The 446,767-nt window shown below is 41.2% G+C and overlaps 5 protein-coding genes across 16 annotated transcripts; 2 read left to right on the top strand and 3 right to left on the bottom strand.

The window, feature by feature from the left end:
* Nucleotides 1-26,079: 26,079 nt before the first annotated feature.
* ZIC5 (Zic family member 5) lies at nt 26,080-31,165 on the bottom strand. The gene is made up of 2 exons (XM_035557085.1): nt 29,938-31,165; nt 26,080-26,522 (listed from the first exon to the last, which is right to left on the bottom strand). Exons 1-2 carry the CDS (start codon nt 31,163-31,165, stop codon nt 26,080-26,082), a joined length of 1,671 nt encoding a protein of 556 aa, XP_035412978.1.
* Nucleotides 31,166-39,018: 7,853 nt separating this feature from the next.
* On the top strand, nt 39,019-42,086 carry ZIC2 (Zic family member 2). 2 transcript variants are annotated; one of them, XM_035557076.1, is made up of 4 exons: nt 39,019-40,027; nt 41,446-41,609; nt 41,802-41,938; nt 42,026-42,086. In XM_035557076.1, the coding sequence occupies exons 1-4, from the start codon at nt 39,019-39,021 to the stop codon at nt 42,084-42,086; spliced, it is 1,371 nt and encodes a 456-aa protein (XP_035412969.1). The 2 variants fall into 2 exon arrangements, with proteins under 2 accessions (XP_035412969.1, XP_035412968.1); XM_035557075.1 differs by having other exon boundaries at nt 41,802-42,086.
* A 33,373-nt stretch (nt 42,087-75,459) lies between these two features.
* On the top strand, nt 75,460-360,055 carry PCCA (propionyl-CoA carboxylase subunit alpha). 2 transcript variants are annotated; one of them, XM_035557044.2, is made up of 24 exons: nt 75,460-75,564; nt 83,889-83,966; nt 87,038-87,085; nt 87,181-87,249; nt 119,574-119,687; nt 121,193-121,246; nt 154,204-154,335; nt 161,148-161,184; nt 166,613-166,691; nt 175,677-175,779; nt 181,694-181,788; nt 189,155-189,305; nt 199,948-200,091; nt 201,586-201,660; nt 206,866-206,934; nt 207,747-207,822; nt 217,332-217,442; nt 226,406-226,508; nt 249,650-249,752; nt 288,164-288,262; nt 301,534-301,587; nt 343,986-344,126; nt 356,182-356,259; nt 359,712-360,055. In XM_035557044.2, exons 1-24 carry the CDS (start codon nt 75,502-75,504, stop codon nt 359,778-359,780), a joined length of 2,145 nt encoding a protein of 714 aa, XP_035412937.1. In that variant the 5' UTR covers nt 75,460-75,501; the 3' UTR covers nt 359,781-360,055. The 2 variants fall into 2 exon arrangements, with proteins under 2 accessions (XP_035412937.1, XP_035412938.1); XM_035557045.2 differs by lacking the exon at nt 75,460-75,564 and adding an exon at nt 79,656-79,674.
* Nucleotides 360,056-362,550: 2,495 nt separating this feature from the next.
* Nucleotides 362,551-391,179, bottom strand: GGACT (gamma-glutamylamine cyclotransferase). Of its 8 annotated transcripts, none has more exons than XM_035557049.2 (3): nt 391,118-391,179; nt 364,161-364,216; nt 362,551-363,742 (listed from the first exon to the last, which is right to left on the bottom strand). In XM_035557049.2, exons 2-3 carry the CDS (start codon nt 364,180-364,182, stop codon nt 363,279-363,281), a joined length of 486 nt encoding a protein of 161 aa, XP_035412942.1. In that variant the 5' UTR covers nt 364,183-364,216; nt 391,118-391,179; the 3' UTR covers nt 362,551-363,278. The 8 variants fall into 8 exon arrangements, with proteins under 8 accessions (XP_035412942.1, XP_035412945.1, XP_035412941.1 ...); XM_035557052.2 differs by lacking the exon at nt 391,118-391,179 and adding an exon at nt 390,918-391,034; XM_035557048.1 differs by lacking the exon at nt 391,118-391,179 and adding an exon at nt 390,787-390,924.
* Nucleotides 391,180-392,845: 1,666 nt separating this feature from the next.
* On the bottom strand, nt 392,846-445,531 carry TMTC4 (transmembrane O-mannosyltransferase targeting cadherins 4). Of its 3 annotated transcripts, XM_035557078.2 has the most exons (19): nt 445,431-445,531; nt 443,317-443,532; nt 438,219-438,332; nt 438,013-438,128; nt 435,810-436,026; nt 431,946-432,033; nt 420,407-420,504; nt 418,215-418,307; nt 414,809-414,970; nt 413,826-414,028; nt 412,022-412,193; nt 411,806-411,937; nt 404,664-404,743; nt 404,383-404,490; nt 404,122-404,263; nt 403,340-403,454; nt 402,740-402,852; nt 396,882-396,951; nt 392,846-396,362 (listed from the first exon to the last, which is right to left on the bottom strand). In XM_035557078.2, exons 2-19 carry the CDS (start codon nt 443,476-443,478, stop codon nt 396,211-396,213), a joined length of 2,337 nt encoding a protein of 778 aa, XP_035412971.1. In that variant the 5' UTR covers nt 443,479-443,532; nt 445,431-445,531; the 3' UTR covers nt 392,846-396,210. The 3 variants fall into 3 exon arrangements, with proteins under 3 accessions (XP_035412971.1, XP_035412975.1, XP_035412974.1); XM_035557082.2 differs by lacking the exon at nt 414,809-414,970; XM_035557081.2 differs by lacking the exon at nt 438,219-438,332.
* Between the last annotated feature and the right edge of the window lie 1,236 nt (nt 445,532-446,767).

The following is a 446,767-nucleotide window of genomic DNA, read 5'->3' as shown; positions in this document are numbered from 1 at the left end:
TTTTTCCTTTTTTGCATAATTTTTTCATTAATCTCAATAGGACCCGTGCGGCGGAGATTGTTTTATTCCCTTAATACCCCGCAGGGGTGGGGTGGGGGGGCTGCAGGGGGGAGCGGATTTCCAAAAATCCTGCGTCTCCATTGTTTCACGGGAGCTTTTTCAGGACACGGGGCAGCGCCGGGGAGGGGGGGGTCCCGAATAACCCCCGGCTGCAGCAACTTCATTCGGGAGGAGCAGGAGTCGCAAACCTTTGCGTTGGCTCCTGGCGCTGGGTTTACGGTTAGGTTTCTCCCTGATTTTCTCGGATCCCCCTGCAGCGGAAAACCCCGCTCTCATTTAACAGTCCTAACGACCTGCGCTTTATAAGAAATAAAATCCGATTTATTTGTTTTTCAGTTTACTTTAGGAAGCTTTACGTGTTTTCCGGCTTTATTCTTTCCCTCTTTCTTCCTTTCTCTTTCCCTCTCTTTCTTTCCTGCCCGGTGCTAGGCAAGCAATTGATGAAACAAAACAGATTATAAGATTAGCAGCAGGATTTTGTGCATATTAATGATAGGGAAGGGCACCGAATGGGTTTGTAATTGCAGATCTTGCGCTTGGGATTGGGAACTGTAGCCCTGCTGCAGCAAAGACCCCCCTGTGAGGTTTTCACATTGGAACTTAGGGGAAAAGTGAAAAAGTAATTACCGGAGCACAACATTGAAATGTTAAAGCACTTATTCTTTCTTTCAGCGTTCTGTTTTAAAGGGGGAAAACGGGCAAAATGGAAAATAAATTACTTTCAAATAAGTAGGTTAGCACCTGAATGGTGGTGCGCATTTTCCCTTCTTCTTCTTCTTCTTCTTCTTCTTCTCTTTTTTTTTTCTTTTTTTTTTTTCCAAATTCTAGCAATTATTTAGCAGGGCATTTGTTTCTGAGCCTACCGGGGGAAGGGAGGGCAGGGGGACCCCGGGAGCACAAGGGCAGTCTGCCTGCGAGCTTTGAAGAAAACATCGCTAGGAAAGCTGTTCAAAGCTGCAGTTGGAAATTTAGAGGCTTTTTCTCTCTCTCTCTCTCTCTCTCTCTCTCTCTCTCTCTCTCTCTCTCTTTTGGTTTTGTTTTGAAACCGGGGCTTGAAAGGAAAAGATTGTTTTGGTTTCCTCTTCAACACAAGCATCAAACGGTATTTTAGCAAGGGATGCATTTCCCAGCCACAGCCCCCTTCCAGGAACAGCATGTTCTCTGCACTATCAAGAAGCAACCCGACACTGAGCTTTAACTCTTCCTAAGGGTCCCTGCTTGTTCCTGGGGCCACTCCAGTCCTCTCCCTGAGACGGCTCTTCCCAAAATTTGGGGTTTGTGCCTGAAGCCCACTGCTCCGCTGCTCTCCCCGCGACGCGCGGCGCAGAGCGGCGCAGCTCTGGCAGCACGCACTCATGCGTGTCGGCTTAATTCTGCCTTCAACGGAAAATAAAGGTTTCTGGTGGAAACCAGCCTTCGAAAACTTTTTTTTTACGAGCCAGTAAGACGGAGTATCTGCTCCTCGGGCAGTAATTTCTCGTTTTGAGTTGGAGGGGTGGGGAGAAAAAAAAAAGAAAGCAAGCCCGGCTTTGGCTGCATTTCATCCATCCCCTCGCTGCAGCCCTCCCACCGCCACCTCCCTCGGTCCCTTCAGCGAGCGGCCAGGCTCCCGGGCAGTGCGGGGTGCTAGATCCCATTATAAATATCAGCAAGGGGGGAAAAAAAGCTTGCAGGGACGGTGTGTTGCCCTATTCGCTATTTCTCCCTGCACCCTGGGTTTGGGGATTTTAGCACCAAGCCGGGTGGGGGGGCACAAGGGCTGGGGGTGCTGGTGGCAGTTTTGGGGTGCTCCTTTCTGCTTTTCTTCCCTGCTGCTAAGAGAAAGGGATGGGGAAGGGAGAAGGGGATGAGGAAGATGAAGAGAAAGGAGAACGGGGGTCCTCACCCTTTCTTCCCCTTCCCTTCCCTCCCTCCCAGCTGTGAGCATCCCTCACTGGAAGAGGGGTTCTCCTCCTGCGCTTGGGGACACGGGAAATGGGGTGCCCCATGGGGGAAAACTCAGACATCCTCACTTTGTTTTGGGGCTGTCACTTCCCAAACTAACCCTGAAACTGCCACGTCTGTGTGGCAAAGCCAACACTGTAAGGTGCTACACGTAGATCCTTGTAGTTTTGGGTCTTACGCTTGTGATTTTATTCCTACTTCTGCTAGCACTCCTAACATTATTAAGGTTGTGGTAGCAAGCACACACATCAGGGATTTTCCAAAGCGAAGCTTGCTGAGGGTAAAAACCTTGTCCCTGCGTGGCACATGACCACAGTATCCTCAGATATACAGCAGACAAGTTCGTGCTGCTGGCAAGACCTGGTCTAGGCTTCGTGATACCTGACCTCCTTCTTGGCTTGCTTTTGCAGCAGTCCCTAAAATACAGCGATGCTTGTGCAGGTCTGGTGCGCTGTGGGGTGCCACCAGAAGCTCTTCCTGTTAACTCTGCATGCCCGGTCCTACCTAGAGATGCAGCTCGGATAGAGTCAGCGGTGCATGTGTCGCTGCAGAGCTGAGTCCTGCCTCCTGCTTTATCAGCAAGAAGCCCGTGGCTGGAATTAAATACTTGCAAGGGAGAGGGAAACTAGTGGCAGAGGGTGAGCAAGGACTATACGGTTACTTTGCTGTCACGGCAGCTATGTTAGGAGGTTTCTTTCCTTAAAGTTTAGACCATGTTTGTTGAACTAGTTATGTGAGAGAGAGGTGTACAGTGCAAGTGTGCAATATCGTGCCTCTGTGCCTATAATTTCATGAAATGTGCATGTTCCTGAGCTCAGGCAGGCAGGGTGAATTGGAAGGCTGTCCCATTTCACATGTTGATGATGCAGAGATCTGTGCTTGGTTCCTGGCCTTGTTCCCCTCCTTACTGACATCAGTTTGTGCTGAGTTTACCAAAAAAACCCACTCCATTGGAGGGGCGGGAGGGAAGGATAATAAACTTTTTTTTTAATTGCCTCCCTGGCTATAAATTAGCATGCATTGGGCTAAATTTTTTCTTTGAACAAAAGCACAATTGACAGCAAGGCTTAGGGAAAATAGGGAGGGAGCTCAGAGCCCCAAGGCTCCCCTGTGTATTGAACCTGAGCAGGGGGGGGCCCTGTCTGTGCCCAGAAGTTGAAGGGCACTGAGAGCTACAACAAAACAATAGGGATTTTTATGTTTCACCGACTGTTTTTGCAGCTGCATCTTCTCCCCCTCCTCCTTCTCCTCTCCCCCCATTTCTTCATGTGAGAACCCAGTATGAAAATAGGAGCCGTGCTTTCCCTCCGTCCAAAGTAAATGTGCATAAATCCAGAAATCACCAGAGAGACGGGGCTGGTTTGTTATCAGCGAGTGCTACGGGCAAAAGCAGGAAATCATTTTGTGTCTCCACACCGTATTTTGCTTCTCTGGTTGTGGATGGGCAGAAAGAGCTGAAGCACACTGCCTGCACGCCCGGCTTATGGTAGTGGTCCTCCAAGCCCCCAGCTGGGCATGCGGAGAGGAGCGAGCAGAGCAAGCCAAGCTCTGGCTCTCCACCTCTCCCAGCTCTCCCTCCGTGCACACTTCCAGTCATCCCCAGTACACCGACAAACCCTCTCTGCCCATGGCAAAAGCTCACACAACGTGCTCTCTCCAGCAAGATGCCAGTGCAAGCCTTGTGCTTCTTGCCATCTGGTGCATTTGGTTACCAACCTGAGCAGAAGACTGCCACCTCAAAAAACCTCAGAGGGCTGTAGCGAGTCCCTCTTGGCATTACAAAACCCATGGTTCTGGGGTGTGGGGCTGAGGGGTGGCCGAGGGATGGGGGCGGAGGGGGCAGCTGCATGCCTGTCCTCCCCGGTGGAGTTGTCCTTGGGCACAAGAGTAGGCAGAAAACAGTTTACTTCACAGCAAATGGAAATGCAAACGTCTCAACTATTTTTAAAATAACATCATCAACAACAAAACCCATCTAATTGAAGACCAGTTGCATGGTAAATCACTAAAGGAAATCAGTGAGGGTTTTTTGGAGCAGGCCAGGTAAGGTAAACCCCTAAGTTCTTTCTAGTCTTATGGTTTCATGATGCTATAAAATCTACAGGGGTGCAGCAAGAAATGAGGAAAAGAGGAACCTAAAATCTTAGGAAGAATAGGAAACTTCTATGCTTTCCTCAGCTGTGCTCATGACCATGGTCTTCTGCCTAAACATCCACAGCAATGGACTGTTTTTCCTCTTGAAAAATACATTTTATGTTCCTTCTTTCTGTGAGGAAGGCCTACAACACTGCTACTGAGTGGCAAAAACCCTCTAGTTTTTCACGTGGAGTCTTACCAACACCTACCATGTTCTAATCTCAGTGCACTTTGCCTCTGGGAGCAGATTGGGCTGGGCTGGAAAAAAAACAGGGAATGGTCTCCTAAACAGGCAGGTGCCTGCCTCATCCCCCTGTCTGTCACTTGTGGAGGTGCTCTGTCTCCCCAGCTGCCTTCCCCTGCCATCCACAGGGAGCTTTAGTAACAGGGCCTCTCCCATGGACCTCGCTCCCAGGAGGTCGCTCAGTGCCAGGAGACCTCCCTCGGGGGGTCTTTCCCGACAGGCACAGAATTCCCCTATTGCACTGTACTGGCAATGAAGCCTCTTCCAGCTGCAGGCATGCTCCTCTTACTGTGGTTAAGATACTGACAGTATTCAAATCCCTTTTTTTTTTTTTAATTAGTTTGCATCTTATTTTAAAATAGATTACCCCACAGCATCATTTACAGGAAGCAAATCATTCTTTTCGCTTTGTAGTATAAAACATCCTGTGCAAAAATCATTAAAACTCTAGCATTTGACTCAATCTCAGGCTAACATCTTTCTATCCAAGGCTATCGGATATTTTTTTATATTATTTTGGGTGATTTTTAATTTGGTGCATTCTCTGCTGCCGCTATTAAAATTGTATACAACGTCTTGTTGGCAGAGCTGTGAAACGCTTCAAAGGCATCACTTGGAAGGAAAAGGCATTGTCCGAATTGAAATTTATTTCGTCCCAAAATGGTGTCCTGAGCATCCAGGTGGTAGGAAACATTTTTCAGCCATGCACAAACTGTGAATTGTATTTGAAATTAAATCTCCGTATTAAAATCTGCATCGCTGAGCCTCCCGCTGGCAGCCACCACTCCACTGAAAAGTGACATCTTGCCTGGCACTGACAGGGTGGGAGCTCTCACGCAGATATCGCCAAACAACCTCCCATCGCTCTTCAAATGTCAGGACTTTATAGCAACGTATACCTAAAAAGTACGGGGAACGCAAGGTGGGTGAGGAATAGAGAAGGGGGCCTTCCTGGTGTAGTGAGGATCGGTGTTTTTGTCCTGCACACGCGGGTGGAAACTGTTTTACAAACCTCTGTTAAAACAGCATATTGCTGATGTCACAAATTATGTCATTTTTCAGCAAGCTGTTAGGGAGCAGCGGGATACTTAGAGGTCCCAATCTGAGCTCACAGCTTGAGGCCTCATCATCCATTGAAGTCAAGGAAATACTCCAGTCCCCTGGCCCTCTGTTTACAAATAATATATCAAGAATCAGGATTCCCAGAAATGAACTTTCAGGCACTGAGCTAAAGGAAATGGGTGCGTATATATGCATATACATACATACTTGCCCACATACATACATGTAGAGGTACACTGTCATGTGTGCACATCTGCGCAGTATAACTGAAGTCTGCAGCGTGCCACCAGATTTTCTTTAAACAAGCATTTTCCGTTCTTCCTTGGTATTCAGAACAGATTCTTCATCACCAATTCTACGGCCATTTCGCACACAGAGCCCCCATTGAAGTTAGAGAGATCTGCATAAGAAAGGAGTACAATGTACTCCCATTCACTTCTTCCTTTAAAAATAGTTGTTGTATATAGTATATATATACACCGCTTCTTTAATATAGAAGATTTCTGATTTAAAAACCTATACATAAGATTTATCAATACTGGAGTTGAGTAGGTTGTTAAAAAAAAAAAAAAAGTCTAAGCGGATAGTAATTAGTAGAGCAGAACAGCTTTTTGGAGGCTCTTCCCATCTCCTTGATGAACCATATTTACATATATATATATTCCCCCCCACACTAAAGTGGAATATGCCTTCATGTCCTTCTGACAACCCACATATACCTGGCAGATAATGGTCTACATTAGAAGCCATAAAATGCATATTACGTGGCCTGAGGTTGTGAAACAGCCCGAGAGAAGGAATTAAATCCAAAGCCAAAGGTGCCAAGCTCATCGTTGTGCTCTCTTACCCCCTGCGTGTTAGTGTGAGCCAAGGATGGAGTGTCAAGCCACTGCTTTGAATTGCCTGGCTTTTGCCAGCGCATTAACATCACCGCGCTACCAGCACGAGTGCACTGGCAGGGGGATGGATTAGATGGCCAAGCAAGTCATTTCTATCCCCGCGCTTTCTCACTAAAATGGTTCCAATATTTTGCTACTTATCTACTGACGTAGTTGGCTGTAACTTCCTCTACTGGAAATGATATTCCAGGGTTGGATTGGCTTCTCCTCCATAGCATACCCCTGATTTAATTACTGCTGCAGCTATCCCCCTCTATCTGCACAATAAATGCTCTTGCTTACAGAAACATGATTACAGGATTAGAGTTATTGGGCCCTCGCCCAGACTAACACACTGACAGAGCATAGCACTGGCACCTCTGAAAACTGCACTGACCTCAGGCATCTGTACTTCAAAGGCCACAGCCACAATCTGAGCTTCATTAGCTTTCAAGGCTGAAGTTACGGGAGCACTACTTCCTCAGCCACTAATGGGAAACACTCTCCTCCATTTGCTGTTGAGGTGTTAAAAGTTCCCCTTAACGTCAGTTACTGAGCTGCAGCACAGTACCCCAGCAAAATGAAAATGACTTGTGGAGTGGGAGCCGCGTTCACATCGAACGGCAGCGCCGGACACCCCGTACCCAAGCGAAGGGCACTCGCACGTGGGGATGCTCCAGCACCGCCGGGGCAGGCTCGCTTCCCCCAAGCACACTCTGTGTACCTCGGTTCCCCCTTGTACAACCGGACCATTATTATTTCCTCTGCCTTGTTTATTCAGCTGATGCACTCTGGGGCATAGGTCACTTCTTACTGTGCTTGCACAGCCCTAACATAGTCATTTGGGGCTTGTGGTCATCACCCTAATTGAACAGCAATATATGAAGGGTGAGACTACTTGCTCAGAGAAGCCAGCTGGTGACTAGGTGGTATGGAAGAAGCCCCAGAGTTTCACGAATGTCCAGAAGGGGGAAGAAACACTTGTCGCATGACAGTATTTGGAAATGGTAAGAGACCAGAGAACCAGCAGCTAGCTTTATATGAGAATGAAATGTCTGAAATAACACGGCATTACAAGGCCTCAATAAGACTAGAAAGAGACAGAAAAGCAGAACGGAGCTGGAGGGTTTGCACCAAAAGCCTTGCTTTTATTTTTTCTTCAGCCCGACCAGCCTTCTCCAGTGCTTTGCCTATGGGATCGATGCTTCTATGTTTTAAGCTGGCGCTGAATAAAGCTTATGAGCCTCCACCTGGGTCAGCCAGACCAGGGGGACAGACCAGGCTCTGCCAGGGGTAAGCGCAGGGAATTACAGTCCCCCAAAATGGACCTCCCCAGGGCTGGGGGTCCTGGAGGCAGGAGACTCTGGGTGCTCAGGTATTAGCAGGATCAGGTCGGCTCCTAGGGCTGTTGCAGCTTGTGTGATCAATACAGCCCGGAGGCTGGCTTCAGCTCGCGAGCTTAACTTAATCTCCTGGGTTTGTTCAGCCCTCAGCAGTGTCAGAGCTCACTGCAGTTCCCAAAGCTTTGGTCTGGGTTAGGAACTAAGGCCAGATTAGAAAGCAGAGTAAGAAGAATTCAGCTGATTTTCAGCTAAGCAGCCTTTCACCACAGAGATTTACAAAAAGCCATTTATTTCCCAGGAAGTTGTCGCTGGATTTCCTTTTAAATTAAATTACAGCCTTTCAAAGAAAAAGGAAATTCCTCTTTGCGTGTGCGTTTTCTATGAACTACCGATTCTTTCCAGGCTTCCCCTGTGCCACAAGCACGGGGCAGCGACCCCAGCAGCGGCTTGCTGGCCATTGATAGTCTGAGCAGGCCGACAGCCACAAAAATCCAGAAACCCAGGCCCTGCAAGCTCAGCGAGTGTTCACGGGATCAGGGCAGGATTGAGGGCACAGGGTGGGACAGGAGGGTAATGATTTCCATCTTCCTTTTCCCCTCTGCCCACCACTTCAGGCCAGGGCAGCGTGTGGGGCAAGGCAGGATAAGTAGGCCCGGGAAGGGAGGGCCGTGCTGCTGGGGTCCATGTGAGAGGGCTGCTTTTCGGAGCCAGCATACCCCAGCCCTTGCTGTAGCTAATGCTTGTGGTTGTGCCTCCTTCAAGGTGCTCAGGGCTCGGCAGGAGGCTCTAATCCAAAGCCCAGGAAGGCCAACAAGAATGTGATGCTGAGGAGAGACCAGAACGTACGGAGGTTAAAAGACCCAGAAATGCAAATCTCTGAGATCGCCTCCAAACAAGCAAACGGAGTGGGGGGAAAAAGCAGCTTTGCTCTTCCTCCGCCGTGCCAGCACGCTTTGATGGAAAACGGGGCGGTGATCTCCAGAGCACTCGTCCCAGCCTCCTGTTCACAAGTAGCAGGAAGGCCTGTCACACCTGTCAAACTCCCCGAGCTCCTGGGGTTTACAGACTTCTCTCAGCTACCCCAAGCAAAACCACAATCCCATAAAGAAGCCTTTTCAGTAAGACCTTCTGCCATTTGCCTGAAGCCAACAAATCGCTCATTTAAAAGGAAAAAGAAAAAAAAAAAAAAGTCCATTTCTCGTTTGGAAGTGTCCCTTCCCCCATGCTCTCTCCTGGCACAGCCCCGAGCGGCGGCCTTGCAGGAGCAGCAGCAGTCTGCAGGAATCTGCCACCGCAGTGCACGTCAGAGGCCAAGATCTGCAGTCCTCACACAGGCCAAAGTCTCGCTGGTACAAGGAGAGCCTGGCTTGAGTAAGGACTGCAGAAATGGCCACCTGGCTTCAATCAGGTCTCAAGATTGGTGTGGGATGGTTTGCATTCATCCCTGACCCCTGCCTCTCTGTGGATGTTTCTGAGCAGCCCAGTCTCACACCGTTTGCTGGTCATGGCAGGGTGCAGCGTAACCCCTCTTAGCACAGGACCAGCTCACACCACCCCAAAACAAGTTGCTGTAGGTTTTGCTTAGAACAGAGGCAGAGAGGATGATGTTGTTGAAATCACAAGCCTGGGATACTTGTTGGATTTGTTTGAAAGGAGTTGAAGGGGTGCATGATGCCCCGAGTTATATGCCTGGCCATGGGTTTCTCAGCTGTTTTTCAGCACGTTGGGCTTGTCCCAACTGGCATATGTCTTTGGCAATTACCTGACTAGCTATATGTCAAATCACATCACTACATTTATAGGTGGCATATCAGAGGACAAGTCACCATAATTTTTTCATCTAATTGCTGAGAGGAGCAGAAATCCAACTCAAAGTCCGTCATGGCAGAGCCATAGTAACACTAAAATAAATACAACAGCAATAACTCTATGTGAGCAAAAAGTGGCAACTTCAAGCTGCAATTTATTCACAATATGGGAGACGAGCTCTGGCAAGAGTTAAACAGTCATCAATACATGCATCGTAAGGGCAGGAGTATAGCAGAAGCAAAAGTCTGCTGACAGCAGAGTAAACAACAATCTGAAGACTGAAACTAAACTTAAAACATACACTGAAATACAGATTTTGGAAGCTGGCACTTAGCCTATGCTATGAGATGAAATCTTGTTTCGTTTTACATTTATTTTAACTTAGTATGCAAAAATACACCTTCAGACTGAAAAACCCAAACCGCATTTAAGGTCTAGCTTTCCAAGATGCATTCATGTGAGGCAAAGAGGGTGTTTTTTCTACATCCTTTGCGATAGCTGAAGACCGTTCAGCAGAGGCTGTGACGTTCAAGCTATGTGGAAAAGGAACAGTACACAGACAATATTAGACTTGTTCTTCTCCAGAGCGCAGGATATGAAAACAAAGCTAAAGGGAGAGGAAAACAATCTGCCACACTTCCTCGGGACTTAGAGCTACTGACTCCACAAGCAGGCCCCTTAATAGAGGCAAAGAGAAAGATGTCAGAAAACCTCAATTACTTTCCAGTTCATTACTGAAGTACCCATGGATTGGGACTTTTCTGTAGGTGCAGCATTTACAGAGCAGCTAAACATGGGTCCGGCAGTCTGACTTCCCACCATTCAGGTCACAACCCTCGGCTATGTATGTTGGTGAACAAGCCCAAAAGACTTGTCTGATGGCAAGTTTTTCTTCAGATCCCAGGTTAAGTGCACCAAACTAGCAGTTAGAACAAATTACCCTTCATCTATGATCTGAGCAAAGAAGATGAGTAGTCACTGAGATGCAATAATTTTGAAGTATGTGCTTCAGTTTTTAAGTCACACTTTTTAGTATATCCCAGCTTAAAAGTCAGAAAATATTTCATAGATAAGATAAAATAGGCAAACATCCTCAAAAACTTATTTATGAGGGAACACGGCCAGTCAGAACTTTGCCTCCTGATCCTGTATGATGTACTACAGCTTGGGGTGCCACATCAGTGGGCTAGGGCAGAACAGAACAGATCTCAGGACTGTTCACTTTGTCCACAGAAGAGTTGACAGGATACACAAAGCTGATGCACGCTCAAGGCAGCCATGCTGGCTCCTGCTCCACTGGGAAGGGGAACGTTTGCCACATGGGAGCAGAAAACATTGGCAGGGAAATAACTTTAATTTCCAAACTTGAAAAGGAGTATCGCAAGCAGGGGAAATAAAAAGTGGGTTGGGGAAATTACATTCACCTGGGCACTCTGACTTCACCTTAAGGCTCTGACCCTATGTTTTTGGGTATATTTGAAAGTGATTATATTTTACAGTGGGCAGAAAGAGAGCTTACAGATGACTTCTGAGCTTCAGATAGGTAAAAAACATGCCCATCACCTGTGGGCTGGGATGAGGATGAGTGAGGACTGCTTGGAGGGAGACAAGGTCCAGAGGCCTAACTAACGTCATATATATATGTCATGCATATGTCATTATGTACATACATACTGGGAAAAGATGGTAAAAGAAGCCCCAGCTGTAGTAAGCACTCTCTCAATACCCAGCCTTCTACATTTCTCCTGCTTTGAGCCCTACATCAGCTTTGGATGCAGGAGAAAGAGAGAAACGAGTATTTCTGTCTAAACAGTACCATGTGAGAGTGTCAAAACCTTGTGAGACGTTTTGTCTCTTCTGCAGCCTTCCACGCCTGTTGTCATTTGCCTTCCAAGCCTAATGGAAAACTGCACTGGATGGTGTGTTCGTTGTTATTGTTTCAATTTCCTTTTCTTTTATTTATTTCTCTTGCCTCTCAAGAGTCATTCCGAGGTCCCATTGCTTCCTGCTGACCAGAGAAGGCCATGAGACCAAATAGTTTTAGTGGATGAAAACACACACGCTATCACAAGAAAAACACAGGGAAGGGGGCAGGGGACTTGCTTAGCAAAGGGTGGTGGCACTCATGGGACTGCGAGTTGCCAGAAGTACGGCAGTGGGTATTTGTTTCAAAAGTTGTTTTAGGCTTGATCTCTGTGAAGACCAGGGCTTCTGAATTCCTCCTGTGGCTGTACTGCAACTTGAACCTGCACGTGTTGTACCAGCCCGGTGTTTCCTTTGGATTTTAAATAGAAGTTTGTCTGAAAAAATGCGAATGATCGTTCTCGGCAGCGTGGCTTTCTCCTGCCTGTAAGTGATGGAGGAGCCCGTCAGTGTTACAGCCGAAAGAGGAGACCTTGCATACAGCATGCTTCCACTCTGCTGCAGAGGTGGTGCCTCGACCATCATCGTCAAGGAAGACAACATTTTCGCTAAGACAATGGGTATTGTTAGTCCCCCATCTCTAGGGCAAATGAACCTAGTGGTCCATGCTTGACCCAGGCTACAGCAGATTGTATCTGCCGTATTTGGAAACTTTCCTTTCTAGCATCTGTTAAAAAATTATTAGCAGGTGCTGAAAAATGTGTCCTCCAACCCAGAGATCTAGAGCCAAAATACCAGAGGGGAAAAAGTCATTTCTTGACAACCGCCTGACTTCAGGGCTGGATGAGCCAGAGACACAATCTGCTGCCATGGGAGATGCCAGATCAGAGGAGGGAAGTGGTAGCACCTCATGCAATTAGTCTAATTTTTTCAAAGCTACAAGTGGCAAGGGCCAATTCCTTGCCTCTGTGAAGTTACAAGCCTGGCGATCCCCGCTGGTGCTATAAAAGAGTTGGACCAGCTTGTACACGGCCAAAAAAAAGGCTAGGCTACCTGTGCACCACCCAGAATAACAAACTGAAGGCATTTAGCATTTATTGTGTGAATGACACACTACTATGTATATATATATATTCCAGTGAACACAGGAGAATAAATCCTGACGTGCCATGTCATTATACACACACATAAAAATGAGCTGATATAGAATAAATATGCAGATGTCTGTGCCTATGCCTATTCCAGCCTCCACGACAGGGTTATTGCATTGCCAATGTGTTGACATAAAAATGCAGTTTTATAGATTACATCTAAATAGAAATGTGTGAAAAGGGATTTTGTTTTGGCTACAGCCCAGTCTCTTGATATAATTATAATTACTATTTTTACTGCTGCTGCTCCTACCACCACCACCACTATTTGGGAGCCCCCTTGGCTCTACCTATGGCACAAACAGCGAGAATGATCCTGACCTAAAAAACGAGGGGGGTGAAAGAGAGGGAGAGGTATCGTGGCTTCTCCAAGGTGGTGTAACAGGACAGTGGGTGGCTCTAGGACCATCACTGCCTCTCTGCCGCAGTTTCATAGACGGCTCTCTTGGGGACGACAGAGAAGAAAATTGCACCTTACTGATGAAACGTTACGATTAGCACGGCTCTGCTCAGCGTTTTGTAGCAGAGACAGTGCGGGTCACAGGTTCTGGGTTTCCCAGATTTATGGTCATTTAATGCTGGGGTCTGCTGAGTGCTTTATAAAAAAATAAATTTTAAAAAAGCCTCTAAAAGCGTCTCTTTCTCCCCTTCATGTGCAGATGCTGACCTTCAATGGGAGAGGTACTCAGCCCATGGGCCAGGGGCAGCCCCCAGCACCACCAGTGCTCCACGCAGGCAGTGCCAGCTCTGGGCTTCCAGAGGTAGCGATTTTCCACTTGAAAACATGAAATAAAAATAAAAACAGAGCCTCCCCCACCTTGGAAAGAAACATCTATAGGTGAACAGGCAGAGCACAAGGCAAGCCGACCGGGAACAAGGAGAGTTTTTGCCAGGAGGCCGCATGATTTGCTGGCAGCTCGGAGAAAAGAGATGTTATTTTGGTGCTTGAAATCATTTAAAGCAAACAAAGGATGGCTGCTACTCGCCTGCCCATGGTGGCCCAGAAAATTGGACTGCTGTGGCACGTATGGCAGCCAAAGGGCGGCAGCAGCATCCGGGAGACATCGTGATGCTCAGGCGCGCCTGCGGGACGGCTGCCTTCCAGCAGCCTCACGCATGTGAGCAAACCTGCTGAGCCCTGAGGACGGCAGGGTGTCTTCCTCATTGCTTCCACTTGGCACTGAGCTGGGAGTGAGGCTGAGAGATCTGCCCCAAAGGGGGTCTGTCGGGATTGGTGCTTATGTGTCCAGCTCCCTGCCCTGTGCACAGACTGTGCCTCATGCAGCAGACTGGAGGCAAACTTTATATTTCTCTGACACAGGAGAAAATATCCCTTCCAGCTTCCACTGAGGGAATTATTACTTCCTGCCAGTGCCATGTTGGTTGGTCCTGAGGGCACCGTTAGGACAGGCTGAGTTAGAAATCCATACTGTCAATTAAAACCTAATGTTGTCCCAAAGAGACCCAAAATACCATCGGCTTTCACAAGCAAGAATAACCAGGACTGCAAAATGATGCTCAGCAGCAAGAAGCATCGTTCAGGAAGAAGTCAGTTACGTGGTCCTGCTCTGCTTTTGCCTTTTGGCAGGTGTATGCCTCCAGTGATTTATACACATGTAACCGAACAGACCCACTTCAGCCTACACCGCCCCAAAACACTGCCCTGTGTGCACATTTATAGCACAGCAATACAGATCTGCCTCTCCAGCGTAGCAGATCCCCCTATAGTCTCTGCACTCGAAGACAGACTTGAGGTTGAAACAATCCCTGACTGAAAGACAACATCCCGATAGCTGAGCGCCTGTCAGCTTCACCGGAGTTTGGTCCACGGCCTGTTTCTGGCCCTGCTCAGCTACGTGAGATACTCCCCCGTCACCCCGCTTGCTGCTTTAGCACTACCTCAGTTAGTAACACCTGCCGGAGAGAGAGCGTCCGTCGGCAAAGTGAGCCTGCAGATCCTCAGGAGTCAAAATCTGAATATGCATGGAGCGCGTAAGGAGTCCTTAATGCACCGCACGTCCCCGCGGGTCATTTAAATGAATTATTGACAACGCCATTGCCAGGACATGAACCGGGTGCCACCCTAACCATCAAACCCCCATAGGTAGGTGTGAATCATCGGGGCTTCAAACTGTCTTAAACCTTCCTCAAACAAAGGAATAACCATGCAGCATGCTGTAAAGACACGTGCACACACCTACGTGTCTGTGTGTGCGCCCCTCAAGGTTTGAGGTGATTTGCTTAAAATGGCGGCTGGAGGAGCCCTGTGGCATTTATGCCTTTGCATCCAGGTTTCTCCCTTGCCACGCCGGTTCTTATTGCCACGCTGGCTGCAAATTGCTTCTGGAAAAGTGTAATCCTGGTTTTGCCTCTATATTTTAAAAAACATTTCCCTGTGTATTATCTCTTCACAGCTTTGCACATTTATGCTTTTACTCTCCAAATGCCTCAATGAGAATGCTATATCCCCGCACAGAAATATACTCCCCCCTGCTATTTTCCTGCAGGAGCCCGGTTCATTCAGAAACAAGGGAGAAAATAAGAATGATTGTTTTTAAATTCCCCAACGCGCAGGGCTCGGGCAGCCCGCCGATGCAAACGCGGGCGGCAGATCCAGTGCTGGCGTCAGGAAATGGCTGGGTTCGTTGTGCTCGGAAGCAATCACCTCGCTTAGATGTGGTTGCAAGCTGCCGTTTCGAGGTTACCCCCCATTTTTCCAGCCCTGTTTTGCCAGAGCTGGTGTCACGCACCTGCGAGGCCGGCCACTGGTCGGCCCCCCGCTGCCCATGCCGGTAAGGTGGGCTCGGCCCAGGCAACATGGCGTGGTTTGGCCCTGTCTTTGCTGGAGCTCAGGGTCAAATTTTAAATCAAATGCCCCACCACACCCCCCTCCTTTTAATCCGACTGGGACCCAACACACGGGCACGGTGTGACACTTCATTCCTCAGCAGATGGGCAACTGCGAAAGGGAGGGAGCAAAGCCTTGACTCCTAGCAGATTTGGGACACAGACCCTCAAGTGGTGCCATAATAAAAATAAAGCAAGTACTACAAAACAGGACACAGGCAAAGATGCATCTGCTGCTAAAGGGACCTTGCTGTCACCCTGCGCCATGGCCTCTGTGTCCTTGGAGAGCTCAGGGGAGAAGGCAGCCGCATGCCGCCACCACCGCCTTCCTCCCAAGGTTGTTGTTTCTTTCCCTTCCGTCCTGGAAAAATGCCTGTGGGTTTCATTCTTCTAACGAGCACGATCCGAGAGTATTTGTACAGGATCGGTGCCTGTGTGGAGGGGAGTGCTGGGAGCCGGGCACGCATCGCCCGCGCGGTCGGCTTTTAGCTGCAATTGCAGAAATGGCCTTGCTTTGGGGAGGACACAAAGCACAACTGCAGCAGCCAAGGAGAGGATAAACTCCCGCTTTATGGTGGCTTACAAAACAGCGAATGCAGCCCCATTTAAATGGCTATAAAATGCTGCTAAATCCTCAGCTCGCCGGCTGATGGATGTCTTGAGGAGCCGGGGCTGTTCGCCTCCCTGCTCTGCTACCCACTGGAAGCGCTCTGCGCCCGTGGTCCCTCTTTGTGTTTGGCCTTAAGATCTTCCCATTCCTCCTGCTTGCTGTTTCTGCCTGGTTAGAAGCAGATTCACGTGGGGGGTGTGTGTGTCTGGCCCTAAAACCCCACCTCTGAACACCCCTGGGTGCTGCCTCTGAGCATCCTGCTGTGAGCACCACGCACATGCACATGGGGTGGGCTATGAACACGAAAAGGACCATAAGCCTTGGCAAAGTAAATGGGTGGGGGGAGGAAGATCATGGTAAAATCCCCCACAGATTGCTCTGAGCTTTCGGTCGGGTGATGGCCTGGCAGGAAATACCCCAAGGTTCCCAGTGATGAATGCAGGATGGGCACCTTCAGTAGGAGACTCTTTCTTTTGGGGGGTAAAAAAGGTCCCAGGGCTGTCCCTGGGAGTCAGGCAAGGCTGTGTAACTCAGAGGCTGGTGCTGTGATCTGAAAAGCTGCTCTGGACCAAAAACCACAACCTAGGAGGCCAAAGGAAGACCCCTGTGAAAGGATCTGGTTTGGGGTGGCATCAGGGCAGCGAGCCCACACCCGTGCCAGGCCGGGACTGGGACCCGGGCTGGGCCTGGGCTGGATCGGGTTGGTTTGCGTTCGGCTGCGGCTTTGAACGAGAAGTTTTATGTCACCATGGAGAGTCTGCATTTTTGTGGGATTCAAATATTCCTTAATTAGGTGTTGTCTCTTAGCAAAATGAAAAGAGGGCTTTTATTTCATTTTACTCTGCCGTTTTAATTTACTCCCTTTTGCGTTTAATAACTGGGTAGGGAAATGTTAAACAGCTGCTGTACAAGATTTCGGAGCGTGTTTACTGGTGGGAGCAGCCGGGGCCCCAACTTTCAAACCCTTTTTGCTGCTCGGGGTGGCAGTGGTGGGTGTCCTGGCAGCCCCTGGGGGTCTGGTCTTTCCTTGCCCGTTTCTCCAGGGGTCAGCTTTTCTCCTGCTTATTGCGGGTGAAAGGGTCGATGCCAGAGGGTGCAGCCCCCGGTAAAGGCGAATTAACGCCCTGCGAGCCGTCAACAGCTTCAGGGGGTGCTGGCCGGGGGGGGGGGAACACGCCGGGGGGGCTGGCAGGGACGGGCAGGGATGCACAGGGACAGGCAGGACGGGGCGGGCGAGCACCCCGGCACAGAGGGTCCGGGAGGTCAGCCCTTTTTCTTTGCAACGCTTTGGGCTCTGCCCCATTTCCCCTGCCCGCCTGGGAGGGCTCCGCCGCGCGAACCCCGCGCGAACCCCGCGCGAACCCCGCGCAGCCTCTCCACGACCATCGCCGCGGTGCCACGAAGGGAAAAGGCTGCTCGTCCCCTCTGACTCCGGGCTCCCAGCAGATGTTTTGAGAGAAAGGATTTGATCCGTTTCGTGTGCCCGGTGAGGCGCTTTAATACTGAAAATACGGAGCAACGCGCCCCGCTCTTGCAAGGGTCGGCGCTGCCGGCGAGCAGCAGGCGCAAGCGCTGCGCCTCGCCGAGTCCCAGCTGCTTTCTTTTTTGTTGTTTTTTCCCTTTTTTGAGTTAATTTGGGGACGCACTGGCACCACCGGCACCCGCACGATTCCCGAGCCATCCCCCCGTGTCTGAACGCCCCGCACTCGGCCCCTTCCCAAAGCCCACGCGTGACCCGGGCTCGTCCCGGCCCCGCCGCCCTCGCACCCGAGGGGGGCTCCGTGGGGACCCCCAGCCCGGGGCGCGTTCACCCCACGCACCTCGGCGGTTTTCCGTGGGGAAACATGAGGTTTAGCGCCCGACATGTGGGCAGCACCTGAGGGTCGAGCATCGGGGCGTTTCTTCCCACGCACCCCACGCAGGACGCGTGGACGCGGCGGCCGTGGGAGAAAGGAAAGGGCCGTGGGGGAAAGGGGCCGTGGGAGAAAGGGGTCGTGGGGGAAAAGGGTCATGGGGAAAAGGGGTCGTGGGAGACAGGGGTCGCCCCCCGCCCCTGGGCCATCTTCTGGGGGCAGCCGTGGGGCGCTCCACGCGTGGATCTCCACGCGTGGGGCGCTTCCTGCGGGGCAAGCGGGGAGGCCTGGCTGCTTGCTGCTGTCCCACCTCCCCCAAAGAAAAGCGGCGGTCCCCCCCCCCCCCACGCCCCCACGGCCACGCAGAGCCGCCCTGCCCGGCCGCGGGCAGCCGTCGCGCAGCCGCAGCGCTCATTTCGCGCCCTCGCAGCCCCCGGGCCGCGACCCTCATCCCTCCTCGCCCCCTTCCCCGCTCCCCGGCCCCCTCTCCCCGGCCCCCGACCCCAAACCCGCCCCTCTGAGCCCCCCTCCCGGCCGCAGGCCCCGGGAGCCGCTGCCCCACGCCGGGCAGAGCTTGAAGGGGGGGGGGGGGGGGGGGCGGATTTTGGGGAGGGCGGCCGGCGCCTCGTCCTCGCCGTGTTTGTTTTCCTTTCCCCCCGAACGCTAGATTAAGACGTGAAGATTACACTTTTATTGTCGCGGCCGAATAATAATACCACGAGTCAACACACACGGCAAACAAAAGTGCTTGTAGTACATGGCCAACCCCGCTGGGAACCGGGCTGCGGGCTGCTGCAAAAATCAAGCTCTTCAGTGCTAATTACAAATAAATGATGATGTGCTCACTAAGTAATTGATTTAATGAAGTTCCTATGAAACTATTAAAACCGGGTAGAGGTCAGGCTGGAGACGCCCCAGAGCGCCCATTGTGGGATGTTTAACTCCGCCAATCTCCTCGGAAAGACATCGGGGCTAATAGGTGAAGTCACAGCTGTTCCAGGCTGACTTTTGCAGCACCGCCACCGGCCTCCCCAAACTTGCCCGGAGGGCACTGAAGGGGAGGGGACCCCTCCTACGCCCCCCCCCCCCCCACCCTGCCCCAAACCCCTCGCCCCACATCCCCCTGCCGGGGGGCGGCTGCTCGCCCCCTCCCCAGCCCCTGGTGCCCGTCCCGTCGGGGCTGAGCCCCCTACTCACTCGCTCGGCCCGGCCGCACCTCAGCCAGGCGCCTCCGCGGCTCTCCCCAGCCTAATTAAAGAGGGGGGAAGCGGAGCTCTGAACTTGTGCCTGCTGCTGCGGGGCGGCTGTAATTCCGCCCCCCCCCACACCCCACACCCCACACACCCCCCCCCCAACACGTCCCCTCCCGGCCCCCCCGCTCACTCGCCCGCACTTCTGCGAGAAACTTAAGCTGGGATGCCAGGTAGGGTGCTTGGGAGCTTTTGGCAAGGTGCCTGGAAGGGGATGCGTGCCCGTTTTCACTCGGAGGCTTTTTCTTCTCTGAAAGGCCATTGGGAGCGCTTTGGCCGGGGCTCGCCGTGTGAAAGGAGGAGGAGGAGGAGAGGGGGGACGCAGATATTAAAAAAAAAAAAAAAAAAGAGGAAAAATCCGCCTATTGGATTTCCCAGCTCCGTGCTCGGCTCTTCCCCCCTCGCCCCTCCGGCGGGGCAGAGCATGGGCCCCCCCCCCCGCCCGCCCTTCTCGGTGCTCGGTGCCCCCAGCCCGGCCCCTGCGCTTTGGGGACGGGGGGGTCCCGGCCGGGGGAGAAGGTGCGGGGGGGCTCCGGCCCCCCTCCACCTGCACAATCGGCCCCTCCGCCCCCTTCCCCGGTTGCCCTTGGGGACGGGGAAGCGAATGGGGAGGGTCCCACCCACGCCCGTCCCGTTGCCCCCCCCCCCCCAGAATCCGCGCGGGGGTCGCAGTGCCACCGCCCGCCCCGACGCGCAGCCGTGCGGTGCCCCGGGCGCGCACCCAGCGGGCCGGGAAGGTGCGGCACGGGCACGCGCAACGACACGCGCGGGCACGCGCCCCACGCCTCCCCACGCGTGGGCACAACGCGGGGCGTCGGGGGCGCGCAGCTCCCCCCCCGGGCTCCTCCCGTCGGGTTTTGGGGAGGGCCGCTCTGCCTCCTCTTCTTCTTCTTCTTCTTTTTTTTTTTTTTTCTCCTTTTTTTCTGGAAAACGATTAATTTGAAACAAATTAAGCTCGCCCGCCTCTTGTTTGCCAAACAGGCTCCGGGCGATGTGCAAACAGGCTTTCACTCCGGCGCCGTGCCCCGGCTCCCAGTGCCGCCGCCTGGCCCCGGCCCCCCCCCCCCCCAAATATTGCCCCGGCTGGGACCGGGGCTGCCTCCAGCCCCCAGCCCCGGGGCCGTGCCACAGCCTCCGCCGAGCCAAGGCGTGAGGAAAGAGCCGGGTTCAGAGGGGCTATTGACGGAGACAAAGCTGCGGGCCGGGGGAATCAGCTGCAGCCCTTAATTAACACCGTCTTAAACAGTCCAACAGGCGCTGAAGACAAAGTTGAAGAAAGACTTTAAGGCTGAGTGCCCCTCGACAAGCTCTTTTTTTTTTTTTTTTTTTCCCTGGTGTCATTCAATATTTAATGCACTGTGCTTGTAATGCTACTACTGGTGCTCCTTTCTCAGCAAGTACATTATTTTTTCACGGTGCCCACGGCCAGGGAAAACCCTTTAGGCAAAGAAAATCAAAATGTTTGTTGTTTTGGATGACTTATAACTCTTGTTTAACACAAGCACTTTCAAGAAAGTATAACAGGCGCAGCCTCTAAAGCAAACAACGAAATCCTTGTGACAGAGTCCGACACAAAAAGCACATTGTGCTGCGGACTATCCCTTTTCTCTCCTGCTAGATGGGTGCCTGTCTGCGGCTGAACACCACGATGCCATTTTACTTTTGAACTATTGTTTTTGAGTTATGCCATGTGGTCAAAAGGAGAAGGAGGGAGGCTGTTTCCAAGCCCCCGAGACAAACGAGTCGCCTTTCACCGAGCTACCCCCGAGCCCCTCTTACACCGGGGTGCAAATGTCACCTCCACGTTTTTCACGGGCGCGGGGGCTTGGGGGGCGACCCTTCAAAGCGCCTCCGTAATAAACGACCCTTATTAAACCCGGCTCTGCCTGGGAAAACCCCCGGAGAGGGGGTCGGGGAATGGGGGGGGGGGGGGGGGGGGGGGGTCGGGGCGGCGCCCCCAGCCCGCGGCGGGGGCACGGGGCGAGGGGCCCCCAAAAGAGGGGGCTCGGGCGAGAGGCTGGGGTGCGCTGCGGGTTTTTTGTCCCGAGGGGAGCGGCGTCTGCGAGTCTGCGCCGGGGAAGTTCCCGCTTTGCAGGCTGCATGTTAAGGCAGCCCATGGAAGTAATTTCTGCGGGCATCCCGGCAAAGGAGAACAAATCGGTGACAAAGGAGAGCCCTTTCAATTCAGCGGCGTCGTTAGGGAAACCAAAAAGTATTCTTCCTATAATAAGTTCCACTTCAAAGGGCTTCTCATTCAACGGTGACTGCCTCGCACTTTTATTAAGTCCGGGCTTTTTCACTTGGCGGAATCATCTGTTTGGTTATTTTTCATCGTGTTTATTTTTCACCATTCACACAGCACTTGTATTAAATAAACAAAGAACAATCGCTCTGCAAATAAAAGTGCTTAGGTGGGAAAAGGAGAGGGGGGCCGAGGAGGAGGAGAGCCGGAGCGGGAGCTTCTTCCCCGCGTATCTGCTTGTTTGTTTACCTGCTGCGCTTGGAGGGGGCGATGCCGCCACGGGTCCTAAAAAAGAAACGGGGGGGGGGGGGGGGGGGGGGGGGCTTTGAATGGGGGGGCTGGGAGAGAGGCCAAAAATATGAGGCGTTCTGATGAAGTGAAAATTGACTGCGCTAACGCGGCATGAAACTAAAGGTCACCGCAACTGTATCTTAATAGAGTGTCTCGAATCGAGGTGGACTATTTTAAATGCAGCTTGCTTTTGCTGCGCTCATTGCCATAGCAATCCTAACGCTCCATGTTGATGTACCATAAAAGCAGTAGTTTGAATTTCAAAGAACCTGCCTTTGAACTTCTCCCTGCCTGATTAGGCACTTGCGTGCTGTGGGGGTGAATGCGGGAGCGTGGGTGCGGGTGTGCCGGCGGCTGCGGGGCCGCCTTTGGGTGTCCCGGACCGGGGAGGGGGGGGCTATACGGGTGTGCGAGGGGGGTGCATACGTGGATGTGTGCGCGTACGTGCTTGTACACGCGTGTACATGTGTGTATGTGCGCGTGCACGCGTGTATATGCGCGCACACGCGTGTCCCCCCGCGCATACGTGCGTGCTGGGGGGCACGGCCCGCCGCCCCCCCCCGGCCCCGGCCCCCCCCCCCCCCCCCCCCGGTCATTTCCCACACTCCCGAAATTTCGGAGCCCCTTCAAACTTCGCGGCTCTGCCCTTTGGAGGGCCGGGCGCCGGCAGCAGTGTGTGGCGAGATGTCTCCCAGCCCTGAATACAAAGGTAGATGATTTAAACAGTGTTTGTTAGGAACACGTTTTGCCTAGAAAAGATGAAGTCTTTGATGATGGCCAACTCAGTGTCAATAAGTGGCTTTCTTTGAGCCATATTCAGATGGGAACGTCTTGCTTGCCAATTGCCATAGAAATCTTAACACACCATGAAGATTGTCCAAGCGCCAAGCCTTCCGTTCTGGGCTAAATTACTTTGAAGTGGCGCAGGACGTGCACTGGTCAATTTTAACTCTATAGGCCGGACAGAGAACACTAGGAGCGGGAGATTGTGCGGTTTAAAGCAGAAAATAAGAAGGGGAAACTTGTTTTATACACTCTATACAAGGTTCTGCTCATTGTCAGATATCTTTTATCTTTTATATTTCCCATGAATGATTCATGTCTCGGTGGCTTTGTGTCGCCCTCCTTTTCACAAGAAACTTCATTAGAGAGCTATAAGTTTTCCCATTGATTGGAGCCCTCATTTATGAGTGTTTTTCTGCTTCGTATGTTGGTTATTGTCATTCTGCTTGAAACAACTCTTTGCAACCTGTTTCACCTTTACCACATTTAACAAAACTGACTTAAAAAACACTATAACCTTTTGGTGAAACTGTTCTTGACATTTTGACCAGTCATCTTCGAGCATCTGTAAATTACGTGGAAAAAAAAATCTTGGGCTAGTTTTATTTATTTTATTTTATGAAGGAAGAAAAGAAAGAAAAAGTGGGGAAGGAAGAAAGAGAGTGAGAAAGAGGGAAGGGATAGAGAAAGAAAGAAAGAAAGAAAGAAAGAAAGAAAGAAAGAAAGAAAGAAAGAAAGAAAGAAAGAAAGAAAGAAAATGAAAAAGAAAAGAGGAAAATGAGGGGAAAGAAAGGAAAAAAATCCTCGAGGACGTTGCCCACTCTTTTTCCAGCAGCAGGTTTCTCTCAGCTTTTCCCTCCCGAAGTCACTGCCAGGGAAATGCGTGTTCTCTCGCAGCTCCTGAAAACTTTTTTCATTCACGCGATCTCCTGACATGATTTCTAGCCTGGCGTGAAACGTGTTTCGGAACCATCTTCTGGCATACGGTTTCTCCACCGTCTCTTCTCCCGGAAACCAGAGATACTTAACTCGCTAGTGTCAGTCAGAGGAGACTGGATGCCAGGAAGATTTTATTTCATATTTGTTCCGGCAGAAATATTAACACCGTAATTGACTGGATTTGTCGGTGCTGATGCTTCGGTTAGCTGTCCTTGAGAGAGACGAAAAATACAAACGCCTGACTTTCCCCTGCGTGTTACCCACCTCCCCACGCACCCCCCCACCTCCCCCCGTCGGGGCCGACCTCCTTGGGGACGTCGGTCCATGAGCCCCCGCGGGAAAACCCCCACGCGTGGGCACGGCCGCAAGCCCAGAAGAGGAAACCCGGGCGGGTCTCGGGCGCCGTGCCGGGAAAAGCTCCGCGGGTCCCGGCTCCGGCCCCGGGCCGCCCCCGCGGCCGCCTCCGCGCTGCTGCGCCCCCGCCTCGGCCCCGCCGTGCGAGCCCTCGCCGCTGCCCGGCCCTCGCCTGTCAGTAAGGCACGTGCGAGACAGAGAAATAAGGTTTTTATTCATTTGTACCATCGCCTTCCTTTTTTTTTTTTCTCTTTTTTTTTTTTTTTTTAATATTTTGCTTTTTGTCGGGTTTACAGAGGGGAGGGGGATTTTTTTTTTTTAATTGCTACGGTTTTATTCAGGAGGTATCATGTGTCAGAAAACGGATGGGCAAGTGTGTGACCCTACGTGTAGCGAGTACATAAAAATAGTGCTATATCCCCCAGAGCCGTATTTTATAAACCCTGCCATGTAGTAATGTATAGTGCAATCTGTTGTTGAAAAAAATGCATAAATTAAAAAGTTCGTTTACAAATCAGCACGAAAATATCTCTAATAAGATTACATTACATAAATTATTCTTTAAAAAGTCCGTACCTTACTTTATTATTTCCTATTTATTCAAATGGGCTTCGGAAAAAAAAAAACGAATAAGAAGCAAATCAAACGAACTTTAAAAAATTATTGTCTATTCAAGTTTTCTCGGTTTTGTTTTTAAAGTAATGTCTGCTTCTTTATATCCAACACAACAATACGAAGACAACGTTTAAAGGCTTCCAGAGTGACAGCACCATGCACTGTACTAATAATATAATAGCTCTATGAACTATATATATATATATCATCACCAACACACCGCACAGAGGACATGCAGGAAGAGTCTGTTTCACATTACATGGTTCATTCAAGTAAGCTAAAAAATATAATGATTTTTTTTTTTTTGTACAAACCACAGCATCATAAACAACAATCCATCACCAAAATTAATAATAGAATTTTCTTTGGTGTGCTCTGTACTCTTCCGGGAGGAGGGGAAAAAAAAAAAAAAAAAAGAGAGAAGGATGATGTCAGAAAATAAATTAATTCAACTGTACAAAATAATCGCGTTCGCGTACACGTTATTAACAATGACAAGACCACATCAACCATTCACGGCACACAAAACAAATTTCCACAGCCCCTGGGGGAGGGGAGAGGCTGCCACTTCCCGGCCCGCAGCCCCGGGGGCAGAGCCAGCGCCCTTTGGGTTATTTGCGCCCCCCCAAGCCCCTTGGGGGTCCTGGGGGGGGGGGCTGGAGCCCCGACCCCATCCCACCCTCCCCCCCCGCTCTCTCGGGTGCCCCCTCCCAGGTGACCCGGCCGCCAGCCCCGGGGGAAGGCAGGGGTGCAAGCAGGCAGGGGCTGGGCCGGGGGTGGGGGGGAACAAAACTCCGAAACACGGGAAATAAAAATGACAAAAACGCCCCCGGACCCGCACTCCCCCCCCCCCCAGCCGGTGCCCCCCGTCCTTCTCTGCGAGGGGAGCTGGCACCTTGCGTTTTGCAGCAGGGGAAATAAGCACCGGGACCGAGACAACGGGAAATCGCCGTCAGCTTTCGCATTGTTATTATTATTATTATTATTATTATTATTAATTATTAATTATTATTTTCATTTAAAAAATAATAATAATGCATCACAGTATCACAGTTGTCAAGCAGCAGCGGGTTGCTTTTATTCTCCGGCCGTGGCTGGGGAGCCGTGAGCGTACAGACCGCGGAGGAGCGGGGAGGGAGCGCTGCCCCCTTTTGTCTCCCCGTCCCCAAATCTCTCGCACATGGTCGCAGCCGAGGCGGAAAGGAACGGGGCCGCACCGACAGCGCCTCGGCAACGAGCGTACCGGGGCTGAGCTGCGGGGACGGGGACGGGGGGGGGGGGTAAAACCCCCTTTAGTTCATTTACGGGGAGCGCACCCTGCCCTCGGCCGGCGGCGGCCCCAGCAGGTGCCGGCTTCAGGAGGTTGCGAGGGGCTCCGGGGGGCTGCCCAGGAGGGGCTGGGGGCGCTCCCAGCCTGTGCGACCCCCGCCCGGCCCCGGTCCCGGCCGCCCCCCCCCCCCCTTATGGCACGGCCGGGGGCAGCTCCGCGGGGGCCGGGGATGTGGCTCGGCGTGGCGGCGTTCCTGTGCGCAGCAGAACGGGAGAGAGAGATCGACAAAAATAGTAAAAACCATATAAAAATAAAAATTAAAAAAAAAAAAAAAAGGGAAGAAGAAGGTCCGAGTGTCTTTAATTAAATTAGTTACCGTACAAACACCATAGGGTTTCGTACACGGAATAAATAGCGCGGGTCAAACCTGACGGCGCTTCCACGCCAGCCCGCGGTGCCAAGGCGGCTGGGCCGGGGCCGGGGCGTCGACGGCACGGCTCGGCACGGCTCGGCTCGGCCCCGGCCCGGCCCGGCCCTAGGGGGCGGCTCTGCCCCCCGAGGTCCTGTGGGGCTCGTCCCCCTCGGAGGCCGGCGAGGCGGCGCGGCTGGAGGGGGTGCGCGGCCGTCGGGGGGCCCCGCCGGCCTGGCAGACGTACCACTCGCTGAGGTTGGTGACCGGCGGGGACAAGGGGACACGGGGCGGCTCTGCCGCGGGGTCGGCCTCGGGGGGCAGCGGCCCGTCGGGGGGCCCGGCGGCCGCGTAGCAGCCCGGGGGCGGCGGGGAGGGCGGCGGGGACTTGCAGTGGATCTTCATGTGCTTGCGCAGGGAGCTGGGGTGGGTGTAGGACTTGTCGCAGCCCCGGATCTTGCAGTAGTAGGGCTTGTCGCTGGTGTGGACGTGGGAGTGCTTCTTTCGGTCGCTGCTGTTGGCGAACTTCCTGTCGCAGCCGTCGAACTCGCACTTGAAGGGCTTCTCCCCTGCCGGCAAACAGCGACCGGGTGGTTACGGCCCCCGGCACCGGGACGAGACCCCCCCGCCCCTCACCCCCCCCCCCTTTTTTTTTTTTCCCCTTCGCCCCCCCTCCCAGGGCACCCGGGACACGTCGGGGGGCTTGGGATTTCCCCGAGGAGCCTCACCGCCTGGTGTTGCAAGCCGTCAAACCGGCCAAAAATGACCCCCCCCCCCCCAGCTCCCCACCCCCGGCAGGACCCGGCCGCCTTCGGCGCACACGAGGAGCGTTCATTACGGCCCTAATGAGCAACCCCAAACAAAACGGCCCGCCGCCTCTGCCTTCCAGGGCTGGTGTTTGCCCACAGGCTGGCACAGCTCTCGCCTAATCCCCTCGCTGCGCCGGGGGACAGGTCGGGCTTGGGGAGCCCATGCAACACCTGTTTGAGCACCCAGACGTGAGCGGGGACACCCCCGGGGGACAGCCAGCCCGCCCCGGGGCGACGGGGGGGCTGCGGCTCCCCTCCCTCCATAACCCCCCCCTGGGGTTTAACCCAAAGCTGCGATGGGAAAAGGAAATGATTTTTTTTATTATTATTATTAAAAAAAAAATAAAAAAAACGCTATTTCCCTGCTGTTTCTATAGAAACACGTGCCTCTGCAGCCTATTTACACGTCAACTTTTTCAATTAAAACCCGCTCACCCACCAGCGATGAGGTAGCACTGGGAAGAGCGAGTTCGTTTTTATTTTTCTTTTATTTAATAATAAAAAAAAACAGGATGCGATGCTAAGAAAAAGGCAGCTGGGGGGCTCCCGACGGGGACTCCCGAGTGGGAGCCCCCAAGCCTCCCACGGAGGGACACGGCGGCGCCTCCCGTGGGTGCTGCCCCCCCCCCAAAAATCTGCAGCAAGGAGGGTCCCGGCAGGCTGACGGGGGGGTCCGGTCCGAGCGGCCCCATTTTGGGGTGGTTCCGTCCCAAGGACGGGGCCGCGCTGCCCGGGGCAGAAAGCGGCGGGGGCACGGAGGGATTTGGGGGGGGGGAGGGTTTGGGGGGGCCGAGCGCCGGCTCCTTGTACGGACGGCGACCTGCAGGCCCAGGAAAGCCGCCGGGAAGCTTCTGGGGGTTTGTCCCCCGAAAAGGGGCTGAGTGGCACGGCGCAGCTGCCAAGGGAGAGGGGAAAAGGGGCGAGCGGCGGGCACCCGAATTAGGGCCAGGGGGATTAGCGGAGGCGCGCACAGTCCCCTGATGACTTACACGCAATTACGGTGTCATTATTTCGCCCCTCCCGGAAAAAAACGCCCGTAATAAAGGAAGGGCCTGCCAGCCAACCTCCCGTGCTCCCAGCCGCCGGAGCTGCGAAATTAGAGCAATTCATCTGGTAGGGACGGGCGGGAGGTGCTGCAGCGCCTCGTCCACGCGAGGGCCGGCCGTGGGGAGGGCGTGGGGGCGAGGGTCGCGATCCCTTTCCCCCTTTCCCCTCCCGTGGGCCGAGCCGTCACTCGGGGGGGCTGCCGCAGACTCCTGCACGCCCCCCGCCCCCCCCCCCCCCCGGTTCCTGGGGGGCTGCTCGGTTGTTCCTGCGTGGGGGCCGCTTCCCCCCGTGGGCTCACGCGTGGGAGCCCTCCCGGGGGCTGTGGGCTCCTCGAGGGGCCGGGGGAGAGCGGAAAGCCCTCGGGGAGCTCACAGCCCGGGGGAGCTGCGTGGAGGGTGCGAAATCCCCCTGCGAGGGGTCTGGGGGGGGGGGGGGGGGGGGGGGGGAAGGCGCCCCCCGGCCCCACGCCCGCGGCCCCTCGCCCCGGGGAGGGGAAGCATGGCCTGGGGCCTCCCTTTGTTGCTGCTCGGGCCTCCCTTTTGAGCCGGCAGCTTTTTTTTTTTTTTTTTTTTTCCTTTTCTTTTTGCCCCTCCGCCTCCTGGCGACGCTCGGCCGCAGCTCGGAGCAGCGAATCCCACCCCCCACCCCCCCCCCGGTATGCATTTAGGTACTGCGGTTATTTTTTGGGGGTCGCTTTTCCCGTCGAATCCCTCACCCCAACCCCACCCCCCCAACCCCACCCCCCCCACCCCCAAATCCCCCCGCACCCTCTCCCTTCCCCTCGGAGCCGCGGCGGGGCAGGGGCAGGGGGGAGCCGGGGAGCTCCGCGGCCGGGTGCGGCTCCCCGAAGGCAGGCAGATGGGCACGGCTGGGTGCCAGGAGCACGGCCGGCGGAGCAGGCGGCTCGGAAATGCCTCCGGCTCTCAGCTCGTCCCGCAGCGCCGCCGCCAGCGCCGCCAGGAGCCGGGAGGAAGCCCCCCCCCGGCCCCGCAGGGCTCCCCGCAAAGCCGCATGCGGGGGCTCCGGGACGGTATATTCGGGAGATAAACCCCTCTAATCCTTTCGGCCACGGGCCATTTGCTTTGACATCGGGACGACACGTCGCAGCGCTCGCCGCTTTTCCCTCGCCGAGCAACGCGCAATAAATCAAGAAAGCAATTATGTGAACTCCACTTCCTTAAGCGTCCTCGGAGGAATAATATTTGTCTACCGCGATAAATCCCGGCTTCGTTCGTTTTCGGCGGAGGCGGTTTTGTTTTTTGTTTTTTTGTTTGTTTTTTTTTTTTTACACCCGGAGCGAAATGCGTAGTTCGGGAGAGGCGAGGAGGGAGGAGGAAGAAAGGGAAAAAATGAAAAAAAAAAAAAAAGAAAGAAAGAAAGAAAGGGGAAAAATAATAATAAAAAAGAGGCGAACGCCGCTCAAGCGCCCCCCGAAACCCGGCGCAGGGCTGCGCCCGGGAGCCCCGCTGCCCTCCTCCCGCAGCTCCCAGCCGCCAGCCGGGGCTGCTTTCCCCTTTTCCTTTGGGGTCCTCGGGGAGAGGGCAGCAGCATCCTCCGGCGGCCGCGCACCCACCCCGGGACCGGGGCGGGAGCGTCTCCGGTAGGGGGGCACCCCCGACGGCGGGGTCCCGGCGCCCCCCCGGTCGCAGAAGGGGGTCGAAGCGGGGCCGCCGTCCTCTCGCTGCTCTCCCGAGGCGTGGCACCGGCCCCAAGGGGATGCCCCGGGGCCGGGCGGATGGGGGGCGGCGAGACCCGCGGCCCCCCCGACGTGCGCCCGTCTCGTCCCCGCTTCTTCTGGCTCTGCCCCCGGGGCCCCGGCGGGTCGGGGCCGGGCTGCGGGGCCGAGGGGGTGGGGAGAGAGAGCTGCCGGCGGCGGGGGGGGGGGGGGGGGGGGGGGGCCGCGTGTCCGTCGGCGTGTCCGCCTGTCCGTCCGCGTGGCCGTGCGTGGCCGCGTGCGCGCGTCCCGCGGGCCGCCGGCGGTACTTATTGATGGGAGAGTCACATGGGCGGCGGTACGTAGGAGAGGAGGAAAAGAGGGGGGAAAGGGGGAAAAAAAAAAAGGAAAAAAAAAAAAAAACAAACCAGAGAGGGGGAGAGGGAAGGCCGGGAGGGGCGGGGGAATACCCACCTGTGTGAGTCCGCTTGTGGATCTTGAGGTTTTCGGAGCGGGCGAAGACCTTCCCGCAGCCGGGGAAGGGGCAGGGGAAGGGCTTCTCTCCCGTGTGCACTCGGATGTGGTTGATGAGTTTGTATTTCGCTTTGAAGGGCTTGCCTTCGCGGGGACACTCCTCCCAGTAGCACACGTGGCTGCTCTGCTCGGGCCCGCCGACGTGCTCCACGGTGACATGGCTCACCAGCTCCTGCATGGTGCCGAAAGTTTTGGAGCAGGGCTTCCTGCCCCCCGCCGGCACCTCCCGCTCGATCCACTTGCAGATCAGCTCCTGCTTGATGGGCTGCCGCATGTAGCGCAGGAAGGCTCCGGCCGCCGCCCCGACGTGCGGCTGCCCGTGGGGGCCGTGGGGAGGGGGCGGCTGCCCGTGGCCCGCCGCCGCCAGCCCCAGCCCGACGGGGCCGTAGCCCTGCAGCGCCGAGGCGGCGGCGGCGGCCCCGTAGTGCGCCTCGGCGCGGCCGTACAGCTCGCCGGCCGCCAGCCCCAGGCGCAGCTGCCCGTTCAGCGGCGGCTGCCGCTCGCCGGCCGGCGGCGGCGGCGGCGGCGGCGGCGGGGGGAAGGCGGCGGCGGCGTGCGCGCCGTCGGGGGAGCCGTAGGCGCCGGCGGCCGGCGGCACGAACACGCCGTGGGGCGGTGGGAGGTGAGGGGAGCCGGCGGGCGGGTGCTGCTCGCCCGCGGCCCCCTGCGCGGAGGCCTGGGGGTCCCGGCGCAGGAGGAAGTCCCGGGCCGAGGCGCCCCCCGACGGGTAGCCCGGCAGGGCGGCGGCGGGCGGCGCGTAGACGGCGGCGGAGGCGGCGGCGGCGGCGGCGGCGGCGGCGGCGGCGGCGGAGGGCGCGGAGAAGGCGGCGGCGGCGGCGGCGGCGGCGGCGGTGAGCGCCTCGGGGGCGAGCTTGAGGGCGGCGGCGGGCTGCGCCATGTGCTCGGGGCCCAGCGGAGGGAGGGCGCCGCCGGGGTCGCCGCCCGCGTCCCCCGGGTGGAGGTGGGCCGCGTGGTGGGGGTGGCCGTGGTGGGTCCCCAGCCCCGGGAAGCCTGTCATGTGCTGGTGCGGGTGGGGCTGAGCCGCTGCCAAATCCGCCAGCCTCAGGGCCGGGCTCCTCTTGCTCAAGGGGGGCTCCATACCGACACCGCCGGGCCCATCTACGCTGCCCGCCGCTATTTTTTTCCCTCTGCCCGCCTTCGGAAACATGTATGCACGTTAAAAAGCGGCCCTTTAACTTCTTTTGTCTGCGCTCCCAACTCCGCGCGGCCCCGCGCCCGCTCTGCCCGCCCGCGATTGGCAGAGCGCTCACCAACATTTGAGCGGCGCCGCGGGGGGGGGCACCGCTCGGCCGCGGCGCCGGAGGGATTGGACGGGTCCCGATGATTGGCAGCGCGCGGGGGCCGCTCCATTGGCTCCCTTTCAGGCCGGCGGCGCCGCGGGGATCCGCCCCCGCCGCCCCCCGCGCCCCCCCCGGGGCCGCACTTGGCCAAAACTTCGCGCCGGGCCCCGACGGGGCGCGCGCGGAGCCCCCCCGACGGCGGCACCCGAGGGGCCGGAGCTGCAGCTGCGGCTCCCCCGGGGCTGCGGGGCTCCTCCTGCGGGGGGGGGGGGGGGGGGGCTGCTGCGGGGGCTCCCCTCTTTCCCCCCCCCCTCCCCTTGAATTTCTTTTTTTCGCTGCGTCCGCGGGAACGCACGCCCTGGTGCGACGCGCGCACACACAGCCGAGCGTGCTCACGGCCGGGGCTCGCTGTTAAAGAGCACTGCCGGGGGAAGGCAGCCAAAATGTTCCTAAAAAGAAGGCGGCCGGCGGAGGGGCGGGGGGGTGAGGGGCGGGGGGGGGGGGGGGGGGATTCCTTCCCTTCGGAAAATAAACGAGTGAGCGGCGGCGGGGGAGGTGAGGCCGGCGGCGCATGTGCCGGAGGAGTTTGGGGAGCCCTTGGGGTGCTGGGGGGGATCTGGGGGGAAGGGGGGTCAGGCAGGAAGCCGAGAGGTCTGCCCCCCCCCGGTCCTCATGGAGGGGAGCTGAAAATGCCCCCCCCCCCCCCCTCCCCCCCGCAAAAATAAGGCGCTGCCGTACGGGGGTGCCCCAAAGACGAGGGGCAGCCCAAATCATGGGAGAAGAGCATCGCGGGCCGGGGAGGAGAGGTGTCCCCGTGGGAACTGGGGGACAGGGACATCCACCCCCCCGGCCACCATCCATCCCCCCCGGCCACCTGATGCCCCCAGAGGGGCTCAAATAAATAACCCCCGGCTTTTTAAAAGGGGCCGCTCGATGGTTTTACTGCACAGTAGTAAAAAAAAAAAAAACAAACTTCTCTCCGTCTAGCCCCTCCGCAGGTAGGGCCATCTCCAAAGGCGTGTTTTCGGCACACACGGTGTGTCCCCCCCCCCCGTCCTGCCACATCCCGGGCCCTTGGGGGGGCTGCGGTCCCGGGCTGTGATGCTTTTTTTGGGGGGTTGCGAGCCCGAGCCGCCGTGGTGCCGCAGCCCCGCCGCACCGCCTGCCCGCCTCCTTGTCCGGCCCTTGTTAAACGCAGCGTGGTGTGGATCTGTCATCGATTTAATACGTCTTAATTCAAATCTATCCCCCCGATCAATTCCTTTTTACGAGGGGCCGTAAAACAAAGAAAATATTTTATAGCTGAAGAACCAGGCGGCTTGACCTGCCGCTGCCGGCTGGGAGGGTTTGGGGGTTTTTTGGTTTTTTTTTTTTTTTTTTTTTTTTTTTTTTTGGCCGAGCCCCGCGTGTAAACGCGCCCGGTTCCCACGTTCGGTGCAAGAGGGGGGCGCCCCCCCTGTGCCCCCCCCCTTTGCTCCCCCCGGCCCCACCGACCCTTGCCCCGACCCCCTCGCAGGCCTGCCCGGGGGCCGCAGCAAGGGTCAGCCCCCCAAAGAGGTGCTCATGCCGGGATCCCCAAAATATTGGCGCCTCCGGCCCGGCTTTGGGGGGGGGGGGGGGGGGTCCCGGCGTCGGAGGTTTTCCGCCGCGAAGTGCCGTGCGGCGGGCTGCCGTATGTAAATGTATGCTAACGACCTCGCACACCATTTGCAAACAACCGTCTTTAATGCGCGCCTCATTGATGGTTAGGGAGCGGGGAGCGGTGCTTTGCCACGCGGAGAGCTTTCTGCTGGGGAGCTGTTGCCCAGAGAGCTCTCCTCGCCAAGACCTGCGCTCGGCCCGGCTCTTTGGGGGGGGGGGGGGGGGGGGGGGCTTTCCTCGCCCGTGGGGCTGCCCCGTGCCGTGGGGGCACACCAGCGCAGCCCGTGGGTCGCCCCCCGCCGCGGACACGCGCGGCCAGCGCTGGCAAAAGGGGGGCAGCGCCCCCAGTCCCGGCCCCGCGACGGGACCCCCCCCCCCCCGCATCCCGTCCCGTCGGGGGCATCACCCGGGGCCGGGGGGGGCTTTGGTGGTGCCCACCCGGGCAGGGGTCTGGCAGGGGCACGCTGACCCCGAATGGAGAAAGGGAGGAGGTTTGGGGCTTGGCTGCGCGCCCCTTCTCTCTGGAAGGGGGCTGGGGGGGATGTTTTATACGCTGATGCTAAACGGGGAGGCCGAGGGCTCGCAGGTGGCCATGCGGGGTTGCTTATACGTGTGGGGCCGTCGAGGTTGTGGGGCCGTCGGGGCTGTGGGGTCGAGAGCCTCCGGCGCCCGTGGGCTGGGGATTTGTGGGCATAACTTCCACGCTTGCCATTTTCAGCCTGCGTGGTGCCAGGGAAAGCGTGGTCCATCCCCGCACGTCCCCTTCGGGGATTTGGTCAAATAGGGACAACGTAAGAAGAAAAAAATCCGTCCTTCCGTCCATATATATATAGATATAGGTGTACAGAGAGAATGAGAGGGAGAGGCGGCCTCAGGAAAGCCAGGCCAAATTTTGCTCTGCGCTCTCCCCCCCCCCCCCCCTTCCCCTCTCCCCGTAGCTGAACGTCACCACTGGAAGAAGCTGTTGAGATAAATCAAATAGTGACACTTTGACGGCTTTACTTGTATAAGCAATATGGTTACCATATGGCATTGTTATTTATGAATGACAGCATAAATTGTATTACAAAGTCCAGCGCGCTCTGTTGGGAAGTTTCTCCTCCGCCACGACCATGCGTCCGGCAGAGGTGCCCCCCCCGAGCCCCGCCGTGCTGGGGGGCAGACCACTGATATATATATATACATATATATATATATATAAAAGAGACTGAGAGAATAATAAATATTAATGGCACGAAAGAGAGGTGCTCCTTCCCGGTTCCTCCCGTAAGCGTTTTTTTTTTGGCAAAAAAAAAAAAAAAAAGGCATTTAAAAGTTACAGCTTTGGCTGAGATTTTCATTATTTCCCCTTTTTCTTTTACATTACGCTGCTGCTGGAGCCTGACAAAGAACTTTTGTCCCGAAGTGTGTTTTACAGAGGGAGGCTGCAGCACAACACATGTGGTCTTCACGGGTCATAGGTCGAACGGCCTAGAAGTGGCTCGGATCGGCACAATCAAAGGTAACCTGCAACTTAATATCCTGTTGATGATCTTGTTGAATTTATGAGTGTCTGTGGGACAGACAACGCTGCGAGAGACTCCGCTCAGCCGGCCTGCACATCCCAGCCTGGATGCCGGGACGCCCCCTGCTCTCCCCACACCTCGTCCTGGGGCTGTGGGGAGAAGAAAACCCTGGCCCCTACTTTTGGGGTGTGATCCCCCCGGTTCCTCCCTCCGTCTCCATCCCCGGCCCCTCTCTGCCGTGCTGGGGAGCCCGTGGGGGCTCGGAGCAGCCCGGGAGGCCCCCGACACCCCCGGCCCGGGGGTGGTGGTGGCCGGGGAAGGAGGCGAAGAAGGTGAGGGCGGTGTGTGCAGCCCGGGGAAAAGGAGAAAGTGCACTCAGTCCACCGCCACCACCACCACCCCACCGCCAGCTCCTTCCGTGTTAGCAGCCGGCAGCGATAAGAGCGGCGCAGTTTTGAAGAAAAAATCGGAAAAAAAATCAAGAAAAGCTGGGGGGATGCTTTCCCGGGAAGGCTGACGTTTGCTCTCTGCAAGGCCGGCACCTCCAGAAACCTGTTGAAAAAAATAATAATAAAGGCGAGAAAAGCCCCCAGACTTACTCGCATGGAGCAGTTCAGCCCGACCTGGGGTGAGCGCGGTCCTCCCGGGGACGATGCGGAGAGCGCAGGGCCCCGTGCCTTGGGCAGAGGGGTCCTGCGGCTCGCAGGGGGATAAAGCACGGCTCAGGAGGGCCGGCGACGTGACTTTGAACTTGGATCAGCTCCTCTGCTGCCTGCAGAGCCGGGCTGCAGCCCTGGGAGGACAGCGGAGCGTGGCTGGAGGTGGCCCGGTCCCCACGAGTGTCCCCGGGAGGGGACGGCAGGGACGGGAGCGAGGGGAAGGGAGGAAGGGAATAAAGGGAAAGGAGAGGGGATTAGGGAAGGGGGGAAACGGAGAGAGAAAGGGAAGGAAACGGAGAGGAAGGAAGGAAGGAAGGAAGGAAGGAAGGAAGGAAGGAAGGAAGGAAGGAAGGAAGGAAGGAAAAAGAGAAGGAGAAAAGGAGAGAAAGGAGGAGAGAAAGAACAGAAAGAAAGAAGGAAAGGAAGAAAAGACAAAAGAAAAAAAATAAAGATAGACAAAGAAAAATAGAGAAAGAAAGAGAAAGAGAGAGAGAAAGAAAGAAAGAGAAGGAGAGAAAGAGAAAGAAAGAAAGAAAAAGAAAGAAAGAGAAGGAGAGAAAGAGAGAGAAAGAAAGAAAGAAAAAGAAAAAGAGAAAGAAAGAAAGAGAGAAAGAAAGAGAAAGAGAAAGAGAGAAAGAGAGAAAGAAAGAAAGAAAGAGACAGAAAGAGAGAAAGAAAGAGAAGGAGAAAAAGAAAGAAAGAAAGAAAGAAAGAAAGAAAGAAAGAAAGAAAGAAGAAGAAAGAAAGAAAAGAAAGGAAGGAAGAAAGGAAGGAAGGAAGAAAGGAAGGAAGGAAGGAAGGAAGGAAGGAAGGAAGAAGGAAGAAGAAAAATAACGAGGGGAGGTCTAGAAGGTAGGTATTTGTATGAACGTTCATCTTTTTTTTCCAAAACAATATTTTTCATTAGGAATTTTCCCTGGGCATCTCGGGTTCCTTTCTAATCTGAGATGTACTAACTTCTTTTATTTTTTTCTCGCGTGGAAAAAAAAAAAAAAAAGGTGTCCGCAAAGGGCTGCTTGTCCGCCTGATTTTTCCCCTGATCTGGAGGCAGACGGACAGCCGACCGAGCTTCCCCCTCTCACCGTGGGCTCTCGCCATGCCCAGCAGCGGAGGAGGCACCTCTCCGCCTCTGGAACCTTTCGGGGAAGGCAAACCGAATTTGCCCGCGGTCTGTCCCCGGGAGCCGGGACAAGGACAGCAAATGCTCCGGGTGCTCCGGAGCTGCAGCCCGGGAAGGGGCGATACGGGGAGCACACCGCCTGCACGGTGCTGCGGAGCGGAGGGCTGTTGGCACGGAGGTGCAGCTCTGCGCTGACATCCAGCTCGTCTTCTGGTGCTCCTGGCGGGTCAGAAGGACGGGCACTGCTCCCACATGAAAGCCTGCCCGCTTCGGGGAGTGCACGGGCGCTACTGGCGCATTTCAGCCACTTTCGGACAGGCTTGGAAGCGGGTTAACTGTTTAGAGGCAGCGGTGGGGAAACCCTATTTAAAGCACCCTAGACTGTGGGCAGCTTTACATTTTCCTTCGTTATTTCCATCCTTTTTAACTATCTATCTATCTATCTATCTATCCATCTATCCATCCATCCATCCATCCATCTATCTATCCATCAATCCATCTATCCATCCGTCTATCTATCCATCTGTCCGTCCGTCTGTCCGTCCGTCCATCCATCCATCCATCCATCTATCCACCCATCCATCTATCTATCCATCCATCATCTATCCACCTCTCGCTGCAAAAATCTTGCCCGGACACGGTTCCACTTGTGAGCGAGCCCGTGCCTGAAGCAGGATTTAACGCCGCCAGGAGAACATCGCAGGGAGGATTCAGCCCGCTTCCTAAACCAGCCCCACCAAAGCCCACAAAACCCCGCAGTTTTGGGGTCTTCTCCGCGAAGCGCGGAGAGGATCAGAAGGGAAAGGCGAGGTTAAGTGCGGGCAGGCTTTAAAAATGAAAACTCTGCCGCGTTTTATTTTTTAAAAACCCTAATCTCTTGATTGCCGGCCCCACGATGGTTATTTTTCAGGCACCACAACCCAAAGCAAAGCAGGGGCCAGACATGTATTTACTGGGGGGAGGGGAGGTGGACTTGTTTGCTCTGTGTGTGTGTGTGTGAGCGCTCGCCCTACGCTTTTTTATCCCTGCCATGGAAGAATCCGGTTTCCAAATAACAATGGCAGGGTGGCGGTTTTTTTAATGTTTTCGGTGCTTTGTTTTGCTTTGGGTTTTGTTGCTTTTTAAAGAAAGGGAAGAGACGAGGGAAAAGTCCTAAAGCATCTGCTTTCAGACGCACAACACCCGCAGACCGGCTCCTGCACAAGTGGTTTAAAGGAGCAGACGAGCCGGGCGCCCGTTCCCTCTTCTGTTTTGATTTTTATTCTCTTTTTTTTTTTTTTTTCAATTTTATTTTATTTGCAGCGCCAGCGGGACTTTTATCCCATTCCCCCCTCGGTCCCTTTATCGATCGTGTGCTTGATCCGAAAAGGGGAAAGGGGATGGAGGATGGGCAAGTTCCTCCATCACCACCTAAAAAAAAAAAAAAAAAAAAAAAAAGGAATAAAATAAAGAACCACGATACCCTGTTTATGTTTTAAGCCCCTCGCTTTGTTTGTTTGCCTCCCGAGGCAGGATCGCATGGCCAAACGCACATCGATATTTGCCGGGCGTGTGGCTCGCCAACCCCCCCGCGACTCCCCCCACCCCTCGCCACCCACCCCACCGCTATGGGGCGGGGGGGGGGGGGCGACCCCAAAAGCCTCGGGCAGCCTCTGCGGGGCCCGGGGCCGAGCTGCCGAGCTCCGTGCGGGGCCGGGCCGAGCCGGGCCGGGCCGGGCGGGGGTCGGGCGGCCCCGGGGGGCGAGCGGAGGGGCTCGGGGCGGGCGTCGGGGCGGGCAGGGCTCGGGGCCGGCGCTCGGCGATTAGCCGGTGGCCGGGGACGCCCGGATGGACGGGGCGGCCCGGGCCAATGAGCTGGAGCTGGGAGAGAGCCCGGGCTGCTGTTATAGGGGGCGTTGGAAGAGGAGCTGCCAGGCCGGGAGGAGGGAGAGAGGCTGGGCAGGGAGAAAGGGAGGGGGTGGGAGGGGGGGGAGGAAAAAAAGAGAAGGGGGGCGAGGGGAGGGGGAGAAAAATAAAAAGCGGCAGGCTCAGCAGCGCCCGGCGGAATAAACAGAGGAGGAGAGGAGCGAGAGAGGCGAGCGGAGAGGGGCTGCAACTCCGCGGCCCCGCTCCGCGCATCTCCGCGGCCCCTGCCCGCCCCTGCCCGCCGTCCCCACCCCCACCGCCCGCCGCCCCCATTGTTTTTAATCCTCCCCGGGCCCCCCTTTCCCCCTTTTCCCCCCCCTTCCCCTTCCCCACGCCCCTTTCGCGGCGCCCCCCCCCGCTCCCCCCCCCCCAGCCTCGGGTCCCTTTCCCGTCCGTGGGAACCCGCGGCTGCAAGTTTGCTGCGTGCGGGGGGCCGGCGGGGGATAAAGCGGGAGGAGGAGGGAGGAGGAGGAGGAGGAAGGAGAGGAGAGGAGGGGAAGGGGAAGGGGGGGGAGGCGGCGTGTGCGCGCGTGTGCGCGCGCGCGCGTGCTGCAGGGAGCGGCGGGGCTCGGCCGGCCCCCCCTCGTCCCCGCCGCCGTCCCTCCCCTCCCCTGCCCGCCCCCCGCCTCAGCTCCTTTAATACACTTTGGGCTCCGCTCGCCTTTGGACTCTGCGCTGCCCGGCTCCGGCTCCGGCTCCGGCGGCGGCGGCGGCGGCGGCGGCGGCGGCGGCAGCGGCGGGGCCGGTGCGGGCGGAGGCGGGGGGGACGCGGCGGCTGCCGGGGGGAAGCGGCCCCGCACCGGGAGGGCGGCCCCGGCCCCGGCGCCCTGGTCCCCGGAGCCCCGCCGGAGCCCGTGCCCGGCTCCCCGTGGCCGTGCCCGGCGCGGACCATGCTGCTGGACGCCGGCCCGCAGTTCCCGGCCCTCGGCGTGGGCACGTTCGCCCGGCACCACCACCACCACCACTCGGCCGCCGAGATGCAGGACCGGGAGCTGAGCCTGGCGGCGCAGAACGGCTTCGTGGACTCGGCGGCGGCGCACATGGGAGCCTTCAAGCTCAACGCCGGCGCCCACGACCTCTCCCCCGGGCAGAGCTCGGCGTTCACGTCGCAGGCTCCCGGGTACCCCGCCGCAGCCCTGGGGCCCCACGCCGCCCACGTCGGCTCGTACTCCGGGGCGCCCTTCAACTCCCCCCGGGACTTCTTGTTTCGCAGCCGGGGCTTCGGGGAGTCGGCGGCGGCCGGAGGGCAGCACGGCATCTTCGGGCCGGCGGCCGGCGGCCTGCACCACCCGCACACGGACGCTCAGAGCCACCTCCTGTTCCCCGGCATCCACGAGCAGCACGGCCCCCACGCCTCGCAGAACGTCCTCAACGGGCAGATGCGGCTCGGCTTGCCCGGGGAGGTGTTCGCCCGCTCGGATCAGTACCGGCAGGTCTCCAGCCCCAGGACTGACCCCTACTCGGCGGCTCAGCTGCACAACCAGTACGGCCCCATGAATATGAACATGGGCATGAACATGGCAGCCCACCACCACCACCACCCCGGTGCCTTTTTCCGCTACATGCGGCAGCAGTGCATCAAGCAAGAGCTGATCTGCAAGTGGATCGACCCCGAGCAGCTGAACAACCCCAAAAAAAGTTGCAATAAAACTTTCAGCACCATGCACGAGTTGGTCACCCACGTCTCGGTGGAGCACGTTGGGGGCCCCGAGCAGAGCAACCACGTCTGCTACTGGGAGGAGTGTCCCCGCGAAGGCAAGCCCTTCAAAGCGAAATACAAACTGGTCAATCACATCCGAGTGCACACGGGAGAGAAGCCCTTCCCCTGCCCCTTCCCCGGCTGCGGGAAAGTTTTCGCCAGGTCGGAAAACCTCAAAATTCACAAAAGGACGCACACAGGTAACGCGCGTTTCCCGGCCGGGCACGCCGAGATAGCGAGGGACGGAGCGCGAGAGGGGGACGGGGACGGGGACGGGCTCCAGTGGCGCTTTTGGCCCCGGCCGGAGCCTCCGGGGACGTCTCGGGGCCGCGGTCGCCGGGGTTTCTTTCCTCCCCCGAGCTCTGGGAAGGGCGCCCGCAGGCCGGCCGGTGGAGGAGCGGGCTCGGCGGAGCCTTTCCCAGCAGCGCGAACGCAGCGGGCGCTAAATTGTGCGGTGCCGCTCGGCTGCGAGCCCCTAAAACCCCAAACCCCTCTGCCTTGGCGTTGCCCGGAGCCTTTGCCGGTAACTCAGCTCGGCTGTCCTGAGCCTGTGCGGCCGGGGAGAGGGGGAGAGAAGCGGCACGGGGCCGCAGGAAAAGCCCGAAAGCTCGTAGGAAGCGGCCAAAGGTCCGTGCCCGGGCGTGCTTTGCATTACATTTAAATGGTGCGAGCAAGGCAATAAAATTGCCTCCCCGGGAAAAAAAAATAAAATAAAATAAAAATAAAATTTAAAAAAGCGCTTTTCGAGTCTCACTCGAAGTGAAAGGGGCTGCGAGAGGCGGTGAAATTAAGGGACAGAGAAATTATGGAACAGTGAAATTATGGAGCAGAAGCTTTGAGGCTCGGAAACTTGGGCAGGAACCGGGGGCAACGCGGGGAGAGGCGCCGAGGCTTTCCTGGGGGAAAATCGCGGGAGCTGGAGGGAAAACAAAATCACGGCGTGTCCCCCCCGTCCCCCCCCCCCCGCCCGCCTCATCTATTATTCATTTACTACTCCTCCCGGCTCGGCTTGTGCCAGACTTATTTCCTCCGAGAGAGCCAAATATTTTCGCCACTTGGCCTCTAAATATTTACCCGGAGCGGGCGCAAAGCTGCGGGCCCATTGTCTCCGCGGGTGCTAAGCGCGGCGCTAGGTGCGAGACGAGGCTTTAACGAGGTTTAAAAATCGAGAAACGGCTCTGCTCGGGATGCCCGCGCCGGAGCCCATTGTGTCTGGGCGGATGTCTTTGGGAAGCGCTTTGGGTGCTAATGGAATCGGATGGCGAACCGGGTGTCCCCCCTTCGGAAAGCGGGGGGGGGACGCGCGGTTCGCACCTCCAAATTGCCCCGGCAGCCGGCTGGGGGCCCCGCAGGAAAATCCCCCGCGGTATTTCACCGGGGGTTTGCTTTTCCCAGCGGACGCGAGTTTGGCTCCGAGCGCTCTGCCCGGCCTCAAAGCCGGCCTTAAGGGCTTGCCCTCTAAGAGGGGTCTCGCCGCATTTTGGGGGATGCCGGCGGGGGTCTCCCCCGTGGGCGCTCCCGGGGCTCGACGGGGCGCGGAGAGGGGGACGCGGGGCCCGGCCCGGCTCGGCCCGGCCCGGCTCGGCCCGGCTCGGCCCGACAGGCTGCTGTCTTGCAGGGGAGAAGCCCTTCCAGTGCGAGTTCGAGGGCTGCGACCGGCGCTTCGCCAACAGCAGCGACAGGAAGAAGCACATGCACGTCCACACGTCGGACAAGCCCTACCTGTGCAAGATGTGCGACAAGTCCTACACGCACCCCAGCTCCCTGCGCAAGCACATGAAGGTACCCGGCCCCGCAGCCGGCGGCGGGAGGCGGGGGGGCGGCTTTCGCCCCGCTCCGGGCGCCCCGTCGGGGCGGCGGGAGGCGGGGGGCGGCGCGGGGCCGGGCCGGCGTCGGGGGGCGCGCCCGGGGGGAGGCGGCGGCGGCGGCCTCCCCGTGCCCCCTCCACCCGGCCGTGTTGCCTTTGCCCCCCAGGTGCACGAGTCGTCCCCGCAAGGCTCCGAGTCCTCGCCGGCCGCCAGCTCCGGCTACGAGTCCTCCACGCCCCCGGGGCTGGTGTCCCCCAGCGCCGAGCCGCAGAGCTCCACCAACCTCTCCCCGGCGGCGGCGGCGGCGGCGGCGGCGGCGGCGGCGGCGGCTGCGGCCGTGTCCGCCGTGCACCGGGGCGGCGGCGGCGGCGGAGGAGGCAGCGGCGGCGGAGGCAGCGGCGGCGGAGGCCACAGCGGCCTCTCGTCCAACTTCAACGAGTGGTACGTCTGAGGTGCCCCCCCCGACCCCCCCCCGACCCCGCCGGACTGCTCCGCACGGCCCCGTCGCGGCCCCCTCTTCCCCAGCCCCGGGGGCGAGGAGGAGGAGGCGGTTTTCTTCGTGGGGGTCTTCTCTTTGAGAACGCTTTAAACCAGCAAAAAAAAAAAAAAGAAAAAAGAAAAAAAGAAAAAAAAGGAAAAAATAAGAAAAAAAAACCGTAAAAGTACGTGCCGAAGATAAGCAAAGACGGAGAGGAATGGAAAGGAGAAAAAGAGAGAGGAAAAAAAAACCACAACACCACAAACAGAAAACGCACCCACCCAGCAAAAACCTTCTCGAGGCGGCGGAAAAGAAACTCTCCCTGCAGAGCCTCCAGACAAAAGACGAGAGACTGCAGCCCCTCCGGCCCCGCGCCTCCCCGCCCGGAGCAGCCCCGGACTGTACAGAGCGGCCGGCCCCGGCCAGCGGGGAGCGGAGATTTCCCGGATTCTCGGTGTATAGAAGCCCATCCCGTTTGTAACCCGCGGATTGGTCCCCTTCTTATTTTTTATTTTGGATTTTTCCTTTTTCTCTCTCTTTTTTTTCTTCCTCCCCCCTCTCTCCCTCCGCGCCCGAAAAAGTGATGGACTTTTTATTTTTCTTTTCTTCCTCCCCGCCTTCCCCTCTCCTCCTTTTTTTTAATTCACCCGTTTAAAAAAAAAAAAGTAACGTGGAAGAGAGAAAAAATATGGTTTCTTTTGTAATTGTGATATCTTGAATATTGTGTTCCTTTTTAAGAGGCAACTTGATTGTAAACTGCGTTTCGACTATAGACTGGGGAAGAAATACCGTGCCAAAGTCTCCATTCTGTTACCCACACACACACACACACACACACACACACGACCAACAACGCTTGTGAATGTATTTTTCTGTTAGCTGGGTTTACATGTGATGTTTTAGTGCTTTTGCAAGTTCGATTTGTTAGTTCCTGTTCGGAAGATTGTGAGGAGAAATAAACGTCGTGCCGTTAGCTTTTCCGTAATAACACCCTTCCTCCTGTAAATACCTGTTACCATATTTATCCATTTGTAATTAAATTATGGTATTAACTTGCTACAGAGGAAACAGTATTTATAAAGAATGTTTCTTAACTATAAATATGTACAATTGTGAGCATAAACTGTTTCAGATTTTTTTATTTGAAGGTTTAAGTGGTTTCATCATTTCTTGTGATATGTTTTGAGAGTAATGCATACAGAAATATAATAAAAACGTGTTGAAACTGCACGGGCTGCTTTCTTTTTACGCCAAGGGCTCTGTGACACCCGCTGTAACGCGTGTGAGGGTCGCAGTGAAGGATGCAACGCAAAATGTTTTTTTAAAGCCCCGCCGGTGGCTGGGACACGAGGTTTTCCCGCAGCCAGGAGCACGACAGCGTTTGGGGAAGCGGCGCGCCGAGCGAAAACGGGGACCCTGCGCATCCTCCCAAACCGCTCGCGAGGAAGGACCTCCGGGGAAGAGCTCTACGTGGAAAGGGACCCGTTTCCTCCGTCTTCGGCCTGGCGAAGCCTTATGAGGATTTTCCCCCTGCGTGCCCGGCCGGGGCACCCGTTCCCGAGGAGGGGACGGAGAGGGAGCTGCGCCCGAAGGCGCTGCCGAGCCCCTCGGCGCCTCCCCACCTTTTCCGAAGAGGAGAAAGCGACAGCGTCCGAGAGCTCGGATTTCCCTCCGAGCCTTTCTCTTTTCTTTATTCCTTTTTTTTTTTCTCTATTTTTTTTTTTTAACCAGGGAGCAGCTCAGATGCATCCACCGAGGGGCCGAGGGCCGGCAGCGAGGCTCTTCCAGGGGTGCGGGGTCCCCACGTACCCCCTGCGGGAGCCGTCGGGGCCACCTCCCCCCCCCCAAAAAAAAACACGTCCCCCCGACCCCCGCTTTGGCCGAGCCTGGCAGCAGCCGGGCCCCCGTGGAAAAGGCCCCGGCCTCCGCAATACGTCCCGGGGAAGAGGCAGCGCCGTGAGCCGGAGCCCGAGCGCCCTGCGGTGGCTGCACGGCTCGCAGCGAAGGGGTGTGCGGAGAGAGGAGACCCTCGGCTCTCAGGGGCAGCCGACCGCATCGCCCCCCCCTGCCCACAGACCCCCCCCGGCCCGGCTGTGGTCGTGGTTTTGGGCCCCTGTCCCCCGTGTTCAAGTGGCAGGAGGGGTGTCCAGAGCCTCTCGGGGGGGAAGGCAGGTGGGCAGCCGGGGCTGCAAGGGGCTCTGCTCGCTTCTGGGGTGGGGGGCAGCTCCTAAAATCAAGGCAAGGGGAGGGAAGCCCCCCCCCCATCCCGGTGCTGCCAGCCAAGTTCAGGCCGGGGCCGGAGCATCCTCTGCAGCCGCGCCCCTCGCAGCGCGGCCATCCCCGCGCATCATGCGGGCTCCGCGAGTAATCAAACGGCTGTTAAAATCTAATTTACGGCCCGTAATAATATTAAGCAACAAAAAGAATAATAATAATAATTAAAAAAAAAGTAAAATAAAAATCACCGGCGTATGCTGCCTGCCCCTTGGAGAGATCAGTGGGAAAGGCAGCTGCGAGCATCCCTCTTTGTCCTGCCGCCGGCCCCGCGGCGTAACCTCGGCCGAAAAATCAGGCGGGGGTCCCTCGGCAGGGCCGGGGGCTGCCCAAATTCCCTCCCGAGCCCGGCGCGGGGGGCACCTGCCCGGCCCCCGCCCCGTCGGGCTCTGCCCCTCTCCCCGCGGCCTTCCCGGAGCGAAACTCCGCGGGGCCCTGCGCCCAGCCGGGCTGCCCCTGCCGCCTCCCCGAGCCGGGGCCGGGCGTTTTGGGGAGCCTCGGGGGTCACGCCCGGATGCTACCGGGGGGGGGGGGCACCGAGCAGGCGGCCCCTCACTCCCCTGCCAAACCACAGGGGCCGCGGCTTGCCGTGGCCGTGAGCAGCCCCCTCTTCCTCTCCGGCCCCCCCCTCCTCGTCCTCTCCGGGCTGGCCCTGAACTTGAACTTGGCCTCGGCGCCTCCAGCCCGCCTCCCCCGGGCGCTGACCCCGGGCCCGGCCCTGCCACGCTTACGGGAGAGCAGTAATTCATCGGGTGCCGGGGCTGGGGGCTGGGGGGGGCGGCCCCGACCCGCCTCGCAGCCCTGTGCGCGGGTGGCCCGGCCTCAGGGACCTCAGGGCGGCCCCGCAGTCCCGCTCCTGCTCCCCTCCTGCCCCCCTTTTTTTTCCCCATTCCCCCCCACCCCACCTCGCTTTCCTCCCCCGCTCCCCGTTTCCCTTTGTCTCTCGCACTGAGCCCGAGGTTTCCAAACCTCTCCGCCCCGGCCCCGAAGGCAAACCTGGAGGGAGGCCGGGGGGGTTCCCTCTGCGGCCCCCCACACCCCAAAAAATCCCCCGCAGAGCCGCAGCGGGTGGCGGAGCGCTCGCCCCGACGGCGCTGCCCCGACGGCCGGCAGCGGGGGGCCCGTCCCCACCCTGCCAGCGGGGACCCCCCCACCCTAAAAAAACGGAGCCCGGTTCTCTTCGTTTCTCCGCGCCCATCGGGATGGATCCGAGCTTTCCGTCCCGATCTTTATTAGTGGCGTTATTACGAATCGTAAAATTCGCTCCTCGCTCTGCCCGGAGACCCCCCCGAAGAGCCTCAGCGATTTTTCCAGGGAGTCGCTGTCCCAAAGCTCCCCCCACCCAAAAAAAAAAAAAAAAAAAAAAAAAAAAAAAAGCCAGGCTCGGTTTGCCAGGCTCTGCCCCACGCCCCCGGGGCTGGCTGCCTGTACCTGCCCCGCCGCCCCTTCCCCGCCGAGCCTCCCCCTTCACCTGCTCCCGCTGCCCTGCTGCCTTTGTCTGGGCGGCATAAAGAGCGAAACCCAGCGCCGGACCAGCCCGCAGCAGCACGGCCCAACCCGAAATGCAATAAAATAAAAGTGAATTCAAAGAAATCCCGGCTGCTCCCGCCCGGAGCCCAGCGCCGAGCCGCAGCCGAGCCCTGCGGCTGCCCCTATCCCTGTCCCTATCCCTATCCCTGTCCTTATCCCGGTCCTTTTCCCTGTCCCTGTCCCTGTCCCTGTCCTGCCCCTGTCCCTGTCCCTTTCCCTGTCTCTGCTTCTGCTCCTGTCCCTGTCCCTGCCCCTGTCCCTGTCCCTGTCCCTGTCCCCGTCCCTGTCCCTGCCCCGCTCCGCACCGCACCGACCTCCCCAAACCCCTGACAGCCTTTTAAATTTCCCCTTTGTTTTCAGAAAGTCGTACACGTTTCCTGCCCTATATGAAGACATAACAAGCTAACCCAAACCTCTCCCCGGCCACACGTGCACGCAGGCACTGCGAGGTACGTAGATTTCTCATCTCCGGGCACGGTTGGTTTGGGGTTTCTTTGGTTGGGTTTTAATCTCGTGGGTCGCTTTTTTCTTTTCTTTCCTTATTTATTTTTCCCCCCCTTTTTTTTTTTTTTTTTTTTCTCCACGAGCCAGACGGCCGGGGAAGGAGCCTCACTTTACTAGAAGAGCAGGCAAAAGCCTTTGTCCCACCCTGCGGGGCGCGGTGCCCCCTCCCTCCGGAGCTGCAATTCCTCCCTAGGGCTCGGGGCTTCCCCCCTTCTCCTTGGCCCCGCTCGGGCTGCGGGGTTTAACACCGGGAGGGGGCCAGGAGGGGAAAAAAGAAAGAAGGGGAACGGGAGGGGTGTGGGGGGGAGAGGACCTTGGCCAGGGGTTTCACGTCTTTATTTAATAATACTTCAAAGCCGCTGCTGCGCCGTTGTCCCGAGGAGAGGAAGCGCGACACAAAACGTCCCGGCGATCCGACTTCCTCGCGGGGCAGTAAACAAGAGCAGGTTCCCCGCGTCCCTCTCCCCTTCCCTGGGCCACGGCCCCACTCGATTTTTAGGAACGCCCTCGGGGGGAAACCTCGGGGGGCTCCCACGAGTGGGAGCCAGCCGCGGCGCCCCGGAGGGGCGGGATGAGTTTTGGGGGTTAAAAGGCAACTAATCGGCTGCGGGACCGATTTGGGGAGGGGGGAAAGAGGGTCCCGGGAGGCGATGGGGGCACCCCGAAGGTCCCGGATGGGACGGAGCCGCCCCGACGGCGCCCCCGGGGGGGTCCCCGCAGGGACGGGGCACGGCGCCGGTGGAGCCCCCGCGGGAGATGGGGTCTGGGCGTGCGTGGGTTTGGGGTGGGTGTCGCTGTGAGGCGGGGAAAAAGGGAAAAAAGGAAAAGGAAAAGAAAGAAGAAGGAAAAGAAAAAGAAAGGGAGAAAGGGAAAGGGAAAGGGAAAGGGAAAGGGAAAGGGAAAGGGAAAGGGAAAGGGAAAGGGAAAGGAAAAAGAGAAAGAGAAGAAGAAGAAGAAGAAGAAGAAGAAGAAGAAGAAGAAGAAGAAGAAGAAGAAGAAAGAAAAAGGAAAAGGAAAAGGAAAAGGAAAAGGAAAAGAAAGGAAAAGGAAAAGGAAAGGAAAAGGAAAAGGAAAAGGAAAAGGAAAAGGAAAAGGAAAAGGAAAAGGAAAGGAAAGGAAATGGAAAAGGAAAAGGAAAAGGAAAAGGAAAAGGAAAAGGAAAAGAAAAGGAAAAGGAACAGAGAAAGAAACAGAAACAGAAACAGAGAAACAAAAGCAAAAGAAAAAGAAAAGGAAAAGAAAAGGAAAAAGAAAAAGAAAAAGAAATAAAAAGAGCAATTTTAATTCCAACTTTTTTTTTCCTTTTTTTTTTTCCTTTTTTTTTCTTTTTTTTTTTTCTTTGCTAGAGCACTAATTCCTCCGTGTGGGCAAACAGCCCCTTCTCCTTTGATTCCCGGTGCCAGCCCCTAGATTAAACAGCGGTTTTAATGAGCGCCGTGGCTGCGGCGGCCCCGGGTGCTGCTCGGCGTGGGGACGAGCTGCCCCGTTTTGATGGAGACGAGCTGACCTGTAGGGAGAGAGGGAAAGGTCAGCCACAGGCGGCGGCCAGATTTCTGCTCGTTGCCGGCACATGCTGCTACAATATTGATCCGCGGAGAAAGATAAACATAAAAGCTCGGTCCCGGCTCCTGAATGCTAATGAACGCAGGTTCCGGGTTTTAATTGTTGGCGACTCCCGATTCCCACCCTGAACGCTCGCCGACCTCCGTGGGGCAAATTTCGCCCCTTTGATTTTCTTTTGTTTTATTCGCTTTAGCTCCCTTCCCTTCCGCGTCTCTCGGTGCCGTTTCTCTCCTCTTTTTTTTTTTTTTTTTTTTTTTTTTTTCCCCCGATGGCCGTCGGAAACCTCCGCAGCATCTCCCTTCCCCTCGCAGCCGCCCGCTCCCGCAGCCCGGGGGGCAGCCGCCGGACCCCGCGTAGGAAAACCGCGTGGGAAATTTTTTGGGGGGGGGGGGGCGGAGGGGGCTCCGCCGGGGCTCCACCTTTCGGGTTTCTGCCTCGCTGCTCGCTTCATTCCTCCGCAGGGCAGCCCCGCACCCGCCGCCCGGCTGCCCCGCTCCCCCGCCGGGCGCGGGGGGGGCTCCCCGCTTTCCCAGCTCCGCACGGGGCCCCCCCGTTTTCCCCAGCCGTCCCCAGCCCAGGTGCCCCCCCGGTGGGGATGGAGGGACGGGAAAACGCCGTTGTCTCGCCGAGAGAGGCACTGCCAAGGCGCTCCAGCCGCCCGGGAGGAGCAGCACGGGGAGCGGGGCGAAAGGGGCTGTTTTGGGGAGCTTTTCGGTACGGTGCACTCGTGCATCGCTGTCCGGGCTGCCCCCCGAAATTGCTGCCCTCCTCCCCCCCCCACGAAGGGCTCAGCCAGCCCTAAATGCGGGCGAGAGGGCAGGGAAACAGCCGTCCCCAAATACAAGTGCGAGTTTTCGCTGCCGAGCGGCCAGAGCCGGGCTGAGCACCGTCGGCTGCGCGGGGGCAATTAGCAGGAAAATGAGGGAGATGCTCAAGTCCCTAATTCCCGTCATTACCAATAATTTTCGTGAAAAGATTTTTTTTTTCTCTCTCTCTCTCTCCCCGACGCTTTCCAGTCTATTTTTTAACCCCTGAGTGATTTACTACGTAAGTAATTTTAGAGGATACAGTTTACAGCTTGAGTTATTAGACTGAACACCTCTGGCTGACACCACAACACCTTTTTTTTTTTTTTTTTTTTTTTTTTTTTCCCTGCCTGCAGCTGTGAGTCACAACCCCATTTTCATACCAAACTGCTGCACATTCCTTTACAATATAGACTTCCTTCTCGCGGAGATCAAACACGCCCCAGCCAACGTGTTTATTTTAAAATACAGGAAAATTAAAACTAAACACGGACTTAAAAGAAAAAAAAACAAGCGTATCGTTTCTTTCCCCACCGCCCCTCCTACTAAAATAAAATAAAATAAAATTAGGACGGAACAGCGTAGATTGCCTCAATAAAATGATCCGGTGACAGAGCCAAAACAGTTGATTTCGACTGGAACGGGAACGGATCCTTCTGTTTGCTGTTATTTATTTATGCATTATTGCGGCTATGTTTTTAATTATATGTGGGAATGTCAGGCCAAGATGCTGTAACCGTAGCCTCCCTTTTACACACTTTTCCTATTTGTTTAATGCCAGCGCTACAAGGCTAGAACAGGCACCAGAAGGAAAATGTTTTCAATACTCTGTTTAATAGCTTGCAAAAGGGAATCCCGGAATTACAGGAAAACGCGCAGGCCTGCCCTGTGGAGGTGCCCGGCAGGATCAGGGAGGTTTCTTCCCCGTCTCCAAATTTTGGGTAGCAGTTTGGGGGGGAAAGTTACCGGGGGGAGAGGTTCCCAAAGTCATTTCTCCCCAGCAAGCCGGACTTTTAAAGGCTCCCTTGCTCGTCGGCGGCGCTGCCACCGCTTCGTTATTCTCCCCCCTTTATTTTGGGCAGGGCGAAGATAGATTTCAGCTCTCTGCTTGCCCGGAACCTCCTGCCTGCTGCTCCGGTGACCCCACCTGGGCTTCCCCGCAGCCCTTCTGGCCCCCCGTTTTGTTTTTTTTTTGGGGGGGGGAGGGCAGGCAGCCGAGCCCCCACTGCCCATTTCATCCCTCGTCTCCTCCGCTCAGCCCCGTGTCCCCGCGTCCCCGCAGGGCTGCGCCGGGCGGCGGGACGGGGCGCACGGCCCCGCGATCCTCTGCCTTTGTTATGCACGCTTTGGGAAAAAAGATTGCCTTAAGGATGTGAAATAAAATCAAGAGGGGAGAGAAAAGGCAAAGCGAGGGATGATTCTCTTTTTTTAGCTCCCCCCTCACCTCCCCAGTAATAAAAAAATAAATGATCCCCGATCCGAGCGGCCCCCCCGGGCTCCCCGACCGCCTCCCACCGTACCCCGACGTGCGGCTAAAAGCCGAGGGGGGGCTGGCAGCGGGCACGGCAGCCGGCTGAAATCGGGGCTCCGCCGCCCGTTTCTGGGGCTCCCGGCCCGAAACGCGCCCTCCCTGCGCGCCCCGGGGCTGCTCTCTGCGCGGGATTTGCGCGGCCCGGCCGGCAGCAGGGAGGCCGTCGGGGCGCGGGTGTTCCCCAGATTTTGGCAAACGGCTGGGGGAACCTCCCCGTCTCCAACGCTTCCCCCCGCTCCGGTCAGCAGAAGGGGTTTGGGGGGCTCGTTTTCAGCTCGTCCCCTAAAGCCCGGCCCCGACAGCAGCCGTGGAAAGGTCGGGCAGCCCCCCCGGGGGCCTGCGGGTGGGCTGCGGGGTTATTCGGGGCTCGGCCCCGTCGGAAGAAGCAGCGGGGATGGGGGGGAAGGAGCAGTGAGCCCCGGGATGCGGATTTGCGCGGGGGGCAGAGCCCCCAGGGCGCGGGTGGCACACGGTGGCAAACACCGTGTAGAGCAGACTGTCCGGGCTGGGGGTGCCGGTGGGCTTAACAGCGAAAACCAAACAATTTCGGTCCTTAAACATCTGTACATACATGTATATATGGAGCACATACGTGAAGCAGCAGCACAGGTGCACAGAAGGACCCGTTTGCTGTTTGCACAATGGGGACGTTTTCCTTCCGCTGAAGGGAGCAATGACTGGAAGGGCAGAAGACGAGGTGGAGGTGCAAAGCAAGAACTTCAGGAACTTCCCAAGTGAAACCAAGCCCCACTACCAGCCAAAAGAAACCTCCGATGTTTTATTAGCCTTCCGTGGAGCTGTATATTTAGCACATCTTTTATTGTCCCACTACGCTTTCCAGAAAGTTGCCGTGTCTTAGCCTGAAATCATAGGCTGCAGTGTGAGATTTTGGCAACCTCCTTTCTGCTACAGCTGTTAGAGGAAATTTATCATCCGGCAGAATTCATTCATCCCACAAGCCATGCCAGACATTAAGTGACTAATTCAGCCATCGGGGCAGCTCCTTGTGCAGCCAAAATGATCAGCCCCCATATGGAGCCCACCGGAGATACGGCCAGCCTGACACTGACCTACCAAAAGACTGGCCAATTACATTAAGCAATGATTGCACCACATGTAGCTTATATCAATTTCCAAAGAACGGTGGAAGCTATGTGGGAGAATGAAGCAGCAAAAAATTCTGGGTTTACCCCAAGTTAGGGGCTTGAGCATTGAAATTTTTGGTTATTGTAATTCTCGATCCTAATTTCTGCATGAATGAGATGTAGCAGTGGAAATCATGCAGGGATTTTTGTCTTTAAAATACGCTTTTTTAATACCATCAAATAATAATCCTTAAATACATTCCTTCTTTCCTTCAAGGGTTTAAGTGGATTTTAAATAATTCCTAGACCTTGTGCAGTCCCAGTATGGATAAATACCTTTTATCCTCTGTACCTGCATGCATTTTGCTAAGCCAGTCTCGTGGTGGGGTGCGTTGGAAGTATCCAGATGGACAACACAAACATCTGTGGTACTATCAGGAGCTGCTGAAGAGATAATTGCAATGTCAAGAGGCTGTGGTGGGAAACGAGTTGCAAGAACAGATGAACTTAAGAGCAAACAGACTGGCTTAATTCAATATTCCAGAATGGGAAAGACAAATAGAGACACCTCAGCAGAACTGTTTTCAAAGAATGGTTTCTATGAAATCTCAGTAGTGTTATGGGCATATCCCATTTGCTCGGGAATATTTGCTTTTCTGTTTGTTATTTGAGAGTCTTTGATGTTTGCTCAGCTGACCCATCCTGATTTCTTGCCCTTTGCTGCCCGTAGGCACCTCTCTTGCTGCATGCCTACATTCTTTATATCCAGCCTCCTTATGGATTAGAGGGTTGTCTCCTGGGCAAGCCAGACAAAATGAAACCTCCAGGTTTATTTCAACTGATTTGAACTGCTGCCAAGGCAAGGGCCACACTCCATATCACAGGGACTGAGTTTTAAAAATCTCATGGGCTTAGGTCTAGTAAAGAACAGAACGCTCAATTGCCATTTATTTCCAGAAGGTATTTCTGCATCTTCTGAAGGCTGAATTTTACAAAGACTCACCCCATCAAATTCTAGCCCCAGGTTGCGGTTTGGTTTTACATATGTCTGCGAGGCAGCTTGCCTTCTACAAAAATCCCCATGGTTTTAAATCTGGTATGACTGAATGCTTGATTATGATCACTGTGAAAGGGACCTGGAGTTTAGCAGAGAAATAGACAATCAACTTTTTTCTTTCCTTCTTTCCTTCTTCCCTTCTTCCCTTCTTCCCTTCTTCCCTTCCTCCCTTCTTTCCTTCTTTCCTTCTTTCCTTCTTTCCTCCTTTCCTTCTTTCCTCCTTTCCTTCTTTCCTTCTTCTTTCCTTCTTTCCTTCTTCTTTCCTTCTTTCTTTCCTTCTTTCCTTCTTTAGTTTCCTTCTTCCTTTCTTCCTTTCTTTCTCTCTTTCTTTTTCTCTTTCTCTCTCTCTTTCATGTCTTGGTAAAATGGAAAAGTTTCTGTAAAACAAGGAAATCTGAACTCTTTCAGAATTCCTGTAAAATACTGACTGTTATAAGACTAATTCAGCTCCATGCAAGATTGTCTTTTGAGACGTCTTCATTCTTAGCATGCCAAAAGAAAACAAAATAATAACAAAAAAAAAACCCTGAATATTATGCTTTTGTATCTACAGAATTTACGGATTGGTAAACAAATGTAGAACTTCAACAAGTTCCTCCAAGCAAGTGTCCCAATCACCCTAAGAAGCGTGAGAAGAGGCACTGCTCGCAGTGTTTGTGGGCAGCCTCCAGCGAGGAAACCAGGTGCCAGCTGGGCACCAAGAGGGACCTGCTCTCTCTCCCCAGGAGGTGGTTTCTTCAGGTCAGGATGAAGGTGAGTAGCAGGGCAGGCTGGAGTATTTTACAGAGCTGCCAATCCAGCTTTTCCCAAGATTATCAGATTCACACCCACAAAACTATAAATACGGAAAAATGTGTGCTAACTGCAGCATATGAGCAGAAAACTTATGTGGCTCGAGGAAAAACATCGTATGTCTATTTGGGAAAAATAAAAAGCATATGCTTGAAGCTGTTATCATATAAACACGTGCCTAGAACATGAACTTTTCCAGCACGCAAATAAATTGACTTGTCACTCAACATAGTTGCTATATACTGAAATTTAAAGTAATTAGAGGACAGCTGCTGGGCTCCATTCAGAAATATTTGTTTTATTTTTATAACACCCAGAATTATTTTATTTTATTTTTTTAAAGAGGTATTAGATTTCTGTTTGCTGCAGTTAATGTAATATAAAATTCTGCAGTCATTATTGACTGCAACTGCCAGCATACAATTTGGGAATTAAAGTCCAACGTAGAAAACTGGAGATGGATACTGAAAACAGTTTGCGCTCATACTTTACCTTATAACAGATGGTTAGGATGGAGCTGGTTTTTGAGGGGCTACAAGGGGACACGTAAAGCAGTTTCAAAGAAAAGCAAACACCCGCAGACGTTAACACTGTGTTCTGAAATAAGTCTCATCCATATTTTGTCCTCGTCTTTTCCTTTCTGGGGAGATATGGAGGCTCAGGCCCATGACTGAGGGAGCAGGGGGGCTCCAACAGAATGGTGGTGCATGAGAAGCCTGCCTGTTTCCACCAGCGGTGGCATCAGCTGGTGTTGGGGTTTAAAGGGACTGAGTGTCTGTTTGGGATGACATTTGACTCACAGTGTTTTCCACAACACTGAGGAGACCAACCAGATTCTGCCTAGATTTTACCTGCAACTTTATCTGGGGAAACATTTAGCTTCTTGCTGAGGAGGTGGGGGCAATATGTGGCTGACCTCTGCCAGCAGCAGAGCTCAGCACCACCCTGTTCACTCCCCAGGGACCTCTCAGGTACCCTGGTCCCTTAACTAGTCACCCTTTGAGTGTCCCTTAACGAGAAGGACATAACGAGCAGTACCCTCCTGGCAGCACCTCACCTGCAGAGATCCTACAGAAATCGCCTTGCTGTGACTGCTGATGGTAAGATCATGTAGCTTTGGAGACACAGTCAGGGTCTCCACACCTGAGCCTGTTTTGCTGTGTGGGGTTTCCCCTTGCAAATCCAGAAATATCTCCAGAATGGAGATATGCTCGGTCATCCCTCAGGAGCACAGGTGATCAGTCACTTCAAAGCTGAAGAGCACCTGTGGTGAAATAATACAGCCCTTCTTCGCTGACCTGAGCAGATAATCCCCAAGAAGCCACTGGACCCATGGTGTTGGGTTAAATCTCCCACTCTAAATGTGCAGTTAACCTCAAAGGTATCAATTTTTTGGGGATCTGTTAGAACTTTTTTGTCACAGCAGCACTGTGAGGCACATAGAGTAAAATTTCCCTCTGCACTTCAAGGGGCAAGCATCACAGGTACTCCAGATGCCCCATTCATACAGAACAACCAGAAATGATCAACCTTGAACTGAATTGCCAGAAAATACCAGTCCCTGGATTTATTGCAGTAAGATCCTTTGGCTCTACCCCCTTAAGGCTGAATAAGAGACCTCAAGATGAAGCCCAGGATTTCCTGGATATCAGATGGCACTATGACACTTCCCATAGGGTATGGGATGCATGAACGGTAGAGCAGATTTCTCTGCTTTACTGATGCAGTATTTCAGTTTTCAGGTCCGTAGCCTCAATCCCATAGCCTCCTTATTTCACAGACTTTTGGGAACATCGAGGAGAAATCACGCATATTTATGAATCATAAAGCAACGCACGCGTAATCTGAAATCTGACATGTGCTGCATGTGCCTATCTTGTCCATGTACAGTTTACACAGTAGACACAGCAGCAGATGATTACTGGTGTCTCATACTTACAGTTGCCAAATATTTTCAATTTAATCTTCTTTCCTGTTTTTATGTGATCAATTTTCTAAAATAAATATTCTGTGGTTTCAAATTTCCTCTGTGGCTTTTGCCCCTAAACGACTTTCCTAAGTCCTTTTTACAGTGTTCCTTCATTCACTTTTGAAGTGGTGGATAAAAAAAAAGGGAAAGAAAAAAGAAAAAAAATATTTTCCATATAGAATAAACCTCCCAAACCATGGAAGAATCAGAGCAAAGTTAACACGGACAAAATCTGTATCGAAGTTCAGTGTCCTCCGGTCAGATTTCTTCTCAGCTACATTAATTTAGGCTGTTCTTCAGCATGAACTTTTCATTTGGGGAACAAAATTTAAGAGATTTGACTGGAAAGGCAGATTCTTTGCATAGGTTGTCCACGGTCTGAAGCCTCCAGATATATTATGCTCATTAAGTGTCTCATTCCTCTGTCTGCATTTTTGTTTCTAAGAAGCAGAGTTTGTATCCTCTTTAGGATGAATAACTTGGAAAGAAGGAATTTACAAGCTCCACGAGATTATTGGTTCCAGATTTCTTTCCTTTCTTTTTCTCCTCCATACATAATTCGAGATGTCTTTTCCTTAAAAGTTTAGGTAAATATGCTGGAAACATTAATGCATCACAAAGGTCAAAAGATTAAGCATTCGAAAGTCAGCCAACCTCAAGAATTGTTACAGCAAGATCTGCGAGATCTAGATCCATCTCAATGACATAGCGTCAAGGACAACTGCAGACTTGCTCCAGCAGTTCAGTTTGGTTTCTGACCTGTCTGAAGACTTTGCATCACACTTAACTTGTTATTCAGACGTAAACAAGAGATAAAAGACTTTGCTAGGTTATGAAAATTTAACATGGAACTCCCCTGGTCTTGGTGGGTGATGCATGCATAAAAATGTCTGAATTAACCATTACTGAGTTACTGTAGCTTCACTGTTTTCAGGTACGTTATCAGCCATCTAGAGACTCCAGGCTTAGAAAATTATCTATTACTAGTTACAGTAACATAAACACTTTCAGAAAAATAAGTAGAATGCTTCATACATAGAAAACTGGATAAATTATGCATCAGGGATGAAAAAATCCTATGTTACCTTATAACAGTGGCTACTAAATATATGTTTTGAGTTAAGTTTGTCTCTATAGGTCAGCTCTGTTAATCTGAAACTACACACCAGTGATACCCGTCCCAGTAGAAGTATGGTTACTTTTCCCTCTTCTCCATTTTGGGATTTCTAGGACAAAAAAGCTGGGCCAGCTGTGAGGAATCAATTAATTCTCCCCCTTGCACTGCAACTGAGGAGTTGCTGTTTTAATGGGTGATTAAACTCAGTTGTTTCTCTAACCCTTATTTTCTGAGAAAGTGAAGGCTGGGACAGATAAAAGCTCACTATGAATGTGAATAAAAGCAAAACAAAACAAAGCTAAACTCGACTCAATTAAACCAAATTTTATTTTGGTGCAAATCTGGGAATTAAAATTGCTCCATGTTTCCTCACCCTTAAAACAGGACTAAATCCTGTTTTAATGTGTTATGTGCCTGAGAAAGCTCTGATGGAGAGTAGCAATGGCAGCAAGAAGTTGGGAAGGGGAAGGCTCTTTCTCTCTGTTACAGACATCACATCAATGGCAGCCATCATTAGTAGTAACACAAGAAATGCAGAATTCCTCCTTTCTCTAAATACATATCTTAAACTACTAATCTAAAACTAGGGAAATAGTTAATAGTTCTTGTTAAGACTTTTTTTTTTTCCCCCCAAACACACATTAAACTTCCTATTACCAGACAAACTTGCCTCAGATCATCTACAGGCACATCTGCCTAAGATGCTTGCTTTAACTAGCTCTCAGTTTAAATATTTTCTTTCTCTAGTTCCTTGGTGTCTTGAAAAAAAAAAAAAAGAGAAATCAGTACAGTGTTTCAATATGGGTTTTTATATTTGCCCACTCTACTGCTGCAGTAGTATGATACTCACTAACCGTTTTCCATCATTTATAGTGTCATCATCCAGATCTTCCAAGAACTGCCTAATGCTTTTTCCATAACTATTAGAAAAGCAACTGCAGTCTGGGGAACATTGCAATATTTGGATGTATTTCCCCAGATATTGTTTGCATTACTTGTGGGTAAGAACAGAGAAAGAGTTTTTCTCTTCCTCAATACTGTTTATATCCAAATAAAATTAAATTTCCCATTTGACTACATGTTTTATTTTCTAATCACTTTTCTCCTTTCTCAACAATTAGCAAAGCATAAAGGAAAAGTCAAAATTAATTACATGAAGCAAAAGCAGCATATACTATGTGGGAAAAAGACACATCTATACACGTCTCAGGTTTTAAGTACAAGTTAATTTAATCAAATCAATTACAAAATAGCAAACAAAACACAATGCAGCCTGGAATATACTACTGATAGAGAGATCATCTATTCACAAATTTTATTAATGTCTTCTGATTTATGCTACCTTAAAAATGATGAACCCCTATATTGCATCTACAAAGCACACTGCAAAGTGTAGTGAGGAAAAAGAAAAGAAAAAGGAGGCTCTTTAAAAAAATCCACTCCTAGGGGAATTTGCTAAAGAGGCAGGATTTCCTCTCCTTCCAAAAACCGGTGTCCTCAGGGGTGGTGCGATACTTGATGCTGAGTGTTTGACATTCACCACACTCCGTCTTGCAATGGGTTTTGGACAGCAGTGCTGGCAACAGCAGCAGGGCGAGTACAGCACAGTTATGACAGCCCTGGTGTGATCCAGAAAGGTGCCTTAGTGCTTCCTCAGCAGGTTTCGCAATGGATTAGGTGCCTGGCCACAGAGGAGTGTTCCAAAGAAATGGAGCAAAATGCTTAAAATTAAATGCTTAAGTTCCAAAGACGATTACCACACTCCCAGAGCTGACCAGGGAGCTCATCACAGCTGGGTAGGAACTGCTGTGCTTCAGCCCTCACCCATCACTAGGGTTTTGGCAGCCTCATTTGCCCTGAACTGGAAGACTGAGTTTGATTTCAGAGACAGTTTTCTGAGTGATAAGGAAGAAATATTAAGCATAGGGGGTGAGAACTGGTGTAGGGCCAAGGGGTACAGTGTGACTGTCCCAGGGAGCCTTGTAAGCTCTGAGTGCCTGAGCAGGGGCCACATCCGCTGACCCTGGGTTGCAGCAGAGACCGGAATGCAGGAGTTAATAGGCAGGCAAGAAGAAATACCAAATAAAAGCCTAGGGGGTAAGGCATGTGGCCAGAAGAGTGAAGACACCTAGCCAAACACATAAATAATCCTGGGAAGCCAGAGCAGAACTCAGTAACTCCCCACTGCCTGCAAACTTACAGCCAAAAGATTCCAGAAAGTGTATTCTGGGGAAAAGGACAACCTAGAGTGTGGTGTTCCACCATTTCAGCTGTGATTTTGTGCAGGACTGCATGTTCTCGCTGTGCAGTAAGTGTGTCCAAGGGTTACCTAGCATGCTCATGTCATCAGGAGAGGCATATAAATGTTTTGCAGTCACCATGTAGGGTTTTTCTACAAGACTTTTTAGATTTAGGAACATTAATCACATCTAAATCCTACGCTGAAGTGCTTTTCTTGAGCCTCACTTGAGTAATTGTATATTTGTAGTGTATTCATATGTGCGTGTATACATATATAGATAGGGACCAAATAAATCAGGACCCTCTCCTGGGCAACAGGCTGCAAGGCCTGGTGGTGAAGTCTATTTCCCATTCTCCTCCAGTGAAGATGATGTTGCAGCTTGTGTGCTATGTAATAGGGCATGGTCCCCTCTGCCAGGAACCAGGAGTCAGCTTATGGTAACTTCTCCAACTGATTGGGGACTGTAGCCAAGCTATGGGCTGAAGTCATCACCTCAGATGAGTTAGATGCTCTGGACATCCCCTGCAGAAGATGGGGATGTGTAAAATCACACAGATAATATCCCAGAAGAGACGTGGAGGCAAAAATATAAAAACAACAATAAAATACTTTGTCAACTGCAGTATACTACTTTGTCATACACCAAGAGAAAGTTTGCAAAAGATGTTAAGAGATAAAATGTGAAAAATCCTGAAAAAAGGCAGCTTTATTACATTTTATGTAATAAAGGTCTTACTGCCATAGTGTCCTCAGAAATGTAATAAAATGAGAAATGTTTTAAATACATTAATTTAGATGCATGACAACTTCTTATTAAATTAAGAGTTATGCAGGCTACCAAAAATCTGTAAACAATAGCAGTAAGTAAGTAGTAGTAAAAATATTAGGGAAAAGGAAGAAAAAAGAAAAAAAGATAATTTGTCATTATATAACATTGGCCTGTGCCATGTCCTGACACTGTTTCATGTGTGGCACAGTCACTGAAGATAATGGGAATTATGGTGGATTAATGGAAGGATAGGGCCCAAATCAAGTGTATATGGAGATTACAGAGAAGAAGATGTCATTGTAAAGGAATCAGAACTGAGACACATTTCTCTACGGAAGCAACATGAAGTTAGCTGGTGGTGAACATCTTCAAGTTCAAAAGGAGCAGAAATAGTGGGCAGGTTTGCTGATAAGAGTAGGATCTTAGCAGAGACTGACACAGACAAGTGTGGAAGACACTGTGCAATAGGTTTTAAATTGATGTCTACAGTGGCGTGCCAGAGCACAGAAGTCATGATCTAGTCCTGCAAGGTGTTGCAAATAGGTGCAACTCTCGCTGTCCACGTGTCCTCCCTCCCTCCCTCTTGTCTGAGGGGAGGAAATGGCCACCCCTGCCTCTAGCTGTGCCAGCGCTCAGTGCTCAGCCTTTGGGAGAGGCGCTCAGCACCCAGCTGGCTCCATCCTGAGCGCACACACTGCTGTGCAGAAGGTAACACTGCACTGCCCACACCTTGGTCCTCAGGTGACACTGCCATTCCCCACGCCAAACACATAAGTGGCTGCTTATCGTTCACAATGCAGATGAAGAGCAGCAATTTGCTTCTGCATGGACAATGGTTTTCAAGGCTTGGTAGGTCAGCCAAACCTCAAACAGACTCCCCTGAAACACTCACAGTTACTTTTCAATAAAGAACTATCCTGCCAAATGTTATCCTCTCAACTCCCAGCCCTTTTGTCCATCAGATAGGATTAACATCAGATTGCATCTTTTTAAAAGATTTTTTTTTAGAAGAAAAGTATTTTTCACTGTCCTGATGCTCAGAGATTGTTGCATTTTCTTGAACAACAATGCAAATAAAAATTGCCTTTGAGTGGTGTGGGAGAAGGCTAGCACACTTTTGAGCAGTGTAAATTGGGAAGTTGTACGGACAAAAAGACAAGGATAACATGAGCTATAGTTCTGCTACATCAGCTGTAATAACTCATTATTGATGTTTGTTCTTCGAAAACTTGTTTTCTTGTTCACTGGCAAGCTGTAAGTGTGGACCAGAAACCATGTCCAATGAAGACTAGAGACGCAACATTATCCTTCAAGAATTTAAATAATGCAAATAACAGCTGAGAAAAGTCTGTTTCCAGGTTTAGAGAAGAGTATACTGAACTTAATTTTAAAAGAAGTCAAATTGATTTCATTCGACTTCGGAGATAGAATCTTTCAAGCCATCAGAATCCATGCAAAATTTAGGACTCAGGAACTGAAACTATGAGGGATGTGACCTTTAGCCCTTTTAAGGATTTGGTTTTGAGGTTATAAGCACTGCTATTTCAGAGATAACAAAGCATGTACATCACACCAGTAGATGAAGTTCTAAGAACAGGGTGAAAAAGAAAAGTGAAAAAGAAAATAAGACATCAAAAGAAATTGCAGTTCCATATGGTAAAAGTATAATTGGACATGTGAAAAAATATCTGCTTAGTCACTTCTCAGGAAAAAATTCTTTACCACGAGGGTGGTCAGATACTGGAAAAGGCTTCCTAGAGAGGTGATGATGCCCCATGCCTGTCAGTGTTCAAGAGGTGTTTGGTTAATGCCCTCATTAATGTGCTTTGACTTTTGGTTAGTCCTGAAGTGGTCAGGCAGTTGGACTTGATGATCTTCGCAGGTCCCTTCCAACTGAACTATTCTAATTCTAATTCTAATTCTAATTCTAAAATTCTAATTCTTATTTGTGAACAAAATCACAATGGTAAAAAGGATAAATTTAACTTAAAAAAACACCATCACCACCAACAACAAATGGATCAGAAGGTACAGTTCCCAGTCTGCATGTGAAACTACAGCTGTTTTGAGTTGGTTATGTTTAGATGGAACTGATGGCTGCTATCTCTGCTCTTTAATTAGGGTTTGTGGAGGCATAACAGGATTGGGGCTGCCCCATGAGGGGGACAGGGAGTGGGGACTGCGGGAACCCCCAGGCTATCCATGCCCCTAATGGGTGCCCTCCCACAGGCAGAGCAGGGGCTGGTAACGGGGCCCCCAACAGCCCCTGACATTTCTGGGGAGCAGAGAGCTGGGGACAGGGATGAGCCCAGGTGATAGGTTCCCTATGGTGCCAGGCCGAGGCCCAGATAGAGGCAGCACAAAGACAGGACCCAAAATGGGCTAGGATGGCTGAGCCAAAAAGGGCCCTGGTGCCCTGGGCAGGGGTGATGTGTATGGAGGTCCTGTGGAGGCCTACTGTAAACAGTAGGGCTTGAAGACACCCTCAGAAACCTGATGCAGAAGTCATATGTCACAGAACACCAGACTGGTTGGGGTTGGAAGGGACCTCTGGAGATCCAGCCCCCTGCTCAAGCAGGGACGCCTACAGCAGGTTGTCCAGGCCCATGTCCAGGTGGCTTTTGAATATCTCCAAGGAGGGAGACTCCTCAAGGCCTCTCAGGGCAACCTGTACCTGTGCTTGGTGACCCAAGTCAAAACCAGAAATATTAGACCGCTTTGGAATTTGAAGCACTTTGTGTGAAGTCACTTCTGGGGGCAGTTACTTGACTGGAAGTATGCCGTACTCTCATCTTGTCAACTCAAGCCTGGAAGAGGTCTAGAAAGAGAGGTTATAGGTTGCTGAGAGCAAGGAAACTGCCAATAGACCTTTGGTTTCCCCCATGTTTAGGAAGACAGGAACACTTACATTGTCTCTAAATAATGAATACACCATGGCATCACTGAAATAACAGCATTTCCTCACAAGCACAGCAATGCAAGCAAGCTCCAGTTTTTGGCTGGTTGCCCCAGTTCACAATTAGGGAACAGTCAACCACAGCTGTGCAGTCAAACACCCAATTTTGTGTGCAGATCTCTACTTTCCATTTTTGAAAACTCAGTCCAGACTTCCTTTTATTCTGGGATTTCATGTGCTGGGGCAGTGTTTTCAAATACCAAACATGCTGACTGAATTTTGGAAGGCTCTCACTGTAAACATTCAATGATTTTTTTTCTTGCAAACTTCATTGTTACAAAATTACAAATGACGTGGAAACAAAAACAGGTCAAAAACATTGCAAACATGCAATTTCTGTTAAGAATCCATTTCTCATCATATGAACTCATTTTTTGGAAGTACGCCAAAGTATTGTTTTGAAACTATGTCTGTCTCTACCAATGTGGGTTTACAAATATGAAAAAGACACCAGGGTTTACTGAAGGAAAAAAAAAAGAAAAAAAAATTGGAAATAAGGATAAATTTTGCTTAAGGCTCCCATACTGTATTTGGTACCTGTGTCTGTTACTGGTTGTATGGGACATCCTGGACATTTTTGCTTCAAATGTTCTTAGGGGTGTGATAAAATGTCTGTATTAAGAAATGTCAACAAGTTACACATATCCAACAGGTAACAAATATACCATTTAACGGTATAACCATTAGCAAGAGCTATCATTAGAAGCTGGTACTGCCCTGCTCCCTGCAGCTGTAAATTCATCATCTGATCTGGTGTTGCACCATATGAATGTGGAAACTATGGCTTGGCTGCTTTACTTTCATTCCTAGATTAAAATCTACCACTGTTAAATCTTCCAAACAGATCACTGAATAGTTCTCAATGAAGTAAAAGTCCCTGTGGACTCTGGATTACTTATGAGTTCTCCTCCCCATTTATTATATACATATAATCATCTATTCTGAAGCATCCCTGACTCCTAAAAGTGTTATATATAAGTATTATACATTGCTAGTAAAAAGACAAAAATAATAAAATATCTCGGTTTTCATAAATGGAAAGCTACAAAAATATCTGCTGAAGTTTCATTTTCCTTGAGAACTTCTTCTATAAGAGTGATGCTACAACAATATCAGTTTTACTAGTGTGTTTCTCAGATAAAAATGCCTGTCCCCATTGGTCAGGAAACTACTACAATTCTGACAACAGCAAATGTTTTTCGGCAAAGTCATTGGAGAAACAGAAGGGTTGCAAATCGCAAATCTGTCTCTTCCCAGAGTTACAAAAGGGCTCCATACCAAGCAGCAGTCTCTCACTGGGGCAATGGATGTGAGCTGGGGTCTCCTGCATGAAGGGGAGTAGTGGCAGTGGCTGCTGTGGCTGGGCCGCCACACAGCCAGATGCATCCCAAGGAGCTGTGATGTCTCCTGCTGCCAAGCTGTGCCTGGAGTTTGCCCTTTTCTTGGGTCTCTGAGGGTGTGGGATCCATCCTGGGGCCCTCAGTCCCATGGAAACATGGGTGTGTGGTTTGTAGGGTCACAGGAGTTTGTCCGCTGGGATGGGGCATTTTAAGGAGCAAAGCATTCTCCTGCGTTTATCAGTGTATTAGTCTAAACACCCTATTACACAACTGCATGAGCTATATCAAGCAAAATGAAATAGCAACCATTTTATGTAATACATCTTAAGTACCAATTTGGTATTTGGTACAGGCTTTCTTGTTGAAAACATTACCAGATTTCTACTTTAGTCTCTCCATCCACAAAATAAAGCTATGACCTTTTCTTTTTCTTTTTCTTTTTCTTTTTCTTTTTCTTTTTCTTTTTCTTTTTCTTTTTCTTTTTCTTTTTCTTTTTCTTTTTCTTTTTCTTTTTCTTTTTCTTTTTCTTTTTCTTTTTCTTTTTCTTTTTCTTTTTCTTTTTCTTTTTCTTTTTCTTTTCTTTTTTTTCCCCATGAGGATTAAACTGCTAGAACTTATACAATGTTTTAAAATGCTACATGCTGTTTCGGTTAGTAAGCCATGATCTGTATTAGTGAGTGCATGGGAAAAGGCAGTCAACCTCTACCTTACGTTTATATATGCACCTGTGCAACAAGCATTATACCTGTGTAACATGCTTTATAAACCTCACAACATGGCAGTGTCTTGCTTTTAAAAACTTAATTTGCTTCAGCCACAGTAAGTTTTGCTTTGTTATCCTGATGGTATTTTGAAATTCATAAGCAAGTCTCAAAACAGGCTTAAAACCTTCTTTAAAGGAGCAGTTCGGTGGCAGAAAACAACTGAGCCTCTGTCTCCGTGTATCTTCTGCAGCACTCAGCCTCTTCCCTGAGGTGTTGGACTTCAGACACGTTTTATTAACATTCTGGAGTTGTACCCTCCTGACTAACCAGCCATTAGCTGGCTCACTGATCCTTAACTGCAGCTCACTCTCTCTCTTATATAGGCTGCATTTCCCTTAGGTTCCAAAATAATTAGTCTCACGGCTATGGATGTGATTTCCGTTTAAAGGCATGCAGAAGCAGCACCTCAGCCACTGCTGGCGAGTGTCCTTATGCATGCTCCGTTCCTCCTCTGGTTGATATTCATAGAGCACCATATTCTAATTCTACTTAATAATTAGCCTAATACCAGACGTACTTACATTTGCCTTCCAGTGCAATTTTCAGCACAGTAAGCAAGGAGTTACACACACAGAGCTCCCATAGCAACATGTTATTGTTAACTGAAGTTGTGTGCATAGCTCCATGTGCTAAAAATTCACCAAGGACCAATTCAGCTGTCAGATACACAGGGGCAACTCCCACGGGATGTCAGTGGAAGGTTCGGAGGGCAGAATAATCCTATAAAAATATAACTCTGTGTCTTCTGATAAACTACAACCATCACTTTGGAGAACTGAAGAGGAGAAAACTTGCTCTTCATTTCAGAATACAGAAAAAAATACTGGACCTCAGGACCCTGTGATCACCTTGTAGACTTCAACTCGTTTCATATCCTAATGTCAAAAAGAGACAACTTAAGCGTAATGCAAATACTGAACAAATAGTATAATAAAAATATTCTATTTATAGCATATACTACCAGCCCTGTAATTTCAGGAATAAAAACAAATATAATAAAAATGTGGTGCCTGAAAAGTTATATAGAGTCATAAAGACCCAGTGGACTTTTCCTGACCACTTAATGGTCTAAAACTTCTCTGTTCTGGCTCCTGTTAAATGATATTATGCCTTTTGTTCAGTGGCCTTCAATTTAGTGGATGCATCAAGAGCAATCATAGTAGTAGCAGATGAGAGAAATTTTCTTACAGAAAGGATAGATACCCAGTCAGTGACTTTTGCTTCTCATATTTATTTTACTCTATAGTTTTAGAGACTCCAGAAATACATTTTAACTCATGTTACTCAATGTCACGAACAAATGAGAACGAAACACGAACAAGCAGTGACAGGTCCCCGCAGAAAGTGCTGAGTGTTTTCAGTTCCCCCTGTGCCCACCGTGGAGGCACGAGAGCCGTGGTCAGAGATCACCTGGGCTGACCGTTCCCCTCCTCATGCCTCTGTGGGCATGTTCACAACTTGCTGAGGGTGGGCAGGACCAGGCACACTGCCCCCTGCCCAGATTCGTATGAGTCAGTGTGGCTCTGCACTGCTGCAAGTCCAATTACACATGCCATTTTTAGATGCCTGCTTGAATCACAGTCACTCATAGAGGCGAACGCTATAATTCAGCCACCTTAACTTAATTGCAAATACAGCAATGTAACTTAAATGTTTGAACACAGCCTTGCTTTTGCAAAAGAATGTTGCAAAGTGACATCTAGAAAATATCTTTTTTTTTTTTTTTGATATGGTAGAAGCAATTCTCTTGTTTTTTCTACACATGTGCATACACCATGTCTGACACACCTATTTCTTACAACTATGACTGGTTTTCCTTTCCTTACAGTGGCTCAAGCATACGAAGCCAGAGAGGGAGTCTTCTTAGCTCCCTGGGAGGGGAGTACTTGGGCAATCTGCACATTTACTTTCTTTCTTCCTTTATTTTATTAAACACCATCTTCCTTGATAAGTCATTTCAAATGTCCATTTCAAGCGTTTCCTTTGATCTGTCTTCTTGGTACTTAAATTGCCTGCCTTTAAATTGCCATCATTTAAAATAATCCTAATTAAGACAATTTCCCCAAACTTCAAATACTGGTTTTGAATTCTAGTGTGAAGAGAATGAATAATGATTCCCTGTATATTCACTTACTTTTCCCATACAAGGAAATCAATTTTCCCACCTTTCATGTTAACTAAGGGCACAATCCAGCAAATTCTTACTTCTACTGGTAGGTCTTATTCACCCATCAATTCACTGGAACTAGTTACAAGAAGATTTGCTTATGTGGGTAAGGATGTCCTGGATCTGATCATTTGGATTAGAGTGCAAGTGTGTAGTACATTGGGAGGTCACAAACCCATGCAATAAGCATTTCAACCCTGATGCTTTAGAAGATGTCCTGTGTGAAACAGTAACTGTGGTTCACATAGAAAGTAGAAATGAAGATTTGTATAGGACGAAGTAAAAAAAATTATTATGGATACATGTATATCTGTAATGAATTGCTTTTGATCCGTATCTGAGTAATTGATAATCTGATGATCTGGCTGTACGTGTTTCAACTCTTGAAGAACCACATAGTGTTAATAAATACAAAGGAGTTAGATGTGCTTGTGTCTCATACGACAAAAAACCCTATATTTTTCTTTAACCTACTACAAACATTGCACTTTGCATTTTTATGATATGCGGAGTATCAAGTCAGGAGAAAGCTTATGCGAAATTGTGACCGTCAGAAGATGGGAAAAAATATAAAATTTGAATGCCCAGTTTCTAATAGTCTACTGAGGCTGTGAAACAAATATAGATTATTATGTCTACCCCGTACTTTTATATTTACATATTGGAATGTATGTTGAAGGGTTTAACTGTGAGGTTGTTGAAAGTAAAAGTACTTTTACCAAGCCATGCAATATTAAAGGGGGGAAAAGATTAAAAAGTCTTTTGTTCAAATGGAAATACAGAAAACAACATGTTGTTTAAGCAGGATTTTATTTTCTTCTACTCAAGTGATGAAGAGGCTTTTGTAAAGAAAGGCTTTCATCTTAAACATGCAGTACTCCATCACAACATAATTACCCTAATTTGTATTCCACTGTAGAAATAGGCTTTTTCAGCTTAAACAAATTAAGCAACAATCACTAAGCATACATGACCAGCATTTTTTCAAGTAACCTGTTATCAGCTCTGGCTATAGCTTTATCTTGATAGAGTGGAAATCCTGTTTTATTTTCCTACTTTTCCTCTCAGGATTATGTCAGTCAGATTGCCTGAAGAGGCTCTGTGATTCATGGGCTGGAGCAAGGGACAGAGCATCCAGGGATTATTTCCTACAGCCTTACTAAATCATTATGTGATCTGGATCAAATCTTTCCTGCCTTTGGGCCCCTATTTAGGAGGGGGCCTAAGTACATACTTAACTCTGAACACGTGAATGCCCCGGCCATGCTCAGGAGGGCTTTTAAACAGATGCGTGTGCTCCCTGGTGAATAGAGGCTGTTCTGCTGCTCTTTTCCTCTGGCTTTCATTGGTACTTATGTCCTCTATCTGTATTTATGTTATTTGTCCTTTATCTGTGTAACTATGTGTATCCCTGCTGTTTGTATACATTCTTCTAATTATTAATTATACTCTGATTTAGTGGATTGCTACCAATGAGGCTTTGCCTTCATCACATTCTCCTCCCCAGTCCCTTCTGGTACAACCCTATGGGGATTCCAAAATGCTGGACAGGAGTCTGAGCCAGGTCATCAGCCTACTCTGTCCTAGCAGTGAGGGGATGACTCCTGACTCCACTGTAGCACTATTACTGAGGAGCAAATGGGCAGAAGCAGTGAGTGACTGACTTGGATTTGAGGGACCAGCAGTGTCACACCAAAATCAGGGTCTCTTTTTGCCCACTGCTGGGTCTGGATGAGATGAAGTCTCACTTGTGCCCACTCTCCAATGCGCAGCTGCAGGAGAAGTGTCTTGCTCCACATGGGCTTGCTGAGAACCTGACAGAAAAAGGAAAAAAAAACCACACAACCAACCAAAAACAAACAAACAAAAAAAAAACAAACAGAAGGAGAAATTGGGAGAGTCAATGATGCCATCCCAAACCTGTGGTAGAAGGAGGAAAGGAGGTGTCCTGTCTGTTCATAAGGCAGTAGAGTTGAATTTGGAATTACAAAAGATGCTGTTTTCAAATGTTCCTTCCACCCTCATATAGGCTGATCCTGCAGGCATAAATCCTTCTGAAGTAGATAGCTCCCAGCAGGAACTAGGTGAATGGGAAGAGAACATAGCCACCTCCAAAAAGAGTGGGGTCCATCACTGCTCCTTCTGAAGTGCCTGAGAAATTAAATTCACCATGTAGGCATGTTGTTTGGATAGTGTTTTATCAGCACATTTATTGTGATCTCCTCTGGCACAGCTGAGATCAGCTGTCAAAACCACAGGAATTAGTGGTAGTTGAAGGGTAATGCCACCTTCCTCAGCCCTCTCCCATCCCCCTTTCTTTTCCTGCCACCCCTTGCAGGACTTTCCTTTCTCCTGCAACCCCCACAGCCTGCTGGAGAGCAGCAAGCATGAGGATGGTGAGCTGAGGATGACCCCAGCACAGACAGAGCAGTGCCCTCACTGACAGGGCACAGTCCCTTCACAACTGAGCAGGGTGAACAGACCAGGGGTTGTGATAGCCACAGGTCCCATTAACAGGTTTGGGGTCAGTCAGAGAAATCCAAACAATTCAGTAGGGAATAAGACAGGACACAGGCATGCCTATGATGTAGCTCAGACCAGCAAATGGGTTGAAACGGGGCTGCTGAGCATGACAAGAGGTATGAATTCAGGTCCAAGGTAAGCCTGGTCGTGGCAACTAGGGCTTGTGTTTGGACTCAGGGCCCAGCACAGCCCTTCCTCCCATCACAGAGTGTCCTCACACCTCACAACACCCTGGGTTTTGTTTGCACACCCTGGTGTCCGGGACACCATTGATGGTCCAGGAATCATTAGGCAGAGAGGCAAGGTAATGCGTCAGCTCTGAATTCAATCCAGGAAAACTGAATGGTAACTCAGGAACAGGCACACCTACAGTGCAATTCAGACCAGGCCTGATGACCCATGGCTGAGCTGAAATGGGGCCCATGGGCTGACGGTGTGGGCCTGGTGAGGCTGCTCAGAGCAAATAGGGTGTATGGGTGCACTCAGAGCCCAGCACAGCCTTCCTCAGTCTCCTCTCTGGGCTCTGGACTGAGAGGATGACCTCTCTGTTTCCCTCAGAGACAGCAGAGAGTGAGCAAGCAGTGGTGGTGGTGTTTGTCCCCTAGTGCTTAATATCTGACTTGTGCTCAGGCTGGTGCTCCTGAAATCAATGCCTCAAGAGCTTGTCTTTGTTAATTCCACCATCCTTTGAACTACCAAAATCCAGTGCTTTCTAGCATCATATGGTGAATCCATAGCCCTCCCTTGTCATCACTGGATGCAAGGAGCAATATGACGCCACGGTCTCCAGCAACTGATGCCACAACAAAGCTGTGAAGACTTAAGAGGGCTTAAATGCCCTTCACAAGCAAGTGAGGACGAGTCAGGAGTATCCTCATGGCTGATATGAGGATTATCACCCATGTATTGTATGCCATGCCACATACAGAAGACATTTATCATTCTGAGGGAAAATGGGAAGGAATTATCCACACAACAGAGACCCCTTTGTGTTAGAGAGCTGTGACTAAGTGAATGTGCTGCTTGACCTTGAAATTCAGCCTTCTTGAACTCCTTTCCACAAATCTAAAATTCTCAGTGCTTCCAGCAGATATCAGAAAGAGACAGGTAAGAACATAAATCTTTGCTGCTACAGCGAGACAAGACATGACCCAACAGAGACTATTTCCATTGCCAGTTCTGGGTGCCATCATCAGGAACAGACTTGAGCAAATATTTCCTCTCAGGCCTGCTCCCTTTTCTTCTGTTGGTGTTTCATTTCCACCCCTGTACTCAGGAGAGTGGTTGCTCCATGTATCCAAGAGGAAGGTCTCCTTTCCTCTTGAGCAAACCAGTTTGCTTTCCTCTGCCCCAAGCTTTCATGCCCTGGCTGGGATCCAAACAAATGATTTAGCCCTGCTGAACTTATTGCCTCTTTTAAGGAAATCCACCTCCTCCTTTAGCTTGTCCACGCTCAGGAATAACAAATACTACAAGCAACCTTGCATTTAAATGTTTATTGAGCAATGAACCTTCAGGGAATAAATACTACAGCAGGAATTCACCAAGACTCTCTTAGGGCTTGACAGCCCAGACAGCCATTGCACAAATCTTTGTTAGCCCTGCCAACACTTTTTTTTTTTTTTAATCAAAGGAATTACAAATTTCTTAATCCTTAGGGTTACTTTTAATGACTTAGAAAGGATCAAGAGCTGTTTAAAACTGTATTCACATTACAAGCAGGCAGTAAATTTCAAGCTACTAGTCAAGCTTGCTGTCACTCCACGTGAACAACGCCACAGAGAAGAGGCTCAGCAAAATTTGTGCCCATTTGCTGGTGTTCTTCAACGAATTTCAGAATACAGAAGGTGGTCTGAACCTCCCTGATTTTAGAGCTCTCTTCCCCATTTCCTAGACAGATGACTCTCTGGTCATGCAGAACCTCTGGAGGCATGATACATGTGCTTAACAGCAATCCTGGCTAGGACTCCTTTATCCTTAGCTTACAAAATTGTTTCTTTCTTTGCTTTTTCAGCACACAGAGCAAGAATTCACCCTCCAAAGTTAGGACTGCCTGTTAAAATGGTACCACAGTCATTAACACAGCTTCCAAATTCCCCCGACTCCTCTCCCCAGCTCTAGGGAGTCAACACAATTACTGCAAAGCATATGCTGTGTAAAACTACTAAGGCAGTATGAAACCTTATAAAGTAATTCACTAATGATTCAGGCTAGACTACGATAGACTGAAATCTCCGTGTCATGAAAACCCTTTTCTTTGACTCTGTGGCATAAAGTGAACATGGCAAAAAGGCCAGACCTCCAGAACAAAATTCTAGCAGAGTTGGCAGAGTGAAAGTGCCTGCAAGATAAAGAGACTGCAAGTAAAAATGAAAACATTTTGTTTTAAATTTCTGAAACCATAGAAACCGAAGAATGAAATAAAGACTGCCTGTTACATTATTTTTCTCTTATGTGATTCATACCTACAACTTTCAGACCTATGAATACACTGAAGATAAGCACAGAAATGTATCTGGTCAGCTTGAGAGACCAAATAAAAGAAATGTCTTTTATATCAAGAAGTGGGAGAGCTTTGGATGAATAGAGGGAGTTCTTCAGGAAGGGGAAGAAGCTGTCTGGATCTCTGCCACCTTGATACAGCCCTGCAGAACCCTCCAGTCCATGAAATCACGGGAAACACAATTCCCACAGAGACATCACCCCACAGTGTCAAAGTGCTTGTGGTACCTGCGCTAATTTCATAAGAAATGTCATTAAGTAGTATCACTTCATCACAGCCATGTATGAGGCCTTTCCAAAAAGTGCGTTTGTCCTCCTTGACAACTGCTGTCATTTACGATTGTGTCTCATGAGCTGCTTGAAAAGTTCTGCAAGTCACTCTGCTTCCCAGCCTTCACCCTCTGTCCCACAAACTCTGTGCAGGATCCAGCTAACTCTGAGGCAGAAAATGTTCAGTTTCTTCTAGTTTCTCCATTGTGCTTCTGTCAATAGGTTTTAAACATCTTGAGGATATGAGAAAGTTATAAGTTGTTTCTGATCCAAATCCCCAGGCCGGGGAAACCAGACGTGGTCCCCAAGACAAAGGGATTCTCACGCTGACAATGTGAGAGCTCCTTCATGTCTCTCCAAGCAAACCTATGCTGCAGCAAGCAAGTTTGCTGGAGTGTTGTGGCACCCAGTGCATCGATAGGCCTCAATGGCCCCGACCAGCCTCACATGGGGCCTCCCTTGGCCGATGGCTCTGAAGGGCCATCCCAGTCTTGCTGTGTGTCATCAGCTTGCCTTGTCTGGGACTGTTTGTGGACTTTGCTACCAGTGCCAGGCTCTGCTCAGCTTGTTCAGACTCTGGGGAGCTGTGCCCTGGTGGTAAGGACACTGTCCATCCTATGGCTCCCCTGTGTGAGGCTAAATGGCTGGTGACAGGGAGATTTGGGCTGACCAACAGCAGGAAGCTGGGATGAAGCTCAAGCTGATGAGGCTGGGTAAATGTGGCATAATCAAGCCTGAGAGTAGTCCCTTGGCTGGGAAGAGGGCTTGGGGATGAAAACGTGGGTTCCTTGAGCAACCTGGTAAGATAGGAAAGAGGTCAAACTGCCCCTGATGAGGGCTCAGAGCTCCCCCAAGGAAACTCAAAAGGCTGGAAGGGTGTTAAGCCATCCTGGAGACCAGCTGGGGAGGAGAATCTGGCCTCCTCATTAGAGCCCATGTTAGTGGAAGGCCACATTCAAGGTCCCTCAGAGCAGGTCTCCCCAGAATAGAAATCAAGGCACTCAGGGATCCAGGCTGTCCTTGAGCAGCCTAGGAAGCTGGGGAGAAGAATCAGGCCACCCTGAGGAGTACCAGAGGCTTGTGGTTGGAGGGGCTGAGGTGGTATCTGTGAGAAACCATGCAGGCCTGGAGGTTTCAAACCCTCCCTGGGCAGTCCCAGCAGCTGGGGTGATTCAGGCTGCCCCAAAGTAGCCTTGAAAGCTGTGTAGGGTCAGGCCCTGGGTAGTCAAGGGGATCACAGTGTGTTGGCCCAAAGAAGGCCAACCTAGCTTGGGGGTCAAGCCACCCCTGAAGTGGGGGTATGGTCACCTCTGATGAGCCCTGGAGGTTGTCTCTGCCACCCCTAAGGAGCCCCATAGCCTGGACATCTGGGTGTGGGGATGAAACAAGGTGCCCCAGAAGAGTAGGGAGCTGGTAGCTTGAACCCCATCCTGGCTCCCCTATACCCATGGCTGCTCCCAGCTGCAGGGCTTCCCTGGGGTGCTTGACAATCTCTGGCTGAAAACTCCTGACTCTTACAGGTGAATCTTGCATGAGGGATCTTCACAGTCAAGATTTTTCTGTGGGTACTTAGTGGAGAGATGTATGATGATATTGACTTGGCTGACTCCACGGATGAATTTCTGTCTCTGTGGGTTGAGCAGAATGCTGATAGAAGCACAGACTGTTTACAGAATATATAACAGGTACTTCAAAGACTTCTCCTAGCTTTGAGCTCTTCAGTCACAGTCTTTTGTGCATAATGCATTTCATGTTCTATAAACCTGATACAATATAGTCCTTATCAGATAAAGGCAGAAGAATTACAATTACTCCACTTTTCTCCCTGGGTTATGGGTTAAAAGTCAGATGATGACACAACAGCTTATGATTCCTAAATTTGGAATTACTTTACAAGACTAGAGTATCTTTCCCCTGAAAGGAAGGGATCGAGGAGGAAATTCTCAGCATCAAAAACTGCAGTTCCCTGGGATCCCTTCAAAATAATTAGAACATATTGCCTAGTATTCCAGTGTCTTCTAAACCTGCTTAACTTTGTGCATATTAATAGCTTTAGTAACTGAGACAGCAGTGCATATTAAGAGCTATAGCATTACAAATGTGCTTGCAGACTTGCAGAACTAAGTTTTTTTTTTTTTTCCAAATCTATATACCCTTTAATTTTTCTGGATACTTAATTTTTGCAATTTATTTTTGTAAATCTGCCATTTCTTTAGCACTGGTGATGTTACCCTCTCCGTGTTTTTGAAATGTTCAATAGTAACCATGTATAATCCTGATCCATTCAGTATCTTCCTTTTCTTGTTAGAAACGAAAACTTACAGTTCACGTGCAGTACCCATTTAAAGTAGACTAGATAAAAAGACCATTCGTAGAACCTGTCAGTCAAATTGAGCCATAGCAAAAGCAAGAAACGTCATGTGCAAAGGGATGATGGTTAGCATTCTTGAGTTGTATTTTTCTTTTTTCCAGTCCCCTCCTTAAGCAAGAAGTTTTGCCTTAGCTTCATGTGGAAACTGGCTTGCATCAGGCTGTTTCTCACTGCATCGAGCTCTCCATGCGCCCAGCTAGCTGTGAAGTTTCTCTTTGCTGCGGTGCCTCTGTGTAATCCCAGCCAGTTTCCCTTTGCAGCTGTGGGGGGGCTGCTTTGAAGTGCCGCTGTAGGTGGCTGCCCGTGCCGCAGCCGGGGCCTGCAAACACGGTCTCTGCTGTGTAGCAAAAAGAAAATGCCGTGGCACTGCCATGGGACTGTGTGCTTGGTGGATGCCGGAGGAACTGACGTCAGGTGCCTCAGGATATCGTCCTGCTGTAACAGCACGCTGTCCTGGTGGATGTCTCCGTACATCTGATCCACCACGTGCAGGGCCCACGGTGAAGGGCTGCGTGTTGCATACCTCCCTTCTGCTCTTGGTCCCGTCTGCTGGCTTTCAAGACTTCCCAGGCGTGCTGGGAATCTGCTGCGTCTCCTTGGCTGCCGGTTGTGAATGCGGTGACCTTCTTCAGGCACAACAAGAGCAGTTTCCTTGCATTATTTCCACCTGTGCAGCTCTGATATGCACTGCTCATACAGCACAGAAAATGATTGTATAAACACAGGCCATTCAGTGCAGATCTTATTCTTCTCCTGGGGAGAGAAGAGAGAAGCCCTCCAGCTTACCTTCGGCGTGCAGCGGGGGTGCGCGACCATTTTACCTTCTGCCCCCACGCAGCCTTCCCCGCTCGCTCTGAACCCCAGCACTGCTACAGCAGGCTAAGACAGCCAAACAACAACGAGGCCACGTTTTTCACCACCCTGACGCCCCACCGAGGGGAAGATAACAGCCTAAGCCCTGGGACCCCTTCCTCAAAGCCCCTTTTCGGGCGAATCCGGCCGCTCGGGGCCGCCAATTCAGCCGACAGCGAGCCCGGAGCCGGAAGGGCACGAAGCCGGGGTGCGGGGGAGTAGGGGGGGGACCCTCGGGATGCTCCCGGCGGTGCAGGGAGCTCAGGCCCGAGGCCAGGGCTCCGCCATCCTCCGCCCCCCTCCGCTCCCTCCGGGCCCCGCCACCGCCCTTGGCCGCGGGGATTGGCTGCGAGCGGCCCGGCCCCGGCCGGGTGAAAGGGTGGTCGGGCGGGGCGGCGGCCGACATGGCGGCGGCGCTGCGCGGCGCGGCGCGGGGCGGCCGGCGGCGGCTGCGGGCGCTGCTGGAGGTGAGAAGCCGGGAGCCGGGCTCCGTCCCGCTCCCCCGGGCTGGGGGCAGTGGGAAGGGGGGTGTGAGGGGCAGAGGGTGCCCCCGCGGTCATCGAGGGCGTGTGTGTGTGTGTGTGTGGGGGGGGGGGGTGGCACGGTGATACGCCCCGTGGGTTTGGGGGGTGCCGTGGGTTTTGGGGTGGTCCTCCAGGGCTGCTCGGACCTTGCAAGGCTGTGGGAGCCCCGTTTTGGGTCGGGCTGTGGGTGACCCGCTAAGACCCGGCTCCGTGGTGGAGCCTGTCCGTTGTGCGTCGCGGCGGTTGGTGTAGGTATCCCTGTGCTTTTTTTCTTCGTAATTTAATTTTCTGCTGCTGGAGGGGGTTACGTGCTGTGCCTCTTTGCTTCTTTCCTCTCCCTCAGTTAAAGAGGAGCTTATCAAAACTGAGGAGTACAGCATAATGGGAATAACACGTTAATTGCTGTAAAGAGCATGGTTCTCTGTTATTTTTACTAGTACAATCTTAATTCCTAGCAAAGGGTTATTCCTCTCTGCAAACGTGCTGTCTCTTGCCCACTCATTACTCCACAAAGCTATGGGTCTTTCAGCTGTCACTTCAAGCTTTCCAGGGGCATTCTGCTCTTACTGTTCCTGCAAATGCAAGAAGCTCGTTGCAGATCTATACTAATGTTTTTGGTGAAGGCTTTAAGCATTTAGGAAGCCTTAAGCTATGATATCTTTGCTGAGGCAGTCACTGCTTTCTTCTCTATCACTTCTGCAGATTGCTCTGCCTTAAAAGAGAGAGGAGATTATTTTGGATAAGAGCAAGCAGCATTATCATGCTGTATTGTGTAACAGTTATATGAAACTGGTTTACATAAAGGAAAAGTGGTGCAAAATAGCTTTGCTTGCAGTACGAAGAATCTGTCTTTTTCATGAAAAGGAAAATTTGTGTACAGATCTGCAAGCTCAAGTGGAGGAGGGAGGAATAACTTGCAGAATGATTTTTCTCTGCACACTTCTGGGGGTGTGCGATAGGTCTCTCTCCAGAAATGTAACTCCTAAACTATACTGTAAGGAAGTCATCACGTTTTTTCAGGGATCAGGTAACTTTATGGGGTTTACATAGCAAGGTTTTGGTAGCAGAGAGCTGCAGGGGTGGCCTGTGTGAGCAGAGCCCAGCAGCTGCCCCATGTCAGATCAGAGCCAGCTCCAACTGGCTCCAAAATGGATCTGCTGCTGGCCAGAGCTGAGACAGTGAGCAACACTGGTTGGGCCTCTGGGAGAGCAGATTTAAGGAGGGGGAAAAAATAAAACAAAACCACAAATAAAACCTGCTGCACAGCAGCAGTTGGGAGAGCGAGGAGTGAGAAGCAGCCCTGCAGACGCCAGGGTCGGTGCAGCAGGAGGGCAGGAGGTGCTCCAGGCACACAGCAGCAGTTCCTCTGCGGCCTGTGGAGAGGCCCCTGGTGGAGCAGGCTGTCCCCCTGCAGCCCATGGGTCCCACATGGAGCAGATCTCCACGCTGCAGCCCCTGGAGGAGCCCCCAGTGGAGCAGGTGGATGTGGCCTGGAGGAGGCTGCGGCCCATGGAGAGCCCCCGCAGGAGCAGGCCCCGGGCCGGAGCTGCAGCCCGTGGAGAGGAGCCCGCGCAGGAGCAGGGGGCCTGGGGGGAGCTGCCGCCCACCCGTGGGGGACCCGTGCTGGAGCAGTTTGCTCCTGGGGGATGGACCCCGTGGTACGGAGCCGTGTGGGAGCAGTTCTTGAAGAGCTGCTGCCTGTGGGCAGCCCCCGCAGGCTCAGTTTGGGAAGGACGGCATCCCGTGGGAGGGACCACGCGTGGAGCAGGGGCAGAGAGGGACCGTGAGGGAGCAGCCGAGACGAAGTGTCAGGGACTGACCGCAGCCTCCATTCCCTGTTCCTCTGCGCTGCTCAGGGGGAGGACATGGAAGAGGGTGAATGGGGGAAGATGTTTTTAGTTTGCTTTTAGTTTCTCATTGCACTGGTCTGATTAGTAGGCAATAAATTATATTAATCTCCCTTATGCTGAGACAGTTCTGCCTGTGGCAGTAGTAGGAGAGTGATCTCCCTGTCCTTATCTGAACTCATGAGCCTTTTTCCATCATATTTTCTCCCCCTTTCCCTTTGAGGAGGGTGAGAGAGAGAGTGGCATGATGAAGCTCAGCTGCCAACCAGTGTGAAACCACCACAGTAACAGCAGTGGTTTGTGCTGCAAGGGCAGGTCATCTTGAGAAGGGGTTAAAGACCAAAAGTATTTACTTTACGTAGGTATTTTTCCTTGGGAAACATGCAGAGTACACCTGTGGCGCTGTGAAAGTGTATGGGGGAGAAGCTTCCTAAACAGCAAGGGAAGTTTGGGAGTGATTGGAGATTCATTTGGAACTAGCAGAAGGCTGATGCTGTTTTTAGTAGCTGTATACACCTGTATATTTGTGTGGAAGACATGCTTCTTTCACTAAATAGTCCAAGGACTTTGTCACTCCTTTGGAGTGTCCCTGTGAAAGGCCAGCTGTGTCTCCTTTCTTCTAATGGATCAAGGATTTGATACCTGAATGCATCACTGTAAATGGTATGGAAATGTTTCATTAGTGACACTTTGTAAAACAAAATAATTTTAGATACCTAGTAGCACTTGTGACTTATGTAACTGATGTGATTTTTAGCCTTTAATGTCTGTGTATGAAAGTCACCTTCAAGTTGTTAGTAACTGGAAAACATTCAATCAGGTTTGCAGGGGAATTGCTTTCGTAGATTCCTGTATTCTCTGCTAACATAGGCAAATGCTACCATTTAAATCTTCAAACTTGTAAGGGTTACAAGCACATTAGTGTGTGGGTGTATTTTTTTTCTTTGTGGGGCTAGTAGCTGGCCACTTGCCCTTGGCTTCTCTACTCCCTTGTGGAAGTCAGTAAAAGACTTGAGAAAGAGCAGAGAAAGAACAGAACTGGGGATTCAACTAATTGCTGTGTTTCTAATCTAATGCTTAACACTTCTGTGTTAGATTTTATGCAGAACTAATTCTGTGTAGAGTATAACTAAAACTTCCTTTTGAGTGCTTTGTACTTCTGGAACTGGGAGAAAATCTGATCTTGAAAGGAGGTGGTAGTTACTGTATGAGGCTGAGAGATGGCTTTTGATACTTCGGTCTCAAAACTCTTCTGAGAAAGCTGTCAAAAAGACTGAAGGAGAAAGTCATAAATACTGTGCGTTATGAAATCAGCAAACTGCTGACACGTGGATTTTTATCAGTGTAGATCAGTTTGAACTGAGTGGTTCAACTAACCCTTCAGCTAAATGTATGGAAAGTTTCTGTGCTTTCTCTGATAAGTTAGTTATCTGTGCATCCACTTTTTTAAGTCCTAGAAGTTACCTGTACAGTGGGAGCTCCTTGCTCTCTTCTGTGGGATTGTTTTAAGCGTGCTGTTAGTCCAGGGTGATGTTTTCCCCTTTGTTTGTGAGTACAGAAGCATTAGGCCAGAGGGGACAGCAAGGTTGGGATCATCCTACATTTAGGAAGGGAGCCAGAATGGTCACTAATTTGGGGAGTTGAATGTTGCCCTACACTTGTGGAGTTCAGTGATTGTTACTAATATATAAACTACAGACCTTTAGTACTGACAAGTACTCTTAAAGTGGTTCACAGATCAAGATTTCTGTCTTTAGTCACTTTGCTTCCAGGAGTAGCTGTCTGGATTCTGCAGGCAAAGCATGCTGTGCCATCTGCCGTGGGTGAGACTTTTTTTTTTCTGGAGAAAAAGTTAAACTTCATTAATGTTTACACTGAGTTTTAAAAAAAAAAAAAAAAAAAGTGTTGCTCTGAGATTTTTTGTGTTTTTATTTGCCTCTTTTTTTTCTGTCCAAACTTTGCATTGGTGATTCTTGCATCATTGTTACAGTGCTGTGATCTCTTTCACAGGCTCTACCCTTGCTGGAGCTGTTTAAGCTGGTGCTGTGAGAAACTGTTCCAACTTTCTGCAGCTGTTAGGTCTTGATCGCAGGCCATTGCTTTTCAGCTCCTGTCTGCTTCCAACTTGACCCAATGCTGCTATTTGAGTATCTAAGTGGATAAACAGGACAGAAATCTGGCAGAGAACAAACTTTCCCCACTCTTTGTGAGTATCTTTTCAGCTGGACGTATTCCCTGGTTTGATTCACCATGTGACTGTACAAACTTCTGTACTGGCACAAGGGAGAAGGTACTTGGGTGTAGGAATGACTTAGTTTTTAAAAATAGCCTTGGGTGTTAGGAGTTTCCTTGCTTGTAGCTTGTCTGCTGTGTTGGCAGACATGAAAATTGGGTTTCCTCTCTGCCTCCTAGAATAGCCAATGATTCTCAGACCTGAGAGTGAACGAGCTGCATGTATAATGCAGTGGACCTTACAGAACATCGTGCGGTGTTTTTGTTTGTTTGGAGCTGGCTTCAGGAGGATCTGCTTGTAGTTACAACTGCTCAGCACTTTCTGAGAGAGTACAAAGGAGGGAAAGCGCTTGATTAGTAGGGGGGGAAAAAGCATAGTTATGGCTGCTTTCACGTTTAAAGGATATGTACAATCTTGTATTAACAATAAGCTAAAATTATCAACGTTACAGATTAAAATTCTTGCAGACATCTAGAAGTGTCTGCTTTCTATATCTTGTATACGTAATCTGTCAAGGGGTTGTCAAGCGAGTTGAAAAAGAAGTAGAGAAGTTGCTGTGTAATAAAATAGGGGAAATACAACGTCTTCTTCATGTTCAGGATTACTCAGAAATAGTTATGGCTAACGGGAAATACACTGGAAATGTGAAAGTGTTCCTCTACTGAATGCACCTTCAAGTCTTAAACTTGAATCTCTGAAACCATGGGGGCAAAAATGGTAGGATCTGTGGCAGAAAGCAAAAGGAGGAGTTAGAATATGGAAAGCAAGTGTGCTGCTCTAGCTGTTACTGTTGGGCACTGCTTACTGTATCTTCCAGTAATGCTAAAATGGACATTCCTGCTGTTGTTAGTCGTATTGAAGCAAGCGTTGGTATGTGGTGCTTTTCCTTTCTAAAATCTGGAACTTCATCTCCATTTCAATTCAGACTTCTCTGTCCAGACGGCTCAGTGACAGCAAGGTATCTACCAGATGACCTGTACAGCAGAGAAACATCTTCCCTGGATAAGGGACGTCTTTAAAAACACACACAAGTCATCTATAAATAACAAGTTAATTATTTTCTGTTTAGTTACTGTATGCCATGTCCTTAAACCACCTGAGGAGGTTTCACAGGGCTGCACTGGGGCCCTGGGAGGTTCTCTGCTGGGCCTCAAAGCTGAAGTGAATGTGCCATTGTACAAATTACTGCGTAGTTTGATTTACATGACGTTAATTTAGGACTAGTATAGCTGTTCAGGTCAAAAGTCAGTTTGGCTGTTGTGTAATTAACAGCAAAAGCAAGATGCGTTTCCAAAATACCATCCTAGCACTATGTATTAGGTTTAGGTGGCAAGGTTTTGGTAGCAGTGGGGGCTGCAGAGCTCTGGTGCCTGGAGCACCTCCTGCCCTCCTCCTGCACTGACCTTGCTGTCTGCAGGGCTGCTTCCCTCACGTTTCCTCACCCCGCTCTCCCAGCTGCTGTTGCGCGGCAGTTTTTTTTTCCCTTCCTTAAATCTGCTCTCCCAGAGGTGCAACCAGTGTCGCTTATTGCCTCAGCTCTGGCCAGCAGCAGGTCCCTTTGGAGCCAGCTGGAGCTGGCTCTGCTCTGACGTGGGGCAGCTGCCGGGCTCTGCTCCTAGGGAAGAGCAGGTCCACTAAAGGTGGGAAAATCAAAGCCAAGCTCTTAAGTCCAGAGCTGAGCTCTCGGAAATAAAAAGCGCTAGTCTGTAGTCTTGACCTTTCAAGAGTTGAAATGTTTATCAAATTGAGGTAACCAGTCACGACAGAAATAGATTATAATAGGTATGAGCTGCCCTAGTTTGGCAAGATAGGAAAAAGTCATCAGGTCAAGCTGAGCCAGGTATCAAGCGCTAATTAAAATGTTCTGTTAGACCTGATTTTTCTTTTGTCTGCCTTGTAATGTCAATTGTAAAATACACACAGACACGGTCACTCAGTGTGTCTTTAAACTGTGGTAGGACTAGTTTGGGACCTTATAAGTAGCATCAGGTATAATATAACAAATCAGGGTGTCTTCATCTTGACTTTCCCTATGAGGTGACCATAGGGATCTGGAAGAAAATAGCTTATGCGAACTTGATTAAGGTTTGAGTTCTGGGATTTCTTTTTTTCCCAGCATCTTGGCTAATGTTGAATTGTGTAGTTTCCATTACTCTCTTAGTAGAGAGAAGTGGGCACAGCTAAGCCAGTGCTGAACGAGTTAAATAACTAGGGGCTGTGCCTCAGAGATCAGTGATGGCTGTGGAAACCCATTTAGGCCACTTCACAGCTGCTTTTTTTTTTTTTTTTTCCTTTTGAGGAGGGGCTCAATCTCTGTGGTGTCAGGGAAAGATGTAGTTAGAAATCAAGGTAGGTTTGGATATAGCTGTTGTGGTAGAGCTGTTGCTCCTGCGTGCTGGTAGATGCAGTAGGTTTTTCAAAAGGCGTACCTACTGTTTGCTGATAAGCTGCTTGCGAAATGAAGTGACAGATGTCAGCGGTTAAGTTGTGCCTGACTTTTCTTCTAACGCTTGAGCGCTTGCCAGGATGTGGGAGACTGATCTAAGCTGTTTTCATCTGGAAGGGATTAGCATCCACCCGCTCCTTACTGGTGAGTGTTACAACCAGAGTATGCGCTGCTTTGGAGATGGAGTTTCAGGGAAGGTGCCGTCTGGATCCTTCCTTCTGTATTCCTGTCTTGCCTGGGGTGCGGGTGAGGTTTCTTCTTCAACAGGCAATTACTAAGAACTACAAAACAAGACAGCTGGGACAATGGGCAATAAAACCGAGAAGTCCAGTAAAAGGAATACTTTACTGAATTCCAGTAACAGGAATACTTTCTCTGGATACTGGTCAGGAGCTGTTTTGCATAATGGTTTCTAAGTATAATGGCCTACATCTAAGGCTAGACGAGCGGTTCAGCTGCGAAGGTATCGTGATGTATAAATCTCAACTGTACTCTTAAATATGATGGGTTATCCCTTGTCTGGGCTTTGTTCTGTGAGGCATCCCTGGAGCATGTGTGGATTTTGGGAGACAGCCACTTACTGTAGCTTAACGTTTCTGAATAAAAACTTTAGGTTTGTATAGGGATTTTTTCAAGGCATGGCTTAAGTTCTGAAATCTAATGCGAACTGTGCTTTTCTTGTCAGAGCTTTTCCTTTCACTCTCCATCAGTGGCACAACTTTTCTGTCTTCTCATATGCATTCAAAGCTAGCTTTGTCTGAAAGGTGTTTACAAGAAAGTTCAGAGGCTTTGTGCCTTCCCCCAGCTAACTACAAGTATTTAGGTTAGTCCCCCTAACCATTCAATGGCTTTCTTCAACGACTAATAACTTGTTGGAGATTATTTGGCGTGTCCTGTATGACAAGCATCAGGATACTTGTGGTTCACTTCTGTCTGTAGGGCCTGAGAAGAGGGGGACTCAGCCACCTAACTGCGTGTACTCTGCAGCAGGAGAATATGCTCTGCTTCTGCTGCCACAGCTGACCTTGCTTTTCCCTCTGATGGGATCTAGATAACAATAAGGTCGCTGAAGGTGCAAGTGGCCTGCCATGAACTTGGAATAATGGCCAACCGATGGCTGTGGTTGGCAGAATTATGATCTGAATTGTATTTTCCTTCTTCAGAGCCTGAAGCAGCTTGTACTGTTGCATCCTCAGGTGAAGAATAATTAACATCTGAAACAAACAAAACACAACTTTTAAACCTCTGGTTTTGATTCTAGCACCTCAAGTATAACTTGCTTTTCAGGTTGTTTTTCTGGACTTTATTTATGGAGGTTGGAGTTGAGAATTGGAGGTTATTGGTGGTGTATCGTTAGGGACTTGCAAGGTGATGGAGTGACCTGGGAATGCTCTAGGTGAGGGTGGGAAGATGCTGTTGCAAAACAGGAGCAGTGTGGCTGTTGAAAGATGAGGAGACCCGAGCCTAGAAAAACCGTCTCTCATCCTTAGATCACTGTCATGATGGGGTTGTGGTGGGGAAGACTGGGAGCCAAACCAGCATCTGAAGTTGTTTTTTGCTGTGTGAGTGCTTGTGGGGGGAGGCAGATCCTTAGAAGACTGTCTGCTTTGTGGGGGAATGCAAGGAGGGGCAGGGAAGAATAAGGAAGAGTTTCCTCAAGATGTCAGTATATGAACTGTTTCTGTCTTTCTGGCATACAGTAGCAGGAGAAGAAATGTTTAACTCCCTCTCTCTTCTGCAGTGTGAAATGCTCTGTTCGAGATGGTACCTTAAAACATCCCATAGGCTGTATTCAGCTACGTATGATCCAAACGAAAAGGTAAGTAGCATGGTGCATGTTTTCCCTCTTTAATGTTTTACTGTATCATTGACGTTTGGCTTTCAAAGCTATCCTGTCCCCTGTGCTGCCGCTGACAACAGCGGTTCTCCCAGTGAAACCCCTGTACTGTCACTGATTTAGTAGCATGTTGTTCTTCAAATTAGTTTCTTGCAGTATGTCTGCTGAGATTGGATACTATGTCAACTGCATATCTTGGTTGGAGAAGTGACTGAGCTTGGGAAGGTTACATACTAGCCTGAAAACGTTATAATTTTGACAGGATTATTCGTATGTTTTATGTGGTGTGGGAGGTACAGGCCTGCTGAAACTTTTGCAAGCTAGACTATCTAAAAGCAGTTCTTAAAAAAAAAAAAAAAAAAACCCACGACAAAATACCAAAAAACCTGAGTGCATATATATATATTTATATATGTTTATATAAATGCAGTAGTTGCAGCACGTTTGTTAGATGGTCTGATGCCCCTTGTCCAAATCGAGCTTGTTACTCACGTGCAGGGGTGAGAGCTCCAGAGCTCGGATAAAGATGGCTGTGTAAGGCCTGCAGAGCATGCTAAATCCTCATTTTGGAGGTGGCTGCAGGAACATGGGTTTGCCTGAGTTTTCTGTCAGGCTCGCTGACAGACTTGTGCGGTAGCAATCTCAATTTACAGTTACTAGCCAAGAAAAACTTTTCCTGTGGGAGGTTGTCTTGGCATGGCTTCTAAAGTAACACACTTGGAAAAATAATGTGGCTGAAGGTAGGCTTGTATCGAAGGGCAGGAATGCCAGCGCTTCAGCACACTTAGGCTTGCCCCGTATCTACCAGTGTAGGAGTGATTAACCAGAGTGAAACAGCATTAGAAAACAGACGGAGAGAAACCAGTGTGTACCTAGAACCGTGGCTGGCAGGAAAAGTCTCCTAAGAAATAACTCTTGACTTACCAAATGCTTCCTGTATTCTTAGTCTTTGCTTGGTCAAGGTCCTGTTCCTTTTCTAAAGGCATAATTATGTTTAGACAATGTAATCAGGTCTCTGGTTTATTTTAACTGCAAGCCATGTCACTCCAGCCAGTGGCTTCTCCAGGTAGCTCAAGGTCTTCGCTGTCTCCTCCACTGATTTTGTGACAATCAGACTGCGGTAGCAGGCCTTTGTAAGCTCGTTAGTGGAAATGACATAAAAAAGAGATGCTGTGTGTTACCTGAAAGCAGCATGCGAATTAAATTTCTCTTTTTACTTGCTGGACTTGAGACTTGCTTTTAACGGCAGGAATAGGAGCGCAGTTGTCCTGTTAGTATTTGTGTTGCAAAATTGGAGATGTCAAATCTGCATAACAACTTGGTACTGAAGGCCTTGTCTTAAGATGTGACCATGCGTGGTTAATAAAACAACTGTTACACCAAAAAATAAGTTGAAGTATTTGAGTTGTTAAAGTTCTTAGTGCTGTGTTTTTTTTTTTTAATTTCCCTTCAAGGCTCTCTGCCTAAAATGTTTTAGGTTCAGGACCAATTTGTGTGAGCATGCCGGAAACCTTTCCGTCTTTTCACCAGGTTTTTGGTGCAGGTCCCCAGCTAACGGAGCTCTCCAAACAAATTGCCAGTTCCTGTGGTGTTCTTGCAGTACTTGTACCTCTGATAATTGAGCTTGCTCATCTTCTGATGGGGTGTGGATGAGCGTGTGTGCAAGGTAGTGGTGCATGTTCCTCAGCAGGTCTGGCTGAGCTCGCCATGTAAGCTTGCTGCAGCTTTTCCCTTAAATTCCATAGGCTTGCTTTCTGAATTTCTGAAATGCCTTGGTTTCTGCATGCTGTTACCACGTGGTAGCATTCTTCAACTGACCGTGTGATGCCAGCTCAGCCCTGACTTTGAAGAAGTAAATGTGGTCAAGGGCACGCTGAGTACCTCTGTTTGTTACACCTGTTTGTCGATAGAAATTCCCCTGGTGGTTTTGCAGTTCCTCCCTCCTCTCTTACCTACCCCCTCTGCACTCACTGATGATTGTGGGGGTAACAAACAGTTTCACTGCTGCACTTACAATGTCCCCTCTTCCCCCAGACCAAATGAAAAGCGTCTGTTTGATGTAGGGGAGGGAGAATACTGTTTGACGCTCAACATGCTTTGTTGGAAGTGCACCTGTATGATTAGCAAGGCCAGTGACGGCAATAACGTGTGCTCCCAGCGATGAGGTTTCTATGCTGAGCAACTCTGCTCCTCCCTCACTTCATTTCTTAATGGAAAGTTTTCGTCTAGGATATAAGGCTGACTGGCTTCCACTTATCCCCTTCTTCAGTGCTCCTGTCATGCCTCTAAGGTGTATTTACAGCATGAAGTGCAATCTAATGCGAAAGGTGACTGGGGATTTCACATGCATACGAAGCGTGGCTTGCTGTCCTGTTGCAACTTAATGCTGATGATGGCAATTCAGGATTTTACCAGGTTCCTCACCTGACTTGAGAACAGTGAGGATAGCTTCCATCAGAGGGAAGGTAACATCAGCAAGGATGGTTGCTCTGGGCCTACCAGAAAATAAATGCAAGCTTTTTAAACATGGTCTTTAGAGTGCTGCTATAACTTCCTAAGGAACACGTGGGGATCTTTATGTCTGTGTATTTGGGGGAGGAAGAAAAAGCAGAGACCTGGGAATCGCGCCTCCTTTGAATATCTTCTGTGTATTCAAAAACCAGCAACTTGGGCACTTGGAGATAAGGTTGTTGCTGTTTCTTTGGCACTGCTTGTGTGTGTCTCTTCCATGGGCTGGTCTCCTGCATCTTCTGTAGAGTCCAGTTTCTGGCCTGTGTGTGGTAGGGGGAGATCCAGGGAATGCTGGTGTGAACAGTGAATGCCTTTCTGTTCTGAACCTGTGTACACGCTAGGTAGATACAGTATAGCATACGGTTTATGCCGTTATTGTTAAATCAGCAGAAACCTTTAAAACAGGTAAACTCAGCATTACAAGCCTCTGGGTAAACCAGGATTTTAGTGGAAGTGGAGGAGAAAGGAATGTGTGTTTCTGATGGGAGGAAAATTTATGGGGCGTTCATCTCTCAAGGTCCTTATTGTTCTTTTCCCTCCAGACTTTTGAAAAACTCCTTATTGCCAACAGAGGAGAGATTGCATGCCGAGTAAGTACATAACCTTAAGGTTTTTTTTTTTTTGTAGTTCATTCTTAAACTATTTGTATTTTAAATATTGATAATTGTCCCTTCTTATATGGTAGGTCATCAAAACATGCAAGAAGATGGGGATTAAAACAGTTGCCATACACAGCGATGTTGATGCCAATGCTGTAAGTACTGACTGAATGAAACAGACGGGGTTTCAACAAGACTGGCAGCTGTTATGCAGGCTTGTTGCTTACCGTGGTAGGCATGTTTGCAGTTTCCAAGTATCTTTGCATATGCCCTTTTCTTGTCCATGTGCTTAAAAAGAGGGGAGATACCATGGGGGCTGAGTGAGGGGAAAGGGAAGGGAAAGAACTGGACAAGTATTTAGCATTGTTTTTTCTGTGAACTCTCCCATGTTCTGCTCATATAAATAGTATCTTGTTCGTTTGTTCTTTTCCTGGATTAAGCCAGACAGTAACACCTGATAAGTAGCTGCTCTTGTGCAGCAAGTGTAAGAGTGGCAGTGAAACCAACATTTTCTTTTGCTAACAAACACAAAAGACAATGAGAAATGGATCTTAAGAGAGAGAGAACTTGGTATAAATTGTTCTGTGCCTTGTACGTTCATCTCATTGCTTTCCACTGGCCAGAAGAATGCTCTCACCTACCAGCTGTGCTGGACATGTGTACTGGAGCTGTTCCATTTGATGCTGATATTGAGGTGGCTGGATATTCAGTGGTGTGGCAGGAAGGTGGTAAAATGGCTCTCTGAACAGGGAAGGCACTTGTCTAGCTACTTGGTTGCTTCTTAGGCTTTGTAGTCTCTTCTCTAGTTTATTTTAGAAGTATTTTAAGTCTGTTGTAGCAAGAACAGAAAGTTAGTACCTTTTGTGCTTTCTCTGAGTGATACAACAGTGAGTATAGGCATACTTGCATATTCTCGTTGACCACAGAGAACATTTTATTATTCTTTGCATGCAGGACTTATACAGGAGAAAGGATTGGGGTGCCTCCATGTCCTAGGATTGTTTATTGAAATCTGGAAGGGAGCTGAAACCCCACGTTATGATTTAATGGAAGAGGTCCCTCAGACAAGTTGACAGGAAAAAATGTGTATTTTATGCTTGTCAGGACTTGGTTTGCTCAGTGCTTGAAAAACTGAAGCATGATTTGTGCAATTTGTGAAAGTTTAGTTAGGAGAACTTCGGTGTTTTCAGAGTTAAGTGAGAGGGGAGAACTGTTGGGAGTTGGACTTTGACACAGCTTTTGTCTGAGTCCTTTTGCAGTTCTATTCCTATATCACCTGCTCAGTTCAAATAAGTAGGCTGCAGGTAGAATAAGGGACTGAAACTAAACTTTTCTCGGATGAGTCATATGCTCTACTACTGGATTTCTATGCCAAGTAATTATTTTTTGAGGTGCATGAGGAATATACTTGGTCCGGATTTTAACTGGTATCTGCAACTGGGAGTATAGTAGCTTGTGGATGCTCAATGGGCTGTGAAATGATTCCCTAATAGATGGGTGTCAGGCATTATGATAAATCATAATTCTTCTGGAAGCCAAGGGTTAAGTGGATATGAATGCAAACTACTCGGTATGATCTATGGTCCCTCTGGTAAAACAGAAGCATGCTAATGGGTGCTTGTATTCCATCTTACATTTATGTTATCTGCTGTTAGGATAAATGGATCTGCTGTTTAGCAGCACTGCATAGCCTTGTTCACTGGCATGAATTCTGAAAATAGACTAAAAACCTGTGTAAAAAGAGAGCGTGTTCTTTCACCAATCAGTAATAGACTCGGAAAATGAATTGGTCCCTCCAGTGTGTCTGGATGGCTTTATATTTATTGTATGGACACTGCTATGAACTGGAGAATATGGAAAGTCTGAAAGTAATAAGTAAAAATTGAGATTGAAGAGTATAATGAGGGAATAAGAATGACAGGGAAAAGTACAGCTCCTGACCTTAGGGAAGGGAGTACAAATAGCGTGTTACAAAGAGAATTGGAAATATAATAGCTGTTCTGCTTCAATCTGCAGTGCCGTCTTAGCTTTAAAAAGTGTATAGGGTCTCTAATTCCTAATAGTTCATAAGAAAAAGTAAATTCAAGCTGGTATCTCAGAAATGCAATAATGTATTCAGAACAGTTCATAAAGATAACGTGTTCAACGCTGACATTTTGAGCTGACGGACAAAGACGAGGCTCTAACAAATTCCACAAGGGTGAAATAGTGCCTGCTTAGCTGCGTTGAATCCTTACTTAGACCAACAAATCTAGCTGTGTGCATTGAAGAAGCTTGCAGTATTTAAAAGAAAGTGAGGGACGTTTTCAATCACACAGTGTTTTAAACGCATGGTAGTTATACAGATGTTACTTAGACTTAATACAATCGCATCAAAAAAAATGTGCTTATGTCTACCGTACATCCTCTAATCACTTCCTTGGATGCTTGCACTGGGAAATAGTTTAACTAATGTCATCTATCTTAATGACTTGGAAATTTCCAGTTGTTCATTGTTGTGTGAATGACCTGGCCATTGCGGTGATGTGTGTGGCTGCCAGTTTGGATGATCTGGATAGATGAGTCCAGAGGCCAATTTCTTTGACTGTGTCACTTGTCATAAAGTAGTGACAAAAATGTTTTGTCCCATGTTGTTTATTTTTGTTCAGGTTGCATTGACAGCTACCTTCTTGGTTATACCAGCGGTAGCAAGATGTCAAACACTGAAATCAGAGTCGGGAGCCGATTAGATCCTGCCAAATGAACCTCTCTCCCCATGTAGCTAGGAGAAACCCACTTGCGTAATGGTGGGATTCTGTAAAAGATGTGACTCTCCTCTTGATTTTTGTGCTTGACAGGATTAAGCCATGCTTCCCTCACTCTTCCAAGACCTGTATTGCAAAGGCAATGAATGCCATAGGCAACTACCATGATGATGATAGTCACTGAACCAAAAGCAGGCGTAAATTTAAAGGAATAAATTTAAAGGTTGAACTACCTGCCCGTCCTAAAACTATTTGTCTTTAAGAGGGATAGTGGGACGTGTTTTTAAGTGATGACGGGAGTACATTGGGTCTGTTTACAAAAATATTTTTAAATAAAATGTTTAAAAACAGCATGAATTGAAGCAAACTTTCTGTTTAGAACTTAGAGCAACCTTTGAGATGAGGCAATAGTCTCTTAAAACCTTAGCTGTGTAGCTTCATACTAAAACATGGGTAGTCTGATGCTCTTGGTACCAATTCATTTGTACAAGTAACTTCAAAAGGAGGGTAAGCCAGTCAGTCTCTTACATCTCTCTGGCTTTCCCTTTTGTCCCACTTGTTGAAAACAGAACTGAAACTGAAGCAGGGCTGCTTTAGTGTGCATATCTAAGGGGGGAAAAAAAACCCAAACCATAAATTATCTAGCAATTCAGGCTCCTCAGTAACAGCTTCTAGTTCATTCCCCATCTAGTGTTGTATGCCTAAATGACCCTAGCAGGCATTTTCAATTGTGTTTGTGTAGGAGTGATATATATAGTCTTAAAAGTGTTGATCTTTACTCAAAAGATATTTTAAGGCTCACTAGTGAATAATCTTATCTTAAAGCTTTACTCTGATAGACTTATTTGAATTTTTCTGTTGAATATTCTCTTTTTTTAACGTTAAAACTGTCTGAGATTTTCATGGAGTTTAGTGTTGAATGGAAGTGGTAGGGATAGCTGAAATACATATAGACCTTCAGTGAAACTACTTGCTTTTTTGTTTTCTTCAGATTTGGTTTCTGCGGAACACAATGGCAAAAGTTTTGAGTATTCTGTTAGCAATATTCATTTTGACATGGTGATTTTTTCATATTAATGAAAGGTAACTAGACTATAACAGTACAAAAGAGGTAACTTATGAGCAGGAAGCAGTAGAAAGGACTGGTTTAAATTGGGAACGCAGTAAAAATTGAACAGTCTCCTGAGAGCCAAACAATATTTATGTGAAGAAGGGTAAAGTAAAGCATAAAATACTGTTTGGTGAACTTTATCTAAAAAAAGAAAAATGGCCAAAGATCTGAAGGATTTCTATAGGTTAAAAACATAAATTGTTACGGTGATAGGAAGGCGACATTAGCAAAGCTTTAAGCTTTAAGGAGATAGGTGACTTCAGGAGCTTTTGGGTGCTTGTGCATTAATGCAAAGTTGTAGGTAAATGGCATTAAATGGGATTGCTTTACATTTATATTGCCCAGGGGGTGTGAATGGGCAAAAAGATCATGCCCACTGTTATTTATATTGTGGAAAAGGAGTTGTGCTTTAACAACTGTTCAGAAATAAAATCAGTGTGGTGGTGGGGGAAAAGCAGTCTGGCAAAAAGGCTACTGTGAGACGCACAGAGAAGACACTTTGTCAAGAGGTACTGTGTATATTCGGAGAAGTAGGTCATAACTGATGCTTTTTAATATCTTGAAAGTATTAGTTAATACATTTTATTATATCTGTTCTTTCCTGCGCTTCCCCAAAATAAGTTGATGTAAACTGTACAAAATGCTGCTTCTCCTTCAGAGTTCAACTAGTAAAACACTAATTCTTTATACTTAGATAGGTATAGTGGGGAAGAACCAATAGGACTTGAAAAATATAATTCAGACATCCGGTGAAACTATTTTTGGGGTGAGAAAACGAGCAAAGAATTTTCAGTCAAAAAAGAATAATCATATGTATTTTTTTCCCCCTGAACTGATTGGAATAGAGGGTTAAGATGAAAGAGCTTCCTCAACCATAAATGTAACACTGATGGTGCAAACATTGTCAAGGAAAGCTAGAGGACTATTGTAGTGCCTAATGTAATCAGCTAAAAGTATGATAAATGAAGAACAGGCTTTCACTAATTGGATCTGAACAAAAGAAGGTATAGCATAAAGCAGTGAATGAGATATAATTTTATTTGGCATTTTTTAACACAGCAGGGATTCTATAGCCATACAAAGCAATGAACTATAAATGACTGAAAAAATCCCATGGGAAAGTAATGTAAACTACTCAAACTTCATGGAGTACTGAACAACTAGTTTTACCTCTAACACAGTTTTTCTATCACTCACTTAAGGCTTCAGGTGTTATTGTATTAAAAGCCCTTAAGCAAAGATATCTCCAAATTTTTGTAGCTTTTGCAAATCGTCTTGTTCTGCTGGAAAAGATAAACCCCAAAACGATGCAAGTGCTTTTAGTGATGTAAAATTAATTGCACATAATTCATCTGTTCTCTAGCAACCTTTTTCTCCGAAGGAAAACAAAACAATCAAACTATTATAGATCTTCAATTTCTAGGTCCTAACTTTTATCTTTTTTCCAAGCTTGAAATCTGAGGTAGTATTTCAGAAGAAAGTGGGGGGAGGAAACTTTTTTTTTTTAAAGGAAACTGCGAAGCTGATTAAGTTTGTAAGCTGCTATAGCAAGTCTGTATTGAGGAGAATGAATTTGGATGAACAAGTTGAGCTGTTGACTGAAACAATAAAAGCATAACTTCGAAGATTTTTTCCTACAGCTTAACGGAATGCTGTATGTTCCTTTTGTGCCCAAGAAACCCGCTTGGTAGAAATAAATATTTTGGAGGGACTTGGCAGTTTGTATTAATTTAGAAAGAAAAACAACCAAACTCCATAATTGTATTGAAAGATGGAAGTTTATCCAAAACTGTGAGTTAGTTATAAGTAAAGAAAACTCATCAGAGGGTTTTATAGGTTAGACAAACCCTCACTTACTATTTGTTTTGCTGTTTACTTTTTTAAATATGCAAAACTTTAACCTGTCATCTGCTCCAAAACTAGAGATTTAAGCATTTTGACAGCTCATTGCCTCCCAATGGCACTTGGAGTCTGTGCTCAGATAACCTGAGGAGAGATCTAGTTCAAGTACCTATAGGAAAAGGAAATGCTAATATTTTAATGCCTCGTTTAAATACATGTTTCCCAGACTAGTGTCTGAAGTTCAGAGGAAAGAGATTCTTTGCCTCCACATGCTATGCCTGGAGCAATTCACTTCTAGTAAGCGGTGGTGTTTCTAAAGAGTACAGAATATGATTTTGCGAAGGAGAAACATCAGGGTGAGGTTTGCAGTTGCTGTTCTGCTCTTCCTTCAATATTTAAGTACCTGGCTTTTGCACATGTCCCTGTATTACAGCTAGGGCCATGCCTAATAAATGCAATTGTCTTTTCTTTTAAAGACAAGCCAGTATGTTGCTTGTTTCTCCACAAGAGATGTTGGAGGTGATGTCACTTTTTCTGTCCCTTTACCTTATTGAGTGAACAACAAAGGCTTGAGTAAAGTACGAGATGTCCATGGTGATCTTCCTGTGAAGACTCCAGTACCTCTGTGGAAGGAGTGTGCTGCTGTTCAAAATTGTATCTTGCCTGCCAAGCACAGTCTGCTTTTTCTTTTGGAACCATACTGTAGCTTCTAGGCTGAGTGGTTGGGTGGAGGGTGCTGTTGGTGAGGAAATACTCATTTTTGTTGGCTGTGAGGAGCAATGCGTTGATTTTAAAAGTTGGGGGTGGCTCATCAGAGCACTACGGCCCTTAAGTTTCATCCTGTTCTCCAAATACTTGCTATGCATTTTATTCAGAGATAGGATGGCAAGAAATGCATCATATATGACCTTTGGAATAGGGACAAACACTCAAACTCCTTTTGTGTAGCTTGGCTAAGCTGGAGTGTTATTTGTGTTAGATTTTGGATGAAGGTGTTGCACTGGGCAAGAGAAGAAGGCTGCAGAGCAGAAGGCTTTAAGCATCATGCTGCCTGCCTTTTGGGGACACTTTCCATGAAGGTGGGAAGTGTGCGTTGGAAGGAAGGAGTTGAACCCAAGTCTTTTGACCTTTGTGAGGAGAGTTTTTTTTTTTTTTAAGTACCAAGCTGATTTATTTGAAAGATCAATGCACAGATTAAATTTAACTTCTTAGCATAAAGCTTATTTGGGGGAGGTGGTTGTCGGAAGGTGTACTGAATTGTCCGTGGGGTAGGGAAATGACAGAGCTTGTTCAGAAGTTTGTTATGACTTCAATATCCAGGTGGTCGCTGCTGTAGAGAGTGACTCTGTGGTTCTGTGGGTGCTGGCAGCTGCCCATGCTAGTAGGAATTGTGGAGGAACAGGACTGGGGCTGTAGGGTGCGGTGATTCACGCTGAAGACACGGTGTCCTTGCTGTCTGCCTTTTATCCCTTTTGGGTTGGTTTTAGTGTGGTACTGTGGACTCGGTGCCCGTTAGCGGTGGCTTGATGTGCTTGCTGGGCTGCGTCTTTTGGTTGAGCTTTGCCTGGGAGATAGCCAGCTCGTGTGCCTTGAGGCACCTGTGTGGTGAAGAAGAATGTGTTTTAAGTGAGGGTGGCCGAGAGATTAACTTAAATGCACTTAAATGCTAACGTGCACTTGCCTGAAGTTGCTGTAATTGCTAGCTTGCATGGTTGTGCCCTTCTGGGCACTTTCCTGACCTTGTGCTGAGCTGTTCTAGTGCTCTGAACACACCAGACACCTTATTTGTCAAGTTAGTTAATGTTTTTTCTACTGATTTGGTATGCTAAAATATTTCAGTGGAATGCCTGATGGATGCTGGAGCCGTTTATGGAGGGAAGAGGAGTTAGGTCAGCCATCAGTTAAACTGACTGGTGCTGGCTGCAGGGCTGCGACCTGTGTGGGGAGGTGCACAGGCACCTCAGTGCTCATCCTCGCAGTCCTGGCAAACAGGCTGAGCAGGGCTGAAGTTGCTAGGCTTCCTCACTTCTGAGGACTTTTGGCTTTTTTCTTGGGCGGCGAGGAGAGAGGAGGCAGCTCCTTCCTCTACGCTGAGGATTGCTCCAAGATGCTTCTTGAAATACTGGCACTGGCAGCTCCGGTTCAGTGGCTCCTGCTGCCATACCGGCTCGAACCTACTGCACTTACTACAATGAACTTCTCCCAAAAGTCAATAGGCTATTTACCTAATCCTTTTCTTTCCAGAAGTGGTGGCGGCATCTTTTGTGCATTATTTTGAGGCTCTTTGAGTGTCCTGGCTCTTTCCTGACTTCATCCTTCACCCAGGTGTTCAGTAGCAACCCTTTTTTCGTGCAGATTCACTTGTCTTGCTCCTGTGGTTTGTGTGTCCCAGCTGTGCTATTTGCTGTCTGCTGTGGCTGTGGGCATTCGGGTATGATCTCTTTTCAGGCTGTATTCACGAGCAGTGCTGTTTGGTAATCTTATCTCATTTCTTATCTGTGTGGGTGTAAGCACTGGTTAGCAGGCTTTGGGCTGAATTTCCCTATGCTATCAGGACTCGCAGGCAAAGATGGACCTGAGGCAGAATTTTTAAGTAATGTTCACAAATGCGTGGGGAATGGCTTTTGCAGCTGTTTTCAGACTGCGGTGTCTATAAAGAGTAATTCTCTCCCATTCTTACATTCCTGTCCCTTGTGTACCTTATACTTCTGTTGGCACCACTGTATGTGCAGCCTTTTGGTAATTGGATCCAGGCTGCTTATCGGTCTGAAAAGAGTGTGAGGAAAAGAAAGAAATGGGCATCAGTAAACTCGTGACTCGCTGCAGGACTTCATGAGGGCTACAGCTAATGCTGTCAGGACACAGGCTTGGGACCAGGAGAAAGGAGACTACCAGATTATCCTTTTGAGAAGAAGTATGGATTTAGTGTCTTAAGGTGTGTCCTTGATATCCATTTCCTTCCCTTCTCCCTCTTCCCTGTATACCCTGATGTTGGGATATGTGGTGGAATTATGTGAAGAACCGGATCGGGAAGCAGAGACATCTTTGAAGATCCTTGTAAGGAGGGTTGTGTTTAAAGCCAAACACATCTGATTGTTAGCTGTACGCCTCAACAAATAGCTGCAGGATGTTGTGGGATATGTGGCTGACAGGCTTTGGTTCCATGGGCGTGATCCTGGTATTTTTTTTCCTAAGGAGGAATGTCAAAATAGAAACTAAATTCCATATGAAGTATATGAAAGATGGAAAAGCTCAAGATTGGAGACCTTTAAAAAAAGTGAAGGTGTAGCAGGGAGAGTGGGGGCGGTACAGTTGGTGGGGGATCAGGTATGGGTACAGATGAATACATCACTGTTTAATGAGTGTTGTGGTTTTTGGTTGTACTTTATTCCTTGTTTTTAAAATCTTTTTTTTTTGCTTGCTTGCAATAAGATAGCACTAATTTAAAAGTAAAAGTTTGAGATGTTCTTTCTCTTAACTATTATTACTGCTAAATTGTCTGTAAGTAGCAACTAACATCCTTTGGTAATTGTTTCAAACAGATATGGCGATGATTGCTTCTTTTAAAAGAAACTTTGCTCTGTCCCTTGAAATCCTCTAGTATGGGAGGGAGGTTGGAGGAGGAGTAGAATTATTATCTAAAGGTTATATCTGCAACAAGTGGTCACTGGGAATGAGTGTGGCATAATCTGTCAAGTTCTCTTTCTTAGAATGAGTGAACTTCTCAAAATTGAACTTGGAGAGGATAGGTCTGTGCTAAGCAATTAAACATAGACCTAAATCAGCTTTAGCTCAGTGTTTGTCTTGTAGTGTCTGGCTAAAGCTTAGTCTTTTAGGTCAGTATGGTCAGCCTTGAAGCCTGTTTTCAGATCTTCATTGGAAATCAATACGGCAATTCTTCTCAACCATAGTGTCAATAATTAGTGTGTGAAATTGTTTCAGAAAACTCCTTTCTGGAAGCAGCTTATAGTTGTTTTTTTGTGTGTTAGTGTTTTAATTAAAAAACACAAACAAAGCCCCAAACCACACACTCATTCATGTGCCCTATTTAATATGGGGGAAAAGGTAGTCTGTGTGAGTAGCTGGTGTAAAATAGTAGCTGTACTTCGTGGTGGCTTGGATTTGATAGAGATGTATTTTATTTAAATGCAGTACCTTTTTCTAGTTCCTGTCTTGCTGTGCTAGTCGGACAGTGCTCTGAGTTCATAAACAGTAATTCAATGCATGGTATTGCATGAATTCTTGCAGGTTCTTAGTAGCTAGTGTTTAATACTGGCTCACCTGTTGACTTGCAAAGTACAGACCTTGTAAGGTAGGACGTTGGCAGTCGTTGAAGTGAAACCTGCTGTAATGTTGGCTCTTGACAAAGTTGTGGCACAGTTTGCTTGTGACAGCATGTCATCTCCCACGTCTGCTCTCTGTAGTAATGGCACATCACTTTCCAGGAATCGTGTCTTTAAGATTGACCTTTGATCGTTTTGTTCTCATCCATTTTATTCCATACGCTGCTTCCTGAGGCGCTAAGATCGAACCTGAGAAGCAACAACAGCTTCAGTGTGGTACTGATGGTACCCGCTGGGGGCAGTGGGTGATAGTGCTTTGGAAGGAGGGAGTGGGAAGGGAGGACAGCACGGTTCTTCACATCCTTTCTTCCACGCGAATAATCTGAGTTGCCTGACTGAAGTTGATACGCACTCTTCCTTTTTGATCTTTAAGGATTGTTTTTTCTTCCCCTGTAATATAGAAATCCCAGTCTGCAAGTAATGCTTATACTAGAAGATCTGTTATGAAATCATGGATTTATTTTGTATCCCTTTCCCATTGCATTTTCTTTGTAATATAAGATTGTAATAAGGGGGCCACGGGTCTGTAAGTGCGTGCAGCCATCAGTGCAGTGAACACACGTTGAGCTTGGGTCCGACAATAATGCAACGGTTTGGGAATGGCTCCCTGCGGGAGAGGAATGTGAATGGAAGCTGAGGCAACTGGGTTGGATTGCATGCAGATAAGATCCCAGTTAGCGTGTGGGATATCGGCACAGGGCCGGCGGTTGCAGTTGGTTTGTGATGTTGCATTAAGAACAGGTGTGACCGAGTCATCTTCCAGCCCACGTTGGTTGGCACTTCTGACAGCCTCTCATCTTGGTGTGTTACAGCCCCTTGCTTAAGGATCAGGTGACCTGCCTTACTGTGGGTTTTGCAGTGATATTCTTTACCTACCTTGGCAGTGGTTGTCTCCTGAGAATTACTTTAAAAAAAAGATACTCTGAGACGGTGTATTACTTTTCCAGATATATGAAACTGAGTGGTTGGCATTTGGTCTACTGATTTGCAGTGTTTTATGATGTTGAATAGTAGAGATTGTGAAGGATGTTGTTAAACAGCTTGTATTAAGGTCTGATTATGAGAATGTCTAAGGGCTACTGAACGAAAATCTGTATGTCTCAGTATTGACTTAAATAAAATGTTCAATTATTTAACAATGCAGGTGCATCTCAGACTGTCATTTCTTTTAGGAGTTAACTTCCTCCACTGATTTAAAATGCTAGTGGAATATCAAAGGTAACTTGAATAAAGCTTTCATTTCTAGACTTTTAGAGAGCACAGTCTCTATCCTCTTATGGGATGCTTTGTCTCATAACCGATATGGATATATAAATGTCTGTGGGTAACTGATCCTGTTTCTTTTGTATGTGTGCTTATAGGGGAGCACGTGTGCATGGTGAAGGTGCTAGTTTGGTGAATAAAAGAGAGCTTTCCTAAGCTGCAGCCAGACCTTGGTGGGGGGGCCTTGTATTAAACTGGAACTGTATACATTTAGCTAGAAGTCTGAGCAGCCTAGAACTTGTTTCCTTTCTTTTAACAGAACTTCAAATTGATGCTTGTCCATTCTTAGGTGTTATCATCACTACCTTCCTAAAGGATACCTGTTTTATTGGTTACGTATTAGGAACTGGTTATGATAGTCCCTGCAGAAGTTGTCCTATGGCTTTGTTTCTTTATTAAGCCCTATTGTAAGTGTAAAAGAAAAGCAGCTTTGAGCAAATGAACTTGTGTTCATCATTAATTTGTGACTGCTGGCAAGATTAATATTTAGAAGTATGCGGAAGGAGTAAGGATGCAGTCATCCATGCCTTGGGCTGCAGCAAATGCCTGGCACTGCTCCCTGAGGCTAGGCCTACAGGCAGGGGAGTGGGGTCCTCACAAGTGGGAGGCATGTTGTGGTTGAGGTGCTGGGTTGCAGGTGAAGGCAGCTGCAAGGAGGAGATGAGCTGACTGCAGGATCGCAGAGGACAAACACTGGCAGGTTCTTTTGCAGAGAACCTGGGGAGCTTTGTAAGAGGCTGTACTGGAGTAGCTGGGGGACAGAGACTCAACAGGGGGAAGGCTGCAACTTCTGTCAACAGGCCATGTTGTAGTTGTCTGCCAAAAACCTGATCAAGAATAGGAAGCAGATTAAAGTTGTTTAAGAAAACTGAAGGAGGCCTCACGATTTCAGACCCTAATGCTAATGCGGGGTTTTAACCATCCTGATAACTGCTGGAAATGTGGAGTGAAAACACTTCCAGGAGCCTTCTGGAATGTGTGGTGGGTGATTTCTTGACATAGATGATTGACGGGTTAACTAGAGGAAACGCTGTGCTGGACATCTTCGGAAGAAGGAAGAGCTGATCAGGGCTACGAAGCTTGATGACAACTTTCGGAAGAAGCAAAATTTAGGTTCTCAAGACAAGTGAGGCAAATAGCAGAACTATAAGCCTGGACTTAAGGAGAACCAGCTTTGGCTTGAGCAATGATTTGATTGGCAGGATCCCATGGGAGACTTCTTTTGGAGAGCAAAGCAGCCCAGGAGAACTGGTTGATATTCAAGGAAAACCTCCAAGCACAGGAGCTGTGTCTATACTGGATGGTGTGAAAGGGCAACAAGAAATTTCTGTGTATTGGTAGCAAAAGGAAGGAAGAAGAAAATGTTGGTTCATTGGGCATGGTACCTAATAATGACAGAGGATATAGGAGAGAACGGGAGAATCAGTGCCGCCTTTGCTTTGGTCTTTACTGGGAAAGTAAAGGCCTCCCAATTCCCTGAACCTCACTGTAGTACCAAGTGAAATGTAGTCTTGCTCATAGCTGGGAAAGATCAGGTAGGTATCACACAAAGTCTGTGGGCCTGGATGGGATGCGATACATGCGGTGGAGTTGAGAGAATGAGCTGATTTCTTTGGGAGACTGCTGTCTTTTATTTTGGAAATGACACGGTGTTGTGGGAGGTTCCTGATGACTGGGAAGAGATAGTTGAACCCACCTCCAAGTCCAGAGAACTACAGGAAAGTTACTGGAGGAAGAAAGAACAGAGTGGTGTGAGTTTTTGGAAGGCATGTCCTATCATGTGACGGATGAGAATATGGCTGAGAGCAGTCAGCATGGATTCATCAGGGCAAATCATGCCTGGCTCATCTGGTAGTCATAACTGATGTAATCAGATCCATGGATGAAAGAGCAGTGGATATCATTTACCTTGTCTTCACTAGCACTGGTACCCTGTAGTCTCTTGGTAGCTGAATTTGAGGTATAGTCAACCTAGCCAAACTTAAAAAGTGAGTGGAAGAATTGGACCAAATCTCTAGAGATCCCTTCCAACCTCAATTACTTGTCTGTTCAGTGTGGTTTTTTTTGATGGCACAGGGTTAGGGTGAGAACCATTATTTTGTGCAAGTAAAAGCAAAACATTCAGTAGGTAGTTGATTCATAAATTGTTTTGGTGTCACATGCACTTAGCTGATAGTCCTTAGCTACACAAAGTGAAAGAAAGCAGTCATCTTTTTTCAACATTTATGATGTCATATTTGCCAAGAAAACAAATGCCTCTTCATAGATAATCTGAATGCTTATGGAAATATGGCCTACCTGGGTGATTTCTTAAAGTTATCTGTCACCCATAGCTGAATCATCAGTCTCAGGTTTGGGGAAGTGTTTTTTCAGTTACGATTTTTCTTGGGATATACAGATCTTAAAATGCTGATTTGAGTCTAAGTATGTAGAAAGATGATAATGACAGTACACATAAGCCTCCAGTTCTTTCCCTTAATTTTAATAAGAGTATAAAACTTGTGGGGGAAGCCCAGAAACTGAGATAATAGCTATTGCTTATGACCCTTTCCTGCATAATTTTGCTGAGCTTGTGCTTAACACGTTCCAGTTTTTACATATGGTGTTTTAGCTATTTGAAAACTCTTCTGCTCAGTTATGAGTAATGGTTTTGTTCAAACGTGTGGCTGTTGCTCTTAACTTTTGCTTTTCTGAATGCTGCTACTGGTTCAGTATTGGAACTGTCAGCTTCCTAGAAATGCTCCCCAAAAGCTCATTTGCTGAACCTGATTTCTCTTGGACTTTTTTTTTGCTTAATATTTGGTAACTCAGAAGGAGTTTATCGTGGAGAAGAGCTAACAAGTATACTGTGTGAGATGGCTGCTGGGGGGTGCCTCTTCTTCTTTTTCTTTTTTCTTTTCTATCCTTTCTTTTTCTTTTTTGTTCTTAAAGGCTTTTCCAGAAGACAACAAATGCGGTTATATTGCCTGGCTAATGGTTGTGCTCTGTGGAGGTGAGAAGTTGGCACTTTGAACATGTTAGAGGCTAATCGGAATCCAGCCTTCAGCTTTGAAAAACAAAACAAGAACCCCCAAACCACCTGTGATAACAAGTTTTAAGGACTGTGACATTCCTCTAGCATTAAGGCCCTGGCATGGCAGGTCTGCGGTGTGGTGCAGTAAAGGCTTGGTGCTGGAAAACTGCCCGGTGTGTCTTCCTAGGTCACTCATTTATGCCATGGGAAAGGATCCCAAAGGGCTTCCAATTTAATACTGCTTGCTTGCACATTTTTGGTGGCTGAAAACCTCGTGTATGTAGGAGGGAAGAGGAGGTGGTTAAGGAATGGCCTTTGGCCACTGTTGGCTGATAGGGCCAGGTCCCAGTGTCCCGAATTTTCCCTTTAATAGAGTAGAATCACATGCAGAATAGCAGGGCTTGGGCAGTCTCGCTGCTTGCTACTGTGACCTGAGAGACCACTGTTGTTGCTTTCTTCTCTTACGCTTTCAGCAAAGTACTGCTTTTCTTGCTTATGTTATGACTTTAAGACTGATTGAAGCTTTGCACTTTTTAGGTATTAACTTGTGTTTTTCGTTTACATTGTTAAGTAGAGTAACATTTTATACAACCTTAGAAACCATAGGAGCATCTATTGTGCTTTTGCTTTGAAAAGCCATTTTTGTGCTGTCTAACACTTGATAAAGAATCATCAACCCCTGAATTTATTTGGTAAGTGCTGAATTCCAAGTCTTTAAATTTACATTACTATAGTATTAATAAGGATTTTGCTATTGTATTTTCTCTCATTTTAATGATCATGGTGTATCTTTATCAATGCTAGCTTTTAAATTGATGTAAAGGTATATACTGGGTCCGTAGCTTTAAACATCACTTCTCTAAAAATAAAAATTTGAGTACAATGTGGGGGAGGTTTTTGCTCTATAATTTTTTTAAGGTAATTACCTGAATTTGGATGGTAAATTCCATTTCATCTTATGATATGAATTACACTTCTATTGTAACCATATTTAATTTCTACTTGGTGAATGCTCTGGAGAGTTTTTGCAGTCAGCCTGGAACATGGGTTAAATTGAGCCTCAAGTTTTGTTGTGTGTTCTTGCTCCATATCTGTGGAGCTCAAGATTGACAGATAAACATGTAGACTGTGAGCTCTGTGATACTGATGCTTGCTGACAGCAGTTTCCTATCTATTTTTTTCTTTTTTTTCCTTCAGAGGAAATACTATAATTGTACGGCAAGCTAACTTCAATGGCTTAACAGAAAGATGTAGTTTTTTATAGATGGTCTTAATGGATTCAACTGAGCATTTTCCCCAAAAGTAGAACTTGATTCTGTGCCAATTTTTGTCCTTTCTGCAAAGAATTTTCATTATCGAGTTAGCAAAAAAAAAAAGTGCATTCTTTGCATGAATTAGTTCTGCAAGTTCATTTAAAAAAAATATTAGAGTAGCGACATTCAAAAAGCACCATGGCTATGCTAAAAGGTTCTTATAAAGTAATCAGCATAGTCCTAACATACGGAAATTTAAACAACACTTTTGATCTTCAGATATGCCTTTTTAAGGAAGTCTTGAGCTGCTAGAATGTCACATTTCCATCAGCTGAACTAAAGGATACAATCACTATTGCAATTTTCTGCCCTCGGTAGATTTCTGGGGGTAAAGTTAACACATTAACCATCATTCTAAATTCACTTCTGCAGGCAGGCGTGCATGCCTGTGTATTCTTTGTGCCAATATTCTTTCCACAAAAGAAATTTGAATTGTATGACTTCAAGCAGTTAAGTCAACAGTGGCCTTGAGGTGCAAATAGTCAGATCATATGCTCTTTAAGAAATGATAGGTGTAGTAAGTCTGGGATGAATAAGGCTGTTTCAGTTCTTAAGTTAAAGTGAAAACTAACACTTCTGTAGGAAGTTAATCATTGAGTAACTTTTCTAAAACTTTTGCTGGTCTGAGTTTCTCACTTCCTTTTTGTCTTAAGTGCTCTATTTCTGTAAACCAAAACAGGACTATTAATTTTGTTCCCTTCTAGCAACCGTCCTCTAGTCTAGGAAGACAAGCAGTGAGGTTGCATTCAGAGGGGGGAAAAAAATGCTTTGCTCATACTTGATGTGTTCGAGATGTTAGGTTCTATTTTATTTTCAGCCCTTTTTGTTCTTGATGGATGAAGTCTTTGAATTTTGTTGCCCAAGGACATCGTGTTTAAACTTGCTGGGCAAAATTGACATAGAATCACTTATTTATAACGTTAGGTATGACACAGCTAATTTTCCCAACCTTAATGTCAATTGTGCCAGAGAGGTGAGAAGATTTTGTCACGGACTTGGGATTGAGAAATCTGTGTGCATGTAGGCTGGAAGACAGCCTTGGTTAGGGTGAGTATTTTGATAGGAAGCATGTGAAGAGCTCTTTGCTTTCAAATGTAGTGATCCACAGCTGCTTTGAAAGGTAGGCTTCTAATGGTGTGCGTGTCAGGTATGTAGTGCAGCCACACTAAAATTACTTCACTCACTATTTTTCTGGATTCTTGCAGTTCTGCTGTGTTTGCATTTCCATGTATTAGAACACATCCTCCCAATTTCTCCTTGAAAAATGTTATTTTAACAGTATCCTAGCAAGTGCCTCTAAGTTGCTGTCTGTCCAGTGTAGCCCTACAGGAGTGTGGTATGAAGTGAGACGAAGGTTTCATTGCAAGTCTATGATGATCATATTTCAAACAGTCTGGGTCAGTGAAGGTCCAAGAAAGTGTATGTGAGGGCTCCTGCCAATTTTAGGTGCAGTCATGTGGGCAGGCAGTCGCTGGAGGCTGTACCAGGGCACCTGGGGTAGACCACTATCGTCAGTGCTTGGAAGGAGCACTCTGTGGCTCTGACTGGCATTGATTGCTGAAATGTCTGCACCCAGAATACAACGGAATGGTTGAACATGCATTTTTTGTACTTTATTTTCCTGATTTCTCTTTTTTTGTTTGTTTCTAGACCTTTCTCTACTCAATTTTCGGTTCTTAGTTCTGACTGTTTTCCTTCCTCCTGGCAGTAACTGGCGCATCCACACGTGGTTCTGGAGTTCCCTCTTGCTATCACTTCTGCCACCTGTGATTCAGGTGTCACAATCACACAAGTCTGTGATTCATTATGTTGTTTGGTGTACGGTGCGTCAGTCTGCAAATTTACTGATGGGGGATGATCTACTTTGGGCAAGGAAGTGGGGCATGTTACAAACCTTGGAGATGGTGTCGTATACCCTTTCCTCCCTGCCCCATGCCTTATGTCTTTGTCTATATAAAGTCTGTGTCTAATTGGACTGAGACAACTGGAGGGATGATGATACAAAGTTAAAGTAGGGAAGACCGTGATCTTTTCAGAGAAAGCAGCTCCTACCAAGTTTTTATTTTACTTCTTAATGGGTTGTCTTTTCTGATTAGGCTATTTAAGCAGGAACATATATCTACTTTCTGCTATAGAAAAAGCAAACTTTGCCTATGTCAGTGAGTTTCAAAGCTAGCATTAGTTCTTTCAGAGCTCTGAATGCTTTTATATTGTTTCAGTAGTAAAGATCCTTAAATTAAAATGAACTTTGAAACTTTACAAGTTTAATCATTTTCTAAAAGTAATGAAACTTAACAGTTCTTCTCTTCCCTCCGAAGAACCGAATGTTTTTCTCACTTGAACCCTCAAGATGAACTGTCTTAGTTTAAGCTCGTCCTTTTCTGCTGGCATGTATGCATACAGTAAAATATATGAATACTTGACGTTTACAGTGTTCAAACAAAAAGCCAACGAAATTAATGAAAATCTCAGAGCTGCATCTTACTCAGGTGGCCTGCTGTTTGAAATATGACTCCTGATGTGTATTGTACTCTTAGCCCTAGGATTCAGTAATGAGATTGAGTGGTATTTTGTGTGAGCACTTCTGGATGATTGACAGTGAGGTGATGTGAATCATCATTTATCAGGATATTATCATGCCTACCCTTGATAATTTCTCCCTGCTGTCTGGGGAGGTGGTGAAGACAGATAGGACTTTGTGATGTCAAAGTAATTAGTGTGCGTTGGTTTCCAGCTGAACAAACTGGAAACTAATGATCAGGTAAATGAAGATGAAGTGCATTAGTGTAAGGATGAAGGTGCAAGGACCTTGGGGAAGAGCTTATCAAAATTTCATGGGGGTTATTTGAATATTTGACAATTTATTTGTGCAGTTGCAAGCAATATTTAAAACTACTGAAGGATACTTCTGCAACAGTCTATTTACATGTCCTTTGTTAATACCGCTTCTAGCGAGAGGGTCAGCTCTAGGGTTGCGGACATCAGACTCTCCAGTCTAAAGACCAGATAATCTTTACAACTTCAATAAAATCTGGGTAGTAAATTTCTAGATAGTGATGGCAAATTTGAGTTAAATGGTATTTAGGAATTTCAGCGTCTATTGAAAAGGTTGGGTTTTCTAGTGATATGTCCCCCTTATTTTAAAAGGGGAAAATGACCGTAACTTAGTTCACATATCTTTGACCTGTGGCCAACTGTTTTATGTCCTTAAAGTATTTTAGCATTGTTTGGACATATGTAATTATCTTAGAACATGGACCTTGTAATATAACTGGTGATGCTGGAACAGGTTCCTGACACCACGCATGTTTCTTGGTGCAGGTTTGGAAAATACTATGCGTGGCTCATTACTGAAATGGTTTTAACCTTTAAAGAGAAAACAACAAAAGTGATGCTTAACGCACAGGACCAGCAGAGTGTAATTCTTTCCCTGTATTAAGCATAGCCAGCAGTAAGTGGTCTGAGGGTTTCTGTAGTCAACTTTATCACGTGATTAGTTATTGCTAGTTTTAATTAACTGATTGAAACTTTCACATGCTTGCTTTTCAATTATTAAAATGCTAATTTACTCGTTGCCATTTATCAGTACACTTGTAGTAGTAATATGCCAGTCTTCCAGATACCTCCAGGAATAACGTACCCGTGGCAGTGGACAAAGTTTTGTGATTAAAGCCTGATGGTAAAGTTGCTCTTTAGGCTAGCTTTATGTACACAGCTTTCTTCTCTTTATTTCATTTTCTTGAGTTCTTTTTCTCCCTCTTCTTTGGTGAAAATGAGTGGGCTAGAATCCCTGGCAGGAATTTGTCCGTATTAATATGGCTCATCAGAGACATTATATTTAATTGGAGAGCCTGCGGTATAGTCGCAGGAGGCCGAAGGGAATTATTTAGCATTAGCAATGGCTCGTCTGGGAGTTGTGCACTAATCAAGGAGCTTGTGTGTTAACTGTAGGGATGATGGGAGTTATGACGATTATGACATGTGAGCACATGTCTGTATGAGAACTGGACAGGCAATGAGTTAATCAAGAAATATATTAAATGGCTCCCATGCTGCTTCATTATTACTCCGTAGAGGGTCTGTCAGATTGTGTACTTTAACCACGGGTGTGTGTGTATTATAAAATCCAACAAATAGATGTCTTTACAGGTAAAGTAAATACCATCTTTTTAACAAAAGAAAAACATTTTCTGCATATTTTTAAGTGGATGTGGGCTTTTAAGCTCTGTGTTGAAAATAAATTAGAGAATGCTTGGTCTGAAAAATGCATTTAAACACTTCGTTTAATTGTTCCTCTCCAATCTGCTCTTTTTGTATTTTTATCAAATGCGTGCTTTCAGTGAACATGAATTATTTCCTGCTTAAGATCTTAAAAACATCTGGTTGAATCTTTCATGTAATTAAAAAAAAAAAAAAAGCTTACCAAAATGTAATGTTAACAGTTTTAAAAAAATATAAATGCTAATTGTTTTTCACCATCAGGATAATACAAACCTTGCAAATTTAAAACAAAACAAACAAACCCTAAAACCCTAAAATGTAATGCATGTTTACATGCCAGGTAGACCCATCCTTTGCACAGTGTGATTAGAGGCATCTGTTTCGTATCTATCATGGAATTATTGGTTATGCTGGGAGGGGAAAAAATCATGTTTTAAGGAAATGAAACTAATAAACTGAGTTCACTTTAAAAAAAAAAAAAAATCAAACCGTTGCATAAACCCAGAAACCAACTGGATTATGTCTGTAGGCAAACTCATCCCACAGCTGCTGGCTAGGTGAGCACGTGCACTTTTCCTGCTATTGTAAGCACAGCCAAATTTGATAAAAACTTTCTACCAAACTGTGACCTTCATGTATTAACTTAATTAAAGCAGTATCATGGCTAGTACCCAAAGCGTTAACGTGTAGGAGGTTGTTACTGAAATCCATTATCTGTGGAGTCAGTATTAGTGGTCAGCAACATCAGAAGTAAAACTGCAAGCAAGACCCTCCCTTGGGTGCTGTGAGCTCAGCAGGTTAAACTGTCAAAGCTTCTTAAAGGACTGGTAGTTAAACCCCCTGGAGTTAAAGGTAAACCAATCATTTGCTGTCAGCAGGAAATATGACTTTATTTAGCAGGTTGGAGGGGGAAGAAATGCTAACAGGGAGGAGGATTTAGACAGAAGTGTTGTGTGAGCGTGTCACTGTGCTATGTAGATTCCATGCAGCTTGGGAGGACTTGCTTAATTCCAGGTGTTGTAAAAACAGGAATTTATTTATATAGAAACTTACTCCAATGTCTAATAAAACTATACATGTGGCTGAGCTAAACTGTTAAACTTGTGAATATTTCTCTTCTAAGTGAAGAACGCAAAAGTTGATATCTTTCTTAAAAGTGGGAACAGCTGTCACCATATAGAAATGGGTTGCTTCTTTCCTTTTGGTTTTGTGGACTGTGTAACTTAATAGCCTTTTTTTAAACCATGCTAAGTATATTTAACACTGACCAAGTGTATTATATACAAGATCTAAGCATATGTTTATTAAAATATATGCGTATGGGCCATGACTACTTGTGATACTGTAATAGAATTAGTGATACTTCCTGTATTTTCTGTTTGTTTTTTTTTTTTAAAGACTATTTTCAAAGGTGAAGATCAATAACATTTTTACTTCCTGCTTCCTAAATTCTTGCCTCAAAAAAGAAAATCCTGGAAATGATAGCTTGTTACAGATGGGTGTGAAACAGGTGTAGGAGACCTGACACTTCTACTGTAGTTTTATTTATTTGGACAGGAACAATGCTTAAACCCTTGGTGGGGGTGAGCCTCATAGTGGCTTGTGAACTGTGTTCTTTTATGTATCAAGACCTATTTCCTCAATACAGTACACTGATTTTAGGCTAAATCTGTTGAATGTGCTGAAATGTTGTAAGATTAATGGGATACAGTAGAGACTAAGATTCTGCTGTATTTGAATTACCTTCAAATGGCGAAGTATGCATTTATAAGAAATCTGGGAAATGGGAATGTCGGGGAAACAAATCAATAACCTAAAAAGCAAATTAAAAATCTTCGTGGGGTCATGCAAAAAAAAAAAGAAAAATCTGTGCAGTTCGAGATGTAGCTATAGCAGAACACTGAGGGATCCAGAAAAAGGCTTTTGTCACTTGGTCATTGTCAGACCCTATGAAGTCTGGCATCAGCACCTGTGGCTTGTACAGTGCTGGCAGTACCTGTGTGAAAATCTTACTTAAACTGTGCAGGTTTTGTCCGTTCTTGCCCTTATGTGAGGTTGTGCCATAGTCCTTACAGTTTTGGTAAGCCAGCTAGCTGTCTATAGACAGGGCCCAGAACAAACCTCATTTTCAAGTGTGCTGATATTCACTTCTTTACTGACTCCTTGACGTATGGGTAATACGTTCAGCGCTGTGGAATATAAACACGTGAATTCTACTGAAGGATGGAAGGGAGGTTAGTACAGTGGTCTAATCAGCAATGGTAAATACCTGTTTGCTCTCTAATTTGAGTCTCCTTTACAGAACACATTTTCCCTGTGTAATGCTTTATGTACTTGACTTGAGGGTCTTCTGTGACCACTTTCATATTACCGTGCAAAATTTCCTTAAGCTTTCTTTGAATACAGGGTTGCAAACACTGACAGGCTCTGTTACAGGCTTTTTCATGGAGGCGAAGACTATGAGTTTGTGGTGGGTGACAGTTTTAGAACAAAAAGCTGCTCTGTGCTTTCTTGCTATGTCTGTTATAACGGGTTCAAGTGTCTGTCAAGCAGTTCATATGAATATGATTATGCTTTGGCATTGGAAACGTTGATTTCTTTCTAAAAGTCTTTTTTTTTTTTAATTAAAGAAAAAGGTAAGTCTATTCTGAAAAGCTACATAACAAGCAAATTTCATGGGATTTCTGGCCTACTGTGTTCTGTAAGTTTGTAAAGCAAGCATGCTTCGTTCTTTTTCTCCATTACACAACTTTCACGCTCTTCATCTTGATACCTGCATTTTGCAATCACAAAGCTGCCTTGTGTTCTTTGAAAATAAGACTTTTGAGGGTAGAAAATTCTGGATGGGTTTTTGTCCTTTTTAAAAAAAACAAAACAAACAAAAAAAAACAACAAAACTTTAAACTCTTCAAAGTTGCCCTAGAATGCGAAGAATAATTTTTAGTGTCAGAAAAGTAATGTTCCTGTCTCTAATTTTAACTTGAAGAACTGATGAAACTTTATTTTTTGTAAGAAATAATTTTGAATAGTCATACTGGTGGATTTTTGAATGGAAAAAGCTCTACTTCTGATCTTATTTTATATGTAGAAATAAAAATATTGCATGGAGATGAAGAAAACATTGTGTTTTAGAGAACCTTTAATGATCCCTAAGGTTGGGGGTGATTGCAGAGAACCTTTTATTTTGGGAATCTTCTTTTATCAATCACTTGACACTTGAGATCTGGTTTCATGTTATGTCTTACTTTCACAGAATCCAAAATATTTCTGAAAGAACCAGTTGTGTTCTCCTGGTCACTCTTACTCATTCGTTGTATTGGATCCAATGATCATGTGGCTGCGAGCTGGTTTAACTTGCTGATCTGACCAGAGGTTTATATCCCTTCCCCTTAGATTACTTTTCTACTGGGTCTGCTCAGGTCTTTGACCTCTCAGCAGCATTGTAACTTCTAGAGCTGAATGTGGAGGGGAATTAGGGATGGAATCATCCTTTGGGTGGCAACTTGTCTCAATATAAGCCTCACTTCACACGAGTGAGGTTTCTTAATATGGTTCATCTTGGGCCAGAACTTAGTCCATCTTGTGAAGAATTTAATTTACTGTAGGGTCTGTATCTTGCGTTTCTGATGATTTATGTTACTACTCCAAATACTGTTCCAGAACTTGTTGCCTTCAGCTGTACTGATGTCCATAGTTTTCCCCTAACACATTTCTTTTAAATACAGTTGGGTAGTTGGAATACCAGGTAGCTGTGAATTCATCTTGCTGTTTCTATTGGCTGTTATCTTGACCCTAGGACTAGTTTTGGGGATCCCTGACCTGTTTACCATTGTTAGATGCTGAAAGCAATTTCTGCAGTCTGTCCTCTGCAGGCAGGCAGATTTGGAGATTGGACAGGAACCTCATCTGAATGTCTGTGTACTGTGTTCATCCATATGAAGGACAACTTTAAACCAAAAAACTCTAAGATGAAAATCCTGGATAGAAGCATGCTACCGAAGTATACTATGTGTTGCTTACTATGGTTGAACTTAAGCTATTTTTTCTAAATCCCATATGTCTGCTGGTATATCTAGCTCAATTAAGAGCTGTATCTTTACTATGTGAAATTCTGTAAGTGTTGGCTACCCATGATCCTTTCCAGACCTACTTAACTATTAAGTTCTCCCATCTCCCACATTCCTTCCCTATTTAGAAAACAAAGAAACCAGCATCAAATGTATTCTGTAGCAAGCTTTTTTTTGGGAGAGGCAGGAGGAAGAAACATCAAGAGAAACATCTGTCTTAAGGCTTGCTACTGTGCGTAGAAAGCTGAGATTACATTAGGAAAAGACTGAGCTGTACATGTCTGAAACACAGAGAGACTACTGAATATATGATAGTGCACTCCTATTTTGATAATATCACAGAAAACTATATTCTTTGTCTAAAACACTTAAAGCTCACGTATATTGCAAAGATAAAACTCTAGCATGCACGTGAGCATAGTGCACTGCTTCAAGTCAGGTAATTTGCTCAACTCTTGTAACATGTGAGGAGACTTTTTGAATAAACCTGTTTACTAAAACATCTTTCCAAACAGTTTATCTATGCTCTGAAGTAAAATTCTTCTGTTTCTCCTGCAGACTTGCCTTTGGTAACATACTCCATAGCTGAAATAGTTCTCAGAGGTATGCGTGCAGTTGCTAGTCTGCAGACAAGTTTATTCACAGCACTGCATAAACGAGTAAGGGTGGTTCTGAGTAGCTGTGTTCCCTCTAACCCTTACTTGGCTGAAGAAAGTTGGTAATTACAACACCCTATGAAAGGGAGCTATGACTAGAAGGAGACGAGGGGAATGCCTTTCCCTCAAGACTGAGCAGTTTTTCTATCGATGCAATGAGTTGGAGTTGAAGAATGGGACATCTTTTTTTCCTTCTCCTGCTTCCTCTTCCTCTATTAATCTTTCAGTTCATCCAAAGGTAATTAGGTAAACAGATAACTATTGATTTAACTCTTTTTACTTCTACTTTTTCAGTTATTCTACCAAAGTAAAATTGGTTGTTCTCGTTGGTGTTGACTAAAACATGTGGAAGCTGTGATATGAACCAACTACTTCATTTTGCTAAAATTTTAAAAGCCAACTAATTACTGTTACAGACTACTTAAAATAAAAATGTGCTAGTCTATCACAGTTGGCTTCTAGAGCGTTAAGCATAATTTCCTCAAAAAGAAAGCTTCTTGAAAAGAAGTTAAGTAGTCTTTCATTTATGCTTGTTGGTTATATGCAGATAGACTTGATGGGCAAAAGTGTACTTGTTTTCAGAAAATTGAATTCTTCTGAATAGAAGTCTGTAAGGATGAGCTTTCCTAGAAAAGTTCCAGAACACACTATAGAGAGAAACACCATATCTTCAATTTTCAAGGTCTGAAGAAAAAACAACCACAAAACCACCTTGTTTTAATCAACCTAATTATATTGTCTTCCCACTACATTCAGCTACTGAGGTCTGGCTAAACTTCAGTTCTATGGTTTCAGTTCTATGGTCTTAAGGTTATATAAGGCACACTAAATTACTAGTTCCTAGTCTTAATTCTTTCTGGAGGGTAAAACACCAGAACCGTTTGCAGTAAAATTCTTATGGAGAAGCCTTCTTTCCCATCAAGATTTCAAGATTATTTTTGTTTTTTCTAATGTTACAAAATTCATGTTTATAAGTGAGACTATGAACAGATGAGAATCTTTTTGTGTGTTGAAAAGTGCATGCTCTCAGTCTTTAACTAGAAATGCAACATTTTTTGCCTGGTTGGCGTCCCTTCTTTTAAAGGACGGTTGAGTTCAACCTGGATCCATCCACTTTAATCTTAGTTGAGATCTGTGGATTTCTGAAGCCCCTACTTAGTGAAGCTATTGCTGCCTCCAAGTTTGGAGTGGTTGGAAAACTGAGTGCTAACTACTCTTTTGTATCTTGGCTACTGACTGCTAGCCCAGGGTCTGATCCTGTAGATGCTAATGGATAGACTGTTTTGAGAGTAGTTGTAGTCTTGGAGGGGACTCTTAAGTAAATATTCCTCATTAACCTAAATGCTTGAAGTCTGCTGAAGAATGACTTCATCTTAATGTCACATAGCTGTATCTGTGGGCCATCAATTAAAAAATAAAAAAGCAAAAAATGAAACAAAGCAGGTATTTAAATAAGCTTGCAGGAAAATCTACTTATGCTGACTATAGGTTGTCTTGTTTACTTGCATAATTTTTTGTTTAGGTTTTTGAAATGCTGAGTTAAAATAAATGTGGAAAATGTGATATTTATGCTATTTATGGCTTTCACAGTTCTGCTTTTCATGCAGTTTAGAAATGTTTCCATTATTTCATGTTAGGGTTAAATGCTATAATTGTGTGGCAGTATTTCTTTTCAGACAGCACTTCAAGGACTGTATGAATACTGCACACTTGCTATGTGCACAGATTTGTTGTATTCTTGGTGTGTATTTTAGCGTAAAGCTGTTAAGAACACTTAGGTCTGAAAGTTGTGTATTTTTGGCAAAGCAGTGAATTCGAACTTTTTTTGAGTGTTAGATTATTTTTTTTTTAAGTTGACTGTTCAGTACCACAAGCTTTTTGTTCTATTTTGTCTCTCTTGGCACTGGTGCTGGCAAGATTTGAGATTGTAAGGGTAACTAAAAAAAACAACAAAGGATTTACTCATTAGCCCTATTTTATGGATTGAGCTAATTGTGGTTCGTCTTGCTGAGTGGTATTATGCAGTTTGGGTCAATTAAGTGAATGTACTTACACCAACCGATGTTGTTACAATGTATAATATTGATTAGAGCTATAAAAGAAGAAGGACTTGTTTGATTAGATTTCTTTGTCTAAACAATGCTTGAGATCTTATCTAGTGTACCAAACAGAAGTGTTCCCTTCATTGTTTTTTTAAATGTTTCTTAGGTTTGATTAACACTACATATATGTAGATATAACAGTTTCCTTGTCTATAAATTGTGGAACTACAGAACTGGGGAGAATGCACCTTCTAACTCAATAAAACAGTCTCTGCTGTATGAATATCAACTTGTATTGAGACCTAGGGATGAATAGGGTGACCTACTCTGAAAAACTGGGACACCAGGGAATCCCAGACATCTCCCTCCTTAGAGATGGAGGAGTGGGGGGAGTGTGTGTGTGTGTATGTGTTAATTAGGCATTTACACTGAAGTAAATGGCATCTGTCACACGATAAACATCAGAAACTGCTGAAGTGTATAAAATAGTCTGTGAAAACTGTGCAGGTGATATTAAGGACTTTGTTAGGAAACACATGTAGATGTCTTTGTTCCTCCACTGGCTCACATGAGAATCAGCCTTTACCTTTTGCAATTAATAGATGAGAATAAATATAAAGCAAATTAGGGGGGAGAGCACTTTTGTCATGTCATGAATCAGATCCATAAGAAAGTAACAAACTCTGGAGTCAGTGAATAATTAAAAATGCTAGGGATCTGTGAATTATTCTGGTGTCTGTCATTACCTTAGAGATTGCATATGTATTGGAAGTATTTTTTTCAGTGCTTTGTGTTAGCATCATGGTGTTCATAGATGTGGGCTCTTTTTTTCTATTTACATACCAGAAACCCTTTTTGTTTAATGGGGGTGGCATGCATATGTGACTTCCATATAATACAAATTTCAACTGGCAATCTGCAGCACCTATATGACACAGGAGAAGGTTACCTTGATCCTGCTGCACTAAACAACATCTCTAGAAGTACTAGGTGTGTTTTAGCTACTAAGCTTGTTTTGGATTTCTCTAAATGATTATTTGAGATACAAGCTTCATTAGGAGGATAATTCACTGGATTCAGACTATGGCTGGGCAAGAGAACATGCTGCTGTCAGGTGGGTGCCACTCTCCAGGGTAAAGGAGTCCCAACATAGTTTCAGTAACCTGGGTACTTACAGCTGTGGTTCACAGAATCATAGAATCGCCTAGGTTGGAAGAGACCTCCAAGATCACCTAGTCCAACCTCTGACCTAACACTAACAAGTCCTCCACTAAACCATATCACTAAGCTTTACATCTAAACGTCTTTTAAAGACCTCCAGGGATGGTGACTCAACCACTTCCCTGGGCAGCCCATTCCAATGCCTAACAACCCTTTCAGTCAAGAAGTTCTTCCTAATATCCAACCTAAACCTCCCCTGGCGCAATTTTATCCCATTCCCCCTCGTCCTGTCACCAGGCACGTGGGAGAATAGACCAACCCCTACCTCGCTGCAGCCTCCTTTAAGGTACTTGTAGAGAGCGATAAGGTCGCCCCTGAGCCTCCTCTTCTCCAGGCTGAACAATCCCAGCTCCCTCAGCCGCTCCTCGTAAGACTTGTTCTCCAGACCCCTCACCAGCTTCGTTGTCCTTCTCTGGACTCTCTCGAGCACCTCCACGTCCTTCTTGTAGCGAGGGGCCCAAAACCGAACTTGGGGTGCAGCCTCACCAGAACCAGAGTTTAGTGCAGTCCTTCTAAATTGTCTCCTGCAAACTGGATATTGGGTATTTCTGTCATGTTTATATCCAGTATTTTGGGTTCTAGGACTATTTATTTCTTAGGATATGATACCAAAACCTGAGTGCAGGCACAATAGCTGATTTGTAAATCCAGCTGAAATACCAAAACACAATGTACAGAAATGATCTCCAAAATAGTTACTGCCACTGTTACTACCCCATGTTGTACTTACCACCCTGAGAGCTGCTGTGGCCTGGAACGGAGCTTGGAACCAACCCTGGACAAAAATGGCTGGATAATCACCCCTGATGGACTCCTCTCTTTAGGTGCCTATTTGCTGGAAACACGGTGAAGAAACACAAAGCTGTTTCTGTGTAAAAATCTAGCAGGATTAGTAGTTCAGATGCCTTGCCGTGAAGGTGGTTCCTGTACCTGAGCTAGTCTGGGAAATGAGTGGCCATTTCTGTGCAGTTTGCTTCTGAGTTACTAGAGTGTTGGACTTGAGCTAATTCTTGGGTCTGTGTGGTCGTGAAGAATTGTGTGCATTAAAGTCACTGTGGTATTTCAAATTGTCCTGTTGTCTTTGTTCAGCTGTGTGTTGATAAAACCTTTACCTAAAAATAGTTACGCTGTTTAAGAGTGTTCATCCTAATAAATACTCTTGAACTCCTTATTAAATTAAGAGTATTATTCGTAGTATATTTTTAATAGATTACAGGATGAGGAGCCTGTAATGGGATGGTTAGGTGTTCGTTACAGATTTGAGTTAAGGATCCCAGAGGTGTAAGAAACCTGTGCAGGGATTCAGATGACTAAACTTAGTCTTTAGTTTTCGAATTAAATGGAGGCTGTGTAAAATGATGAGTCAGTGGATGTAGTAAACCTCTTTTCATATTTCTGTCATTACTACAGTGTAAGTAGTCCTTATGAAATACATCTCAAATACAAAACTTCTACAGAAATTAAACCACTTTATGGAAGTAAGTCATAACTTTTTTTTGTATTCTGTAATTTAACAGGTCCTTATAGTTGCTTGAAATGTATCTTTTGAGGCACAGGTAGCCCAACATGATGAAAATTTACAGCGTAAATCATTTAGCACTTTTCAGTTTGTCTGCTTTTCCACCCTTTGCTGTTATCCGTTCATGCTTGAGATTGCAGGGTCAATTCTAGTATTTATGAAGGGATTGTGTTTCTTCTGAAACCTCCTGAGACTTGCTTCTTTGTTTTGTTGACATTGTTTTTCTAAACTAAAACAGCAAAGGGAAAAATTACTCTCCTGAAATGTTAGCTGTGGTAAGCTAGGGACAAGTTCTGAATACCTAGGGTTGTGTGATTTAAGTCAATCCTTGAATTTGAAAACAAAAATATTTGAAATTTGTAATGCTTGAAGAAGGGAAGTTACTGGATTCTTTGGGCTGTCTAGAAATACTGCATTATGATAAGTTAGCTTCTGCAGAGAAGAGAATTATGGTGTGAATTATGTGCCACCTGGCAGAAAGCTGAAAGATTCAGCTCTCATTTAGATTCAAACGATGGCTTTTGTAATGTTTACCTGCTATTATGGCTGGTTAGTGTATTTACATTTCTACATGTTATGCTGCAAGTTCTGTAGTGTATTTATGTTATGATATTTGTAGTATTCTTCATGAACCACAGTGCATTGTAAAAGGAAGTGTGTTTAAAAATGGGAATTGTGGTAAAGAGGTGACATCCACTAAGAAATGCATTTCTGTCTCTGGATTATATGTGGACTGGTTTAATTGTATTTATAATAAGTCAATATGGAAAGATCCACAGAATTACTGTCATTGGAACATGAAAAGCTGGAGGTTTTGAGCTAATGGGGAGAAATGAAGGTTTCTTTCTTGTCTTAAATTTGCTTCCTGCTCTGGCAGTGTATCAGATAAAGTGACTGCTACAATTCTGTTGTTTTGTTATATCTGTGTGTGTTGTATATTGGGGTGCATGCAAGGCTGATCTGACAGTGAGCTTGAGAAGGCACTAACAACTTGCAGTAATGGACATGAAGAGAAATGGATTTGCCAGATTAAAGGGGAATGTGGGAAAGGAAGTGTAAGCAATGCAGAGTTGAAGTAACAAAACACTTGAGAAGGGGAAGAAAATTGTGGAGGAAAAGTGCACAAGACTGTTCAGAGTAAATCTAAAAAAAAAAATGATTGTAAAATGTCTTATGACTACTTTTGGTGCTAGTAGAACTGTTGGTCTCTGTGTGAGAAGTGTGTGGATGTGGGACTTTCCTCTTCATGCTTAAAAATAACTGTCTTAATTTTAGTCCGTTACATAAGGAAGCTTTTGGTCGTATAAAACATGTATGCTTCAGTTTGAATAATTTCATCTAGACACGTAGAACATGTTGGAAATCAGAACAGCAACTTTAAACGTATGAATCAATCATGTAAATAAGGGTATCCATGGGCCATGCTGTTACTTAATGCTCCAGGAAGGATAATTTGCCAAGGTGTTCTTACTATAAAGTATGAAAATCCTGCAGCACAATTGTCTGTGCTAGTGCTTAGGGCTTTTGGTATTGCTTTGTTTATAATGTGAGGCTAATGCTGTAATGATAAAATAAAATCACTGCCATGTGAAAGAAGGAATAACTATTCAAATGTGAAATATGTGGTGATTCCAGGAGGTTGTGTGCACTCCGAGCTTCTGAATTGGCTGTGTATTTGGGCATCTGTTTAAAAGATGCTCCCAGAAGAGAACTTAATGTTCTTCCTGGTGTTTGGATTAACTTTTTGAGAAGTATACAAAAAGTTGGTGAAAATAACGATAAAAGGTGAACACTTGCAAGTGACCTGTGCTTGTTAGATGCGTTTGTTATACACTACCTGAATATTTATTTCTCATTTTACTATTCAAAATTGTTTGACTACTGATTGTCACTATTTCTAGATATGATTTTTTTTGTTGTTGTTTTGTTCTGAATGAGCTAATAGTGTGTAGGAACTACAGTATTTCCAACCTTAGTATGTTATACTAATAATCTTCATGCCACTTGCAAATTTCCGTTTATAAACTAAAACTATTTTTAAACTTCATATACGTTAAGATTCACTCTATAAATCAACATCCTTTTAAATATGTTCTGTATAGCATGCTGAAGATGATATAGTGTCTTTCATAAAAATAAGTTTTAAAATTGGTGAGCATTGAAACGTCAAGCTGTATAGTGACAAGTCTTATTAACACATACTTACTATAAATCTTACACAGTTTAAACAATGGCATGCTTCCTCTAAATACATGCTGGAAGGGAGCTTACAAAAGGAAAGCAAAATGGGAAACTTTTTTTGTTTCTTGGGTCTCTGTGTATCTTAATTTGTTTGGAAACATATAGGTAAAAGAATTCTGAACTCGGAAAACAAGTTGAAGAGCAATCTAACTGAAGTTTTGTAACTTTTATTCCCTGAGTGTGTGAATGAGTTCTCATTTCTTCAAACCTAGCTATTTTATTATTCCTGGTAAAAATATTTATTGCTCTTGTGTAGTTTAGAATTGTCTAAAAAAATGTTTGACAAATGCATATAAATGAGGATACAATAGATCAGGAATCAAACATGAGCCTGCTTAAATAATTCTCAAGATTTTCTGGTTCACGTGTAGTGATATTGAACTCTTTAGTCATAGGCTTTAATTTGTGCATGGTGCTGACCTGATGCTGTGCAGGGACACTCACTGCATCCCTTCATTCAATTCACTCTAATTATCCCCAACTTCCTGGGGAGCCTGCTTAGAACTGGTCATGAATGTTTGTTATTAAGTATTAAGATATTAGACTACCCTGGTTACATGTAACAAAGTAGTTTTTAGACTGAATTTACATATGGATGATAAGTATAGGAAGCTAGAATTGTATTTGTCATGATTTTATTTAACCAAATTCAAAATAATATACTGGAATAAAACATTTGACAGTGACTTAAGGTTGGAGTTAAATGAAATTTAATGTTATTGTGTGAGTTCTTGTATGTCAATGTTGGCAATTTTAGTGTGTATTCTAGAGTGGTTATGGTATGTAAATCATCCTTAAACAATCAGATTTGTGTGCATATTTCAGGATGATGGTAATTATTTTTGCTGGGAGCATCTGTTAATGTGGAATATTCCCTCTTCAGGTTCACGTGAAAATGGCGGACGAAGCTGTCTGTGTTGGCCCAGCTCCCACCAGCAAAAGCTACCTCAACATGGATGCCATCATGGAAGTCATTAAGAAAACCAGGGCCCAAGCTGTGAGTCTGAATGAGTCTATCTGCTGCAGCTGTTTCATATATAGAAAGCAGAAAAGCCAGAGTTTGTATTTTTTTAAAGGTGTGTGGGGGGGGAAGTGATTGAATATGCTATTCCAGTTAGTTCATGTCACATGAGTTAAATGTGTCCGAAATCGCTACTGGAAATCAAAGGCTTTGTAGCATCTGGCAGCACTGGTTGCTGATCCTGCAGGTGGCTGCTGGATTCAGCTTTCACACCAGGGAGCAGCTTCAGTTCATTTCCAAATTTGCTAGGGGAAAAAAAAATCCCAATTAGTTTTGAGCGCTAACCCTTTATATGCCATAATGGCTTTTTGAATGTTTTACAAGTGTGTCCAAAAAAAAGGCTCTTTCTTAAACTTAGTTTGAATCAGTTTTTGACTTGTATACACATTGTACTTACAAGAAGGTGCATTCTGTAATTACTTGTTTTAAGATGTTTACAAAATGTACTTCAGCCCTTATTTATATGTGTAAGCTATTCTGCCTTTCTCCCTCCAAACTGGCCAGAGATTCAAAGCTTACCAGGGATCAGTTGGAAAAACTAATGTGTAGTCATGTTCACATGTCTAATGTTCTATTTGTTCTGACAATGAAACAAATGTATTATTCGGAGCTACTGTAGACACCATTTTTAAAGTAAAATTTGATGGATGTATTTGAGCAACACTAATTACAATCCTGATCCAAACCATTTCAGGGTAATTCCTTTCAAAGGAGATGCTTGGTATGGTGCTTTTAGGGGCCCAAAACTTCCATATAAAGAAAATGACTCCTATTTCCTTCCCTCAGAGTTTCTGAAAGTAGATTGCAGTTGCTTATGCTCCTCAAAAGAGAGTAGTAAAATGGCTTGTACTTTGTCTGTTGGAGTATATCGGATGAAGAAGCTTATGAGTTGCAAAAAGAAAACTTTTCCACCACACTCATCTCAAGTAATTATACAGGGTTTATACTGGGGTGTGAATAGCAAACTGGGCATATAAGGATGTATCACTTATACTAATGAGACAGTAAATGCTATTCTCCAGCAAGGGTCGCTAGAGGTTGGAGGCTCATGATTGTGGACCTTAGGAGTGCTGTTGTGATCAGAGCTAAAAAGTATTTTGGGGTGAAGAGTGCTTCACAGTGGTTATTGAGAAGAGTGTGGATGAGTATATATGTAGAAGTCTGCACTGATGTAAATGTGGCAAAATGGAGTTAAAAAGAGCAAAAGGACAAAGTGAGCATGTCTGTCTCTGTAAACAGCACCTTTCTCTTGTAGTCAAGTAAGGAATGTTCGTTTCAGAAAACTAGGTTCAACCTGTGAATTTTTACAGCTTGACTTAGGACAGCTAAATCAGTGTGTTATGACAGCTTCTTAAGTTATTCAACTAATTTAAATGCTTGCTGGTCTGTTTCACCTTCCCTAGTATCTAAAATGTGTTAGCAAATTTGGTGTCTGGCTCCAGAAGTCAATCAACTTGAACTTCTTTGTTTTATTTTTAAAGGTACACCCAGGATACGGATTTCTTTCAGAAAACAAAGAATTTGCTAGACGTTTGGTAAGTTGTTTCTGTTTGCTTGGCTGCAAAGTATGCACTGGGTGGTATATATTCATTTCAAGCCATCTGAGGAATCAAGATACCAATTCAAGGCAGATTTCAAGGATATTTTAAGGGTGTACTTGCAGTCTGTATTTTCTTTTGGGAAAAGGGGAGGTGCCTGTTTGTAAGAGCTATACTAAGGACATAGGAACCTCTCAGCATTCTCACTTGTGCTTGTACTGTTTGTGGCTGCTCTGTAAAACTGGGTCACTGAAATGGTCTAAGTTAAAAGTATCTGTTTTTAAGTGATCATTTTGGTGACTCATAGCACAGCTGGTGAACAGCTGTATCAGCAGCCCTGAAAAGGTGCTGAACTGCGCTTTCAGGATGGAAATAGAAAGCTGTTTAAAAACTGGTTTCTATGCTGGAAGTCATGTATTGTAGAACCGCATCCTCTGAAAGGACCAAAAAGTGAGTCAAGAGGGTGGTGTTTTCACTTCACATCTGAATCTATAAAAATTCTTTTTTGTAATCTCTTTACTTCAGTGGGGTTTTTATGTATCACAGAAACTGATACATGCCTTTTGTACTGATTTCCTCCGAACCACATTCCCCATGAAATGCTGAAAAAATTTTAATTTGTTGTTATTTTTTTGCAGGCAGTAAGAGAAATTTGTTACTGTTTTTAAGAGTAATTTCTACCTTTCTTTTTGGTTCAGGGTAGAAACAGACAAGGAATGTGCTTCTATAAAATCTTTTGTTCTTAACATTAATAGAATAGCTCTTGTTTCTGTATCTTCCTTTAGTATGTTCCTTTTGGCTCAAGTTCTAATTGTAGTATAGACTGTTACAATTTAGTTAGTTCTTTGGTGATAATACCACCCACTCACCAAGGAAAATATTTGGGAATGAAATCTCTGATTTTTATGCTGCTTAGTTGTCATGCTTTTTAAAAGCCCCCAAATAAAAACAAATGCAAGTTCTGTGTGATACTGAATGTGTCCTGCTGGTTGCTTAGTGGTGGTGGTATTCTGTTAAAGTTGAAAGGAGTTCTAAACAGTTGGCACTTGCTGGGTTTTACCAAAACTACGTGAAAATAACATGCAAGAGATTACCCTAGTTTAGCGGCTTTTTCTGTTCTGCTTCGTGTACCAGAGCGTCTTTTTAGAGGGAAGATTCATGGATTAATTTATAACAAATTATGTTCCCACTGGATCGCACCAGCACGATAACTGGCTTTAGTTGGCAGTTCCTGTAAAAAAATAATTAATGAAACAGAAGTACTTGATCATGCTATTATGTGGTATATTTTGCTGCCAAACTTTGAAATTTGATAGTTATTACTCCAAACTGGGCATGCTTCCTTGTAATCTGGTTATTATTTGGTGATGTAAATTACAATATTGATGACATGACATTCTGGAACAATTTTTTTTGGCGGGATTAAGTAGAAATGAAGAAAGAACAAACATTCCTGTAGATCCCCTCCCCCTTCCTTCTCATCTTTTCACTCAAATGCTTTAATAGCGAATTCCTGAATTAACGTGGTCACTAGAAACATGTTCAATTTGGGTTGGTGCTACAGCCTCAAAATAGCTTCTAATTAAATTTCACAAACCTGGTGTGTTCTGTTCCCTAAAAATAGAGTAAAACGAGTTCTGCTTTGCTTTCTCAAATGCAGTATTTTAAGTCTCAATTAAGTCATAATATTGCTTCTGTTCATGTCAGAGGATCTAGAATATCAGACCCCTAGTGAGAACTGGTGAAATGATCTGTCTTTTTATCACTGAGGACTACGGCTTTTTTTTTTTCCAGACAACATGATTAATATATTTAGGAGGAAAGCTTGCCTGCTGTTTCTCTTCTTTATTAAAGCCCTGTAATAAATGTTACAAAACTGTTATGAAGTTGGCAAGGATGTGCTTTTGTTCTATTTTCGTGTTTCTCCCTACTCCTTTCTTTACACATATAGTATTTATTTTTTTGTGTGTGTGCTGAAAGTAGTGATATACTTGTGAAATTCGGGTTTATTTCTTGGTGCATATCTATAGTTTTTAAAACAAGACTACCTAGATTTGGAAACAGAGAAGTACACTAAATGTTTTAAACTTACCATTTTGTCTGTAGGAGTGGTAATGAGCTCAAAGCAAAGCTTTGTCTTCAGTTAACGCACGGAGGGTCAGTTCACATGTAATCCTACTGTGCGTCATTTGAACAAAGGCATGTCTTTTTGTTCATTGTTATCTAAACGATTCATGGAGTAAGTGGACAGCTTTAGACAGTCCCTGTAAAGAATTTGATACATTTAGAGTACTAAAAATTACCATTCTTTATTTTTCTTCTCTATACCCTTAATGTTGTTCTTTTTAGAATGGAGGAGAACACAAACATGTTTGGGATTTCCAGTAAATGATTTGCTGGCTCCAGAACAAATCTTCTAAAATGTGATCTGGCACGTTGTTCATAGTGACCCAATAAGAAAAGTTGGGGCATTCAATCACCTTTCCAGGTGTATCTGTTCTGGTTGCTTTTGATAGCTTAAAGAAAAGGGATCCACTGCATTTATGTCAAGGAAGGCAGTCAATGATTTTGTAAAACTGAAGGTTGTTTTCTTGCAGATAGCAATTTTAAAACAAAATTTCTTGAAAAACTTTTAAGTTAAGGCTGGTATTTGAGGTACACTAGTTATTATGTAGAAGAACAAATTGTGGTTCTGGGCAAGTGAATGTAGTTTCTTAGAATCTTAGCTTCTAATTTTAATTCAGAAATCTGAGCTATCCAACTTGGAGCTCTTGCAGTGCTCTAGAAGAATGATGTATACATTGAGGTTGTAAAGTGCAGTGCATAAGTTGTTGCTTGTAGTTTGTGTGCCAATATATCGGTATGTAAGCAGTTTTTTCCTTTGTGGAATAAGCACATAGTGTTCAATATTGACATTAATCTTAAGGTGCAGTCAATCTGTTGCCCACGCTAGCAGTTTTTATTTTTAATCTTTTTTTTGCCAAATGGTATGCAAGAACAGTTTTTCTTCACATTATTAAAAACTTGCTGGTGACCTCTGTATTTAGGTTAGCTTGCTTAGTGTGTCCCATTACACAAAATTGATGCAGACCCTCTCTGAGAAGCTCTAACAGTGCCATTGTCTGCAGCAGGCCTTTGAAATTTGGCAAGGGGAAAGCCTTGAGACTAAAGATGAGCCTTTTGGTTGGCCTGTTGTTGGAAGATACTCTTCTGAAATTGCCATTTTCTTTTCCTTGCAAATCTACAGAGCATCTGTTACAGTGGGGGGTGGGAGTGATGAGTCAAGCCTCTTCACATGCATGTCAAATGCTTTGGGATTGGCCCATGGTCTCAGTGACTCTTTTTTTTCTTCATTTTCTTCCTGGATAAAGAAGGAAATAGGGGAGAAGAGAGTGACAGAAAGTGAGTGTGAGACTGGGTCATCCCAGTCATTCTTTCAGTTTGAACGCTTCTTCCTGTGGTCTAGTTAGTAGCAAGAAGGAGTCCTTATTCTTGTAGTTGAAGTTATGCATGTTCTTGCTTTATGACAATGGCCAGAAACCCAAACCTTGATGCGTGGTCACTCTGTACTCCCGTTACTCATAATGGGATCAGTGTTCACTCTTATTTAAAAGAAAAACACAAATGAACTTCTTCCCCCTCTGCCACAGAAATGCCTTCTGAAGTTATTGAGGGGAAGAAGGGTAGGGAAAAAAAAAAAGAACAAGATTAACACTATTTACTTGCAAAGTATAGTATGAAAAAATACCAGTTTGTGGGGTTTACATCTTCAATGTGTTTTGGTCACTTGTAGACATGTATATGGTAACATTCCTACTTCCACAGGTGGTGCATTGTGATATATTTTCTCCCAAAGCCCATGGAATTTGTGCATAAAATAGATCTATAAATGGTAAGAATTAAGGTTATAAGTTTAACCTTTAATCTGGAGTATTCTTCTTTTGAATGCAGCCTTGACAATGCTGTCCTGACATTGTTTCTTCAAGCAAAAAAATTCTAGTCCCCATGCTTTGCCAAAATACCCTCCTCTGCAGTAGTAGCCATACACGTGGTGGGACAGAAGGGTACAATTTTGGAATAAGATATGGATCTTTTTGGAATACCTAGTGAAACCTCTTTCTACAAGTCTTTTGTGTCTTTTTAGCAACTACTGTTGGGAAGAACTAAGGGGAGAACAAAGCAGCCAGTGCTATTTTCCTTTACCTTTGAAGCTAGATTAACATTCTTGGTGGTATTAAAACAACAACAAAAAATATTGTCTGAAATAAATGGGCAAACAACACACACAGAAGTGGTTAATCACATGTTTGTAAATGGCTGTATGATTGAGATAGAAAAGGTAAAACAAAGAACAAAGTATATTCCTTTCTGTAAGGGGATGCATGTCTGACCTGTAAGAAACTTTGTTTAGGTGGATCCATAGCTCTACACAGAGCTAATTATGGGATTGTCACCTTTTAAAATGCAACCTGTTAGCGGCAGCAGTGTTTCCTTACAGTAGTTGTGTATGACTTCGTTATTTCTAAGTAAAATTTGAAATTCCTTTATGATTCAATGTACGTTACGTTTTTGGGTAGCATTTGGTGTGATTCATGTGCTGTTCCCACATGGGTTGCCAAATAGGAAGCCAGTACAAGTAAGTGGTTGGCATTTATTCTTTCTGACTTGAAAGGTGATGGTTGGGGGGGGAGGGGAAGTAGATTTGGAAGCTTGGTATCAGGAATTGTCTCTGCTTATGGCAGGGATTACATCAAAGCTCAGGGCAGACAGAGCTGTTGATGAGGGTTTCCTATTCTGTCCCACCATGCAAAGTATATTGTTGCTGCTCAAGCAGTCTGTGGTGGCTTCAGGTGCTCTGATGGAGACTGCAGACCATGCTTCTGCTGGGTGATAAACGTTAGGCAATGTTTTTATTTAGGTGAACAGGTGATGTAGGTGCCCCCAGAAGGGTTCTGCCTCTGAGACTGTGATGTTGATGGGAGACTTCTTACTGTTCTGAGATGGAATGCTTCTGAATATTTTTTAATATAATTGCATTTAATCCCAATTAAATGCTTTATTTTTTTTGTAGAAATAATCTAATTACCTACAGGATCAGGTTGTGTGAAATCCACGGGAGGGACAAGTAGTGCAGCTATTAAATCACCTGCAGTGTTTGTCAGACATTATTAGCCCTCTGCTAGTGCATGTGAGCTAGAAAAATCACAGAGTTACGGGATGGTTGAAGTTGGAAAGGACCTCTGGAGGTTATCTGGTCCGAACTCCTGCTCAAGCCGGGCCACCTAGAGCAGGCTGTCCAGGTGGCTTTTGAAGATTTCTAGGAGAGAATCTCCACAACCTCTCTGGACAAGCTCTGCCAGTGCTCTGTCATCCGGAAAGCAATGAAAATGCTTCGTGATGTTTAGAGGGAACCTCCTGTGTTCCAGTTTGTGCCCATTGACTGCTGTCCTGGCACTGGGACCAATGAAAAGAGCCTGTTCAGCTATCTGAACTATAAAAAAAAAAAAAAAAAAAAAAAATTAAAAAAAAATCCATTATTTCTTGATTTGTGGTATCAATTCTTGTGAGAATAGAATGTTCTTGCCCTTTTTCCACCTTTGTGGTTATTAGCAACTGTATGTCTATTTTTTCTTCATTGCAATAACATAATGCTATGTAATTTTCCTTTTATGTAGGCAATATTGTTTGTTTCCACTTTCTGCCTTTTTCTGCTATTGCTTTGCAATGATGCAGACAAGCTTGTCTGGTTGTCACAAGCTCCATCCATTTTGATGTAATGTGATTTGTTAATTTGTCTTATTATAGTATCATTGATTTAAGTTAGTATGGTAACCTTGAAAATGTCATGTGGGTCTGCTCCGTTTCTAAATTAGTGTTAAATGTCCAGTTGCTACTAGTGGAGTTGGGTTAGACTTGAACAGTTAAGAGTTGATATGTCTTTTGAAATAAGAACTCCTGTTGTCTCATGGATTTTACTTTTATTTTTGTGATAAGGTAAGCAGATACCTTACCTTTTGTGGTAAGGTAATCCTAAACAGATGAAGCATCAGCTTCAGCCAAATTGGTGCTGTCTTATTAATAACCAGTTCTGTTTTCTGCCTGCATTTTTAAGAGCTAATTTATACTTTGACAATGGATGATCTATATTCAGTAGTCTTATGTTACAGACTAAATCCTTAAGGTTTTATGTAATTATATAGTATATATACATATAGATTATTATATATATGTAATTACTAGAATATGCATATCAGGAAAATTAATTCTATTGCTGACTTTTTGGTATTGCTATGGAGTTGGAATATTATAGTGAAGCAATAATGTGTCTGATAAATAGAACCATTTTCCATCATTCCACCATTTTCCATCTCCCAGTTCTGACTGCTATTCTCTTCTATAGTTGAAAACCAATTACAGCAAGTTATAGAATAAAATCTGTCAACCGAAATTACTCTTCACGAGCCAAGAAGGGTGTTTGCCACGTGGGCACCATGCTGTATTTTCATATACGTATTGTTGTCGGTAGTGGTGTCTTACGTGAGAGGAGGCATATCAACATACAAAATGTCTTCTGTGCTAAAGCTATATTGCTTTTGAGTCACAGGGGAAAAAAAAAATCTTGTTTTGTTTGTAGAAGTGTGTTTTAGCTTTAAGACACCTGTATGTTGCAGTAAGTGATGCTGTGTATTTGCTTTTTTCCTCTGCATTAGCGACTTTTTTCTGCTGACTCTTCATCCCTAATTTATACCCTCCTTTAGTTGGGTCTTGTGGTTTTGGAGTTTTAGGGGAGTAATATCTCCTGCTGCCTGACAGTATTTTAGATTAAATTCTGATATATAACTCCTAATGAAACCAGGAGTGAGCTTCATGAGGGTTGATCATGACTGGCAACTATTTTTTTAAGGTGTTTGAGTGATTTCTATGTCAGCTGTTGAAAAAGATGTTAACTGAAAGATGTTAAATGAAAACATGCTTCTGAAGATGGCCTATTATTCTGGACTAGACAGAATTTTTGGGGTGCTTTGCTCCATAGTATGTGTTTTGACTGTGATCTTATTTTAGGAAGTATTTTCTTGAAGTTAGTACTTGAATTCGTATTGAATATTAGAACTTAATCTTAGTTTTATGAAGTTAGAGTTTATTTTATGCTGCTGTTTGCTTCCTTTTGGATTGTTGCGTCTGTCCTGGTTGTTTTCACAGGTTTTTATATAACACTTGTACAGTATTTTTTATGTTGCCATTACGTTACATTGCATTTTGTTATGTAAAGCTTTCAAATATCCTGAATTGTTTCTACCACAACAGAGCAACCTGCTTGTTTGTTCAGAATGCCACAGGATCTACTTGGGGATTCACATGTTCTTTCAAAATTACTTTCTGGGCAGGAGGTTGTTGTCCAACCTCTCTGGGACCATTTTTTTTTGTGGTGTGAGAACTGTTTCAGTTACCTCTCTATGATGAGGGTATCACTATTAATATGCCAGATGTATTTGGTCGCTGAAGGTGCGTTGAAACATGGGACAACTTCAGTTTTATTTTTTATTGTTGTGTGAGTCCACCAGTCATAGCAACAGTGGAAGCTGTAAAGTATGCAGAGCTATATATAGGCATGTCAGGGTTGAATAAGGTTTCACAGCATTAGAGCTGGTTAACATTGCACTTTAACTTAGCCATTCAGGAGGGTAGGGACAGATGACATTATAGTGGCGGCCTGCTACGGGCCACCTGATCAGGAAGACCGAGCAGATGAGGCCCTATATAGACAGATGGAAGCAGCCTCATGTTCACAAGCCCTGGCCCTCATGGGGGATTTCAACCACCCCAGTATCTGTTGGGGAGAAAGCAAAGAAAGGCATAGGTGATCCAGGAGGTTCCTTTAATGCATTAATAATCCCAGGGTATAAATAATACCCCTGACACCCAGGGTATGGAGAAGGCTAAGGTGCTCAATGACTTTCTTGCCTCAGTCTTCACCAGCAAGAGCTCTAGCCACACAGCCCAAGCCCCAGAAGGCAAAGGCAGGGACTGGAAGAATGAAGAATTTCTCAATGTAGGAGAAGATCAGCGTTGAGACCATCTAAGGAACCTGAAGATGTACAAGTCCATGGGACCTGATGAGATGCATCTGAGGGAACTGGTAGACATAGTTGCTGAGCCACTGTCCATGATATTTGAGAAGTTGTGGCAGTCCAGTGGAGTTCCCGCTGGCTGGAAGAGGGGAAACATAATCCCCATTTTAAAAAGGGGGGGAAAAAGGAAGACCTGGAGAACTACAGGCCAGTCTGACCTATTTCTGTGCTCAGCAACATCATGGAGCAGATACTCTTGGAAAACCTGCTAAGACACATGGAAAATAAGCAGGTGACTGGTGACAGCCAACATGGCTTTGCTAAGGGCAGATTGTGCCTGACAAACCTGGTGGCCTTCTACAACGGGATTGCAGTGTTGGTATGTGTAGGGGAAGAGCAACTGACATCTACCTGGATTTATGCAAAACATTTGACACTGTCCCCCATGATATCCTTGTCTCTAAATTGGAGAGACATGGATTTGACAGATGGACCACTCGATGGGTAAGGAATTGGCTGGATGGTCATGCTCAGAATTGTGATCAACAGCTCAATGTCCAAGTGGAGATCAGCAACAAGTGAAAAATTAAAAAAAAAAAAAAAAAAAAAAGCGTGAGGGCTCTTTAACCTGTTTATAGTTGAGTCACAACACTATTTAACAGAAACCTTACCAAACTATTTACAACACTATTTAACAGAAACCTTACCAAGAGTGATTTAAGTACCTCATCTGTTTTTGAAAAATCAGTTTTGTGCTCCTGTGCTGCTCCTCCTTATAAGAAATGCTTCCCAAAACCGATACGCAACAGAACCATTTCATGAACATAGTTATTTAAAGATGATTTGGTTAATTTCCTTGATCCCCCAAACAAAGCAGGGGGAAATTTCTTTATATTGACCTCTTGAACAGTTTGAAACTTAGATTAAAAATAAAGTTAGATTGTACACGTTTCTGATTAGGCATTTTTACATATTTGTCCATCTTGATTTTTACATCAGACTTGTGTAGGACACATGCACCTGCTGAATAACATCTTCCTGTTTAGAGATAAGTTCTTTAATTGTTGCTAAATTATGGCTTTCAGTACACACAGGGTTAAGCGAAAAGGTTGCAGTAATATCTAGTGAGCTTTTTCCTTTAATGTGCTCATTAGCAGTGGCAAGTCCAGGTTTTAGCACATGTCAGTAATTTACATTTCATTGCTGAGTGGCTGCCCTTGTTCAAGAGTTGTTTCTAAGCCTGATGAATATATTTGTATTGGGAATAAACTGAGTAGAAGAATTGAAAGCCAAATACCCTGCCAGGCTTTTCAATGGGTGCTGAAGTTTCCAGTGGGTCACTGATTAGTAATGCATGGAGCAGCAGGAAAATGCAAAGATAATGTCTAGAAGGTTACTACAGGTAGGTAGGCTCTACCATCAAACCCCTTTTTCTTTGTAACTACCTTTACAGTCTTACAGTTATTCTCTTCAAAATTCTTCTCTCTTGGCAGGCATTCTCTTAGTGTGAGAATGTGGTGCATTAGATAGACATCCCAACCAGGTTACTTAATCATTCAGAGGTGGCACAGGAAAGTAATTGTTACTTGGGGACACCTAGAAACAAATGATCTTACAGGCTGTATGGCTTCCTGCTATCAGATTATGATGATAGGGATCTCTGTAAATATTTGCTCTAGCCCTTTTTTCTTTCCTGTGCTTAGTCAGATACTGTCTTGTCTTGGTTTGAAGATGTGTGGTTAATAGCTATAATGGCAAATACATATGTTGGAATGCAGTAGCATTGTGTTTGGCTATTGAGATGCAAGACAAAGGTTGGTAGCTTTTTTTGGGGGGTGGTGGTGGGGGGGTGGAAGAGAGGAATGGGTGCTTTCATGTGGCAGCAGCTTAGTTTGGTAATAAAACTATATAATTATCTAAACGTATTCTTGACGGAATGATATTCTTGCTATTTTCCAAGCAGCTCTGACTGTTTACAGAGCACTACGTGGAAAGTTATACTGTGAAATTCTGCTTTCCTTTGTAGAGAGTCCTGCATATATTTTCTGTCCAAGAGGATAGATATTGCTGAATTTACATATGTACGCAGACAACTAAGCATTTTTATTCCAGATGTCTGTTAGGATCATACTGACATGTTCTTCAGAACTCCAGCAAGAGAGTGCTGGTGCTTACTCTTTCCCACTCTCTTTCTAAGGTATTGTGAACGCTGTTTATATTCAAGCTACTTATTATACAGTTTGGGGATGGGGAATGCATTAAACATTTAGAATGGGGGAAAAACAGCAAAAGATATTCCAGAACGTTCTTGTGAATAAAACCTGCCAGTTCATTGTGTGAGCACTTGGGAACCCTTTTATTAGCCTATCTGAACGTTAGGTAAATACATTTAAATGAGAATGTTTGTAGAAAACAGAATCATTTGAATATTTTTCACACGCTACAAATATTTCATAGCTGCCTTAGTCAAATTTGGAATTCCCATTCTTAATTTGCAAAACAGGCTGGGAAGAGTGATGCCTTTACCACTGTATTAATAGACAGAAGGAATCTGAAGTGGTAATTCAGAACCTCAATTGATCCAGTCATTTTGACTAGCCAAGAGCTAATAGTTTGAGCTAACAGTTGATAGCATACCTATAGATGTTGCTGAAAAGATACTTTTCCCATTTTGACTTAGTCAGAAACTGAGGAATCTTATACTTTTTCCAGGTAAACTCATCAGATATTTTTCCATGTGGTTAAGACTCTTCCCTGTTCTGTACTCAGAAAGCTGGAGATACTCACAGCTAGGCATGGGAAAGAGGCACTGAGACCAGCAGAAAAACAACCAAGAATCTGCCTGAGTAGAGCTTGCACAAGTATTTTATGCTTCAAATTTAGAACTGTTTCATTTTTCTCATATTGTCATAAAATATTGGCTATTGTCATAAAATACTGGCAGCCTCATGCCTTAGTTTTGGGCTGTGCTTCTGACTGGCTCACATAAGGAAGCGATGAAGAGTGCTTTCATTCAAAACACCGAACTAGTTAAGATTCCCTGTAGATCTGTTGATGGGAAGACTTTCCTACTCCAGAATAGGTCCTCTCCTGATCTACTTCCTGATGGCTAATTAAACAAATGGTGAGTACTGTGTGTGCTGTTGTCCTTGCCATCTAGGTACAGTTAAGTTGTACTGTGAGGCATTGCCTTCTGTATATAGTTGTCTTGAAAGCAGGTGAACTGTTTGCTTTCAGGGACTTGTAGCTTTTTGGTGCTCTGATCCTTTTATTGACTGATAAGAACTGTAGCTGGTGTCTACCTAGGTGTGATGTGGTAAGAATGGTTTATAAGTGAATGCTAGGACAAAGCTGTTATTTACTGCACCAAAGGTAGCTTTGAGTCAGTTAATGATTCTTTAATCATTGGAGCAGGATCTGACTTTGAATAAAATATGAAAGATGTTCCTACTAGTGTTTTTTTTTTGTGGGGGAGGGAGTTGTTTTGTTCTTAATGTAAACTTCTAATCCATGGGGGCTTCCTGTGAAGAGAGAGGCAGACTCCTGTCATTCAAATTGTTGCAGTCCATAACCATCCTTGTCTTTAAGGAGGATTTTTGGTGGCTGGCATCTAGTGAATTCAACACCTGTGCAGCCCATACTGCGATGTTCAAAGGATACTTCTCAAGTTGCTGAGCTTAAGTAAAAAGTGTTGTGCCATATGTGGTACTTAAGGCATTAATCAAGTTTTTGGGACAAAAAAAAACAAAAACAAAAACAAAAAAAACCCACAAAATACTAGTCCGGGAAGGCAGTGAGTATACATGAGCTTCTGCATCTTTTAAGAAACCAGAGAATCACTTCTGTAGTGGATACTGAAATAGCTTTATTTCAGTGCATATTTTTATTCCTCTTGCAGAAAGAACATGTTATTTTTAAGGTGGTTCCGAACTGGAAACAAGTGAATTTTGTAAGATGGCTACTGTTATTCACAGATTCTGTTTTAACAATCTAAATAAAGCACCCATGTTATACAACTGTGACCTCTTTTGGGCAAATGACTCTCTGTGCAAGGGGTTACTCAAATACTGTATAAGCTTTTGTACATACAAAAGCTGAAAGTGTACTTTTGTATATGAAGAGCATGCTTCTTAGCATGTCAGGGCTGCTCAGGAACCCAGCGTGTAAATTTACTTTTCAAAGGCATGCAAGAGGAGTGCTACTGAGTTGTGCTTCCACCTATCCCACCTGGAGGTGTTCAGCTGAGCTTAGAAACTTGGAAAGAGTAAGTTCTCTGCCTAGATTTTTGGGTAAGACATCTTGCTGGCAAGCTGTGCTTAACTTTATGGCATTAAATTCAAAGATTAAATTCAAAGCCATCTTACTAAAATAGCATCCTGCTGTCTTAAAGCAGATTACCCAAAAGATAGGAATGCTCAAATTAAGATCACTTTAATTTGGATTTCGTGTATGTGTAGACACTGACACATTTTTCATTATGTAATTGCTTAATTGTTTCCATGGGACTCTTGCCTCACATAAGCCTCAGTGTTTCTTTTTGTTCACCCTTCAGTGTTTGGATTAAGACAATATTCAAGCCTTGCATTGGGCACACATTTTTAATTTAGCTGGATGCCTTTGTTCATTTCTAACATATGTGACATTTTCAGAAGTGTTAATGCGTTCCTTCTCTTAACATCTTGCTGTTCTTTGTCCTTTCCTGCTCAGCTCATGTCCTGCTACTTTCTTACATGTTCACCTCTTTTTCTTGTCTTTCTACATTCAAGAATGTCTTGGCTGTTTCTTCTGGAAAGCCCAGAGGACTCAAGGAACAGATGTCCTGATTTTCAGTTGCTTCCAACAACGAGGAGTGATTTTAGATGGTCCTGTGTCCATTCGGTGGAAAATGGTTTTGTAGTACCTGCCAGCAAAACTCTCCAAAATTCCCTAGAAGGTTGTGCACACTGAGGTTTTCAGTGGCTTGTAACTATTTGTGAGAATGGTAGAGGCATTAGTTATGACATAAGTATGGTTTCCATTCTGACTTCATAGTTCTTGATTCAAGTCCTCCAGATTCTGTATGAAAGACCTTTTCACCTCATGTTGAATAACAATTACAGTATTATAGCAATTCTTTCTCCTAATGTAGTTCTTTGAAAGATCTAACTTTTCGCAGATGCTTGGAGAAATTATTGTGCAAGAGATGGTTGGAGTAGAAGACCTGAGTCCAACAAGATTTAGAATTTGACAAAAGTATATTCAGGTAACAGTGTCCTTATGTAGAGTAGATAGAAGGGCGCATTGACTTCTGATATCATACAAGCTAGCTGTGTTTCTTTACTATAATGTGTTATCATACACACTTTTTTGGTACAAGTTATCTGCAAGATTTTGTTATACTCCAGGTGTTAATATTGTTAGGTTGTCTGGTAGATTCTAGGTTTTTTTTCCACAACAAGTTTTTATTTAGCTATTTCAAACTATACAAAACACTTTTCTAGTCATTTCAGTGCTTGATAACTTCAGGGTTCATTGCCCCTGTACATTTTTCAAATTATTAGCTTCCTAATGCATACAGCTTTAATTTACCCCCTACTGATATCCTTAAATGGGTTTTCAAGAAATCTGAAAGTGGACTACTATAGTTGTATTTCAGTGTTGGTCCTGACTGACATAGAATTTCTTAAGTAGCCTCCACAATTAAAGTGATGGGAGGTTCAAACAGCTCCTACGGCAAGAAGCTAAAGATTCTCTTGAAAGGAGATTTGTGTTTGGTATCCTAGAGTGTTTTCACTCTGCTTATTTCTGGTGGCTTGCTTGTTGCTTTTGCAAGTGGTTTTCCTCTCAAATGTAACTTAAATGTGTTAAGGGCAGTATTTGTTCTTCTGGTGTCAAATATTTAATAAAACTCTTGATTTTACTTAAAAAGGAAAAAAAAAAATTGACGTCACACACATCACAGCACAAAAAAACCCCACTAAGGAACAGCTTAAGGAATTGAGTATATATATATTATACTTACGTAAGTGGTTTTATCACGTATTTGCTTATCATGTTTTGAATATAGTTAAGGCTATTGTTTTAGCTCCAGGTGCTAGAAAACTATGGAATTATTTTTCATTGAATTGACCATTTGAAATTTCCATTGCAGCATAGAATTGAAGTAGTAAGGTTAAAGCAGCTGCAGCATGTTCATGGGTCAACTGAAGTCTATACCATTTTCAGTCATTTAGCCCTCTTCTGCCACATTTCTGTGGAAAAAGTATTGTTCATAAGGACTTCAACATCAGGCATTCTTCTTGTCTTGCAGTTAAAACCAACTGTTGTGTTCCCTTTTCCATCTTTTGCCTGCTCTCTGCTTCTTGTCCAGTTTGACTCTAGGTTCTGACTACTGTATAATAAGCAGAAATATACAAATCCATTGTCATAGGTTGTATTAAACTGACACTTGAAAATTTGTGGCCAGAATTTGATACCAGGTAAAGAAGAGCAGAGGAGTAGAAAAAATATTTTTGACAGTATATTAAATTTACACATTTTAGTTCTAGAATGTCTATACTATCACTCAGTGCAGGACTGGTTTCTTACTAAATGTATGACTCCTTACATGAAATATTTGTAATGCCAGCTATTTTCAGTGTCACATAAGTGGCGTGTCAGTCTCGATACACAATATTATAAAAAAAAAAAATGCAGTTATTGCAACTACATCTAAAAAGTAACAGAAGAAAACAGAGCTTTTTCAAATGATAAAAATATTTCCTTATAAGGAGTTTCTAGTATAATGTGCTTTACATCATGTTCTGTTATTGTGCAATAAAGTAATCTGATGATTGGATTTCATTCTAGGAACGATGAACCTTCCTAAAAATCTGTTCACAAAAGTTACTACAAGGATAAGTCAGAGGAGTTGAAATGGAGATGGAATTTGGCAAAAGAAAAAGCTAGATGAGGATTAGATTTTGATATGGATAAATTAAGCTTTGTAGTCCATGATTGTGTGATCATTGAATGCTATTGCTGAAATGAGTGAAGTAAAATAATGTTGCTATTAGGAGTTAAACTTAATTGTTGAGATTTCTCTGGGTGTTTAGTCTCCTATCTGATTGTAAGACATGTTTTGATGTCTGTCTTATTTCCATAATGAGGAGATAACAGTAAGAGGCTGAAACTAGCTATGGCATGACGATTAGTTTCATGTGCACATTGGACCATATTCGGAAGATTACAGTCAAAGCCACAGGTATCATAGTTAATGTAGTAACTTTACGTTAAGTATGTAGAAACTGAGGCTGTGCAATTGCAAACTATACTAAAACCTGAACCTGAGTCTTAAAACTGTTACCAAGCACAGGGATCGTAACTGCTCATAATCCACCTGTAAAGTCATCTGTAAATAATAGAAAATAACTGAGATTTTCTTTGGTAGGCAGGGAAGGAAATGTTTTTAGGAATTAAATAGTTGGTATGTCTTGTGGGTTTCTTTTTTCTTTTCTGAATTGCATACTCTAAAGGAATTTAGCATTCAGCTACTTTATCTACATAACTATAGCCAATAATGGAGATACTTTCTTAAAACAAGAATGCAGTGTGATTTTAGAGGGAATAATGAAACTACCCAAATGCATCACGGTGACTTTAAGAAATAAAAATAAATAAAATTGAGCTGTTTGTATTCACTGATTTTTCATTACTAAGGCAGCTGTACAAACGCTGGCATTTGTTGGAGAATAGTGGTGTTTCTGTACAACAGATAAGTTTTAATTCTACACACCCTATTTAATAATTAAACTGGCTATTAAAAAATGTGTGTGGAGATCCATATAATTCTCTGTGGATTATAAGGGTGTATCATAGCATGTACAAATGGTACATATCTAGACCAAGAGAAAAATGCTTAATATATTAAGCATTGACAAATTCTTTTTCTTCAGTAATTAAAATCATAGGTTCCAGATTTGTTGTGGCACAAACAAGCCTGAATTGCAGCTCCATATAAATGGTAAAACAGAAGCTGTCACTTCACCTGTGTTCAGAGTTCGTTCATGAAAAGGTATGAGGGATAAATGAGTGAATTATCATCAGATGACAAAAGTGTGAAATACCCATAAAAATCTGTATGCTAACATAAACTGTTTAAAATATAGTACAATGTAAAAACAACTTGAGATATGTAGATTAAACAGTTCCAATTTTGTGAACAGCAAGAACTCTTACATGAACCATTCATACAACTGCAATGAAGAGACTGCTGTTTGTGTGATTATTGCTGTGCATGTTTTTAGATACAACGCTGAAGAATAAATAGCAGTGAAAATGAAGTCCTGGAGTTGAACAAAAAATTCGCTGGGAAGAGCGAAGATGGAAACACCTAGATTATAACATCAATCACATTTTTGTTATTGTTTAAATCTTAAATGTCACTCCATTTTTTAATTTCAAGTGAGTGATAGTAGATGTTGCGGAGTACAGTAAATGTAATTATATTACAGTATCACTGATGTCTGTTGACTTGCTCAGTATTAGAGCAGAATCCAAAGAACCTAATTACATTTACTAAATCCCCATTGTGCTAGATGTCATACACATGTGTAATGAAAAGCTGGTTTATGACTTTCCCCCTCCATCCAATTCTGTTTGCATCTGACATAAAATAGAATAAGCTAAAAGTAAATGGCATGTTATGTAGGAGGAAAGCCTGGGGGTCTAAGTGGGGAAATCTTAATGCCTGTATGGATGACACCTTCTCCCACCCCACAAAAAATAAAAACCAATCAACCAAAAAAACCTCTACACTCACCATTCTCTTGAAAATTGAGAAATGCAAGCAGTTCATGTGGCTGGGCAAAGCAGCATTCAAAGATCTGGGCATTTTTCTCTCCTCTCTTAAGTTAGTGTCGTGCTCCTCCAATGGGAAGAGTTTTGTGCAGTCCTTTTATAGTATTTTCAGCAGAAGTCTTGTTTAAAATGTGAGCCAGAAAAGCCAAGAATTTTCTAGCTTTAAATAGTTAAATATTTACAATGCAATATAAGCTTAATGTAGCTTTTATTTTCTTTTCTTAAAGCATAAGCTCTTGATACTTAATACAAATCCAGGGCCCTAATCTTAAAGGTTTTGATAATATCTGGACTGTCGTCCTTAAAATTAGAGGGCATAGTTTTCTGGGAAAGATTGACAATATTGGGCCCTGGTTTCTGTATTTTTGGAACTTCCCCTTCCTATACATAATATTTTTGAATTCTTTTGAAATACATTTATACTCAGAGTGGAAAAAGGTTATTTATTCCAGACATGAGTTAATGAATTCCTTATTTTTGTATTTCTTTTCTGTACTGAAAATCTTGGGAGCCAGGGTCTTTGTTTATTCTTCTAAAAAAAAAAAAAAGTCCATTTTAAGCGCCAGCTCTGATTCATAAGCTAGTCTCTGTATGTGAGGGTGTTGAGTGTTTTCTGTCAGATTAGCTCATTTGTTGCATCGCCGGTATCTACAGCTCTCTTGCCAGTACTCGTTTCACTTTGATTTTTGTTTTTGCCTTTTTAATTTGCTGGAGAGGGATGACGAGGATGAATTTTATACACAGAGTATATGCGATAAATACACTCTTCAGCTTGTGTTTTTGTTTAAAAATGTGCACAGACTCAAATTTTGGCAAGGGGAAGGAATAAATTTAACTTGCCTCTGAATAGTTAATGAGATTCTCAATTAGGATAATGAACAGAGATCATTGTGGCAGCATATTTAAAATAACCAAATATTTTGCACCAGAAGTGATTATCTGTTTTAAAGCTTTGCTAGGCTAGTTCTTTACGTTCTTTGTTTTTTACCTTATGATTACTTTGTTTCCACTTGAGGCTTTCTGTATGTCAAGTTTCAGTGAAGATTCAGGCAATGTCCTAAGGATGAGGCTTCAGGAAAGAGTTTGGCCGATGCAGAAATGTTTTGCACCAATAGCTCTGAAGATCGTCAAAATTTCTAGTTTGAAGCAGGTCCCTCCCACCTTTCATGTGATGAGAAGTGCTGTGGCTTGGGAAATGGGAAAAGATATGGGTTCATAGCTCTGTCATGGAGAGCAGGTAGGCATTGTGCTCACTTCAGATATTTTGTTTTAGTGATGGGTAGGATGGATTACTTTTAGGAAACTGACACAGAGCTTCCATGGCAAGTGTCTTTCTGTTCCTGGGACTCCAGAGTGAATGTTTCAAGTCCTGTTGTAGCTCAGGCTGTCGGTGGCACCCAGGCTGTGCCACAAGCCAGGAGGAACAGGACCCACGGTACCCTTTTCCATCTTCTAGACATCTGTGCAAAGGTGCAGTTTCACAATCTCCATAAGTTAAACACTTTTTCCAGTGTTGCAAGGAGCTGTTGGCTTTGGTCACTTGTTCCTTGTTTTGGGACTACTGTTTAGTCCTCTGGAGTGACTTGAAAAGTAATCCATGAAGACAAGTTAGTGCTTGGACCAGAAAGATGCAGTGGGCTGAGTATGAAAAATGAAGAGCCTAGAGGTCAGGATTCCACTTTTGTGGCACAATGTGCAGTAGTTTGATTCATGATGTCGTATATGATGTACAGAAAAAGAAAAAAGCAGGATAAGAAACTTCTGGTGCATATAATGTTCCATATTAAGTTACAAACTTTTTCTTTAAATGTAGCACTTTGCTGCTTTTTCACTGCTATTCTCCAAGAGTATATTCTGCATTTACTTTTAAGGATTGTTCTGTATTTTCATGAGGAACATAATCTAGACGCATACTTTTTCAACATCCAATTCGTGAATAAAACCCCGGTTTTCTAAGAATTTCCAAGTAATTCTAGACTGGTGTATTAATTAGAGGTTGGACTTCAGGAATTTCTATTGCATTTCACCATTTTCATATACTGTGTAAGCACTCCTGAGACATCAGTTTCAACTGGAAAAAAGATAAAATATAGTTGTGGATTTCTGATTGGTTTATGCCACCCCAGGCTTCTTCCCTACTCTGGGCTGTGCACTGCCCACCCCGTTCCCCATCGTTTCTGTGGGAATCTTAGAAAAGGAAGAAATAGCAGCTTGTCAGTGATTGCCATAATTTAACAGGCTGTCTTCCTTACAGGCTAAAATTTGGAAATTTAGGCCCTCATCCTGCAACTGTTTAAGCATTGCTTAATTTCAAGCACATGCTTATTTACAGGATCCAGATTTGTTTGTCTAATTACTTTATAGCATGAGTGAAGCCAGACTGTTCAACTCTCGGGACCATCTGTTGGGAGAGAGAAGGAAGAACTTGACTGTGTATTTTCCAAAAAGCTGTTCCACCCTTAGCTACCAGACCAAATTTATCTTCCAGATAAATTGTCAGAAGTTGTCTTACTCCAGTATATGTTGTAGGTATTTCTGTTGTGATGCGTTATCCTGAGTTCCAAAGGGCTGTGGTTCACAGGGAGCAGGGCCACAAGGGGATCTCATGGATTGGTTCATTATAAGTGTCTATAAATTCTCTAGTAATACATATCGATGCATATTATTGACTTGTTTTATTTATGACACTGAGATAGCGAGAGGTTGTTATCCCAAAGCTATAGCATTATGACTGTTGTAATACTGCTGTTTCATCATTTTGTTTAATAGATTAAAACATGCACAATTCCACTGTTATTTCCTCAGGCTAGTCAAGAAATAGAGTATACATGTAATTTTAAAATAAACTTTCATAATATTTAGTGATGTTTATGATCATATGCAGTTCTTTTTTTAAACTGAAAGCAAAGGGCCAAATCCGCTTGTTTGATTCATCCAAAAGTATGTGAAGTATATATATACGTCCAAGAGTATAAGAACAGGGTTTGATGGAAAAAACACTCATATACAAGTTTCATTACTTAAAGATAGTAAAATTACAAGTAATATTTTTCTGTTAAGTTTGGCTAAAAGTATCTGATCTTTTTTCTTAATTTTATTTGAACATCCACATTTAAGAGGACTACGCAATTGTACTCATCTCTGTCCATAGTATCTACCATAAACTACTTCATGCAAGTTGAGCATAAATAGAAATCAGAGGGAGAGCTCTGTAAGTACTGAAAAACTAAATTGACTGTTAGAACACACAGAAAGCCCTCAAACTTCTTAAAATACTTTCCACTCTAAAGGGAAGAAAAATATCAATTTTTTCATTTACGTAAATGCAGCAAATCGGGCTTCTCTCAGGGGGCAGCTGTAAGAGCTATTTATCTGTCGTTACAGGGTAATTAGTTGACAGTTTTCTCCAAGGATCTGTGTGTAAGATTTAAATAAGAGCGTCTTCTCTCAGTAATACTGGCACATACATCCTTTTACAAATAACTAGTGAAGGAGGTAGGGTAGTAGTGCCTAACAGAATTATGGGGTAGTATCTTTTTAGTATGGCTGTATTGTCCGACATTGTTACCGTATGCCTATACAAGTGTTTGCTCAAATGATGAGCAAACCACTTTGGAATACCACTTTAACATCCTTCCTCCCTTAGACTGCAGCTTTTTCTCCCAAGTGCTTCCACAGCAGTGGTGGCGCAGGGAATTCCCTCTGTTCCCTTCTTGCCCCCAGCTGTGTCTTCCCAGCCCTGCATTGCATCCTGTGGTGACCTCCTAATATAATTTGATGAGCTCATCTGTCAGTGATGGGAACATTTGGATGTTGTTTTTGTTTCAAATGCTGATTATTTCATTGATCTAATGGGAACCACTTTTGCCTGCAGAACTGAGGGAACATCATACTTTACTACAGAGGCAGAAATAAATGGCTAGGGACAGCACCACCACCACTTTTTGAAGAAAGATCAGTATGATCAGGCCCTGTTTTTTCTTGGAGAAGTGGGTGCTGCGAGATTTGGAAGAAACATACATCTCCCTTTCTCTCGGACAATCTAAGAGGGACTGTTTTTTAACAAACAACAAGGTTTGTGCAATGTTCTCTATATAGTTTGTTGCCATAACCCACCTCACCTGGCCAATGATGATAATCCTTGTGATATCCTACACTTAGAGTAGATGAGGTCAGAAGGAATCTCTGGACATGTAGTCTAAGCCCCTTTCTCAAAGCAAGATCAATTGCAACAGGCTGCTTTGGGACAGGTCCACTTGGGTTTGGAATATCACGAAGGGTGGAGACCAGGCCCTTGCTGCGCAGCTCATTCTGGTGTTGACTGCCTTCTTCCAGTCCCCTTGGCCATCACAAACTGCAGCTGGTGGCAGTGCAGCTGTGGCGCGAGAGCAGCCAGAAGATGGCTGGCTGGGTCACTGCTCTGTGATGGTTTAATATGACCTGTCCTTGGGGTTTTATAATGGCTTTCATCATGAGCAACTGTTGTCCCAGCCCTACCCTTCCTTTTACTCGTGTGGTGTTGATAACTGCAGGGTCAGTGCATGCTGGTTTTGGTAGCAGACAGTCTGTAGGCTCAGTGAACTAAACCTGGTCTGGGGGTGGGATCTAACCCAGAAACCAGCCCCAAAATATATGACTGTGTATGCCCACGCTAGTTGTTTGTTTGATTTTACAGCTTGTTTTAGCTCTTTTAACTAATTTTTGTTAATGTGATTGACAGGTTGATACTGATTTTTGAATAAATGTGTCTATTTACCATATGATGTTTTTTTGAACGTCATAAATGTCATCTTGTGCTCTTTAATGGCTCTCTTCTGTGTGTGTGTGAATAACACCAGTTTACTAAACTGATGTTTCTCGTTTCCTAAAGTGAAGCTCAGTGGTCAGCTATGCATTGGCACAGCTCCTGACGTCTTTATTAACTCTTGCTGAAAGTGTTCAAAATAGTCTTTAGCAAATACATTTTCAGGCGGCTACATTTACTGATGAGAAATGGGACCTTGTCTTACATCAGAGCAGACAGCTATTTGTCAGGATGGAACTTAGTATCCTTGAAGTGAGGACAGGGGGTGCTAAACTATGCTAGCCAGCTGAGAAAAGGGAGCTTTAGGTAGGTAGAACAGAGTTATCCATGCTAAAATTTGATCAGGGCAGTGGGCTAACGCTCCCCTGCCCCTGCTTTTTTTACGATGTCATTCATTCAGTATCTTCTACAATATTTGAGAAATGACAACGTTCAGTGTAGTTTGCGTGCTTTGCTCAACTCAGTAACTCAGTTTTTCAACAGATATATTAGGAAGATTACTCTAGGATCACTTATTTTCCTGACTATCAATATCAGGGTTCCAGATGTTTAACTAATCAATACATTCATGGTGTGAGCTTGAACAGTCTTAAGTTTTAATTTAGTTTCTGAATATGCAATATAAATGTTTGCCTAACTTTTAAAACATTGTAGCGTGTCTGCAGAAACACTGGCTAGTTTCTTTTAATATGATTTTTTCCCTCCGTGTTATGATTTAATACAGGATTTCTTGCAGCCATAAAATTAATGTCACTTGCATATAAGCTCAGTGTAATATCTCAATGTTGCTATTTTTTTTATTTCTTGACCTCTCAATGTATTGTCTCCTAAAAAAGCCCAAGCTAAGGCATTGCAAAATGCACTTACTAGTCAGGCTGTAGACTTGCATTCCATATTCATTTGCAAAGCTTCATGTATGTGCTGTAGAACAGGAGAGATAATATGGCTGTATGAAGAATAGGTGTCTTGTGCCCATATATCTTCTTAATCTGCTCTAACATTGTTTTTTGAACTGTTTGGGCTCTACCTCTGTGTTCTATACTGAACTTTCAAATTGATGCAGAAAATTTTGTTTATGTAGTAAGCTTGGGTCATTGATAATGTGAAGTATGGGTTTGGCTAGAAGAATGCTCCTCTGTTTCTCCCTCATCATTCTATCCTGCTTTTTTCTCCATGAGTGCCTGTTTTTCATTTAGAGTAATGTATATTTTGTGTTAAACATCTCATTGAGCATTGCCTGCCAAGCTGAAGTTTTTTCTTCCAGGCTGAAAGCCAAGTGGCCTAGAAAATAAAGTGCTGCTAACTTTCTCTGCTGAATTTAGTCCAGTAATTCCAAGTGCTTTTTTTCACTCTAAAGGAATTAAAATTACCATGTAGGTTGAATCTGATTTACAATAAAAAAAAAAGTAATTTAAGAGATAGTAGTCTTGAAGAATAAGTTACAATTGAGCTACTTTATTTCAAAATAAAATTAATGGTGTTGCTGGGCTATTTGGCTATGGTTCAAATGTATTCTTTAATTGATAAAATGGAGTACCATGTAGCACATCAAGCAGGGAATGTTTCCTACCTTACTAATGCGTTCAGGGTAGTTTCTTGCAACACTGGCACATTACATTTAAAGCTAAGAGTTTGCACTAAGCAAAATGCTGCTTGTACATGGGGCAAAATCTTGTGTGGCCATGCGATGAAGGCAGCTGACAGAACTTTTTTTGTTGTTGCATGAAAAATGAAATGGTCTTCATGAGGCCAGATGATTGCAGAGACTAAGATCACACTTGTTAGTGTTTGCCATTTCCTTTGTGCATACCTGATTTCTTCTCTTTATCTTCGTGTAATCAGCAGCTATATCCATTTCCAGGATCTAATTGAACGTAATGAAGAAAGAGGTTGGGCTGTTAAGCTTCCCCATTCTCTGCTCTTTGTGCTGGTCATGGTGCTAAAAAGAGATGAGTTAACATAAACCTGAGTAGGCTGTTTAACCTTCTTTCTCTTCTGGAAATGTAGATGCAATAACATTTGCAGCTGAAAAGGCTCATTCGCAGTTTCTAATGCTTACGGATGCAAATGAAGCATTTTGTCTCTTCTGTCGCCTGGAGGTGTTAAGCAAGGAAACAGAAAGAGGTTTCTAGGATTAGTTCCACAGATTTCTTTTATCATGTTAAAACCAAGACTGGTTTCAATGCCATGAAGTGAAGAAAAGCAATATGGAAACTATCCAGGGAAAATTCTTATGTTTCATTTGTTTCTCCCTAAATTTTTTGGGTATTCATTACTCCTGATGAAGTTGAATACTCAAACTTTTAGCAACACAGCAGAATAAGTTCCTGTGCTTGCATATCGAGTGTGTGTGTGTGTAACGTTTTGTAGGTGGCAGAGCAATTCATCATTGACAGTGATAGGCCATATAAACTATGTTAAAGTTTTTATTACAATAGTTTTTCTTTGAGAAGTGCTTCAAAAAGCTAGGATAATTTAGTATTGTATTTGGGTTGTGAACTAAGGCGTAAAATAGGTAGGTCATCTAAAGCTCTAAAACTGTCTTTAAGTGAAATTATCAAGTAAGGCTTTAGCTTGATGATCAGATCCAAAGAGAAAACTTAAAAGAATAGAGCCCCAGAGGTATTTTTTGTTCTTCTCACCAAATCTTTTAGCTCTGAGTCCTTGGAAGAAGCTTCTGTGTGGCTTTTCACTTGTGAAGATATGGCCTGGAAATTGAATAACATTATTTTCCACTCTAGAGATATAATATATGCTATGAAATGTTTGGTTTATGAGACACTTTTGATTTTCAAATGCAATATTGAATCGAAGCAAGCACATTTACCCTTTGTACGTCTGCTCTGTGATACCATGGCTTCACAGCTTGTGTCCTGTTAGGGAAATATATATACAGATTAGGTTGATTCTTAGTTTTGACTCTGGAAATGTACCACTTCAAAAAGGAAATGGCTTTTAAATTTTATATAAAAGCTATTTTCTTCGCAGCATTTGTGCGCGAGCTGATGCTGACCATCTAGATATACCCTGGCTGCTCTCTTGTTCTTGTGCAGGAGGTCACATACCTTTCCTCAGAGATGCTTACTCCTTTGGGACAGTGGAGTTTGATGGCCTTAGACTGCATTTATACTGATTCAGCAACAGTGCCTTTATTCTCTTTAAGCTGACCATTAGAGTAATATGAGACATATCTTTCATCCCACCCTGCAAATATGTGAATATATGGATACTATATTAGCAAACATACAGGTATACTTACTTTTCTATGTATCATACACACAGATGCTGTTTCCACATTCTTTGGGCATATTTCTGGCAAATTCAGCTGGACCTAAGTGCTGCTTTTGGTTGGTCCTCTAGAAATTTGCCATGTCATACTAGCAGAACTTAAACGTAGTAGAGGGTTTTCTGGTAACTGAATAATGTGTTTTCATGGCTCTGCACAGCTTAAACTATACTTTGGAGACTAGTATGAGCAGGTTCTCACTAGGATTAAATAAATCAGATACATTTCTTATAATGGCTTAAAAGGAGTTTGACCTTTTGTTGTATTAAACAACAAAATTAACATCTGTGTTGGTTTATTTCCAAGTAAATTAGTGAACTCTAGTTTTTCTTTTTTTTTTAAGAATGGCTGCCCAACATTCATCTCTTTCTTACTGAAGGTAGTGGCTGTGAAAATGCTTTAGTGTTCTGTAATTTCAGGTATAAGAACTATTGAATAGTTCAGTGTCACGGGTGGTGATATAGCTTGTATGGTGGGTCTGGCTTCTAAATTGCAGTGTGTTTCTGAGCTAAGTAACAGCAAGTTTTATTTCAAAGTAGAACTCAGAACAAGCCGTGAGGTCTGGCAGGCTGGGCAACACACGTCCTCGCTGCTGCCTCCTTCCCTTCCAAGCTTCTTGGGGCTCTGACACCTTCCCAGTCAGCAATACAGGACCAATTAACCTTTTCCTTCCTAGGCTGGTTGCTGTGACAGGCTACCTTCCTGCTGCTAGTGCAACCGTAGGTGATCGTAATACTCCTTCTCCCTCCCAAGCCCTCAAACAAAACAAAAGCCAGGCCTCCAGGAAGAAATACAGTAGCCAAAGACAGATGTAGTCAGAAAGAAGCAGGATGCTACAGTCTTCCAACTCTATAATAGCCATCCATCTGCTTATATTGCATACTATGTTCACTTAACAGACACTGCTGCTGTTTTGTGAGCCTATACAGAAAGGCCTTTTCTTCATCATGCTCCCCTCCCCCCTTTAAAATACTTGTTCTAATGAAGGATGCTTTTGTTCTCATTCATATTCCTAAGACCTTTTGTCTTCAAAGGTCCTTCTTATTCCATTCTAATAAAGACTGGAGAAACTCATGTTTGAAATGCTGAAGAGTTACTATTTTGGTGATATATGATAATACCATGCAGCTGTTCTAAGTCTTTTCCAGCTTAAAGTCTGCATAAAATGAAATATTCTGTTTGTCAATGTTAAATTTTCAGGTTGATGCCTGATCCTTGACCATTCCTGCATACGGTCTTTATTGTGAGCTTTAAGGATAGTAGCAGTAACTTCAGCGACAGGATCCAGTTGTTGGAGCTGGGAGATGGTTTCTGTGCAGCTTGCAGAAAGCTTCAGTGCTTTTTCTTCCATCTTCATATTTGGCTGGAGAACATTTTGTCAGTTGAGCATTTCCTAGCTTATTAAGTGTTGCTTACACAGTATTTCCTAGAGGGTTTCCTTCCCAGTGCTCAGTGAACAGTTCCTGTATTGTGAGGTGATCTGTTGATGTCCTCGCCTTTTTTAACAGCTGTCACTTTTTTTTCCTTCTGATAGGACTCCTGAATCTTGTCTGTGGATATTTTATCTGGCCTTTCTGCTTGGTTATTTTCTGGGTTGGTTAAACCTCTGTTGGACCTTGATTTTGCTGCCAGCCCTGCTTCTCAACCCCACGTTTCACCTGTGAGTTTTGAGCTCAGCTAGCTAGTGTAGTTATCCTTGAGCTAGTCGTCCATGTGCTGAGCTGTTTATCTGCTCTGCTTCATATATGGCTGCAGGCAGCTCCGTATACAGGTCTGTTCTGGTGAGCTGTAAGTTCCTGCTCTAGATGGAAGAAGACCTTATCTGTGGCAGATGCCAATTTTTCTGGAACTTTGATACTGTTCAGGTGCTTACCAAACTTCTGCCGCTTCCCTTCCCCACTGGATCTGCCTCGAGTAGCTGTGTGTCAAGAGGGCAGAAAAGCTAAGGTAATCTTTTCCCAGTGCAAGAGTGAAAGAATTCATCAAACACGTATTTTGTGGAAACCTTTTCCAGAATTTCATGTGAAGAAAACTTGAGGGTTGGAACAAAATTTCTTTGAAAACTAGACCTTTGATACCAGTTTCTACTGAAGTTTCTACTGAAGTTCTTATCTGTGGACCTTCCTTAATAATCTCATTCACCAGTACATTCTTGAGTGAATATGGTGAGTTGTTACCCACACCTGCTCACCTTGTTGTTAGCTTGCCACAACAGAATTGAGCTTCCAATTCTCTCTGTTCCTAAGTTGTTCCACTGCTTGACAGCACACGCCAAAGAGCTGGTTCAACTACTGGGTTTGCTTCAAACTTCAACCATTCTGTGATTCAGACAGTGTTCCTCAGAGAAGCAAATACATGTCTTAAAGTTGGTTTTAAAATAAAACAAATGCAGACTGAAGCACAAGAACAGACTGATGTGGCAGCACTGTTTCTCCCCTCCCCTGCATGCTTGAGAGTTTGAGGATGTGCCTGGGGGAACGAAGCTTCTTCCCAGCTGTGTGCTCCAGCTGATTCTTCCAATGCCCGTTAAGCCTCTCTGTGAGCTTATTTTAACCCACAAAAGCAATGAAGAGGACTCATCACCAAACAACAACCATAAACATAAAAACAACCCCAAAACCTGTGCCATCTTCAGCCATGTCAGTCAGCTACATCAACTGAGGAGTACCAGAACCTGCCCTAGAGAAAGGGGAGATAGGACTGTGGGAAGGGACATGGAGGAGTAAAGTAAAGGGAGAGAACATAGGGGAGAAGCAGCTAGGTTGATTCGGTTCCTTCCTCAGTCATTCCTGACAGACTTTCAGGCCCTGTGCCTACCCAGCTAGAGGCATGGGGTTAAGCCTTTTTCTCCTGAGTGAATTACTGTTGCTGTCTGTCTTCCAGTGAGAAGCACCCTGAGTTTGTGTTGTCTTGGAAACATGTACATGTGAATTTGAGAACATAAGATCCAGTGGTTATACGCAACAGATCGTTTGGGTTCTCCTGTGAGCTTCATAAGTGTGTTTAAAACCAGCTCTGTGTTTACATGAGAGAGTTTATTTTCAGTAAGGTAGAGCAGCTGTAATTGCTCCTGAGATCCCTCCATCCGTTTCTTCCTCAGAAATGGGAAATGCTTTCCTCCAACTAACTGCTTCAGGCACCAAGGAATGAACAAGCACAAAACCTGCGTTAATGCCATTGCTTCTGTGTGGCGAGATAATGACAGGGGCGCTTGCGACTGGAAGCAGCTTGGCAGTTGGGAGTGTGCTTTGCCACATCATTGTGGCTTGGGTGGAAGGATCCCCTTGCCAAATGATCCTGAAAGAAAACACAAAATTCTTGATACCTACGTTTTTCTTTCCTGTAGTACACGGGATACCTCCTCCTCGGTTGGAGCTGCTCAGGCTGGTGTTATGTGCAGATTCAATTACCTTGGCTTGAATGAGGACACCTAGAAGTGTGTTTAATTGTCCATAACTAATGTGGTAAAAGAGGAAAAAGTCTAAGTATCACTTGTTTTGTCTAAGGCTGGGTTGGAACTGTTCCGTCACTTCCTGCAGTGCTGAGAGGCCTAGCAGCGATTTGGCTGTTTTGCCACGTATTCATAAACCCGCAGAAGGCTGTCGTGTTGCTAAGGGAGCTAGAGATTATTGTATTAAATTATGTTTATATATTTAATTGTTTTCACGTGTATAGAAGTTTATTATGCTCTTTTTCCCTCCTTCATGCTTTCTGTCTCTGGTTCTGCTTGTGCTGGCATTAAGGCTGAATCTAGCACTTACTGTATAAAATATTAATTGTAAATCCTTGCATTAGTAATTGCCAGGAGAAGTTGTAAAGGAATCTCCTCTTTCAGGATCAGTCTTGTCAATTACCTCACGACCACAAGAGTTTGTCAGAGGGAGGGTTTCCTTCCAAATGTCGGGAGGATGGTGCCTTACACAAGTGTGGGTCCATTTGGTCCACTTCAGACAGACTTTGGTGACAGACTGGAGGAGGTAATGCACAGTTCAACCCCAGACTCCCCAGATGGATTCTCCAAATCTCAAATTTGCTTTATCTATCTTGATATTGCTTAGTTTTTGCTATATTTAGTATCCTGCATCTACATGAGGGTCGAATAAGGCTTTTGTCTGGCTGTTAAAAAAAAAAAAAAAAAAGCCAGACTTAATTGTAGTGCCATAAAAATCAACCAGTTAAACTATTCCTGCTCTCAAAAACAGAGAAGGTTGATGGGTAAGACTTTTCAATATCTACTTTTTAGTCAAAGAAAGAACTTGCTAGGCATGGGATATTTTCTGAAAATGTTCTCTCGTAAATATGCCTTATTGTTAGTATGTATCTTTGACTATGCAAAGTAGAGAGCAGCGATACAGGTATGTTTCTGAAGAAAATATGGGTATGGGTTTATGGTGCAAACCTGATATGCTTTGATATGCTTTCCTTCAGCCAAAAAGTGAGATGTCAAGGTTGGAGTCCACTGTTGAGCGTGTGGAGGAGTACCAGAACTTTTTGAAGAACTTGTTTGATGTGTACTGTGTAAGCTTTTGTGTACGCGGAGGAGCATCTTGTGCTGGTTGTTACTACGTTAGCAACGTTCTGCATGTGGATGGACTGTCAGTAGGCACTGGAATTTTTTTGCAGAGTTTCACCACTTTCATGCGCCTCATAAACAGAGGATGTGAATAGATGGATGCTGTTAAATCTTTGTGGGAGGTGACAATGTTATTGCTATGTTTTTACGTTCAATTTTTGGCATTTTCAGTATTGGACACTAGGTCATTTAGTACATTACCTATCACTGTTGTCAAGGAAGAAGTCGAGGCATTTTTCTGGACACCAGCTGACTAGCTTTGGCAGAGGGCTCAGGCAAGCATCCTTGGTGTATCATGGGTTACTGTAGCAAAACTTGTAAGAGTTTGTCCAGTAGTGCCTTCTGCTGACAAAATGTTTTTTGTGAGCCTAGCTAAAGTTAGTTGCAAGTAGCATCGAAGAAGATGCGCCTTTTCTATGCAGGGGATGAGTTGAAATACCCACTGGAAACTAGTGGATCCTCCCTTAGTTTGTTTTGGTTTACTTTTGACTTGCAGATGTTGCAGCATGCAGTTAGGTGGTTTCAGATACCTTGTGATATTATGTTAAGCATCTCTGTTTGAGTTTTTGTTGCTGTGGTGAAAGTAGGTGCCCTGAGTACCTGAAATGACTAACCAAAGAGGAGAACAGTTGGTGTTACTATGCTGCTTCTCGTCCACAATTAAAGAACAATTCTGCAAAAGATTCAGAGCAGTTGAAGCTAAGAGGTGCATATGTAGACAAGTGCAGTTTGTAAATTATGGGTGTTAAAAACATACATTTAAAAAGAAAGATATAGCTTGTAACAGGTGAGACTTGCATTAGAGTAATGTCAGTCTGCTGCCCATCTTCTGACTCTTCATTTTTAATGAGAAATATTGGCTGTATCCATGTGGGATATTACAGGTCTACAATGTTTTCCCAATGAATACATTGGATGCAGCAGATTCATTTCTTGAAATGGCCTGCCATGTTCCTTCTCAGGTGGTTCATAAATCTCTCCTGAACGGACCTGTCCCCCTATCCAACTACTTTCATGGATGGGAGCAGGGAATGAACACTTTAAAAGTCCAGGTAATAAGGCAATGAAAAGACAGGTTAAGTGGAGCAAGACGTCCCTTACATGCTTTTCCCTGGAAAGGTGCATGCTTGCTAGTGTCATGAATGTAATTCTTATCCTCTCTTGTGACCTCTACCTCGTCTTCCAGACGAAGGTCAGAGGAAGAAAAAGAGTGTAAGAGACTGTATTACATTGGAAATAGACTGTAGGCTGGAAGTCTTGGATGATCTGTAAGGGTAGCAAAAGTTTTGGATCTGCTATCTTGATGACCTCTGTAGATACCGTTTTTTTTAATGGTAGACTTTGAGAGGAGAACAGTGAGATGAAGCAATCTGTGGTAAAGTTTAAGGTGGTGGGTGCCAGGCTGCAAATGCCGATATTATGGCAGAAACTGTAGAAACAAGGCTTTTCTAGTTCGAGTGATATGGGAGAAATGGCATAATCTCTAGCTGCCAAGTGTGTTAGCAAACCTCTTCCACAAACTTTGAGATTGGATTACAGTCTAATGAGAGAACCCCGCCCTACCTCCAAATGTGTGCAGGCACCCTATTGAAAACACTGTTGTTGAGAGGGAGTGAGTTGTCAGTTTTCAGGTTGCAATCCGCTGCTATTTCTGAAATGGTTTGTTCTAGACTTTGTGTCACTGTGCTTTCAAATACCAACTCCTTTCTTGTTTCTCTTCTTTAAAAAGTTAATTTCTTTACACTCAGATCCTTTGGCACTGAGATCTGTACCCTCGTGTCTGTCCTTCTATTCCTACTGCAGCGTTCCCAACTTTGTAAGACTGCTTGCTATTCACCAAATAACTATAGCTGAGTTGCTGAGCTAATAACCCTACTGTAGTAAAAAGGTGGGCTGAGATCAGAAGAAAACCTCCTTTCCCCCCTCCCCCAAACAGCAAAACCCCAACTCAAATATTTCAGTGTGAATTCAAGCTAATGAACCTTTGCTGTGTAGCTGCATTGATGCATTTGGTTTGGGTGTCTTTTCATGGAGCTTTCTAGTGTTTCTGTAATACTTTTGTCTTTTCTATTTTCCATTATGTGTAGCACCTTCTTACGTGAAGGATAGGAAGTTGTCTATGCAGAGCTTCTGCTATTATGTTGTTCCTGCTGTGAAGCTGCTGACAGTGGACACAGCAACTCCCAAGCATATTGGGTGCTTTCTGCTCATACCAGATCGTGAATAGGAGGACATTGTTCCACACCTTGAACAGCAGTGTGTTTTTTCCACGTGTTTGTTCTATGGTCATGTATTACCACTGCATAAATACAGAAACTTTCAGCAAATCATTTTTTGTTAGTAAGTATAACTACATGACAATGCTAATATATGCAGCACGAGCATACATTGGAAGTGAAGCACTAAGACACAAGTTCTGAAATAAGGAATTGAATGTTCGTCATTTTATTAGTGCTGCTATTAAGCAAACTGCTCATCAGTTGGAAACAATTTTTAAAGCATTTTATAGGTGTCTTACAATTGGGCGATAATCAACAAAATACCTGGAAAAAATCTGCAAGGCTAGTATGCTTATTCTTTTGATGGTTTAATTATAGCACTTTTCTAGCTTTTCTTCCCTATAGTACAACAGACTTAAGTTACCTAAAACATGCACAGACTCACTGCATCAATATTTGTCACTGATGCAGATCTGGTGGAATAGTCTTTAGCTCTGTATAGTACTGAGGCTTGAAATGTTTAAAAAAAAGTCTATGTATTTCGTCACTGAAGTCTACTGCTGGCATAGAGAAAAAAGAGGGGGGGAAAGCAATTTGGTGTTCTACCTACACGTTATTTTGTGTTGACCTTTTTCCTGAGAGTTGTTGAAAAGAACTGGGCAAACAGTATTTCATTTATTACCTTATTGACCAGGTATTTAAATCTGTTTTATAAGAGCACGTTCTTGCATTTTGGAGTTTCATCAAGGTTTGGGTTTAAAGAATGCATAATAAAATTTACAACTATATTACAGTTTAGCAAGCGTGTCTTTGTAAATTACTTGGGGTTATTCAATGGTGAGTTAACTAGCCTCTGCTTTCTCAAGGGATATTTGTAACTTTGAAGTTGTAGTACTTCCACTTTCAGCTATTTCTCTTTGGGTTGGCTTTGATTCATACAAATGCTAATCATAGGGGCTTTGAATCTGTGTGTATACATAGCTTCACAAGGTCATATACGTCTTTGGATTGGCTGAAATGCTGCTTTTATATTATTAGAGTGTTGCATAAACAGATTATTCGATCTTCTAAATATTGCTTCAATAATAATATTTTTGCTCTGTGTTAAACTTGAAGGTAATGACTGCAGAAGGCTGTTGATTTTTAAGTTTAGTCTTCTAAAGATGTATCTTCTTTGTCTTTGCAGGCAGCAGCAGGTGTTACCTTCATCGGACCTGACACACATGCTATTCAAGCTATGGGAGACAAGATTGAAAGCAAATTGTTAGCCAAGAATGCAAAGGTCAACACAATCCCTGGCTTTGATGGAGTAGTCAAGGTGAGAAACCATTTAACTACTGTCTGCCCACTGTAGAATCAGTGCGTAAGTCGAAGTACACCTATTGAAGGTCTGATACAGAATGTAATTATAAATCCAAATTCATTATCAATAAGAGACATAATTAAAATAGGGGTACGGATTTTTGGAGGAGGAAAGATGAAGAATGCTTCATGGTATATTCAGGACTGCTTGCATGAAGTCTCTAAAAATATTTCGATTTAAATTTAACACGAAGGCAGGTAAATGTGTTTATTGTGAGGTGTGCCTTTGTGTCGGTCTGAAAAATGTAAAAAGACATACAGACATTTACTTCTTGCTGGCCAAGATCTTGGCATAAAATATTGCCAAAGTTAACATAAGTATGCTTAGCAAGTAAAATTTTTCAGTAGCGGTAAAGATCGTTACACTGTACGAATCTTCCATCTTATGGTCAGTGCTGATGGTAGTAAAGCTTTTCATGTGTAGAAAAACTCACTTGGGGGGGGGAAAAAAGTTGTTTCTCTGTCCAAATCTACAGGTAGTCTTCTTCCTGGGGTTTTGGAAGGAATGATTTCCAACATCTTTCTGATATATCTTGGTTGTTGCTTTATTTTGTATGGTGGAATAAAATATGTCTTGGTTTTGGTTTATTTTGTGTTGTAGTGATTATGTATGGGGCTCTTTTAATCTTCCCTGTGTGTCTTTATATACCATATATATTTTGTGTTGATATAGGAAGAATAAGCTTTTTGCCTTTATGTCTTTGTTGTGTGTGTCTAGATAATCTAAAACTTTGTTCTCCTGGGTTGGAAATTCTTATGCTGGTCACTTCAGGTGATTTTTATTAATTTTTATTTTTTCAGATAAAATTTGAGTAAAACTTGGAACACGAAAAGCTTGTTTAAACAACATTTTAATGTAGTTGAAGGAAAAGTTTTTTCAGGTTTTATTTACGACTATGTTGACCTCTGATTATCATAAATCTTACTTACATGATGAAATGGGAAATTTCAAGATAATTGGGAACAACTGAATATATTGTTGGAATGCAGACTGTACTTCAAGGAGCAACATATACCAGGATAGTGTTCAGTATTGTGTCAGTTAAGCTGGATTTAAAATTTTTAGAGTAAAAAAATACCAACTAAATGGGGAAAATAAATAGAATACAAAGGGGCTAACTCTCCACAAAATGATCTGTTCTGATGAACTGCCTGGAGAGTTTGGCTAGCAAGAGAGAATGATAAAGTTTTGAAAAGTCTGGAAAGATCAAAATGCACAAGAGAATTCTTAAGTACTTGTGATGGAAATGCCTGGTGTGTGTGTGTGTAATGTCTACCAGTGGGGTATTCTGCAACGGGTACAAGTACGAAGAATATTCTCTGTTCTGGAGGGCTCCGTATGAGTGTTAGGCTAGCATTTGTGGCAGTGTTAAGTTGAACACAGCATTCCTTCTGGCTTTTGTTGCATGTTTTAGCAGTCCTTCTGTCTGTAGTCCTTTAGCATTCGTGAGATTTTAGGAGTAGCCAAGCTCTTGTGCATAAGATCCTCTGTTCTTTCTGATATCCTACCTATTCTAGAAATCCTGAAATTATGATCTAGAAGAATATCTAGTTAGAACATGACTTTGAATTAATGATCTGAACCCCACAAAACTTCATCTAACACAGAATCACCAAATACTTTCAGAACACTTGTTTATCACTGCATTAAGTTAAAATTACATCAGGGTCTGTTACTCTGACAAAGTTAAAGAAACAAACCTGGCAAAGTAGGATGATAGTGGTTAATGAACAGATAGTAACATAATCAATGAAACTGCAGTATTGAAATATTTGCTTTTTTTTTTCCTGAGGCCTTTAATTTTATTGTTTTTTGACAATTATCTGAAGTTCTAGGTACTCAGAATGAAGGAATGTAAGTGATCTGGTTGGCAATCAGCTATAGGCAATGATAGTCTTAAAACCAAAAGAACTGGAATGTAGGATTGAATTTGACAAATCCAATCCCAGCTGTTGAAAGGAGCTACGTGGTGGTTGCTTAATCCTAAAGTCCATATTACATCGGTTTCACATACATAGATAATCAAAAGTACTGCAAGCTGAAGAGCGTAGATGAAAAAGAACACGAGATCAAAAAGCTTCAGTATGCCCAGCACATCAGAACAAGGAGAATACACAGGCCTTGCCAGTGTTGTAGTCCCCATCAGAAGGGGGAGATCTCCTAGATGAAAATTTGACTAGTGCTCTGGTTACCAGTTCTAGGAATTAAAACTTCTGGTAACTGAAACTTTCATCCTTGCTATGCATCTAATTATGTGCCTGTGTTTGTCTTCTGATCTCCCTTCTGTGATATCATGACTTTTGCTGGGGTGAATACCTGAGTAATTAGGTTGTACAGGATGCCTGATGCTTGATTAGAGCTTGATGTAGTATTTTGCCAATTCAGACCAGGAGATGAAGGGCAAAGCTGTGTGACACTAAATATAACCAGAAGAACAGCACACAAGGAATTGGAGACTGTCGTATTTCTGCCATTCTCTGGGAGTCTTGTTTTGATCACAGAGCTATGCAACTTTGAAAATCTTTGAGGGCTCTTGTTTTTGAGAAGTGGACATTTTAAAGGTCTTGGGAAGGAGTTAAGTGTTTGCTTGATACTTGAGTTGATTAGAGGTGGTTTCATCTTTGTAGTGGAGTCTAAAGCTGGAAGGAGACTGCATTCATGCTTCTGACAATGCCAGAAGTTAAGAAAGATCAGTTGCGTGTGTTCTTTGTGGATGAATAGTTAAAGCAAACATGGAGTAACAACTTCTTGTGCTTCTTTTATTCATCTCAGGACTGCACTGGAAATCTTTGTTACTTGAAGAGTTGTCTTTATTCAGCTCTTGTTAACTAGTGCTGCAGATGCACAGGTCCTTCGTGAATAAAGGGTGAAGCTTCCCCCTTGATTTCTGTTGCTTAGTATTTAGACTTGGTAGACTGTGAGTTGTTTAGCTCCTGTAATCACACCTTGGAGAAACTGTGTAAAGAAGATTTCCCAACAAGTAGAAATTAACATTTTAAGAGAAGGAAGTTGTTCAGTAGTGTACTCTAAGAAGGGACCTGGAAGGGTTGAGCAGAAGAATGCTTGGCGTAGCAGGCACAACCAAGTTTTCTCATATAGGTAATCACTGTAGTAAGTGTGAAGCTGAGAATGGAAATACGGAGTGAGAGTAGAGAGGGCAATTTGACAAAATATTTTTTTCTTGTCCTTTACTCATTTCCTTGGTTTGGCTGAGGCAAGGGTTGTCAGAGTGCACGTGTAAGAAAACTGAGTATTATGCTATCAGCTAGAGAGTCAACAAATACATTGAAAAGTAGTTTTCAGTTCAAAGTCTGTAACCTCAATTGGTTTCCTAAAACTTGACTGGGAGAGGTAATGGCCAAGAGTTTTGATCAAAAGAATTGGTGTTAATCTACATGACCAATGGCTATACTGAAGTTACAGCTGAGATGTACTGTCTGTAAATAAGTGTAAAGGAATACATGGCAAGAAGAAAGACTGAGTATGTGGAGACGTCATGGTGAAAAACTGGCAAACGAATAGAAAGGGAAGAAAGGTTTTATATATACACAGCCAGTTTGGTTTTATGGCTGGTAGAACATAGCTGGATGTAAACCCAGGAGATTAATGTCTCCAGGTGTCAACTTGGTTTCACTGATGTCAGTAGACATGTTGAAGGTTTTCATCAAGGTTATGAATTTACTGTATTTAAGTTTCAGGTACCTGGTTTGGCTGTATTCTTGCATTGGGTTATTGACATTGGTATTCAATACCCACTGTATTGCTGAAGAGGTTGTTGGAGACTAGTCATGACTTGCAGATTCTCCAGGCCCAACACCCTCAGCCATGACAAATATCATGTAGCTATTCATAACTAAAACAACGTTTTACAGCTCAAGTAGTTTCTTAAACAGCTTCATCCTGGCATTCCTCTGTCAAATAGTTTTGCTTTTTTGTCTCCACCTGCTGGTACATGGCAGGGAGGCATGTGCATGAAGAGGTTAGAAATTCTTAGGCTAAGTGAGTAAAACTTTTATGTCTGTAACTAAAATAATGAAATCAGCCATTTGTAAATACCACTATGACGTCTTTTTTATAACTCTTGATTTTTATAAACTTGTAGCATTACTTGAACATTTTTATTTGTACAATAAAAGATTGTGCCAAAATTATGTATTTCTTTACAATCTCCAGGTTGTTTTGGGAAAACGGTAGTGGACCTACTGTGTTTTTTTGAGGAAACGGTAATAAATCAGCGAGGACTTATGTTGTTAAAAGAAAGTTCAAAATGGTCTTAGTACCGCTGTTTTTTGTGTATTTTGCATATATGGTCTTGAGTGTTGTCGTGGCATTCATTTTTTTTCCAATGGCAAATGTCGTGTATCAATCATAAGTTTTTTGCACCCAAAATCTAAAACAACTGTTGTAACTTTATTGCTACTCAAAATGCTGCTGTATTTATGCAATCTGCAAGTGAAATGCATGACACTAAATTTTACTTTCTTAGGGAAAAAGATCAAAAGATCGTTACCAGAGATTTCATTGTGTCAGTTGTTTATGATTTTTTCGAACTGTTTTTCCTCTTTAAAGTGCAGCATATTTTTGTTTTCTGTTTCAGAAACACTCTTTGAAGGCTAAAGAATTTGAATATGCATTTTTTTTTGTATTTTAGAGCTTGAGTTCTAATACATCAAAGCTGTAAAAAGAAACAGATGTTTGAATAGTGTAAATTAATAACTGTGCTGGGCAGAGATGTCTTCTGTCTGTTCAGGCTAGAACTGAGACAATTAGTGCTTCTCATATGATGCTGCTTTTTTCTTCAAGTTGTTGTATGTATACATGTGTTTCAATATATTTATGAATACAGTGGCTGTGAAAAAACTCCCCTGTAATGATTTGCAGCTTGTCTTCCTGTGGACTGCAGTGTATCAGTTAGCCACTTGTTTGCAGGTAACTAAGTGGGGGGGGGGAAAAACACCAAAAACAACACAAACCCAACCCTGTTTGCTTCCCCCCTCCTCATTCTATTTTGCAAATATGTGACTGAATTTGCAAGAGAAAAGAAATGTAAAAGTTTCCTTCTCGGCTATAATCGTGGCTCTTCCATCAGTCATCACTCTTCCTGCATTTTGTTCGAGAGGCTCTAATTGTCTGCATTTGGCAGGTTTAACACTTCCTGACAGAGAGGCTATTAAGGGGAAGTATTCTCGCATAACTGTCACAGGCAGGAACAAAGAACCTTCAAACTCAATGTGTGGAAACCACTAACATTCTTAAATGACCCTTTTCATGCATTTTATCCCTTTAAGCTAAAATTTGGAGGGTGCAGGGTCATGGAAAGCAGCAAGGTGTAATAAAACAGTTAACCCTGATTTTTTTTTCTTGGGGAGGGGGAAGGTATTTTTTGCTAGATTTATCTCTTGACTTAAAAACAATTGTTATTTGGAAAAATCTCATTAACAGATGTGACTGGAGTAAAAAGACTTAAAACTGATGTTGTTTTCAGGACTGCTTTGAACTTAACAAGCACCGATTTGTGGAGCAGACTAGCTAATGAAAGGAAATTAAATTTTCTGACAACTTCCCCTGCCAGCCCCCTTATTCTTCATGGGGCTGTTACTAGGTACTGAAGACTTTTAAAGAGGATTTTTTTTATTATCGGACATAAATGAACCAGGTATGAACATTGCTTATGTATTTTTTTTTAAAGTTCTGACCTGGGTGCTTTTAAAATGGATTGCCTTGAAAGCTTTAAAAATATCAGGTTTCATTTTAATGTTCATAAGTCAGCCCCCATAGTTTCAGACGCACTTAGCAGCTGGTGGTTTCCAGACGTTACTGCCTTCCATACTAATTTTTTAATGTATGTCACAGAATAGTATAAATACTAGCAAATTTGGATGGAGTTTTCGAACTTAACCCATGCCACTGTAATTTAACCCTTTTTCTTTTCTAGTGTTGTATCATGGAAATGTTTTGTTACTGGTAGGAGAACACAAAATTGACTACTGCAAGAGAAGAGATTTGGTTATTTAAAAAGTGAGAAGTTCAAGTATTCTGTTTTTGTTCTCTGGGTTTTCTAACACATTTTTCTGTATCATATTTTCTGTACCAGGTATAGTGGTATGAGTCAGCCGAAGCCATAGGTGAAATCAAGAGTTGTTCTAGTTGTCATACACAAGTGTTTTGCAGACTTTTGAATGGAAATTGATATGTGAATGGGTTTATTCTCCTTATATTCTCCTTAGAAGTGAGGGGAAAAAAAAAAGAAAAGTGAAGTGCTTGTGTGTTTTTTCAGTAGACAAATTTTCAACTTTGAAGAAGTTCTGCAAGATTTTCTCTGAACCTGAATCACACCCAAACAATAGAGAATCAACTCCCCCTACTGACAACAGCCAGGAAAACATGACAAATACCTGAGAGGACAGAAACAAGCTGGCAGTGGACAAACTTTAACGATCTGATTTATGGTCCATTATTGATTGTAAACTTCTAAATTCTAGCATTAAATTCCTACAACTGCAGAAAATCATTTTGCAATCCCGGCTGTGTTTCCTGTCAGCTGATTCCTCATTGCTTTGAGTTTCTCAGTATACTAATGATGAGGTAGAATTTACATTCCACTTATGGTATTAATTTTACATTCCTCTGGCTGAAAAGGGTCAGAAGGTTGTAAAATCAAACATTAAATGAATCAGAGGAGACAGTAGTGCAATATATGACTGCCCTCAGGACACAGTGCAATGGCTGATGGGATTAACGTTGGGTCTCATTTCCTGCTTTTACAGGATGCAGATGAAGCTGTCAGAATTGCAAGGGAAATTGGTAAGTTCTTAAATTAGCTATGGTGGGATTTGTGTGCCTCTCAGCAGACATGGTTGACTAAATTGAATGTGTAATAAGTAATCCCTACAGAACAAATAATGTTTTAATAGTTTTTAAGTTCCCTCTTGCCTATAGGGCTGGAAGAATCTAGGCATTAACGCCCTGTCTCTTTAATCGTCACATTTTAGCTTAACCAACTGGACTTTACAGAACAAGTGCAGCCATGATTTGTGGAATGCATGTAATATGCAGCAGTCAGCTTGCTAAAGGAGTTATTTCAAAGTGTATCTGCAATCGGACGTGGTGTTCTTTTTACAGAAGTTAAGCATGGTACATTTCTCCTGATGTGCAGGCTGACACCAGTGATGTTATGATCTTCATTCTTCACTGTGTGCACAGCAATTAGCCTGAATATCATCCAGACCACCAGCCTTTCTTCTGTGCTTTCCAGAAGAGAATCACTGTTCAGCTTCTGAATATTTTACAGAATGGTGAAAAGAACAACCAGCAAACTGTCTGAGACTTGTCCTGATGAAGGTTAAGTGTAATGTGTTTAATGAGTTTTGGCTTTTATTAAATGAAGTTTAATATTAGGGAAAATGTGTAACCATATGCTTGAAATTACACATTCTTAAATGCTTTCTAGAAGGAGAAAGTAATGCAGGAAGATATTTTTTTTTTAAATTCATTTTTAAGATACAGTAGCCATGAGAAGCTATTTAAGCTCATCAGTTGTATAATTCCAAGAACCCATTTCACATACATCTCACCTGTGCCAAAACCTATGGGTGTGCCTTAATGCCAAATAGAAACTGGGACTTGCCTCGCTGCAGATGATTCTTCATCGCTGTAAGGCTTTTCCAGTTTGAGTGTAAGCTGATGTTCCTACCCTGCACTGGTTAACTACCCTGAAACCCCTCAGTGTAGGCCTGACTGAATGTTAGGCTGACATGACTGAAGTCAGCATTTCTGTGGGTCAGCCTTGGCCCCTTTTGGGAAATCAGGTGGTTACTGATCACTGCCATACAAGCAGAAACAAAAGGTAGAGGTTATCAGTCAAACAACTAGAACACTGGGAGGAGAACTGGCAAATATAGTTGGTTTCAGTGCTTAAAAAGGTATAAATAGCACTATGAATTTATATCAGTTTCATTTCAGTGGTCTTTTTTAGATTTTCTTATTTTTTTTAAATGGCTTTGATCATTTTAAGTAGGAAAGCATTCAGTGGCTTCCTAGACACCTTTTAAAATTTATTCTTTCTTAATTGTCCTCTTACTTCTTCTGGTGTTCTATTGACTGGTTCCTGTCTTTGATATCAGCAGCACTTTGGAGGTCATTATACCAAGGCAGTCTTAAATCTGCAGATATTGAAGTCAATTCCAGACAGCTGGGTGGTGTTTTTTATTTAGATGACAAATTCTGAAGCCATTTTTATATGGACAAGTGGTAGCCATGTAGTGAAAGGAAATTGTTTTTTCTAGCTTGTTTCTACCCATGTTTTGACCGACTGATCAGTTTTGTTAGGCTTCTGTCTAGTCATGACCATGGATCAGAAGCCAAGCCAATGATTTGTAATTTCAAAGGGTGTAAAGATGAAATTAAAATCTCTGTGTAAGTATCTCTATATATAATGTCCTCATGTAATGAGGTACTTGATACATAATTGAATACTTTCAGATTATTTTGCATTTCACATATCTAGAACCTAAGTATTCTGAGAGTGCTTAAATAATTATTTTTAAAAAATCATTGTGGGCCATTACTTAAAACTCTAAAACATTGTGTAATGTTCTCTTATGGCCTGTGCATTCCTCTACTGTTCCCTGCTATGTTCTGGCCAAAGGTCCAGTAGCAGTGGGCTATGACACATCAGGGCTAATGAACTGCTTTTAACTGTTTCAGTTGATATTGTTTACGGATAAAAATTTTGTAAGTATGGGAGTAAAAAACCTACCGTTCACCCCTCATTTGAGATGCGCTCTCCCAGGCTGTCAAGAGTGAGTATTAAAAAGATACTAGGCTGAATCAGGAATTGGAAGTGGTTCAGGCACAAATTGCTGTATAGGCTCCTTTGTAATGTCGCTCTTCTCATATATGTCTGTGTGGGCTGTTCTTTTCTTCTGATCTCTTCTGTAGTGTTTAATCACACTGGCTCTTTTCCCATGCTACTTTAAAGTCCATTTATAACTTATATGTTAAGAACTGCCAGCTTCTTAATTTCTGAAGCGTTGATGAAACTTCAGAAAGTTTTACTTTTCAGTTTGTTGTCTGGATGAATCGAACAACTAAGAAGTGCAGGCAGTATAAACTAAATGAGGGTCTATTCAATTTTAATCTCATGTAAATTGGTGTCTAATTTGAGGGAAGGGTTGAAAATCTAACACCTACTCAAAAATGCGCCTGCTTTTTAAGGCAATTTGATGTTTTGTGATGTTTTTATAAATGCTACTATAAATTGTTTGCATGCCTCTCCCTTCCCACAATTAGTCCAACTAATCCATGGATTTGTATTTCAGCAATTTTAACTGCTGCTAGTGTAAAAGTGGTCAGAAAAACGATGAGCAACACATCCTGCTCTTTGCATCATTTACCTAATATTTATGCAAAGCTTAAATTCTGTGAGACCTTGCTTGGCTTGGGACAGATCAGTCTTTGGTGTTGGCCAAAGAACTGACACGTTTAGTTAAGTTCAGTGACACAGCAAGTGGAGTGTAAACTCATATGTGAGCAAAAGTTCAAGTCCCGTTATTTTCAGGAGGCTGGCTAATTGTCATCCCAACCTACAGAAGTCTCTTGCAAAGATTTTTATTTCTTGGCCTAAAAAGCTGCATGTATGTTCTCAAAACCAAGCCTTACTTTGACTTTTTATTTTTTTTAATTTCTTTTTAACTATGCTGTGGCTCTCTGGAATCTTTAACTGCTTTGCATAAAACTGTGATCAACATGTAATCATTGTACATAAGGTTGGGACGGGGAGAAAAGCTGTGTTCATAAATTGGTGAGTACTACCAGTGACCCGTGTATCCTGTCTGATAATTTAACCAAGGAGGTTGTGATACATAAACTTTATGTATTCTATAATATATAGAGACTCACCGAGGCTCACTGCCAGCATACTTATTTTACTGTTGCAATGAAAAGAACAATAAATTAGAGCTACTACTTTTACAGAATTAAAATCAGTAAACTGTTCAAGAGACCGATACTGCTAAACTGAAATTGTTAGCATAATTGATGATTTTTCAAGTACCTGTAACACTGAGATGGCGTGATGAAAATTACCATAGTGAGTTTGCCATTATGACTCTTAAAACGATGCTTATTTAAGAATTTCACACCTTTTAAGCTGGAGTCTCTGGTGGTAGCGTTACCATAGCTGGTGTGAGTTCGGTAGTGCTACCTAGTTAAACCTCACTTCTTGCATGGAAATCATACAGGATATGCTTCTTGCTTTATTTCAAGGCCGCTAGTTGACTTGTCTAGGAGCATGGTGGTTGCCAGGGATCTGGAAAAACAGCTACAGCATAGATAAATTGTTCTTATATAGGTACAACATATGCTGCGTTTCATGAAATTGAGTTGGACTTCACTGTTCCTGCATGTAACCTAGAGCCGTTTTGTGCATGCCCTTTTATCTCTGGGATTATAGAAGCCTTGGAAATACTTGATACAGTTCTGGATCAGACCCACTGTTGTCTGAATAATCCCGTACCCTTTGTGGGTAGCATCAGATACTCAGAGGAAAAAATAGCATACGCTCTAGCAAGCTTCCTTGAACAGTTCAGTTTGGTCTTAAGTATGTATCTAGTAAGTAGAGATTACTTGACTCTAAAGCATGCAGCTTTATAACCTTTTAGTTACCTGCCTGTAGGAATTAGAGATTTGTGCTTTCATATGCTTATCTATTACCATTCTACAGCTTTCAGCGACATGAGCACTCTGTGGGATGGGATTTCACAGCCTAATTACAAGTTATGTAGGAAACTATTTTATTGATTTTTTGTGGGGGGGGGGGGGGGGGGGAGGGGGCATTTTTGTTAATTTAGCATTCTCTCATGCTGTTGCTGCTTTCCTGCCTTCCAGTCAACACTGCCCTATTTGTTTCTTATGTTGGTATCAGGTCCCTCTTGTTTGTGTCCACTTCAGTCTTTTTAAGCAAAAGATTTTCTCGATCTTAGTTTTAAACATCTTTTGAACCTCCTGTCGTTAAAGTGTCTTTGCGGAGGTGGTGGTGGGGAAATTTGTCGTTGTCACTTGACAGGGTTAGAGTAGATCTACATTTCAGAAAGCAACTGTAAACATTAGTTATGCATATAATAGCACACCTGACCATTTCTATTAGGGAACCTAAATGAAATGTCCCTTTCTGTCCCTAGATCAAAACCTCTTTTAGGAGTATATCTTCAGTTTGCAAGGACTGATTGGCTTTTCTTGTCAGACCGTATCAGCTAGTCTGATGTTTGACATAACATTATGATTTTTCATTAAACTTACTGGAGACCAAAGAACAATATTTCTACTATCCTAGGAATGTCAAAAACTTTCTAATCAGTACCTTAACTTCCAAATTCCCATATACTCATGTGAGAGAAAGGTGAAGTTCACTGATAAGAATAAGCAATTGTTTTAGGAAGTTGTTTTGAATTCAAAACATACTGTGCTACAAGATGAACAATCATTACTAAATGTGGTTTTAAACTACACTGGTACTACACTTAGTTTTCAGAAAACTAAGGTCCTGACTCACATACCTGTTAATGTGTCTTGTTCTGAAAGTGAAATATTTCCGGTTATGCAGTCATATTTATGATGCTCACTTTTTTTTGTTACTTGTCAGGTTGGGGAAAATACTTTTTTTGCACTTTTTTAATGATAAAAATTATTCTGATATTTATTGTGTAATATCTGAGCAGTACAGCTTTCTGGAGATGCTCTGTTATTTAAACTGGACTGCACCAAAAGTGTTGAATTAGGTACAGGCTTGTTTACTGAATCTCTTGACTGTTAGTTTATGAAGATCTGCTTAGTCTTGCTAATAAAATGTTTTTGTTTTTAAATTTAATCACAGCAATATCTTATCTCAGCAGTAGCAAGAAAACTAAATTTTGTTTCTAAAGAATGTGAGCTTAAAAAGGTCAAGTGCCTTTATTCATAAACCACTTTGTTACTTGGGAATAATTCATTCTGTAGTGTGGCTTTTTTTTTTGTATAAATGAAATAGAGAAGACAACCTTTTCTTGGCTTTAGAAATCACTGTACTGACAGCTAAGTCTTGAAAAGAAAAACCTCTCCTCTCTCTCCAAACAAGAAGCATTTTAATAAACGAAGTTATTGTCTACTGGCATTATTGGACATGTGGTCAGTTGTCATGTTTGTATGACCAACTGATCAAAGTTTGAACTTCTGTCTAATTGTTCCCCGCTGTTAGGCTACCCTGTCATGATCAAGGCCTCAGCAGGTGGTGGTGGGAAAGGCATGAGAATCGCTTGGGATGATGAAGAGACCAGGTGAGATGCTGTCCAAAAGCTTGCCTTGATGAATGCTGCAGTTACCAAAGTCCTATTAAGCCACTGTGAGCTGACAGTTGAGCAGATATGAACTGTTAAACAGAAATTGGGTAGTACTTGTTTTTCTCCCATTTGTATAATAAGTGGTAAATTTCGGTAGTTTGCATGTGTGTAATTAAAATTAATTTTTGCATAAACCTTAAAACACAGTCCATTATTTTGAGTAAAGTCAAAAATAATAATAATTTAAAAAAAAAAAACCACAACCCTTGCATCTGCCTTTTTAGCCCAATGATAGACTGTAAATTTGCACTGTAAATAGTATTTTGCTATGTGCCTTCCAGAATGCTGATGTACTAATTGTCTGTGTGTTAGGTAGAATGTTTCTTGGCCCTGTTTCTCAAACATTAATGCAAACCATTAGCTCTGTTAAAGTTGATGAGATTGATTATTCATGTGTGGAGACGGCGTTTCCAGAATGTGCTCTAATAGTATGCTTCTGTGTTTAAAATACTTGCCTGTGCAAACTGTTGTGCTTTTGCCTGTTTGAAGCCGAGTATTTGTTTAAACACGAATTTTCTTGTCTTTTAATGCTTGTCTGAATCCCGAACCCTTCAGGATACTACATTATTGACTGGAGATGTTTTTACAGTCCATTCTCCTCTGATATTCTGACAGTGAAGAGCCTGGTTTCAACCTCTTGTGTCACTATTACAAAACCAATCAACCAAAAAAAAGACCAACTGACATTGTATGAGTTTTCAAAGATCTGTAACAAAAAGCATATTTTAATCTAAAACTAAGTAACTTTCTAAATGTTTTCTACATGAAGGAGAGGGCAGTGCATATGCTGGAATTAGCTCGGAATACAGCTCATGTTGTTGTTTATTTGTTAGTTACCTGTAAGATTTCCCTGATCTATTTTGTCCTCTGTATTAAATTGTCGTGTTTTTTTAGTCTTGCCTCAAAACCTGGAAACTGAAAAGAACGAGAAAATGAGTACCTAGCAGTTAAATTCTAGATTTAAAGAAAACATTCTGTGCCTTGTTATCTTTAGCCCATTCCTATTCAAATCTAAATAGGAAAACAAGGTTTTGCATTTTAGAACGAAAGATCTAGAATAACTAGCCTTTTTTATGAAGATGCTTTGTTCCCATTGCTTTAGAATCCCAAATTACTGCCTTGATCTCATTCAGGCGGCAAGTACATCTGTTGGACTTAAAAGAAAGGCTTTCATTTCTCATTTTGCACAGAAACTGTCAAAGGAGTTTGATTAAAGTAACTGTTTAAAAATTGAAAACTTGGTCTAAAAATCGTAATTGCTCATTCTTTTCAAAGAAAAGTTGTGGCTGCTGTTTTCACCATGGTCACCTGACAAAATTGATAGATATAGAAACGAACTAAGGATGTTTCTTTGTGCATTTAACATTAATTTAGTGATATTACTTTGACCCAGTGATATTAGTGATGCTTGCCTTCTTTGTGGAAAGCCTTTGGAATACTATTCAGCTTCTTAATATTTGCCAGTGGTGTCCTTCTAACCTATTTGTTAGCTACATTAGCCTTGTCTTTACAGAGAATTTTATAGATTTAGTGATCCTAAATCAAGAAGAAATGCCTTTTTTTAGTAGTTATATGTGGGCACCAATGAAGCTAAGATGTATTTGACAAAATACTTGTTGCAGAATGGTAAGTGAGATTAAAAGAAGTGAAGATAGAAAAAGATTTACTTTGCATTGAAGTGTGAAATAGAGGATTTAGGTTTCTCTTGCAGTCTGTCTGGAAGAAATAAATACAAGGTTGTAAATGATTTGTTGTACGTGTCCGTTAATTGCATTATAGAACTAAGGTTTTTCCGTTTTGTGACTGAAGGTCTGATTTTTTTTTTTGAAGGTGATTCAACTTGTTAGTGACAAAACACTGTATCTGATAGTTGTAATATCTTATAAAAATTTGCTGACATCACGTGTTTTCTCATTGAATCCAGATCCACGTAATCTTAAAAACTGATTTTCAGCTACTGGCAGACTGAGGAACCAATATCTGAATCACCTTTTATATTTCAGGGTTCATACAGCTGAGATGATTGTGAAGAACTGTTGATAGTATTTTGATGTGAAAACTTGCTTTGGCATTGACATACAATATTAATTCTAAGCGCTATTTGAGAGGGAGGAAAAAAGCCTTACATAAAACTCATGTTGTTTGGAACATGCTTTTGGATTTTCAGGAAAGCTGAAAAGTTTAGCCATTTAAGATGAGGACACATAATACATTACTTAAACTTTCTTTTAATATTATCATAGAATATCCTGAGTCGGAAGGGACCCACAAGCGTCATCGAGTCCAACTCTGATGTGACATGGAAATGTTTGTATTGTGTGATGTGGCATGGAAATAACCACTGGAAATGGAAAAGACCCATCTGATTGACTGAACTCCTGCTGTTACAGAATTATTTGCTATAGTAACTTACTAGTGCTTCATCTTTCACATCTTTCACATCTCTTACATAGCCCAGACAATTAACAGTGTTAGATTCCTCTAGCTATTATGATATTCCAGTTCTTATATCTAAGATTTCTGCCATTTTCACCTAATAGTTCTAAATTGAAGTACTAGAATACTGTTTCACCACTGTTTTAACTTTTTTTCCTGAAATATCTCTTCATGAGCATGTGACTGTGGAAGGGCTGCCATGTTCCCCTCTCCCTCTTTGGGTATGGTTGCCTTTATATTTCTTCAGATACGAATCCCTTCTAAATCTCATTTATATTGCTTTTCTTCTAAATTTGGGTCAAGTGCTAGTGTGAAATTTTGTGTGCAGTTCAAGCCACTAATCCAGATTTGAAAAGTCCTCCCATAGAGGAGGGAGCCAACTAGCTCCCTGAGTAACTCAGTTTACTCTTAAAATCAAGGGTGGCAACTCTGCTGACCTTTTTTCTCATTAAACCAAAAACTCTGAGCTCAACTATTTCATGATTGCTGTGGCCAGGACAGCCACCTACCATTGCAGCTTCCACAAGGCCTTCCCTATTCTCAAACAGCAGATCTAGGAGGGCAGCTTTCCTTGTTGGCTTTCATAAATACTTGTCAGGAAATCATCTTCAGCATGCTTTATGAATTTTCCAGACTTGTTTGTCAGCATGATATTCACAGTTTGTCTGGGAAGTTGGTCTCCCATACAGGTGAGGGCAGCTGATCCAGAGATTTATCCTAGGTGCCTATAGAGTAGCTCATCCACGCTGTTGTCCTGCGTGGGCTGCCAGTAGTAGCCACCCCTAATGGTATGTGCTTTGTTCTGTGTCCCCTTAATCTTCACCTGGAGGCTCATCATCCAAGCAAGGGCTGTGTAGTCTAGTCTCTCCCTTACATACAGTACAACACCTCCAGCTTGCCTGCCATGCCTCTCTCTCTTGAACGGCCAGTAGGCCTCCATCTCAGCACTGTGGTCATGGGACTCATCCCACCAAGTCTCACTAATACCAGTGACATCATAGCTTAGGGAATGAACCAAAACTTCCTCCTGTTTGTTCTTCATACTGTGTGTATTGGTACACAAGCATTTCAGATGCATTCCTGAACCCTCAGCACTCCCCAGAGCGGTGTAGATGCTCCCATTAGCCTTGCCACCCTCAGGCAGTGTCATCGCTTGGCTTAACCTCAGTGTTGCTAGTGGTGTCCCCTCCCACACTGATCCTAGTCTAAAGCTCTCAATCAGTCTTGCCAGGTTATGAGCCAATGAATGTTTCTTCTATCAGGATGGGAATATCTTGTCAGGCTCCAGCAGATCTCTCTCAAAGACTCCTCCTTAAGTATAAAACCCAAAACTCTGGTGGAGGCACCAGTCTTAGAGCCAGGCATTGATGACCTAGGCTTGCTTGTTTCTTTCCATGTCTCTCCCTGCTATTGGTAGGATTGAGGAAAAGACTACCCACGCACCTAAATCTTATAGCCATCTTCCCAGGCTCCTGAATTCCCTTTTGATTTTAGGCTTGTTGTTGCAATATTGTAGGTACTTACATGATGAGCGGGAGTGGGTAATAAGCTGAAGGCTGTACTAAGCTCATAAACCTACTGTTGACATAGCTGATCCTAGCCCCATGTAGGCAACATGAAGTTCAGTACAGAGTACAACAAGGCAGGGGTAGGAGTCTGGGAGTCTAGAAATTTTCTCTATCACTTCTTCCTTGGTTGTTGGGAAACTGAAGGCTCTCTTGCTTTCAGTATGCTTGTAACACTTGCACATATAATAAGTCTGTGGGTTTCATGACTTCAAACGGTCTGCTGCAAACTTTAGAAGGGATTTCACTTGAGGGCCCTATTCTCTCTGAAGATCAGATTTTAATTTTGGGGGAAGATTGTGATGGATCTGTAAACAAAAGTACTTACTAGCTTGTAGGTTTAGGATCAGAGGTCACTATATAGGAACTACTGGTCCTCATTTTAAACTCCATAAATTTTATAAATAGAAATTAGTTTTTCTAGTTAATAGTTGCAGCTGCAAACAGCTTTCTTTGGAAATTGGCACTAAATTATCTTCTAGCAATTCTTTTCTGAGGAATTTGGAGCTTTGTGCCCTCTTCTTTGTAAAATTATCAATTTTATTACCCTTCCAAAGCAGTGCATTTAGTCTGTCAGACTGTAAAAGTGGGAATGTATGGGTTTGGCCTCCCAGAGCATATGTGGTCTGTACAGGAGAGGTATGGGCTGTGGAACTATTCAGGTAAAGGGAAGGAGTGAGACTGGATGAGTGAAGAACAATGGTTCCTAAAAACACTTTTTTAAAAACACTTTTTTAAACACAGGTTTTTATGCCAGCTGCATGTATAAACATTTATGTAAAATGCTGTGATTAGATCAATTTTATTTTAAATTTGGAGTTGAGCTGATGCAATGGATTGTTTTTTTGTGTAAGCTCAGAGAACATTTGAATATTTTTTGGTTGCTTAACTTACCAGTCATATTTTTAGAAGGATTCAATTGTACTAATGATTATAAAACATCTGTTTTTAACTATGTCCTTTCTAATTCTAGCCTCAACAAGAGAAGACTACTTTCTTTTACTATTTCCTGATATTGGAAACTGAAATATTACATAATGATGGCAGTCTTTTATTAGTGTCTGTCTACCTCCAAAAAAGTGGTTGCTTTAATTAAAGCAGTGATGCCGATCTTGGAGCTGGAGGCAAAAAGTTGGCACGGAGTATCCCACTTCAGAAAACCACAAGAAAGCATGTGGCAAGATCAATAAATGCTTTTGTATGGCTTATACTTCAGTGTGAATAAATGTACTATAGGATGAGAGGAGAACCTTTAAAGACATCCTGTTCTTCCCCTTATAGAATCATTTATGTTTGAAAGGACCTGGAGAAATTATCTCATTGAGCTTCTTGCTAAGAACTGGGTCAGCACTGAATTTGAAGTAGGTTGCTTAGAGATTTGTCTAGTTGGGTATTGCAGACCTCCAAGGCATGAGTTTTCACGACCTCTCCAAAGAGCCTGCCATGTTCAATGGTTCTTTCCAGCCATTTTTTCCATTATATCCAGTTGGAAACTCCCCATTTCAATTCGTGATCACTTTGTCTTTTCTCCTGTGTACTTCCATAAAGAGCACAGCTCCTTTGTCTTAGTAAACTACTCTTTAAGTACTGGGAGGCTGCTTTTAGCTTCCCCTGAAGCCTTGTTGTTGTCCAGGTCCAAACATGCCTCATCCAGTGAGCCTGTCCTAGTGTACTCCAGCCATTGTATCGGCTCTCCATTGACCTCAGCTCAGCATATTGAAATCATTTTAGTACTAAGGTCCAAAACTGGATGCAGTATTTCAAATGTGGTCTAACGTGTACTGAGTAAAAGGGAATAATTACAGAGTAATTACAGTAGAACAGTTGCTCTACTGGCTATGCTATGGGGATTAGTCTGTGCTAGGTACAGGACCCTGCATTTGTTTTTGTGGGACTTTTTAAGATACCTGTAAGCCCTCTTCTCCAGCCTGTCTAGACCTCTTTGAAATGCAGCCTTGCCCTTGAGTATGTTGATGCCATCAGTTTAGTGTTGCCCATGTATTGGTGGTGGTGCATCCCAGGTCAATGATAATGAGGTTAAACTGGTTCCAAAGTAAATTCCTGGGAAAATTCCTTTGTATTATATCCAAGTAGATTATGAGCCTACTAATTTTGAGCCTAAGAATCTAGCCAGTTTTTCACATATCTAGTTGTGCACATATGTAGACCATAACATTCTGCCTTGGAAACAATGGTACTATAAGAGACCACCAAGGCCCGGCTAAAACTGAAGCAGATATCCACTGTTCTCCTGTAATTAGTAGATATAGTCATAAAAGATGATCAGATGGGTAAATCTAATCAGTTATGGATCTCTTTCTCGTGTCTTTTAGGAAAGCTTGCTCAATTACTTTCCGAAGGAATTAAAGTAAGGTGGACAAGATAGTAGTTCTGATTCTTTCATGCCCTTCTCAAACCTTGGTGCAGTGTTTCTCTTTCTCCAGGCATCAGAGATCTTTCCTGATCTCCAAAGCCTTTCAGAGTTGACAGAGCAGCCTCATAATTACATATGCTACCTATCTTACATTTGGTCTTATGGTCTTGTGGGGGTCAGTTTCTCAAGAGATCCCTGATTCCATCCCCTTCCATTTCATTACCAGTAATTCCTCTTCTTGAGTCCATTTGTGTTGAGAAGTTGTCCCCAACATCCATCAGAAATGTCTGTTTGCTTGTGGTCTTCTGCGTTGCTCTTCCAACACGTCAGGGATGTTATAAATGAAATAATAACAGAAAACGTACTGGAGACTTTGTTGTGTGAAGACTTTGTCCACTTTCTTAGCATGAGCACAAACTTGCACTGCAGAATTCCTCTTACTGGCCATCTCCTTGATCTAAACCCTCTAGCTCTCATCCTCTTGCCTTCCATTTCCTAAGAGATCCCTGTATTTGGTCTGCCCTTTCGCAAAAAGGGCATCCCTGTTCTTTTGTCCCTCCTGAAGAGTGGATAGCTGTTCATTGCAACAGTACAGGTATATGACCTGTCTCACGTAGTGTGGTGGTTTTACTCGGGTGGGCGGCCGAGCTCCACCACAACCGCGCTCTCGCTCCCCCTCCTCCAAGAGGAACGGGGAGAAAATACGATGAAAAGGGCTTAAGGGTTGAGATAAGGATGAGGAGATCACACAGTAATTATCGTGATGGGCAAAACAGACTCAGCATAGGGAGACAGTAAGATTTATTACCTATTACTAACAAGCTAGAGAAGTGAGAAACAAAGGAAAGAAACCAAAAGCACCTCCCCCCCCATCCACCCTCTGCCACCTCCTCCCCTGAGTGGTGCGGGGGAATGGGGGTTATGGTCAGTCTGTAGCGCTTCTTCTCTGCCACTCGTTCTCGGTCACTCTCCCCTGTGCTGTGGGGTCCCTCCCACGGGATACAGTCCTTGCTGAACTGATTCGGCGTGGGCTGCCCACAGGCAGCAGCTCTTCAAGAAGTGCTCCAGATATGGGTCCATACCACAGGGTCCATCCCTCAGGAGCAAACTGCTCTAACCTGGATCCCCCACGGGCAGCAGCTCCTGCCAGGTCACCTGCTCCTGCATGGTCTCCTCTCCACAGGCTACAGGTCCGGCCCGGAATCTGCTCCGGCAGGGGTCTTCCACAGGCCTCAGCCTCCATCAGTGCAGGTTCACCTGCTCCACCGTGGTCTCCTCCATGGGCTGCAGGGGGACAGCCTGCTTCACCATGGTCCTCATCACAGGCCACAAGGGACTTTTGCCCCGGTGCTTGGAGCACTTCTCTCCCTCCTTCCTCACTGACCTTGGCGCCTGCAAGGCTGTTCCACACTCCTCTCACTCTCCAAGCTGCTGTGTGGCGCAGTGGTTTTTTTTTTCCCCTTGTCTTAAATATGCTCTCACAGAGGCGCAAAACAACATCACTTATTGGCTCAGCTCTGGTCAGCAGTGGGGCCCTTACCAAACATGGGGCAGCTTCTAGATCCTTCTCACAGAAGCCACCCCTATGGCCCCCTGCTACCAAAACCTTGCCACGTAAACCCACTACACATAGCCAGTTATTCTAAGCGTGTCACAAGTTCTCTCCCACTTCCATTCTGGGGCTTGTGTGGCCAGGAAAGTGAAAGTTTTGGACTTGGTCACGCACGTTAGTCTCTGTCACACATCATATGCCACTTAAAGAACTTGTAGAAAAATTCTGTGGAGCCTTTAGTTCCCCGTATTATGGTACATTTCACCCCACTGAAAACTGTACATGAAGTTGTTTGCAAGCAGTTATGTACCATAGGAATAATCTTTCTGCCAGGAAAAATAAAGTTGATGAATGTAATATTTTATAATCTTTATTTGTTTGAGTAATTATATATGTAAAAGAAAAGAAAGCAGAGGAAAGTATTTGGAATGTGTGCAGTATAAAGCAATTCTACTTTAACATGAGGAAAAAGTAGTAGCACAGCTGCATGTTCTATGAAGTGAATTATTGCATCTTCAGGTTATGTGTTCAGTCATTGAATTTGCAAAATATGCAATACTGTATCTGCAGTTTTTTCATCTAATTGAACTACAGCTAACGCCTACCATTCATTCTTGAGTGCTAAGAGGGATGTATACTTTAAAGAGTGGTGAGCTTCACTTTTACTTCTATATAACATGTCCTTCGTAAGTATTTTTGTTTACACTTGATTACTGTGTTACTTCCAAAGAAGAAAATGACAACAAATAATTTTTGTAAATGCCCAGACTTTTTAAACAATTTGAAATCCTTTGCACTTGTTTTCTATGTAATTGAAGAAAATCAAGACATTTGTTAAAAAATCAAATGCGAATGGTAAAAACTTGTTTTTTGGATGTGTGTTAATTGTTTGAAAACTGAAAGATAACTTTAATGAATAAATGTTTCTTCTCCTTGTATGATTCAGAATTTATCTTTATATTAAAAGATTGTTCTCTTTGTTTTGGTTATTTAAGGGAAGGTTTCAGGTTTTCGTCTCAAGAAGCTGCTTCAAGTTTTGGTGATGATCGCTTACTGATAGAAAAGTTCATTGATAACCCTCGCCACATAGAAATCCAGGTTTGTACTATTATTATTACTTAGTTAAAAAGATTCAAACTGCTAAACCAATCAAAGTTCACGAAGTGGACATTACAAGCAAGAAGGAAGACAATGTGGCCTATGTATTGCATCCCAGGTTCCTCCTTTAGCATTGCTCTTTAGGGTATCATCACATCTGTTGTTATAAAAACCTTGAGTATAGTGTTTCCTTGGGTTCCTTAAGCTCAGTATGTATAAACAGGTGAACAAAACATCTCAAAACATAATTCTTGCAATTCTTGCTCTTCTCTGAGGATGGGATAAGATGCGTTTCTGTTTATGACTCAGTCTTAAAAATTGTCCTACTCCAACTTTCCTTCTGTTTTAACTAAACATAAAATAGTGTTGGGATGTTCTTTGGGATAGAGGGTCCTGAACCATCATCAAAACTGAGCTGTTCATTTTTACGTTGATGTATGTAAAGGTGTAGTCTCATTGTTCACTGTGTGAAAATAGGAGAGACTTTAGGACAGCTGTGTAGCAAAATACTTATTTCAATATTTGGGCTTGTTCTGCTGCTCAAGTGGACTGACATAGAACTGTTCTGGTGAGTACAGTCAGTATCACAGGCAAGTTTTACTGAGTCCTTTTATAAGAGTCTCTACCAAACTTAAAATTTTAAAGTAAAATCTGTATCTCAGTTATAGAACACCATCAAATTAAAAATATTACAGAAGTATATCAGTTTTTCTAATGTGATTTTTCTATTTTCCAAAAGGATTTCCTTTAGGTCTTCAACTAAGACTAAGAAAATCACAACCCTTTATTTATTTCTCACAAATGATTAAAAACAGAACTTCCGTGTCCTAAAATGATAGTAAAATATTCACATTTAGAACTGCAATTTTAAAATAATAGTCTTCGTGCTAAGAGATAGATGATTGGTTTAATACTAATTATATCAAATATTTGTCATGAATTCAGGTCAAACAACTGCAATATAAGTAGACTTTTCAAAGCATACAGATTAGGAACAAATAATTCAATTTTTCTAATTAAACCGTTTTAAAAATTGCAGTGATCTTTAGATTTTTTTAAATTTAGAGGTGATTTTCTTGAGTAGCCCTTTTTTTTTTTCCTTATGAAAGACAAGTTCAGTGGTTGTGTTGCATTTTATTTTAGAGGAGAAGAGAAATGTGTTTGTAAGTAACTAACATATAGTTTAAGAGACTGTAGTGTATTTCCACCCTTAGTATAGTACTTGATGGGCTTGATTAAGTGTTAGGGAATATTGTTTCAAACACTAGGCTAAAAAAGGCCTATGTTCTTGTGTTTTCCTGTGTCTTGGACCATTGCTCAAACTGCATGGCTATCATACACAGTGCAGCCTTCCTGTTTTTATTCTCTACCCTTTCTTTAGCAGGAAGACGATGAACCATACTCAATTAATTGAAAAAAATGATTGTAGGCATCTGTCCTGAGGGCTGAAGTTTGAACTCTGGATCCTGATTCCAGTGCTTGAGCACAGCAGAGGATGTAGGAGTTCAAGCGCTATTATGCTTAACATTTTTCTTGCAAGTTGTAGGTGTTTTTGTCTGTATTTTGGTTTTGTATCTGATGTCTAATGCTGTCTGTGAACTCAGCAGGATGTGTGTCCCATTTTGGGCATGGTTGTTCAAAATCAGATATATTCTCCCTACCTTCTGGATTATGAAAGTTTTTGTCTTTTATTGGATTTAGCATTGAGCAAGATCTGCTAATGGAAAACAAGATTTGTTTTCTTTGGACAGATTCTTCAACAAAATTATGATCTTAAAATTTGGGATGTATTTGATCTTATGTAGGCAACTAAATTGTGTCTGTCAATAGGCTTAAAATAGTCTATCTTGACAAGAAATTCATAAGCAGTATGTCAGTTTCTGCAAAAGAAATTTTACTTATTCTTGTCCAAAACATAAACTTGAAGTTGTAGTGTGTTTTTTATTTTTACAGTGAGAGCTTGAATTTTTTTTGACAGTAGTCAATAACTGGATGAAACAACAAATTTGATAGTGTAGGATGATTTGTGTGAGAGAAATATTCAACATTTTTTACCCTGTCAGATACGTGCACACTCAAACTAGATAGACTTCCTTTTTTTTTCCCGTTTCAATTTAGAACTTGTCTATGTGTAGGATAACTTACAGCATATGTAAAATGAAGAAACAATGTGTAAAAATGAAATTTAAACCTTAACCTATTCTCTTCTGAAGGCCAAGAGAAGACATATAGTAAACATTTAGTTTCAGTGCTAACCTTCATTGCAAAAGAGCTCAGATCACTAGACCTTCCTGTACTCTCTTGGTAGGAACAATAATTTTTGGATACCTGCATCTTTCTTTATTTTTTTATACACAGCTTACTATACCTTAATATTCTATTTCTCTTGGTCCTTGCAGACTTGGGTTAAAATTGCTGTATGCTATATAAAAATCCAGTCAGGCTACCAGCTGTAGTGGAAGAAAAGTCTCTTCAGGGAGATTGAAAATAAATTTGGAGTTAATTTAGAGACTGAAATAAATTTGGTTTATATTTATTTTTGAGATCAGGCTTCAAGGGACTGTTCAAAATGCAGTAGAACTGAAACAAATGTGTTCAGGTGCTCAAAAGTTGTCTTGAATAGAAATGTTCTAAAATGTGTGCTTCGGCTTGGGATTCTTTTTGTCATCTTAAAGTTAACCTTTTATTCTAATCTAGTTGTCTAAGACACCTCTTAGCTCAGTGGAAAGAGGTATGTACTTCCTGAGAGTCAGTCCCACTGTCCTAGAGAATTTGGGATGCTTCATTTTCCAAAGGTGCCCTTTTTTTCTGCATTGTTCAGAGAGAACTTCAACAATTTCCTACAGACTCTCTGATGACTTAAGTTAGATAAAATTTGATTCTTCCATACTTTCGTCAGCTGGGGCCAGATTTTGCATTCTGTCTTGGTTCCTTTAGTTTTAAAAAGATAATTACCTTAAAATTAGCACTGTAATTAAGAACAACCAAATATTTTCACCTAGATTAAACAATATAGCTATGCCATTTATAATTTATGGCACATCAATTTTTATTATAACTATACAATGAGCGTTGTTTTCCTTACACAAACACTTTGATGGTACCTTGTAACAATATCATGGTGTATCATTTTAACTTCGTGTTCTAATCAGCTTTAGGACATTGACCTTGGTTCATTTTCAAGCTACTAAATATACAAACAATTTGAGACCAGATGCCAAATATTTATTACGTTAGCAGTAACTTTTAAACAGAACTTTTAACATTCTCATATAGCTCCAAAGGATTGGTGCTTAAAATTGTTAAATAAGGGGTTTCCTGCGTCTAGCTATAAAACAATCACTTTGTAAAACATGAGAAAAGACTAAAACAATTAACAGGAAAAAAGAGTCCAAATAGACTTTATGCTTGAACTGATTTGAAGTCTTGTTCTCCTGAAATATCTGACATAAAGGATTTGAGTTTAAAGTAAGAGTACTTGTAATATCTAATTATTACTTGGCTAAATAGCAGACCTGTAACTGGAAATAAAACTTAGCTGAATCATATAGAAGTGGTTGTGATAAATCATATTTAATTATTTTAGTCTATAGATGTGCATAACATCTGTTCTAATTGTCCCACAAAACAGAATATCCTTGTATAGGAATATTAAGATATTTAGCAAAATGCCTGCATTTTTAGTAAGACACATACTGGATTTTAACTTCATCTCAGAGATTGATTTGAATGTTCTGTAAATGTCTTCTGAAATATAATTGATTTATGAAATAAGTATGTTTTATTTCAGATAATATAAGCAATGAACCCAAAATGGAGTTAAAAGCCTAACTAACTAGTTGTTACATATTAGTCTGTTCATAATTACATCTTCATAGTAAATACCCACATCTGTCTCTTTTTGGGCCATATTGCCTGTGAATGCAATAATACAAATTTTTAAGGTACAGGTTGCAGAAATTAAGAAGAATGCAAGAAATGTCCTGAAAAAAAAACAACAAAACAAGATGGCCTGAAAAATATTTTATTATATTTGGGGAGGGAGAGAAGAAACACAGAAACTTATTTTTGTTGAAATATTCCAGGACTTCTCTAGTTTGCTTGTTTTGTGAGGTTGAATTCTGTGGGAAGTTGTAGGCTTTGTAATGAAGCAGAACTGCCCACAGGGAATCATCCTATTTACAGGACAGTGATTTTCCAGCCAAGTACCATGCTATGCCCTAGATGCACTGTTTTAATAATAATAATAAAAAAATTCATCTCCCAAATGAGTTTCTGTAGAACTCCATGGTGTTTAGTTCTGGATTGGGTGATTTAGGACTAGGGTGGGAAGTTGGTTTGGATGCTGTTGGGTTTTCTTTTGCTTTGCGTAGGGGAACCTGTTACAGAATCTAATAGTTGAGTTGACTCGAGTTCTCTGGTGCTGCCTGCTGCTAAACCTTCTGTGGGACAGGGAAGAGGGTTTTGGGACAAGCTGTAGTTTTGGAAATCCCTTGGTGTCATTCTTGTAGAGCTCTTTTAAAAGGATTTTTCCTCTAGAAAGTTCCATAAACTTCTGGGAGCTCAATAAAATTTGTGAGGAAAAGATAAGTCCAATCCCTCAGAGTGCAGAGCGCTCTGGGTCTGATGCTGCACAGTGCACAAGTCATCTTCATGAGATCAGCGCCTCATTTCCAGTCGCATCTACCCAGATTATTCACGCATCAGGAAACATTGGTGTCATAGATGCAGGAATTCATCTTGCTTAGTGCCCTACTCGCTCGGTGGTGCTAAAAGGAATAATAAATAATACAGATTCTTTGTCACAAATGTAAGCAGATATGGTTGAGTTCACACAGTTTGAGGAAGATTGTCTCCATTTTTTTTATCTTGTTTGTTTTCAGTGTAGAACTACACTGTTAAAGAATGAAGCATGAATATTGGCACAGGTTCCCGCAGATCAGAGCAGGAAGATAGATGGAAGAAAATGGATTAGAGGGAAAAATTTATAAGGAAGAAGGGAGCAGGTGTGGTCTGCAAGGAAAGAAATTGTTCCAAGAATAAGTACATAGAGTGTAACATCACAAGATCGGAAGAAGTCTACTTGAATCCTCAAATCTAGTTTCCTGCTATTGGAAATGACTGTACCGTACAGAAGAATTCATAAAGTTCCTTTTCTTACTTTTCCTTACAGTTTGAACTTGCAGAATCAGTTCTGCTACACTTAACTTGTGTTTTTTCTAACGTATAATTTAGGTAGTTGGATCTAGATGTTTGTATTTTTAACTCTTTCGTGGTCTGAAGCTGCAGCCAAGAACTGTAGTTGACTCCTGACTTTTGAGAAAATCCTTGAAACTACTACCTTGCAAGTGTTGGGGAAGTAGCAAGTTTTATTCTCTCTGACAAAAGATTTCAAAGTTTCTTCCTCGTTAAACACAGGATGCTCAGCCTGCTAAGAAAAAACCATTAGCTGTTGTTTCTGAAAGCTTTTGTCTGTAACTGAGGAGCTAAATTTGACATGGTTGGAGATTTTACTCTCCTTTGTTGACAAAAAATAATGCTTAACAACATGCTTCTTAGTATTTCATTATGCAGTACAATTTTAGAGGCTTGAAAATACATTTTTTTTTCTTGTTTCAGTCTTTTGATTTCTTTTTTCCCTTTTGAACTTCTTGGGGGCTTCTCATAAGAAGTGAGTGCTCTTTGCCATATACAGACTATAGAGAGGCTTTAAAATAATCCTGTTTAGAGTTTGAAGTAGCATTCAACTAATATTTCATATATAATTAATTTTCTATACTAGCGTTTTTCACCAATCTTCATTTCTAGATTGGAAAAAAAAAATAGAGTAATTGAATGCTATAGAATAGTAGTATAATGTCAAAAGGTGGTATGTATGCATCTGTTGGTTAATAGCAGCATGTTATTGTTTCAGGTGTTGGCAGATAAACATGGCAATGCCTTGTGGTTGAATGAAAGAGAGTGCTCTATTCAAAGAAGAAACCAAAAAGTTGTGGAGGAAGCACCAAGGTACGTATACTGGACTCTATACAGCTTCGTAGTTACTGAAAACATTTTCAGAAAGCTCCTGATTTTATTATACAATTACAAGCCAAGTTTATTCTTTTAAAAAAAAGCCAAGAAAATAAATGGTATGTTTTAGTATGTTACAGTCATTTGAATGTAATGCAGCTTTAATGTACTTTAGAGAGTGGTTTGACCTTGCTTCATTAAGTCATTCTGTAAGAAGAAAAATGGTGATTTATTAGACATATTTTTTTTCGTGATCTTGTATAAAATAGAAGTGGATCTTACCAATCAGATATACGGAGTATATGAGATGGCTTGCTTATTACATCTGAGATAGTTTTCTTTTACGTTGCTATTCAGCTTTTGGATTTAAGAGTCAAATAAAAAATGAAATAAATATCTTTAGGAATGGTTAACTGGATATTTGACTGTTATAGTAATTTTCAGAGGGCCAGATAACGCAGTTTATTTCTAGTTTGAATTGAATATTAAGTTCTAAATACTCTGCACCACTTCTAGTGCCACTCATGGTAGTGAGCTATGGATGTAGGTGTCCAGTAATGCTTAAATAGCTCTTGTTGTTTCCTGTAGTGCTTGTGGATTTCTCAGAAGCATTATGTCTAGGAATCTGACTGTGTTGTTGTTTGGGTAATATGAAGGCTTCATGTCACAATGTAATACCTGTGTGTATATATGTGTACCCAAGCACTTGAGAGGAGAGTCTTTTGCCTCAGCAGTACCTATTGGTTGCTGCCTGCCACTACTGCCTGCTCATACTCCATGCCTGTGGTGATTTAAAAGGAGTGATACGTCTGTCTGTCACCAGCCAACTGTGACTAGAGTGTTTCTTTCATCAGAAATATCAGCCTTTTAACTTACTTGGGCTTCTCTGTTGGAGTTGCCAGTAAGTTTTTTCATCCCTTCCTATAACTCTACAAAAGAGTGGGGGCAAGCCAATAGCTTCCAAAATTTGTCATGAAAATTCATCTTTCTCATTGCTGCTGAATGTTTTAGACTTTGCCAGACCCTTATTGGAGGCCTTATCTGACTTACAGCTGCTTGCAGTTGACTGCAGAATCCATTTATTTACAAACAATTCCAAGAGCGTTGCAGATATGCAAGGCAGTAACTTCTGTCAGACACTGTAGAGACCCTAAAGCCTTCAGTTAAACCTTCCGGGTAATGACACAACTTCTCTTGTACAACTGGGTGAAGGAAGTATGCTGTCCTCACTAGTTTCTTTTTTGTCCTCCTACGTTGTGTGGTAGCTGTTATTAAGAATGTGGAGCTAAGTTGAAGCCCTTTTTTTTTTTTTTTTTTTTCCCCTGCATGATGCTGAGGAGATGGGAATATTGTAGGCTAAGATGTTTATTTTTACTTTGTACGATTTAGGGCTTTTGACTCTGGCCTCTTCTCAGACCTCTTTTGATTCACTTCCTGCCTATAGTGTCTTTTTCTGAAGTGCCTAGCTGCTGATTTTGACAGACTGATTGTTGGGGTCCATTTAGCTTTGAAAATAATCTTTATGATTTTGCTAAACAAAGCTAAGTCTGCAGCTGTTGAACTTGTCCTAATGGGATCATCTCATGTTTGAATCTGAGGTTTTCGTAGGGAAGTTCTGTCTTGTTTTAAAAAACAAAACAACAACAAAATACTCTCCTCCTTTGAGGAGAGAAAGCTCTTTAGTTCACAACCTGATGAGCTTACTGTATTCAAGGGATTCATGGTGGGTCAATCCCTCGTTCTCAGACAGGAGACCAACAAGCCTTGCTCTTTCTCTTTTACCATATTCAGTTGTCCTACTCTGTTCCAGGAAGCATGGACAGTAAGAGCATCACCAGTTTTTTAGTTAGCGCTGGTTGTAGGCTTCTCAGCACTCTTTGGGAGCTGGGCAAAACTTCTGGTGCCTTGCAACAGTTTTGTCTTTGCCTCTAGCTTCAAACCTTTTGGGAAGATGCTGTTGACTTTTCATGTCACCACACAGGTTGAAATTGAAACAGATGAGCAACATTTGATTGTTGTTCTTTAGTTCAATTTTTGTTCTTGCTCTGCCCAAACTCTGTTCATTTTCAGAGAGAATTGCTATGAGGCAGTGTACTTTGGCAAGATAGAAAAAGACAACACCCTAGCATTTTGTCTGGTAGAGCAATTAAGAAGGGAGTCTTTGCCATGTGGAGAAACAGTGCTCATAAAGCTTATGAGAAAATCCACTGATCCCTTATGATCAATCTAAAATAAATTGATCAATGGAATGTAAATGTTCAAGAATCTTAGTTGACTTCCTGTTGTATAACTGGAGCTCAAAGGATCGTTCTTAACCTTCACTTTGATGAGAACAGGTGTCCTTTTTAACCATTTCAGGACCTGATAAAAGCTTTTTATCTTTTGCCTTACCGCTTGGGTGAAGGAATGTCCAGCTGTTCAGAAGCACTTGGCTATCTGTTTCTTTGATGTCCAAAGTTAGATTTTAACCATTTTTTCTATTTTTGAGTTCAGATTGGCTATTCACTCAGCTATCATTACTTGAATATGTTGATGACTTTCCTCCAAAGTATCTTGAATGGCGTTATGGAGAAGTGCCACGTGAAGGCCCTTCCACTCACTGTGATCATCCAGCACTGTATTTTGCTATGGTAGTAAAAGAAATCAAACATTTGATCCCCCATGGACTGCCATTTAAGTATCATATCTCAAAATGCTTAACGTGGGGACACTCAGACACTGGGTGTAACCTTCTCTCTACATTTTCAGGACTTTACTGTTCAAGTAATGGTGGAACAGCACCCTGCCGTTGTGTTCTCTGCCGTCGTGTAAGATCTGCATTATCATTCACCATGAGCAAATTCTCAAAACATCCCAGCTGCCTACTAATTCTCCATGGCTGTCTCTACTTTGGAGATTTGAGGTGATGCCATGTCCTTTGGTTTGAATCTTAGCAGACAAGACCTTCAGAATGAAGCTATTCTTATGACACGCGCTCAACTGTTTACCAAAATTTCCCTGAGTTTAATCTCAGGCAGGAAATAATTTTTAGTGTGTTTTTTTTTCTTCCTAGCCATATACGTTCAGAGTTGTGGTTGACTTAGCTATCATAGACATTAGTTTTGCACTGTCTTTTTAAATTGAAGGATGTTCTTTCAATTTCAGTTCAAAGAACAAAAATATTTTTTTTTATTATTATTATTTCTGCCTGTGACAGAAAGATCTAAGAGACAGATTTCAAAAGGGAGGTTATTTTACAAGTGACTGTGTTGGAATGCAAGTAAAACAGTTAAACTCTTCTTGTGACCTTTTTGGCATGCACCATTGTTAGCTTCTCTGAGGAATGTTTTTGTCCCTGGAAGGTGCACAGACAGCAACTTCTTTCACTTTATGCAAGCACTAAGCTTTCTGCATGAAGCCAAGTTACCTCAGGATCATATTCCAGATTAACTGCCAAGGTGCTATGTGAAGTCACCAACAATTCGAATGAGTGTATATAGACAAGAACTTAGTGAAAAGTATGTCATTGCTCTATACTGTGTATACAAGCTCTCCTTAGAGTTGTGCTCCATGCATATGTGCCAGAACCACATTTCCTGTCACTGTCCAGAAACCCTTGAAGGATTCTGGGCTAAGGGAAGCTGTGAGCCTGTTCTGTTTGTGTCTCTGTACATGATTCATAGGTTAGCACAATTTAGATGTGGGGGTAAAGCTGTTTTTCAAACATGCCTGTAGTGTGGTAGTATGCATAGATATCTTAAGGAACGATGACTGTAGATAAGTAATTAGTTGGACGTACTGCTTGTTTAAAATATTTCCTAAGAGCAGGTAAGCTGGCCTTGAAATATAGAAAATGCAGATACTGTTATCTCCCAGCATAGTCATATCTTCAGAAGAAGTGTAAAGTGAATTTTCATTGTTTGTTTTGGGTGTATTTTTTTGTCTAAGCTGAGCAGTAAATTTCCACTGACAATGCAATTGTACTTTGCAAAATATATGGCTTTATCTGAGTGAAGGTGATGAAGATATTTTGGGAAACATTATCGGATGAACTGGAGGTGGAGAGGTAACATTTTGCCCATGTGGTCACCTCTCTGGATGTAGAAACAATAGAACAAAACAACTGGATTGTCTTTGATCAACTTTACAATCACTTGAAGAAGGTCTTGTGAGTGAAATGTCAGGTCTGATCTTATTTGGTCTTTCTGGTGCTTTTATCTTGTGAATCCTTTTTATTTTGCAGCCTTCATGCTGCCATAGGAGCTATTTGGTGGGAAGAATAACAGTATATGTGTGAGGAAAAGAGTTGAAGTCAGGTTTAAAATGCTCCATTTTCAAGGGATGTCTAATTAGACTGGAGAAGGTTTATTTCATTTGTATAAGGTGAGTGGTTAAAGAATGGAGAAACAATGTATATGAAAGGTAAAGCAGCAGAGGGGAATAAGAAAACTTCAGTTAATTAACCTACCTGATTGCAGGGATATTCCAGTCATTTTAGAGCATAAAGCTTAACCACATGGCAGAGATCAAGTTTAGCAGTGTGACAGCTCTCTATTCCATTCTTTGGCTACAGCAGGAGGTGAACAGAGAGATCTCAGACATACATTTAACAAACATAGGGAGACACCACTGTAATAAAAGGGAGTAACTGTCTTTCATCCATATGAGAAGTAATAATGGTTATTCTAGAAATAGAATATGAAGACAATATTGAAAAGGTTCTGTTCTTCATAAGCCACTCATTGACCTTTCATGATCAAAACCCTGAATTGAATTATAAGTTAATGTCTTTGTGTAATGTTACCTTCTTATTGAATCAAAATAAGAAATATTATGAAATTCTTTTATGTTACCAGCACCTATTTTTGATAGGTATGACGGTTTTGCCCTTTTTTTTCCCCTCAGATCTAGTGTAGGATCTGCTGATAGCATTCCTGTGATCTGTCTTGACTTCCTTTTCCTGTTGACCCAGTTGTTACCAAAAAAGATTTTTTTTTCTGAAATTCTGAAACTGCTTGTCTTACTGGCCAACTAAATCCACCCCTACGACGCTGGCTGGCCTTGGGGTGCTAAGTAACACTTTTCCCATGAAGAAAAGGATTCCATTGTCTATCAATTTGCCTAGGTATTTCCTTGCTTTTCGTGTCACTTCAGATACTGGCTTCCAATTGGTCCTTTCCAGAATTAGGACCCACTTTTGGAGACACCTCAATCATAGAATATCTGAGTTGGAAGGGACCCACAAGGATCAACGAGTCCAACTCCTGGGTCCCCAAAGGACCACCCCTCCAAAAAAAAAATCAGATCATGTCTCTGAGAGCGTTGCCCAAACACTTGAACTGTGGCAGGCTCGGTGCTGTGACCGCTGCCCTGGGGAAGCCTGTTCCAGTGCCTAACCACCCTCTTGCTGCAAAAACCTTTTCCTGATATCTAGTCTGAACCTCCCGTGTCGTAGCTTCAAGCTGTTCCCTCAGGTCCTGTCACTGTCCCCAGAGAGCAGAGCTCAGCGCCTGCTTCTCCGCTCCCCGTGTGAGGGAGCTGCAGGCTGCCATGAGGTCTCCCCTCAGTTTCTTCTTCTCCAGGCTGAACAAACCAAGTGACTTCAGCTGCTTCTCACATGTCTTCCTCTCTAGACCCTTTACCATCTTTGTAGCCCTCCTTTGGACGCTCTGTAATTGTTTTATGTCTGTCTTTATATTGTGGCACCCAAAACTGCACACAGTGCTCAAAGTGAGGCTGCACCAGTGCAGAGCAGAGCGGGACAGTTCCTTCCCTCAGCCAGCTAGCAATGCTGTTCTTGTTGGACCCCAGGATGCAGTTGGCCCTCTGGGCCGCCAAGACACGCTTGCTGGCTCATGTTCAGCTTGCTGTCCATCAAAACCCCCAGATCTTCTCTGCAGGGCTGATCTCCAGTGTCTCATACCCCAGTCTGTATGTATAGCCAGGGTTGCCCCTTCCCAGGTGCAGAATCCAGCACTTGCTCTTGTTAAACTCCATATTGTTGGCGATTGCCCAGCTCTCTAACCTGTCTAGATCTCTCTGCAAGGCCACACCACCCTTGATGGAGTCAACAGTTCCACCCAATTTGGTATCATCTGCAAATTTTCTCAAAAAAACCTTCAAGTCCTACATCCAAACCATTTATGAAAACATTGAAGAGAGCTGGTCCTAAAATGGAGCCCTGGGGAACCCCACTAGTGACAGGTTGCCAGCTTGATGTAACATCATTTACAAGAACCCAAATACCTAACAATTTGGTATAAGCAATACATAACACTTGGTATTGTTGCCTTTTCGTTTTAAATAGTAACTTAGAGGTAAGGTAGAAGTGACCTCTCATTCCTTTACAAAAGTGTTTTTAAATTATAGCTGAGTTACATGTCTAATATAAATCACCACAGAAATATGATAAGCATGTTTATAAGTTCCTATAAAATGAACTGGTACGTGCTGTCTCTTGTTGAAGGTCAGTGCATCGGAGTGAAGGGCAGCCAATTCCAGAGCTTTGATGTAAAAATATAAATTTACAGTCTACATAGGTTAATCTAAATCCAAATTTGCAGTATAGAGGAGAGGAATGAGCAGAGTATATATCTTCCCAAGTCTTCCAGTACGTTCTAACAGTGAAAGCGGTGTATTGAGCTCCTAGATTGAGAAGGGTTGCCCTTGGGTGGTGTCCATACTTTGTAGAAAGGAATGCGTTGCAATCAGCAGACATGGATAACTAGTCTTTAGCTTACAGGTAAACTTGAGAGAGGAGATATAGAATATGAATGTTTGTCATTGTTGATTTTGTTTTAGCTAACATAATGAATACATAAGTTTTCTTCACTACAATTTTGCTATCAGTGGAAGCTCAAATAAATACTTACTGAACTTCCAGAATTTATTTATTACAAAGAATATCAATAAAACAGACATGCTGTTTTAATTTTGAGTTAGAAAACAAATTTTCCTTAGACCTCTTGTCTTGTATTTTGGCATTTGTGTTTCTATTGGATGGTATCTTTTCTTAACAGCTTCATTGTGGTTCTTTATTTTTTAGTTACTATTTTTTGAAAATAGGTATGCCTTCTAAAATGTCATGGATTTGTATGTATTTAGTTTCATTTAACTTGAATTTTTATAGATCTTAGTGTTCTAAAAAAGTTCTGTTATTTTATATTTTAGAGAATACTGTTATTTATCATGAATTTCTTGTACTTTAGTGGTAACTGTGAAGTATGCAGTGTATCTATTTAGGTGCAGTATAAAGGTAACATTTGACTGTTTTGACGTTATCATAACTTAATGATACTGTCTTCTTCTGGTGGTAGTTTAAGCAGAAAAATAAATGATACTTTTTTTTTTTTAACTGAAGAGAGGCATTGTTTCTGTATTGTAGCACTTTTCTAGACCCTGAAACTCGAAGAGCAATGGGAGAACAAGCAGTAGCTCTTGCCAAAGCAGTAAAATATTCCTCTGCTGGAACAGTAGAATTCCTTGTGGACTCCAGTAAGAATTTCTACTTCTTGGAAATGAATACTAGACTTCAGGTAAGAAAAACAGCTCTTCAGATTCAGAAAAAGTGTTATTTAAAAAAACAGAACATAACCTCCTTCCATACTTAGGGGTCTGTTCCTGCAAAGACTTGCACATAACTAACTTGACGGATGTGAGCACTTCCAACTGAACTTAAAAGATCTACTCACTTAAGTAAGCCTGTGTATACAAGACTTTGCAGCCCTGAGCCCTTGTAGAGCACTCAAGTAAGCATTCAGAGGTTTTTTTGCTCTTTGTTACACTTGACCTAAAGACCTTTCAAGAGGTCACTGTGAAGTGCCACTGTGAGCACACAGTAAGTGACTAGCCACTGTTCTCTGAAGCTTTTCCCCACTGGTCCCTCAAGTTTCTTTTCTATTTTTTATACTTTTATGATTGCTTGCTGGATATCTCTAGGGCTGTGATTAAAACTGTATGTGTATATCAGAAATAAAAACAAAAACTGTATGTGTATATCAGAAATTAAAACAAAAACTATACGTGTATATCAGAAATAAAAACACTGTCAATGTGCATGTGACTGAAATTGTGAATAGAATGTAACTTTGTAAAAAGAGTGCTGACATGGTGTAGGATTTTTGTACCAGCTCATGGAATCAGTAGTAGATGTGAATAGGAAATGGGTGGGCAAACTGTTTCATGGGCTCCTTTCTCCATTATTTGACTGTGTTAATGCATTTCTGGTCATGATCTAAGAAAGCAGGCACGCAACTCTGGATGTCACTCTCAGAAACAGCAAGAAAGTCCAACTTGCAAGCAAGTGAACACCATCTTTATCTTCCTTCTCTCACTTTGTCAAATTATGCCAGACATACTGAAATTTAGAATCAAGCAATAGAGTAATTAGCTTATTTTTCTTTCTTATCTACATTTCATTAGGGCTGTGTCCTGTCTGCTGCTTATACCTGTGGGCAATAATAGAGAGAGCACAAAGAGATGCTTGTGATTCTGACATCTCTGGATGACTTTGTATAATGGCTGGGCAAATTTATGTTTTGGGTAAATAAACAAGAGGGGATTGAGGCCCCAAGGAGTAGGGATTTTAAAAACAGCCTGCCCTAGAAAGGGAAGACTGCTGGTAAAATTTGCCTTGCCTTGCAGGGCAGCAGTGTTTTCAGAATTACTCATGACAGTTGTACTTTACTTACTGTGGTGGTTTTACTCAGCTGGGGAGCCAAGCTACGCTACAGCCATTCTCTCACTTGCCCCCTTCAAAGGGAAAGGGGGAGAAAATGTGATGAAAAAGGCTCAAGGGTTGAGGTAAGGTTGAGGAGATCACTTAACAATTATCATCACAGGCACAACAGACTCAACATAGGGAGATTAATAAAATCCAAACCCTTGCTATGTAAACTCAATACAATACTTTTGCTAGCAGTTTATTTGCCTGATTGTTAATTGCTTTGTATAGTTCATTAAAACATTATGAAGAATTTATCATAAAGAACACATCTTTTATGCTTTTCCCAAACCTGTAGCTTTTGAGAGAACAATTTTTAGAGGCTCTCCACACTCTTGTGTACATAGAAGAAAATACATGATTTTCTGTTTAACCCACCTGGAGTCCCAAACCATTTCCTTGCTATAATACATCATTGGCCATCAATTCCTAAATGGAAACAGTGATGAAGGATCCTTGAAGTTGATTTGATTTGCAATTTTTTAAAAGATGTTATCTTAGCCGTTTTGTGGTGTCTCTCCCCCGCCTGCCTTAATACATGGTGGTAAGAATGTTCAAAGTCCCAAGCCTCGAACTTGCTTAATTGTAGAGGTCTCCACATACACAGTAAGAAAGCTTTCACAATTCCATCTTTCAGGACTTTAAAGACTCCTTTCGCAATATAGCCTAAGCACTTTGACAATCCCCTATAATAGCAGACTCATTCTTTCCAACTCTTAAAGAAATTTACTAATCTTAAATTACAGTACTTGTGTAGATATTCATTAATTCCTCTATCCTGACTGTGTATTGTCTCTAATTAGCATTTCAGCTTGAGGCTGCAGAGCAGTAATTTTCTCTGATTCTTCCCCAGGCTTACCCAATTGATCTGTCACTTCTCCCAGGTCTCAAGCTTTACTTTCTGTGCAGCTAACAGTTATGCAACTAACATCTTGTTGCTCCCCTCTATTAAGAGCCAAACTTAGAAACTCTAATGAAGCTTGTTGTCCAGATTTAACTTCATAACCAGGAGTGTCTCCAGATGTCCCTGTGTTGCTTTATCTTTCTCCTTTTACATCCCCGAGATGTGAACAATGACTAACAGGCTTACTTGCCATGTTTCAGCTAAGTACTCGACAGTTGGAAGAACTTCTTAAATGATAAACATCTTATGTGTAAATGATGCTCCTAAGGTCTTTGTCAGTGTGCATTACAGACACAGCTGCATGTCAGCATCGTTAGAATGTGTCTACTGTAAATTATGCAATTTTCTACGTCTGTTTTCATGTTTGTGTAATCTCTAATCAGATCACTGCAATCTTTTTACTTCAGATACAGACTTCAGAATAAGCTTGCATAAAGCTAACTAAACCAACTCCAACACTTCGCACAGCTTACTGATTTCTCCCCTCCCTCCCTTTGGTATATGTCAGGGGTCTTCCAGTGTTTTTTGTAAGTTATTTTGCAGTAATTAAGAATTATATTACTATCTTTCTGGGGAACTTTTTGGGAATATACCTTTTCTGCCATATAGTTCTGCAAAAAAAAAGTATAAGCACCTTACAGAAAGTTTGTATTTTTTGTATTAAATGTTGCTGCACTACAGTATGAGGTTGGGAAGCAAAACAAGTTGGTGAATCAGCTCCGTTGTCTCTTGTAAGCTACATAAATCTGTTACAGATGTTTTAATCCTTCCAAGTGATTCAGCTAGAATGATTTATTCTCTGCTATTGGCATTGTACTTTTTGTTATCTGCTCTTCTGCCATGTTTCAGAGGCTAGCTGATAAAGCACAAGATTGGATAATTGGATAGCAAAACTCGTTATTTGTTTTTTACAAGAAAATGTAGAAATGTCTGCCCTACCAGCTACAAGAGAACTTCCTGTATGTTGTCATTTAGTGCACTTTTGGAGTGGTTTTCAGGCAGCTACCACTGTTAAATTGCTGAGGCAGACCAGATGTTGAATATCTGATTCTTTATAGCTGCTCATGCTGTGGTGTGCTTTGTGTTACCTAGTTGTCATCAGTCTAATAAAAGGCAGTCATAATCCAAAGTAGTCAAACAAGAGCTTTGAAATAAATAGTTACTGACCTCTTAGCCTGATAGTCTTTCTAACTACCAAATTTTGTCAAGATCTTCTCAAACTACCATCAGAAGTGCTCGCTTTCACTAGAAAAGCATAGTTTTCCAATGAAAAATGGAATAAAAATGTTCCTTTTCAACTTTATGTGGAGAGAGCATGCAGTCCGTAAATAAAGAATATCCGTTAAGATACGGGTGTGCAGTGTGGCTAAGCTTCATAGATATGAATCAATTGGTGACAGCAAAGGAAAAGCATCAACTATTCTGGAAATGATTGTTTGTAGTACCTTGAAATGAGAAGCATCTCTGGTTGGCTCGAGGAAAAACTGAGAAAAGTGTGATGACTGGTACAAAGAGAACAGTTACCCTAAATACAGCTTGTATGTCTGTTTCTCAGATCTGCTCCCAACCTTCTGCCTCCCTCATGTGTTGTGTGATTTAAATAACAAGTGAGTACTCCCTTCCTCCTCAAAACATAACCAAACTTGCTTAATCTGATTGAAAAGATCGGTTGTATAGACTGTATACAGTCTATAAAATTCACTGCAGTGGAGTGGAGAAATAAGGTAATTTGAATGGCAGTGTGTTTTCTCTTCATGTGATAGTTTGAATATTTTTTGTCATACCTTTTAAGGGAATAAAAGCTGCTTTTGTAGAATATTCTGTTAAGTGTTTGTAAGAGGTTTATTAAAAGCAAACGATATGTGTGTGTTCTTATTTTACAGTTAGTTGTAGTCAGAATATTTAACTATTTTATGTAAATGTTTCGTGGCCTTTAGGTAGGTTGGTTATGAGGCATAAGGTAAACAAACTTGGATATACCCATAAATTATTACCATGTTAAGATTTGTGTTAATCAGTTCTGGTGTTTTCATCAGACTTTAGTGACACCTTGTAAGTGTTATATTCCAGAGCTTTGCCTTTGTACAAAGCTGGCAGTGCCTGTTTTAAAAGACAGAGGAAGGATTTTTGAATGCAACAGTTCTGTCTCTCTCTGCCTTCCTCTTCTTCTGTTTATCCATTCATTAAAGTATAAAAAGCATGGTTGGAAAATATCTAGAGATATGTAGAAATCCTGCTGGTGGTTGTTTGGAGCCCCAGTGATCTTCGCTCTTGCTTCTATCAGTCTCCTCGTGGTATCTGTATTCTGTTGCACATCATTAGGCAGCACCTGCTACACGTTTGCTCGGTGAAGGAGAGAAGTGCTGGAAAATACCACAGCTGCACTGTATAAATGGAAGCAGCAAAATACAAATAGCAAAGTGATGAGCTCAGTCTTGATTGCCAGATAAAACCACGGAGAGGTGGTGGCTTTGGTATCCATAGCGGACCCATGGGATGGCAAGAGACGGTTTTGTTGTCCTCGCATGCGTAACTGTCTGGAGGATGAATTGTGATAGGTGGGAAGGAGGGATAGGAGCAGTGAAAGGGGCTGTCAGTAGTTAGAGGAGTAGATTTCTACAAAATCTGAATGGAGGGATTTCAAAGTAAAGTCTCAAGTGACTGTTTCTGCCATTTGCTCAGACTCTTCATATTTCTTAATACTGGAATCTTGTTTTACTGTGACACTTTGCTTCAGTCATTTTAAATAGGCTAACGAACAATGTCAGATGGTAAAGACTTTCAATTGCTACTAACCTGGGCTGAATTTGAACTACTGACCTAGAGGTGAAAGGTCTCTTATCCCATTACCAATCCCCTAAGCCCACCAGAATCCATTCTGCACACAGTTTATACCAGCTGTTCATGGCCATTTTTAGAACCGAAAGAAAAGGTGATTTTGCTGCCAAACAACACTTCTTCACACAAGAGGGTCAGCCGACAACAGTTAACCAGATTTTTGCCACATTCTTGCCTCCTAATGCAACTTCCATTATGTAGCTACTGGTTGTCTGCTTTTCAGGCTTTCCAAAAGAACTACAGAAAAGCATTGCTAATTGTTGTTGACAGAAGAGAACGACATTGTTTGTGTAAGTCATTGAATCTGAAAGATGCCATTAACAGTGCTGCCAGGGCACCGAGTGATATCTTAGAGACAACACTACCATGTAACTATCAGAATACTATTTAAAAAGTAGAGAAAAAGGAGGCTCTGCTCCATTTTTTTTTTAAAGTAGAAGAACAAAAGATCACTCTTCAAACGGTACATTAGTTTCTTTCCTTTGGTGAATTTGATGCAAAGAAAATGCAAGAATGGCTGCACTGTGACAGGACCCATCTTGAATTAAGTACTCTAAGAAGCCTTTAATACTACAGCTAAATATTGTCAAAGCAGACCTAGCATCTCTAAAAAAGCGTAAGGAGCTTCTGTTGGATGCAAGTTCCTCTATTTTCTTAGGTGGAGCATGCAGTGAAAGGGATATTGTGTAGAATTAGTGAGTTGCAGGATTTTTTTTGAAGTGCAGGAAGCTAATTGAGAAAGTAATGTTGAAATTGAAGGCTAAATAGTCTGTTGATATGTCTGTGTTTTTTTCAAACACAGAAAAGACAGATTCAGTATTCGTAGGCTACGTAAGTTGTCTTACCTATGTCTGTTCAGTACAGTAAAGAAAGAAATCCTTGCAAAACAAAAGTTGACAAAACTGAATCTATTATTATTATTGGAAGATAATTTCCTATGAAGAAGTGGATTGATTTTTTTCAAAGTCTAATATATACTGCCATAAAAAATTATGGTTGGTCGGTACCAAATGTCTGTGCATTAGTTTTTATTTCTGCAATAAAACTCAAACAGTAGAAGTCGTCTACCTCGGCATCTCAGTTGATGAAAATTTTTGTAGTTCTGGTTATATTCATTTCTTTGATCGTAGTAGTAAATCCAAATGTAAACAGCAACTAGTATTATATACTGTGTCTACAGAAGATGACAACATAAGAGATTTCCTGTTAGGCATTTCTATGTGCTTTTCATTCAGTCTTTACATCAGCCCAAACATTGTCTGCTCTCCAGCAACTTCTCTAAAAAAGATTTTTTTCATATACATACCCCTAAACCCTATGTACTCTTGTGGACTTCTGCAGAGGAACTATTCTGCAGAAAGATGATGTGACCCCAGAGTGCTCCTGCTCATAGCAGTCAGAAAGCTGGCACGCCTGAATAGCAGAACATGTGTGCACCTCTGTTGCTGTTCACTTCTCCAAAACAGAAAACAAGCTCACTGAACTAGCAGGAGCTGAAGAGCATCTGTAAGTTGCTGAGTTTGGGTCAATTGATACTGGGTTTGGAGTAGAAGAAAAGCCCGTGGGATTCCAGGTGAATCATGTTTCCTGGAAACTGTGGTGAATGTTGAAAGTTAGCTTTTAGATTATTTATTTGAATGTAAAGGAGCATATGACACCAACAAGAGATTTAAAACAGTAGGAACGCCGTAGACTGTAGTTTGGAGTGTACTGAAATTTAGATTTTCTTGGCCTCTGTGTTCTGTTTGAACAGTCCAGCTGACGTGCGAGTAAGTTGATGCCCGATGCATACAGGAGCAAGAGTGCAATCTGTGAAAATAACAGTAAGTGCTTGCTATTAGACCTGAGTACCTTGCTGGCCATGAGAAAAACTGTGTTCTGAAAATATGCCGCTGGATATGAGGGGGGCAGCCACTCCTAATTTACTTCTTGGCTCAAACTGTTTGTAAAAATTGCATCACTGTTTTTGTAGCTGTGGATGAGCCCCAGTATGGGAAAGCTTTGACTGTAGGCCATCACAGAATGAGACACGAATTAGCAGTTCTTCTGGGAACTGATGCTAATTAGATTGTCATGTTTACAGGTTCCCCTAGCTTTTTAGTGCATGTTTCACCATCTATAAGCTGGGATTTTGTTGCTTTTCACTCACAGACTTTGCCGCCAGTGCCTCATGATGTATGAATGGGAAGAGTGTTGGGAATCGAAAACTTGTAATGCTCACAGGGAAGTGATTGCTGTGAGGTGTCTGAAGAAGAGCAGATCCAGTATGAAGGGGTGCACTTTCCCTTTTACCCTCTGTGGATGTTGCTGGCTGTAACAGTTATGGCTGTTTGGGCTCACGAGCAGGATCAAAAAGTGGCATTCTTCAGAGAACTGGCTTTGTGTGGATCTCTGGAAGTGGGGAGTAAGACACATTTTTGAGGAGGTGTATACTGCACTTACGTAACATCTTGTTAGAAATCATTTGTGTCCAGACTTGGTATATGTAAAAGGGTTGGTAGTAAAGGTGATATTTTTGGCAGCTAACTGTGTTGAGAGTTATCACTGATCAAATTTTCTCCTTGTCCTCTTGATAATAGGGACAGCTGCCTTGATATAGCTCTGATCCGTAGATTGCTTGTGGCAGACATGCCTGGTTTTGCCCTTTGTGTTAAGGACAGAGAAAATGTGTGAATTTAGCTGCTATCGTATAGCCATACCACCATTGGCTCTGACCTTATTGACGGAGGTTGCACTGGCAAGACCTTGGCTCAGCTGACTACAAAATCTGAGTATGGCCTAAAGCTAAAGGAGTTGATCAATTGAGTGTGATTCAGCTCTGTTTGTGAGCATACTTTCATTCATCTCTTTAAAAATTCACTCCCTGATTTAGCGTCCATAAAATGGCAAGTAAAGGCTTTTGAAGAAGAGGCATAGAATAAAATTAATAGAAGAAAGTACATCAAGCAAGCAAAACAAGAATGACTTCTAAAGCAGAAGGCTGAAACGTGAAAGAGGAAAACATTAAAGGCTAACTTTTGGTAGTGATTCAAAAACAGATTCAACAGTTACCTTGGTTAATAACTGCAACAGTTATTCTAGAGCTTTCCTAAACATGGGATGATGAAGTCTGTACTTTCTTTTTTGGGAGGGGAGGGAGAAGAGTGGTCTTATTTTGCTTCTACCCCCATCCTTCCTTGCCTTTTATAAGGTTAGAGTTTTAATTTCAGATCCTGCAAGTATCTCTCTGTGGGTGGATTCTTGCACCTCTAGAACTTCGTTGCAGGGTGCTCATTGAACCTCGGATATAGCATTACTGCTTTTTTAATGTCCTTTTGTACTATAAGCTAAAGTGTATTCTGTACATTGCTAAAAATACTGATTACCTCCTGCCCTCCCTCCCCTTGCTGAAAGAAAACTACAAATGCTAAAACAAGTGCAATTTGAGCTGTGAAACTACTCTGAAAGTTTAAAGTTACAAAGTTACAAAAAGTCAACTAGCACTTCAAGGTTAAAATTCTTTCCTACCCCATTTGGGTCATCTGATGGTGTTAATGTATACTGAAATACATTTTAAATTATTATACATCCCTATAATATCCCTAAACAGCATTAGTTGAAGCATAGTCCTAAAAGAAAGCAAAACAACTTCTCCCCACCCTCAAAAAGATTTCAAAAAATTTTGCTCATCATATTTTCTGAATGCTGTTTTCTGTGCAGACACAAAGGGAGTATTTTGAAGAAACAGAAGAAAATATTGACCAAGTCAAAGATCTGTATTGAAGAATGGATTAAATAAATGTTTGTGAGTCGTAAGAACCAAACAACAAAAATATTTTTCTTTCCAGAAACATTCCGTCCTATTTTGATCATCAACAATAAAACTGAAAACAACAATGAAGCTATTGAATCTGGAATGCCAATTGTAATCCAAGAAAAATGACAGTATAGCTAAATAATGCAAGCGTCTTTGGTTAAAATAAAATAAAAAAGTATTGTATTTTAATTGCTTTTGACATTAGAATTCCAGAGGTGTTCAAAACTCAAAGGTGATTTTTTGAAACTTAAATTCTAAGATAAAAGAGTAAAATCTATTATCCAAGTAATTCACGTATGATAAGTAACTTTCTATTAAAACTCTAAGTTAAACTTAGAGGTTTTTAAATTTCTATTAAAACTTGAAGTTTCTATTAAATTGCTTCAATTTAACACTGCAAGGTAGACACTGAGATGTTTCATAGATTCCCAAAATACTGTTATTAAGCTTGACATGCTGGAGAATATCATGTGTTAGGTGGAATCAAGATTGAATCCCAAAGGTATATCCTTAAACTGTATAATCAGATTCCCATTTCAATGTCACTTTTATCCTTCAAAGAATAGGTTCTTGTTTCAGTGATGATTTGTCATTAAAATTATGTCAAAACGTCTTAAAATGTTGTTGAAACTCTACACAAACTCACAGCACACACAGGGCTAATTATGGATGCCATCTGTTTATTTTTACCAAGCTTTTTTCTTAAAGACCAAAGCATCATCATCTTCTGATAAGCCACAAGATTATTCTAATGACTAAATGTTTTCCTTATACTACTGTACTTGAAGGAAGAAAGACACATGGTTTGTTCACTGACCTTTTTCTGTGTCACAAAATGTATGCAATGTGACATCTCGTGATAGAGAAACCATTGTGAAGAGCATTTTCTTAAGGTGCTTGGCTCTTGGAACACAAATGTTTTGTAACAAAAATGTCAGGTCTGTCATAATTTTCATAGGGAAAGTCTTAAAGCTGTGTGTGTGAAGAACATGCTTTTAACATGCGAAGGTTACTTTTATCTATATGGCGTGTCTTGCAGTCTGGGGATGCTTTGTGTTTTTTTTAGCATACGTTGACTATTATTCCAAGCTAGGAAAAGTATTCATTTATACCCCTTCACATTTAAAAGGAAGAAGTGTGTGTGTGCGTGTGTGCGCACATGTGTGCATGCTTGTACGCACATGCCTGGGTTAGTGTGACCGACGGGTATTCCCATGACAGCATCATCCAAAGCCGTTAGCAGCAATTTGCTGAGAGAGCAGAGTGACTCTGCTGGTCCAGCCCAGCTATTGTGCATGCTAAGCACTAAACAGATAAGTCTGGAGGGGGGGAAAAAAAAAATTGAAGGATCCATCTGCTCATTTCTGCTACACTGCGCTGATGTAAGATTACGCTAATCTGGTTGCTTGTCAGGACAGGTTAGTGAAAGCAGGCGAATGGGTGAGATTTAGGGTAGGCTACTTCTGTGGCGAATTGCGAGCTGCTTCTGTACGTGCTGTGTTAAGTGTAGCAGAACGGGTTGATTATCAGCTACTTCGAGATTCTCGGTTGAAACATATTTGTGGCTAAAGAGCTAGTCTTTTCAAAACAAGATTGAACCGAAGCCTCTAAAAGAAAGACATCATCACCGGGTGCTTTGAGTTTGTAAAATAAATGAGAAAAAGACACCTCTTAGGTGTTTTCCTTTTGTGTACTGCTCGTAGTTATTGTAATCTGCTAATTATTTTATTTTGAGGTGTTTTCTTGCAAAGGACGATGCAGGGAGTTTGTCAAGTTTAATTTTTTGGGGAGAAAAAGACCCAAGATGGGAGTGTATTCTTTGCCTGGTCTGATTTCTTGTTTATCTGCGTTTATGGTGAGGGATTTTTTTTTTTGTCGTTTTTGTTACCTACTGACTGACAGTTCTTGACCTTGCAGGTTGAACATCCCGTCACAGAATGCATTACCGGCCTGGACTTGGTCCAAGAAATGATCCGTGTTGCTAAGGGTTACCCTCTCCGGCACAAACAAGCTGATATTCCCATCAACGGCTGGGCGGTTGAATGTCGAGTTTATGCTGAGGTAAATGAGTGGTAATGGGGGGGAGGGTAGGTGCTTGAATTGTGCAATAATAATACCCAGGTGTGGACGGACGCCAAGGTGAAGTCAAGGATTATCATACGAAAGTCGTGGTTTAAGACTGTAACATCAGTGGTTGATGAGCCTTTGTAGAGTTTTTATTAATTCAAAATACAGCACATATTTTGACATACCTTTTTTTTCCATAAATCAAAATAAAAAATGTTAAAAGAGGTAGCTAAGATTTGTTTCTAACGACACTTGTTATATATTCTGTTCGTATTTAGTAATGCAGTACTAGCGTTATTTGGTGCAGTTAACTAGTATCTCCAGATTTCTTAGCTTGTATGCTTGAAACTTTTTGGCCTACAAAGACAGTTGTAATTGAATGGCTTAAAGAATTTTTATTGTTTTAAACAATTCAGGGTTGTTGAAATAGTAAGTTATATGTCTTCTGAGACTACAGTTCTTTATAGGACAAGCTTTCAAAGTGGTGCGTGTCTGTCCATCTCATCTTAAAAAAGCCTACTAAAATATAAAACATTTTCAGGTCTATTTAGTACATTTTATGGTAGTTAGTCTTTTTGCTCTCGTTTTTGATGTGTGAAAATCAAGATTTGCTCGTTTAACAAAATGACACTCAGCTTCCTTCATTTTGTTTTAAGAAAATCTTAGGCAACTGTACTTTTCAAAAAAATGATATTTTTTTCATCACTTAACTGTTGCTGATTTGTGGCCCTGGACTTTTTATTTTTATTTTTTTTCCTTTTCATGACATACACATAATCTTCAACTCGCTCTACTGTTTTCAAGTTACGTGAACTATTTTGATAAAGAATAGATATTTGTCCTGTGATTGGCATGGAAGCTCTTCTGAGTATGAATAGGTTTTACTCTGGAGTAATTGATGCTTGGGCTTTCTTTTTGTCCAGCTTATTTATAAGTGTGTGGGAATCTAAATAATGGGTCCTACTACTTTGCCATGAGATTGGTTGTTCTTATAGGCCATACGTTTATTTGCCGTCTTATTAAACTTACATGGGCGTTGCATTATGTAAGACATCTCAAAAGGCATAAAGATCAGTTTGATAACTGAATTCCTAACAGCACTTTATCTTTGGAATTTTTTCCTTAAACTCTCTTCTCAACTCCACCCCTTCTATGAATACTTTCCCATCCTTCTTCCAAGGTACAATGTGGCAGATGAAAATGTGGTCTTTGTATATTTTGGTGGTGTACTGTAGCTATGTGCTACATACGTGCTATATGCTACTCTTTTCCTGCTTTTTGACTGCAATGTGAGAGAATTTATATATTTCCATTTTTTTATTTGGAGTCATAGGGGTAGTTTGAAGAAAAGTAGTTCAACACAAGTAATTCTGAGGTGGAAAACAAAGTTATTGCAGCAGTGGTTTCTGTTAGACTTCATGCTATTTAATCTTATTTTCTCCACATCTGTAAAAGTTTAATGCTTTTTCATGTCGAATTTTATTTCAGGACCCCTACAAATCTTTTGGCCTGCCATCCATTGGTAAACTGTCTCAGTATCAGGAACCATCGCATGTGCCAAGTGTAAGTAACTTGGTTCTGATTTTCGTAGGTACTGAGTGTTAAGGGTCTCATTTTTATAGACAAGGACTATAAGTACTCAACAGCTCTTTAAATCAGGGCCTTTCTTCCAGCTTTTTGGGGATGGGGGGTCACAGCAATACTTATTTGTGCTACCTGAAAAAGTGTTTAAAATTGTACAGTTTCTAACTGGCTTTAAAATGTATTCGAATTGAGTATATCAGGAAATTAATGCATGTTGAAATATTTTACTACATTGTATAACTTACAGTTTAAGATTTTTCAAACACAGCTCAAGTGAACATACCAGGATGATTAGAAAATGACAGTCAAATGCTGGGTCAGCTCTTTAACTACAGACAACTGTGGACACCAGTGAGAAACTGCCAGTGCTTTCTGTTTAGCTTTGTAGACTTTGAAGAGCAAATTTTCTACAGTGGTTATTACACATTTCAGGATGCAGTCTAACTATACAGAATGGCTATTTATCAAACAGTGTTTTCTGCTACATGAAAAGAACAAGGAGACTGTCATTGTGTAAAATCAAGGTAGCCTAAGTTGTAAGTGCACATATATATGATGCTGTCAGTTAGTGGAATTGCAAGGCTGTACCATCTGTGAATACGATTATTCAGTCAGATTGCTTGCATGGAAAATAATGAAAGATTACAGGAGAAATCTTAAGTGTGGAGATGTTATTGGATATATGATTTATTTCACTTCTTAAATTGTTTTTGCCCATGTACTTTCCGAAGGGACCTGACCCTTTCTGCTCTTCAAGGCTTCATGCTGTGTTCAAAGCCTGAAAGCAGAAAAAACCTGTAAAGATCTAAAAGGCGTTATGTGATCTTAAAGAGGAGATGAGGGGAAAAGGTATCATTGGATGTATCTAAACTTTTTTTTTAAATGAAACAAAGAGTGTATTTAATAAGAATTGATAATGAATACTCCAGTGGTTGTTAGAAGTTTTCACCATGTTGTAATAGCTAACAGGATGTCAAACATTTTGCCCTTGCAAGTTTTTGCAATTTGCAATTTTCCAAACGTGAGACCTGTTGAAAGTACAAGTGATAATGGACAAACTATACCCCCTACAGTCTTTGTCCCACCAAATCTTTCTTCAATTAATGCTGCAGCAGGAGTTTTATGTAATAACATTTGCGCTTGCGAGCCATCCATACAAAGAAAAAACAATTAAAATGCCTTAAATGTTCTGCTTACTGCTGTTATTTGCTTGTGTGAATGTTGCATGTCAGCTAAATGGACCACGGAACAGATAAAGCGATTGGGTGCAGGAGAGTGCACACTAAGCTTTGTCTATCATTATTGCTGGGAGCAATCAAATTGATGCCAGCAGGACAGTAGACGCGTTGACAGCTGTAATTATGTATCTCCATGGTGATCACTTTTGGCCTGTCATGGAGGCCCATGAGTCCCCTCCCTTGCAAGCATTTAATCAGATTGGGCTGTCACTTGTCAGGTAGACAGGGTGGGCTGGGAGTTGGGCTTAGGGGAAGAGGTGAATTGAAAATGAAGGGTGGGAGATGCCTGATCGCTTCACGTGGTCCGTCGTGGTACTGAAGAAAGAAATTTTAATTACGCTAGAGGCTTCGGAGCGATGGCTTGAGGAGCTCATACGGAGTGTCTGGGCTGTTCTCTTTCTATTTACTACTTTCGTATTATTAAAAATAGAACAGCTATTTTTATTTGGACACTCGTGGTTTGGTGTCTTAATTCACGTTTTCTGCCACTGTTGAACTAATTTCTCTCCTGAGAGTGTCATGCCACTAAGAACAAAATTAATATGATTAAAAAAGTTCCTTACAGGCCCATCGTGCCACAGTGTTTGTTTTCCACATTTTAGTTTTTAGCGTTGTCAACAAGTTGGATATAGAAATTAGGTCAGGCTTGTTATGTGTTACAGGAAGTTCAGCTTAAGACTAGTGCATTGCCAAATGCATTTTCAATTCATTTCTTCCGTTTTTCAAGTGAGCTGTGATGGGCTGTGTGCACGTATTTGTCAGTTTTTCAAGTTGGGAGAACTGTCGTGCATGGATGGGGGAGGGTTTTTCCTTATCCATAGATAATTCTATACTCATTCTTTTTGTGTCATATATTCTGTAACTTTCTTAGAACATGGAACTGAGGAATATTATTTTTTTTCGTCATTGATAATGAAGCTTAAGATAGGTAACCACAAACCCCCATATCGTTATGATTGTGAGCATACATATTTAATACTCTTACCCAACATCAAAAACACACTGCCATATCTGAAGAGCTCAAGCATTACCCTTTGCCAGTATGATCACAAGTCTGTTCTTTTAATCACTCTTGACAGAAAGAAAAACAAACTCTCAGGCTCTAATATAGTTAAGAATTGGGAAAAGCTAGAATTCTGTATCCATAGGTGAGTGGAATTTGATGCACTAATAGTTTACTGCAGGACTGGAATGTAGATTTGTACTTCCTGCCCCCTTTACGATTTCTTTTTTTTAAATCTTTATCTTTTGGTTTACTGTTCTCATAGCATAAAAACACATAATGGTAGTATAACATCAGTAAAAGTGTTTGGGACTGTCATACCAATGAGCTGTAGGATACCATAAGATCTTGAACCATAGCCTTTCTTTTGTATTTTAAATACTGAAAAAAAGAAAGGAAATATATTAAGAAGTAAATGATGGAGGTCTGATAGGTATTGGTATTCTCTATCTACATAAGCACATTATAATAAGTATCTGTTGAATTAGGGTTTCTTTTTCATCCAATATTCATTAAGTTCTGTCACACCATATAGTTTATAAAATCACCTACTGTTATCAGGGTCTGAAAATTTAAGCACTGCCGGGAGAATTGAAGATGGTAAATGTATTTCTTTTCTGCTATCATTTTTTTTTAGTCATCCCAAGTTTATTTTATGAAAATTAAACTTCTACATAAGACTGCAGACACTTTTTTTAGTAAATTCTGCAGCAGTTTTGGAAGAATTTTAAATTCCTACTGTGTTTTTTTTTCATTTTTCAGGATATTGAACTTAAGAAAAAGTATAAATTGTATAGTGGTGTGTATGTAGTACACAAACAGAAATATAGGGTAGGCAGAGCATGCAGTCAGTAGCATTAGAAGCCTTACATTAATTCCAAGGCCTGTCTAACCTGTTTTACTGTGAATCTGAATTATACACTTTTCATGTTTATTTCTTTGTCAAAGTATGACATACACTTATAAATCCTTACATATACATATGTGCATGTAAAGCACCCACAAACACTTATATGATCACTTTATCATATGCTGCTTTGGACACAAAAGTCACAGTATAGTTCATTTATGTGTGGAGTGCATATGTCTTACCTTTGTGGTTTATATGTGTGTTTATCATGTATTCCAAAATATACTGCAAGGAAGGGATTAATAGTAGATCACAGACCGAGTAGGTAAATTAATTCTTTATGTTTGAATGTGAGAATATATGCATTGAGTTTTTATATATAGGCAAATATTCTGGGAGAGAGGATGGTATAAGACTTACACGAAGGAGAGTTGGCAATTAAGCTGCGTATTTTTCTGTAGTCACAATATGTCTGAACTACTTTCTCATCGGTAGATAATGTTACGTACCTGGTATGGGTAGTGGGGGGCCTGGTTAAGTGTAGATAAAACACATTCAGATAAGATGTAATAAAAATGATACAGAAGTGCTATTGCCTTTACATGTAAGTATATATGCTGTATAAACAAACATAAATATACAATAAATAATATGTAAATACGAATAAAAAAGTACAAATATACAAATTTATAAATGCATGCCTTTTTTTCTTTCTTTCTTAAATGAAACCTCATAAAAACTGATCAGACGGTGTTTTTTTATGAAAAACATGAGTACACCTGCTAGGGTATCTTTTTATGTCATTTGGATAATAAAGTCATCATCATGCCCTCATGTGGATTCTGTAGACAAGAGGTTCTACATGTGGTCCCTTGATAATTGCCTAAATTAAAATATTAAAGGCCTAACAGCCGTTGCGTTGACCTTTTTCTGCCTTACTGCAGACAGATGAGCTGCTGTTTATTGCAAAGGTTCCTTTCCACAGGTGAAGGTTTAAGTGAGATTCCAGGACCCTCTTCCCCATCCCCTTTACAATGCCGTATATCAGAGCCTTGCTGTTTCAACAGTTTTGATTAGTCTTCCATCCCCAGAATGCATTTATCACAGTATTTTAAAAATATTTCAGGTTCCAGTGCTCAAAAGCAGCAATTTAGTAAATATTTCTTACCCAGGAATTGCTCATTTAAAACAAAGTTTTATATGGCTAACCTCATTGCTGCAGTGATGAAATCAAACTGAGAGATGAAAACAAGAATCAGCAATATACTAACTAACTTGTTGGCTGGTTAACAGCAATCAGCCTCTTCAAAAGAAATTTTTGAACTTGTGTCATTTTTTTTCCATGAATATTGCAGAATCAGAGCTTTAATTGGGGCTGTGTCCTTACAAAACAAAGCCATGGAAAAAGCTGTGTAAACATTAAAGCCTCAGGGGAACCAGCAGCAACAGAAAAAAAAATGGTTTACAGTTGAGAGGGTGAGGCAGAGAAGGAAAGTGTTACAGACATGAAAACCACAGGATCAGTATTCCTATAGAGCTGATAAGCAGAGCTCCAAAGTTCCTGCTGAATACTCCTTAGTTGTATTCCTCCTGACGCCTTCAGAAGGTCTATAGTGGAACGTGTGGGATGTGATTACATGTATATGCAGAAAGGGTGTGATTAGAAGGGGCATCCTTCATGCCAGGTGTCAGTCAAGAATAATTACAACTATTTTATTACAGTGATTAAATCAGAATTGGATACGTTGAGCATTGAAGTTCAGAGTGTGTAACACAACCTAAATTGTTAGATCAAATGTAACGTGTTTACTGTGCATTCTAGGAGAACAAAAGAATTTTGACCATCAGCTGAAGATTGTGTTCCTGTTTCTTTTAAAGGATGGAATAACCTGCAAGTATTTTTCCTGGTGGAGAAAAAAGCTCCCTCCCCACCTTTTCAGCTTCTATGAAAACAAATTATTATCCTAGTTCTTCAAAGGAAAAATATACTTTATAAGTTTCATGAGTGTTATGTTTTAAGTCTGCCAGATATATTTTATCACATGTTGAATTTTTTTTAATGTAAAATTATTTTTACTTCTTATTTTTTGAAGGTACGTGTTGACAGTGGCATACAACAAGGAAGTGATATTAGCATTTATTATGATCCTATGATTTCAAAAGTAAGTTGATTATTTTCTTAATAAATACTCTGAAGATATGAAACACTAATTTTGTACACAGATCAGTGAAGGAAAATATATTAAAGGATTGGTAAATCAGTATTTTAAAGATGCTGAGCATAACATACCTTGAGGGAATATGGAAGAAGTGAAGGAAGATGTGGAATAGAGGAAGTTGAGTGTTACTTGTAAACAAAAAATTATCTTTTGACACAATAATTGTTTGTTTTGCAGTTTCTGATTATTAAAAGGATTCTAATTTAAACAGAAACATGTACATTCAGACTTGGGTGCTGCCACTGTATCTTTCAATGTAACCTAGCTAGACATGATCGTAATAGTTCTGGCTTCCAACGAGAAGCAGTGGAAGACGCGGTTGAAAGCCTCTCTCACTATTCTTATTCATCAGTGACGTATTGGTAAAATTAAACTCTGACTTCATAGTCAGATTGTCAAAAAATTCACTCTTATATCTTAGAAGTTGGTTGGGACGTTCAGAAGTCAGGAGAATCAATTAATGCTCAATCTCTGTTCTAATTTTCTGTGCACCCAAGGAAGAGAGGGCCTGTTTAGATGCCTACACTGGTATGAAGTGAAGGTGATTGGACTTCTTTCATAGAGTGGGTTAAGAGATCATAGTTTTCTCTTGGTGTTTTAGAGAGCCTCTGAAGCATAGATTAAGTAATGTGTGAGAAATGTTTTTGTGACTGCAGAAGTTGTACAAACTGTGTTCATTTTAAATGCTTTTCAGATTCTAGAGGCAAATATTATGCCATTTTTTTAGGTAACTTAAATACCTTTTGTTTTTTTAGCTGATTACCTATGGCTCTAATAGAGCTGAAGCACTGAAAAGAATGGAAGAGGCTCTGGACAATTATGTAATTCGAGGTAACTACAGAAATTTAGGTTCCTAGTGTGATAGGCTGGCATCTGTTTCAAGAAAACAGCTTGAAAATATAGTAATTAGCAAATTGAGTAAAGTTCCTCCTTCTTAAGTGCAAATGAAAACAGGAAAAGCTTGTGTTAATTAAGCTGAGAAGATAAATCAATACCGAAGAGATTTCATTTTTTTTTCTCCTTGCTTGTGCTTTGAGATTAAATATTTATCTCTAAATATTTAAATTGTTTTCTTAAAGGATTTTCACAAAATGGTGTCACATAATTGATGTATTACTTTACATTAATGTTGCAAAAAAAAAAAGCCACAGCACTGTAAGAAATTTTAAGTAGTTGCTGTTTTATAGCACCGTAATACATTGACTGCAGACAAATTAATATCACAATACAGTATTTGGTAGTGTGTGTGTGTGTATATATATATATATATCTGTTTCTTACTTTCAATGTAATTGTTTATATTTGGGTAAATAGAGACATAAGCAGAATGTGTTTCAGCTCTTGCTGACTGACTGCCTAGAAGAAGTGGATGCTCTTTCAGCTTTCCCAAGCAGCAGGGGTGAATCAACCATGACCACTTTAACTCTTTTGAAGTTTTACAAAGGGAAGCTGTGTTTTTTCTGGGAGAAGTCTTTACATCTTCCTCTGTGTCTTATGGAAAATGCAGAAGGAAAACTCAGAATAGGAGGGGGAAAAATAGAATTTTTTATTCTTTCTTATCCAGGGGTTGATTAGAGAAGGGAACTGTAATGTCACAAAATCTTCATTTTACCCCTTGTCTGTGTTTTTTTGAGGAAACTGTTTTTTTCATTACTAGTATACTACTAATTTCATTCACTAGTATACTTAGTGAGCGAAAGTAGCAGGGAAGGCACCTGTTGGAAGGTTTGTTGCTTTTTAAATTTTTTTTGATTGTTGGACAGTTTGTTCAATGATTTGAGATGGGAGAAAGACATGAGACACGTTTAATTCCTTCCATAACTGGCTGAGAAGGAGGAGCAAGAGGCCCTAGCTCATACAGAAGACAAGCACATTAGTGTTTCTGTAAAACCTGATATGGCTTAATGCTGTCTGATGAATAGACGTAGTGAATAGTACAAATGCCATTTCAGACTCAAAAGATTTGTCTATCTAGGGGAAAATGAGCATCCCTCTACCACAGTGTAGTTAGATAGGTGGTAGGACCATACATTGGAAATGAGCTGCATAACTCTTAAATGGATTTATACTGGTGGAACTTGAGCGATTAGGCTATTGCAGTACAATGTGCAGATGTAAATCCCTGCTGTATATCAGCAGAGTAAATGTATGTGATAAAGAAATTTCCGCCACTATAGCTAAACTGGAGTAGGTTTTTTTCGTATTTTTAATGGTGACAGGCTCTTGATTCAAAATGAGTTGTATTAATAGCAAATGATGCTAGAAGGATTATATTTAATGAGAATATTGACATTGCGGAGCATGGTTTTTGATCGGGATAAATAATAAATGCGATATCCCATTATAATGTGGGATGGAACTTAATCATAGAATCACAGAACATCCTGAGTTGGAAGGGACCCACAAGGGTCATTGAGTCCAATGACTGGGTCTACACAGGACTACATAATAGTTTGTTCTTAGGTATTTTACATAGAATCATAGAATGGCTTGTTGGAAGGGACCCTAAAGATCATCTAGTTCCAGCCCCCAAATATAGATGTATATGGACCTATGAAGAGTTGTAATATATATATAAATATCTAGAAAGGATATGACACCATACGTGTGAAAACTAATAATTTACATTCATGATTTATTTTACATTTTTATTAATATGCGTGTATGCATTTAAATGTCCGTACCTGATCTCTATCTAACATTCCTACCAGTGAAAAAGCTCTTTGTCTATTAAAAACATTGAAAGAGGTAGTAAGTTAAGTACAGGTGAATGTGTTTTTCATGTATTGCAGAAGACAAATATTAATTTATCACAGGTTTCAAAAGTAGATGAATTTTCAGGACATGTTTTCAGTCGTGATGAGCAGTGGTTTCCATCTGAAAACCAACAGGATTTTCATGTAGTTTTACTCAGCAGATAATCTATTCTCAGGATTTACTTAAAATGGAGCACACATGGGTATTGAAGTATCTCTTCTCTTTTCTAGTGTGAATAATGCTTTTGTACTTGTCAGTGCAGTTCAGAACATTGCAGGTAGGACAGATCAGACAAGTACAGAACTTCCATTGTTCAGAGGAGTTGTCTCTAATTAAAGTGCAAGTAAGCTTAACAAGTGATGAAGAAGAAATAATGTAGTAATTTGTGTATTTTTACTTTAAAATGTTATATAAAACAATATTAAACCACATGGATCTTATGTGAATGTCCATTTATAACTAAAGATCAACATAGTCTTACTGAATAGTGTGCTTCATATTCCATATTCTGAAAAAAACTATCTGAATCAGCTCTTGTTTGCTTTGTATTTTAGAGAGAGTTTATTTTCCATTCTAAGTAGCAAGTCTTTTACGAATTGCAAAGCATTTTAGCTAAGCATTACCAGATACAGTCAGTGCAAATTGCACAGCTAATACACACTGAGAATTTAGATTTAAATTCCCAAGAATTGCAACATTTCTGTAAACAAAAATGCTTGCTTGCTCACCTACGGTCAGGATGGGATGGGGTGACTGGGTAACAGGTCAAGGACCATCTAATGGATAGCTTAGGGACTGCTAATGGAAGATGGAGTCTTTCCCATCACTTCTGTGTCACCAGTTCAAAGCAGGCAAAAGTTGGTAAGGACTTTTAGTCACTAATATTTTGATGGTTGCTTGCTGACCTGTGTGAAATCAGTGGTCTTTACTGAGTTCCTAGAAGACAAATGTCCTCTTGGAACAAACGCCAACATATAATGTCATTCATGGTAATCCCAGTAGAGAACCCAGGGACTGAGGCAGCACAGTGACCCTCCTGGAGGTGCCTCATCCAGGATGGGTTGAGGCGTGCTGAGAGTGTGAAGTGCAAGGACTTACTCTGCTGCTCCTTGTGTGCTGTCTGTATGAGTACATATTTGATTTCTGCTGCTGTGACTTTAGGATATCCAAGTGTTATCTCATTGTCTTTTAACTCCATTCCACTTGCAGGGAACAAATCTATTTGTTAGTAGATGCTAACATGTGGCTAACCCAGGGTACATTGAATGTGGTCACAGGGAAGCAATCTGCATCTTACTTCCTTTGTAATATCTATATTGTAATAGGCCAGATGAAAGTCAAACACTTGAGGAGTGGATTGGATTAAATGATTTCCCGAGGTCCTTTACCAGCTAAATTATTCTGATCAGAACCCACTCTTCCATTGAGAACTGATCTGAATTCAAAATCCCAGCTGAGATTTCTGAAAGAGGAAAGGTATGATTAATACTGCTATTCATGGGTCTTCCAGTATGGTTCAGGGGTGATTTTAATGTTCAAGGTCTAACCCATATTTATCTCACAGTTTTATTCAGTGATTACTGGAGAATTTCTAGATACGGAAATGTTAATGACATTGGTCAAGCATAAGAAGTAGTGTTGCTCATTGGGCTGAGGCATGAATAATTCACCTGTAACATTATTAGTAGTTCATCTTTCTCCTGTTTTATGTCATCTTTCATCTGAAACTTAAGGTTTGTTTTTTTTTTTTCATTCTAATTTAGACAATAGAAATAGGATATTAGAATAATACATCTTAGTGTGTTTACTGTATGTGTAAACATAATGTGTGATTTTCCATTTTCTCAGTTTCTCTAAGATTTTAGCATGTTTGTCGTGTAATCATTTATGATGCTTAATCTGTTCATTTAAAGGAGATTATAAAACCCAGTATGAATTTCTGGCAAGTTTATATATGAGAAGTGTTTTTATTTAAATAAACAAAGTGAATGTATTTATGCAGCAAGTAGAACCGAACATCAGCTCAGTGGAGGTTTGATTGGGCAGATAGCTTGTATCATTGTATGCAAAGGTTTCTGTAATCTTTCCTTAGACCTCTCTTTGCTTTTTGTCTTCCCTGCTGATTCAAGCATAAAGCAGCAACGTGAAATTAACAGTCATAGTGAATAGTCAGCCTTTCCCTGTCGAGGTCCTGCTTGCTGCATGGAGAAGGAAATGTAGTGTACTACTTGGAAAAAAGAAGAGGGAGGGAAAAAAGAGCACCTGAGGAAAGAGTAAGAAGCAGATGAAACAAGGAGCAGTAGAAATAGGGGAGCCACCAACTGTGGCTTTTTCCAGCACGGAGTAGAAGAGCAAGCACCTAAAACTGAAAAGTGGTAAATAATCGTGGTGAATGTTTTGAGGGGAATGGGAATACAGAAGGGAACTCTGTGAGATGAACTGAGACCTGAAAGAACAGTGCAGCAGAAACTGTTGTCTTGAGTTTTTTCCAGCTGTAAACACACTAACTAGGAGGAAAAAAAGAATACTGTGCTTCGTGTTGTGGAGAAGGCTTTGACTTTGAAGAAAAAAAAAGGGGGAAAAAAAAAGAAAAAGTCAGGTACAGAAAATTTCACAGTAAACTTCAATGAAATCCAAAATACTGTTCATTGTAAATTACTGAATGATGGTATTTTACATATTACTTAAAAGATACTTGTTGATGGCAGTGATGCAAATTGCATACTATTTTGTATTCTAATCCCATGCTGGTATGCTAGTGAGCTCATTGGTGTTGTGAAGAATCTTTGTACGTAAACCAGCTTTCCTGCAAAGTGCCTGTTTGTTCTTTTAAAAAAAAAAAAAAAAAAAAAAAAGAAAAAAAAAGATAGGAATGGGCCTCATTTTCCTGCTTGCACTTTACAAAAGAGCTGCAAGAGATTCCACGACTGACCTGTGGATTTCCCCTCTCCATAGCAGAGGCAGCGAGGTTTGGGCACTCCACAAGATTCAGCATGTTCTCTGACCCTTTGCAGCAGAGATCGTCTGGCTCCCAAGCGGGTCACTGTGGAAACTGAAACCAGAGAAGGGAAGGCAGCTAATGGATAGCAGCTCCCAAGCGCTAGAAGAGGCCAGTGCAGAATGCTTGGTAATGTCAGCGTTGAATACAGATGCTGGCATGGGGAAGATTCTCCTCCTATTTCTCCCATCCCTTTTCTCTTAAGCCAGTTCCAGGGGAAGGAGTGGGAATGGCAGCTTGTCAGGGGAACGTTATGGCATGTGGTTTAGGAATGTTTATTGTCTACTGCTGTACGTGGGAGGGAGAGGAAAGGACAATCAACGTACAGACTGATCAGGTGAAAGGGGAATGTGATGTTATTGATGCAGGAGAAGAGAGAGAGAATAGTTTGTGCATTTCTGGGGGTCAGAGAATCTGTGGAAGTGAAAAGTTACAAGAAAATCAGTGTGACACATTGAGACATCCAAAGACAAGTACTGTTATTTCTAGGTAGAACCCGTAGATACAGTGTTGTCCTGGAGGTCCATTCCTCTTCTTTAGATTAAAGGGCTGGCCAGGGAGATGGTGATGGCAAGATGGCCATCATCTTCCTCTTAAGATTTTCAGAAGTCCATGCAGTACAAAATTTAGTTTGTTTGAACTAATAATTTTTCAGTAGGATACTACCATATATAATCTGATTTTTTTTTCTTATTTTCCCTCTTTATTCTGGTCTATGAGTTTTGTGAGCTCAAGTCTTTAATACTGGGCAGAATTACCATTTTATTTGAAATACATGTTCAACTCCAAGAGTCAGTGGTGTACTTGTTCTGTATGAGAATTTTATGTGGATGTTTGGGTATTAGAATAATAATAATAAAATTAAAAAGCCTTTCTTTTTGCTTATGAGATTGTACTTTGTATGCACATAGACTTCTCTGAAGTGAAACAAAACAGACTTTGAAAGACAACTAAACAGTTGAATGTTGAAGGATTTAGGGAATATTATGACAACTTTTGGAATTGCAAACATGGAGGCTAGCTGAGTGGTAATTGTGAACTTCGAAAAGTTTGTGTTGAAAGTGTTTTTTCATAGTTGAGCATTACCACAGATTTGAACATTGTTTTAAATAGAAGCATAAGTTTTTCAAAACACAGCACAAGTTAATACTATTTTTTTTGGTTAAAGAAATTGATAGGGATGCCTCGAAAGTTCATAGCATTTATTCTTATTCAGTAATTAAAATGATTGGTGATAATTTATTTTTGCTATTTTTTTAAAAGAGAAACCTCTAGTACAGTACTCTGTGTGTAGTTTTGTAATCAGAAAGTATGCAGTTCTTTCTGTTCCACTCAGCACAATTGGAAATTATCAGCAAGTTAAGTCTATTCAACTGCTTATCTACAGAGAGGCATGTAGGACTCCAATTAAGTTTACATGGATAAATGCAGATTTGTGTTTGCAAATGTCAAGATGACAGAAGCTTAATGCTGTAAAAAGGCTAATCGACGCTGAATATGTTTAGTGTCAGTAAATATTTATAGTGAAAACATGGCTTGTGGTTTTGTGCCTTAGCATTCCAGGTTTGTTCAGACTTTTAGTGAGTAAAAATAATAGTCTGTTCATAAACCGGCTATAAAACTTGTCTTTTCTATAAAACTAATTTTATTGTCTTTTTCATTGTTCTGTTTTTTTGGAAACCAGGATATGGGCTAGGCAGCATTTTGTAAGTTGATTAAAAAATCAGGTAAATTTACCAAGATTTTAAGGGAGATGTAGACCAGAGAATGTACAAGATAAGAGGCAGTATGTGAAGGAATTTCTTCCAAATATTTTATTTTTTTAATGAGGACTTCTTCAAAACAGTGCTTACTAATCAGCCTTGTTGAAAGATGTGAATATTTAATATGTTCATGTATTCATTAGGCAATAACTACAGTTTTACTAGAAAGTTGATTGAACATCAGGATTACATATATGTTTATATATAAGATTTAAAAATATATACATTTCTTATTTCATTAGATCTCCAGACGTTAAGTGTTAGTCCTCTCTCTTTTACAAGTGTGTTCTGGAAAATAGTGTGTCAAAATTGAAATCCATGAAGTACATCCTAAACTGAGCTTCTGCTGATGTAATATAGTATGAAGAGCACAGCTGAGTGAAAGAAAAGAAAAGAGGCACAAGGAGCATTGATTATTATTTTTTATTATATTTTGACTTAGAGAGAAGAAGAATATTACTGCAACTGCAGTTCTGCATCAGTCTTAACGGTGTAAAAGAATGATGCTGAAGTGAAATTTTGTTTTCTGGAGGGGAAATAAATTGATATGGTTTTGGATTTTGTTTGTTGGAAATGTCATGGCTTGTCAGGTTAACAAATGTGATTTTGTTCTTGGCAGACTGCAGACCCGGACAAGAAAAAGAAAAATCCCCTGAAAACCACTGCAACATAAATATAATATACTTCAGTTTAGTGTGTAACTTTGCATGAAATAAGCACTGCCTGTTAGCCTCCGTTTGATCCTGTGAGAGTGTGGGGCTAATGTCTGGCCAGTGTTTTGGAAGCAGCAGGTAGTCAGGAGCGAGCTGCTGTAGGGGTCCATATTTCTGTAGCCTAGCAGTTACTCGCACACAGATGGAGACCTTATGAACTTTGACAGAGGTCATGCTAAATTGTAAATCTAAAACTTCTAGACTTCTGAAGGATTACACTGCTGCATTATTATTATTATTAATTTCTTTTTTGAGCATACGATTAGGAACACCACTAAAGATAGTAACTCTGTTTTGAGAAGTAGATCAACCATGCAGTCATTATTCATATACTGATCACGGGGATTGATAAAGATAGCCTTTCATGATGCTTTATATGGAAACTGCATATTATAATTGTAATTTACATGTGTAGAACACATTATATTGCTTCCCAGACACCTAGGCTTGCCTGCTCTTTTGAACTCAGTAAGGGAATTTTAGAGTTTTAAAACATTTCAGAAGTTTCTGATTTTTCTGGTGCAAATGATTTGAAAATAATTAAGATATTCAGTGTTTTTTTGATTTCAGGTCTTTTGGGGCAGTCAGTTGAGACACCAAGCTCTCTGTCATCTGTCATCAGCCATCATCTCACCAGGGATCTTTTAGCTGTTTAGGAAAGAAAAACATGAGATGATCTGGTTACACACTGTAATGCGTTTAAACCCTGCATTCAGTCAAAGTCAGGGAGCATTGAAGAACCCCTCTTTTGTCTTCTAATTACAGTCCCAAAGCTGTACTTAATAGATGAAAATGTCTGATACTTCAACTTACTATGCAAATGGAAAAATTTGGGGGGAGGGATCAATACATTCATGTATTACTAGTTCTGTTTTGTAGCAGCCAAAGAACTTTTTTTTTCCAAGTTATAGTCATTTGGCATTTAAAAATAAATATTTTTTTTTTTTAGCGGAGATACAAAGTGAATTTCATTCTGTGTTTATGAAATCAAGGTCCATGAACGACTGTCTGGGTCAGAAGCAGCAAGGAGGCTCTTTTAATCAAATGGTCAAATTTTCATCTTGTCATCATTGAACTGGTTGCGTAATGTGCTTCTTTAATGGCTCATGAACTAGTCTTTAAAGCTATGACTTCATGATTCAGTGAGGCTGAGTCTCATTCCATGTGTTGAAAGTGGTTTCAGTAATGGCCACACAGAGAGATTGAAAATTCACACCAGCAGCAGACTGTAGGGGGAAAAAGCTTTAAAACAGTTTGAACTGATCTGCACATAAAATAACAAGAATGTTATTCATACTTCTAAACTGGAAAAACACAAAGGGAAAAGAAGTAGAAGCATAAAAGAATCTCCTTCTGTTGCCCCAGCAATTCACGGTCACTGTACTGCTAGTGTCTTTGTGTTAGTGATATCTGTTTCAATAGGGGAAAAAAAAATCCAAATAGCTTAACTTGCAGTTGAGAGTAACCAACAGGTTTCTTTGTTTTATATGTTCCACGGGAATCTTTTATGACAGAGAAATTATGAAAACTCTATAAAATCTGTATAGTGATATAGTGTATGTGTACATACACATACTTACTACTACTGTATATAATGTATATATATAAAAATTGTGTGTGTGTATATATATGTATATATTTGTGAGAGAACTTCTTACCATCTCTCGTTACCATGACTGAGGAATTACTGTGACGTGTATCTTCTGCAGCAGTACCTGTATGTAAAGTGGCAGGTTAACAAGATAGGCTGGGATTTGTTGGAATTGTGCTAATATGCATGGTCATGACACATCTGTCGTTTCAGTGAGATGACCAAAAGTCTCTTGGTTGTGCATGCTGTCATTGACTTAACTAGGTGTTTGAACCAGGCTTGGCGAGGTGAAACTTCTTCCTCTTAATTACTTCATAATTAATCTGAGTGTTTAAGGAGGATATCTTGAAGCAGGAGTTGAGAAAACTGGTAATCTGCTTTGATTACATCAGTACTCTGGTTTCTAAGTTATAAACAAATATTCTGTGTAATTGAGAGCATGTATTTTTAGAAGTTGTTTTCTACTGTAATTCAATGAATAATTTCATCTGATTTTTGTATTGGTGTTTTGTTTTCAGGTGTGACTCACAATATCTCTTTACTGCGAGAAGTGATCATCCATCCACGCTTTGTTCGAGGAGACATTAGCACTAAATTTCTTCCTGAAGTCTATCCTGATGGATTTAAAGGTTTGTTCCTCTTTGGAATGTTTCTTTTTTTTCTTTTTTTTTTTTCTTGAGAGGTGTTGTTTCTGGTTATTATTCCTTTTATATTTATAGACTGTCATGTCCTCTAATCAGTCTTTACATTTTTTGGATGTATCTGTGTATACACAATTTTTTAATAACACGATTGAACCAGTTACTTTCTTCACTTTCAACAAGACAAAATATATATTTCTAGTAACAAAATAGTAAATGAAATACAACCAAAGTCAAGCAAAACAATTTGTAGGTGATATGAAATATGTAAAATAAACATCAGTTCAACTCTACCGTGCTGTTGTGCTTCATTACAGACAGTGCTCCTACTGTTAACTGGAGATGAAATTTCTCTTTACCCACCACTATTGCTTCTCCAGTTGGTCAGTGCAGCATCTTCAGAAGCACCTTTTGGCACCCCTTGTGTTCACTGCAGCATTCTGTGGAGGATGTAGGCATTTTGCTAGAGTATTCCAGTAAGCTGGTCTTAATACTCATTATGTGCAGTAATGGGCATTACCTGAAATTGTCACTTATAAGCTAGGTGAACATAAACACAAATGCAAACATTTCTTTACAACATCCCAAATGATAAGTTGCAGAAGTGTATAACAGTTAGTAGAGGAATGTAAGTAAATGAATAGATTGGTTTCCTTTCACAAGGATCAAAATTTTAAAGGTTGTCTTCTCTCTCAGCCAATCTGCTGTAGATCCTTTCTTGACCCATGTGGCCGGAGACTCAGTCTTTCTACAGGCCTTATACCTCAGTTGACCTTCGTGAAGCAGAAGCTCTACATATGTATATATATAAAAATAAAAGTTCCAGTTTTTATAGCTCATCTTTCGTGGTGTTTTTATGAATCTTGCGGAGATTCCTTTGTCCCCCATTCATTATTAACCCAATGTGGCAAAATCCTGGTCCCACTTGGAGACAACACTCCCACTTGGCAGTCACCAGAAATGACTGGCACCTCACGAAATGTAGTCTCATTAAGAGCAGAACAGATTTTTCTTACCCCAGGACTCAGTGTTTGAGTTTGGTGCAAAGAGTACTCACCCACAGAAGTACTTTATATCATTGTGTAGTTGGCAGCTTTATTTGATGCAGTCCTACAAGTGGGATTAATGCATCCAGCTTGTTCTTGGCTCCTGACTGAGGCAAAGGAATAGGAGTTAGTCACCTTGGGTGGCAGTAAGCTTGGGATGGTTGAAGCTCAAATGTTCTTTGTCTTCTTTGCTAAGGTACTTAATCTTCAGGTCACTGAGCTGGCTTTCATCCATCATAGACTTGAGGGTACTCTGATCTGCTATGAAGGCTCACTGCTGCTGATTAGCAGGTCTGTCTCCCCTTCCCTTCCCTGACACTTTTATATGGAATCCCATGTCCCATCTCTTTGATGGTTCTGGGACTTTTCAGTCCTTTTCCTGAGTGGATTCAGTTCCCTAAACCACCAGAACACTGCATTTTTATTGTTGCTGCCTTTGTTGCAGTAGTTTTTTGAGAGTTATTGGGTTGACTTAGCTCATGGAGGAGTCTGGTGTACTTAGGTAGGTGTACAGAGTGAGTGACAGGCTAGAATGGGGAGAAGGGAATGGAGGAGAAAGGAAAGGTTGCAAACTATTAGGTGGGTTTATTCCATGTTGTGAAAAGGCAGACTCACCTGACACGCAACTGGGAATGATGAAAACAGAAACCATTCTGCCCTTACGTGTGCTAATGCATCTGGGGTCCTTGGTCACTTCTTAGAAGATGGGACATGTTTTGCTGATGCAGTTGGTCTTGCTCTATATTTTTGACTCCGGAAAGGAATAGTTATCTCTTGTTTTTTATTTAAAAAAAATTATATTGCAATGTTAAGCTTTATATAATCAGTTAATTACTTGTTGGTCCACAAGTTGGAGGGTGACAAATTTGGGGTCATATGACTTGAACTGTGTATGCGTATATTTGTGTGCACATACTCATGCAAATGACTGATTAATGTTGCAGTCTTGAATTAAAAGATAATGTTGTATTAACAGATTCTTAAAGATAAGCTTTTGCTGGAGACACTGGAAAACATGAGAAGAGATGCCATGACAGTTCCCAATAGGAACTAATGAATGTTGTGAAATGATTAGACTTTGTTCATGCAGAATGAAGTCTCACTCCTCTCCTTCTGTGCCTCAAATACAGGCATACATTAGCATTTGTAATGATAATAATGATTTCTGCATTTTATTTACAAAGCATTTCTATTTCAAATCAAGAATACACATTCAAGAATACTGATTCAAACCTCAATGAAGTAATTGAGAGCCCTTTTAATAATGTAGTTCACACTGGATCAGACCCCTCTGGCTTGAAAAATTATCAGTCATTTGAATTAGAGGATAGTTTCTTAAGTACCTATTGAAAAATATTTCTGCAGATATAAAGACTCTAATGGAAATTGTTGAAGGCAAGCTAGAGTGGTGGGAAGATGATGCATAAAAGCTCAGCAAGAGAAACAAAGGAAAACTAGCTTACACAATGCAAGTGCTATATTCACTTCGCCAACCTTTTTATATAAATACCCAGGGTAAACTTTGCTATGAAAATTTGAAAATTAAGTAGCTTCATATATTATAATATGGTTTATTTAAAAAAAGGGAGGCAAAAAAACCCATAGCTTTAAAAAAAGATATGGAATAATCCGTAAAATTAAAACAAAGTGTAGCCAAAGTGAATTTGGAAATACCTAGAAATTTGTGCTGCTGATCAGAGTAGAAATCCATACCAGAAATGTTTTAAATTTGGAAAACTTAAAAATAATTAAAAAAAAATAATTCAGTGAAGACCCATGCTATATTAATGCTTGAGCACAATCCAGGGTGTTTCATTTCTAAACTGCACAGTTGCCACTGTAGGTCTATGCTGTTGTTAAGTAATGAATGTTAGCTGTTTTCTTTCTCTTGACTGCATAAGGATTGGCCCATTCCCTTAAGTGCATTTTTCTTCAACTCAAAAAATTAACTTCTGTGATTTCCACTTTAAATTACATCTAGAACTGTAACACTTAGTTATTTTCATGTTAGGGCTTAACTTTTTTTTTCCCTTCTTTAAATAAACACTCATTAACGAAAACAAATTTATTTCAAGTAATTTAAAAATGTTGCTGTGCTGAAACTAGCCTTGCTCAGGGTATGATTAGCGTGGGAAGACAGCTGCTGTCCAGAATGCTGGCTGGCTGGTAGGTCAGCTGGCGTGGGTTATTGCTCTGTGCACACATGTATGTTTTGGGAGGAGTTGCAGATCTGACGGTGGGTACAGCAACATCGATTGGGTTAGGTGTGACACAAATATGCCTGTCTTAGTGTGGTCTCCAAGCACTTTGAAATGAAAATGTTTGCCAACCATGCAGGAGTAGTCCATACTCCTAGAGTACTGTCAAACAAGCTGTCCTCTTACAGCTTCCAAGCAGCCAGGAATGCACCTGTATTTCCTAACCTTTCTGGTGGAAAAGGAATGTACTATCTCATACCCTATTTTATAGGCGCAGAAAGTGCTTCTATATTCAGAGATCAGAGAGGAGTCTTTGACAAAGATTAAATTAAACCTATGGATCCTTAGGTTATTACCCTATGCATGGGATCATTCTTTGTGGTTCACTCTGTTTCACAGTTAAAATCTCTCTTTTCTTGGATAATTTTGATAACTGAGATATTTTTTTTAATGGTCAACTCATCCTGGTTATTGAACGATGTCTCAAATACTTTGTCAATCCCTTTGGGAAAGACATCCAGCGCAAGCGGGAAATGGGGGAATTTTCCAAGAGATTATCGCAAAACCCGTACCAGAACACAGGAAACAAAAGGAAGAGCCCTTTATCTTCCCATCGTGTTACATGTTTGTCTCATTTGGTGGAGAAGAAGAGCAGAATTTCTGATGGACGTTTCTTTATCTGATTCTAATACAGTAGGGGGAAAAAAGTAAGGTTCTCTCTCTCTTTCCTGTAATTGTGTATTGGCTTTAGAGTGTGTGTGAGGTAAAGGCATTTAGATATGTTGTGTTTGTTATAATTATATGGGTTGGAGGAAACGATTATTCCACTTTACTCAGCACTTGTTAAACCACCTCTGGAATATTTTGTCCAGTTTTACCCCTCTCACATCTATAAGAAAAATGACAATAAACCTGAGTTTAGTGGAGAGCCATGAGGAGACTGATGGGGAGAGGCTAGGAGAACCAGGTTTATTTAAACTCGAAACAAGAAAGCTTAGGGTGAACCTAATGGCAGCCTTCTAGTATCTCTGAGGGGCTTCCTGAGGCAATGGAACTGGACTCTTCAGTGAGGTGCACAACAGCGGAGTGAGAGTCAGTGGTCATAAATTGAAGCGTGGGAGGTTCCACCTGGATATAAGGAAACAAAAATTCATTCTAAGGATAAGTACACATTGCGATGACTTGCCCAGAAAGGTTGTGGAATCTCCATCCTTGGAGATTTTCAAGACGTGATTGCACAAACCTCTGAGCAACCTGGTCTGAATCTGATGTTGAGAGTGCATGGTCAGAAGGCAGAAGAGAGAGGATAGTTGCTGTTAATTCTATGTATGTTCTCCACACTAGAACTGAATCTTTGTCTCCATTTTGTGAAGCTACTGGATTATAAAATTTGTGTCAACAGATAGTGTAGTTGACTTTCTTCTCTATGCCAGATGAAGTCATGAACTTTTATTGCTTTGTCAGTAATAACTTTGTACTTCAAAATAATATGCTCTAGCAATCCTTTCTATATGTTCTAGCAATCTGTCCAACAAATGGTCACCACCAGCTCTGTGAGAGGCATACTTCTCAATTCTGAATATTTTGCGATTGCATATGCTGACAATGTTGTCTGTATTTTTCCATGACCACTTTTGGGTGGAACAAAGCTCATCTTGATTTCTGAAGAAATCAAAACCTCTGACAACATCCAGCTTTGTTTTCTGCCTCAGCCTACTTGGTATACATTTATTTGTAACTTCAAAATCCACTGGGGAGAAACGGAAGCCAAAACTGAACCTAAATGTGATACCAGCACTGCCTACGTTGGCGTGGATCTGAATTCTGCATTGTACTTTCTATCTTAGCCATTTTGCTTTCAATTTTTATTCTTCTCTATCAGAAAAGTCAATTTTCAACTATTAAGTAACAGGCCTGGGTACATAACCAGGGCTTTGTGTTTTTTTTTTTTTTGCCTTTTTTTTCTGTAATTGATAGGAGAAAACACATTTCTAGGACAAAATGCAAATGAGACTGTTATGGGAAAAATGACCTTTTATGTAATTTAATTTGAAGTTGGTTATGTAAAGTAATTGCATGAACTTCTTTGACTCAGCTTGGGGGATACTGTGATAATATTGATTTAAGCAATCATAACATCAGGGAAATGAGAGAGAAATACTTTTTCCCTGTCTTCTTTCCGATCAGTGTTCTGCTGTTTAGTAATAATAGATGCATATGATCTAGTTTTCAGTAATAGGAACAACAGTGCTTCCATTCCTTTAATTGTGGCTTAGTTTTATAGCCATTAATTGTGTTTTATGTTGACATTATATAATTCAGCTCAGTGATACCGAGAGTGCAGAAGTATATCCCAGGTTGTGGAGAGAGATCTGGGAGCTGATTTACATCTTATGGTGGAGATGAAATCTCCATACAGCCCAGGAGTCCTGTATGCAGTAAGCAGGTTAGGAAAGGGCAGTGGTAGAACTTCCCATATTGGAAGATGGGGAGCCTTTGCTCCGTACTCATTTTGCTTCCAATCAAGGCAGCTCTTGGAAAAATGCCTCAGAAGTACCTTTGTAACTTTTCAGATCGGTCTTCTGCATAATGAATGTGAAAGGCTGTGTTGTTATGTCTTTATTCATGGTGAATATTAATTTCTGTTTCAAGACATCCAATTGAAGTCCTGAGGGCTAGCTTGTAAGGTAAAATAATACTTGAGGTGAAACAAAGGTATCGCTATCTGGAACACTGGTGTATTTCCAGATATAGTAATGTAATAAATAATTTAAGTTCAAAACCATTTAAAATCCTACTAAGCATAGCAAGAGCAAAAGGCAATGGAAATGAGGCTGGTGTTCAGAAAACTGCGGTAGTACTGACAACAGAATTTCTTGTGTAATAATGGCAAATTGCCATCCTTAGGAAGCAGCCTTTAATCAAATTTCTGAGGTATGTCTCCAAAGTTATGCTAAGGACATTTTCTGGTAGGATTGTATTTTCACCATCAAAGAGCCGAAGACCAAAACCGAATTTTAACAGTTTGAATTATCTCCCAGACTTGAGAAAATCAATACAGCTTGCCCACATCGGACACCACAGTGATGACTGTCTTTCCACTTGCCAAGTATGTGCCACAACTAATGCAGATTGTGACAAACAGAGAAAGCGGATAAACATTTTTTTCACATCAGTGATAATGAAGAGGTGAATGTAGTTCTTGATCGGTTGTTAACCTGTTTCAAATTATTGACATCTGTTCGCTGTTTGGAGTTTGATTTTTATTGAAGATACAAGGAGAAAATAGTTTTTGCAGCACAACAAGTGCAAAAGCAGTTATTGATTTCATCCAAGATGAAGTCATGCAATGAACCCCTCACACTGGGATTTCTCTAATTTTACCTTGTTCTTGTGTCTGAGTTAATGCTACCAGTGTTTGTTGGAGCAGATGAGAACATATGGTTTTGGTCACACAGACTTTTCATGGGCATAGGCATGATGACAGAAAAGCAAAGGTGTGTGTGTGTATATATATATATATATATATATATATATATATATAAAATAAAATACCAATTTTAGAAATACAGCCTTCTGGAAAAATAATCTCAGCTTCTTCTCTGTGTGCAAACTACTGGGAAAATTGGAAAACTGGCACACCTCAGAGCCAGATAGTGGATGCTTATTGCATTGTGTAGTTGTATAGGGCTTATGTGTATGTAAGTATATACATATACACACACAAATGGTACAGAAATTCAGTGTTTTTTGACTTTCACTTTGCAATTAATTTTTCTAGTAACGGGCAAAGGAAAGATCAAGTTTGTTTCTCAAGCCAGTTCCTCAGCCTTTCAGGATTTTTCTTTCTGCATGTGTGTGTTAGTGAAGACAGTTTCCATTTCAAGGCGGATAGAAAATAATAAACACTGAGGAAAGGGAGTTGCATTAATCTTTAGCCAGAATATGTTACTATGGACTAAATTAAAAATAAATAGATGCAGATTTGCTGACTCTCATTATTTCTAAATATACATTTTTTTGGACTGTGACAGCTCCTTTGTACTGCTAACTGGAACTGTAATGAGGGTGTTTCCATCATCTTAGCTTGATTGCGTTGCCGAGGTAAACTCTAAGCAGCATCTTTACCTATCCATAATTAATGTGACCAGTCAAATGATGACAAGTCCTGTGCAGAAGACATCCTGTTTTGAAACTGCTCTTGCACTTGTTGCTGTAAAGTCTGTTCTGATTGTTTTCAGAGGTCTCCATTCTGTATTTTATTGAGGATTGTGCTAGCCTTATGCTGCTGATAGATATTGTCACTCCCTAATAACCAGCACCAGGGAATGTGAGTTAACGTTACTTGCAGTAGAGCTGAGGTTATGGGAGTGTAGGGATGGAGAGGGGAATTGTCTCTGCTGCATAACTGGAAGCAAACGTGCTTCACTGGGCAGAGCTGCTTAGGCAGGTAGAGCCTTCTGAACCCCATCCCCACCTCCTTCCCCAGCCTTTAATGTGAAGTCTGCACTTGACATAGATGGGGGCATTTGCTGTGGTATCTATACATGAAGGTCTGCTGAGACAGCAGCTGCATGAAGCACTTTGAGAGCTCTGTTGTAAGTGAGTTCAGCTACATCTTTCAGTCTTACCGTCATCTTTTTTTTTATTTTTTTTTAACTTGAATTATTGCATTATCCTCCTCTCTGGCTTTTGAAACACCCGTGGCTTTCATCTGTGCAAAATTTATCTCCTGAGAAGAGTTTGCTGCTTTTTCTCCATGACAATTCATCTCTGCACTTCTTGCCCTCTTCTGTGCCAACTTTAACTTCCCATCACCCCCGTATGGGCTGGTTACTTTACTTGCCCTTTGACTTCCTCTCACATCAGTTCTGACTGCCTTTCTTCTCTGGTGACACCAATCTTGTCCACCTATTTGCCAGCTTCTCATACCAAATCTGTGTTTCACAGTCTCAGACCTAAACATGGGAAGGACAAAGTTCTGGCACTGTGCTCTCTCTTTTTATCTGGATGACCAAATTTCGACTTGACATTCACTGTCTGCAACAAGACCAGGATAGGAAAAAAAAAAACCCACAACCTTCCAGTCACTTTGGTTCATACCTTTTTGTCCAAACCTTCATTAGCTTGCCTGCCTTTAAATTGCAGGCTACTTTGAGCTGTTTTCTGCTTATGAAGTGCCAAGTATGCCGTTAGTCACAAAATAATGATGACACAAATGACACTAAAGGACAATTAGTTTTATCCACATTTATTTCTGGAGTTGTCATTATCCCTTTTGCTTGGAAAATCTGTATCCTCGGTAAGGTAAGGTACTGAGAAAGAATGCTGTATATTTTGAATAAGTTCTAATGTACAGATGGATTCCTTACCAGCATGAGGCACAATATGTCAACCAGTGACATTTCAGTAATGAAAACAAGATGCTGCAGCATCGTTCAATTTTTTTTCTTTCAGTTGTCAAATTGTTTTCAACAGAGATACCCGTGTTAGCAGTAGGGCTGACCTGTATGAAAACATACAATTTAAACTTTGAAACTCAGAGCGTCTGCTATGCTGAGCCTCATCTTAATTTAGGGGGAAAATGTAGGTTTAATCTGTAAGGACTAAATAGTGTCTTCTCTGCTAGTTGTTACTTTTTGTGTCTGTGGCTATGCTGGTCTGTGGTATCTAACTTGTGTTTTTTTAACTGATTTTTGAAAACTAGGGCACAAGTTGACAGATCTTGAAAGAAGGGAACTTCTGGCAACGGCAGCTTCTTTATATGTGGCTGAACAACTGAGGTCACAGCGATTTCTAGGGACTCCAAGGTAAGTTTGTTTCTAGGAACTCAGATGTGCTGATGCGTTTTGTTAATGGCATCTTCTTATGCACGAGAGAGACACTGGTGAGAAACTGCATGGTTTCTTAATATAGTTTGTTTTTTCTAAATTCAAATGAGCTGGTGCTTACATTTCCCTACTTGCACAAGTCACACACGTTTATTTTTATTCTACATATTAGCAAGCTAATAGGCACAAAAATGTGTTACAAGCCAGTACAGTAATTAATGCACATCAGGAGTTTCATTAATGCAAAATGTTGCTACATTAGTAACTAACCACAAATTGAGCATCACAAATTTCCCATGTGTCCATTTGAAGCGATCTAAGCACTTTGGGATAATATGAATATTCAGCTACAGAGCTTTAAAATATTGTGGATTCATGAGTAATATGCTACCTTGATGAAGAAGCCTAATAATTTAGGGTCTAATTCTGAAAACACTTTCTGACTTGTAAACGCTGGAGTAGTCAGCACCTTGCTGTTGTTCCCCTGCTTCTTCATTCTTTTGGTTTTTCATTCATTTGGATAGCAGCAGTTAGTAACCTGTATAGTAGTGTTATTTGGCAATCCATTGTAGTAGTGTCTGTCAAAATAGTAATTCAGTTCTTTGGCTTTTTGGAACAGTATGCTTTTCTCCTAGGATGCTTCTAGCTTTCATCGTACTCTTGCCCATCATTGTAAGCTGAAGCCTTTGTCAATGCCTTGAGACCTTCTATTACAACAATGTAATTTATTAATCTCATTTGGGTAGCTGGTGTTTCCAACAATTGCGTATAGCAAATGTGAACTTCAAAATGCTTCTTGGTTTCTTAAGTTAAATTCTTTAATATAGTTGCATGTGTATGTCTGTGAGAGATACAGACAGAGTCAGAATGCAGGACAGACATTATTCACATTCCATGCCAGTGGTTTGACAGTGTATTCTATTACTGATTTTACAGTGGTCAGGAATAAATGAAATGTGGTTTCAAGAAGTCTTTATTTTTATTTGTACCCACAAAGATAAATAGTACCATATGGTGTTAAAAAAAAAAAAAAAAAAAGACACTTAGAGCAAGCATAACAGCTTTGTAATACGTAGCATATGTAGGGCTAGGTCATTGCTTGCCTTGTGCACCTATAGGGGAAAGTTAAGCGCCTTCTTACTTCATTCCACAAGTTGTATCCTCCATAGCAAATGGCATAAGGAGAACAACAGATACGCTAAGGCCACTGTTCCTCAGCTAAAAAATGAATGAGGGAAAATGAAGAGGAGCTTTGACTGTAGTTTTTACTGGTCAGCATAGGAAGTTAAGTAGTCTGTTAGTGCTATAGATGAGTAAAGGATTCATTCCTACTTAATTTTAAGTTGACTTTAATTGATTTTAATTGTTGACTGAAATAGTGATTCTCAAACCACTGTTGTATTCCTTGCTCTGATTTGGGATTTTTTTTGCTGGTAAAATCTTCTTACTTGATAATGAGAAAAGGAGTCCAATTTTTGAAGAATCTTTTAATGTTTTATTTCTAATGCAAAATTTTTCTTTTATTACTAGGTGTCTATGTATCTTAATAGAAAAGACACACTCAACTACTTAAATCATACTGTCAAATACGTAAACAAAAGACTTAATTGAGCAATCAGACGCAGCCATTCTTCTCATTTTGCAATCTATCAGGAAAACAAATACTCTCCTGCTTTGAAGACAAAGTAGTTTCCCATTGAAGTCCTTGTAACCTAACTCACTCACATGGATTCCTCTAGCATGAACAGAGAAGGCAGTAGAGTCTGACCACATGAAGTTTTTCCTTGATAAGACTAGATTAAGATCTGCTTTTTCAGGTTTCAAATGGTGGAGCTAACAAATCTTTTCAGTACAGGGGATATCACTTTCTCCTGCCATGACAGGTACCTATGTTCAGCTTGGTTTCCTCAGGATGGTCTTTTCTGTCTGTTTTGGTACATGCAGATCTGGAAGGAATCCTTCAGAAGCTGAGTCTTAGAATTTTCTTGAAGTGGGGGCTGTGTGTGATTCTTAGTGGATAGGTCATTGTTTCAATCCACATACATTGTTAGGTCTACTTGTTCTAATGACAGTAAAGCTGCCTGTCTGAGGCCAAATAAGGACAAGGTAATGCGAAAAGGCTTACTGGTAAGTAACATCTGAAGAAAATAAAAACCAGTAATGATCCGCTTTCCTTCAAATCATGCAGCTCCTTCAGAGACAAGTCAAAGAAACAAAAGCAGAGTGAGGTCAAAGGATTGTGCAGTTTCCTGGACAGTACTCTCCACTCCTTAGAGCAGCTAGTGGACTCCCTCTAGAGGGGACTGAATACTGTGGAGCATGTAAGTTACTGCAGCCCCATCAAGGATCCCTCATGGCATGTCCTTAACGTAGCCAAGCTGCGTCTGACTTATTTTTGAAGGTGTTCCATGTCATGGGCATTTTTTAGGAGCAGGATTGTGGCCATAAAAAGCACATCTTTATTGGTGCGTCTGCAATCTGTTTGAAAAATCTTAATAAATAAAAAGTGTATAGTAGGAACCTGTCCTACTGGCAACAAATCAAAAAAGCCAGTTGTAACTTGGATGCAGTTCACTGTGGGAGAATTGGATGTTTGGAGTCTGTGTGAATTTTAAATCCATGTTGGAGAATGTAAGTGAGTTTAGACTACGTATTCCAAAATTGATCCATAACATTCTCCTGACAGTTTGGAAAACTACACAAACATGTTGATGATCATCGTCAAAGTTTCAGCGCCCTGGCATTTTTTTTCTTTTGCATACACTGAAAGCAATCATGAGGAATTTTTGTGCTAGGAATTACACTGAACATTACTATTTTGAAATCATGCATTATTTCTTCTGAACTTGGCACAGCTACCAGATAGACAGTTTTCTGCTGAATTTGAGTTATATGATTATCTTTTGGTTTTCATTTGTGGCTTTTTTTTTTTCCCTTTTGGGAGCCATATGTGTAGTATGCATTCTTTTACAACTGCAGGGGTATTTAGAGTTCCCTTTTTTCCCCATGATTTATTCAGCCCAAGCTCAGGATTGTTATTCTAGTCAGATGGATAGACAGAACCACGCTTGGCAGTCTTCACAGAAACTCCACCTTTCGCTAGCAGGTCTACTGAGACTGTACTCAGACGAAATGGAGCTGAGCCAGATTATGGATTCACTGTCCCAGCCTGCTCCTCTGCTTCGCAAGGAATTGGACAATTCCTTGGGTGCCTTGAATCATCAAGTGTAAGGTTCTTACTAGAATGCACTCAGATTGGTGAGCTTTTGTCTCATTAAGATCAAACACCCAACTTTGTTCCACTGGTTTCAATTAGGTGTGACCTCTGTAATGGCATTCTTTGTTGGAGCAGTTTGTGTGGCATTGAGGTTAATGCAGGCCTTGAGTGAGCACCAGTTTGCCTTTCCTGTGTTGGAGTGAATGGCATTATAATTTGGGTGGAGCACCCACAGGTGAGTTTCCACTGTCTGCATTCCTATGTGCCCCTGGCCTCGCCAATGGTCTTGTAGGATTAATTTGCCAACCCTTAGCTAGAACAGCTGCTGGGGACCTGCGCGTGCTCATATTTACAGAAATTCAGACACTTACTTTTGTTATGCAATATGATATTTAGAGCATTTTCTGTGTCCTCCCCACAGTTTAACTGCTCGTTATTTAACTGTTTTTCTTGGGAAATGGGTTGTTGAGCATTTGGTTTTGTTTTGTATTTGGAAGATAATTAGCTAATGAAAGTGCTTGGTATTTTGTGAGCCAGATAGTGAGCCAGATACTACAAATGTGAATATTTCACTGTGATATCCAGATAATAGGGGCACATGTTTCCTCCAGGAAACAGCTATGAATGATTGATGATTATTTCATTGTTCAGATTTCAGTTACTTTACCAAGGACTTTTCCTACTTGTTCCATAGTCCAGTTTATTGTGAAGCTGGTGCCACCCACAGCTGCTGAACAGATTTACAGCATCTAGTAAAATCCCAAGGTCTTCTAGACAGAACTTGATCTTGTTTCAAGTGGAAACATATTTTGGCTGAAGTGGATCCAGCTTATTTTGTGTCTGTTTGATGTAGTTAGCCTTTGAGACCAAAAATGATGTTGTACAGTTGAATCTTCACATTTTGGCTTCAGACTTGTTTTCATTAGTGGGTTGGGAGGGGAATAGGAGAGTGACTCTCCAGGTGTGGCTACATCATGCTATCTCATGGGTCTACTAATGTGATGTTTATACTTCTAAACCCAATTGCCTGCAGCACTTCCTATGTGTTGCTTGTGTTGGCAGCTAAGTGTATTTTCCTAATTTTTCTATGGGTTTTACCCTTTCATCATTTATGACTTGGAAAAAAACAGTGAGGCTGCATGCCCACGTTACCTGATACTACATGCAAAAAGACGGTAACACATTGGGAAATGTTTTACATTGCTAGAAAATAACTGAAGGGTTTTCTTGCTTGCCTGTTTAGCAAAGAAGACTGAGACTGGGGAGCCTTGAGTTAAACTCCTAACTGTTCTTGTGGGGCCTTAGAGAAGTCAGCTGGATTGAGCCTCAGTTTACCAAAAGACAAAATGGCCTTAATGCTTTACTACATTATTGGGGTCTTGTAAATATTTATTTATCAACATCTGTAAAGTATGTTGAGTCCTAAAACGGACGATATTTTCCAAGCATAAAGGAAGACTTTCACAGGAACGGTAAGTATATTTGTATAGTGAGAAACTGTAGTTAAAATACAAGTAAAATTTTGTTTTAATCCAAAAACGCTGGTTTGTCTTTTCATTGGCTGTTCACCAATTCTGATTGGTGAACAGCAAGAACAGAAACAGTTATGTTTAGCATTTTATTTCATGAGCTTTTGTAGGTTTGTGGCTAGGTTGTTTTGATACAGATATGTTGATGTAAATCCTCAGCTGTGCATAGTAATGATGGTTCAGATACCTGCTTTTATTTGCCATTTTATGGTTAGGGCAGCTAGTGAGCTGTTTGGAGAGCAGTGGAGCCCAGGACCCCTCTCATGCTTGCTTTCACATAGACTACACCTATTATCCTGCTGGAGCCTGGGACACAGCCAGCTCTTTGCCAGCCTAGGGTTTCCCCATATGGAAGAATGGTCAGCTGCTCGATAGGAGAGCTTTCTGGCTCTCCGGCACTGCTGGAGCAGCACAAAATAAGGTTATATTACATTGATGATGTCAGGAAAATTTACTAGAGTCATCCAAACCGGCCACTTGGAAGGAGGGTGAGTTGCAGCACAGGCACCACTGAATTGTATCAGTTACACTATGTGATTTTTTCCCCCCCCCTAGAACCGCAGTAATAACATGAACAGTTATTGCAAGTACAGCTAAATATTTATACTTTGCATTACCCTACAAATACCCTCTTGTGTGATATAAAGCTAAAATGCTTTGTTTTCATTTGGTAAGGATGACTAAGTCCAACCCAATTGTGGCTTTCCTTCATTCCCTTACTTTGGAGTTTCACAGTCATGCTTAGCTCATGAAAATAACACTGTCTTATCCTTACTCTTCTGGTCCCCTGGTTAACAAGTCAGGCATTCTTTTCATGATTTACTGCTATGCCTTTGAAAACCCTCAATATACTTATGTAACTACTACAGCTTCAGACCGTTATTCCACTGTATTTTTTTGTTCCCTGTATACTAGCAAGGTACTAAGAACCTATTCCGTGTGTGTGAGAGATCCTTGTTTGTAATGGCATCTTCAGGTTGTCACACCCCTACCTTTTCCCGTCAGGTGTTACTTAATGTTATTCTTTTGGTCTCTCAGTAATAATATAGTATTTTTTTTTCTTTGTAATCTTACTTAATCACTGCTAAACCCACTGCCCTATATAGTATTCTGTCTGTCTTTAAAATCTGGTATTATTTACCCTTCTACATTGTTCATTTGCATATTACAGAAAGAGGATTACATGTGTTAGAGACAAACAATTAGATGCAAATATATGAAGCAGGTTTTTTTAGCCAGTGGAAATGAACTTTTATGTAAAATGTAGAAGTTGGCATAGAGTGAAATTCAGCATAAATGGAGCATTTATGACCACTACAGAAGGTATGTATCTTTTTTTTTCTTTGGATTAAATTAATGACATCAGAATGGATAGTGTAAGTAATATCAGGTATTTATAAAGTAGTTTGAAAGCAGAGCTATTGCTCTGTGTGAACATATATTCCAGAAACAGAATGGTCTGTTCCGGGAGCTTTTCATAGCTTATTATCCATATTTCATTTATGGGGAAAAAAAGGTGTTCTGGGCACTCAGCAATTCATGCTTGCTCAATCTTTAGAGTTGATAATCATTATGAAATAATCATGAAGATAATAATTATGAAGTTTGGACCTCACTGAACATCTTCTGGGAAGATGTTCAGGCAGCAGGCAGCACACATCTTGCGTAGGTGATTGTTGGTGGGATGGTCGGTCACCGAAGTAAATGGACCTGGCTAAGTCCCCATGTTTATCGTGATTTATTTTCATCATGTCTACAGGGAAAACAGCAGCTGCTACAGGAGTGTTATAACTTTTGTGGCTACCTCTCAGTTAATGTTGAAACTTGAACGTACGTGACATGGCCCTTTCCTCATCCATGGTTTGCTTATGACTTCTTTCCAAGACCCTCACTTTACCACAAGATCTCTTGGTCTTACCTTTACTCTGATCCCTTTTTTAAGCCTAACAATTCTTTCCTTTCATGCAGGCTTACACCTCCTAAACTCATTCCTTAATATTTGTGTAAAAAGTGTATACACGAAGCTGTAGAACTAACAAGTTGCGTGCTGATCACCACATGCTCCCCAGTCATTTTACGTCTATTTTGAGCATAGTTTTTTCTCTCCATCTGCATGTTTTATTTGGAGTTTCTAAGGGCAGAAATGAAATTGTGTTGGAGTTTTTTATGTAAGGGCAAAGGTTTTCTTCACTTTGGGGGACTCTAAGCTCAGTGAATGTATGTGTAACTGTGTTCTCATATGAGAAGTGCTATTTGTGTTTCTTTCCTAGGATTAATAACATAAAAAAAGATAAGCACAAACATCAGGACCTTGCCTTGTTAAGTTCCTTGGAGCATTGGCTGTGTCCTGCTGTTTGTTTGTGTAGTGTATAGCATATTCTGGATGCTGTTGCCGTAGAAATTTTATCAAGAAAATAATATGGGAAGAAAAAGTCTCTCTCATTCAATATTGTCTGCATACTTGTACATGTGTGTGTCTTGATTTGTCCATTCTTTAGCATGCTTGCTTCATTCATGATTCACAAAGGCTGTAGTTAAATATGAGATATTGATTGAAGGGATAGATAATTCATTTATACCTTTGTTATTGAGTATTACAATTTTCAACCATTTCTTTTTCCTTTGATTTAACTGTGAAAGTGGGATGGGACACAGAATGGCCTCATTATTGTAGGAGTATTTCTCTGTTCCCTGCAATGATTCCAAAAGCTCTTGCACACTTCATCAGTATTATTGTAATTCTTTGGCTGCAGGATATTTGGCAGCTGTTGCACCCCACTGGCAAATCCTATTCAGACTTCACTTCCATTCACCATTGCCATTGGAGAATTGATTTCTCTCTCCTCTGCTCTAACCTTTCCCAATTCATTTTGGATTGTTCAATGTGAAACATTTTAATTTCATATCATACAGCCATTCAGCTCACAATCCTTTTTTAACCTGTCACCAGGGTAACAGCATAGCATGCTTTCTTTAGGCAATCAAGTTTTTATTTCACATGCTTAATGTTGCATTAAATGTTTGCATTTTGTTTAACCCTCTTAAATACTTTGAACTGTGGATATATTTTGCAGGGTAATGAAGTCTCTGATTTCAGTGTCAAGTCTTCATAGAAATTGCCTTATTTAAAATAAAAAAATAAAAGAGCAGAAGATGAATACAGTAATGAGAAGATTATTAGTCAAATCCCAAATGAATGAATGAGACAAGCATCTGTAGGATGGCAAAAATATTTTTCTTCTGGAAAACCATCCAGAAGCTTATAGTATGATCTTTAGACCTGTGCTTTAGGATTACTCTTACCTGTAAGTGCTTGTAGTCAAATTAATGCAAATATGGGATTAACTATGCAATAACATGACTTTAAGAAGTTAAATGTCTGGCCTATACCTGTCAGTCTGCTTGAAACTGTTTGCCAGGTATGCGTATAGAACTGCAATAGCAAGTGAACCGCTATTACTGACTGAATAGCAAGTGATTTATTGCATAAAAATTAGAATCTCATGGGATGATGCAATTGATAAAAATACAAAATGCATGTTTATGGCATTGACAACGGGCTATATCCATTTTATTGGAAATGAGAATGATAATGGATTTGGAGTACTTCACTGTAGATGGTTACAAAAATAACATTAAACAGACATTTTCATATGTGAAAAAGCATTGATGTCATCTAACTGTGACCTTACAGAGCAAGTCCTGCTTGCCTTGGTATAAGAATAGGACAAGCTAGGTTTGCCTCCACCTGTTTGGCTGGAATTCAAAACAAATTTTTCATAGATGTTCTTAAAATGCCCAGGATTTTACATCCTATGTCTTTAATTATAATTAGAGGTATAGTGTTAAAGGCTTTTTATCTGTCACGTTCTATTCTCAATCATGTACGTATAAAAGATGTGAAAAAAAATGTATTTAATTTTAACAAGTGAAACATAAGAACTCACAGTGTTGTAAATAAGGTCAAACTCTACTCATTTATAATAAAATAAGCCCGCTATAAAGAAAACACTAATAATAAGCATTTTAACACTGAAATGCTAATTTTACAGAGCTTCTTGTTTGCAGAATAAATCATATGTATCTGGCTTTTTTTTTTTAAAAGCAAAATATCATTACTGTATTAGCTGGACTGTTTGAGTTTGCATTTGATACAGCTCTCTTTTGAAGAGGCAGCTGCTTATTAGAGATCAGACCCATAAAGTTGACTTTGTTAGAATTTTTCTTTCAACAGCATACAGCTAACTATACAATGCAGTTCCTTCTATTAATTTCCAAGCTTTCTGTCCAGTTTCCTTTTTTCCTAAGTTGTGCTATAAGCTACCAAATATTATTACCTGCCAAAAGTGGTTTGGCAGTGTTTTGTTACTGAATTTTGCCAAAAGGAGCCAAACATATGGTAGCAGTTAATTTATTGGTTCTTCTAACCTCAAGGGAACTCTTACAGAGAGCATATTACCTTTTTATCTAACATATTTTAAATAAAAGAGCTGTTGGCTTGAAATTTGATATGCCAGTATAGAAGCTGACCTTCCATGCAGTTATGCTTGATTCAGTCTTGTTTAAGGGTAAGATTAAAAGTGCAAATGTGTAAGATTGAGCTAAGGCTTTTTTCTGTTCAGTTTTTAAAGAGTCAGGTCACTTTTGCATAGTTTTAGTGTGTGTGCGTGTGTAAGTGAAAATGTTGAAGAAACATTTTCAGGAGAAAAATGAGTCCCGCGTTTCCCTCAGAAGTCCTGAGAGCTCTTCCTTCACTTTTTTGATAAGGCATTTCCTGATAGTGCATTACCAAGAGGTATCTTAAAAAAATATATATATGTGTATATATATTAAAAAAAAAAAAAAAAAAAAACAAACACAACCTCCCTTCCCCCAAAAACCACCAACAACAAACAAACAAAACCCAAGTATTTTTCACTTTTTTATATGTATTTTCCTAAGTAGGATCACGGGTCCATTTGTTGCTCTGTGACTGTGAAGGTTTGTCTAATTGTAATGGGAAAAGTATTTGAGAGGTAACACTGCTAATTGTGCTGTTATGTGCTGTCATGAAGTTGAGTTTGATGTCTTGCACAACTCAAAATCATCTGCTGATACGCTGTCTATATTTGAGGTAGCCCTTTTTCTTCTGCGTTACATAGTTTGTATTCTTCTTAACCTGATGTTGTGGTGACTCTTAAAAACTACTTGAGTATGTCATAATATTTCAGATGAGATACTTAACATAGATGGATAGATGGTGCCTTAAATGAAAAAAATTCTGTCTTCTGTTGGCACATATTAAGTATTCAAAGGCCTGGATCTGCATTTAGACTGCCTGAATGACTTTTTCTTTTGTGATTATGAGCACTTCTTTAACATATTTCATGGATGGTTCTTTAGTGGTTTACTTCTTTGTGTAATTGGATGTGGTGCTTGAAGTTTGTTTTGGCTGTGGCTTCCCTTTAACATGTATCTTCAAAGCCTAGAGTGTGAGAAAGACTGGGCAGGAAAGAGCACTGCAGAACCTGGTTCTTTTAAAACCAGGGATGTTTACCCATTGATTTAGACAGAGGTGACATGTCTTTGTCCTGTCCTCCCTGTGGTGGTTCATAAAATTAAGTCTTGCTACACTTGTATTGGGAAAAAACAAAAAAACAAAAACAAAAACAAAAAAAAACAACTTTTAAAAAATCTGGAATACCTGTTAAATTTTATCCTCCCTAGGCTTCAAGCTTCTTTTACCCCAGTGTTGTGGTACATGTTTCTGAGGCTCCTCGCTCTGCCCTGGGTGGTGGTTTGATACACCTTGATCACGCAGTAGTAATTTTCTCCAGGTTCTGCTGCTGATTTTTCTACCAGGCACCGAAATTTAAAGCCAGGTCTTCATCTGGCTGTACCCAACTCTTATAGTTCTTTGATGAGGGAGATGCCATAAACCAACAGGTCTCCTATGTTCATTGCCTTGAATGAGTGGCAGCACTTCTTTTCTAAATCCTACATTTCCCCCCCACCCCAGTGCAGCAAATCCTTTTTTCTTTTACCGATATCCTCGGACAAATCACAGTCATTTTAAAATGTTTACTAACATCAGGTCCACCTTACTCCTCTGTTAGCTGTGATTTTTCCACTCTTTGATCTCGGACATCACATTGTACAGGTTTCCTTTTCCCAAGTCTTAACGCCTGTCTTAACTGAATCCTTCTGAGTGAATAGAGCGAATCTCTGTTTTAGTGATTTCCAAAATCGTGGAAGTTTTATGGCCATTTAAGCCTGCGTCTCCTCACACTAGGCACTGCAGCACCATTCCACAGCTCTCATCTCTTCAACCTCCTCAGCTTTCAGTAACTCACACGTGCCTTCACAGAAGCCAGGGGTAGTGAGAGCTGATCGCCTTTCTGCTGTTCCGCCCTTGGAAAACTTGGATTGCTGTGAGAAATTTCCATGCCTGTAAAGCTGGCAGGGTCAGCTCATCTCAAACAGGATAGCCCAGAAGGGGCTGCAGGCATTTGCATTTTAGAAAAACTATGTTGGATATGGGTGCAGAGATTTTGGGCTTAGAGGGAACGTGGCTGTCATTTTGTACAGGTTCCCTCGGCACAGCGCAAAGGAAGGGTTGGAATTGAAGAAATTGTGAGAACTGTTTCTGAACATCTTCCTACAACATCTGCTCTCAGCTGCCGGTCACTGCTTCTGAATGTGCATTTTAAAAGTATTTTGGTTCTTCCCTTGCATTCATTTGTTCCTTTACTGATTACTGGTAGCATTGCACATAAATTTCTGTGAGATAGCAGGGGGCATGGTTACACTGGATCAAAACCAGCTACGTAGTGTATGCCACGTCATGTTTGTGCAACAATCTTACCTTACATTTTCTATAAAATGTCTGTTTTCTCTGTGTCAGAAGAAGCAGAGAAGTTGTTTGCTGATGGTTGTTTGCATTTTTCTCCAAACATTCTATACAGTTTCACATACCAGTTTAGAGAGAAAAAAAAAGCTCTATCTTTTAAAACTGTGCAATCATTTTAACTAAATAATAATTGGATTTGTAAGAAAATATGTTTAACGAAAAGTGTCTTCTATACTATATAAAATATACATATACAGCACAAGGTATATATGTACCATGTTTATATGTATACACCATACATATATATATAAGATATATATATATCACTATGTAGTGTGTGAAAAACATGTTTGGTATTTTGGAAATTTATTTTTTTGATTTGCAAATTGCCAAACTACCTTGATTTAGTGCTAATTGTCATTGCAAAGGCAAGGAAGGAGAGGGGACTTCTGGGTAAGTATATTGGAGAAGTGTGACTAGATCCTTGTCCTTCTTATACCTCATTTATTTGCTGTGGATCACTGAATATTAGACTAGATGGAAATTTGGTTCTCCCAATATGGCTAGTTTTGTGTTCCCATGCTATCTTGGGTATGATTCTCCCCAGATAAACACAGAGGACTCTAAGTAGAAAACCCACTTTCTGGTAGTCATTATATGTAGTTGTGTTACTGCCACTCTTTGGGTCCATCCCATCTGCACAGTTAGCGGGCAGAAGTTTTGTTTGTTAATACTGAGCATAAAGCATTAGCTGTTACAAATACTTGAGTATTTTTTCCCGGATCTTATTTTTGTCCTTCACAAATAATAATCCTAATTTAACTAATCGTTTATTCTGAAATTATTTCATTCACATCTGTTGCACATAGCTTTAGCTAATTAGGAAACCTGCACACCATTTTTTATGTTGGCTTTCTTCTCTATAGTTGTGAACAATAGCAGGTGTCCTATTAAAAGGATGAAAATATATCGAGTGAAGTAGAGATTTATCTTTTGAATGCATATGATTTTGTTAAATAATTAGAGCTTGGGTTTCTGTGGGCCAGATCCATAGTACTAAGTGGTGTAATAAATACAGATGAGTGTCACCTAAAGGTAGTTTGGCCTGTCTGAGGTCTAACTCCTTGTGGAGAGGCACCTTTCTCTCTTCATTGGTTATAAATAAATGGTTAATATCAGGTAGCTAAAGCTCAGTGGTTTGAACTCAGGATGTAAGCTAAAGGTGCAATAGAAGATCTATTGATGGTAATGTGAGTCATCGGAGCTCTGTTATATGCTATAATTGTCTAGATGTGAAGAATTAGTACTTCCTGAAGATGATACGCATGTTTTATGTTATCTAATATAATTTAATTTTTAATGAACTCTTGCAGTTTTTCATCTTCTGTTTTTTCTTACTAACCTAACAGAATTAGTGGCATTAATCTGTTCAACAGGAATGTAGTGCACAAGAAATAGAGAACAAAGCTTTAAAATCTATGAGACATTACTTTTTTTTTTTTTTTACGTCAGGTAGAGGAAGTAGCTGTTATGTTGTCTGCCAGACATTGGCTTGAGTACCTCTAGCCAAATGCTCTGATCAGATTTGTCTTTGGTTTGGTAGTGCATCGCTGATGCTTGTGCTGTCATCCAACACCAGTTCTTATGTATGTATTAAAGATGCATATTTTTGTAAAGATTCCAGAAAAATATATTGTTGCAAATGATTATCATTTTATGATATTAATCATATTTAATATTAAATTTCTTTAAATATTTTTGAATTAAATCTTTAAACATTTTGAATTAAACTTAATCATATTTAATGATATTAAATTATGTATATTGTTGCAATTCCGTGTTAGCTTCCGTTTCTTACACTACGGCATATAGGATGGCCAGTAAGGGAAAATCTGATCATCCTTTTCTGGGATTGTGTACCATCTTGAATGTGTATCCCATGTATTTCCTGAGTTAAGCCTCATGGAGAAAAATCACAACAGAGCAAATATGATCAGTACAGCTGTATTACAAAAGTGATTTCAAGCATGAGATGATTAAGCTGTTAGATGCACTCTTTTGGCTCTGCTGCAACCAAGTTTGCAGGAGGTGGTCAGTTCTGTGATGGGTGAGCTCTAACAATACTTGGAAATCACGCTGAAGCCTGCTGTGTTATGTTTTCCAAGATGCACAAAAAAATAATAGCATTCTTTTTTATTTTTATTTTTTTTAAATAATGACCTTCAGGGTATTGCACAGGTGATGGGCTAAGTCAAATCATAGGTACTACAAAATGTGGCAGAGAGAAAACTATTCCATATTTCTGGCAATATGATCTGGTTTTAGTAGACTGACAGATTAAAAAGGGGCTGTAGTGAAAGAACTAAATGAAACCACTAAATATGGGAAAAATAGAAGTCTTTACATGGTTTTTAATAACAGCCTCAAAAGGTTATTTGGAGATAGTGTTTTATAGAAGACATTTTCAGTTTGGTTTGAAGACCGGTTTTGTTTGTTAGCTTAATATAATTTATAATTTTTCATTAGTTTGCATACTGTATTCCCTGTGGGCCTTTTAGAAGGTTGATGCTCTTACCCCCAGTGTTTTTGCCAAATTTCCTCAGAGATGGCCTTATTCTGATACCTTCCCTGTCCATTGACTGTAATAGCTCTCACTCATGATCTTCTTGATTTAGTAAATTGAACAGGTGCTGACAGGTTTCACTGTATTGGGCCACATATCATTTATTCTTCAAGGAAACTCTGCATTTCAGTCAGATGTCACTGGCTATAATGGTGGGTATGACAGTCTGTGGGTGCAGATGTGCATCTCTGAATATGAAAGATAGGTTAATGTATTTTTGAGGGATTAACCTTGTAAATTACTCATAGTTGGCAAAACAGTGATGTGTTAAAGAAGGTAACTTTTAACAGGATAAGGATAGGATAACTGGCATGTTAAAGTTTTTTTCAAATTGAAAGCTTTACATTTGATTTGAATATAAATATTTTCTCTTCCAAACTGGCAGAATGATTTTTCAAAAGTGCTGCACTGAACAAGGGGTTTTGAGCCCGAATCTAGGAAACAAGTGTTGGTTTCTTTTAAACTGTGGGCTGATAACCAAACTAAATACGGAGCTTATGGTTTTGGAGGAGTGCAGATGCATAAATTGTCATTAAGGCCAGTACAAGTGGCTTTCTGGTTCATGCTGAAGAGCAGATACTCTCACTATGTGTGTTTGACTTCAGATTAGTTCTGGTCTAGTGCTATGTGCCCATTTGTAGCTATATGGTGCTGGGTGCACTTCTGTCCTGCTTCAGTCGGGCAAGGATCTGCTTCCTATGCCCAGAGTCTGTTCTGCAGCGTGAATCAAAGCTTAGTGGAGGTGACTGGGGTAATTTGTTTCAAGAACTAAAACACTGTTTTCACACCCATAGTATGTTGTTTTCATTACTTCTGAGATTGCATACTCTACAGAGTTCTTGTGTAAAAGTAGGTGAATAACTGAAATTTGAATTCTGAGAAAAGGAATGATGGATTAAAGTAGCAAATGTGTTTTGAATTCACATTTACAGCAGTTGATAGCAATTTAGTTCAAAATTAGTAGGCTACATTAATTAACAGGCCAATTTCGCTATTGGATGATGACAGGAAGCCTAACACAGAATTTGCCTGGGTGTCTTTTAAAAATAAAAATAAAAATTAAGTATAGAAAATTGCCTTGTGCATAGATGTAAAATTGAATAACTCTTACCTTATCAAACCTATCAGTAGATAATCTTTTAATTATTTCATCTCCGTTTCATATTAGTAGTTTAGAAATTGCTTGTTTTCAGTTTTTAATATGCACAGGAAACCTGTAGTATTCTAAAAACACAAAGTGAAAAATAACACATTATTGCTGGGCACAGCTGTTGTTTGAATGGAGGTGCAGGAAGCAGGCTGCCCAGCAGCTACATCCCAGTGCCATCACACCGTACGGGAGGATATAACTGCTACTGGGTGATGCTAACAGAAGAGCTGTGGTCCTCCTTACGGCATCACAGCAAGTTGTTCTGAAGCTTTTTGAGCATTAAAAGAAAGCAAGGTAATTATTGTAAGACTGTTCCTAAATACTTGCACAATAAGAGAAATAAACTTCCTTGTTCAATATGGAAAATTTGTACAGGAAAAAAGATGTTTGTCTTCTTGTAGAGTGTATTATTATTATTATTATGCGTGCAAGGCCAAACCCATATTAAAAATGAAGAATGCAACAGTATTTGCTAGACAGAAACACAGTTGTTGAATTAAATATTTTAATGAAATATTATTTAATGAGAAATTGCCCCAAACTTTTTTTTGATGATGAGGATTTTTAGATTTTTCTTTTCTGTATAGTAGTTTTCAGTACAAGTCAATATTGCTGACTGATCTTATTAAAAACACCTGCTTCCAAGTAGTTCCTTTTTTTTCATAAATAGTTTTGCTGATTTAGGAAAGATGGTTTGAAAGAACAAATCAAAAGCGCAGACTTGTAAATTACATGGAAAATAAACAACTTTTCTCTGTGTTTGTGAACATATGATTTGAGTAATGCCTTTATGACTTAAAGCCAGATTTTCCACCCTTCTTATCAGAAGCAGTGGGGCACGTACTATAACTTCCCTTTGGAAGGCACGTCAGAGAAGACTGTATGGAAGGAGTTCATCATGCCCTTCTCTCACCCTTGTCTTGTCAATTCAACCACAGTGCTCCCTTTGCTCTCTCCCTTACACACAAGATTTGAAGCTTCCTTGCTTCTCATCTCACAAATACTTGCAATGAGACAATGAGCACCATCTCACCCAGCATTAATGCTTGTGGTGTTTACTTTTTCCAAGAGCAACCAAATACTAAAGTAGGCTCTGACATGCTGTAGGAGGAAGTTAGTTTCAGGTATCAAGTACATTTATTTATTTGTGATTTTCAAGGTACGCTGACATTTGTTGAAGGACTGGGCAGTGTGACCCTCCTCTGAAATCGAGAGGTCTCAGGTTGTACTTGCAGCTCCCTGCATTGCTTTGTGTTTCATCCAATTTATTAAATGCAAAGCGCATAAAAAGTTTCCTGGAATAGGACCAAGTACCAAAACTCTTTGTCCTGGGGGATGCATCATCAGGCTGTAAAGCTGTATTTTCTGTGTCTCAGTCTTCAAACAGAGGTTGGCCAAGCATTGGAACAGGCTGCCCAGGGATGCGGTGGACTCCCTGTTCCCGGAGGTATTGAAGAGATGTGTGGATGTGGCACTGAGGGATGTGGTTTAGTGGTGGAACTCAGTAGGTCAAACTGATGGTTGGGCACGATGATCTGGAAAGTCTTTTCCGACCTGTGACTTTCTCATTCCATCCTTCCATCAGCAGGGCAGGATGGTGAGTTCCCCCCCAGTGCTTGCCTGGACATGGGCTTCTTGCTCTTGGGAGATGAGAGGTAGATTTCAACCCTCATAGGCTGAGGTAGGTTGATAACCCAAGTCTTTCATTCTCTGGGCGTATGTACTGCAAGCATGAATTTGCTATAGCAAGATGGGCAGTAGCATAAATCCTACTTCCTTTTCCTCATAGATTGAAAACTAAGAGCCATGAAAGACTTTTCAAGATGCTTAGAATTTGTTGATGTTAGCCTGCATGCTCAGAGCACAGGTCTTCTCCTTAAGGCTATGGAGACAACGTTGGCAGAGGAGCCCTGAGTTCCCGGACGCCTGCTAGGCCGATCGGGAAGCTAGCTGTAAAGCAGGCGAGCCGGAGCGACGCGGTTTGCAGGCCCCGAGCCCTGCGTGCTTTGAGACCTTCAAAGTGAAAGAGGGTAAGCCAGGGTGAGCTCAGGTTGTCTGCAGGGTTACTTGTCAGTTAAATGAAGACAAAAAAGTGGTTGAGCCACACACTTAGATCTGGGTAGCTAAATTCACCCTGGATTTATAGGACCTAGGTTTAACCATTTCATTACTTAGCCTTAATCTGGGATTCACTGATGAAGGTGCTGGAGGTTTTCAGTGGACATTGCATTGCAGGTCTTTATGTCAATGCCCAAAAAGGCTTCTATTAAATGAAAAGGAAGCATCCAGATGTGCATTACTTTGAATCAAAGCACACTTCACTCCATAATGTTTTTTTAGAACAATGCTTTCTGGTTTACAGTTTACCTCCCATGTAATTTTTTTTTCTAGTGGTCACTATTCAGATATAGTACACAGCTATAACGATGCGTTTGTTACTGATCTAAATTTAATATGTAAGAAAATGCAGTATAAAACCATTTTGACGTAACCATTTTGACATAATCATTGAGTAATTCAGCCTTTGTCTGATAGCTGGCACACAGGCTAGTAGAGGTTATTATTTTGTATGACACATGCAGAACTATAATTTAGTCTGATGATGGTATATTTTCATACTCTTGGTGAAAGGTGTATGTGTACATAATGCATGCATAAAGTAGAAAGAAGGGAAACCCATTTTTAGGTATAGATGCATCAATCTGAATATATGCAGAAATGTGTGTGAATATATGTAGAAAATATTTCAAATTGCTGAATAAAATATTCCCATAGAATATTCCCAGATTCTTAGGTTCCTTTCACATAATTTTTAGTTCTTAAAATAATCCTGTGAAAGTGCTGCTTTTATCTTCTCTGTGCAACGATGAACTTTTATGTTGGAAAGTGTTGAAAGTGCTCAGATAGTAAAGCTTAGATTTTTGTTTTGTTTGGCAGTACACTTCTGTTTAGAATTCTTTTAATCTATCCATTCCCTGATTTTATATTCATCTGATAGTTGAAGGTTCTGTGAAGGGTATTTCTTTGTATATGAACTTATTAAACCAATAATGCTCAAAAGTATATGATTTACAACTTTTATTTTTATTTTTTTACATCGCAAGATAGACTCCTGTTTGAGTTGTTAAATTTCTATTTGCCTTTCTTGAGTTTTTTTTTTTTTTCTGGGGGGGAGTATGGAGAAAATAAGAAACAATTTATATGGTAGATCTAAAGTTTCATTAAAATTGCTTATGCCCTGTCCCAGGCATTTTAAGTGGGCCATCTGTCTAAACATCTCTCCATTTTTTTCTGATCATTTCCTCGACTTATTCATGAGCCATGGGAGGGCTCCTTTGTAGTCTCCATGTAGCTGCTTCAGTCTACCCCCACTGAATACATCTATGTGCTTGCATAACATATCTTTTCACAGTGCTGGAAATTCTCTGAACTTGGTTCAGATGAATGGCCCACTTTCTGAAGGTCTTTTTTTCCTCCCCCTGCAAAGATTTGTATGCAGAAACTGACCTTGGTGGCTACAGAATCCAGCACATTATTCTTGATCATTTTACAGGCCACCTGCTGTGAAAGTTATGATGAAGGATTTCTTAATGATTCTTTGACCATTAACATTGTTTTAAGTCAATATTTCACTTTTATTTAACTGCTGAATAGGTAATTTCACATTTGAAAAGCAGCTTTATGGAGTGTCATATAATTTGGTCTTCAAATACTTATAATCTTTCATAACTGGAGAATTTGTTGTGATAGTTGGCGATTTCTCTGCCTTTACCTAAAGTATTATGCAGCAAAAATATCAGAAGTAAAGAGAATTTGTAAGTTTTCCCCAGCATTAGAACTCACATTTTGAATTGGAAGAAAAAAAAAATCCATATGCTATTTCCTGACCCTTTAGGAGCTGGTGACATTTATCATAGCTCATTACATCATCATCAGTAATCGGGAGAGGGAAGTTTATTTGCCACAAACTGCAGAAAATTGTAGTTTTATTGAGTCCCTTCTATCCGATTGGTTGATGACAATCAAAATGGACAGACTGGAGCAGAGTTATGACTTGACTTGCTTTTGTGACTGTCTGTTTTCTTTCGTTATTTGTTTTTGACTAGAATAGATAATAGTTTAACTAGTGTCTGTTTTCCATGAGCACAGTGTGTGTCGAGTTAAAATTTTTAGCAGTTGTCTGTTTCTCTCACTGAAAATTTGCAAGGAAAGCAGGAGCTGTGATTGCTGTTATTATAAAGTGTGTCTCTTTTTCTTTCGTGGCAGTTGAGGGTAAAAGGGATGTAATACACTGTGCTGTGCATGAAATAAATGATGATACTGTGACATCATCTGCAGTTGAACAAATAGTGACAGAGATGGAAAATAAATAAACGACTAAGCAGGCAAATGGTGCTGTTTTGCTTCTCACACCACTTACAGATTTTTATAATTTACAAGGTTTAGCTTAATACCTTTATGGCTTAGAGCTACGCCATCCACCTTCCTCTTAGTATGTGCCCCATTAGCTTGTGATAACTTCCCTTTGGAAGGCCGGTCAGAGAAGACTGCGTGGAAGAGGAGTTCATTGTGCCCTCCTCTCACCCTTGTCCTGTCGGTGCAGTCCCAGTGCTCTGTTTGCTCTCTCCCTCTCCTTGTGTATAATGCTAGCAAGGGAAAACAACACACAGTTCTCTGTGGCCCCGCTTCCTGTTCACCCAGCACTCATCTTGCTGCTAAACTTGTGTTTGTTCCTGCAGCCAACAATCTCCACACATAGAGTCATTTCTTTGATTTTTCATAGGCTAGAGCTGGAAGAAGAACGAGAGGGCACATTTAAACCCTGTGATTCTGAATCTGAGATTGGGATGAAAGCAGCTTAGATACTTGGCCTTGTTAATGATAGTAAAAATGACACTATTTTGTCTTACAGCATTTTTTTCTGTAAATAGAATATCTCAGATTTCAGCTTGGTGTGTAGAATTTTTAAAGTTACACATCTTTGAAAATGGCCAGAAATTTGGGGGTTTTGTTATCAACTAGTGGAAAACATATTCAGTAGTCCTGATGTTTTCTTGATGTTTTCTCTTTGGATGGCTTAGAAGAGTTCTCTGCTAAGGAAGCAAACTTGCCCGAGAACAGAGTGGCTATTTCCCCTGCACTTGGACTTCTCATATATTCAGAAAACCAAACCACAAACAAAACACCGAAGCCCCCTTTCTTAGCCTGGTAGAAACTCTGGCATTTTTGTAGCAGTTCACAGACTGGATCAGCTTTCAACCTGTTGACATCCGAGAAGGTTGGATTGGACTTTGATCCTTACTTTTGAACTTCGTGATCCTTAAAAAAAAAAACAACCCTACACACAAAAACAAACAAAATAAAACCAAACAACCAAAACCAACAACAACAAAACAAAACACACACACACAAAAAAACCCACACCAGCAAACCTAAAACAACAAATCCCTCAATCCCATTAAAATGGAGTCTATTACTACGAAGTAGTTTATTTGAAAGGAATTTGATTTAATGAAGAAAAAGCAGAATTCTTATGAGAATAATTAATACCGTACGTATCCATCTTAGTGAATAAAACCATAGATTACAGTTAAAAAGCCAGAGGCATTTGGTTAGCAAAGCTGAAAAATGCGAGAGGATCCAGCAATTCCAGGAGGGATATAAAACTCGCAGTGGACGTTGGTATTAGATACAGCTCTGGACCTTGCCCTCCTGACCACCAGTGTTGCAGAGAGAGGAATTATATGCCTGTGGGGCAGTTTGAAACCCCGGAAAAGCAGTGATCATAGCCATGCCTTTCAAGAGGCATGCATCCTGTTTGGAGATACACTTGACAAAGCTCAGCAAGACAGGCCCGAACAAAAATAATCCCTGCTGGAGAACAAGACTGTCTTTCCTTTGATGGCCAGCGGCCAGACCCATGAGGTCACTTCCAGTCAAATGCAATATGAAGCAGGGCCATGCCAGCAGGGTTATAAGGAATCTCATGCCACCAATGAAGCAGATCTACTAAGCTGTGTTTGAGATGAGGTCTTACCACTTATACGAGAAATATTAAGTTGCTATAAACTACTAAATCTTGTTTATTTTAATAGAATACTATCTAGAGTTTAGCCAAGTTCTGTCAATAACCCCTTACATTCCTCCTTACTCCTGGTGCTCTGATGCCAGGAAATGCAATGAAAATATCTCTCCGCCTGCTACCTGTCAAGGAAATTCCTCAGTTCCTCTTCTTCAGGAACTCCAGTGTCTGTAGTGTTTCCTATCAGCCAGTGTCAATGTTTTGGTGACATAAAGGAATTTTAAGATGAAGTGCTGAGAAGTGTCATTGCATCCAATAAGCCATAGATATTTCCTCAAATTTGTTGTTTTCACGATGGTCTCTGTGTTAAATGCAGAAAGTAATGCTTGGCTTCACTAGTGTGGGAATAGGCTATTTTGAATATCTGTTACTCATGAACTTTGCAGGTAGTGTTAGAGGTGAGCTAAGATGTTTGGTGAAAGTTGGCGTAGACTCTACTTGGCTTGGACTAATGATAAATGTATCTATTATTTTAGCTAGTACATTTAACGTTTCATTTTTCCTCTTTTTGGTCATGTTACAAAGCACAATTTTTGGAAACTCTTTGCCTGATTAGGTACCTGAATGTGTATTTGCCTTGATTTTAGAAGTTTAAAAAACCCAACCTTCTTAAAGGAAATGCCTAAATCCTTAGCAAGCCAGTGTGTTGTCCTTGCCTTAGGCAGAAAGCTTCTCCTCCTGTGGCCTCTGGAGGTCTCTCAGGTGGTTCTCCCTGTTGATTCCATAGACAAGCTGAGCGCTTCCTTTGGGTGAGATGTGGTTCACTGGGCACCTGAATCCTCAGCAGACTGCATGTGACACAATCCAGAAGAACGTATTTCCATGTTTTAAGAGATTGAAGGCTGCACTGAAATAGGGTAGGGTAGTAAGCTGTAGTAAGTACGGAGTTGAAGTACAAAGTTGAAGAGACTTGGGAAGCTAGGATGAGGGAAAAAAATCAAAGTTATACATTTTAAATAAAATATCTGGCAATTACTTATTTCACCCTGAATTAGCAAGAATGATATTTCAGGTCTGATTCCCTCGATGCCAGGTGAGCTTCTTTAAGCTGAAGTTGAAAAGATTCATGGTTCTTGTATTACCTGATAATTGATGCAGCCACAGACTGCTGCAGGAATAGGTATAATGCTGCACATGGGTTGTGATACACCTTTATTTTTCTGTTTGCTTGAAGGACTCTGTGGGTGAAATGCTGTTAAAATGTACATTAATTATAAAATTATGTGTATTAATGGTTTGGCTGAATCTTTTGTGTCTAATTGGACTTTAATTAAGGTTTACTGAGGATGAGATGAAGGGAATAGTGATTATATTTTGCCCTTAGAAAGAATGCTGCAGCTATTGCTGTTGCTATTCTTCTGCCAACCCACTTTCTCATCTGCTTTTCATCCTGTTTGAATGAATTCTGTAGTGAGTGCTGGCTGTATTCAAGAGCCTCCTATAACTCTATCAGCATACCCAGTGTGTCAAGGCAAGTCTAGAAAGAAAGTAGAGTGTATTTTCTCCTCATACACCATTTGACAGAAAAATGTATCCAATATTTTTTTCAAGTATGATCTCCAACTGTGTCTATAGATTAATGATGTTTTATATCCTTCATGACCATCCTATGAGGAAAGCGCTTCTGGTTAAAATGGGAGAAGCATGAAATCTCTGTTAAAAATTCTTCTTCTGTCTGTTTCTTTTTTAGAATTCCTATTGCTAAATCAAAGAGAAGTAGCTGGGAGCTTTCTGTGCATCTAGGAGATGGAATTTACCCTGTTGCAGTTTCAAAGGATGGCTCATCATTTTCTGTAAGTTCTGCTCATTTTCCAAGAAACTTGTTGCATTGGAACAATATACGTTATCCTTGACTCCTACTGCAATTCTCTATCTGTTCAGTGACCAAACTAACTGTTTGCTTTGTCTTTAGTAGACATAACCGTGAATTACAAAACAAGACTCGTTATGTTAATTAAATAGTACTAGTGTACAAAGATTTTTCTCTTCCTGCGTCTGTGGAACATTTTTGTATCCACTTGTTTCTTAAATTACTTTTCTAATTAACAACCCTGTTTTGTGTCTTGTTTAGAAGTGAGGCCTTATGCTTCAATTGTAAATATTTAAGAGCAAGAAAAATAACTGCAATGTTGAGAAACATTACATTAGCTTAAGTTAGTGATTAAAAAAACAAATCAAAGAACTGAGCAAGTTGAATATATAATCATATTGGAATGGAATTATTCAGCCCCTCAGTGGTAAAACTGCATGCAGGCATAGTAAAATGCCAATATTTCAAGATATGCCGAGATCACTTCAGATGCATGTGTATTACCTATTGTTTTACAAATATTTTAAGATAATTACTTAAACACTTAATATTGTCGACATGAAAGGTGGAAGGAGAGAGCATGACAACAGAACAATGGTAATGCTGTGTTCAGTAGTTCAGCTGTTCAGTAGATCAAAGCCAAGATGCAAGCTGGTTGAATTATATTGAGACAGTAGATATATAGAGAGAATTACTTCTTAAGTCCATTAATGGTAATTTCATAATCAAACAGATTTTTAAAAATAGACAGCTGACTTGCATAATATCTGTTGACTCCTAGGCAGAAATTTTCAAAGGAGTCTGAAGAAGTCAGTTTTTCTTAGAGTCATTGAAATACAGGACTGTGAGGAACCTCAGGTGTCTTTGTCTGTCTCTGACAGCTGTTTACTCTTCTTGCCAGTCTTTACTGAGGAATGTTCTGCAACATCTGCTCTGTGATATTTTTATAGTCGTGACGTTCAAAATCACAAGATTTTTTTTTTTTTTTGAAAAAGGGTATTTAAATGACAGTTTAAGTCAATTACGTTTTTAGGTGGTTATTTTCACTTAAATTTCTTTTTTAACACTACCTCTATCTCTGCCACATTGTATTTCACACACACTCCTGATGACTGAGAAAAAAGTGTGAGTAGGGACCAGGAACACTTTCTGTCCACATGCATCATAGGCGCACAGAAAGAAATGATGTGGAGAAGATCAGCAGTTGTAGTCAGCACCTTTTAAAATTCTGTCTTGCAAATATACTACTTGAAGTCTGAAATATAGAGTTCATTTTAGCTGTCATGTTGATTCCTCTTAGAAAGAATTCCAGAAGATCTAGAATGCAACTTTTTACTCAGTGCATAGCACATAGCATTGCTCCATGGCTGTGACACTCACCCCACATGTGGAGTTGTGGTTTGGGAGCTAAGGCCATATCTGCACACAGCTTTTTACTGAATTAATTAAATTTATATAATGTCCTAGGTATCCTGTGAACTTGAATACAACCCATTGTTTAGACAACAAAACATCCCTGCCAGATTTCAGCCCACCTCAGACTGGCACTGGTTTGTGTGGCAGATAGCCCTTCCTAGGAACAGTCATTGCCCCCAGCCTTTCCACCTTTTTGTCACCATGTCTCTATCTAACAGCAGTCAGCCTGGAGCTGTCTGTGGCTATGAGGAAGGTAGAAGGTGGCTGTTGCTTGTTATGGGGATTGCACACACACATATTTTTGAGCGATTTACTTCAATTTCATTTAGATACCTAGGCTCTAGCTTATACTTGCTTGGTTAAATTTAGTAAAGGTATATTTTTAAGTCAAACTAAAGAAAGTTTGCAGACAGAGGAGGCCTAAGCATTCTTCTGTGCTTTTGTCGCTATTGATTTTGAAGGTAACTTGGAAATATAAGCTCATATATGAGTCAGTCCTAGATTCCTGAGCAGCGGATGTAAGCTGCATTGTGTCTGTCCAAGATGTGCTAACTCTGAGAAAAGACGATGAAAATGTAATGTTATTGCTGCTAACAATTATTAACATACAGTGAATCATTCCTACCTACATGTAAGCCCATTTTAACACGGCATATTTGGAGTCTGATCGCAAATGGTTCAGTTTGTTATTCAAACTGTAACACCTCCAATATAATCAAGTGGTCTGGCATTAGTGGACAAGGCACGAGTGAATAGTTACTTTTCTTGTTTGCTTTTGTAAATTCCTTTATCTTTCAAAGTCATTTGGGCCCCTCTTTGCTGCTTTTCTCTAGTAGGAAAGTTGCTGTGGGCAAGCAATGCTCTGCAGGATTCCCACCAGGGCCCGGAGGGGAGTAACAGGCCTGCAAAGGTCCTGCTCATCTCCTTGCAGCCCTGCAGCGTTCTCCTGGTTTCACCTCTCACTGTTAGGTTACGAGACAGGAGCACTCACTCCTGGGGCGCTCTGCACCCCATAACATCACAGGTGAAGGGGTAGAAAAGCAACAGGGTGGAGGAGTATGGGTGTGAAGTAGTGTAGGCTGTGTGGCCAAAAGTTTGGGACAAAGGGGCTGGAGACAGAAGCATTTGTGTTTTGGTTCTACCTTAACCCAGCCTCTTTACCAAGCTTGGGAAGAGAGAATTCCTTACTTGTTTGTACCTGGGAAATTCCCTAGCTGGTGAAATAAATCACAGTAGGTGGATTTCATGATGACCATATAGTCTATGTCACTTGAACCTTAAGGCATCAAGTATTAAAAATAACTCCTAAGCTTGGGTTTTTACAAAGCAGGTAACTATCTTTGAATCCCAAGATTGTTCAGTTAGTTATTTTTCCTTGTTACTGGACAAATAGACAACTTGCTATTCTTTATTAATATTTCTTTTTTTGCTGAGGTTCTAATGGGATTGTGCTGCAGACAAGAAAATGGAGCAAATGAAGCACAGTCAAAAATCTTCTCTGATATAATTCAAAACTTTAAAATAGAAAAGTAATTGGTTTAAGAAAAGTCAAAGACTAGGAATGAGAAATCTTGTTTCTGATTAGGAGGTATAACATACTATCAGAAAAAAAAAAAGGGAAGACTCAAAGCCACCTTTATTAACTTTGCTGTCAAAAATGCAAGCCTCACTTTTTGAACTTCTGTGTTTGCTTTTCGCTATGAAGTTGGTGTGACACGGGCTCCTGACTTTGTGGGCTGTGTCCCCTTGTGGCTTGCGACAAAGATAGCTGAATCCGTGGAGCAGTTCGAGAGCCCAGTGGGAGGGCCACCTTCGCATTCCCCTTCAGAAGTTTGCTCCTGCTGTAAACTGTGCCTTGCAGCAGCAGTGTTCGCATTCTGATTTACTTTGTTTACCACTGGGACCTTTCCAGCAGTGACTCCTTTCTTTTTTCCTTAACTCTTCTACCCTCACCAGCTGAAACCTCACCACCTCACAGTGTGCAGTGCTTTGCTCTCTGCGTAGGGAGTGTGAGCAGCAGGCTTCTCCGTGGTTCCTGCTGTTTGCGAGCAGATCATTCGGCAGCATCCCGGTCTATGGGTCATCTGTGGTTTTCTTCCTTTATCAGGAGAATCTTAATGAATTGTGCAGTGTTAACTGCTCTTTGCTGCTCTTTATTTTTCAGGATTTCGAGTTCTGGAACCATCTGTTTTCAACTGCTTTATTTGTACTGAAGGTCTTTGATGCGGGCTGATTTTAAGGCACTTTAGAGGCCTTGCTTCCCCAAACTGAAGGACTTAAACAATAAGTGGTCAAGTGTGAGCAATATTGTTTGCTTGAAGTAGTGAAAACAACAACAAATTAGTTTTCTTGTTTCCAATAGAGACTAAAAGCTTTTGTGAATCCTAATTTGATATTTTTTAATAATAGAAGTAATTCTATTATTATTATGAAGCCAGCAACTTATATGCTAATACTTAAATTTGTATAGAATTATTGTCCTAGTATTTTCAATATCAGGCAGTTGTGTCTGGTGACACTCTGTCAACATAATAGCAAACAATTTAGCAATTAAAAGCTTCTAATAATCTGACTTGAGAATTAAAATTTAGCAACTTTGAGATCTGCTTTGTTTCATACCAAGAACTCTCCAGCTAAATTCATGTAAATGTATCACTTATTCTTTTTCCTGTGTTACTTCTCCTATGTATTAATTGCTAGAAGAATCCTCGTTAACTAACTGCTTGTCATATCTATATATCTAACTAAGCTTTTGGAGGGCAGTCTTTGGTCAGTATTCTTCTTAAACTCAAATCTTTTCCTTTCATCAAGATTATTACTAAAGATCAAGATTACTACTAAAATAGAAAGAGGAATACCCTCTTTTACCTAAGACTAATGTAAAACAGCAACAAACAGTCCAGAAGCATCCTTTCACCAAACTATGGAACCTCTTTTTTTATTCGAAGTTCAGACAGGAACCTTTTTCATCTTTCCCTTTTCTATTGTCAGTCTGTCTGTGAAGTGTTTTTATTATCCAATTTTATCAATACAAAGACATTTGTCAGTCTGTCTATGAAGTGTCTTTATTACCTGATTTTACTGATACAAAGGCATAATATAGTTTTGCTCGTGATGAGTGGTGGAGAATGGATTGAGAGTAGTCCTGTGGAGAAGGACCTGGGGGTGTTGGTGGGTGAGAAGCTCAATGTGAGCTGGCCAGGTGCACTTGCAGCCCAGAAAGCCAACCGTATTCTGGGCTGCATCAAAAGAAGCATGGCCATCGGGTCCAGGGAGGTGATTCTCCCCCTCTGCTCTCGTGAGACCCTACCTGGAGTGCTGTGATCAGCTTTGGGGGCCCCTCAGCACAAGAAGGATGTGGATCTGTTGGTGAGTCCAGAGGAGGGCCATGAGGATGCTCAGAGGACTGGAGCACCTCTCCTATGAAGAAAGGGTGAGGGAGCTGGGGTTGTTCAGCCTGAAGAAGTGAAGGCTTTAGGCAGACCTTATAGTGGCCTTCCAGTACCTAAAGGGGGCCTACAGGAAAACTGGGGAGGGACTCTCTGTCAGGGAGTGTAGTGATAGGACAAGGAGTAATGGCTTTAAACTTACAAAGGGTACATTTAGATCATATATTAAGAGGAAATTCTTCACTGTGAGGGCGGTGAGGCACTGGCACAGGTTTCCCAGAGAAGCTGTGGATGCCCCATCTCTGGAGGTGTTCAAGGCCAGTTTGGATGGGGCTTTGGGCAACTTGGTCTGGTGGGAGGTGTCCTGTCCATGGCAGAGGGGTTGGAACTAGATGATCTTCAAAGTCCCTTCCAACCCAAACCATTCTATGATTCTAATTTCATGTAGTGAACGGTCATTCAATAAAGTTAATACCATTAAAATGTGCAATAAAAATGATAGTTTAGAATGTAAGTTGCCTAAGCAATGGAGATCATAAATATATTGGACCAGGAATCCAATAATACAGTTCAGTTTATTGGATCCACCACTGTGTCATTTTCCCATTACAAAGTAAAGGGTTTGGTGATAAACAGGAGTGAAAGATAAATGATTACTTGACCCAGTACAATCTTTTCACTGCTATAACCCACTTTCTTTCCTTCCTTCAATATTCTTCAGTTGTATTTCTCTGTTAAAAATGTTACCCAAATTAGACAACTAAAGAATGGTTTGATTTAGTATCTTTTTGGCAGAGGGGGTGGTAGAAAAGGGATGGATGGTCGTCATGATTTTTTTGGCTACAACTCTCTGCTTTCACAAAAGCCATGGATGAATCCAAAAGCTGAAATGTAAATACAGGCAGTAAGTAATTGCACTTTAGGTGATAGACACGATTCTTTTTGCTTGAAGTTCATCGATCTATGTGTAGGATGAGGGCATACAAAAAGGTATGAGGGGTTCAACAAAGAATTTGTGGCTATATTTTATGCAGTAAACTGCATTCTTGAAAACCATTTTGGCATAGTCCATTTTTTGATCCTTTGTTATAGAAGAGGAATCCTCTGTCCTGAGAATTCGTTATTGCTGATTTGCATGATTTCTCTGCAAGTAATTGTTGTCATTCTTTTTCATGTTTAAAAACAGCCCTTTCTCAGCCCTTTTGCTTAGGGTTCTTCAGTTCAGTAGTAGATGCATACCTTCCCAGACCAGTTGGATTCATCTCCCAATCTGTTCAGTTGACAAAGAATTTCCAGATGTTTTCACTTATAAAGTAGCTTCTTATCACTGGAGTTGTGGTGAATGAAAGTTGTTTATTTAAAAAAAAAAAAAAAAGAAAAAAGAAAAAGAAAAAAGCATAAGGTGAAATAGTTCAGAAGTTACTTTGAGAAAATGGAAATTTGATATGTTTCCAAAGGGGCCCAAATAGGTCAAACTGAATAAGAGGACTAGAGAAAGCTTAATTACTTTTTTTTTAGATTACTACTGGAATGGGCTACCATTTTCACAAAATATTGGATTGCTTCCTAAATTCAAATTTAAGAACAAGTAAATATAATACTGACATGAAATCTCTGTGGAAATTTTGTGATGGTTATTCAGCCAAATGAAAAATTGATTAATGAATGTTTAAATTTGTTTTCAGGGAAAATGAATGTTTTTTTTTTCCACAGGAAGTAAAGAATTTATTAGATATCTGTGTAGGTGGGAAATTGTCTTGTGTACCTTTTAATATTTTAAAAAGAAAACCTATTGTATAGTATATAAATGAAAGTATAAAAGTACAGATCTAAGGCATTAGTCATTATTTGAATGCATCCATGTATCATTAGCATAGAGTAGTTAACTAGTTATTTGTATGCTTTAAATTAGTGAATTCACGTTATCTAGTTATGATTAAATTTTCATTTCAAATTGAAATATAATATACACTTAAGTAGAAGAATTCTGCTGTATTCATGTGCTGCAAATTTTATGGCTGAGAGGTAAGTTGATTTAAAAATTACTTTAGGAAATACTGTCTCTGTTTTATAAACTCTCTTCAAGGCGGAAAAATGCATGAGAAGGAATATCATACAATCATAGAATCATAGAATATCCCGAGTTGGAAGTGACCCATAAGGATCATCAAGTCCAACTTACCCCAAAGTCAAGCTAGATGTAGCTGAAATATGCAAGGCATCAAGTATAAAAAGGAGTGGTATAATGTAAAATCAGAGCAATGATAAAGAAAGTTGCTGTAAGCAAACTTAATCCACATTTAATTCATTAAATACAAATGTGAATGGAGAAGGATCATAATCCAGTGCATATTCTGTTCCATCTTTCCAGTAGTCCATGCAGAAGAAGAATGTTTTCCAGATCTATCAGTATAAAATTAATGACCTTTTTAAGAGAATCAATAAAATACCAGAATTATTACTACTAGTATTTTACACTTCTGGTATGCTTCAGGCACATAATAACATACAACTAATTGGTCATATAAAAGAAATGTGAGAGCTGTGTCTATAAGAATGAAATGCAAATACCTGTAAGAATTCAAGTAGTAAGGAGAGGTAGCCAGAAAATATATGTTAACATGTATCCCCAACAGAAGTAAACGAAGACTTTGCTGTTGTACTACTTATAAATATATATCATCATGTAATGGAATGTCATATGTGTTATATTGTTATATGCATGGAATAAAATATACTTTTATTCTGACATCCTGTGTTAGCCTGAATGAAGGAAAAGTGTAGAAGTAAAGGCACAAGTGTAGTTGCATGATCCTTAAAGCTACAAGCAGAACACTTTTCCTGTCTTTTTCAGAATAGTTTGCATTCTACTTGTGCAATAGCACATATACTCTCCTTTGCAATACACGTGCAGTTGTGTGAACAAAACTTGTCATTACTAAGTTCTATAGGTTGTTGCTTAGTCAGGAGTTAAGGAAAATATTTTATGATAGATGTACTATTCTGCCACTGCTGGTTTTGCATAGCATTTAATATAATGCAAAATAGTGTCTTGAGTGCCAGAGGTTGCTCATCGTACTTCAGGTAGACTGTTTGGACTCGAATTTAAAATAAAATTAGTGAATTTAATCTAATGGACTATTTAACAAATAGCATAGATAATGAAACTATTTAGCAAAGCATACCTCTTGGCATTAATTAGATGCTTTCTTCTACCTACCTGTTGCTTGCACTGTGTAGTTAACTTTGTTTCATTTGTAGATCTATAAAACAGTACCATGATACTCACATTTCAGGGTTGCTGTCCTGTCATTCATACCCTTATTTAATCTGCTCAGAAAGTGTAGAAAAGTAATTCCTTCTTCCCCAGACAGTAAAACATACTGATGTCTAATGCAGCTTGGCATTTCTTAGCTACACATATTCCTGCTTATATTATGCCTAAAAGTATGCACTGTAATTCAACTTGGAAGAACAATAAATTGATTTCCTGATCTTTCGAATTATAGTACTTTGTTCAACAGCATGTTGTCTGAGGTTTTCATTAACTGAAGAAAATTGGACATGGTTTAGGGAAAAGGGCTTAGAAAGGGTGGAGTCCACTTTTGGGGTGCTACTTTGACCAACTTTTGTTCACCTCTGCCCTCCCACCATTTTGTGTATAGAAGACAAGAATGAAGGGAATGCACACTTCACTTTTCCCCCAGTATTCCCCCAGCTTAGCTGGTCTTTTCTTTTTCATGCTGACTAGCCATTCACTTTTGGACATACTTGAACCATTTAAAAAAAATCCTAAGGATTTCTCCTTAATCACCGGCATGTAGTGTAATGTGAACAGCTTAATCTAGATTCTGCCACTAGTTTTTATCCCTCTTTTATTTCAGGTTCAAATCCAAAGCATTTTTTTTGTTGTTTCTAAGACTTAAATGGTTTGTATAATGGCATTTTAATGAGGTATGCATAAGATAACACTGTAGCAAGACCAAAACCCCTGATTTCCACCCTTGCAAAACACTGCCTTTATTCCTGGGCTACATTAATACTTGTTGGCTGGCTCTGTGGCTTTCTGGATCCTACACTCCTTTTTGCACAGTGGCAGATTTCTGCAGGAAGGGTAGAGATTGCACATCCTGTTCTGATGTGTGGGGACAGTTTCTCCTGGGGGAGAAGCTGCGGACTTGAACCCTTCAATCTGAGGAGAGCCCTGAACCTCGCATTCTGACTCTGTGGGGCAGGTGCTTTAATTGGTATATTTCTGCGGATGCTGACATTGTGTTTTTTAAATGAAAGTAGCCTTGGCCTTGGTATCTTGTTGTGAACTCGGTGTTTCTGGTATGCATTTCCACTCTGCTGAATTGAGTCTCTCTGAGCATCTCCCAGAGATGCTGGGACACATTGTTCATGAATCATGAGCAGCGTTAGGTAAGCTGGAGGTAAAAAATCTTAGGTAAATATTAAGAGTACTTGTGTAATATTTGTCTATGCTTGTATTAGCAGTGTTTGTGTACCAAGCAAAATGAGAAACACAGAGTATCTGGGTTGCATATTTTCTTAAATAACACGCCAGTTTAACAACAATTATATGTAAGGGACTGGTACAATATGTGCGTATTTGCTTTGTAAAGAGAGATTGTTGTGGATTTGTTTGTATATCTCTTACTAGTTTGTTCATATGGTACTTCATAGGCATATAAAGAAAATATCCACAGTGTCGAGAACTAAAAATAACATGAAAAGTAATGAACTAATTTTGTAGTTTTAATAATACGCTCTCCTCTCTATATCAGGGTAGTGTAATAGCTTGCTTTCTGTGGTATACTCAGGTTTCTGATGATTCATAGTTCTGTAAAACTCATAGCAACATATGGTCTGGCACTTGTATGTAGGCTACAAGGAATGCTTGAAAAGGGAATGCAACAAAAAGTAAGAAAAGTTAGGAAGCAAAATACTTTAAAAGGAAGTGTGGTCAGTTTGAATATTTACTTTCCTTGTCTCAGCATCAGGCTTCTTTTCATTATTTTAAAGCATAGGTCTTAGAAGGCAGAAAAGGAGCTAGGTTTTTCAGTGGTTACTTCTAAATTATCTAATGAAGATTGTCTGTGTCTTGAGTTTTACCTACAGAGATGGCTTCATATCATGAGATCCTGTGATATGAAAATGGACAGTAAGTTCTGCTATGGGTCATGATCCAACAATCCCAGGAATTTCAGCAAACAGTAAAATAGAAATTAAATGTCTGTAACAGTACAGAGCAGTATCATACAATTTTCTGTTTTCAGAAGGTCTTATTTCTGGCATAACAGCCACCTTTGCTGTCCTGCTGTGGTCTTTTGGTGTAAGACTGAAAGCTCCTTGGGGTACCAGTAATGTCCTCAATTCATTTGTGTGCCATGCACACTTCAGATCCTGCACCAAAATATTCATACAATTATTTTCTAGTTTCTAAAAGCAATGCTTACATGAGCATACGTTGGATTTTTTTCTTTACCATTGATTTCACATCCAACGTAACTGGAAAGGAAAAAACCCAACCAATTCCTCTCCACCCTCAAAAACCCCCTCCAACTTCCCAACCCCCTCCCCAAATTTTGTAGAATGAATAGATCAAAAAATGTTGTGAGCTCCTCCTGCTGGCTCAGCTGTAGCAGTAGATACATTTAAAAGCATGCTAATGTGATGTTAAGAGCTTGGCTTTTTACCACAAAAGCCATAGTTAACTCTGCAGCTCCTGAATGGTGTTTCATCTTTAATTCTGTTCTCTTAGCAAATCTCAGCACATTTAATATTCAGTATGACACTCTACTTTGGGATCTCTTGATTCTTTGGCAGAGGGGGGAACTATAGGGTCATTGCTGCTTTGAGTTGCTTTCTTAGCTCTAAATTTCTTTGCTGCTTTTTTCCCCCTTTAATTTAATTTTTAAGTAAGGCAGATTATTAACATTACTTTAATGTAGCTTTTATGGCTTATGAAAAATAATGCTGCTGTAGTGGATAGATGTGCGTCAGCTGTGACTAAATGTTTTGATGTAGTCTTCTCAAAAGATAGACTAGAAGAGCTTTCCTTTGAAATATGTGAAGCAGTTTTAGACACAGCTTCTCAGATGGATCTAATTAGTCTTTCATACGGACTGGATGTCCGTTTGTTGCAGCTGAATTCTCATTTCATTCACCCATAACTAGAAACACCTCGCTTCAAACGTGTTTCTTCAAAGAAAGAAGGGTTTAGGGTTCCATGTTTTACTGCTTTTTGATGTTGGTTTCCCTTTAACTGAGAAGACCTTATGTTTATACAACTGTTATTATTAAGAAAACATAGCTTTGTTCCTGAGAGTTCATTCGGTATCAGTGTTGGCTATTGGTAGGAGTCGGAGATCTGTGGAATAGATCTTGCTGTACGAGACTGGTGGGACAGCTGTATGTCTGGCGATTCGGCTCCTTCTAGGAAGATCTGAATGCAAACAGAGTGTTTTAATAAAACCAGGGAACTGGGGCTGCAGGGGAAAATGGAGATTAGAGGTGTACAAATGATCAGGCTCATCAGTGAATAGCAGTCCTATTTATCATTTATATGTCACCAGTGTGACACTGTGATGTGCCGTGTCATGACACCTTTACAACAAACAATATGATGAAAGCTGTAGCGATAAGCGTCTGCTTGATCCGTGTAGACTATTCAGATACTGCTGTGGGTGGATGCTGAAGGAAAATGAGTGGAAGGAGGGCAAGGTGACAGATGCCTGTGCGTGTTCCCCCCTGGCTGCTCTGCGGTCACGGTGTCCTTTAGACTAAGGGGAATCAGTTTGCAGAAGCAGACTGATTCAGTTGGCTGCATTATTCTTCTCCCCTGCAATGTAGCTGAGCTGTTTTTCCCTCTGGTGATTGCCATTCACTGCCTTCTCTTCCTTATCAAAGAAGGGGCAGGCCTGTCTTAGATGGTGGCACCTAGGACACACTGATATGAGAGGAGAGTGTCTCTTAGATGCCTGAAGAAACCCAAGATGCAGCAGCACTGGATGCTCAGGTAGCTGCAAAATGTCTTGGGTGATGTGGTAGGCTGTGAGCATAGCATTAATGGACCTGGCTGGTCTACAGGGTTGTGTCTTGGTCCCTGCTACTTGTCCACGTCAGTAACTACTGCAGAATTGCATGTCTGCTTGGCAGCTCTCACTGCAATACTTCTGCTGCTGCTGGCCTCACCCAGTCATTGTCCCTTTCCTTCAGGGATCAGGCTAAAGGTACTGATTTGTCGAAAGGCTTAAGAAGGAGAACAGGGTGATTCTCATTGCAGGAGGAGGAAAGTAATTTTAAAATACTGAAAATGAACTGCACCACAGTCTGCCTCATATAGAGAATAAAAAGGGAACTGACTTTAATAGTCTTAATCCACTGCTATTTTCCAGAGAAAATGTACCGATCTCAAGGACATAGAACGAACCACAATCAACTGAAAAACAAATAGACCCATAGCTCCATAAACCTAGAATGATGTATTATTTCAGGTAATATTATATGCACCAGTCTTTATTGCAAAGATTGTTGTTGCAGTTCCAAAATCACTTAGATTTAAGGAACGCCAGATGTCAGGTGTGTGACTGAATGCAGAATCCCTTCACTGTTGAGTATATTATATCGGCCAGCTTTCTGCATTTTCCATAGTCTGCGTAGGGATGGGGACTGTTGTCTATAGACCTTTGTTTCATTTGTTGTGGAAATGTAGGGAGGCAATGAATGAGAGGAGTGTAAGGAGAGAGAGGTCAATCTTATGGTTAAGGAGGCTGTATGCTGACTTCTATCCCTGCCTGTCTCAAAGTTTTTCAGAGAATCTAGCCAAATCTTTGAAACCATACTTTCTAAATGCAGTCAATTTTGTATGCTCTGGGCCTCAAGCCTCACACAAGAGTCAGTCATAGCTGAATATTTACAGCCACTTGGGAAATCAGTGGTATCAGAACATTTAAGGCTGTAACAAGAAGTACTCTAAGGCATCAGGTCTCACATGTGCATCATATATTTAGTAGGGTCTTTTAAAACTGTAATCTGTTGATGTCTCACCTCTACTAGATGGTGTGAAATGATGAGGACATGGTGAAAATAAACTGATATTTCTCTAATGTGAAAGAGTCAAGTATCATGTGCTAAGGGAGGGATAGAAAGTATGTTGAAGAAAACAATACTTCTGTCTGTGGACTAAGGCTTGATTAGTGTGTAGTAAGGCTACCTGATGAGCAATATGGAGAATAGTTTCATTAATGAGTATTGTTCAGTAATACGTCCCCACAGCATTTGAATCTGTTTAAAATATGTAAGCAAAGGAGATAAAGCCATGTAGTGCTTAGCATCTCAAATTTTTGGTCTTGATATTCATATTCACATAAAGTTGTGTCTCAATTTAGAGACTTTTGGGACTGCTTTGGGACTACACGTGTATATGTGTGAGAGAGAAGTAGATCCCTATGTTCTTATGTGATAGTTCTTCCTCTTTTTTTTTTTTTTTCCCCAATTTACTTTGCAATGTAATGCTGATACTCAGAGGACTCGTTATCTGGGTTGGATCCATTACCAGTCCTGCCTTTTCCCAGTGTGTCTCTTTGTTTTGGCTGGTCCCAGTTGCCATCCCTCAGTCTCCTCGCCTGGTTTATGCTCATTGCCTGGCCACTCTGAGTCTCCCCTCTGAACTTCCATGTCACTTAGCAATCAGTCTTGGTTCTTTTCTACAGGACCTCGTCCCATGTAGCTGTGCCCTGCTCCCCTGGCCTCCAGGCTTTTATCCTCAAAAGTCCCCATTTCCATTTTCCTTTCCCAGGGCCTTGGTGTTGTTTTTGCTTGTCCCCTTTCCTTTCCCTTACTGTTTATCCAGTTAGTTCTTTTTTCTGAGATCACTCTCAGTCTTTAGATTATTCTCTCTTTTCCTTCATCCTATATTTTGAACTCCTTCCTTGCAGTCAGTCCATGCTTCCGTCTCTTCCATTCTTTGAATTTGGTTTCTTGTATTTGTTACCACTTCCATTTCCTTTCTCCATCTGTAGCCTTCTTGCTCAGTGAGTCCCCCCCACCATACTACTTACTCCTAATTTTTCTCTCCATCTTTTCTGTGCATCCTTCAGTGACACTTCCTATCTTTGTTCCAGTCTGCTTTCTCCAGCCACTGTACCCTCAGTGGAAAGCTTTTGTTGCTTGTGCATTGTTTGTACTGTTTCTTCTTCCTCTGATGCCCAGACCTGGCAAGAGCAAGCACTGAAACCTCAGAGGTGATGCATTTGGAGTTTTATACTTAAGCTGGCATTCCGCAATTCAAAAATAAAACGTCTGAGGAAGCCAAGTTCATCCCTACACTGGTATGTGCTAAATTCATGAAGTTTCCTTTAGAAATACAGCTGTGAAGTGTGGTGGTCTACAAATGGATAGGATTTGTTTTTTGGAATCCACAGAACTCATCCAAAGTTTCCATGAGGGCAATACAGGTGCACTCCAACAATTTCTCTTCCCAGGCAGATTTTCAAGTCTGTTCTAAATCATAAAGGAGATGCTGCAACCTTTCATAGAAAAGTCAGTAGAATTTAGTAACGTGGCCAAAAATTTATTCTTGTTCCACAGCAGAAATAGCTGCATTTTATAATAGTTGCACTCTGAAATTTGCCCTTTCTAAAATTATTTCTAAATGGCCAAATTGTCAGAGCTCACCTAAGTTGTAAGAACCTGAAAACAGTGTGATGATGTGAAGTGTCAGACAACTTCGGCACTAAGGCTCTTCCCTTCCCCCTCGTGTTGTAGCTCTGCGTCCCAAACCCATGCCTTTTGGCAGGCTCTTCCCCTGCTCCTCCCATGCTCCTTCTGTCTTCATTCCAACCTTGTCTTTCTGTTGTGGCTGCCCTCTTGTTTCCACCATCTAACCTCCATCAGCTGTTTCCTTTATTGCCGTAATCACTGTGTATTTTCAGAGTGACCTCTTTGTCACTGTTGGGGCAGCCCAGCTGTTCCACGCTAGCAGACTAGCTTGTATGCGCGGTTTGTCCCGGTTTAATTTGATATCTTCTCATAGTGGGTAGGGGAGGAGGGAAATAATTTAATGAAAAATGTGTATGTTTAAACTGGCATCTTTATTTCGATGGTGGTGGGGTTTGCGTATTGTTAATTTATAACATATTTTTGAGTAATGCAGGATCTTTTATGTTAATTTTTAAATCTAAACTCTCAAAGAAATGCTACACTGTGGCCAATCAACATAATGGGCAATAAGGTAGAATGAAGGCTAGCTTTTTAATGAAGAAATTGATAGAGATGGTGTATCTAAATCCTAGGAAACTGAGAGCCTGGGCCTCCCTTCTTTAGCAGTTACAGACCAAGAACAAAACCAGCCAGAATATGATGCCCTTGAACAAGAGAGCAGCAAATCCTAAGGTAAAACAGAGAAATAGACCCTCTCCCTTACACAGCTTTGTGGCGTCAGCAAAGGAAAACTTTCTGCAGTAGGTGAATTAATAGGTATGGAGGGGAAAGGACCTAAGGGATGGGCATTGTCTGTCAAGATCAATCCATCTGTCAGTCCACCCAGATAAAGTCCATGGTGAGATCAAATCACTTTGGCCCATGATGTGGGATACATCAGCAATCCAAACTTAACAAAAGGTGATTTAAAGTTGCTCAGGCTCACCCTTCGGAATACAAATACCCATTGCTTATTTTATTGCAATTTGTTGTAAATCCCATTCACAATATGTGGTTTTGCTTTGTAAAAAATGTGCTTGAAACAACTGCTGAAGTGCTAGATGGCCTTAAGAATAAATGCTTTTAGGAGCATTACTGAGTGTGATCTTCTGAATGTGTTGAACAACTCCCTCCTGAACCTGCATTCCCAACAGAAGCTGTTTCAATAGCTAAGGGTGTGCCGCAGAAAGTTCAGCATTAGTAATGTTTTCCAGAATAGGTGGGAAATTATTTTGAAAATGGTAGTAGGAAGGACGTTTGATGTTACAACTTTGGCATTTTTGAGTCATTTGGAACTCTTAATCTGCTTTACTGAATTTGCCTAGCTCTTTCTGTGGATCCATGATGGGTTTTTTGTTTGCTCGATTTTTTAAAATTATTTTTAATTTTTATTTTATTTTTTCAAATGTAATTTTGTAATGATGTCCATCAGGTTATCATTTTAGCAGGTTGACCTCTGGTACAGGTACCTGGAATAATTTACAGATGAAATGACTTCAGAGTATAAATTCTTATTTAGTCTTCTATATTATACTTCATCTCTACTTTATGCTTTCCTAGTTAACAGCATATTTTAGTACTTAAAATAAGAATTTTAAAGAATATGTTCCACATCTCCTGTAGAACAAAATTAAACACAATACAGTCTGGTATGTTCTATTATTTCTTCGAAATCTAATAAAGTATGCCGAATTTTCTCTCTCATTTATGCCTAACAAGCTCTTTATTATTTCATGAATTGCTTTAATCAATTTCAAATATTTTGGTGGATTTTTCAGTTAAACTATTGGATTTTTTTTTGTTAAACAAGTCAACATCGTGTTGCATTTCAACTGGATAATATTGTTCCAGATCTGAACGTGTGTCAGTGTTGCCTGTCATTGGTGCCAGTCATGAAAGAAAGCTCAGCGCAAATTTTGCGATTTGGTCTCATGCCTAAGAAATGTCTGAAGAGCAAATAAAAAGTATGGGAAACTTTGGGGACATGAAAATTTAGATACAGCTTCATGAACTGAGATAATCTGTGAGTGTATCTTGCTATGTTAATTTTTTTTGTTGTTGTTAAGTAATGGCATTAAAAACCAATCTGTGCAAAGCACGTAGAAGATTAATTAACATTGGGAAGAAAAGAGATGTCTGAGCCTTTCACCTGTAAGGTACCCTTTATCTCCAGCTGAGTTTGCCAGCTTTTAATGCTATTTGTCATCTTCCCCAACAGGTGTCTTGATATTTTCCTCCACATTGCCCTTTATGCTATCAATGATTCCCATAATGCCAATACCCTGCATAAGTCTGTTATCCTCTGCTACTGAAAGATTTAAATATTTGTTTGGCTTAAGCCAAAAGGATAAAAATAAACAGTAATTTAACTGTATTAAACTTCCTTTTAAAAGCAGTTAATTTAAGGGAGAGTTAACAAAGAAAAAATGTCTATTCCCAGTTTTAAGGACATTGTAAATATGGAGCTAAAGCCTTTCGATTATGAAGCTTTTCACATAACTATTAAGTATGAAGAGTGTATTCATCATTTCCTGCAAAAGCAAATACACAAGAAGAGTTCTACATAGAGCTTCTATGTGGGTTTGTAGTGCACATTTTTGTGGATGGTCTCTACCTGTGCAAGTAGGCATCTTGGCATATACCATTTGATTTGAAGAAATCACGTCTTATGTAGAGTAGGACTCTTCTGGCATGATGGAACTGTCTGGTTTCTTTTTAAATATTAAGTCATTTAAATTTTTGCTCATGGTAATGGCATTATGTGATTTGAAAGGAATGAGGCAGAGTTTGTTCTGTTTTTCCCAGTATAGTACATTGATGCTTCTCATATGATTTTTACATGGATATATGGACTTCTATTTATCTTGAAATTTTGTGTGTGTGTAAATGTGTGCATTTCTACAAATTTATGCATCCTATTTAGTCATATTTTAGTACATTATTTAAAAAGCATAACGTTATTACTGTTTTATAGTATGCTAAATCTCTCACTCAGGGAGAACTGTGGTTTTTTTACATTCTTTTCTTTCTTCCTTTCCCTGGTTGCACTTTTTGGCCTTTCTAAGGAAATATGTTTTGTATAAACAGTCTCTTGGGTTTTGATAACCTTGAGTTTCAGTGCTGTAGCAATTCTGCCATGAGTTGCATGCTGTCCTTTAACTTGTACAGAAACCTTCTCCTTAGCAGAGTCTTTTGTGGAAAATGAGGATGTTTTTTCTGCTTGTCCCATTGTAAGGCATCTGTATTTAAAAACAGAAGGGATAATCTCCAGTTTTACGACATGCATCCAAAGCTAAGAAATACTTGTTGAACTAGTAATAGTGGTTGGAATATGTCTTTCGTTCAAAGAATTATTTTCTGACAACACTAGGGATATAACAAACACACAAAATTCTGTATTTTTTTTTCCCCATTTTGCTTTCATAAATTTAAGGTTGATATTACAGTTTTGTTAAATCATTCTGCGTTGTGCTGTATGATAGGGCTTTTACGGGTGTGTACTATTGACAGAAGTTATCAGGATTCTGATGCAACGAAACAAAGCTTATTAAGGTCATGGAGAGCTCTAAAATTCTTGCTCTGTAACTGAAACTTTATGGTACGTGCAGCTTCTTAGTTTTGTTGCCAATTTTACCAGAAATAGAGAACCCCTGGTTTAATTGCATGAGAAGGTACTTAAATGGCTTTTTAATTGGTCATTGGTTTCTGATTGGTGAAAGGATACTAAGGATACTGGTCTTTCTCTTCTCCTTGCTATTTCCCAGGTCAGAAGCATTTGTACGAAAAGCCTGCCCAAGGCTTCTCTCCTCAGAAATGAACTATTTTTTTTTCAAAGTGCTTCAGTATGTGAAGTTATGGAAAATATTGACAATTCCATACCAAAAACAAGTATCATACAAGATCTGCCTTAGTTAAAGGGTGTCTGAGCTGCCATCTTTTTTCTGTTCTACCCAGACTCCTGAAGTTTCCAAAGGGGCAATTGAAGAGAAAGCCACTTAAAATACTGAGGTTCATCCTCAGTCACCAAAACAGCTCTTTTGTTGGTGGCCAGTGTCTGTTTGCCCAGTGTCAGCATCCATACATCTCCCTGCATGCCTGAATGCAAAGACCCTGTTGTTTGTGAAGCACACTGCTTTAGACACCCCCTGTCTGAGCTGGCTTGAGGCCAGGGAACAGGAAGAAATAGGTTCAGAGTAGGTGTGAGTTGAAAATTCCTCCTTTTCTTCTTCCAGCTTTCTTATTAATGAGTTTATTCGAGATTCTCTTTGTCATCTTGGGCTGAAACCATAGCGAATCTGTAACAACAGCTGCTAGCTTTTTATGTTAGGGAGCCTGCCAGCAGGCAACCCTATACAGAGAGCATGGTTCATACTGGATCAGAAAGAGAGCTTTACCTGGTTTGAGTTGAAAGACACCACACTATCATTACTGTGTCTCAGAAACTTTTTTTTTAAGGAAAAGTATGTTCTTAACATGGTCAATGACACAGCAGCAGCATCTGTGTAAATGGCACAGTCATATTATTTAAGGAAAGCACATACAGTACCTTCTTATGGAGAATCTTTGTCTATGAACTATTCACACCAAAAGCATGCAGATCTCCCAGGCAAATGAACTTTGCCTTGAGAAGCTGGATTAAGGGGACGAGAGCTGTGTTGTGGCTGCATTGAGGCAAACCGTAAGCCTTTGGAAGCGTGACAATAGCTAGAGAGCTCTGTTTGCAGGTGTTCAGAGGGCTGGCAGACTCCTTCACTTCAAGTGGTATTGTAACTGTCAAAGTTACTGTCAAAAAGAAAGAAATGACTGTTTTATTTCTAACAGGAGATCTGGGAAATTGAGTAAAAATTTATTCTTAGGCAGTAGAGGCACTATTTCTTTACTGTCCTTTTCATTGCTTTAATTCTGACAAAAACTCTTAAGACCCACACATTTTCTCCTAAAACTACTTGAGTTGTTTGGCTGCTTAAACTTGAAGTGCAACTAACCTGCTATAACTTAGTTCCCAGCTGATACCTGTTGATGCAAGTTGGAGTTCAGGAGTGTTTGGCTGTGCAGGTCCTGCGATGAGCAAACTGAATAAAACATAGGTTTCCTTTGTAGGGTTATAATAAAGATGGATGTACCTCAAGGAAAAAAAATCACAACAATAAATGGAGCTTTCAGTGATGTGTGGTTTGACATGCAGACTTTAATCAATCCAAATATATATAAATCTAATTCCAAATAGTCCCTATTTCCTTACCTGTCAAAGTTGCAGCAAAGGCTGAAGTGGTGAAACCAGGGTTCCTATTGCTATGGCTCCATTTTGACGTTCTCCCAGTTCACAACTAGGTTTAACAGGTGGAATGTAAATAAGGTACTTCAAACCTCTATTTTCTGCCTAGCTGAGCTGCTTTATTCAGTATTTCTCTGCTTCTGAAGACATAAGATTCCTTTCTACTTAACATAATGGTAAGGAGGATTTGGCAGTTTTGAGCTTTATTAACAGAGTTAATACCTTCAGCAAGGGTGGAGATACAGTATGTGTCTATAGCAAAAGTATCTTCAGTTTTTATCGCTTATAAGACAGTTCTGTCGTCTTTTGTCTGGAAACAGAATGTGTGAAGAAGAAGAAAATGGCACATTTGATATGAACTGTAATACTAAAGTATCTATATTGTGATTTTTTTAAGAAGCAAGTAGTGTAATGGCTTGATACCTTGAAAAGAATCAGAGAATTTGAAAAGACGGATCTCTCTTTGTTTTACATTATCTAGCTGTGCAGAGGAAAAATGTATCAAAAGTTTCCATTGTGAAATGGCTGCAATTCTTTATATCGGAAAATATCAATGCCCAGGATCTCACTCTTAACAGCATCAAAGCTAATTCTGTCTGAACAGTCTCCACTTCCTTGACAGAAAGATATGAGGTTCCTATAAAGAGATATACAAAGTGATCAAATATTGAAATTGTCAGTAAACAAACAGAAGACCTGTAAACTTAATGCCATAACTGGCAGCTTCTTGGATAGAAAGTTTGTAATGTGCCAGAGATTCTGAGAGTTTCTCTTTGTTAATCATTTAATTCTGAATATTCATTTCTCCCACTCCTACTTGCCATGGCTATGATTAGACACCACCTTTGTTGTGGTTATAACAAGGAAACTCCCCATGGGGAAGATCACTGCACAGGCAGGTAATTACATTTTATATGTATGTTAACAAGCTTTCATTATTCTTTTAGTCAATAGATACTGTGATGCAAAAATGGAGCTCCTCCGTAACTTTTTAAAAAAAAATCTCATGTTTTAAACTACTTCTGTAGACAAAGTGGAGTTCATTCATTGTAGAGGATAGGATCTAACAGCACACCCAAACGATAGGTATTCTAGCTCGTGGGATGTGCTGTCACTGTATGAGCTCGTCTGAATTCTGTTTTCATAGAATTATTATTCAGGAATGTGCCAGTTTTTTTTTTGAGACCGATTAGAAAATTCGAACAGAAAATATATCTGTTTTGCTTTATCGTGTCCTCATTGTACGCTTATAAGAGCTTCAGTGATAGAATTTTAGCATTTCATTACGTTTAAGGCTTTGACAGCTGGTCTTGGTGATTGTTCTAGATGTTTTGACCTTTCCTAGATAATTTACCTGTGAACTGTCAGAGGTGTGTATGTGTCAGTCTTTGTAGCTGGCAGTAATTGAGTATGATTGCTTTGAAAATGGGTGTAGGTGGGAAGACAGAAAAGGTTTTCTTGCGTTTTGGGTTTTCTTAATAGCAGAAAAAATAGGCTTTTTTTTCCAGCTTCAGTTGTCTACACTGAAGGATTTTTATTTATTGTTTCTTAACAAAAATTAATAGTTCAGGGATACTAAAGTTTTCCATTCAAAGGATCACAGAATGATTGAGGTTGAAATGGACTTCTAGAAGTCATCTGTTCCAACCTCCTCTGTAAGAAGGGCCCCCCAGAGCAGGTTGCCCATGTCCAGGCAGTTTCTGAAGGTCTCCAAGGAGAAGACTCCACAGCCTCTCAGGGCAACCTGTGCCAGGGCTCCGACACCCGCACAGCACAGAAGTGCTGCCTGGTGCTCAGAGGGAGCCTCCTGGGTGCCAGTTTGTGCCCATTGCCTCTTGTCCTGGCACTGGGCACCACTGAAAAGAGCCTGGCTCCATCTTCTTAGCACCGTCTGTTCGGGTTTTCATAGACGTTGATGAGATCCCCCTGACCCTCCTCTTTCCCAGGCTGAACAGTCCCATCTCTCTCAGCCTCTCCTTATAGGAGAGCTGCTGCAGTCCCTTCATCACCTTGGTTGGCCCTCCAGTATGTCCATGTCTAACATCTATTGACTAGAAAAGCATGAGACGTTATTCCAACTTACTCATTACAAAGCTACCCTCTTCTCCTCTTCCAGTCGTTCCCCAAACGGTTTTCCATTACAACGCTTCTGGCTTACAGGTTAGGCAACAGCTGTACGGTGGCCTGTGTTTATCACACCAAATGTTATTCCTGCCAAGTCATTTTCTTGTACAGACATTAAGTATTCATGCTCATGTTGTGGAAAAAGTTTAATTTATGGAGGAGAGGGACCATCTCTTTGTTTTACACTTGTCTAGTGTCCAGATCACTTGCTTGTATTAGTAATAGATGATAATAGTGTTCGACAAACTCTTCAAGGAAAAAAAATCTGAAAATAATGTTCTCTGTAGGAACAAAAATACCATGTCTCAGGTCTTGTATTTCTTCCCTCCAATGATTAGTTATTACAGATGCTAGCAGAATTTTTTGTTTCTGTTGCTACTTCCTCCATTCTTAGCGATTTCAGGTTAGGCACCTCAACAGGTAAAGAATATGACTAAGTGCAAAGGCTCTGTGAAAATAACCCTAGCAGGTAAAAGAAAAATGAAGACAACTAAAACCTGGATTTTGGATTCTTTTTCCTAGTGAAGTACTTTCCAGTTTTCCTTAAAGAAAGAGCATTTGGATGTCCCCAGCCAGATATCAGGGGTGAGCAAAGAGTGAGGATGTTGAACTTAGTTCTCTAAACTTGTCCAGTTTTTCCGTAAACTTACACAACTATATAACAATAAATACCACAAATTGTTCACCATGCATACCAAAGAATCAGCCTGGGTCCACAGCAGAACATAGTATTGCATGCAAATAGTATATTGACCTTTAATTTCCAGAGTGCCATCGTCAGAACCTAAGATTAACCTTTAAGGTGTCTGACACACTTCAGAGCATTTTTTTTCCCCAGTAAAACTGTGTAGAGTGTTGGTACTTGTACATGCCTAGAGTTCCCAGAACCTTGCCTAGGTATCATTTTCCTACTTGTTGAGTCGTGAGTTCCTGCACTTGTGTCCATTGAAGAGCCCACGCTGGCAGTGCCACCTCTAGACTGACAAATACTGCTAGCCTTGAGATCAGTAAAAGACACAGCTGCTTCTCTTCTGCCTGTGTTGTGTGGTGGGAGGTGATCAAAGCACTTCTGCAGCTGAAGCTCTACTGATGTGTAGAGGACCAGAGGCTCGAGGAGGAACATAGTTGCATATCTGCTATGAGGCTGGAGGAACTAGGCCTTGGCTCTAGTTTCTACCCCTGGGACTGCTCAGAGATTTTATCCAGTGACTGGTTTTGACACAACTGAGTAAGCACAAAATTTAGCTTAGGTTATATGGTGTTATGGTAAGGGAAGTATAGTATGGTAAGTAAAATCACCTTCTGAGAGGCTTCTGTACTGGGGTTCAGCATTAAGTTTTAAGAATTGCCTAAACTAAATACCTTTTTTTTTCCCTTAAAAACTAAATATAGCATGTATTTAAAATACAGTTTATAGTTTATATCAACTAAACCTAGCTGCTCTACTTCTTGCTGTCTTTCCAGTTCTAAAAGACCATCCCTTCTGCAGGGGCATGAATAACGACAAACGTTAGTATGTTTCTGTGAGCATCTATTACAGCAACACAGAACAGCTCCTGGAGAGGTTTTCTATTTCTTATTTAACAGCAGTGAAAATTGCAATTATTCTATTAATTTGGCTTGCCACTATGGCAAAGAGGAATTCTTTGGACTGTGAGGAGGAAATGTTTGTTTTCTCTGGCTGCTCCTTGCATATGCTACTCCAATTATAATTAAATATGAATATTTACCAACAAAATGGAGCATTTTTAAGGTCAGTTAAACTGATTTTTAAGATCCCATATATAGGCATAGGCAACCCATCTTGTGTTTTGTGTAATGCTATTCATTATACAAAACTAACAGACAGAGTAGCGAATCGATAAAATATCACCATGCACGTGAGATGAACATTACGGCTGTAAATTCTTCATCAGGAAGAATCTGTAGGGGGAAAAAGGAAACAAAAAGCTAGATCAAAAGCGATGTGGGGAATTAATGTGGAGAAGATGAAAGGGAAGGAAGCGAACAATAGGGTTGATGTAAGTGGAGGATTAAGTAAAGCAGAAGCAATCATTTTTTATGGGACAGATGAAAAGAAATTGAGAATAATTGTTACGGGAGGTGCAAGTAGTAGCAAGTTGAAAATGGCATGTATTTAATGGATGTACGAAAACTGAGGCTTCTCTGTGATTTGTGCTATCATTCATTTCCAAGAAGTAGCTTCCTAATAGCTCTTGCAGTATCATGCACTGTTCTAACAATGGCATTCACAAAAGCTTATTGGATTCTTTTGCAAGTTAAAATGCCATGCTAGCATCATTCAACAGCGTTTAGCTCCAGATAACAATTTTATTTTAAATATTTGAAGTCAGCTAAATCTTCCATTCATGTCTGCTGACCCTTGTACATGCAGCACTAGGTTAACTAGCTTACTTACAGGAGCTTTAACTCATTACTTGGCGAAGCTTATAACGTGCAATAGTAAGTTCTGTAGCTGGCTCCAAAAGTTCCTATAAGCACAGGATGAACAGAAAGTATTGTTAGGGGAAAACTATATCTATTTTAAATCACGCCGTATGCTGTTAATAATATTTTAGGGTTAAGGAAAGCCTGTCTTCCAGAAACGTACGTAAGGCTGACATGCAGCTACATTATGAGGAGCTGTCTGGGAAGAATTAGAACTGGGGTATTGTTTGCTGGCAGCCCTTTGCTGCATTCTGCCTTGTGCAGAGGGTAAAGGAGCCCAAGTCCTGTTTCTCAACTCTTAGGGTCTTCCCAGTCCTTCACAGAAGAGCAGCCGTCCTGGAAAACATCTGTATCCTTGTGCTTGGGAAAGATAGTTGAGGAAAACCTGAAGGGACAGTGCTACCTTCTTTCTTGAGCATTTATTCCACAGCTTATACAGGAAGCCCTGACCAGTGAGGTGGAGGAGGCATTGGTTCACAAGGGAAGTTTCTTGTTCATTGGGTTAGGAGATTCTTCTTGACAAATCCTAATTTTTCTTCTTAATTCTCTCCTCTTGCTCATACCAATCAAGAGCCATGACAACAATGAAAATCTCCAAAAGGTGTAATTATTCCTGCCCGTCCTCTGTTTGCCAAAGTCTGTCTGCAAGTCGAAGCGTTGGACATGGTGGTGTCAAGGAGGTCATTTTAGATGGGAAGCATCTGGGGTGGAGTGGTATTAGGTAGGGCTGTTGCTAATCATTTGAGCGCTGACCCTTTCAGCTTTTTGCTATTTTGTATAACAGTATACTCAAGCCCCCCTTCTGTCCTTGTTGCTCTTTCTGTACTGTCCTCATTTGTCACCTTCTTTTGAATAATGAGGCCTTGAATTATGTATTCACAATTGAACATTTTTTTTTATAGTCCTCTCTTCCACTACTGTTTGATTTTTAATGCATGAATTTAGCTTTGTTAATATGTCTTTCTAGGTAATGCCCTAGTTTGGACAGGGACTTTTATTTCCCTGATCTGAGACATTGTCCCTTGGTTTTTTGACCTAGGGTTATGCTAGCTGTTTTGGCTTTTTCTTGAATCCCAAGCTCATTTTTGTTTGCTAGTGGTTTAACTTTACTTTATCTGCTTTTGGGATTTTTTGAAAATCTTGTTCAGCTTTTTAAACACTTTCTTTCTACCTCTTCATTTTCCATTTTCCATGATTTTTCACTAGTACTGTATTACATTTCCTGTTGATATATTTGCCTAGAACCTCTCTTGATCTCTTCAAAAATATTGGGGTAGTCTTACAATTTTTGTTTTATTACTAAATTTCCCACGTGAGCTGTGTTGATTCTTTGGATTTTAGGTGCAGACTGCTGGAAGCCCTGTTTCTCAGAAAACAAACAAACAACAAAACACCTTGTTTGTGCAGTTATTTTCTTGTATTTCCTGAATACAGGCTTGTACAGAGCAAAATCTTTAATGTGATCTTTTGTCTTGCACCTTCCAGGCTCTTGTGACGCTTCCAATTACTTCTTTCTGTTACAATGTCAAAAATCAGTCTTGCTTCGTAGTAAGAGAGAGCAAATTTCACATTTTTTAAGAAATTAAAATGATGGACTGGTGCTCCCCTGTAGCACATCACTGGAGGTGAACTCCAATTGTTTGTGCATCATATGTATGTTCTGTCTTTGTAGTGTCTGGCTTATTGCTAGGAGAGCAGGGATGCCCCTGGCAGAGAGTTTACTATGAAAATGGGAGCAGAATGAGTTCACTGCAGTCCTTTCATTGAGCTCTTCTCTCCTGTCTCTTAAGAGAAGAGAGAAACTTCTCTTGGAGATTTTCCCATTCTTTGATCCCTGGCTGGAGCATCTCTGCACTCTGGTGTTGGAGCTGTTTTAAGTGACTGGGATAGTAGAATCCTTATGCAGTGAGTGTATGAGGGTCCCTGCCATGTAGCATGGCTTTTCAATGCATGTTAGATGGAGCCTAGCCAGGTTTATCGGGGTCAGGAATAGGACCTTTGTTTTAAGTGCTAGGGAAAAGCAGGAAAATGTTAGCATCTCTGGGGACTGCTAGGGCTTTGAAGTATTATGATCCACAGTTAAACTTCCCACATTTTCCCATCTTCGGAATTTCACTGATGTTTTGTGGCTACATTGGAGAATATTAATTGATAGCTGTTAGATTATGTTTTGTCCTTTAAAGTTATAGAAAAATATCATAGAAAAATTAGGATAGTGATTACTTATATGCAAGAAATAATAACAGAGTTCCTGCCCAAAATGTATTTATTGAAAGCTCCATGATACGATTCTGAAAAATGTCTTTTGCAACAAAACCTTCAAAAAAGAAGTCTGCATTTCTTGTGATATTTAAACAGGCAAAGGCAAATAAACAGTGACGTCAGGATGCCCTGTTCTTTGCTGTCTGAGACAAAGATCACAATATTTTGTATTCCGTGCATTTATTCTAAAATGATATCTCCAAAATTACTCATTGTTGGAGTAAATAAGTGGCTTAAGGAGTGATGATTGCGTGTGTTGTTTACAACAGTGCAAAACACATTCGATCCTTGTTGACAACTGTTATAAAGATAGGTATTTTTGATTTGCCAGAAGTCTGACTATTTAGAGGTGATTAAAATGGAGAGGTTGTTTAGCAGGTATTGACTGAAATTTTGTAGTTACAGTATCGTAATCACTTCATGAGGTTTCTCTGTTGAGGAAATTATCTTTGTTTAATACTAGAGGATGTCAGTAATATGTCTCTAATGCCAAATTATTTCAGGGTGTGCACTTTACTTTTTCCCCTACATTTACGTAGATAGGAAAACTGAGTGTTCCAAACAACTTGTGGAACAGTTTCCATATCAACTCTTATGTGCTAAAAATGTAATTAGGATAGTTCAACCCAAAACATAAACTAGAACTGGAATTTAATGTACCTGGAATTTTTGAGAAAAATATTTAACTATTCTATTAGCACAGCGCATTTGGTGAAAGCCAGTAGCAAGCCACTATCACCCATTTAAATGTGAGTAGCTAAAACCGTGAGGAAATAAAGAATTCGAAGAGGTGTCTATTCACCACAGTACTTTTCTGCCTTTTGAGTGAATTCATGGTTTTCAGTTTGTTAACATAAACAATGCAATCCCATTAACTGGTAAGGTAAATAGCATTAGATGTTTACATCTTTTTTACATTGCTACATGATTTGTTGTGCTTATGGAAATGCTTCAAAACTTCTTAGTATTTCCTCTTTTGTGTAATTGGTTTATGACTCTTCTGATATCTTCTCCCTGCTGCTTCAGCTTTTCTTCCTTATCCCTTGTGCACTGGCTTCTGTTCTTCCCTTTTCTATTTATTGCTGACACCTCTGGAACCATGACTTTCTTATTTCCTTTTCTGAGCTTATTTAAAAAAACTAGGGGAGGGCCTTCCAAAGAGATGATATGCCTACTATTACTTCTGATAGTTCCTTACAGTTCTTTCCTTTCCCTGCAAGATGACTGGTTCGTTTGATAAAAATGAGTACTGCTGTCTTGGTAATGGCCAAACATAATCAAGAGATGATTCTAGTGCATATTTGGGGAGCAGGGATTGGTGGAAGAGATTTGGTAAGCATCTGTTGATGGTATTACTTCTGACCAGCTTTGTGAAAGTCATCAGTTAAAGCCCTAGCTTTGATTTTGAAGTTATTAGACGTGGAAATAAACCAAGCAATGGAAGTAGGTTTTCAGATTTTTTTTTTAATTGCATCTAGCCTCGTCTTCTGCAAGGCTTTGTTTTGTTTCAAAAACTGAAGTTGCTTTTTTGTCTTCAGGCTGTATGTAATAAGAGGTTTCATACAACCACTTTTTTTCTTATAAGTGAGAATCCATCTAACTATTCTATCTGTTAACGTACCTTTTCCTTAATCCAGTGGATTAATACAGCATGCAGAGGTGTTCCCTTTGGCTGATTGATTAAAGGGCATACATTGGATCACAGATGATATAACAATAGGTTTGGCTTTAGAAACAATCAGTTTTATTCCATAATGCGCTTATTGTCCTGAAGCATTGAGGGGCAGTTTGGGGAAGATACTTATCAGCAGATATTTTGCATGTAAAGCGTTTAGTTTAAGTGTTGAATAATCTTGAACTGGGGTTATCCTAAGGACTACTGCTGACCTATATCCTGTTGTGACAGCTGAGAGCAGCAGGCTGGAACTGCTGGATGAAATCCATATCCAGTTGCCAATTGTACTTCTTGTCACTATGCAATATCAATCCAAAGACACTTTCTACTGTTGCTTATTCTGTTTATTAATTTGAAAAGAAGATAGCCTGGCTATGGTAGTACAATGGGAAAAGTAACTGAAATCAGTGGCAAACTGTATCTGCTGTGGTCATCCACCCTTTTAACTAGGCCTAGGTACAATATAACTTCCTGACACAATAAAGCAATGCTTTTCTTTCTCATTAACTATTTTGGAGCCTGCAGATTTTGTTGGATCACTATATCCAGTTGTGTATCGCGAGTGAAATAATACAATCCTGTTCAGCTGATGGACATGGTCCTCACGATTTCAAATGTTCTTTGGATTGCTGTGGTCTGCTTCATTTAGATCAGGCATGGGAGTCTACCTAAAGCATAATTTTCTGTTTAGAAAGGAGATAGAAAGGAGACCAGTAGGAATTAATAAGTAATATTATTATTATTTTTTTTTAATTCTGGGTATGTGTGTGCAGGTCTGCCAGTCTCTTTTAATTTTATTCTGTTCTTAATCTTCATAACTCATATTGTGTGATGATATCTTCCCAAATAGATATCTGGATAGTGGTACTGGGAATTTCTCAACAGTTAATGTTAATTCTCATCCCTTCTCTCCCAGTTAAGAAAATAAGAATTAGAGACTTGACAGTTGTGTATGAATAAACAGCAGCACATTGGCAGTCAGGGTAGGAATTCATGAATTCTTGACTCTGTGCTTTAGATCCACAGATCTTGTGATACGGTCTCTCTATTTAAAAAATAAATTAATCTTCTCTAAGCTTTTTTATCCTTATTAATTAACTTTTCCTAACTATATATATGATGAATGCTTTAAAAAAAGTGCTATTCCAAAATGTGTTCTGTGTTTGAAATAGTGGTATGAGTTTTAGTCTGTCATGTTTCATAGTGATGTTATGGTATGATAACATCATTCTACCCTTTTCTAGAATTTACATGGTCAAGCGGGATACCTGCATGCCTCTGAAGTGAAAGAATGGAAAGTGCAGCTGAAGGTCATTTAAGAGTCAGTCTTGCTTAGTGGTTTCAGTATGTAGGCAGAAATCATGAGTCAAAAGCTCCGAAAACAGCAACATCTACCTTATCAGTATTTATTTTACCAATGTATTTTTCCCTCCTAGCATAATGTTCCTAATAACCCATATTCTGCCATTGGTCTCTATGCTAGACCCGTTCAAGATAAAAAAGGAGAATAACCCCAACACTTTATCCTGTTGGCCAAGGGAAGCTGATTGCAGTGCAACTTTAAAAGTGCCCTATACGCACAGGAAAGTAGCAGGACTCTTTCAGCCACCTGCACCCTTTCCCAGCCATCTCGGAGCAATACCTCCATGCTGGAGTGTAGTTCCCTAGGCAGAACCAGGGAGTTTGTCATGGTAGAACAACTGGAAAAGGAAAGAAAGTCATGGTCCTTCTCTTCTGCATTGGTCCTATGACAACAAATGCAAGTATTCCCCTAACCAGCTGTGCTTTGTGTACCTGAAGCGGTTGCCATCAAACTTCAATGATTTCCTAACAGCTAATTTCTTTTCTTGCTGTATTTTTAACTGTTTTTCCACTTTGTATTTTTTCTTAGCTTTAGCAGGCTTGGGGAGGTTACAAATAGGAGCCATCACCTTAGTAATGACTCCACAAAGAAAACGGAGGTAGTGAAGCAAAGCATTTGCTCACAGTAGAGTGTTTTTACTGTGTACAACCTCTCTACTAGGTTTTACAGAGGATAACTTCCCTGGTGAATGGTAGGAAAAAACTCTTGCTGATTAGAGGTGATGAAGGCCATCACCTCTCTCTCATTTTGTTTTGTTTTGATTCTGTTGTTGTTAAGCTGAGAAGCTGATACCTGTTGTGTGCTCCTCCTCAGTCTCTGGGCTGGCACATTCCCATTTCTGAAGTGAGACGTACTAAAGCAGCTAATGGCAATTTGCATCTATATGTGCTGCTTTAAAGCAGAGAGATAATTTGAATGCGTGCACATGTGTTTGCTTTATTCTAGTGGTTATGGGCTATTTCCTATCCCCGGGATTATGGACTGCCCATTCTATGAATGTGCTAATACTTTGAAAATTTGAAAGAAATGATGGCACCCCACACAATGTCAAAATGTGCATTTGAAATAAAAGCCCAGCAATTCAGCTTTCTGGTCTTGTTCATAGCAGGTAAAAGGCTGCCTTGATGACACTTAGAGCAAATGAATTTCTCTCCTGCAGTCATGCACTGAATAAATTGCTTGATCTAGTTTGGTACAAAAGGACATGATCTATAAATAGTTAACAGAGCTTTCTTCAGGAAAAGTGATCTATAGACTGGAACTCTCTCTTGGGGTCTTTTTTAAAAGTAAGTGCCGATATGAACAAAAGAAAAGTTTGTTTAAAAAAAAGAAGGCCTTTTTAATGAGGTTGAAACTCACATATTTTAACTTCCTTTTGAAAGCATCTGGACAACCACTTCAAAAGTCCAAAAAGCTAACCTTACAGTCACTCGAAGAAAAGGAGAAAAAAGGTCAGTCCCTGTTAATCTGATGTGAATGTATTTTGTCAACAACTACAAGCTGAAATGCAAGCTAAAACAGCTAGTTAATTTGAATCAAAGATACTGCTGTTATACAAACATCGGTGAATTCAGCTTTTATTTGAAAGCCACTATTTCCAGACTTATAGCAACTCTTTCTTTATGACATTTTTCAGAGTTTGTCGATACACTGCACTGTTTGCCACGGGGTCTCTCTGTCCTATTTGCTCTTTCATGCACTTTTTTTGGCAGATAATCTTTCAGGTTTTTAGACTATTGCTACTTGTGATAAGCAAAACTTTTAAGACAACTTACTGTGCTAAGGGAAGCATCCATCTACCAAGTTTCTTCACGTGGCATTCTCAGAAGAAAGTGTAAGAAATAGTTATCTATGGAAACAAAAGGAAGAAGCATCCCTTTTTATGGCATTTTCATCACTGATTATTTTTTCAGTGAGCTGAGGACAGTCATGAAAATGCTGCCAGTGTGGACTTCACTGAAAGAGACTGTGTGACCTGTGCAAGTAAAATTGTGTGGTTATTTTATTTTATTTTATTTTATTTTTTTTTTAAGGGCAATGTTGAATTCAGGTGAGCAGAGCTTTAGAAGCAGGGATATGACTGGTTGCCTGGGGACAGAAGGATCCTTCACCAGAGTGTGGAGAAGACAATCCATGTTCATAAATTTGTCATGGGCTTTGGAAGAGCAAATCATTTGGTGCCTACAGAGAAACTGAAAGCCAAGTATCCAGACTAAGAAATCACTTGGGCAGATGAAGGCTATTGATTTGATTAATTACTGTTTGTTTTTTTTTTTTAATAGCATGGTGAGAGTGTGTTATGGTCTACCTGATCTGGGTGAGGAAGTAGAATAAAACTGCTTTGAACAATTGAAGGAAATCTCTGTATTACAGACCCTGGTTCTCACAGGGGACTTTATCTTCCCTAACATCTTTTGGAGGGGCAACATGACATGGTAGGATTCAAGGAGGAAGGTTTTTCAAGGCTGTGTGAGATAACAGGTTGATATGGGTACTGATTAGATGAACTTGTGCTAAAATACAGCTGGATCTGAAATTTACTGTCAAGAAAGAACTGGATGGAGGCATGATAACCAATGGCAGTCTTGGCTGTGGGAACCGTGAAATAAATAGTGGCAATCCTCCAGGATCCTGAATTAGTAAAGTGCAGACCCAGGACTTCAGGCCTAGTTTAGTCTTTATTTATTTGGCAGTGAGGTAGGGTTCTGTGGGAGGCAGCTCTGTAGAGCAAAAGAGCTCAGAAAACCTGTCACGTCTTTAAGGACAGCATCCTCCTGGTGCAAGAGTAGTCAGGAAAATAAGCAGACATTATCAGGAGACCATCTTGGCTAAGAATGGAAATCACAGCAGAGACAGAATTTGAGAGGTGGAACCAGAGACAAGATGCAAAGGAGGAATTTATAAAAATTGACCAGGCATGTAGGGATGTTGTTAAGAAAGTCAAAGTTTACCTTGACACTAGAAAAAAATGTCAGAGAGCAACCAGAAGAGCTTCTACCTCTTCATTACTAATGAAAAAAAGCTGAATAGGGGAAATGTGAGCCCTTTGCTGAGCGTGGCAAAAGATTTAGTAACAGCATATTTAAGCCTGAGATACTTGTTGACTTCTTGGCTTTGTTCTTCACCAGCAAGGTGTCCTTGGCCTCTATGATTATTGAAAAGTTTCAGGGAGGAGGAGAACAACCAGTGGCAGAAGCGAATCAAGTCAGGGATTGAGAGAGTTTGACCCATGACCAGACAGACTGCATCCAAGGGTCCTGAGAGAGCTGACTGATGTGATAGCAAATGTTGCACCAGTCTGCAGAAAAGGCCAAAAGCAAAACCCGGGGAACTACAGCTTGGTCAGCCTCACTTCAGTCTCTGGAAAGATCATAAAGTGAGTTCTCTTGGAGCACATTTCTGGGCACATAAATAAGAACGTGATAGGGAATAGTAAGCAGGAATTTACCAAGAGCTAATCAACCTGACTGCCTCTTATGATAAATTGACTGGATTTGTGGACCAGGGGAGAGCAGCAAATGTCATTTACCTTGACTTTAGCAAGTCTTTTGACACCATCTCACACAACCAGGTGGGTGAAAAGCCAGTTGAGTTGTCAGACTCAGTGGGTGGTGGTTAATGGCTTATACTCTACTCTTAGAGATTAGTAAAAAGTAGAGCACTCCCAGGATTTATCTTGGGACCAGTCCTGTACAACAGCTTTATCAATGACCTGGAGAAGGCAATGGGAAGTGCATGGTCATAAAGGTTAGAGATGACTGGGAGAAGTGCTCAATAGAGTCAAGGGCAATGCTGCCACCCAGTGGGACCTGGACAGGCCAGAGGAATGGGCTAATGGGAACTTTGTGAAATTCAGCAAAGTCTTTTTTTTTTTTTAATGGATGTGGTATTTAGATGTGATCAGAAGAATTTTGAGCAGAGGGGGACAATCACTTCCCTCTATTAACAGGCCTCTGCTTCTGTTAACATATCCCAGGACAATGCTAGACATCTTTGTCTCCAGGGCATGATGCTGGCTCATTCATGTCCAGCTCACATGACTGTCTGTATCTCCAGGTCTTGTTTCACAGAGCTGCCACCTGACCAGTCAGGTCCCAGACAGTAGCATTTCAAGAGATTCTTCCTTCCCATGTGGTGGACTTAACAATTTGTCCTAAATTTCACAAAACTCCCATTAACCCATTCCTCAGACTTCTGTAGACTCCCCAGACGACAGTGCTGCCCTAAGAGTGTTGACTGCCCCAGTTTTGTGCCATCCGCAAACTAGTCAAGGGTACCTTCTTGTCACCTCTTCCAGGTTGTGAACCTGAAAAAGTTCAAATCCTTTATGGGCAATCAGACCAGGTCATTAGTAAATACAGTCCAAAGAATAGGAGAAAAAGCACATATAAGAAGGACAAATGGGTTCTCCATGGGCTGCAGCCTCCTCCAGGCCACATCCACCTTCTCCACCGGGGGCTCCTCCACCCTCCTGCTGCACTGACCTTGGGGGCTGCAGGGCTGGGTCTCACTCTTCGCTCTCCCAGTTGCAGTTGTGCAGCAGTTCTTTCCCTTCCTTAAATGCACTCTTCCAGAGGCCCAACCAGCGTCGCTCACTGGCTTAGCTCTGGACAGCAGTGGGTCCCTTTTGGAGCCATCTGGAGGTGTCTCTGATGTGACATGGGGCAGCTGCTGGGCTCTGCCCCTCCACTACAAAAACCTTACCACGTAAACCCAATACACCCAGCAGGCATAACCAGACAGGATTCTCAAGGCCAAGAAGCATCAAGCATTCAAGGCCCATCTGGACGCCTACCTGGGCAACCTGCTCTAAGGAACCTGCTTTGGCAGGGGGTTTGGACCCAGTGATCTCTTGAGGTCCCTTCCAACCCCTACAATTCTGTGATTCTGTGAAGTAACGTTGAGTTAAACGCGGTGCTGGGAGGCAAAGTTAGGACCATGCAATCAGGTTGGCAGATTTAAGTTAGTCAGACTCAAGGCTGGCATGAAGATGTGCAGGCATAATGCTTTGAAGCATCAGGCAGGAATCAACTGCTTGAGCTGCCCTCCAGTCTCCTGGAAAACCACCTTCATTTCCAGGAGAAAAGAAGTGACATGTGCCAGATGTATCCGAGACTCTGCATTAGTAAATTAACAGGGCTATAACACTCAGACTTGTGCTGCCTCCTTTAATTGCCTGACATGCATATAGAATGCCAAATGATGTTCTCTAAAGGAAACTGAATGCAGATTATGCTTTGCAGCTCTTTGCACTATTGGTTAGCTGATAACTATCATGCTGAACATCAGGAACTCAGTCCACAAGAGGTGAAGGGGCTGCTGCTTGTGTAGTTCAGGTGCATGCCAGTGAGAGTCTGTGAGTTGTGACAGTAGAGTAAGCTGTTGACCTTTTTCTAGCATCGTGTCTTGGACTTGTCATTCTTCTTTCTGAGGCCTCATTTACAATAGCTTTTGAATTGGAAATAATTGTAAGGGATGACTGTGGCTACTTTTATCTTTTATGCCCTTACACAGGGACAAAAAATCATATTAAAAAAAATAGTGTCTACGATCACCACCATGCCACATAGGTGCTGTATTAGCAATGGCTGAAACAACCACAATTACCATAGAATAATTGCCCCACGCAGAGATGACGTGTATGCAGACATACACACACCTGGAACTTAGTAATTGAGGGTAAATCTCGATCATATAGTTGTGGTGTAAAGCAGTGTGCAGCCTACTGCACAAGCGGTTTGATCTCCATAGAGGAGGTTTCCTCCGTAGAGTTCAAGTCTTAATACCCATTGAGTGATGATGATTCCTTGCTGGCTGTGTCATGAGCACAGAAAGAAAATAAAAAGGAAACAGTCAATGTAACTCTTCATTAGTTGTGTCATCCTGTCCCCCAACTGCTCAAGGACTAAAAAAATCCCCTAGTTGTATTGTACTGTTTGTTAGTTTCCATTGTCATATCTGTTGCTAGAGGAGAAAGGAAGGCAAATGCAAATATCTGACAAGTTCTTTGAATGTCTTACCTATTCCCCTGCCTTCATCAATGATCTTTGCTTGGCTGTTGGCTGCCGAGATGCAGAAGGAAGGTGTATTTGCTCTATTAAGTAAAGTATTTGTTTGATTTCAACCCTCTTTTATTATTATTATTATTACTATTAGTCTTTCCCCTCCCTGTTTGTTTTGAAAATAATACACACACTAAGTGGCCAATCTCTTATCCTCAGTCTTTTCTCATTTTCACTGATGGTGCGAACTCCTGGCTCTGTCATCCTACCCATTGGAGCCAACTTCCCTGTGATCTTCTTGACTTCACATCATCTTCCCCAGTTGCATGTACCATGGTGAGCCCCAGGTGAAAGCATCTGTTTAAGAGCATGTAGCGCAGTTCTTTGAGAATATTCTGCAGTTTACTGGGATGTGCATTAATTCAAATAACACTTCTTTTTCTGTCCCTTTTTTCTTTCTTGAATGGAAAAAATACAGTAGAGACAATATGTTGTCTGTGGGTTTTCCTATTCCACATAAGCAACCATAGTTTTCCTAGAATGCCACAGTTTGTTTAGGCCTGCTGTGGGCTTTAACTGGTAATATCTTTTCTTTCAGGGTGGTTTCCACCAGAAATTCTTAGATACTAATTTAATCTGTAATCGATGGTGGCTAGACTTGTATAGACCATTGTGAGGGATTTTAAGCAAGTCATTTACCGCTGTGACACACTTGGTTTACTTTTCTTTTATTCTTCTGTACAGTAGCAAAAAAGATAATGATTAATTTGAGTTTGGAGCGGAGGTACTGAGTTATATCTTGCCACTGGAACACCCTTCAGTAGGATTATAGGTATCAGCTATAGCTTTTCTATGAGGCTGTGTCTAAATGCTGCAGTGCAAAAAGCCTGGTGCGCAACTGAAGTTTTTTGGTGGCCAAGAGTCTGGTGTGATTTTCTAGCATCTCTCTTCATCAGCTGGAGAAATACAGCAAATGATGTTTTCAGGCCCAGGTTCCAATACAGACAGCCTGTATCTGTTGCTATCACTATAACAAGGAGCTTTTTAAATAATTGCCTTAGCAATTGCTAATCAAAGAGAGTTGAGGCAGAGCAGCAGATTTGCTTTTTCCAGCCTTTTTCAGATGTTTCTGTTGTTCTCAATAAAGGTAGTATTTGCTGATTCGGGTTTGCTGGACCCAGCGGGCTGGATTCGCTGGTATGTTCCAGCTGCTTTTCCATGCTCTGGCAATGCAAACCAGCTGCAGCTCTGGTTTAACTCAAGCCAGGTTTATGGCTGTTTTGCATCACTGGAGCAGCATAAAGTACCTGAAGCATGCCAGCTAATCAGGCCTGTTGCTGAAACATTATAAATGACTTGTTTTTCTTCATGTTCTATGCATGTAACTTTATTTTTAGCTAAAGCCTCTGGAAATTGAGTAGATTGCATCACTAAAAGACAGATTTTGTGTTCTAAACTGAAGTATATAAAATTAGAGGGTTTTTAAGCCAGAGGTTTTTTCCTTAACTGAAGAAAATTATCAAATTACACATTGCTCCTCTGCACTTGTCTGCTATGGATTTCTTTTAAGTCACACTGAGATTACAGTTGCCTGTTCTCATTATAAGATGAAATAATGATTAGTATAAGATCTAAAAGAGCAGGTTTTCTAAGTTTTACTTCACAAAATACAGGCTCAGCTTTTATTCCAGATGCAGTAATTTCCTTCTAGTGTGCTGAGAACGTATGCAATATTTGTGTCATTATCAATATCATCTGTAATTTACTGATTGAAAATATTTTGGAGATTTTGGTAGAGGAGGGAAATCAGCCAATCATATTTTTTTCTTGTGCTTATAGTGTAATTTCCAAATGAAATCTTATTTATCAACCTTTGTTAGCATGATGAGTATTCAAAACACGCCACAGATATTAATTGGTAATTAAGTTATTCTGTGTGTGGCATTTTTCCACAATCCACCTCTTCCTCTGAGGCTTTTGTAATATTGAATGAGTGATGTGTATATTATACAGTGGAAGAATGACAGAAGCGTCATTACACTTTCTCTGTGATACACAAGTGTGCCTATACTTCCTTCAGAACTCAGGAATTTTCGCACAAAATATTCTTGTGTAAAGATTGGGTTGATTTTGGTGCCTTTTTTTTTGAAATTTCTATCTGGATAACCATATTGGCATTGAAGCCAGAAATTGTGTTCCTCTGATCAGATGCATATCGAGAGAAAACATGACAGAATTTGCAAAGTTTTTCTGAACTTTGAGGTAAAATACCAAAGAATTAATTACTGCCTCATATTAATTAAGATAACAATGCAAAACCCTTCATTAGAAGCCTAGGAAAAGTTCTTCCTTGGTCCTTGGAGAGAATATTATATGCAAGCCCTGTTGTGTGGGTTGCAAGGTGTCACTGGAATTTATATGCATTACTTGTCTAATTGCAGTAAATGTAGCATGTCCAGATAGGTTTAAAAGTTGGATGGCTGTTTGTTACTTGCTGGAAATCACTTGAAACCTTGCTAGTCAGAGGCAGCTGTTCACAGGTCCTTCACCTCTCCCCAGAGATAGCTAGAAGACTCTGTTGTTGGACCCTGTCTTTTATGGCAGAAGCAGTAAACATGACAGGTTGTTTGGGAGCCATCTGTTTTAAAATGGTCGCTGCTTTGTATGCAGTAATGAACTTGAGATCAGTTTTCTGTCTGTCTTCATAGTAACAGCCTTGTTTGGTGTCACAACAGGTGGAAGTTGATGGGATGAAACTAAACGTGACCAGCGAGTGGAACCTGGCTTCACCCTTGTTGTCTGTCACCATTGATGGCACGCAGAGGACTATACAGGTAAATTCACCAATGCTTTATTTGTAGAGCTGAGCTAACCAGAAGCCTTTAAATGCAGAAATAATACTGCTACGTGGGGTCTAAGCTTTCCATAGCATAAAAATTACGTTACACTGTGTGAATAACATATTCTTTGAACTTCATGTGTGTTCAGACCTTCAATGGAATGAGCTTGTCTTACAATTACTCACTTAGAGTTTGACGTCTTTCATTTAAGTTGCTTATTTTAGAAATTTACCCCAGTTCTTAGGATCTCTTTACTTCCTGGTTGTGAGGAGATACAGTTTCTTTATCACTCAAGAAATAAAGAATGGATTACTGTTTACAAGAAGGTGGGGTCCGGCAATAAAATTGTTCTCCTCCTGTTTGGATCATGTGGTTTTTCCACTCGTGGGCCTTCACAGATTGAAAATCACAGGACAATATATCTCCCGTGCAATATGCTTTTTTGATATGCTTTTATGAAATATTATTAGTTCCATGATTTAAGAAAACTTCCAGGTTTACATTTTGTAGATTTCTTGGAAGGCCACTGCCAGTCTCAGGGCTTGTTTATATCTAAAATAACTTTGTATTCTACAGTATATTTTTGTATTTTTTACTGGTCCATTTTGCTGCTGTTTTATAAAGTACATTCCTGATTTTGAATGATACCAATGTTTGAACATACAAAATCTGTTTAGGAGAAAACCATATTTAGAATGGACACCCATATTCAGAAGGCCCCATTGCAAGCTACATAATAACTATATGGCAGGTTATGGTCTCTGAGTATAACTAATAATAGTTAAGACCAGTTAACCAAAAGTCTAATACTTGAACTGGCACATAAAATTAGTTTCAAGATTAATGATTGTGAGATCTGAACATACTTTCTTCTAGGAGCTGAGCCAGCAATAACGTTACTTGCACACCCTGAGTATGGCCAAATTCTATGAATTTCTGCAGGGCTGGCCACGACAACAAGCAGTGTGGTTTGGCTGTGTGGTATTTATCCAAGAGAATGTGAAATGAGCACATACGTTGTTTGTTTCTCAGATGTTATCTGTAAGCCTTTGCTTTCAGTGAAGAAACTCACTAGCTTGAAAAGTTATTAATCTTTTAGTATATGTATGTAAAATTATGGGAACCTTAAGCTTGACCTCTGATATCTGCTCACTGGAATCTAAATTGGTTTTTTGGTTATATATTTCTCTAGACTTGCCCCACTGCAAGAACCAAATTAGACAAGTGTATTCCTGTAGGTCAATTTGTCTCCAAAAGCAATTGACCCCTGAGTCTTGAAGTATCTTCTTTCAGCAAGACTTAGCCCTAGAGCCATTTAAGCAACAAATATGGATGAATCAAATAATTCCAGCTGTGCTTTATTAATTTTCAGCCAATCTAATTTCTCTTCATAGTTGGTTTCATTCTTCTAAATTTGCTCAACCAAATACAGTCTTTATGAACATTATATTTCTTTGAAGGATTGATTTATGCACCTTTGGCTCGATCCTGCAGTCTGGCCCCAGTCCAGCAAAGCACTTAAGCACAGAAGCAGGAAATAAATAATTTTAAAATGTTTTGGTTTAAAATGTATTTATGTAAATTATAGTCTAGACATTCAAATTGTTGCATATCTGTCACACATTTAAAAATAAGTAATTAAGAATGCTCCTGTATTTTGCCTCTCTGATAAAGGCTCAATGTGTATTAGAGCAAAGCAGAGCACTAACTCTGCTGCAGTTAATTTTAAGACTACCTATGAGCTTAAAATGCAAGTTTTCTGAGACTATTTCTAGATTAGGAAACCTGGCAATACATCTGAGAGCCTTAGGAGAGGTATGTGCCCTGGTCGCAGCCTGTCTAGGGCATATCAGGGCACACCTAGGATGTGTGGCAGCCCCCTCCCTTGTGCTTTTGTTTCCTTTGCAAGGAAGCCCATCTGCTGTACGCAGATGGGCACTGTGGAGTGCCTGGCCAGGTCCTCAGATGATAGAGGGACCAAAACCCTGGGTTCATTTTCATTTTCCTACAGGAAGGTCTTGAAAACCTTCGTGCTGATTTGGATTACTGTGAAACCGTAGGATGCTATAGAAGGTGATGAAATAGCGAAAACTTGGGATCATTTGAGCAAGAAATTGCTCAGATATAGTCTCCAAGAAAGAGGGTGGGGACAGACCCCATAGTATTTCTTAAAATATGCAGACTCCATCACTGTTTTTTGTTCTTGTTTTCAGTAATTCTTCAGCTGATGACAGTTTCTCATCGTTTTCTCCACTTTTGACTAGAACCTACCTCTCATTTGGGGAGGCTGAATTAAATACATTATGAAGTGTAAGATTCCCATATATTTTTCCAAAGATGTTAGTGGCTCTGGACTCTGCATTACATTGAGATGTTGAGAATTTGGAATCTACCTTTGCTGAAAATCAGGGAAGTACCTATAGGTGTGTTGTTACCGTAGGATTATATGAGGATTCAGATTTGAAGGGATTGGTTATTATTTAATTTAAAATACATATATAGAATATTCTTTTATATAAAACATAATTTGAATATCATATTAGCCTTTCAGGCAACATTTAGAATAAAAATGAACAGATGACAAAATTATTTTTGTGAAGAGAGAGTGGAAAAGAGGACATTGAGTTGTTGAAAAGAACTGTAAGAATTCAGGTAGAAACAGAAAGCGATAACGGTGGTTCAGAGTGGTATCCTGGAAAGTAACAATGGCTTAGAGGTAAAAAGACAGACATATTTTGGGACAGTGAGGATTATTTTATCCCTCTACTTTCACTCCCTTGTAAAAGTAAGCTGGATTTCAGTGAGCCCTGTGCCTGTAGGAGACATCATCTATGACCTGTTCCACCTCCCTAGGGAAGGGGGTAGAAAAGAGAATAAGCTGCTTTTTCCTTAGAGCTGAACAACTCATTTTATTCCCTCATTTGAACCAGACTCAAAGGGGACGTCCAGATAAAATGAATCCAAGAAGTCAGGAGATGGACTTTAACCTAGCTGCGAGTCCTCTATTTGACAGCACACTACAATCAGGTTGCAAGTAGGGACCTACCGCTGTGACCTTGCTCAAAAGGATGAGGTTGCCCAGGAAAGAATGCAATAGGAGGTCCTCAAACCCTCTTTGCTTTGGCGCTACTTGTGTTAGGGCAAGTTCTCAAAAACCACCACCACCCTTCAAATTCCGAGCCTTCTCTATGACAGCACCATGCGGCTAAATTTTACAACTCCTTGGTGCTGTTTTATAGTACCTTTGGAGAGGATTCAGTTTACTACTCTACTTTCATTGATCCCATCATCAAACACACAGCCCATCCTTATATACCATCTACTTGCAGACAGTTCCCGCTAGCAGGAGGATTCTCTGCCAAAATAAATTTTGTCACCATCTCACGCTAACACTTGTCCTTCTTCTTTGTACCATATGTACCACTCCACTGGTATATCATCAGCTCACACTGGTTTCACTGCTCTGCCAGCTTGCCCTAATGAAGCCTTCCACTCTTTAAAGGGATTCCAGGCCTGGGATGTGGAAAACTCTTGGTGGCTCTTGGCAGCTTCAGCAAGGCAGCTTTATGATGGCAGTGGTGATGTCTTCTCTTCGTATTTTCTGTTTTTTTGAAGTGTGGTCCCTGCTGAACTGAAATTCTGGGACATGGAACTCAATTGGACAAGGCCCTGAGCAGCTCAATATTACTGTGATATTAGCCTTACTTTGAAAAGGGGAGGTGATTACCTGATTTCCAGAGGTCCCTTCCAGCCTAACTGTTCTGTGACTCTGTTGGGCATCTCAAACCCTGCTCTAAAAAGGTCTTTATCAGTCACAGCAAGGTGTAATTACAAGAGTAATGGAGTTACTAAGCAAGAACATGATCCTCTAAAGCTGAAATCATCAGGCTCAGGCATCAAGTATTTTCATGAATTAAATAGATGAAGCTTTATCAGTGGAGTTTTCTCTACTTACAGCATTATGTCTCATTCAGTGTTGGCACTGCTTATTATTTTTTCATTTAATTTATTTATTGCATCAACAATTGCAGCAGGAGGAGAATATTCTACATCCTAGGATATGACAAATTTAAGTGCTTCTCTGACACAATGTTTCTTTTGATTATTATTTTGGTTTATAATAGAAAAAATGAAAATGCTGTAGGTTATGAAGCCTTTGTTCCTGGTAAATGTCTGACATTCTGGGAAATGTCTGACAGGAGAACAAAGCCTGTGCCCAAGTATTCATTTCCTTCAACCCAGTGGAGACTTTTCAAACACGTGTAATTTTTTTAAAATATATCTTTATAATTTTTTGTACGGTTTTGAGATCTCAGATGTAATCTGCGATAATGATATATGTTTCTGGTCTGAAGTATCATTACTTCAGCAGACTCATTTTCTTAAACACTGAAAGTGATTTTGGAAAGCTTTAGTGAACAGTGTACGTGAAGGCTTTGACAGTCCATTCTTCAGCCCTGTGCAATTACTGCACGCACTCTGCCATTGCCTTTTAGCCATGAATTGGGAATTATTTTTGCTAGGTTGTTTCTAGAAGAGGAGCACACAATGATTTGCAAACAGAGGCAGTGACCTGAAGTCTTAACAAAGCCACAGGTTTTCTAAGCTATACTGTCAGGTAGGATCATAGAATGGTTTGAGTTGGAAGGGATCTTAAAGATTGTCTAACTCCACCCCCCCTGCCATGGGTAAAGAAAAGCCCAAGTGTGAGCCCCAGCACTGGATTCCTGATGGCAGGTATTGAGCATTTGCTAGATCATTGCCTGGCTTTTTTTCAGCCCATCCAATAATGGCTGTCCTAGACAAATCTGGTATAAATTCGTGCCATGTAGTATAGACCTAAGCAGTGGGACTGGGACAGCTGTTGCCATTTGGCTTGGGGACCAGCCATTTGTGCGTGTCCCACTTTCATTTACCAGTACAGAAACACAGGCTGCCCATCTTTTTCATGTTTGCTCGTCCACCCTCCCACATCTGAGAAAACAGCTCAGCCCTGAAACTCCAAAAACGCTCAGTGGATTTGATACACAGAAACTGAATTATTGCCTCTCTTGACACTCTGTTGGCATTGGAGATAAGTACAAACAAGCTCTCAGATATCCCAGGTAAAAGACAAATACAAAAGCCTGTGGCATACAGTGTAGAATGCCTCGCTGTGTTTCAGGCTTTTATTTTTCTCTAGAGGTATTAGTATCTGTCTATCAGGGCTCCATTATTGTTTTTATGTCTTTCCCTGCAGTTGCACTAAGAGAGTGATAAATTTTGGCAAGTTTTTTATTACAGCCTTATCATTGCCTAATAATTGCTATGGCAGTGTGGTTTAGCTTCATTTGAATTCCTCCTTGATCCTGTATCAGAAGAGACCATAAACAGTTGATCCCTACACACTCTGTCCATGTATCCTCCCTCAATTGCCTCTTTTCAGTGCTGTAGAGTTGTTCCTTGTAGAGAAGTTTGTCTTTACAATGGTGTTACTCTCTGAATATTTTCCATTTCTGTTGTATCTTTTCTGAGCTGTGGGGGCCAGAACTGTGCTCTGTATTAAAAGCACAGTCAAAACGAAGACTTGTACTATAACTTGATCGTGTTTGCTGATGTGTTGTTCATTCTCATTACTAATTATGAATGTTTCCTTTTGCTTATTTGACCAAACCTAAACATAGAGCTGATGTTCCTATTGAATTATCTGTTAAAACACCTAAATATCACTTCTGGATGTCAACAGCTGGAGAGGGGATAGGAATCTTGTGGGCAGTGATGTCCTGGTGTCACCCTTGGCAGGCAATGTAGCTGTTCTTGGTGGAGGTGGGTCCTTCACAAAGGAGCAGACAGGAGCAGAGAGAAATCATAGTTAAAAGGAATTCTGAAACTTCATCAGCATGTGTGATCATTCAGTGCACATCTCCTAGGTGTACTTGGAAAGACCTGAGTGATCTGCTTTAGATAATTATTAGTTAATCCATCTTCCTGGGTCAATGAACGATTCTGTGCAAGGAAGCTGGTAGTTGTACCATTTCATCCTTTACTTCCAGGAGCTGTAGGGAGAGTGAAGATGTATAAAAGCTAGCTGGTTTGGCGCTTCTTGCTGTAATTGCCAATAATGTGTATTAAAGCAAATATTGCTACTGTGGCTTGATTGACACTAGTGTTTGCCAAAACTGTTAAAATTACTACTTTTTAAAATGAGCCCTGAACATACATGTATGTAGCATATATGACAGCAGTGTTGCCAGCTCATGAGTCATGAAGCATTTTAAAAGATCAGATACCTGTTACTGTCATACCAGAGTACTTGTATTGATATCTACTTTGTATAGCAAGTACCCAACTCTCATGAGTGGTCTACAATTTGTGTGAAATCAGTTTAACTCAGGGCTGACTTAATGCTTGTCCGTGGTTTAAATGGAGAATGTGAAGAGGAAAATTCAAGGAAATAGAAGATAATAAGATTACAGATTATTCCTGCCTTTTGTTTGTTTGTTTGTTTTTAATTGAGAAGCTGGAGCAAAAAGCACATAGCACCATTCTATCCAGTTCTTTCATGAATATGATTTTCTTTTCATTCAGGAAGGAAATGAGCGATCAACTTCTATGCCCGATCAATCCCTCTGGAATTAATTGTCCACTTGTCAGAGGGAGTTCTCCTGCAATGAAGCTGTATCTATGAACAACATACTTCTCCCTTTCTTTAATCTAATGAGATTAGTAATATCCTGTGCTACTCAAGGGGTTAATCAAATAGCATTAGTTGTTGCAGTATCTAATGGCATACCTTTTTTTCCAAAGGAGCTTTAAATTTTAATGACAGACAACATTCTGGATGAATAGCTATAAGTGTTGTTTGTGTGTCCAAAGACCAAAGCATTGTATTCAGCTGTTGACAGACATCATAATTTTATACCTAAACGTTGAAAGGCAATGAGTTGTTCTCTTGGACATGGTAATACATTCAGAGAACAAAGGGGAAGAGGGACATGGAAGAGCAAGAAAGGACTATAGATCCTGCAAATGGTCTCTGAGTCATGACAAACATTTTAAGATCTAGGATCGCAGGGCAGCTTATTACCTGCACAGTGTCTGCCTGTGAGAGCAGAACATATCACAGCATGTCAAAAGGAGGATAACACCGCTAAAAGTTTCACTCGTTTTATGATTTAATGTAATAACAGAGGAAATTTCAAAGTTCACGGGGAGACCCAAACTCGTCACAGTACTGTGAACGTACATAGCTGGAGGAAATGTTGGCCTGGGGCAAGTGTCTTTTAGATTCATTCTTTAGCAACACCAAACAAACAGTCTTTGCTGTGTGTGGATTTTGGTGGTGGCTTTTTTTTTTTTTTTTAAGCCTATCATCCACTGCTTTATAACATCACCTTTGTCAGAGGGTTAAGGGAGCACATGGACATTGTTGGAAGGTGCTCTATGTATATGTGACAGCAATACTGCAGTGGCATTAATATTAAACTTTTCAATGTCAAAAGCGTGGTAAAAAGATGTAACAAGTGGCATTAACATTGAATATCATCTAAAGAAATATTGGAAAGGAGCTGTTTCCATTTTTTCTGTTTCTGAGAGCAGAGAAGTTCCTAAGCCACCTACTGCAATTAAATTTCAGGCATTAAGAGAGTAGTTCTTCTATTAAAGGTTGTTATACGGTGCCTCAGACACTTATAAAAGTGCAGGTGCAGTTCCTCTGTGTGGATCAATGCCTTGTAAGCCATTCACACTGTGTTTTAAATTTGTATTTGTACTATTTGGGAGTGGATTCTGTTTAGTCCTTGGAACGGGATTCAGGTAGCTTGCAACAGGTGCTGGGGGAGGCCTATATCTTAGCACGTTGGAAGGATTCCCTTTACAGGGAAAGAATACTTAGTCATAGTACTATTTAAGCCAATCTTTAGAGATCTTTCACATGTCAGAACGCCTCATACACAGCAGGACTTGATCATCGCATTCCCTACAGGGTAACTGCTGTCCTTGTAAGAACCTGGAAAATGTGGACGTGCCCTGAGGTGGAACAGCTAACTGAGGCTTCATTTAATTTAAAGAGTGATCTTAAACTGATCATGGCTATGGGTAGAGCAGCACGCAACATCTAGCCAAGTTTGTCTGTAGCTTAATGCAGTAAGGTGAGGAAATGATGGCACCACCAGCGGAGAACACTAAATTGTAACAAAAGTGGAGTGATCCCTTCAGTGGAAAGGCTTGCAAGGCTGCACAGGTCTGGACATACAGTGCGATGCAGTCTTCGGTGGACAAGAAAGCTTGGTCACTGGCTGTAGATAGGTGGTCCAGTGTCCATGCCTGACCTTCTTATGGGTCAGCCATGCAAGAAGACTACAGGAGTGGGCTGCTCTTGCTACGTTATTTCTGGGATGAGGTTTTACCCTCCTGAAACTTTGTGGAACTTGCCTTGCTATAATCCGTGGACTGGGATTTTATGCTGTGAAAAGGGAGTACTGGAGTGTTCTGCTTTCTGCAAAGGTTCTAGGGGAAAACGGAAAAGTAGAGAGCGAGATAAAGCCAAACTAGTCTTCACATTTTGACAAAATGATGACTTCATGCTTTCACGCTTACTTCTGCAGCTTTCTTCCCTTCCCTGTCCCAGCCATGGGATTCCAAAAATGGGATTGATATACTTGAATGGTGGAGCATTTCAGATATCCATGCACCTTCATCTACACAAAATTTCATAGAAGAGTTACTAGCAGCTGAAGCTGCTATAACTTTACAAGTTACAATACTTTTTTTCTTTCTTTCTTTCTTTCTTTTTTTCTTTTCCCCATGGACTTCCCTATTGTGGCAGTATTTTATTTTATTTTATGTTTTTTAATTGAACCTGTCTGGGAATGATTCTGGCCTATATTTCACTAGGTTTAATTCTCAAGAATTTACAGGTAGTGGTGAAAATGTGAACAGCATTCTCCACTTAAAATTCATGACATAAGACATTCAGAATTTCTGGTAGCAAGCAGTTGAGGTGAAACAATAGGGGCTGCAAGAACTTCTGCATCCTGAAAAACAGAACCATGCTGGGAAAACACACAGTGTTTCACTCACAATTTTATCTATAGTCTTATGGAATTATTTAAGGTACTTATCAGCAGGTTTTCTGGGTTTGGGATTTTTTTTTAATTTGTTTTGTGTAGTCTGGTAGATGTTGTCTGACTGGTAATGTGGTCATGCCACTGCTTGAAAAAATTGCAAAAAAGATGGGCCAAGTGACAGTCTTTACATTTTCTGTAACAAATGGTCTCCAGCTTTACTTTCAACAAATAAAGGTAATATATATGGTAGTTGAAGATAAATGTGTTTGGGAAACTTTAATAAATACATTATTTCCTTTGCCAGTGAATATTCATTTTGACTTGACACATTGGTTTTTTTAAATTGTAAGCAAAGCGAAAAATTGCTTTTGCTCTGTTTCAGTTTCTTTGTTTTGATACCATTTCTTCTCTGCAGCTGCTCCCATCAAGCAGCTTGGAGAGCCCAAGGTACCAGAAGATTTGTGAAAAATTTTCCGAGATCTTGTTATTGTTTAATAATGTCCGTGTCAGTTTAGAGCCTCTTTCAATAATATATATTTTATATTTGGCTGAGCTGCTTTATCCTCCTTCACGTAAAGGTTATTATCACTTTTATCTGAAAGTGCTCATCCACTGCAGGCTTAATGCAAAGCTGATTGTAACCCTACTGCATCTTACAATGAATAGATCATTGATACTCAGCTAAGTGGAAATAATTTTCTATGGCAAAGCAGAAGAATTTAAAGTCATATCACACTAACCTCTGGTAATTTTCTGGGATTTAGAGATTAAAACGATTGTTTGTGAAATGGCTGTGGTATAGCATACACTTAAGGTAGAGTAGGAAAATCGAATGCATTTGTATGATTATGTACACTTGTCTATTACTTGTCTATTTTTACATGCAGACACAGGCATTTTGTTTGTATATACATAGTGTATACAGTATAACATACTCTAACCTGTGTGTAAAAATACATATAATATTTATGTAAAACTCACACCCATTTGACAGCTTTGAGAGTACAAACAGATTTTCTGACGTGATTTTTTTTTCAGAGTAGGTTTAGCGTGTTACTTTCTCATCAGGAAAAAGCTTTATACTTTTAACTTGTATTATGCTAATTAAGGTAGCCCGAAGCTCTAGCAGTTGAATGAATGAGAAGAGTATCAGTTATGTCTAAGATCACGTAATTGATACGAACGATGTAATTTTACTGTATTCAATTCACAGGTGAACATACAGTGTTGTTTTGTCTTTGTTCAAGTGGTAGACTTCCTGTGCTTTTTGCTGTAAACCTCTTAGTAAATAATTTGCAATTTATTAGGAAAACAATGGCAATGCATATAATTAGCTATTCTCTTTTGTCACCTCTATTTGATTACTTTCCTGCTATCACATGCAATATGAAACCATCTATTATGAGGTATAGAATATGTAAATATCTAACTTAACAAGAGTAACTGGAGACTGGTCCTTTTTCTAAAGAGGTGGAAAATAAAAGAATAATTGTTAACCGTGTCCTTTCATTTTCTTGAAAACATCAATTACATTTACAAATCCCAGAAACACAAGCCCACCAGTGGAACAGAAATAACTCCTTTCAATATGCTTCAAAAAATCTAATCACATCTAACAGCTGAAATTTATTTACAACTGTAATTTGAAACATTAATTATGATAATGTGCTGACTTCTTTTGTAATGTGTTTCTCAAAAGCCTGGCAGTTCTCTTTTTGGTCTTGGTGTAACATATGTTTTGTGACTTGGAGAATTTCTCTACCTTTCTTATTTATTTATTTATTTTTTTAAGATACCCAGAAGGAAAATTTCGTTTTCCTCCTCTGTATTTGTTGACTGTTTTCCTCCCCTTCCCCATTTTTTCCCCTTTACTGTCTTATTTCAAGAGATGGATTTTAGTTCTTACACTGACTCTTGATGCTATTGATGACTGAATGTAGTGTCTCTCTTTTGGACACAGTAAACAGCAGTGAGGATTCACTATACTGTAATACCAGTGCACTTCAGCAGTGTCAGACCAGGAAAAAGGCTGTTTATATCTTTGTCTTGTCTTGTGACCATAGTTTTAGAAGGTGCCTTCTTGATTTTATATATATATATATATATATATATATATATATATATATAAATCATATATATGTATATGGTTTTATATATCTAGTCCACAGGTTGCTAAATTGGCTTGCTAGCTTGTTTAGCTGGAAATAAAGACAATTTGTATGAGGAAATACTTTTTGATTCTTAGTTGCGAAAAATAAGTCAAGTTGTCAAGATACCTGGCTTTACTTTGAAAGCCTTTAAAGAGAATGACAGAAGGGCTCTATTTTTCATTTCATTTTTGCTTTGTTTCATTTTGTTTTTTAATTTGTGTTTTTATGTGTGATGGGGAGATTAGCCAAAAAATGGAATTTTTATTAGGACATGAAAAGGTCTCTAATGACCCTTGAAAGTGGACAAAAGAGTAGCACAATAAGTGACAGAACTCTAACGAGGGTGGAGGGCATTCCAGGAAAAAAAGAAATTAAATCCTTTAATTTTTTTCGGCTTGCCATTTTCTGACAGCTTATCAAGTGGTTGGGACTTGTTTGTTTTGGCATGCGGTTCATTCATTGTAGGCAGCCGGTACTTTGTTCTTCTTTGTGGTTTCCAAAACCTGATTGTGTTTATCCTAGACTGTGGGAAAAGTGTATATTCCTGTTTCCTTTATAAAAGTAAACGTCAGGTTTTGTATGAAATTTTATTTCCCATATTTTCCATTCCATTAATCATTATTGTTGAAATATGTCAGGCTTTGGCACATCATCTTTTGTTTTCATATGATTGTACAGATTGCAGTGTCAGTGTGTGACCTGTTAAGTCAAAAAGTACCTGTGTTTGGGCCATAGGAATTATTACTTCATAAAGTGTAGTTGAGGAACACGCACTATTATTAAAAAGGGACCGGCATTTAATTTATGGCTATTAAACTTACTCAGGGGGTTATCTAGCTGTTGTTGCAGAGCGTTTTTTCACTTAGTCAAGAGAAGACAAGACTAATGGCTCTTCACATACCTGAAATGTAGCTGTAAAAGGAAAGGGAATAATCTGTGTTTCCTGTCTGTGATGAAGAAGAGGAGTAATAATGTGCTGCAGTTGCAGCACAGGATATTTTTAATCAGATATTAGGAAAAAACTTCCTAAGAATAAGGATGCTGAGAACTCTGATGAACTGCATAGGGAGACTGTGGAATCTCTGCAATTGAAAGATTTTGAGGGTGGGTTAGACATATCTCAGTGATGTCCACTTGGTTCTGCCTGGGGTACCAGACTAGGGAGGATCTCTCAAGCAGATTTGCAGCCCTGTTGCTAGGATTCATGGCCTTTGAAATGCTGAAGATCTCAGTGCAGCTCTCTGTTTGCATTTTATACTCACCTTCTCAATCTGTATTAGTATGTATGCATGTCGTCATGTAAGTCTGTATGTTACACGTAAGTCTGTATGTTATGTCTGTATTTCATGACTAGGGCCCTGATTTGGGGTCTATATATGCAGTAATTTAAGTGCAGTAAGAAAAAGAAAAAACTTTTTGCACTGAAGAAAGAGAAAACTCACAAGAAAAAAGAATTCTTTCTGCATTTAACATGTTTAGATTCTGGGTAACATTGTGTTGAATCAATAACATTTTCTTTTGCATTGTCTTGTGGCTTACTGACAATATAATATTTGAAGACTGTTTCATAACCTCTCTCAACTCATGAACTGCAGTAGGTAACCAGATGTTTCTTTTTTTTTTCTTTTTCGAAGTAGGATCATTGGATGTTTGAATTTTAAAAAGAGATATAAAAGTTTCTCATTAGGAGAAAATGAAATTAATGTTACGTGTGAGCAACAGGAATACAGAATCAGACACTTAGAGATGGCAAAAGCTTCTTTATTCATAACATTCATCTTTCTGCAAGCCCAAGATTGTTCTGCATTGTACTTGGTCATACTTGTTTTCATTATTCTTCAACGTAAATTTTATTGAGTAGACTGAAACAAAACCAAAATCTGAGTTAAGTATGAATTAGACTTCTGGTACTGAAAGTCTTGAAGGAAATGCCTGCTTTATCTGTTTTATGTGTAGTTTTGTGTACTCAGTTTTGATTACAGTGATGAGACACAAAGAAAATAGAATTGTTTCAAATTTCTGAGAAGCTTCTAATCAGTTTTTAAATCTTTTTTTTTTTTTTTTCCAGCGGCTTTCTCGGAATGCCTCTGGAAATACAAGCATTCAGTTTCTAGGCACAGTGGTAAGTACATGTAACTATTGTCAAGAGTTATCTTGATAGAAGAATGTAATGTAAACAGAAAACAGGTAAATGATGCTGGCAGCACATTCAAGCATGCGTTTGTGAAGGTTAGGATTGTGCAAATATTCTGAGCTTAACAGCTGAATTTAGGCAAATTTTTAAAGATAACTTCCAAAGCACAGTGCACAGTACCTGCACTCCACATTTAAATTGATTCAAGTCTGCCTCTGTTTCATTTACGAGGGTTTTAAAAGTAACTGGGTATAAACTAGTAAGCTTATTGCAAGATACTCAGGTTTGATCCATGTTAGAATCAAAACCACTCTTCCCCAGCACCTCAGCATTCTGCTATCTGTTGCTTCACCATAGCATGTACTCTCACATCCCAAAGGCATGTAGGTAACTCTCTTATAAAAAGACTGCTTAATGATGCAAAGTGCTTTTTTTCACTCAAATTAAATATGCTCCCAGATTTTGTTTGCTGGGGAGGAGTACATTTAAAATCCCAATCAGATTTTACACCATTTCACAGAAATTACTCAGTAAAACAGATTTTTCATGTGCTGTTAATCTGAGTTAAGTGTTAGGTGATGGGCGCTTATAAACATGTGTGATTGAAGCAGCATCCACTTCCATGATTGGCATGATTAAAATGCTGTCATTGAATTTTTCCAAGTTCCTTATGCACCTGAAAATGAAATAAAATTGAAATATCCTCTACATTAAGTTGTCCTAATTGCTGCTGACAGGTTTCTCAGTAGTGACACTAACAGTGGAAAGTCCAGGAATGAAATTTTCCTTTCAGAATTTAGTCCTGACATCTTCATGCACCATAGGTTTTAGACAAAGATACATTAAGATCGCATACGATAATGCTTTCATTCCACTTACGATTAGTTCTTCTACAAGTCCTATGAAGCCATTTTTGGGGAGGTATAATACGGTAAGATTAAACTTAAAAGAATACCTGTAGACTTGCGTGTTTTCTAGAGATGAAGTCTGCTCCTAATATTTTTTGCTTTTTTGTATATCTGTATATGTGCACATACACATGTTTATGTCTTATTCAATATCAAGCAAAGCAGCAGTTACAAATAAAACATAAAATACAATTTTTCTCTGCAGCATTGTTTTTGTAGTGATGTTTCAGCTCTGGAGTTGCATCCTGCATATGCAAGATCACTGCTAACTGACTGATCTGATAGTCTTGGGTGAAAAAAAAACAAAAACAATTACTCCAAGTAGATAAGATACAAATATTAATGCAACTTCATAACATAATATTGAAAAGATTTTAACTGAACCCCAAATGTGCTGTAGCACTGGGAAAGTGACATTAAAAATTAAATTTGTTAAGTGAGATGTGAAAACATTTTGTATTCATATGTTAGAGGTGCCCTGGAGTTCTACTTACAGACTATAACTGTTGTGCTGGGCCTCGTGCAACAAGATAAAAAAGACAAAAGAGGGTACAGTTTTGATTTGGTTTTGACTTTAAAAAATTGATGATGAAACGGCTAATAGATTATAATATATATCAAATCTTACTGACAAGCTCATGTTGTGTTTACTGGATCCTTGTTATTTTGGGAAATCAAGTGTATGATTATAACTAAAATTCTCCAGAGGACTAAAAAGAAAACCCTGTAGTACTCTATCCCCCATTTTGATTTAGTATAAATTATGCGTGTGTCCTGCTGATCAAACCCAGGGAGAGAACTTCAGTGAGCAGGATAGAGATGCAGTAATTAAGTCTGTTTCCCAGAGTTTGCTCTATTACCACATTTCCCAAGACAGAGTCTGCACTTGTGACTATCAGTTCTTCTAGCTTACTATCCTTTTCTTTCTCCTTCCCCTTAAGTTAGTTTCCTTTATTTAATTTGTCTTTTGCTCCTTTAACGTCCTTGTGCTCTTTTGATTTCAACTTAGTGCCCTCAGCTTTTGTAAAGAGTGGGAAGGTTGTTTTTTCCTTACAGTGATATCCTCTATAGACTGTCTAAATGTATAGGTCTACAGTCTATGTGTGTGCACATGCACGTGTATGTGTGCACATGCACAAATGTAGATGTTTAATCAAATGAAGGAATATCATGAATGAAGGTTCTAGAAATGCATTTTGGGTTCTCAATTACATACTTCTTATTAAACGTTTACTGACATAAAAATACAATCAAGATAGTATGTGAAAAGAATATTTAGCAGCAAGAAACTGATTTCTCATTATTGCTGTAATGTATTATTATCAACATAGTAAACCATTTATAAAATTATTCTGCTTTTTTTTTTTTTCATAGTGGAAAGCATTAGGTATAGCAGTGAGCATTCTGTGTTACTTTTGACGGGCAATTTTGATGGCACTTCAGTGGTGGCAGACGGTGTGGTGCTATTTAGTGTACACAATGCTGGCCTGTCCATCAGCACGTATTTTTAGAACGTGCTGATTGGGAGCACAGCTCCTTGGCATGTCAAGAGGGCATCAGCTTAGATAAATGGTTTAACTGGATTTTTTGACATTGGACAATAGAAACAGTTCTGCTGCTGTTTTTTGATGAAACACAAACCTCTGCTTCAAGAAGCCAGCTGCCACTTTGAGGTGAAGTGAAAAGTATGCTTCTCTATTAGGAGCATCCTTGATATTTCATTTAGCTAAGTGAAGGACAGAGAAAGCTACGTTGCAGCAGAAAGACAACAGTATAATACGAATTCTGCTGTGTAACATACGGCAAACACAGACAGTAGGGCAAATGTTTCTATTAGTGTGGCAGCATATTTCTGTTGTTTTAAAGGAGAACAGGGAAAATGTTGCTTTTCCCTTAACTCGTAGCTTTGAGTGCACGCTTAGCATCAGTCAGGGGGTCTAACACAATTTTGTTTTTCTGATCACAACTAGAATTTTTTGCTCTTTAAGTATTGTTCTGTCTTCAAATTAGAGTGGCATTAGCTTACTTTCTGCGAATTGTTTTTTAGTAGACGGTTATTTGACTCAGATATGATACAGGACCCGTGCTATTGAAGGACATACAAGGGTGCTTCTGCCCAAAGAGCAAGCAACTTTTATATACTTCTAGCTGTAATAAATGGATGGAGACTAGGAAACTACACTGATGTGGTTTATTTTTCTTGAGATGGTAACATTTTGAGTCCTAACCTAGATTATTTCAGAACAGTTGATGTGTTATTGTCATGGCTGAGATTTTACCTGAGTTTTTACTCTTTGTTTGTCTTTGGTGGACATGATGCGATATCATGTGCTCATGGAGTCCTGCTATTCTGCCATTATACCTAAAATTATTCAGGTAGTTTTATTTACTAATAGCATTATTGTTAACACCAAGAAATCTCATTGTGATATATACTGTACAAAGAAAAAGGAAACAAGATAATCCACGCTTCAGATTAATGTCCAAAATCATACCCAAAAGACAGAATACCAGGAAACAGGGAGGTTTAAAGGTTGTCTCCCATTTGTAGGTAGCTCACAGAAGTAGATTTGTAACAAATATCTATAGAAAATTGATAAGATCTATACAAAAAGCTTCTGCAATTCAAAAGCCTTAGGGTTTGAGCAGTCCTTTCAGAGAACCATAGTCCCTCCTTCATTCCTCTTTCTAGTTAGCCTCCAGTTTTGGTTGTCTTGTCTCTTTGTTCCACTTTTTTTTTTTTTTTTTTTCCTCTTAGAGGACTGTTATCTGCTGGACCACTGATGGTCCCATTCTGATACTTGATTATTTACTTGATTACTCGTGCCTCTATCAGCTGGACTTCAGCAACGAAATGCATCTGGGCAGACAGCTTTTAATGCAAAGAAAGCTTCAAGTATAGAGAGAACTGCAGATTTCTGTGGAAGCATTAAACTTATTCTAGAGTGTGTGTAATGGATTCTGTGCAGAATTTCAAATTAAGAAATGCTTTCTTTATGTTCAGATAGTGAGTGGCCTGGCTCCATCCTATCCATTACATCATGGTCAGCTGTGGGCTGAAGACCGTGCTAGACAGCAATGTTCTGCTGGCCCAGTCATACGCTTCCCTTGAAAGAGACAGTCCCAGACAGTGAAAAATCCCCAGCTGCAGAGGAAGATTGCAACTCTCACTATCCTCTGCTCATCATTCGTGGAGTTTCTTTTGACTCTCTGTTCTCTAATGTCAGAACAGCAATGTAGAGAAAGAGTCACGTCTTTCCTTTGGGGGAATGATGGTGCAACATATGTGACAGATATTAGTCATTTTGCCTAATATGTTATCTGACAGTGCTCCTTCAGTGGTGAATGCAATATAGGAACCCACGTAGAACAGAGTGGAATTATTCTGGCCTAAATATCATGCCTTTTTTAGGTGCTTCTGAGTTCCCTAGCGCCATTTGCTTGGTTCAGCCTTCTCACTGGAGGTTTTTCCATTGCTTCAGTCTCATCCCTGACAGAGTGCTTTTTGCTATGTTTGATTTACAAAACTGAACTTTTGCTGTGGGAGTGTATGCTGTCATGTGATTAATATCACCTTGTTAATATTGCGCTTGCCTATTTCCAGACCCACTCAAAGTAGTTTAGTGATTTACCACCGCCACCACTAGATCTGCAGACTCCAGATGGAAAAAACTGAATTTTGGAAATTTAGTCTCTGTCAATCCCTGGCCATGCTTTTTAATATTGTTGGCATATATTCTAGTACAGTAGTGATCATTCAATATTAATGACTTTTTGATTGTTCTTTAACTGCTTCCAGATAAGTTGGCAGAAGGATGCTTCATAAACAATCAGGGTTATTAGTTATGCATGTTGTTCATGAAGTTGGTCAGAAATTGAGAGATTTATATTCAGGCATTCCTCAAAATTTTTGCCTTTGCTTCCTGGCTTATTGCATATTCATCATTTATGTATCAAAGGTAACCCTAGGGGCCACAGTTCAAGTACTTCTCACTGCTGATTCCCTTTCCCATTCTCCCTGCTGCAATGACTTGTCTGCTGTTCCTTCAACAGCAAACTTCCAACTTTCCTGTCCTATTACTGAGGCTTACAAACTGTCCTGGAACTTTTCAGTCTGTATATAATCTCATCAGCTTCCAGAGAGCTTCCTCCTTTTTTCTTTCTCCTTCCATTCTTACAAAGTCCAATTAAATGGCAATATAGATGGGAAGCTTGGACTGTATGAGCCTGATTTAGTTCACAATGACAGATGTTTAACAACGTGCTTCTTTCACCCTTACAAATCATTGCAGTTCTTAACAGATTTTCTTTCTTTCTGCTTTTCTTTCTGTGTGTGACACTTCAGAGACTTTATATACTGAAGATTTATGCAGACTTTCAAACATTGGCTGAAAACCTGCAGAGGTTACAAAGATTATCGGTATTGGAATATGTAGAATATTAATCAAAAGAAAATAAATATAGTCCAGTAGGTGTTTATTTTGCAAGCCAATATCTTTTTTTTTTTTAAACAGTTTTCTTACTCATCCCCTTTCATAAGCCTTAAGATCAGGGTCCTTGCTCATTTAAAGGGAACTCTATGGTTGTGTAGATTTTTGTCTTTTCAGCTAGTTTCAGAGCCTCTCTGAACCACTGTGCTTCTAGTAGTAGAGCTTCTGCCAGAGGAATTACAACAGTGCAGAAAGTGTCACTAGGAAAAATGGTCAGCTGCTTCGGAAATGTTAACTTCTGCAAATTCCTTTTGAACACGGACAGTGAGAATCCTGAGTCTGGCTACAAACTTCTGCAGTATTCTGCAGAAAGGGGGCATTTCATGCAACATGGATTTAGCTTCTGAAAATAATGATATTTGGACCCATCCATTAGGACTGGGAAGTGAGAATTGTTCCAGCTGATGTGATGTGGACGATGGTGTGCCACCATGCAGCCACACATGCCCTTCTCATATTATACATCTGTATATTTGAAAGCATAAAGTATAGTGAATATATTAAAACTGTCTGTTGGGAGTGAACTCTCGAAAGCACCTGAGAAATTTAGAAATACCAGTGTTACCAAAAAACATGTCCTAAAATCACTTAGATTATTTTGGGGTTCTTGCTCAGGATTCCGTTGTAAGGAGAAATATGAAAGTGCTTGGCGCTCTTTCTGAATTTTGCTTTGACTTGAAACAAATCAGAAGTTTGCACATATTTCAGTCACTTGGATCCTTCAAGCCTCAGTGTGGGTGCAGTCTGAGGTTTCAGAATGGGGCTAATGGGAACATCTCTTTCCTGCGAGTTAACAATCTTCCAAAATGAAAAAAGAGAAGTTTAGAAAATATTGGATACTGAGGTTGTTTAAGAGAAAGGAGAGACATACCAGATAGAGGACACAGATCTGTAGGAAATCAGGTTCCACAAGTTCCCCCAGAACAACAACTTCTAGTCTTTGAGACCTTCTCAAGTGAGAGCTAACAGTGTCAAGGTAAAGCTGGAGCTGCTTACGTGCATATTGGATGGCCAATGTAAACCTGCAGGCTGGCCAAATGGCTCCTGCCAAGGTGTCTTTTCCTCATCTGGAGGGTGGATTTAGGTCTCTTGTTTCCTCAACACAGCCACTGCTCTTCGGAAGACTTGTGGAAAGTATAGTCATAATTCCTACTGTACTTATAGGCAGTTGGATTTATCTGCCTTTTCTTCAAATTTGGTTGAAGTTTATCAGCAGATTAAAATTATGTCTGTGGGTGCACACGGGATAATTACACAGAATGAGTTGGGGATGAGGATTGATAGGCAGAAAATCTGGTTTGCAAGCCTTGCTGTCTTACAAAACCGGACTAGAAATGGTCTATTGCGTTGGGGTCCTAAATGTTTTGCTTTTTATTTGTTCATTTTTAATCTTGGCCTTTTTTATCTGTTTTCAATTAAAGCTTTAATTTGCAGAGAAAATGTGTGATAACATCATAAGTAGGTGAGAATTCCCTAGAATGTCCTTCGTATAAGTGGATTGTGCAGCGTGTGTGTTGACTGCATTATAGGAGTCTCTGCATATAATAAATTATGCCCCTTATCCCTCATGATATCCCTCGGAAACAAATGGAAAAATAAGAAATTCTGATTTTCTATACACCATTTGACAAGTTTCTTTCTTAATCATCTTGGTAATGCTTTAAGGACAAGGACTGAATGTAGTTGATTAGCCTGTTACTTCCTGGAACACAAGTTGACAGGTTACCCAAGTGTAACTCAAGTGATTTCCTTTGGTAGACAGATTTACGAATGTTGAAAGAAATTATTAGTTGCTTTGTCTGGCTAGAGAAATATTTTGTTGTTGTTGTTGTTGTTTTTTAAGCTGTATCAAGACTGTTACATCATAATGAAGATCTAGCTTTTTTTTTTCTCTGAAGAAGATGTGTACTGCCAAATAATAAACATATGTGTAGCCTGTGTTTTTAAACAGCTTTTTGATGGCTGCAGCTTTGGCGTATACCCAAGAACTGTTTAGGAAGTATTAATTTATATGGCTTTGAAGCTTAACCGGGGATCTTAATGAAACAAAGGCATGATGAAGTTAGTAAAGCTAATTTAAGTCTCTGAATGTAAATTTTAAATTAAGTTTTTATTGATAATAAATATACTTTGTTTCTCATTAGTCTTCTAGGCTTCAGTGGTACTATCAGTAAAATAAACATGTTTTACAAAGATTTAACATTAAAAATGCTATTAATATGACCCTTGGTACACCAGCACAATTAGATTTCAAAGTGAGCATTTAGGATGTAACAGCGATTAATGACAACCATCGAAAACAATTTTGAACTCCATCAGTTTAACTCAGGAGGGTAAACTTAATATGATAATTTATCTAGTTGAATTGTATCAGCTTAGCAGGAAAGTATGCAAATATGTGACCCTTACCTAGAATATAAATGGATGCTGTGCTGATAGATTTATCAGTTCCATTAAAGAACTTTAGGGAACTTTGGAATTTCAGCAATTGTTCCCTCGGAGGCTGAAAACCAAACCTGATCTCATACTGGGACCATTCTGGTCTGCATATTTCCATAATTTGCCTTTGCTACTAATATGACAGCAAGACGCAAATAACTGTTTCTAATAATATCAAATGGAGTTGTGGAGGACAGCATTTTAATGTAGTAAAAGACCTCCCTGTGGGGTTGTTATTGCCACTATAGAACAGCAGTTACACAGTTGCAACAATAGTCTCTTAATTGATTCGTTTAATTAGCAAGAGATGAAGCTTGTGCTGCATCTTGTCATCTGTTATCATGGGGGCGGCTACAGAGAGAATCTCTGCATTTGTCACTCTTTACATGAGGGTTTAAGGAGCCTAAAAGGAAACTTCCAAATGCATTTCACCTGGAGAGGTGAGCTTTAGTCAGAATGTTTTGTGGGTGTGCTTCTGCTTAAACCGTCGATGTGTGGACGTGTCTGGTTCAAGTCACGAACCTCTGGTGTGGTCTCCAGAGTAGAATTTACGACAAAGCATTGTTTTACTGGGGGAAAATCTTAATCCAGATATGCTTGGCATTTCTAACCTAAATATGCAAATCTAAGTATTATAGAAATGGTGGATTATTTGGGGCATCAGTATTGTAACAGTTGACTAGATTTACTTGGAAGAAATAGGGTCAGATTAGTGAAACTGGCCATCTGGCTTGGGATTGTTTTTTAGTGGCATTTTTGGTTCCAGACAAGATAAACAATGAGTTACAAGACCACATGGTCCATGGTAGGAAGCATGTGTAAAAGAGAGACATTCTTTGCAGTTGGTTTTTCCTGGAGTAGTTATGCATACAGACACAGTGCTGTGCTTGCTTCTGGGAAATGAAGTCATTTTTCATTCAGAGCTATTTTATTTAAGCTTTGAGGGTATGTAAACAAATGCATTTTAAATGTACAAAAGTATATTGGAGCTTCGATTTCATTTTTCTCCTCTCCTTGGCTTAGTTTTGTCTTCTGTTCAAGGTTATTCTTCCTTATGGAAGGGAATATTTCTAGAGGAGGACAAACTTCTTGTTAAATGCTAATTAAGAAAACGAAGGTTACATTGGCATACTTCCATTGTCATAGAACTGACCTAAAATAAAGGATCTCAGATTAGTCTGAAATAAATTAGAGGGGGAAGCAAGTAATTCTGTGCACATGAAACACTTGAGATGTCTACTCCTGCTCTGTTTTTTAAATGCTCGTGCTTCTGTTTTGTTTCTGTTGTTGTTTGGTTGGTTGGTTTTCTTTTTCCACTTGTATGCTGTAGTATTGGAGATGTCATCATAATTTTGGAGTATGCTGGTGCTGTCAATCCACTTAGCAAAGAGACAACATGCTGTTAGAGAAGGCTTCTTTTTTAGGACAATTTAAACAAAGATTTAGCCCACTTATCACCAAAGGTCCCATGGTAATTTCCACAAGGTTCCGAGATTGCTTCATGTTCTGAGAGTCTTGGCCAAAGTCCACTTTGTGTAATTACCTTCTGTCTACATAAATCCCTAATGTAATTTTAGATGTGTTTTGGTATTTTTCACTTCCTGTCCTAAATAGTGAAAATATTGCCACACACTGCTCGTAATTACTGTGGGTTGCATCCTAAGTTCAAATAAAGAGATTCCTGTAAATTGCTTTAGCAAATTTTGTTCTCCCATTGCTAAAGCACTAGAATACATGACAAAAGATGAGTAAACAGTATGGTATGCAATCAAATTCACAAACCAATGTAATAACTGGTTTTTTTACTTCTCCGTTCTGTTGCGTTTTGGCCATCTATGAGCTAAAATATTTCTGCTGATAGGACCATCACTGAGGGAAATGGCCAACTTTGAGACCATGTCAGAGGTCAAACTTAACACGCTGCAATATACTTTGAAGCAGGTAGGAAGCCAGTATGGGGCTTTAAGTGCTGTCATCATGCACTGAGTTGTCTTTTCCTTGCGTTCTACGCTTTATTGTTCACACAGCTGAAACTCTTGCCTTTTGTATCTTAACTAAAACTGGTTTCAGTTCCTCTTTCCGGATGCCTGTCATGGAATCCAGAATGTGTGTTCAACCATGCTGTCTTTAAAATTATCTGCTTCTGTTATTCTGTGTTGTCTCTTTTGACAGGATTGCCTTATACATGAAGTTCAGTCCTCCTGTCACAAAGGCTTATATTACCTTATTTTACGCAATGCCAAATCTTCTTCATGATATTTCATTTGTTCTTTCTAGTCATCCTTTCTATGATTTTTCCATACCTATCTTCTCCATCTGTTCTCAGATTGCTTCTCTTGTGCATTCCCTGTGTCAAGGTTTTTAGGAATGCTTTTTTTTCCCTAGAAATATATGGGTTGAGAAGAGAGGTATTACTATTAATCTGACATTAACTCTCATGTTGTTGTGTAGGTAGCATTTAGAACTATGAGGACAAGAATAAACTAGAGAAAACTAGAGTACTGTTAACTCCAGTACTGTGCTAATGCATCAGTATAATAACATCTCTACTGACGGAACACCAGAAACTCATGTTGCTTGTAAAACAAAAATCTTTCCTTTGCCCCTGTTGTGTGTCTTACAGTATATGGGTACAGTTTAGTCATTGCTCGTAAAATAGAGTATTAGCTTTCAATAGATATTTTGAAGCTCTGCTTTTTTTTTTTCCATTTACATTTATATACAAGTAACAGGGGAACTGAATTTACTGAGCAGGAACAGACAGTTTATTTAAATTTTTATGGAACTAAGGTTTCACAGAAGTTCCTTGTCAAGTACATTGAAAACTACATTAACAATGTTTTAACAGAAATCTCATGCATCTCTGCTTTTCTGAAAGACAGCAATCCACACTGCTTGTACAAGTAGGCAGTCTTCATCTTCATTTCATTCATGCCATTTGATATTTATAGCCCTTGCCCATAGTAAGGCGAAGGAAGGTGAAGGGCAGAGCAGTTGTAGTAGGAAGTATCATGCTCGTGTGACCATCTCCCAAACTCCAGTCTTACGTCTTGGAGAGATGCCATGTTGGCAGGGTGCGCAGGAAGTATTAGCATAGCAAATCGTGTTATGAGCAGCAGAACCACAACAAGCTTCTTCCTGCATCTGATGATAATTGTTTGATTGGGGGGGGGGGAGGGAGAAAAGGGAGGTCAGGGCAACGCGGATGAAAAGGAAAGGCCCGCACTATTGTAAGAACAGCAAAAACAAACTGCCCCTGTGCCAAAGAGCTTCAGCGTACACGGCACAACAAAGCTGAATGGGACACGGGAATATTCCATTGTGCCCAGAAGGCTTGGTTGGTAGGAAAGACGTGGTGATCTCCTGTGTTTCCACTGTTACCTCCTCCTCCTCCCTACTTTAGAGAAATTTCTCCTGAAGTGCCCTCAGAACCATCTCTCGCTCTGCTTTCTTTGATGTCAGTCTTCATATGAGGAAAAACAAAGATGTTTGAGTTTTAAAATACTTATGTTAGCGTTCTGTTACAAGTCTTTGGGTGTTCCTTATTTTTTAGTGAAGATTTTATGTTGTTTTGTTTTTTTTCTCCCTGTGTTTATCTTTTAGTTATAAAAGAGCCCCAGGGACTCACTCCCTTAGTCTCTTAAGTTCCAAGCCCACTGTTAACATTTGACAAATACTCAGCAAGCAGAACAACCCAGGGTGGTCACTGTACCAAAGCCAGATGTGGACACAGCATCAAGGAGATCACAGTTACATCCTGAAAGGCATCTGTCCCACTGAAGTTTTTTTTGACACACCGACTCAGAAGGGAGTATGTGAAGGTGGAAATATCCTGGTTTATGACATCAAGTGGTGGCTTTTATGAGGCACAAACTGTATTCATGTTTCCTGTAAAGCAAAAGATACCTTAGAGAGGTCAAGAAGCATCTCAAGATGCAAAAGAGGCAGTGAGTTTCTCCACTCTTAAAATTTTTCTTACCATGTTGCAGGCAAGATTAGAACCCAGAACTTTACTGTTACCTGATTTATCTTAAATAAACAAATAGAAATGCAATGTTACATGTGAATTAACTGTACAAATGTACTCATGCTCTTGGAGAGGCCAGAGAGGCATCTCAGGGTCGAAGAATAGTTGAGGTTGGAAGGGACCCTGCTGTTCAAAGCAGGGTCAACTAGAGCAGGCTGACCAGGGCCGTGTCCAGTTGGCTTTTGAGTATCTCTAAGGGACTCCATAAGTCCACATCTTGACAGCGATTGTACAAATTCCTGGGCGTCCCAAAAGGCATTACAGGGCAGTGATACAGAAGTAATATAGACAGAGAAAATCAGGGCAAGCAATTCCAGGTTTGCAGTAATGCTGTGTGTAAAAGGGAATAATCATTCTTTACAGGAGCTCGAGTGACTGCACTCAGAAGTCTCCAGTTGAGGAGAGGTCAGAAGCTCCATTTCTCATCTGAAAAAGGCTGGACACTTGTGAGAGAAACGTAAGCATGCAGCAGAATGCACTGGTACTATTGTAGGAGTTTGATGATCAAGAGAGCTCTGGCAGGTTGATGCCTCTTAACCTGTCAAAATCCAGCTGGAAGGGAATGACGGAAGCTGTAGAGGAGGTTAAGAAGAGATTATCACCAGAGATGAATTGAACTCTCAAACAGACTACAATTAGCACCCTGAAGGAATAAAGATTTTAATAGGAACATCTGTAGGGTATGCAGAAAACAGGATATCAGAAGCAAAGTGTCAAGCAAAAGGAATCTGTATCTTTTTTTTTCTTGCTTTTTTTTCTTTTCTTCCCAGCAAATGCTTTATAACCATGTCACTGTTAAATGTTAAAAAGTAAGTGCATGTTTTCTGTGGATGTGTGTAAGGTCAATGCTTTTTCTTTGGATGGTAGATAAATTTTCAAAGGGAAAAAAGTGCATGGCTTAGAGAATCTTAGGTGTATGCCTCGATAACATGAGGATTCACTGAGAAGGTAAGAAGTAGAAAAATAGTATCAAAGCTATTAATTTCCCTCCACGATCTGAAGGGTCAGTGGTTTGTTCTTTCCTCGTTTATAGAGTTTTTCTTTATTACTAGGATCATGATTGCTGGCTTATTTCCATGAAGGTTTCCCTACATTGTTATTTGCTCTGCTCCAGAGGCAGCTCTGCTTGTGGCAAACAATACCTCTTACCCTTCTCCCTTTCCTTTTAGCTCTAATCCTCGAGCGGTTGTTGAGAGGCAGAAAGAACCCAAAGCCACTGAGTTTCCTGGAATTTAGGAGGAAGATCTCACAAGCACATCACTGAATGATCCACCCTCGGTGGATCTTTCTACTGAGACTGCATTGGCAAATGTGGTCCTGGAGCCAGAGGGAGATGCAATTGTATTCTTTTCAGGTGTGTGCGTGCTCTGTGGAAGCTCCTCCAACACTGTGCCAACTCTGAAAGCATTTTAAAACCCATGTGGCGTTTCAATTTTGGTCATGTTGCAGGTGGCACGTGTTGGTTCCAAAACCACTTTCAGCATTGTGAAAGTGACGGGAGGCCCTTCCAACTGCAGACAACACAAACTGCAATTCCACTCATAATTTTTTCTGCCTGGCTCTTTTTGTGGTTCAGGCCACTGCTAGAATTACACTGGAACCAGCTTTGGTAACAGGAGGGATGTAATGTCTTATCTGAAGCATCTCATCTGGAAAAGCATTATTCTTGCTGACAGATGGTCTTGCATTGTCTTGAGCCTGTGCTGTGTGCTTGTCCTGAATCGAGCAGTTAGCCTCAGATTACTGACCGCTCTGTTGAAACTGGCACGGGTTTTCCGAAGAATTTGGGCGTGCTGTGGGGTGGGGAACAGATTCCCCAATAGTTTAGCTGTGTTGAATTGAAGTGGGAGAATCTGAGCCCAGCCGAGCACCAGCTCTGTTCCTTGGGCTTGTAGGATGTGGAGTGAACTGTCTTAGATGCCCTGCAGCATTGTTCTGGGCAGTGAGGGAGGAAGGGACTGTGGGAAGCCTTAGTGAAGCAACTACCTGAGGTTGTAGTGGAGACAGCAGAGGGTCACTGGAACTCCTTTCCCTTACATTAATGCTGATGAACAGGGTAAAAATGTCTGGGATGGAAGTCAGACCAGAGGCTGTCATTTCCCCCTATCTTCATTTATGTCATAGCATGAGATGCTGAGCTACAGCAAGACAGATGCTTGGTTTTCTGCACAGACAGTAAGTTGAATGGCATGTTTCAGTTTTTTGTTTCAGCGCAGACTATCCTGCTCTCCGGGCCTTTGTGACTGCTCTGCAGCGGGAGGTGAGCAGCGGAGAAGTTCCCCTGCAGAAAAGCTTTGTACAAACGCAGCTGCTTCCTAGGAAACTCGCTGCCACAGGCAGGCTCTTTATACGGATGGGGCTTAAAGGCCTGGCAGCTGTTGGAAAAGGGTTGTGGCATACTTCGCCCTTGTGTCCAAATGAGAGCTGCTTCTCAGCACCTAAAGGATTTGGCTGTGCCTGAGAGCTCAGAACTAGACCTCCAGGGCTGAGTAAACCCAACTCTGTGCAGCCCTCCGGAGTGCATCCTGAAACTGCTTTGTTTTGGTTTTGATCCATCTTTCGTTCAGTGTCAGGATTTCCTTATGTAATATACAGCTAAAAGTGATTTTAAAGTGCTTTGGTTTAATCGTGTTTTTGTTCCCCAGCCCCATGCTTTTATGTTTGAAGGCTCCATTAGTGTCCATAACAAAGGGAGAGTAACACAGATGGTAAACATTTTTACCACAGAACACCAGCAGTGAACACCATAGCACTGATTTAGGAGTCTCTGTGCTGTGCTTGCTCAGCTGTATATAATCACTCTCATTTCCTTCCCTTGGGTTTCTGGCCAGCTCGGGGAGACTTTGCTGGCATGCTCAGAGAAGTCTCCCTGGCATCGCTCAGTGCTCTCATGTACCCCTCTGCAGAGCAAGAAGCTCCGTACTGCAGCTAGTGTCAGCTTTCTCCTGGCATGTCATCTGATTTGCAGAAATTTAGCTTCACCAAATGTACTAAAATTAAACCTCTTTGGGGTGAGGAAAATATCTGCCTTAGCTGCCAGGCAGCCCTTGCAGTTATAATGCTCTTGAAAGTCTCCCTGATACAAAAGATGATAATCCTGGGGGACTGTGATTTGCCTTGCCTGAGTTTTGTGGGGTAGTTGCCATGGTGGAAGCTAGTGTGCATTTGGTACAAAATGATGATATTTTTAATGATTCGCTTTTCTTTCTGGGAATGCTGATAGAAAGACGAATGCTGTGAAGAAGGGCTGTTGGTTCTCTGTAGTAGTTCAAATAAAACTATAAGTTAGCAATTTGGTTTGTTACAGTGTTTTACCAACCTGTGAGGTTCTTGTTTTATCTTTTCACTTTTCTTTGTACAAACAAAAGAGTGAACTTGGGCTCCGTCTATCAAAAATGCAAGTGGCTTTCCTTTTGTACTTAGATGAGAGAGATAATCCCTAACTAAAATTTCACATTAGCATTCTGCTTGTAAAATAGAAAAGTGTCCTTTGGGCCAAAAAAAAAAAGTATTTTTTTGTTTGTTTTCTTTAAACAAGCATGCACAACCATGTAGTGGTGGCCCATTTTAGTGACTTGTTTACTGGTCTGACTTTCATATCCAAATTCTGGGCTACGGCCAAAGCATTCAAATAGTTTTCTCTTTGTTGAAAGAAGAAGATGAAAATTGTCTGAAATTTGAGCCAAGTTTGCATTCTCTGGAGTACCATTTCAGTCTTTGGAAGGGCTGTCTAATGTGGAGCAACCGAAAACTCTAGCCAGGTTTGTTTGAACAATCTAAACTTAAAGAAGAGACAGCAAAACAAATACTTTTTAATTCTTGTGCTTTTTATATTTACACTGGCGGTGGTGTCTTCCTCAGATAAAACGTTTTGATATTAAGCAGTTCCTCTAATTTTACTGGGCTCTGTTTCTTTTTATGGTAACACACACTGTGCAGGAAGGTCATTATACGGGAGAAAAAAGCTGTCAGCATAAAAGAGAAAGTTAACATTGCACATGTTGTCTTTGTTTATGGGGTTCCTGGAATGTGCTGAGAATCGAGCCAAATGATGGATTAAGCTGTTCTTTTTAATATGCTAGACAGCTTCTTCGTATGTCCTGCAGTAACAGGTACTTCACCTTGCAAGTACAGGTTGCAAAATTACCTGTGAAGACATCCAGAATGGTTCCTTTGTATGTTGCTGGTGCTCGCTTTAAAGGCCGTTCATATTTTCTGTGCCATTTGGAGGAATGTGACTGTTGTGACATTCAATTAACCCAACTGTGTGCAATAAGAGGACTGAAATTAATAACGAAACATGTATTGGTTGCGCACTCAAAGTCAGCTTAGGGTAGTGCTGGTCTCCACATTGCCTGATGACTGCACATCACAGGGAGCCTTGCAAACTGCATTGGTGATTTTTGTCTCATTTAGTATTGCATTAACATCTGTGTTACAAATGGCCATTCATCAGCTGGCATTTTTGTTCGAGTTCCAGAAGTGAGATGAAAGCAAATGGCAGCCACTTCTCATTTTTTGAGTTCCATCCCCAAACAAGTTATGTGTCTAAGGTTAAAGCGGGGCAAGGGTGTAAAACCCATGAATAATTGTTAGGTTACATAAGCGGTAGCAAATTCTTTAATTTTGTACCTTATTAAAAGAAGTGTAAAACCTTGTCTTCCATCAGCCAAAATTACCGCCTTCAGTTTATACTAGAAATTAAGTTTCTCCCAGATTTACAGGGGACGACCAGGTGTTAACTGTTTTTAGAGATTCCTGCTGAACCAGTCCCGCACATGACTTTGGACGCAAGGGATAAAATGAACAATTAAAGGATAATAGTGAGTTGGGAAGGAAAGGGAAGATGACTAGCCAGGAAGGATTAGCTTGAGTCAGGAACAAATTTCCTGAAATTAGTCAAGCAGGTGCTTAAAGGGAGGTGGGTTGTTCTCTGAAGGAGTGATTTTCAGAAGCATGTGAGCCAGTTAAAAGGCCTGAGAGGCCAGGGAGGAAGAAACCTTGCTGGGGAATAGATGGATGCTGCCTGGTGGGGTGAGGAAGAAAGTATGATGCTCTTGGAAGAAGACACGATTTCCACTCCTCCCTGTGATGATTGCTAGCTCCATCCCCGTACTTTGACCTCAAGGAGCTAGAGCCAGTGCAAGGGACAGGGTAGGCACGGGCATGTGGGAGGAGAGGGCTTGCAGTTTCTGCTCAGAAGAGTTGGTATAGCATGACCTGTTGGTGCAGTGTGAGCGTAATCTCGTGAAATGGACTGGTGTTAACAGATATTCCAGCTACCTGTGTTCAGATATGCCAGCTACCTGTGTTTATTTTTATTAAAATATTCTGAGATCAATTCTCTTAGCTCAAGTGTATACACATCTGCCTTGTGAATCAAAATGAGGGTTTGGTTTTCTCATTTTCAATGTGTTTCATTATACTGGATTCCTTTACAAGCCAAGCTGGTATTTTTTTGGCTGAGTTCATGTTGGATATGTATGGGAATGGACACCTCAAATGCTAATTTCTGATTTTTATATGCACTGTAACACCTACATTATTTCTTTTGGGATTAACATTCTTTAGGCAATGGTTTTGTTCGGGAGCAATCACATTAGTGTTCAGTAAAGCTGAAACTGTACATTTTATTCTCTGTACTGTGTTTGTCAAAGCATTGGTATCCATTAAACACTTCTCCCACCTAAAGGAAGAAAGCAGCGTTTGTTTGGATGTCAGTGGTTTTAACATACTGTTAGCTTCTGGACTCAATCTAAATAAAAAGCACTGATACCTCCAAATACCAAGTGTATAAAATTCCAGTGTATTTTATTGGACAAGGAAACATTATGTTAAAAAAGCACTGCATTTTGAATGATTTCCAAAATATATTGTTGGATTCGAAGTTGTGAAATGTAATTGCTTCTACATCCTGACAGAACCACAGGATCTGGAGTGGCTTAAGAAATGTGAAAACTGAAGGCCAGATTCTCAGAGGCAACTTAGTCGCACTAAAATTAATGCAAGTTAGGCACCTAAATGCCTTTGAAATCTGGCTCTGAGCCTGTAGTTTTTGTTGCTGTTAATACTTGGGACGTTTTCTTTATGCCAGCCCTTCAGTTCAACTCAAGGAACAGGAGAGGGATTTCCTGTGTCGGTCAGCAACGTGCTGTTTAGCACTGGAGCTAACCCCAAGAGCAGGGCTGGGCAGCGCTGCTCTGCGATTCGCTCTACATTAATATTGCTCTAGTAGGAGTCAAAGTTTAATTACCAATACGACATTTGACTCCATTCTGAACTACAAATAAGTTGTGAAGTAAGGAGGATGTCAAAGAACAATTTCCCCTTCTCTCCCTCCACTTTATTCCCTCTGGCTTGTGGTGTTCCTCCCAAGGCTTGTTTTGAGAAAAGAATATATATCCCAGCAACATGGGCATCATTGAACTGAGCTTACTGCGTAGTCATAGCTTTATTTTATGGCTAATAACACTATGCCATTTTTTAAGGGAGGAACAGTCTTAGAAAAGCTGGAAAATAGCTAAAAAGTACATTTTTTTCCCATCAAATTATAAAACTGTACCGTGCTAGCTGAAAGCACATAATGAGTAGGAAGTGTGCACTAATCTATTTGGCTCTGTCTGAATCTTCATATTTCTATTTATCTCAGTGGGAGATTTTAATATTCTACTGATGTTATTTTATATTTTGCTGACTTTCAGGTTGAGATATTGGCACTTAAAATCATGTTGACTGCCTGAATGCAAAATCAGGCTTTATGAGAATTAATAAAATCATGCTATTATGAATCTTGGAGATGGTACTGGCTGATATAAACGGTGTCTGAAAATGATTTAATGAGCTGGTTTTTCCTTTATTTTAAAGCTCACTTTGCAAAACACTTTCAAGTACATGGAAAAGGTGTATGTATATTAAGGCCCAGATTCTGCTTACATTACTAGGAGAGTATCTCTAATTCATCTACCCAACAAAGCTAAAGGTAGAAACAAAACTTCTTTTCAGCAGCTACTTCATTAATAGCAAATTACTTTTGTCCAGTCCCCAGTTTGCCCTCTGACTGTCACTGAATGCCTGCCTCCTCCCCACTGCAGTTCCAAATCATGATGGTTAGGCTTGCATTGGCTTTGCAGCTGGTTCAGCGAGATTTGCAGAGAAGTTGGAGAGACGAGCAAAAGCTGATTTAAAGTTTTGACACCTGAGGACACACAACTTTGTGTTGTGTTGAAGATGCACAGAATGTGTGCTGGTGAGGAATGCAATGTATGAGCTAAGTAAATTGCAGTTCATCTTGATAGTTGTTCAACACATCTCGAAAAGTGGCAAACTGCTAAAAAAAAAAAAAAAAACCTTCAGATAGGAAGAGTGATGGGGAAGGAAGAGCGTGCGACCGTCTCCTTCTCCCTTTGGCTTACAGTCTCACTGGATTTTGAAGGGAAGCAAGTTAAGAGGAACAGAAGAATTTTAATCATATGGCTGTTCGTGAGGTCACTCAAGGTAAATCACGAATTTCTCCAAATAACTTACTAGGCTTTTTTCAAGATTTGGGAATAGAACCTCTGAAGATGTCCATGCAGAAGAGTGACTTGAGACTGTCAGTAACACCTTATTGCTCAGTTACATCTTATTGCTGATAGAACTAGGGGCTGCTGACAGATTTAAGGCCTTTAGTCAAGAAAGTGCTCAAGTAAATGGTTCAGTCTGTCACTACCCTTGAAAGCACTTAAAAAATGACTTAAAGAGCACTAAAAATACTGACATGTTTTTATGAGCTGAGACCTGTATGGACATTTTTTTGTCTTGATCCATTCTCAGAAAAACTTCAGCTAAGTTCATTATAGTTTTTGTCCACTACTCAGAACCAATTTGAGAGAGCTCAGTTAGAGGAAACTAGGACATACCTTCTGGTGTATCTACTGCTTTTCTCAGTAATTGACATTTGATTAAGTGTTCTTTGATTAAGGATTCATAATGAAACAAATTATGAATGACCAAGGAATCTTCTTCCAAGAGAGTATTTATAACAGTTGATTTTCAGAACTGTCTCTGTACTGTAGGTCCACAGAAAGCCTGTAAAATCTTCAGCAAATTATGAGCTTTTTTTTTCTCCATTAAAGATAATCCTTCTACAAGTTCTCCAGAAGTTCGGTGATTGTCACCAGAACGGATTTTACAGGTGTGTGTCATTTATACAGCTTCTTGACACTTTCTCCTTATGGCAGAGGCAATAAAATGACTACAGTTGTTTTTGATGTCCTCCAATAGCAAGAAAAATAGTTAAAGAATGTATTTCTTGTTCTTTGAAAGTCAGTACCTGGGAGTTGAGTGAGTGTACCAAATTTCAGCTTAGTCTGGTGGAATTACAGAATGAGTGGCTTGCTCTCTAGTATAAATCCAGATTTATCCATAGTACAGATAAATTAAGGCTAGTTAATGGTGACAGTCTTCAAGTAGGAGACACCTAGAATACTTCCATACCCAAGAGACCATTTTACTGTAGGCTAGCTGTGCTGTTTGTGCAAGGAGAATTTTGCTTTGATTAAAAAAAACACACACCATAAAACACAAACAAAAGAAAAAACAAACCTCCTTATACACGTTTTAAAAACTGTTCATAGGTGTTAATCATATTTGTAGAATGTGAAGAAGCAAAAAATATGATACATAATGGAAATACATTCAAACTTTTCATAGCGGCAGTCAGATGGACAAATATTTCAGAGATGGGGATGAAAATGATTCAAAATGCTTAGTGCTTGATTATCACTTGGTATGCATGCCAGGTTGCACCTGAAAGCAGAAGGCAGAACAAATGGAGAAAATGAACCTACTCAGTGAACAGTGTCTTATTTCACACAAATAAAGGCTGGATCTGCTCCTTAGTTAAATGTGTATATACGTTGCATAACTTTGAGTCATATTTCTGTGAATAAATTTTCAGAAGTTGTTGGTCAGTATTACTTGCATGTAAATCACTGGAAGTTATGAATTCTTACATCTTTCAGAAAACAGTATATTGATGGTTTAGGTTTCTTCGCTTTTTCCTACTTGGAGTAGATTATTTCTCTCAGTGAAGAATTAAGTTTTTTGTTGTTTTTTTTTTTTTTAGTGTGGGTTTGTCTGTATCTTGCCAGTGACATCTTTACTATGCAGGCATGCATGTTGGCCCAGTGGGAGTTTCAGTTCACTTCTGATTATTTCCCAGGCTTTGGACAGAGAATTTCTCAGGCTCAGACAGTTCTTAGTGATCATTTCAGAGCAATTCTCTTCTATCCTGCACATCAGTGCCATATTTTCAAGGATACAAACGCAATATAATGTGGGTATAAGGGTGAGGGACTAGATTTGGTATGCTCATTCCTGGAGCGTGAGGATGTGGCAGGTACGTTGGTAAATGCAGAACACATTAGGTTCATGAGTAGGCATTTAATAGAGAAAAACTTCAGGATTGTGTGCCCTTTGGATATTGCATTTATACTGTACGTTAACTAGGCACATTTCTGTCTCTGCAACTCAAATACGCGTATTTGAAAAGGCACTGGTTTCGAAACTCCCTGATGATCCTGGTGATACTGTAGAGAAAAATGAGTTCTTTCAACAACAGAGAGGGAGAGAGATGAATGTTTTAATCAGAAGAACAAAGAAAACCCATGTGTGCTAGTCAGTAACTGGGTTAGTGGGGAGAATTTACTTTTTTTTAATTAAAAAAAGTGAAAAATTAAATCTTGCTCTTAGACTGCTTGTTTCTGCTTCCAGTGTTCTGGTGGCATCATTACTTATTAATCGATGCTATTTTCTATGCACAAGGAACTTATTTATTGTATTTATATAACACTGCCTAATGAATCATGTGGCTGCTTACAGTGCAGTAATATTGCAATAGTTTTAGTTATAAATATTTTTAATGTTCCCTTTGGTGATGGATGGATTATTCCTCGCACTGAAGGCAATGGCTCACCCAAGTCTTTTCAGAGAACAATTTGAGTGTCAGTTTCACAAGTGAAAAAAATCCTGAAAGGAAAAGGAAGCAATTCATTCACAACGGGACATGGTGCAGAGGAGGATAACCTGCCTTCAAAGATTTTTGTTTCGAGTATTATAATGTTTAATAAATAGTTTACTTCAAAGGCCTTTGCTGAAAAAAAAATAAAATAAAATAAGCAGCTTTCCTGCTATTCTTGTTCACTGGTCCAGTGTTGCTATAAGTAGCTCATATCCTGTCCTCTGTGGTCTCAGGTGGTTAGCTTTTGTTTGTGAAACTGAAGCTTCAACCAAAAGAGCTGTGCCACTAGTTAAATTATTAGGTAGCTGACAATATGTCTTAAAAATCAATGAAGCTCATTGTGGAACTTCAGAGGTTGACTTCTGCAGGGGGAGGAGGGGTGTCTGTATTATTTTGGGTGATGAGCAAAACCAACAGATCATCGGATTGTCTAAAAATAGAAGTTGCTAAGAAAGGAGTTTAAAGTAAATTCTTCACTTCCATCTTCCCCCAGCGTGCACTTTTTTCAGGCATTGTTAAAGTTTCATAGAGTACCAGATATATTGGGAGGTCATTTAACCTGTCTGCGGTGTCATGATTAGCAATAACAAAACCCACGCCTGTTTGAAGTTCCTCTGACCTGTTCTGTATTCATTTCTGTATGTCTTTGTTTTGTTTCTGCTAAATGTTGTGCTCAGTATTTATGTTCCATTGAGTAAAGAAATGACTCAAAGCTTAAAGGAAAAGGCTTGGGTGTTTCCCAAATAATTACTTCTTAGGTTTTCTAGTTCTGGGCATATGAACTAAGCTACCATTCTGTTTTCTTCCATTGTTTTCAACTCCTAGTCATTTCAAATCATTTGAGGGTGTAATGTTGTGTTGCTGCCATCCTTCTAAGCCCTGTGTTCATCTCCCTCGCTGTGAGTTCCCATCCTTGGGGGCACAGTCGGGATCTGAAAACAAAAACATTCAATCTCTATGGTAAGGATCTTGAAGCAGAATTGCAAAGATCTGCTCTTCAATTTGTAGCCCATTGTAGCCAAAACTGTAAGTGACGTTATGTTGAATAGAGTTGAGCCCTAAAAGAAAGGAAACTGCTGGAGTACTACCTTCACTTCACCTGTACTCTTAGGTGATTGAACATGGACTGCTTTTAACAGGGGGTTAACCCACTCCTCCCAGATAATACTTTATACTGATATCACACCTGGCATTTGAGATCTGGAACATAATCACTAGAGTGGTTTTCTCTGATTGGAGATTTATTGGGATGAGTCTGAAGGCGGATGCACACCCTGTTAGCTTGGCCACATCCAAGTCAGAAATTTTCATGAGTAGTCAAAAGTGGATAAAGGATATCCGATGGATAACAAGCAACTGCTCAGTGGAAGAAAGAAATCAATATCCTGACTTCAGGAGTAGTATATCTCTTCATGTGTCCTGCACTTTCTTTCCAGTTAAATGTTAGGTAGTAAGAATGATGGGGACTTGTTAATGCTTCCTCAAGATGAGATCCAAAATTCAGCCCCCAAGAACATGTTAAGAGAAAACTAAACATGTAAATGGGCAAAGTGGGACAAGCAAGATGCCTAGGGGTGTTCCAGAGACATAACTCCAAGCCAATGAAACAAGAAATTTTCTCCTCACGTGTGATTTTGACTGAGGAAGATATATTTGTCACTGAGGGTCAATGGCATAAGGAGAAGACTGAGAGCAAGGACAAACAACTTCTCTGCAGAAGCAGAACTTTATAATCCTTTGTAGAGAGAGCATCAGATGGACAAAGTACAGTCCTTCTCCAAGGAAAGATGAAGTATGTAAGACTGAGCTGTCTCATAGTTTTTCTATTGTGTAATTTATGATCTACAATAACATTCTTGGTTACTCTGGTAGGAGGAAAGCTGTTTTTTACCAAACGGTCCATATGCAGAAAAGTAGAGGTGGTTCTGAGTAGACTTTAGAACTTCACCAGTCTTTACTATTGACCATGCATTTCACCATGACCGTGAAATACTTAGTCCCCAGAACACGTCAAGGAAGCAATAACATCAAATCAGCTCTTGTTCAACTTAGAGATAATGAATAACTATTACAAACTAATCAGTGCTGTAATGTTAATTAGGAAAGTGGGTAAAATTACTTGAAATTAAAATGAGTATATATATCTGTTTGGAATTCCATGTTGAGCACTGAGTAAATGTTGTGGTGCTCAAAGCAGGAATAGTTAAACTATGGCCACTGGTCTACTTATGCTACCATGCCACTTGTATCCTTCACACTTCAAGTAGTCGCTTGAAGGGAGAGGATGCAAGGGTGATGACCAGGATAGCCAAGAAGCTAGAGGTACATTTTGGCTTGAGCAAACTCAACTGCCTCATAAGAAAGCCATGAAACTCCCTTCCAACTATCCACCAGCAAATCTATGTATGTGACTTGCCTCATTTTCATTTCTTCACAGAAGGGCCTTTTGTGAAGAGGTTGTTCCAATTATCCCCCTGAAAGAAAACTCCATAGCTGCACTTCCTTTTAAAGGAGAGTGTAGCTTTGTTTTCCTGTCCCATTTGTCTCTTTCTGTTTTGTTAGTATTTCCTGAATAAGGGACAGCATTTTTTTCCAGAATTGAAACTGATACCTGCCAAAAATTAGACATCACAATCTGAGATTACTCCATCAGGTGAGAGAATCAGGTACTTCCAGGAGTGATTTTCTTCCACGTGCTTTTCTATTTTGACTGTAAAGGGCTCTAAGTTCCCATGTCCAAACTTCAATATCTAACTTTTCATGCATGAAAAATACCCAAGCCATCCATAGTGGGCTGACATCTATAAAGCAGGTCATACAGGAGCCCTGCAGTTTTTACAGCATCATGCAGAAGCCAGATACCTTCAAACCAAAATGGCAATGCTGCCTGAACCTCACCCCTAGAGCTGGGTGAGATGTTACAGGAAATTTGTTAGAGCCTAGATCTTACTGAGAGCATTACCAACAAAGTTTCCCTTTAACAGCTGATGTACTATCTAATAACTTAACCAAAGAGCAGAACTTCCTTGAGGATGCCTTTAAAAATGGCATTCTATCATCTTACGTGTATATCTAGTTATATAAATAGGTATATGTACACATGTAGTTATGTATATATAATTTGTACACATGGTATAGATTTATATGCATTTCATACAAATGCTGTTGTTAAAGACTAAGGTGTGACAAAAGGGAAATGGTTTAATGGTTTAAAGAAAAAAGAATTGGAGAATCAGATGATGACTGCACGTTTTGTGCTCACATAGTAGGATTCTGTACGTGATAGAGAAGTCTAGGTTTTTCCTTCTGTGTGTAACTTTGTTGGCGTGGATGTTAAAGGAATTAATGGAATTACAGAACCAGCTAGTAACTGACGCTTTACTTGAAATACTGAAACTTCAGGAAAATGAGGCTACGAGGAATAAAAACAAAAAGAAAAAGTAACAGAGAAAAATTATTTGTTGGTGATTGCTGTTGACTGCTACACATTAAACTGCCTCACTGTCCCACTGGCAAAGCTTCAGTTTTGTGGACTCCAGCAGTTACAGTAGTTCTTCTGCATTTAGCATATGTTGTATCGATTATTGTCTGTCATTATGCACACTTGTAAATTATGGAAGCTTCTGTTTTAATACTTTGAGGGAAATAATTTTGCGTGTACATTGTTAACTCTGTTTTGTTCAGTTTTCTCTATTTTGAATTTCTAATTTGAATTTTTAATTTTGAATTTCTCTAATTTGAATTTTAATATTTCTGCAAAACTAGATATAGCTATTCATGCTATTTGGGGGAGAACTGAGGTAGATTATGGTTGACATAAGGATGTTTTTAAGAAAAACGGGAGGAAAGATGGATGAAGCATGCTGCCTTGTATTTCTTTTGCAAGCAGACATCAAAACACTGATAGAAGTTATATAGGATCAGAAAGGAATTATTTTAAATTTTCATGAATTCACACCTCTTTCCAAGAAAGCCAGCTTCGTTCTTAAAATGCATTAAAAAAATAAATAAATTGTGGTTCATTTCTGAAAGATGTGAACTATAAGGACTGTTTATATTTAAAATTGTCATGCACCTCTCTGTCAGTAAATATATAAAAATGTACCAGTGTTACTCCAAAGCATCCCGGCTTCGCTCTCTTATTTTTTACTCAATATTTTAATATTAAATCAGTAGTAAAACATAAAAGCAAGTGTGCTGTGGAGTGTACTTCCCGAGTATTTTCTATGAAGTAAAAGCAGGATCACTCACTACGTGTAAAGTTTGAGGAACTTACTAAAAAAAAAGAAAAAAAGTGTCAATACCTTGGTGCCTGGGAACACTATTGATGCAATGTTACTTCAGAAATAGTGCAAGCTAGCATAAGTTCCCATAGGAAGAATGAGGACTTCCTTAAAAAGATTGAAAAGCTGAAGGATCTTGGGGTTCAAGGACACATTTTATAAGGGATTAAGAGCAATCAGAAAACCAGTTCCTGCTGAAAGTCAGTGGTCAGGGAAACCTGTATATTTGATGTCTTGTAAAAGCTCCTTTTCACACATTTCATTTATGGCAATTTTTAAGTAAAATGATTTTGCCAGAGTCCTTATGTGTAGTTTTTTTTGAAGTTAACAGAGAAGATATGTCAATCTTGGTGACATTAGGGTTTTTTTTTTTCAAATGCATGTATTATAACTAAAATGTTTGTCTGCTTGTATTAACTAATATTACAATCATTCATTATTTCTAAATGAAAATTGGATGTCTTGGGATATCCTTCCAAGATCTATAGCTTTTCTTGTTCTGTTTTGAACAGAGCAAATTGAAATTCATGCAATGTGCCCTTCAAAATACAGTTTTCTTCACATGATATTCATCAAGATGATTTTAACATTAGTATGCCTTCATGTTGTATTAGTTCAGAGATTACTTAACAGTTCAAACAATAATGTTTTTCAAGGAATGCTGAGAATCTCTGATATTTTTCTTAAGTTTTCCTTTTTTTTTTTTTTCCTGATATCTTATGCAGTATAACCTTGTCAGAGGATAATGATGTTCAGTGTGTAATGGTGCTGCCTGGTAATTTTTCAGGTGGTAGCTATACTGGTGCTGACTATGAAATCCAGACTCTTCTTATGTGAAACCTAAAGGAAGATCTGAAAAAACTTGAACAGAACTCAGTCTTCACTTTAGTTACAATTCAGTCATATGCCAGAAAACTCACATTTCTGAGTATTGATTGTATTCATTTACCACAGCAAAGTGCATTCATTGATAACTACCTGCTGGTATTGAATCAATCTTATGTGAAGCACAGGGCATTATTGTCAGGTAGGATGAATAATATTGACTCTATTTTAAAATGAAAACAGCATAGGAGAAATTAATTTGGTTCTATGAAGTCATTTAATTATATTCTATTGACTATATAAACAGCGAAGTTTATGTAATAATATGATATCATGAGGCAAGTTACAGCTACAAGCTTTAGCAAGGTTACCCCTCCATAACAGCACTAAACACAGTTTGTTTTGTTTTGTATTAAAGGAGGAAGAGAAATCCAATGCCTGTAATCAGACATAAAGTAGTATTGCAATTGGTCCCAAATTCTCTGCGAATCTGTAAGTGGAACTGGAATTGTTGTCTTTTCTGACTGCAGCAAACCAGCTTGTTGGTTATGTTGTAGGTCAGCAAATTTCGAGGCTTCAAATATTATTCTGGCCAGTGTACTCTGCTCTCAAAACTCCTTACCTTCCAAAACAAGCAAATAATCAGGAATAGGAGAAGGGAGTCGTGTTGATTGTGCCCGATCATCTTTCAAGCTATTCGGTCTGTGAAAGGGTAGCAAGGAAGGAGAGCAAGTGCAACACAACTACCACAGAAGTGAGCGTGCCGTGGAGAGAGCCTCACAGTTGCTGTTGCATTTATTCCCCTACAGTGATAAGGAACTGTATTACCGTAAAGTTGGTAAACAGCAGCAACTGAAGCAATGAAACTGTGAAACACAGACCCTTTTTGGATTACAGGCAACCATGCAACTGAGATTTAGTCATTGATTGCATGCACCCAAACGTCATCTTCACAGGCTATACAGTTAATCTTCAAGACTTGGTAAATGAGAAAAATAAGTTATAAATTACCATGTGCCATATGTAAAGGGTAGGAGACACTGATAATTCTGCCAGCCTCATGTGACTCTCTTCTCATTTTAATTACTGAAGAGTGAATAATTTTAAGCCAGTTTGTAGCTGTTTGAACATCTATCTAAAATTCAACGCTCTTGAACACAGCAGTGAGGTCAAAAAACAAACGAAGGGATTAAAACAGGTGTCTCTATTTGAAAAGGAGGCACAGGATGTGACTATAACTGATTGATATAATTTTGTCGTGAATGAAATTTGCCTAGAGAAAGTAATTCAAAAAGAAATGAAGAAAGATAGACAATTACCACTAATCAGTTTTATAGAAATTGATATAAACTGTGGTATGATTATAACCTTTTTTGACAACAGTAGTTTAGTATCATACATTCAGATGTCCTTAGGCATCAGACCTAAATGTCCAGAGGGACTCAAGTGCCTATTTTGGCAACTACTGCAAGATTCAATTGTACTTTAAGTGTCTGAGTCAAAGACAGTGATCCAGGAAACTTAATGTCCAGCAACCTCTGAAGTGTCCTCAGGACACCTAAAATAAAATAGGCTTCATAGCTGTCTAACTTGAGGCACCGTCATCTTCTTAGTGACCGTGGTCTGGGGAACTAGATATCCAATCTTCACTTATCCCCATTGTGCTGCTGAAACAAAGTACTCAAAGTCGTCTCAAGTCTCCTGAGAGAACAGTCTTCAGAAGACAGCTAGCATATGTGTGCAACATTGAGTTTAGCCCAAAGCCTAGCTGCTGTGGTCATATTCATCAAAAATCATAGCTGTAGAAGGTAGAGATGCTTGCTTTTTGCAGCTCCCCTCACTATTAAGAGCGTGTTTGCCTAAGAAGGTGGAGGTAGGGGTTATGTACTGACTTCCACGTGATGGGATTGCAATCCGCTGTGTCCCTGCAGTGTATTGTATTTGCCAAATCTTAGTGAGGGACAGTGAGAAACCTAGTGGTCCTTTTGGTATATCCACCGTACTTATTCATGTGTGGTGTAGTTTTAGTTACCTACTAATGAAAGTCTTTCTTTACCACACAGCAGGGTTGCCTCGTCAGCCAGATTCCAGCCATTTTATAGACATTTAAGTTTAAAAAAAGAGAAAAGAGAATAGAAAAATATTTTTTGCAATTTGTTTCACTTTAAAATGTCATTTGTAATCAGTGTTATAAGACTGAGCTGTTCAACTTCTCTCTTATCCCCCAGTGAAACATTTTCAGTTCCATTTCTTTGCAAATCTGAAATCTGCAGACCAACCGGGAAGCTTTAAAGCATCAGGATAACCTGCAGGTCTCTTTCTTCCATTATACTGAGTAGTGAGAGCATTGTGTTGGATGAAATTAGTACTTGTTATTTCTAGTCTTAGAAACTTTCCCTCCTCTTCATCATCATTTTACTCTGCCCATTAATGCTCAGAAATTTGTATTTTGCAGCGGCATTCTTTGTTGTTACTAGTTTCTTTTCCTATTCCCAAAACAAGTTCATGGAATTACTGATACACAGACTTACTCAGATTGCGTTTTATGCCAAGGGTGATTAACTAGTATGTTGAAAATAGATCCATAGCTATGGATGTGTTAACCTACTGTGTTATTGGAGCTAAATTTCTCTTCCGTTCATTGGTTTTCACCTTGTGGCCAGTGGATCACTGCTAGTCTATAGCATACTGCTTCTTGTGGGGCTGAGAAATTCACTGTACGATTAATAAACTCGAGCATGAGTTCAAGTTTCTTATGAACAGTGTTTTTGTCTTTTGAAGCTAAGAACCATAGTTAAAGAAACTCGGCCAAGTTATCTGGTGATCAAGAGAAGCATACTACAATTTGCATTTCACTTTTTAAACCAGCAGAGAAATTAGCCTCGTGAACCTGGAAAATATCTCTTGGGCCTAAAGCTATGAGTGTAATAGTCCAAATATACTGTAGGTTGTTGGATTACATGCAGTAAAATGCTAGCATGAGAAACAAAGTTTTTACATGTAATAAGATAAAACATATAAAATGCATCTTCAACAGAAATCTTATAATGGTAATTACAAACATATTTAGCATGGCATAAAAATGATTGTTCAGTAAGGTGAAGTGTAGGACTGATTAAATATTTATTCAAAGTTCATTGTCTTTGAGTTTCATTTGAATTTAAAGAAATATTCCTGGGTTTCTTTCTCTACTGTTCTCATGATGATTGTCTGAAACAGTTTCACACCATTCTTTAATTATTATGTGAAAAATCAAGAGTTGGAATCAGAAATGGAAGTACGGAGAACAATATACACCATGTTCTAAATTTATTACTCACAGAAACTTAGTCTGATTTAAAATAAATAAATAAATACTGAGTCACTTTAACCAACAACTGCAAAATGTTGCCCCGAGGACAGAGGTTAACTCAATTGAGAAATAATGGCCAAAACTCACACACTAATAACTTTTGGGGGGCTAAGGGTAATTTAGCCCTTGAGAAAACTCCATAATTTAATGTGAAATGCTTGGCAGAAAGTGTTGTAGTTTAGAGGCAGGCTCAGTGGGTTGTAAGAATTGAAAAGTCTCTTGTACAAGGGCATTTATATTTGCGACTTTTTTTATCTCCCCAAAATGTATGTTGTTATAAGTAAAAATTTTAAAAGCACTCAGAAATTTGCAGCGTGAAGTACATTAAAGTTCATTTCAAGGTTGTGTCCAATAATACAGAAGGTTGCGTGGGAATACTTTCAAAAAGTATGATTTATTGAAAAGTGAAAGGTGGAGTTTTCCAAATGCATGGAAGAGATTTGAGTGGACAAAATACTGCAGATCCATCTTTCTTAGTTTCTTAGTCACTTAACATGAAGTTCCCTAATGCTTTTAGCAAGAGTTGTTAAATGGGGTATTTTTGTCTTATCTCCATTTGCACGATTGCATTCTGCTGTCCTGTCAAGTGTAATTGGATACGGTAATGTTCATCACTTCATCCCCAGTCCCAAATCCACTGAATAATGTTGCTGTTTAATGGTAAATGACTCCCAGGACTCACTTTTACCTGAGCCTCTTACATGAATGTTATGGCTTTTGGGCTAAGATAGCTATGTCATAAATTGCTGAAGGAATGTTTTGGAAAACTTTGTATTTGTGTGAGTGAAATATTTATAAACCTGTTTTTGAAATAGGTACTCCAATTCATTATCACACTTACGGAATATATTTAACTGCACAAGTGCTTAAAGCTGAAAATAAGAGGCTAGCCTTTGAGAGTATTTTTTTTTTCAATTTTAGCATCCATTTGATCTCAAATTTTCTGCTTTTCTTTCTGTCTGCTCTGCAATATTTTATGTATGATATGCAATGTCAGTTTAATGAAAAAATGGTCCCCGAAGCAGAACTGGACCCTACTTTCCTGATTTCAGGATTGTATCTGGGCTTAGGGAAGGAGGTGGCTGATCGCGTGGTCCTGAGTTGGTGCAGCAGCAGAACTCTAAAAACGTATTTTGATCCAGAAAGGAGGCTAGTTGTAAGCACCTTCAGTGTTCAGTGACAGACAATCAGGGGTTTATATTGCCATTTTGGATTTAGGTGCTTCGATTCTTCCTAAGTGTCCTGCTTCAGATATATAAGTCTTTTATTGGATCTAGCCATTAGATGTTAAGATCGTCATGTAAGGCCTGAATTATAAGTAGTCTGCAGTAGTCTGTAATGTAAGTAATGTAAATTTAAGTCTGCAGAAGATGGTAGGGAAGAGGGATTCATTTTTCAAACACGTTTTCCAGGCAAACATGTCCATGTTAGTGGGCAGTGTAGCAACTCAGCTCTTACTGAGCCGAAAGTTCTCAGTGAAGTCTCTTGGGCAGGACCATGAAATCAGTGGGACTATTGACAAGAACAGTCCAGGACAAAAACAGATCCAGAATTTAAAGCCCCTTCTGTCTTGAATGTGAGCAGTAATGCTACTAAAACCCCTGAATCGATTGCTGGGCTGTTTAATTGCTATGTAGTTTGTCTGGCAGAAAGAGGTACAGCAGAGGGTATCACACAGTTCATGTAAAGCTGCACCATCTTTGATGGTGTGAGTTCTTATAAATGTAGTCACTTCTTTCTCTCTACTTCTCCTCACAACTGGCTAAAGACTCCTGCTTTGAATTTTGAGTTTGCAACAGCCTGAAAATGCATCTGGGCTTGCCCAGGTTCATATGTTAACTTACCTAAATTACCATACTTCAATCCAGAGGGCTTTGTAAACTGAATCAAATTGTTGTAAAAGGGCCCTGGCTTCCTACACACATTTTTCTCCAGTTGGAGATGTCATTGTGCTACCTGCTGTATAAAACAAAACAGAAAGATGCTGTGGTTTACCAAGTAGTATTTGGAAGCACTCCAAGGCAAATTAACAGACCAAGCTCTAACCAATGCTTGCCCAACCACTAGAAAACTTTGTAAACCGTAAAAGAATGTAGTTTGCTCTGTAACTCTCCCTGTATAAAACATATAGACGAAAAACATTTTTGCTGTCTGTGCAATACGAGACCTATCTAAATATTCTTTATGGCACAGATACTCTCACAGTGAAGGAAAGGACTCTGTGCTTGACTTTTTCTTCCATTCAAGCAAATGCCAAAAGTAGAGCTGAGCTTGAAGAGTTGAGGATTCAAACATTTATTATTCCATGGCCACCTAGAGGGGGAAAACATGGTGTCTGGGCATTAAGCAGCATTTTCTTGGCATTTCTGTAGACCGATTTTGCTATATGTTTTCTTTGCCTAGAGAGGGATGTGTTGTGTCCCAAATCAGATAGTACTTTTCAAAAAGTACTTTCTGACTGAACTTACTGAGTAACTTATGATCTTGTAATTAACCAAAATAAACCAGGCTGAAAAATAGTAAGCGTCCTATGGGTGTTGGGTTGCTACGTAATTGGTATTGTAGTTTTGAGCATCTCTACCATTTTTTTCTTTTTGTAAGTTGTTACCTTAGTTACTCAGGCCTCTAATTAAATTAAGGCTTAAACGCACCAGGCTTAGTTAAACCAAGCTCTACAGGCTACCTTTGCAAGCATTTTCACAATGGACGTGCTTTTTATTGTTGTGAAAATGCATGACTCTAACAAATTAAGCAAGATATACAGGCAACTTTGTAGTCACCTGTGGCCACTGCAGTTCATTGCAATCATTATTAGCTGTTATTAGCTATTAGCTCTTCTCCTCAGACAGGAAACTCCAGGACATCAGAACTGGACTTCTCTCTGAAAGATGTTTGTAGGCTTGGTGTTAACAGGAGGAGGACAAGTGGTTAGTGAAGCACTCCAATTTTATTTCAGAATACTGAGAATCTGAGCCATTTTGTCTATGATACATTTGAAATCTCAGTGAGCAAATGTTATAGTTGCATGTAGGTAAAGGAAGTTCAAAGCATCAGCACACTTTATCTTGCCTGCTGCTGCTTCTGAGTCTGCTCCATCATCTTCTTTGCAGCTAATGCTGGAGTTTGTCCACTGCTGCACACATCCTGTAGCAGTGGTCATTAAAAGTTGATTGCTTTTTTTGTTTGTTTGTTTGGAAAAAAAAAAAAAAGTTCCATTTTGCAACCAACTGCTGTTCTCTGCTACACAATGAGAAGAGAATTGCATGGAACTTGTCAGTGGCTACATTTTATTGTTACAGAATAAACAGGTCAAATGTTCTTGCTTATTTAAAATAATTGCAAAAATCAAATCAGGAGTTTTTAATTAATGTATGTTAAAAACTACTGTGCTGTTTAGTGGGGTTGGTCATGTTTAACCACAGTCTGTACCCAGCTGATCAGATATTTCTTTTTATACTCCAGAATATATTACATATTTAGTGGGTTTGATTTTGTAAGCACTTAAGCGTGTGCTTTGTCTTACACTAACAAGAGGTCCTGGTGGCTACTGTGGGCCTGGTTACATATGAAAAGTTAAGCAAAACCCTGTAGGATGTTTCAGAAATCAAGTAGTCAGAACATTTCAGAAAAATAGTTGATTTTTCTTGTGCAGAATTTCCATACCGTTTTTCAATATATTTTTATCAGAGAAATCTATATTATTCCTAAAGGAGTTTACAGTGTTCTGAGACAAAACCCAAGTTGCTAATGCTACAATTAAACCATTTTCACAAAGTTGTAAGTGTCGCGTCAGGAACCTATTTCTAACTGAACAGCAGATCAATCGAGGTAGCGTTGTGTGTTGTACGTATGTTCCACACATGGTGCTCAAGGCAGTTCTCACTGGGCTTTTCATTAAATAGCAGATATTAAGCGAATGTTTTAAGTATAAGTTGACCGTATTTGAAGCCATAAGAGTGATGAAAGTGATGCATTATGTCACTGTAACATATTGACATTATCAATTATGTGTTATTAAACAGCTTAGCTAACTGAATGATTTACCTTGTGTTTAACTGCCTTTTTCAATTAAAGGTAGCAAATGCTGTAGAACTGGGGCACAGTCATAGAAACCATATATTTTCTCCTGTTAACACCAGCACTGCTGACATGCAAGTGATGGGAGTGTTGGCATTTTGCTGCAGGCTCTAATGGGCTAGTTTAAACGGTCTAAAAAAAAAGTGATTAATGATTAGGAACAGGACTGTTACACAGCTTCACAGCTCTTTCCCTCAGTGCGTTTCCATTTATGTCAACTAGCCGCGCACTTGGGAGGTGTTATTTCAAAGTAGTTAACATAGAGTTGTTTTCTTTTTTTTTTCTTTTTTTTTTCTTTTTTTTTTTCTACTGCCATTTGTTTCTATTTCAGAGGTCCCTTCGGTTGGCCAGATATAGCTAATGTTTCCTTAAACTTATAAGCTTCAGTGACAAAAGAGGATAATCCACCAGCTTTATGTCTGGTGACCAAAATCTAAACTGTTGAACGCCAGCATAATTTCTAAACAGTGAATGCTGTCCTTAACATCACTCTGTTTGCTTCTGTTTGGTTTATTGTGTTGGAAATAATTTAAAGGTTCCTCTCAAAGTAATTGAAGCACTTTGTCAACCAATAAATGATTCTCTTCTGCTATTCAGTTGATATTGCAGCAAGCAGTAATTTGTACATTAGTACCGCTTTGTTTGTAACTGGTAACTGTCCACCCCCAAATCCTCCCAAATATACATGGATACACATATACATATATAGTTGTTATGTGTATTTCATTGGGAACTGAGGTCAAAAACATTACTATGACACTTTAAGCTCCACTAAGTTTGGAAAATCCAATATATTGTTCTTTTTAATTAACCTTAGGACAGTGAGATACTGGTAGATACAATGCATTCTCTTTGCTCTTTTAAGCTAAGGCAATATCGTACACTGAAGAACAGCAGGGATTAAACACTCAAGGGGAAGATACCTTGTGTTTTGGGGGAATTTTATTTTATTTATTTTATTTTATTTTATTTTACTGGGATAAGATCTTAGAGCACATCACTGAAAGGCAGCATTCACCCTGAAGTGTCATGTTGCAAAGAGTATTGTTTTCATGGAATAGAACATTGAATAGCATTTTGGTTACTCTCATTTTGTCTTGGTATTTTATTAGCAATCAAAATATGAAGCTATTAGTGATCACAATATGAAGCTAAGTCATAAGTTTTCTGAACAAGTTTTTATGAAGTTTTCTGATCAAGAAACATAAGAAAATAGTTCATATAATAATCTAGGGGCAGATGTGAGGCGTGAGATGATTTATAGTGCAGTGGTGTTACAGAATAGGATGTTGTGGGATAAGGTGACCCCTCTGCCAAACAGATTCATGTGTCTGTAGAGGAAGAAGGCAGGGCTCATTGGTGAGCACGTCACCAGTTGGCTTGTCCTCCTTGAATGGGATGCTCAAGATGGCATTGTAGCTCATCTTCCTCATGTAATGCTGTTTCTAGGAACCTTTGCCAAGAAACCAAGGCTCAGGCGGGCATGCTGTTGACTCAGTTGATAGACTTCAGCCAAAGGTAACAGTGGGAATAGTCCTAAAAGCATTGTGGTCCAATCCATCACGTGTGACCAGAGGAGGAAGCCACAACTCTGTATGTATGCTGGGGACATGTGTGGGCAGAAGATTGGTCAAAGTCACCATTTATGTGAGAGAATCTACAGAGGGCAATGCAGTTATGAATGGCTATAATGCTTTTTTTTTTAGAGATGACAAACAGCTCCAAAACCAGTCTGTGACATTTAGTCCTGTATTTTTGTTAGTCCTGTTGCAGACAGAGCTACGTGTTGCTTCTGAGAGATTCACCCCTGTTGCTTGCACAGTGTATGGGAGGGGATTTTTCAGGGATTTTCTTGATTCTGTACGGGCACAGACTGGAATATGTGTAGTTATTACTACAGGTGTGTAAAGCTGCTTCCCTTCTTCCTCCTAATTAGGACGTTTAACTTATCAATAGCCACTTGAATTTTCTGTCTCTTGAGAAACATTTTCTGTTTAAACCACCAGCATTTCTAGCCTGCAGATGGGTCAGGGGACCATCTGCTCTGGGCAGTTTGCGAGTGTTATTTATTAACTCGGGCCCCCAAAATCTGGATGGTGAGGCAACTGTTCCCAAGGCACGCTCTGCCTGTTCCTTGTGGTTTGGAGGCATGTGTTGAGGTTCATTGCACGCAGTTATCCTGCACTTTTTTCTCTTTGCCTCGGACTCGTTACTACGGTTCTCTTTAGCGGTGATAGTAAAATCCATACATTTTCCGAGCCCATCACTCCAGCACTTTCCCCCCGTAGTTCACAGTGGCACTGCTTGTGGGCAGGTTTCAAAGGAACCTCATCTCCATATGGTTTTACTCGATAATCCTTTATCCACCATCTTCAGCTCTCATTCCGTTGCTTTCTTGCCTGTGGCTACGGTTCTATCTCTGCATCAATTAGCACAGTGATTTATACAACAAGCAAGCAGTTTAGAGGTAATGGTACACAATTAACATCTCATTCCACCATAAAGGGTATGCTAAATACCCCAGTCACTGCTTTCTCTGCCTGGAATTGAAATAAGTGTTTGTCCTAATTCATATGCTATCTGATGTGAAGTGGGCCTGCTTTGTACAGCACTACACCATTAATCTAATTATAGATAGCTGCAAATGAAGTGCTGTCTGAGCGCCGAGGCTGCAGAAAATAGCGCTTTTGTCGTTTCGCATGACTCCGTGAAGCAGGATCGCGCTGTACCCGGCGCGGTGGCAAAATGGAAGCCCGAGCAACGTGGCTGCCTGTTGCATCCCTTCTAATTACAGCCGCGTTGTAAACACAACCGGGCGCCGGCGTAAATACAGCCGGAGATGGGCTGGCAGGCGGCTTGCAAGGGAAAATCCTCAATGTGGCGGTGTATTAAATCATACAGCCCCGGACCCGGCCCTCGGGGCCCGGCCGTCGGCCCTCCAGGCCCGGCCTTGGGACCTCTAGGCCCGGCGCTGGGCCCTCCCTTATTGTCGCTGCTACAGGCTCTTGATTTTTTTGTGGCTGCTTTGTGTGTGTGGCTTCATTATTATTATTTTCATTTTTTGCTCCATTAAACCGAAGGTGCCGCCTTTTTTTTGTGCGGCTGTTAGGGCCAGTCCTCGCCACCCCCATGTGGAAATCGGCTCCTGAACTCGGAGCTCGGAAAAAAAACCTAAAACCTCTGAGATGTGCAAAGTGCTGTGTAGCTTCTTCATCTGGAGTAGGAAATCCTGGGCTCTAAAAGAGGGTGGTGCCAGACACCCTGAAGTAATATGGAATAAATACATCATTTTCCTGTTTAGATGCCCTGGTGGAAATCTCAGCGAGGCCACGGGCGGTCACTGTGTCAAAATGGATAATGCTTAATAAAAAAGGCAGTGTGTTCGTTGTATTCAGCTCAGCAACACTGCTTATTATTGCCATGAGTGAATACTGAATAACGTATTACTCGTGAATCTCGGATGGTCAAACTGCAGGCGACAACAGTTAAGTGACTTGAGATAGGATGCTGATTAGACATGTTAAAGGGAAATTACGCGACCGCAGTTAATAAATTTCGTTGATTCCAAAAATGACACTGTAAGGTTAGCAAAAGTAATTAAGATGCACAGCAGTTTCTTTACTGAAACTTGAGCTACATAGGATTTTCACCCTTCTGACCACCAGAATGACAGACATTTGAAAAACATGGTTGAACATTAAGGTAAAGCGCTCTGAAAATCCACATCTGGTCGGCAGTCCAAACAATGTCGTAAGTACCATATGGGTATTGATACATTAGATTGCTCTATAAAATCTCCAATGGAGTTTGAACATTTACAGCTTCTGGGGACATGAGTTTCAGGTGCACAGGGAAGATTATATTTAATAAACTAATGTGAGTTGTAACAGAGTGCAGTCATGAGCATGATACTGAAGGTACGCAGTATGCAGTTGCAGCCAGTAAGGGAACCATATCTGTTCAAGCTACAGAACTTGTTTTTAAGTAAAGATGGGGTTCAGGTGTGCTGTGGCCACCTATTTAGTAGCAGCTGGTCTACTTCTTGTCTGCTGACTTGAGAGATCAGTACTGTATATGTCTACAAAAAAAAAAAAACAAAAAAAAAACAAAACAAAACGTACAAAACCGAAGGTATAATTTTCAATGTGTCGCTTTCTCTTTTCCCCCCACCTAATCCTTTGCACTGCTGTTATTACACCTTTCTTTCTCCCTTCTGTTTTTGTCACAGAGGTTTGGTGGTAAGAGGTAGTTTGGCATTACAAAAACATCCAATTCATTTAGCAGGAGAGTTAGGATACTGTTACGCTAAGAAAACTATTAAGTAACATCCCCTTTCCCTCCTGTAATTTTTGTCAACTGAGTGTGGACTCCAGCAGTCTTATGGAAAAGAAACACCTGTTTTATACACCATCAAAAGCTGTGTGGTTCCTTTCAGGTACTTCTCTATTAACTTTGCTTTGGCTGGAAGAATTAGGCTCCGAAGCCCTGTGGAGCGGAGCAGTGGCTGGTGACAACCACTCCTCAGCGCAGGTCTGATGGCTAGCAGCTTTCATTGCGCCGGGAGTCCGCCGCAATCTATTTATGACTCCAACAGATGTTTCTTCTGTTTTAGGCCAGTGGAAACCTTCTGGTCTCTATTTATAACCCAAACTTTACAGCCTTCCTCAATTTACGCCCCTTGCTTTCTCCCATCTCCTCCTCCTCGGGAAAAAGGCGAAAAAGCTGAACGTCGTCCACACTCCATTTGTATAAAAACTTCTACTTCATATGTACAGTGTTGTCCTCACATGCTAAATCAAGGGCATAACAGCAGTGTTAATCATACTTAAAAAAAACAAAATGTGTATATCCTTAATCATCTTTGTTTTAGTGGCATTGGCAGGCACTGATTTGACTTCCCCAGAGCCTTGTGGGTCTCCCCAAGCCACGGGCAGCTTCCCAGCGAGGTGAGCGGCCCCCCCTGCTCCTCCTGTGCAAACCTCATCCCCCAGAGATGAGAAACAGCTTTACAAAGGGATGCTTATGTGGGTGTTTAGTGGGGTCCAGGCGGCAGCAGAAATACATCAAAGGTAATCTTAAAGAAGGAACCTTTCTTTGCTGCTTTGTCTTTTTATATTCTGAAAGGTCATTTGTGAACCAACTGTGCCAAAAAAGGCCCTTCCCTGAGAAGTTTACTGTTGTTATTTTTTGCTTTTTGATTACAGTAACTTGCTTATCCCCCAAACAGACTAAAGAACAATAAACAAATACAAAAGGAAAAGGAACAGCTCATCAGTAACAAAGACCTGCGTTTTAAAGCTTTGAGTGTACTGGCTCTTACATCTCACTCCAAGCAAAGCAGGAGTCCTGCAGAGAAAGGAATCTAAAAGATACGAAAATTATAAAGATAGTAAAAACAATGTTTGGTTGGGATATTTTAACTTGCTGTGGAGAGCTGAGCTTTAAAGTGCAGCACACTGAGGAACATGGTTTTCCCCCACTGCTGTAAGCTGTGAGTGCATAGGGAATTGTGTGTTTCACTCCCTGTGAAATGCTGTAACTCAGATGAATGCAGAAGGTATAGCTTTCACTTGAAGTTTAAATTTTGAAATTGGACAGCTCAGAAGTGTTGATCTCTCTCTCTGTAAGTGGCTGAAAAAAACTAAATGGCATCTAAACCCAATCCTTTGAAATCCTATCAAAATAGTCTCTTGCAAGAGGCAACAGTACAGTCCACAAATCTAACTTCTGTTTTCTTCCTTGTTGTTTCTTTTTTATTTTCTTTATTTTTTATTTTATTTTCAAACTCTGAATACAAAGAAGACACTAACCATGGATACTGAAACTGTGCAATTTGGTGTAATTATATTCCCCCCCATAGATTTAATGAAGGACTTTTAAGTACAATTTATCTTTGATAAATAGTCCCTCTGCACAGAATGTTTATTAGATTGACAGCAGAATACACGCTGCAAGCTTTTTTTCCTTGCCACTTATGACTCAGACGAATTTTAATAGGAGTAAAAAGCTTTTATTTGCACAGTAATTTCACTTAAGGATCATATCCTTCAGAAACTGGCAGACACTTGTATGTCTTGATTGCAAAACAGACACTCAGGAGCGAAGAAACATGCACAAGATGTTATTATTTGACTTGTCACACTGCTGCAATTCTGTTTGCAACTTCTGTCATCAAATCTCCTGTAGGCATCGCCTCCCCTCTCCCCTCCAGCACACATGCAAGTGTGCGCACGCTTCCAGAAAAAGAGACCGCAAGGAGCCCGCTGCCTTGAACGGCGTTCCTTGTGTGCAGAGAAAGCTAACTGTGTTTTGGTTTTGAGAACGTGAGCGCCAGAGTCTTAATTGCCACGACGATGCCTGCAGGAGGCTTGGAGTTAAAGCAGCTTTTTGCATACAAAATGGTGCTGGTGTGCGTGTGCCACAGCGACTGTGACCAAGGCGCGTGTTTGGGAATAGGTTCGGAAATCTTTGGGTGCCACTTGCAGCTTCGGGAAATATTGTCGTGGCGTTTTATTACATTTACCCGGGGTGTGGAGGGGAGGGTTGGTTCATTCAATCATTTATTTCCATGTACTTCTGATGAGAAGCAACATTTCTAACCGAATGGCTACGCTGTTCTTTGCGCATAATCCGCGTGTGCAAGTGCCATTTGTGGAGGACGATGATCCTCCGTTACGTTGTTTTAATTTGGCTTTGAAAGCTGCTTTTTAAAGATGTCATTGCCGAGTTAATTACCTTTTGCATGTACTCCTAAATACCTTGTTCTACTCCCTAGAGGAGCAGAAGGTAGAGTCCCCCTTTACCTTTGCCATAAGGGGATCGGATTTTTTCTGTCTGTGCAGAAATGAAAAGTAAAGACGTTTTATTGCTAATAAAACAACAGCTAATTGTTTTGGAAGAAAACATACTGTTCAAAGCAAGGTGTTGAACTTTCCATCAGCAAAATACACATTTGAATTGTAAATGCACTTCATCCGATGCTTATTATTAAAACCTTTGTTTAAATTATTGATGAAGTGTGGTGCTGGTCTTCGCTCAGTTGGCCATGGGGAGGAAGGAGCTTCACGCAGAGACCTGCTGCCATCTACTGGATTTTTGCATTCATTTGCAAGTGTACTGGGACAAATTCGAAGGCCATCTGTCTAAATGCAATGAATTGTCAAAGGGATTGCAAGTTTTTAAAAACTAAAAGCCTGGAGCTCAAATTAGTGTATGCACGTAGATGTTTTCAGAAAGGTTTTGTTTGAACCGATGCTCTTAGGCACTTGAGGTTCACCATACTCTTTTCCATTTTTAATCGTTATAAAACATAATAGAGAGAACATTTTTTTTTCCTTAAGGAACATAACAGCTGCTGAACAGTTTTTATTGCAGTTAAAATACATTCAATACAACCAAATTATTCCATCATTCCGCTTGTGTATGAAAAATGGAAATGAAATTGTTTACTATGTTCCAATTGCAAAATCTAGAGAAGCTATTCTCTTCAAACATTAAATGTGATCAAAATAAATGTTTAAAAAAGTAAGAGTAACACTTAAAATTAACCATGTCATTGAAAATGTGTCAGACTTTCCCAAAAGGTCAGTTTCTAATTCGGCACATTGATGGGAATAAATCAGTCGCCTTCCAGTACCTCAGTATTCTTTATCCACTAAAAATAATTTGCAGTAGGCATAAGGATATTTGTGTTTTTTAAAATTTGTATTTCCCCTGTCAAATCCTATTTTTTAAATGAATCTGACATTTCTTTACTGTACTTGATTAGTTCCTTTTATGTGCTCATTACTGCAGTTTAGGGTCAACATTTTTTTTTCCTACATCCTGAAAATGAAACTGAATAAGGATCTCAAACAGTGATTTTTAGGCAGTCCGGCAAAGAATAGATAACAGATGTATTATATAAAAACATAAAATAGTGCAGATTATTCACTGGAATTCACCAAGGTGCAGTATGCTAAAACATTCCTCTTCCTATTCTTTAGTACAAATTGCAAATACTGACGAAGGTTGCAGCAGAGCTGAGCAAGTACATGCCAGAGAAAGCAGCAGAGGACACCTCCAGCATTTTGAGATCTCCCATGCCTGGAGCAGTGGTGGCAGTTTCTGTCAAGCCCGGGGACATGGTAAGAAACGTGATCTATCTATCTGCATTTTCATTATCTATTCCACACAAATTTCTCCTTGGTGCAACTGAAACTACAGGTCACAGGTTTTTTTTTAACCTCACCTGTAGAGTAAAGTGTGCTGAAGAATGTGTGCTGCTTTTCATTTAAATTGTAAAAAATAATAAGGAAGCACCATTCAGATTTAAGTGGGTTTAAAGGGAATGTGTTTGTCTGGTTACAAGTCCACAGTTGAAACTCAACCAATAGCTTGGTTTTGTGTCAGAGGTGCCTTGACAAGGGAAAGAAATGTGTGTGTGTAAATATATATAAGTAAATATATGTTGTTAGTGATAGAGACAGGGGGTTGTTGGTTTTCTGCCGTGAAGTAATGAAAGTATAAGTAAACACAAGGGACATAGGGTAGATATTAACTTTTTTTTTTAGTAGCGTTTCACAAGACACATGACGTTTATGAACTGAGAATTCAATGCTGGGAGTTCCTATTCTCTTATGGGAATTCTCTTGTCCTGCATGAAGGATAAACTTGGCGTACAGACGGGCAACAGAACATGCCAGTGCTGTTCTGGGTATTTCCAGTGTTTCTTACCTGGCGTTGAGCTGGAAACAAACATAAATACAGGGTTTTAGAGTTGCATGTAAATACTTTCTTGAAATCAGCTTTTTATGAAATTCTACCACATTGTAATCAAACGTTATTTCTGAGGTCAGGGCCCTTAGGTGGATCTCTCAGGTTGTGCAGATTAATTTTAAAGTACTTTGGTTGCTGATTAAATGATGTAATAAATGCGCATGTGGCACTTAGAAAGAAACAAAGATTTAGTCGCAGACTTCATAATTTATGGCAGCATCACAATTTATGACAACGAAATCTAGGTTTTCTTGATAGATGATTTGAGAATGGGGTAAAGATCTCAAGTCCAAAATTAGCACTGGACTTACTATGTGACGGTCATCAATTGTGCTGGTAAAGTGATTTGTTTGTTTACATTTTTCTGCGAGATGCCACTGTTTTTAGAATATACGGATATTTCTGTCTATTCACAAAGAGAAAGGAGTCAATGTGTTAATACTTAAATTTGTAGGTGCAAATGTTCATATTAACAAAATAAAGAGATTTCTGAGAAAACATTACTAAGCACAGCTAAGTAAATATTAGCAAGAGATGAATGCCTTTAGATCACACTTAGCTTTCTGGTTTTGTGATACGTACATGCACACACACACCGTTTATACCTTTAAAAACATCAGTATTCAATTAAAATTAGTCACTAAGGCATTGCATGGAGTGAGAAATGTGTGATTCCTGCATAGGCAGTAAGAGTGACTGACTGAAGGAGACCTTAAGCAAATACCTTTTCCTGTGAAGAATGAAGGGAAACATTTTGAAGGGAAGGGTTCTGAGTCTTTTAAAATATTTTTTAATATTTTTTGAGAAGTTAATTCTGCTGCGTGTTACAGCTTTCTTGTGTGTGCCTTGAAGAATATTTCTTGTTGTCTTGAAGGAATAGAACCAGTGGAGAAGGAGGCCAGAGCCAAAGGGATTAAAAGTAAACAAATAAATGAATCTCCCCCCACAAATCCACAAGTGGTGCAGTGCATCAGAGCATAAGTTGTTAAATAACGTGTGGAGATTTTTTTTTCTATTTTCTTCTCGTGCAGCTTTTTGCTGGAGGCATCGAGTGGCAGAGCGTTCGAACAGCGTAATCTACGTTCTGCTGACCTGAGCTTGTCAATGCTAATTGTGTGGCTTTAATCGCAAAAACACATTTGCGTTATTGAAAAGGGTTTAACTTAAATCCTTCCTTTTCAGGACTAGTGTCAAAACGTTAAAAAAAAAAAAAAAAAAAAAAGCGAGTGAGGGAGATGAGGGTAGCATCAGCTATCTGTGCTGAAAAAGCAGTGGGATGGTGTGATTCAGATTACACGTCCTGGCTGCCCGTCAGAAACCAGCTCACTCACTACAGCTGTTCAAGGCGTGATGGCCAGGGAACTGTAGCTCCCCGATAAATACAGCTCCTTTTGTTGCACTGCTTGGGAAAAAAAAAAAAAAAGTGATTTCTTTAATCTGCTGGAGGAATGGGAACCTAAGCAGCTTCGGTTCTGTAGAGCAAGCTCTGCGTTTGCAGCGGTGCTTGGCAGTTCAGCTTTTGCAGCCCGTGTGGAAACAGCGCAGCTGAAGACTAGCAGAGAGTGAGGTAGTTGTCCTGTTTTCCCCACTCAGGTATTGGAGGCTGCCTGGTTCGTAGCTATCTGAGGCTGTTTTCTCCTACCCTGTGCGGGCAGCAGAGGTACAGCAGAGGTACAGTCCCAGCGATTCCAGAGCGGCCAGCAGCACGGGGAGCTAGGCTGTGTTACCTCCTTCAGAGGAAACTTTGCAATAGGGAAGCAGCAACTCGTGAGGGATGTATCGCCTTTGTCTGAATAGCTGCGTTTGCAATCTCTTGCTCGGTGCCTGCAGCTCAGCTATAGGGCATCGCACCCAGCCAGGTAAAGCGTATGGTGTTTGTTAGTCCCTCTCCGTGTGCCCTTAGCCAAAGGAGAAGGCGACGCTGCTCTCTCCGTTAGTTTTCCTTGCCCGATGCATCGTTGTTTTTCCTTCACGTATAATGTTCTCTTTTGGCTGCTGTTGGTGAAAAATACTCGGGGCCGATGAAGCCCGGTAGAAGATTGTGTGAGCATCCTCTCTCCAGCTGGTCTGATAAGCACTTTTCAATTCGTTTTTGCCAAAAGATATTGCATATGCAAGGAATTTATTTTCTTTTGTCTGTAAGATGGTCTATAGATCTTAGTAACACAGTGGGGAAGTGCTTTTTGTCATTCAGAGAGAAGCAGAACTTGTGACGCTGCCAAGTTTTTAGCTTTTTAGTTACTTTCTACTTTCTTTATTTTCCTTCATGTGATCAGAAGACTGTAATTAGTTGTCACTCAATTATTCCTGGAAACACAATGAAGCCACTCAGAAGCATAAAGCAACACAAACAACAAAACAATTTGAAATCTGGCTGAATAGAAAGAAGGTTAATATTATTTAGGGAAAGAAGATTTAAATTTAGCTAACATTCTTCGTGACAGCACAGTTGTGTTAGATAGGAAATATCCATTTGAGGGGGTGTTTGGGTGTTTATTTTTCAACTAGATTGTTAGAGATGAGTATGCATTGGGATGAAATTATGTTTGGGAGAGTCACTTTTTGGTTCCCCATGGTGCTAAGGGCAAAAGGAAGAGCTGTGCTTCGAGAGTCTGGACGAGGGACTCGCTCTGTTTCTGCTGACACCAACACCGCCGCAAGCCAGCCCTGCTAGCTCACTGTCTCAACAATATTTTTGTGCCAGAGTGTGGAGATGGCACCGCACCCAGTTTGAATCTCACCACAACTACCACAAAAACACCATTAAAAACTGCTACAGCTGCACAAATTCTCTCCTTCACTTAGAGGGCAGGGATAGGCAGACGCTTGCACGTATTTCTCCTTGATTTTTGTGCCTGTAGGATTCTGTGCGCTGAGGGTGCAGGAGCAGGGCAAGCCCGGGGTCCTGCTGTTTGAACAGGTAGAGCAATGTTGTCATGGCCCAGCTGAAGAAAGCCCCATGAAGTGCTCCCACAACGGATTCTGGGTCGGGTAGTCTGAACTGTACGCAGCCACAAAAAGAGATTTTAGCAAGCTTTGTTGTCTGTACTAAATTTTAACCTATGATGACAGTTTTTGCTTATTCAGTTCTGTATCTGTCAGAAATGCAAAGACGCTTTTCTTTTAGCTGTATGTTTTCATTTGTTGTTTTTCTTTTGCAATTGAATTAGGCAGAACAGGTGGCAATACTAAGCCAAGCGTTGGTCAATAAGCTGACACTGGTGCTGGAAGCACTTTAATGATTTTTTTTCCTCCTCTAAATAAATATATAAAAAGAAAGCACCTTAGATAAATGCCCCATCATTACTTAATCTTTGCAGCTCTACAGCTGAAAAAAGATGGCAATTAATTATTATGACCCAAATTTCTGAATTTCCTTTCTTCCTGCCAGTAATTACCCCGCGTTTTGGAAGTTATCTCTACTCAATCCACTTTATATACAGACTTTCGTCTATTTATCAAAATGTCTTATGATTTCGAATTGATGCTGGTGTAGCCATAGCTATTGATACTGCATGGGATGATTTCCTGCTACCCAGATATCAGCTAATAAATGGATATGCTGATTGGCTCAGAAAGGTCAAAATTAGGTAACTTGAAGGCTGCTTTTTTACCTGTATAATTTACTGAACACAGTAAATTCCTGTCAGTGATCCCATATTTTAAAAGCAACTGAGGAAGATGTTTTAAACTGCATTCAGCTCCTTTTCCAGTTAAGTTGCATGTTAGTTGGTTCAATTTCTCTTGTTATTCTTTAGAAAAATAGTAAAAAGTGCCTTCTCCAGAATTTTCCATTTCCCAAGCCTAGGAAAGTTCCTTGCTATGGGAAAAGATCTGTTTCACTTGACCTCTACTGTTGAAATGCTCACTACTGAAGAACAAGATAAAACAAAACAGCTTCCTAATTTCTGTTTCCCACTACGTTGTTCATTCTTGGGAAAGAGAAGGTGGAGTTGTAAAGTTGCCTGTTGCAGTCAGCCAGGTGTGTGTTCTTTTAAGTCATATTTGCCCTTCAGACCTCAAAAACTAAATAAAACCCCTCTTTCTTACCTTATATCCATAATTAAAGTGGTTGGAATTTTTAGCAGAGAAACAACAACCAAGCAAAACAGTAAAAATTGATTTAAGTAACAGTTTTACATTTGATAAAGACAAATATGCTGTCAATAATTTAGCAAGGTGTTCTTAAAATGAAGTACGATTTTCTGTTATATGTGAACATTTTTTTCTTTTGTTGCTGTGTTTTTCCTTTTTCTTTCCCTTGCCTCCCTTCATCCCTCCTGTTCTTCAGCGATTCCACTGCAAATATTAACTGCATTTTTCTGTTAAATGGAGTTTGTGAACTTGACCAAGTGTGTCCAGGAACCTGTGTAATTTTTATAATTCTGTGTGTTAAATATCGGTTTCTTTGGGTATTTTTGTAGGAAAAAAAAAACAAAAACAACTGTCGGTAAACAGATTAAACCATTTTCACAGTTTTGAAATATCAAAAATGAAAGCATTCAAATATTTAATCGTTCTTATAACTCAAGACTTCAAGTTTAATTACGTTTTGGTTGCAAAACACTATATTAATTGCTTATAACATTTATGTAATTTTTGTATTTTAGAAATATATTTTTCTTCTATATCTATGCAATCTAAGATTTGTGTTTGAGTGCAGTATAATTAAGAATGAAATCCTATTCTTATGCAGAAGTACAAATAGTCAATATTATTAGAGTTTCTTCCTAGGGAGAAAAAAAAAAGAAATTGAGAGTTTCTTCTTTTTCTCTCTTTTGAAAAGAAATCACAGATTTTTATTTATTTATTTATTGGCCTGCTTTGCTGTTTTGGATGATAAGCAGCTTTTTAGCCATTGCTGAAAAAGTTGACCGATAAAGCTTTCTGTGATAGAAACTATGCTCTGACTTGGGCCGACTAGCAGAAGAATCACCCACAGAAGCGCTCTGCCTCCGTACCGTTTCCCCTGGTGCTCTGGGGTCTCAGCAGCAGCTGGGGAAGTGTGTTTGGGATAAGTGGGAGTGCAATGACCAGTGCTTGTTGCTGCCAGGGGGACATCGCTGACCTTGGGTTAATCAGAGGTCACAAAATTTGGGATGTGTTATCTTCCGATTCATTCTTTAAAGGAGTGTGGCAAAAAAAAAAGAAGTTTGGTAATGATTTGTCACGTGCATTAATTGCCGCTAATTGTATTTTCAACCCTGTAGCTCCTGTTTCAAAGTTAATTTGGAAAGAAGGGAAAGCCTGCGCTAATTATTTTGCATGGCAGTGGACAATGTTAAGGAATTTCAATTGCTGCTCATCAAATTCCTGTCAATTTGTTTTCGTGTTAGATGCTTGCTGCCAGAATGCCAACAAGTCAGAGAGAAAAAAATCTGGAAAGGCAATGATACCAGTACGGACCAAGATTAAACAACAAATAAACACACACGGAGTATTTTCATAAGGGTTTTAGAAAGCGACTGCATGCTTAATTACTGTTCAGTGGTTTTGCACAAACATAAATGAGTTCTGTGATTATTTTGGAGAAGCCTGCAAGACAGGGCAGCTGGATTTCGTGGGGCATGGTCTCGTATTGTCCCTTCTTACTCAGAAGACTCTACAGAGACGCAAGTCTCAGCAAAATGGAAATCGCAAGGGCTGTTTTCTGGTGTCTCCCCAAAGCTGAGAAAAGAGATATCAATAAAACCCAATTCTCACTTTGCTTTTAAGCAAATCTAAGATCCTTTTTGCTTAGGGCTGTAGTCTTTTTTATTATTATTATTATATTATTTTTTTCCTTCAGATCTGAGAGCTTTAAAATGTTATGCATCCGGAGCACCTGTGTTCCAAATATAATGGACTTAAAAATGTAATTGAAGGATTTCCACTTTTGTAGGCAAATCAGCAGGGTTGATATTGATCCACCTTTTTAGGGAGCCACAGTGCACCAGAAGGTGATACTGTAGAGGGCCCCGTAAACCCTCGGAGCCTTCTGTCTAATTTGGCAGAAAAACACAGAATGTCGGACAACAAAAGAGCGATCCGATTCCATAAGAAATCTTCATCCCTCCCACCCCCTTTTCACAAGACTAAAAAAAAAAAAAAAAAAAAAAAAAGAAAGAAAAGACTTAATTTTTTCAGCTGCACACAATGATTTGGTGCTCACTCTTGCATTGAAACAGTTGCTGTCAGAACAGGCAGGAAACAGTTTTCTTTTAATTGCTGAAATCATTCGGAAGTGCTTCATGCACGGCTTCTATACAGCAGATGCTGTGCATTAATTGGCCTGTGTAGGGCTGACCCAGGGTTCCTTGCAGCGGGCCCAATTTTAGGCAGAGGGTTTAAATAGCTTATTTCTTATTTTGTATAACCTGGCGTACATTAGGAGTGCACCCGCACGTGGGGTATTTCATGGTCTGCAGTTTCTAATGTCATGTGGGTTTCAAAACCCGTGTTTCTCTGGTAATGTACTAGCAGCAGGTAAGCTCTAAATACCATCCATCAGGAGCTAATTTTTTATCCAGATACTCCAATGACTGATGAACCTGTCTTTTGTATGAATGTTCAGCACAGGAGAAAGCCATATGCCCCTGGCACTGGTTCCTATGCATTCTTTACAGTTCGTGGAGAGGAGATTAACGAAAAACCAAACCCTTACATTTACACGTCTTTCATTTATTTAGCAGTTAGCACTTTCTAAAATAGCTCTATTTTTTCAACAGCGAAAGGAGATTTAGGTCTCTTAAAGCAATCTGACTCCCACTACTCGCTTTCTTTATCAGGAATATTACCGCACACCCTTAATAGGGAACCTTGTTTTGCTACTCCCCGTCTGTTCAAAACAGACCTTAGCCCATTAGAAGGTCCTCCCTTGTGTGGGAAGACCACAGCTGTTACTGTAAATCTCATCCAGTAACTGTATCACCCCCATTTTGTGGCTCTGAAGGATGAAATTGAGAAATGGAATACTGTGCAGTCATCCTTTACATCTCCAATTTTAGGCCTTTGCACATCATTTTCATGCTTTTATTCCAAATCAAACAACATTAGTGAGCAACACCACCCTGTGCTAAATGTCTGGTGTCTAAGGCAGCGCCTACGATCTTTGTTTTTGGAGGCTTTAGGATTTGGGGGGAAGTTGGGCTTTTGTTAACGGCGGATTTTTTGTTCTATTTTTTAATTCCCTCTTCTCCCTCCTTCCCTCCCCCCACCAGATCTTTCCAAATTGTCAGGATTTGTCCCAAACCAGAAACCCAGATGGTAGCGAGGTGCCTAAGATGGAGGACACTCGGTTGTGCCTCCACAGAGGAAGCAAGGGCTGGGCGCAGTTAACAAACGCAACTTTAAAAAGGTTTCTGTTTCTTTAAATCCCCGTGAATAAAGTGGATCTAACTTCTTACGAAGGATATTGGGGGCTTTAATCAGAAATAAGAAGTGGTTTAAATCATTAGCACAACAAAGCAAACTATAAGCTTGAAGATAAAAGTCTCAGGGGAAAGAGTCCTCTGAAAATAAATGGGACTTGATAGATTTCCATATCATTTATAACTTCCCTTAATTACACTTGGAAGACTTGCCAGTAAAACTGGAAAATTGGCAGCCTATATCCATTATAGTAATTTTGCCGACCATGGCAAGCAGCTGGCTTTACTGGATTTTATTTCCCATCACTCACAATTAATCATCAGCTGGAGATGTCTGAAACTCCTCAAAACGTCGCAACACTGTGTGACACTCAGGCCTCCTTAAAATGCTAAAATCTGCTGAGTAAATGGGCCGAGCTCCCCTTCCAGCGAACTCATTTTGGTGCGAGGCAGGCTGCCGGTTAATGAGTGCCACTTTGATAATCGGATGCGAATGTGAACCCTGACCCCGTGTCAAAGGAGAGGACGCGGCAAGCTGGATAAAAGATAGGGGACTCAGACCCACAAACTTTACACCAATTAGACGGGGAGCGGGGAAGTGCATCAGCGCCGATTGGGTTTATCAGAAAGACTTGCGGGCCTTGTGACCATTTTGCGCGCCTAGCACCGAAGACGTCCTGTCACAATCATTAAGTCTTCATCAGGCGACGCACACAAGGCTGAGAAACGTGGACTGTGTTCACAGACATCCCTCGCCAGCACTGCCCTCAGATGCACGCTGCCTTTTTTTGCCTCTCTGCATTTTAGAGAGGCCTGACTGTAAGCACGGTCACTCTCTAAGTTCCTCCTGCCTCTCTAAGTTCCTCCTGGACTCTTTAAGTCCCTGGGTTATTCAGACAGTGCTCTTGACTGTTGCCAAATTCACGTCTGAATTGTCAGCAACATCAAGATGTTAGGTCCCCTCCTCTTCAATGATTTTATTTTTCTTTTTTCTTTCTTTTTTTTTTCCTTTTCACTCTGTGGAGAACAAAACCCCAGCAGATACTTTGAACAGAGCTGTGCAGAAGTAAACTATTAGAATACAGAGTGCAGGTCTAACAGCTAATCGCTCCTTTATTTTGATATTGCAAGCAATGTGAAGGTAGATTTGTCCGTGGCATAACTGAGAGAAATGTAGAGGAGTTCTGCTTCTTTTAAGAAAAAGAGCCCATCTATTTTACCTGGCTCCAATCAATCACATTTTTTGTTTGTTTTCTATTTGCCAGTTTTGACAGATTTGGGTCATCATTGAGACCTCTATAAATTGAAGTATAAAGATGGTGGTTTACAGTGGTTTACCATCCACTGAAAGAAAGAAGTCATACGAAGACAATAGAGCATAAAAAATAGTCCAGATAAATCCTTGGATAAGTTGGAAAACAAGAAATTGTACACATCACTGTGGTTTTCATTTGCAGGCTAAATAACAGGCAAAAGGATATGTGCAATTATGTCATGAAAGAAATTGGACAATGCCCAAAAGGCTGAAAAAGAGAAGAGACAGATACAAGTGCCTAATTTTAGGATTTGTTGCTTTGCAACACAATGAGTGGGGCTGTAAAGGTTTAACATAAGAACAGTAATTAAACTTCTGTGCTTAAGTGACACTTTCACCAAGGTAATTTTGAACAAATTGCACATCATCAGAAGTACTGACACAGCATTTTAACACGTGGTACGTACTGAAAGTGCCTCCTTCCTTCCAAATTAGTAAGACTGCGGGATGTTAACTTGTTACTTGGCCTATATATTTTGTTGGTTGTGTGGATTATTTCCTACCCAGACACCAACTCCTTTGCCATCAACCCAGCAGGCATATATAAAACACAAAAAATTATTTTTGAGAAAGGTGGAAAACTGTGGAATTCAAATTTTGGACATCTCCATAATGCCTATGGGCATTTTACTGCTGTACTTAAGATCTACAGAGACTACTCTGTACTTTTTGAGTAAATATATTTTCGTGACTTTGTTTAGACAATTGTTAAGGGATTTGTGCATCTTTTTTTTTTTTTTTAAACAGAAGTGGATATTCATAGCTTCCTCTTAACCTTAGAAATATCTGGAAAGTTCAGAGCAGATGGAAGAAAAGCTGAGCAGTGAGACAGGGAGAGGAAGAGAAAAAGCAGGAAGGAAAGAAGGAGCTGCTGGAGAAAGGCCCCAGACAGGGCAGCAGGTGCGGAAGGAGAGAGACAAAAGGCGGGGAAATAACTGGGGACAAAGTGCAAGTCTTTGACACTATTCACCGAATTTGACACTGCTAATGACTTAAATGCTCACCTGAAGCTCAGGATGGCATTTCTGTGGTTGAAGTGTTGGGTGTTGGTTATTCTTCTGTATCCGGTCATCGCGCAGTGTTCCCAGAGCAAACACGTTCCTTATTGACTCCAAAAAGCCTATTATGGCGTTGTTGGAGAAATAGCTGCAACCATTTTTTAATGTAATGTCTGTCGTTCTGACTTGTTCAGAACCCACAGGCAGCCATCAACACTTTCTTGAAATTAGACCATTAAAAAAAAAAATTCAGACCAATTAAGTCTTTGCTTAAAATGTATGGTTAACATTAGCCAAGAGTAGGGCTGGAACAAGCTTTGGAAATAAAATTTTATTTAAATTTTTGGAATGTACTTTGTGCAGCGTGCATTTGATCTCTGACTTAACACCTATATGTTAGTTAGTATATTCCCCTGAAGTGGAACAGACTTGTTCTTAAATATATATTACGCGTTTTACATATATTTATATACATATTTATCTATAAGAACATATATATATATATATATACACATACAAATACGTTCTGTGGTAAAAACTATCATTTTGTCTCTGTGATCCCTCCCCTGTGGATGTGGTTTGGCATTTCTTCTCAGGCACGCTTCCTTCGGTCAGTCGGTACAGCGCGTATGGCTATGCAAAGACCAGATCTCCGCAGGTCTCGAGTTACCCTCTTCAGTGAAACGTTGACATTAGAGTGAAAGTTTCCCATTTTTGCCTATATAATGACAGAAAGGCAGATTTCCTTGTCCACAGAAGAGCCCCATGGAAAGACTTGCCGTGGGCACTCAGAGAAGCCACCTCTGAGAAGCGCATCCGTACCAGTCCTAAATACTGGAGCATGCCAAGTGACACATTTTTGTGACACGTCTGGGTGATCACTGGGTTACATGAGGGATAAATGTTGAATCGTTTGCTTTTCCCTCACCTGCAGGCAGGCCCCTGGGCCATCGTGAAGCCCTGACGGGCTGGTTTCCAGCGCTGTGGGGTGAAAGGCCTTGGAGGGAGCACCCGTGTGGGAGCCACAGGGAGCGCGCAGCACAGGGGCTGGTTACCCTCGCCTTGAGCCTCTGCCCTTAGCAGAGGGCATAAAGAGGAAACCTAACTGTTTCCCTTTAAGATCTATCACTTGTTGTGAGGAAATTTATCATTTTGCCTCCCTGCTCCCTCCCCTGTGGATGAGGTTGGGTGTTTCCTCACAGGCCCGCTCCCTTCGCTTGGTCCGAAGCCGTCAGCCGCCACCCGGGCGCCGAGGAGTGCAAAGGTGCTGCTCAGCATCAGCCTGCTGGGTGCTGTCGGAGCTCCCCGCCCGTGCTCCCCAGGACCGGTGCCAAGAAACTTTGGCTTCCGAATCAGGATTAGCATCCGTGGGATCTGCGCCAGGGAAGCAAAGCAAAGGCTCCGCAGCCAAAGCTGCACAAATTAAATCTCGGTCTGGATTTAATTGATGTCGAGCTGTGGTGGATGTGAAATGTGAACTGTAAAAGTTGGAGCTGAGTAGATGGGGTGGGAGAGGAGCCTTCCAGGTTCGTTTAGGGTGATGTTTTTCAGCGGGTGATTCCTTTTTCCCTGTTTTGTTTCCAGTTTGTCAAAAGCAACTGTGGTTCGTGTTGCGACTGTACGTAGCTGGCTGACTTGACTTGTGCCATGAAAGTCTTTTTAGCATTTAATGAAATAATCCCTTTATTTTCCAGAAGAATCATACACACTTAGAGCATTTTAAATCCTCTCTCCTCATTTTGTACTGCTTTAATTTTACCAGGTTTCAGAAGGTCAAGAGATTTGTGTAATTGAAGCAATGAAAATGCAGAACAGTATGATTGCTGCTAAAACAGGCAAGGTAAGCTACCTTGGGTCACTTAAAACCATATGCAACTTGTCAAATAGGATAGAATTTACAAAGGAAAAAAGGAGGATTCTGGTTGTTAAGGAATTAAGTCTGATTGTTGTAAGTCTTTCGAAGTGAGGTGTCTTTAATTTTTAACATTTACATCTGCTGTGAATGCTGTTAAGTAGTTCTGAGCTGTAGATAGCACAGCAGGAAATAGTTTTACTGGCTTCAGAAATTCATATAACTCTTTTTCTCCTAAATGATTTGTTTTCTGTGATGTTACAATGCCAAGTTGAATTGAAAGACGTTGCAAACCCTTTTTTTTCCAAATTCCCTACTTCCAAAGATCAACTGAAGAAGAGAGATCTCTCTGCCAGTTAATTCATTAATGGCAAACAATTTGACACTACAAAACTGCTCAGAACAAGGCATAGAAAGGATTTTTGCAGGAAGAAGAGAGAGGTGATTTTTTGATTATTGACTGTGCTCAGGCTTCATATTTAACATGAAGCCTGGATCTGCAAATGCATTCAGACTGTGCATTTTGGAATCTTACTTCTTTTGGGGGCGGGGGATCAGCATAGCAGCCCCTGAGCTGGGACTGTCCTGCGGTGCAGGATGTACCAAAACCAGCCCTCTGAGCGGGGAACTGGTTAAGCTTATATGACAAGGAGAAACCCCATCTGTTTTGGGGACTGTCAGCCCCCAGGTCAGAGCCTCAAGCATTCCTGTGTCAGATTATAACGCACAGCCTGAAGTCATCACCTAGACACAAGCCTCCAGTTCATCCTTTTCAAAGGGAAAGCAGAGTCACTTTCGAGGAGATCTGGGTTTTTTGTTCTCCTAATCTCATGTTTCCTAGCAGGTCCTAGCCCAGCTCTGTCTGGGACAGAACTCTGTGCTAAAGAAAATGATAATAATAAAAATATATTGCAAGATTCATTAGCCCAGAGGGAGGCAGCAAGGAGCCTGACTCTTCACGGTAGAGACTGGGTTAGGCTTTGGCAAGATTTGCTGAGATCTGAAGATGGGTGTCTATGCCAAGGACTGTTTGTGTGTTTACAAGAAAGGATTATTTGGCACAGCACTGAAATTGTCACCAAGGCTTGGACCCAGGTCTTGCCTCTTCCAGTACATCTGATGCAAAATTGGGTCTTGAGGGAAAAAAATGCAGGGAGAGTGAGAATGTACCTTCTCCTGTTGCTCTGACATTGGCGTTTTATTATTTTCTTTCATGCATTAATTCCTATATAATTTATTTTCTCACATGATTAATATTTTTATAGCATTTATTTTTTGTCTTTGCTTCTGTTGTTTAACCCCTTATTGCTGCCCTTCGCATCCACTGTTTTTAACCAGTGAGTATTTGTAATTAAAATGCCATTGCCACCCCCCCTCTTTTTTTTTTTTTTTTTTTACTCTAACCTTTCCTTCCCCACCAAGTTGTGCTGCAACCCATGGGCCTATTCCTTAAAATCCTGCCTGCACTTCTCCAAATAATAAATACCTCCCACCATTCTGCACAGATGCCACATAAAAACACATTGGGTTTATTAATCTTTCAAAGTGGGGTTTGAATGGTGCAGGGACCGTTCTGTGGGCCTGATGCATACCTTACAACATCCCCTTGATGTCTCCATTTTAATAATAAGCAGATTTTTTGATTTTTTTAGAATTTTAAGAAATTGAGAAAGCAAAGTGCTTTGGAGTTGTGTAGAAATGAACCTGATGAACAGAAGTTTTTGCATCATTCTGCAGTGCGAAGCCATGGCTGAGTGCTGAAATAACTTGACTCCACCGCAGGAATGAGCTGGTTGCTGTTGGCTGCTAGTCCACGTTTTTATGCCTTAAAACCGTGTTTTGAAACTCAGTTCCTTTGTCTTCAGCTGGAAGATGTCCATTTTCATTCCCGTCTGAATTCCTTTTCTGCCTCACCCCCTGCCTCTTCCTGTTTGCAATTGTGAGAAGAGTGGCTTGTTTTTATCTGCTTTGAATTTACCCCAGTTGCAGGTGGTTAGCAGTGAGTGAAAGCTGCAGAGGGAGCCGGGAGCCTCCTCCCTCGTACGGGACAGCTGTACGTGGGTCAGGCTGAGGAGCTGGCTGTGCTGGCTGCCAGCACATTGCAGAAATAACCAGGGAGCTTGAAACACTGCTGAGCTACGGAGTTTGCCGAACCTTGACTTTGTATAAAAAGAACAGAAAGAAGTAGAATAGTTTTCACACTGCTTTCATCTCCCAAAAGATGGGAGTCTCAGGGATTGGGTAGGCTGTGTAGGTATTGGTTTAGAAATAAAGCCCTTTCTTGTACATTTTATGGTGTTTTGGCCTGTCAGCAGCATTCAGCTTCATTTCTTGGGCAATGCCGTGGGTATGTATGTGCGACAGATCCAGAGATATGCCTACAGCTCATGTGGCATAGACTGTCAAACTCAGACGTGGACAACAGTGCAGCCACAGTAGCCTGATAGTTAGGGTGTGCCGCAGGTTTCCCGTAGGAGCCTAAGTTGACGTTTGGGTGACTGAGCTAAACTAACTGCTGAAGAAAGCTTTGTCCAACAGTTTGGGTGCATCAGTGGGAGCTTTGAATTAACGTTGCAAACAAATTCTAGTACAGAGCTTCAAACATTGTCTGGCGCTCCATGTGCTAAAAGGGAATTCAAACACATTTCAGCATTTTATAGAGAAAATGAGGGACTGTAGTGTATATACTAGATATGTATATATACTTACTGTATAAGCTTTATGTGTTTTAAAATTCAGGAATCTGCACATGTAACTGCATTTATTTGACAACTGTAGCCCTTTGCCAAGTTCAGTTACTTGGAAGGATTTAAACTCAGATTTGAATTGATTTATCTCGGCATTCTGGGGATTAAGGGAAACCCAGCTTCATGGCTGCAATCCCAAAAATCAGTAATACTTCAGATCTGTTATCCAAGAAATACTGGCATATTTCATTGTAACGTCCAAGCATGAATGAATGTTGAATACTCAGATTATCCTCTAAAATACTTAGAATTTCAGTAGGAAATTAACAGCAGTGCAAATAGGTGCTTTTTATTTTTTAATATATCTTTTTAATGATTTGACATTGAGAGCTTCAAGCACCCAACTCGCACAAAAACCAGCGAGTGGTAGGTTCCTAGATACCTTGCTGGAGCTGGATTTGGCCAAGCCCTGTGGCGGCCTGCCCAGAGGTGGTGGAGTCTCCGTCCTCAGAGATACACAAAGCTCAGCTGGGCTCTGAACCTTGGAGGTTGGGCTGGCAACATCTCGAGGCCCTCCCAGCATAAATGTGTCTGTGATCCCTGTGGTGGTTGTAACGTTATACAGTGGCCATTTATCCTGTGCATGTACTGTGCACGCAGATGTCATCCTGCATATACGCAATGCCAACCAGAACATTTATTTAACCGTGCCACTGAGGAAGATCTGAAATTATTTCTGTTTCTGTACTGCAGGTGAAAGCTGTGCACTGCAAAGCTGGTGATACTGTTGGAGAAGGAGATCTGCTGGTAGAACTGGAATGAAGGTTGCCTTCACACTGTTGAATTACCTAAGCCTTTATTGTTTCCATCCATAAAGTAAAATGAAGGCAATTCAACACAGAAGATGGACAGTCCTACACAGAAGATTTTATACAGTCATATTTATTGTATCAGTGGTTAAGACAGCAAACACAGATACTAAACCTTGGCAACAGATCCCAGATTTTTACTTCCAGAAATACTTGTACATAACCTTTGTAATTCTTTGATTTTTCAGGATCATATAGAATCAATAAAATACTATTTCTGCGTTAAAACAGAAAAAGCCCTTTTTTAAAAAGAAAACACAACAAAAGCCCAAAGCTGATTAATCTTCTCCATGGTTATATCACTGGTTTGAGGCCCCAGACAAATGTACAGAATGGTTGATGAGCGAGAAATTAACCACTGAATGAACTGAGCAGTTTCCCTTAAACTCTGTGTAAGCACTGAACAATTACTGCCTATGGCTTAAATTCTGGTCAGATTTATTGTAATAATTGGAAGCCTTTGTACAGACTAGCTTTAAATTTCAGGTTAGATGCTTTATTTTACTAGTGCAGACTTTCCCCATGTATTTTCATTTGCAGTTGTAAGGGAATTTTCTTCTTTTATTCAGACTCCATACTCAACTGCCCTCCCCTTTATCTTCTTTCTATTGATTACTGGATGCAAGGCCTTCCAGAAGGAGCTGGCACAGTCCTCGAATCCCCTTAGCTGCCCCAAGGTATTGCTGGAGGCGCTTGCTGGCCCTCAGGCCAAGCACGCTGCCTCCTGAACTCCTCTGGGAAAGAGAGACCCAAGTGCCTGACCTTTTGTTGTGCAGAGTCTCCTTCTAAAGACTCTGTGAGGAACAAGGGCTGTTCATAACACATGATTATATCCTACTGGAGAGCTGTGGATCTGGTATGGGAAACCAGGTAAGGCCCGGAGAAGAGGAAGATTTAAGAGACATGAACAGAAGTGAGAGGGTCTGGTGATATATATGTATTTTTTGCATTCGAAAGCTTTGAAAAACTACTGTTATTTGTACCGTTAAAAACTGTTTTAAAAGCATCCATCATAAAAGAGATGCAGGTCCTTTCTTAGGCTGTAAAAGTACTATTACTACTTACTTTTAGGTTTTCTGTTATGATTCCTTCAAAGACGGAAGCACCATCACTTCTGTCTTGCACCCTTGTGCCCTGTACTGCAGTGACTTTGGTCACATTAAACAACCGTGTATTTTTCTTACTGAGCTTGGGAACTCAATGCCACAGGCAGGTGCAGATACCAGAAGCTTACTGGGTTCACAGTGTTAGCGTGTGGTTATCCGAGGGCTCTTTCTTCCATTAACCCATCCAGGCCCAGGTCAGCAGCTGCAGCCCCCCCAGGCGCGGCGGTGCCCCCCGCAGTCGCCCAGAGCTCTTGCTGGGGCCTCTGCTGCTGCCGGGGCTGGAGCCAGGCCATGGGGCTGTGCCTGTGGCAACCTCAGCGGGCCTGCTTTGCCTCTACCACTGCCTCAGAGAGGAGGGGGCTTGCCGGTAGTTTCTTGCCTAGGATGCACAGGGTCCTGCTAATTCCCAGAAACCGAACAAAAAAAAAAAACCTCTGGCCAGAGACAGGCCCTTTACAGGAAGATGAAAGAAAGAAAACAATCCAGTCTGTGACAGGGCTGGTGACTCATTTTTTTTAACCAGAAACGTTCATTCTGGTTGAAAAATGATTGACAGTGCACTGGTGAGTGCATTGGCTGTGTCATTGAAAAGCTGCTGACTATCATATGGCCAAGGGGGGGAATAATTTAGCACAGAGATCTGCTTTGTTAATCAGTTTACATATCTTTCCAATGACTAAGGTGAGTGTTTGGGCAGTAGCTGATCAAGCACAGCATTGCTTTTGCAGTTGGAGAAACTGAGGCAGAGCCCCTGCAGCCTTTCCTAGGAACATCCGTAATGCCAGCTTGGGACACAATTCAGACACCAGGTTGCCCTAAACTAAGGAAGGAAAAAAAAAAAAAACCAACATGAATATTCTACTTGAAAGGTATTTAATTTGCCTACTGCAGAAACAACACAAGCTGTTCTGTTTTTCTACTTGAACTGCAGCAGTGCCTATTCCTAATGAAGTTTTTAGGCTGATTGCTTACCCTGGATCCCTGCGCTGACCTCCTCTGGCCATCCCAGAGCTACTGGCAATGAAGCAAAGTACAAGCTTGTTTGTATCGGTCTCCTCAGTACATTTCATTGTACCTTGGCTCACTGCACAGCACACAGCCTTGTCCCTTCAGCAGCTTTGTATTTTGTACAATATCAATGCCCCAAACGCCACGGTTGAAGGAAAGACAAGGCCCAGGAGAGCAACAACACAAAGCCACAGTTTCCCCAGACTGTACAGAAACCAGCACAAGTGGTTGCGTCATGGGGACAACAGTCTTCTTTTTGCCTGTTTTTTTTTTTTGTACTTTAAATGTTGCAATAATCACATACAGGTCCTTTGGGGATTTTTTTTTTTTATATATTATAACATGAGCACATGAGTAATAATCCCCCCCCCCTCCCCAGTAAGAAATTCAGACTGCATATGACTGCAAGTTCTGCATTAAAGTGCTTGGCTAAAAGTCACCTGGACACTAAGTGCTCGCCCCAGCTGCAGGTGGAGTAGTGCGGTGGGCAGCTGAAATCAGGTTTGCTTTCTCTGGCCCGCAACTCCCAGATCACCCAGTCCCTTAGTGAACTGAAATAGTACCTAAAGTGCTTAGGATGTTAAATTAAAAATACGACTTGAAATGTAATTCTCTTTAATATTTAATATTTCTTTAATATCTCTTCTCATAAAACTAAACACGTTTTAAAAATAATCATCTCCAGTTCAGAAAAACATGGCATCACAGAGTATGAATAGTCATCGTTAAATTCTCTCCCCTCTATTTCTACATCAATTTCAGATTTTCCTTGAAGTGCAGGCTATCTGTATGGTCATTTCTCCCCCAAGACACAGTTGTTTGCCCAGTTTGTTTACATTCAGTAGCCTACCAAACACAAAGCAATATTAAATGTGAGGTGTGTTTTACTTGGTTTGCAGATACAATTTTTAAAAATCAGTTTTAGCTATTAGTGCAATAGCGTCATTATTCCGCCCGCCTTGGAGAACACACGTGATAAATTTATCAGTTCTGGTAAGAAAAAAAATTAGTGTGTTCATCTGCCTTTTCACTCACCTCAGCCCTGCACTTGAGGCAAGGCTGGGGGTGGTGGAGGATAAAACCCAAACCCCCAAAGGGGTGCGCACAGACAGATACGCTTGTTTCAGGCGTCATGCGAAACCAGTTAGGCTGGGTTAGTGGGGGCAGCAGGCTGTGCCTGGCCGGGGCTGCGTGCCAGCCTCCAGGCCTACAACACGCTAGAGCCAACGTGCCCAGGTTTGGGAGGTTACAAGAGATCTCGGGTTTTAATACAAGGGCATTACGGGTTTCCTGGAAGGGCTACCACGCTACTGCGTCTTCGGCAGGGCTACGCTGGCTTAATCCCTGCTCTCACGTAGCACGTAGGAGAGGCCGTGAGTCCCGGAGGAATCGTAATTGTCATGGTAGGGCAGCTGGACCCACTCGGGCTGGTAGGTGGTCGTGCTGTACACAAAGCACTCCACCACGCTGCTCCCGGCCGCGCTGCTTTTCCCTTCCCACTCCACCACCTCGATTCTCATCGTCGTGCGCTGGTACATGTCTGGGCAGCCTTCGAATTCGTCGAGGAACTGCAGCATCTGGTCGTCCACAGTGTAAATCTCCCCGGCCACGTGGTGCCCCGTGCCCGGGATGTTCAGCATGAAAGGGATGTTGTATTTCCCTGCGATCACCAGAGGGTACTTCTCCACGGTGCGGCCCCTTCCTTGGTATTTTGCTATCCCCTTGGCAGTGTTTATCATGTGCTTGTAGTTGGGCTGGCCCTTCTTAAGCGTGCCATACACAAAGACACGAGCCATCGTACCTGCAAAAGCAGCAGAAAGACAAAGGTGGACGTTAGACACATGGCTAGCTGAAAGTGCAGCACGGACCAAAGGAATGCATGCACCCTGAAATGGATTGTACATGCGAGGCTGTTTGGGCACATGCAAAATTGATCTCATACACCTCATTTAAAAAATCGTGCTAAATTCAAATTGGTCCTTAAACTTTTCAGTCAAAAAACGTAGAGAGACCAACAGCAGGGGGAAGGCCCTCTTGCAGCTCTTTGCTGTAATCAAATGGCATCCCATTGTTTCTCTAAGGATGCCACAACAGCAGCCAACACAGCACTGAGACAGCGTAAAAGCTTCAAGCCTTGATTTTTTTTTTCCTCCCTCTCTCATGATTATACTGGAGCCATGCTGCATGCAGTAAGGATGGTGCCATGCTCAGTAACATACCTAAAGGAACCCAGGGAGCCATCCCAGCGATGGGAACAAGCTCCAATCAGCACACCCTAAAACAAAACAAAACAAAACAAAAAAGGTTCAAGCACCTTACTATATTGCTCTACTGCATTTATGGTTTAAGTAGCCCTGGTCAATCCCAGCTGTTAAAACTTGCAGGAGTGAAGCCACCGGGTGATTTCCCCCCTCCTCGTCAGGGTGGTTGGCTTTAAAGCCTGCACTGAGGGACCTTTCCCGTCCCCAGGTCTGTGCAGTCCAGCACAGCTCACTGTGGCAGTACTCGGGATTTGAGAAGCACCATTTCATTCAGTGACGGACAAGCCTGGCTGGCTGCAGTTCGGAAGCTTGAGTGTCTTGTTTCATCGTTAAAAAAAGTGCAGTGGCATTAATCAACCAAAAGCGAATAAAAACAAAAAATAAGGGATAAACACAGCCAGAAGGACGATGCTTGTAGCCGCAGGAAGCTAATGCTGTGCAAACCGAGGCATTGCCTGGCCCGACAAAGCAGCTGCTGGCCATGGAGGGGAAGGAAAAGCCTTGAACACCAGGCCTGAGAAACCAAGCGCTGTGCTGCCCAACGAGGTGGCCTGGCAGGGGAGCGGGTTGGGGTGAGCCTGCTGTGGAGGCCTTTCAGGGACACACTGAGGGCTCCCCTAGCCCTGGCGCTGTGGTCCCACCTCTGACTGAGGCGGACAAGGCCGCGGGACACCAGCATTGCCCAGGGGGAGCTGTGGCGGCTGCCGGTCACCCCCAGAGCCAGGCTGGGCTGCCGAGCTGCTGTCACAAGCACAAGGACACGCTTGTCTCACCCATCCAGGCGACGGGGGGAACACCAATTTCTCCTCGGTGCTTTGAATGACTCCTCGCTGACAAACCTCACTGGCTGACTTGACGAGGCCGGGCCAGGGGATGGTGTCAGCACAAGCGCCCTCACCCATATTTCAGTGATAGCAAAACTGTAAACGATGGCTGCTGGCAGAAAGGCCAGGTCAGAGCCATCCCCAAGTCCTTTTCAGGTACCCCAAAGGGCCCCAAGCCACCTCTGCCTGTGGCCGCTGTTCTGCACGTATACCAGCCATCTCTTGAAAGCATACCCTGAACAATTTTGTTCAACATTTATCTAGCAGCATAAAACATTCAAAACTGGTTTAAACGGGTAGAAGACTGGCCTTCCCGAAAGCCAGGAAAAAAAAAATCATACCTTCATAGTTCCTCATCTGTTTTTCACCCTGCCCTGTTCATCCTCCCTTGTTTCTGCATGGCAAATGAAGTTTTTCCCGAATTCGCCCTCAATCAGTACCTGCTTAGAGCCTGTCTCAGCTTCACCCCCAAGGGCAGCCAGCCACTGCCCACCAGAGGAGCACACGCGGCTCCATTTGTTATTAAACATCAAAGTTTGAAACAAAACAAAACAAAACAAGAAAAAAAACAAGAAGAAGAAAATTAATGTGTTTTCAGCTATTTAGTCTTACTTTAATAAACTGCTAGAAAGCTAGGCTATCAAAAATGGTATGTTACTGGCCAGGAGCAATGTCATTTAAAATAACCAAGCCTCTTAACCAGTAGCAAAGCAATTTCTCCCTTGGTGAATAAACAGTTTTTCTCTGTAACAGAATACAGTTTTTCAGTAAAAGAAAAAAAAAAAGTGGTGTGTGCCTTTATTTACTGGCAAACAGCTTTCACTTCAGGAAAAAGACTACACCATTTCTCCCCCCCCCCCCCCCCGTATTTTATCAGATATACTTCAGGGTAATTCATCCTTCATGACATAAATGAGTTTTTTTGGATGCAGCTCATTCCCTCACAATAAAAAGAACATTAATATTCAGTTGGTCTGACTCTCTTCTATAAGAAAAATCATTACCTTTCAGATTGTGTTTTGAATAACAAACACAGATCTTTCAGGAAGAAACTTGTCCCAGTGGGGATTGAGAAAGGATCAGAGTTAAGCACTGAAACATGCAATTAATTCCCATTAGGGGATTAGGGCACTCGTGTTCACTTTGAATCAGAAAAATGAATTGTGAATTAAATTGTTCACAACCAAGAGGTTACTTGTCAGAGTTAATAACTTAAAAAATAAAAAGCTAAACGTAAAACGCACATAAAAAGCTCAATGCTGAGTGGGGCATCTGTAGGGAAAAGATATGCTTCATTTCCATTAAACTAAGGATCTCTCCCTACTGTATATCTGAAGATAAGCTTCCAAAAAGTTTTCAGGGAAAAGTGTGACAACTCCTGAAACTGGTGAAAATGAAGTGCATGTTTCTGACTGCACAGCATCCGGCTGTTTGGAAACGTTTCCTTAACAGGGATTTACAGGAATGCACCTGGCATACAAGTGCTGGTCCCACGAAACTCAACAGTGGCAACAACAAAACTCACTAGCCCAGGTTTGGGTAAGTGTTCCTGTTCCAACATTTAAGTAAATGAATTCACCAGGCAGGATAAACGGAGACTGAGTAGGAACTGCAAGTCTCAGTCCCAGTCTGCGCAGAGTTGGTGCTTTCCGAGCCTCAAATCTGCAGCACTTCCACCGTTGTGGCTTCAGGAGAAGGCTGGCGGCTGAACTTCCCTCGCCCCTTCATGGTCACGGATATTCTTCCTGTCATCTGCTTGGGATAAGCTGATCACACTGACTTTTCATTTAGTTAAGAAACAAAACACAAAACTGAGCCCGAGCTAGGAAGTGAGTGAAATGAAGAGTTGGTAGAAATGTTTTCTGAACGTAGCTCCCGATAAATAAAATTTATATAATTTTCTGTGTAATAAATTCAATCTCCTGCACGCTGCGTATTGAGTTCTGGGCAGGCTGCTCCAGGCATCGGCATAATTCCTAGCACTCCTATCTGTGCTTTCAAACCCAAACCATTTTTGGCCACCTTGTGGCAAGGAGAGTACAGAGCAGAAAATTATTTTAGGGTCATTTCACAGACTTCCACTGAGCAGCTGAAAAGAGCTCCAGACAGCATCGCTTTGCTGGATAACCTACAGTGCCAACGAAAAGTTGCCTTTTCTCGCTTAATCCGGTTTGACACTTCATCCCTCTACTAAGCTACCTTAGAGAAAAAAAAAAGAAAGAAATAAAAATCAGACTTTACGCTGAGTATTAGCTGCCAGGGCAAAACAAACCCATTCAAAAAGTACTTTCATGCAATATTCATGCTGGAATCATTAAAATTTAATGACGCGGGGGAACGCGAATGAGATCTGTGTCACCTCTTCCAGCTACGAAAGGCGACCGGCCGACCCGCTCGTGGGCTCTGTTGCTGCTCCCTTCGCTGGGCGAGATGCAAAGATCAGAAAATAAAGTAACAGCTTTAGGATGGCAAAGACAGAAGGTGCTGCTGGGTTAAAATAAAAGAAGGGGTGGCACAACCTCGTTGCAGTAGCCGCAGTGGGGGGGGCTCCTGGTCAGGGCTTTGTTCCTCCCTCTCGCTGCCCAGCCACTCGACCCTGTTTGTGTCCGACCGTAAACATCCCTTCTGCCACGACTCGGGTGATTATTGGGTCCTACTAGCTTCTTCCAAAAATAAAGTGAGAAGCACTACGTGCGTTACGCTGGCTCCTGGGCCCTTTGTGATTGCGGTAACGGTGGGTTTGGGTTTTATTTTGCTGAGGCTTTTCCTTGCAGCTCAGAAAGTATCCATTTCTCTCCCTCCATACAGTAACGTTATTTTCCCTTGAGAAAAATTCTTAGCGCTGGCTCAGTGACCAGATATAGTTACACATTAATTCTTCAGAAGTTTCTTAAAACTGTAGGAAACAGGTGAAAAAACAAAATGCCTTGAACTTTAAACTTGAGCCCAGTCTGTTTGAATGAAGCGAGTTTTAAGGTCACTCTTCACTCAATGCTAACTTTCAAGCAGGACTAACATGCCAGAGAGGACTCATGGGACTGCATCCTGTTGGTCCTTTGATGCTTTCATTTTGTTACTTGCTATTTTCTTTATAGCACAGACAAGGGCTTCCTGCCCGGGCCGACCCCTTTCCAACCTTGCTGAATACCTCGGAAAAGTTTATGGCAAGACACCTTTCTTACATTAACCACAGAGGCAGCAGCGAAACGATGGCTCCTTTGAAATCCAGAGGTTACGGTCTCCTCGCAGCAGTCGTTCGCTCAGAAACTATGAGGTGCTGGTTTGTGAAAACAAACAACGGTATTATGGTAACCAACGCCACGTTGGACACTACCGGGCACTACCTGAGACGGCACTTAACCTACTTCACACTGAGACTTTTCCTTTCACCCTCGGACAGCTTATATCCGCAAACCAACGAATGCGCCTGCACTTAAGCTTCAGTACCCTGATGATGTTTGTCACCGGGAGCCAGCGCGCAGAAGCCCTCCCTCCTGACAAGCATCAGTCACACCGCTGCTCCAGTTCCTCGCACTGACTCGGCACCAGGGCAAACATTTGCTTTTTATCTGTTTGGAACCGTTTCCAGTCACTTTCAGCTCTATTGCATTGAGAAACCTCATAAATATATACCAGGTTTTCATTCATTTTTTTTTGATTTATAGTAGTATATATATACCACTACTGGAAGAGCTTCATTCCCAAAGTAAATGGTTAGGAGCTGCTAAAGAGGGCTCCAAACGGCAATCAGCTGAAGCCACCATGCACAAAACGATGCTGGGACATGCTGCAGAAACACCCCGGATGCATTTTTAGACCAATTAACATGCTAAACGTTAAAGTGCAGAGACGGGAGGGGACTGGAAGCACATAAGGAGGATGAGAAAAGGAGGATGAAAACAATGTAAAGTCAATGGACGGGGACAAACTGTGCTGGTAAAAAAAAAAAAAAAGTTGCACACCCATGATATTAGATCAGTATTATTGACTGTTTTGTCATAGAATTATTATTATATTATAATTATATAAGCCTCTAACAGATTATCACATCAAGTTTTTGACACCACAACTCATACACTTGTGGACTACAGAAGTAGTTAAACTGCGCTCAGGGCGGAGCACAGAGAAAAGGAGCCCACAGCTGTTATTTTGGGGCACAGCCAAACAAGTGGAAGTTGCTAAACTTGAACAGGAGCTAACGGGGCTCCTGCACATCACCTACAAATAGAGGTAGAGGTTTTACAGAAGGGACCATTAGTTCTCCACGTACACAAACAAACAGCCAGCCATAATTAACTTGGACATAAACAGCTTTCTAGTCATACAAACAGACGGGACATAAGAATGACCACGAGAAGTCACAACAAAAATGAGGCAGGTATCCCACATGTGATACTGGTCAACAGCAGATACCCCAGCAAGAGCGTAAGACCAGGACACAAAGACAGTGCTTTGTTTCCAGACTTTTGGTCCAGAGGCAATGACCGTTATGGTACATACAAGACTTCTCCTCCTGCAAACTTGCATAGCTGCTTTTGTGAATGTCCTGAAATCACAGCATTTCCATCGTATTTTTCTCCCCCTGTTCTGTTGAGGAGTGAGAGAGCGGCGTGGTGGTGCTTAGCTGCCCATTGGTGTCAAACCACCCCACTAACACAGAGGCTTAAACTGTTACACCTATACAAAAGAAGACAGAGGAAAGAAAAAGAACATTTACTTTAAATGCCAGATCACCATTACAGAAAAAAAAATACGTAGACAACAACTTCTGATAGCACAGCCCCGTCCGTTATGCTAGCTCTGCTCCCGGTAGAGTTTCAAACACCACTGTGAATTTGAAGTGGTTTCTGTAATTGACATGCAGGGCATACCGCGTTGATTCAAACCGCCGACATCCTGAGGCTCAGAATACAGTCTGAAGCTGGGACGGGTTTTCCCAGCGAGGTCAGCACACTGATTTACATGCCAATGCCCAGAATGTTCAGTTAGTTGTTTTGGATCGGGAAGAGCATCTTAGCCTGCGAAACACAGCAAACACTCTGAGTACCTAAGCATGGGAACATATTTTTCTGTGCTGAAAAGATGGAGAGAGAGAAAAATGGAAGGGAGAAAAGATCAGGTCTGTGCTAGATCGCAAGGTGCCTTTCCACAAAGCGGTGCTGGAACGGGACGGGGAAACCACTGCACAATAATGCTTTGTAAGGAGCAGAGAGGTGCCCAGCTGGTCATGGCACAGACAAATCTGCTCTTCGGAGGTTTCCTTCCCCTGGTCCCTCAGGGATGTGGCTCGGCCTGGAAAGGAGGCTTTCAAGCAGCATTCAGCGGCCGCGGCCTCCCCCAGCAGGAGCCGGCTGCTCTGGAGGCCCTTGCACGCCTTCTCGTTGGCCCTGTGGGAGGGATGCTGAGAGATGCTGAGGGCTGCCCAGGTGGCACGCAGTGACTTCTGCAAGCGTCCAGGTGGTGCCACCTCAGGCCTCGCAATGAGGCTGGTGGGGCGAGATGGCAGCGGGAGGTCCGGGTCTAGCAGCTAGAGGCTGCTGGGGAAAGGAGTTCTGCACCAGCTGCAGAACCCAGGAGTTGGGGCACGTAGTACTGAGCTTGTTGGTTTTTTATCCTGGAAACCACCTCCCTGTACCAGTGTAGGCCCGTTACTGAAACACAAACCAACTAACCCGGCAGAAATGAAACATGAGGAAACCCCGACAGGCTGTTTTTTCAGGCTATGATTCCTTGGGAAATGATGGGCGACTTTTAAGGGCCAAGGAAAGGTAATTCATACACTTTTATAGCATTTATGTATATACATAAAATTTCTATAGAGAACCGTGCTTTTCTTGGAAAATGTCAGTGGCCCACAAAAAGGAGAGAGAAAGATTAAAACCAGCTGTACAGGAGGAACCACCAGAGTTAAATGCAGACACTGTTTTAAAAACTCAGCCAGGAAGGGTACAGACAGCATGGGGCGATGGCCAAGCATGTTCATTCTGAAGCAGGGTCGTACAGAAGGGTTGTGGATAACATGGTATATGCACACTCACAAGAAAATATAAATGAAAACCTATCAACGTGAGTGTATGTCTGCCACTAACTCACAGCAGAAGGAGAGGCCCTTCTTGACATTTGGAGGACCGCAGATGAGGTTACTAAGCACGAACAAATGAAAAGCTGGAGTATTCAGATATTAATAAAGTGGAATTGTAAAATTACTGGCTTGCTAATATAGCTCTGAAGCAAGTCAGACCACTGATCTGGAGACGGTCACTGTACAGACATTGGAAAATGAGGAAAAAACCCAAAAATATTCAACAGATCCTCCTTCTGTGATATACAGAAATATTTTCCCTTCCCTTTATTTAATTTATTCAGGTCAAGCTTTTTAAGGCTAAGAAATAGGTTATGAATGTTGTTTTGTTTTTTAAGAGAGAAGGGAGGCTTCATTCCTTTCAGTCTATGAATCAAATTTGTGGAAAAGCATAATATTTAGCACATGAGATACTGGAAAGGAAACAGATCAGATTAATTCACTAACTGCTATTATTTTACTTGCCTAATTAATTAAATATGCAAGCCTTTCTTTGATAAGGTATGCATATCAGGTATTTTTATTTAATAAAAAGATCTTCTACAAGTCAAAAATAAAAAGCTAATCCATATCTTAGTAATAAATCTTTTCCACCATTTTCTAGTATACTAAAAGGCAAAACAAAACAAAATAGATCCCCACATGGAAACTACAGAGAACCATGTGCAGATGTATGTAATTACTTCAGTCCCACTGAGGTATATCACTTCTGTTTAGAAACTAGTACCAAGTTTACAATAAAAAAAAAAGATAAAAAGTCACAGATCATCATGAAAAGAAAACCAATGAGTTATTTCAACTTTCCTGATCTTGATTTTTGTTCTCAAAGAAGGACTTGCAAAATCTTGCAGTGAAATCTGAAACATACCTTGTCTCTTTCTTCATCAACTGGGAAAGCATCCTTATCTAAAAGTAAATACACTTATTGGTCTGCTATCTTCTACATGGAAGAAACAAAGACATATTCTGGGGGCATCCAAAAAGCCTGAAATGGCTCGTAGCAAGGCACTGGAGCCAACAGCTTTCAGCTCCAGAAGATGTAGCGACCAGAACTTCAAACATCCTCCTGCCTGGTAGAATCAAAGACGAGTAAGAAGACAAGAAATTACCAATTTGTATGTGTCCTGTAAGGATGTGTTGAATGAAACCTTGACTTTCAGGTAAGGACTGATGTGGTCTCTTGATGCAAAAATATGTTCTGTAGTCAGATGCAAAATTTAACACAGGTCTGTATTTACTGGAGAATCAGCAAAACCAGCTATAGAAATTCTTAAATCTACTCCTGGAACCACAAGAGGCTCACAAGAAATACTGATGGAAATAATTACCTGACATGGTGTTCCTACCGAGATATATCTTTGCAATTGCAAAAAGAAAAAACAATGCTATTTTAGAATAAATTCTACACGCCATAGTAAAACTAACTGCAGGTCTTCTTGGCAATGTCCAGGATCCCTGGAAGGAAGCCTTAATCAAAGGCATCTTAAACCAGAGTTCTGGCTATAATAGAAGACAATATATAATATTCGTCTGAATTATATAGACATGTATATGAGACAGAATTATTTACAAATAAAATATTATATAGATGAAAGCAGTTTTATACATGCTGTGCGGCCTTTTTTCAGTGACCTTTGAGAAGGAATTTCAGTTACTAACTTGATGAAGGAAGGAGGACAGAATCAAGTACTGGAAGTAAATGAGAAGGAGAATAATATTCAATGTGGTTTTGAAAGTAAAAAAAGCCAGACTAATGTCATTAAAACAACCTGCTTCCTCCTTAGACAAGGCTAACACAATGGGCCTGGAGTACAACAAAATATTTAATTTAATATGCAATGAAAATAGCTCCAGAGCAAGACATAGGGAAGAACCGTATATGAATAAGGACTTACTTAAGGGAAGATTACAGCAGCCTACATTAAAATAGAAGTAATCGGCACAGGCAAACTACGGGTCATATTCCTTGGGAATCGATGCTATTTTGTTTGTTAGTGGCCCTGCCACAGCAAGCAGTTGTGTGCCTACCAGATCCATCCATGCTGCATCATGAGGAGGAGTAGTTCATGCTATGGACATATTAGATGCCCTATGAAGTGCATAATTGAAGTAAGATGGCTTTTAATGATACAAAGTGCAGAAACACAAGCTTAAGAACCACTGACAAGAACTTCTGAGATGAAGTGGGGACTCAGCAGTTGAAAGCAACAAAGCAAGACACCGTGTACTTTGGTCAGTTGCGCAATGACTAGAGAACAAAGCCAAACCGTAGACTGGGAGAAAATACTCGAGAAAAATCATGTACGTTTTGCAGTCCTTGGAAATTCACACGGTCATTTTCCAGCCATTCCCCTTCATCGAAGATTCCCCCGTTCTCACATGAATAAACACACTGATGTTGGACATAAATAGCTGCACCAGCTCAGGCTATCATCCCCATCAGCTACAACAGATACCTGTGCAAGCCACCAACAAGACACCGTTGTAAAGAGGGCAGGACAACCAGAAGCAGTATTTCAAGGAAACACAGGAGGCACCACAAAGGTATTGGTAAAATCTCATTTAGAAAACTGCACGCAAGAGACCTCATCCACACTCAGAAACATCAGTGAAAGGCACAAATGCAAAGACTGGAAAGTTATCCATTTCCTCAATCATTCTATTTTATTATTTTGTTATCAGGGTTAAAAATAAAAAGAGCTGAAATAGCTTTGGCTTGCAAATGCAGACTGTTATTCTTCATACATACATTCTTTGTACAGTTGTGCGAGTTATCTTACAGCAAGCACTTATTACTTCTTTTTCTGCAGTTGCAGATGTCTGCATTTAATGACTATTAGGTCCCACGCACCGAAAGTGTGTTTCATATTTTCCAGCACCAAGTAATTTTGAGAAGGATCATACTTGTACAAACCACATGTTTTTCATCTGCAGTGACAGCACAAAGTAGCTGAAAAAGCTTTTTTTTTTTTTTGGGGGGGGGGGGGGGGGTGTAGGGATGTTTTAAAAAAAAGAGCATTCTACGGACATAAGTCTTCAAAGTTACTTTAGGTGTGTATCAGAAAAAAAACCTCATACCTTAATGCATTCAAATATCTAAGAGTGTCTGACTACATCTCTCCATCAGACCTAGATTTTGTGTTGGGGAAAGAGGCATGGAGGGCAGACAAGGAAATATCATGGTATAAAAGGCTGGAGCAAGTGCTGAATGCCTCAGGCAAGGTCTTACGATGTAGCCAGTTCTGGACCGCAAGCAAAGGTGTTTTAAGCCTCAAGTATAAAGTAGCATATCCTCAGAGTAGCTTTAATTTCTCAAAACAGCCTCCTTGCATGCCTCAAGTATGGGACAAAATAATCAGTAATGAGCACAGCAAAACTGGCTACATTAGTAGTCAATAGAGCAGATCAAAGGGAATTGCATAGATTTCAGCCTGAAAAGGGTACCTGCCAAATTAGTACCCACTGCCTGTGCAGCAGAACGTGAGACAGAAGTGATAATAGAAACCCCGTTTTGTCCTTTTCCATGGTTTGCTCTGGAAATGAGACAATACTTGATAACTACTGCTTCATTCTCTGCTGTATTGGGATCTCACCTTTCCAAATAGGTCCCAGTAGTAGAGTACCCACCAATTCACTTCCTCGTACTTTACTTTTTCCAATTTCAGTGTCAGTGAACAGGGTGAGCAGGATAGGAAACGCAAGTCCTACGACTTTATGCTTCTGAGTGAAGAGTTCATGTATGCTGTGGGATCAGACACTTTCCAGATTTGCTTCTGATGATGCCTTCACCGGTCTGTGAGGCAACCCATCTGACTAAGGCCCTTGGTTTCTGATCATCTCTCAGATTACAAGAGCCAACTTCAACTCAAGTGGTAGCAATAACATGACACAGTCTCACCTGAGACACATGCCAGGCTGTTCTCAGGTTAGCTCACATCAGAACAAAAGTCACTCAGCTGAACGCCATGTACAAGTCATGCTGTGGACAGCAAGTAAGGAACTTCTAGGAAATGCCAATCCTGCAGAATGGGGCATAGCCGTGTGGTCACATAGGTGACAGCAATGATGATCCATAGAGTATGGATCATTACAGACAGAGGTTTGTTTGGCTGAATTTATTCATGCTGTAGTCTGTGTTATGCCAGGCCCTTATCCAGATATAATCTGCACATACATAAGACAATTTATGCACGTATGTAAGGAAGAGAACACCTACTTTTTTTTTTTTTTTTTTAAATAAAGGAAAGTCATCTGTTGATTTTCCCCATCATTGCCACCTTCATTAGGGTTTTGCCACAGTGGTTGTTAGGCAAAATAGACATTCACTATAAGAGATTTTTTTTTACAAGCTTAATACAAAAACTAACCTTTTCTAAAGTTTTGAATGAAACTCAATCAGTAAGAGAGTTTCAGCTGATTCACTGAATCTGGCAGCTGATTCACAGAAAACAGGCAGTTGCTTCTGTGATACTGTGAAGATACCTTACACTACATTACACAGGAAAAAGTCTATCATAAACATTAAATTTATAAACAGACAAGATACTTGTACCATGTAAAATCAGACAGAAAAATGTGTCTCTACAGATGCATTTCATCTGAAGCCAAAAGGGGCAGCTCTGCATTTTCTGCCCCACTTTACAGGTAGATGGCTTGGTGCTCCCAAAAGCCATTCCAGCTCCTTCACACACTTTCGTGGAAAGCCATTCTTTCCCCCAACTACGAATACACTAACACCATCGTTCCTGTATGCCTTCAACACACCTCATAAACTTGAGCTTTGATCATTTTCTTCATTCATAAAAGGAAAACAGAGCTGAACACATTTCTTAAAAGCTTCTCCCACAGTCTTAAAATTTGCCGTTTACCCACCACCCCTCTCCAACAGAAGCTCATCTCCAGCAAAGCTATGTTCCTAACAACTTTTCTTAGAAAACCTGAGCTGTGAAGGCTATCGATGCTTGATCCATTAACTCGCTTGATCCGAGGAACAGGTTTTTATTTTTATTTTATGACTAAACAAATGAACCTCCGCTAAATACCATGAAGAAGTCAGCACCACACTTTTAAAAATGGATGGTTTCCCCTGAAAGGTCTTGGCCCAGGAGGTCTAAGTAGCAGCCTACAGTCTGGGAACTTCAAGAAGTAATTCTGGATGAACACTCATTCACTTCCATATCTAATATATTTCACAATGGAATGCTGATTTTTAAAGATTAACCAACTATCATATATTTTGACTTAAGATATGGCTAGTTGAAAATTTTAAAGATACGCATTATCCCTACAATGTTGAAAATATACCCATTGTTCTTAAGCAACTGCTTAGTCCAGCTTGACTGTAAAGAATTATGTTTCTGTTCTTCAACAAGTCAGTTCCTGTCTTCCCATTGCCATTGCCCTGCTGAATATCACGTAGTGCAGCAAACTATGGCAGCTTAAAATCCTCAAACATAGTAACATGTTATTATTCTGAACAAATCTATCCCAGATTTGACAGCAGGTATCTAGAGACCTTTGGAAATCTCAATTAATTTTACTTCTGTGTTAAGCAAATAATCACTTAGTGATGCTAATTATGAAAAATAAATAATCTAATTAACTAGAGTTATACCAGATTTAACTGCAGATCAAGAAACAGTGCATTACCTAAGACACAGGAAGAGAAATCATACAAGAATTTCACATTGTCTTTTTGATATGACTTAAAAAGATGGGTAATGAACAAATTGCTTCTGATTTTCAGCACGGGAATGTTTCTTTTAAAACAGATCACTTGAAGCACTGCGAAATGACAAACCTTCCCTGCTTCGCTGTTTACTTCCAGATAACCATCAATTAACACAGGCATGCTTCTGAATACATAATGCATTACATTTTTTACTTTCAACACCTGGTGTCACCAGAATAACGCCGTATATTTCTAAAACGCTCTGCAGTTGTGTGCGCTTTGATTTTCGGGCAGAAATACTTCAAATAAAAGTGGAACCGTACAAATGAAGGGAAACGATGCACGTAGATGGTTTTAGTGGCTAAATGACACATTATCAGTTAACTGACCATAATAGGTCATTTAAAAAATGAACTCAGGGTCTCTAAAAGCCTTTGTCCCTTAGTCAAGGTGAAGAAAGACCTGAAGCAAAGCAAAAATTCTTCTGTATTCCCATATTCTGAGCAAGCCAAATCCCACACCTATTTTACAAAAAGGCTTTAAGTGGTCATTTCTTCTAAATCAGATGTTAGTTAATTGCAAGCAATTTTTGTACAGGCTAATCACTACTTTTCTATCCAGTCTAGGACAGCTGTATTGATCAGTTATCATGATGGTTTCACTAAGAATAGACAGAGATGGGACTGTTATTGTTTGGAGCTCCCTGGTTCTCCAAGATACTAAATAAAAAAATTAAATCTCAGAGAAGATGTAATTAATCTTAGTCCCTCCTCCTTTCCACTTTATCAGCAAGACAGAGCCAATAAAAAACATGACAAAGTCATGGAAAATGCCTAGACAGTCACAATTAGTAACCCCATACTTCATTATTTTAATGTGAAAGTAGATGCATTTATTCGCTCTAAACATCAGATAATGGGCATAGAAAATGAAAGCTTTTTCAGCTTTTGATGCTTATTTCAAAACCCAAGCTGAATTACGGCAGGCATTTTGATCAGCTGATATACGGTTAAAGTTGTGCTATGTTTTTTTCTTTTTTTAAATATGGCTTTTCCAATAAATTACTGAAGGAATCCTGAATTTTCAAAAAAAGTCATAAGCTTGTTATACAAAGATCGAAATTACTGTATTACAACAAACGAATGGAATACTTCAGAGCCTTCAGAACATTTTGATTCTATTTCACAAGAAAATTATCAGAAAATTGAAATACTGCACAAGATGTGGTCAAGATATTTTAAATTCACTTTGAAAAACATATTAAAACTGGCACTTTCCTTCCATTAATTGAGTTTTCTACAACAAACTTTCCAGAACTTGCATTGTCTTTCCATATTTTTTCTCACCGAGTTTACAGAAACTTCTATGGGTGTGGGTATTTGGGTGTTAGTCCTGCCACTGTGGATTTAAAAGCTGGAACAGAAAGGTTAACACTGACAGAGGAATAATTTTCAGGTGAACACATATCTAGGATCTGCAGACAACGTTTGGAGGAGATCCTTATGCTCCAGTGAGGCATTTGCTACCTTTCAACTGATACATCCTTGACAGCTGAGTCATCTAAGAAGAAAAGAAAGCAACACAACCTTGAATACCGCAATCAAGCAATATAAGACTAAGTAAACCAGGATCAAAAGAGAACAACAGCAGTATCTCCAAATCAAAATGCTGAAGGAAAAAAAGTCATGGAAAGCAGAAAAAAAGCTGAACCCTGAGAAGAGGAATGCTGAATCATTAATAAAAGAGTTTTTCTCCCAATTAACAGATGTTAACATAAACAAATAATTTTTAAAAGAGACTACCTAGGTCTGGTGGACTAATGGAGTTAGACAAGTTTTACATGCATGACTTATTTAATATAATAACTCTGCTTGTTCTCCAGCTTCTTCAGCATTTCAGAAAGGGAAAAAAAAAAAGAGAGAGATAAAGCTTTCTGTAAAATAAACCAGTGTCAATTGTTTTAGAACTCCCTGGCCCTCTACCCCTTTTTAAAAGGGCAAAATAATTTAACAAACAAACAGGTCTTAAGGAACTCTTTTCTTCCAAACATACAAGCATTTGGTGACCATACAAGCTGATAGGAAAAAGGCTGCCAAGACAGACCTATGAGACAGCACTTGGATGGAGCCACCCACTATTTCCAACATTAACTCCTATGGAAGAAAGTAGGGATGTAGACCTTCCAGTAATAAAAATGAATATTCAGAATGTACACAGAGTTAGTTTCCTTCCTCCACAGGTGGTAAGATGCATGGATGCTGAAAACCAATCTGTCTTCTTCTATGGTAGTTTTTTATCTTGACCTTGGTAGAACTTTTGACACTGTTACTCACGATATTCTGATAAGCAAGCCAGAAAATAAAACATCATTTAACAAGAACTGTTGGCACATAGGTTAGAAACATGCACAAAATTTGTTATACTCATTCAAGTAGCAGGGAAATACTAGCAATGAAAATATTGACTGATGTGAAAGATGTAGGCAATGCCACAATGCACAAAGCTAATCTTGTGCTTTGCAAGCCTCTGCAGCAGCAATCCAAGCAAGGTCAGTGCAGAGTTCTAAGATTAGCCAGGAATATTCAACTGCGTAAACAAAATCTGGGGAAATATTAGCTTAACAGAAGCTCCGTATTAAGAGATTTGGCAGTTATAATGATCATGAACTCAGCATGAGTCAACAATGGGGTACTCCTGGAAAAAAAATACCCTAATGTTTATATACAGACAAGTGTATCATTAGTAAGACACATGAATAGAAACTCCAACTCTGACCTGGTCACAAATAGAGTAGTACGTGCAGCTTTGGGCACCATACTTTCTAAGAAATGGGATCAGTTGGACAGAAAGAAAAGAGAGGACAATCATAGGCCAAGAAATCATGGGGGGGGGGGGGGGGGGGGGGGGGGGGACAGCAAGAAACACTGTACTGTGATCATTTATTTTAGAGCAAATAGGGTCATGCCTTTAATCGTATCAAAGCATGCCGTAAGAGAAGAGGCAGAAAGCTTTGTTCCACATCCGCTTTTACAGAAGACTCGGTGAGCTTAAATTCCAAATACAGACACTAGAAAAGACTAACCTACCTACTGGTAAGCACAGTGCCTAGGAAGAGCCTAGACCATCTAGGAGGGCTACCAACTATCCAGCGGGTTAGTCAAATCTCTATCCGAAACAACAGTATAACTGCTGAACTTGCCTTTCGCCAAGGAATTGGATTAGACAATCTCTTAGCTCTCCTTTACAAAAGCAAAGACAAACAGCAGGTTAATTCATATGCTATGCACGGAAAGGTACGCTAGGTTTATGGAGACCACGGAAGAACAGAAAGAGACTAATTCTGTGGTCCAGTCATTAGATCCCTTCTACTGCCACCTCAAGAAGAGATTTCTACATCCTGCTCTTAACCTGTTTAGGGACAGTACACTATGCAATTACTTGGAGGTTTTTTTTCCAAATAGCAATAAACTTGAAAAGAGAGAACAAAACGTGGGCTTCCCACCCGTTCCACGTATCTCCTACCAAATATACTCATAGATATAATCCTGAAGTTCTACATTGAATGCTTTTTGACCCCACGGATCCTGCCTTCTGCGCTTTGACGCAGCTTCAAAAGGCCAAGTTACAGCAAGATCAAATGTTCCAAGGAGACATGGCTTAGAGCTCTCCAAGTAGAGGGCATAAATCTAATTTTTCTGCTTTCTAGGAGATGGTGCACTAAAAGACTGTTCTTAGTCCTGAAGCTGCTCTCGGTTGGATCACGTGTACCTCTGGCACAGTTACACATCTCTGGCCTGATAAAAGCACTAATAGAAGGCAAAGTAAGGGACCCAGGACTCCACCACCACAGCCTCAAGAACAGCTGGAAAGTTCACTACTGCCATTCCCCGTTGGAAGATTCTGCTCCTCTAGTAAAAAGCAACACAGACTTTTACCCTTCAGAGTCTGCATGACAGCCATCCCATTTTGCATACTGAACATAAAAGCAGTTACAAATTTGCATCTAAAACCAAACCTCTTAATTTTATGTACTTTTCTTCTCAAACACTATTGTTCTCAGATTACAGGCAGATTTTAATTGCAACAAGCTCTGAAATAATTGCTACTAGACATTTTAAAAATATAAACAATATTTGGCTTATAGGCAAAATGTTTTATTTGCTCTATTGTTAGCCAGTAAATGGTGAGGTAAATCACTGATACTGATTAACTGGAGAAATTAACTGAAAATCTATACCCTCATGCAGGTTTCCTCCAAGCTGTCAATGGGGCAACTGCTGACAAGATATACCATTAGTCTTCTAGACACACAAAAAAATTTTGCACATACATTTTTTTCCATGGACTGTTTTCTGCATACATGATCTTCCTGAAATTACTGGAGATTTACAGGTAAATTGTTACACATGCATATGGGTGTAATCCAGGCCCATGCCGCAGGTCTTCAACAACAACAACAAAAAAAGCTAACACATTTCTTAGAAAGAAAATTAAGTAAGCGATTATATTGTGCTACACAAATTACATCAGCAGCAGCTCTGCCCAGAACACAGAAATAATCAGAAGCTGGGATCCAAGAAGAGATACTGAAGCAAACAGTAATTGTGCATGCTGTTATTAACACACTGCTGAGTTTTTACAGATCACAAAACTACAAGATTACTGAGAAGTTTAATGATTGTATCTCTTACCAGAAATAATCTTAAGACTGTCTGCTCCACTGTCACTGAAAGTATTTCCCACCACTTTTTCCTAAACACACTCCTAAAGCATCACTACTACCCAGAGTAAAAACCCAGGTGATAAAATGTGGTTGGGCTGGTGTTCTCAGTGGGATAGCGGAGAGATCTAGAGCAGGGTGGAAGGAATGTCAAAGAAACAATCCTCCCCATATACAGCCTTGAAGATTAGCCCAAGAGATTATTTTTTGTTTGACCTGTTCGATGCAAGACCAAACCACCTGATCTGGCAGAGTCATGAAAGACAAATTATCCTGAAGGGAGTATCATCTGCTCCTCTCTTCTGACATCGTATCTACCAGGTCCGTGTCTGCTGCACCACTCTGAAGAACCCTGTTTACAATTAGGTTGCATCAACATTGAACGTCAGCCACAAAAAGACAAGTTAAAAATTAAAACCTAACTGATGAACATAGAATTGAAAGGCCGGTCACAAACTTTATGCTCTAAATCATATGACAGACTTAAAAAAAATTGTGAATTTAAAGTTCTTACGTCAAAAACATAATGCCTTTTGTTATTCTGTAACAGCTAGCAAGATTCAAAATTGAAATGGATCACTGTTGATGAATAAATATTTCTTATATTCATAATATGACTGTGATGATAATATGGCTTTTGATAAAGGCAGCTAAATTATAGATCTTAATTGGGTTTTCACATAAAAAAATGATGAAACCGAAGTTACGTGTAAGACAATATAGACTACAGTTGGACAAATTAAAGAGATTAAATCATTGTTTTGATATAGAGAAATTGGAAAAAGAACTTCTGTGCAGAAGTTAATCACGTACAAAGTTAAAGATACTTGGTGTCACCCGTTACTGTAGTAAATTGTCATTAAGCATACTTAATTAAAAGATCTAGCATCTCCTAGCAGTAAAATAACAGACTAGATGAGCAGATGGATTCAGATGTATTTTGACCTAAATTTCTTGATATTTCAACAAGTAAAGGTATACGTAAACAAGAATAAAAAGGGAGAGGAAAAAAAAGCCAGCAAACGTATCTCATGATGAAGCCCCATACAAGAAAGATGGGAAAACACCAAAAACCTTTTCTGTCTTTTTACTGCACCTGTTTTTCTTCTCCAAGATGTTTTGTTTCTGTCAAGCAGGTTTTCTGAGGCTTCACCTAACCTTAAATAATCACATTACTAAGAATTTTATTATGTCTGGAACTACAAACACGAAATACAGTCCAGTGCCCTAGCAGAGTTTAATCAAAAGAAATAAATCATTAACTTAAAGTATATTTTAATCTCTTAACTGTTGCCCTTCTTTTATGCTCAGTCTCTCCTGAATTGCACTCCTGTTAAAGACAATGATTAAGAGAACAAGTCTCATTACTTACAGAGTCCACAGAAGTCAAAAGATTCCTTTCTTTTCGAGCCCTTCATATCACCTTCCCCAAAGACACTCTTCCCAACTGGCTGAAGTTCATAAGCATATAACTTTGTGTTATTTTTCATGTCTGAAATGAGCTTCAGAAAGATTTGGCCAGTGGCTGGATTCATATTCTGAAAGTTTTCATAGCTGGTGTATTTGAACTACATCACAGCAAGCACTGCAGCCTTGGAGCAGGTTAGTGGTTTGATGTGTGAAACGTGTATGTGTATGATAAATGTCCTGCTGGGATTTATTCCCTACGTAATTTTCAGCTAAGGCAAAATTAAGCCTGGGGCTCCACTCCATAAATTGTGTCAAAACATTTCGCTCATTCGTATAGTTTCTCAGGTATTTATACATTTTCCTAATATAGTGCAGACTTAGCTCTGTGCAATGCCATCTAAACTTAATTTACTTGTTCTCCTATTCCCACATCCAAACATAATATTTACCAAACAGTATCTCCACACCTCACGTGCAACACAACACAAAGCAGTACTGTAGACAACAGCACAGTGCAAGGTGATGTATTTTTAAAGCTCGGCTTCAAAGTACACGTTGCCACATTCCATCCCCTTTCGGCGGAAATATTATGCAACACTGAGCTCGGATCCTTACTTACTCATTCTACAGAAAATCTAAATTTTGTTGGCTCCAGTAAATACTGCCTCAAAGAAAATCAATAGAAATTGATATACACTCTTGAACACAGATAAACGCAGACATTAACTGCAAGATTCTATTTTCCATCTAGTAATCTCTAGGTGGAAATCTCTTTTCACTTCACTTTCCTAACTCTCTGTAGGGTTGTCTCATCCTCTTTAGAGTTTTTCCTTTGTCCCAAATAAGTTTGTTGTTTGAAGAACAACTCAAGGCCAAGATTGTGCTGACACTAAAAAAGGGGACTCATATCCATGTTCTCCCCCTTGTGCTGGCACTATCACCTGCTCAGGCATGCAGTCAGGGGAATAAAGAAACCTTATACCTACAACCTTCTCCTGCTGCTATCTAGGAGTGCAAGACCATCACGTCTCAGCTGACAACCATGGCAAGTCATTTCTTTTGTTTCTTCTGACAATCATCTCATCCAATGACCTGCCCTGTCCAACTGCTATTGCTTAAATCTGTCAGTCGCCTTCAGTTTTCCCACCCACATATTCCAGTAACGATTCCACTCTGAACTCAAATCCTATTACCAACACAAATCCAATCTCTGTGACAAAAAACCAACACCACAGTAATTTCATCTTCAAGTTATTACTATGAATGCTTATGCTATTTAGGCCTTTCTCAAGCCTTCTTACATCGCTCTTCCTTTTCCACGAGCTTTTCATGACCACCATGAGATTCCTATTTCTTCCACACCGTAACACTGACAAGAACCTGCTGCCTCACTACAGAACAACTTCTTGTTCCAGGTGAGCTGCGTTGGATAAATCTAAAGAAGAGAGCATATTCTGGCACTCATTCAACATATTATTGCCACTGTATAGCTCCATAACCAATTTCGCACAGGGAAAGTAAAAGCTGGAGGCCAGAAGCATGTCAGTCATCACAAAAAAAAAAGACAGGATGTCATCTAAAGACAAAATGTCATCACAAAAAAAAAAGACAGGCAGGAGTTATACAAAAGGTAAATCAGAAGGCCAGTGCTTAGCAGCATGGAGGTGGACAGCAGAGGGGAGGGCAATTACATCGTGTCTTAAAAGCTAAAATTATAGAGGTCCTAACGAAGGAGCCAATATCCTGTAAAATAAATATCCTTTCACTGGAAACCTGTAAAGATGTTGACAGAATCAGGTTCTTTACTGGTCAACATCATCCAGTCACACTTCTGGACTTGCAAACCACTTGAATTTGCAAACTTGTTTTCTTGCGATACCAATTGACTTTGTAAATTCTGGTTTAGGAATCACAACAAAGCTGCTAGACCAACCATTAACAGCCTTAAACACTTGCCATCAAGCTCAAAGCACACTATGTGCTACCAGAATCTGAAACGTTATATTAGAGCACCCACAGTGAATTGCAGGCCATGCAGTTAGTTAAATTAGTTTTAAAAATACAAAAATAGTTAAAGAATTAAAAAGGAGTTAAAGACAAGAGAATTACAACTTGAACCAGGGACTTTTATGTACTTTGGCCTATCTATCTGCCATTTCCTTATAAATTAAAGCAATGCATAATTTCTTCTAATGAAGCTATTAGCTAATGAAATTCTGGCATGGCCTTACTCTCATATCACAACTAACACGACACACTTGTCAGCACATCTAAATGTCATTCAAAGCCACTACAGTCACCATTCTTCCAACACAAAAACAAAACAAGACCCTTATTTCTCACTTACTACTTACAATCTCACTTCCAATATTATTTTTCTCAGCAATGTTTTGAGCAAAATTGGTTTATTTCTACTTTCATGCCAGCTTTCAGCCCAATTACTAGATATGTGGGCTGTACTTCTCCTGAAGGGAAATAATATAACCTGTTATCTTTGATTTCTAGAGAAATTCACACAGTTCTGAGATCCAAGCAACAACAAAACTCCTACTACAGAAGTCAGAGTGGATAGAATCCATTTTTTGGGCTGTATCTTGAAATCTAAGAGTGAAAGAAATTAATATCTCACTGTGGACAAGACATGACCATAATCACACCCTGATTTTAACACTAAATTTCAGTATCCACATATGCAATTAAACAACAAAACCTTGGGTTCAGTTTAAAAGAACTCAGAAAGAATGGTATTAAAAAGTTCTTATGAACCAGAGAGCAGTATTCATTGTATTTAACTACAATATTCTAAAGTTAGGAATCTAGGCTGGACACTTAGTCTTTACCAGTTGATGTAAAGAGACGTGAGCTGAATCCCTCACCATCAGCTACAAATGAAACTCACGTTTCAAATGCAAGTCTTGCACCTGAAGTAGTAGGTAATTAAGGCTGGGTAAATAAATCTCACCTTATAGTGCCTGTAGGAATGGTTTGATGCTGAAGCTCTCCTGAATAATTTGCTTCTATACTGCATTGTCAAGTTTTGGAGTTTCTGGTACGCTGAAATCCCAAATTCAATTAAAACCAGTTTTTGCTTCATGCTTCTACATATTCTACACGTTAACATCCAGAAATATACATGAGGAAAAAAATAACTAAAAACAAGTTCCATCCTTTAAAACAGTTTTAAAATAAACCTAAACCATTGTCACCAGCAGATATCATGAAGGACAGAATCACAAAGTGAGTGCTCTTCAAAAACTGAACGGCAATGGCTGAGCTATTCAACCTACACGCTTGAAATACCAGCCTTCTAGAAGCACTGTGTAATACAAGGACCACGGGCTGCAGAACCTAAGAAAGGCACTGTTTGAATCTCATAGGACCCAGCAAACCAAATGATGTTATTTATAGGCAAACAAATATAAAAGAACACAGACAGTATCCATATATGGATAAATACTAATGTTGGTGATCTCAATATAGTTTTATTATGGATTTGGATTCATATTCCAATTCTGCAGAGACCTATATATATGCTTGACTTTTATTTTTTAAAAAACACTAGTAGGAAAGCTGCAGATTCAGCAGGAGTGGTCTCAGCACATCAAATTAAGCCTGCACCAAAAATATTTCAGCTCCTGAAACGGGGGAGGCAAAACCTGATCAGATTGAAACCACCTTGCAAATCAGAAGTAGTAACATATTCTCTACACACCATGATCCATTTTGAAGGAGGAGGTGCTGGCGAGATACAAGCACACAGTGCTTACCTGTACTGCCTGTCAGTGGAAACAACGAACCCTGGATATATAATTCAAGTGCTGTACAAACGGGTCTGCCTACCAGAAGGCAAAATGTAACAAGTGACGTACTTCACTAGATATGAAAAAGAAGTAGTCCCCGTGATGCAGACCACCACAGAGGAGCTACAGGTGGATACCCACGGTATAGAGAGATCCGAGAGAAGAATCGTAGAAGACTGAGTCTAGATCAGAAACAAATGTTCGGTAGAAAAGAGATGGCTTTTATATCACGCTGAAACACTATTCGAACTGCCCTTGATAGTGTTACCAGAAAGTACCATAATGCCAACAGGCATTCTTGAGACTCATGGAAAATACAGGCAGTGAGAGTTTTAAAGTGGTGATGAGAAGTGAACATTGATGTCTCCTTCCTTACTATCAGTAAATCCAAAACCCTGACTGTCGCTGGAGAGCCAGAACTTGGCTGGAAGTGCAGTGTGTCAGCCCGGGTGATGCTGACTGGGATCCATGCTTCCTCTGGCATACCAATGATGGTACCTTATCTTCCCTGCCTTACGACTCATGAGTACACCTTACTGGACTATAGAAGCAAGAAAGACAGCAAGCACAAGTGATTTTCTCCCTTTACTTGACACTCACTAGACCATGCCTGCAGTACTGCACCCACTTTTGTGCCCTCCAGCACAAGGGAGGTACCGATAAACTGCTGTGAGTTCAGGGGATAGCCACCAAGACAGGTGGGGCGTGAGCACTGCCTTGTAAAGAGATGCTCAGGAAACTGGGCGTGTTCATCTCTTGGAAAAGAGATGGCTCCAGGATGACCTAGCAGCAGCCTTCCCACACCTTTGGGGAGGTTACGGCGGGTTTGAGAAACAACAGGCATAGACTGGAACAAGACAGGCCCTGGCATGATTCAAGGAAAAGGATTTCATGATGAAGACAGACAAGCATTGCAGCAAGCTGCCCAGAGAGGCTGTGCAGTCTCCATCCCTGCAGGTTTTCAAGACACATCGGATGAAGCCCTGAACAGCCTGGCACGCTCACACTGGGGACCCTGCTTTGAACAGGAGGTTGGACTAGAGATTCTTGAGGTCCCTTTCAGCCTTATTTATACTATGACAAAAAGTCGTGGGGCTCTTATCAGGCCAAACAAGACGAGTGGAGGGAAAGATGAGAGAGAGACTTGCAATTACTCTGGTATTAATTGATGACACATACATCTAGAATTGCAACACTGTGCTAATGCAGAAAGCCTCCCACAGCTGAAGGGTGGTGCGCGTGGCATGATGTCCCTTCCAGTTACAGTGGAAGCACACAGGTAACAGTGGGAAAGGCAATGCTTTAGGGAAGGGATGAGAAAATACGATTCCACGTGGCCAAGAACTGCTGTCAGAAAGGCAGTAATACAAGGGTAACTTCAGCTGTTAGTAAAGGTCACCAGCAATTACAGTCAAACCGCTGCAGGAAAAAGCGGTTGTGCGGGTAATTCCAGAGAGAGTGAGACAGAGAAATCAGAAGTGACAATGATATTTGGTGTGCTTTTCTTGAGATGTTAAAAGCAAACAGCTGACAAACTCGGGGAAATGAAAATGGCCAAAATCTTAATGTAAAAGGCATTCTTGAAAAACACCGTAATGGTAAATCGATAGAATGTTATATTGCCTCGGTAAAATCTGTCCTTCTTTAGCATTACCTGGTGTTTGGAAGTGAGGAAGAGAGAGCCATTTTTGACATGGTCCATAAAACGTAATTAAACTTTTGGCGTGAAAAAGAACAGAATTCTAAATAGCTACAGACTTGATTTAAGGACAGTAATTTACTACTGCTTTAATCATTCTGTTCCTGAAGGAAAAAAGCTATTAAGCGCACAAGAGACAGAGAGAGAGAATGAAGAAGGTATTACATCTGCAAACTCAGTAACATTACATTCATGCATTCACCCCGTCCCTTACTTAATTATCTTTCTAATACTCATCCTCTTTGTCAGAAGCACGAGAAAAATATACTTTACAAGATGCAAAAAAGGTAGAATCTGTTCATATTAAAAATGCATCTTATCATGGCAAGCGTTCTCTGCTCAAGCAGTTCATGTCACTTAAAGCGTCAAGGAAGCTTCAGATTCAGCTCTACCTACACCATGAGAGTTATGAAAGTATTTGACCAGACTTAAGCTCAAGGAGCATATTCTTCTCGAGCACGAGAAACATATAACAGGACATGAGTTAGAAGGAAAAAAAAAGTACACTGCTCCAAAAAAGAGATGACATCCAAACTACGGTGAAATGATATTTTTTGCTACAAACAACGCTGTTTATGGTTACACAGACAAATATTTTGGGTAATCCATCAGTCAGCAAAAGTGTACCAGAGCTAGTACCAGAAGGTGAATGCCACAACATAATCCTAATATATGATAAATATCCTAGTATCATAAAATAAATTTATTATTCCCTTATTTCACTCCAGTACACCCTCCTGACTGCACCTTTGTACTTCTACCTACACTCACGAATTCACGACAGAGATCAGGCAGTCATCTAATCTCCCACTTCCCTGCAGTTCCTTAAGAACAACAAACACAACCATACAAACAGCAGAAGAGGAAAAAAATATGGTTACATCAGCAGTCAGAAGCAAGTCCCTTTGAGAAATAAAATCTTTTGAAATAGACAGGTTACTAACTATCATGGGAGACATGAAAACATACAGGCAGGGTCAGAGGAACGTTGGTTGGAAGGAAGCTTTGAAGGTCACCAAGCCCAGCCTCCTGCTCAGAGCAGGACTAATGCCAACACCAGACAACGCTTTTCCAGCAAAGAGGCTGCGTTCAGCAAAACAGTGGGTGGGAGAGACAGCAGGATGTCTGGTGCAAAAACAGACCTGGTTTGTGCTCTGTACTCTCCGGAGGCACCTAGCCTTCCAAGTTGGAAATCAGCTAAGGAAACCATGAACTGACATGATGATCCTTTTTAAAGGATAAAAAGCAGATATTGCAGGAAGTGAAGTATTCAAAGCAACATTTCTACCCTGAATCTGACCACACATATAAAAAAGTCACTGAATGAAAAATTGTAAGGATCAAACAACACGACAGATACTGACGTGACACATTCTCTTCTGCAACCGACCAAAGCTTTGTTTGATATTCCCATAGCCTTAAACTCTTGAAAAGAATCAAAGAAACTTGTTTGCAAAGATGATAGAGAACATCACAGAAACTTGGAAAGCAAGGAGCGAACAGGCAACAAGAATCCAAGCAAAATGAAGCTCCTGTATCACAGACATGAACTCCTTAATATTCATCAGCAATAGCGTGCAGATTCTCAGACATAAGCAATGTATTGGAAGTTAATTTCTTTAACATGTAAGCACCCTTGACAATTCAGCTCTTGAGGCATTTGTTCTGCTTAACTTTTATTTATTGATGGCAACAGAACGCTGTAATGCGCTTGGCTAACAAGACACGTTTGTTTTCACATAACTTGGACCTCACATACAGGGAGAGAGAAGGAGATTAGTGCTGGCTGAGGATACATAGGGTTTAAAGACAGCCTAAGTTCTTAAGGCATTTCTTAAGGAGAGGGGAAAAGAAAGTTGGAAATAAGCCCATTCAGATATGCTGAACTTGAAGCCTTTCTTAATGGCCTATGTCACGCTGTGAACAATTTTAATTGTCAGGAAATTGCTTCTGCAGGTTGACTGAGTGCTTGAACTCTAACCTAGAGAGCATAAAAATACGGGTCCACTCTTCACGTGGTCTGACATGAAACTGGGTTGTATAGATATTCCTAGTTGTGTCTCCGTAAGTTAAATTCTATACAAGTTGCTGCCTTCATATTCTTGAAGGACAGCAAAAGTTACAGCACTAGAAAATTAGAAAGCCCCAAAGCCAAAAACGAGGAAGTTAATTGCCTGAAGTTAACAAAGACACAGCTAAATAAACCTGAAGTCGGAAGCAGAAGGTTTACAACTCTCTAGAATGGAAAGGGATGCAGAGGAGCATAAGAAATTAAGTTCAGTGAAATGAAATACTCAGGAGGTTAGCCAAGATTAAAAAAATAAGATTATGCAGTCCACGCAATGCAGGCGAAGCAATTAACGCTCTGAAGCGTTAACCTGTAAGGAGATTTGGAAGCTTCTCTTCATCTTCTACACCTAAGCAGCTTTCTTTTTGTTCTCCCTCACATTCAGGCACCGTTTTGCGGCCAGTCCGCTTCCCTAGACCTCAGAAGGCACGGGCGGCTTACCAAACCCAGCGCCTAGCGCACCGGAACGCCCCTCAGGGAGCTGAGCGCCCTGTCAGGGGACACGGATCCCAACGCCACAGCGTCCCTCAGCCCCCGCCCAACGGCCCAGCCGCCCTCCCCTCCCCGCCAGCTGATTGGCTGCTCCGAGCGCGGGGCAACGGCCGCGTCACGCGCCCCCCCCTCCGCCGCGCGGCACCCACCCGCCAGCGCTGCCCTCGCCTCACGGCGCCTCCGCTTCCGCCCGCGGCCGCGTCCCGTGTGGGCGGCCCGCGGCCGGTCCCGGGGGATAGGCGGCGGGGCGGGGCGGCCGCCGGGGCGGAGAAGGGAAGGGGGCGGCCCCCGGCCGTGCTCGGCAGGCCTGGGGGAAAATGAGGAAGTAAGAGTTTGTTCCTGGCCTGCGGCAGGACCCCGAATCAACACCCCTCCCCCCCCCCCCAGTTCAAACACAAGCATCGTTATCACAATTTAAATCAATTAAAAAGACAGTAAAATTTAGATTTATTACATGGCCCCGTTACAGATGTATTTGCTTCTTGTTCCGCTGAAACTAAGTTGGAACAAACCGTTGGCAACCCCAGACCACGTAACATTAAAAACCTGCCCTGAGTTGACCTGCTACCGATTTCAACATCTACATGGACTTTTTTCCCTAACAGAAATACTTACAAAAAAAGACCATCACAGACCAAACACCCATGCCCCATACCATGGTGCAGCTCTCTGATACAAAGATAACCTCTCCTCCGATGCTGTACAGCCTGTGCACCGAACACATCTGCTTCTTCACAGGGGGTGGACAGTCCTTTTTCCTCAAAGCAAAGGATCTAAATTGCTGTGTTTATACATTACTGATACATAAAAACACTTGACCTTATTGTGGAGCCCAGCACACGGTCTAAAGCAGCTATTACTGCAGCTTACGGTGGCGGTACATGACAAAACGAGAAGTCTGGCCACCTCTGCTTTTACATCAGAGGTTCCGTTGTGACCTCAATGTTGTTTCTAGCAAATTGCAGTCTATTAGGTTCAGCAAACCTTCAAACACACAGTTGGTAGAGACTTACCACAAACTGTGAAAAGAAGCACTTCAATGAAAGGTCCAAGTCAAGATTCATGTGAGAATCTACATGTAATGATAGGTATGTAAATGTACCTGTGCTCAATGAAAAGAATACATGCAGGAACCACCAAATAAAGATATTTAAAGTAAAACAAACAAAACCTTATCAAAACAGATATGGGTTACACTATCACATTTGACATTCTAATAGCTATAGCTTGAAATAGCAACTTCAATTTAAGACAAAAATCTCATCTTTGCAAAGTTACAGTTGCTTTAGATTGCTTCTAAAACAATGAACCACAGCAAAAAAAAAAAGTCAATTTAACAAGAAGTTCTTACCATTTATTGTAATTGCAGACAAGCTAATGATATGTAGAACTAGACCCAAATGTTAACATTGGCAGAGATTTGACATTGAGATGCTTTATCGGTCTCATAAATTTAACCGTCTGCAGAACCCAAACCCCTCCTCATTTGTCTTATCCCATTCCCTCATCTAACTACTGTAGCTCTGACTCTCAAGGCAAGTACCTACCACTTTGCCTCAATGCCAGTCTATTAATATTCTTGGTGCGAAGGATGAACCGTAAGAAAGGTATAGAGGACCAGATCAATTCATCTGAAAGCAGCAGAGTGAGATTTTCTTCAGATATGTGAGCTGATCATCTTTGTTGCCCTTTGAAGTTAGTGAAGAGGAATGGCTGCTTCAAGCAAAGGATGCTTCACATCTTTTTCTTTAGGAGATGAATCATATTTCAGATTACCTGTTTTATTCCCATTGACAATACAGAAAAACTGGGATGAATAGCTCAGATGCAGATGTCTAAAATATGGAGGAATCTGTTTCCAATTAATAGGCCCAATATTTTTAACAAAGATTTTTATTTCTGAGTGCTCATACACACACAATCCACATCTCTAAGTCTTAAGTATGAAATTAAACAACAGGAAACTTCATGTACATGACATTGTTCTAAACATGAGAGAAACATACAGTAAGGGAACTCTCTTGGAAGTTTTTGGTGAAAAGAGGCTGTCATCTATAGCAATCAGTGTGAACATTTTTCTGACTCCATTCTGCGCATTGAATCATTCTGTATTTCTCTCTTCAGAACTGTATTTGAACAAGCAAGCTTTGGGGAAAAAAGTTTCCATGTTTCTTGATTTTACTACAGAATCAGACACTTCTCTATATCTGTTTTTTTTTTTTATCCAGGGTGCCTGGTTTGCACTATTCCAGGAGTCAGTTATGAGGTATAAGAAAACAAGAAAAGGACGATAATATAAACATTTCAATAAAGCTCACTGTATTACTTACACTCTCAAAATAATTCTGAAGATAAAGTAAAAAACCCTTCGCATTCTTAGGATTCAGCATTCTGAAAGTCTTAAGGAATTTTTAACGGAAAACGCAGTTGTTTGTTGCTTCTTTTGAACCCAATTTATGTGTCAAAATTATGCACAATCATATGTGTATCCTTATTACCATCATACAAGTAATTACATTGAATGTCTATAGCACTAAAAATGATATAAAACAAATACCCCCACCCCTCCCAGTAACACAATAGGTGCCTAAAAACCAATTGAGAATAAATCACATTGTCACTATTGAAGAGTAAACACCATTTTCAAATGCCAACAAGGTATTCGGCTTGTTGGCGTATCGCTTTCCGTTTAAGACTCATGAGTAGGAGGACAAACTGATTCCCACAGAGGAATTTCTGCAACAACTTTGGTTTGTAATGAGCTAGAGAGAATTCATACCCCATACATAATATTGATCTACTGTATTTCTGTAAATCTAATCTGGCAGCCAACAGGCACAAATATACATATGAACTTCATGATGAGAATAATAATTTAAACTCAACGTCATATTCCAAATATACAGAAAAGACCTGGTTATATTAAACATCTATTTTCTGTTATAAACTAGCACATCCAGCCAGATCCCAGCCCTTTAATACCTCATGACTAAAGTAGTTACGTGTTCTCTATATCTGATGCATACCAGGCCTTAAAAGTGTGCTGCTTGTACTGAACGGTGTATCTATTTCAGCACATTTTGGGTACAAAAGTTGGTACTGACTGAACTATACTGGTTATCAGAAGATGACTAGCCACACTGGTGCAGTGTTCTGCTGGACCAGTAAGGATACTTACCAAAAAGCATGTTTATATCCTATAAAGACATTCAGAAACTGCTTTCTGAAACTTCTGTCTGGAAACCAGAAGAAGTGGATACAATGCATCAACTTGGGGCCCTACAGGAACCAATTAGCCCTGCTGAGAGATAGGGCACATTAGCAGAACGCTGCACAAATACAAATATATCCCTCTGGTACCTCAACTAAAATTAGTATGACAACATACGATTTGGGTATGTGCAATGCAGGCATATTCATTCATTCAAAGCCAAATTTGTGGACAGTATTGCATTGCCAGAGCCTTGCTGTCTTGATTTATAGTTAGTCTGGAAAGAATATTACATTAAAGTAGCTGCACTACTTTACCAAACGAACTTTGTCAGAGGATGCTTGGATAGCTCTGCAGTATTGTATTGTGCTCTGTAGACACACTTGGTTCTTGAAGCAACTGTCATTTCCAAACAAATTTAAAATTAGCCTATTATAGGTTCAAGACACAGATGTAGGATATGGTAGTCAGATGGCAAGGTCACACGACATACTGTCCTATGGCAGGCATTCCCTCAACGTTTTAAGTGGTTCCACACATAGATGAGTTGTGTATGAGAAACAGTCCACAATCTCCTATAACATAATCATTGGACTCATTAGGAAAGCTGCAAACACTGCATTGATCAATGTCTTCCTATGGGGGGAAAAAAGAAAGAACAAAGGAATGCGAAAAGAGACGCTAAATTCCATAATTTTCACATCTGATAGCAATCTTCCAATCTTAAATACAACAAGCAAACAAGAAAACAAATAAAATAGACGTGATGATTTCCTGAAGCAGGAATGTAAATACTGGCACAAGACAAACAACTTTGGACAGCCAGAGTTTAAACGTATTAAATCATAGCACATTTTGAAAAGTGACACTGTATCAATGGGTACCATCTCCGAATCATCTGGCATCAACGTGATCAGTTTACACATTAACAGCTATGCTTATTTAACTGTCTCTTCCGCAAGCTCATGAGCCATGGGAGACAAAAATGGAACCAGATTTCCTTCCAGTTAGGAAATTTTTTTCCTCAATAGCCTCAGTTTCCTCAATAGCCTCAGTTTCCTCAATAGCCACGGTCAGGTTGTTTGCCCAGTTACTTTTTCCACAGAAATTCTCTCTTTATTTACCAACAATGTAGGAGCCAAAAATTATGTCCTTAACCAGAAAGCATTGCAGTGCCTAAAGCCACAGGAATTAGCTCCTGTAGACGCTATTCTGTGTTCAGACCACCGACTGGCTGTGAGAGCTGATTTGTGGCCCAAGCTGTTTATGCTAGATGAGGCTGGCCTGCAAGAACAGAAACTCTAGCTTACCCCTCTGTCATTTTAAACTTTGTTCTCTTCCCTTTGCTGCTTGCTAAAATCTTTGCCTTAAATCTAGGAGTACTTTCTTCACTCAAGCATACCTCAGCAGTATACTGGCTGACAAACCTTTTACAGTACTCATTTACACCTGTACAAATCCTACACTTCAAATGGTGGAGCCAGAAACAAGATCAAGGGCGTAACTCAAATTACAAGAGCAAACTGATGTGCTGGAGAGAATCCATTCTTCCACTGTCTCTGCAGGACTGGCGGAAGAAAGCAGTAATAAAACTGAAGTGGACAGATACTCTTCATACTTGGAAAGGTCAGGGTTTAAACAGGAAATTGCACTTTTTTCCAGAAACACTTTCAGAAATAAAACTGCCTTCTGATATTCATCCTGCTACTAAAAAGTCTGATGAAGATATCAAATTGCAAGTGAAAGCAAATATTGCTATTTATTCACAGCTGTGAATCCATCTGCATCGCTTTCGTATACCTATAAAAGTGTTCTAATGGACTTTAAAAGCAGTTCAGGAGAAAATAAAAAGATCCTCCAAACTCCAACTGAAATGTTAGAATCTGTAGGAAGGCATAATTGGACATTCAAATGTGCATTGCTGGTGGTGGTGTTATTTTTGAGAAACAATGACTGAATCCTTTACATGGTCAAAAGTAACCATGTAACATTAACAGTAAACAGCATGCACAGACAACCTGAAAAGAAACATCAGGCACCGCTTTTCTTTTGCAATTGCTCCAATTTTCTTCTTAAGAGGTTGTAGTTTTCCTTGGTCCCGGGTGCCATAGGATCAAGCTTCAGAGAGACTTCATAGTGCTTCTTTGCTAAGTCAAGATTTCCCCAGCGATGATAAAGCACAGCTGGAATGTCAGTGAAGAATTTCGTTAGCAATATTGTTGAATAATGCACAGTCTTGCCAATCACTTGGAAAACAACATTAAGGCATTTGTTTCCAGTGAGGGTCTCTCACTGGCTGGTGGCACAGTAGCTGCTTGTTCTGTTGCCAAATGCAGGAGCAAAGCCTGGGAGCAGAACTGGCATGGGAACGATGAAGGAATGAATTACACTGTAGCCATAAATGGCAGCTCTTATCTGGTGAGCTCATTGCGGGTTACAAGCGTAGCATAAATGAACCAATTTGCAGCCACTGAAGTGCAGCTACCTCTGGGCTGGATTGTGCAGCCCTCTTGATCTGTCATATCATGTGACGGCTTTTCGGGTTTAGTGCCCTGTTCTTCCCTGGCTGGCAGTTTTTCTAGGAAGTAAAATAGGAATCTGCCCAGCAGGAAGAAGGCTCAAAAGATTGCCTTTTCTTTTAAAACACAACAAATACGAAGCAAACAAACAATACAGCTGATAAGACGTAGGAAAGCTCTTACCCAAATTACCGTGATAACTGGCAGCATTTGGATTGGCTTTAATGGCCTTGAGGAACAAAGCTTCAGATTCCTGAATAATTTAGAAGAACAAGTCATCAGGACAGTCTACTCTTGCAGTATATAAAATAATGCGAAATGTACACAAAACTGTAACTGAAAGAAACCCCAAACTATGCCACATCTTTATGATGCCACAGTATGTATAATCTAAGCCTGCAGGATCCTGTAGTTCAGGTGGCTGTAGCCTCCAGAGAGCAGTGACAACGGTACAAGTACGTACCAAGATTTCACAGGCTCACATTATTTTAGCTGAGAGCTAAAAGTGAAGCACAAGTAAAGTTTATAAAGCAGCTTAACTTCCCCCCCCCGTCATAATATTTTCAAACATTACCTGCTGAAGTTTTACCTATTTATTCAATCAAAAAAAGCATAATATATTGTCTGAGAAAACTACTTTTAGACACCTTTCCCGTTAACAATTTTTACCATTTCAGGCAGGAGCTTTCCAGTAAAAAGCTTTCAAACAGATGTTTCAACATGGTTCTCAATGAAAAATAGCAATGTTTTTTAAAAATAAAAACCAACTAAACTGTTCCTCACATTTCTCACGAGGAACCTTTTCCATATTCCCAGCTTCAGTGCGTGTGCTCTTAGGACTGTTGATGTCTGAGTAGTTAGGAAAAGCTAAACTCTCACCAAATATTCAGAAGAACAACTTAGTAGTAAGTTAATTCCCTAATTTGACATTTTTATTTTACCAAACTAGCTGCTGACATAGACACTTTTGTTCCAGAGCGTATTTGCTGTATAAGTTTAGAAAGATACCCCCCAATCCAAATGGACCATATTTACTCACTTGCATACAAGAATAGATACTTTAGAAAAACAATTTCACATGGATCCTGGGCTATGCTGTGTTTTAGAGAAAGTTGCTCATTTAGTTTCAGGTCAAACTACCTGGAGATAAAATTACCTGTCCTAATGCACATACTTAATGTCCAACGTATTTGAGAACAGCAACCCTGGGGAAATGGCCTTTCCTTTGCGCTAAGCCTTTGCTATTTAAAGCTACACAGCACCACGCAAGCTCTGCTAAAAAAGAAAACCTATCAGCCACATTTTTGATTCTGCTGTGTTCTTCTGAGAAGTATGACATACGTCTCCATAAGGGCTCCACAGGCGAGAAGTTTCTGCTATCAAGATTCAGTGACTCAACTTTGAGTGACTTTAGAGTTTCCCCATACGTCCAAATTCAAACCCAAAGTTCACGCTCCTTTCAAAGCATTCCAGAGCACAGCTAAGGCTGTCACTCTCAAGCCAAGAAAGGCTGATGCAGAAAGTGCCTTTGTTTTGTAAAGTCAAGGAAATTACAAAAGACCTCAGGTTCTCAACAAATCCTTTTGTAGGACATAATTTTCTGTAGAAGGACAACAAGGGAACCAGATGTCCAGAAATTTATGCAGCATATGATTCTATAGTACAAGTTTTGGCTTTGCTTTTCCTTCACATCATCATTAGCTTTATCATTCTCATACCCTGACTATTAACGTACCTAGATGAACTGGGCTATTTGAGACCCATTGTGTTTAAACACTTCATTAATGATTTGGGTGAGACTGAATGCGCTATCAGGAACTTTACAGACAGCCCCTAATTGGAAGGACTGGTCAGTACACTGGAGGAGAAGGCTACCATTCAGACCTAGATAGGATCGACAAATGGACTGGCAGGAATCACAGGATGGCTGAGGCTGGAAGGCACCTCTGGGGGCCATCTGGTCCCATCCTCCTGCTCCAGCACGGCCCAGCACAGGCTGCCCATGGCCATGTCCAGGTGGCTTTTGAAGGTCTCCAAGGAGGAGACCCCACAGCCTCTCTTGGCAACCTGAGCCAGTGCTCCATCACCTGCACAGCACAGAAGTGCTGCCTGATGTTCAGAAGGCATCTCCTCTGTTCCAGTTTGCATCCGTTGCCTCTTGTCTTGTCACTGGGCACCAACAAAGACAGCTTGGTTCCTTCCTTGCACCCACCCTTCAGGTATTTATAGATATTGAGAAAATTCCCTCTGAGCTTTCTCTTCTCCAGGCTAAGCAGTCCCAGCTCTCTCAGCCTTTCCTCAAACAAGAGGTACTTCAGTCCCTTACTCATCTTCATGGCCCGTTGTTGGGCTCTCTCCACTATGTCCTTGTCTCTCTTGTACCACCAGAGAGACCAGAGCTGACCACAGTCCTCAGGTGTCGCCTCACCAGTGCTGCGTAGAAGGGAAGGATCCCCTCCCTTGACTTGCTGGCAATATTGTGCCTAATGCAGCCCTGGCCACCCTTAGCCTTCTTTGATGCAAGGACACACTGCTGGCTCATGCTCAGTTTCATGTCCACCAGGACCTCCTGTACTTTTCTGCAGAGCTGCTTTCAAGCTGGGTGTCCCCTTGCATGTCCTGGTGCTTAGCTTGGTAAGGGACTGGACTAGATGACCTCTGGATGTCCCTTTCCAGTCAAAATTATTCTGTGATTCTAACTGAGTCACCTGAGAAGCATCCTGCGATTCAAACATTTGGCAAGCCTCGTGGTATTGCAAGATAACCTCTTTATATACACCTGACCAAACCTAAAAATCAACAGCAGGATGGCACTTGAAACCATGCAGTAATGAGAATTCCTACAACTTGTAATTTTTCCACTGCAATTTCTAGTATTTTAATTTAGTAAGTAAACTTCTGCTTTCCTTACTGGGCAGGTTAACAACAGACCGAAAGCTGTGCTGTCCAATTACTTCCCTTTTATGCCTGAATGCTGTCGCCTACCCAGAGGAGAAGCAGCTAGTGTACAGACTCACCCTTTCACTGCTGATATATGATGGGACAACATGTGCAGTGCATTCCCAGAAAATATAATAAAATACATGCTCAGATTTGACTGACTCTTATTACTGTACATATCTCCAACCACATACTGGAAACACTCTTATTGCCACTGCTTTGCTTGTGGAAGCATACTGTCTGATTAAAGGCTATTTAAGGTGCATCACATTCATATTATTGCGGATATATGGAGTAAATACACATTCCAGTACATCCGGTGATATTTCAAATTACTCTGTCTTGCCAAAGCTTTAAATCAAGTGTTGTCAAGAAACTTGCACACTGTGTATAGCAAAGGCTTTGGGAAAGCACACTGCATTCCATCTGCTGCCAAGGCCACAGCACAAAATTGTCGTCTGGCTTTATTTCAAATAGAAAAAATGCTGAATGTTTCCAATTTGTTGTACTTCTTACAGAAAAAAAGCATAGATGTACACATAACAAAAATACAGCGTACATATTTTCAAAGAACTAAAGATAGCTTGATTCTCTGTCCAGTGCAACAAAAACAAGTACTTAAATGAGAAATTGAATTTGATATAACAGATGTTAATTTAAAAAAAAAAAAGCAAAAACACCAAAACAGCTCATCCTTTCTGTGCTTTTGTTTCTGAAACAATAAATCATTCATGAACAGATACAAACAGAAATCTTAATGGGTTGGGGGATTTTTTTTGGTCTCAGAAAATCTATCTTCTACTGAAAAGAGCATTTGAAACTGAAGAATATTGTGTACTTATTTGAAGGAACTCTTTCATAATAGTAAAATCTTTTCAATTCAGTGCCTTTTAAAGTAAGAAGTACCAAAAACCAAACCAAACCAAAAAAACCAACAAAACCCAAACCAAATCTTACTTTATGGCAACAGAGCCAATGTAGTATCAACTTTTATACAGACACATAACAAGTAACCTAATAAATGAAATGCCTGAGGTTATGCAACACAACAGACACAGCCAGGCAGCCCTCTGCAAATCACCTCCATCACCTTGACAGCCTCCTATCCCCCATCTTCCCCTCCCCTCCCAAACACAATAAAAATCCTTAAAGAGCCATCCGCTTCTCTCTGTTTTTACATGTCGAGGAGTAAACAAGAAGTCTTAATCTCCCATTCTTTTTATCTTAATTTTATATTCTCCCACTTAAAAAACAAAACCAAAAAAAACCACCACCACCAACAAAACACAAACAACCTTGTATCTCTACTTTCCAGTCTATGCAAAATACAGCTACTGCTATCATCACCTTTCCTAAGTGCACTTTCCAATGCCCTTAGTTTGCTCTCCCTATTATAACCCATCAATTTCAAGTTACTAGATAAGTTATATTTTGCTCTACACAAACCTACTACTTACTCCCTGTTGAACTATTAAAACGGTAAGTGGCTCCCTCCTTTCTTCCCTGGGCTCCACTGCGCCTTTTGCTTTATTCAGGATGCTGACTTGAAAGCTTCATTTTCTCCCGCCATCATTTCCACTGTCTCCAATGCATTCCCATGCAGCATAATGACCTCTCAGAACCTGCCATCAAAAGCACTACCTGCTTTTTTATTTTTTAAATCCACTGTGACAGACTTGGTTTTCCTATACCTGGAGAAAGTTTCCTAGCTAGTTTTCCAATTATTTCTTCTACTTACTTCGTTATAAACATTCTTTATTCTGTCAGGCTACATATTATTCTTGCTACATAACTGTACAATACTCTATTCTTCCACACTCATGACTCATCAAAATAATACTAGCAATTAACTCCTCCATAATGTTACCCTTATACATTCTGGATGTTAATTTGTATCCTTCTGGAACTTTGTTAATGTAACCTAAAAATATATTTTATAACAGCTTCAGGTGGAAAGAGACTAGTAATAGAGCATACAAAAAATGAAAGCAACAGTCTAGAGAAAATGCAGTGTCCTGTATAACAGCATCACCAGCACAAACCAAAGCAGGTGTTAGGCCTGCCAGGGCCTCTGACATGTGGACAGGTCATCACTCCACATTTGGACATGACTGGAAATTTTAGTGGACATGGTAATTGGTGGAAAAAAACGGATCCATTCTATCAAGTCTATGAAGTCTAATATCAAAAAATCTTACTTCTTTTACACTGAGGATGTTCCTTCAGCACTGCTAACACTACAACATATCAAAAAGCCAACAACCTCCCCCAGTAGTCATAGTTCAGTAAATGATGTTTTTCTGAGGAATACAAAAAACTTCCTCCATTATTTATTTCTCCCTATCGCATGCATACATCGGTAACTATGGAGTCAATTAAAGTAACGAAAAATATTAACTATGTATGATTTATTCTCTGAATATTCATACAATTCCTTCTGGAAAATATTTATCTGACCTCAATTGTATTACATTTCCTACTTTTAAATATAAGTAGTTAATAATGAAGTACCACTCGCTAGCTGGCCAACTGTACTCAATGTTCAATACATTGCTCAATGTATGAACTTACCATAATATTCTGTGGTTACTTAGGTATCCCATCCTCAACCTGGGATTAGAAAGTCTGTGATATCTTCATTTTAGATAGCTTCTGAGGTAAAGAGGCTAGAATTCACACTGGGTAATGGTAAACCTTGCTTCCTTACATAGAAGGAACACAAGAACTAACATATCACATTAATTTTGGACCCTGAACCAAGGCCTTTAAATCAGAGGAGGTTCTCTCTGGAGAACCAGTGAACCAATATAAGACCCTAACTGCCCTCTAGCGTGCTTAAGAGCCTACTTCTCTTCAATGACCATTGACATAGTTTAGGCCAGCAATGTTCCAAAAAGCCCATCTAAAATAAGGTGAGATGAATTTAGGCCAGAGTTACACAACAATTCTGTGACAGAAATGAGCACTGAATCCTGATGAAGTCACAAGCCCGCAATGACTTCCTCAAACAGTTTCTACAGAAATACACACAGTTTATACATGGTATATATGGTTAAAAAACCACCACAAGAAAAAAAAAACAGAGAGCTCTAGTTACCTACCTTATATTTTTGTGATTTTCCCAGTACATTTGCCAAAGAAAACATAAGGGAATGATCATTAGGTATTAACTCCAGGGCCTCTCTTCCAACTGCTTCTGCTTGAGCTAGATTGCCTGGGAGCCCACATAGTGGAAAAAGAGAAGGCATCTTAACACAGCCTTACTAGTTACTTTTCATGCTGCAAGCACACACATTGTATATGAAGGGCTGATTATTTCATGTGTTTTTAAAGAAAAACCAGGTATCTCTGACAAACAAATATAAAGGCCTACGGAATAAGACAACAGAAAACCTCCACTTTATTTTCAACAAGTAACACTTTCAGAAGAACAAAAGTAGAGATTCAAGAATTCTGAAGTTTGGTCTCTAATACAAACATGCTTGCAAAATGATGTCATTTCAAACGAGGATCAGAGTTGCAATTGATGGGCTGGACTTCAAGTGATGCTTTAAAACCACTGAGTTAGAAAGCATTCTAATTTTTATGGAGAGTGTCTTGGTAGCCAAATAAGAAGTACAACTTCTTTTAGATAAATACAGATAAAACTGAGTTTTGAAAGACACTGAATTAGTCATCAAAATATTCCAATGGGTTTATACCTGTGTTATCAAGTAATATAATCATATTGTTCCAAGCCAAACTATGCTCTGGTTTCAGAACTGTAGCGTTCCTCCATGCATTCAATGCATCTATATGGCGATTCAAATCTGCATACTAAAAAGAAAGAAAACTCCAGTAATTTCACTCTGATTTACTTTACTTTCCAGTTATGGATTAAAGGCACAAAGATTATTAATCTTTCTCTTTCTGTTCTAGTAAAACTTGTTCTTACAGATAAAAATAAGAAATGTAAAAAGAATACTAGGGTAGCATGGAAGATAGACTGGTATATACTAACTTTTCACTTTTACGTTGTTTTTTCTCTGGAAGCCAGTCAGATATGTATGCACCAATAAGGTGGGGAGGAAAATTTGCATGCAATTTAGAAACCTACACAAGAGAACAAGTAAATATTTGCTGTAAGTATTTCCATGAATCTAAAATGATTTTTTTTTTGCATAGTTCTACTACCCAACAATTTGTTGGAATATACTCATGACTGTAAAGTAGTCCGATATTGAGAAATGATTAAAAATCTCTCTTAAACAGAAGATCATAATCTATATTTTTGGTTAGATGTCTTTATATGGAAAGTAGGACTACCAAAGGTGATAAGAAAGGAATTATACTAGGAAAGCAATAGAAAAGCTATTGAAAATAGGAAATCACCCTGAACTACAAATCAATTAACTGGAATAATGATCAGCATTTTAACAATATAGCAGAAATATATGCACACACAGATTACTCTGATAGCAATAACTTATTCAAAAATACTTACCAACCGCCCTAAATTGTAGTAACAATCTGGGTATTTTTTCCTGTGTTTAATTGCTGTCCAGTAGCTTTGCTCTGCCTCTTCAAACCTTCTTAAACTGTTCTGTACTATTCCTAGATTCATCCATGCAGCAGCAAAATCAGGTCTGAATAGATTGGAGAAAAAAAATGAGAGATGACAACTGAGCACTTTGAACAGAAGATCCCATTGTATCCTTTCTGCTCAGCTGGTACAAAATACTGCTTGGCTTTGTTCTAAACATACTGTATTTGTACAGCTAAGGACAGCAACTCCTCTGCTTCTTGGAGCTCATTTCTTTCTTTCAGAATATTTCCAAGGTTGTTCATGGCATGTACATATTTAGGATTCAACCTACAATGTAAAATTTAAGAGATTATTATTATGTATGGGAGACACATTCCTTTATGCAAATTGTTAGCTCTGCATTGCTGCAGAACATGAAAATGAATACCTAAGCATTATCTCCCTGTTAAACCTTAAAGCAATTTTAGGATAGTTCAATAAAGCAGTAAAATTTCTAATACCTTACGGCTTCTCTGTAGTATTTGATTGCAGCACTTTGATTTCCCTTGTCAGCCAGGTTTTTGCCAACATTGTAGTGCACCTGAAAACACAGATGAACTTTTTAGCCAGATACTACACAGTCAGATATTTTTTGGAGTAAGAATTTTTAGCAACTTGACTCCACATAAATACAGTCAGAATTTTTGTCATTCACTGTTTTATGTTGCAGGTGGATCTCAAGACTGGACAATACAGACAATGAAAACAGCAAGATAAAATCGGAGGAATAAATTAATAAATTAACTTACCTGTTCTAGCTAGTTAAGAAAGATTTTTCACTCCCTGATATTATAAATGAGGTCACGACACTGTGCCTAAGACTTTTTATATGGACACCTCTTTTCCTTCATTGTCAGATGACTAAGAGAAAGGCTGACTCATTCAAATCCAGCATAGCAGAAGATAAACTACAGCAGTATGTGTTGATTAAACTTTGCTTTCACTACAGCATAAGCCAGAAAAAAATCAACATTAACAGTCTAATTAAGCTAAGCTCCATATTTCAAAACAAAGAAAACCCACAAAGAATGCCAACCAGCATTCACCCCCCAGCCCTGCAAAAGACCCAGCTATTATTGTCTTGATATAATAATGCATCAAACAACATTTCTGGAAAAAAAAAAAAAAAGTGTGGTATCATGTTGAAGACCTTGACTGTTAAAAAGCAGAGAACGAAGGGAAGATCTAGGGCTTTGGGATCCTTATCATTTGAGGGGAAGAGGATCCTTATCATTTGAATTTATGATAAGGATTAAAGGATTAGGTAGGAATTTCAGGAAAAAATCTTAATTGGAAGACATTTCGTATCCTACTTTAGGACTACATCACCTGGTCAAAGGAAGACTGAAGTTTAGAAATAAGTGTTTTGAGCACCAAGTGCTGCAAATAGACTTCACTGCAACTAGACCAGAATTCATTCCATAAATTACCTTACTATTTGAAATTAAGTTGTATGCCTCATCTAGAACTCTCACACTGTATTTTTTTCCATATCTCGAAAATCTGATTTAAATCTCCTCAAAAACACTATGCTGAAATTACTTCAGTCTGAAGTACATAAATATAGGTTTGCAATACATTTAGATAACTCTAATTCACATTATACAGTCAAAACAGTACTTCATCTCATGTGTCCATCAAAGGATTAATTTTCATTGTGTTTGGCACAATACCTGGGACCCATTGATCCAGCACACACAATTATGCTTGAATCTGTTATAGTATTTAGTTGTTGAATTCCACCCCTATATGATCGTGACTATGCTGTAACACACCACCAACAAATCAAATTAAAACTATTTTCCATACTCTCTAGAATAAGTGAAAAAGTAGTTTCACTGGTTTTAAAGACAGCAAAGACACTGTAAGGCTTACTAAGTTTTCACAGAAGCAGCTCCTTAGGCTGTAAGGCACACAAACTCAGCATCCCATAAAAGCTCTAGTACAGCTTTCAAGTAAAAAAAATAAAATAAATAAAAATCCAGGGACTTCCTTTGTACATTCATAAAAATATGACAAGGTCCACTCCAAAGAAGCAACAGAATGGTACATTTATATCAACACATAGCCATTTACAAAGATCACTTGACTGTGACAAAAAATAGAATAGCACTGCTTTCCAATGAGTCATTACAGTAAAATGATACACCTTGAAAAATGCTTCTTAGGACTGAGTGTTGTTTGTATCATCTCTTCAGGAAATTTTTCAGCACACTATGACAACATTCTTACCAAACTGGATTGCTGTGATTATATATACTGAAGTTTACAGACTCAAAAACTATCTAGAGCAAATTAGGTTATTAAATTTTGCTGTGCTCCCAGATACAAGATAACTTGTTGCAAAACAGAAAAAAATCAAGGAAGACTTCACTCGATAATGTATATTACCCCCCTAAAATACCTGAATTCACATTTCAGTATCAGCAAACTAAGACTACATTCAATTTCTTCCTCTAAAATAGTTTTGAGTGCCTTTCTTTCTTCTTATTGTTTTACATTTTACAGAAATCATAAGTATTACTGCAAGAAAAAAATTGATTAAAAGACTGAGGACATAGCATACAAGAAAAAAATTCAAAAAATATGTTTTAGCTATATCGTGTTATGAACAACCAGTCAGCATTTCACTTTCTAATTCTACTTATTCCTCAGTTTCTTAAAGTGTGGAGCTTCTTAACATCCATTTCCATCTAAAGCAGCAGTGGAAAGCATATTTTTCTCATGTAAACAGAATTGTGTATATTGCAAAAATCCAAAAGATATCAATTATTTAAAGTCAAAACATCAAATGAAATATTAAGTGTACATGCATATTTTGTGAACTGAGCTAGAAAGATGTATTATAGTATTAAAACCAATAACAAGACTATTTACAGTGTATTTCTTCTGTCCTCAGATACAGTTTCTGCGTGAAGGGAAATGATATTTCTAAACAATACTCCTGAAAATGAAGAGTTCCTTGTTGTATGTGTGTTTCCTAGCTTCCCTTCAAGACAAATTGAAGCCTTAGCTCCTCTAAATATGTTGGTGACAAAAAGTAAGAGAAGAAAAATTATAGCAAGCAAACCAAAAGAACCCCTCAGCCTAACATAAATATCCAATGACAAAAAGAGCTTTCAGGATAATTTTCAATGGGTAAATATGCAGTAAATATCTATATCTATATATATTTAAATGCATTAACTTTTAAAAACAGTCAGGAGGTTTTTTTAGGCATACAGAATCACTTGAAAGATGCAGGTTACTTTTGCTGAGCAGCTATGTCTCTCTCTTCTTCTGCCATTAGAGAGAGCTGCCAAGGTGAGCCTTTTGCTCTACTCCCCTCAACCAGGGTTACAACAATCTACATGCCCTCCACTAAGCACAAGGCTGTAATTCTCCTTGCTCTCTCCTATGACCCCTATCTGCACAACATGGGGACAAACAATTTCCACATGCCAGTGGGAGGGAAGAATCTGCCTTTTAAAAATGAGGGGGGCAGCGTGATGTTTTAAATTTGATCTCTAGAGAGATGTTTCTTCTGCCTTTGATTGATACTGCCCAGGACAACCTGGGAAAGGATTTTCCTTTCCTCATTAAACATTTAAGAGCAGATATACCATTTCATTTTTAGATGAGCATTAATGATGGATATTAACTGGAAATGACACATTACATTATGCCCACTTGCTCCTTTATCAAACCTAAACAGGTAATTACTTTACAGTAATAGCTCTAAAATGAACATTTCTCAGGGATGAACAACAACACAGCATTCTCTGCAATGAGGGCAATTAGGAAAGAGGAAAGTACTAAAAATACCCCATGTGAAAAGTTGGTTATCTAAACAGGCATGCCATATTTAAAGTTAACATAACCATGCCACCACAGCCTAGCCCAAGAATTGAGAAAGTCTCAAGACCGTTGTACATTTTCAGTATTAGAACAGCTTGTCTTTGCAAACTATTATCAGAGATATAAGTTTGTCATGAAACATTAAGAACAAAGAATGGTTAGTAGCACGTTCTTTTCACAGTATTGTAACTTCCTTCCTCAGCATTTCAGAGGTTTTGCTACTGAAGTGTTTTCTTCTTAAAAATCATGTTTATTAAATTCTATATGGTAAAGGAAAGCTGGTGACATGGAGAATGTTAACTGTTTACATTTAAATTTAACTATTTCCAATCTACAAAAAAAGAATGATCACTATTTCTCACGTATTTAATGGTATTCTTGCAAATTTTAATTGTATAATTAATTAAAAGAAGTCATCCAGAAATAAGAACCATCTCTGGATTCTGAAAAATTGCCCTGGCTTTGCTAAGAGGGAACAAAAAAGTAACTTGACATTTCTAACAGTAACTTACTGCATGGCAGAAAAAGCCAACAAGATGAACATCTTCAGGAGTAATCTTCAAAAAATCTAAAGGAAACAATGCGTACCAAGCTCAGAGTGTGAAGAGCAATACAGCAATGTCTAGAAAAAGCGAACAGCAGTAGAAGGACAAAATCTCACATCACCTTATGCATCCACATCTGAGGCAGTTGTCAGGACTTCTTTCAGAATCATTGGAAAGAAACACACAGAAGAGGGTGCAGTCCTTCTGGCCTGTGTCAGTCATATAGCTCAAGGTGACGATAAAACATGCTAAAAGGGACAGTTTCTCCTCCCAGTTATAAAGGGAGCCTATCTGGCTTGCTCAGATGTAGACATCTAAAGCTAAGGGGATGAATCCCAAGCCAGTAAGTAGTCTAATATAGCAAAACTGTAGGTAGGCTTTCATCATAGCCTGTAATTAGATACTCCAGTACTTCGACAAAGCACTCCAGGATTAACTTGCAACATACTGACATCAATGAAAAGATTCTAAATTAGATCCAGTGAACCTTTTCTAAGCCATTAGCACGGAATCATCCCAAATTTATAAACTACCTGTAACACATTATTAACATATCGGGCGGAAACTGTCTATGTAACTGTTCACAAAATCTGCCTTAGTAGAGAAAAGAGGCCTGGCTCTAACTCACACTAGTGCTTACCACCATTGAACTCCAGGAATTCAGTGAACCTGTACTGTATGAAAAAAAATAGAAATGGAATACAGGCACCTTTTGCTCATCTAAGCAAAATACTGTTAAGTGTATTCAAAATGTATACTATACACTGTATACAGTCTAACAACCTTTCAAACCAACTTAAGCATAGGACCAAGCAAGAGTGACATACTACCAGACACAGCTATAACATGCTCCTTTCTCTCTCAAATAAATAAATGCACACACATATATATTTAAAAATATGCAACAGATTCTTTTTAGACATGGAGCTGCCAGACTGTTCTGTATCGTGAACTTAAAGTCAAAAATCTCTGTAACTTCGTTATGGTACCTGATTATTTCCAACACATTCCAAAATTACTAAGGCCATGTTTATTGAAAATGATACTAAATTTCACCATCTTGAGCCAGATGCATTCATCAGAAGGAGGTAGATTTGCTACTATGCCAGACAATCTGATTTATTGTAGTTTCCACACCTCTATCTAAGAAAGATATTCAAAGAAGGTGAGTCTGAAATTAGAGAATGCACTATTTAGAATCAAGATAAATGTATTTTACACTGCTCATATACAGACAATTTGGAATTCAGAAGAGCTGTACTACAAAGCTTGAATTAGGAGCTTTTGTTGGTAGTTGGGAAACACCTGGAGATTCTAGGGCCCTGCTACATAGGGGAATTAAAGCATGAGCACTTTACACATATTAAAGATGCTCCAAGAAAAATAATAAAAAAACATGTTATCATCTACATTCATCTTCTGGTCTGCATCAGCCTTGCACTGAAATAAATGGACCAATAAAAAGTCCTGTGGAGTCAGCTTTAAAGGAAGTCTGCAATTTCATGACAAGAAAAGATCAAAACAGAACCTAGCTCCATTTTTGCATTTATCTTGGTCAAAATTGACTGAAGTCCATGAAGAAAAAAAAAAGATTGGCTTTTAGACATGGACTCTCTAACACTCTTGCCTAGCCAAGTTCCCTACTAATGTGATTTCAAAGAGACTCCTTAAAGAAAAGTGGAATGCGAGTCTATAAAAACCTCCCCATACACATCACCATGCTCTCCATTTGTGCAAGCTGTCGCAAGTAGCAGTACAGTCCAGGCATGTCTAGAGGGCCCAGTGTTGACAAACACAAGCTCATTTTCCCTGTACACTCATTGGCTTCGAACCAGCTGCATTAGTTCAGTAGCTTGCACACAGCTTATCGGCTCAAGCACAGCACTGTGCGAACACAGCTACACAGCTTCCCAGCCAGACGTGGCTTGTGTCCAAGGACCTTGGAGCACAGGCAGAGTGGGGATCTGTCTAAAGTACTCTTGCCATAGCAGATGGATGGAGCTACACACAAAGAAACAGATTGCATTTGCTCCATTTATAGTATGCACTTGTCATTCAGAAGACAAGATACATTGAGGTCGTCATTAAGAAGGAGATGGTTGCCTACCACTGCCACAATAAAATACTACAGCTCTTTTTCTACGTATCAAAATCTGAGATTATTCAAAGATATCACCATGCTGTAAATATTGATCATAAATGCATTTTAGAGCTCATTGATGCCTATTTGTATTCCAATACGTGCTAAGTTTATCACTCCCTCCACAAAGTTGAGCGTTTCTTGGCTGTTTAAACTCTGTATCTTGATCTGTATTTTCTCGGTTACAGAAATCTAATCTTTCAAAACATCCATATGTTGTTATTAAGAAGCTGTGGATTCCTGTTCTGAGGCTCACTGAAGATAGCGTGTCCTAAAATTCAGACAACATCAGGGCTCTGTGGTACGCTCCAACAGATCCCAGTCTCAGCTATCAAAGGACTGCTGCAGAGCTCACGTCTAATGGCAGGCTAAATTCAGTCTACCATGCTACACTGATGCTCAGTGCAGTGAAACATCTTACCCAGTCCCATCTCTGACTTTTTCCCCTCACTAAGACTTGCAAGGGACATTGCAGCTCTCCTCATTGCTTGTGTCTGAAGACTACTTAACTCATTCAGCCGCTGTTAAAGAGCAGAAGTAGGAGCAAAGATTTTACCCCATGTCCTGCAATTAAACAGATGATATGCTTCTTTCTCCCTGAGCCGTGCTGGCTATACACACCACTGGAAGGTACAGAAAGAAGATTCTAAAATCATAGCATAGGAATTATTCAGGTGAATACATTTCAACTTACTTACATCCTCTTTGATATTTTGTTGTAATAATCTGCAATTATGCATACAATTCTTTTAAGAGATTTTCCTAGCACATCTGATTTGACTGGATGCTTCTTCCTGAATTATATTCCCCTTTCTCTTCCCCCTCCTCACTCCCACCCCCAAGTTCTGAATTACAATTTCAGAACGATACAAAATTGTAATTTGCACTGTCTGGTATTGACTGTGCACTATGTACTGACTGTTTTAACACCATAATTTAGGTGTCTTATGTGTCATATTTTTGCCCCAATTAAGACTGAGGTCTACTATACCACAATACATCAATTACACACGACCTCTCCCACTCCAAAATTCAAAACGCTTTCTTAAAAAAAAAGATTAAGAGTCCACAACTGACTTACTTTTGCATTGAGAGGGCACACAGACAGTGCACTCCTAAAAAGCTGTTCTTCTGACCTCCACTGACTGCTGCGGAGCGCACAGCGCGTAACGTTTATCAGTAAGATTCCAAGTACTGCGACAGCAAGAATTTTCTTAAAGAAAGAGAAACAAGTTAAGAACCAAACCATTCAACTCAAGCACTTCATCATCAGCCTTAGTGACTGTTTTGATAGTACCTTTTTCTTGGCTTGCTTACTCAAGAGAGTAAATCCATATGTAAACAGAATACAGTAGCCAATGCTGGGGAGGTAGATGACTCTCTCTGCAACAACAAATCCTACACGGAAGAACAGGTTACTTGCAGGAAGAAAAGGGATAATAAGAAATCCAAGTCCCAGTGTAAGAATTCTGCAAACAAGAAAGATTCTCAAATTAACCACAAAGTTTAATAGAATACCTTTTCCACTCAACATATAAACTTTTTTAATAAACAGAAAGATGTGCACATGAGCAGAGCATTCAAAAGCAACCCTTGGGAGCTAAATAACAAAATCAGATTATGTTTCAATAACATTTTGACACTACTTTCTATCAGGGAGTTTTAAAATCCTAGCTATAATTCCCAGAAAAGCAGTGTTCATGCTTCCAGAGAAAAAAATAAACCCATTAAACATTAATTACATAATTCCTATTAAAAATATATGGGCAAAAAAACTAACGATAAAAGCTGTCTAGTTTTGGAACTAATAAGGCAGTAACACATGGAAAAAAATATATTTCACTTAAAGAAGAACTTGGGTACGTTTCCTACTGAGAGTGTTGTCTTTCCTAACAAAGACATCAATAGCAGAATCCATTGTGTTTAACCATGTGAAAGTTACTCATCTACACTCTCCACAGTCATTGGAGAGAGGCACTTCTCAAAGGCTGCTCATCTTCCCTGTTTTAGGTATCCACGTTAGGCATGAGTAATGCTCAGCAGGTAACTCTTTATGCACTATAGAAAACTTAAGACAACTGAGAATAGGAACCCTATGTCCATGTCAGGCCACAGGCATGGTAGTTTTCTACTCCAGTTTATTACAAATAAGTCTCTATACTGTAATGTAAATGACAAATCTAGAGTAAGGTACTTCTTAGTCTCTTCTCCTCCCTAATTGTCCTTGGCCTTCACTTTACTTTTGTCTTTATTATTACTAAAAAAACAACATCTGTTTAGCAATATTGGCTTAGTGAATATTTAAAAGAAAACACGAAGACACTTGTAACAAGTGTAAACCCCCTTCAGAATGGTTTTATCTGTGCAAATGATTATGGGAATAGAGGAAAGGAAGCCTAGTGGGATGATAGCCTTTGGGGAGACACAGGGAAAGAAATTAAATTACAGAATACCATAGAAATAAAAAAAATATTTGGTACTCTGAAAAACAGGATGACCTCATTATGACTGAGCTGCTGAAAAACGTTAAAGAGCTGAGAAATTAATTATACATAAAACCCATAGGAACGGACAAAAGTTTACAAAAGTTAAACAGAAGACCTTAATAAGACAGAATAGTTTATAGCAAATTTTTAGTTTCTTTTGGTGAAGTACAAGTTGTTTCCTCATGGTCAGCATTCTATTTTTTAATAGTATGTCCAGCATTTCTACCTCCTTTCAAGACATCTCCTTTCTCTTTCGTTATTAGGAGAGAAGATTAAAGGAGATGACTTATAAGAAGCAAGGGCAACAGCAGACTATTCTGTTCTGAGCAGAGATTACTTTTTACCACCTACAGTGTTAAGGATCTCAAAATGCCATTTCACGAGAAAAATAAAGCAGCCATCCATACCTCCCCCTCTAAGTCTGCTTCCCACTAGCCTGTGTACAGTGATGGGCCCAAATTGGGATGAACTGTAATGACAGCTATAAATATTTATTTGAACTGCATTTGCTAGACACTGGTTCCACTGAATTGTTAAAATTATCAGTACTGAATTTAACAAAATAATACTGTACTCAAGTTGTCCGGGCGTTTAAAATTCATCACTGTCTCTTACCTTCTCTTATGGCTGTCTTCTGAGCACAGAGCTTGGCATATCAGGCCAATTAGGCAGAACCAAAGTGCTGCTAGTGCAATTATCCTCCAGTCGCTGACGGATTTAATGAGGGGTATGCAGCCCATTGACCAATCAAAACACAGCCACCAGGGACATAACAGCAACCATGCATTCAATGAATAGTAGTAATTATAGTTTATAGCCTGTCAGTCAAAAAGAAAACAAACATTTATTTGATACTAAACTTAAGTGCGAGGGGGAGAAACTTTAGTTCTTGTTTTCCATCATTTCTGCTATCGCAAAATATTTCTTATACAAAAAGAGAGACCTTAAATACCGTTATACTACATCTAGTTACATATTTACTTACTTTAATATTTACTTACTTTATAGCTGTGAAATTATTATTTTTAATATAGTTACGTGGTTTTCCTATTCAGAGCAGGGAAATGCAGTTCTATACTGTGCAACCAATACCCACATGTAGAAAGAATAATTTCCCAGAACAGGAGGAAATGTCAAAAGACAACACCTTTCTTTCAGTCTTCATCTCCAAAGCCATATTTAATATAGTCAGAGGTATAAAGCCAATACATACTCCAAATGCACCAGACCAGAACTTTATGCTATTTTCTTCAATTGTGAAAGAACAGATGAAGAGTCAAACAGTATGTGGAAAAAGGAAGAAACCCAGCAAAAGCTAAACCTTGCATGCACGAGACAAGTAGTGAATAAATGGAAATGTACTTCCATGCATGCAGAGCATGCTAAATTGAATGCAAAGAATATATAGATATTTTTTCTTCAAATTGCAAAAGATCTTCACAGAAGCACACGGGAAGGTGACTCATCACACAACTCAAAATGTTTAGACCGCCTGCTTTATTGTTTCTTTGAGTCGCAGAAAAGAAAATTTAATTTGATGACAAAGACAAATGCTCTGAGCTTGCCAGAAAAAAAAAAAAATCAGCTTCATAACTTACTCTCACAAACAGACTATCTGCAAATGAAGCTGGGTTGTCTACTTCAGTAAAAGCCGGTGGCCCTGTGCCCATAATCCTCCAGCGGATATAAAGTATACTAGCCCCTCCAGACATCAGAAGAGTTATCCTGAAAAGCAGCCCCTTTCTTAATAGCCCAGCATTCTGCAGGAAAGAAAGAAAAAATAATAAGAAATAAAAACAAACGATATTCTTTTTCTCATCCTGACTATATTCACATTTTTTTTGTGGCCATCTCAGAAAAAAGAGGCTATCAATTGACGTTTGTCTTTCTTTTGCAGTTACAAGAAAGGTCTCGAGCTTTACTACAATTAATTGCAAAATATTTTTGCAAACATTTTCATTTCATTATCAATCAGAACACTTTTATTGAAGAATTCTCTTCTACAAATCCTCAGTAATTTTATAGTTGATATAATTTCACACATCAATTTTTGACAAGGAATTTGTGAAGAATATAGCTGTTAGTATACACCACATTAAACTCATTAATGCAGGACAGTTTTCCCATGAATTTTGTTTTAAATTGCTCTGATTGACCTTTTGTCACCAGAAGTTTTTCTCCACTTAGGTCTATTTAGGGGTAAAATTACATGAGTGCAAGAAAACTGCACAACTTGAAGCTGAGTGAAAAGAAAAAAATTTTTCACAATCAAATGCAATTAAAAAGCCAATGACACACAGGCACCAAAATCACTTTGGTCAGGTTAAAATTATCCAGGAGCTATAAAAGAAATAATCCTGTTTTATCTATAGTATTAACTCAGTTGATTTACATTACAGGTTTCATAACATACACATTAGGGTCTAAAGAAGGCAATTCACTTAAAGGCAAGAAATCTGGAGTCCACACAGAGAAGTGATGTTATAGAAGCTAAATTTTACAGACTTCCGCTTCTTCCCTGTGAATTATAACTCTTCTTCTCCATGCTTGCACCTGTTTCATAAATGAAAAAAACACAACCAAAGAAAAACAAACACCGTTGTGTGCCACAGAGGTTCTTCACCCTTTTCCAGAGTCTGGAAAGAAAATCATGAACTATAATGATACCCACGTCACAACTTCAAATGCAAACCCAGTCTTCCAGCACCCTACCCAGCTAGCAAGTGTTAACTCGGATGGGAAGTGAAGGACCTAGCTTTTCTCCCAGTCCCTGTGTTACAGTGCTGTAGGGACTCCCTTAGAGCTGCCTGAAACCTGATGGCTGAAGTTAACCTATGCAGCCTCGGTAAGTCATTAGAGATGCAGAAGATCGAAAGTGAGAGTTTCTCTGAAACGAGGGGTCACTTCCCTCCCCACTGAACACGTCTGAAGAGGAAAATGTTGATAAACTGTGGATTTTTCCATGTAAAAGTTCACTGGATCCTGAAAAATATGGTCACGTGATCTCCACCTTTGGCTCTCGTTTATCCCTACCTTCCTTCCTTAATTTGATATATTTCTATTATCTTTAAAAACCTATCGGATAGTTATACATGATCAATTCTATATGTTCACCATAGCAGCTGACACGCTGATTATTATTACCTATGACTGCAATATGCAATTATTTAGGAGATCAATATTACTTATTTCTGAGGTCTAAGAAAAAAATAGGCTTGTTGCATAAAGTAAGAGATCCAACAACGTCCTGGCTGAAGGTATTTATTCTCTAAAATGATAGAAAAATAAGTTTAAAAGCATTATCAGATGGGTTTTTAATATTTGTAGCTGACAACAAAGTCATCATAAAATACTTAATTGAATGCCTACGGAAACAAGTTTGTATTGTTGATTTTACATAAGCTAGCCTTTGTGCTCAAATGGCTATTTCCAATTTGCACATCTCAGCAGCCAAAGTCAATACAATGGAAATCATTCCTAAACACTGTTTTTGGAACAAAATTGTGCTATGAAGGAAAACAGCATAGTTACAATTTATGTCTTATTACAGAATAACTAAACTAAAACTCTTATCCCAGACTTCATTTCATTTAACAGTACATGTAGCTCCTCAAAGGTCACATTTCACAAATCACAAAATCTCTTAGTAAGCAGAATTTAAAAAGTCGAAGAAGCATTACCGTATGTCTTACAGTCTTTGATTTAGAGTTAACTGACATCTGGCATGAAACTGAAACCTATCTCTCAAATCAAGAGGAAAAAAATTTGCAAGTAAGAAAATTTAAGACTTGACATTTAACAAAACAAAACAAACTTTAAATACAATTCAGTGAAAAGACCAGAACATATTTTTGTAGCTGGTAGGAGCTAAAATTAATTACTTCTATTAAAATAAGAAAAAAAGACAACGCTTTCTTCACTGTTTTTTTCATCACTGTTTAAAAGTCACAAAACAGAAGCACAATGCTTTGAGCTATTCATGCTTCAAGAGTAATCCTCCAAAAAATGTTCACCTCTGACATTTCCAACACTTTAATTCTGAACTTGATCTGCTTTAATCCTCTACAGCTCTTGACTCCTCCTTTTCCTCATGCTAGTTGATATTAGTCCCATTACACAACTCAATTCTTCAGCATTCTTATTTGCTGCCTTAAGTACTCCTCCATCCCTCAGCCATTCTTGCCCAAATCTATTGTTTCAGTTCTAGAGATTCCAATTTCACTGATTTCCCCACAAAGCTCTTCAAGAACATTTCCGTTTCACTCTTTGTGAAGGAATTTAAAAGTCCCGTAGGACTTGTTACTCAGAAATATGAGCAAGACTTGTCTACAGTGAAACCACTGATCAATGCAAGCTCCAATGAATATTCCTTTGCCTTGCTGAAGGTTGCACAGGAGAGGCAAATGGTTTAGCTGTTCAACAGCAGTGATGTTCTAGAAGGCTGTTTATCTGGTTGTTACCAATTCTTCACCTAAAGATGAATGTTTCTGTGATTTGCTTATGATCACAATCTCACAACAAATACTAGGTGTTACATTCCACTTGAGCCAATATTAGATAGAGCAGTACCAACAAAAGTCAAAAATTCAATCCTTAGTGACTATTTGTGCTTAAATATTTTTACTTTCAAGTTCCCAGGCTACTCGGAACTGTCTCCTGTTTGGTAGCTCATATTCTAGCTTCTGACCCTGCAGAACTTGTGCATCAAGCAGTCAGCTCTTCCACACCACATTTTTAAGATATTGTTGAGAGAAGCATGGAATTTTTAAGATATTGTTGAGAGAAGCATGGAATGGATTTCTGTATTCAATGCATTTCTAACGTTATTCCATTACCACTCACGTTGAGAAGATGTCACAGCCCACTGCCTTACTTAGCTGACTGAAAATACCTCTCATTTTTCTTTAATTCTCAGCAAAAACAAAACTGCCAGAAGTTTTATCTTTGTCTTTTAGTACATGACTGTCTGAATAGCAAGAATGAATAAAACCTCTAAGGACTCACCTCCAGTAACTTGTCCTTACGTAGTAACTTTTGAATGAACTCCAAAACATTTAGCTTGTTAATCACCATGGCATCAAACACTGCATTCAAACCCTAAGCAACCAAAATAGAAGTAAGAACGTAAGATGAAGTAGCTACCCAAAACCAATTTTTAAGAAATGCACCTTATATTCCGATTCTACCATGAGCTATCATATATCTTAATTCTGATTTCAAACAAGTAGATAATAGATACCTTGCTAGTAACAATGGCAGAATAAGAAATTAACAACCTGAGCTCAGATGAGTAGAACATCACATTATTGTAATGTGTATGCTCCTGCCACATCTGATACCGGGATATACCGGGGATACCACGTACCAGCAAGCTACACCCCATATGTATGGTTACAACAGCGTTTCTTGCCTAAATGTTCTGCAGTGCAAATGCTGCAGTCAAGAGGTAAAGCTTCTGTCCAAGTAAGGTGGAGTTTCTTTAAGCCTTTTTTTTTTTTTTTTTTTTTGCTGTGCAGCATGGTATCTTTTGACTGACAGGTTTCAAAAATATTAAAAGGTACGTAAATTGTCACAACAAGCAAAGGCTGAGAAAGATTTTACATGGGTATCAGGCTTTCTTTTCTTGCAATTACATCAATACACACAGTGGAAGTTACTGAAAAAGAAAAGCAGAGTTCTATGTAACATCAGCCACTACGCATAAAACTAGAGGATATTCAGCTCTTTGCTAGACTATACTTGCACATATTTCCCCCACAGAAACTAAAAATATATCCAGAGGTAATTCTTTTGAGGTCAATGAGATAATTCTGTTGAGGTCACCAGTAAAATCCAACCTCAATGTCCCAGCAATCACCAACCATGACAATTCATGAATACTTAGCCTACATCCTAATACCTTCAGAAATTACCTCAATGTCCTGTAAACTAAAAGGGGAAAAAAAAAAGTCAGTAAAAATATCACCTGGCAAGGCAAAGAGTGAGGACACTGGGAGGCCATAAGTCTCTTTTCAACAGTCAAAGGGAGAAAAGAGAAGATAGGCTGGAGAGTTGGATGGTTCCACATAGAGAGATCAGCTGGCAGTTACAAGGCTTATGGCTCACTTACATGAAGATTGGGAAAGTAGGAAAGCAAGAATCTTGCTGAAAAATACATTCAGCCTACAAAGGAATCTTTTTAATGTGTGATTTATCCCTTCATCCCTCTGACCTTTACCCTTCAACTCAAGGATAAATATCATCACCCTAGCAATGCAACAGCAAACAAAAAATCCAGATCAAATAACAATTCTGTGTCTGCTAGCTCAAATAATTACTTCATACCACTAGAAGAAATAATCACACTATGTTTTAAGAGAACTTGTTTTCCTCACAGATACCTTTGAAAAATACATCAGCCTGTGAGCGTCTATCAAAAAATAATGTCCTACAGCAAGATGCTTTCAGTAATTTCTTCTACAATTTTTTCTAAGGCTGAGAAGGTCCTTGCTGCAAATAATTCTTCTGATTGCTTTATCTACGTCAATTAAAGCTACAAATCAGATTTACTTATACAGATATACAACTATGCAAAAGGTGAAAATCACTTATGTAGCATTACAGGTGGCTTACTGGATCACCCAAATCAGACTATCTTCACTTCAATAACAGAAACCAAGAGTAAACGGAACATGAAAAGTAAGTACATCTGTTTGCATAGGCTGTTTACATAAGAGATGGAAGGAAGAGATTCAGTATTAGAAATACAAACAATTACCCTACTTATAATTAGGAATGTTCAAAAAAAAAAGCAAGAGGGTGGAGCTTCCAAAAAACAGTCTCCTCCAGTTACGTCTTTGTTCATAGACTTCAGAGAGATGTTTGTAGACCCACTACCTCAACAATTATACATTCAAAACCAAGGCCAATGAATGTGATACACAGTGAAACTAACACCGTGAATCTTAAATTTTGCAAGAAGTTAACAGATACATGCAAACTGCTTACAAAAGATAAAACGAATTCCAGCAGGTTGGCTGGGATACAATCAAGAGAGCTCTACCGGAATACTGTTTTTAGTCAACATTAACTAGTTTTCTGAACAGAACAAAAAGATGTTCACGAAATTAGTTGTGGAGAAGATTCATCCTTGTAGACTTTACAACTGCAGCTGACAGATGCTAAGGTCAAAAATCAGTCAACAAGAGGATTCTTACCAGTATCGTAATTCCTTGTTCTTTGCACAGCATGGCTACTGCACCTAGGAGAACACTCACCAGCACCCAGAACACAGAAAAATGATGTCCTTCCTTATCTGTCAAAATAAAGCATACCATAACATTAGGTTTATATATTTAAAGGTAAAGTTAGAAATTTAAATTAAAGTTAGAATTAAAAGCAAAACAAAAACAAACAACCAGCATTTAATCTCACAATCTTTTATATCAGTCAAAATCTGGATACACAGACTTGAAAAACATTACAGACTTGAAAAGCATTGGGCACCTCCTGCAATATGCTGGCATTTGTCCTTTTATTGCAGTCATTTTCTATTCTCAGAGACATTAGAAATCTCCCCGTTTGCTAGATGTCTTAGCCAGACTAATTAGAATGGCAGAAGCTTCATATAGTTTTCACAATTCATCATCTGAAAAGGTTAATTCCCAATATTCAGACTCATTTATCATCCTTAGCTACAGCTCTATCATTACTGGCCACTCTCCTCCGAGCTACCACAGGAACAAGAAATTCTTTCTAATGGTTACACATGAAGCAGCACCACACACAAACTGTTTTAACAGTAGCCTAATGTACAAAGGCACAATGAGCTGCTTTTCCAGGGCTGCTACATTTAGCAAGCGCTATATGTCATTTCATTAGTACTGCTGTGGAATGCCACGAAGCTCAATAATTTCAGCATCTGATCAGAGAAGCAGTTAGTTCTTGCAGTTTTACAGCAGGGTGAGGAACTCTGGGGTTAAGAGATCAAGAGTAGCTACAGCTTCTAGTAGAAAAAAAAGTCTTTAAAGACTGCACCATGTAGCTGAGTTTGGGCACTACAAGCAGGCATTTCTGAGTCTGATATAACAATAAGCTTGACTACAGCCAAGGTACTATCACACACACAGTACATGGGTACTTCACATAAAAACATGTCTGTCACAACCTCTACTCCACAGGTGCAAGCAAGAGGGAAACACTCAGCTCATTCAGAGAGAGTTTCTCAATTCAAGCAACATGAGCTCTACAGGCATCACAAGAATCATTTGCCATGTGAAAAAAAACAAAAGTTGAACTCTGTATTCATCGACTGAACCCCTTTTTTATTCTCCCTGATCTCTAGAGCAGTTCTTTCCTACTGCAGGTTGGACCCTCAGCACTTAAACAGAACTGCAATAATCGTCTACGCAGAGGGCAAATGGAAGAAATAAGATTTACTTCACCAGAAGGAGGCACCTGAGAACAGAACAGAAGAGAACAGAATGGAATAGAACACAACATCAGGCTTCCTTTCTAACTGGTTGAAAGAAGGAGAACCCTTTAGGGATCTAGTTACCTACTTAAATGCAGTTCAGAGAAGCAGCTATTGCTTGTCACTGATGATAAAGGGAAATTAGCGTACTAACTCAGTTGTTGACAAGTAAGATACGAACCATCACAAGTGTCTGAGGATCTACTGACGTTGGCTCATTGGCTTCCTCTCTCATTTTGAGGCAGACCACTTCTTTTGTAGCAGACAGCAGAAGATTTGAAGAAGAGGAACAAGTTTTAGAAGCACTCGTTTCTTACCGAAGACTTAAAGCTTCAACAAAGTGAATATTAAGATGTTTGAAATTCATTGCAATAAAATCTAGTGAGCATTTGTTCCTCCTCCCTCCATCCCAAATTATGTCCTTGCAGGTGAGGACAGAGTTAATATTGGAGGTGCAGATGTTATAAACTGAAAAGAAAGCCTCCTGAAGGAAAGAAGTCATACACCTTTCAATACCAAAACAAAACATGGAAATACAAAATATATAATGGCTAAACTAAAGAGGTTTTAGTTGTAACTGAAAAAAAAGCAATGAGCAAACTCTAATTCACATCACATATACAGAACTGAGGGTTTTCAGGGTTGCAATACGCACACAGTTCATGGAGAACGGGGCTTCAAAATTCTTTATATCAGCTTTGCTAAGAATAAAAGGAATCTGTCCTAAAATACATCCCTTGAAGACCTTCAATTCTTCAGACTGCTTGCAACACAAGACTGCTCATCCAGTTTTTGAAATCTCTCCTTTTTTTTTTATATAAGGTAGAAAGAAACTAGTTGGCAGGAGGTGAAGATAGAAGGCAAGCTAATCGACTGTGATGACAAAATAACAATCACTCATTCCTAGTAAGCGTGAAAGGGAGAACATTGAACAAAGTCAGTGGACTTCACTGAGTTTACTGAAGTATACTTTCTTCAGGTGAGAGGGTTCTTCTTCCCACAATCAAATTCTGGAGGAGAGAAGCTGGGATGTCTGAGCACAAACAAAGACCATGTTAACATGGAAGTTGGTAGGAAGTATATACAGCAAAGAAACACCAACACAGTGATTCACAAATGCTTTGATAACTTGCAGTGTGAGAAGCAACAGGGAGAAAAAGTTCAAATTATCAAGGACAAGTATAACAATAGCGCACTCATGCAGCATGAAATTCATAAAAGCTGCATCATAAAAGGAAAAAAGACAATTTATGTAAAGGAGGAGTTATTCCAATACTCAATGAGAAAGAAAATGGACATTGCCAAGAAAATAGAAGTGTTCTGTGCCTTTTTGCTTCATTTTTCACATAGAGGTCAGTTGCAATTAGATGGCTTACACAAAATCATCAGGAAAGGAGCAAGAATAGAAGCAGAACAGTGAACAACAACAACAAGGAATTTACAGGGAAGTTAATCTGTTTTAAATTACAGCAATTGATTACATTTATTCCAACAGGTCCTATACACCACAGAGTAATCTCAACTGTTACCTCTGAGACATCATGCAAAATGCATGAAATTCCAGAAGCTTGGAGTTAAAAACAAACAACCAAAAAACCCCGTCATGCCTGCATGTCTACTACTGAAGGGTAAAAGAGAGAGGAAAAGTAAAGCTAAAGCATCAAAGCCAAGCTGACTGGTTGAAATTGTCCAGAAAAAAATACACAAAGTATTTTCTAGATGAGTCTCCAAAACAAAAGGATATGATTAGTTGTTTTCCAAAGACATATTACAGCTGCTTAAATCAAGTATAGTTTTCTGACTTGGAGAGCAAAGAGGGCTTTCTGGATGAGAGCAAACCTGTAAACCTTGACTTCAGGAAGGCATGAGAATGCCACTGGAGACAGTGTGAAATAAGCAAGAAATAATAGGGGGTGGATGAAATTATAGAATGGATAAAAGTAACAGCTGTAAAACTACACTAAGACTCTAGGCCACTGTGCAAAATGGGAAAAGACATGCTGGATTGGGTCTTCCTTTCATCTAGCTCTATTAGGTATTTTTAAAAATTTGGATGATGGAATAAGGAATATTCTGAGTAGGTCCAGAAGTGTTGCCAGGCTACAATGGCCACAAAGCATATTAAGGAGAAGTCAGAATTCCTCTGACAAACTGTAGAAATGGTCTTGAAAACTGATAATCAAATGCTATTCAATAGGCACACGTTCAAAGTTGTACAGAAACTGACTTGTGTTGTTAACATCTCAAGTCTCAGATGCCAGAAATGTCTCAGCATGTAAGGTGTAGCCAAGCTTATGTAGGAACCCTCAAATACAGTAAAAGATGGTAAAGAACAACAACAAAAAAAACAAACCACAATTCCATAGATACATTCATTAAAAGATGAGAAACAAGCATCACGATCTCCTTCCCAAAACCGTAATCTCAGTTCCTTTATTTTGCAGTCTCAAAAAGTCAATACAGTCATACATAGAACTGTAATATTATAAAAAATTATCAGTTTGTGATTAAACTTCAAAGAAAGAACATTTTAATTAAGGAATATTTTATCTTGTGCTTTTGCCTGGGTCAATATGCACAAACACCCCCCATATCCTCACTGCAGAAATCTTGGTACTAAACTAGGACTGAAAAATAGATACAAAAGACTGGCATTCAGCAATGTCTTCAAGCAATTTTTAACAGTGATTTGAAAATGTAAAGCACTACAAAAGTGCTAATTATTATTATAAGATACACACATGCCAACAGAAGTAATCAGTCTAACAAAGCACATTCCCCTAATATGGCACTGCTTCCCACCAGAAAAATCTTGTGTTAGAAAATGAAACCAATCTTTGGTTGGCACCTGCACCTAGTTGAAACTGGTACACCATATTGTGAGTGGGCATTGTGCCACTCTAACAGATGGACAAGATTGTAAGCACGCCAAATAAACAGAGCACTTGCCTTTTTTTTTTTTTTTTTAAGCTGGAAAAATACACTGTTTCTATACCAACAAAAAAGGGTGTTTCAATGACCCCACTTCACCAGTACGTTGAGTCTGAAAGTCAAGGGGATCCAAAGAAATACCTGTGTAAGACATGAAGAAGCCTTGAGGGCTCCTCCACTCAGGCTGCTGAACTCAAGTATAAGCACTGTGTTTGCAGAATTGCTCTAGGAAAGTGTTTTACAGCGTGGAGTCAACTGATCCTAAATTTATGAGCAATATGCTTACTGTGGTACCCCTCAACTCTGCCTTCCTAGATGCTAATCCTACTTCTTTTGAGAGACCTTATCTCACATTGTCCTAAATCCACAAGTCAATGAATACAAATTCCTAGTAAGTTCAGGATATGAAGAAAAATACTACATGTTTAGAGTACCAAGCTTAGTTTTAAAGTCAAGCTAGCAACAGCAAAACAAAACATAGCAAGCACTTCAGAACAATAATTATCAAGTCAGACATTTAGGCATTCAGCACTTCCTCCCTCAAAGCCAACTGAGCATCTTAGGGTGTAACCAGGTGAAAACTTGGAGCAGTTCAAGAAGTCATTTAAGCATGTTTAAGTGCATTGCTATAAAGAGCAGGAAGAATTCCCTAGCCTTAGAAGATAAAGTAAGAATCCATTGTTAGAGTTAACTTAAGCCTGAGATCTCCCTGTGTGTCTCCAATTCTCCGAATGTACATACTACTGCAGCGCAGCTCAGCATTTCACTTAATAATGAAACTACAATAGCAAATGGCATTCCTAAACATCGCCAAGTACCTCAAACTCATTACATAGAGGCTACAGTACAGTGATCATCTAACCCTAAATTATACTATCTTGGACAAACAAAATTTAGTGCTAATTCTACAAAAAAAGTTATGGTTTCTCATTTGCCCACTAAAAGAATAAAAGGATAGATTTTCCACATGCAACTCCGCCCTCCCAATGCATTCAAACATGAACAGTTGGGCACACAGTTGAAAAAAATCAGGGCCCAAATGTTTAACGGTTGTTTAGTCTGGAGAAGAGGAGGCTCAGGGGAGACCTCATTGCTCTCTACAGCTACCTGAAAGGAAGGTGTGGGGAGCTGGGGGTCAGCCCCTTCTCACAGGTAACTAGTGACAGGACTAGAGGGAATGGCCTCAAGTTGCACCAGGGGAGGTTCAGGTTGGAAGTGAGGAGACATTTCTTCTCAGAAAGAGCAGCCAGGCATTGGGACGGGTTGCCCAGGGAGGTGGAGGAGTCACCGTCCCTGGGGGTGTTCGAAGAAAGGTTGGACGTGGTGCTTAGGGACATGGTTTAGTGGGTGACATTGGTGGTACGGGGATGGTTGGACCAGATGACCTTGGAGGTTTTTTCCAACCTTAATGATTCTATGAGTAGTAAATACCTCTTGATCAATTGCAAAATAGCTAACAAACTACCCCTTATCTGAACAGTACTGTCTTTCACATAGAAGACTTACACATTTCCAAACTAAAGGAAAACCTCCACTATTCACAAAACTCATTGCTACAGCCTACTTTGCATGTTTCATTATATTAGCAATGAACTAGCAGATGATTAATGGAAGACTACAAAGAACAGAACAAAACAGAAACACACAACCAAGTACAAAGTCATTTTTAGAAGTCATAGCATATGAGCACACAGTTGTTCCCCTATTTAAGATCCATGCCAAGTATTACTCACATGAAGCAAATATCATAAACTCAACATTTTACATTACTCAGATCACCAATGCAGTTGGCAAATACATGCAACTGGATCACTGTCAAGGTTGAAGACAAAGGAAGGCAAAATGAATACTCCAGCAGTTTTAAAAGTCCTTATTAATTCCCAGAGATACTGCATTAAAATTCAACAAAGTTAATAACCCACAATTCCCTTCAGAACATACCTAAACAGTTGTCAGCTCTTGCTGTCTCCAATGCCTATGCAGTGGATTTGTCCCCACAGATGTGTTTTTAAAACAGCCGGACAGAATGAGAACAACAGATTAGTTCCTTGCAAATATAAATGTTATCCTACCAGAGTTCTGGTAACATTAAAAACTCTATGTAAGAAAAAAGTAAGAGAATTTTAGAACTTCAGTAAAACATAATTATAACCTATATAGTATGTTAAACGCTGATACTCTTTGAAAAAAAAAAAGATAAAACGCTACGGATTCTGGCTAAAAGAAACTGTATGCCCAAAAATCCATCAAAGCCACAAATAAACCACATCAGACAGGCAAACTGCAGTGTGTCTTGGGCTTCACAAAAATCATTTTCCTTTGGAAATTTTCCAGTCTGGCAACTTCTACCTTTCTAATCTCCTACTTGTTTTCAGTATTATTTATACTTCCCCAAAGTATCCCCCAAATACTCTTCAGACATTTTGTGTGTCCTCACTCTCAAGACAAAAAAAATAAAAATAAAAATCTTACATTTATTCACTTAGACAATAGGTGAAAAACACTGAAAAGCCTCTCTTCTATGTCTTTTATCGCTGTTAGAGAAGACTTCGAGGATGACATTTCAATTACTATATCTATCCTAGTGAAACAGATTTCTGGAACTCTGCTGGACACAAATCTCACATTGCCTTGCTGCAAGAACAGTCAGGTTCTTTATGAAAGACTTAAGATACCCTATGTATTTAATAACATTAGGATGCTGCTGGAGACAGAAGAGTTTGTTACTGAGGACATAACTGTATCAGCAGCACGAACTCACCTTTTCAATGATTGTTTTACTATGACATTCAAAGTTAATCATTAAATGCAAAACAATGTCAAACATGTTTTGTTAACTGTATTCTAAAGACAATACAAGTACAGTCCAAAAATCCCGAATGGTTTAGAGTTATACCTTCTTTTAAGTATACCAGAAGAGCCATGCTATCTTGGCTTTTAATAACAATTAATAACAATAATTGTTTAATAACAGTTAAAAGAGAACACCTTTGATAGTTCTCCTCCTGCCTGTGAAAAGCTGCTCACCTAACTGCTATATACATGTCATACCCAAATCCAGAAACAAAGGCACAAGCAGTTTACCCAGAATTTAGGGTTACACGTGCCTTTAATATATACAAATCTAGCAGAACAAAAGGAAATAGGATGGTGTAACAAGCTGCTAGATCCTATTTTTCTGGGGGATCCTCACAGAGCCGCTATGTATGATTAGAAACAAAAGCCTGATGCAGTGGAATGCACGGAAGGTTTTCTGGTTGTTTTCTCCCCCTCCTTCTTACTAAGACAAATTACCACAAAGATAAATTACCATCTCAGTTGGACCTTGAAAGTGATGAAGTAACAACTGTTAACTTGGACTAGCACTATCAATGTGCCCTGGCAGTATTGCAGACTTTGAGTCTTGTGGATAACTGACTTTGCCAGTAGAAGGAAAACATTTTGAATTCTGAGAGAAGAAATGATATTTTTTTCTTTGTTACATCTTAACGGACATTGTTTAAGTCTGTTCCTTAAACTGCACGTGTGTATTTTTAAAATGCTTGCTCTTCACCGATACTCGAAGTGAGACCAGCTTCCATTTGGGACTAAGAGGGTTTCTGCTGTGACTCCCTCAATCCATGCACATCCAAACTCAGCTAAACTCAGATAAAAAGGTCTTTACTCCTTATTCATCCTATTATTTTTGAATGACTATAAGAATTGTTAACAAAACAAGAATATTCATACCATCAAAACGGAGGCATCCAACAGTAAAGCTTCACGCTTGCTTTAATACAATAAAACCACTGAAAAGTCACACTCGCCTACAGCTACTTCCTCATACGTGGTTACCTTTTCCTACAGCCTCTACTATACAGACACTACTGTCCATACCAGTGCCTGATGGGTTGGGCCAACCTCCCTGCTCAAAAGAAAAGAGATCATAACGACAGAAAGCAAAACTGTCAGTGGTGGTCGGTGGGGTTCAGCAAGAGGATACATGAGTATAGTGAAGAGCAGGACTGCCATTTGGAGGGACTGAGACAAGCTGGCGGAGTGGGCTGACAGAGGCCTCGTGAAATTCAAAGACAGCAGCACACAGCAGACCAGCCTGGGGACTGCCTAGGCAGCAGCTCTGCAGAATAGGAGCTGGAATTCCTGGCTGACAGCAAGCTGAAGAAGAGTTGGCAGCGTGGCAACGAAGAAGGTTAAATGTACACAGGGCTATGTGACCTGCAGCATACCCTGGGGGTGAGGGAAAGTTGTTGTTCCTCTGCATTCAGCTCTTGTGAGGCCACATCAGAAGCACTGTTGTACCCAATTCAAGAAACACATCAATAAGCTGGAAGTCCAAGCAAATAACCCCTAAGATGGTTAGGAGAGTACAAAATAGGAAAAGAAGCTGAGGGAATTGGTTCCCCCATCCTCCTGCCCTAGAGGAGAACGCTGAGAAGCATCCAACTTCAGTCTTACTATTTGAAGGAAAGTTATAGGGATGACAGAGACAGACTTCTCTGAAGTGCCCAGAGAAAGGAAATGATGCAGCAATCACAAGGCCCAGCAAAGTAAAATGCAATTGAACATAAAGGGAAAAAAATTATTCTCAGGAGGGCAGTTAAACACCAGAACAGGTTGCCTAGCAGGGCTGTGAATTGCCTTGGAAGATTTTTACCACCCACCTGTCTAATTGTTTGAACAACCTGATCTATAAAGTACCCTTGCTTTAAGCTGTCAGACCAGAGATGACCTCCAGAGTTTTCTTCTGACCTAAATATCTCTGTAACCTATGATAAAAGGAAACCTAGGTTGCTCCATTTTTGCAGCTACCCTAAGTACCAAGCCCGGTCTTCCTAAGCTTCTATCCAACTTAGAGATTCAGGTACCTCCAGAAGGTGACTGCAAATTCCTAAGATGAGCTCCCACCCTCTCAGGCTTATTTCAATGGTCACTATCTCCTTCCAGTGACTACACAGAAAGAGCAGAGAGAAAAGGCTTTCAAGCTGCATGCCCAAGTTAGCTGGTGAAGGTCACAAAGTAGGGAAACTTAAAAATAAAGCCTGAGAAAACCCACATACATAACAGATACAAGGTGAAATGCAACTGGCTTATGAGGCTGGAGATCAAGCTTGTGGGAAAATTGCTGGTGGAGACACTCACTTACCTCTCTGTTTACAAATTAATGGTTTTCATATTTAGGAAGACACGTCTAGGATGGGCAATGAAACATCCCAGACATTTCAAAGTCAGTTTTCAGACGAGAACCATTCTGACCTGAAAATTTGACCCAAATATCTGTTGTGTGACACACTGCTCGTTGGCCTGTAGCAAATCACATAAGGTTCAGAGGAAAGAAATAATCTGAAGCTTGGACTCCTCCCTTTAGGCTCTGTGCAAGATCTGCTTAAGACCTTATTAGTGCTCTCCACTGTGCTGGATGAAGATAAGTTTTCATTCTCTCATTTAGAAGATGCCAGATACATGCAAGAACCTGAAATTGTCATCAATCTACCCAAAATGAAGCAGCTGTTGGAAGAGACAATTATCTAACTTGTATACAAATTCTTCAATACAAAGAAAGTCGAAACTCCTTTCAGAAGTTGCTGAGGAAAAACCAAGTAGTGAAGGCGACAGTAAACATTGAAAACTGATCTGAAGGACAAAAGACACAATTATGCTGGCAGACCATAGTTCTCCATGGCAAATCTGCTTAACAGACAGTTCTGATGCTATTATGCGATAGCATCCAACGCAAAAAAACAAAATACTATGTGCTGCTTAGTATCTTGACTTCATAACATTTTCTTTTTTCCTGTATCAATGACAAGAACTTTAGTACAAGAACACTTTTAAAATTATGCTGACTTCTAAAAGCTATCAGACTAGCCTTTAAAAGTTTTTAAAGCACTCAGAATATTCCTTTATTAGGGTATACATCACATTCTTAATCGTTCCTGAGATATCCTCCAGATCAAAACAGATTCCTTTTTGAGTCTCCAGTGGTCCTCCTAACAACTCGGCTCTTGAGTTGTTCAAACCAAGATAATTACCCCAGCCACATAGGCCTACTTCTATCAACAAACTGGAAAGCACGTAGCCAGTATTTTAATTTGTCTAATTTAATTTGGTGCTGGCAGAAGAAACATCCAAAGCACAATCATAACCATTAAAATAGGTGAGAAAAGAATTAATGAGCAAGCAAGGTCCCAGGGCCAATTTTCATCAAGACATTACTAGTTCAGTTGACAGAAAGGAAATCTACTCAAAGAAAAGGAGTGGAAAAAATAATCAGAAGTGAACAGGAATTACTACAAATATAATTTGAAGTGACCCAGTTTAACTTAAACTTATGATATCAAGTGCAGAAATAAGCACAGTGGTTCTAAACAGTCTAAACTCAATTAACAGGAGTTATTCACAACATCTTAGAGCTCTCTGTGCACCAACTCACCCCCCTCAGGCTACACTAAGCTCTGCATTTCCTTGACTGTGTTGTTAATCTAAATAATTGCCAACTGTGGTTAAACATCGTAGGCCATGCCTATTGAACTGATATCACACAAAGCTCTTCACAGTGCAGTTCTTCATGGGTTCACCGAATGATTCCCCTATTTCCTGTGGTAGAACACATTCAGACACCAGACTGCATATTCCGTACAGGTTTTTGTAGCTGTGAATTGATGTATTCTTGTGTACTTATTTAATAGACTCCCACGATAATTTCTCCACAACAGGATTTCAACTGCCAAGCTGCATTCAGATCAGATGATACAACAGATTTAAAAGCTCATTTGAAAAAATATCTAAGAAAGAACTTTCCATGTTAAAATAATACAGTTACCTTACAAAAACTCTATGAATAATACTATATTCAACATGTATATGCCAGCACTTGCATATTGCAGGGATTTAGAGGGCTTACTCATACCAATCTTTGCTGTTTATTAAAAAAATTACTAGTAAGGTTTCTAAAATTCATTCCCATTTAGGCCATCCCAACACAATGGCATAAAGTATATTAAAACATTTAAGAAAATAAATTCACGGGTCTGATTTCTTTCTAAAATACTTATTAAAATATTTCTTTATGCTCCTAAACAACAAACCATTTAACAAATAAGCCTGGTACAAAACCTATTTTCCTTGAAATAAATTCTTAGTGTTTAACAGGAATTAGGGACAACATTCCCTTCTAGCTCTTCTAAAATTAAATACCTGCTAGAGCAGATTTTTTTTATATTTTCAGACTGTATAAACATTAATAGATTCAATCCACAACAGCTGACATTTTCGGTTTTGCTACACTTAACTGAAATGTATGAATACAGATAAAACATATAATACAAAATTAAAGGTGCAAACATAATGCTTACTTTCTCTAAATGCTTTACAGTAGCCAAGGAATGACAACAGAAAGAACAGGGCACATAGTAAGTCTGCTCTGCCAACAATCCCTGCAACCTTAAAAAGAAAAAGAAAAAAATTACAATTACCAGATTTTATTCTCAGAAAATCTGAGGTTAAGATACACATATACATATATATATACACACAACGTGAATGCGTAAAGTTATCACTGTAGTTTTTTTTTTTTATTGCTTAGGATTAGCCGGGTAAAGAATTTAGCTTTAATTTATGAAAAACTGCTATTTTAAAAACAAAAAAAGGACAATTTAAGAAAATGTAGACTCTGTCCCATTTCATCAGATTTTTGGGTTACATTGCCTTTCCGTAGAATTCTTTGCAAACGTTACAAATCCCTGCAAAATTGAGAACTGTTGAAATACAAATCACGACCGTCTACTTTCAGAATATAAGGCAGCCTTCAAATTGCAGTCTAAACACTCAGAACGAACAAATAATTTCCAGCCTGCTGAAATGCCTCCCTCCAGCAGTTTTTTTGTGTTATATTACTTGATGATTACATTAGAGCTACCTCCAACTGCATCTTGTTCTAACAGAAGCTGTAGTAACATAGGAAAATCAGAAGCTCATTCCGGGACCTTTGTATTCTGGATCTGTGCCAAACTATTTAAATGAAGAGCATTCTCAGGACCATCAACAAGCATTGGTTCAAGCCTTTAAACTGTATTTACAATAACTTGCTGAGGCACACCATGACACATCCTTGGATCTTCATTCCTCACTTACACAGATGTCAGAATATGGCATGAACTTACTGTGTGAATCATGGCACAGGGGGGTGGCAGGGGACTGTATAGGTCCAGATGTTGGGGCTTTACCAGAACGTACATCCAGAGCAAGGAACTTGGAAATACTCCTTTGTTTTCAGACTTGGTCTACTTACTGAAGCTCTGAGTTCCATGTTTCCTGGAGAAGCTGTACACAGAGGCCTTTCAGAAGCAAAGCAGGACAGCTACAGTTTTTTTGTTTGTAATGATTCAGGCACAAAAGCAGAAACTTTGATTCTTGTGTACTATGCCAGTTGTCCCATTTTGTGGGCAAGAGAGGTAAGTAAAAAGGGAACTGTATCTTCATTTAGTTTAAAAGCACCTGCTAACCCTCGTTTCAGAAAAGATGTTTTGTTTTGTTTTTTGGTCAGTCTGACATGAGGGAACAGATGTTTCTAAACAACTTCAGAGGGAGAAAGTAAAATGTAGAGATACGAGAGTAGGATTAAATCCACAGAAGCAGCTCCTTCCTGCTTTACCCTCAGCCTCAGTTGAGTGCCATAAAGGAGAAACTCCTGGATACCTAAACTGAGTTCGGAAAAACTTCTTAATTTATCCAGATAACTTCTCTGCTTCTTCTACATTGTAGAGGAGTTATAAGAATCAATTAAATAGCTATGAAGTACTTTGAAAGGTGACAATAATGAAGTGCCATTCTGTCTCAGAAGCTGCTCTCAACTAACAAGATAAAAGTATTGGCGAGATGAGGCAAATTTGAAAATAAATGCTAACTTGTTATAACAAAGATTACGGGGCTAATAACACACATATGGTCTCAGATGACTCCAAATGTACAATATTCTCATCTCGGATACAGAATCAGGTGTATAATCACTGCTAACAGGTAAACAGAAAAATAGTTTTAAATTAGCATCAGGCATAATCTTATGTCTTTCATCCATCAAATGTTACACAGAATAAACATCTCTTAAAACAGAGAACGGTGCCACAGCAGTGTTTATTTGTATGTAGAAAAATGAAAATGACAGATGTTTTTATTACATAGCTTCTGAATGCACTTAACTTTTCAAGATCTGTTTTACATGACAGTTTGTTTTGTACTGCACATACCAAAAACTAAAGCAGCAAACAGACAGATTCCTCACAATTCTATGTCAAAATATGTCATCTCATTTCAAAACCAGAATGTCATGGTACCTAAAACTCACAGCTCTAAAATGATGAGGAATGCTCTTTAAGATGCTGCCTGACATGCATTCATGCTAGAACCATAGCAGTATCATGATCGTTACCGTGCAACAAGATTTATCATTCACCGTGTAAATGATTACAAGCCTCTGTCAGCTCCTGAATCTTAGAAGAGACATGTTACCTAAGCACGCTACTTTTTTCCTCTTCTTCCAATGTCTGCCCAAAGCGTATGCAAGTCTTCAAAGCTCACATAGCAGACAGACCACATCACTTGTGATTTATTTGACATGACCAGGGTCTCAACAACAAGCTGCCTGCTGATTTAAATAAATTTTTAGAGCCAAATGGAATGAAGAATAAAATTATGGATATTAAAAAAGGAGTCAATAGCAAGACAATGGATAAGACTCAAGTGAGATCTCACTTTACATATCAAAACATCAAAAGCACCGAGGACTTGTTTTACTTCATTTTGACATCTAAAACTGGTTTTGGAGAACACATACCACGAACCCGTCTGACTAACATAAGGTGCTCTAACAAAGAAACTATTCTGCAGGCAAGCAAACACCAGAGAACAAATTGCAGGGTGTTTTAGCTACACTGTCAAATAAAGTGAGGTTAAACCTCAGAATCTGCAAATACAGAGCTTTCCACTATCTCTAGGCGTCCAGTACATGCAATATCCCTAGTTAGCTGAGAGGCATAGCTTTCTGTAACCTCTTCCCCGTCAATCATGTACAAGGGGAATGAAAAAGGGCCAAAAAAAAAAAAAACCATGGCTTATTGTCAGTGAAAAATCAGCACCATATATATAGAATAACGTGCACTGAGAATTCAGTGTTCATTTGTAGTACTAGAAGTGAGTACTTTTCCAGTAGCTTAGTCTCTCCAAACCAAAAAGAAAAAAATCAAAAAAGTATCATCCTGCATTGCTATTACTCTCTATGTCATGTATTCATAACTACAAGACATGAAGCAATCAGGAACCAAATCCAGCAAGTCCACCAGCATAAGGCCATAAAACTTTCTTAGCTATGAGTGCAAAAGAGCTTTTTAAGAAAACCATATCCTCTTCACTAGAATTTCCACACAACAACTTGATCTTTGGTCAGCTATTTTAATTGGCTGCTATGCACATGCCACCTTTCTATTCAGGATCTTTACAGCTTCAACTTCCAGCCACTGTTATGCTTTTGTCTGCACTATTAAAGGGCCCACTACTATCAGATTTCTGTTCCTTATGTACGCAATTAGAGGCTGTAATTTAAAAAAAAGTCCTTTAATCTTCTCCTTCAAATTAAAAATATAAACCCATGGAAATTGATCTCTCATGACATGGGTTGATTTCCAATCCTTTAATCATTTCCACAATTCTTCTGAGCCCTCTCCATTTTCTCCCAGTGTCCTCCTTGCAGCATGGATTCAAAACTAGACAAAGTATTCTAATAGTCACATACAGAGTTTGTGTAATACCCCTAGTCCAATTTTTACTCCCTGCTCTTTATCAAAGCAAATGAGATTGAAAAGTGGTTAACCATTTGCATTCAGTTTGTCTTCCATTCTTTGTGGCTGCTCATGTACTAATGTTCCTAGTAATGAATTCTTAATCCAGTAATTAGGAAAACAGTGTAGTTTACAGCTATTCTTCTTTAGTTATCATACCTAAATGATTTAATTTATCTTCCTTAATAAGGTCCAGCCCTGTGGAGTTACAAGGTTTTGGAAGCACTAACTATATTTGATTGTTCTCATAAGACAAGTACCGAGAGAAGCATTAAGAATATATATAAGCAACGTAAAAAGAGTAAAAGGCTATGTCAGAACTAATTAGTCAGGACGATCAAGAACTTCTCAGATATGAATTTTAAGAGCCAAGTATTCAGTACTTACACATTCGGTGTGTACTGGATGCACAGCAAACAGCAAAGCAGCTAGAAGAGATGTCTTTGGAGCCAGGTTTAGCCTTCTTCCTTTATTAGTGAATTGCAGCCCACCCAGTAATATTGAGAACACATCAACCATCAGCACGGAGATAACACAATGCAGTATTATATTGATGACATGGAAACCAACTGGGTAGAAGCCTCCAGCAAAAAGGTAATTAATTCTGTATACAAACAAAAGCATTAAGGTTAAGAATTGCATAAATAGAGATATGCAAACAGAAAACCCCACCAAACTCGATTAAAAGATCATATTAGAAACAAACAAAAAAGAACCCCCAAAGGCTGAAAAATAAAAGCAACCCCCAGCACGCATAGTATTACCACTTCACCACCATGGCACGCTAGAAACACCATCCTGATCTTTACTCAAATGTATTCACATGGGATAGAATATTTAGCATAATACCTATCGTCTCCAAAGACATATGTTAATACTACTGTATTAATCATACCTATGGTAAGTTAGATCTGATGACTTCAATGTTGCAATGCAATAGTGTCCCTCAGATAAACAACCCAGCCTGCTGGGGGATACCTTGGGCTTAAGAGACATTGTGTCCACAAGCAAATTGAGGGAACTATTTTAAAGAAATCCATGTAGTGAGGGAACTGATATGCACAGAAACGAAGATTTCCACTGATATTTTAGCAGAAAAAATGTCCTCGCATTTGGACTGATGATGTGGAAACCAACTGGGTACAATCCAGCATCAATCCAGAAAGTAGCCAGGTAGCAAGTCTTAGTAACTAATTTGTGAGACTGCCTAGAGACAGGTGTCCTGCAAGTATCTGAACCAAAAAGAAGTGTAAATGAAAATTCAGTCTAAGACCCTATTCAAGATAGGAACTTTGAGACAAAATGCAGAGGGAGAAGCACCTTGTTATTTTTGTGTGCTTTTACCACTAGGTGAGATATACAAACACTTCAGTAGGGTAGTGGATTTTATATACTTCATTTGGCCAGTCTGCATCTGACTTAGTGAAATCTATTAAAAATACCTAACTTGTTATAAACGTGACACACATAAAAATTAGACCTTGGGGAATGAAGGAAGCTAGTACTTGTAAAAAAAAAAAAATAGCATTTTATGGACCATCTCCACATGCTTGTCTGTATTTTCAGATGCAGCAATGACTGTAAACCAGTTCTCTCTAAACTAACCAGAATATTACTGAAGATGGAATATACCACAGAGACCTTGAAAAGAAAGAAAAGCATGTGCTTGTGTAATACACTGAAAGCTTTAGTAGGTTTAAGACACTGACACATTCTCTTCAGTCATATATTTTCCTCTGTGACAATGCGAAGAAACCCTAACAAGACTGTGAAATCCATTATGCTAAGTACTTAAAACACTAACACTGAACTCGAGTCCAAACTTTTGCTTGAATCTGAGGAGAAAGCACAGGAATACTTGTTCCCCAATCACTTAGTCTCTGCCTTAGACTGGACACAATTGCCTAACCGGTGCCAGCTCCACATTCTGTAGCAGCGGGTCCCACAACACAGGGCTGTATGGGGAAAGTAAAGAAGCTTATGGCCGAGTTCTCAAATGTTCTCTGCATTACTGTGCCCAGTTGCTACATGTTTTTTGTACAAGGATTTGGGCAAGCAGTAGACATTAGCTAAGCATCTTTTTCTCAGACACTCACTTCAAGCAAAAATATCAGGGGGGAAACTATTCAGTGACCTAGTAGCAAAAGGCCACATCGGATTGAAACTATTTATATAAAAAATAATTATCCAACAGGTCACTAGCAAAGCAGAGAACAGAAAAAAACAGCAGCAGCATAAGTGGCAGCATGACTAAGCAGAGGCAATGCACATCTAGTTCCTTGATGATGTGACCTCATCAATGTGTGACCTCAACCATATCGCTCCTACTACCAAGGTAAACAAAACGCCATTTCTAAAAGGAAATACAAAATGTCAAAATAACACATACTTCAAGAAAGAAACAATTTAAAAATCAAAACTCTATTTGAGATTAAGGTAACCAGTTTCAGGAAAGGCAGCCAACTCCCTCCAGACACTCTCTCTCTCCCCTTTCCCCCTCTTTCCCTTTTCTTGTTTCCTCCTCCCTAAAATCAATCAAGCCAGTATGTGTTAAAAAACTTCAGACCTGGAGCTAAATGACAAGTCTCACCTGAAAGTCAGGACAGTCAGTGGTCGATACGACTTATGACTGGTATTGCTGCTGAGTTTGCTACCCCAAAAGTCATGATGCCACAGGTCACCAAGTGGGGTTTCTGCCCTGAGGTCCTGAAATAAAACATCAGATTCTTAACATTTCAGTTTGGTTCAAAGCAGCTATAGCACAATCAAGTTATAGCTAATACAAGCTCATGTTACCACAGACATAACAGTGTTTTGTTGGCTCACTACTGACATTGATGAGGCACCCAAGTTTTCAATGAAGGTCAAATTTTGGATGCCTGTCATCATGAAGGTCATGTTGCTTGGATTCTGTAAGTAGACATAACTACATAAATACTCGTAGTTCTACTAAATTTCGTATCAATTGATAATCTGGTGCAATAATTGAGATATAATGCACATAAAAGAACCTTTACCTAATAGTTTTGTAAAACATCTTTGATTTTAGGTCTAGGTTATCTTGCAAAAGAGGCCAAAGTAGAAGTACAAACTGTCACAAATAGCTATTTTTCTACCAGTGTCAGAAGGTCAACTATTAGTGAAAGCAAGAAAGCAAGGAGACTAAATATAGAAAACAACAATTAGCCCTTTCTGAAGCCTTACTTTGCACAGAACACTATTTAAATAGCTTTGGTTTTTTTTAATCCTTAATGCAAGAAAGCAAGAAGCAAATTCTTCTGCATACTGTTCTAAAAGATTAATAGCAGAAGATTAAAAAAGGGAATGAATTATGTTAATTTGGGGTGGGGTCAGGGCCTATAAAAAAAACGTAACACTGCAAAGGATAAGTATACTCTTTCCTTTTATCTTTAAACCATGCTCATAATGGAAAAATCCAAATAACCTGACTATTGAATGGAAAACACACACTTTGGAGAGGAAAAAAATAAGGAAGCCTCCTTTCCAAAGAAATTGATTTTGTAGCATCCTCAGCTTTCTTTGAGAGCAAGCTGGGAAGCTCAATCTAACATATTTATCTTCTACCCACCCCCTATTCTCTTGCTTCCCTGGGGAAAATTCTAATAAGTACCAATTCATACTAGAGCAAACGCAAAGGTTAAATACACTTAAGGCAGAATCTATGAACAAAATTGTACCAGCTAATGAACAGTTTTCGTATGAATGCTGGTATTACACCTGCATTCAGACCCAAGTTAGTCTACCCCCACCTTCTCTCCCTAATTTTTTTTTTTTTTTTTTTTAAACAGACCAACAAATCAAAACAGTCCAAACAACCAATCCAAACAACACTAAGCAGGTAAATCAGGTTGTTGAAGCCCTGACAGGGCTTACAAAGCCTGGCGTGCTATGTCTCACTTATTCTACATTTCCATGTCCATACAAGACTGCCCCATTGTAATAACCTCATCTCACTAACCACAGTTCCTCTCAAACACTGCTACCATCCCACTTGCCTCTACTGTATCTTGAAAGCCTCCTGTGGCCTCCAGTACCTTCCACCTCATCCTTAGGTAGGACTTCTGGTCTGCCAGAAAGGCAAGAGCCAACATATACCACTGCTCGTCCCAACGTACACCCAAGTGTTGGGGTGACACTGCCTGGTCACTGCTAAACTGAACTTAAAATAACTGAGTTTTTCTTGCTTCTCTCTTAATACATTGTCTTCTATCCCTCCAAAAATACAGAAAAATATTTATTTCTATCACTTGATCAAATTTAGCCAGTGTTAGATAAGAAGTTCAAAAACAATTATGTAGGCTAAAAATCTTGCAACCTACTCTCAAATGAAGAGAAGCATTCTCTAATAGGTTACTAATAAATATGCAGAAAAGAGCAAAGATAACATGGTAGTCTTTGAAAAGTCCCATGCTGCAGATGTGAATTAAGGCATTCTCACAGAAAATCCCAAGAAATCAAGACAAAGTGGATCCTATTTTGGCCTAAGAATTATCAAGGTGCAAAACTTCTTTAGTCCCTCACAGATGTTTGCATTGTAGAGTGACAGCTAAGAATTTCTTAGCTATTTCTGCTCCCAGGACTGCAATTTTGGCCTTCAGCACCTAAATTCCTGTTCCATTCCTCACTGGTATACACAAACCCTCGAGGCGATAATCTGACTCTCAGGGAAGGAGTGAACCTCACCAGCAGTCCACTAAATCAATCAACGTGGCCTGCTTTTACCAGGGCAAGTTGGGACCGGGTTGTACACCAGCAGATATTGCAGCCTTTGTACTCTGCACAGGGGATTTGTTGGTGGCAGTGTAGCCCTCAGACTGTTGTCCCAGCACTGTTCCTTATGCATGTTTGCCTAAGGAATGGACTATGAAAGAAACTTTATTCTTTTTTTTTTTTTAAAAGGAAGTAGCACAATTTTAAAAGTATGTCCTCCATGTCACAGATAACTGTAATAACATGAGATTGGAAATATTCGAGTTGAGTAAGGCTAGATTTCCCATTCATCTTGAATCAGTCTTCTTGTCTTCAACGGGCAGGATACAGGAAAAGCTGAATACCTGGAATGATTTAGTGATTAGATTATACTTCCTTCTGACTCAGAAAGCTTCAGTCATGTATCTTGTTGCCCAGAGAGGTTGTGGATGCCCCATCCCTGGAGGTGTTCAAGACCAGGTTAGATGAGGCCTTGGGCAACCCGGTCTGGTGGGAGGTGCCCCTGCCTATGGCAGGGGGGTTGGAACTGGGTGGTCTTTAAGGCCCCTTTCAACCAGAGCCTTTCTATGATTCTATGATTGTTCATGTACCTAAGTTTTGTTAGAGAAAGTTATTTACATCAATTTTGCCACACAGTGGACTTACCCTAAAAAAGCAATTGTTTGCTCTGAGTCACAACTGTTTAAAAGTTAGGTATGATTTTCTCTATCATACATATCAAAGTACATAGCAAAGAATCTCTAAACATTTGATTAGCAGCAGCCTACACAAAGCAGGGTTCAATACCTGAAGAAAGGTCAGGTTTTTCTGTATGAAGGCTTATGCAAAAAGACAAATCGTATCTGAAAGTTTGTCTTAATACAACTGTTTGACTTGCTAAGTAAGCAAATAAATGAAGACAAAAAACCACTGTTGTGTACCACTTAAAATAACGCTACGTAAAATGACAAAACTTGGAAAAAGCCTCATACCCCATTTATTGGGATTATTATCTAATATCAGACTGTTCCACAACATGGTAAGCATGGGGTCAACTAACAGTGTATCTTTTGTTTAAAAAAATAAATAATCAAAGATTGGGTTTGGGGGAGAGCTAGTAAATTAACAAAAATGTTGGTGTGTGGGACCCAAGAAAATACTGATAAGGTAATGTTCAGTAAATCTACAAAATTATTTTACCTGCTGCCTTTCCTATTGAGCAGGAACAAAATAGGCCATATCTTTTTTTCCAATAACCCCTGCCTTTGCTACATGCTCTTTCTCACAATTAAATGCTCACTGCCTCTGCATTTTTCTTGTGGATTTTGTATTTCCCTATATTTGTTTGACCCATGTTAAAATGGTACTGTCAACAAAATCTCATTTAATTTCCAAGGGATATTGGAAGATTTTGATATGAAAAATAGAGTAAGCCTCAGTCTTTTTTTCAACATACAGACTAGGTAAGAATTAATCTATTTAAGCAATTGGATGAATTTCTCAGCATTGCCAACAGCTATAATCCTGGTGCAGGTTGTTGTGTTGCATAGATAACCTGAAACACTTCAAAACGTACAAAGTCGAAGAAACGGAGAAAGATTACAAGTGTGGAAATTCTACAAGAACAACCAACCTGCCTTGTTTCACCATCAGTCTTTTGTTTGTGCTTTTAGGAAATTAAAATATTATAATTGTGTCCCAAAATGAAACTTTGCAGAACGAAACGTTCCCAGGAGCTGGGTAATTTAAAAAATAATGCCAAAAATAAAGTCACTGTAGGTTGTTAATTTGTTGATAGTATTCTTGTAGGAGCTTTGAGATTTATTTCCAATTTGACAGATATATTTTCCCCCATCCATTTATAACTCAAGGCACGAAGACTTACACAATCAAAATATAGATTTGTCTGAGTAAACTGTAATTCTGTGAAGTTCTTAAATGCACATTGCAGTTAAGTTGCCTCTAAATTTTGTGCAAGGTCAAAAAACATGAATTGTATTCTTCTAGATGTACGAGTCTCTGTAAATTATCCTCCCTCTATTCCCATAGCATCGGGAAAACAGAATCAACAGACGAGGATGACTCATTTTAGTCTGTGCTTCTCTTTCCAAAGCCGTCACAAGTACCTTCCAGAACAGCGTAAGAGCTGCTGTGCAACACCATGACCCACTCATGGCCACAGGCCCACTAACCGCTACATGCGATTTTATGAAGGGTCTCAACAATTGATGACACTCAGCTGCTCAAAGTAAAAGTGAAAAGAATCGTGACTAGAGGTTTGTTTGGGTCGCAAGTTAATTTCTAAGTATTTCAAGAACTGTTTGTTTCATCTACGATCAGTTTTAAAAAAGAGCACAAAACCATCCTGCCCCTATTTCAAAAAACACTGCCATCACAGGAATATTAACTGCAGAAGGAGCACAGGAAAAAGCAGCTTTCCTTGCTCTTATAACATTTTTATGGTATAAACCACAGCTGGAGAACCCCTGCACCCTACAGCCACTTAGTGATCTTGCAACCAGTTTATTCATACACTTTATTCATCTGTCACTGTGAGGGAATAATGGAAAATTCTCTTATTACTATCAATGGACATTAGAAAATCTACAGCATACTCTTACTTAGAAATGAGCATAAAATTAGATCTGTAGGCAGTCTTGATATACAGGTACCCTGTGAATAAGTGTTATTAAACATCACATCCAAATTCACTGCAACCCTGGACGATGCTTTCTTAGATGACAAGCAGACAAAGTCCATTTGGTTTAACAAAATGGATCCCTTCCCCTTGACCATATAGCAAGACTTGTCCAGCACAGTATTTCATTTGGAAAAAAATTAAAGGTAACATATTCTAAGGGAAGAAAAAACTGATTAATTTCTTCCCGCTTTTGCCTTAGAACCCAGGTCAAGTTATTCAAATATCTTTAGGAATAAGACTTTTTATAAGCTTACTCATGCTTCTGGTTTTTCTGTGGAACACTTCTGCACAGTTTGTTCGTCAACTGTAAACAAGGCTTACTTGAAAAACAAAAACAAAAATAAAATTCAAAAAAGGGAATATCAGAAGGAAGTTCTCCATTAGGATGAATATTTTGGGCCTACCTAAATTGTTGTCATTATTTCTTCTCCTATTACCATTTAAGTCAAATGGAAAGAAAACAACAAAACAAAAGAGACAAACCTTATTATTGATGATGGCCTCAGAATCATCAAAGACAAAATCTCCATCATAGCTGTTAGCAAAACAGAGGAAGGAAATTAATGCCACAACAATTTTAGCCCAGTATGACGGAAGGAGAACCCATGATATGTCATGGTCCAGATTAGGTTCTGCTTGTGCCATTCTGTGAAACACTTGTTCCAATTTGGGAGCTTCAGCATTATGTTGGTTGCAGATCTGAAAGGAATATACAGAAATGCACAGTTTTACATTTGACTAAAAAAATAATAATAACATGGCAGGTCGGAAGAAAAAAAATGAAATTTCAATCAACCAAATATCTTTATTTTACTGTGTTTCATAATTACCAGAACATACCAAAACATAATTTTGTACTTCAAATTTGGAAGACAGACACAATTTCTCACGGTCTATACACAGAGATAAAAGCCAAGAAATTCTGAAATTCTAAGCAAAAGCTCTGGCACAGATAAATTCTAAAATGTTGAGCAAGTCACTTTTATCTGTTTCTTATTATTCTTTTCAAGTGTAACATGTAGGGCATAACAGGGACTGTGGAGCATTTACAAAATTCTTAAGAGAATGATAAGCACTGTAATTTCCTTACAGGGAGTGGAAAAAAAAAACAAACCATAAGCAATTGCAAAAAGAACTCAACTCAAGCCAAGTCCATTGAGTTAAGGGATCTAGTCTTACATATAGCCCATACTGGGAATACATACAGACATCACAGGGAGATTAGAGACTGGGCCCTAAATCTCAGCAATTCAAACAATGAGACAACAAATATCACATAATTAGGGCTCAAAGGAACATTTACCACATCATGCTGCACACCTACAGTGCAGCACAGGCTTAATTCCACTACTGTCATCAAACACATATAGTTGTTGAGGTAGATGAGAGCGACCACACAACCCAACAGCACTGAGCTGAGTACCAGTGTGAAGGTACCAAGACTGGAAGTTCACCCACCCACGAGCCACCTTTACTCAGCAGGGTGTCATCTGATGCTCCAAAGCCAGCCCTCTGCCTGGGCGGCTATGCTGCCTCTGCTTCTCTGCTGCTCCCACAGTACTGAGAGTGGTTTTATTACTGAGTGCTGCTGTAAATGGCAGGGGGGGAGGTTACAAACGGGAAACTACAGTAATAACAGGAGCACATGAAGTTTTTATTTGCAAGCTCCATGAATGACAGGCACATACCGGAGCCCAGCCTCACAATTTCTAGAGTCCAAAGCTTAACTTATTAACTTTCTTCTTATTTGCTGTCTCTTTTATACCGGCTTTACTGCTGCACACCTAAATATATTGCATTTAACGTTCTAACCAAGGAAAAAGCTCCAGCTATACGGCTTTCCGAACAGACTCGACCATCAGGGCTGAAAAGACATTCGCTTGGCAGCTTTCTGTCCCCCCCCAACCCCCCCCATGCCCACGGGCAGGCTGTACTCCCTGTGCCACCAGCAGCCCTTCTCGCTGCGAGGACCAGCAGCAGCGCTCCCCAGCTCGGCGCCAGGCACACGGAGCTGTGAGAGCTGAGCAAGAGCGGAGCTCCTTAGCGGGGCAGCCACTTTAGGAGCAAAAGAAAAGCAAAACCTCCTCCCAAAGTAACCCACCTCTGTGCTCCCACTAACCCACCCTTGTGCTCTGAGGTCGTCGGGAGAAGATAAGGCTGAGAACAAGAGGGTTAACCAGAGGGAAGCACACCGCGCTGCCAGAGGGACCAGCCCCCGGTCACAACGCGCCCCTGCCCTCACCCCATTTCCCCCGCAAAGTTTCCCCTCAGCCCCCGCCCGGGGGGCTCCCTGCCACTCACCCCCCAGAAAGGGGGCTTCGGGGGGGGGGGGGGGGTCCGCTGCTCGCCCAGGCGGGGGGGGGGGGGGGGGGGGGGCTCCCCGGGACGCCGCATCCCCAACGGTCCTAACGGCCCCAACGGTCCTTAACGGTCCCAACGGCCCTTCACGGGTGTCGCATCCCCTTGTCCCGTCCAGCTCCGCCGGCGCTCCGGCCGCTTAGAGGGGGAAAGGGCGAGCCCCCCCCAGCGGGGACGGGATCCGGGGTATTGGGGTCGCGGGGTGTGGGGTTGGGGCCGGGGTCCCCGCCCGCCGTTACCTGTGAGGAGCCGGAGCCCGCGCGGCGCCCGCCGCCCAACTCCCCTCGCGGGGAGCGCCCGCCGCTCCGGCCGCCGGGGGAGGGGCCGCTGCCGCCGCCGCTTCGCCTCTTGGTCCCGCCCGCCGCGGCCCATTGGTCGCCTCGCCGCCCCGCCCCTCCTTCGCCCCGCCCCCTCGGGGCAGCCCCGCCCGCTCATTGGCGGGGGAGGCGGGGGGTGGCGGTGACGCGAGGAGGGGGCGGGGCGAGAGAGCGGGGCTGGCGGAGCGCCCCCCTCGGCTCCGGGCGGTCGCCGTCCCGCTCACCTGGCTGGCTGACCGTTGGGCTGACCGTTAGCGCGGCCGTTAGCGCTGCCGCGGGGGGGCTGTGGCGGTTGTCGCCCGTAACCCGCTGCCACCACCCGTCCGGCTCAGCTGCCTGGGGGCCAGCAGCAGCTGAACCAGCGCAATTCCCAGGCTGTGCTGTTAAAGCGCGTACGTGAAACTCTTCGCTTGCGAGGTGCTAGTCCGTAACGCAGCCGTGCTCGGGAGCCACCGCAAAGCACCTGAGGTGCTCCTGGGTGTGGAAGTGGTAGGAAAATGCCAACAAGCTGCCGCAAACCATGTTGTCCACCACACAAAGCTCACAGAAACTTCTGCTCCCTTTGTTACTGGGGCTCAAATCAACCCATAAACACTCCAAGACAGTCACCTGTGCCTTAAAGATGAAACTGAACTTGTCCTTTCTGCCTTCATCCTCGATTTAGTGATATAGGGGGGCACAATCTCTAAGCTTCATATCCTCTAACTTAGAACCATAAATTTAGAATCATAAAATGGCAGAGACGGAAGGCGTCTTTACGGCCTTTTGGTCAGGCTGCCTTATAAATGCAATATAAAACGTGAGATAACCCCTAACAGTATGTTTTCTAGGTTTTCTGCTCCTAGAATAAAAAGTGATGCGATTTATACCACTTCCTGAAAACAGCTGGTTTGCCACACTACATTAGTTATGATGAGGAAGTACTGGCTGATGCCTGTCACATTTCCTTACTGATCCAACTTAAGCCCCCCAAACTAATGCAAATAAGGATTAGCAATTCAAATTCTTGTCAATTATCTTCCCAGTCTTTCCAAACCCAACAGTCTTGTTGAGTTCACAATATTTACACACGTTTTAAATCTCTGGCCTTTACTAATGGAAGGGCCCCAACTCAGAAGAGAGGGGCCCAATTTAGAAAAAAAAATCCTTAGTTAGGAAAGGCAGTCTCATACATTCATTCTTCTGTCTTCTATAAATTCCAGCAGAGTAAACTAAATTTCAGTTCGTGCTTAAACTTGTGTATATGTAGGAATTTCTTT

Source organism: Cygnus atratus, chromosome 1 (assembly GCF_013377495.2).
Source record: "Cygnus atratus isolate AKBS03 ecotype Queensland, Australia chromosome 1, CAtr_DNAZoo_HiC_assembly, whole genome shotgun sequence".
NCBI lineage: Eukaryota > Metazoa > Chordata > Aves > Anseriformes > Anatidae > Cygnus > Cygnus atratus.
This window is presented reverse-complemented; position numbering and strand designations above follow the sequence as displayed.

What these genes read in the sequence shown, in the direction of transcription:
- ZIC5 (XM_035557085.1), bottom strand. Translation starts at nt 31,165, where the DNA reads ATGTTTCCGAAGGCGGGCAGAGGGAAAAAAATAGCGGCGGGCAGCGTA. An exon ending in CCACAAGCGGACTCACACAG is followed by an intron (nt 26,523 to 29,937) that starts GTGGGTATTCCC and finishes GTTTGCCGGCAG; the next exon opens with GGGAGAAGCCCTTCAAGTGC.
- ZIC2 (XM_035557075.1), top strand. Translation starts at nt 39,019, where the DNA reads ATGCTGCTGGACGCCGGCCCGCAGTTCCCGGCCCTCGGCGTGGGCACG. An exon ending in TCACAAAAGGACGCACACAG is followed by an intron (nt 40,028 to 41,445) that starts GTAACGCGCGTT and finishes GCTGTCTTGCAG; the next exon opens with GGGAGAAGCCCTTCCAGTGC. An exon ending in CCCTGCGCAAGCACATGAAG is followed by an intron (nt 41,610 to 41,801) that starts GTACCCGGCCCC and finishes TTTGCCCCCCAG; the next exon opens with GTGCACGAGTCGTCCCCGCA.
- PCCA (XM_035557044.2), top strand. Translation starts at nt 75,502, where the DNA reads ATGGCGGCGGCGCTGCGCGGCGCGGCGCGGGGCGGCCGGCGGCGGCTG. An exon ending in CGTATGATCCAAACGAAAAG is followed by an intron (nt 83,967 to 87,037) that starts GTAAGTAGCATG and finishes TTTTCCCTCCAG; the next exon opens with ACTTTTGAAAAACTCCTTAT. An exon ending in AAATGAATACTAGACTTCAG is followed by an intron (nt 189,306 to 199,947) that starts GTAAGAAAAACA and finishes TTGACCTTGCAG; the next exon opens with GTTGAACATCCCGTCACAGA.
- GGACT (XM_035557049.2), bottom strand. Translation starts at nt 364,182, where the DNA reads ATGGCTCCCTGGGTTCCTTTAG. An exon ending in GGCTCCCTGGGTTCCTTTAG is followed by an intron (nt 363,743 to 364,160) that starts GTATGTTACTGA and finishes CTGCTTTTGCAG; the next exon opens with GTACGATGGCTCGTGTCTTT.
- TMTC4 (XM_035557078.2), bottom strand. Translation starts at nt 443,478, where the DNA reads ATGGCACAAGCAGAACCTAATCTGGACCATGACATATCATGGGTTCTC. An exon ending in AACAAGGAATTACGATACTG is followed by an intron (nt 418,308 to 420,406) that starts GTAAGAATCCTC and finishes TTGGTTGCTTAG; the next exon opens with GGTTTGAATGCAGTGTTTGA. An exon ending in GTAAGGACAAGTTACTGGAG is followed by an intron (nt 414,971 to 418,214) that starts GTGAGTCCTTAG and finishes TCTTTCCTGCAG; the next exon opens with AATGCTGGGCTATTAAGAAA.